This window comes from Ovis aries, chromosome 1 (assembly GCF_016772045.2).
Source record: "Ovis aries strain OAR_USU_Benz2616 breed Rambouillet chromosome 1, ARS-UI_Ramb_v3.0, whole genome shotgun sequence".
Classification (NCBI taxonomy): Eukaryota; Metazoa; Chordata; class Mammalia; order Artiodactyla; family Bovidae; genus Ovis; species Ovis aries.
Window position 1 is genome coordinate 227,071,553 of NC_056054.1, and position 523,472 is coordinate 227,595,024.

General features: G+C 40.1%; 3 protein-coding genes, 2 long non-coding RNA genes and 1 other non-coding gene across 6 annotated transcripts; 2 read left to right on the plus strand and 4 right to left on the minus strand.

The window, feature by feature from the left end:
* Positions 1–7,887: 7,887 nt before the first annotated feature.
* On the minus strand, positions 7,888–346,601 carry PPM1L (protein phosphatase, Mg2+/Mn2+ dependent 1L). Its single transcript, XM_004003202.5, has 4 exons — positions 345,451–346,601; positions 113,592–113,766; positions 24,300–24,461; positions 7,888–20,745 (listed from the first exon to the last, which is right to left on the minus strand). The coding sequence occupies exons 1-4, from the start codon at positions 345,847–345,849 to the stop codon at positions 20,399–20,401; spliced, it is 1,083 nt and encodes a 360-aa protein (XP_004003251.1). The 5' UTR covers positions 345,850–346,601; the 3' UTR covers positions 7,888–20,398.
* On the minus strand, positions 75,290–75,825 carry LOC101104797 (ubiquitin-like protein FUBI). Its single transcript, XM_042234970.2, has one exon. It carries the CDS (start codon positions 75,763–75,765, stop codon positions 75,364–75,366), a length of 402 nt encoding a protein of 133 aa, XP_042090904.1. The 5' UTR covers positions 75,766–75,825; the 3' UTR covers positions 75,290–75,363.
* On the plus strand, positions 174,910–174,982 carry TRNAC-GCA (transfer RNA cysteine (anticodon GCA)). The gene has a single exon. It is a non-coding gene; the product is annotated as a tRNA-Cys (tRNA).
* Positions 346,602–347,023: 422 nt separating the features above from the next.
* LOC105603633 (uncharacterized) lies at positions 347,024–347,595 on the plus strand. Its single transcript, XR_001022879.4, has 2 exons — positions 347,024–347,191; positions 347,385–347,595. It is a non-coding gene; the product is annotated as an uncharacterized LOC105603633 (long non-coding RNA).
* Positions 347,596–427,871: 80,276 nt separating this feature from the next.
* ARL14 (ADP ribosylation factor like GTPase 14) lies at positions 427,872–433,090 on the minus strand. Its single transcript, XM_060405260.1, has one exon. The coding sequence runs from the start codon at positions 432,923–432,925 to the stop codon at positions 432,347–432,349; it is 579 nt and encodes a 192-aa protein (XP_060261243.1). The 5' UTR covers positions 432,926–433,090; the 3' UTR covers positions 427,872–432,346.
* Positions 433,091–452,245: 19,155 nt separating this feature from the next.
* On the minus strand, positions 452,246–462,709 carry LOC114113870 (uncharacterized). The gene is made up of 2 exons (XR_003588603.3): positions 462,615–462,709; positions 452,246–460,190 (listed from the first exon to the last, which is right to left on the minus strand). It is a non-coding gene; the product is annotated as an uncharacterized LOC114113870 (long non-coding RNA).
* Positions 462,710–523,472: the final 60,763 nt, after the last annotated feature.

Below are 523,472 nucleotides of genomic sequence, written 5' to 3' on the forward strand. Positions count from 1 at the left end.
TTTTTAATTTCATGGCTGCTGTCATCATCCACAGTGATTTTGGAGCCCAAGAAAATAAAGCTATTAAAAAATAATAATAAATTTCATTTTTAGAGCAGTCTTAGTTTCACAGAAAAACTGAAAAGAAAGTATAGAGATTTCCATAAACTCTCTGCCCCCACAAACGTACACGCTCCTCCACCAGGAACATTCTCCACCAGAACAGTCCATGTATTATACTGGGTGTCATCACAGTGACACATCATTATCACACAAAGCCCACAGTTTACACTGAACTCTTGGTGGATTGTCAGCGAGGCTAAGACTATAATCCCTGGGGAAAGCTCCAGAGCTGAGGTCTTCAGCTTGTGGAAGGGCAGTAGTTTACAGAAACAGAAAAGGCGCATATTCAGATAAACCCTTTGCCAGGGCCAGTCCCCTTTCCATGGCTGACCTAGGGCGGGGCTGGTGGACCTACGGCTCTTAGGGCTTCACTTCCACTCACAGGAGGCAGCAAGGGTTCCTATGGATGCCAACCCCAGGCTGGCGTCTGTACTAGGTGGCTGCTGCTGCTGCTGCTAAATCACGTCACTCATTTCTGACTCTGTGCGACCCCATAGGCGGCAGCCTACCAGGCTCCCCCATCCCAGGTGGGCAGGAGGGCAAAAGGGTAAATTTGACATTTGGGGGTCAACAGCTTCTGGGGTTTGGTTTCAAACTGCAAGTGAAGCCCAGCACTGCCTGCTCCCGCCCCCAACCTCCACCCCACGCCTTGCACACCAATCTTCTTCCACCTGGCCCTTTATTTCTCAGTTACCCTAGGTCCATGTTGGCCCACCTGCCTTCATCTCAGCACTCTCCAGTACCTGGAAAGTGTACTTTGCTTTTTCTGGGTCTCTATTTCCTCATCTATAAAGAGGGATAGTACTAATAATTCTCATTCTCTTCAGAATCAGATGATGATTTAAAGATGCTGGGGCCATCAACCTGGAGAAGAGAAAGCCTTGTGGCAGAGAAAATAGCCAGAGTGAGTGTGGAAAGCAGGACCAAGATAGTGGGGGGGTAGTAGCAGGGAGAGAAATTTTAGTGCAGGATCAGAGAAAACCAGAGAGAGAGAAGGCTGCTTCAGGAAAGAGTGAATTCCCAACCTTAAAGGAAGTAAAAGAATCTGGAGGGTCCTTTGGTAAGGATGCTGAAAGTGGAGAATAAACAGGGTCTGGACTTGAAAAGTCTCCTCTGAGAGAAATACCAGTGTCAGGTTTGGAGTCGCACAGACCTGAATTTAAATCTTAGTGCCACCTCTTACTAGCTAGGTTACCTTCTCTCTGAGCCTCATTTGCGTTTATGTGGCAGGGAGGTAATAAGTGTGCCTGGCTTGTAGTACTTTTGCAAGAATTCACTGAAGTAGGAGATGGGAAGGATCCCAGAGGAAGTGGGTACTCAGTACCTGGGAAATTTCATTAAATCACCATGTGGTTCTAAAGAATGGTTGTAAACAGTGAAGGGCACAATGGAGAAGATGTTGCTGCTACCCCCAGGGCCAGAGTCTAGAAAGATTACCAGCAGGAAGACAGAGATTGGAAGCAAGTAGTTTGTTCTTTGCAGAGGAACAAGGGAAAAATCAGTGGGAGATATATATATTGATTTTTTTTTTTCCTGAACTCTAATTCAGTTCCATAGCTCTGTAAATCTGCCTTTCCGTCACTGCCATACTATCTTGATTACTCTGGCTGTATACTAAAGTTTTTATTATTTTTTTAGTTAAAAATTTTTATTTGGCTGTACTGGGTCTTCATTGCTGTTTTCTCTAGTTGTGGTGAGCAAAGTTACTGTCTAGTTGTGGTGCTTGGGTTTCTCACTGTGGTGGCTCCTCTCATTGTGGAACTGGAGCACGGGCTCCAGGGCACAATGGCTTTAGTAGTTGCCGTGCATGGGCTCAGCAGTTGCGGCTCACTGAGGCTTAGTTGCCCCTGCAGTTCAGTTCAGTCACTCAGCCATGTCCAACTCTTTGGACATGGAGCAGCACGCCAGGCTTCCCTGTCCATCACCAACTCCCGGAGCTTGCTCAAACTTAGGTTCATTGATTCAGTGATTCCATCCAGCCATCTCATCCTCTGTCGTCCCCTTCTCCTCCTGCCTTCAATCTTTCCCAGCATCAAGGTTTTTCCAATGAGTCAGTTCTTCAAATCAGATGGCCAAAGTATTGGAGTTTCAGCTTCAGCATCAGTGCTTCCAATGAATATTCAGGACTGATTTCCTTGAGGGTTGACTGGTTTGATGTCCTTGCAGTCCAAGGGACTCTCAATAGTCTTCTTCAACAGTTCAAAAGCATCAATTCTTCAGGGCTCAGCTTTCTTTAGAGTCCAACTTTCACATCCATACATGACTACTGGAAAAGCCATAGCTTTGACTAGACGGACATTTGTTGGCAGGGTAATGCCTCTGCTTTTTAATATGCTGTCTGGGTTGCTCATCAGAGAAGGCGATGGCACCCAACTCCAGTACTCTTGCCTGGAAAATCCCATGGATGGAGGAGCCTGGTAGGCTGCAGTCCATGGGGTCGCGAAGAGTCAGACATGACTGAGCGACTTCACTTTCACTTTTCACTTTCCACTTTCATGCACTGAAGAAGGAAATGGCAACCCACTCCAGTGTTCTTGCCTGGAGAATCCCGGGGATAGGGGAGCCTGGTGGGCTGTCTATGGGGTCGCACAGAGTCGGACATGACTGAAGTGACTTAGCAGCAGCAGCAGCAGGTTGCTCATAGCTTTTCTCCCAAGGAGCAAGCATCTTTTAATTTCATCGCTGCAGTCACCATCTGCAGTGATTTTGGAGCCCCCTCAAAATAGTCTCTCACTGTTTCCTTTGTTTCCCCATCTATTTGCCACGAAGTGATGGGGCTGGATGCCGTGATCTGGTTGCTCCTTGGTATTTGTTATGCTCCTGGTCTTCCCGGACCAGGGCTTGAACTTGTGTCTCTTGCATTGGTAGGCAGATTCTTAACCACTGGACCACCAGGGAAGTCCACTAGGTCTTAAAATCTGTTAATATAGATACTCCAACTTTATTCTTTCACAATGTTGTTTTGGCTATTATATGACCTTTGAATTTTCATGAAAAGTTTGGAATCAGCTTGTCAGTTTCTATGAAAGAGTTTTCCAGGCTTTTGATAAGAATTGTATTAAATATAAAAAATGGGGGGAAAGGATATTTTCATAGTATCAAGTCCACCAGTTTATGAATGTGGTCTATCTCTCCATTTATTCAGATTTCCTTTAATTTCTCTCAGCAATATTCTGAAGTTGGTAAAAAGGTTACAATCTTGCATATATTTCATTAGATTTATTCCTAAGTATTTTGTATATTTTGATGCTATTGTCAATGAAAGTTTTTATAGTGGTGCAATGAACATACAATAAAATGTATAGAACTTAAGGGCTCAGTTCAATAACTTTAGACAGTTTTATACATCCGTACAGCCATCACCTAAAACAAGATATAGATCATCCCAGAAAGGTTTCTAATGCCACTTTCTAATCCCTACCCCTATGCCACCCCCACTACAGAGCAACCACTTCCTGGTCTCTATCACTATAGATTTAGTCTTGCCTATTTGGGATTTCATATATATGTATTCATGTAGTATGTATTATTTGAAGTCTTGCTTCTTTGATTAAGCATAATGTGCTTGACATTAATCCATGTTTTGTGTGTCAGAAATTTCTTTTAATTGTTGAGTATTATTCCTTTACGTGAGTGAATGGCAATTTGGCTATCCATTTGGGTTGTTTCTAGTTTGGGGAGATTATGAATGACTGCTATAAAGATCTTTGTATTAGATTTTGTGTGTATTTACATTTTCATTTCCCTCTGTAAACACCTAAGAATGGAATTGCAGGGTCATAGGGTGCATGCATGGAGAAGGCAATGGCAACCCACTCCAGTATTCTTGCCTGGAGAATCCCAGGGACAGAGGAGCTTAGTGGGCTGCCCTCTATGGGGTTGCACAGAGTCGGACACAACTGAAGCGACTTAGCAGCAGCAGCAGCAGGATGCATGCGTGCTTAGTCGCTTCAGTCGTGTCTGACTCTGTGACCCCATGGACCATAGCCAGCCAGACTCCTTTGTTTGTGGGATTTTCCCAGCAAGAATACTGGAGTGGGTTGCCATGCCCTCCTCCAGGGGATCTTCCTGACCTAGTCATCGAACCCAAGTCTCCTCCATTGCAGGTGGATTCTTTACCACTGAGCGACCAGGGTTTTCTATGAAATGCCAAACAGTTCTCAAAAGTGTTTGTACAATTGTGTATTTCTACACAGTTTTTCTTTTATGGTTTATGCTTTTTGTGCCTCACCCAAGAAACCTTTACCTACTCTAAAGTGAAGGAGATCTTCCCCTATGTTTTCTTCCAGAAGCTCTATGGTTTTAGGATTTACATTTAGGTCTATGATCCATCTCCAATTTAAATTTTTATTCAGAGTGAGTGAGAAAGCATTTGAAATTCATTTCCCATGCAAATATCTAGTTTTTAAATATCAGCAGCATTAAAAAAAGAAAGACTTTCCACATTAGCAAGTGTTTAGTCCATTTTTATTTAATATAATTTTTATGATTGGTTTTAAGTGTACTTTCTACTTTGCATCTGTGTGGACCCTTTCTTGCCTTCTTTTGAGTTAAGTGAGTGATCACTAGCTTATTATTTAATTTCCTGGATTGCTGTCTTAGCTATTGCTCATTCTTATTTTTGAAATTAATTTTTTTAATTGATTGCTTTAGAGCTAGGCTTCTCCACCTTGGTACTATTGACATTTTGAGTCAGATAATTCTTGGTGGGGTGTGCTTTATTTGTATTTTGCTTCATTGTGGTTTGCTGATATTGCTTGTTTCATACACTGATGTTTTTCATAAAATTTGAGAATTCATGGTCACTGTTTCTTCAGTTATTTTTCTGTCCCATCCTCACTCTTGACTCTTTCTGGTATTTGAGTAACATATAACGTACACTGTTTTATAGTCTCCTACATGTCTTTGTAAAATGTGTTCCGTTAATTTTCCTTTAATCTTTTTTCTTCTTTTCTTCAGATCAGGTAATTTGTATTGATCAACTTCACTCACTCCTTCTTTGCCATCTCCAAGTTCTGTTAAGCCAATTCAGTGACATTTTCATTCCAGTTTTTTGTTTAACTGTACCAGAATTTTTTAATTTTCCACTTATCTATTTTATCTATTTTCTTATTAAGACCATAGTGGCCTTAAATTCTTTGATCATATTTATTATTGCTGCTATAAAATCTACCAAGATCAATATCTAGGCTTCTCCAAGTTAACTACCATTGGCAGCTGTTTTTTATTGACTCTCATTCACATTTTCCTGTTTCTTCGCATGTCTAATAGTTTCTCAGGTTTATATTGTACTAGGCAAGTGCTATGTTGAAAATCTGTAAATATTCTGGATTCTACTGTTTTTCCCTGAAGAGTTTTGATGTTTGATTTTTGTTCTAGTAAGTAGTTCAGTTACTATCTAGTCATCTTGATCTTTTTTTAAGTCTTTTTTTTTTTTTTTTTGATGGGAGTAGCAGGGGGAACATGTTATAGTTTGTCTCAGCAAGTCTGTAAAAGCCTGAGGTGTTCCCAAGACGCTTCAGTTAGTTGTCACTCAGCTTCCCCATTTTCTCTTGTGGATCCTGTCAACACTTGAATTTAGGCTCAGTTAGGTCTGGAGAAGGCAATGGCACCCCACTCCAGTACTCTTGCCTGGAAAATCCCATGGATGGAGGAGCCTGGTAGGCTGCAGTCCATGGGGTCGCGAAGAATCAGACATGACTGAGCGACTTCACTTTCACTTTTCACTTTCATGCATTGAAGAAGGAAATGGCAACCCACTCCAGTGTTCTTGCCTGGAGAACTCCAGGGACAGCGGAGCCTGGTGGGCTGCCGTCTGTGGGGTTGCACAGAGTCGGACACGACTGAAGCGACTTAGCAGCAGTAGCAGCAGGCTAGATCTGAAATGGGCCTTCTTTGAGAGAGTTGTCCTTACCTCTCATACACAGCCTAAGTGTCTTCACTGGATGTCCCTCCACTCTGTTTTGGCCAGAACTTGATATTCCCCACAACACTCATTTACAGTGTCTCTGTTCCACTCTCAGCCCCACAGCAGCCACTTCTGGCTGAGCCTTGGATTCTGGCCCCTGTGCATATCCAGTGAGCCCTCAGCTAAGGGCTCATGAGGGGCCCACACATAGACTTCCAAGTCTCCCTCTCTGTTAAGCTCTCCATAGACTCCAGCCGCATCCTTTATCTTCACTTCAGTCCATCTCCGCTTGTACTCCAGGTTGCTGTGCCACAGTCAGAAAAGTGTCTGCTCGCAGAGAGCTGAGGTGATCATGAGACAGTTTGTGACTGCTTCGCCCAAGGATGCTATCTTGTACTCCCTGTAGTCCAGTGTTGCCCAGTGTCTGAACACAGCTGCTTAGCACAGTTTATCCAGTTTCACAGTTTACTGTTTACTGTGGATGGCCTAGTGCAATACAAGTTAACCTGTGAGAGCTGGAAGAGGAAGGCCCTGGAGACTCCTTGAAAGTTTTTGAGTCTGGAGTCTTGAGTGTGAATTGTTCCTGAGGCCTCACTTAAATACTCACAGCCCTTGAATTCCATGAAAGTGAAAGTGTTAGTTGCTCAGTCGTGTCCCACTCTGCGACTCCATGGACTGTAGCCCACCAGGCTCCTCTGTCCATGGAATTCTCCAGGCAAGAATACTGGAGTAGGTTGCCATGCCCTTCTCCAGAGGATCTTCCCAACCCAGGGAAGATCCCAGGTCTCCCGCGTTGAGGACAGATTCTTTAATGTTTGAGCTACCCGGACTCCATGAGGCACCACTAAAATCCTTAAAGTCCCCTTTCTGCTTAAACTACCAGGATCTGTTGCTGTTACCTCAAAAATCTGAATAGATTGTCACCACTGTATTTCTAAAAATGGAAGGAAAGAGAGAGAATATAATCACTGAAGTGAAGGTGGGGTTTTGTAATTCTTAATTCCTATTTCCTTGGATCTGTGGTTGATGTTGGAAACGTCCACTAGTTCTTACTCTAATCCAGATAACAAATGCCTGTCCCAGAATCTGTAATCACATCCTTCATTTTATGTTAGAAACTTTCTATCCAGAGAAAGGAGTGGAAGATAAGATTTTTCAGACTGCATGTTCTAATTTGGCTATCAAATATTATTTTTAATGAAAAGGATAAAAATAATCCAAAGCCACATTTTTTTTCCTGCTTTGTTACACCCAATTACAAATTTAGTAATCTGGTGATTAATTTTTATTGTTGTTCTTCTAAGTTTCAGGTGCTGTTCACATCTAAGCATTTTACCTAAACATAGTATTACAGGTGTGCATGGGTGTGTGTATATATTTATTCATCTCTAAATTCCACACTGTTCCTTCCTGCATCTTGTGAAAACCTTTGCAGATGGATATTCTCTACTGAACAGTTTCCCAGAAGTGTGTCATGTCATGTTGCTGGAGTTTACATGTGTGTATAGCTAATCTAACTTTATCACCTAATACCAGTTATATACTTTGTTATTGTGGTATAAAGCTGGGTGAAAGTTGTGTTAACCCTAAACAATTTTTATTGCATACATTTTAAAAAGTTATCTCATTTTGAGTTTAAGCTAGGCTTATTCCTGTTCCAAATGAAAGCACCCAAATTCTCGATACCTCCTATTTCTTGCTTCTGTTATGCTTTTACCTTATCCTCAGGCCATGAACTGTTTTTTTCTGCTTTCTATGTGGAATCCCAACTTAACGGCCACTCCAACCCAGAAGCATTGAGAAATTAGAAAATTCCAGCATAGGCATCAGAATGTAAAATGAGTTTAACCAAAAGGAAAAGAAGAGCAGCAGTCTCATTTGTAAAGTCCAATAGCTTTAATGTGTTTACTCTTGCTTTAATCTGGTCATCAAGGGTGTATTTTCAGCTGTTCATTTGGTATACAACAACACAGAGTCAGTGATGGCGTGAACACATTAGTCTCTACAAGGCTAAATCTACCTCTAGCACACGTCCAAGGGACCTGAATGACATGCCATGCATCTTAAGTGACTGTGCACTCCCATGTACTCCAAGCTCAGCACCAAACTGACATTTAGCTTTATTTCAAATGTCTCTTAGAGACTAACATAGACTAGTAGGTATAAAAACCTCTGAAGAGTACCAAGAGCGATGAGGTTTTGCCAAGGTTTTGTTGTGTTTTATGGACAGTTTTCAGGGACTAACTTACCAGAAAGTCTGGTTGATTTGAGCGGTCATTTTGATCTATGAGTTAATTATTAAAATACAGTTGGAAGGTTCCTAAAAGAAAGCATTGTTGAATATATCCTGCTATCTTTTTATAAACCCATAACATCTTATGATTTTTAAAGTAGCAAGAAAACACTGATGGAAAATTTTTCTTGATGTTAAAATGGGTATAGTAAATGCATTTGCAAAGTCCTGTTTCAAACTTCAGGAGGGAACAAGGGCAGAGCTTATGAGATATACAGTTCATGAAAACTACTTTACAGTTTGTAAGTTTTTTTCTTACTCCATTCAACCCTCCTTTCTTTTCTTTATAACTGGATTCCCCCTATGGTTTTAATCTTACCAAATTAGAAATTGGTTTCATTTAATTTGCATTTCCTTTTGTATATTCTCTTATTAAAAACAACAAAAATTCCACGCTGACCACAATGAAATATTCCCAATCTCTTATTTACTCTATTATTTTAATTCAATAGGATTCTGATGTAATTTGGCAACAGCTAAATAGGAAAAGGAGTACATCAAGGCTGTATATTGTCACCCCGCTTATTTAACTTCTATGCAGAGTACTTCATGAGAAATGCTGAGCTGGAAGAAGCACAAACTGGAATCAAGATTGCCAGGAGAAATATAAATAACCTCAGATATGCAGATGACACCACCCTTATGGCAGAAAGTGAAGAGGAACTAAAAAGCCTCTTGATGAAAGTGAAAGAGGAGAGTGAAAAAGTTGGCTTAAAGCTCAACATTCAGAAAATGAAGATCATGGCATCTTGTCCCATCACTCCATGGGAAATGGATGGAGAAACAGTGGAAACAGTGTCAGACTTTATCTTTTTGGGCTCCAAAATCACTGCAGATGGTGATTGCAGCCATGAAATTAAAAGACGCTTACTCCTTGGAAGGAAAGTTATGACCAACATAGATAGCATATTGAAAAGCAGAGACATTACTTTGCCAACAAAGGTCTGTTTAGCCAAGGCTATAGTTTTTCTAGTGGTCATGTGTGGATGTGAGAGTTGGACTGTGAAGAAAGCTGAGCACAGAAGAGTTGATGCTTTTGAACTGGGCTGTTGGAGAAGACTCTTGAGAGTCCCTTGGACTACAAGGAGATCCTACCAGTCCATTCTGAAGGAGATCAGCCCTGGGATTTCTTTGGAAGGAACGATGCTAAAGCTGAAACTCCAGTACTTTGGCCATCTCATGCGAAGAGTTGACTTATTGGAAAAGACTCTGATGCTGGGAGAGATTGGGGGCAGGAGGAGAAGGGGACGACAGAGGATGAGATGGCTGGATGGCATCACCGACTCGATGGACGTGAGTTTGAGTGAACTCTGGGAGTTGGTGATGGACAGGGAGGCCTGGCGTGCTGCGATTCATGGGGTTGCAAAGAGTCAGACACGACTGAGTGACTTAACTGAACTGAACTGAATATTACTTGGATCAAGAAGCATTTGGCATAAACAGAAAGAGATGTCTAGGGAAGATGACCAAGCAAAGAATTTAGAAAGAAGGGATGGCCTCAGTGGTTAAAAATAAAAGTCTTGTATTCAGTTCTGCTTTACTGTGCAGAAAATAGATACTGTTGTTATTATTATTCAAAATATAAAACTTAAATCCCATGCTTAGATTCTGGCATATCTAAAGTAACTATGGATACCAAATTTATGATTAAAAAATCTTGCACTTAGTCTTCACATTTAAGATCAAGACATAATTGTATTTCTGAAATGTTACTTTTCTATATAATAAATCCACTCATTTATCAAGGAATACTGATGATAAAAACTCAGTTCTGAGTTCTCATCTGGGACATGAAGCTGGGACACAGCTTCTCGGGAATAAAAATAAAAACAGGTCATGGAGAGATGTTCTCATTGTTTCCTGTCTGCCTTTGCTGTAATTCTCTCCTTCCTCCAGAGGACCCTGTAGGGAGATCCCTGGCTTGGATCTCCTGCTGAGCCCTTGTATGGCTATTGTTCCAGTGGTTATTCCTCAGTGAGACAGCCCTACCCATGCCCTGCTCCCCAGAAGCTCCCTGTCTCACCTCCCCACTCCATCCTTGGGAAAGTAGATCTAATGTGGAGTAATTATCTGTGCAATTTGCTTGGGTGGTGGCAAGATATTCCCAATCTGTTACCATTCACTGTCTGTTAAGTGTAATAAAGAATGACTCTAACTCTGCCCTGTCCTTACATAACTAAGTCACTGTAGAAAATCTTGAAAGATGTATTTTTACCCCATTCAGCCAATACTGAGCATTGCAATATCTGTGAAGCCTCCACGGGCCTGAAAGTGATAAGGCAGGAACGATGCCTGAGTGCTCACCTCTAGATACACTCCCATAGGCTATCTGCATTTGCTAGGTGCTCAAAAAGGTCATAAGAGTAATGGGAAGAATATACAAGCAGGTTTATTTACAGCAAAAATAGTGGCCTTCTCAACTAAATCTAATGTAGATCAATGTTTTATGAATCCAATGATGCTTATATGTGTGTGTATATATATTTATATATTTAAAAACTTATGTATTTGGTATATAGAATTATGTATGTGAGCATAATTCACATTGGGGTGTTTTGGAACAAACTGTTTCATTACTATTTTTCAGGCTTGTTAGAATAATTATTCTTTTGAACTCTAAAATGTCATCTTTTGTTTCTGTTTTCCTTTTCCTGGCTGACCAAAGGAATGTTGAAGCACTGCAAAACAAATTTCAACTCTTTATAATCTGAACTGAAATTGTGTGAGTGTTATAAATCAAAGCCACTGGCTTTAGTAACTGAAAGAGTAAACCGAAGATAACGCTGTAGGTGTCAGTGTTCCAATGTGAATGTGTATTTCTGATAAAATGTTAAAAAAGCAAACAGTGCTTTCTAAAAGAGGAGCAAAAATTATTGGATCTTCTCCCATTCTTTATTTACTACTCCATTTTTCCAAATATATGCTTGAGATAAAGGGTAATCAAGATGAAAAATACATAGACGGCTATAGTCTTGGAACCTGAATAGGGGGAGTATTCTTGCTTAACGTCCCATGGTTATAGTTTTCCCCCATGGCAGGATTTGTATCTTTTCATTATTATACTAAGCAGTCACTGTTTGTCTCTGCATACACTGGGAGACAGATGGGGATATCAAATGTGCACAGGGATATCATTCTCTTTAGTTAGAGATGTCTAATACATCATTTCTATAGGATTTTTAAAAAATTATATGAGCAAACATGACCTTTGTAATTATATGAAAAAGTCTCTAGGAAGCAGGAACAGTAAATAACCCTGTGCTTTGTCTTTGTGAAATGGTCAGGTTTAAATTGAATACTCACTGGTATTCATGTTGGTGTTTGAAAAATTATCAAATTTAGAACTCACTCCCAGTTGTAGCTGTGAGTGACTTTATCTGACTTCAGTTTTACTGAGACACCCTAAAACATAAGGTCTATCATTTAGTGTCTCTTACTATTAAAAAAAAAATTCTAGAAAGGAGTATTCCCTCCTTGAAATGCACAAATTCTTAGGATTCAGGGTAAAACGATGTCTAGCATTTGGAAAGCAAACAGTACTTAGGACAGTGAAAGTGGTTTAGGAGAGCAGTAAATAAGACCACATATATCTGTTTTCACTGGCAAAAAATGGAACAAGGGTTGTAATTTTACTAACTTTACAAATAACTCAGGATTCATTTTTACTTCAATGTTACCTACTTAACTTCAGAAAGAGCACAAATATTAGAATGATTCATGACGTTAATAAAATATAATGTCTCCTTAATTGAAAATATTTTAATTTTATTTGGTTTTGTCTTAAATAGTGTTTTGAAAGTGCTCTTCTTTACATTCTGACTTTGATCTCATTGGAAATTAATTTTGCACTTTTTAAAATTAAAAAATACATCAAGCTATATTTTCCTTATATATTATTCTACCTAGGCCATCAGTCATATGAAAAGAAGATTTAGAATTATATTTATTAACATGTAAGCAAAGCTTTAACCAATATTTTAAATGGGAAGCCTTGAATTTGAGTAAGTAAAAAGTGAGAAAACCTGCTTTCTATGGTGTATGTGCATGGGCGCACCAGGCAGCACGGTGGTAAAGAAGATGCCTGCCAGTGCAGGAGATGCAGGTTGGATCCCTGGGTCAGGAAGATCCCCTGGAATAGGAAACAGCAACCCATTCTACTATTCTTGCTGCAAGAGTCCATGGACAGAAGTCTGATGGGCTATAGTCCATGGGGTCACAGAGAGTCATATACAACTGAGCACATGGGTCTCTGTGCAGGGGTCAGCAACTGCTATTAAATACAACCTATGCAAGTAAAATTCTAACAATCCAAATTTTTGATAACCAACTTTTTACATTTTTAATGTTGAAAAAGCAAGAGAGTTCCAGAAAAAACATCTATTTCTGCTTTATTGACTAGCCAAAGCCATTGACTGTGTGGATCACAATCAACTGTGGAAAATTCTTAAAAGAGATGGGAATACCAGACCACCTGACCTGCCTCTTGAGAAACCTATATGCAGGTCAGGAAGCAACCGTTAGAACTGGACATAGAACAACAGATTGGTTCCAAATAGGAAAAGGAGTACATTAAGGCTGTATATCGTCACCCTACTTATTTAACTTATATGCAGAGTACATCATGAGAAATGCTGGGCTGGAGGAAGCACAAGCTGGAATCAAGATTGCCTGGAGAAATATCAATAACCTCAGATATGCAGATGACACCACCCTTATGGCAGAAAGTGAAGAGGAACTAAAAAGCCTCTTGATGAAAGTGAGAGGAGAGTGAAAAAGTTGGCTTAAAGCTCAACATTCAGAAAACGAAGATCATGGCATCCGGTCCCATCACTTCATGGCAAATAGATAGGGAGCCAGTGGAAACAGTGGCTGACTTTATTTTTCTGGGCTCCAAAATCACTGCAGATGGTGATTTCAGCCATGAAATTAAAAGATGCTTACTCCTTGGAAGGAAAGTTATGACCAACCTAGACAGCATATTCAAAAGGTCCGTCTAGTCAAGGCTATGGTTTTTCCAGTGGTCATGTACGGATGTGAGAGTTGGACTATGAAGAAAGCTGAGTGCAGAAGAATTGATGCTTTTGAAGTGTGGTATTGGAGAAGACTCTTGAGAGTCCCTTGGACTGCAAGGAGATCCAACCAATCCATCCTAAAGGAGATCAGTCCTGGATGTTCATTGGAAGGACTGATGCTGAAGCTAAACTCCAATACTTTGGCCACCTGATGCAAAGAGCTGACTCATTTGAGAAGACCCTGATGCTGGGAAAGATTGAGGGTGGGAGGAGAAGGGGACGACAGAGGGTGAGATGGTTGGATGGCATCACCGACTCAATGGACATGGGTTTGGGTGGACTCTGGGAGTTGGTGATGGACAGGGAGGCCTGGTGTGCTGCAGTTCATGGGGTTGCAATGAGTTGGACACGACTGAGCAACTGGACTGAACTGAACTGAATGTCTGATTACTCTAAAGGTTTTTTTTTTTCTCCCTAGTTCCCTGACTATTACTTCTACCTTTGTTTCTGCATGAGCACATTTAGAATTATGCCTTGTCTAATTAATATAGAAATATGTTGAGATACTGCATGGCCTCACATTTAACCTCTGAATTTCTTTATGACAAAAGGTAATGGGAGAATGTGGCTGAAACATGGTCCCTTTCCTATGAAGAAGTGACCCAGGCAGACTGCCCTGCCTCCTAACCCTCCCCCCAACACAATCTGCCATTGAAGCCCTCACAGTAGGGCTGTGCTCAAAGCTAGGGACTCTGGTCCTTAGAGGTTTTGAGATTAATTTGGATTCAGCAAATGTCAGAGGGGATTTCTGTGGTAGGACTTCTAGAGTAAATAGAACCACATCTCTAAATATAATCCACATGTTTGCAACTTGCTTGCTTTTTGGTTATTTTTCCTTTTCAGCATTTTTTTTTAATACACATAAAATGTGTCATCTTAACCAAGTAAAGTTCCCTGTGCTATACAGTAGAGTCTCATTAGTTATTTATAGTGTGTATACATTAATCCCAGTCTCCCAATTCATCCCACCTCTCATCCCCACCTTGGTATCCATGTTTGTTCTCTACATCTGTCTCTATTTCTTCTTTACAAATAAGGACATCTATACCATTTTTGTGGAGAAGGCAATGACAACCCACTCCAATACTCTTGCCTGGAAAATCCCATGGACGGAGAAGCCTGATAGGCTGCAGCCCATGGGGTCGCTAAGAGCTGGGCAAGACTGAGTGACTTCACTTTCATCTTTCACTTTCATGCATTGGAGAAGGAAATGGCAACCCACTCCAGTGTTCTTGCCTGGAGAATCCCAGGGACGGAGGAGCCTGGTGGGCTGCCGTCTACGGCGTCGCACAGAGTCGGACACGACTGAAGCGACTTAGCAGCAGCAGCATACCATTTTTGTGAATTCCATATATATAATATGATATTTGTTTTTCTCTTTCTGACTTACCTCACTCTGTATGGTAGGCTCTAGGTCCATCCATGTCTCTGCACATGACACAATTTCTTTCCTTTATATGGCCAATATTCTAGTGTATGTATGTACATCTTTTTTTAATCCCTTCCTTTGTTGATGGGCATTTAGGTTGCTTCCATGTCCTGGTTATAGAATACAGTGCTGTAGTGAATATTGGGGTGCATGTATCTCTCTGAATTATGGTTTTCTCTGGGTATATGCCTAGTAGGATTGCTGGGTCATATGGCAATTCTATTTTTAGTTTTTTAAGGATCCTCCATACTGTTCTCCATAGAGGCTATATCAATTTACATCTTCATTTGGTGGAGTTGTGAATTGTGCAAATGCCTGTGATGATCTGTTAAAATGAACAGTTACTACATGCTCTCTTCAAAGTCCTTAACTTGGATTTATTGAAGTGATTGTACAAATGAAGGTGTGGTTATTACTAACCACATGAACATGATCATAATCAACCCTTGGTTAAACAGTTTGTGGCTTAACAGTGGTAAAAATAAAAAATAATGGACAAAGCATCAACATTATTGAGAATTAGCAAATAAACTTACATATTAGAAAACAAGTTTAGAATCAGGTATATAATGGAAACCTCACAATCACTTGCTCTGCGCAATCTGCCACCTAGTCTAAGTGGTCTTACTTTCAGTTTTATTCTGCTTTGGATAACAACCAGAGAGAGTGTATTCCTAAATATTGGATGTAATTTTAAGATAATGACTTTACTGTAAATTCACTTTGTCCCATGTTTTCAAGTAGATTTATCTCCCCTGTGGTGTGGATTCTCTCTCAGAGCTTCCTGAACATGTTACCCAGGCTGGGAGTGACAATTATGGAGCTATAGTCAAGCCTTACATTTTAGGCAAGAAATAACTTGGCAAACTTAATGATATATATAAAATGTGAAAGATGGGACAACATGGGATAGGGATTTTAGAATGAATAAGAAAAGAGAGTAATAAATGTAAATAGTTTACATTTCCATTATTATACAATGGATACATAATTTTTAAAAGTCTAGTTAGAGTTTAAAAAATGAATTAATACCAAATTTGCTATTCTCCCTTTTCTATTATTTTAAATAGATTTTCTTACTCTCACATAGTGATAAAAATAAGTATTTATTTTGATTCTATCTGAAAAGCAAAGATAACTTCAAAAAAGCAACTAAAAGCTCTTGAAACGAATTTTAAAAAATCCCTAGCTGTAGCCAGGTTTTTGCTTATTATTCATACAAAAAGAAGGGAGCCCATGTTTTAGAGTTTCAAGCAAGATCGCTGAGCTTCTACTTATCCATGTGAGGCTGCTGAAGGTCAAAGTAAATCATACTATTTCTTAATACTGCTTTCATTAACAAATCAGCCTCTTTCATGAAAGGATGAGTGCTTCTAAATTGCAAACTATATACTGCAACTACTAAGAGTCACAGTGAATGAGAAAACAGTAATATTTCCATATAGCAGAATTTCCCAAAGTGGTTCCTATGGAACACAAGCTTCTTGGAGTGTTACTAGGTGTTACTCAAAAAAAAAGTTTCCATGGTCAGATGAACCTGAAAAACACTAGAACTACATATGTGTTGTTTTTTTAAATTTTTCCTCAAAGGATATTTAAATTAGAACCTTCAATGTGCTGATATGTACTAACTTTCTAAGATAGTATCTTTCCCAAAACTCTGTTGACCCTGGAACCCTGTATGAGGAAGAGTACCTTTGGAGCTTGTGTCCTGTGGAACATGCTGGGGGAACATTCCTGCAGTCCTGAACTAATTAGCTTCAAAGTCTAGATGTGAATGAGTTAATCCAGGGGCAATTAAAAAGGCCCTAGTATGGTATCTAATGGTAATGTCATTTCTGCAGAGCTAGGTCAGGAATGCTGGTGTGATGAGCTAAGGCAATTCAGGGGAACATCAAAATCAGTCTCATACTGGATCGAAAGAAGGAAACAATTTTCTGAGATCACTGGAAAATAAAACCTTATCCAGAGTATGGATTACTGTACTTCCAAATGTACAATGAACTGTTGCTCTTTCTAAATTTTCTGTGTTCCCAGTTGCAAGAGAGTTAGATCTAGCAACAACTCGGGGCGGGGGGGAAAGTCAGGAAAATCAAAGTATACTTGGCAAAGAAGAAGTGATCACTCCCTTTGTGAATCCCTCATGTATGGATGAACATCCCAGTGATTCAGTTCAATTGTGTAATCAACTTCCTAGAACCACTTCAGATAGGGTTAACGATGCCATCACTCACATAATCCTGTCTGCACAAAATGTTCACGGGTTGAAATCACAACAGTTGTATGCAATAAGGCCCATTTTAAATATCCAAATTGCATGGGCTCCCTGGTACTCAGACGGTAAAGAATCCACCTGCTATGCAGGAAACCCAGGTTTGATCTCTGGGTCAGTCAGGAAGATCTCTGGAGAAGGGAATGGCAACCCACTCCAGTATTCTTGCCTGGAGAATCCCATGGATAGAGGAGCCCGGTAGGCTCCAGTGCATGGGGTCGCAAAGAGTGGAACCCAACTGAGTGACTAACACTTTCCCTTTCATATGCTCCTTCACTCTGTAAAACACTCTGTAATACTCTTACCCCATAGACAAGATGCTAGAGGCCAATGCCTTCAGTCCAAGGCAGGAAGAGAATGTAGCCTTGGGTACCAGTAACATGTACAGTTATGCTGTATTAGAATGGTGACCTCAGAGTCAAGTACTTTGGGCAAGTTGGTCACATGAAATAAATGCCGGTCTTGGGAACTAGTTTCAGAGTTTTCCATGTAAGTATTATTTATTCCTTTCACTAGAGACCTGCAAATACAGTGAGTTAAAAAAAAAAAAGTTTCCCTGCCTTATCCCCGCCCCACCGCCCTCCCCCGCAACGCATCAAATTCTGACCCATTTTAAGAGTACAAATTGCCACTAGAGCAGCAGGAAAGCAGTGCATTAATGAAGACCTGGGCTTGGCATCTTGCTGGGGGGGTCATAAGCACATGATCATTGGTTCCCAGCTTTATTTCTTAAAGACTATAAAACCATTCCAAAATTTGGCACCATAGGGGCTATTGGCAATGCTAACTCAGGCTAGGAAGCTGGGGTGACGTTTCCAAAGCTTTGGCAGTGCTATTTCAGGTAGCTTCACATGCAAACTTCTCAAGTCAATTTCCCTAACTAGACTCAACCTTCCTGTCCCTAGAAAATGGGGCAGCTGGCTGGAGAGCCACAGGGCACCCCAGGTGAGATCTGCACACCCCCAGAGGCTGGAGGCAGCTGAGAGAGAGAGAGAGAGAGAGAGAGAGAGAGAGAGAGAGAGAGCGAGCGATCAAGCTCCAGGAGAATGGGGAAGGGAACAAAGTAGCCTGACTTGAGACATAACTAGTCATCAGATTGCGGCTATTTTTTGCCTGTTTCAAAAATCTACAAGCCAAAATGGGAGAAAAAGAGGCAGTAAGAAATACACACACTACTTGGTTAAAGTCAGGAATGGGTTCATTTCTACAAAGAAAAGTTTAGAAGATGCCTTGTGAACCTCAGTCAGAGGGAAAGCCACACACTCCTGCACTCAGCACCATCTACTAAGACACTTCCCAGGGCAGAGAAACACTGATTTACTAATTTAGTAGTTTTTCTTCTTCGTCTTCACCAAAACAGTAGCATTTTCATTTTTACACAATAACAATGATGACAGAACTTAAAAAGGTCTTTCCATTATTATTTATGAATTCTGGGTTAAGTTAAAAATAGAAAAAGGAAAATTAACTATGTATTGTAACATGCTGACACTGCTTACTCCTGGACTCCAGTTAGAGGGTGGGCTCCAGTAACTTCATAATCAGAATGTCCTGAATCCCCAAACAAACTCAGGCCACCTGGCCCAACCATCCCATCAATAATCATAACCAGCATGTTTCCCACAACTCCCTCCCCCCCCCCCCACCTCAAATACACACAACCAAACATTGTGCCTCTCAAGAGGCAGAAACGCCAATCTAACAGGTGGCAGGTATTTTGTACTGGAACATGCTACACTTAAAAAAACCAAAACCAAAGTTCTAATATCGTAAATTCCAATGTTAGTTTACAAAAGTACATCGCTTGGGAAACCATTATTCTTTCAGTTAAATAAAAGTTAAGAGCTCAGAGGGATCCAGACAGATCACAGTCCTCGGCAGCCACAAGGGGATCTTTGCATCCTCCCGAGTTCTCTCCTAGGACCTTCCACATTTGAAGAAGGCAGAGGAAGAGGTGGTCAGCGAATGGGGCCTTGGAGAAGCCATAAAGACAAATGCCCACTCTGGAAGGACAAAACCAGGTGGATGCCCTGGTTTTTCAGACACAGACTGGGTGGGGATGCCATGAAAATCTTGTTTGGCTGTTCGAGCCCAGCATTTTCCATAATAAAATACTGAGATTGGAAACGTGACATTGGTGATAAGAAATGAAAAGTAGCGGGTCTGGCCCCAAAATAACTCAATGGTTTGCAACCAAACAATAAAGACTGCTGCCTTTCCACCATCTAGCAGAAGCACATCCCAGTAATTTACTACTGAATTCCAACAGGAGGCTGGGGACTCTGAACTTGGCTTCAGGGGGCACACATGCAGTTCTATGCAGCTGCTTCTCAGAACAACGCTTGAGAGACACTCAAAAGCTACTAGGAGAGAAAGAAATGCACAAAACCGGGCAGCTGGTGCTCAAGTCAGGATGGCAACCTCAGTAGCTTCCTCTCCCAATGCAAAGCAGCAAACTTCCCAGGGGATGCTGTGACTTATTTGGCTGTGATTTCCCCATCTATCCTTAAAGGTAGAAGGATTACGGTATTGCAATTTGCTCTTTTCCACTTAGTACTGTAAAAAAATCACGGTGTCTGGTGGTAAAGTTTAACAGCTGCCTATTCCATTAGGTAAGGTGTAAGCAAAAGGTTAAAGCCATGCACGATTAGGATAAACACACAAAGACTGGTTGGGTGGTATACAAAGTCTATTTAACTAATGAAGGCGGGGGAAGGTGACTTAAGGGGTGCAGGCGGTTCTCCTCCTCCCCACTTCCCTCAGCCTTCAAGAATAGCTGTGGAATAATAAACCATTTTCAAATCTGTTTCTGGGCTGCTGCAGAGCAGAAAAACTGGGCTCAGGAGGACAAAGCACCCTAGGGACAGCTCTGCCTCTCAGCAAGGGGCATGGCCACAGTGGCTCTGACTCATGGGTTACCCACAGCATCTCCTGGGAGTCCTGTTCTGCTCATTGCTCCAGTGAGAGGACACAAAGTCTGATGATCGGAGGGCCCTGTAAAGGATCTAAAAAGCAACTGTAAAAGGAGAATATATGGCACATACGCCTTTCACTTCACACGTGTGAATCTACAGCTATATATATTTTGGACATTGGATGAAAGCATTGGGAAAACACGAAGAAACTATTTTCCAGCATCTCAACTACATTGGCCAAGAGCACCCTCTGTTCATACGGCACATAGACTTAAGACAGGTGGGGACAGGGAACCCCATGTCTGGGATGGATGATCCTAATTGTAACTCCCACACCTTTCACTACATTAAAAGAAACCAGTGTGTTGAAAGTCCTTTAGTCTAAGGCAGCTGAGACCCTGAAGGGTTCACTGCTCTTCTGTTTTACTGCTATTCCTGAACTTCACCACCATGACTGTTATATTGTCAGGGCAGCCTCTGTAAAAGGACTGTAAAACGATGCTCTTGGCCCCAAAGTGAGGTTCATCCAAGCGGTCCTTGATGAATCGAACAGCTTCCTCGTTGCTGAAAGCATCCCAGAGGCCATCTGATGCCAAGATCATGAACTCGGGCTGGAGCTTGTCCAGGTCAAAGGTCAGGATATCTGGGTCTGGGATGACCACATTGAGGTTTTTCAGTGGATAATCCCCCAGCGATCGAGACATGGCCAGGATCCCCTGGACCCTCCAGGAGCCATTGAAACTGATAAAACCACCTGGAAAGAGAGAATGAGCCCATTAGCTTGAGCAGCTGCTCCCTCACATCCTGGTGTGATTCGTGCGCACCTGCAAGGGCTGACCTACTGTGTGTGACCTGTCACACGTGCTCCTGCTGGCACTGCCACGAGGGAAGTGTTCCTCCTGCATGGTTGACGTCTGATGCTCTCCTAATAGATCCTCGGGCCCTCATCCTTGGCATCTTAAAGGCCTTCAAGACTAAATCAGTAGGAATATTGAGGGTAGGAGGGGTGGATGGGTGAGAGCATCAGTTTTATTAATAACTAAAGAACACCTTAGCAGTGCAGTGACTGATAGTAGGGAGCCCCAAGGAGGGGATTTGGGGACAGCAGCAAAACAACACTGAAAGGCAGGTGGCTGGTAATGGATACAACCACTGGGACCCATCATTAGCATGAGGCCACCCTTGGTTGTGCCTGTATTGATCACAAACAGCTCCCCAACTGGGATAGGGATTAAAGGATGGTATACTTTAACACAGTTGTTAAAGGCTCAGGCTCTTGGGTCAGTCTACTAGGATCTGATTCCTGCCTCTGTTACTTCTAGCTCTGAGTGACTTTGGATGAGAAACTCTCTAATCCTTGGTTTCCCTGGTTGCAAAATTTGGACAATAATAAAATCTATTCCACTGAGAAGTTGTGGGAAATAGAGTTATTCTATATTAATCAGTTGGCACAGTGTCTGAATATAACATGCACTCAGTATTACCCAGTGGCTTAAATGGTAGAGTCTGCTTGCAATGTGGGAGACCTGAGTTCAATCTCTACCTAAGTCAGGAAGATCCCCTGGAGAATGAAATGGCTACCCACTCCAGTATTCTTGCCTGGAAAATCCCATGGCTGGAGGAGCCTGGTGGGCTATAATCCATAGGGTTGCAAAGAGTCAGACACTACTGAGCAACTTCACTTTCACAGTATTATCTATTATTATTTTTTCTTTAAGGGAACTAGAACTTTGTTCATTTGCATGTTATGTCAGATATTTATTAAATATATGCTCCATGCAGGGTAGTTTGCAGGCTATAAAGTTGGACAAGATCTAGACCTTTTCCCAAAGAAGCAGAGAGTCTGGCAGGAGGGAAAATCCACCTGCATTAATAGCTACAAGCATAGAGCAGTATTTTTTCAGGGAGAATCCAGCACCTGTTATATGCTATAGACAGATAGAGAGAGATTTCCAGTTGTGATAATCAGGGCAGAGTGAGCGTTAAAGCTCAGCTCTGAATGGAAACATAGGTAGGACTTCCATGAGCAGGGATGTACAAGAACACTCCAGGAAGAGTGGTTTCCCAGGCAAGAGCACAGGCTCTGGAGTCACTGTCTGGGGTTTCAATTCTGGTCTCACCATTCACTAGCTGTGTGTCCTTGGGCACACAAGCCTCTTTGAGGCTCCATTTCTTTGGTTGTAAAATGAGAACAACATTATCAACCTCATAAGGTAGGGAAAGAGAAAGTGTATGTAAAGCACCCAGCTTAGCTCCCAGCACAGAGTGAATGCACGGTAAATGCAGCTGACATCACTACTGTTGTACAAACAGCTTAAGGCAGGGAGACAGAAAGATTGACGTGTATTTTGACCTAGACTGGTTGGAAAGTATTGCGACACCAAACAGGAGGGGGATAGGTGTCCAGAAAGGAAGGCTGAGGCCAGAGAAAACACACATAATAAAACCAATCATTGCTCATTAAGTCCTGCTGTAAAGTACATCCTTGACATAGCAGGTGAGATTAACCTCCTTGGAGACGCGGTCTGAATTTGCTCCTATAATCACTTCTGGGTGGGGGCAGGGAAGAGGAGAAAGGATAAAATGGGCTGACATGTCAGAAGAGAGCGCTGAGGTGGCATCTCAGGTGTACCATATACACACTCCCACAGTGCTTCCTCAAGAGCAAGCTGACTGTGTCCCAAGTCCAGGGTCACAGTGGATGACTGAGGAGATGCTGTCTTCATAAGCAGGGAAGCTCATCAAAGCTTGAGAGATGCTCTTAAAACACTGTGCCGTCCCATTGACAGAAAACCTGACCAGAGCTTTCATTAAAAATTATTCTGCATCTCAAGCAGTCACTGAAGCAGGAGGTTGTAATAAGATTCAATGATTTTGGATTCAACAGTACAGCTTCCCACTGTGAGAACTCAAATGTTGATTAGGTTCTGGGCAGAAGCTGGTATGCAGAGACTGATGGTCAATCTGCAGACTCCCCCAGAGGGCAGGGGCACTTCTTGGGCAGCCACCTGGGGGACCTGAGCTCCCTTGGGCAACAGGGCCTGCCGTGTGGCATGTGACACAGAGGCCACAAGCTGTGGTGGTCAGTTTGGGGGGAAGAAGGGGTCCTCCCCTGCACAGGTAGAAAAAAAGAAAGTGTTAGTTGCTCAGTCATGTCTGATTCTTTGCGACCCCATGGACTGGAGCCCACCAGGCTCCTCTGTCCATGGGATTCTCCAGGCAAGACAACTAGAGTGGGTTGCCATTCCCTTCTCCAGGTGATCTTCCTGAGCCTGGGATCGAACCCAGGTCTCCTGCATTGCAGGTAGACTTTTTACTGTCTGAGCCACCAGGAAAGTCTACAGGTAGAAAAGAATCCCCCCACATTAACTATGAAAATGTAATCAACTGATAATCTTTCTTTAACTCTTTGCCAATGTCACCTTAGTGAGGCCCACACTGACCACCCCAACACTCCCCTTTCCTAACTTGTTCTGTGTCTCTCCATAGCAGTTATCACCTTGTAATAGACTAGATAATTTACCTGTTTTAACTTATTTATTAATAATGTCTGTCTACTCCATCCTCTACCCCGTCTCAATTCCAGGATGTCCATATGTACCTCCAGCCCCTAGATGTTAAAAAAATAAAAAAGGGATTCTCTCTCTCCTCCAACTGACATATATACTTGGATCAGGCATGGAGCTTGAGTATACACATGAATAGACCAAAGTTCCTGCCTTAAAGAACTCATAATCAGGAAGGCAAGATAGATGAAAGGGCCAGATACGTCCACATCCTGCGAAAAGTGACCCAAGAGGTCCACATAGGATGCCAGGGAAAGCCTGAGGGGTACCTAAGCCAGACTGGGGAAGCCTTTGGCTCAGTGTGACAGGGAAGGCTGCCAAAAGGACATCCTAAAACCAAGTCTTATAAAGGGCAAGGTCATTATTATCCACTGGACAGTGTGGGCAACACTTGCAAAGGCACAGACGTGTCAGCTCCATGGTTCATTTGGTGGTTAGTAGTTTGGCATGGCTGGAAGTAAGCAGTATGGCAAGCAATGGCCCAAAGATCCCATTAGCCTTTAAACTAAGGGCTTTTTTTTGGCTGTTGTGGACACATTGGCCATGAAGAAGGGCAAATTCAGTGGCCACGCATTTGATGGGAAACATTACAAAGTCCAGTCCCAGCTGCCTCAACCGCAGCCTCTGTGCTGATCTGCTCCTCACTGGGTAAAGGAGTGTCTCTCTGGGGGAATCTCCCAGAAACCGCCTTGGCCACTTGAACAAGACAGCACACAGTCCTTGGAGGCACTGATAAGCTCACCGGCTCTCTTTATCCTCTTCCTCTCCTTCAGCTGGTAGGGTTTGTGATCATGAGACAAAGGAATGGCATTCCCATCCTTGTCACATAGGACCCCACGCGAGTCACCCACGTTGGCCACAGTGAGGTCTTTATCTGATAGCAGAGCAATCAAACACGTTGTCCCTGCAAAACAGAAGAGAGAGGCCACATGGGTGGTCAGTGGTGCTGTGAGGGTAAGCTGCTTCTCGAGGTTACTGGAGTCTTCAGGCATTAAAACTGCTCCTGCTGGGTGAGCATCTGACTCCAGCCACTCCGGGAAGGAGGGCTGTTCACTTCAACAACACTGATCAGATCTGACAGTCAATTTTCTTAACCATGTTGGAGTGTCACTGAAATCGGCTGGGATAAGATGATCATTTTCCCAAATCATTGTTATCTCTGGTTCTCTTGATTTAAGTGCATATCACACTTAACAGGATTAGGAGAGAATCAGAATTGGCTTGAAGCTTCAGACAATGGATACTTATTTTCTGCCTCTTGTTGGTACTTAGGTTCTGCGAAATCCCAGTTGAAAGTGGGAAGAATGGGGGGGTGGGCTCTCAGTGGGAGCACCTGGACACACCAGCAAATGACAGATGGTAACAACCAGATCCTATGGAGCCAGGGGCACAGCCTATGCAAACTACTGTATACAGAGTCTGAGAGGAAAGACCAGGGGCCAGAAATAGGTCGGCTCCAGGGTGTGATGTGGGAGACCATCACGGGAGAGGCAGGAAAACCTACTGTGATGAGAGAAATGACACCTAGGCCAATAGGAGGTGGGGCTTGAAGGTGATCAGAGTCAGAAGGGAAGTAAGAGTGAAGAGCTGTTTACCTGGGGCCACAAAGACATACAAGGGCATGTTCCCTCTCCTCAAACTCTTCCTGGAACAAGAATGGATAAAAGCAATAGAACTACAGAGTCTGGTCTACTTGGAGGTCATCCTTCTTACCTGCCCATTACCCTCTGTTCAGCCCCCTCACCTTTCTCCTCCGGCCTTCTGACAGTGTCACTGAATATGCAAATACCTGCTGAAATGCACAATCCATTAAGCTCTTGCTTCAAACTGATAATGACCTTCCTTATTAAAATTATGCATCAATTAGTCTTCATTAATATTTAACCTCCTCATTAAGAAGGTCATATTCCATAACAGAATGTAAACTGCATCTAAATAGCTCTTGCTCTTCATAGAAAAACAGCAAAGGCTAAATTCTTAAATAGACATAAAGAATAAATACAGGTTGATATCAAGAGGGAGGAGAATAATCAGTATATTCAGCTATTATATAGTTCTATTCAAAATTCCACGCTAAAGCCTGTGTAGCTCAAAAGTGCCTTGATTAGAAATGGAAACACATGAAATGTTGGTTGTCTCAGGATGTCTGATATGAAAGGCCTTGTAAAGGAAAAAGACTAATCTCAGGATTATCAAAGCAAATCACAAAGCTTTTATCTTAAAAAACTGTAAGAATGCAAATGTAACCGTAAGAACAATCCATATGATTAGAAATTGTTATTCTTAGTTTTTGATATTAGCTGCATTTTGGTGTTCAACTGACCTCACTTTGTCTTCAAGCATCTGCTTGTGTTAACCTGTGATCACAATGACAGCACAAATTCTCCTAGAAGGCACACGCTCGGAAGTTTGAACGGTGAAATGGAGACACTATGTTATTGGGGTATTGTATGGTTTGGGGGCATTATTCAACTCAAAGACCCCCTTTTCTTCTCACTTGGTGCACTTTGAGAACTCATAGCCCAGAAAGGACTTTCAGGTGCCCATATGAGGGAAGCACAAGGATCCACTTGGCTGAGCTATGAGCCCCTTCCACACCCCCATTTCAGTCACCGCAGCTCTATATCCATTGTTAGCTTAATTGAACTGCGATGTATCTTTTTTTTTTTTTTTTAAGAGGAGAGAGGTCATTCCTATGGTCAGAAAAAAAATTGAGATGTAATTGTATATGGGTTTAAAAACCCCTGAAGGATTTTAAGGAGGATAGTGATATGATGAGATCTGTGTTTTATAAGATCACATCGGTGGCTCTGTGGAAGGTAAACCAGAAGCAGGGAGAACAGGGAGAGTTCATGAGAATCTGAATTACTGTTGTAAACAAAAGGATCGAGGATCAGTAACAGATTCTTTAAAATCAGAACGGACAGGTCATAGAGAACAAGGAAATAAAGGAGAGGGGAAAAAGTGAAAGTGAAAGTGAAGTCGCTCAGTCATGTCCGACTCTTTGCGACCCCACGGACTGTGGCCCGCCAGGCTCCTCCGCCTGTGGGATTCTCCAAGCAAGAGTACTGGAGTGGGTTGCCATTTCCTTCTCCAGGAGATCTTCCCAACCCAGGGATTGAACCCAGGTCTCCCACATTGCAGGCAGACACTTTACCATCTGAGCCACCAGGGAAGCTCAAAAGGAGAGGGGAGAAGTCTAGAATAATGTCCTGGTGTCTCGAAGACAGTGGGGAGGGGCACTGGGTGCTCCATGGACAAGCACTTAAGGAAATGTCTACTTGGGCTTCTGGGAAAGGCTTTCTCTCTCACTGAAGGAGACACCATGCAGAACACAACGCATTTCTTTGGCCTCGTGTGGCTCCTGTGTTTCCTGGAGGGGTGGCAGCCATGTTGTACCAGGAGGGGCTACAGCTGAGAGTCAAGGCTCTGTGCCCAGGAGGAGGAGCCAAGGGGTGAGAACCTGAGTCCCTGAGATATCACAGGACTTCTGAACCAGCCTAGACTTGCCCTGGTCTTGTTCTGGGAGACACCAAATGTCCTTACTCTTTAAGGCTTTTCATGTTGGATTTTGTTGTTATTTCTTCTTGTAGTATCCTAACTGGTTCAAGGGCTCATTGTTCAATAAGGGGGTTTCTGGATGAGAGATTTAGTGTGACTGCTTTGCTTCATTCACACATAAAGATTCATGGCTTGCCAACTTCTCTGTCAAGAACACGATCCTATTGTTCCTATGGGTCAATAAAATCTACCTCCTGGTGTGGATTTCAGGAATGTACCGCTTTGAGAAAGTGGAAACTGCTTGTGTCAACAACAGACTCTTAGACCGGACAAAAGGGTGAGCCCCAGATGGCAGAACGAGAGTTGCAGGCAGCGTTGAGGATCACTGAAATGTTACCATTCTCCCTCCATAGAAACCTGCCTGTGTCCTGGGTGGAGGCCCAAGCATGATTGGAAACAAAACACGATGCTTCACTGTAAACAACTTATTGTTTGGAATTTGCAGTCTTAGCTCAGGATTACAAGAGATAATTTATAATCTAATCTTATGTTATAGCAGAATATAACTACCTGATGGTTCAGAAAAATGCACATTATGCCCAAGAGGAAACATGCCAAGCCTTTTGTCTTTGGGCCTCTGTGTTCCCTCTGCCTAGCACAGTGCCTGGTCCTTGACACTGGCTGAATTGCACATGGTGATGATTCAGTTCAAGCATGACATCTTCAGAGGCCCTCTCTGATGGGGGATCTAATTTCCTCTTGATGTCCTTTATTGCCTTCAGAACACATAATTATGTAAATATCTTGTTTATTTCTTTAAGCAATTTATTTAATGCCAATCTTCCCCTGTACAATGTAAACTTCACAAGAGTAAGAATATCACCTGCTTGTTCTTCCTCCTATAATGCTGAAGTCTAGAATACTGCAGACCTCAATATTTGCTGAATAAACAACAGAGGAGTGATAAACAATCACACACTCTCTTTGGTCCTGATCTAATGTTATGCTAAGCCCCTGCCGTCTTGCTCTGAGTATATCAAACCAGTTCAGTAGCACACTGTACAACATCTTCTAGATATTACCACAGCAGGGAGATACCCAACTGTAGCAAAATACATTTTTTACACTGATCAAAACATAAGGACCCTCCTGTACATGTATAAGCATGCTCACAGGCACACTGTTAGCAAGTAGACCAAAGTTCCAGCCTAGGCCTGGCCCTAGCTCTTTCCTCTAGTCCAGGCTCTTGGGCCAATGCAAATGAAACCTGGGTAGGGTGCCCATCCTCAACAGCTTCCAAAGCCATAGCACGTTGGGAAGTAATAAAAATGCATCATGGTGACCATTACATGAGCAATCTGTGTCTACTTCTGACCTCAATTTGTACTTCAGCAAAGCAGGCACGTTTTTGTGTTGTTCTATTAATTCTTGTTTTCCTTAGGGAAGAACACACAAAGGCCAATTACTTATTAGCCTATTCCTCTAAACCAGCATGTTCTCTCTTCATTTAATTTCTAGGATGCCAAGTAAAAGTACACAAGAAAATCTGTTCTGGACTTACCTAAGTATTTTTATTGGCTAACATTATTCAGTGAATTCATCTGATGAGTTGAGCTGGAGAAAAATGTAAATCTTAATGAGGGATAAGTAGTTTGGGACATCTCAGCCATCTTTCAAAATCTGAATTGAAAACTTCTCCAGTGAAACTAGTAACAAAGTAGTAATAGTTTGTTCAGCACTACGAATGCCACTAGTGTCGGTCACTCGGCCGTGTCTGACTCTTTGCAACCCCATGGACTGTAGCCCGTCTGGCAAAGAATACTAGAGTGGGGAGCTGTTCACTCCTTCAGGGGATCTTTCCAACCCAGGGATCGAACCTGGGTCTCCCACACTGCAGGTAAATTTTTTATTGTCTAAGCCACCAGGGAAGCCCATGAACCCACAAACACACTTGCAGTTGATTTCCTGACACCTTATGGTTGAGAAGAGGTAGGTATTATTCTTCCATTTAAGCAGATGAGAAAAATGGGACTCAGAGAATTCAAGTGTCATATCCATGATTACATGACTCAGTGCATATGTAATGAAAGACCAAATTCACTAAAAAACCAGGGAATCCGGAATTATTAGTAGTAACAATAACAATGATAGACCTTCTGTTTATGCATTTTACTATAATGCTAAACATTTTATTTATATTATGTAACTTAATCTGCACTACCTACAAGAAGGCATAATTATCTCCATCTAACAGATGGGGAAACTAGGTCTCAGACAATACAGCAATCTGCCCAGGCCACTCACGTGGTCTGTCCGATTCCCTGGCCCAAACCTTTGATAACTGGCACTCCTTGCTCTAAACTGTTCTCTTCCACCTCCAAGAAGGAATGACTTCTGTGACCAGTTTCTGCATTTGTGTTTCGAATAGTCCCCATCAACTTGCCCTCTTTTGTAGTATAAACTAGTGCATGTTACAGAAATGTTTGTAAACCAGAAAAAATTCTGATTCGTGTGAGATGAATTTCCTTTCATATAACTGTAGTCTGGATTAACTTAAAGCTGATACATTTCAAATTCTCAATAATGATCAATCAGAAAATATCTGAACTTCTGCAGGTAAAAAGCAAGCAACTTGGATTAACTTTATATCCTTTCCAGCTTGAACATTTTGCTGGTTTTGAATAGGAACTGCAAACTCCTATGCCTTCAGTTATAAGAAAAAGCTTATGATCCTCTTGGAGTAGCTTTACCCCTGTACTTTTGACAGGATCCTGGGTTCTGAAGATGTTTTTTACTCTAAGAATGGGCAAGCATGAAGATAAGAGGCAACTGACACCAGGTTTCAGTGCTGGGTCCACAGCAAGCATCGGTGGGGCTTGTGGCAAACTAGGAACGCATGCTAAGGGGGCCGCATTTCCTCTGCAGTGAAAATGGCTGCCATGGGGGAGTGAAGGCCCGATGTAAATAGTTATTCAGATTTTTCAAGAGAAGCTGTTTTTATGTGAACTCTGACTTATATAATGGTGACCACGTTTATTTAAAAAAAAAAAAAACAAAAAACAATGCAGGCCACATACTGCTATATTTAAAATGGATAACCAACAAGGTCCTACTGTATGGCACAGGGTACTCTGCTCAGTGTTATACGGCAGTCTGGATGGGAGGAGAGTTTGGGGGAGAATGGATATATGTATATGTATGGCTGAGTCCCTCTGCTGTCCACTGGAAACTATCACAGCATTGTTAATTGGCTATTCTCCAAAATAAAATAAAAAGTTAAAACAAATAAAAATAATACAGATAACAACAATTTAAAAAACCCAATGCATGCCAAACAATAGGCAACTGTATGTCAAATGATTCTTTGACCCATTAGACTGGCAACTTCTTTTTGACCCAGGATGACACCTTATTCACTGCAGTATTCTTATCACAGTGCTTCGTACTCTGCACAGACCCTAATGTTGGGAGGGATGCTAAGGACTGAGGTGGTGGTAAGGAAAGTGGGGGTGCTTATCAATATACAACTTATACTAATTGTAGTATTTATACAATTCACATCTTCAGTTCAGTCGCTCAGTCATGTCCGACTCTTTGCGACCCCATAAATTGCAGCACTGCAGGCCTCCTTGTCCACCACTAACTCCTGGAGTTTACTCAAACTCATTTCCATCGTGTCAGTGATGCCATCCAGCCATCTCATCCTCTGTTGTCCCCTTCTCCTCCTGCCTCCAATCCCTCCCAGCATCAGGGTCTTTTCAAATAAGTCAACTCTTCACATGAGGTGGCCACAGTATTGGAGTTTCAGCTTTAGTATCATTCCTTCCAGTGAATACCCAGGACTGATCTGCTTTAGGATGGTCTGGCTGGACCTCCTTGCCATCCAAGGGACTCTCAAGAGTCTTCTCCAATACCACAGTTCAAAAGCAGCAATTCTTCTGCACTCAGCTTTCTTCACAGTCAAACTCTCACATCCATACCTGACCACAGGAAAAACCATACCCTTGACTAGACGAACCTTCGTTGGCAAAGTGATGCCTCTGCTTTTTAATATGCTGTCTAGGTTGGTCATAACTTTCCTTCCAAGAAGTAAGTGTCTTTTAATTTCATGGCTGCAGTCATAATCTGCAGTGATTTTGGAGCCCAGAAAAATAAAGGTGTGAAAAAATTCACACCTTTGTCCTATGTAAATATATATACTCTTATTTTTTGAAAAATATTAACAGAGTTATCCAGTTGATGGGATGTTAGACCACTTTGTTTTCTTTATACTTTTCTGCATTAAGATGAATGTAATGTTACTTAAAACCACAAATTATTCAGAAGGCATATCCCATAAATTATTCACAACTTTTCAGAAAGTATATTCACTGCATGAAGCAAAGTATTCAAGACATAAAACAGAAAAAGCAGAACCGACAGTCATGGTAGCAGGATACGGTACAGGTAGAAAAAAGACACAGAGGAACAGCAGTAACAAACGACAACAGCACCACTGTCGACAGATGGCCAAGTTCAAATTCAGGTCTGACCATCAGTGACTATCCATCATCGACTCAGTGACAGACAAGGGAAGCTCAGCTGCCTTCAGGCTCCCTGCACAGCCTCACCTCACCTCTGAGCAGGGCTATCTACAATTTCTACTCAGAGCAAAACACCCAGCCCTGAAACTGAAGGTGAAAGTGCTAGTCTTTCAGTCATGTTCAACTGCAACCCCACGGACTGTAGCCCACCGGGCTGCTCTGTGCATGGGATTCTCCAGGCAAGAATACCGCAGTGGGCAGCCATTCTCTTCTCAAGGGGATCTTCCCAACCCAGGGATCAAACCCAGGTCTCCCACACCGCAGGCAGATTCTCTAATGTCTGAGCTACCAGGGAAGCTCCACTCAGCCCTGAGTTCCCATCAAAACACAGTACCTTCAACCCTTTGCACTCCCCTCCCCCTCTTCCTATATGCAGAAAACTATGATTTTAAAAACTAGAGTAATGAGAATCCCTATTTTATGAAAGTTCAGCTTACTGCAACATCTTCTTATGTGCCTGACACTGCAGTTTCACTTTTTCTGGTGAGGGAGTGGGAGGCTGGGCTGAGTGGAGAAAGCCGGATGTGATTAGCTGGGTGCGATTAGCCGGTGCTGGCCTGCTTCAAGGCAGTGGATGTTTTCCCAGTGAGGCACCACACCGTGAATGCCACTGGCTCAAGCTAACAGTGATTGCCCTCTGTGACAAAAAGTCTTTTGTAAGAGAATTTAAATTTTTTCCTTTTTTTTTTTTCTTCAGAAAAGAGAGAAAGAAATTGGGAGATGAGTGAAGAAGAGGTGACAAGGGGAAAGGGAAGGAAGTGGACACACACAGGAGCAGAGAGAGACTGAGAGGGAGAAAAAGAGAGAGAGGGAGAGAGAATGAATGACTATTTCGGAGAAGGTGCTACAGCTGCCTAAAAGCCATTCTTTATACACAGCAAAGGAGAATCAATACATTCATATGATAAGCAAAGATAGGTTTATCTTGAACAGGTTTGACAATGAATGTGAGTTCAATAACACAATTCCAGAGCCTAAATGACATCAAGGCCTGGTAACTGACAGAAATTATATTGGTGTGCAACATATTGGAAAAAGAGCAGGCAAAGCCAGCCATTAATGGAAGCATTACGGGAAATGATAAGATCACTGTCGGCAGGGGCTTCTAGCCCCTACCTCCCACAGCCAACATTGTGATGAGCCCTGAAACACAGATAAAGTGTCAGGCAGCTTGGAGATAAGGCTCCTGGGCCCCATCCCCCATCTGCACAATCTCTAAGTCTACCAAAATTTGACTTGCTTGGATCCTGCTCACCACTCTTGTAATCGTTAATGCCATGGCAGAGACACACCTGTCTGGGACAATCCACTGTCTGAAAAACTAGAGTGAGCTCTAATCTTTCCTTCTTTGTTCCTTTTCTCTCATTATTGCCTGAGTCTTTGCATCCCATACTCTATATCCTCAGGCCATCTTTGAATTTCTATATTAATTTGCATGGCTGGGGCTACTAAATTAATAGTAACTAACTTTTCAAGCCATAAGTCAATAACTCTACTGTAATGAGTCTTGTGAGTTTGAAAGCTATTTTATGCTATAAGGGCCCTGAATGGAAAGCAACTGGAAAGAGATCTACGTGCAGAGAGATACGTGTGGGTCAAATTGTGAGAGCTGCTATATACTGTCCATGCACCATGAAAGCAAGTGAAAGTGTTAGTGCTCAGTTGTGTCTGACTCTTTGCGACCCCATGGACTGTAGCTCACCAGGCTCCTCTGTCCATGGAATTCTCCAGGGAAGAATACTGGAGTGGATAGCCATTCCCCTCTCCAGGGGATCGATCTTCTCGATCCAGGGATTGAATCTGGGTCTCCCACATTGCAGGCAGATTCTTTACCATCTGAGCCACCAGAGCCATTTGCTATGTGCAGAGGTAATTTCTTTAATTCTAATAGCCTATGAGGTACTATTGTCCCCATTTTACAGATGATAAAACTGAGATTAAAAGAGCACCCCAAGATCATGCGGCTAGTGAGGGACAGAATTTAAGTAGTCTGTTGCCTGAGTGTTGCTTTCATCCTTGAAGCAGGCTGTGGCTAGCCCATGGTTCTTGTTTCTGTGCAAAGCAGATGTCTTAAGGCAACTCTTCCTTAAGAGATTTATTAAGGACATTAGCATCTTCAAAAAAAGGGCCATAATACATGTTCAAGTTGACAATGACTACAGTGTGAACAGTGCCTCCTAGAACCTGTGGGCAAATATGCACGGTGATGCGGGCAACCCTGCTTCTAGGCTATACCCTGGCCTGGCCACCCCATACCACCTGTCCCGGGAGGGAAGAGACCAGAGGAGAGGGTCGCTCGGTAAGGAATTTCAGCAGAACAGCTGAACATGAGAGGTTTTCAGCTTCACGTGAAGACTAGCAGTAGCCCAAAAGCCCAAGCTGGAAGACTGAGATACTGACAGCAACACATGTGAGGCCACATCCGAGAGAACATTAAGGCCTTCTTCCATGAAGGCCTGAGGTATTAGCACTAAGAAGGCAAACTATCTCGTGGCTTTCCAGACAGAGAGAGCAGTGATAGGACGCACCACACAGAGGCTCATGTGAGCCCCCCACAACATGGCACCCCTTTCGGTCCTCCTTTTTAACCGAAGCTGTCTCAACTTCCCCTCATCACATGCTGGAGGGCAGAGAGGCAGAAATAACACTGTGTGAGAAAACAAGCTCTATTACCAATTGTAATTTTCTCTTCCTCTCTCAGACTTCTGCATAAGCAAAAATATCAGCCTTTGAGTTTAACACTGGCTGACTGTGAGGCAATCAGTTTGATGGCAAATTCTATTATTTTAAACCCTAGGTAATCTAATTCCAGACTTAGGTTTATTTGGGCTCTTCCTTGGCAGACATACAGTAATTAATAAAATGACAAGAAGAAATAAGAAACCAGGTACAAGTGCCAGAAAGGTCTTTTCCACAAATGAGCTGTGTTATCCTAAATAAGATAATCTATTTTATGGGGGGAGGGAAGTTAGGGTTAGGGTGTGTGACCTGTCACCTCAGTCATGTCCGACTCTTTGCGACCCTATGGACTATAGTCCTCCAGGCTTCTCTGCCAATGGGATTCTCCAGCCAAAAATACTGGACTGGATTGCCATGCCCTCCTCCAGGGGATCTACCCAACCCAGGGATCGAACCCACGTCTCCTGCATTGCAGGTGGACTTTTTACCCACTGAGTCACCTCGGTAATTCAAACTTTTAGAATCTGATGGAGTATTCATCAAATTTTCACACTTCACCCAAGTTAAAATTATACATATGTTACCTGATGCTCTTGAATAGCATTTTAAAATTAAAGTGTTCTTCAACTTCACTTTTCAACTACTGTAGCAGTTCCGTGTGGACATGTTGAAGAGTCACTTCCTGTTTAACTGGTCACATACTGGGGAGTCTTAGAAAACCACAGCAGTAGCAGGTCCTCACACTTTAGGAGCCTCTATCTTCCGCTCTGACGTGACTATTTTGAGGTATGAGTAAGCATGCATGCTTTTCTGAAACTCATTAACATCCTGCTCATTACTCTGGTTGACATTTAGTTCAGATGATAACATGCTGCTGAAATTAATTTCTAATCACACAATCACAACCTAGATTCTAAGTTCTGTGTCTTTTAATGGTAAATAAAATCAATTTCATGGTTCTTTGATTCTTCCTACATAAGCCAGAGATGCACTACTATATTTTTTCATGTCTTCATGTTATATCAGAATTCTTCAGTGAGATATTTCATTTCTTTTTAGGGCTCCCAGCCCTAAATTACAAGTACTGTTTCTGCTTCTTTATGAATGCTATGGGAACAAGGTATATGAACTTCTGAAATTGAGCTTTATTAAAAGGGGCATTTGCTTTTTAATAAAAGGCAAAGAGAGCAAAGAGAAGGCTGGGAATAAGAGGTACAGTCTGATTCATCTGGTGCTTGGCAGAGATTTGCACTTTCTGTGACCTTTTCTTTTTTTCCTCAGTGCAGAATCAACCCTTTCCCCTATTCTTTCCATTAAAAATAAACCTGATCTTTGAGGTTATTAAGTGGGAGCTTCCCTGGTGGCTCAGACAGTAAAGAATCTGCCTGAAATGCAGGAGACCTGAGTTTGATCCCTGTTTTGGGAAGATCCCCTGGAGAAGGAAATGGCAACCCACTTCAGTATTCTTGTCTGGAGAATTTCACGAACAGAGGAGCTTGATGAGCTACATTCCATTAGGTCTCAAAGCATTAGACACAACTGGAGGTTATTAAGTTATCTTTACTTAAATTACCATATAGCTATCTACCTACTTACCTACATATGTGTGCATGTGTGTGTGTCTGGGGGGGGGGGCGGTGCGGGTGTATTGGAAGGATGACATCTGGAGATATTAATGGAAATTCCTGCCCCATGTGTGGATGGAACCCTCTTTCACTCAGTGTGAGGCACTCATTGTCCCAGGGAAGATTAGGAGTACTGTGGCTGAAGTGCAAGGAGACAGAAGTAGTCAGATTTAGCTTCTAAGGTTCAAAGAGACTGGAAACTCACAAAAAGACAATGTTCTCAAGAGAAAAATCTTCTTGAGCATCCATTAGCCTTGGTTCTTGGATAAACCATATGAAGGTGGAGCAAGTTCTCCTGCCCACAACTGCTCTCTTCCTGCTCCCCTGACATGTAAGGCTGGGCAGGCAGGAAGGTTGTGATGGGGGGAAGTGGAGGGAAGACAGAATATTTGATGTGTGGAGCTCCAAGAATGATATGGTGCTCAAAGCACAGGAGACTGGACTGCTTTCCAGGGTAAGAGCCCAAGAGATCAGAAACCTCTGCCCCAGTGTAGAGAGGCAATGGCTGAATGAGGCCACTTGGACAGCCCAGTGTGGAGCAGAGAGGAGAGCTGAGGACTGCTGGGCTTGCCCTGAGGAAGGAAAGATACCTCTCAAGAGCATAAGATACTTCCAACCACAGGTCCGGGAGACCCTGGGTCATCCCAACAAGTGTCAGGATAGTAACAACAACCTGATACGTAGATCACTCCTGGAGGAAAGGGGTATGAGCACATGGCTCAACTTGGTATTTACACTTAAGAACCTGAGGAAAAATCAGGAAATTACAGCATATATCTACTAATGAATATGGCAAGATTTTAGTAACAGATCCAATATGGACTCAAAATCTGTTACATTCAGTTCTATGGAGACAAATTAAGTTAAATTTCACGTTTCTTTTGTAACTGCAATGTGTGTGTGCGTGCGTGCGTGCATGCACGCATCTGCCTGTTAATTGGCTATCTCTCGCACATTTCACATGTTGAATTTTACCCTGACTTCTGTTCAGTTCAGTCAGTCAGTCGTGTCTGACTCTTTGCGATCCCATGGACTGCAGCATGCCAGGCTTCCCTGTCCATCATCAACTCCCGGAGCTTGCTCAAACCTCATGCCCATCAAGCTGGTGATGCCATCCAACCATCTCATCCTCTATTGTCCCCTTACCCTTCTGCCTTCAATCTTTCCCAGCATCAGGGTCTTTTCAAATGAGTCAGTTCTTCGTATAAGGTGGCCAAAGTATTGGAGTTTCAGCTTCAGCAACAGTCCTTCCAATGAATATTCAGGGCTGATTTCCTTTAGGATGGACTAATTTGATCTCCTTGCAGTCCAAGGGACTCTCAAGAGTCTTCTCCAACACCACAGCTTAAAAGCATCAATTCTTCATTGCTCAGCTTTCTTTATAGTCCAACTCTCACATCCATACATGACTACAGGGAAAACCATAGCTTTGACTAGACGGACTTTTGTTGGCAAAGTAATGTCTCTGCTTTTTACCCTGACTTAGGCATTACAAAATCAGCTAGTACCAACAATGTTTGACAACTAAACAAGACTGCCTTGGGCACTGAGTTAGTTAACACATATCTGAATTATTACTGTATTAGTCACTCAGTCGTATCCAACTGTTTGCAATCCCATGAACTGCAGACCCCACCAAGCTCCTCTGTCCATGGAATTCTCCATGCAAGAATACTGGAGTGGGTAGCCATTGCCTTCTCCATTAACATATACCTATTACTGAGGAATTCCAGATGGAAGGTGAAACCATTTCCAAAGACAAATTTGCCATTGTGAGGCACGCCCTTGGTAGGTTGTGCAGCTACACATAAGTTATTTTCAAATGATCTTTTCCATTCAAACAGAACACAGTCACTTATACCCCCATTTAAAGGGACAAAATAAAATTGTACATTTATGTTTATTTAGGATAATTAAAACAAATCTGATTTGGGGCTAATTTGATTCAATAAATATTAATTCTCCAGTTTGCTTTTGGTTCAGTGGACTACAAAACTGACTCAAACTCGATGTCTCCAGGAAGGCTGCATCTTCAAAGATCTGACTTTAATTCCATCTGGCCCATGCCCAAAAGTGATATCCTATCTCTATACCTACAGCCAAGAATATCCAACCATATTCCTTCATGATAATGACCATCTTTCTTCTCTTTCTCTCTCATACCTCTATGTTCTGTACCTAATAACAATAAGACTGGAAGTGTGTATGCGTTGACTAAATCGTTTTATGGTCTTTGTTCCCTTATTCTGTGCCTGTGTATGCATGTATACATGCTAAGTTGCTTCAGTCATGTCCTACTCTTTGCTACCCTACGGACCGTATCCCTCTAGGTTCCTCTGTCCATGGGATTCTCCAGACATGAACACTGGTATGGGTTGCCATATTCTGTGCGTACCGTGTATAAGTTACTAGGTTTGGTGCAGGAATAATAAAGATGAACAAGATACAGTCCTTAACCCCCAGCACTTACTGCCCAATGGCAAGATGGAATTAGACACTTAGGATCCAGTATGGTAAACGCTGTGACGGTGCTATGGATGGAGGAGGAAATGGCAACCCCCTCCAGTATTCCTGCTTGGAGAATCCCATGGACAAAAGAGTCTGGCAGGCTACAGTCCACGGGGTCACAAAGAGTTGGACATGACTGAAGTGACTTAGCACACACGTGCTATGAGAGCTGGGATTGTGGGTGGGGGTCACAGCAGAGAGGGCATGGCTCAGGCTATGGAGATGCTGGGTGGTGAGGAGATATGCAGGGAGGATGACTGGGAAGACGTGAAGCCTGAACGTTCTTGAAGATGCAATAGGGTAAGGAATTTGTGTAACTTAATTTGGTTCTTGGCACAAAGGAGGAAGTAAAGAAAGAATCTGTAGGGTAAAAATAGATGATGAGAGTAGCTCTCTGAAGGAGATTTCTTTATAGTTCATATCAAAACAAAGTCTAGAACAAACACTTGTTTATACTCTAACCTGATAATGCCAATTCTTGAATTTTTTTCCTAAGGAAATAATCAGAGATATGAACAGAACTTCATATATAAGGATTAACCTCATAGAATTCAAACAAGATAATAGAAATAACCAAAATGAACGGATGTATAACACATTATGGAATATTCAAATAATAAAACCACTCCAAGGACATTAAATATAGTGTTTCTGAAGAACATACACTGTGCTTATAAGTGAAAAATAAAAACTGTACATAAATTTCTTTAAAATATAACACATTAGCATTTTATTTGGAAGAAATGATATATATAAAATATTTCAATTGCAATTACTTCAATAAATACATGTGTGTAAATGTATGTAGAAAAATGTTAGAAGGAAACAAAAATAGATTATTAAAGTTCATTAAAGTTTTTTAAAAAGATTGTTCTGAATTTTCCTCAGTTTTATTCATTTAATGTGACTCATTTATAGAAATTTCACTTTTTATCAAATTCAGTGCTTTTTACTTTCTTGCTCCTTGATGTTATTAGGCACTTTTATTCTTCCCACTGAGGGTCTTCTGTTATGATTTACAATGACTTGACTGGATTTTCAGTTGAGCTGTTTGATTTTACTCACTGAACCAACCTGTTAGCTAACAAGACTGGGGCTATGCCTCCACTGGTTCCATTTTGGCTGATGGCTAATATAGCTCTAGAAAAAGAAAGGAACAGTGTCAGGGGGGACACCAAGCCCCAGACTCATGATGGGTAGGGCTCAGAACGCTCCACGTTTATGACACCACACTCGTGTGACACCATCATCCTACATGATTAGCTGTTGCTCAGAAAGTGACAAGGGATGACTGTAGAGAGCAGAGGGCAGCAGGAACAGGCTGATTATGATGCATCCTGCACAGGAACCCTTGACCAGGGAGAGCCAGTTCCCCAAAGAACTGGCTTGGGGAGATTAGGTCTATTCTTGTCTAAGCAGGTGGTTAGGTCTGTTCTTGTTGTGACCATTGCTGAGTGGGTGTCACATTACAGGAAGTGAGGCTGATGAGGGGAGCGGGGGAAGGAGGGGAGGACAGGAGACAAAGAAAGAGTCTCAAGATGCCCCAATCTCAAGCCACAAGGAAAACGTCATTAACTAAACAAGTTACAGCAGGCCAGGCACTCTGCTTGCTGCTCACACATGCCTGACTTTATTTTACTTTCACAAAAATCCGGCAAGGTGTACACTGTTATCATCACCATTACTCCCATCTCTCCATTCTACAAATAAGACACAAGAGGCTCTCCAAGGTCACACAGCTTTTGAGTGGAAGCATTGGAAGTTGAACCCGGATCTGACACCCTGAATCAGGCCTTAAAAATATTCTCTAAGAAAATTTAATCAGGAGTGTGACAAGGAAGCAGTCAGTTTTGCCAGCAAACAGCTTTATTTTAGGATCCTTTAAAGTTTATATTTGCTTCCACTGAGGAACAATATAGGGAAATATACAAACCAGATATTCAAAGAAACCTTTCTGGTACAGTTTACAAATGATGTATAAAATATTTTTAAAAACTGTTTTCTAATTCATGACTGAGTTGGAAGATAACTATGTGGTTTTCCTGGAGACTAGAAACAACATGAAGGGGAAAAGCCCAAGAAGCAAGTGAGAGAGAGAGATTTTCTCAGGTCAGTAAAGAGTAAGGAGATTCTATGATTAGTTCAAGAACACTGGGCTCTAAGTAGGTTTAAATCCCCTCTTGACCGCTGACTGCTTAATATGCAAACTGCAGGAGACATCTTGTGAACTGAAAAATAAGACCCCATCAAGGAGCATAACCTCCATTTATTTAAACACTACTCTCAGGATCGCTACAAGGTCCTCCCTCCAGTTGATGGCTGAGAAGTGGAGCTTCTCACAGCCATACTGCCCTTCTGCACCAGCCCTAAGTTGAACTGGCTTCTGAAGGCAGTTTTTTTCACTTGTCTCCAGTCTATTTTCCAGGCAAATGTGATGAAGTCACCTCTGACTTGAATACAAAACAAGGTTGTTAAACATTAAGCATGATTCATGGAATTGAATTTTGCCTGAAAGGGCTTCCCTGGTAGCTCAGCTGGTAAAGAATCTGCCTGCCATGCAGGAGACCCCAGTTCAATTCCTGGGTCAGGAAGATCCCCTGACTGAGCAACAGACACACACACACCTCACCTCTGCATACCGCATCAAGCTTTGCCTGGTAACACATGGGGTTGCAAACAGACACGCCTGAGTGACTCAACAACAACAAAAGCCACACACACACACACACACCCCTAACTCCAGTATTCTTGGGCTTCCCTGGTGGCTCAGCTGGTAAAGAATCTGCCTGCAACAACAGGTTCAATCCCTGAGTTGGGAAGATCCCCTGGAGGAGGGCATAGCAACTCACTCCAGTATTCTTGCCTGGAGAATTCCAAGGACAGAGAAGCCTGGCAGGGTCTACAACCATGGGGCCACAAAGAGTTGGACATGACTGAGCGACTAAGCACAAGGTTGTTAAACATTAAGTATGATTTATGGAGTTGAATTCTGTCTAGGGCTCTTCCAAGGGGACTGCTTTCTCTCTACCTACTTCATGCAGTTCCTGAATAAGCAAAATCTCTGTAAGAGCCTCACTCACACTGAGCTGGTTGTGGGTCTACCAACTACGCAAAACTGGTAGGCAGAAGGGGCCTTAGGTGGGAAGGCATGTGGTTTCAGCATTGATTTGGCCTCATACAGCCTCTGAAGGTGCTCTAAACCCCAGGGTGGCACTGTTGTAGACTTGCTGGGTTCCTACCACTCTGGCTGAGTTTATAAATGATGCTTATTTAGCCTCTGAACTCCTCTACTAGCTGGCCCAGAGGCTAGAGTTATTCATTCATTTAGAAGGCTTTTAACAAGCACTTTTTCTGCTGTGCTAGGCATTCTGATAGGAGCTGGGGACTCAAACAAAAGATGCAGTCTCTAAGTGAAGAAGTCAGAGGGAAGAGAATAGAAAAACAATTCTAGGATGGTTGGAAATTGAGAGAGGAAAGCACAGAAACCCACCTGCAATCATATGAGGAGCAGGGGTTTGAGCTGAGTTCTGACTGATGAATAGAAGTTAGCCAAAGTTGGCGGGGGGGGGGGGGGGGGGGGGAGGGGGGCGGTGCGGGGGGGGGGGTTGCGGGGGAGGGAGGTGGGGGGGCGGGGAAGCCTTGGACTTGGTGTCTGTGTGTCCTCCATGTGTCTATGTATGGGGTGGGGGGAGATGAATAAATAAATGAATGAAAGGGGACTTTTTTTTCTCTCCCACACTAGAGAAAGATTTTTAAAATATTCTTTTATTGTGATGAGTAGGACATCTGATTTAACATGAGTGCAAATGTATCAAATCTCAATATGGAAATTAGTGACATTGAGAAATGTCAAAGCTCTCAAACGTTGCCGAGTTGCAAATATGATTATATAGACCCACATGCTGTTTAAGAAAATTATGTTTAGAAAGAAAACACAATAAAGAAGCAGATTCCCAACTTGACTTTAGAATGTTCACAAATCATCCATATGGAACTTTCTGTGATTACTTAATTAATAGTAAAGACTCTCACCATATGCTAGAGTACCCCATTTCAGCACCGTAGATAGTCAATTACTGTACTTAATTTTGCTCTATTTTCAATTCATATGTTTAACCTTATAGAGAGTTGGGGAAAATGTGCTCTTCCTCGCTTGCAAATGAATGCGTAATGGGAAATCCCCAGCCTTGAAGAACCAAAATCAATAGCACATGTTGTATCATCCCTTGTTATGATGGCTGCATGACACCCAGCTGTGGAGTTCTGAAAAAGGAGGAGGAGTGTCTAAGCACCACTTATTAACTAAATCTCCAAGGCTATGGTTTAAAAACAATTCTAAAAGTACTATGTATCATATTTCAAAATCTTGATTAAAAATTGCTAAACTGTCACTCCTTGAAGAAATATCTTAATGTAAAGAAGAAAGTAAAAGGTTATTCAGAGTTAAAAGAATGCATTTCACTAAGCACCAAGCCATTGGCCAGCTAACACTTTTTAAAGTAGGATCATGAACTCTGGCAAATTCTTATTGCCTTAGGATACACAAATGGCATAATCCATCTTAGATGCAAATCTGGTAGATTTATACTCAGTTTCCAAAAGGAGAATATATTGTTTGAGATCCAGGACCAATTTTCCAGAAGTCAATGTTTAAAGATCTGAACACTTGTGGAATCAGATTTTAGCATTTATACTGGAGAAGTTTAAGTCAGGCTCCATTTTGCTCAGCAGATGGGATGCAGTTTCGTTCAATGCTTTGTACCTAAATTTACCAAATGGTAGAAATTTAAAATACGATGAGGTATGAGCTTCATAAAATTCCAAGAGAGAAACTGAATGTTGGAAGTGCCAATGCTGAACAGCTTCAATTGAAACAAATCCATGACTCCTCCTGATGGCTTCCCCACTTAGTCACCCTGCTTTCTAAGAGGGCAGGGCATTAAGAACCTAGATCATTTTTCCTGGAGAGTCCCGAGGGCTGTCTCCTAATTGATGAAAGGTGGAACTGCTGAAGAAAATGGAAGGATATTTGCATGACTTTCAGACTAATTACTGAAGAAGAAGACTGGGTTATAAAACATACCAAGAAAATGTGCATGATTAAAAATGAAAAGATGTAAGGATAGAATCAACTTTGCTTTTTAAAAGAAAATAAAACTCTTAAATATGCCTGTTGTTATATGCAACCTAAAACTAGCCCTCTACTGAAAATTTATCAGAGGTGATGTGACTTAGTCTCTTGCTGAAGAAATGGACACAAGAATAAAAGTGTTAACAACTTGTATCTTGGCAGGAAAAATGTACTTGACACTTATAACCTCAATGCAATCCCTTAAAATCTCAGATTCTCTGCTCTGAAAGCACCCTTGAGTTTGCAACATTAAATGCATGTGGAATGCCCTGATGGGTGACCACAGGTTGATAATGACTAGGCAAAGAGACTGAAGGAAACATGAAAAAGGAGAAAAAATATAGATAAACAAGAAGGAATCTGTACTCTGCACCAAAAACTCCCCCAAGGTCTGCAATGTCTTAACTAGCCCTGGCTTGCCTTAACCAAACTCTAAGACTATCTAGGTAAAATTCATCATTTATTGAAAGATAATTACAGCTAATGTTTATTGAACACCCTCTTTGTACCAAGCATTGTTCTCTAGTACTTTAAATGTATTAATTCCCATAGTCCTCACAGCACACATACACACAGACACACACATACATATATGTTCAGTTCAGTCGCTCAGTCGTGTCTGACTCTTTGCGACCCCATGGACCGCAGCACGCCAGGCCTTCCTGTCCATCACCAACAGGGAACGTACCTGTTGGTGAGCTTACCCAGACTCATGTCCATTGAGTCAGTGATGCCATCCAGCCATCTCATCCTCTGTCGTCCCCTTCTCCTCCTGCCCTCAATCTTTCCCAGCATCAGGATCTTTTCAAATGAGTCAGCTCTTCGCATCAGGTGGCCAAAGTACTGAAGTTTCAGCTTCAACATCAGTCCTACCAATCAACATCCAGGGCTGATCTCCTTTAGGATGGACTGGTTGATCTCCTTGCAGTCCAAAGGACCCTCAAGAGTCTTCTCCAATACCACAGTTCAAAAGCATCAATTCTTCAGTGCTCAGCTTTCTTCACAGTCCAACCCTCACATCCATTCATGACTATTGGGAAAAAACATAGCCTTGACTAGACGGACCTTTGTTGACAAAGTAATGTCTCTGCTTTTCAATATGCTATCTAGGTTGGTCATAACTTTCCTTCTAAGGAGTAAGCGTCTTTTAATTTCATGGCTGAAATCACCATCTGCAGTGGCTGACTTTATTTTCCTGGGCTCCAAAATGACTGCAGATGGTGATTCCATGTCCAGGTCCAACTGTTGCTTCCTGACCTGCATACAGGTTTCTCAAGAGGTAGGTCAGGTAGTCTGGTATTCCCATCTCATGAAGAATTTTCCACAGTTTATTGTGATCCACACAGTCAAAGGCTTTGGCATAGTCAATAAAGCAGAAATAGATGTTTTCCTGGAACTCTCTTGCTTTTTCAATGATCTAGCAGATGTTGGCAATTTGATCTCTGGTTCCTCTGCCTTTCCTAAAACCAGCTTGAACATCTGGATATTCATGGCTCACATATTGCTGAAGCCTGGCTTGGAGAATTTTGAGTATTACTTTGCTAGCATGTGAGATTAATACAATTGTGTGGTAGTTTGAGCATTCTTTGGCACTGCCCATGAACAGTATGTATGCTCAGTCATGTCTAACTCTTGTGATCCTATAGACTGTAGCCTACCAGGCTCCACTGTCCATGGGATTGTCCAGGCAAGAATACTGGAGTGGGTTGACATTTCCTCCTCCATGGGATCTTCCTTATCCCAGGGACTGAATCCTCACCTTCCATGTCTCCTGCATTGGCAGGCAGATTCTTTACCACTGTGCAACCTGGGAAGCCCAACTATTTCTCTATCAACAGCTCAAAGAAGCTGGACCATGCCTTTAAATTATGAGACACAATCAGCCGTCTGCACTTGTGAAGACAGTCAAAACCACTTTCTAGTTACTCGAAAGCAATGGTCACTTCTCTCAGAATTAGCTCTTCCCCCTTTTGGCCAAGGGGCCCTGTATCACATAAACCATGGAAACTCTATGTGTGTTACATCAAGTTTAGAGCTTCCTGCATTGCCAGCCACTTCCTTTAATTTAGGTTCCTTACCTATTCAATATGCAGAAGCAAGCTCAGGCAAACTGTTCAGTTCAGTTCAGTCGCTCAATAGTGTCCCAACTCTTTGCGATGCCATGAATCGCAGCACGCCAGGCCTCCCTGTCCATCACCAACTCCCGGAGTTCACTCAGACTCACGTCCATCGAGTCAGTGATGCCATCCAGCCATCTCATCTTCGGTCGTCCCCTTCTCCTCCTGCCCCCAATCTCTCCTAGCATCAGAGTCTTTTCCAATGAGTCAACTCTTCACATGAGGTGGCCAAAGTACTGGAGTTTCAGCTTCAGCATCATTCCTTCCAAAGAAATCCCAGGGCTGATCTCCTTCAGAATGGACTGGTTGGATCTCCTTGCAGTCCAAGGGACTCTCAAGAGTCTTCTCCAACACCACAGCTCAAAAGCATCAATTCTTTGGCGTTCAGCCGTCTTCACAGTCCAACTCTCACATCCATACATGACCACAGGGAAAACCATAGCCTTGATTAGACGGACCTTAGTCGGCAAAGTAATGTCTCTGCTTTTGAATATGCTATCTAGGTTGGTCATAACTTTTCTTTTTTTTTTTTTTTATAACTTTTCTTCCAAGGAGTAAGCTTCTTTTAATTTCATGGCTGCAATCACCATCTGCAGTGATTTTCGAGCCCAAAAAAATGAAGTCTGACACTGTTTCCACTGTTTCCCCATTTATTTGCCATGAAGTGATGGGACCAGATGCCATGATCTTCGTTTTCTGAATGTTGAGCTTTAAGCCAACTTTTTCACTCTTCTCTTTCACTTTCATCAAGAGGCTTTTTAATTCCTCTTCACTTTCTGCCATAAGGGTGATGTCATCTGCATATCTGAGGTTATTGATATTTCTCCCGGCAATCTTGATTACAGCTTGTGTTTCTTCCAGTCCAGCGTTTCTCATGATGTACTCTGCATAGAAGTTAAATAAGCAGGGTGACAATATACAGCCTTGACGTACTCCTTTTCCAATTTGGAACCAGTCTGTTGTTCCATGTCCAGTTCTAACTGTTGCTTCCTGACCTGCATACAGATTTCTCAAGAGGCAGGTCAGGTGGTCTGTATTCCCATCTCTTTCAGAATTTTCCACAGTTGATTGTGATCCACACAGTCAAAGGCTTTGGCATAGTCAATAAAGCAGAAATAGATGTTTTTCTGGAACTCTCTGAGGTGTCTTAATTTTGTCTCAAAGGATCTCATACTCTCTTTCCTCCTTGGAGGTGGCAGTGGAGTTGGGGTAGGGACCTTAATCCCATCCCTTAGCACCCAACACTCTAAGACTTTTCAGCCTACTGAGCCACTATATTCAGGTGTTTGCACAAGCAATGCTCCATGCCTCCAAAATCTCCCACTTTTCTGACCCTTCATCTCCACAGCTCCCACCTAGGATTGCTATTACCTTAGTTTAAAGAGCCCAGGTATTAGGTGAACACTGAGTAATAGAAAGTTGATCTACCAACACTAGGTCAGGAATCTGCAATGCAATCCTCAAGCCCTTGTAATAAAATTCTGAATCAGTTTGCTGCTACTGCTGCTGCTGCTAAGTCGCTTCAGTCGTGTCTGACTCTGTGAGACCCCATAGACAGCAGCCCATCAGGCTCTGCCATTCCTGGGATTCTCCAGGCAAGAACACTGGAGTGGGTTGCCATTTCCTTCTCCAATGCATGAAAGTGAAAAGTGAAAGTGAAGTTGCTCAGTCATGTCCGACTGTTAGCGACCCCATGGACTGCAGCCTACCAGGCTCCTCCGTCCATGGGATTTTCTAGGCAAGGGTACTGGAGTGGGGTGCCATCGCTGCTTTGGGTATCTACAAATTGCTCAGAAGTGACCCGGAGAAGGCAATGGCAACCCACTCCAGTGTTCTTGCCTGGAGAATCCCAGGGATGGGGGAGCCTGGTGGGCCACTGTCTCTGGGGTCGCACAGAGTCAGACATGATTGAAGCGACTTAGCAACAGCAGCAGGAGTGACCTATTGAGTGATGGACAATGAACCAAAGTGAGAGTAGAAACTCTTTGAAATACTGGACTACCCAACCTAACAGGAGGGAATGGAGGTAATTCCATTGCTTCCACTTATAGGGAAAGGACCTGGCTCCACATTACGCATTTGGATAAATCTACTGATACTAGTATAAGAAAGTACTTTAAAAACTGACCTCTTGTGGGACTTCCCTGCTGGTCCAATGTCTAAGACTCCATGCTCCCAATGCAGGGGGCCCAAGTTTGAACCCTGGTCAGGGAACTAAGAGACATGGATTTGATCCCTGGGTCAGGAAAATGCCCTGGAGAAGGAAATGGCAACCCATTCCAGTATTCTTGCCTGGGAAATCCCACGGACAGAGAAGCCTGGCGGGCTACAGTCCATGGAGTTGCAAGGAGTCAGACACATCTGAGTGACCAAACAACAAGAAAAACTAACACAGGGAACTAAATCCCGCATGTTGCAACTAAAAGTCCCATATGCCACAACAAAGATCGAAGATCACTCTTGCCACAGCGAAAACCCAGCTCAGCCCCCACGAAAAAAAAACAAAAAAAAAACAAAAAAAGACTTTTTGTGTTCAAGCTCTAAGATAAAATGGGCTGGGGGTGAATTAGTGTGAGGAGACAGACAAGGAGGAAGAAAGGCCAGCTCTGTTTGATTCCACTCTCTCCCCCCCTTTTCTCCCTAGGGAGAGAAAGGTGCTACCAAAGCCCCACCCTTGTTGCCCTATTTCCCACACTGTGGCCCCCACAGACAAGTTGTTTGGGATGCAACAGCGCCATCAGCAGGTGGGCTAAATCGGCTGACCCCTCATCACAGAGCGCTGCTGTTGCTGCAGCAGGATGCAGAACACAAGGCTACCATCAACAAAAACAGGGAAGAGCTGTTCTGCCAGAGAGTGACGGAGAGAACTGGAGCTGTAGATGGGACAGCCGAGCTTCACCATCGAGTTAAATACCCTCAGGCAAGTGAACCACACTCTCTTGGTTTCAATGTACACAGCAATGCCTGAGAAATTATCTGGCGCAGTCTTTGCTCAAAGGTTGTTTGCTCCCTGTGTTTTTCTTTCCAGATCATTACAAGGTCACCCTTACTGCCAGCTTGTACCTGTGGTATCTTGCAGAACTTTCTGCCTTCACTACACTTGCCCTCTTGCCTGATCACACAGATAAAGGGCATTTGATTCCTCCTTTAGTGCTTCTCAGAAACACAAACTTCTTACCTGCCTGAATTCCTGCTGGAAGGGACCTGGTCGTCTAGTCTGTGACTGTAGCTTATGAAGGTAAAGAAACAGAACAGGGGTGAGTCATTTTGGGTCCCATTTCAGGAGGCAGCCTGGAGTATAGTCTTTATGGTCAAGCCTACTTGCCTAAGATTTCTTTCTCCTGTTCTTTTACTCAAAGTCTAGTTTGACATCCCAATTCTTTTCTAAAGTCTGATGAATTACACCAAAGGAATGACCTCTGCACACCTTCCTTTCTGGCTCAAAGGCGGGCTGTTTCTATAACCCGTATGATGATTAGTAAGTGCATTAGGGGCTGCCTTTCTTTCATTTCATGTAATTTAGGATTTTGATATGTGGATTCTGCTTACGGGGAGGCCATATATAGCTTTGTAAAACACATTTGGAAGCAAAAATGTTGGAAGCCTGGGCCCATCCACAAGTCTGACTCTGACTGGTAGTTCTCTAAATACCTAAATTCCTACTGTGGTATCTCTCTCTTTTAAAAACACACACACACACACACACACACACAACTATTTGGCCCCACCAGGTCTTACATGGGGCACACGGGACCTTCAGTCTTCACTGTGGCATGCATAATCTCTTAGTTGTGGTTTGTGGGATCTAGTTCCCTGAAAAGGGGTCAAACCTGGGCCCCTTGCATTGAGATCAAGGAGTCTCAGCCACTGGACTACCAGGGAAGTCCCACCCACTTCTGTGTCTCTTGATAACAGATATGACTGTAATGGTGACAGGAAGCAATTGCTGATAAATGGAGAAGCAATTGGTAAATGGAGAAGTTATCATAAAAGGGAAAACAGAGTCTGGAGGTTTATTTGAGATTGGCATGAAACAGCTAACAGGGCGGTCTCATGGTATCAGTGGGCAAGAACTCAAGAAAGTATCCCAAGCCTCCAGGAGTCAGGTTGGGCCCAGTCTTTTTTCCATCATTTCCCAGGACCTCAGGGAGGCCCTAGTGTGGGAGTGGCGGGGGTCCTGTTACCAGGAATCAAGTCATATCCTTTTGTAAAACAACCACCGAGGCAGAGGTTAAAGTCTAATTCTCTTTAGGTTTCTCTTCACCAGGACTGCCATACATCCTAGAAGAATAGCCAGGAAGGGAGAAATGCTATGGAGTGCGTGTTAGTTAAGGGTGATGGTAGCAGTGGAAGGTCAGGGGGTGGTTACCACAGAATGATTTGTATGAAACTGAGCCCCTGGGGTTAGCGATAAAACAGCAAGGTCATGCAATGGCAATATATTAAAATTCTCTTCTGGGCGAGGTGGGGCTAATAAGAATGTACTTTTAGAGATTATTTTGAAGTGTCTTTATGTTTTCAGCTACTACTTTTGATGTTAATAATGGAAACTAAATATATCCTTCCTACATATGGCTTTTTTCTCTTAGTGCTTTCAGGTTCCTTCTTTATTTGAATTTTATGATATACTTCTAAGGCAGGCAGTCTGATTTTATATGATTCCATCTTGGCATCATTAATGGAAATCATTAAGCTTTGAAGTGAGATGGGCAAGTGTTTCAAATTTTAGTTCCTTATTTACTAGTTGTATGTCCCTGACCTTGGCAAGCTATCAGCCCTCTGAAACTTAACTGCATTTGTTCACTCAGTCTGGCTCCTTCTCATAACTGCCTGAGAGGGTGCTCCAGAGGATACAAGGAGATAACCTCTGCAAAATGCTGGCCACAATGAGCAATCAGTAATTGCTATTTCCCCTTGTGTGAGACGGCAAATTCACCTTTGCCCTCTCACATGCCAGCTGTCATCAGACTGCACGGTTAGGTTTTTTGTTTTCTGTGTGCTGGCTCTGACACTAGAATTGAGATGTGTGGACACCAAATGATTACTAGAAATGCTTAATGGCACTGAGTGTAATAAAAACCACAAGCCCACTGAATGTGATGAATTAGACTTCTATTTGTACAGATGACCTCCCTGAATCCACAGACCAAAGTTCATCAAGATTACTGTGATCACATGGAGCCGCACGTTAAAGAGTACAATCTCACCAATTAAAAATTTGTAGGGTATACACACTGACAGTCTGTCAGCATCCTGATAACTTTTTATTAATGAGTGTCTCAGACTCAGGGCGCCCTCTCCATTGTGTATCTGGGAGAACCTTCCTGTCTTTGGTGTCACGTAGCCCTATTTACACACATACCCGTTTACTCATGTGGGGGAGATGGCAAGCAAAGGGATGCTTATCAGCCTCTGCAGGATGGATGATCTGCTCCTGGACTTCTGGGCCACAGCTCCTTTCTTGCCTCCTCTGTCTCTGCTCAGTGTCTTTTTCCAGTCCACTTTGCAGAACGTGTGTCCTCTACCAGTTCCCCAGGATTCTGTCCTCAGTTCCCTTTCTTTTTTTTTAATTTACTTTTAAAAAATTCTATTTATTTTTAATTGAAGAATAATTGCTTTACAGTATTGTGTTGGCTTCTGCCATACATCAACATGAATCATGCTGATAGGTATACATATGTCCCTTCCCTCTTGAACCTCCCTCCTACCTCCCTCCCCAATAAATCTACTTATTTTCTTTAAATACTAGCAACTATTTAAAAATTTTAACACTACAGAGATGGTTAGATGGCATCACCAACTCAATGGACACGAGTCTGAGCAAACTCCAGAAGGATAAAGGATAGGGAAGCCTGGTGTGCTTCAGCCCATGGGGTTGCAAACAGTTGGACACGACTGAGTGACTCAACAGCAACAAAAGACACACACACACACACGCACACATGCACACACACACACACCCCTCTCACCTCTGCATCCCAACCCAAGCTCTGCCTGGTACCCTATAGGAGCTTGTTGAACTGCCTGATCACCACACTGCAAAATAATGTCAGTCCCCGTTCTAGTCGTATTCTGTACTTGTGGAGGGTGGTCCAGCCACACCAGCACCTTCAGGCACACCCACCTGTTGACATCTATTCACCATATCTGTATTTTCAGCTTGAGTATCCAACCTATCAAGGCTTTGTACTCTGTTTGTCTACAGGGACCTCAGAGATTTACTTTAAAAAATTTTAAAATTAATTTACAAATGTCTTTGCTTTACCCTTGCTTCCTCACTGATGTAGCCTGAATCAAAGAAGCACATCAACATTAATCCACATTCAGAGACCTGGGAGTCAACATCAACACCTCCCTCCATGCCCAGAGCTAATTACCCAGTGCAGGCATGCGTGCTAAGTCCCTAAAGTCATGTCTGACTCTTTATGACCCTATGGACAGTAGCCCACCAGGCTCCTCTGTCCATGGGATTCTCCAGGCAAGAATACTGGAGTGGGTTGTCACACCCTCCTCCAGGAGATCCTCCTGGTCCAGGAATCAAACCTGAGTCTCTTATGTCTCCTGCGTGGCTCCTTACCACTAGCGCCACCTGGGAAGCCCAATTATCCAGTATATCTTGCTAATTCTATCCATTTACTGTCTATGAAGTACCCCCTTTTCTCTTGGTGCTTTCTGATTAGGAGAGGAAAACCATAATGGCTTTGGGGCTGATTTCTAGGGTTTCTACCTAACAGCTGTGTGGTTATAAGCAAAGACCCTAGCCTTTCGGATCCTTGGTTTCTTCATCTGTAAAACACGAATAACATCTGATTTGTTGTTTACATGAGTTAGTGTTTGGTATGGGGGCCATGAAGAGCTCTGGACAGTGATACTTTGAATGGTTTCTCATGTCTTCTCAGTTACACCAGTGCTTTGACTTGGTTGCATGTAAGATTCACCTGGAGGACCCCATCCTAGGAAATCTGTTTTTCTGACAAGTACCTAGGTGATGCTGACTCTGCAGCTCCCAGGCCCACACCTTGACTAAAGAGAGGCCCCTTGGCCTGCAACCTTCCCATTCCCAGCCCCACCTCCACCCTATACACAGCCATCTTTTACAAACGTCCTCTGATCTTTACATAAAAATTACTTGAACTTCCTAGTAATTGTTTAGCACTTTTTCTGCACTCAAACTTCCAAGTAAGTGCTTAAATGAATGAGCTTATTCAAAGCTGGTAACAGCCTGTGAAATGGTACCTCCATTCTATAGATGAGGAAGCTGAAGCACAGAGAGCTTAAGGAATCTGTCCAAGGTGACGAAGGTAGTAAGCCTCAGAGATGGAATTTGACACCAGATTCCAGCCCTTGACTCCAGAGGCCAGAATCTTTAAAAAAATATTATTTATTTATTTATTTGACGGCTCTGGGTCTTAGTTGTGGCATGTGGGATCTAATTCCTGACCAGGGCTTGAAACCTGGGCCCCCTGCATTGGGAGCAGGAGTCTCAGCCACTGGACTACCAAGGAAATCCCAGAGGCCAAAATCTTAAACACTGTACTCACTGCCTTTCTGCCTTGTCATTTCCTCATCTTAAGATCCTCCAAAAAACAACAGTCTACAGGATTTAAACCCATCGCTTTGCATAGCCTATGTGACTCTAAAGTCTCCTTCTGCACCACTTACCACCTTGTTCCCTGACTTCTAGACATTATAAACTGGTTTATCAAGTACACTTCCCCTGCATGAAACATCTCTTGACTACCTCTATTCATTTTTTACAAAGTTCAGCTAAGATATTACCTCTTTTGAGAAGTCTTCCCAGCTCTTCCTCACCAACTGCGGATTAAAAGTCACTCTTCTCTGAAAGCTCCCCTAGCACTTAGCTCTCTTGGAACTACTCCACACATACTTGCTTACTGTTGGACCCTTTACCAAACAGTAAGCACCCAGTTCAGGGCACTGCAGACTCCTGTCAGTGCACCTAGAAGGCAGATAAAGACCACCTGTTCAGGAGTGACATAAACTACATCCAATGGCACTTTCAGGCCCTCTCCTCTTAATTCCTCAGTGGGTTCTTTCTCTGGGCTCCCTCAGGCCTGTGTGAAAACCAGTCTTGATGACATTTCTTTAAAAGAGATTTAACTTAGCTTTATTGTTGAGAATTTCCCTCAAGAATAAAATGTAAAATGTATTAATAGCAAATATCCATATACCTGCCACACAGCATTTTTTTTAACTGAAATACTTACCAATATTTAAATTTATAATATTGTCTCTGTTGTGATTTACAATATTGTGTTCATTTCAGGTGAACAACAAAGCGATTCAGTTATATAGTTTCAGATTATTTTCCATTATAGATTATTTCGAGGTACTGAATCTAGTTCCCTGTGCTATACAATAAATCCTGGTTGCTTCTCTATTTCATGTATAGTAGTTTGCATCTGTTAGTCCCACACTCCTAAATTATTCCTCCCTCACCCATTTCAATAACCATAAGTTGGTTTTCTATGTCTGTGAGTCTGTTCCTCTTTTGTAGACAGATTCATTTGTATTATTTTTTACACTGCACATACAGATGATACCATGTTTGTCTCCATCTGACTTACTTCACTTAATATGAAATTCTCTAGGTCTGCTCATGTTGCTCCAAATGGCAGTATTTCATTCTTTTCTATAGTTAACATTCCATCGTGTATATCTGTGTGTGTGTGTGTGTGTGTGTGCATGCACGTGTGCACGTGTATGCCACATCTTCCTAACCAATTGTCTGTTGCTAGGACTTGGGTTGCTTCCATGTCTTGACGATTGTAAATAGTGCTGCTATGAACACTGGGGTGCGTGTATCTTTTCAAATTCAAGTTTGCCTCTTTTCTGGGGGCATATATCTAGGAGTGGGATTGCTGGATCATATCTATTTTAGATTTTTAGGGAAACTCCATACTGTTTTGGCATATTATGTACCCTAATGGGTATACCAATTTACATTCTTATCAACAGTGTATGATGATTCCCTTTTCTTCATATCCTTGCCAGAACTTGTTATTTGCTGTCTGTTTGATAATACCAAGTCTGACAGTGAATGAGGTGATAGCTCATTGTGGTTTCGATCTGCATTTCCCTGATAAGTGATATTGAGCATCCTTTCATGTGCCTGTTGGTCATCTATATGTCTTGTTTGAAGAGATGTCTGCTTAGGTCTTCTGCCCTTTTTTTGGAGCAGGGGGCAGTGTGTTATACTGAGTTATACAAGCTGCTTGTATGTTTTGGATATTAACCCATTGTTGGTCTCACTGCAAATATTTTCTCCCAATCTGTGGGTTTCTTTTTGTTTTAGTCACTAAGTCATGTCCAACTCTTGAGACTTCATGGACTATAGCCTGCAAGGCTCCTCTGTCCATGGGATTCTCCAGGCAAGAATACTGGAGTGGGTTGCCATTTCCTTCTCCAGGGGATCTTACCGACCCAGGAATCAAACCAGGGTCTCCTGCATTGTAGGCAGATTCTTTACTGACCGAGCTATGAGAATTTCTTTTAGGGGTGATACAAATATTCTAAAATTGAAAAGAGGTAATAATTGCACAACTCTGTGAATATACTACAAACCACTTAATTGGACACTTCAAAGGTACATATTTTATGGTCTTTGAATTATTAGTGAAGCTGTCTTAAAGATAAACAACAAAATAAGCATGTATACTTCAAATTACTCTGGCATCTCGTGAGACCCTGAGTAATACTTGCTAGGAGGCAAAAGTCAGATATCAAATTTGTTCCTTTAGAAAACTAAATGTAGGGACTTCCCTGGTGGTCCAGGGGCTAAGACTTCATGCTTCCAATGCAGGGGGCCCGGGTTCAATCCCTGGTCAGGGTACTAGATCCCACATGCCACAGCTAAGACCTGGTGTAGCCACATAAATTAAATAAATAAAAAGAATTAAAAAAAGAAAAAGAAAACTAAATGTAATCGTCAACTAGAGGCTAAGCACCCCAGCTAGAGGTTTGTGATGAGTTTGCTTTAATCAAATCACTATTCCTGCAGCTGTTTACACTGACCATTTGGTTGATCCCCCTCAATCTGGACTGCACACATTGTGCAGAGGCTGTCTCTCTCTTCCCCTTCCCAGTCTACTTTCTGTGTGTCTAGTAGCCCAGGGCCACATTTATCCAACTTAAGTCAAATGCAAGAGGAGATGCAGAGGACTGTAACATCAGGAATGGCATCTGTAGTTGAAGCTTGGATAGCAAAATGCTCACTGGAAAGCAAAATGAAAGAATCAATGTAAGCGAACCTTTATATGGTATTAATACCTTAGAGAGCACAGTCAGGAAAGTGTTAGTGGTTGCTCAGTTGCGTCTGACTCTTTGTGACCCCACGGGCTGTAGCCCCCAGGCTCCTCTGTCTATAAGATTCTTCAGGCAAGAATACTGGGTGGGTTGCCATTCCCTTTTTCAGAGGATCTTCCCAACCCAGGGATTGAACCCCAGGTCTCCTGCATTGCAGGTTGATTCTTTACTGTCTGAGCCACTAGTCAGGAAAGCTTATTCCTAAATAACAGAAGGCTTTTGGCTGCCTCTTCACCTTCTGAATGTTCATTCCACAGAGGGACCAAGCAATTTATTTCTGAATACTGGTAAGAGGACAGTGATAAAACCAGTCCTTGAGCCAAAGGTCAAGATTAAGCTCTTTTCTATCATTGTCTTTATATTAGTTTGTTTTTAAGTTTCTTTTTTTTTTTTTTTAGACATACCTCTAAGCAACTGAACATAGGTTTGAGGCTTTAAAGAGTAGAAAGGATGTTTAGGTTTGCTTGGTTCTGTGTTTGCTCTTCCTCAACTGTGATCCAGGGACTCTGATGGAACCCCATTTTCACTTGAAATTCTAAGTCCTTGTAAACAAATTCCTTTTGGTAGCAGTAACTTATTTTCATCACATTCATCTAATTTTGTCTCTGGTTGAAATAAACAAGGTAGGCTGCTGCAATCTAGTGAACCTAATTGTTAGAAGAGCTGATGAGCAATATCCTGTTGAACACGGCATTTCTAGGTATAAGACGTGCTGTGAGTGTAAGAAGCTCTAATTATAAAGCCCCAGGAGAGTCAACCACAGTAGCAGCTGCAGGTATTAGTGACACATGAATGTTTTGTACTCCTGCCACTTCTAATGTTTCAGGATGGTGTTTCTGGAATCACATTCAACTGACTGTTAGGATAAACAAATTCCACATTTTGACAGCACAGAAGATAACATCAATGGCCTGGCTCAAACTTATAGGGAAATACAGGCCTAAAAACCAAACCTGCTTCCTCCACTACCTGCTTTCCTTGTACAAGTAATGATAAGTAAATCGGTTTAGAAGAACCTTATCATTTCTGAACAGCCACTTAGTAATTCAGACAGAGAATCAACTTCTAGTGAAACCCAAGATTTTATTTATGTAGGATGCTAATGAGTGTGTATGAGAAAATGGAAGAGTGGGTGTGTGACAACAGGGAAAGGAAGAGATTCCAGCATAATTACCTTCTTCTCTCTCCCACTCCTGAGCTTTAGTCCAAGAGCAGAGAAATTACCATGTGGAAATTTGTCTCTACCGTTAAATAGCAAGCTCTTTAAAAAGACATTTTCTTTCACTGCAAGCATGGGACATAGCACAGTGTCTGTATACAAAAAAATGTTAATGAAGGAAGGGAAGAAAGGGAAAAGGAAAACCTTGATGTGGCTTGCCTAGTGAGTGGTATTAGCCTTGATAGCCTCTCTCTGGCACATGATGAAGTTGTTTCTTGGGGAGAAAGGAAGAGAGAATGTCTAGAGTATAGGCTTTAAACAGTGGCATTCTTTTTTCTTTTTCATGCTGAAAGAGGATATCAGCTCTTACTTGGACACAGAAACTGATAACTCTATGGAAATGGGAAGAAAGGAAAGAAAGGCAGGCCAAAATAGATTATATTAAACTAACTTTAGATACAAAGTTAGTTATTGGATCTAACTTTGCAGCAGTTAGATACAATAACAGAGAGTGTGGTCATTTCCCCTTACTATATAAGAATTTACTGCAAATTCAGCACCTTAACACATCACACACCAATTACTGCACAATTTATTCGGATCCCCAGGAGTTTGAATACAGTTCTATGGGGTCCTCCATACAGAGTCTCCCAAGGGTATAGCTAAGGTATCAACAGAACTGTGGTTCTCATCAAGACCTTGGTGTCTTCTCCAAGCTCATTCAGGCAGAATTCAGTTCCTTGAAGTTGTAGGACTGAGGTTGTCATTGTATTGTTGGCTATTGGAAGGGTGGGGCTGGGGGCCCTCTTAACTCCTAGAGCTCACTCTTAGTTCCAAGTCAATGCGCCTCTTCAAAATGGCAGTTTGAAAGCCAGCAGGAGCAGTAGTCTTATGTAACATAATATCATCCTGGTATGACTTGGCCCATCACCTTGGATTAAGATTTGCAGCATCATATATAGTATTATCTAAAGTTGATAATCAACCAAATCTATCAAATAACCTTATCTTATACTCCAGGGTTTCCTAAAGTGGTTTCCATGGAGTACCAGTTTAGCTTTATGTAAACAGAGGTCATTCACTTAAAAAGGTTCATGTTTTAGTAAGTTTGGGTAAATCGAGTTACCACAGTTAAAACAGTCTTCATAAAGCCTTTAATGTACTGTTCAACAGGGGATCCAAGTAGAAACATGGTTATGCAAGATACATCAAATGTTTTTCCTAGAACACCTAGGTCCCAAGGAATATACACTGAAAATGTGCACAGCTTCCTATAGTAATAAGATTCAATAAATTTTCTTGACCATTAAGTTATACTTTAAAAGAAATATTATTCTTGGATATAAATTTTTTAATCAGTTTTATAGTAATGGGCAGTGTGTAATAAATATTTACACTATAAGAAAAATATTCACATTCCTATAATTGTACAAACTTCCTTTTTAAAAGGATATTCAAATTCATTAAAATGCTAATTAAATCTAATCCTAAATTAATTATTCTTTGTCATCAACTACAGCTTGACTTTTATTTAATATCCAAATAATAAAAAGACCCAAATCAATAATATTAGACTTTCATTTATAAAAGTAGCCATGTTATCTTTCCTGTTAATAGAAAAATGAAAGAAGCTATGAAAAGTCACTTGATATTATTACTTTTGAAGAAGCAAAATACATTTGAAGATTTCTACTTGAAAATCTTGCTTAGAGTCAATTTACTTGTAAAATGAGAAGAGTGTTTTTTAAAAATTGACTGTCGTGGTCCTTTATGTGTAAATGCAAATCCTGTATTTGTGATTTCCTATAGAGTATTCTTCTCTAAGGATGGTCCTTCCTGCTGCTGAGAATGGGTTAGCTAGCACTTAGTCTATGAGGAAGCAAACACATTCACAGACAGTCTACAGGCAAACTTAATCTGGTTTAATCAGGCCCAGTGTTCCATTTCTTTTAAGACTGATAGATGGGGGGGTGGTCCTAAGACGGCGGAGGAATAGGACGGGGAGACCACTTTCTCCTCCACAAGTTCATCAAAAGAACATTTAAACGCTGAGTAAATTCCACAAAACAACTTCCAAATGCCAGCAGAGGACATCAGGCACCCAGAAAAGCAGCTCATTGTCTTTGAAAAGAGGTAGGAAAAAAATATAAAAGACAAAAAAAGAGACAAAAGAGGTAGGGACGAAGCTCCATCCTGGGAAGGGAGTCTTAAAAAGAGAGAAGTTTCCAAACACCAGGAAACACTCTCACTGCCAAGTCTGTGGCGAGCCTTGGAAGCACAGAGGGCAACATAACAGGGAGGAAAAATAAATAAATAATTAAAACCCACAGATTACAAGCCCAAAGGTAACTCCCCCAGCAGAGAAGCAGCGCAGATGCCTGCAGACACCACTAGCAAGCGGGGGCTGGGCAGGGAGGTGCGGGCTGCATTGCTTTTTAAGGATCGGGCCCAAATGCCCCGAGGGTAATCAGAGCAAACTAACTTGGGCTAGCAAACCAGACTGTGGGATAGCTACCACATGAAAAGCTCTAACATAAGACACCACCAGGACCGCACACAGAACAAAGGACAGAACAGAATTAGGCGGCTGCTGACCATCCCCCTCTGGTGACAGGCAGCCAGAGCCGGAAGGGCCAGAAGGGGGCCATCACAGCACCAGAGAGACATTATCTACCAAACTACAAGCAGGCTTCTTTGCTAACTAAGACTTCTTGGGGTTCTGGACAGTCATCATCTGCCTGAGAAGGTGCGCCAGTTGTACACCCAGAAAACTGAGCAGCAGGGACAGGAGAGGCGATAAGTCGCAGCGACTGCACTCTCCAAACACCTGAGCTACTCGGCCCTGGGAAGGGCACAAAACGCAGGGCGAACCAAGTCTGTGCCTCTGAGGACTACCTGAGTGCCTGAGCCTGAGTGGCTTACACCTGGGAGGTGCATGCAGCCCAGGGCTGACCTCAGATGGTTCCCGGCGGAGCAACCTAGAGCCTGAGCAGTGTGTGCCCTGAGCAGGGGGCAGGCCCAGCGTGGCTGAGACACTGAGAGCACACGCCAGTGTTATTTGTTTCCAGCATCCCTCCCTCCCCACAGCGCGACTGAACAAGTGAGCCTAAAAAAAAGTGTCCATCACTGCCCCCTTTGTGTCAGGGCGGAAATCAGACACTGAAGAGACCAGCAAACAGAAGAAGCTAAAACAGAGGGAACCGCCTTGGAAGTGACAGGTACAATAGATTAAAACCCTGTCGTTAGTACCAACTACATAGGAAGGGGCCTATAGATCTTGAGAAATATAAGCCGGACCAAGGAACTATACAAAAACGAACTGACCCCACACTGCCCACAACACCCCCAGAGAAAGTTCTAGATATATCTTTACTATTTTTACAATCACTTTTTTAAAAAAACTTTTTAAAATTTTTAATTCCTCTATTATTCCTTTAATTTTCACTTTTATAACCTATTACTTTTCAAAAAAAAGAACCTATTTTTAAAACAAATTTCATATATATATTAATAATTCTTGTGACTTTTTTTTTCTTTTCTTTAATATTGAATTTTTGAAAATCCAACCTCTACTCTAGATTTTTAAGCTTTACTTTTTGGTATTTGTTATCAATTTTCTACCTTTAAAAACCCAATCTTCAGTATCCATTTTCACTTGAGAGTGAGATTACTGGATTGACTGCTCTCTCCTCCTTTGGACTCTCCTTTTTCTCCACCAGGTTGCCTCTGTCTCCTCCTTCCCCCTTCTCTTTTCTACCCAACTCTGTGAATCTCTGTGTGTCCCAGATGGTGGAGAACACTTAGGGAACTGCTTACTGACTGGATCTGTCTCTCTCCTTTTCATTTCCCTCTTTTCCCCACCTGGCCATCTCTGTCTCCTTCCTCCCACTTCTCTTCTCTGTATAACTCCATGAATACCTCTGAGTGGTCCAGACAGTGCAGCATACATAAGGAAGTGATTACTACTAGCTTGCTCTCTCCTCTTCTGATCCCAGCTCATCTCATTCCAGTCACCTCTAACTCCCCCCTCCCTTTTCTCTTCTCCATGTAACTCAGTGAACCTCTCTAGGTGTCCCTCAATGTGGAGAAACTTTTCATCTCTAACCTAGATATTTTATCATCGGTGCATTTTAGAAGGAGAAGTCTTGAGGCTACTGTAAAAATAAGACTGAAAACCAGAAGCAGGAGGCTTAAGTCCAAATCCTGAGAACATCAGAGAACTCCTGACTCAAGGGAACATTAATCGATAGAAACTCATCAAACGCTTCCATACCTACACTGAAACCAAGCACCACCCAAGGGCCAACAAGTTCCAAAGCAAGACATACCACGCAAATTCTCCAGCAACACAGGAACACAGCCCTGAGCTTCAATATACAGGATGCTCAAATTTACCCCAAAACCATTGACATCTCACAACTCATTACTGGACACATCATTGCACTCCAGAGAGAAGAAATCCAGCTCCACTCACCAGAACACTGACACAAGCTTCCCTAACCAAGAAACCTTGACAAGCCACTGATACAACCCCATCCACAGTGAGGAAACTCCACAATAAAGAGAACTCCACAAACTGCCAGAATACAGAAAAGCCACCCCAAACACAGCAATATAAACAAAATGAAGAGACAGAGGGATAACGAGAAGGTAAAGGAACAGGATAAATGTCCACCAAACCAAACAAAAGAGGAAGAGATAGGGAATCTACCTGATAAAGAATTCCAAATAATGATAGTGAAAATGATCCAAAATCTTGAAATCAAAATGGAATCACAGATAAATAGCCTGGAGACAAGGATTGGCAAGATGCAAGAAACGTTAAACAAGGACCTAGAAGAAATAAAAAAGAGTCAATATATAACAAATAATGCAATAAATGAGATCAGAAACACTCTGGAGGCAACAAATAGTAGAATAATGGAGCAGAAGATAAGATTAGTGAAGTAGAAGATAGAATGGTAGAAATAAATGAATCAGAGAGGAAAAAAGAAAAATGAATTAAAAGAAATGAGGATAATCTCAGAGACCTCCAGGACAATATGAAATGCTCCAACATTAGAATTATAGGAGTCCCAGAAGAAAAAGACAAAAAGAAAGACCATGAGAAAATACTTGAGGAGATAATAGTTGAAAACTTCCCTAAAATGGGGAAGGAAATAATTACCCAAGTCCAAGAAACCCAGAGAGTCCCAACAGGATAAACCCCAGGCAAAACACCCCAAGACACACATTAATCAAATTAACAAGGATCAAACACAAAGAACAAATATTAAAAGCAGCAAGGAAAAAACAACAAATAACACACAAGGGGATTCCCATAAGGATAACAGCTGATCCTTCAATAGAAACTCTTCAGGTCAGGAGGGAATGGCAAGACATACTTAAAGTGATGAAAGAAAATAACCTACAGCCCAGATTACTGTACCCAGCAAGGATCTCATTCAAATATGAAGGAGAAATCAAAAGCTTTACAGATAAGCAAAAGCTGATAGAATTCAGCACTACCAAACCAGCTCTCCCACAAATGCTAAAGGATCGTCTCTAGACAGGAAACACAAAAAGGGCGTATAAACCCGAACCCAAAACAGTAAAGTAAATGGCAACGGGATCATACTTATCAGTAATTACCTGAAATGTAAATGGGTTGAATGCCCCAAACAAAAGACAAAGACTGGCTGAATAGATACAAAAACAAGACCCCTATATATGTTGTCTTGAGATGGGACACATCTCAAAACAAGGGACACATACAGACGGAAAGTGAAGGGCTAGAAAAAGATATTCCATGCAAATAGAGACCAAAAGACCTTGTTTCCAACATTAGAATTATAGGAGTCTCAAAACAAGGGACACATACAGATGGAAAGTGAAGGGCTAGAAAAAGATATTCCATGCAAATAGAGACCAAAAGAAAGCAGGAGTAGCAATACTCATATCAGATAAAATAGACTTTAAACACTAACAGTGGGATACTTTAATACCCCACTCACACCTATGGACAGATCAACTAAACAGAAAATTAACAAAGAAACACAAACTTTAAATGATACAATAGATCAGCTAGACCTAATTAATATCTATAGGGCATTTTACCCCAAAACAATGAATTTCACCTTTTTCTCAAGTGCTCATGGAACCTTCTCCAGGACAGATCACATCCTGGGCCATAAATCTAGCCTCGGTAAATTCAAAAAAATGGAAATCATTCCAAGCGTCTTTTCTGACCATAATGCAGTAAGATTAGATCTCAATTACAGGAGAAAAACTATTAAAAATTCCAACATATGGAGGCTGAACAACACACTTCTGAATAACCAACAAATCACAGAAGAAATAAAAAAAGAAATCAAAATATGCATAGAAATGAATGAAAATGAAAACACAACAACCCAAAACCTGTGGGACACTGTAAAAGCAGTGCTAAGGGGAAAGTTCATAGCAATACAGGCATACATCAAGAAACAAGAAAAAAGTCAAATAAATAACCTAACTCTACACCTAAAGCAACTAGAAAAGGAAGAAATGGAGAACCCCAGGGTTAGTAGAGGAAAGAAATCTTAAAAATTAGGGCAGAAATAAATGCAAAAGAAACAAAAGAGACTATAGCAAAAATCAACAAAGCAAAAAGCTAGTTCTTTGAAAGGATAAATAAAATTGAAAAATCATTAGCCAGACTCATCAAGAAACAAAGGGAGAAAAATCAAATCAATAAAATTAGAAATGACAATGGAGTGATCACAACAGACAACACAGAAATACAAAGGATCATAAGAGACTACTATCAGCAATTATATGCCAATAAAATGGACAACGTGGAAGAAATGGACAAATTCTTAGAAAAGTACAACTTCCCAAAACTGAACCAGGAAGAAATAGAAAATCTTAACAGACCCATCATAAGCATGGAAATTGAAACTGTAATCAGAAATCTTCCAGCAAACAAAAGCCCAGGTCCAGATGGCTTCACGGCTGAATTCTACCAAAAATTTAGAGAAGAGCTAACACCAATCCTACTCAAATTCTTCCAGAAAATTGCAGAGGAAGGTAAACTTCCAAACTCATTCTATGAGGCCACCATCACCCTAATACCAAAACCTGACAAAGATGCCACAAGAAAAGAAAACTACAGCCAATATCACTGATGAACATAGATGCAAAAATCCTTAACAAAGTTCTTACAATCAGAATCCAACAACACATTAAAAAGATCATACATCATGACCAAGTGGGCTTTATCTCAGGGATGGAAGGATTCTTCAATATCCACAAATCAATCATTGTAATATACCACATTAACAAATTGAGAAATAAAAGCCATATGATTATCTCAATAGATGCAGAGAAAGCCTTTGACAAAATTCAACATCCATTTATGATAAAAACTCTCCAGAAAGCAGGAATAGAAGGAACATACCTCAACATAATAAAAGCTATATATGACAAACCCACAGCAAACATTATCCTCAATGGTGAAAAATTGAAAGCATTTCCCCTGAAGTCAGGAACAAGACAAGGGTGCCCACTTTCACCACTACTATTCAACATAGTTCTGGAAGTTTTGGCCACAGCAATCAGAGCAGAAAAAGAAATAAAAAGAATCCAAATTGGAAAAGAAGAAGTAAAACTCTCACTGTTTGCAGATGACATGATCCTCTACATAGAACATCCTAAAGACTCCACCAGAAAATTACTAGAGCTAATCAATGAATATAGTAAAGTTGCAAGATATAAAATCAACACACAGAAATCCCTTGCATTCCTATACACTAATAATGAGAAAGTAGAAAAAGAAATTAAGGAAACAATTCCATTCACCATTGCAACGAAAAGAATAAAATACTTAGGAATATATCTACCTAAAGAAACTAAAGCCCTGTATATAGAAAACTATAAAACACTGGTGAAAGAAATCAAAGAGGACACCAATAGATGGAGAAATATACCATGTTCATGGATTAGAAAAATCAATATGGTGAAAATGAGTATACTACTCAAAACAATCTATAGATTCAATGCAATCCCTATCAAGCTACCAGCGGTATTTTTCACAGAGCTTGAACAAATAATTTCACAATTTGTATGGAAATACAAAAAACCTCGAATAGCCAAAGCAATCTCGAGAAGGAAGAATGTAACTGGAGGAATCAACCTGCCTGATTTCAGGCTCTACTACAAAGCCACAGTCATCAAGACAGTATGGTACTGGCACAAAGACAGAAATATAGATCAATGGAACAAAATAGAAAGACTGGAGATAAATCCACACACCTATGGACATCTTACCTTCAACAAAGGAGGCAAGAATATACAATGGATTAAAGACAATCTCTTTAACCCGTGGTGCTGGGAAAACTGATCAACCATTTGTAAAAGAATGAAACGAGAACACTTTCTAACACCATACACAAAAATAAACTCAAAATGGATTAAAGATCTAAATGTAAGACCGGAAACTCTAAAACTCCTAGAGGAGAACATAGGCAAAACACTCTCTGACATAAATCAAAGCAGGATCCTCTATGACCTACCTCCCAGAATACTGGAAATAAAAGCAAAAATAAACAAATGGGATCTAATTAAAAGTAAAAGCTTCTGCACAACAAAGGAAACTATAAGCAAGGTGAAAAGACAGCCTTCTGAATGGGAGAAAATAATAGCAAATGAAGCAACTGACAAACAACTAATCTCAAAAATATACAAGCAACTTATGCAGCTCAATTCCAGAAAAGTAAACCACCCAATCAAAAAATGGGCCAAAGAACTAAATAGACATTTCTCCAAAGAAGACATACACATGGCTAACAAACATGAAAAGATGCTCAACATCGCACATTATCAGAGAAATGCAAATCAAAACCACAATCAGGTACCATTTCAGACCAGTCAGAATGGCTGCTATCCAAAAGTCTACAAGCAATAAATGCTGGAGAGGGTGTGGAGAAAAGGGAACCCTCTTACACTGTTGGTGGGAATGCAAACTAGTACAGCCACTCTGGAGAACAGTGTGGAGATTCCTTAAAAACTGGAAATAGAACTGCCGTATGACCCAGCAATCCCACTGCTGGGCATACACACAGAGGAAACCAGAATTGAAAGAGACACGTGTACCCCAATGTTCATCGCAGCACTGTTTATAACAGCCAGCCAGGACATGGAAGCAACCAAGATGTCCATCAGCAGATGAATGGATAAGAAAGCTGTGGTACATATACACAATGGAGTATTACTCAGCCATGAAAAGAATACATTTGAATCAGTTCTAATGAGGTGGATGAAACTGGAGCCGATTATACAGAGTGAAGTAAGCCAGAAAGAAAAACACCAATACAGTATACTAACGCATAAATATGGAATTTAGAAAGATGGTAATGATAACCCTGTATGCAAGACAGCAAAAGAGACACAGATGTATAGAACAGTCTTTTGGACTCTGCGGGAGAGGGAGAGGGTGGGATGAGTTGGGAGAATGGCATGAAACATGTATAATATCACATAAGAAACAAATCACCAGTCTAGGTTCAATGCAGGATACAGGATGCTTGGGGCTGGTGCACCAGGATGACCCAGAGAGATGGTATGTGGAGGGAGTTGGGAGGGGGGTTCAGGATTGGGAACATGTGTACACCTGTGGCAGATTCATGTTGATGTATGGCAAAACCAATACAATATTGTAAAGTAAAAAATAAATAAATAAAATAAAATCTGAAAAGATTATAATTCAAAAATTTTTTAAATTATATTTCAATAAATTTTTAAATGTTTTTTCACACACACAAAAAACTCCCTGAAATACCAAAAAGAAAAAACGACTGATAGATGAATAATGTCAGGATATGTGCCCTATTTACTCTTATAAAGTTGGGCTGGCACCTTTGCTCAAGGACAAAATGGGACTTAGCACAGGATTTAAATGAGTTAATTACTCTCTCTATTTGATCACTGAAATGTTTTCAACTTCCCATGACAATTCTAAGCTTAGTAAAATTGTAACACAGTAGGTATAATGGGCATTTACTTTGGAGGCTAGCATTTACATACAAAGGTAGAACCCAATGGACTTTCAATAACACTCAAATGTAGGCAGATCATTAAGCTATGTGCTAGAATCTTGAGGGTCTTTGGAGAATAAGAAAATTGGTGAAGAAATGAAAACACTACTGAAGAGCCAGTCAACATAATAAGCTGGGTCAAGATGCTCAGACTCCATGACTGCACTTAAAAAAAAATTATAACCATACTCTAATCTCCCTCAAACTCCTTAGAGTTCTGACAATTTGCTGTTTATTGTATTCCCCTTTCTCTTTAATTTTCATCATGGCATTGATTCAAATGTTCCTTCACTTGGGATCATTTGGGAAGAGTTTTACCATGTTCCCTGAGCTAGTGGAGACACACTCAGCTCTCTCTTTCTAAAGTGTCACATGCAAAAATGAAAGCTATGAATCATCTCTATTCATAGTTCCACTTTAAAAATAATGACATATTCCATAAATCTATACCTTTCCAGCTAGAAATATCAGCTGAAATATTTTAAACTAGTTCTTAATGATATGGCAAGACAGGTATAAAAAGAAAGTGAACTGCCTTTGGTTCAGACAACATTCCAAACATCATCATCTAGAAAACTGAGAGACAGACTCTTTTCTTGCAGATGAGTACTTAATCCATTGACATGTGCTGTCCTTAAAGATTCATTTACTGCTTAACCCTTTAGAAAGTTTCCAAATTATGGGCATATCATTCTAATCAGTGAAAGTGTTAGTCGCTCAGTCGTGTCTCTTTTGCAACCTCATGGACTGTAGCCCACCAGGCTCCTCTGTCCACGGAAGGCTCCAGGCAAGAATACTGGAGTGGGTTTCCATTTCCTTCTCCAGGGGATCTTTCTGATCCAGGGATTGAACCCGGGTCTCCTGCATTTGCAGGTGGATTCTTTACTATCTGAGCCATCGTGAACCCATCCTAATCAGGGCCTCCTCTACATAAAACTGACAGTGAAACTGCTCTCAACAAGTTCCCTGTTCCCTAACTCGGTTCCTGTCACTGAGTTCTTCATGCTCAACCCCATCTCTCCTACCAAAACCTATTTGGCAACTCATGCGCATGAATGTGATAAAAATATACATATTTATCATTCTTTTTATGGAAGTATAGGTGATTTACAATATTGTGTTTCAGGTGTGCAACAAAGTGATTTGGTTACACATATAGTCTTTCGATTCTTTTGCATTATAGTTTATTACAAGGTATTGAATATAGTTCCTTATGCTATATGGTAAATCTCTGCTATTTATTATATATGTATTAGTGTGCATCTGTTAATCTCATACTCCCAATTTATCCCTTTTCCCCACTTCCCCTTTGATAACCTAAGTTTGCTTTCTATGTCTGTGTCTGTTTCTGTAAATAAGTTCATTGCTATTATTTTTTATTTTCTACATATAAATGATATCATGTAAGTTTGCCATTTTCTAACTTCACTAAATATGACAATCTCTAGGTCCATCCCTGTTGCTGCCATTGTGTGCGTGTGTGTGTGTGTATAAACAGTGCTGCTATGAATACTGGGGTGCATGTATCTTTTTGAATTAGAGCTTTCTGGAAAAAACAAAAAGACTGTTAGTTCTTTAGAGAAATATGATGAGTCTCTCCCAGAATACAACACCAAACTATACTGCCTAAGTGAATATGTGTTTGATGCTGATAGAGATCATAGTCAAATGCAGTTAACTATCATATATATGTGTGTGTGTGTGTGTGTGTGTGTGTGTATAGTTGTTATTTAGTTGCTCAGTTGTGTCCGACCGACTCTTTTGCAACCCAATGGACTGTAGCCCACCAGGCTCCTCTGTCTATGAGATTTTCCAGGCAAGAATACTGGAGTGAGTTGCTATTTCCTTCTCCAGGGGATCTTCCCAACCCAGGAATCGAACCCAGATCTCCTGCAATGCCGGCAGATTCTTTACCACTGAGCCACTAGGGAAGCCCTTGGTCAATTTTTTAAGTTAGCAGCTAGGCTGCCATCAAAGGAATTACAGCATTGGTAAAGTTTTCATACCCGGGTACCCACTTTGCATGAAACCTTGATAAATGAGGATAAATGGGTAATTCCAAAGCATCTCAGGAGGCCAGATGTCATAGGTGGAACAGCCACATCTCCTGTTGACCTGGCCAACCATGAAGTTAAAGGCAGGACAATCCTTTCCATAGGATTCAGTCAAGACTGGAAATTCTGGGCACTCCTCTTTCCAGTTGGGGATATACTTTTCACAAGGGCATGCAATAAAAGGCAAACACTGGATTCAGATTGAATGAGGGTAACTCACAATACCCATCTGTTCTAATCAATAAAAAAGGTACTCCAATTCTATGAAGGGCAGTATTTGGCTTAGAGGCTGCCTGCATACATACTGATCAGGTTATAATTAGCCACTCCAAACAGCAGTAAGCTTGGTAAACTGATTCTTGCTGAAGAAATAAAGCAAACCAATCAGAAGACCACTGAATCAGTTGGACAAAAAAAAGCAGAACTAAAATATTTACTCTGACATAAAACAGAAGGGCCCAGACCAGGCTCAGCTGCATGACACAAGAAAGCCTTTGTCTGGAGACAGGTCCCAGGTGGTAGGTGTTGGAGCTAAGTCGGGGGATTTAATTAGGGAATGCAGCTGAAGGATATAAATAATGACTAGTTTAGAGATGCCGCTCGCATCTCCTGATCAGCTGGCGCCAGCATTAATAGAACACATCTGCTAGAAAATCCCCTTTAGGGTTTCAGATCACATTAGACAAATTGCTTTTACTATAAGTGCATTATCTCCAGGTCCTGGCACAGAGGTTTTATGAAGAACTTGCACATATCAGTGGCACAACTATATTTCAGTCCACCGGCTCACTTCACTGAGGTACCCTGTAAGTACCTAGTGTTCCAGCGAGTTTGGAAGTGAAAAAAGAATCACCAGCGTCATCTCAAAAATGAGACTGGGTCTGCAGTGAGATTCTGGGCTCAAACTGCTAATACTAGGAAAGCAGACTCAATATAGTACATGATTATGTTATAATGCTTTTAGTGTGTGTGTGTATGGGGGAGGTTCTGCATCCAGTAACAATTTTCCCCCATTCATTCCCTCTTTGCTCCTCTACCAGCACACCCCTAGACTTATTGCTCCTTAATTTATAACCGTGACTCTCCCCAGGGAGCAGCTGTCTCCTATGACAACTCCTTAAATATGGAAATAGAGTTGCCAGCACACAGCACAGGGGAAACTCAGGCACACTTCTTTTGCTCCAAACCTGGTAGAATTCAACTGCTTGGAGGTGGTACACTATAACTCTCCCAGATATCCCCAGCCAGAAGATGAAGGCAAAGACAGAGATAGCTGAAGAGTTAGTGCTTATCCTACTTTATACTATTAAAAATCTTAACTTGGAAAAAGGAAGTGATAGTGTTTGGCTTTATGAACCAATGGCATCAGTTTCCTAAATCTGAGAATCTGGAGCACAAAAACAACATGGATATTTAACATTTGGAGGCTGATGTCAGAAACAATTCTGTTCAGTGACACACCAAATTTGAATATCTTCTGTAGTAGAATTTCAGGGAGAGATAAATCCTGGCAAGCATCGCTTTCTGTGCTGAACTCAAAGTGTGTAGCAAGCCAACAGGTTTGCTTTTCAAGTATAAAGGATTCAGTTGGACATATAGCTCACAGCTGGTTTTGAGCTTTGCTTTTGTGACTTTTCAGTTTAAAAAAAAAAAAAAACCTTTGGGAAAGAATAGAAAAGGACAGCCTATAAATAGTCTTTTTATCTGACCACCTTTTCTGACTCAGACTAATTTGTGGTCAGAGGCAAAGGAGGGAGGTGGAAGGAATAAAATCAATAGGTTCTTACACTGCATTTTAAGAGGCTGCAGAAATGTGGTATTGACTTCAGAGGATGGGAGATGAATGACAGGAGGGGTTAGGTAACAAATCTGGTCAACCAGATTTCAAAACATTATTTTCATTAAGATAATGTAGAAGGTCAATTTGCATCCAATCAAGAAAAAAAATGAACAAACACTGCATCTTTAAATAGTATGGGTACTATGTGGTCAAATTTTTTTTTTTTAATTTCTGAGTAAATTTAACTTTCTCTATATAAGTCTGAAAGTGAAAGTGAAGTCGCTCAGTCGTGTCCGACTCTTTGTGACCCCATGGACGGTGGCCTACCAGGCTCCGCGATCCATGGGATTTTCCAGGTAAGACTACTGGAGTGGGCTGCCATTTCCTTCTCCTACATTATAGTAAATGTTTCATTCTAAAAAGGGGAAGTTGGAACCACCTTTGGGGACAACACTGTGGGCAAGCTAGCCAGCACACTGCGGCTTACCATTCATCACGACCACCCAGGCACTGGCAATTCGCAACAGAGTATAGAAATTCCTACTAGGAGTCACTTGCAAAGGGATGTTTTCTGAGACATCATCCTCCTTCACTGGCAGCTCCTCAAGCCTTGCAGTGTCTTCCTTATTTCCCTGTTTTGAAGTGGGCAGCCTAGGGCTTAAGTCCACAGAACTCTTCCTCAGTTACACTTATGCCCTAGCTGACCACATCCAGTTTAATGGCTTTAAAATCCATCTCTCTGCAGGTGATTTCCAAACTTTTGTTTCCAGCCTTGATCTTTCTACTGAGCTTCAGACTCATATTCAATTACCTACTTAATCCAACTTAGCGACTCAGACTTAACACCTCCCAGACTAATATCCCGAGTCTCTTATTCCAGGAAATGTGTTGCTCTTGTAGTCCCTGCCTCAGTACACAGTGACTCAGTACACAGCAGCTTGGGCCAAGACACCTGGAGTCAGCCTAGACTCTTCTCTCTCACTGCACATCCAATCCATTAGAATCCCCACTGGCTCTACCTTCATAACCAGGTCTCACACCTCTGTTGCTACCATTTGGTCTCAGTCACCTTTGTTTTCCTCCTGACTTGATTCTCTGCTTCCCTCTTCTCCCTCCTACAGTCCATTATCTGCTGCCAGAGAAACCATGTTGCTCAGCATTCGCTCCCATCTGATGGTAGGTCTATATAATGGCCCACAAGTGCCCTGCCCCCAGCTATTTCTCTGATCTGATCTCCGATTCCACTCCTCTCCCCCTTGCTCTCTCTCCTCAAGCTACTGGACTCCCTGACCTTCTCCCTCAAAATCAAGCTGCTCCTCCTTCTGGGCTTTCACCCTAGATGGTCCCTCTAAATGGAAGAGTCTTCCCCCAGACAGCCACTGTTCATCTTCCTCTGTTTTCAAATATTCCTGCTCATGTCTTCTACATGAGGCTTTCCTTGGTTACATTATATATAATAGCATTGCTCTTTTGCCCTGGCATTCCTCCCTTCTCACCCCAAACAATCTTTTCTCTAGAGCCCTTAACACCATCTGGCATACTATGTATTTACTTGTTTATTATCTGTCTCCCCCTATTAGACTATAAGTCTGCAGGTGTAAGGACTTTGTTCTTTCACAGTTAAATCCCTGTCTAAACAAATAGCACATAGCATACACTCAATAAATATTACATGACAGAATGACTGGGATGGTAAGAGGAGTAATTAAAAATGGCACATTCTCCTAATGGTAAAAGGGAAGGAGTTGCATTGGCAAGGGTAGGATTTCAGAACGTATTATATGGCATAAAAGCTTCAAGCACCAGCGTGAAGAAAAAAGAAATGGGATTTTTCAGGAAAATCAATTATTAAAAATTTTTTTCCACTTCACCTTCAGCATTCTTCAACAGTTAGATTAAAAACAACTTTTTTAATTAAAAAAATACAAAATTCTCTCTCTAAACTGTTTCTTCATCATTTTTCAAATTGAAGTATAGTTGATTTACAATATTGTGTTAGTTCCAGGTATACAGCAAAGTGTTTTAGTTAAATATAGAGGCATATTTTCAGATTATTTTCCACTAGAGGTTACTACGGAGAAGGAAATGGCAACCCGCTCCAGTGTTCTTGCCTGGAGAATCCCAGGGACAGGGGAGCCTGGTGGGCTGCTGTCTAGGGGGTCACAGAGTCGGACACGACTGAAGCGACTTGGCAGCAGCAGCAGCAAGGCTGTTGAAGATCCCTTCTTTAATTATCACGCTATACAGCCCTCTCAACTACCACACTCTTTCCATAAAACTTTCCCACGTTGAGTTTGAGGTGGATCTCTCTAGAAAACCTGCTCTCCTCACTTTTTAAAATCTTAGCTCATAAGTTAGTTGTATACATTTCATGCTACTTTAAAAAGTAGTAGCTTTCATATCTAATTCTCCTTATATTCCTCAAACTAGTATTATGCAGAAAGCTCACTAAATATTTATTGAGTGAATAAATATATAAGTTAGAAAAATGCTTAAAATGTAAATACCTTAGGAGGGCTCATATAGAATTCACATTAAGTTATGAATAGGTGATAAAAGGTCCCTTCCATTACTAAGTTGGAGAGAGAAGAAAGCTTGAGGGCACTGATAGCTACTGATGTTCAGACAGAAGGAAAAAAGGCCTGGAGACATCTTAAATTACATTTAAGATTTATATATATATATATATATATATATATACACACACATATATATGTATTATTTTATGACTGGGCCTTGATATATAAATATTGGGTTGGCCAAAAAGTTCATTTGGGTTTTTCAGTTTTATATATTTTCCTTTCATTGGGAAAAGCTGGGTTTGTTTGCTTTTAAACTATAGGGCTTTAGTCCCTAGGGTGTTTCTGCAATCTAGTCTATAGCGTCCTCAAAGAATTGCCTGAACAGCAATTGGCTTGTGATTCATAGAAGAATAACAAGTGAAAGGAAGAAACAATTACTGTTATAGACAATGACATTCTAACATGTATACTATCATGTGAATTGAATCGCCAGTCTATGTCTGAAAAAAAAAAAAAATAAAGTTCTCAGTGTGGTGTCTCACATAAAAAAAAATATATATATAATTATTTATAGATGGTCTTAAATCTTAATAGTTTGAAGTAGACTCAAGCCATGTTCTTGAAATTAAATTCCTAGTAAGAGTTTATAATACACTTAGATTTTAGGAAGTAAAATTAATTCTTCAGTGAGTTGGTATCTTTTTCTCAACTGAGGTATAGTTGTCGTATGACACTATATTAATTTCAGGTGTATAATGTAATGATTTAACATTTATACATATTGCAAAATGATCACCACAGTAAGTTTAGCTAACATTCGTTGCCACCCAGATTTTTTTTCTTGTGAACACTTTTAAGATTTTTTTCTCTCTTAGCAACTTCCAAGTATGCAATACAGTGCTAACTAAATATTAACTACAGTTGTTATGCTGCACATAACTCTGCCTCTACAATCACCAATCTGTTTTCTGTTTATATGAGCTGTGGGTTTCATTTTTGATTCCTCATATAAGTGAGAAATAATCTGGTATTCTTATCATTCCCTGGAAGAAAGCACCCAGCATAGCCTTTACCATGGTCATTGATGGATCAAGGAGATTTTAGTTAGCTGTATCTTTGAGATCTATAAAGTGTTGACAGAAAGAAAAATAAAATCCAGTGATTAAGTGATTTATTTAAGAATGTGCTCTGCTCGGTGTTATATGGCAGCCTGAATGGTAGGGGATTTGGGGGGAAAATGGATCCATGTATATGTATGGCTGAGTCCCTTGGCTGTTCACCTGAAACTGTCACAACACTGTTGATCAGCAACACCCCAATACAAAATAAACGGTTGTTTTTTTTTTCTTTCTAAAAAGGAGTCAAAGAAGAAGAGAAACTTATAATGGAATACAAAATATTTTTAGCAACCTCAAAAATTAAATGCCAGTGGCATTAAAAAAATAAAATTCTTTCAGGGAAACAACAACAAAAAACGTGCTCTACACAAGGCTACTGTGTTTTAAGCAAAAGTCTTAAAATGATTCCAGGTGGAATCAATCCAAATGATTGTTTTTAATTGGTAAATATCTCCAGTGAGTCTTATAAAAATGGCAAAAGGCTACCTATTGGGAAACAGTTTTTGTTAGAAATCAATGCAGTGAATATATATAGAAATGTAAAAAACAAATTATTTCACTGGAAATGTACTTTTAAAGGCTTCTTCTTTTTTTTTTTTTTTTTAATCGGGTTAAGTGGCTTTATTAGAGAAAGCCAAGATTACAGAGGACTTAGGAGTTAGCATTAGGGCCCTTCTTCTTGCCAAAGGTGGGCACAACATTGACAAAGCGCCAGTTGTACTGCATACGGCTCTTGGCCCTGCCCGTCTTCTTCTTCTTCTTCTCTTGCTTGGCCACCTTGGGAGTCTGACCTCTCACTCTCCCAGCACGGGCCAGGGAACCATGGACTTTACCTCCAAGCATGCGGCCGGCTACTTCCAGAGTACTCAGAGCCTCCACCCCACACTGGCCCAGAGTAGCCTCATCCTCTAGGGGCGTGCCAGCCAGGAGCAGGACTTGATCTTCTGGAGCGATGCCCTCCAACGAAGCTACATGAGCCTTGATTTGGGCGACCGTCTCCTGGCCGGTCACCTCGAGAGTGTGTAGCTCCTGGGCACGGACAAAGAGCTGCATGTTGGCGACTAGATCGCGGACACCGCTGCCGCTACCGCGAAGATGGAGTCGAGAAAGAGCTAAAGGCTTCTAACAACATTTTGTTGTTGCCAAATTCACTGGCCTTCTTGCCTTTTTTCTCGATTTGCCTTATATATCTGATTACTTACTTGTCATGTGCTTGTTGGATTTTACTGGTCACATCTGTGCGTGTGATTTTTTAAGTTGAAGTACAGTTGATTTACACTGTTGTGTCAGTATCTGCTGTATGACAAAGTAATTCAACTATACACATATATGCATTCTTTTTTAAAAATTCTTGTCCATTAGGATTTATCATAGGATACTGACTATAGATCTCTGTGCTATACCGGAAGACTTTGTTGCTTATCCATTCTACATATTAAAGCGTGTATCTGCTAACCCCGACTTCCTATACCATCTCTCCCTCAACTCCTTACTTCCTGGCGACCAGAAGTCTGATCTCTGTATTTGTGATTCTGTTTCAAAGATTTGTTCATTTGTTATAATTTAGTTTCCACATATAAGTGATATCATAGGTATTTGTCTCTTTCTGACTTCACTGAGTATGATCATCTCTAGCTGCATCCATTTTGCTGTAAATGGCATTCGTTTGTTCTTCCTTATGGCTGAGCTGTGTTGTGTTGTATATATGGACCCCAGCTTCTTTATCCGTTCGTCTGTTGATGGACATTTAGGTTGCTTCCATGTCTTGGCTATTGTCAATAGTGCTGCTGTGAATACAGAGGTTCGTGTATCTTTTTGAATTACAGTTTTACGCCCAAAAGTGGGATTGCTGGATCATATGGTAATTCTATTTTTAGCTTTCTGAGAACCCTCCTTATTGTTTTCCATAATAGCTGCATCAACTTGCATTCCCAGTAACAGTGTAGGAGGGTTTCCTTTTCTCCACACCTCTCCACAATTTATTACTTGTAGACTTTTTAATGATGGCCATTCTGACAGGTGTGAGGTCACTGTAGGTTTGATCTGCATTTCTCTAAGTTGATCATCTTTTCATGTGCCTATTGGCCATCTGCATGTCTTTTGAAGAAATGTCTATTTAGGTCTTCTGCCCATTTTTGGATAGGGTTATTTGCTTTTTGGTTATTGAGTTGTATGAGCTGTTTGTATATTTTGGAAATTAAGCCTTTGTCAATCACATCATTTACAAATACTTTCTCCCATTCCATAGGCTATCTTTGGTGTTTATGGTTTCCTTTGCTGCACAGAGGCTTGTAAGTTTGTTTAAGTCCCGTTTGTTTAGTTTTGTTCTTATTTCTATTGCCTTGGGAGACTGTACTCGTCACTTTTGAAACTCACTTCTTTCTTAGCTTCTGATAGATGCACGTTCTTGAGCTGTTTCTAACTTCTCTAAATGCCACTTCACTAGTTTCTTTACTAGATTACATTCTCCTAAACTTTATGTGTTTTCTTCAAGTTTCACTCTGCTTCCCCATTCTTCACTGCTTTTCTTTTTAAGACACATTTTGAATTACAGCTTCAATTTCATATTCTTTATTAGAAATCTGAGAGTCTGTATGCATAGCTCTGATTTCTTATCCAATTTCTGACCTCTAACCTCTAATTATTTAAAGCACATGTGTATTTGTTTATTATCAACTTGCTGTATTAAAGAGTAATGACCTGTTTATTTAATTGTCTGTTCATATAGCAGACATTTACTAAATGTCTGTCTGTGCTAGATTATGTGGCTGCTGAGGTGAACACAACTGATCCTGTCCTGGAGTACTTCAGGTTTGGGAAGGAAAAATACCTAAATTAGTCCTTAGAACACAAATATATATTTTAAGGATTACAATTAGAATTGGGCTGCACATCCTATCTTGATTCTGGGAAGGAGATTTTTAGTGATCCAAATCTAAGAACCTTTGCCTTGTTTTTGGTGAAAACCTGAACAAGCAAAATGACCCAAATTATAGAAGCTTCAGACCAAGGTATCGGCATCATAAGCTGGACAGGTGAACAGGACTTTGAAAGTTACTAGGTGAACTCTGAGGAATTACAGGAAGCTATATCATTCCTGAGGTCCGAGTTGGGGGATTAAGGTGGCTACATCCAATAAAAAATTATGCCTGGCTAGCAGCAATCCCCTTAGAGTGTGGCAGATGTGAGGGAGGAAGAAATTTTCTTCTACCTTCTAAATTCTTCTGGCTGGCCTAGGAATTAAATTGACAAGCGACAGATTAACAAGAGAAAATCAAACAAAAGTTTAATAAAGTGTATACACAGATCTTCCAGGTGGCGCTAGTGGTGAAGAACACTCCTGCCAATGCAAGAGATGTAAGAGATGAATCAGGAAGATCCCCTGGAGGGAGGAAATGGCAACTTACTCCACTATTCTTGCATGGAGAATCCCATGGTCAGAGGAGCCTGGTGGGCTATAGTCCATAGGTCGCAAAGAGTTGAACAAAACTGAAGAGACTTAGCATGCATGCATACATGGAAGAGACCCAGGAAAACTGAGTAACAATGGATGAAACCATCCCCTTAAATACCATCTTCAAGCTAAAACAAAAGATGCTGAGACAGTGGTTTGGGACATCAAGGGGCAGGAAGGCAACTCACATGGAGATGAAAAAGCAAATGTTTGGTAAACAAAAGTCTGCTGGGCCTACAGAGACAATGGGACACACTGAGTTTCCCTCAGGACACCTGACCCATGTTCTTCGCACATGTCTCTGGTGATGGCTTTATTCCAGGAACGGCTCCTGTATCCAAATTCTTTTAGGCAATTAAGGGACAGGTAACAAGACAGATTCCTGAGTGTACTGTTTTGTTTTTTTAAATAGTCAACCTAAATTAATCTTTATGCCAGAGAGATATTTTGAGGTAGCCAATTTTCCTCCCTGAACAGAAATCACAGCAGCAAGGTGAGAAGGCTGGGAGGAAAACACTGAGCTCATGAGTAGCACATGTGAAGTGATACCCTGGGAAGTAGGAGTTGTGGCTTGAGGTTCTAATTGCCCTCTGTTCTGTTGGTAAAATGATCTGGATTTAAAATGAATAATGAGTCAACAATAATGAAATATGGCTTTCTAAGCGCAACACACTATGACATGAAGCTTTACTAGACCTTAGGCTCTAGAACCAAACTGCTAGCAGTGGAAACCCAGATTGGCTGCTTACAGATGGGTCATCTTGAGCGAGTTACTCTGCCCTTCCATGCTGCACTCTCTTCATCACAAAAATGAACATATTAGTTAGTCCTTCCTCATAGGGTGGCTGTGACGATTAGACAAGCTATTACATCTAGAATGCATGAAAGAAAGGCACATCGAATGTGCTAAAAAATTTCTAAGCTATTATTAGTATGTTTGCATTTTATCCCATGCTGCATCATAATTGTTTTGCAAAGAGGTAGCAACTTTGTCATATCTTGAGTGGCCTTTACTGCGAAAACATAGCTCCTTTCACAAGCAGCTTTTCAAAATTTCAGTAGAATCATAAAAAGTAAAATCCATTCTCTTAGAGGGCAAGTAGTTTATTAAAAAGCCACATACCTCTGTGAAGTGAAAGTCGCTCAGTCATGTCTGACTCTTTGTGACCCTGTGGACTATACAGTCCATGGGATTCTCCAGGCCAAAACAGTGTAGTGGGTAGCCGTTCCCTTCTCCAAGGGATCTTCCTAACCCAGGGGTCAAACTCAGGTCTCCCACATCGCAGGTGGATTCTTTACCAACTAAGCCACAAGGGAAGCCCACCTACCTTTGTAACTCACTATTAATAAGTCCAATTATTAAATAACTTTCTGGTCAACCCTGTCAGGCTACTGGGCTACTGGGATCATATCACTGTCTACCCATAGGGCTTCACAAACAATCCCTGTATTACAGTGATAACTTAATGGTCAATATTTATTCTTCCTTCATAAAAATGTACACTAAAGAAAGGGCTTTTAGTAGTCTTGCTCATACTGTCAATGAATTTATTCACTCTTGCTCAATTTCCTAAAATGTGATCTAGGCACTCCAAGTCTCCCCAGACATCTCTTCAAAGATGCCTGTCAAAAATCTCCTTAAAAAAAGTCCTTCTGAATTTTGTGACTCTAATGAAGGTGATGACAAAGTCACCTTTGTGGTTTGCTATGAAAGAAAAAAAAGGGAGGGAATGGAAAGTGAAGTACAGGAATAACAATGATAAGAGCCACATCAGATTAAATAATATTTTATGTGTTTTCTTCCAGTTATACTAATTTGTACATACTTTTTGTTATTTTGGAAAATGAATACATACTCTAGCAGGGGTGATAATAATAAGCAGTAACAACCAGCAAAGCACAGATGCTAAACAGTTAGAACAGATGCTGGCTGTAAACAACTGGAATAGTGAGTCCCAGGTGAAAATCAATTCTATTGTACATTAGCATGGAGGTTGTGGTCATTTCAGTACAATGTGGGGCACTTTCATTATGTTGGTTTTAACGTGGAAACTGGATTGTGGAAATGTCGTCCAACAGAGGGAAAATTTTCCAGTAATGTTATTTGTCTTGACTGCAAAAGCTACTTATATATTCAAAGTAATTTGACAGTAAGAGCTTTTAGTTACATATTACTTTCCTTCTATTATATTTCCTATTATATTCTATTATAGCCTTCTATTATATTTCCCCAATAGGCTCTGCGATATGCTCTTCTGAATTTTTTCATCAAACCTGCTTCCTGTGGTCCTCAGCCATTCTAAGTCCTGGTAGGTTCTTAGCACATGAATAATTTTATTTTGAGATTATTTGTAATAGGTTATTCTTATTTAATCTAGAAGTAATTTATAATACTAGAAAAGCAAAACTGAAAGATAGGTCTGCTTCTTTGCTTCCTACTTTCCAGCTGACTTTTTTCCCCCCTCTCTTTAATCTCATCAAGAGAATGTTAGAGCCAGAATAAAACCATCTACCAGACCTGGAGTTATTCAGTCTTATTCCAGCCTGACCTAAGGTTGTCCTTAAGATGACAAGTTAGTCATTAAACTAGCCCTTTTAGCATCTGACAGTGTGACTGCTTGGAACCACCCAGGTTTCCTACACCTTACTTAAATAGCCATAACTGACACATGTAAGAGAATACAACAAAATAGTTTCCCAGTCTGTTTTTTTCTTGACAGCATCCTAACTGCTGCCAACAGCATTATCATTTTCCCTTTCACTCAAGGTCAAAAACTCGAAAGTCATCTCCAGTGGATATTAAACAAATATGGAGATATTTATCACTTTAATAATAGATGGGAGGCAGAGTCCACCTCCTGCTATTGACAATGAATAAGCCCAGACACTCACTTTCTTAACCTCCCTTTAGTGTCAGGAAACAAAATTTGCCACACCAAAATATCTCTTTGACATGCAGATTATTATGAGCTGAAAACAAGCAACACCCAAAATACTGAGGAAGACTCAGGAACCTAGACCTTCTCCCGTGACTGCCTAAAAGAGTTTAAATAGAGGGCCTGTTCTTGGAATAAAACTTTCACCAGAGATATCTACAAAAAATATGGGCCAAGTGTGGTGGGGTAAACAGCAAGACCTAGAAATCAAGTCCATTTTATGTCCCCTTGTCTCTGTGGTCACCCAACAAACATTTGTTTACCAAACATCTGCATTTGCATCTTCACGTGAATTGCCTTCTTCCCCTTTGAGATCCCAAACATCGTTTTTTGTGTTTAGCTGATGACAATATCTAAGTGGAGGGCTTCAGCCATTGTTACTATTTTCCTGTTTTCCTGGGTTTCTAAGGACATTAGAAACTCCCTTAGACAGCATATTTGAGGCTGGTGCGTGCATGCTAAGTTGCTTCAGTCGTGTCTGACTCTTTGCCAACCCATGGACTATAGCCTGTTGAGGCAAGAATACTGGAGTGGGTTACCATGCCCTTTTCCAGGAGATCTTCCTGACCCAAGGGATCGAACCTGCGTCTCTTAGGTCTCCTGCATTGACAGGAGGGTTCTTTACCACTAGCATCACCTGGGAAACCCTTTGAAACCGGTAGCTGCCTAATATACCAGTTCGAGGTTGTCTTTTCACATAGACCATATCCATCAGATATTATCTAGGACAGTTCTTTTTAAAATGTGTTCCCTGGACTGACAGAGTCAGTATCACCTGGGAATACTGACAGAAATATACATTTTCAAGGCTCACTCCAGACTTGAATCAAACCCCAAGGTGGGGCCTAGCTCTCCAGATGATCCTGAAGCATGCTAAAGTTTGAGAACCACTGGTCTTGACTATCTAGTTTCAGATTCTCTAAGCAGAGTAAAATGTCATCCCTTTAAAGACAAGAACAAAAAACAATCTGCAAGCAGAATACTTCTTGATTTTTTTACATATTCCTCCTTATTGGTTCATTCAGTCATTTGATAAATGCCAAGCATGTTCTAAAGCACTTAGGATTTAAGTTAAATAAAACCAACAAAACTCCTAGCCCTGGTTGGAGCTGGCATTCCTGCAGACTACATTCTAGAGAGCAGCTGTCTTCAGTGAGTGCACGTTGGTTAACAGAACCTCCTAAATCAACCTAATTTTTAAAGTACTGGCTTATTTATTTCTGCTCTCTCTCCTAATTCATGTTTGACCAATTATTTCTGTGGTCAACAGTGAAAAGTAAGAGCAGTCTAAATGTGTAACAGTAAATGAATGGGGTGTGTGTGCGTGTGTGTGTGTGTTTAGTTGCTCAGTGGTGTCTGACTCTTTGCGACCCCATGGACTGTAGCCCACAAGGCTCTTCTGCCCATGGGATCTTCCAGGCAAGAATACTGGAGTGGGGTGCCATTTCCTTTTCCAGGGGATCTTTCCAACCCAGAGACTGAACCCGCATCTCCTACATTGGCAGTGGATTCTTTACCACTGTGCGACCTGGGAAGCCCCAAATGAATAAGTCATAACAAATTAAAGGTCTGTAATAGGGATTTGTTGTAATAACCAAAATACCCAAAACTAGTGGGTGACTTAAATAAATTATAGTAAGTTATAAAACATTACAGAATGATTCCAATTTTTAGAAGATAATAATATATAATTATGTACATATACAAAAAGGACTCTGGCAAAAAATATATATGATGGTAGAAGCACTGTTAGTCTCTGAATAGAATTGTGGATTTTTAAATCTATGTTTGGTTGTCTGTATTTTCTTATTTCACTAGAACAAACCTCCATTGCTAATAAATAAAATAAAGCATTAAAAAATTAACCACAACACCTTCAACCCTCTGCTAAATCTGAGTTTATAGGGGATTTGTAGTATGTTTTCTATTTTAAATGTTTTTCTAATTCACTTTGACGCAATTACCTTTTCTTGCCCTTATTTGTTTATATTTTCAAGTTGTATGTGTAAGGTTTTATGTATAAGGTTGAAGTACACTTAGGTCATTCTGATTTTCTGATTTTTAGACCTTTTGTTTTTCCACCTAATCTCTTATTTTGAAGGACTGAAGTTGTTCTGACTAATCCTCAGTGAGTGGATTTTTAGGTTATTATAGGTTACTTTGAACCTTTAGCTTACTGTAATTCTTCCCTACTGTTGGGCATGCATATTGCATGCATGATTGATGCCATTGCATACAGTCCAGAAATCTGTTGTATTTCTTTACACTAAGGATGAAATATCAGAAAGGGAATATGAAAAAAGAATACCTTTTAAAATCACACCAAAAAAAGGGAAAAAAACAACTTAGGAATAAACCTGACCAAAGAGATGAAATGCCAAGAACTATAAAACATTAATAAGAAATATTAAAGATCATTCAAAGAAATGGAAAGCTTATCCATGCTCCTGGATTGGAAGAATTAATATTGTTAAAATAGCCATATTACCCAAAGCAATCTACAGATTTAATGTGATCCCTATCAATTACCCATGACATTTTTTACAGAACTAGAACAAATTATCCTAAAATTTACATGGAAGCACAAAACACCCAAAATTGCCAAAGCAATCCTGAGAAAAAAGAACAAAGCAGGAGGCATAAATCTCTGGACAATATTACAAAGTTACAGAAAATAAAACTCTGTGGTATTGATACAAAAACAGATATATGGATCAATGGAACAGAATAGAGTCCAGAAATAGACTCATTCACCTAGTTCAATAAATCTTTTACAAAGGAGATAAGAACATACAATAGGAAATAGTCTCTTCAGCAAGTGATGCTGGGAAAGTTGGACAGTTGCATGTAAACCAACAAGGTCACTACACACCTCTCACCAAACACAAAAATAACCTCAAAATGACATAGACTTAAATATAAGACATGATACCATAAAACTCCTAGAAGAGAATATAGACAAAACATTCTCTGACATAAATTGTACCAATGTTTTCTTAGGTCATTCTCCCAAGGCAATAGAAATAAAACCAAAAACAAATAGGATATAATCAAACTTACAAGCTTCTGCATAGCAAAGGAAACCATAAAATGAAAATGCAACCTATGGAATGGGAGAAAAAATATGCAAATGGTGCAACCAACAAGGGCTCAATTTCCAAAATATATAAACAACTCATATAACTCAACAACAACAACAAAACAAGCCAATTGAAAAATGGGCAGATCTAAATACACATTTTTTCAAAGAAGACATACAGATGGCCAAGAGGCACATGAACAGATGCTCAACATCACTAATTATTAGGGAAATGCAAACCAAAACTACAATGAGGTACCTCACACCAATCAGAACGGTCATCATGGGAAAAAAAAACTACATAACAAATGCTGGAAAGAGTGTGAAGAAAAGGAAACCCTACCACACTGTTGGTGGGAATGAAAGTTGGTATAGCCACTTTGGAAAACAGTATGGAGGTTCCTCAGAAAACTAAAAATAAAGCTACCATATCATCCAGCAATCCCATGCCTGGGCATATATCTAGACAAAACTATAGTTCAAGAAGATACATGCACCCCTATGTTTATAGCAGCAACCAACCTAACTGTCAATGAACAGATGAATGGATAAAGAAGACATGGTATATATATATATAATATAATGAAATACTACTCAATCATAAAAATACAAAATGATGTCATTTGCAGCAACATGGACAGACCTAGAGATTACCATATAAAATGAACTAAGTTAGACAAAGAAAAATATCATGTTATCACTTATATGTGGAATCTAAAAAAAATTAATACAAATGAACTTATTTACAAAATAGACTCACAGACTTTGAAAACAGACATGGCTACCAAAGGGGAAAGGTGGGAGGGAAGGTATATTAGGAGTTTGGGATTAACAGATACACACTACTATATAAAATAATCAATAAGGACCTACTATATAGCACAGGGAACTCAATTCAATATTCTGTAATAACCTAGAATCTCAAAAATAAAGGATATATTTATAACTGAATCACTTTGTTACATACCTGAAATTAACACAATATTATAAATCAAATCAACTATATTCCAATACAAAATAAAAATTAAATTACTTAATATAAATAAAACATAATACAAATGAACCTATCTACAAAATAGAAAAGAGACACATTGACATAGAGAACAGATTTGTGGTTGCTGGGCTGGGGAGGGGCAGATGGACTGGGAGTTTGGGGTTGGCAGATGCAAACCATTAAATTCAGAATGGATGAACAACAAGGTTGTACTGCATAGCACAGGGAACTATACTCAATATCCTGAGATAAACAATAATGGAAAATAATAGAAAAAATATGTATATACAGCTATACCAACACATTTATACGTATAGCTGAATCACTCTGTTGTACAGCAGAAACTAACATTGTAAATCAACTATACTCCAATTTTACAAAAATGAAACTATCACCATTTACCACTTTGTACATTCCTGTCTTCCCTGGCATCATAAAAAGTCCAAGCCTCACTATCAGGACTCATCCCAATTTGCCTCTGTGTATCCCCTAAGCTGTCTCCCATCTCCTATTTCTCCCTTCAGCTATCTCTCTTCTAACCTTTCTACTATATCCACTGGAACTTCTTACCAGAAAATTATCCTGATGCTGAAAACTCTTTTTTGATATTCTCTTCACCTCCTTGTTCCAGCTGAAGCCTGGCTCCATCTTTTCTCATACCCCCAACACCAAAGGCTCTAACCGCAGGGCCCAGCTCTTCTTTTTCTCTTCCCTCAGGGCTGCTTCCACCCCACTTCCCTTCCTGCAAACACTGAGCTCCTAGGAAGAAGCGGTAGGTAGACTATCCCACCCCCACCCTGCTCTATGCTGCCTCCCGGTGGACAAGAGGACGAGCGCCTCTCCTTCTATCACCTCTCGCCCACCGCCACCATCACTGAGAAGCCCTGCCTCTTAGTGAACCTTGAACCACCTTGGGAATCTTGACTTGAAGCATGTTTTTCTTCAACCACCACCTCCTAACTTTCCAGATCATTCCCAGTGGCACCTGGACTCCAAAAATTCTTCAGCCAACCAGATATTCTATCAGCTCTATCCCTTTTGCACTGTCCCTCACATCCCTGTACCCTAACATGGAAATTTTTCTTGTGTTCATCACTCTGTTGCCCTGCCTGGTAAATCTCCAAATCTGGTTAATCCAACCCTCTTTTGACTTCATATGTACACTTTATAAACAGAATTTTCCCTACTGTCTCACCTTGAATTTCTGATCATAAATCTCAGAACACTCATCACTGCATTTTCACTATATTATCCTAGTTAATTCATTCTCTCCATCTCTGAGTGGACTATTTCATATATTTCCTTCTTTTCTCAGATTCCCCAAACCACTCTCTTTATCCTTATTCTCAATTCATGACCTCACCTATTTTACTAAGAAAAAAAGATGCAATCCAAGAAAATGAAGCTATTCTCTCCCATGATTAATTGATTAACCAAGAGAAGCAAGAAACTCTTGCCTGCCTTCCTGTTCCTATCTCTCTCACCTACTCAAGAGCTCTTATCTTATAATTATTAATATTATCCTCTCTCCTGCATCATCAATTTCTTCTGTTCCAGAGCGTCATTCATTAGCATATCAGTATGCTTTTATTCCTATTATCTTAAAAAAAAAACTGTCTAAATACCTAAGACCCTCTCACTATTGGTACATCTCTTTGCTCATCTTTATGGCAAACTGCAAGAAAAACTTATCTTTACTTAACATTTCCACTTTTTTTACCTTCCACAATTTCCTCTTAACCCATTTAAAGAGGTTTTTGTTCTCACCAAAACTGCTCCTGTGGAGGAATTGACAATCTGTATTTTGTCAAAGCAACTGTCAACTTCTGTTTTTCATCTTCTACCACCACGAAGTAACATTTGAAATAAGCCTCAGGACTCTCTTTGCCCCTCCAACCTTACATCCTACCATCCTCTGCCTTGCTCACTCTGTAATTCCTTGAACATGGCACACTTATTCCTGCCTCAGGGTCCGTGTATTTGCTGGTCACTGGGCTTGGGGTGCTCTTCCTGCAGTTCTGAGAAGAGCGTACTCCTTCACTCCATCAGGTCTCTCCTTGCCCGCTGCTCTTGTCGTCCCCTGGACCTTACTGACCAAGCTCTGTCCCACTTGGTCTCTGCAGCACTTACCTCCATCTGGGTGCTGTCCATTCATCATCACGTTGTCTCCTTCACTACTCTGCAGGCTCCATGAGGGCAGGGAACATGTCTGGCTCGCTCACAGCTGAATTTCTAGAACCTAGAACTGTGCCTGGCACTTAGCAACTGACAAATAACTATTTTTTCAATGAATGAGTAAAATTTCTCAACGATGGTTACGGTTATTTTTACTCCTGAATAAATAGAATATTTTCCCTCCCAAATCAATCTTGAGTAAGATTTAAAAAAAAAAAAAGAGAGAGAGACCAGAAAAGGTGTCAGGATGAATTTGCTCATATGCATGAGAAAGAAAATGGAAATTAGCTGAACAGTGAAAGAAAAAAGGGGAAAAGGAGGGGGGATTGGTTCCGGGCAGGAAAAAGCAGGCCTCGTGTGTATCAGTCCCTGATGGGAGAAAAATGAGCTAATAGTGTAGAATGGCTCTGTCCTCAAAATGAGGGACAGGAGTGAACTCCTCTACACCTGGTGATACCATTCGAAGGTTGTTTCTATGGCCTGAGTGTGCCTGAACTGCTGACCTGTGTTTGTACCATGGCATCGGCTCCTGTGTAAATCACAGAGGTTGATTATTGTAGTTCTCATGTCTGACTGCATACCACTCATCCTGCGAATCTGGGTCTCCAGGACCCAGATCAAGTCTACCAAATCAAGTCTCCAGTATTGAGGCCTGCGAGCTATAGTTTTACAAAGCTCCCCAAGTCACCCAGTAGGCAGACTGCTGCTGATGGTTTAGAATCATTAGCACAGTACTTTCCAACTAGCAGACCTGGCGCAGGCAGGTGGCAGCTTTTCCACCACCTTGCAATCATCTCTACCCTAACCCTCTCCAGTATGAAATGTTACAGTTCAGGTCCCATATTTTCTGACCTGATTTCCTTTTCCTCTACCCAGCTCTGTTGTAGAGAATCAAACAATTTATCAAACTCTAGAATTTAATCAAGATTAGGAAATCCTGCTCCATAATTCATCTAGTTGCTGACAAGCCTTGGGATATTGTTGCTAGGCATCACCTGAGACCAGAATACACTGTAATTTTTTGCTAGACATTCATTATTGAGGCAATAGCAGAAATATCATTTTTACTTATGAGCACAGAATGATATCAGCTAACAATTACCCTATGCCAGGCACTGTTTATAATTCTATATATTCATGTATAAAACAAAACAAAGGAAGAAACATCATTGTAATGGAAGTAAACACTGTATTGTGGATCAGCAATTCAGGTACAACTTGGAGATGCTGCGGCCTGGCAGTGCAGAAATAGTAGTCAGTCAATTTCTGGCTTAGTTTGTGTCCTGGAAACAATCACATGTTGTTTTGACCTATCCAGCATTGCTCTTCCCTGGGGAGCCACTTGTCTTCTAAGCCATGAGGCCCATCTTGCCTGCCTACCCTCCCACAGAGAGCTGAGGTGGATGAGCAAATGGCTCAGGCTGGCCAATCAGAGTTCTTCCTCCTTGGCCACAGCTGGTGGGTTCAAAGCTGAGCATGTGACCCACACCAGCCAATCAAAATTGTCCCTGTGGATACCAGAAAAGAGAGCCTCTAACACTGGAATCACAAGCTGTAAATATTTTTTGTGGCTCCAAAAAGGATACTATTTGCAATAGACAAGAATAAGGTTAACATGCAAAGAGAAGCAGAGCTCAGGGAGAGAGAGATAGAACTTTGATATTCTTTGAGACTTGGATCAAACCATTTATAAATCAAGAGTATCCCCTGGACTTTTTCACTTACGAAACCAATACATTTCACATTCCATTATTTTTCTTTGCTTAATTCAATTTCTGTCAGTTGGAAAGGAGAGTCCAGGGCCCCAATTTTGATGAATTGAGTGAAGGTGACACTTGACATTTTCCCAGTTTTACAGATAGTTCTGTTCATGTGCTTCTGGTTACACTGAAATTAACACTGTAGACGCTTAAGGAATAAAGCTATAACCGCACTATCAGCTTTCTTAATCATTATCACCTCCAAACATTTAGCTTCATTAGACTTGGGAGCAGGATAAATTTAAAAGGTCCCTCTTTGTGTATTCTGAATTGCTAACTCATGTCCTCAGTCTTGCTATTTCTTAAATATGTGTAGTATAATGGCTCAGAGCTTGGATTCTAGAAACATAGACTGCCTGGGTTCAAGTTCTGGCTCTGCTACTTACTAGTGAGGGAATCTTATGCAAGTTACCTAACCTCTTCAAGCCTTAGTTTCCCAATGTAAAAATTCCCCATGTAAAATAATGATACTTATTTTCTAGGGCTGTTGAGAGAATTAATCAAGTGAAGTGCTTGGAACTGTATCCAGTACATAGAAGTAGTCGATAATTGTTAGCTGTCATTATTGATTACCATATTACCTAGGGAAACCTAGAGATGGTACTCTTTTCATAAATTTACTGTAAATGCGTGTACATATATGTGTAAATGCGTATACTGACTGCAACACAATGAGATGAATGGTACATATTGATATTTTTAGACATTAGGCTGGTCAATTTCTAGGCAAGCACTTTGGGTTCTCATCAGTACATCAGTGGTTTCAGGCTCCTCCTGTGGGTCTCTCCTACAGGCCATAGCCCTTGGGCTACAGTCAAGGTCTAGGTTCCAATAACCGCATAGAAAATGAGACAGTGTTACCTTCAGGAGATTCTAATAGACACACAGGAGATCTAGAGTACTCCTAGAAAGATATATATACACTTTAATGTCATCAAATAGTTACACAATTGCCCAAGATACAACTGACCCCATTTTTTAGATTCCTTAAAATGGTGCTTAGGCTTGAACCAATATCAGCCATTGCGAATCTTCTTTCCCTAACCAAACCACAGGGATTCCAATGAAACTCAAATAGTTTTGTGAAAGCTGTAAATTTAATGTGCCATATCTAAACAACATCTTTCTTTTTCCTGAGATGTTATGGTCTGGAGGTTCCAATATTTGAAAATGGAACAGTGGGTCTCAGCATTTCAAAGCCAAAGGAAATGAATCAAAAACATTCAAGCTGTACTCAGAAAGACTAACATCTCTCACCTAAACTTAATTCTTCACTTTTGTTCCAGATTATCTAGAATACTGGCTCTAAATGGGGGCATTTTGAATATTTAGAGGTGTCATAATGGCTGCGTGTTATACACATACACACACATACAAAGGATAGGACAATACAGTTCTTGCCACACAATACATGGCCCTACAAAACAAGGACTTTTCTACATCCCACACAATTTTCCAGTAACAGAGGTGAAAGCCTGTTTATAATCACATGAGCCTGGACCTTCTGTTTTATGTATAAACGAAATATATTTTTGGAATGGCTTTATTATACAATGAATTTTCCTGGAATGCAACTACTGTGTGATTTAAGAGGAACTTGCACATTGTTTAGAACTTTATGAAGAGGTAATCTCATCATGGAAAAATCACTTCACCAACAATAGCACCACTCATTGTATTGGAGTTGTCAAAGTAATCCACTGTCAGCCTGCACCTGCAGCTGTTGTACTGAAGGAGGGAGCTCCGGCATCAGGTGCAGGCATCTGACAACTCCATTGTGATTTCTAATATATTGGGGCCTGAATATTTATAAATTGAAATACAAGCAATTTTACTATACATTTCTTTCCTTTGTTTTCCCCTTTGTATTATTAGGACATTTCAGTGACTTTTTAAAACATTATGCATATCAATAGATTATATTATCTATGAATTTCATTTTGGGATGGTAAATAGAGTGCTAAAGAGTGTTTTTTTTTAAAAAGTGCTGGTTTGTAAGGGTGAGAATTACTGTTTTAGAGTATTAACAGAATGGAAAGAAATACTCAAATTGTTTTTTTTCTGACTTCCCACCACAGAGGAACTTACTACAGGGCAACCAACATGTTGGTTTTATGGGATTTTGTTCTATAAAAATTAAAGGGGGAAAAGAGAAACATGGACAGGTAAGTAAACAGATTAAGAAATATTAAGAGGAAAAGAAAAACTGACTTCAGCATGAGGCAGTGAAGTCCTTATACTCTTCAAGTGTCAGATTTTCCTAAGGAATTATTCCTTTTGTTTCAGCCTTTTTTCTTTCTTCCCCTTGACATAAGGAGTAATAGCATTCACTTAAATCAATACATTGAGTTTTATATTAGCCAGCTCTAGTTTGATCTGTCCTACAAAAGAATCATGACTTCTCCCTTCCATAGCAGAAACCTTTTTCTAGCAAAGGTCTGATTACCCTTAAAATCTGCTGTTCATGAGATCCACAGAACTGGTTTATAAAATTGCAGAAATTTCCTAGCTTCTTCTCAAGCATAAAGAATCATACTGACTAACTGCACTAACATATAAATTCTATCTGAAGCAGGTCAGTAGTGCATAAACACTGGCTCCCTGGATAGGTTCGGTAGTTAAGGACTGGCTATTCTCTTCTAAGTTGTTCAGAGATCTTGAGAAAGTTATTTAACCTCCCAAATTTGTTCTCCCAGGCAGAAAGAAAGCTTAGAAAACATTCTTTTCTTCTTTAGAGCCTGCTCTTGTAGTATCACACCAAAATTAGAACCATGTTTCCCTGTGCTTACCACCTTAGGGTGCTCAGCTAAGCTAAACTTACCAGATTAGGTAGCTTGAGAATCTTAGAGGAAGGATCTTTCATTTAATGCTGTTAACTATTGACTGGAACTGAAAGCCAAGAAAATCTGACATTTAACATCTGCCTCTACAAGTTGGAAATCTACAGCTGCTGTGAAACGGTTCTTTTGTTTCTGATTTTGCTCAAGGTCAAATTTGTTCTTGTTTCAAGAACAAGGTTGATTTTCTCATATCATTCACTTACTGCTTACCTAGAACACTTCCAGACTTCACTTTCTTGTGGATATCATATAAACAAATAACTCAAATGCCATGCTCCTGACAGAAGTTATCTCCCATAGGCTTCAGTCACCCTATGGCGTTTTCCTTATTTCTTTTCTCTTGCCCAGTTCCCTCTGTTCACTAAAGTACTTATAGAAGGCAATAGTATGGTTGCCATTCTTGGCAGTGTCTACACTAGAGATCTCAGTATTTCTTCCTCAATCTTGAACTCTTTTTAGAGCACCTGCCTATTTCAGAGCCAGAGAAGAAAAATTTTACTAAATAGGGAAGCCTGTCCCCTTTGCCAGAGCTGACAGGACAAGGGGAACTGATCTATATAATGAGATGAGTCAAGCAGGGTCCCTAGGTCAAGAATTTAAACCAAGAAACAAAGTGAAGCTGTGTGGGGCCCTAAATGGGAAACCTTAAAAAGAAGGGCTAGCTTTGCGGTTTAGAGCTAAGATGGCGCCTGGCGGAAGAGATGAGGGCGCGGCTTAAGTTGTTTGTCAAAATTTTTGATTGGCTCTCTTGATTTCCCTGCAGGTGGACAACGCGTGATCACCATAGACCCCTATCATGATGTAAGCACATGGTAATCTGACCTTTAACTTGATTGGTAGAACTATGGAAAGTCCCTCGCAAAACCCCCCTGCTTGCCTATATAAACCAGGAGCTTATGACAATAAAGCGGAACTGCTTAGACAGAACCCCTGTCGCGTCTGATTGTCTCTTGCTCCCCAAGGGGCTGGGTTGGCAGACAGCAGGCTCACTTTTCCTCAGGACCCCTCAGCTCTGCTGAGGAAAGTTCCACTGCCTCTCTCTTTCTGCGGAGCCCCCCCCTCCCCACCCCCCGCAAAGCTGGTGGCCCACAGTATCAATTGTTTTAAATGGTACAAATGCTCTGATACTCCTCTCATGAAGAGATGGAGCCTCTGTTCCTTCCTCTTGGACCTGGGTGGGCTTTGGACTGCTTCCACAAAGAGAATCTGGCAGAAGTGACTCCCAGGTTAGGTAAAAAAAGAAAAAAGGCATGCAACTTCTACTTGGAACGTTTGGGATGATTACTTCTTGGATCTTCCCTCTTAGGACACTCCCTCTCAAAACACTGCACTGCCAAATAAAAAGTCTATCTTTTGGCCTCCATATTAATAAGTCCATGTGTAGGCACTCAGGCCGACAGTCCCAAGGGAAGCCCAACACTTTCACAGTTCTTAACAAGAGGCCAAAAGTATGAATGAAGAAGCTATGTTGGAAGTGGCTTCTCCAGGCCCAGGTCCCCAGCCATTTGGGTCTCCCACAATCTCTTTAAAGAAGCTGGGTGTTTTCCAGGGTTCCACAACCTGACCTCCCCTAAGGCTTTGAAACAAGTGTAGAAGAGGATAGTTTTATTGTTTACTAGGTAGGTGTGTACTGGTTTTTATAAATGGAATGGTTTTTACTTTATAGAAATTGTTAGTAATAGACTACTTAGAGTAATTGTTCAATCTACCCTGTCAAAAGCTTTGAAATGCATTTATGATTTTGGGTGTTTCCTGAAAACCTGCATCATCAATACAGGCATCTGAAATAAAATAAAAAGCTATATATTATAATAATAATGCTTGGAGAATATATATCTGTTTAGAATGACTGTCTATGCATTTGGAGATTCAGTTTTTGGTGAAAGAAAATAGTGAAGAATGGAGTACAAGAGCAAAAATTCGTATAAAATATTCTTAGAGAAGAGACTTTATATTCTATGCTTTGCACAGCATATCCATTCAGGTAGAAACAAATGATGAGATTTGTTCATCAAGTAAAAAAGATACACAAGAAACCTCCAAGGGAAACAAATCAACAATATTCCAGTTTCACTCCAAATGTTATTTGAGAGAACTTTATCCATTAAAACTACCAGTAAATACCTGCTATCACCACTTACCAGAAGGATAGAAACAACCAAAGGAAAGAAACTTCCAACATGGCAATGGCAATAGCAGTGCCTCAAGTGTTAAGCATTGGCTTTAGAGAATATAAAGTGTTGTTAAAAATTCATTTGAACCTTACTACCATACTATAATGGGACATTGCCCAGTACACCAAACCATATTTTAATGATGTCCTTTCAGGTACTTTAATAAGGAAAGTATCTGAGATGATGCCTAACCTAAGCTAGTCTTGCCCTCTAAAAATGTTTGCTGTAGAGTAGTAGTTCTCAATCTTGGCTGTGTACTTGGATCACCTTGGAAGATTTTAAAAATACCGAGGCCTGGATCCCACTGCTCAAATACTCTGATTTAAAGGACCTGGGTGCCAGTCTGGGCATAACACTCCCCCCGCCCCCTGCTGCCCTGCCCCAGGGAAGGTTGAGAAATATTGTTTGAAGTAGTTCCAAGACCTCAGCACTATCAACATTTACTAGTACAGTACAGTACTAAGTTGCTTCAGTCATGTCTGACTCTTTGAGACCTTATGGACTGTAGCCCTCCAGGCTCCTCCGTCCATGGGATTGTCCAGGCAAGAATACTGGAGCAGGCTGTCATTTCCTCCTCCAGGAGGTCTTCCCTGACCCAGGGATCAAACTTGTGTGTCTAAGTCTCCTGCATTGCAAGCGGGTTCTTTACCACTAGAACCACCTGGGAAGCCCCTGGTGGCCAACCTTTGGGGCCAGATAATTCTTTACTACAAGGGCTGTCCTGTGCATTACAGCATATTTAGCATCATCCCTGGCTTCTACCCACTAGATACCAGCAGCCCTCACTCCCACTCTTCTTCCTCAGTTGGGACAACAAAGAACACCTTTAGACATTGCCAATTGCTGGAGGAGGTGGAGGCAGGTTGGAAATTGAAAACCACAGCTGTATACAGACACTACTATAGTAAATGGATTTGAATACTTGAGGCCGGCAGAAAACAATTCCTGACAAATAAAAGCAGAGTATAAGAGAAGCTCACTTGAGACTCCAGTAAGTAGGACCCAGCGGGTACCAGGGAACAGGGCACTGATTCACAAAGCACAGAACACAACCAAGCGCCCCCCAAAGCTGCAGAGACGTGAGGAACTGCTGAAGATGCCATAAATTCAGTAACACTCCAAAGTCTCCGTTTTAAAAATTAGCACAACTACAAGGATTTGCAGATTAGAAGTGGATTTGACTGTATCTGTACTATTTGACCTCATTCCATTTTGTAGAGCTTTCGTGTTAGAGGGGTGGGGGTGGGGTGGGGAATCTGCTGAAGTCTTGTCAACAAGCAACTATTTTTAGACAAGCTCATTTTCTTTGGTGGCTCTGAAATACTGATTTTCCCTACAGGGGAAGGTTTACAAGGAAGTACAGTCAACCAAAGAGGTTTGAAGTTACTGACATTACAACAAAAAGGGAAAATTAACCCACCTAATTGGGTTACCTAATTATACTCTGAGCACTAGAGCTTCCTGCATTTTATTTGCAAATGCAATTACACCAGGCCCACAATACTCTCAGGTATGATTTTAAAACACATGCAGGCCTGAAGACAAGTAGGCAAATTTGGCTGTGTTTCTTTCTATTTACTTGGGCCAATACTTTTCACAAGCTAAATCTTAAGTGCAAAATCAAATACATCTCTAATTCTGTGAGGGCATTTTCATTTTTCCTAGTTCCTAACCTCAGACTGAATTTTCTATAGGTCAGAAAGCAACTTGAAGAATGGAAGGTTAAAAATATATGAGTTTTTCTCAAAACATTTTAAACAAATCTAGCCTCAAAGAAACAGTCCCTAGGAAATGAGGGGACAGTTACTTGTTAGTTCTATCCATGTTTTTTCCCTACAAATGCTGACACAATGAAAGACTCACTCATTTACTGCTGTTTTCTTTAAGAACAAAGAACTTAAGGTAGGAGTTTGGTAGAAAAGTAGAAGATCACAAAAAAAGGAAATCAGGGCATTGTAAAAAGTGGAAGAGACAGGCAAGATCTTCAGTGACTTTCTCATTTTTACATCTTCACTTTTTTCTTATACAATAGAAGAGACGGCCAAGAAGCAATAAGAAAGAACAGGAAACTTCCCTTTTTTTTTTTTTTTTTTTTACTGAAGATCACAGCTGAGTCAAATACAAAAAAAATTTATCATTATTCTACCCATCCATTTTAAAAATGAACAGAACAAGTCATCTACACTTTTAACAAATATAAAAATTAAAAATGTAATAAATTTTAGACCAGCCATTTAAATGAAAGAAACAAAGAGAAAAATACGGCGAGGGGTGGGGAGTGAGAGATTGTTGAAAGCGAGAGAGAGAAAGAGATGGAGACGATGATGACAACATTACCAACTAGAGGGTAATGCCTTCATTTGAAGGATCTAGGATACTGCTGAAAAAACTAAACTGCAGTTTCACAATTGTTGAGGTACTCGGGTCCTAGGGTCTGAATGTTTGTACCCCCCTGTGAATTCTCAGGTTGAAATCCTAATCCCCCATGATGGTATTAAGAGATGGGCTTTTGGGGGTGATTAGGTCATGAGAGCAGAGCCCTCATAAATGGGATGAGTGCTCTTATAAAGGAGGCCTGAGAAAGCTACATGGCCTTTACTCCATGTGAGGACAGAAGAAGTCAAAAGAGGGCTCTCAGCTGACCATAAAGGTACCCTATCTCAGACTTTCAGCCTTTAAAAACCATGCAAAATAAATTTCTATTGTTTATAAACCACTTACAATGGGGTTACATTCTGATCAATCCATTGTAAACTGAAATTACCATTAAGTTGAAAATGCATTTAATAAACCTACTGAACATCAAGCTTGGTCTAGCCTACCCTAAAAGTACTCAGAACACTTACATTAGCCTGTGCTTAGTTGCTTTGTCATGTCCAACTCTTTATGACCCCATGGACTGTAGACCACCAGGCTCCTCTGTCTATGGAATTCTCCAGACAAGAATACCAGAGTGGGTTGCCATTTCCTTCTCCATACATTAGCCTACAATTGGACAAAATCATCTAATACAAAGCTGATTTGATAATAAAGTGTTGAATATCTCATGTAATTTACTGAATACTGTACTGAAAGTGAATATCAGAATGGCTGTCAGCAAATTGGTTGTTCACCCTCACGATCATGTGGCTGGCTGGGAGCTTCAGCTCGCTGCCCTGCCCAGCCTCATGAGAGAGAATCCTACTGTGTATGTCTAGCCTGGGAAAAGAGCAAAATGCAAAATTAAGAGTCCAGTTTCTTCTGAATACATATCACTTTTGCACTATCATAAAGTCAAAAGATTCTAAGTCAAATCATCATAAGTTGCGGACTGTCTGTATTTTATTATAGCAGCCTGAACAGACTATAACAGTGCTGCTGCTGCTGCTGCTGCTGCTAAGTCGCTTCAGTCGTGTCTGACTCTGTGCGACCCCATTGACAGCAGCCCACCAGGCTCCCCTGTCCCTGGGATTCTCTAGGCAAGAACACTGGAGTGCCTTCTCCAATGCATGAAAGTGAAAAGTGAAAGTGAAGTCGCTCAGTTGTATCTGACTCTTAGTGACCCCATGAACTGCAGCCTACCAGGCTCCTCTGTCCATGGAATTTTCCAGGCAAGAGTACTGGAGTGGGGTGCCATTGCCTTCTCTGGACTATAGCACTGGGCACATGTTAAAATGCTCTAGAAGGAAATGTCTTCATGAATTAGAGGAGACAGAAGTGATATGCAAAATGAGAGATTGACAGCATTGCTTTTGCCCAGATAAAATGAAGCTGAGGTGTGGGAAAGGAGGCTGGGGTAAGCACTCTAAGGCCATCTGGTGCTGAGTGCAGGGCTGAACACTCCAGCTTTGGATTTAGAGAAGCAGGATGTAGGTGGTCATTAGGAAATTAGAGGAAAAGATGATGATACTAGAGAGGAGATAGAAGAGCTGGCAGAGTCAGAGTAGATATTTTTACAATGCAGATTGTGGTAGCCTGCCTCTAAGATGCCCTGCAGGCTGAAGTCCATGGGGTCACACAGAGTTGGACATGACTTAGTGACTGAACATCAACAGGGACCCTGGTAGCTCAGTCGGTAAATAATCTGTCTGCAATGCAGGAGTGTGCTGTGCTTAGTCATTCTTTGTGACCCCATGGACTGCACCCCACCAGGCTCCTCTACCCATGGAGATTCTCCAGGCAAGAATATTAGAGTGGGCTGCCATTTCCTCCTCCAGGGGATCTTCCCAACCCAGGGATTGAACCCAGGTCTCCCACATTGCAGGTCAATTCTTTACCATCTGAGCCACCAGGGAAGACTGGGGTTCAATCCCTGGGTCAGGAAGATCCCCTGGAGAAGGAAATGGCAACCCACTCCAGTATTCTTGCCTAGAAAATCCCATGAATAGAGGAGCCTCACAGGCTACAGTCTATGGGGTCTCAAGAGTCAGACACAACATAGCAACTAAACCACCACCACCACCAAGATGCCCTCATGAGCACCACCTCCTGGCAGTCATACCCTTGTATGTCCCCTCCCACAATCAGTCAGTGTTGGGCTGTGTAACCAAAGGCATCTGGCAGAAATTATAATATTTTACTTTTGATAATAGATTATACAAAACTTCAGTTCCATCATGGGTTCTCCTGGGCTCTCTCAGGTCACTTACACCAAGGGAAGCCAGGTAGCAAACTGCCTTATGGAGAAGCCCATGTAGAAAGGAAGTGAGGCCTCCTGCCAAGAGCTATGTGAGTAAGCTTGCACTTCTAGCCTGCCTTTAAAGACTAGCTGACAGCTTGATTGCAACTTCATGAGAGAATCAACCAGCATTCTGGACCCTCAGAAGGTGTGTGAGATAATAGACACATATTGTTCTAAGCTACTAAGTTTTGGTACTTTTAAATAAACTTGTAGATAAATAATTATTTATTGTTTTAAGATCCTAAGTCATTTATTAGATAGCAGTGGTTAACTAACACATAGCATTAGAAAAAGTGAAAGCAAATATATAAAAACATAGTACACACACACTAAACTCAAGGGATTGCTTTTCCATCTAGGGCAGAGCATGGAATGAACAGAAGGTTGACAGAGCCAGTATTTTTGTGATTTCAGTTGTGTCCTGGGTAAGACTCAAATTAACTTATGCAAAGTACATAATAATTAATCCTCTCTACCATGAAAGCGATTGGAAAATACACCTATATACCAAGCCAAGTATATAGCAAGTTAAGTGTATTTCCTATAAAGTTGTTTAAAGACTTCATTTTTATGCTCATACAGCATACCTCCTGCGTAGCATTTCACACACTCTCGGTCCCAGCCACTGTACAGGAACCAGAACAGCCAAATGCAGCCCTGACCTGAGCTCTTTATCCCTTGCTCCCTTCCCTGGAGCTTCCCTGATGCCAAGATGAGCAATGTCCCCAGAACCCATGCAGCTCTCAGGCATACACAAGCCAGAAGTGTGGGTCAGCTAATGTCCATGGAGCTCCCCTTGACAAACAAGGGCATGAGAATAGATGTTAAATGCTTCTCCCTTCACCTCCTGGTAGAAAGCTCTGAGATGCCACTCATAAGCTTCCTTAGTCAGGTACTAAGGAAGCCACACTCAGTGGAGACCAGCTCCATACTGTGTCCTCATGGTAGCTTTCCCTTCTCTTTGCCTTCCTTCCTGGTTCACTCCCAAGGGCTCTCACTCCTGCCCCTTCGGTTACATTCTTAAATTGGTGACACACACAGTAAAGAATCCACCTGCAATGCAGGAGATCTAGGCTTGATCCCTGGGTCAGGAAGATCCCCTGGAGGAGGGCATGGCTACCCACTCCAGTATTCTTGCCTGGAGAATTCCATGGACAGAGGAGCCTTGCAGGCTACAGTCCATGGGGTCACACAGAGTTGGACACGACTGAGCGACCAACACTTTCACTCTTGCCTTTTGTTCCAGCCTCTGCTCTAGGGAAACTCTGGCTCAGACAATGTTGCTCAATGTCCAAAGTACAAGGTACCTTGTGGTAAAGGCTCCATAAACTTCAGCATTAGGAGTTGTCTCCATGGAAAAACTGTTTCATTTTGTCTTTTCTTTATGGTTAGTGCATTTGTTTCCTTCCTGGTTTTTTGTCTTTGATTTTCTGTTTTTATTTTAACATTACTTTTGTATGTATGGCAAATCCAACTTTCAGGAAGCTAGTAGGATATAAATAACAGACATGTGATTTGTGTCACTTCCTTTAATAAGAAGAATTGAGATCAAAGGAACCGAAGGCCCTGGCTCAGAGAACGAAGAAGCTAGGTAAGCTGTCATTCTGAAGCACCTCTTAGAGGAAAGATTTATAGAGACAGTACTCAAGATGAGCAATAAATTCAAAGGGAAAAGACCTCTAACTCAACCGTCCTGCCCCATTTCTTAGATTCTCAGCACTTAGCCAGAACCTGGCACACAATAAATGTTGGTGTTGAATGAAGTGATGGTTCTAGGGATTTCTCTAGCTGATTTAGTTTCCTTTGACTGACTGCAGAACTACAAGAGGACATTCAGGTGCTTCCTGAGAGTCTATACTACAGAAACTCCATCAAACCACCCTCAGAGATGGCCTCAGCCACACAGCCTTGTGACAAGGACATTAACAAAACAAGAAACACAGAGAGTATTCCTCTGGGCACTAGAAGGTGGCTTAAAAACAACACTGTTCAGGAGGCAGTTTACCAGATGAGACGTCAGAGTATCCAGCAGCTCACCAAGATTGAACTTAACATTCTTGCAAAATGACATTAAATGGCAGTCCAGCTGCCTCCGATTACAGATCTTCTGAATCTGAAAGTCAGCAAGAGGGTACATTTTCCTTACTTCTCACCACTACAAATGACGGTCACAGTACATGAGAAATTCCAGTGCTTTAAAAACCACCTATTGTTCCCTTCATTACCATTAACTTGGAGTTCATTAAAACTTATTACAAGCATTCCAACAAGGCCTCACAGAAGCTTGGTTACCAAACTTCCATGGTACAGAAAGGAAGAGATACAGATGGCATCAACACCCTGCCTCTAGCTGGTCAATGCAGTCTAAATGGTGACCACCTGGTACAATTATTTTCCTTGAAGTAAACACATTTTCTCCGGGCCTCGTAATCAAATACTACTTCAGAGCAGGTAGTAACATTACTTCCTTTGTGACAAACAATGACAACTTGATTAGGAAAATAAACACAGCTCCAGCCAAATGTGTTCATCACCAGAGGCAGCACATCTTGATTCTAAATCTCAGTGTTAGCCTGTAGTTTCCAGGATTCTCAGCAAAGTTCTCTAAAATTTAACATTTTGTTTGCCCACTGCAAAATTTGGATCAATGTATTCTCAGAGTGCATACGAGGCCTTTTATTAAAGATAAGATGAAGTTGGAAAATGTGATTTTTAAAAAATAATAACTTCTCATCATATTGTTTTTATAAAATTTAGTCTGAATTATCACTTTTTTAGGGGGTAGGGGTGAGACCTCATAAGAAAACAGGTGACGCTGATAAGTATAAGCTAATTAAGTTATGACCAACCTAGACAGCATATTAAAAAGCAGAGACATTACTTTGTCAACAAAGGCCTATCTAGTCAAAGCTATGGTTTTTCCTGTAGTCATGTATGGATATGAGAATTGGACTATAAAGAAAGCAGAGCGCCAAAGACTTGATGCTGTTGAACTGTGGGGTTGGAGAAGACTCTTGAGAGTTCCTTGGACTGCAAGGAGATCCAACCAATCCATCCTAACGGAAATCAGTCCTGAATATTCATTGGAAGGACTGATGCTGAAGCTGAAACTCCAATACTTTGGCCACCTTATGCGAAGAACTGACTCATTTGAAAAGACCCTGATGCTGGGAATGATTGAAGGCAGGAGGAGAAGGGGACGACAGAGGATGAGTTGGTTGGATGGCATCACCAACTCGATGGACATGAGTCTGAGCAAGCTCTGGGAGCTGGTGATAGACAGGGAAGCCTGGCGTGCTGTAGTCCATGGTGTAGCAAAGAGCTGGACACAACTGAACGACTGAACTGAATTAATAGAAACTAAAATTAGTGGGAGAGTGACACAGAATGTAGAAGTTGATGTTACAGCAGAGGTTGAGAACAGGTCTGTATAGATGGCCGACAGGCACATGAAACGATGCTCAACCCCACGAATGATCAGAGAAATACACATCAAAACTACAGTGAGGTACTATCGCATACCAGTCAGAATGACCATTCTTAAAAAGTCTACCAATAATACATGCTGGAGAGGATGGGAAGAAAACGGAACCCTCCTACACTATTGGTAGGAATGTAAATTGGTACAGCCACTATTGAGAACGGTATGGAGGTTCCTTAAAAAACTTAAAATAGAGTTACCATATGATCCAGCAATCCCACTGCTGGATATATATCTGGAGAAAACTCCAATTTGAAAAGAAACATGTACCCCAATGATCATAGCAGCAATCTTTACAATAGCCAAGTCATAGAAGCAACTTCAGTGTCCATCACCAGATGAATGGATAAAGAAGATGTGGTATGCATATACAATGGAATATTATTCAGCTATAAAAGTATGAAATAATGCCATTTGCAGCAACATGGATGGACCTAGAGATTATCTACTAACTGAAGTAAGCCAGGCAAAGGCAAGTATCACGTGATACTGCTTATCTATGAGTTCTAAAAGAAAAAAGTATAAATGAACTCATTTGCAAAACAGAAAGAGACTCACAAATGTAGAAAATAAATTTATGGTTACCAAAGGGGAAAGGGGAGGGAAGGATAATTAGGAGTTTGATATTAACATATATATACTACTATACATAAAAATTAAAAGCCCTACTGTACAGAATGGGGCACTATATGCAATATCTTATAATAAACTACAATGGAAAAGATTATCAATATTATAAACTGTAAAAGAACTACTTCGCTTTACACCAGAAACACAACATTGTAAATCAACTTTACGTCAATTTAAAAACATTCATTTTCAAAAGAATAGGTCTGTAAAGGTGCTGATACATAACCACAGTTACTGAGCAAAGAAAAAAAAAGCATCACTCACAATAAACCTGCCTTTAAAACATGCAACTGACGTTATAGTTCAAGACAAACAGTTCAAGAGATTTATAGGTTCTCTTACCATTTTCTGATTTATTTAAAAACTCTCTCAATCTCAAGCCCAATTCCTTCCTCTACCCACTCACTATCCCCTGAGCACACACTGTAGCACCAAGTGCACCGTACTGTAGTTACCTGTTCCTACCACTGTGTCTCTGGCCTCCCGCCACCACACAAATGTGCACACAAATGTGCACACATGCACACACACCCGGAGTGAAGGGCCATGTGGTCATCTGGGCATTCCCAGTGGCAGGCACGGTGCCTGGTTCCTGGGCACTTAGTCAGTGTTAACAGAGTAAAGAAATAAATGAACCAGTGAATGTTAAATGAACTGGAGACAAAAATCACACATTGTTAAAGCTGGGAAAGCCATAAGGAAATATCCAATCCATTGTTCTTTTTTTTTTACGGTAAATGAAACCAAGCAGAGAGGTGCAATGTCTTGCCACAAAGATGGAAACCAATCCCCACGCTGGTGAATCATGCATTTGGATCCTTTCCAACAGCCATGGCAGACAGTCCCCTAGTTTACAGACGGCAAAATCACTCTGTTTAGTCGCTACTCCTTCGCCCTTTTTCTTTTGGCCTTTTAAATCCATGCAATAATGGGCAATAATAAGAATTATATGAAATTCAAATCATCTTAGTTAAAAAGACTGGTATTATTGGCTAGAAAAAGTTCAGTTTATAAATAGATTTTAACTAGCTGTTTTCATCCTCTGCTCCTGCTGCTCTATGACTAACAACTGGCTGCCTTACAGAAGTCTTCATCATGGTTTTGTTAGTCATACTACCATTCTCATCTTTTCAAATAAGAAAGAGACCTCCAAATTCAGGGATTCTACCTGGTGACAAGAACTGAAACAGGAATAAAAGAGAGGGGTCATGCTGAAAATGTTCAAAGGTTATGGGGACGCTAACTGTGGCATATCCATTCAGTAGGATATTATGCAGTCTTTATCAATTACTTTTATGAATAGCTTGTTAGAGCACTGAGAAATACAATTATATTTCATTGTTAACTGAATAAAAGGTATCAAATGGGGCACAAATTATTAAAATGCAGCATGGAAAAATGACTAGAAATAAACTAAAATATGGTCTTTATGTTTCAGTGGTAGAATTAGAGCTAATATTTTCCTTTTCTATTTTTTCATAGTTTAAAAATGTCCTAAAACATATTTATATTACTCTCAAATGGAAAAATTGAACATATATAACTTTTTATAGAAATGTAGAAGTTTGTATCAGAGGTTACACAACCAATATTAAATTTTCCTTTATAACATTTTTCTTAAGTTTCCCTATTTTTCTCTTCCTTCCAAATCCTGACAAAGCCTCTGGTGAGAACATCTTCTGAGCTTGGAAATAAGGTTCTGGTTGAAGACATAAATTAAGGAAACCTAAAGCCACCTTTTCCCTTAGGACATATTTGAGAAACATACTGAGAAATTCACTGTATTTATTAGAGTGAAGAACTTTCTGCAAAGTCCTTTTACTGCATTTTTTATGTTCTTGGAAAACTTGGAGGGCCCTAAATATTTCACAATCTCTTTCCTGGGTTTGGTTTCTCAATGTGTGATCAATTTTTTTCTCCATGACGGTAAATTGCTTTCCTTTTGAGATCACTGATTACTCTGACACTAATGGCTCAATTAAATAAGAGATATAACTTTTAGGTACCATCTATATTAAGAAGAAGAAAATAAGCTTGAAGGGAGGGACCCCTCCAGCTACTTCCTAAATTTCTTACAGCACATTCGCCACCCTTTTCAAAAGCTATTTCTTCAAAAAGTACATTACAGTACTTGGTGTGTCTTCAGGGCAGGTAGCTTTGCTGGAGCACAGCTCAGGAACTCCTACTGGAGGACTGCATCAGGCAATCACCAAGCAAAGGCTGACAACTTCATGCTGTTCCTCCTTCCTTACTTCCTCTGGGAAAGTTATACGTGACTGCCTGACACTTGTCAATGGATCTGTGGGCCCCCAGCCTGAACTGATGCCCAGATGAACACAATCAACAGCTGCCTGAGTTCTTTCCCTACCTCATCTGCACTGTCTGGCCCACTTTTTACCTGTAAGTGCTCTTTCTACGTGGTAGACAGATGTGCTCCTTGGAAAGCTGTCTAGGTTTCTAGTGGACTGTGAGAACAAATAAAACCTTCGCCAGTCTTAGATTTAACTCTGAGAAAGAGATCAAAGCATCAACTTAGGCAAATGTTTCCAGACCAAAAACAAGATTCCACTACTGGACAGTCCACCCACTTACAGGCAGACTCAGCTCTTCCCAAAGGGAAAAGGAAGTGCTTTCTCCTTCTGTTTCCCATGCCTTGGGGTTCTTGAGTGTGCAGAGAGTATCATTCTCAAATAAATGGACCTATTCTTCTCACAATTCCCTCAAACACAAGGCATTACAAGTCACACTACTTTATCCTTAACAAAGGAATGTGTAGATTATCAATTCATGCCCAAACTTTACAAAAAAATTATAAAAAATTTGAGGTTAGAGAGACATGACCTGGATAATCAGGGTGGTGTGATCACTCACCTAGAGCCAGACAGCTTGGAGTGTGAAGTCAAGTGGGCCTTAGGAAGCATCACTAAGTGGAGGTGACAGAACTCCAACTGAGCTATTCCAAATCCTAAAAGATGATGCTGTGGAAGTGCTGCACTCAATATGCCAGCAAATTTGGAAAACGCAGCAGTGGCCACAGGACTGGAAAAGGTCAGTTTTCATTTTAGTCCCAAAGAATTTTCAGACTACCACACAGTTGTACTCATCTCACTTACTGGCAAGGTCATGCTCAAAATTCTCCAAAATAAGCTTCAACAGTATATGAACTGAGAACTTCCAGATGTACAAGCTGGATTTAGAAAAGGCAGAGGAACCAGAGATCAAATTGACAACACCTGCTGGATCACAGAAAAAGCAAAGGGATTCTAGAAAAACATCTACTTCTGCTTCACTGACTATACTAAAGTTTTTGATTGTGTGGATCACAACAAACTGTGGAAAATTCTCAAAGAGATGAGAATACCAGAACCACCTTAAGTGCCTCCTGAGAAATTTGTATGCAGATCAAGAAGCAACAGTTAGAACCAGACATGGAATGATGGACTGGTTCAAAATTGGGAAGGCAGTTTGTCAAGGCTGTATATTGTCACTCTGCTTATCTAACTTACACGCAGAGTACATGCAAAATGCCGGGCGGAATGAAGCACAAGCTGGAATCAAGGTTGCTGGGAGAATTTATCAATAACCTCAGATATGCAGAGGACCCCACCCTAATGGCAGAAAGTAAAGAGGAACAAAACAGTCTCTTGATGAAGGTGAAAGAGGAGAGTGAAAAAGCTGGCTTTAAACTCAACATTCACAAAACGAAGATCATGGCATCTGGTCCCATCACTTCATGGCCAATAGATCGGGAAAAAATGGAAACAGTGACAGACTTTCTTTTCTTGGGCTCCAAAATCGTGTAGATGGTGATTGCAGCCATGAAATTAAAAGATGCTTGCTCCTTGGAAGAAAAGCTATGACAAACCTAGACAGCATATTAGAAAGCAGAGATATTACTTTACTGACAAAGGCTTCTAATCAAAGCTCATTTTTCTAATCAAAGCTATGATTTTTCCAGTAGTCATGTACAGATGTGAGAGTTCATCTCTTAATGTGTGAGACCATTAAGAAAGTTGAGTACCAAAGAATTGATGCTTTTGAACTGTGGTGTTGGAGAAGACTCTTGAGAGTCCCTTGGAGATCAAACCAGTCAATCCTAAAGGAAATCAACCCTGAATATTCATTGGAAGGACTGATGCTAAAGCTGAAGCTCAAATACTTTGGCCACCTGATGTGAAGAGCTGACTCATTAGAAAAGATCTTGATGCTAGGAAAGATTGAAGGCAGGAGGAGAAGGGGGAGACAGAGGATGAAATGGCTGGATGGCTTCATTGATTCAGTGGACATGAGATTGAGCAAACCCCAGGAGATAATGAAGGACAGAGAAGCCTGGCATGCCACAGTCCATGGGTCACAAAGAGTCAGACATGACTGAACGACTAAACAACAAAGAGAGACATGAATAACATATAAGCATAAAAGTAAATAATGAGAGGAAAAAATTCCCTCTCGGGCTATTTCAACCCTTCAACTTTTGCCCATTCTGCTGCTGCTGCTGCTAAGTCGCTTCAGTCATGTCCGACTCTGTGCGACCCCATAGACAGCAGCCCACCAGGCTCCACTGTCCCTGGGATTCTCCAGGCAGGAACACTGGAGTGGGTTGCCATTTCCTTCTCCAATGCAAGAAAGTGAAAAGTGAAAGTGAAGTCGCTCAGTCATGTCCTACTCTTCGTGACCCCATGGACTGCAGCCTACCAGGCTCCTCTGCCCATGGGGTTTTCCAGGCAAGAGTACTGGAGTGGGTTGCCATTTGCCCATTCTGTGAGTGCTAAATTGCTTCAGTTGTGTCTGACTCTCTGCAACTCTATGGATTGTATCCCACCAGGCTTCTCTGTCCATGGGATTCTCCAGGCAAGAATACTGGAGTGGGTTGCCACGCCCTCCTCCAGGGGATCTTCCTGACTCAGGGATCGAACCCACATCTCTTATGTCTCCTGCGTTGGCAGGTAGGTTCTTTACCACTATTGCCCACTATGATAAACACTAAATACTTACGTTAATGATGCTTTCTGAGACAGTGTGGAATGCTATTTTGATCCCTTCAAATCATGCAGCTCTTTTCCTTGGAAATTTCTCTCTGCTAAATCCAATCTATTGAAATGTGTATGAACTTGTACCTCCATTCAAATAAAAACATTAACGGATCAAAAGCATACCATATCTTCTCAAGCTAGATTTTGCTTAGTATTAATAAGTACCAATAAAAAAAAATCTAAGCAGTCTTATCAAAAAGTCTACAAACAATAAATGCTGAAGAAGGTGCAGAGAAAAGGGAACTGTCTTACACTGTTGGTGGGAATGCAAACTAGTACAGTCACAATGGAGAACAGTGTGGCGATTCCTTAAAAAAACTGGAAATAGAACTGCCATACAACCCAGCAATCCCACTGCTGGCATACACACCAAGGAAATCAGAATTGAAAGAGACACATGTACCCCAATGTTCATCTCAGGACTGTTTACAATAGCCAGGACATGGAAGCAACCTAGACGTCCATCAGCAGACGAATGGTACATATACACAATGGAATATTACTCAGCTATTGAAAATAATGCATTTTAATCAGTTCTAATGAGGTGGGTGAAACTGGAGCCTATTAAACAGAGTGAAGTAAGTCAGAAAGAAAAACACTAATATAGTATATTAACGCATATATATGGAATTTAGAAAGATGGTAACAATGACCCTATATATGAGACAGTAAAAGAGACACAGATGTAAAGAACAGACTTTTGGACTCTGTGGGAGAAAGCGAGGGTGGGATGATTTGAGAGAATAGCACTGAAACATGTATATTATCATATGTGCAACAGATCACCAGTCCAGGTTCAATGCATGAGACAGAGTGCTCAGGGCTGGTGCACTGGGATGACCCTGAGGGGTGGGATGGGGAGGGATCTGGGAGGGGGGTTCAGGATAGGGAACACATGTACACCTGTGACTGATTCATGTCAATGCATGGCAAAACCAATACAATATTGTAAAGTAATTAGCCTCCAATTAAAATAAATAAATTAATTTTTAAAAAATCTAAGCAGTCTTAATAAGAATCCATGAATGATGGCTCAGAACCTTTCCTCCCAAAATCTGGTTTTGCCTCACTCATACAGTCTCACTCCCTATCTTAGCAACAAAAGCATGCCTGAGCAAATTCATGTGCACATGCCAAAAAAGATAAGTGACAGTTGTCTTCTAGCCAGTTTTTAAACAAATTACATGGGATATCTGTGAAGAGAGGAGAAAGGCAAATGAGCAAGCAGAAGATTCACGAAGCAGCTATGTGCAACTTCCAGAAACTATGGCTACCTGAGTTTTCCATGTCAAGAGACCAGAATCATAGTTTTAGAAACGGAAGACATCTATGAGATACTGTTCACACCTTCCATTTCTATGGAAATAGGCTTTAGGGAGGTTTGGTGACTTAATCAAGGTCACATACCTGGTTGGCAGCAGAGCTAGGAACAGAATCTGGGTCTTCTGGCTCCAAGAACTCTTTCAATTATACCACAAAAATCTTTATTCCTATAACAGTCTGACTTAAAAATAAACCAACCGGATGAAAATCTAAAGTGGTTTCTATTCATACAATTCCTATTTTTACATACAGAATATAATTAACATTATTGAACCTTTTCTCTGTGAATGAAGGTCACTGTTATACAGATCAATGATGTCAGCTCTATAATGCAGGGTCTGTGAATGCTGATTTGAATTACAGTGTAGTGCCATATGATGATTACTTTTTATGGATTTACTCTTTGCTCTTATTCCTTGCTGCTCCGAGGCTCTGCTCTAAGCATCATCTCCTTCCCTACCTTCTAATTCTAAATTCATGTTTTTGAAAGTCTGTTCCCTAGAGTAATATGAAATGTAGACAAATGTTTATATTCATTGCAGCATTATTCATAATAGCAAAACCAAAAAAACCCATAATCATCCAACATAAGAAATGCTTAGTGAGTAGCAATTTCAAAGAATAGAACATTATGCAGCCATTAAAATTACCTCACATGAAGAGGTTTTAATAACATGAACAGCCACTTTCACTGTTCCTTTTCTCCACATCCCCTCAGCTTAACTTTAACAGATTATGGATATTATAGAGTGTACATATTCCAAATGGTCAGATATTTTTCGCTAGAAGCCATAAATCTATGCTTTAACATAAACATAAGACATAAATCTATGTTTTAGCTAGATTTGATTATGCAAGATCTCTGTTTTCTACATCTCAGATTCCTCTCTGCCCTTTCTATGCTTGTCCCTCTTTCTTACAACTGTCAAGCATATTGCTATGCCTTCCACAAATGCCAACTGAGTGAATGACAACCTGCATGAATATGGTGACAGCCCAGCTTGATTAGTAGTTAGGAGGCTGGAATTCCAGCTCTATAATAAACTGTGTTACTTTAGACAAGTCTCAGTTTTCTCATTATAGAATGGTAGTGGGCAATCCTAAAATTTATATGGATGCATAAGACCCAGAATTACCAAAGCAATCTTTAAGGGTTGGGTCGGGGTGGGGAAGCAGGAGGCATAACCCTCCCAGACTTCAGACAATACTACAAAGCTACAGTAATCAAAACTGCGTGATATTGGCACCAAAACAGACATATGGATCAATGTAACAGAAGAGAAAGCCCAAATATCAACCCACACACTTATGGACAATTAATCTTTGACAAATGAGGCAGGAATATACAATGCAGAAAGGACAGTCTCTTCAAGTGGTGTTGGGAGGGTGGGACAGTCACATGTAAATCAATGCAATGAGGTTAGAACACATCCTTTCACCATACACAAAAATAAATTTTAAATGGCTTAATGAAATAAAAACACGACAGCATAAAACTCTTTAAAGTTTTAAAGGCAAAACATTCTCTGACATAAATTGTACCAATGTTTTCTTAGGTCAGTGTTCCAAGGCAATAGAAATAAAAGCAAAACTAAACAAATGGAACCTAATCAAGCTTATAAACTTTTGCACAGTAAAGGAAACTATAAACAAAACAAAAAGAAAACCTATGGACTGGGAGAAAATATCTGCAAATGATGTGACCAGTAAGGGCTTAATTTCTAAAATAAATAAACTGTTCACATAATTCAATAACAAAAAAACCTAAGCAACTAAATTGAAAACTGAGCAGAAGACCTAAACAGACATTTCTCCAAAGAAGACATAAAGATAGTCAATAGACAGTTGAAAAGATGCTAATGCTGGAGAGGATGTGGCAAAAAGGGAATCCTTTTATACCGTTGTTGGGAATGTAAATTGGCATAGCCACTGTGGAAAAGTGTGGAGGTTCCTCAAAAAAAACAAAAAAAGAACGGAGATGCCATATGATCCAGCAATCCCACTCCTGGGCATATACCTACCCAAACAAAACTATAATTTGAAAATACATATGCACCTCAATATTCATAGCAGCGCCATTTACAATGGCCAAGACATGGAAACAACCTAAATGTCTACTGTCAGATGAATGGATAAAGATGTGGTATACATACACACACACACACACACACACACACACACACACTGGAATGTTACTCAGCCATAAAAAAACAAAACAATGCCATTTTAGCAACATTAATGGATCTAGAGATTATCATACTAAATGAAGTAAGTCAGAAAAAGACAAATAGCATACGATATCACATATATGTGGAATCTAAAATATGACACAAATGAACCTATTCATGAAACAGAAGCAGACTCACAGACTTGGAGAACAGACTTGTGGTTGCCAAGGGGGAGGGAGAAGGGGTTGAATGAACTGAGAGTTTGGAAATAGTTGATGCAAACTAGTATATATAGAGATAGATAAACAAGGTCCTACTATGTAGCACAGGATACTATAATCAATTTCCTGCGCTAAACCATAATGGAAATGAATATGAAAAAGAATATATATATACATATAACACAATCACTTTGCTGTACAGCAGAAATTAATACAATATTTAAATAATTTATACTTCAAATAAAATTTAAAAAATGGTTATGGGGACAGGAAGCAGATGGACTATTTGAGTTCTATAATCTCTGAGAATCTTGAAACTTTAAAAATTATTCTGATAGGGCTGGTTACATAGCCTTATGTTACTCCAGTAGGGTGAGAGAGGAGATGACTGACCATTCCAAAGAGAAGAACATTAAAAACAAGACAAATACAGAGGCTAGATAACTCAAAGCCCAACAGGCAGAAGAAAGTCACCGTGTCTTTCACACAATCAATAAAGCAAAGAAGAATCATAGAGAGAGTAGTGATGTCCTGGGCAAGCCTAGACACGTGGATTTACCCTGTGAATATAAACATGTTAGAAGTTTGAATGAAAATGTGGACAGCTTAATCACCACAGAAGGTGCATCGGTGGTTAGGCATGTGCAGAAAAAAAAAAAAATTTTTTTTAAGGTTTGCTCTTCTGTTTGCTATTTAAGCTTGAAATCAAATGTTAAGAATGTCAGCACTGACACTGTTTAGATCATGTGAAAGAAAGTAAGATGATAACAACAATTCCTTTGTAGAAATAAAAACAGAAGATGCTGGTATTAAAAAGGGCATTAATACTACTAGTGTTTGACCAGAGAAGGCAATGGCACCCCACTCCAGTACTCTTGCCTGGAAAATCCCATGGACGGAGGAGCCTGGTGGGCTGCAGTCCATGGAGTCGCTGAGAGTCAGACACGACTGAGCGACTTCACTTTCACTTTTCACTTTCATGCATTGGAGAAGGAAATGGCAACCCACTCCAGTCTTCTTGCCTGGAGAATCCCAGGGACGGGGGAGCTTGGTGGGCTGCCGTCTATGGGGTTGCACAGAGTTGGACACAACTGAAGTGACTTAGCAGCAGCAGCAGTGACTGACCATTAGAAACCTATTTTCCCATACTTCTTAATCCATTTTGTGGGAGGGTGGGATGCAGAGGTGGTAAGATCATTTTAATCAAGATATTTCTCCCGAATAAGTTTAGTTTTATTCAAGATTTTAGTAATTCCAAGTAATACGGCACTGGTTTCATTACAATTAGGTTTTAGCTGACAGACCATGTAATAGATAGAATGGTATCACAAGGAAGGTCAATCCAGGCCTTCACTAACAAGTTTCTTCATTAAACAGCTCTTTTGGATAATATGAATTTATAGAAGGCAGTAAACTAAAGTGTCCAGTGTGGTATTAGGGGCTAGGATTCATCTGAGGAGCTAAAGGAAAAGAAAGTCAAGTTCAACTTGAAACTTCAGGGCAAAAAATGATACCTCTTCAGAAAAGAAAATTTCTGAAATTAAAAAATAATACTTGAAGCAACTAACAGTTCTTGGATTATTGGATGTAAAAGTTTTCAGCTCACATCTAGAATTAAAGTGACACTTTAAAAGATTAAATCAGTAGAAGCACATTGCTGATAAAAGGCCAGAAAAATTCCATTTAAAAAAGAGCAAAAAATTTTAACAGGATTTGATATTTCAGAGCCATTTTTAGAAATCTCTTGATTAAAGTCTTCGACACTAAAACTTCAGAAATGAAACTTACTGCTAATCCATGTTATATAACTTTGAGTTCAGTCTATCCTTCTTCTTCTATCAAAGAAAAGGACCTAAATGTAACCGAAATCTAAAAAAAAAATTTCTTTAGGAAGAAAACATTGTATGTGTGCATGCATGTGTGTGTGTGTATGTATTAAAGACAAGCATACCTGCTTCATCATAGGATACAGTCAATTTTTCTAGCATTTCTCGGTCAATTGATAGAATCTGCTGTTCAAGGATGGTCTGGTAAGACAATACACTATTTTCTTTGTCTTTCTCGTAGTCTTGAAGATGCTGCTTAAGGGCCTCTGGGAGTCGAGATTTTACATATTCAGCTGCTGTCTGCAAATAAAACAAATAGAGAGCCCCATTAGTATTTCTCATCTTAGGATTTTCACTTCCCTTAGGTGCTGTAGTGAGAAGTCAAGAGTACTATGGAACCAGCTCTTTACACAAACACGTCCTTGTCACTGCTGTTGTCCCACTGTCAGACACAACCGAGCGACTTCACTTTCACTTTTCACTTCTCACTTCCATGCATTGGAGAAGGAAATGGCAACCCACTCCAGTGTTCTTGCCTGGAGAATCCCAGGGACGGCGGAGCCTGGTGGGCTGCTATCTATGGGGTCACACAGAGTCAGACACAACTGAAGTGACTTAGCAGCAGCAGTACCAAGTTAAGGTGCCAAATACACAAAATCACAGACTTTTAAGAGTTTTCCATCAGGTTTAAAGGTATAAAAGATGCAGACTGGCATTTAAGGAGTGAGACCTCAGAGTTTCAACTATTCCACTGAACCTGGAAGGTCCAGTGATAGTAATTCTACTGGAGATAATCTGACTCACCCTTATCTAGAATTCAGAAGCTATTAACTCATCTGAGCAGGAAGCCCTACCATGCTGTGGCATTCACATCTCTGCTTTGTTTTCTTGTTCTCTGCTCATTAATGCTTAGGCAGGAACTCTTGTAAAGCAAATAAAAAGGAAAGCCCTCTGCTAGGGTTAATAATGGAATAATAGGATAAACAGAAAATGAAGAGATCTAAAACAATGATGCCTCCGTCTGAACAAAGAACTATTTACCACTAAAATATCTTGGCCTTTATATATAAAATATATTTTCTATTATATATAAATAATACATACATATATTATTCCAAATTGTTTTTTCCTGCTTCTGGACTATCTGCATAATAAACTCTCAATTAGTGACACCCAAAATTGCACACAATGACTTTCAACCAAGTAAGTGAGCTTCCCTTAAAAGGTAGGAAGGAAGACATCTGAAAAAGACCTTCCCAAAGATTCTGATACATTCTTCTGCTGGACTAAGGCCATAGCACACTTTTCTCCCTTCCAGCTGAGAATCACAGTTAAAGTTAAGTAGAACTTCAAGGGAGAAATTAAGTAATAGAGCAGCATGTATGACTCAGAAGACCCGAGTTCTTAAATTCTTAAAACACATCTCTTGAGAATGCCAAGAGTTTTGGCATCTTCTTACAGTGCAGTCCTACCTCATACATAGTTGGTAAAATAAATGACGGCATATATATATATATATATATATATACACATATATATATATATTATTTACAATTATATTCACAACTACTAGAAAACTAAAATAAGAGAAATTGTTAAACAGTATTGCCTCTGGGGTATGGGCCCAGAATAAGGTGAAGACACATTTACGTATTTTTTTTTTAATTCCCATAATTAAAAACATTACCTTTAAAATATAATTTTTTGGGGTAACTTTTGTAGTTTTCCTTCTAAAGGCCAGCACAATCTAGGATAAAAAAAAAAAACTTGCCAGAAGAACAACTGACTCTCAGGAAAAACCCACTGGGAAGTGGTAGGAAAAGCTTTATTTCAGTCTTCAGAGCAGCCAAATATAGCACACAACACTTCATTTCCAGATTTATATTTAGATCCTCTAAGTTGGTTGCTGATGAAATGACAACTTTAAAATATCACCAAACACCACTCATTTTCTCTGCCAGCCAGCTAGCTAGTGCAGAACAAATACAGTTATTCCATAAAATGTAAATGGACTCAGCACATTAGTACAACATATTTAATTCTAAAGTTTAATAACAATTTTCTCCCGACAATGGAAAATGAAGAAACACACTGCAGAATAACTATTTCAAAATTCACACTACCTTGCTATTCAGTGTAACATGTGTCTTTGATTTTTTTCCCTTAGAAATATCTATGAGGTACAGGATATAATTCCATAATGCACACTGAAAAAGTATTGGTGTACTCAGTTTTACTGAAAGCAAACCACACATTTTCTTCCCATTGTGTCCACTGATATACTCTTCTAATTAAAATTGAAGTGTAGGTCTTGGAACAGAGCCAATATTTTTTACTAAAGTGGAGTTAAATTTTGTCATTTCATTTCTAAAGCAGTATTATTTCATGGACAATCAGCCCTCTATATCTACAGGTTCCAAATCTGTGGATTCAATCAGCTGCAGGTGGAAAACATATGGAAAGAAACCTGTCCCACCAGTCTGGGTGAGTGCCCTCAGCCAGGACCAGGGCCCCTCCAGTGTGGCCCACAAACTTGCCAGCCCAACTAGGCACCCTTGACGGGCACCGGCATAGCCCCACAGTGGCTCTCACCCTAGGGGTCATACCAGAACATTTGCAACAGTGGCAACCAAGCCTTACAGCCAGCCCCAGCACCAGCACGGCCACAGCAAGAGGACTGTTGTCTTATACCATACACAATAATGAACTCAAAATGGATTACAGACTTTAAGGCCTGAGACCATAAAACCCCTAGGAGAAAACACAGTCAGTATGGTCTCTGACACTGATCTTAGCAATATTTTTTTGGCTCTGTCTCCTCAGACCAGGGAAACAAAAGCACAAATAAACAGATGTAAAACTACATCAAACTAGAAAGCTTTTGCCCAGCAAAGGAAACTATCAACAAAACAAAAAGACAACCTACTGAACAGGAGAAGATATTTGTAAATGGTGGCTCTGATAAGGGGTTATTATCCAAATTATATAAAGAAGTCATACAATTCAATTTTTTAAAAATCCATTTAAAAAATGGGCAGAGAACCTGAATGGACATTTCTCCAAAAAAGACACACAAATGGCTGGCTAAAAGACATATGAAAAGATGCTCAAAGTCACTAATCATCATGAAAATGCAAATCAAAATCACAACGAGCTATTATCACCTCACACCTGTCAGAATGGCTGTCATCAAAAAAACAACAAATAACAACTGCTGGTGAGGATATGGAGAAAAGGCAACCCTTGAGCATTACTGGCTGAAGTGTAAGTTGGTGTACCCACTATAGAAAACAACATGAAGGGTCCTTTAAAATTAAAAATAGAAGCACTAGGCTTCCTGATGGTTCAGTGGTTAAGAGTCCACCTTGCAATGCAGGGGACATGGGTCCCATCCCTGGTCCATGAAGATACCACATGCTGCACGGCAATTAAGTCTATGCGCTGCAACTACTGAAGCCTGAATGCCTAGGGTCCATGCTCCACAACCAGCGGAGGCGCTGCAATGAGAAGCCTGTGCACGACTAGAGAGCAGCCCCGTCTCACTGCAATTAGAGAAAAGCTTGTACACGACAGTGGACACCCAGCGCAGCCAAAGATAAAACAATAAATTAATTTAAAAATACTATCAAAAAACTACCAAACAATCTAGAAATTCCACTTCTGAGGATTTAACCAAGGGGAGAAAAAACCCAGTAACTCAAAAACAGCCCTATGTTCAGTGTAGTACTACTTACTATAGCCAAGACATGGAAGCAACCTAAAAAGGTCTGTTGGATCACAGACAAATTCCACACAACCACAGAGACAGTTCCAGCAGCCTATCTTGTGTATTTGTGTGTGTGTTAGTCACCCAGCTGTGTCCGACTCTTTGTAACCCCATCCACTGTAGCCTGCCAAGCTCCTCTGTCCATGGGATCAAACCTAGGTAGGTCATCTGCATTGCAGGCAGATTCCTTACCATCTGAGCCACCAGGGAAGCATGGCCAAGACATGGAAGTAAACCAGAAGTTCACTGATAGAAGAAAGGATGAAAGAAGATGTGGTATATATGTGCAAAGGAATATAACTCAGTCGTGAAAAAGAACAAAACTTTGCCAATTGCAGCAAAATGGCATTATGCTAAGTGAAATAAATTAGGTAGAGAAAGATGAATACTATGTGATCTCATTTACATGTGGAATCTAAAAAACAAATGAACAAACCAAAGAAGAGAAAAACAAACTCATGGATATAGAGAGGTGGAAGGGACAGAGTGGGAGGTTAGGTGAAATAGGTAAAGGGGATTAAGAGGTGCAAACTTCAAGTTATAAAACAAATAAATCACAGAGATGTACTATAGAGCATAAGGAATATATAGGCATTCCTTACTTTACTGTGCTGCCATTTGTTGCCTTTTTTTTTTTTAAACAAATTGAAGGTTTGTGGCAGCCCTACATTGTAAGATAGTGGTCAGCAATTTTTAGCAATACAGTATTTTTAAATTACTTTGCCAACAAAGGTCCATTTAGTCAAAGCTATAGTTTTCCAGTAGTCATGTATCAGTGTGAGAGTTGGACCATAAAGAAGGCTGAGCACGGAAGAACTGATGCTTTTGAACTGTGGTGTTGGAGAAGACTCTTGAGAGTCCCTTGGACTACAAGGTGATCAAACCAGTCAGCCCTAAAGGAAATCAATACTGAATATTCATCTGAAGGACTGATGCTAAAGCTGAAGCTCCAATACTTTGGCCACCTGATGCAAAAAGCCAACTCATTAGAAAAGACCTTGATGCTGGGAAAGATTGAAGGCAGGAGGAGAAAGGGATGACAGAAGAGATGGTTGGACGGCATCACCAACTCAATCAATGGACATGAGTTTGAGCAAGCTCCAGGAGATGGTGGAGGAAAGGGAAGCCTGGGTGCTGCAGTCCATGGGGTCACAAAGAGTCAGACACGACTGAGCAGTCGAACAACAACATCTTTTTAATAAAGGGTATGTACATTGTACTTTTTAAGACATAATGCTACTGTACACTTAATAGACTATAATAACTTTTATATGCACTCAGAAACCAAAAAAAATTGTATGGTTCACTTTATTGCAATATTAGCTTTATTTCAGTGGTCTGGAACCAAACCTGCAATATCTCAGAGCATGACTGTAGTGGATAACACTAATAATTTTGTGTGGTGACAGATGGTTACTGGAATTACTGTGGGGATCATTTTGTAATACATTTAATTGCCAAATGACTATGTTGGACACCTGAAACTAACATAATGTTGTGTGTTAACTATACTTCAATTTTTTAAAGTTAAAAAAAATTTCAGAAAATTCAATAAAGCAAAATTTGAATCTGCCATGCCAGGAACTGTTTACACAGGATTTACACTGTATCTAACAACTATTTACATAGCATTTACATTGTATTAGGTATTATAAGTGATCTACAGATGATTTAAAACACATGCATAAGTTATAGGAAATACTACACCTTTTTATATGCAGCTTGAGTGACTTGGATTTTGGCATCTAAGAGGGTCCTGGAACTAATCCTCTGTGGACACTCAGGGACTACTATAGAGAGTTCTTTCCACTGGGAAAGATTTTTAAGAAGAAGAGAAAGAAATAACTCTAGCAAAATATTACCTTCTTTCAAGATATTTTAAGAAATCACCTTTATACTGAGGTGATTCTCTAAGTGTATTCAAATGTCAGTTAAAACCTTACATTCTAGCAAAAACCTATGCTAAAAAGTAGGCTGGCTGTCATAAAAAGACCACACGATCTCACGTGTGAAAAATAAAAACACAAAACCAAACTCACAGATACAGAGAACAGACTGGTGGTTGCCAGAGGTGAGCAAAATGGGTGAAAGTAGTCAAAAGATACCAAACCTCCACTTATAAAATAAGTCCTGGTGACTACAGTTAATAATGCTGTATTGCGTTGTTGAAAGTTGATAAGAAAACAGATTTTAAACGTTTTCATCAAAAGAAAAATATGCATAATGACGTGTGATTAACTAGACCCTACTGTGGTGATCGTTTCACAATATGCATAAATACTGAATCATTATGTTGTACACATGAAACTAATAAGTCGATTATATTTCAATAAAAAACAGGTGTTCATATTATTAACTGGGACTGTAATTATTGCACAAGTAATAGTACAAAGAGCAGCTTAAATTTTAAACTTTCGCCAGAGTTCTAAAAGTGAAGTGAAAAACAAAATTAAAAAATAGGATTACTTATCTATTCTTTCATCATTGGTAAGTGCTACTAGAAATTTAAGTCCTAAACTGAATATTCTCATAAACTAACTATTCCAGAAATAGTACTTTGTTACAATCTTGAGTCTTGCATTTACTTTATGCTTCTCTCAGCAATTTAGGTTGCTAACATTCTGTGTCTTCACAGTAACTTTAAGTGAAAGTAGGCAGAATATGAGCTTCCCTGATAGCTTAGCTGGTAAAGAATCCGCCTGTAATGCAGGAGACCACAGTTTGATTCCTAGATTGGGAAGTTTCCCTGGGGAAGGGACAGGCTACCCGCTCCAGTATTCTTGGGCTTCCCTGGTGGCTCAGACAGTAAAGAAACCGCCTGCAATGTGGGAGACCTGGGTTTGACCCCTGGGTTGTTGGGAAGATCCCACGAAGGAGGGCATGGCAACTCACTTCAGTATTCTTGCCTGGAGAATCCCCACGGACGGGCTACAGTCCATGGGGTTGCCAAGAGTCAGACAAGACTGAGTGACTAAGCATAGCACACAGGTAGATTATGGATTTGGCCAATCCTTCACATCCTTCAAAGTAGGCTCAAATGTTATAAATTCTGTTAGTGAACCCATCTAATAGCAGCCAATAGTCTTTCAAGTATTTATAGAGGTACAGGTATTTTAGCTCCCCAGTCTGGCTGACATAAAGACTGTATCTCACACATCCTTGTATTCCCCCAGCACCAAGTTCAGTGCTCTCTACCACAGAAGCTTAATACCTTTACCATATCCAAGAATCAGGGACTTTGAGATCGCTTTCAGAGAAAACTTCCAGACAATTCATCATTCTTTGTTTGCAATCAGAACTTTCTTTCGCGACTCAAGAAAGGTGTGGTCTTCTACTGGCAAACGGAACTACACTTAGTCTTTAATTATTATTGGAGCCATTATTTTCGGAAGTAAACAACTTAACTCCACAACATCATCCACATGCCAACATGGTCAGTTATGTACTTCATATACCAAGCCGCATATGAAGCTCTATTTAACAACGTACTCTCCATAGCTGTTTGATCTTCTCCATTCTTGCCTTTATTTCTTCATTTGGGAATGAACTCAATTCTGCTAGGGGCTCTCTGAGCAGTCACGTAGAGTGCCTCAGGATAGTGTTCCTGAGTGAAGGGTTGCCTTGCAGGGTGTTAATGCAGCCTGGACATTCAGGTTTTGCTTATCTGAACTGCTGAGTAGGTTCCCAAACATACCCCAGGAAGTGGCAGAGAAACCTCAGGGCAGAAAGTGGATGATACAGGTTCACGGGTTCTTGCGATTATAAATGGGAAGATGCTGGAATAAAAAGATGGGCTAAAAGTTTTGAGGCCATGCACAAAAGGTGCCTAAAACCCCTTCTTATGGAATTTGCATATATTTTTATTACCCATGCCAACTTCATTCTGGAAGACAGTAAAAGGCTGGAGTAAACCCTGTAAAAAGACTCAATGAATGAAAAAGATAAAAGAAGCAGAACAATTAAGGATCTAAATTCTGGAAACCTACTAGGTAGAATGCTCATACTGGTCATTATGCAAAAACACTACTAACTCTAACAGTTGTATGTTCTTTAAGAAATAATCAGTGTCTATGAAATCACTTTGCAGAGGATGGAAAGGAGTGTACAAAAAAAAAAAAAAACTAGTGTATTTTAAAAGCTGCTAAATGCTTCACAGTTCATCTTAAAAAGAAAACCTGTCAGCCAGCCAATTCTAATTAACTGAGTGTCTGCTGAGTGAGGCACATTAGATTTGACACTGCTGGGAGTACAAACCTCTGCCACAAACCTGCAGTTTTAACATGTAAACAACACACAGGTGACACACTAGAAAAACGTTTTCTAGAAACACTAGAAAAACCAATACAAAAATAGATGTGAATCTTGAGAGATAAATTACCATTTGTTTAACATATGAGCTATGGTAAGTGCTGAGCAGCCTTTAGGGAGAGAAATTAAAGAGGGCACAAGAAGAAAAATCAGGAAATCATGCTGATGGAGGATCAGTTTAAGGATCAGTTTCAAGGTTAAAAACTCTTGCTGGAGAAAAGAAAAACAATCTATAATGTGGAGAATGTGACTTCATGGGGAAAAATAATAAAAGAAGTTGATGAAACTAGGGGTATGAGACAGCTGGCAGGTGAAGTTTTAACCCACTGTTAAACCAGGGAGTTTTGATTTGTAGAGGTTAGTAAGAAGAAATAGCCGAAACATCAAAAAGACTGAATAAATTACCAAATCTTGTTTGAGGAAGAATGTGCTTGAAATTGAGTTTAGAATGCATTGAAACAGAAAAACGATTAAAGCAAGGAGACAAAAAGCCTGAAGTAAAAGAAGACTGGCCTTCTACACTGTGATTGGAATATAAATCAGACAATCTTTTTGGGAAAGCAAATGAAAAAGTGGAACCAAAACTTTAAAATAGTTTACACTTTTAACTTAGTAATTGTCCTTCCAAGAATTTAAGAAAAAGTTAAAGATGAGCATAAAGAGTTGTATAGCAAACATGTTTATCAAAGTATTATTCAAGGTAATGAAAGTTTGTCTAGAAATTGGTTGATTACATTATGGGATAGCTGAGAAATGGAATACAATGCAGCTATTATTAAAAATCATGTTATGGAAAAATACTAATAATGTGAGAAAATGTTCATAATGAAAAACAGATTACAAAGCAGTTTGCTTACTACACATATGAGGGGGAAATGGCTGAATTACATTAACATGTATCATTAGTTATATCAGACTAAAGAGTTTGGTTGATATTTCTCTATGCAGTTTTCTTCATTTTCAAAATTTTCTAAAATAAAAAACAGAAAAATGATTTTCTGTGTGCCAAGCACTGTGCTGAATGCTTCACATATGTTTGCTTATTTCATCCTTATAAAAACCCTTACTGGGGTTTTCTACCTTCTATAAGGGTTATCTACCCTTATAGATGAGGAAACAGACTCACAGAGGTTATTTATCCTTGGTATACAGTGAGTGGTGGACTGGAGCAGGAATCAACAAACACTTTTGAACCAGGAAAGAAAAAAGAATCATATTTTACAAAGAAGACAATGCCTATTGTGGTTGCACTCTTTGCAGGGTAAAGCAGCCCCAGGCTAGGCAAAAGCCCTTGAGAAGAGAATGAGAGCACAGAAGCAAAGCTTGGTGACTCATTGAAAAGAAAAACCCATAAAATGGTCTCAATATTGCAAAACTGGAAGCTAAAGATGATGGAGATGCTATAGAACATAGTGGGAAAACAGAGTACAGTGAACATTAAATTTACTTTGAACATTTAACTGTAAGCCTGAAAACAGTCCACCTCTGTATTTTACAGAATATCTACTACTCCCTAAAAAAGAAAAACCTCCAGGAGGAAAAGTATTAGACTTATTTTAGAAAACTCCAAAGAAAAATATCAGACTGATGATTTTGGTTACCAGTTTCAGAGAGGCAAAAGCTATTTTCGAGAAGATATTAAGTGATATTGAATTAAATTCTAATACAGCCTCCATTAGAGAAAGATCATGAGTAAATTAGAACTATGTTCAAATCACTTTTACAATTTTTCTCTAGGAATCTGCAAAAAACAAGTTACTATTCATTTTAACTTTAATAGATATAAAATAAAAATAGGCCTCTGATGTCCGTAACTATGGAAATATGCCTTACAATTTTTATTTAATATTGCATATTTCATAGATGCGGGAAGCTTCTTGCCACCTTCTTTTAAATCAAATGTTCTATTTTATGACCAAGTCTAAGACCCTATCAGAGAAGTCAATGGCAACCCACTCCAGTACTCTTGCCTGGAAAATCCCATGGATGGAGGAACCTGGAAGGCTGCAGTCCATGGCATCACTGAATCAGACACGACTGAGCGACTTCACTTTCACTTTTTACTTTCATGCATTGGAGAAGGAAATGGCAATCCACTCCAGTGTTCTTGCCTGGAGAATCCCAAGGATGGCGGAGCCCGGTGGGCTGCCGTCTATCGGGTCGCACAGAGTTGGACACAACTGAAGCAACTTAGCAGCAAGCAGCAGCAGCTAAGACCCTATATACAAAATCCAATTTTACATTAAAAAAATTAGGTATGATTTTTTTTTTTTTTGGTAAACTTATATCATAGTTTTATTTTTATTTTTTTTAAATTTATTTATTTATTTATTTATTTTTTAATTTTAGTTTTTTATTTTTTAAATTTTAAAATCTTTAATTCTTACATGCATTCCCAAACATGAACCCCCCTCCCACCTCCCTCCCCATAACAACTTTCTGGGTCATCCCCATGCACCAGCCCCAAGCATGCTGCATCCTGCGTCAGACATAGACTGGCGATTCAATTCACATGATAGTATACATGTTAGAATGTCATTCTCCCAAACCATCCCACCCTCTCCCTCTCCCTCTGAGTCCAAAAGTCCGTTATACACATCTGTGTCTCTTTCCCTGTCTTGCATACAGGGTCGTCATTGCCATCTTCCTAAATTCCATATATATGTGTTAGTATACTGTATTGGTGTTTTTCTTTCTGGCTGACTTCACTCTGTATAATCGGCTCCAGTTTCATCCATCTCATCAGAACTGATTCAAATGAATTCTTTTTAACGGCTGAGTAATACTCCATTGTGTATATGTACCACAGCTTTCTTATCCATTCATCTGCTGATGGACATCTAGGTTGTTTCCATGTCCTGGCTATGATAAACAGTGCTGCGATGAACATTGGGGTACATGTGTCTCTTTCAATTCTGGTTTCCTCGGTGTGTATGCCCAGAAGTGGGATTGCTGGGTCATAAGGTAGTTCTATTTGCAATTTTTTAAGGAATCTCCACACCGTTCTCCATAGTGGCTGTACTAGTTTGCATTCCCACCAACAGTGTAGGAGGGTTCCCTTTTCTCCACACCCTCTCCAGCATTTATTGCTTGCAGATTTTTGGATTGCAGCCATTCTGACTGGTGTGAAGTGGTACCTCATTGTGGTTTTGATTTGCATTTCTCTAATAATGAGTGATGTTGAGCATCTTTTCATGTGTTTGTTAGCCATCCGTATGTCTTCTTTGGAGAAATGTCTATTTAGTTCTTCGGCCCATTTTTTTGATCCTCTACATGGAAAACCCTAAAGACTCCACCAGAAAATTACTAGAGCTAATCAATGAATATAGTAAAGTTGCAGGATATAAAATCAACACACAGAAATCCCTTGCATTCCTATACACGAATAATGAGAAAGTAGAAAAAGAAATTAAGGAAACAATTCCATTCACCATTGCAACGAAAAGAATAAAATACTTAGGAATATATCTACCTAAAGAAACTAAAGACCTATATATAGAAAACTATAAAACACTGATGAAAGAAATCAAAGAGGACACTAATAGATGGAGAAATATACCATGTTCATGGATTGGAAGAATCAATATAGTGAAAATGAGTATACTACCCAAAGCAATTTACAAATTCAATGCAATCCCTATCAAGCTACCAGCCACATTTTCACAGAACTAGAACAAATAATTTCAAGATTTGTATGGAAATACAAAAAACCTCGAATAGCCAAAGCAATCTTGAGAAAGAAGAATGGAACTGGAGGAATCAACTTGCCTGACTTCAGGCTCTACTACAAAGCCACAGTCATCAAGACAGTATGGTACTGGCACAAAGACAGACATATAGATCAATGGAACAAAATAGAAAGCCCAGAGATAAATCCACACACATATGGACACCTTATCTTTGACAAAGGAGGCAAGAATATACAATGGAGTAAAGACAATCTCTTTAACAAGTGGTGCTGGGAAAACTGGTCAACCACTTGTAAAAAGAATGAAACTAGATCACTTTCTAACACCGCACACAAAAATAAACTCAAAATGGATTAAAGATCTAAATGTAAGATCAGAAACTATAAAACTCCTAGAGGAGAACATAGGCAAAACACTCTCAGACATAAATCACAGCAGGATCCTCTATGATCCACCTCCCAGAATGCTGGAAATAAAAGCAAAAATAAACAAATGGGATCTAATTAAAATTAAAAGCTTCTGCACAACAAAGGAAACTATAAGCAAGGTGAAAAGACAGCCTTCTGAATGGGAGAAAATAATAGCAAATGAAGCAACTGACAAACAACTAATCTCAAAAATATACAAGCAACTTATGCAGCTCAATTCTAGGTATGATATTTAAAGGAAATGTAGTGTTCAAACTCAATTCTCACTTAGAAGATATTTTCAAAGCCAAGGAATGGATTTTATCATTAAGTGTGTAATGAGTTGTGTTGTAAATGAGGATCCTGATGTAAAGACCCAATTTTAAGCAACTTTGAAAAACCAACAGATGAGATTCTAAGATTACAAAACCTGGAAACTCATTTTAAGAAGAAATAGCCACTTTTGCTTCAAGGATGGTCCAACTGTGCTTTGCCAAGATAAAAAAATAAAAAGAAAGAGAAGTTCTGGAATTTTACTATCTTTCAAATTATCTGATTTTATAAATTACCCTTCCTCTTTCATTTTATTTAAAGTATGTATGTATACACACACACACACACACACACACATATACACACTGTAATTTGGCAGAGACACATCCTCAAGCTCCACTGAAATAAATGGGACCAATAATTGATGGCGGTGCCTTTTCAGTTTATATGCCTGCCTTGGAACACACTCTGCTACTATTTCTGATAGTGTCAATCATGGATGGACACAGGCTTTTAAGACTGGATCAAAAGGAGACTAAAGCAAAGGGGCTGACCCTTGGATCCATGCTAAGGGTAAAATGCACACTAATCCCCCACACAATAAGGTGCTATCTCTGGCTCTGAGCGCATCTGAGCAGTTGATCCTCTGGGGAGAGGAAGGCTTTGACACTGAGGATGACACACAAGTGAGGTATCAACACACAAGTGGGGGATCAATTTTGTAAATGCTGAGTAGAAAAGAGCTAAATTTTAGAACAGTAACTCAGGGATGATGGCTACGTATTCAGCAGATAAAGGAGATGCTTCAAAATTCATGCCACAGGAAGACAGAGAGAGAAGGGAGTAATATTTTTATTTGCAGACAAGGTTGCCCTGCCCTTGAAGGGAGATGAACATACATGTGCTGAGTTGGCAGCAGCCAGCACAGACCACAGGTGAATTTACTTAGGTCCACCTTGACATCCATCTTTCTTGGGGGAACATATCATTAACTCTTGACAACAGCTCTTTGGCTGCACGCAGTTCAAAACAACGTCAGAGAGAGTGTCCTTGCCCACCAGAAGAGGATAGAAGGCAAGGGACTTGTTCCTGTCTCTCACCTGCCAAGAGCATCATTTCTTGCCATTTTTAGTCTTTGCCACTTCTAACCTGGAGGGGTTATTTAAATAAGAAAAGTATCTTTCACAGGACCATCTTGCATTTCTGAATTCATAATTATGCCTCAAGGAGGCAAATTTGATTCCTTCTAGACACACAGCATCAGGAAAAAATCTCAGGCTTAAACCTGAAGTATGTAAAGGTTACCTTATGCTTGTTATGGAGATTTGCAATTGTCCTGGAAAACCACAGCTGTGGACCTGCAAATGTTAGTCAGTCAGGTGGCAAAACGACCACAGAGGGTAACTTAGTATGTTAGGGACATGGAGTCATATAATCTAACCTACTTCATATGGAAATTGAATTTTTCATTGATTTTAAATATTAAAATGATGACAGCTAAGTTACGTGTTTTTCAGGACAATTCCTCTGGGGTTCCTCAAGTGACAAACCTTTGATAAATAACTATCAGTCATCTGACTCATATGTATTCTGAGGCATAGTCATGTGGTAGCGCCAAGCATACCACAGTGTGAAAATATAACGCAAACTCCATCGCCTGAAGGACTGCTTCCCTGATGACAGACGGATGTTTTCATACAGGATGTTTTAAAATATATATATGTATATACATATATACATGTATGTGTATATATATACACACACATATATAAATCACAATAAGGTATCAAATACTGTTTAGCCATGTGGTCCATTTTCCTAAGCTTATAATCTTGGTCAAATCTACATTCACACTCTAAGGGGTTAAAAATATACCTCTTTACAATCTAAAGAAAAGTGGAGGTTATTTCACCACCGCTGCTGCTGCTGCTGCTAAGGCGCTTCAGTCGTGTCCGACTCTGTGCGACCCCATAGACAGGGGCCTACTGTCTCTGGGATTCTCCAGGCAAGAACACTGGAGTGGGTTGCCATTTCCTTCTCCAATGCATGAAAGTGGAAAGTGAAAGGGAAGTCACTCAGTCGTGCCCGACTCTTAGCGACCCCATGGACTGCAGCCCACCAGGCTCCTCCGTCCATGGGATTTTCCAGGCAAGAGTACTGGAGTGGGGTGCCATTGCCTTCTCCGATGATTAATAAACTGGATCTCAGTTACCACACATATTCGAGAGTCAGGGGAAAGATCATCCTGTACTAGTCCCGTGACTATACTAGCTCCTTCTTTTTATTTTCTTAAAGCACATACATTCAAGTTCTCCTGAGATATGGCAACATGAAAACAGCCAGCCAGTAGAGTTTTTTGTTTTTAATAAATCTGTTAAGAAAACAAGCAGAACCCAGTCAGAGTGGTCTGTGTAACAGGTGAGTTCCTAGCTCTTCAGCAGTTATAAAAAGACATAATAAATTGTTTCATACTCTATATACTTGAGATCTATAGAAGAAACATGTTTACAGACAGGAAAATGTTTCCTATTCAAAGGAAATTATGGTTAATTACTGATAAAATTCCCTTTCATTTCAGAATGTTGGGGCTACAAAGCCTGAGGAAAATTTAACTTCTGTGAGCACTATTCAAGTGTATTCTAGAAAGTTCCATGCATAATGCTAACAAAAAAATGCCCTTGGTGATTCAGGAAGCCAATGGGACTAACCGTTACAAATGAATTATAAAACCCTCATGAACAATTCATCAAAAACAACTCTGCAGCTATGACAATACAGCAGTGCCTCAGGGAGGCAGCCGAAGCACAGTGAGACAAAATGCTCCTTGGCTGGCAACAGGGTCAGAGGACCCCTCTTGGAACTCATCTGACTCCTGCCCATGGCCTCCTATCAGGCTCTTTTGGGAGCACCTCCAGAGAGCTAGCGAGGCCACAGCGGCAGGGAAGCTGAAGGCTGATGCCAGTCAGTGGGCGTCCCCAGTCTGACGTGCTTGGAGGAAGTGTCTTCAAAAGCACCATGAGACTTAGGCTCCTTGTATGTGCAGTGGGGGATTGGATAAGGGTCCATCTTTCTGTCCAGGAATCTGGTCTTCTGTAATGTGATTTAAAGATCCCAAAAAGGACCCCTGCTCCCAAATCATATTCTCTTTTGGCTTTGAACCCTGAAATTCTATCATTACAACTTTCAATCTCTGGTTTACATCAGTTCTTCTCCTTCCCAAAAGGCAAATATTTTAAAGAAAATTAATACAGTAAGAAATGTTCAGTCTTAGTGTGGACACGTTGGTTAGATTTTTACACACAGGAAGGGGAATGAGAGGGCTTTCCAGGTGATGCTAGTAGTAAAGAACCTGCCTGCCAATGAAGATAGACGTAAGAGATGTGGGTTCGATCCCTTGCTGGGGAAGATCCCTGGAAAAGGAAATGGCAAGCCACTCCAGTATTCTTGCCTGGAGAATCCCATGGACAGAGGAGCCTGGCGGGCTATGGTCCACAGGGTTGCAAAGAATCAGACACGACTGAAATGACAGCATGCACACAGGCATGAAGGAGAATGAAAAGCAGAAAAGCACCCAGGGAAATTCCTGGAAATAAGAGGTAAAACTGTCACGTGAAGGTCAGGAAAGGCAAATGTTGTCTACTCTGAAATTTAACCATGTATGGAGGGAAACACAAAAATCTGTACTGTTTGAAGGTTTAATTTACTCTTTACCATCACTGGCTCCACCTGCAAGACCAACTATTTTAAGGTTAACCTGAGAAGGAAAACAAAATTTGTTGCATTTCACATGTTGATCAATAAAGAATGCATTCAGTGACATCTACAGCACATTATTTTAAAAAGTTTCTTGTTCAGATAGGAGGCATTGCTAATGCAGCACAAGTATCTTCTAGAACAAAAGCCACTGCTCCCTCAGCAGGGCTGCCACAGCACTGTCCTGCATCAGACCTCTCCTACAGTTCTCAGTCACTTCACCGTGTCTCCACCTAGCTATCTGTTTGCCTCCTCACTAGTTTGTGAGCAACTAGCAGGGAGGACCAAAGTCTTTCACATACAAAGATTTCCCCAACATCTAACCTAGTGCAGGGATGCCAGAAGAAAATGATGGGGAAGGGGTGCTTTAAAACTAGCCTTAGAAGCTTATGATTGATAATTCTGTATAACCACAAACATGAAAAAAAGGACCAGGTTCCCTGTGTTTCCATCACTCTGACATTTGTCATAGGCTAGCAATGTTGTACTGTTTTATATTTCTTAAGCACCAAATCCTGTTTAATTCCACAGAAACAGGACAGCTGCTTTGGGCAGAGCCAAAGCTTGTTGTATCTCAAACCAAGAAATTGTTTCCTGTTATTTTTGTATAATTTTGAACCTAAATGAAAATCTGATGAGCACCATGGATCCTCTTCCTAAACACGTGCACACACCCACACACACACACACACACACACAGACACTCTAGAAATGGCAACCCACTCTAGTACTCTTGCCTGGAGAATCCCATGGACTAGAGGAGCCTGGTAAGCTACAGTCCATGGGGTCGCAAAGAGTCGGACACAACTGAGCGACTTTACTTTACTTACTATGAGAGGGGCACTAGGTATGGAGCTGTAGTTTTTCTACAAAATGATGTGGTTAGACTTTATCAGTATTTCTCAAGGGTGGTACACCAACCAACTGCTTCTGAAGCACCTGGGAGAGGGAAGGGGGTGTCTTAAAAATGCATTATACGGCTCCTGCTTCATATTCAATAAGTCAGGGTATTTCATAAGGCACCCTAGAATCTGCTTTTTAAACTTGTGCTACATTTCAGCAAGCTTACTGAGGAGTGAAACCCACAACATCTACCCCTGAGAGTTGTGATTTTTTAACACCTAGTCACATGTATTTTCACAAATTTAGACAGCACATTCTGATGAACATCCAGAGTTGTACCAGATTCTCCACAATAAGAGCCCTCTGCATCCCCAGGACTCAGTTTGGCAAGTAAGTATTTTTAATTCTTGTAATAACCTTGGCAGTGTGCAGTGACATTCCCATACTGCCTGTCTACCCTCAGTGCCACGGGCTTTTCTTTTTCCTCCATCAAACTACAAATCTGCTCAGCCTCTGAAAGGCTAGCCCTCCCTAAAGCAAGCTAAGTGACCTTGAGTCCTTCTGATAAGCAGCAGCACCTGGAACCCTTTTCCAACAGCTTGTGGGCAATCAAGCAGATCTCAGCAAGCTGTGTGAAACAGGTCACAGAATGACCTGTGGCAAAGCACCTTGAAAACACCATGATTTCCTCTTGGCCGAGCCCAGGCATGATCAGAACACTGAGCTGACCTCTGCTGGGGACGGTTAGTAGAATTGAAAAGCCTGGGGAAGAGCAGCAAAATGCGGCAGAAAAGAAAGAAAATCAGCATTTCCAGCACTGTTGCAGAACTTTGCATACAGAGTTTGAAAGGTATCTTATTTTAGCAAGAGGAAAATGGGATACCTAATTGCGTGGAAAAGCTATAATTTCAGCAGTGAATGCACCTGCTTGTGTAAATATAAAATGACATTTTAAAATCTGAATGAGCAAATAGCTGAGAGAAAAATGTACCCTTTCCCAAGTCCTGCTTCTGTTCCACGTGATGACAGCCGGATGGGCATGGAAGCTGTAGTGGGGTAGAACCTAAGCTTTCAATGACTACACCAGGGTCCACTGTGTGCCAGGCACTGTGCCAGCTGCTAGGGATAAATGGTGGGTGCACATCAACAGGCCTCTGCCCTTAGGAAGCTTATCATCTAGTGGAGAGATAAGAATTAACCAAATAATCACTTACGTGTAGAAGCAGAAGTGCTCTAAGGAAAGGAACAAGGTTCTTTGAGAGGATCTAACAAAAGACTGGACACAGCCTGGAAAGACGTTTCCTGAGAGTGACACTTAGTGGAGATCTAAGAAGTGATGAGGAAGGTCACAGCTAAGGAGGGTCGCAGGATGAAGGAAGGAAGGAAGAGGTCAATACAGGTGGGACACACAGTCTATTTTGTTGGTAGGAATTTGCCAAAATGTGGATAAATGAGAGCCACAGGGGAATGAAAGTTGAATTTATAGGACACAGGCCTTTAAGATGGATGTGTGCTCTGAGATGTTAAGACAACCAGTCACTGGGTCTGTTGAGGAACATGAAGGAGGGCTCAGTATTCACTATACCTGCCCAAACAAAGCCAGCAAAAACTTTCTGTTGTTGTGGGGGTGCTATTAGTTTCTGAATTTCTTTTCATTAAAATGGCTTTTATAAAGAATCTGAGTTAAAACATCACTAATTATTAGAGAAATGCAAATCAAAACTACAATGAGGTACTACTTCACACTGATTGGAACGACCATCCTCAAAAAAATCTACAAACAACAAATGCTGGAGACGATGTGGAGAAAAGGGAACCCTCCTAGACTGTCGGTGGGAATGTAAAATGATTAGCCACTATGGAGAACAGTATGGGGATTCCTTAAAAAAAAAAAAAAAAGAATAATTCAACTACCATATGATTCAGCAATCCCACTCCTGTGTGTATATCTGGAGAAAACCATAATTTGAAGGGATGCATGCCCACCAAAGTTCATTGCAGTATTGTTTACAATAGCCAGGACATGGAAACAACCTAGACGTCCATCCACAGAGGAATGGATAAAGATGTGGTACATATATGCAATGAAATATTGTGCTGCCGTGTGTGTGCTTAGCAATGTTCGACTCTTTGTGAACCCACTGACTGTAGCCCACCAGGCTCTTCTGCGCACAGAATTTGCCAGGCAAGAACACTGGAGTGGGTTGCTCTTTCCTTCTCCAGGGGATCTTCCCAACCTGGGGACTGAACCGGGGTCTCCCATGTTGCAGGCAGATTCTTTACCTTCTGAGTCACCAGGGAAGCCTAGTGAGCAGCTAGCATGGTTTTATTTTCTCTTCCTCACCTCATCCTCACACTGTCACTTCTCTTTGTTTAATTCAGGCCACTGGTAGAGCCCTCAGCTCTCCTTCCATGTTACCCTCAAGCACTGAACTTACACCAAGTTTTGACCTTTACACCAAGTTTTGGCTTCCCTGGTGGCTCAGAGGTTAAAGCGTCTGCTTGCAATGCGGAAGACCTGGGTTCGATCCCTGGGTCAGGAAGATCCCCTGGAGAAGGAAATGGTACCCCACTTCGGTATTCGTGCCTGGAGAATCCCATGGACGGAGGAGCCTGGTGGGCTATAGTCCATGGGGTCACAAAGAGTCAGACACGACTGAGCGACTTCACTTCACTTTGACCTTCTTACAAAAATATTCAGAGTTATAACATATCTAGGTGTCTTATACAAGTGATTTCTTTCAAAAGTCAGCCAAAATAGCATCAATTGATAAGAATAACTTGTTTGGAATCATTTGTCCCAAGTTGTAAAATTTTTGCCCCCAAATTCAGAGGAATAAAACTAAAATGAGCTTTTCTCTTTTAAGACATGTACATCTCAGTAGGGTAACAAGGAAGCCAAATGGCCTTTCCACTCCAACCTCCACTTTCATTACTCTTCTGTGTTGATGCATGATCCTATTCCGTGCATGAAGTTCCCCACAAACAGAAGAGTAGGAAAGAAGACTCAAATGCATAGTGTGGCCTAGTATTTCCCACACAGAGAGACTCAGAAAGATAAAATCTGAGTAATTAAGAGAGTGTTCCCATCTTTAGTGTTTCCACCTACCAAGGAGAAGAGGCTGAAAAAATCATAAGTAATGTCATTCGCCTTTCTAAGTGGATTGGGCTAGCTCTTTAGTAGGCATATATTAACAGCTACCATTTATTGAGTACTTATTGTGTGCCAGGTACTATGTTTGGTCCTTTATATAAATTACTTTATTTAATTCTCACAACAACCCTGAAAGGTAGGTATATTTATAGATGTTTTACAAATGGGCCTCTGTGTATTTCCTACAGTCCTTTGTTCTTCAACAAAGTCTACAGTGTCATAAATATTTTGTGCAGGTTAATTTTAAGAAATTGAGACTAAGAAGAAAAGACAGTAAAGTTGAAATGAAGCCCAGGGATAAAGTTGAGACACAAAATATATGCCTTAAGATTCCTTTGATTTGTTAGTGATGAATTAAAATCTGAGTCCCGAGCACCCAAAGCAAAGAAATAAAGGCTATCATCTTCACAGGTCACAGGAATATAATATAGGAAGAATCCAAATAATGCCTATGGGAGACAATATTAATCAATTAAAGAACTATTTGCCGTTGTGCCCAGACATAGCCTGAGAATTCATCTCAATACAGTGCTCCAGGCAGCAACCAATCAACCAAAGTTAGCACAGGAGATAAAATGCGTTCATGAGCCTTGGTCTAAACCAAGAGTCGCAAACTACAGTAAAAAAACCCTATTTTGTGAATAAAGTTTTATTGCAACATGGTCCCACTCAATTGTTCACATATTGTCTATGGCTGCTTCTGAACTTCAATGGAAGCATTGAGCTATTAAGATGGAGTTTATGCAACAAAGCCTAAAATATTTACTGTATGACTCCTTATAGAAAAAGTTTACTGAACCCTGATATAGATGCATTATCAAACTAAAGCAAAATTAGCAGGTGTGTGTGTGTATACAACTGACATTGTTTAACTTACATTTATTATCTCCCCTCAAGCATTGAACAATGTGTTGGGTTTCAGGTGTATGAAGAAAAGTTGTACAGAGTTGTTACCATGAAAGAGTTCACAACCTAATTACAGAAATGATTAAACAGATAATCACAAGACAATTTGATTGGGTTGTAAGATATAAGCACATACGATTTGCTGTGTGAACCCAACAAAGTGATTTAAAATTCTAATATCGCAGAGAGATTTCTTAAGCATTCTAACACTTTCCACTTGACCATACAACCTAAAAAGTCAGAAAGTCTTAGAACTTACAGTACTGCAGCAATCCGCAAAGGAAATGAGTGGATAAAAATGTAACCAGACAATATAAAGAGTGGGTGCTTCAACTTGAAAAATGAAAATGTCCCTAGGCATTCTAAAAACAACAGGCAACTGGTGATGCTCCATAAAAAACTAACTTAAACAACCTTGGATTCTCAAAACTGTCATTTGCTGGAAACCACATAATCATGAGAAAATGAACAAGGTTCCAAAGAGACATGTAAAGTTTAAATTAGGATTCATAGTAGATTGGCAGAGACATAATAAATTCATAATTATAGTAATCCACAGCTGCTTCAACCTTAGAAAATAATGAATTGCTTAGTGAGGGCTGTTAAATGGCAAGCAAAAACCATCTGCTATGGGGCCGTGTCTTATCTTTAGGTCCTATAGCCAGACAGTCCCTATCCAATGGAGACTCACCTCAAGATTTAGCATTGCAACAAGCAACTTCCAAATGTCATAAATCAGTATGGAAATTGTCAGACAAGAAGAAAACATAAACTTTGCCATTCACAATACTCAATTATTAATTGCCTTTTATTCCCCAAGGTAGTACCTGTGATTCTTCTTCAAAACATATTGATCTGAATGCCCTAGGATAAAGAAGTCATTAAATAAGTCAACATGACTTATGACACCCACTCAATAAACCAAGCTTCCTTTTCCAACACAAATCATATGTCCACATTCAGGCAATTCAATACTGAAGGTGAATAGAGTGTTAGAAGACAGGTGGCTTGCCATTTCTACTTTGAGTAGCTATTTATAACTTGAGCTGGGAGCTCTGAAATCTTTCCTTCAAGAGATGCATGAAATAAAATTTTATATATGATACATTTTAACATAATACTTTAATGGTATCCTTTAAAAGAACTAGATAAATTCTCAGGGCCCGTTTTTGGGGTTCTTCAGTTAAAGAGAAAATTAAATTTGGATATATATACATATGTATGTATGTGTGTGTGTCCTATGTAATTTTTCAAATGAAAGTTGCATAAATGATAGCTCGATTCTGTAATACCTCATTTAACAAGTGCCATCAGGGAATGAACAGTTCCACATAAGTGAATGTCCCATTTAACTCAACTTCACAGTCTAAATGATGAAAAGTTATTTTAACCTCTTTTCATGGTAATGTTTCTAAACTGAAACACATACTTCTGCAATTTTTCAAAGAGTAGGCATGGAAGAAAATCCAGTGGGGTTTTTTTGGGGTTTTTTTTTGGATGATTTAAGGTCATTTTTTGGAATATGAAATGGGGGTTGAAATGTGCACACCTCCCGCATATGAAACGGCTCCCACACCAAATCTCCCTGATACTGTAAGAGGCTCTGGCTTCTCTTTCCATAAGCAGATAACCCTATTTCTAAGCAGCTACTTTATGAACAACTGTCTTCCCTAAAGACCTGGAAAATGTTTAACCTTCTTAATGGAAAGAGGTAGGTGTAGGGGTTTTGTGGTTTCTCCCTAGTCCTTTGTTAACCTCCTGGTTCATTATAGCACTTTAGACAGCTGAAATGCAAAAAATAAGGTCTATCTATCAGATAAGTGCAATATAAGAAGCCAGAAATATGAAGACTGAATGACTATTTATTTTTTATTAGAAGTTATAAAGAACTTCCCTTTAGATTCACATGCTCCAAGAAAACCCATCAAAAGGCATGAACTGTTATCTTTAAAATCTATCATGTTTATAATGCACATGGATGGTCAACCAAACTAAGGAATCCCTGTGAAAATCTAAATGGTGCTGGTATGATTTGTCTTATGAAAAGTTACATAGTTTTACATTCTAACCTAAATATTCATTAATTGAGCCAAAACTGAAACTACACATTTAATCTCTGGTTCTTTAGCGTTGTGTACAGTATCAGGCATTAGTTAGGCACTCGGTAAATGCTTGGTGAATGAATGAATCTAAAGACTTTGGTGTCACAAACATTTTTAAAATTCAATATCCAAATTTTAGATAATCAGTTTACTTTAAATTACTTAAATTACAACAGTTATTCTTCTCCATTTTATAACAAAAAATTCATAAGCAATTTCAGATGTTTGAGCTATATACACTGGATGGACCATTTGCTCTAGAATCTGTACCACTACTCTCTTTATGAGCTAAAGCAATTAGAAAAGCAATTAGAGTCTGGAAAGTTCCTAAAGCCATAGTTTAAATATTTTTATAAATAAGCATTATAAAACTTGAAAGTTTTATTCTATCACATACTGGAACAGATAAACAACATTTAGTTCCATACATGTTATTTGCCCAAATAATGTTTTAAAACATTACTTGTGATGGATCAACTTCTTAAAATATTAAGAAACCAAATGTACGAGAATGAAAGGACAATACCGAGGAGTTCTTGGTTCTTTCACTCTGCTTCTGGAAACCAACATGAAACAGTGGAAAATTCCATATTAATGAACAACAATCACCTTAACTTCCATATGGTTTTGGTTAAGCATGAGCCTTAGGCTCATATGGTTCTAGGCTCACATGCTGCTAAGTCACTTCAGTCGTGTCCGACTCTGTGCGACCCCATAGACGGCAGCCCACCAGGCTCCACTATCCCTGGGATTCTCCAGGCAAGAACACTGGAGTGGGTTGCCATTTCCTTCTCCAATGCATGAAAGTGAAAAGTAAAAGTGAAGTCGCTCAGTCGTGTCCGACCCTCAGCGACCCCATGGACTGCAGCCTTCCAGGCTCCTCCATCCATGGGATTTTCCAGGCAAGAGTACTGGGGTGGGGTGCCATTGCCTTCTCCTTAGGCTCATATAGTTTTTGCTTCAGCATGAGCCTTAGGCTCATATGGATTTGGTTATGTATGAGCCATCAGCGTCTTGGACCTGATGCTGCAAAAGATTGAAGGCAGGAGGAGAAGGGGACAGCAGAGGATGAGACAGTTGGATGGCATCACCGATTCGATGGACATGAGTTTGAGCAAGTTCCAGGAGTTGGTGATGGGAAGCCTGGCATGCTGCAGTCCATGGGGTGGAAGACTGGGCAACAGAACTGACTGAAGCATGAGCTTGTAGTTACCCTTTTGTCCACCAGATGGCATTCACGAATCAAGAGAAATACCTAAATAAAATGATACTCAAGAGGAAAACAAAAAACATAGTAAAGGATGGCTGTCCTCTTCTTGACTAGATGAGCAGTTGCTACAATTCAATTATGATAAGCAGATGCCTGTCTGTACTGTGCTGCAAAGCAAGCCTAGTAATTCATTCATCTATGCATTCTTGTAACATAATGACCATGGGTTAACAATGCTCCTAGCATTATGGTGAATATAGAGGGCAAGAAAATCCTTGCCCTCAAAGAGCTTCTGATTTAAAGAAGCAGATGAGTGGCAAACAGATAACTACAAACGAGAGCAGTAACCATAAACAATAAATTCTCTGAGAAGCCTTGGAGACACCATGTCAGAAGGAATGGACGAGCTGAATCTTGAGAGATGCAAGGAATGAGCAGAACAATGGACTGGGTAGTAACCCAAGCAGAGAGCACAGCCCACACACAGACAGAGGCATGAAAAAGCCTAGTATGTTTCCGGCTAAAAGTGGGTTGTAGGGCTGCAGTGGGCTGTACCCAAGGGGAGGAAAACGTGGAGGAAATAGAAGATTAAGAACTAACAGCAGACTGGAACCACATATGTATACTTAGGAATTTTCATTTTAATTTTAATTCTATGAAAATAATAAGTAGGAATAGCTAATATTTATTAAAAATCTTCAACGCTGAACACTAGGCTAACATTTAAAATATTTCTTCAAAGCTGAACACTAGGCTAACACTTAAAATGTTTACTCCTCATTATAACTCTCAAAAATATGTACTACTTTTATACCTATTCTTCAAATAAGGCCAAAAATATTACTTAACTTGCTTAGGTTAGTAAATGGTAAAGCTGGAATTTCAACCCAAGTCACCATTTGCTTCTAGTCCAAATTATTAAATCCATACCTTGAAAATCTGGCGAGGTAATGTTCAAAATCCTTCAAGCTAGTCTTTAGCAGTATGTGAACCGAGAACTTCTAGATGTGCAAGTTGAATTTAGAAAAGGCAGAGGAACCAGAGACCAAATTGCCAACATCTGTTGGATCACAGAGAAAGCAAGGGAATTCCAAAAAAGACATCTGCTTCACTGACTACGCTAAAGCCTTTGACTGTGCGGATCACAACAACAAACTGTGGAAAATTCTTCAAGAGATGGGAATACCAGACCACCTTACCTGTCCCCTGAGAAATCTGTGTGTGGGTCAAGAAGCAACAGTTAGAACCAGACACGGAACAACAGACTGGTTCAAAACCTGTATGACAAGGCTGTATATGGTCACCCTGCTTATTTAACTTCTATGCAGAGTACATCATGTGAAATGCCAAGCTGGATGAATCACAGACTGGAATCAAGATTGTTGAAAGAAGTATCAACAACCTCCAGATATGCAGATGATACCACTTTAATGGCAGAAAGTGAAGACGAACTAAAGAGTCTCTTGATAGGAGAGAAAGAGGAAAGTGAGACATCTGGTTTAAAACTCAACATTCAAAAAACTAAGATCATGGCATCCAGTCCCATCACTTTATGGAAATAGATGGGGAAAAAGTGGAAACAGTGACAGATTTTATTTTGGGGGCCTCCAAAATCACTGTGGACAGTGACTGCAGCCATGAAATTAAAAGATGTTTGCTCCTTGGAAGGAAAGCTATGACAAATCTAGACAGAGTATTAAAGAACAGAGATATCACTTTGCCAACAAAGGTCTGTATAATCAAAGCTATGGCTTTTCCAGTAGACATGTACGGATGTGAGGGAGGGACCATAAAGAAGGCTGAGCATCAAAGAATTGATGCTTTTGAACGGTGGTGTTGGAGAAGACTCCTGAGAGTCCCTTGGACTTCAAGGAGATCCAACTAGTCAGTCTTAAAGGAAAGATCAAACCAATCAATGCTAAAGGAACTCAACCTTGAATATTCGTTGAAAGGACTAATGCTGAAGCTCCAATACTTTGGCCACCTGATGTGAAGAGCCGACTTACTGGAAAAAACCCTGATGCTGGGAAAGGTTGAGGGCAGGAGGAGAAGTGGATGGCAGAGGATGAGATGGTTGGATGGCAACCACCTCAATGGACATGAGTTTGAGCAAACTCTGGGAGATAGTGAAGGACAGGGAAGCCTGGCATGCTGCAGTTCATGGGATTGCAAAGAGTCGGACATGACTTAGCAACTGAACAAGCTTGAAAAAAGACTTCGTGTAGAATCTACAATACAAACAAACCCCTAAAGTGTTTTAAACAGAAGAATGGACCACCACGACTGTGATTTAAAACAGCAAATGGGGCGGTATTGAGGAGGATGCAATGACATTAAGAAGATTCTGCCAGAAAGGAAATCTGAGGTAGATAAAACTAAGTTAATCATATTAAGTTAGATAGAAACAGACAAATTATTTTCAAACACACTTGCCTAAGGATGCCTCAAACTGACTTTGTCATATTGAGAATAAAATGTTTTGTTTTTTTTTTAAACAATTTCCAGACTGCACAGTTAACTATGCTTTGTTATTTTGTCGGTAAGTCATGTCCAACTTTTTTTTAACCCCATAGACTGCAGCCTGCTAGGCTCCTCTGCCCATGGGATTTACCTGGCAAGAATACTGGAGTGGGTTGCTATTTCCTTCCTCAGGGCATCTTTCTGACCAGGGATCAAACCCGAGTCTCCTTGAGCCACAAGGGAAGCTCTAACTGTACTTTGGGGCCTTATAAAGTAAATATTTCTTAGAGAGATTCCAAGGTATTATGATTGAATCAAGTTTCAGTTCAGTTCAGTCACTCAGTTCTGTCTGACTCTGCGACCACATGAACTGCAGCATGCCAGGCCTCCCTGTCCATCACCAACTCCCGGAGTTCACCCAAACCCATGTCCATCAAGTCGGTGATGCCATCCAACCATCTCATCCTCTGTCATCCCCTTCTCCTCCTGCCCTCAATCTTTCCCAGCATCAGGATCTTTTCAAATGAGTCAGCTCTTCGCATCAGGTGGCCAAAGTATTGAAGTTTCAGCTTCAACATCAGTCCTTCCAATGAACACCCAGCACTCATCTCCTTTAGGATGGACTGGTTGATCTCCTTGCAGTCCAAGGGACTCTCAAGAGTCTTCTCCAACACCACAGTTCAAAAGCATCAATTCTTCAGTGCTCAGCTTTCTTCACAGTCCAACTCTCACATCCATACATGACCACTGGAAAAACCATAGCCTTGACTAGACGGACCTTTGTTGGCAAAGTAATGTCTCTGCTTTTGAGTATGCTGTCTAGGTTGGTCATAACTTTTCTTCCAAGGAGCAAGTGTCTTTTAATTTCACGGCTGCAATCACCATCTGCAGTGATTTGGGAGCCCAGAAAAATGAAGTCTGACACTGTTTCCCCATCTATTTCCCATGATGTGATGGGACCAGATGCCATGATCTTCGTTTTCTGAATGTTGAGCTTTAAGCCAACTTTTTCACTCTCCTCTTTCACTTTCATCAAGAGGCTCTTTAGTTCTTCTTCACTTTCTGCCATAAGGGTGGTGTCATCTGCATATCTGAGGTTATTGATATTTCTCCCGGCAATCTTGAGTCAAGTTTCAGTTGTTCCTTTTTTTTTTTTCCAGCTTGAGGTATAATCAACATGTAAATTTGTAAAACATTTAAAGTGTACATCATGGTGACTTGATAGATTTTTTTTACAATGTGAAAGGATTGCTCCAATCTATTAATTAACACATCCATCACCTCATATTTTCCTCTTTCTTTTCCTTCTTCATTTGTGGGGGTGGGAACATTTAAGTTCTACTCTCTTAGCAAATTTCAACTATACAATCCAATTGTTCTTTAAGTGGGCAATAATAGGGAAAGTGTTAGTCACCCAGTTATGTCAGACTCTTTGTGACTGACTCTTTTGTCACTCCATGAACTGTAGCCTGCCAGCCTCCTCTGTCCATTGAATTCTCCAGGCAAGAATACTGGAGTGGGTTGCCTTTCCCTTCACCAGGGGATCTTCCCAACCCAAGGATCAAACCCAGGTCTCCTGCATTGTCTGGCAGATTCTTTACTATCTAAACGAGGCAATAATTGGGAAGAGGTGACTTAAAATGATCTATATGATAACTTACTTTTCTTATACACTTGGTGGTAGAAGGAAAAACCATAACATTCTTGTTGAGTTACCTCATAGATTTGTGAATCAAATGTGACAGATGAATCTAAGAGTGAGAATGCATGAAGAAATGGAGTTATTTTCTCTATGACTTTAAAAGAACAGTTGAACCAATTTACGGATGTTACTTTAAAAAATAAATTTCTTAGCAAGTTCCCAGCATTCTAAACAGTATGCTGCTGGTCTGTCCTTAGGTTCCCACTGTGGACCCTCTATAATAACTGTTTCCCCCTACTACCCACCTACTTTCAAAACCTTTGGAAATGGCTAGGCATGCTTCCTTGGGGAAGTAGTTCCAGTTCACAGTAAACTATGGGACAATAAAGTTTTCCATTATTCTAGTTTCCTCTGGAAGGAGTCCCCAACAGGACTATGACATGTGGGTTCCTGCTCACATTGCAACTGGCGGGCTCTGCGGCTATGTGCTTCTGCACACAGCCTTTAACCTCTCTGACCTTCGGTCTCCTCATCGATAAGATAGGGGAGTGGGCTGGAGGGAAAATACAGGGTTGGAGGATCTTCAGATTCCTTCCAGTCTTAAATTTTATTGCATGAATTTTTAAAATATATGTATGTTTGCAAGTATTTAATGTTTCCCTCTGTCGCACCAGGTGGTTCAGTGGTAAAGGATCCACCTCCCAACGCAAGAGATGAAGGAGACATGGGTTCCATCCCTGGGTTGAAAAGATCCCCTGCAGGAGGTACTGGCAACCCACTCCAGTATTCTTGACAGAGAAATCCCATGGGCAGAGGAGCTGGGTGGGCTACAGTCCATGGGGTTGCAAAGAGTCAGGTACAACTGAGGGACTGAGCACGCACACACACACACACACACACACACACATCTGTTAAACCATCCTATTTTGGAGGTGCTAATGAGTAATTTAAGGCAGGATACAAATTTAAAAATCTATAAAAACTATATAATCACAGAACCTGAGAATTCACTATAATTCAACAGACTAATCACAGAGAAATAGTAGTTTACAAGTTGCTTACATCCGTTTTGCAAACTTTCTGTTTTGCAGGCATACTAAGCAGTAATCTCTCAAAGTTACAAGCACAAGCCTAATCAAGATTGCCGGGAGAAATATCAATTACCTCAGATATGCAGATGACACCACTCTTATGGCAGAAAGTGAAGAGGAACTAAAAAGCCTCTTGATGAAAGTGAAAGAGGAGAGTGAAAAAGTTGGCTTAAAGCTCAACATTCAGAAAACGAAGATCACGGCATCTGGTCCCATCACTTCATGGGAAATAGATGGGGAAACAGTGGAAACAGTGGCAGACTTTATTTTGGGGGGCTCCAAAATCACTGCAGATGGTGATTGCAGCCATGAAATTAAAAGACACTTACTCCTTGGAAGAAAAGTTATGACCAACCTAGATAGTATATTCAAAAGCAGAGACATTACTTTGCCGACTAAGGTCTGTCTAGTCAAGGCTATGGTTTTTCCAGTGGTCATGTATGGATGTGAGAGTTGGACTGTGAAGAAAGCTGAGTGCTGAAGAATTGATGCTTTTGTACTGTGGTGTTGGAGAAGACTCTTGAGAGTCCCTTGGACTGCAAGGAGATCCAACCAGTCCATTCTGAAGGAGATCAGCCCTGGGATTTCTTTGGAGGGAATGATGCTGAAGCTGAAACTCCAGTACTCTGGCGACCTCATGCGAAGAGTTGACTCATTGGAAAAGACTCTGATGCTGGGAGGGATTGGGGGCAGGAGGAGAAGGGGACGACAGAGGATGAGATGGCTGGATGGCATCACGGACTTGATGGACGTGAGTCTGAGTGAACTCCGGGAGTTGGTGATGGACAGGGAAGGTTGGCGTGCTGTGATTCATGGGGTCGCAAAGAGTCGGACAAGACTCAGCGACTGAACTGAACTGAACTGAATGAACAGAAGGCACATTGATTATCCAGATGGTTAAAAATATGCTCATATTTTTGTATATCATTGGAACAGAAGTATTTTAAAACCTCTGTTAACTTCAGTGACTTAGCAGCCATCCATTGGCAATGTGAAGCCATTATTGAATTAACAGAACCAGCTTAGAAATCAGATGGCTTCAAATTCCTGCTGATAGTTAGCGACAATGAATAAATCCATTTATTAAATAACAGCAACTCCCTTGCTGAGTCTTAACTAAAGCAGCAAAAATGAGACATAGTGTGACTGATTTTCAACATTACAGGAGTATATGGTTAATAAGCAGTCATGTTTTAAGAATGAAGCAGAAATATACTTGTAAGAATTTAAAAGCAATACTTTAAGGCAAACACTCAATGCTAGTCCTTTAAAAAAAAAGACTGACATATCAAACTTAAACCACACAACTCTTCATTTTATGTAGATCTATACTCATAAAAGTATTCAGCAATAATTATGTATTGAAAAACTTAGAAAATATCCTGAATTTGTGACATAACATTTTACATAGCTCAGCGACTCTTTATGCTAATTCATTGCCCCTTGGAGCATAAAATATTGTATGAATCTAGAATTTTAAAAATAGTACAAAGTATTGAAGTGCTTCAACCAGACAATAGGCATTTTTACCTATTGTGTCAAAGAGTTCCCTTATGTGGTTTTGCATTCTTTTATCATTAAATAAAATGGATGATAAATGAGAAGAGTTTAAATTCAGAGATGACTATGAAATGAATTTAAATTATTTTACCAGCTCCTGGGAAACACATTTTATTGAAATTTATTCAGAGTTTACTTTTAATTCTGTGAGGCTCTGTAAATACTTAGAGATTTAATTATTTCAAACAAAAACATACAAGCTGCTGCTACTAGAGGTAAAAAAAAAAATGAGCTGAAATATTTTGGTGAATATAATGAAAATGTTCACAAGTGCTACTACTTATTGAACATTCACTATGAGCCAGAAACTTAGCTAAGAATTACACATGTATATTCCTGCAATGAAAGTAAACCAAAAATTAAGAAAAAAATCTACTTGGCCAGTCCCATAATTACACTAGATTGGCTTTCTTGAGTGAAATTCATCCCACTTCAGAGTTATTCTATAAAACACTGCATAATTATTACTCCATATGGGGCTCCACCTACATGAAATAAAAAATGAGAGTAATTTAAAAGGTCATGATTACTAACTATGGTGACCAATAAATTAAACTCTCCTAAAAAATAAATAAAATAATATTAGGCAGGATTTATTAAGTCCATTAAGTGAAAGTTGCTCAGTTATGTCTGACTCTTGGCGACCCCAGGGACTACACAGTCCATGGAATTCTCTAGGCCAGAATACTGGAGTGAGCAGCCTTTCCCTTCTCCAGGGGATCTTCCCAACACAGGGATCAAACCCAAGTCTCCTGCATTGCAGGTGGATTCTTTATCAACTGAGCTATCAGGGAAGCCCATTAAGTCCATTAGGAAACCTAAATCGCACACTATTTCTAATGCTTCATATTTTAGGATATTTTACATTACAATGAACCTGCCAGTAGCTATCTGGTACAGTTACACAATAAAATAACTTATATGTTAAGAAACAATTCTGTTGATGCTGCCACCATGTTTCAAAACATAAGACAAACACACCACTGGGAATACTAACCATTTGAGAAACTATATTCACTTACAGCTGTTTAGAGAAGGCACTACTTAAGTTTCTTCACGAGTTGTCAGACTGATAACTTAGGACTGAATGAATCCTGAGCCATTAAAACAATGTCAAAAAAAAAATCAATGAAAATTCTCTCCTAATTCCCCACACATGACCATTATAATCGAGGAGAGGAAGAAACAGACAGACAAAACACCTAGGTAGAATCAAATGTGACTCAGAGAGTCTTAGATTATTACGGGACCTTCAAATAAGTTTATTCAACAGGACTTATTAGCCACTGGGAGAGCAAGAGTGGGCTAGGACACAGCAGCTGGCACCTCCAACTTTACTGGATTGTCAAAACGTTTCTCTGATCTTTCTACCAAACAATAAAATATGAACCATTCAAAGGGAAAAATGCATTCTTTACGAGCAGATTTAGTGCAAGGGCCTGATGACATTTTCCAGCAGTGGAACAGCTAGTAATTAAATATCAAGGAGTTAATGACCTGGCTGACTCAATGAGCTTTGATTTGGTGCAATTAAGCCTCCTTCACTAAGGCTCATTCTTCTCTAGGGTTTCTGAGGAGCAGAGCTCCAAGTCCCAGGACAAGTCGCTGGGAAAAGCAAACAGAGGAGCAGCAACTTCTACTATCTATGCAACGCCACTTCAGTTCTGCCTAGGCATACACCATCTCCATATTTTCCAGGGTCGGCTGCAGTGCAGATTACTGGCCTGGCAAACTGGAACTGATGGATCACTATTCTTTCCACCGCACAAAACCAAACATAAGAGCCATTTACATACATATGCATACACAAATGTATGCAGCTAGTCACTCCCCAGCCTCCTTCCTGCCAGAAAGGTTACCCCACATCTGTCATAAATCACATTATTCAAAGATGGAGCTTGAGGAAAGATCAGATTAATGGATTAGAATCTAAACTACATCCTGCAAGATGAGAGAATTATGTGACTGTCAATATGAAGTTCATTTACAATTTTAAAAAAAGTTGACCAGTCCCACAGATGACACATTCTCATGACTTTAAGGAAAAAACATTGTATAGCAATTATTTTGTTCACTTTGAGCAATGACAGTGAGAAACCCTATCCCCAGAAACTTGTTTTAGCCATGAAGGAAGCAAGGCACCAGACATGAAAAAGAAGAGATGGAACAATCTAGACCCTCCTCAAAGTCTTAGCAGTTCAGTTCCCTGGACATTCCAGCAGCCCAGGCTTCAGTGAGTTACACCCGGGTCTTCACAGGTGCATCAACTGTGCACTCACCCTTTCATGGGCTGTAACTTACCTTCAGGGTTTAGGGTGTAAGGCTTTTGTTTTCAAATAAATATGTTGTCCCTATCTACATATATTTATATGATGGAACACAACACAACCATCAAAAATGATGTAAAAGAAGTTTTAATAATGTAAATTTTCACATTATTTGTTTATCAAATGTTTATTAAACATTGATTAAATGTTTATCAAACTTTCGCTCTGGTGTGAACTCACATACACATTAAAACAAGGATGTACACCACTACACAGAAGTACTCTCAACTGTGGTTCTCTCTGGGTAGAGGAATTACATGTGATTTTTTTTCCTCCTTAAGTTTTTTGTATTTTTGAGGATTTCTACAATGAATACAATTACTTTAAAAAAAAATTGGATGAAAAAAAGGGAAAAAGGATGAAAATACAATAGGTAGATAGGTGGTACCATGGGAACACTGAATGTGCTATCTCTTAATCTCCTTAAATGTCAAGCTTCTTTCCTTTCCAATCATTTTGACTCTGGTCACAGCAGGAAACCTACCAGAAAGGCATGTGTGGTAGGGCAGAGCAGAACAGGAACAGATGTAACCCACAGAGAATCAAAGTCTAGAAACAGAAGAGGCAACTGAGAAGTACACTATATAACACCAGCCCAGAGACGGAAGTCATGAGGCATGCAGTTTAAACATAGCTTAATGGTTTTTACTTTTTAAGAAACTGATCTGGATTTCTTGTTTTTCATATCCTCATCTTGCCAACTTACATTTAAAATGAATAACATGCTAAAGTTGAAAACATTTGCTTTTGTTACCTGTTAGCTTTAGGAAAAAAAAAAAAAAAGACCAAAGACCAATTCCCTGTAGGAACAGGATTAATGACATAGGGTAATTACACCAATAGGCTGAAATATCCATAACAACATAAACCGCCATTAAACACATTTCTCAAGAGGCACTGTTATTAAAGAGAGATTCAGCCATTTTAAATTCATAAACAGGAAGTTTTGGGTCAAAAAACCTTTTCTCTGTAATCAGACTGTCTGAAGTCATTTGTTCCACCATTCCTGGCCCAGATTTCAGATAAAGAGAGAAAGTTAGGTTACAGCCCAGGCAAGACAGTATGTGAAGCTCTCAATTCAGGAAAAATTGTCAAGGCAACAAAGAGATGTACACTTTCTATTTGTGTGCTATAAATTCTTGGTCAGCTGTGTGTCATTTCCCACCAAACTCTCAGGCTCCCAAGTTTCCCATTCTTGCAAATGATGAGTGGGTTGGGCATATAGGGAGGTGAAGACACTCAAAAGAAACACAGGGAAAACTGATGGTCAAGAGACAAGAAACACAAAAAAGTAGCGCCCTCACTCTCCTCTTTCCTTGGAGGTATTTTGCACCATATATCATCAGGTTTCGGAAAATAACTCCTTTTTTTTCTTTTGGTTTTCTAATAAATTCATTCTTTAAAAAAAAATTTTTTTTTTACCTATCTGGTTTTTGTTCCAAGTTCCTTATTACTTTGTTTTCTATTTGTCTTAATTTTATAAACAATTTAAAATTTTTTCTTAAAATAGGTAAATTAATAATAAAAATCATTTATTTGGGTCATAACATTTCAAGTGCTAATAAAATCAAAATGAATTGTTTCCTATAATATTTCTAAACAACAGCTGTACTCAGTTCATAATCACTACACAATACAAAACTACAATGTTTTAAAATATGATGTTATGATAATCCCTTTTAAAATTCCATCAGAAAAATAAAACTTTTAGGAATACACCTGACTACAGAGGTGAAAGACCGACATGCTAAGAACTAGAAAACACTGACAAAAGAAACTGAAGATGATTTAAAGAAATGGAACAATATTCCATGCCTTTGCATTTGAAGAATTAATATTGTTTAAATTGCCATACTACCTAGGGCAGTCTACAGATTTAATGTTCAGTCCAGTTCAGTTCAATCGCTCAGTCGTGTCCAACACTTTGCAACCCCATGAATCACAGCATGCCAGGACTCCCTGGCCATCACCAACTCCCGGAGTTCACTCAAACTCACATCCATTGAGTCAGTGATGCCATACAGTCATCTCATCCTCTATCATCCCCTTCTCCTCCTGCCCCCAATCCCTCCCAGCATCAGAGTCTTTTCCAATGAGTCAGCTCTTCACATGAGGTGGCCAAAGTACTGGAGTTTCAGCTTTAGCATCATTCCTTCCAAAGAACACCCAGGGTTGATCTTCTTTAGAATGGACTGGTTGGATCTCCTTGCAGTCCAAGGGACTCTCAAGAGTCTTCTCCAACACCACAGTTCAAAAGCATCAATTCTTCAGCGCTCAGCTTTCTTCACAGTCCAACTCTCACATCCATACATGACAAATGGAAAAACCATAGCCTTGACTAGACGAACCTTTGTTGGTAAAGTCGTGTCTCTGCTTTTCAATATGCTATCTAGATTGGTCATAACTTTTCTTCCAAGGAGTAAGCATCTTTTAATTTCATAGCTGCAGTCACCATCTGCAGTGATTTTGGAGCCCCAAAAACTAAAGTCTGACACTGTTTCTAGTGTTTCCCCATCTATTTCCCATGAAGTGATGGAACCAGATGCCATGATCTTCGTTTTCTGAATGTTGAGCTTTAGGACAACTTTTTCACTTTCCTCTTTCACTTTCATCAAGAGGCTTTCTAGTTTCTCTTCACTTTCTGCCATAAAGATGGTGTCATCTGCATGTCTGCGATTATTGATATTTCTCCCGGCAATCTTGATTCCAGCTTGTGCTTCTTCCAGTCCAGCATTTCTCATGATGTACTCTGCATAGAAGTTAAATAAGCAGGGTGACAATATACAGCCTTGACGTACTCCTTTTCCTATTTGGAACCAGTCTGTTGTTCCATGTCCAGTTCTAACTGTTTCTTCCTGACCTGCATACAGGTTTCTCAAGAGGCAGGTCAGGTGGTCTGGTATTCTCATCTCTTTCAGAATTTTCCACAGTTTATTGGGATCCACACAGTCAAAGGCTTTGGAATAGTCAATAAAGCAGAAGTAGATGTTTTTCTGGAACTCTCTTGCTTTTTCCATGATCCAGCGGATGTTGGTAATTTGATCTCTGGTTCCTCTGCCTTTTCTAAATCCAGCTGGAACATCAGGAAGTTCACAGTTCACGTATTGCTGAAGCCTGGCTTGGAGAATTTTAAGCATTACTTGACTAGCATGTGAGATGACTGCAGTTATGCGGTAGTTTGAGCATTCTTTGGCATTGCCTTTCTTCGAGATTGGAATGAAAACTGACCTTTTCCAGTCCTGTGGCCACTGCTGAGTTTTCCAAATTGGCTGGCATATTGAGTGCAGCACTTTCACAGCATCATCTTTCAGGATTTGAATGAGCTCAACTGGAATTCCATCCCCTCCACTAGCTTTGTTCATAATGATGCTTTGTAAGGCCCACTTGACTTCACATTCTAGGATGTCTGGCTCTAGGTGAGTGATCACACTGTTGTGAATATCTTGGTTATGAAGATCTTTTTTGTACAGTTCTTCTGTGTATTCCTGCCACCTCTTCTTGATATCTTCTGCTTCTGTTAGGTCCCTACCATTTCTGTCCTTTATCGAGCCCATCTTTGCATGAAATGTTCCCTTGGTATCTCTAATTTTCTTCAAGAGATCTCTAGTCTTTCCCATTCTGTTGTTTTCCTTGATTTCTTTGCATTGATTGCTGAGGAAGGCTTTCTTATCTCTTCTTGCTATTCTTTGGAACTCTGCATTCAGATGCTTATATCTTTCCTTTTCTCCTTCGCGTTTTGCTTCTCTTCTTTTCACAGCTATTTGTAAGGCCTCCTCAGACAGCCATTTTGCTCTTTTACATTTCTTTTCCATGGGGATGGTCTTGATCCCTGTCTCCTGTACAATGTCATGAACCTCATTCCATAGTTTATCAGGCACTCTATCTATCAGATCTAGATCCTTAAATCTATTTCTCACTTCCACTATATAATCATAAGGGATTTGATTTAGGTCATACCTGAATGGTCTAGTGGTTTTCCCTACTTTCTTCAATTTAAGTCTGAATTTGCCAACAAGGAGTTCATGATCTGAGCCACAGTCAGCTCCTGGTCTTGCTTTTGCTGACTATATAGATCTTCTCCATCTTTGGCTGCAAAGAATATAATCAATCTGATTTTGGTGTTGACCATCTGGTGATGTCCATGTGTAGAGTCGTCTCTTGTGTTGTTGGAAGAGAGTGTTTGCTATGACCAGTGTGTTCTCTTGGCAAAACTCTAATAGCCTTTGCCCTGCTTTATTCTGTATTCCAAGGCCAAATTTGCCTGTTACTCCAGGTGTTTCTTGACTTCCTACTTTTGCATTCCAGTCCCCTATAATGAAAAGGACATCTCTTTTAGGTGTTAGTTCTAAAAGATCTTGTAGGTCTTCACAGAACTGTTCATCTTCAGCTTCTTCAGCATTACTGGTTGGGGCATAGGCTTGGATTACTGTGATGTTGAATGGTTTGCCTTGGAAACGAACAGAGATCATTCTGTCATTTTTGAGATTGCATCCAAGTACTGCATTTCAACTCTTTTGTTGACCATGAAGGCTACTCCATTTCTTCTGAGGGATTCCTGCCTGCAGTAGTAGATATAATGGTCATCTGAGTTAAATCCACCCATTCCAGTCCATTTTAGTTCGCCGATTCCTAGAACGTCGACATTCACTCTTGCCATCTCCTGTTTGACCACTTCCAATTTGCCTTGATTCATGGACCTAACGTTCCAGGTTCCTATGCAATATTGCTCTTTACAGCATCGGACCTTGCTATTCCATGCTGTTTTTCACAGAACAAATAATCCTAAAATTTACTGCATAAATTGTACCAGTGTTTTCTTAAGTCAGTCTCCCAAAACAACATAAATAAAGGCAAAAATAAACAAATGCAACCTAATCAAACTTATAAACTTTTGCATAGTAAAGGAAAAGATAAACAAAATGAAAAGACAACCTATGGAGTGGGAGAAACTATTAGTAAATGGTGCAATAGACAAGGGCCTAATTCCAAAACATACAAATAGCTCATACAACTCAATAACAACAACAAAAACAACAAATCAGATAACCCAATAAAAAGTGGGCAGAAGATCTAAACAGACGTTTTTCCAAAGAAGACAAACAGACAGCCAATGAGTACATGAAAGGATGTTTAACACTGTGAATTATCAGAGAAATGCAAATCAAAACTACAATGACGTACTAACTCACATTGGTCACAATGTCCATCATTAAAAAGTCACAACAAACGCTTAAGAGGGTATGGAGAAAGGGAACCCTTCTACACTGTTGGTAGGAATGTAAATTGGTGCAGCCATATGGAAAACAGTATGGAGATTCCTCAGAAAACTAAAAATTGAGTTGCAATATGATAAAAGAATCCCATTTCTGGACCTATATCTGGATGTAACCTTAATTTGAATAGATACATGCAGCCCAGTGTTCACTGCAGCACTGTTTACAACAGCCAAGACATGGAAGCAACCTAAATGTCCGTCAACAAATGAATGGATAAAGAAGATATGGGGTGTGTGTGTGTTTCACACACACAATGGAGTACTACTCGGCTACAAAAAGAAATGATTCCATTTGCAACAACATGGAGGGACCCAGAGATTATAATACTAAGTGAAGTAAGTCAGACAAAGAAAGACAAACATATGATATTGCCTATACGTAGAATCTAAAAAAAGAAAAAAAGACACAAGTGAACTTATTTCTGAAATACAAAGAAACTCACACAAAAAAACAAACTTCTGGTCACTGAAAAAGAAAGAGGATGGGGGAGGAATAAATTAGGAGTTTGGGACTAACATATACACACTACTATGTATAAAATAGATAGCAAACAAGGGAACTATGCTCAAAATTATACAATAACCTATCAGGGAAAAAAATCTGAAAAAGAATATATATATATATATCAGTTCAGTACAGTTGCTCAGTCATCTCCAACTCTTTGAGACCCCCTGTAGCACACTAGGCTTCCCTGTCCATCACCAACACCCAGAGCTTACTCAAACTCATGTCCATCGAGTGGGTGATGCCATCCAACCATCTCATCCTTTGTCATCCCCTTCTCCTCCTACCTTCAATCTTTCCCAGCATCGGGGTCTTTTCCAATGAGTCAGTTCTACGCATAAGGTGGCCAAAGTACTGGAGTTTCAGCTTCAACATCAGTCCTTCCAATGAATATTCAGGACTGACTTCCTTTAAGATTGACTGGTTGAATCTCCTTGCAGTCCAAGGGACTCTCAAGAGTCTTCTCCAACACCACAGTTCAAAAACATCAATGCTTTCGTGCTCAGCTTTCTTTATAGTCCAACTTGCACATCCACACATGACTACCAGAAAAACCATAGTTGTGACTAGATGGACCTTTGTTGGCAAAGCAATGTCTCTGCTTTTTAATATGCTGTCTAGGACTCTTGCCTGGAAAATCCATGGATGGAGGAGCCTGGTAGGCTGTAGTCCATGGGGTCGCTAAGAGTTGGACACGACTGAGCGACTTCACTTTCACTTTTTACTTTCATGCATTGGAGAAGGAAATGGCAACCCACTCCAGTGTTCTTGCCTGGAGAATCCCAGGGATGGGGAAGCCTGGTGGGCTGCCGTCTATGGGGTTGCACAGAGTTGGACACGACTGAAGCAACTTAGCAGCAGTAGCAGCAGGTTGGTCATAACTTTCCTTCCAAGGGGCAAGTGTCCTTTAATTTCATTGCTGCAGTCACCATCTGCAGTGATTTTGGAGCCCAAGAAAATAAAGTCTGACACTGTTTCCATTGTTTCCCCATCTATTTGCCATGAAGTGATGGGACCGGATGCCATGATTTTAGTTTTCTGAATGTTGAACTTTAAGCCAACTTTTTCACTCTCCTCTTTCACTTTCATCATCAGGCTCTTTCATTCTTCACTTTCTGCCATAAGGGTGGTGCATCTGCATATCTGAGGTTATTGATATTTTTCCTGGCAATCTTGACTCCAGCTTGTGCGTCATCCAGCCTGGCATTTCACATGATGTACTCTGCATGTAAGTTAAATAAGCAGGATGACAATATACACTCTTGATGTACTCCTTCCCCAATCTGGAACCAGCCTGTTGTTATGTTGGCTCTGAATTTGATCTCTGGTTCCTCTGCCCTTTCTAAATCCAGCTTGAACATCTGGAAGTTCACCGTTCACGTATTGTTGAAGCCTGGCTTGGAGAATTTTGAGCATTACTTTGCTAGCTTGCGAGATGAGTGCAATTGTGTGGTAGTTTGAACATTCTTTGGCATTGCCTTTCTTTGGGACTGGAATGAAAACTGACCTTTTCTAGTCCTGTAGCCACTGCTGACTTTTCCAAACTTGCTGTATATTGAGTGAAGTACTTTAACAACATCATCTTTCAGGATTTGAAATAGCTCAACTGGTATTCCATCAGTTCCACTAGCTTTGTTCGTAGTGATACTTCCTAAGGCCCACTTAACTTCGCATTCCAGGATGTCTGGCTCTAGGTGAGTGATCACACCATTGTGGTTATCTACATCATGAAGATCTTTTTTGTATAGTTCTTCTGTGCATTGTTGCCACCTCTTCTTAATATCTTCTGCTTCTGTTCGGTCCATAACATTTCTGTTCTTTATTGTACCCATCTTTGCATGAAATAGATATATATAACTGAATCATATACATATAGTATGTATATATATGTATATATCACACACACATAGCCTATAGGGCTTTCACATATGTATGTGTGTACATATATATGTATGTAGGTATGTATGTATATATACACACACACATACATGCACACACACATAGCCTATATATACACACATATATATATATGGGCTTCCCAGGTGGCACATAGGTAAAGAATCCTCCTGCCAATGTAGGAGATGCAGGTTGAAACCCTGAGCCAGGAACATCCCCTGGACTAGGAAATGGCAACCTGCTCCAGTATTCTTGCTTGGGAAATCCCATGGACTAGAGCCTGTCAGGCAAATAGTCAGACACGATTGAGCACACATGGATACACACATACATACACAAATACATATATATATAGAGAGAGAGAGAGGGAGAGAGGCTTCTCTGACCAAATCATTATGCTATATACCTAGAACTTACAAGATATTGTAAATCAACTAACTTCAAGTTATTTAAAAGGATACATATACTCACAATGTTCATAGCACTATTTACAACAGCCAACACATGGAAGCAAGCTAAATGTCCAGAAATTAATGGATAAAGATGTGATATATACCACACATAAAATAGATAGTCAGTGGGAATTTGCTATGTGAGTCAGGGAACTCAAACAGGGTCTCTATAACAATCTAGAGGGGTGGGACGGAGAGGGAGATGGGAGGGAGGTTCAAGAGGGAGGGGACATGTATATACCTATGGCTGACTCATGTTGATACTTGACAGAAAACAAAAAAATTTGGTAAAGCAATTATCCTTCAAATATATGGTATATATCACCAATTGGAGAAGGAAATGGCAACCCACTCCAGTATTCTTGCCTGGAGAGTCCTGTGGACAGAGGAGCCAGGTGGGCTGCTGTCCATGAGGTCACACAGAATCAGACATGACTAAGGTGACTTAGCATGCATGCAGGCATTGGAGAAGGAAATGGCAACCCACTCCGGTGTTCTTGCCTGGAGAATCACAGGGACAGAAGAGCCTGGTGGGCTGCCATCTATGTGGTCACACAGAGTCAGACAAAACTGACTCTGTGCAGCAGCAACATATCACCAATCCAATGGACATGAACTTGGGCAAACTTGGCAGATGGTGAGGGACAGGGAGGCCTGGCGTGTGTGGTCTCAGTGAGACACCACTGGGCGACTGAACAACAACAACATACACACACACACAAACACATATAGCACAAGGAACTGAATTCAATATCCTGTAATAAGCCACAATGTTAAAGTATATCTGTATAACTGAATCACTTCAGAAATGTACACCAGAAATGGATATGACATTGTAAATCAACTGTACTTTAACAAAAAATAACAACAACAACAAAATGATGTTACTAGAAAACAATGCAGATGTGCCTCACTTTCTCAGCAACAGTAAACTTAAAAAGAGAAACTGAATTTATGATAGTCATACCCCTTCGTGAATGCTTTTATAGGAAAAAAAAATCTGTTTTGCAAATATTAGGTTTCATAGGAGGGCTTCCCTGGTGGATCAGATGATAAAGAATCTGCCTGCAATGCGGGAGACCCAGGTTTGATCCCTGGGTTGGGAAGATCCCCTGGAGAAGGAAATGGCTACCCACTACAATTATTCTTGCCTGGAGAATTACATGGACACAGAGCCTGGTGGGCTTCAGTCCATGGGATTGCAGACAGTTGGACAGGACTGAGCAATTCACACACACACACACACACACACACACACACACACACACACACACAGGTTCCACAGTGGTAGTTTTTTTTTTTTTAAAGGGGAAGAACACTCGCACTTATGCTTTTAACCCTATCACAACTAGCAGTGGGTTAGGTGCTTTCATCATTTTTATCACTTAACACTCAAAACCATTTCACAGAGGAACCTGAGGCACAGAAAGAGTAAAATCCCCCAGGGTCATTTAGCAGTGATTGCTGGGGCTCAAATTCACACCCACTTCTTTTCTGCTTCAAAAGACAGACGTTTCTAATACACATGACTCTCAGGAATATTGCAGTAGGAACAGTCACATCGTAAGACGTTTACCCAACCAGGTTCACAGGTAAGATGTCATGAATCTTGGCCTCAGGATAAACAAACTTGGGGAGAACAGTTTTGTAGACCAAAATCCATCATAAGCATAAAACTCAAAACCAGCAAATGGCAATGATAATAATTCATCAGATGTGAAGGGTTTTATTACAAAAAAAAATATTAAGGTTTCTTCACTTATCCCCATAACACTCCTGAGAGACAGTGAGGCAGGTTTTAACACTACCCTCTTCTCGTAGCCAAGGAAACTGAGGTACAAGGCACCAAGTGACTACTCAAGAATAACCATTAGTGAGGGACAAAGCTGGAGCCAGAACCCATGTTTCTTAATGTGCCATCCGTGCCACTTCTCCTGTGTCATACAACATTCGGGAAATGGTTTTTATCAACATGAAACTGACAACTGATAGTCTCAACAGGTGTCAAGCATTCTCTCCAGTTCATACTTTGAGCAGGTTTTGCATCGCAGTGGAAATACAGGCTCTTTCTCAATTCATCCCATGTCTGTCTAGCCAAATTGTTCTATTTCACAATATGCTCATAACCATATTTACTTTCTTGCTGTCTTGAAGAAAACCTCAGGTAATCTGTCTTGGAGAAAACATTATTATTAGTAAACTATTCATTGCCAAAGAGGCTTTCCTCATTCATCTTTCTGACCCTCTCCATTCCCCTGGGATCCCTGCTGTGAAGTAGAATAAACAGAGGGATTTACCACAGAGAACAAGAAAGCAGAAACCAAAAAATGACTCCTCTGTGAGCACTCTAGGTTTCTGATGACAAGAAGCTCTGAGAGGCAGGATTGACCACTTAAGAAAAAATATGATACACAAACTTCTGTTCCAGTAAACACTGACGATTCCCAAAGTAGTCTTTTTAAACAAATTCTAAGCTCTACTTGGGAAAAGAGTCAAGCACCATCTGAAGAAGACAACATTTTGGAGGAAAAGGCCTGTAAAACACTGCATTTTAATCAAATGGAATATTTCATTTAGTATTACTGACTTGTTCAGTCGTCATCTCTGACTCTTTGCAACTCTATGGACTGTAGCCCACCAGTCTACTCCATCGATGGAATTTTCCAGGCAAGAATATTGGAGTGGGTTGCCATTCCTTCTCCAGGGGATCTTCGCGACCCAGGGATGGAACCTGGATTTCCTGCACTGCAGGCAGATTTGTTACCATCTGAGCCACCAGGGAAGCCCCCAAACTGCATACTTGGACAAACAGTGGTCCCTACCCTTGATACTTCCTCTGCCAAGAATGTCTCCCTCAACCCCAGACTAAGATAGGTGATCCCGGCTCTCCACCCACCCCCTCTCCATGCTATCACTTTTCTTCTTGCCCCTTGGCCCAGTGTTCAATTGTGCCCTTAAGTGTTTGATGTTTGTTTCTATTTGTAAGTTCTGTCTGTTTAACTTATCCTATAGACCCAGTGTCTGGTATATATGCCTGGGGAAACTAGAAGATGTTCAGTAAATAATTGCTAAATAAACTTAATAGATGAAGGAGAGACATGTGAATTCCAAGGACAGGTGCAGCTTCCTACTGGATCTCTACTTTTCTAGGACAACTTCTCCAACCCTTGAATGAAGAACATTCTTCTCTGAGTGAGCTATGGATTGGCCAATCAGTCTGGGCATCTTGGCCAAGTACCACAACCATAGAAGCCTCCACTGAGCGTGTGGACGTGGTGTGTATTTGTGCACACAGAAGGCTTCAGAAACTAAAAGGGAGAGAAATGCTGGCTCCTTGGGTGACTCTCATTTTTCACTTTAAGTGTTTGTCCCCTACTGTCTTGATTACTGCCATTTATACGTTTAGTTGGGAGTGCAGCACAAATTGAAAGCTATGCATTATGAACAATTCTACCTTAACTAAGCAATAAAGCATGCATTAATGAGACACAAAACAAAGTCCCCCCAACCAACCTCTATAAATCTGTTGGAAAGGTCTGCTTTGTCAAGGACAGCCACACTGTATTTCTGTTTCTGGCACATTCAGTCCCTGTACTTCTTCAAAGCAAAGGGAGTCAATTCCCTACACTTGTGCAGCACTTCACGGTTTAGAGTACTTTTTTTTTCCTAAGGTCTATTAAATTGGAAGTTTCCACTGAGATACCATGAAAGTGAAATTCCCACTTGAAGTTCCAGGCCCATGGGCAAATTTGTAAAAGAAATATTTAATAATTCACTTGTGATTCTAAATAGACCTAACCCATGTGCAAACTGGAAGGGTCAAGAGAATGACAATGAAGGTTTTCCAGGGAAGATTTCATGGGGCAGCACTGTTTCACATGTGCGCAGAAGGTAGGTGCAGGTGGTGGGTACATCTCCTTTCACTTCATGTCAGGAAAGAGGGCCTCCAAAATATCATTTGGACAGCCTAGCATGTGTCCCCCCATTTGGAGTTTGGGGGAATGGATGGCTGGCTCCCTCTTGAGAGAGCGCAAGAACTGAAGGAGAGGCGGGAGGACAAGGTGACCAAGCCGGCCTGGCCTGAGCCCCAGCACTTGTCACAGGAGCCCCTCAAGCACTTCCTGTGGACAGATGTGGGCTCAGGGCAAGGGAGCTAGCGGGAGAGAGAAGACAATGGGTCCTGCCCAGGAGGATGGCTTGCAGGGGCGAAAAGACTCCATACAGTCTGTATGATATGGACGACTGAGAACAGGAGGTAAGGGGAAAGCAATGCTTACAGCATAACTAAGTAAAATGTAAGGTCAGGGGAGAGGCTGAAAAACTCACACAAGTGACCAGGAAAGAGAGAGTCTTTCAGCATTTAGGAGGCACTGAAAACATGAAGCCATTTTGTGTCACCATCAGTCAAGAGCACTTCCCTGCCCCTCCCTTTTTCTGCTTAGACCTTGGCAAGATGAGAAACTTCGAGCAGGGATCCCAATCACAAAGGTCTTAGCTGCATGAGGGAAACAGGAAGATCTCATTTCAAATCAAGTTTGAAGTTTTGATGACCTCATCAAACTGCTCATTTAATCCTCTGACCTGAGATTGTATTTACAACTTAAAAGTCCCCATAATCAAGGATGGGTACACACTGGAAAGTAGTGTTAGCCGTTCAGTTGTGTCCAACTCCTTGCAATCCCAAGGACTGTAGCCTGCCAGGCTCCTCTGTCCATGGGACTTCTCAGGCAAGAATACTGGAATGGGTAGCCAGTCCCTTCTCCAGGGCATCTTTCTGGCCAAGGGTTTGAACCCGGTCTTCTGCATTGCTGGCAGATTCTTTACCGTCTGAGCCTGCCAGGGAAGCCCAATAATCAAGGATATTACTTGTAAATTGTCAGAAAGTCATAGGACTGCCTAAGTTTTCATCCTGGGGTAGGGAAAGAACTTCCCTCACCGAATACATTCAAACTGGACAGTGAGAAGCAAACATCAAGATGATTTCTGATTAGATTCCACCTTGTTTGTGGTTACTAAATTAACTGAAACTCTTTCAGTAGCAAGTCATACCTGAAACCCAACAAAATACCTTCCACAGACTGAGTTGTAGCCCCTACAACTTGTATGTTGAAATCCCAATTCTCTGTATATCAGAAAGTGGAGGTATTCAGAAATAAGGGCTTTAAAGAGGTAATGGAGTTAAAATTAGGTCATTAACATGGGCACTAATCCAATATGACTAAGGTTCTTACAAGAAGAGATTAGGACACAGATTCACAAAGAGGAAAGACCGCCTGAAGACACAGGGAGAAGACAGCCAGGCATCTGCAAGCCAAGGGGAGAGGCCTCAGAAGAAGCCAATCCTGCCGACACCTTTGTTTTGACTTTCTAGCCTCTAGAATTGAGAGAAAACAAATTTCTGCTGTTTATTCCACGCAGTATGTGGTACTTTGTTACAGCAGCCTACAAAAATCACATAAAGTGGAACAGTTTTGCCACCAGCATGTATGAGTCTCCAATATAAAAAGAAAAAAAATTCATCAGAATGCAGACACAACTACAAAGTCAAGGTGAAAAACAAATTTTATGTAGGTTATTTTTTAGGACTTAAAATGTGGTTGTTCAAACAGTTCCTCTATTTATCACTTTATAATTCTCCCTATTTTAAAAATATCACAGTAGGTATTAAATACCCATGCTATCACACCAGACAACTTCAAAGACAAAACTGGAAATTATTTTGCTTTTCCAACTGTACTTTCAAGACAGCTTCTGGTTAGAAGAGATAACACAGCTGGCTTTGATTCTGGGCTTTTGCTGAGGTTGGGATATTAAAGCAACACAGGTTAGGGTTTTCTAGCTTTACTTTCAGGCATGGGATGTTCCTTGTACACATATCTGGCAAAGGCAAAGATGCAGAAAAAGGCCTCCTGCCCCATCAACCTTCAGAGCTTCTATTTGACGACATCAACCTATTTGCCTTAGGTAGCAAACCTAACAACTTCTGCTTTCTTGATTCATCTGTAAAACAGAAATACTTGCTGTGAGGCATCCTGGGAGGATCAATGACTATTTATAGGGCTATAATGAGCTCCTTGGAATATACTTGAAATAAAACAAGTGCGAGTGACTTGCTTCTTAAAGTTCCTCTATCAATTCAGGCTCTACCCAACCAATATTCAAGTCAGGAGGGCCCAGAAGAATGTTGTCATGGTCCCCATCTATTTGGGTCAGAGTGCAGGCCTGTGACAATAGTATCTGATTTTTCAACTCAGTACCCACAGCCACCATTGCCATCAGTTCAGTTCAGTTCAGTCACTCAGTCGTGTCCGACTCTTTGCAACCCCATGAATCGCAGCACACCAGGCCTCCCTGTCCATCACCAACTCCTGGAGTTCACTCAGACTCATGTCCATCGAGTCGGTGATGCCATCCAGCCATCTCCTCCTCTGTCATCCCCTTTTCCTCCTGCCCCCAATCCCTCCCAGCATCAGAGTCTTTTCCAATGAGTCAACTCTTCGCATGAGGTGGCCAAAGTACTGGAGTTTCAGCTTTAGCATCATTCCTTCTAAAGAACACCCAGAGCTGATCTCCTTCAGAATGGACTGGTTGGATCTCCTTGCAGTCTAAGGGACTCTCAAGAGTCTTCTCCAACACCACAGTTCAAAAGCATCAATTCTTTAGCATAGCACATTCATAATGAAGACAGAAAAGAAACTTCTCAAACTGAAACAAATATCCCCCTACTTGGTTGAAAGGAGCCACACAGCCAGTACAGCTAGCAGAATGCTTTTGCTCTAAAGGCAACTTAGTATGTACTTCTATGACTGTGGAATTTTCCAGCACTGTGTAGCTATCCTGGGAAGGTCTAAGAAGTCCTTGGCCTCAAAGAGCTTAAATTTTTGGTATGGAGTCAGGCTTATTGAAATGAAAATATAGAGAGCAATCACATGCTGGAAAGAGATACAAAACAGCTCTGGTCTCAGGCGTACTATATTTATTAGCTGTTTCGTCTCAAATTTCCTCACTCCACTCACCTTTGAATAAAGAACCTGGCCTAATGGTCAGTAGACTTTAGTTCCCAAATTCTAGAACTCTAATCATCAAAATGCACGGTACAATCATGGTTCAGAAGTCATAAAGTGAGATGCCACTGGGGCCCTCTAGAAATAGATGGAATCACTGAGTTGAGATATGAATTAGCAGAAAAAAGGAATCAGACTAAACTAGGGCAAAGGGGCACTAGTTACAGAGCCAGCCTTCCTGGCTCCTCAATGTTAGGTCCCTGAAGGAGCCTTGTCTCAAGGGCTGTATCTCTTATGCCGCTTCCGTCACCTGTACCTCCACTTCTGCCAGCATCAGGGGTCCTAGCTGCTAGATTACTGAATCCAGAGGTTTACGGCCATGAGGTAAGCTTGCCTTACAGCTCCAGTAGGCTTAATTTTCCACCACCATCAACTATGGCATGAGTATCCCATAAAGGATGCTAGTGCCTTGTAAGAGAGGGATGAGCAGAACTAGAAGGTGAGATTTATGTCCCCTCTGGCTCTACACTTAACTAACTCTTCAACCCTGGACCAGTCATTTAACCTCTCTAGACTTCAATTTACTCCCTCATAATATCTGCTCTCGTTATTAAAATATCACCACTTTCATCTGAGGAAACTACCTGAGATAATATGCATGACTAAACCTGAATTCTGGAAACACTAAGGTAGTTATTTTTATTCTTATTATTAGTGGCACAGATGTGAGGGCTTATTAAGGTGATGAATTAGAAGAGTTTGGTATTCTGCTTCCAGTAATAGTAGACTAGTTTACAGCAAAACCATCAGCCAGCATCCTGAGAACACAAGGACTCACTAAAACACTTTATAACTGCTATAAAAGTTGAAGACCACAAATTTTTGTTAATAATGACAAAATTAGAACAATTAGGCCAAACTCAATTGTTGTTTTGATCACCAAATGGGTAGTTTAAGTAAAACTATATTGCATTTACATCTATATGCTCTACAACATACACATACTAAATAAATTAAAAACCTCTCAAAACTATAATGATTCCTACTTCCAAAACTCACTGGCAGCATGAACTGGAATGAGAAATTCAAATTTATGCATGCAAATGTGACACTTACAAATAGGGATTTTAGTGAACTGGTAAATCAGATTTGCCGAACAGCGGCTGATGCAAATGGCCATGACTGCTTCTTGTTTGATAACAACGTGTGGTTTCCACATTTAGAATTCGAAGAGCTGACTTCCATGATTAGAAGTAGCTTGCCGATTTTCAGAATTTTACAAGTTGAGTGTGTTTGTACAGAAGCAGTTTATTCTTAAACGGAATATAAAACAAACAGCAGAGAATAGTCATTTTTCTATTTTTGCTGAGCGAGATAAAAATGAACCTCAGTGGGGTTTTATGTCAATAAACATCTGACAGAGAATAAGAGATCTGAAAGGAAATCTAAATGTGAATTATTTCATATCATCAGACATAAGTCAGAATTTAGCTTGTCACTTTGTAAAAATATCATGTAACTGACCTATCTTGGTCCTTTGTGGAGAAGTCAGTCCACTATACAACTGCTCTGTGCCTTATAGTACGTCACAAGGTGTTACATATTACATATTGATTGTGGAGGGCATATGCAAGTACCTCTACCCAGCCTTGAAATAGCAAATGTTTTCCAGGAAGCCTACTATACTTAGGACACTATATTTTTCTAACACTTAAGCCCCATGGCTGCTTAAACTATTTTATTCTGTTCTTGAGAGCAATATATAGTAGGTGCTGACTTCCACATGAAGAAGTTGCCCCATTCGTTATCAGGACATATTTTGGCTGGTTAGACTTAATTCTCTCTCTCTCCCTAGGATAGAACTTGCCAAAACTAAAGCTGATTTTGTCTCTGGGCTGCATCTTCCTTTCATTCTAGAAGTTTAAGAATATAAAGAGATGGAGAACAGCCAAAAGTTTTTTATGTTCCTCTCAAAAATAATAACAAGCTATTACCCACACTATTGTAACCCTCTGTAAGACTGGATTCTTCAACGTATCCAAAATTTCTAGGCTTCAAGCTGATGTGGCTGGGTTTTCCTCATAACTAAGCACTGTGGGAATACTCAATTGACTGTGCCTAAGACAATAATTTTTTTCATAGGGCAGAAATCATGGCTCAATGATAATATCCAATTACATCCTCCTTTGTCATTTAGGAGAGAGGTTAAACCTTAACTAATTTCTTTTCTAACATAAACAGAGGACTTCCCTGGTGGCACAGTGGATAGGAATCTGCCTAACAATTCAAGGAAAACTGGTTCAATCTCCAGTCTGGGAAGATTCCACATACTATGGAGCAACTAAGCCCTTGAGCCACAGCTACCAAGCCCGAGGGCTGCAACTGCTGAAGCCCACGTGCCTAGAGCCTGTGCTCCGCAACAAGAAAAGCCACCACAATGAGAAGACTGCACACCGAAACAGAGCAGCCCCCACTCACTGCAACTAGAAAAAGCCCGCACAAAGACCCAGGGCAGCCAAAAACAAATAAATTAAAAAAATGAACAGAATGAGTGAATGTAACTTCTGAAGAAAGACCTTCAACAAGGCATTTGTAGAAAAATTTTTACACTCTTTGCTCATTCTCTGGGAAAGGGGCATACAGTTTCTGGTTTAACTTGTCTTAGAGTATCAGATAACAGAGTTGGATAATTCCAACCACTTCCCTTGAGAAGAATAAAAAATCATCTTCTGAAGATGTTAGGAGTCTCAGAACCCAAGAAGATTGTCCTGAGACTTTATCATGCACACAAGGTTCAATCACACCCATACAAGCTTTGTGGAAAAAGACTATTTTGCCCAGCAGAGAATCATTCTGGGGTCATATCAAAAAAGGGTAAGCTCTCTTACACTGTCTGAATTTCCAACTCAGCTTCAATATTCATTTAAAATTGAGGGTGACTGAGGGGAAACTGGCATTTCCTTATGACTAACTACTTTTTTTTTTAATGAAGTTTATCTAACTACTTTTCTATTTAATATTCTAGCACCCAGTCCAATATTCTTTGATGTGACATGGTTTGAGAGCAGTGGTGAGAGAAGAAAGCTATTTCACATGTTGTCATGAGTTAAACCCACTTAATAAACCAGCTGCGTGTACTATGCAATGACCTACAACTTGCTAAAATAAGGCCACATTTTCTAAGTCATCTTGACTAACTCCTAAAGCCCTTTCTTAAGAATCAGGAAATAAAGCATATGGTTCTCATGAAGCTCTTTCAGAATGATAAAACATTCATTCAAAAAAAAAAATCTTAAAGTGGAAATAAGGCAGGAATCAGTCTAACTAGGTTCTGACTCATTCCAATTTCCTGACGGACTTCAAGGCAAGATGCCGAAACTCCTTATGATCAAGTTTTATTATGATATTTAAAGCGAGATCTTAAAAGGCAGATGACTTCATTTTAAAATAAAGCTCATCAGTGAATAGGGAATATATCGATTGCTTTTAGAATTGGACTTTTTTCTTTGTTCTTTGAGGTTATTCTTGATGTAACCAGACAGAAATTGTAGTCACTTTGCCAGTAAAAATCTCTAAGTTAATTTTATAGCAACTGCAAATTGGACAGGCATTAGTTTCACTCCAGAGAAGGGGTAAATTAGTACCTTTGGATGTTTATTCATTGGCAATTTACTGGTAAAACAGGCCTGATATACAAATAACCTGTCCTTATATTACCTGAATTTCACTTCTAGGATATGGTCAACCTCACTTTATCACATGCTTTATGAGGAGAAAATTCATGACTGTCTTCTTTTTGCCTAGCACAGAGCCTGACACATGCCAACTGTATAAGAACTTTTATTTTTTAAGAATCATCTAAGTTTGCTTATCTGCACATACCAAAAATGCATAAATTCTTTCAGTTTTTACTGCTATGAGAATGATTATAAGGTATATACGAGATATCCAAATTCAATCTACACCATTTAAGTATCTTTTAGAGTTGTATGGCCCTAAGAATATGAAAGACTATAAGATCCCATCAAGTTCTTTAGATATAGATGGGAGAGTCAATTACATAATAGGAACCAGAAAGACACAAGTGATGAACCTGGTGGATGACAGACATTTGGATTGTGTACAGTCAGTTTCTAGTGTATGAAGACAGTCTGGGGAATGAGCAAAGTACCTTTATAATATCAGCATTCTGAGACAAAGATTCCCTCACCACCACCCTCTGATTTATAAAAGAGATTGTCCAAAACAAGCATTCTCAGGCCGTTAAAAATTGTGTGTGAGTGTGTGAGAGAGAAGGAGAATGGCACACCAGTCTCTTTTCAAGATTATATAACACACTTGCAAGGCATATAAGACCTTAAATTCTTAAGTTGCAGAGCATGCATGATAAGCCTTGCAAAAAACTTGGTGGGGGGTGGAATGTGAGTGACTGAGGATTTAATGTGGCAGGATATGAAAACTAAATGCATAAATGCAACTGCTGGGTTTCAGCTGTCTCAACAAAATATGCAGTTCATCCTTGGGAGATGGGAGGCCATGATACTGCATTCCTAAAATTTAAAAAATAAAAAACTAAAATTAAAAAAAATAAAAAACTAAAATTAAAAAAAAATAAAAAAAAATAAAATAAAATAAAGAAAATCATCAAATCACAAAGGAAGAAATCAAAAGAAAAAAAAAAATAAAACCATCTTATGCATAAGAAAGTAAAGAGGCTTTTGTGGTCCTAGAGTTTTACCCATTTAGAGCTTCCAGATGGGTCATAAACCTCATTGTCAAAGACAAGGCGAAGCAAAGTCCTTCCAGAGTGGAGGTACCAGGAGCCTGGGGAGGGTGAGAGGCAGGCTGGGGATGCAGTGGATCCCTCAGGTCAGTCTGGAAGGCCTGGCCCTTATTTCCATAAAGCCCTCAGAGGTGGCAAACCTCTGAACAGAGTGACCACAATGAGTGTTCTGGCTCTGGGGCATACTGCCCTTGGCTGGCACCACAGAGCCTGTCTGCAGGGACAAAGACCATGGGTGGGCACTTCAGAGAGCCCCTCACAGTGATAGACCCGGGCAGTGCAGTGCTACTCCAGCCTTGGCAAAGTAAACAGAAGAAGCCATGGTGACTATGATGACAGCTCAGGGCCAGACTTCTCCTTGTGTTCCCAGGACCACTTAAACCCTGGGAGACCAAGACAAGACAGTGCACAGGTTGGGGGGGGGGGGGCACTGGAGGAGAACCTCAGCAACAACTAACATCAGATTCCTCACCAACCCTGACAAGGAGGGCTCAAACACCAATTTAACTGGAGTGACAAAAATAAAGACAAGTAATGTTTTCTTGAGCCCAAGTTTCATAGAGCAGTTCACACCAGCTACTCGCTTATTAACGTTCTAATACAAAACAGGACAAAGTCTATATATGACATTTGGATGCAGCTACTTCCAATGGGAGAAAAAAATTTTCTTCAGTCTGAAAGCAAACTATTAGACTTTTAGCTTTTGTATAACAGGTACTTCTCCCTTTCTAACAGCCTTCTCTGTGCTTGAGCTGATGAAGGTACCTACCATAAGCAGCATGAGAACACAGCCCAGGTATACCTATTAGAGCCATTGGCTATTTTTTAATCTTTAAGACAGCACTGTGAAAATGGTCACAAGTAAATACCCTATTTTGGAAGAAAGCCCAGTTCTTAAGTGGCCTCAATTATGACCTCAGATAAATGAAAAAGCAGAACACAGTTGTCACAGGCCAAAGGGAGAGGAAAAGAGAAAGAAAAAAGGCCCTCAGAAAAGGCTTCTAGGTCAGTCTTCCTGCTGAATCAAAGGGTGCACAGAGCTAGCCCTAAAAATATCCAGTCTAACCAGACTCTTCCTGTCTTTAGTGGGTTTCACCAATTTTATTCTAAAGCTAAATAGTACTGGTTATGATTCTCATGCATATAAAAAAAAAAGGGAATATTTCAAAGCCATTATCCTAGTCTGAGATTTCACAATTTTTTTCACTAACTACCCAGGGTTTAATAACCCTTTGCTCTAATCTCTGTTTTATTCCTGGCACTAAACTTTAAACTCAACTTCCCTTCATTTGTATGTATCACTGTGCTTCTAGGTCTAATGACTTGAACATGGCATTTTGAAATTTAAGGCTATCACCTAATGTTATCCATGTCCTCTAATTTCGGATTATTAGCAAACCTGTTAGTAATGAGTCTTGTCTCTTTGCTGGATTAAAATTATTCCAAATGACAGTATTTTATTACTGACTAGATGTATAGCACATTTCTTATTGTTCTCTCTCAATCAAGTCAATGGTGAACTATTCAAGGTTCTCAAAGTATCATTTTCCAAAATTATTTAATTATAGGAAAATAATCTATCCAATTGTGTGATGTGATATGGGCATTTTTAATACCAAACAAAAACCATTAAGGAAAGATACATTTAATCTATAATTTTTCTATTATGCTAGAATATTTACACATGGTACAACTTTTTAGATTCAGTTTGTCTTTCACATCTGAAAAACATCCCTGTTTCTACTCTGAACCTCATCTGCTGAGATTCTGTGTAACAGATATGTCCAAACAGCTGAGAACACACATTTTCAAAAGGTTTGGGCAGGCTGCTTTTCCAAAGTACTGTACAGACAAATCTTGGCTCAGTTCAGTTCAGTCACTCAGTCGTGTCCGATTCTTTGCAACCCCATGAACTGCAGCACACCAGGCCTCCCTGTCCATCACCAACTCCTGGAGTTCACTCAAACTCATGTCCATCGAGTCGGTGATGCCATCCAGCCATCTTATCCTCTGTCATCCCCTTCTCCTCCTGCCCCTGATCCCTCCCAGCATCAAAGTCTTTTCCAATGAATCAACTCTTCACATGAGGTGGCCAAAGTATTACGGAGTTTCAGCTTTAGCATCAGTCCTTCCAAAGAACACCCAGGACTGATCTCCTTTAGAATGGACCCCAGAAGTTATTCTGGATTCATTCACATCTGTTCAGCCATTCATTTATTCAAGAACTATTTGTTAAGCATCTATTCTGTTCCAGTACTACTGCGCTAGGCATATATATCTGTGAATAGCTTCCAGTCTGGTGCAAAAACTGAGCAAGTAAACGGGCAATTACCATATGGTGCTCTGAATGTCACGAAGATACATACAAGCAAAGGGTAATCAAAGAAGGGGCAGTTAAATCAATTTTCCTAAGGAAAATACCCTTTAGCAGGTCAGTCCTGGATAAGAAGGAGCTAGTGTGCACAATGTGTGTGTGCAGGAGATGGGGGCGGGGGGCACAGAAGAATCAGGACAGGAAACAGGAGAAAGTTTTCCTGATGGCCAAAGCCTTAAGTCTTGATGTATAACAATGTTTACTTAATGGTTTTGGTATGAAACCTACCTAGAATTTTATTACAAAGAACACAGGATGATTGCTTAATATTTTCTTTATGACTCAGGACCATCACATCACTGTTATGACTTATATCACAGGGATGTCCTTGGGATCCAGTGGGATTTGCTACATCTTACTATATGACCCCAAACTGGTTTTGAAAATCATGTCCTTTTTTTAATATGGTGGTCTCTTCCTCTGATCTGCTATCAGTGTTTCTGCATATAGGAGTCCCTCACCACCTCACCTTCCTTTTTGCTTTTAATAGCTGTGGACCTGGAAACCAGATAACCAGACTTATGAAAGTAATATTTAATAGAAAACATAAGCTCTGAGTGAAGCTAGAGAAATTCTGCTAGGCCTAAAGTCTGTGAGATAGGAGGAAAAGGTATCTATTTTAGTCATCCAGGAATCACATCACTTACTGTCCATTGATTAGATATATTCAAAGTAAACAAGGCCAGAAATATAAATTCCAGAAAGGTCAACAATTCCTAAAAGAAGAAACACTTTCACTGATCTGTCATTTTATAGTTTACATAACAATGTAAGTTTAGATGAAGCCAGCCAGAACAGCCTATACCTAGATTGGGAGATTTCTTTAATACCTTTCAGCAACAGGGGATCGTAATACCAAATATGTCACACTAATGCATTTGCAGAATGCCTATTCCATCTCACCGAACCAAACACTGTCCTGTGAGCCACTATGTCAATAAGAGCAGATGACGATAAGTGGCAGGAGGGACAGAAATGAATGGCATTAGAAGCATTCAAGAATCCTAATTCCTTCTCTTGCCCTCAGCATCTGTTCTCTAAGTACTCTTGGGAATTATGTCTATGTTCTCCACCATGAAGTTAAGCTTTAGGGCAATGTACAGAGACAGCACAAGGAATAGCTGATGAGCAAGTAGGTCACAAAGACTTGGACACAACTGAAGCAATTCAGCACAAGTGTTCCTATAGCTTAAAATTTAAAGTCACTGACAGGAAGAGGGATGGCACTATATGTTCCTAAGTCACTTTTTAAAAATTGGTAGCAGGCAAGTTCTCTTTTTCTTCCTATTAGAAAGTGAACAGTTGGAGGGCATCACTGACAAAATGGACGTGAGTTTGAGTGGACTCTGGGAGTTGGTAATGGACAGGGAGGCCTGGCATGCTGCAGTCCATGGGGTCGCAAAGAGTTGGACACAACTGAGCAACTGAACTGAACTGAACTGAGAAAGTGAAAAGCTTTCAGTTGTGTCTGACTCTTGCAACCCCATAGACTGTAGCCCACCAGGCTCCTCTGTCCATGGAATTCTCCAGGCAAGAATACTGGAGTGGGTAGCCATTTCCTTCTCCAGGGGATCTTCCCAACCCAGGGATCAAACCCAGGCCTCCTGCATTGCAAGCAGATTCTTTACCATCTGAGCCACCAGGGAAGCCCTCCCTCCAACTTGGAGGGCCTGATTCCTCCAAGAAGCTCCATGAATTTAATCATGCACATAACCAGCCCAAATGCCTTCCTGACACCTAGAAATGGAACAGGAGGCATATGGAGCAAAAAGCAGTATCTGAAGTTGGAAGCATATGTTTCTCAAAGGTGTTGCCAGGAAAAAAATGGAATGTGAAATTAGAACTCAACTGGCAGCTGTCTAAAAAAATATATACTTTTTTTAAAAAGGTGGATTTCAGAGTATACTGAAAAGCGACATGAAGACAGGCCTCTTGTTTGAAATTTGATATCATGAAATCGAAAATGACAAAAAGTATTTTTAATCTACATTTTTCTATTATACTCAAATGAGCTACATCAGAGCAAATGTATTACATTTTAGCAACCAGACCAATATTTTTGATTATGTATTGAAACCACTACTGTGGCAAGATTTTCAGTAATTTCTTGTAGTCAAAAAGTACTTTGAATATTCATGATATCTAATAAAGAAGTTATATCCAGAATATATAAAGAATCATTACAACTCAATAAGAAAGTAAACAACACTATAATAAAAAATGACCAAAGACATGTCACTTCACAAAAGTAGATATATACAAATAGACAACAAGCACATCATTAGTCACCAGGAAAACACAAATTAAAACTACAATAAAATACCACTACACACCTAATATATTGGGTAAAATTTTGAAAGGATGCCTATGCCAAGTGTTCACAAAGATGCAGGGAAACTTGAATTCTCACTCACTACTGCAACAAAAAATGATACAACCCCCTGGAAACCAGTTTGTCAGTTTCCTAGAAAGGTAGACATATACTTAGTATACAGCAAGCAATTCCACTCTTAGGTTCATCCAAGAAAAATCAAAACATATTTCTAATCAAAAATTGTACATGGAAGCAACCTAAGTGTCCATCAACAGATGAATGGATAAAGAAGCTGTGATATATATATATATATACACACACACACACACACATATATACACAGAGATACATATACATGGACTATTAGCCATAAAAAATGAAATAATGCCATTTGCAGCGATATGGATGGACTTAGACATCATCATACTAAGCGAAGTAAGTTAGAGAAAGACAAATATTATATGATATTACTTATATGTGAAATCTAAAAAATAGACAAATGAACTTATTTATAAAACAGAAACAGACTCACAGACATAGAAAGCAAATTGTGGCTACCAAAGAGGATGGGGAGATATGGATAAATTGGGAGTATAGAATTAACATAGATATACTGCCATATACAAAATAGACAGCAAGCATTCACTGTATAGTACAGGGAGTTATATTCAGTATCTTATAATAAATGATACTAGAAAAAAATTGGGAAAAATAATATATATATATGTATAACATACTTTCCTGTACACCTGTTACCAATACAATATTGTAAATCAACTATATCTCAATAAAAAAAATTGTACATGAATGTTCACAGTAGCTTTATTAACAGTAGTCAAACATTGCAAACAAACCAAATATCCATGAGGAGCTGAATGGATACATACTAAGAAATGAAAAGGAAAGAATTGCTAATATACAGATCAACATGACTGAATCTCAGAAACATGCTGAGCAAAAACAAGCCAGACAAAAAGACTACACATAGTACGACTCCTTTCAGATGAAATCCTAGAAAAGACCGATCTAATCTACAGTGAAAGTATATCAGCAGTTGCCTGGGGCCAAGAGTCAAGGTAAGAAATAACTGAAAAGGGACACAAGAGAATTTTCTGGAGTGATGAAATATTCTGTATTTTGATTGTGGTGATTATACAACTATACCAATTTACCAAAACCCACTGAAATATACTTAAAATGCGTTTGCTTTATTGTAGATGTATTATACCTCAAAAAAGGTGATTTTAAAATGTTTCATGTTAAAACTAAAAATATTACTGAAATCATATTTTCTTCAACTTCTGACAGTATGGTTCTCTGTCTACCTCTAGATAGCCTCGGTTCCCTACACTTGTCTGAAAAATTTACACATTTTGCAGCCTAATTTCACTTTTTGTACATTACCACCCTCAAAACTCATGAATCCAACTCTATTAGCTGGGACCAACAATTCCATACCCTTATTTCAATCTCTGCTCTATCTCCTTTTAAACATAGCCCCCAAGATATCTCAAATATTTTGAAAAATTCGTAAGTCATTTGCATGGAACACAGATATGTTATCCACAGAACATCTTAGCTACAGGGCATCCCACTAAACGTCTCATCTGCCCCCTGAAAACCTACTTCATACTCAAGTTACCCCATCACAAAATGTAATGCTGTCAAATACACATCTCAAAATCGTTATCAAATCCAACGTTTACAAGAAAACTCAGGGTTATTCACTATTTGGGATATCCCAAATATCCCTCCCTCTCTGCTGGAGGGTCTCTGACTACATTATAAAATCATTTGGGAAGGAATCATTTATTATCTCCCATTTACCCAGGTGGCAAGCACTAGTGGTAAAGAATCCACCTGCAGTGCATGAGACCCAGGTTTGATCCCACTCCAGCATTCTTGCTGGAAAATCCCATGGACAGACTAGCCTGGTGGACTAAAGAGCTGACCACAATTGAGCATAAACACATACACACAGAGACACACATTTTATGACTCACAGCACCCATAGCAGCCCTCTGAACTTCGTAAATACTTAATAACCGTTTGTCACATCAATTATTACATCGACCTATCAAACAACCTGCTGTAATTAACACTTCAACAATTTCTATCAGACACACTTCAATTTGAGCAAATAACTCTCCAGCATGGACAGTCACATTCTTATAGAAGGTCATAGGAGATTCAGAAAAGTGAACTGGTAGAATTGGGGAAATTCCAGGCCTTAGTAGAGGAACGGGAATGCCTTCAGAATCCCTCCAACAACTGCCTCTCGGTATCTTTTCCCTCTTTTTAAGAGTTTGCTCTCCCAGTACAGAATCCTGTCAACAGAAGGCAGCTCCAAGGTGTTACAGAGTGCACCGATGCTAAATTTAAGGCTTTACTTTCAGTGTTTCAGTCTCTTCCTCTGTGATTAATGGGTAGGGTTAAAAGTTAAGGGGAAGCTCTTTGAAAACACAAAACCAGCAATTATAAAGGATTATTTTCTAACAAGTAAGAGGTGAAGAGCTATGGATTTGCTCAGAGAAGGCAAATAGACCCCAGCTTGCATAACAATTTGCCTGACTGAAGCACTGTTTTAGGAAAAGCTGAGAGTGAGGTTTGTCCCAGGATTTATTTAGGCTTTGTCCTTTAGGCTTGAAGAATAAATACACCAGGTGATCTCTAAATTCCATTCAATTTTCAGGGCGTGTGGTTCTATTTAAATCCCAACTATCCCTTCTCACTACTGATTTAACATAGATTAATCTCATAAACTGAGAAGTCTTTACCACCAGCTTCTCTGCTTTCCTTCCTGAATGTAGAGATACAAATAATCTGTAGGGGTTCAAGACTCTCCCTCCACCATCAAGAGCAGCAGAATTGGTATTGATATGAGATCAAAGCCAAATAGCTCCCATGTTTGAAAGTAGGACAGATCAAAGTTCTCGGTCTACTCTGCATGCCCCTTTTGTATTCCTCTACCAGAGATTATGGGGCTTCCCAGGTGGCTCAGTGGTAGAGAATTCACTTGCCAATGCAGAAGTCCATGGACTTCTCCAAGCCAGAATATTGGAGTGGGTAGCTGTTCCCTTCTCCAGGGGATCTTCCCAACCCACAAATCAAACCCAGGTCTCCTGCACTGCAGGCAGATTCTCTACCAGCTGAGCCACCAGGGAAGCCCTTTGAAACTGGGCCTGTTCAAGGGACCCTCCTCCCTACCCCCAAAATCAGTGCATATATTAGATTTGGACCTTAAACTGTGGTGATAGATCCTAATTGCACACATCTATAAAGCTGACACCACCGATGCAACATTTTATGTTCTTGAGTTTTGTAAGGTCTTAAGACTTTTTCTGGGGCTTTCCTGGTGGCTCAGAGGTTAAAGCGTCTGCCTGCAAAGCAGGAGACCCAGGTTCGATCCCTGGGTTAGGAAGATCCCCTGGAGAAGGATATGGCAACCCACTCTAGTATTCTTGCCTGGAGAATCCCATGGACAGAGAAGCCTGTTGGGCTACAGTCCATGGGGTTGCAAAGAGTCAGACACAACTGAGCGAATTCACTTACTTACTTAATGCAGAAGACTCGGGTTTGATCCCTAGGTCAGGAATATCTCCTGGAAAAGGAACTGGCAGCCCACTAAAGTATTCTTGGCCTGGGAAATCCCATGGACAGAGGAGCCTGGTGGCCTATAGTCCATGGGTTGAAAAGAGTCAGACACGACTGAGAACACATCACAGTCTATAGATATTACTAATCCTCCTTTGAAATGCCTTCTCCCAAATATAATAAGGCTGCTCCTGGCTTGGGAGGAACCTTGCCTCTCCTGTGTTATGATTACTGTTTCTAAACATAAGGCATGCTTTTTAAGAAGGAAAGTAGTGGTATGTAGATTACATATATAGTCACAACCTCTGTACAGAGACTTTCTCGCCCATTTTCATGGGTATTTACAAAGTAGCATTCAGGGAAACTGAGAAACAACTATCCAACAAAAAGTATTTCTTTGTATAAATATCTCATCCATTTTTATTGGTCCAAATGTAATAAGGATCCATATTTCTTCTTTATAAGTCATTTTAATGTCAAATATCCAAAGTAAAAGCAACTCTTAGGTCATAAATTTCATCATAAATAGAACCTAATAAAAACATGATCTAATGCTTTAAAAAGCAGTTCTTGAGTTGGCTTTAACAATTAAACGGCCATTCAAGTTTAAAGACTAATAAAAACTGACAACTTTTTAAGGGTAAACACATTCAAATAGGTTTATATTTCAAACAAGAACCAAATTAAAAAAATAAAAAGACTTTCCTTCTTTGCTGAATATTCTCCGTCTGTCCCTCCAAATCATTCTCCACCATCTATGGTGCTCTATCCTGAGCTGCTGATCGGTACAGCCAGCAACAACTGGACTCTCTTGCCTTCTAGCTTCTCAGTGGGTTTGACTAATGGAGAGTAGGAGATTTGACTAAGGGGACTGGAATACAAAAGTAGGAAGTCAAGAAACACCTGGAGTAACAGGCAAATTTGGCCTTGGAATACAGAATGAAGCAGGGAAAAAGAGTTTTGCAAAGAGAACGCACTGGTCATAGCAAACACCCTCTTCCAACAACACAAGAGAACACGCTACACATGGATATCACCAGATGGTTGACACAGAAATCAGATTGATTATATTCTTTGCAGCCAAAGATGGAGAAGCTCTATACAGTCAGCAAAAACAAGACCGGGAGCTGACTGTGGCTCAGATCATGAACTCCTTATTGCCAAATTCAGACTGAAATTGAAGAAAGTGGAGAAAACCACTCGACCATTCAAGTATGACCTAAATCAAATCCCTTATGACTATACAGTAGAAGTGAGAAATAGATTTAAGGGACTAGATCTGATAGATAGAGTGCCTGATGAACTATGGATGGAGGTTCATGACATTGTACAGGAGACAGGAATCAAGACCATCCCCAAGAAAAAGAAATGCAAAACAGCAAAATGGCTGTCTGAGGAGGCCTTACAAATAGCTATGAAAAAAAAAGAAGGGAAGGGAAAAGCAAAGGGGAAAAGGAAAGATATACTCATTTGAATGCAGAGTTCCAAAGAATAGCAAGGAGAGATAAGAAAGCCTTCCTCAGCGATCAATGCAAAGAAATAGAGGAAAACAACAGAATGGGAAAGACTAGAGAGATCTCTTCAAGAAAATTAGAGATACCAAGGGAACATTTCATGCAAAGATGAGCTCAATAAAGGACAGAAATGGTAGGGACCTAACAGAAGCAGAAGATATTAAGAAGAGGTGGCAAGAGTACACAGAAGAACTATACCAAAAAGATCTTCACAACCCAGATAATCATGATGGTGTGATCACTCACCTAGAGCCAGACATCCTGGAATGTGAAGTCAAGCGGGCCTTAGGAAGCATCACTACGATCAAAGCTAGTGGAGGTGATGGAATTCCAGTTGAGCTCTTTTAAATCCTGAAAGATGATGCTGTGAAAGTGTTGCACTCAATATGCCAGCCAATTTGGAAAACTCAGCAGTGGCCACAGAACTGGAAAAGGTCAGTTTTCATTCCAATCCCAAAGAATGCTCAAACTACCACACAATTGCACTCATCTCACACGCTAGTAAAGTAGTGCTTAAAATTCTCCAAGCCAGGCTTCAGCAATACGTGAACTGTGAAATTCCAGATGTTCAAGCTTGTTTTAGAAAAGGCAGAGGAACCAGAGGTCAAATTGCCAACATCCGCTGGATCATCAAAAAAGCAAGAGAGTTCCAGAAAAACATATATTTCTGTTTTATTGACTATGCCAAAGCCTTTGACTGTGTGGATCCCAATAAACTGTGGAAAATTCTGAAAGAGATGGGAATACAGACCACCTGACCTGCCTCCTGAGAAATTTGTATGCAGGTCAGGAAACAACAGTTAGAACTGGACATGGAACAACACACTGGTTCCAAATTGGGAAACGAGTACGTCAAGGCTGTATATTGTCACCCTACTCTTTTAACTTATATGCAGAGTACATCATGAGAAATGCTGGGCTGGAAGAAGCACAAGCTGGAATCAAGGTTGCCCGGAGAAATATCAATAACCTCAGATATGCAGATGGCACCACCCTTATGGCAGAAAGTGAAGAGGAACTCAAAAGCCTCTTGATGAAAGTGAAAGTGGAGAGTGAAAAAGTTGGCTTAAAGCTCAACATTCAGAAAATGAAGATCATGGCATCCTGTCCCATCACTTCATGGGCAATAGAGGGGGAAACAGTGGAAACAGTGGCAGACTTTATTTTTCTTGGCTCCAAAATCACTGCAGATGGTGATTGCAGCCATGAAATTAAAAGACGCTTACTCCTTGGAAGGAAAGTTATGACCAACCTAGACAGCATATTGAAAAGCAGAGACATTACTTTGCCAACAAAGGTCCGTCTAGTCAAGGCTATGGTTTTTCCAGTGGTCATGAATGGATGTGAGAGTTAGACTGTGAACAAAGCTGAGCACCGAAGAATTGATGCTTTTGAACTGTGGTGTTGGAGAAGACTGTTGAGAGTCCCTTGGACTGCGAGGAGATCCAACCAATCCATCCTAAGGGAGATGAGTCCTGGGTGTTCTTTCGAAGGACTGATGTTAAAGCTGAAACTCCAATACTTTGGCTATCTGATGCAAAGAGCTGACTCACTGGAAAAGACCCTGATGCTGGGAAAGACTGAGGGCAGGAGGAGAAGGGGACGACAGAGGATGAGATGGTTGGAGGGCATCACCAACTCAATGGACATGGGTTTGGGTGGACTCTGGGAGTTGGTGATGGACAGGGAGGCCTGGCATGCTGCGGTTCATGTGGTTGCAAAGAGTCGGACATGACTGAGCAAATGAACTGAACTGAACTCAGGAGGCTAAGAGGACAGTTACGTTGAGACATTTATCTTCTTGGATTCCTCCCTGTCAGACCACAGACTGGCAGTGGCTACATTCCTGTTCCTGTTGAATAGTCGGCCTCTCACATCTCCAGCTCTTGCTGGTTTCCAATAACAGGATACCTGTGCCCCTTAAGGCTGACGCGTAGCATCAGCTTCCCACTGTCGCTAGCTCAGGACTCCTTCACCATCCCTTTTTGATTTCTCTTGTCTCTGTCACACTGTTATAAATGGGCTTCCCTGGTAGCTCAGCTGGTAAAGAATCCGCCTACAATGTGGGAGACCTGGGTTTGCTCCCTGGGTTGGGAAGATCCCCTAGAGAAGGGAATGGCTACCTACTCCAGTATTCTGGCCTGGAGAATTCCATGGACTGTATAGTCCATTGGGTTTCAAAGAGCTGGACAAGACTGAGCACTTTTCACTTTCACTTTTTCATTAAACACAGTGACAATACTTGGAAAGGAATTAGCAAGATGTGAGCAAAATGATTGAATCTCAGCAATAAATATAACAAAATATAATACACACATGTGAGTGCTCACTCACTCAGTCATGTCCAGGTCTTTGGACTGTAGCCCGCCAGGCTCCTCTGTGCATGGAATTTCCCAGGTAAGAATACTGAAGTGGGTTGCCATTTCCTTCTCCAGGGGATCTTCCCAATCCAGGGATCAAACCCAGGTCTCCTGCATTGCAGACAGATTCTTTATCACTGAGCCACCTGGGAAGCCCCAGTACACACATAACTAAGAGCAAAAATATTACACTGCCAATTCAGAAAAATGAAGAAGCACAGAACAAATAAAAAATATAAACTTGAGGGAAAAAGAAGAAAGCATGCAGATACTTTATATGATAACCTCCTAAATATTATTGCTTAATTATTCTTAGTTTTTGATGTGAAAGGTCAATATTCCAGATTTATCAATGAACCAGTGTCAACTGAAAGAACATAATGATCCCAGGTGAACAGGATTCAGTGTGGAGTGTAACGAGATTGAGAACTACCAATGGACAGAACATGCCCTATAGAGCTGGAGTGGTAGGGTCACAACAAGAATACTTATCCAGAAAGACATTGTTGTATATTAGAACTGGGAGAGAAAATGCAAAAGAAATTCAGTAGAGGTTAGGTTAACCTTATACGAAGTTAGGTTACCAAATCACATACTTAAAATTACCCTTAAGATCCTTAGAAAGGGTCAGAGAAACACAATAGCATCTCTGTTGAGACCAAGTCAGCCAGCCTTTCCTCCAGCACTGGAACAGACCTTTATTTTTCTGCTGTAAACCAGATGAAAAAGTTGGAGCACGTTGTGCGGAATCACATATCTTTCAACACCAAAATCACACCCAGCATGGCAAGAAGCTCACAATCTAAGAGACACCAGGCCAGCAAGATGACTTAGGAACAGCAGGTGCACGTCTCATGCGACAGGTGCCCTCCAGGAACAGCACAAGGGAAAGGCTCACACCAGGAACGATGCTGCCTGTCTGTCTCCCTCTCCCGTCTCTATTTCAGTCTCTCTCTGTCCCCCACCCCCACCCCGTTCCCTCCGTTTCCTTCTTTCCCTTTTTCCCCCTCTCTCTCCACTCCCAAAATATAATGTGCATACAACAATAAGCTACTGCAGTTGAACATGGTGGGAAAGATCTAGTTATAATGACAGCTGATAGCAATGTAGCATGGAAACTTTTAAAAGATAAGGTCAGTAAGAATTTGGCCCAATGATCTGAGCTCAGCTTCCCAATGCAATAGACTGTATTCTTACCCTTATCATCTTTCCCTCTTCTACACTAGAATTCTACTAAATATTTCCCTGAAACAGAGGGGAGACACATCATGGGTGAGGGGGGCGGGGGGCGTGTATGGAAACACTATGGCTCTAAAAGTCAAGAGACCTAGGCTCTAGGATGGCTGCACCCTACTAGTTTGTGAACACGAACATGTCCCAAGACTTTTCTAGGCCTCAGCTTTTCCTTTTTAGAAATATAAGCATATTATCCTAGACAATGATCTCTCTACAGTAATTTTCAGCTCTGCATTATGCCTTTCTTTCCCATACATCAAGTTTTGAAATCTTTTTTTCCTAGTACACAATGAATCTCTTGTGAAGTGTTACAGCCAAATGCTTAAGAGCTTGGGCTCTGAAGTACAATAAATCTGGGTTCAAATCCCAGCGCTGTCACTTTCTGTGACAAGGGGCAAGGTTGCTAACCTCTCTGACCTTGGGTTTTCCCTTCTAAGATGCAAGACAATAATATTCCTTTTGCAATAGGATTGCTATGAAGACAAAGAATACATATGAGTCGCCTACCATCGTGTCTTGTAAGTTTTAAATAAATGTTATTATTGATGACGATGTTGTTACTAGGATAAAAATGGATTAAATGTTTGGTTAAAATGAAGCCCCCGAGGAATGGGAAGCATGTGATTTCCAGGGTATCGAACCAACACCCTTGCTTCATTAGCTCCTTGTGCCAATCCATGAAGCTCTCAGATCAAATCTTGTATAAGATATCGTGTCTATTCTGGCTTCACAGTCTAGGATAGGCTCCCAAAATACAGACAGTGGTCTGTGCTTAAGTGGAAGTAGAAAACCTGTTTAAAACTGAGAATATTTGCTTGTATGAGAAGAGGTCAAAGAAGGTTATCTAGGGTTTTATTCTGCTATAAAAATTTTTCTGTTAAGTTTAACAAGTATATTTTAAGAGAAAGAGAAAGAAGTGAAATACCTAGAATTCAACTTCTGCTAATAGAAAGGTTGAGGACAAGAACTTACAAGGCATACAAGAAAGTTAATAAAACACACAAATTATTTGGTATTATGATATTAAATGATATTAATAATATTAAATATGATATTAGAGCATGTTTATTTTCATTAGCTCTTGCCCACTGAAGAGCAATTTAATCCCAAACACAGAATCACTTCAAATTTAGAAAATGTAACTTAGTAACATTTACACAGTTTATTATTTTAATATTTACTTATTTTTATTTGGCTGCACAGGTCTTAGTTGCAGTATGGGAACTCTAAGTTGTGGGAATGACAATGTGGGAAAACTGCGTAACACTCTAGCCCTCCTTTCTCATTTATAAGTAGAACTAATATCATCTATTTAGTAGGTTTACATTATAAAGCACCAAGCACAGTATCTAAAACATAGCCAGTGCTAGATAAAAGAAAGCTATGGGGAACATTGAGAAGTGAGATGAAAAAGGAAAAACCTAAGAGGCAGGTCCATAGTGGAAAACCATGGATACTGGAACTAAACAGACCTACCAAGTCTGATTCTGCTGAGTCTTCTTCCCCACCTCTGTAATTCTGTACAACTGTCGTAAAGATTAGAAACTGGAAATACAAGATAGTTAATAGGGAGTCTGGCACATAATAAGTGCACATAAATAGTGACTCTTGTCATCACTCCCACATTGCCTCAATTGTGAGTCTTCATGAAGGACTGCTGAACTGAATTAGAACTTTATTGTCAGAATCTCACTTTGCTGTCCTACCAGGTGGCACTGTTGGAAAAGAATCTGTCTGCCAACGCAGGAGACACAAAAGACATGCGTTCAATCCCAGGGTCAGGAAGATCCACTGGAAAAGGAAATGGCAACCCACTTCAGTATTCCTGCTTAGAAAATCCCGAGAATGAAGGAGCCTGGCAGGCTACAGTCCACGGGATCACCAAGAGCCAGACATGACTGAATATGCGCATTGCCGGGCACTTGGGTTAGCCTGGCCCCCTGATAACCCAACAAGAAAGAGAAATGACAGCAAGCTATCAATGTAGTGAGGCCAGATCCCAAGACTGTCCCAGTTTGTGCCTGTGGCTCAGCAGAGGTCAGAGTAACTGAAGCCTCAGGATTAAAAAGCAATCTCATGTGAGGTTGTTTCACTGAATAATTTGTTAGGAATCCTTTTCATGAAGTTAGATCATTAAAATTCGCACCGCAGCCATCTCTGAGAGAGCCCAAGGCAGGTCTCACTCCTCATTAATATAAATTAAATTCCTCAGGAGACACAGTGAGTCTTGCCACCTGACAAACAGTGTTGACATTTGTTGGATTTCCCTCTGACCTTTCTGGACTTAAGAAATATCTCCAAATATTAGCTAGGAATAAGCCATTATTTTGGTTTGTACTTCACCTCTATCCCTGAGAGTAAAGCATTTTTGTCAACTTTGTATTTTTAGAATGACCCTTCATTTAATGTGTCACCTTCCTTTTATGCTCACACATGAGGTCGTACATGCCAAAAGAGGAGCGAGTGTGAACGGAATAACAATTCTGAGGCATGATTCTTCATTGGAGATATTTTTCTCCTCCCTTAAGTAAAGACAGGTGATTTTTTTCTTCCTGAAAAGTCAAAGCTAAAAATCTTTCATTTGGTATCTCTAATCCTAGAAGGAATATTAAAATGTATATTAAAATAGCACTGTTTCTCCATTTTGTTGGTATTAACAGAGCTCATTAAATTACACAGTTGTAAAATGTTAAGGGGGAGAAAGATTCTTGCTAAGTGAGTGATTGGGTGGAGGTAGGAAGCTGAGAATATTGTTACTAAAATATGCAAACATGAATGTTCACCGGGGATAGTGCAGACTAGAGCTTTTCACAGTGCCATTTCCCTGTCCCCAGCTATCAGTCTTGCTAATTATCACACCGCCATTCTGGTAGATGAATTTTGATGAATTATACAAGAAGGGATCTTTGAGATCACCTAATATAACCCACATATTACAAATCAGAAAGATGAAGTCTGCAGAGGAGAAGTCATTTGCTCAAAGCTTTAAAGCCCATTAGCAGTCAGAGCCAATGCCAGCACTGAGCTCTCTTGGTCTCTTTGCCCAATTCCATACTCCTTTATTATTAGGAATAAGGGTAAAGGCTATCTCCACTGTAGAGGTGCATGGAGGTGTGGGGGTCAGGAGGCTAAGAAAAGCAAAAAAGCACTATCTAGTCAGAGACTTCAGAGGCATCATCTGATGATGAAGCCCTGCAAAAGTCAGTAAGATGAGAAATGTCAGCCATTCATTGTGACTAGGGTAGTAATCAACCCAGCTGTAAGAAGTGATAACAGTCAAAGGAAGAAGGAAGAGTGTACATAAAGCTACACTCACTGTGAGCGCCCAACAGTAAAAACACAAAAAATAAAGCACTATATCTACTTGGTCATGGAATCATCTGATTATCTAAATAAAATTTCCAAATGACCTTCTAATAAGGCTAGGGAAGACCATAATGATTCCCATTAATCACAACTTGAATTATGATTGTGTCAAAATTTCCATCATAACTCCAGGCAAAGCTATCAGAAACACAATGCTCTCAGCCAATAAATGTCTTTGCATTTTTGACCGTAATATTGTAAAGAATGATTTTTGTCATTTTAAAACACTTTAGTAGTGGAAAATGAAACGTGAAGCATCATTGCTCACAATGGCTCCTATACTCACTTTTTAAAGGGGGTAGGAAGGTTATAATCTCGAACATGTCATCAATCTTCATGATGACATATTTCTACCCTAAGAATTGATTTGCTCTGAGTAAATGGAATTAAACTTCCTTTACAAAATAAATGTAATTTGATCAATTATTTGCCCAAGATTCAGTTCTTAACTTTGAATACTTAAATACAATCACTAGAGAAAAAAGAAAAACACAAATGGAAAATAAAATTTAAGTTTTAATTAAAAAGACGTGCAGCTGAATTGATTTATAAAATAAACTATAATCCTCTAAAATAATTTTTTTCAACTTATAAAATAATATAATGAAAGGCATTGGGAGTTAAAGTTTTTTCCCACACACTATTATTTGTATGTGTGCATGCAAGCTCAGTCTCTCAGTCATGTCTGACTCTTTGTGAACCCATGGACTGTAGCCCACCAGGCTGCTCTACCCATGGAATTTTCCAAGCAAGAATACTGGAGTGGGTAGCCATTTCCTGCTCCAGGGGATCTTCCTGACCTAGGGATTGAACCCATGTCTCTTGCATCTCCTGCACTGGCTGGTAGATTCTTTACCACTGCACCACCAGGAAGACCCTCACACTATTGTTTAATTCTAAGTAAAATTATAAGGAAGGAATTGAGGGAAAAAAATACTAAAAATGCATTTTCCCCCAAAATCAATTCAATAAATATTACTGAACAACCTATAACATGCAAAGCTTTCCTCTAGATGTTTCATATAAGCCCTGAAGGAACTTTCAGTCTAGCTCTGGACTAAATTAAAAAATAATAGCAGTAACTATGATACTCAGTGTAACATGGCGGGGGCGGGGTGTGAATCAGAGAAGCTTAAAGAAAAAGCAGCATTGGAGAGGGGACTTTAGGAAGGTAGACATTAGTAAAGATAGGAGAGGACAATAAACAGAGAGTGGAGCAACATCTTGGTACTAAGATAGCCATTAAAAAACTTTGGCTGGGGCTTCCCTGGTGGCTCAGTGCTAAAGAGTCCATCTGCCAAGGCCAACGCAGGAGACACGGGTTCAATCTCTGCTCCAGGAAGGTCCCATGTGCCGCAGAGCAATTGAGCCCGTGTGCACAACTACTGAGCCTGTGCTCTAGAGCCTGGGAGCTGCAACTATTGAGCTCATGAGCCACAACTATTGAAGCCTGACAGCCCCTGCTCCACAAGAGAAGTCACTGCAATGACACTGTGCATCACCAACTAGAGAGCAGACGCCACTCGCAGCAGCTAGAGAAAAGCTCACGCAGCAATGAAGACCCAGCACAGCCAAAACTTTAAAAAGTAAATAAAATTATTTTTAAAATTTTTGGTTGGTGGAGGAGGGTCCTGCTAACAATATTAGACCACCTTACACTGTTGTTAAACTACATTTCTCCATTTATAAAGCATTTTCTCCTTTTCCTCCCCCTCCGCCTCCCCCTCTTCCTTATCCTTCTTTCTGAATAGATAGTAGCGGTTTGGGTGACACTCCTGATATCCTTACTGAGATGACATACCCAAAGGATCAAGAACCCCAAACAAAGTACTCTTCTATAAATTTCTCAGAAACTCTATAAGTGTCACATTCTAAGGTACAGAATGGACAATTATTATTCCCACTGGGCACAAAACAAGTTCAGAAAGCACAGTGAGGACCCAAATGAAAGCTGTAGGTGAAGAGTAGCACTGTGGGAACTCTGGCAGGTCTTCAAAACTGACAACTTAAGAGCTTTTTCCACCAGGCTCACCGAAGTGAGGACAAAGTTCAGAGTGAGGCTGTACACAGTAAGGTCCCAAGACACATCTAACCCCTGTTCTTAAGCAATAATGTGAATGTAACATCAGATAGAAGCTATGAAAATTGACTTAACTTCCCCAAGGCACAGGATAATAAAAGACACAGGAGAAAAAAAAAGACATATAGTTTGGCAAAAAGGAATAAGAATAGGTAATAATAAATTAACATGTCTTATAAAGTGAATTACAATATCATAGTAATCTAGAATTTAAAAATCATTAGATCCATGTTTCTGAATTGATCATAATGCCTGGTTATGGGAAAATCGAATCTCCTGAAGGCAGATTTGTTATTGAGTATACATATATATATATATTTTTGAATGGTTTTTTTTAATGGTACAAACACTTTCATTTATTTATTTAATTTTTGACCACTTCCACAGCATTGAGACCTTAGTTCCCTGACAAGGGATAAAATCTATGCATTGGGAGGTGGAGTCCTAACCACTGGTGTCTCCATGCTTAGTGACTCAGTCTTGTCTAACTCTCTGCAACCCCATGGACTGTAGCCCACCAGGTGCTTCTGTCCATGGGGATTCTCCAGACAAGAATACTGGAATGGGTTGTCATGCCCTCGTCCAGGGGATCTTCCCAACCCAGGGATTGAACCCAGGTCTCCACAATACAGGTGGACTGGACTGACAGGCATGTATATTTTTTATAAAAAAAAGAAAAAAGGTACACTAACAAAATGGGCAAAGCCAACATCCTTTGTGGTTGTTTGCCCGGTTGCTAAACAAGATTCTATATCTATTGAACTGAAGAATGAGTAATATGCCAGGGATCCGGGGATTAGATGGTGCCTATCTCAGCTCCACTAACTGGCTTTGCAATCTTGGGCAAAATACCTCACTTCTTCAGGTCTTTGTTTCTGACCTGAAAAATAAAGCAATTCACCTGAGTCATATTTATGGGTCCTTCTTCTCTAATAGAGTCTATTCATTCCCAAGCTTTCGGACATATGAGAAAGAATTCAAAAGATCACATGAGCCATTTTCCCTTAGTATATTATTACAAAACTTGTACATATGAAAATCTAAAATGCATACAGAACAGGTGAGTCAAGTGCCACAGACCCAAAATAACACCCTATACTTACATAGCACTTTAGCGTTTCAAAGTGCATTTTCATGTATCTCCCACACCTTAAAGGCACATTCATACATACTTGCAACAGAAACAGAAAGCAATCTAAATTTTCTGTGCAATAGTGGAGATATTAAAATAGCAATAGAATTTCAGTGTAGTGTTTCTATCAGTGCTATGGTGCATGCTACAAGGTTCATCATTTTTTACTTCATTTTTACACCATGATTTTACTTTGGCAAAATATACAAAACAAATTACATAACTCAGCTAAATGTACTTCAAGTAAGGTACATTATCTTAAACCACAGTTCAGTTCAGTCGCTCGGTCGTGTCCGACTCTTTGCAACCCCATGAATGTCAACACGCGAAGCCTCCCTGTCCCTCACCAACTCCCGGAGTTCACTCAGACTCACGCCTATCGAGTCAGTGATGCCATCCAGCCATCTCACCCTCTGTTGCCCCCTTCTCCTCCTGCCCCCAATCCTTCCCAGCAGCAGAGTCTTTTCCAATGAGTCAACTCTTCACATGAGGTGGACAAAGTACTGGAGTTTCAGCTTCAGCATCATTCCCTCCAAAGAAATCCCAGGGCTGATCTCCTTCAGAATGGACTGGTTGGATCTCCTTGCAGTCCAAGGGACTCAAGAGTCTTCTCCAACACCACAGTTCACAAGCATCAATTCTTCAGTGCTCAGTTTTCTTCACAGTCCAACTCTCACATCCATACATGACCACTGGGAAAACCATAGCCTTGACTAGACGGACCTTTGTTGGCAAAGTAATGTCTCTGCTTTTCAATATGCTATCTAGGTTGGTCATAACTTTTCTTTCAAGGAGTAAGCGTCTTTTAATTTCATGGCTGCAGTCACCATCTGCAGTGATTGTGAAGTACAAAAAAATAAAGTCTGACACTGATTCCACAGTTTCCCTATCTATTTGCCATGAAATGATGGGACAGGATGCCATGATCTTTGTTTTCTGAATGTTGAGCTTTAAGCCAACTTTTTTACTCTCCTCTTTCACTTTCATCAAGAGGCTTTTGAGTTCCTCTTCACTTTCTGCCATAAGGGTGGTGTCATCTGCATATCTGAGGTTATTGATATTTCTCCCGGCAATCTTGATTCCAGCTTGTGCTTCTTCCAGCCCAGCGTTACTCATGATGTACTCTGCATATAAGTTAAACAAGCAGGGTAACAATATATAGCCTTGATGTATTCCTTTTCCTATTTGGAAGCAGTCTGTTGTTCCAAGTCCAGTTCTAACTGTTGCTTCTTGAAGAGGCAGGTCAGGTGGTCTGGTATTTCCATATCTTTCAGAATTTTCCACAGTTGATTGGGATCCACACAGTCAAAGGCTTTGGCATAATCAATCAAGCAGAAATAGATGTTTTTCTGGAACTCTCTTGCTTTTTCGATGATCCAGTGGATGTTGGCAATTTGATCTCTGGTTCCTCTGCCTTTTCTAAAACCAGCTTGAACATCTGGAAGTTCACAGCTCATGTATTGCTGAAGCTTGGCTCGGAGAATTTTGAGCATTACTTGACTACCGTGTGAGATGAGTGCAATTGTGCGGTAGTCTGAGCATTCCTTGGCATTGCTTTTCTTTGAGATTGGAATGAAAACTGACCTTTTCCAGTCCTGTGGCCACTGCTGAGTTTTCCAAATTCGCTGGCATATTGAGGGCAGCACTTTCACAGCATCATCTTTCAGGATTTGAATGAGCTCAACTGGAATTCCATCACCTCCACTAGCTTTGTTCATAGTGATGCTTCCTAAGGCCCACTTGACTTCTCATTCCAGGATGTCTGGCTGTAGGTGAGTGATCACACGATTGTCATTATCTTGGTCTTGAGGATCTTTTTGGTATAGTTCTGTGTATTCTTGCCACCTCTTCTTAATATCTTCTGCTTCTGTTAGGTCCATATAATTTCTGTCCTTTATCGAGCCCATCTTTGCATGAAATGTTCCATTGGTAGCTCTAGTTTTCTTAAAGAGATCTCTAGTCTTTCCCATTCTGTTGTTTTCCTCTATTTCTTTGCACTGATTGCTGAGGAAGGCTTTCTTATCTCTCCTTGCTACTCTTTAGAACTCTGCATTCAAATGAGTATATCTTTCCTTTTCTCCTTTGCTTTTCACTTCTCTTCTTTTCACAGCTATTTGTAAGGCCTCCCCAGCCATTTTGCTTTTTTGCATTTCTTTTCCATGGGGATGGTCTTGATCCCTGTCTCCTGTACAATGTCATGAACCTCATTCCATAGTTCATCAGGCACTCTATCTATCACATCTAATCCCTTAAATCTATTTCTCATTTCCACTGTATAATCATAAGGGATTTGATTTAGGTCATACCTGAAGTCTAGTGGTTTTCCCTACTTTCTTCAATATCAGTCTGAATTTGGCAATAAGGAGTTCATGATCTGAGCCACAGTCAGCTCCTGGTCTTGTTTTTGTGGACTGTATAGAGCTTCTCCATCTTTGGCTGCAAAGAATATAAACTACACTGAAGGTTAAAGATAACTTGGACACTCATAGGGTAAAGCCTTTACTTTGGGATCATTGACCAACTGACTGGGGGTTAGACAACAGGGGATAATCTTGGTCCATCAGTTTGCTATAGGAAGCTCTATAAATAAAAACAATTTCATCCACTTTCACCTTCATATTTTGACATCTGGAGACTGGTTTTGGAATCAGGAAAATGACAGATAAGACTGAAGAGGAAATGCTATTTGGTTCATGTCCCAGGGATATTATTTAACAAAAGTGCTGAGTGAGCTATTTCAATAGCTCAGTAAGAGAGAAGGCAAATGCACTATATGCTATTTATGATGCTTTTAGAAACATCCCAGGAGTTATCCATTTTGGCAGCTTATACACATTCCTTTAGGCATTTTCCTGTATTGGTTCCCTGCCTTCTATATAGAGAAAAGTTTTATCCATTGCAAGAAAGAAAGGCAATAAGAAGTATATGCATTTTGATGATGATAAGAAAGCAAGTACAATATATTTTGAGAAACATGGTCAGGAAGTGAAGATATCTTGCTTCTGTGAATTACTGACCACAGCCTTCTTTGATCTGGTATGTGATATTTTACATGCATTGATCACATATATACATATTTTATAGCTTTATACATTATATGTTATATTATTACACAGTTTTACCTGAAAACTATTAAGAAAAAATTCTGAGGATCTTTTTCAAAAAACCAAAAACTTAGATTAAAAAAACATATATAGTGATACAGCAAAAAAAAAATTTGATTTCTACTGAAATGACTGATATTTATTTCCTGCTATCAATAAATGTCAGGAATCTAACTGTAATCTCCCCTGTCCAGAAATGAAGATATATGGTAAAAAACCTAAATTCTATCTTCTTTCTAATCTCCTTGAAAGTGAAAGTGAAGTTGCTTAGTCATGTCCAACTCTTTGCGACCCCATGGACTGTAGCCTAACAGGCTCCTCTGTGCACGGAATTTTCCAGGCAAGAGTACTGGAGTGGGTTGCCATTTCCTTCTCTAATCTCCTTAAAAAGTGCTAAAAACTTAAACATTCCAAGAGAAGTAATATCAATTGCTGAGTAGATCCTTGATCATTCTGAGCCAAATTATAAATTCACTTTACTTAAAATCTGCAGCAGAGAGTTTTCTACACATTGCATTACTTGGTTTGAAGATACATTAATGTTGGTTTAAAATATTCATGAGATTTTCCTGGTAAAGAATCCACCTGCAATGCAAGAGACTCGGGTTCAATCCCTGGATTGGGAAGATCCCCTGGAGGAGGAAACGGCAATCCATTGTAGTATAATTGCCTGGAGAATCCCATGGACAGAGGAGCCTGGTGGGGTATAGCCCATGGGGCTGCAAGAGTCAGACATGACTTAGTGACTAAATAATGACAACCAAATATTCATAGAGAAGTTAATTAGGCTTAAAAATAAACTTATAAATTCTAAAATATATTTCCATTGCATAATAACAGTCCAGGCATGCCATGTCCAGCTCTTTGCAACCCTACAGACAATAGCCCGCCAAATTACTCTGTCCATAGGATTCTCCAGGCAAGAATACTGTATTGAGTTGCCATTTCCTAAACAAGGGAGCTTCCCAACCTAGGGATGGAACTCCCCTCTCTAAAGTCTACAGACTGGTTCTTTACCACTAGCGCCACCTGGGAAGACCCAGTCCAGGCATCTTACAGTCTATTCTGACCAGTTCAGTCTCTCAGTCATGTCTGATTCTTTGCAAACTCATGGATTGCAGCACACTAGGGTTCCCTGTCCATCACCATATCCTGGAGATTTTGCAAATTCATGTCCATAGAGTCATTGATGCCATACAACCATCTCATCCTTGTCCTTCTCCTCTTGCCTTCAATATTTGCCAGCATCAAGGTATTTTCTAACGAGCCAGCTCTTCACATCAGGTGGCCAAAGTATTGGAGCTTCAGCTTCAGCATCAGTCCTTCCAATGAATTTCAAGACTGAAATCCGTGCTGTCCAAGAGATTCTCAAGAGTCTTCTTCAACACCACAGTTCAAAAGCATCAATTCTTCCGCGCTCAGCTTTCTTTATGATCCAACTCTCACATCCGTACATGACCACTGGAAAAACCATAGCCTTGACTAGACGGACCTTTGTTGGCAAAGTAATATCTCTGCTTTTTAATATGCTGTCTAGGTTGGTCATAGCTTTTCTTCTAAGGAGCAAGCGTCTTTTAATTTCATGGCTGCAGTCACCATCTGCAGTGATTTTGGAGCCCCACAAAAATAAAGTCTGTCACTGTTTCCATTTTTTACCCATCTATTTACCATGAATTGATGGGATTGGGTGCCATGATCTTAGTTTTCTGAATGCTGAGTTTTAAGCTGGCTTTTTCACTCTCCTCTTTCACTTTCATCAAGAGGCTCTTTAGTTCCTCTTAACTTTCTGCCATAAGGGTGGTGTCATCTGCGTACCTGAGACTATAGATATTTCTACCAGCAATCTTGATTCCAGTTTGTGTTTCATCCAGTCTGGCATTTCACATGATGTACACTACATATAAGTTAAGTAAGCAAAGTAAGTGTCACACATAAGTAAGTGACAATATACAGCCTTGACGTATTCATTTCCCAATCTGGAATCAGTCTGTTGTCCATGTCTAGTTAGTTGTAACTGTTGCTTCTTGACCTGCATACAGATTTCTCAGGAGGCAGGTAAGGTGGTCTAGTATTCCTGTCTCCTGAAGAATTTACCACAGTGTGTTGTGATATACACACAGTCAAAGGCTTTAGCATAGTCAATGACGCAGAAGTAGATTTTTTCTGGAACTCTCTTGCTTTTTGGATCATCCAACAGATGTTGGCAATTCAATCTCTTGTTCCTCTGCCTTTTCTAAACACAGCTTGAACATCTGGAAGTTCTCAATTTACAGACTTTTGAAGCCTGGCTTGGAAAACTTTGAGCATTCTTTTTGTGTGTTGAGATGAGTGCAATTGTACGGCAGTTTGAACATTCTTTGGCATTGCTTTTCTTTGGGATTGGAATGGAAACTGACCGTTTCCAGTCCTGTGGCCACTACTGACTTTTTCAAATTTGCTAGCATATTGAGTGTAGCACTATCACAGCATCATCTTTTAGGATTTGAAATGGCTCAGCTGGAATTCTATTACCTCCACTAACTTTGTTCGCAGTGATGCTTCCCTAAGGCCTACTCGACTTTGCATTCTAGGATGTCTGGCTCTAGGTGAGTGATTACACCATCATGGTTATCTGGGTCACAAAGATCTGTTTTTTATAGTTCTGCTGCGTATTTCTGCCACGTCTTCTTAATATCTTCTGTTTCTGTTAGGTTCATACCATTTCTGTCCTTTATTGTACCCATCTTTGCATGAAATGTTCCCTTGGTATCTCTAATTTTCTTGAAGAGATCTCTAGTCTTTCCCATTGCATTGTTTTCCTCTATTTCTTTGCATTAATCACTTAGGAAGGCTTTCTTTCTCTCCTTGCTATTCTTTGAAACTCTACATTCAGATGGATACATCCCTCCTTTTCTCCTTTGCCTTTTGCTTCTCTTCTTTTCTAGGCTATTTGTAAGGGCTCCTCAGACAACCATTTTGCCTTTTTGCATTTCTTCTTCTTGGGGATGGTTTTGATCACTGCCTCCTGCACAATGTTACAAACCTTCTTCCATAGTTCTTCAGGCACTCTGTCAGATCTAATCCCCTGAATCTATTTGTCACTGCTACTGTAAAATCATAAGGGATTTAATTTAGGTTAGACCTGAATGGTCTAGTGGTTTTCCCTACTTTCTTCAATTTAAGTCTGAATTTTGTAATAAAGACTTCATGATCTGGGCCACAGTCAGCTCCCAGTCTTGTTTTTGCTGACTGTATAGAGCTTCTCCATCTTTGGCTGCAAAGAATATAATCAATCTGATTTTGGTACTGACCATCTGGTGATGTCTATGTGTAGAGTTGTCTCTTGTGTTGTTGGAAGAGGGTGTTATTTTAATGATCTACTACTATTTCCTGGTGGCTCAGGCAGTCAAGAATCCTCCTGCAATGCAGGAGACCTGGGTTCGCTCCCAAGATGGGAAGGCCCCCTGGAGGAGGGCATGGTAACCCACTCTAGTATTCTTGCCTGGAGAATCCCCATGGACAGAGGAGCCTGGTGGGCTACAGTCCTTGGGGTCACAAAGAGTCAGACATGACTGAGTGACTAAGAACACAGCACTGCTAATCTAGAGGTGATCAGTAACCTACTTGGCCTGCTTACATGAGTATATTTATGTTTTTCTTCACAAATGTTTTTGGACCACACCATGCTGCTTGTAGATCTTAATTCCCCAACCAGGGGTTGAAACCCAGACCCCAAGGATGAAACCCTGAAGTCCTAGGACGGCCAGGCTTCCCAGGTGACACTAATGGAACCTGCCTGCCAATGCAGGTTCGATCTCGGGGTCTGGAAGATACCCTGCAGGGAGGGCATGGCAACCCACTCCAGCATTCTTTCCTGGAGAATCCCATGGACAGAGGAGCCTGGCAGGCTACAGTCCACGGCGTCACAAAGAGTCTGACATAACTGAAGCAATATAGCACGTATGCATGTAGGGAACGCCCCACAACTTTTTAGTAAGGTTTTTATTATAAAATTTTAGCAATTAGGAATTAGGAGAGAGAGCCCTTACTGTTCATGCAACTAAAGAATAATTTATGATACCTTAGGTTGGCTCAGAGAAGGGGTGAAGATAGAGAGTGGGAGGCTGGAGGCATGGACAAAAGATACGAGGATGGCCAGGGTGCCCACATTGCTCCTACCCTTCTGAGCACCTGTCCCATCCCTACCGTACTCAAAATCTGATATGCTGGAGGGGATACAGGTAAGGGAAATAGTAAGCAAAGCATCTGCTTTCTCAAAATTTTCGTTTAATTGGCAGATAATTACTTTACAATATTGTGATGGTTTTTGCCATAGATCAACATGAATCATCCATAGGCATACATGTGTCCCCTCCCCCTGAACCCCCTAACCTCTTCCCTCCCCACCCCATCTGTCCTGGTTGCCACAGAGCACCAGCTTTGGGTGTCCTGCTTTACACATCAAACTTCCACTGGCTATCTATTTTACATATGGTAATGTATATGTTTCAATGTGATACTCTCAAATCATACCACCCTCTCCTCCTCCCACTAAGTTCAGAAGTCTGTTCTTTATGTCTGTGTCCCCTTTGTTGCCCTATACATAGGATCATTGGTACCATCTCTCTAGATTCCATATATATACGTTAATATATGATATTTGTCTTTCTCTTTCTGACTTACTTTGCTCTGTATAATAGGCTCTAGGTTCATCCACCTCATTAGAATTGACTCAAATGTGTTCCTTTTAATGGCTGAGTAATATTCCATCTTTTGACAAAGCTCCACACTGATCCTGATGACTGGAAGAGAACATCTTGGGGAGATGTTAATAAAAACTCGGGGAACAAAGGGTTCTGAGGTCCTATAATCTTGGGTAGTGCTACACACTAAATCTCCCTCCATGGGACTTGGCATATCAGCACAGTAAATTTTCCAGGGTTAACAATAAATCCTATTATGAGTATGGACACTTTAGTAGAGTGACCAAACTTTCAAGAGCGTTAACTGAAAACTAAATTTTCAAGTACAAGGTTATTTACTTGGTAATGGTGCCATAGTAAGTATTAAATGTATTAGTCTACTCAAAAGCCACCAACAGTCCTGCTAAAACGATCTATACCACAGAGGTCCTATAGCACACAGGCCACAGAGCAAAATGACTGCTTAACTGCTAATGTCTCTGGAGAAATAAGGCCACTTGCTACTCCTTAAATGTCTTTTCTTTCCTGTCACCAAACCTTTGCTCTTGCTTTTTGCTCTGCCAGGAATGTACTCCCCACTATTATGTCTCCAAATGTCAGTCTTACTTTACTGACCTAAATGCCAGCTTCTCCATGAAGCTTTTCCAGATGGTCCACAACTGGTTGGCTTCTGCCTCCTTTAAAATACACCCCAGGACTTCCCTGGTAGTCCAGTGGTTAAGACTCCAAGTTTCCAATGCAGGTGGTATGGATTCAATCCAGGTCAGGGAAATTCCTCATGCCATGCAGCCAAAAGAATAAATAACTAGAAATCTAAAAATAAAACAGACCACCACCACCCCTGCCCTGCAACCACTGTGTCTATCTTATTCTTATTTCATGACCACAGTTCTTCTAATCTCATCTTCCTATTAGATGATAAATTCTTTAGGGATAGGAACTATGTCTTCCCCCTATATAGATAAAGAAAAATGTAGCCATTTATTTAAGGTCACATAAGTAGTAGCATCTACTTCCACAGTGGCTCAGATGGTAAAGAATCTGCCTGCAATGCAGGAGACCCAGGTTCAATCCCTGGGTTGGGAAGATCCCCTGGAAAAAGGAATGACTACTCACTCCAGTATTCCTGTCTGGAGAATTCCATGGACAGAGGAGCCTGGCAGGCTACAGTCCACCTGGTCACAAAGAGTTGGACATAACTGAGCAACTTTCACGTTTCACATAACTAGTACATGGCAGTGTTGGGATTCACATGAGACCTGTCTAATCTCCAAACCCAGGCTCTTTCTCCTATTCTCTATCCTCTCACAACCTCTCAGACAGCAAGGCAGTGGTTCCTATGGCAATAAAAGGAACACAGTCTCCTCCTATTAGGACAGGCAGGAGAAAAATTCTACCTTTCTGTCCTAATTCAGTGCTTGGCTTCTGACTCAATGTTTTAACTCTACCTTCTGCTTTTAAAGCTTTATTTCTCCAAACATATTCTGGAAAATAAAAGCAATGAAAGGCATAATATTTTTTTAAAATAACTTTATGAGCAACTGTAGGCTAAACAAAGTTAGACATGTTGATTGCTTACTGCAGAACCTGTAGATCATTTAATATGCTAAAGGAGATCAGTCCTGGGTGTTCATTGGAAGGACTGATGTTGAAGCTGAAACTCCAGTACTTTGGCCACCTGATGTAAAGGGCTGAGTCATTTGAAAAGACCTTGATGCTGGGAAAGATTGGGGGCAGGAGGAGAAGGGGATGACAGAGGATGAGATGGCTGGATGGCATCAACGACTCAATGGACATGAGTTTGAGTGAACTCCGGGAGTTGGTGATGGACAGGGAGGCCTGGCATGCTGCAGGTCATGGGGTCACAAAGAGTCAGACATGACTGAGCGACTGAACTGAACTGATGCAGCATTATGCAGTTTTAGTATATATAGTTTCTATTTTAGAAGGTATAGGATATTAACACATATTTTATTACGTATGAATGAACAGAACTATCCTTTATAAATTTCATCTAATAGAGCTGTACCTTATTTTAACAGCATCATTTTACTACATAATAGCAACAAATTCATTTCAAAACCATTTAATGACACATATAATAAGAAATCCCATAACCAAATGCTGTAGGATTTAATGTTACTAGTATTTAAAACTAGCAACAACCTACTTTGTGCCAGCAAGTGAGTGATTAAGTGCTACCCATACCGTGTCTGACATTTAATGAGGGAGTCACATGGATATAGAATATGTTTCACTCCATGATTAATATAGGTTCACTATATTTAGTTTGTACTTGAACATTTCATCTTTTCTTCCCATTGCTGAACCCAGCTGAGGACATGGGACAAATGTGATGACTAAAATCAGGAAGTTTTGATGAATGAAACAGATGAGAAAAAGATTGACTCTTCAAAGAGAAAATGAGACTTTTCCCCTATTATCATTTTTAGACGAGTTACAGCTATTTAAAATAAACTAAAATAACATTGGTAACCTCTGAGGAGGGCAACTGAGTGACCTGGGGATAGCAAGAGATAGGAACTTTTCATACATACACTTTTATATCTGTATGGATAGAACTGCGGTCCCCTAAAAGAGATCTGTTCAAGTGTTAATACCCCTGATATCTGTGAACACGAGGTCACAGTGCGTTGAGGTGGGCCCTGATCCAATGACTGCTGTCCTTATAAGAAGGGAAATTGGACACAGACACAGAGTGGTGCACACGGAGAACCTCATGTGATGACAGAGGCAGAGACTGTGGCGATACAGTTGCAAGCCAGGGACACCAGGACTACTGCTCAACCAGCAGAAGCTAGAGGGAAAAGGAAAAATTCTTTACTAGAGCTTCTACAGACCAGGGTCCTGCCAACATCTTGACTTCAGACGAGTAGCTTTCAGGACTCTGAGAGATCAAATTTCTGTCGTTTAAAGCCACCCACGGTTTGTGTCACTGTGTGTGGCAACCCTAAGAAACTAATACAAATCTGCTTTACAAAGTGACAACACCATGTATTCAAAAATTAATCAAATTAAGATAAAGTAAGCTCAAGAGAATGAAAACACAAGCCACAGACCAGGAGAAGAGCAAGAAGATATATCTGATAAAAGACTTCACTAAAAATATACAGAGAACTCTTAAAATTAAACAATAAGAAAACAGACAATCTGACTAAAAATGGGCTCAAGACCTTAATAGACACCTCACAAAGAAGATATATAGATGGCAAATAAGTATATAAAACATGCTCCATTCATATGTCCTCAGGGAAATGCAAATTTAAAAACGAGATACTGCTACATACCAATTTGAATAGCCATATCTGGGACAATAACACCACCAGAGAAACACTGGTGAGGATGTCAAACAACAGAATTCTCATTCACTGCTGGTGGGAATGCAAAATCATATGGTCATTCTGAAAGACAGGCAATATCTTACAAAACTAAATATACTTTTACCACACAGTCCAATAATCATACTACTTTGTACTTATCCAAAGGAAATGAAAATTATATCCAGACAAAAATGTGCATATGGACAGCTATAGTAGCTTTATTCATAATCACCAAAACTAGGAAGCAACCAAGATGTCCTTCAGTAGTTAAAGAAATAAATAAGCTATGGCACATCCAGACAATGGAATAGTATTCAGCACTAAAAAGAGAAGAGCTACCAAGCCACGAAAAGACACAGAGGAAACTTCAATGTACATTACTAAGTGAAAGAAGCCAATCTGAAAAAGATTGCAACCATATGACATTCTGGAAAAGGTGAAACTCTGAAGACAGCACAGAGATCAGTGATTGTCAAGGGTGAGGGGAGGGGGAGGGATGAACAGGCAGAGCACAGAGGGGTTTTAGGACATGAAACTCCTTTGTACAATATTACCATGGTGGATGTATGTCATTACACATTACACATTTGTCCAAACCCACAGAATATACAACACTGAGGAGTAAACCGTAGTGCAAACTAGGGACTCTGAGTGATGAGGTGTCACTGCAGGGTCATTACCTGTAGCAAATGTATCACTCGGTGGGCAATGTTGATGACGACAGAGCCATGCACGTGTGGAGACAGGGAGTGTATGGGAAATCTCTGCACTTTCTACTTAGTTTTGCTGTAAACATGAAGCTGCTCTAAAAAACAAAGTCTAATAAAAATATTTTTACATCCTTAAGCAAGCCAAAGTTCTACCCTTTTTTATACTACAGTTTAGTAATCATCTCGGAGAAGGCAATGGCACCCCACCCCAGTACTCTTGCCTGGAAAATCCCATGGACGGAGGAGCCTGGAAGGCTGCAGTCCATGGGGTCGCTGAGAGTTGGACATGACTCAGTGACTTCACTTTCACTTTTCACTTTCATGCATTGGAGAAGGAAATGGCAACCCACTCCAGTGTTCTTGCCTGGAGAATCCCAGGGACGGCGGAGCCTGGTGGGCTGTCATCTATGGGGTGGCACAGAGTTGGACACGACTGAAGTGACTTAGCAGCAGCAGCAGCAGCAGTAATCATCTTAAACCCATGACTAAAATATGCACACTTTTTGTCAAAGCTTTCCATGTTCCTTTGTTCATTCATTCATTCAAACTTCAACTAAGTACTTACTCTGGGCCAGATATGGTAAACTGGGAAAGGTTCCAGAGAATCCAGAAATAAGATATTCCTGGTCCTTTAGAATGATGTCTACTCTTTAAAATAATCGTAGAGGAACTATATCAATTTAGTAGCAAAAGCATTACTTATCTATCTTGGGGAATTAAAATTAAGATAAAATTTTCAAGCGCTATTCAACCATGTACATGAGACAGATTATATTTCTTCTTCCCTCCGCTCAAAGATTAATGATATCAAAAGTGTACTATTTACTTGACTTGTTCAAGAAGCATCTTGGGCAATAAGACAAAAATTACAAGAGAGTGAGATCACTGGATATGTACCATGGCATGAAAACACTGAAGAACTCTGAAAAAGGAAGATGTTAAAAACAAAACAACAAAAAAAAGCCACTTAAGAGAACAGTTTAAAATGGAACTAGACTCTGAAATCACTAAAACTCTGCTGTTAAGAGAATGAAAACTGGAGGTGAATGAGTCATATGACATTGGAGGATTCTTCTGTCTTAAAAAAGAAGGGAAGGAAGGTCTTAAAATTATTCTGAAAAGATACAGGTCAAGAACAGAATTAGGTACAAATCCGGCTCAACTGTCCTCCCCTAACCTTCTGTTCCTGTGCTCTTGTCAAATTAAGAAAAAATTGATAATTCAGTTTCCAGAAATTGACAGTAATAATTCATTCTCATAAAAAAAAAAAAAATTGGAAGGACACGTTTAAAAGAAATGTGACCCTCTCTTGGAACCAGGTCCTCAATCTTCTTAAAGGAAAAATAGAACAAAAGTAATAAACATAATGTAAAACACATCTTCATATCCAAAAGATTACTGCTCCATCCTGTAGTTAAAATCTCTGCAAAAAAATAGTACAGTTTTCCTTAGTGCCTAATTAGATGTATGCATTGGTATGCTTTAAGATAAAGAAAAACATTACCTTAGAGAGAGTGGTATTTTTTAAATGGCTGAGAAAGTAGGAAAAAAACCCAACAAGCTACTCCCTATATTAAGAATCACATGCTAGCAAACATTTGAAAAATTACCATAAAGAAAAACAAAGAACTACTGTCCTATGAAATATACACCGTTTCACTATATCCCCAAATCCTAGTATCACTATATTTAGGGAGTTGAATGTGTATCATTGGAAGATAATGGAGGAAAGGGATAAAGCTGCAAAGTGGATTGCAGGGGAGGAGGGCTGTCAGGCTGCACTCCACAGACCTACAAGGCTGTGCTTGCCCAGCTTCAAGACTGAAGAAAGAGCCCAGGGTCCTCAATAGAGACATTAATGGTTGAATATGGATGAGGGAGCTTACATGTCTGACGCAGGTCCTGGTGCAACACACCGCCGTGTGCAGCTAACAGCACGCAGGACATGGCAGCAGTCTTGGCTCCCGGAGCAGGAAGGGGAGATTACCAGCTATAGTTATAGGGGAATTGATGTCAGGAGGGCTCATGAGTCACCAGAGAAACCAGCAGAGGGGCATGCCTCTCACTGTCCCTTTGATAAGAATGATCATTAGCTGGGGTCTGGGGCAAGTTCATAGGAAGGTCAGTCATGTATCAGGGTATCAGCGAAGCAGGCACTGGTCAAGCAGGGGAATGTACAGAGAACAAGAGAGCAACCATCTTGAGGGGCCTGACCGTACAAGGACCTGTGGTTACGTTTTCTGCCTCAATATCAACAATGCCCAGAATCAATTTCATTAGATCAACCTTAAACTGCTGTCAGATTAAGAACGGGTTTCAGCAGAGGACAGAGATACTACAGGAAAACTTTTTCTCTCTCTGTACTGGTATTTAATAGAAACTTCGGATATATCTAAGTAATGATTCAAGTGCATTTAAGACTCCTTACTGTGAAAAAAAAAAAAGAAAAGAAACTGCAGAATGCTCTTTCCCAACTAATACAAAGTAGTAGGAATACATATTTGGGAGCAGAATCATTTCAACTGCTAACTTAATAGCAATGAAACCTCCACTTCGCTGCAGTAAAACATTATGGCAAACCCCCTTCCAGAGGCTGTTATTGCATTTCTCCTTCAGAAATGTATATACTCAATCAGGAAGTGTTCTCAAAAAGTACCAAATAAGCCTTTCCAAGGAAGCTTTTTTTCTGAACTCTTCACCCTACATAATTTTTAACTTTTTTCTCCTCTCTATTTTCCTAATTTTAACTTAATTGGCCTTGAATCCAAAAACACGTGTTTCCTATTTGCATTTGGCTGCAGAAAAAGATGCTTAATGTACTTTAGGGAATGTAGGGGTGAATGCTGAAAGTAAGAGAAAGTGAAAGAATAATAACAGCTAAACAAAACCAAGAATACTGTTTCTCTCCTTCTACTTTTGCCAAGAATATGGCATAAATTTCCTCTCCTTGTGGAGAATTCCCTAATTATAGGAAAAAGCAGGCTCCCTGCTTATGATATCAAAAGTGGATATTTCAGAGTGCTACAAGCTGTCCTCTTAAAAGGAGGCCAGAAAAGAGAAGTGTGGTAAGTACAGTACTCGGGGGGATGGACCATCTCAGTACACAGCAATCACACCTTTGTGTCACCTCTCTTTTCCCTGACCTCTGAGAGCAGCAGTTAGCATCATGGTCTTCAAGTCAGCAGCATCAGCACCAGCTGGGAACTTAGAAATCCAAGTCAGCAGGCCCCACCCTAGGCCTACCACCTAACCAGAAACTCTGGGGGTAGGACACTGGAGTCTGTTTCAACAAGAATTCCATGGGATTCTGACTTGATGAACCATATCCAACAGAAACATGGGCTTCCCTGGTGGCTCAGTGGTAAAGAATCCACCTGCCAATGCAGGAGACACAGGTTTGATCCCTCAGTCGGGAAGATCCCCTGGAGAAGGGAATGGCAACCCACTCCAGTATTCTTGCCTAAAAAATCCCACGGACAGAGGAACCTGGTGGGCTACAGTCCGTGGGGTCACAAAGAGTCAGGCATGACTCAGCAACTAAATAACAACAGAAACTTACTCTCTTCCAATTCATCCTGGCTTTTAATCACAAGCAACCAGAATTGTTACCAAACATTCTCATGTGTATACATTGTCCAACTAATTTATATGATTCTTGGGGCAAAAATTCTCTCTCTTCCCTTGTCCCCGTTGCTTTCCCTTGCCAGCCAATATCCTACATGGAGCCAGTAAGCAAACGGAAACGTAACGAGCATTCACAACAACAGGAACAGGGGAGGGGGTCCTCAAGCGAGAGCTCTCCTTTTGAATATGACATTCCCATCCAGCTGAGACAGACCTATTTCTCTTAATTATGACCTAGGAACAAAAGGGCCCAGTTCCCCAATATACAGTCTAGAGAGGATTCAGTCATTCTCCAGAAGGAACTGCTCAGCTTCAGAATTTGGGTAATCCAACTTAAAATCAAATTAAAAGTTGCACAAAATATTTCCCCCAAAAGGCTTGGCAACCTTGAACACAGAGTGAAAAAAGAGAGGTAACACTTCTTTTTCAGAAGCACACAGTAGGGGTCACATGCATGGCAATGTTCATTAGTTACCACTGTGGCTGGATATAGCCTTCCAAACTCTTTTAATATGAAAATACCATTCTGTTTGCCTTCTCTTTCTTTGCCACGTCCAAAACATAAAGGGCAAATAATTCCCCTCACGCACAGGGTGCCCGCACTATCCTTGAGCAAAGTGGAACTAGTCGTTTAGTTGCTAATGATTCAGGTTCTGAGTTGAATAAAAGTCAGAGCTTAGTGGTGGTGGTTCCTGCGGAGGCTTTAACCACAGGGGAATTCCTCCACCTGGCATAAATAAATAAAATGTAGTCAAATGCATTTGTTAGCACTGAGCATGTATCCTATTGAAGTGAATATGCAGAGATGTTCCACATTATGACAGAAAGAATCACCTGTGGTTCCCTTGTTCTGGACCTGATTTTTTTCCTGAGAATAGCAGGGGGTGAGATTTAGACAATTTTTTTTTTCTGTAATTGAAGTTAGTTGAACGACAATATTGTATTAGTTTCCGGTGTACAACAAAGTGGTTCAGTTGCATGTCTGAGTGTGTGTGTGTTCAGTCACTCAGTTGTATTCAACTCTTTTCGACCCCATGAACTGTAGCCCATCAGATTGTAATAACCTAAAATGGAAAAGAATCTGAAAGAATATATATGTGTGTCGGGGTATATATCTGAAAGAATATATATATACATATACACACATATATATGTATGTATATATAGAGATATATAGATACATATACACACACATATATTCTCTTTCAGATTCTTTTCCATTTTAGGTTATTACAAGATGTTGAATATAGTTTCCTGTGCTATACAGTATGGACCTGATATTTTTTTAAAGTATCTACACACTAAAGAGAGAGGCTTCTCCTAGGTTCTTCCATTTCTCCAATGAACACATCTGTAGGTTCTTCAAGACAATCTGAAAAGGGGCCCTATTCTGGACTAAATGTTTGTGTGCCCCCAAAATTTACATGTTGAAGCTCTAACCCCCACAGCATTTGGAAGTGGGGCCCTTAGGAGGTAATTAGATTTAGATGAGGTCATGAGGGTGGAGTCCTCATGATGAAATTAGTGCCCTCATAAGATGGCAGAAAATCAGCTCACACTGAGATCTCACTCCCTCCACCACGTAAGGACAAAGCAAGAGGGCGGTTGTCTGTAAACCTAGAAGAGGGCTTTCACCAGCAACCAAATCTGCCAGGACCTTGATCATGGACTTCCCAGAACGGTGAGAAACTGATGTTTGTGGTTTAAACTACTTAATCCACTGTATTCTGTTATAGCATCCTGCACAGACTAATATAGACCCCAGCCTGGCACTTTCCTTTCATGGCTTCTTGCTAGACCTCTGGCCCCAAATTCTTAGTAAAGACAGGAAAAGGTTTTGTTTGCATATGCTGGCGCACATATGAGCTGACTCAGCTACATGCAGTCCAGGAGGGCCAATGTAAGCCATGACCTCTGGAGAGAAGATGGTAGACACTGGGTGCCTAGACTCAAAATACAAAATGATTTCCATGAGCCAGGCATAACCAGAAAGTCACAGAGCTGCCAGACCTGAAGAGGAAGTGCACACTGAGGTTAAGAGGCATCTCAGCAGAAATCACGGCCATCTCCAGCTTGCCATGAACTTGGAGTTGGAAAGAACTCTAAAACTGACAAAGGTCAAATTTCTCTCCTGCCTGGTGGGAACGGGGAAGGTCCTCTACTGAAAATTCAGCTATCCAAAAAGAATTTTTAAATTGTGAATTTTCCTAACCGATCTGACTTTGAAGACTGATTTATACCTATGACACACATGGCTCATAATAAATAGCCCTTAGAGGAGTATTCATGTCAAATCTAGGTCTCTGCAGTGAAACACCAGAGCAAATAATAGGCTGAAAAAAATACTGCAAAACTTTGTCCTTGGAGGGATTCTTGCAAACCTAGACTCTCTAGAATGTGGTGATGTCCCTTTCTCTACAGCTAATTAGTAGAATTTTCCTTTTCCTCTGTAGTTAGGGGTCTTCAGCCTGTGATTGGTTGTCTAGGTGCAGAAGTCATTCTCAAAGGATATAAAGAAAGCAACGACTTTTTGTCACTTGCTAGGCTCAAGTTTGCTGTTTGAAGACAAAAACACAAAGTCCTTTTTTCATTACCTTCTGCATCATTAGGGAAAATGGGATACACCCATCTCCCAGTAAAAGACAACTTTGACCATTGTAGCTACACCTTCATGAAACATTTGTGTGAAAAGGACTTCTGGCAACTTGATGATGAGTATTTAGAAGTGCTGACCTTCCAGGGGCTTGTTGTTTGCTAGGAAATCAATTCCTCTAAGTATAAAATTCAGTGGTGCTGACATACATAATAGCATAGTGTCTGTAGTAATGTACAGGGGCACTTTCAGAGAGGAGATTCAGGTTCTGGCGAGGACCCTGATGTTGGGAAAGACTGAGGGCAGGAGGAGAAAGACGTGACAGAGGATGAGATGATTGGATGGCATCACTGACTCAAAGGACATGAGTTTGAGCAAATTTCGGGAGACAGTGAAGGACAGGGAAGCCTGGCGTGCTGCAGTCCTTGGGGTTGCAAACAGTTGGATATGACTGAGCAAATGAACAACAGAGATGAATTTTTTCCAACATCTCACTTGCCAATTTTCTCCTATAAATCATCTATGCTAAAGAAGCTAAGCATGATGTACATACTATATTAAAAAAAACACTAAAGTAATCAGGATCAATATACTTTTCCTTCTTCTCTCTTCTTAACTCTACATCAGCATAGTTTGCTCACATCATTCCTCACAAGTGTGGCGGGGAGAGAGCATACACACAAAACACACAGAACAATAGTCTCCATGTCCTTCCCTCGAAGCCCTCAAACCCTCGAACTACTGTCACAAGTCACTCAAATTCGAAGTATTAGAGGTAGAAATCTTCTACTTGAAATACTTAACAATTAGTGTCATTATGAAAGATAAATTATTTTGCATCATTTGTATACAACTTGTACACTTCCTACACAAAGCAGACTTGAGTCAAAGAACAGCTGGACACAGCTGCCACAGAGGCCATCAAGATTCCCATACAGTTTATGTTCTCACACTTTTCCTAAGAACGTGGAGCCGCTTAAAACATAGCAAGACCAGGGCTTGTGGCACATGGGAGAAGGTGTAAAAAGTGTATTTTTGATTCTGAAAGGGAAATGTATGAAAAGGGCTAGAGTGTGTGTGTGTGTGTGTGCATAGAGTCATTGGATACAGGGGCCTTAAAGGTAGTCCTGAACAAGGAAGAGAAAGAAGCTAAAATGCTGAAGCATCACTCATAGCCATTCTGGCTGTACAGCATGGGGGTTACAAATACACTGACCCTAAAGACACATACAGTCCTAGGTTCAAATCCCAGCTGATAGCTATGTGACCTGAGCAAGTTTTACTTATCTTAAATGTGTTCCCTCACTTGTAAAATGGAGTGCAAGTAATAAAATCTTCCTCATAAGATTGTTGTGACAACTAGATAAGAAGTCCTGGAGGCACTCAGCATAGTGCCTGGCACACAGAAAATCCTCAATAACTTTTAGAAATTAAATAAAATGAGCCAAAACTCCCTTTAAATTCTACTCTGTTAAGTGGGACATGTAACCCAAGAGATGAGCTTGCTTTTTGAAAGATGTGTTAAGAGTCTTAATAGAGGGCATGAATTTACACTTAGAGACATATACACAGGACACTGCCAAGCAACATTTTATCATGGCCATTATGGAATGAGATGTAAAGCTGCTACAAATATCCAGAAAACTACTATTTTTAACATCTCAATATTGAAGATAGTCTTGATATTTTATAAAGCTCTACAATATTATTCCAGCCAAGTTTGCTCTACAAAAGACCAAACAAGTACCACTCTCTTAACCTATAAAATGCAAAAGGGAAAAACTAGATCAGTAAGTTCCTTGCATATCAATAACTCTGTCTTTTAAGAATCTGAAAGCATGATTCTATGCTAAGAGTTAAAGCTTGGGTGTTCTAGTTTGAACAGCTGTAATAGCCAGAGTCCTGGATACATAATGCTATATAATAAACCCAAAGTGGCTTCAAACAACAGCAATGTTTATTTTGTTCATGAATCTGCAATCTGTACAGGGCACAACCAAGACAGTTTATTTCTGCTCCACTCAACATCTGCCGGGCCAGCTGAAAGGCTGGGGGCTGAAATCCTCTGAAAAGCTTACCCGCTCTTCTGTCTTGTATGTCATCAAAACTGGGAAACCTCAAGCAGCTAGCAGCTGGAGCAGCTGGGGCTCTTCTGGCATCCCTTCAAACTCCAGGAGTCCTTCCATGTGATCTCCCTAATACGGTGGATTCAGGGTCTCTGGACTCAGGGCTCACAAGGCACAGGTCACGAGAAAGGAAAAGAACCAGGAGGAAACTATTGTCTCTCATGGCCTCACCTAGAAAGTCACTCAATAATTCCACTACATTCCATTAGTCCACCCAGAGTTAAGGAAGGAGAACACAGATCCCCACTTCTCATGGTAGGACTGTGAAATTATACTGTAAGAGCATATGTTGCTGTTTAGTCGCTAAGTCATGTCTGACTCTTTGGCGACCCCATGGGCTGTATGCAGACTTGGCAGGTTCCTCTGTCCATAAGATTTCCCAAGCAAGAAGACTGGAGTGGGCTGCCATTTCCAGGGGATCTCCGCAACCCAGAGACCAAACTCGTGTACCCTGCATTGGCAGGTGGATTCTTTACCACTGAGTCACATGGGCTTCCCAAGACAACATTATAAATCAATTATATTTCAATTAAAAAAAAGAAAAGCAGACAGTTTGCTCCACATGATATAAGAACATAACACAATCTATAAAGCAATCCTGCGGGGAGGGAAGAAAATTTTAAACCATTAAGCCTATAGAGTCAACTGTCAATTTGCAGAAAATACAAAGAAAATAGAAGAACATGTTAAACTATACTATGGGGATGCAATCAGTAAAATCCAGACTGGGAAATTATAGGACTAACAATCCTTTGAGACATACCTAATCATCCCACATCAATTTAAAAGCTATCCAGGAAGATTCAAGATTCTACAGTTTAGTCAGATTAATAGGGTAGAATTGTCGGTATTCTTCAGTTCAGTTCAGTTCAGTCACTCAGTTGTGTCTGACTCTTTGCAACCCCATGAATCGCAGCACGCCAGGCCTCCCTGTCCATCACCAACTCCCAGAGTTCACTCAGACTCACGGCCATCGAGTCAGTGATGCCATCCAGGCATCTCATCCTCTGTCATCCCCTTCTCCTCCTGCCCCCAATCCCTCCCAGCATCAGAGTCTTTTCCAATGAGTCAACTCTTCGCATGAGGTGGCCAAACTACTGGAATTTCTTTAGTCTTGTTTAAATGGTTGAGGTACTTAGTTTAATAAACAAGTATTTCTATAGGATTCCTTGTCTAATCTTAACCTCTTTGTGTTTCAGTTTTAAAATTGTTTCCTTTTATTTTGCCCTTAGCAGAGGTGAAGAACAACTAATCCTCAAAGGCTAAAGTCAAAACACTTCATGTGTATGAAAGCTTTTATAACATATTACCTTTGTACCTTTGCTCTTCTGGAATAAATCAGATGTGTCCCTTCAACCTCTTTCTGTTTTGGTTTTTTAGACCCCATTGATAAATACTTCTTGATTCTTTCAAACCACCTTCTCCTCCCACTCAAGCTCAAATCCAAAAAAGAATAAGAACAGTGTCAATTATAAGAAAACAGTTTAGAGAAGTATAAGAGTAGACTTTGAAACTGAAGCCTTGATCAGTTCAATCAGTTCAGTTCAGTCACTCAGTCGTGTCCGACTCTTTGTGACCCCATGAATCGCAGCATGCCAGGCCTCCCTGTCCATCACCAACTCCCGGAGTTCAATCAGACTCATGTCCATTGAGACCGAATGCCATCCAGCCATCCCATCCTCAGTCGTCCCCTTCTCCTCCTGCCCCCAATCCCTCCCAGCATCAGAGTCTTTTCCAATGAGTCAACTCTTCTCATGAGGTGGCCAAAGTACTGGAGTTTCAGCTTCAGCATCATTCCTTCCAAAGAAATCCCAGGGTTGATCTCCTTCAGAATGGACTGGTTGGATCTCCTTGCAGTCCAAGGGACTCTCAAGAGTCTTCTCCAACACCACAGTTCAAAAGCATCATTTCTTCAGCACTCAGCCTTCTTCACAGTCCAACAGCATCAATTCTTCGGCACTCAGCCTTCTTCACAGTCCAACTCTCACATCCATACATGACCACAGGAAAAACCATAGCCTTGACTAGACGGACCTTAGTCGGCAAAGTAATGTCCCTGCTTTTGAATATGCTATCTAGGTTGGTCATAACTTTTCTCCCATATAAATATATTTTTTAATATATATATTTAAAGCTGAGGTAAAATAGGATAGAATTTCTAAAGCATCCCAGAATAGATCTTTGGATTTCAAACCAATTACTCTTAAGTTACCTATTTAAGTTTCCGGCTCTAGATTCAATCAAAGGGTCATGCTACTTAATTTCTGAGAAATTACAAAGATGTGCTCAACACATGAGTAGGCAAGTCCCACTCATATACTGAGATTTAAAAATAACTACTCTTTAACATTCCTGCCTTCAGTTTTATGATTATTATTATTATTACAAGATTTGCCAAGAACTAAAACCATGCTACACTTGTTTACATGAAATATTACAAATATAAATTTAAATAATTCTCTATTATTCTGTTTCCATAAACTGAGTGTAAATGCCTGTCTTATGTGGGAAGACCTCAGGAAGTCTAATTATCAGCTTCAGACAACAAATTACAACCTTAAGCCTTTAGATTCAATGGCTATAAAGCTACCATTACCTGCCCAAACATGGAAATGACACAAAAATGTCACAGTTCATGAATTACTGTGAAGACACAGCAGTGTTCTGTATGTGTCCACCACCATGTCTGTCTGCATTGTGGACCTTAGGCCACTATGACATCATCAGCTAATGATTTGTTAGTAGTTACTATGGCCTGCACCAGAGCATGTGGCTTTTAATTATTATAATGGCATGATTTTTTTTAATGTATAAAGAATTTAAAGACCTTTCGAAATAGATACTTCTGGTATCTTTCCTCCCAAGGAAACAATCTTGTATTATATGCTTATATATTCTCAGGTTACTTTAGAAGGACAGTTGCTTGCTGGGCTTAGACCAGCCTTGACTCAATTTTGGTGAGGAGGGTAGGACAACTTTCTTACTGTGGTGAAAGGAAAGTTACAGCACTCTGCCCAGAGAGCCTTTACCTGGTAACTCAGGCGGTAAAGCATCTGCCTGCAACGCAGGTAGCCCGGGGTTTGATCCCTGGGTCAGGAAGATCCCCTTGAAAAGGGAATGGCTACCCACTACAGTTATTCTTGCCTGGAGAATTCCAGGGACTGAGGAGCCTGGCAGGCTACAGTCCATGGCATTGCAAAAGAGTCAGACATGACTGAGTGACTAACACACATTTTTGAGCCTTCTACTGTGAAGTCTGCTTTACAGAGTTCGTCATCTCCTCCCCCTCCTTCTCCCATACTTAGTGGCAGGTGCTGGCAATAAATACTAATCTAATCCTCAGGGCAGATTCTGAATCAGTACTGACACAGAGATACATATCGAGAGGGACCGAGTTACAGCGACAGCTGGACAAGAACAGCATGTGATTCTGGCAGCAACAGACAAAGCAAGATTAAAGTGTCCACAGCAATGCCTGAAGTCCACGCCAGGGCTTCTGAGCTCTACGCAGCTCCATTCTTCCTAGAATTTTCCTGACTAGAGAAAACATTCACCTATCCAATCCTGTCTGTGATATCTTTGAGTACTGAAAATAAGCCCAATTTACACACATACAAACATTTGTATACACAAACATACACACACAAAACCAAATGTAGGAACTATAAAAGAAAAGATTAGTGTTCTATTTTATTGAATATGACTTGGCTTCTTCACATTTTTGACATCTCTAAAAGCAATATATGTCATATAGTTGACAGTTCTTATATCCAAAGAAAAGCAACATATCTCATGAAATGATAAGAGCTTAAATTTCTACATGGCAGAAAACACTATATATACTGTGAAAAGCAAGGCCAAATATATATATAACATGCCTAAAACATTAAACATAACCTAAACCTACAGACGTAAGGTTTATTTTTTTTTTTCCTTTATAAAGTTTATTTTACAAATTACTGTCACCAACTCTGAAAGGCAGGAGATTTACCATTATTTCCAACCTTAAATCACAAAATTATGTATATAGAACAAAACTGATTCAGTCAGCATCAACTTCTTATAACTATATTTAAGTAAGGAGACACTAAATTTTCAGTTTATTCTGCCATACATGTAAATTGCCCCCTTGCAATAAAACAATTTTTACTAATTATTTTCAGAAACAGAGCTATATACTTGCTTGGGGCTGGTGCATGGGGATGACCCAGAGGGATGTTGTGGGGAGGGAGGTGGGAGGGGGGTTCATGTTTGGGAATGCATGTAAGAATTAAAGATTTTAAAATTTTAAAAATAAAAAACTAAAAAAAAAAAAAAAAAGATCAAATAAAAAAAAAAAAAAGAAAGAAAAGTATATAGACGTAAGGTTTATATCCTAAATAACCAGCAGCTTTTACAAATCAAACCCAAAATGAGCAAACAATAGGGAAATGGGCAAAGGATATGAACAGGAAATTCACAAAACAGGAGGCAGAAAAGTTTATGTTTTGTTGTTTTTACTATTATGATAATGTGGAGTAGGAAATGGCAACCCACTCCAATATTCTTGCCTGGAGAATCCCATGGACAGGAGAGCCTGATGGGCTATAGTCCACGGGGTCGCAAAGAGTCAGACACAGACACGACTGAGCATTATGATAATAATCATTTTAAAGCCCTCCCTCCACCCTAATGCTCCTAAAAGTCCAGTTATTAATGTAGGCTGGAGAAAAGGGAAAAAGGAAAGACCTTCTCTGTCCCAGGCACTGTACTACCAGATTTCATGAACACGAGTTCACGAAAAACCTCACAACACCCTGAGGAGCTAGCTATCACTATACATATGAGGATATATAGCATCAGAGAAGCTGAAGGACTTCAGCAAATTGTCTAAGTAAGTGTGGTAAAGCCCAGGTTCGGAGCTTTCATACAGCTTCTGCTCACAGCATGACTTTAGAAATCCTATTCGGACAAAGGATTTCCCTTGAGAACAAGGGACTGGACCTCAGAGTTTTAAACCCAAAGCACTAACTGAAGGTCAAAGGCATCAAGTTTCATGAATCTGAAAAGCTAGTATCCAGCTAAACAGGAGATTTCTTAAAGTCCTGTTATAATTTTCTTACTTTGGAAAAGAAGAAATTAAGTGTCGTAAAATATGTTTAGATGCAAAGATTAAGTGCGTTTGATTTAAAATACAGATAACTTTGTACTATGAGTGAAACCGTGACTTGAAAAAACAAAACAATTCTTAAGTGTCACTACACTTTGTCCACCTCAATAAGATAAAACAGTTGTAATTACCAGATCCCACCCTATTCATTAGATTTAGTTTTAGGTGGAAATAGCAAAAAGGAACTAAAGAGCCTCTTGATGAAGGTGAGACGTGAAACTTTCTCAGTCATGTCCGACTCTTTGCGACCCCATGGACTACAGTCCATGGAATTCTCCAGGCCAGAATACTGGAGTGAGTAGCCTTTCCCTTCTCCAGGGGATCTCCCCCAGCCAGGAATCAAACTGGGGTCTCCTGCATTGCAGGTGGATTCTTTACCAGCTGAGCCACAAGGGAAGCCCAAGAATACTGGAATGGGTAGCCTACCCTTCTCCAGCAGATCTTCCCAACCCAGGAATTAAACCAGGGTCTCCTGCATTGCAGGCGGATTCTTTACAAACCGAACTATCAGGGAAGCCCAATGAAGGTGAAAGAGAATAAAAAAGCTGACTTAAAACTCAACATTCAAAAAACAGTGACAGATTTTATTTTTCTTAGGCTCCAAAATCACTGCAGATGGTGACTACAGCCATGAAATTAAGACACTTGCTCCTTGGAAGAAAAACTATGACAAACCTAGACAGTGTATTAAAAAGCAGAGATATTACTTTGCTGACAAATGTTGGTAAAGTCAAAGCTATGTTTTTCCAGTAGTCGTGCATGGATGTGAGTTGGACCATAAACAAGGTTGAGCACCAAAGAATTAATGCTTTCGAATTGTGGTGTTGGAGAAGACCCCTGAGAGTCCCTTGGACTACAAGGAGATCAAACCACTCAATTCTAAAGGAAATCAATCCCCAATTGACATTGGAAGGACTGATGCTGAAAGCTGAAGCTCCAATAGTTAGGCCACCTGATTTCCCTGATGCTGGGAAAGATTGAAGGCAAGAGAATGGGACGACAGAAGGTGGGATGGTTGGATGGCATCACCAACTCAATGGACATGAGTTTGAGCAAACTCTGGGAGATGGTGCAGGATAGGGAAGCCTGGCATGCTGTAGTCCATGAGGTCACAAAGAGTTGGACATGACTGAGTGAACAAAGCTAATGGGAGAAAACATATACTTTTACTGAAACATATTCAAGGAAGAGGGACCAGTGACAGTTAGGTCCTGCTCTGGTGTCCCAGAGGGAAGAAGTTCTAATGAAGGGCTGACACAGGCCAGGATTCCTCGAGGCAATGTTACGGCCTTGTTGCAAAGGAAAGGCCTAAAACCTGACCCTAATGATCCAGCTTCCGCAACACTCAAGTCTTGGTGGGGCGCCTTATCCACAGTCCAGGAAGTCAACAATAGGACCTCTGCTGCCAGCCACCCCTCTCCCAGGGTGAAAAAAAGACAGAATCTTCATTCTCTGTGTCCAGGGTTAGGAGAACAGAGACAAGCAAGAGATGTTACTTGCATGTCTGTCCACTGTACACAGAAAAATAGGTCTCTTATCCTTTCAAAAATACCAGGTGTTAAGGGCGCTCAGTATGATGCATGTGGCTGAGTTATAAAGGATTAAAACAGGATGCCTCCAATTTCCCAGTCTTAGAACCCATTCTACAATATCAGCCTAGGGCTTATGTAATACTTATCAACTTCCAATAAAGACTGATATTTCTCCCTAGTCTTTTTGTAGACCAGCCCACTCCTTTAAAAACCAATTTTATTTTTTCTGGACAATCAAAATGTAATCAATAGGAAATCAAGTAAGTTAAGTTATTTAGCCTGAATTCTGCTCATTTTTGTAAATATGTTAAATGTGTAAAGTGTCACAGGCATTCTGTCCTGGAACTTACCCTCCAAAAAAGTATCCAGTTAAAAGGACTAAACCAAAATGACTCTTTCCAGTCCAGTTGTTCAAACTTTAAACTGAGAGCATGCTACCAATTGTGCTGTGTCAGCTGCATTTCACCAGCCATTCATCAAAATAGTATCATTATTTTTTAACCATCAAAACAAAGGAGAGAATGAATCCTATTTTCAAGTACTTTATCTACAAAGATGAAGTTTACAATTGTCTGTTTGCGACACTGACTAAAAAATATTTTATTCAGGACAGAAGTTTCTTCTAGATTTAAAGATCTAAGGAAAAGGGAAAGAAGGGAAGAAGGCTAAGAAATACAAGATATCAGGAAAACTTAAAACACAATTGTAGTTACATCGTAATAGTACAGAGTGTATGTTGGGGGAAGGAGGAGGGTAAAGACAGAGAACCTAGGGTAACACTTAGATATATGTCCTCAAAATCTGAAATAAAAGGATAGAGATACAAAGAGCTTAACAAGCCTATTTTCCCTACTGTAAGAAATAAAATATGAAACTGATTTTGGGTCAAAATGTAAACAGGAATCTTATTCGAAGATTCCTGCTAAATCAATTAAGGCTACAGATACTTTTAAAAGTTCATGAAAAATTAAAAAACAGCCTAGTAATTTCCAGTAACAATATATTATTTGCTGACCATCTTTTCTTTCTGTCCTTTTACAAGTTGTAAGGTAACTGGATTCTAAGAGTCTAAAAAGCCAATGAGAAAAAGCTTTTGTTTGAGTCTAGAAATTAATCTGAGAGATTACAAATGAGAAAAAGAGAGATAATCAGATGTCTTATTAGTTGCTCAAAATACCTGACGATTAAAGGTAAGGCACCTCTAATACAGAGGGGAATGAGTTCTTTGTGTGGGGACAGATGGTTTACCATTATCACATCTTTGCATGGTATCACAAAGTATCACTTTCAACTTTTAAGACAGATTTATTACAGTGGTTTTAAGATGAAAATCTTATTGTGATGTGAAATAAAAGTCGCTCAGGCGTGTCCGACTCTTTGCCACTCCGTGGACTATGTAGTCCATGGAATTCTTCAGGCCAGAATACTGGAGTAGGTAGCCTATCCCTTCTCCAGTGGATCTTCCCCACCCAGGAATTGAATCAGGGTCTCCTGCATTGCAGGCAGATTCTTTACCAACTGAGCTATCAGGGAAGACCCGTGCTTTTATTATGTAGTGATATATATCATTATTTCAGTATTAACATTTTCATCATGTGTACATCATTATCTAGAACAGTAAGAATCAAGTACTGAATATTTCTAAAGGAAATATGAGTCATAAAATGTTGCCAGTGTTCTCTTTTAGGAACTTTATTGTGTCATGTCTTGGGCTTCCCTTGTGGCTCAGCTGGGAAAGAATCCACTTGCAATGTGGGAGACCTGGGTTCAATCCCTGGGTTGGGAAGATCCCCTGGAGAAGGGAATGGCTACCCACTCCAGTTTTCTTGCCTGGAGAATCCTTGGACAGAGAAGCCTGGCAAGCTACAGACCATAAGTTTGCAAAGAGTCGGACACAAGTGAGAGACTAACACTTTTACTTTCAGACTGTAAAGCCAACAATAAAATACAATCTCCATGACTTTTCAATGACCCTAAAGTCACTTTTTCAAAGTTTTAAAATATTTTTATAATTTGAGGAATAAGTTCATATTTGCCTTATTCACATACCTCTTGATTTCATAAACCTGGCTCAGGTCTCCCCTCGGACTTTATCTTTCTGGAAAGTCAGTCTTCTTGGTTAGTCTTTATACTGAAGCTACTTTAAAGCCTCAATTATTGACTTTTCCAGAACACCACACCTCTCTGCTTTCCAGTATTTGCCATCAGAACTGGATACTTTAGAGATAAATTATGGCTAAGATAAAAATATTAGAATTTTTTAATTTTCCTTTTTTTTTTTCTCAAGAAAACACTTTTTTGCCTGGTTTTCACTAGTCTGTATAAACTGCTACAGTGTACCGTCTTTATCTGCAGACAACACTCAGTAGATTAAAGTGCTGGACTTTCACCTGAAGCTTAGACAGATTAAAGCACATCTTTTGGGGTTTTTCAGTATATGCATTTATTCAAACTTGCAACTCTGAATTCATTACCAATTTATCTACCCACTCCTAAGATATAAACTTCCTAGATGATCTTGGTTAATACTTTATCCCCAAATTTCTACAATCTGTTACCTCTTATTTCCTGTTGAGAATAAACTGCTCTAGTTTCCCCAGTGAAGACTCAGCCTTCCTTAGACTGTTCCCTGGGAATAGGAAGGGTCTTTTCAGGAAATGGCACTATGTCTGTGGTGATGGTGTCCATGAAGGTAAGACTCATGTCTTATGGATCTGTTTATGCCCAGCACCAGCAAATAATTGTTCAATAAAATAATTGCTAAAAGAATGGATCAAGATTCTGAATCAACTATATGAAGTAGAAATAAGTGGATTATTCTGGAATTCTAATATTTATTTATATATCCTTTGACACCTATATTCTGGAGCAGAAGCAAATAGCGGTCAAGAAAACAAGGGAAAATGAGGTTCTAAGATCTTCTGGGGACGTGGCTTTAATAAAAAGTCAGCTGGACTCCTATAGTTCAATATGGGCCATGGGAGGCTATTTTGTCTTCTGTGCATTAACACCAACTCTTATGTGTTTCCCAAGTGGCACAGTGGTAAAGAATCCTCCTGCCAATGTAGGAGACCCAAGAGATGTGGGTTCAATACCTGAGTCAGGAAGATCCCCTGGAGTGGGAAATGGCAATCCACTCAAGTATTCCGTGGACAGAGAATTCCATGGACAGAGGAGCCTGGTGGGCTACTGTCCATAAGTTTGCAAAGAGTCGGACATGACTGAGCACACACACACTTCAATATAGAGTGGTAGCCAATGTAACAGAATTCTGAGTGAGGCAAGACCCGAGACAGTCTGTGAGCTTACTTTCAGGAAACTCTGAAATCACTTTCTTTACCTACTCAGGCTTCCTTCATCTTCTGACATCCATCCAAATGATTTTTCAAACTCACATATTTCAATCAGATTAACTTCCTCACAGAATGAACATTCTCACCCTGAGCTCTCCTTGGGGGTTCCCAGGGAACAATGAAGTCCCTAGAATTGTACCCTTGACACCTGGAGGAAATGACTTTTCCAGGAGAACAGAAGGGCATAAGGTTTCAAGCAGAAGGAAGAACTGCTTAGGAATCAAGAAACCAACTACTGATGACAGACTGTTAAGGTTCAAACTGCAGCAATATACATGATAGCTGTCTAACCTATACAGCGCCCGATCAGTCTAATAACTTCACACTTTATGCGGGTGCATGCTTAGTTGCTTCAGTCCTGTCCAACTCTCTGCGACCCCATGGACTGTAGTCCGCCAGGCTCCTCTGTCCATGGGATTCTCCAGGTATGAATACTGGAGTGGATTGCCATGCCCTCCTCCAGGCGATCTTCCCGACCCAGGGATTGAACCTGTGTCTCTATGTCTCCTGCACTGGCAGAAGTTCTTTACCACTAGCACCACCTGGGCTTCCCAGGTGGTGGGAAGGTCCCACGTTTATGCAGGTCCCGGACACTTTTCACAACAGCACATGACCTAAATCAGGGCTAGGACTGGGGGCTGGAGCTTTAAGTAGAAATGTCAACCTGTTTCAACCACTGGGTGATGAGAGCAAAGCTTTCTCCAGATGGCAATCATGATGGATGGTGTTAAATTTGTATAGGAAACAATAATTTAAAAATGAAAGGCATTTAGTGAGGTGATAGGGAATATACAAGGGCCAAGCAGAAACAAGTGGCTTTAGCTGACTGGTAGGTGCTGATTCTGAGAAAGATTTCCTGATGCTGGGAAAATTTGAAGGCAAAAGGAGAAGAGGCAGCAGAGGATAAGATGGTTAGATAGCATCACTGACTCAATGGACATGAACTTGAGCAAACTCTAGGAGATAGTTGAGGACAGGGAAGCCTGGCTTGCTGCAGTCAATGGGGTCACAAAGAGTTGGACATGACTTAGTGACTAAACAACAACAGAAAGCATTGGGTAAACCAGGAGCTAAGAAAGAAGACTGGAAGGCTAAGGCAGAACCAGAAAACTGAGAGCCTCTGGTTTGCTATAGAGTGCTCTGAATGTAGTCTCCAGCTCTCCATTTTTTAAATGCTACAAACTTTAAAGTCACTGTTATAATATGTGGTCTTTTATTTGAAGTAAAAAAATAATTTATACTTGTCATAATTGACAAAAAAAAAAAAGCCCATATGTGAATATGTATCAGTGAAAGCATCTGACAAAATAGAAGTCATGCAGGTATTGTGTCTAAGAAAGGCCAGTAAGAGAATGCATTGAGTGACTGTCAAATCACTGCAGTGTCCTCCTGCTATAGGACAATTTGTCTGATTTGTGTTTTTAAAGGAATTGACAGGTAATTCTTTATTCTTCTCCTTAGCAGACCTATAATTTATAACAAAATAGAAGGAAAATTAAAGCAAGAGGTATCTTTACACTAGTGTTTTTAAAAAGCTAATCACCATTTTATTCTATTGTCATTTCACTCAAGCTTTTTTTTAAACTCCTTCCCGATTATGACCTCTTCATTTACAAAAAAAAAAAAATTATTATTTATTTATTTAGCTTTGTTGGGTCTTAGTTGTGGCATGCAGGATCTTTGATCATAGTTGCAGCAGGTGGGATCTTTAGTTGTGGCATGCAGGATCTAGTTCCCTGACCAGGGATCAAACTCAGGGCCCCTGCATTGGGAGCATATAGCCTTAGTCACTGGACCACCAGGAAAGTTCCAGACCTCTTCATTTTTTATCCATAGTTTTTCCTGCAAACTAAGACTCACTTGGGAATCTGACAAAATTACAGTTTCGACAGTCCATGGGGTTGCAAAGAGTAGGACATGACTTAGCAACTGAACAACAATAACAGTTTCAGAAGTGTGTGTGTGTGTGTGTGTGTGTGTGCGCGCGCACACATAGAAACAGGGATAGAGACTAAAACTTTCTGTGCATCTTCTGTGTAAGACTGTCTTCTCAGTTCAATATTTCAAATATGATTATTGATCCCCTGCTATGAACAGTTATTTTATCTCATTTTAAATCAAACCCTGTCCAGCTTCTCATCTCCTCATTGCCTTCTTTGTCACTTGTGCTAGATTGAGAGTTGGGTTTTTCTCCCAGAAAACATGATTGCACATTGCTGCCTTTTAATGCCTGAATCAAAAGGATGGCGAATGTAAACATTCTATGGCTTTCCAGGCAACCCTGTAAAGGAAGACATTTTCAATCACAAAGTAAAGATGCTTTTATCAAACCAGAAGTGCCATTCTCTTATTAGGCTAGCCTTGCTCTTCTTATGTGCTTTTGGACAGAAGAACTTATTTTCTTTGATGAAATACTAGAAGCAATTTTGGGAACAACTGAAATATTAATAGGATTAGCTACTATTCCTCATTATCTTCATTAGTATTATCATCAGTGTGGTAGGCAGAATAATGGTCCCCAGAGATGTTGAAATCCTAACGCCTGACATGGGTGCATGTCACCTCACACAGCAAATGGGACTCTACAGATGTGATGGTGTTAAGGATCTTGAGATGGAAGATTATCCTGGATTTTTTACGTGGGCCCAAGATAATCATAAGGGTCCTTCTGAGAAGGAAGCAAGACTATAAGAGCCAGAGGAAAACGTGATGACAGAAGCAGAAGTCGGAGTGACACCAGTGCTGGAGGCGGCTATGAGCCAAGGAAGGTGGGCAGTCTCTAGAAGCTGGAAAAGGCAAGAAGAAAATTCACCCTTATTCTAAAGGAACACAGCCTTGCTAATCCTTTTAGCCCCATAAGATCCATTTTCAGAAGTCTGACCCCTAGAACTAAAACAATAAACTTGTATTTTCTTATTTAAGTGACTATATTTTTTTATAATTTCTGCAGTAAAAAGAAACTAATGTTTCTAATAGGTGTATTAACTTCCAGAACTTGCTCAAACTCATATCCATTGAGTCGGTGATACCATCCAACCATCTCATCAGACAAAGAAACTAAGGCTCAAAGGCACTTCAGACAGCAAGTAACATAGCCAAGAATCAAATTCAGTACTGTTTGGTATCAAAACTCATTCTAAATAAGCAATTATACTATAATGGCTATAAGACCAGTTGGTAAGAGAAAAAAATGATTAAATATAAAGCATTTATATTTAATATAAAGCATTCTTTATATCAGCCACTAAGCCCTTGATAAGCCAGCTTTTCCTAGTCACCTATCCTATCTAAATGGCCCAATATCTTGGCTTTCTCATGTCAAAGATACATGAGAGTTGTCTCCATCCACTAGTAGGTAATTACACTATAGTCTGTCTAGTACATAGTTGATCCTCATCAGAATCCTTATTGATATTAAAGTTTCCACTGTTATTAATATCTTTGGCCTGATGGCACACAAAGGTTGTATGGTGAAGAAAAAACACTGGCCTTGGAGTCAGCAAATAAACATCCTATATCTAGTGGTGCGACTAACAACATACTATGTCACCTTCCACTTTGATTCAACCTTTTAGCTGAAAAAAAAATCAAGACCAAATGATGTCTTAAAGACCTGCTAGTAACTGAATATTTGTATACCCCACCCCTGACCAAATTCGTTTGTTGAAGCCCTAATACCCATTGTGATAGTATCTGGAGACTGGGTCTTTGGGAGATAATCAGGTCATAAGGGCAGCACCTCATGCATGGGATAAGAGCCCTCAAAAGAGTCACGAACAGCTAGCTTCTTCCCCTTCTTTTTGCCATGTGAAGCCATAGCAAGAAAGCAGCTATCTGCAAATCAGGAAGAGGGCTCTCACCAAACTTCGAGTCTATCAGGACTTCCCAGTAACTGTGAGAAATGTTTGCTACTTAAGCCATCCAAGTCTCTGGTTATTTCCTTATAGCAGCCAAACTGATTAACTCGCTTTGAGATACAAAGATCAATGACTTCATAACTTCTAGATCTATACAGGGACTCCATTCTTCCACTAAGTGCCATGTCTAAATCCGCAACTTATGATGCAATCATTCCAGCTGGGTGTCTTATCACCCATCATGGACCCCTTATCAATCTGCCTCCTGTTAATAATACCACCACTATCCCAGTCTCTCAGATACATTTCACTCAGTCCTATCTTCTGTTCTCCATATTCTATCAGACACTACATTCAGCTGCCTTATTATGTAATTAGGGTATATTATTTTAAGGAAGAAAAATGTGGCAATAGGATATTGGTTATAGAACAGACAGGCATCCACAAGGTGAGTCACGAGTTATTACTATTTGTGGGAATGAACAGAGAAAACTAAAGTTTAAGATATGATCTGGAAGAAGATATCTGGAGGCAGTAAACAATATTCGCTTCTTTAAACAAGTTTACACTCATCAGCTGGATTTCAAAATCTGAAACTACCTTCATATCTATTCTTATTAGATATCCCCAGATTTAGTCTTCATTGTTCAGACGGTTCGAACCCAGTCTAGTCTCCTTTATCCAGAGATGTGTATGGAATCTAGCCCAGCCAATTAATTGCCATTCTGCTATTCCTGTGGCCACTGTGGTTGGTTAGAGTTGACAAGCAACCCGGGCTGCATGAACCAAAAGTCAACTTCTGAGCTTTGTCTGGAAATGTTGAAAAGAAGCTTACTTTTCAATAAAGTTTGTTAAATTTCCTAATCTGTTGCTTTTGGCACAATTCATCAATGAAACTCACTGAATATACTAGGTACATTCATTCCTAAATGATTTCAGTCATCATCAAGTTTTACATGCAAATGGCTTCCACAAACATTAAATACCACATCATCCTCACAAGTACCCAACATCTGAAAGATGAGCGAAGCCTATACAACTTGATCAAGGTTACCTGGGCTTCTGCATCCATGTCCTGTCCTTTCTGCTTCGCTACCTCATGAACTTCTCATGCTGCTGCTGCTGCTGCTAAGTCGCTTCAGTTGTGTCCGACCCTGTGCGACCCCACAGACGGCAGCCCACCAGGCTCCCCCGTCCCTGGGATTCTCCAGGCAAGAACACTGGAGTGGGTTGCCATTTCCTTCTCCAATGCATGCAAGTGAAAAGTTTAAGTCGCTCAGTCGTGTCCGGCTCTAAGCAACCCCATGGACCGCAGCCTACCAGGCTCCTCTGTCCATGGGATTTTCCAGGCAAGAGTACTGGAAATTTTCATGCATGCCACAGGTGTTCTTTTTCTCCATTCTTATGCAGTATTCTTAAAAAGTCATTATCACAAAAGGCACATATTATCCTAAGGGTGGGGAGACTCAGAAAGGGATCAATTGTGAATGTTATTCAGAAAGGGATAATTTCTCACATCAAGCAGAGTTTTGCTTTTCTTTTTTGTTTGCTTGTTTTATTTCATAGGGTCTAGTGAATACAACTGGACCAAGGGAGGGTAAGAGTCATAGAAGGTCAAGAATGCTATAAAATGAAGATAAATAAGATCAAAATCTAGATAAATTTGATAAAAATAAGATCAAAATGTAGAACAGCTACTTTTGACCTTCCACTTATAGTTCACAGAATGGAGAAATTACTTCTGAGAATTTTCATTTGTTACTTGCCTAACCTCTATCGATGAAAGTATTCTAACTTGCATATGATACAGGAAGGCAGATAATCATAGAACATTGAAATGGAAAGGGCATGGAGGTTAACTAACCCAACTGAATTAGCCTGGACCCTGCCGTTTGCATGTGGCAGAAGAAATGACAATTCAAACTGATTTTAAAGCAACAACAAAAACCCTTTATTGGTCAAATATCTGAAATCTACAGACGACCTTGGATTTTATTTACCCGTGCTGCACTGTTTAGCAAACACTGTCTTAAAACTGTATTTCACTCAAAATGTAACTAATATGAAATAAAGGTAGAGATTTACCTTTAAGGGTAATATATTCCCTTTCATTTTAAAAAACAAACATAATGTATGGCAAAACCAATACAATATTGTAAAGTAATTAACCTCCAATTAAAATAAATAAATTAATATTTTTAAAAAATTTTAAAAATAAGATAAAAAAACAAACATAAAAATAAAGAGCTAAAAAAAAATGATAATAAAGAGCTAAGGCTCCACTATGAATCATTACACATGAAGCTGCTTTGAAAGTTATTTGTCCTAAAAGGGAGGCGCTGCTTTACTTAATTGCATATACATGTGTGTGCCTCTATGCGTGTGTGTGTGCTTATACATATGTATCTGGTTCCATATTCTAAAAATAGTTCACATTATATAATATGGATAATTTTCCTTCTAGGACTATAGGCTCTGCCACGTTTCATATCAACTGCAATACCCTAAATGCTTCCAAAGTAAGGAGACATATTATTTTTCTCTCTGTTAACACTTAAAGGCAGAGCTAGGATATTAGAGAGTGCTACCAAAAAGAAGAGGAGGAGATACAGGAAAAGGCTTTCACACCTAAAATGAGGAAACCTGGAGCAGAAGAGAATAAGCAAGCAATATCTCTATGTGTGTATCCAAAAAATGTTGAGAGACAAGGAGAAAAGATCCACAGATAAAGATTCATAAATAATCAGTTGGGAAATGTGGGCTAGAGAGTTTAAGCCACAAGGGGGACTTTGTCTTATCACTATAACAGCATTTATTATTTTAGGCTGTAATTATTTGTTTATATGCCTGCCTCTCCCACAAGCCTCTTTAAGAGCAAAGATCATGCCTTTCGTTTCTTTATTCACAGGACTGGCACAGAATAGGTGAAACCCATATGGGTTTCCCAGGTGGCACTGATGGTAAAGAATCCACCTGCCAATACCAGAGATGTAAGAGGTATGGGTTCGATCCCTGGGCTGGGAAGATCCCTTGGAGGAGTGCATGGCAACCCATTCCAGTATTCTTGCCAGGAGATTCCCACGGACAGAGCAGCCTAGCTACAGTCCATGGGGTCAAAAAGTGTCGGACACAACTAAGCGTGTGAGCACAGCACAAGACACAGTACACAAAAGAACAAACAAATAAACAGAACATAAATGGAGTCTACACAAAAAAGGATTTTCACACATATGAAGTTCAGAAAACAATATGGTCCCAGTTGCAAGACAAGAGATGACCAGTTAGTTGCATTATATTTTTAAGGTAGCCGCTTAAATTATACTACTCACAGAGTCTACCCTTGATAATCCAACCAGAAACAAAAGTAAAACAATTTTAGCTGTACATCAAATTTGGGGTTCTGCTTTTTCATTTTTTTTTAATTCCAAACTTGTGATTTTTCTGAATAATGGTTTAAGACCTAATGATTGTTAAGGCAAAAGATCAAATGTGTTGAATTTAATGAAAAGTACATTGAAGAGTTATGACAGTACAAATTTCAGGGCCCACACTGTAAGAATTTTAATTAGAAGAAATCATGACCTTTTGGAAGCAAAATTTCTGTATTTTGTCTGGAAACAAAAGGCATTTCTTAAAAAGAAGCATAACATAACATGAAGAACACTGACCTCTTTCTTTTTTTTCAGGTGGTAAAACTTTCAAAATGCAAAGTTCAGGGTTTCTTTGTTACTTTTGGCAAAAAAAAAAAAAAGACTGGAATTCAGAATCAAATATCAAAATACACTCTTGGAAAGGAGTTTCAGAAATTTGTTTAAAATTATAGAAAGAAAAAAACTACTGAAAAATCCACTTTAAAAATAGTCTAAATAAATCTACTTTTGTCTAAGAGGAAATATATATAGAGGAAGAGATCACATGAAAAGGGAAAGGATTAGAAAAAGAAGAAAATCCACATTTCTAAGCTTAGTATCCAAGGCTTTCCATGGTCAGATTTCCAAGAATGGCTCCAGCCTTACCTTCCACAGTTCCCTACAAATGCCCTCTGTGGCACCCAGACAGGTATATCCTAAAAATACCTTTTCCTTGTACACTTAACACCTACATAAAAGGACTGGAAAAACACCACTCAGACAAGATCAGACGCCAGAGATATACTAACTGGCTCTGGCTCCCTCAAATGAGTTCCTAGAACTCCAGGTAAACAAGGGCAACAGGGCAATTCTTTCCCCTGTCTTCATTTTTAAATTAACTGAACCACATAATGAGGGTTAAGATCTGGTCTCAGACATTTCTACTGTCTAAAAGACAGATCTCTCCAATCAACTTGGCACTGCCTGCCTAGCATGCCAAGATCACCTGAAAATTCAATAAACCTTACTAGTCAGGTACACACTAACTTGACACTGTTGTCAGCAACTGATATATGTGGATTGCAATTATAAATAGCTGTATGTGTAGGGAAGTCCAGGCTCAGGCAGAGGGGTTAATCAAGGTTTAACATTACATGTTCTCTTCTTTCTGAGAACTATGAAAAGGAGAAGCATTTTGTGGGCATCTGTCAAAAATGAATTAAACTGGAAACAAATCTAGTACAAACTGTCTTTAGTTTCACAAATATTAATACTTTGCATCAAAATACTACTACTAACTTGATCATTGTGTATGTACCTTATGAATTATTTATTGACAAAATTTCAATCCAAAATAAATTATTCTCAACACTCACTCAATATAACCCAAATGAACCCTTTATCACCCAATATTTTCCAGGTGTATAAATGGTGGTAAGGATGATTTTAAATATTTTAATGATTTTAATATTGTCATACTTGTACAGTTGACCAAGACCAAATATAATGATACTAGGATTATTTTCCTTTGCATACTTTATATTTTTAATTTCACTAGTATGATCTACAGCATGAAAAAATAAATCTAGGTTGATTACTGGGAAAGGTAAAAAGTTCATATTTTGATCTCTATCTGAACCTCAAGATTTAGAAAGATTATGATGATATATTCCAAATGTACGTAGAATAGATATATTGAATATTCCAAATCTTACAGACAATAAGAAAGAAAAAAAGCACTTTTTCTAAGAAAAAACAAAAAACTTTTAATTTTGTACTGGGACTTCCCTGGTGGTTCAGATGGTAAAGAATCTGCCTGCAATGCAGGAGACCTGGGTTTGATCCCTTGGCCAGAAAGATCCCCTGAAGAAGGGAAAGGCTACCTACTCCAATATTCTTGCCTGGAGAATTCCGTGAACAGAGAAGCCTGGTGGGCCATAGTCTATGTGATCACAAAGAGTCAACAACAAAAGCCTATTAACAATGTTGATAGTTTCAGTTAAACAGCAAAGGGACTCAGCTATACATATACGTGTATCCATTTCCCCCCAAACTCCCTTCCCATCCAGGCTGCTATAAAACATTGAGCAGAGTTCCATGTGCTATACAGTAGGTTCTTGTTGGTTATCCATTTTAAATATAGCAGGATGTGCATGTCCATCCCAAACTCCCTAAATATTCCTTCTCCCCATCCTTCCCTGGGGCAACCATGAGTTCACAGAAAGAACAAAGTACTTTCTTTGAAAGATGCCCCCCCAGAAAAAAAGATATGTCCATGTCTTAACCCTGAGAACATGTGACTTTTACGTTATAACCAAAATGTATGATTAAGGTTTTGAGAAGAGGGTGGATCATGAGGGTGGGCACTAAATACAATCAAAGGGGATTTTCAGAGGAGGTAATATGAGAGGCAGAGACTGGACTGATGTAGCCACAAGCCAGGGAATGCCAGGAGCTTGCTGAAAAGGCAAGTAAAGGATGCACCTCTGGAGCTTTCCCAGGGACCACTGCCATCCCAACACCTTGATTTCAGACCTCTGGCCTCCAAAACAGTGAGAGAATGAATTCCTATTGTTTTAAGTCATCAACTTTATGGTAATTTGGGAATAGCAGCCACAGGAAATGAACATAATTGAATTATAGTTGATTCACACTATTGTGTTGGCTTCAGATGTGCAGCATACTGATTCACTTATGTTTTCTGCTTATATTCCATTATAGGAATTCAGTTATTACACAATATTAAACATAATTCCCTGTGCTATCAGTAAATCCTTGTTGCTTATCTATTTTATGTACTGTAACTTACATCTGTTAATCCCATACTCCTGATGCATCCCTCTCTCCCTCCGCTTTAGTGACCATAAGTTTGTTTTCTATGTCTGTGAGTCAGTTTCTGTTTTGTACATAGATTCATTAGTAATATAGTTTAGATCCCATATGTAAATGATATCACATAGCATTTGTCTTTCTCTGTCTGAGTATTAAGCATAATATTCTATATGTCAATAACATGAAGCTTTGATGGCAGAAGATCAAAATTTTAGAAAACAGGACTTTTTATAAAGTGGATATCTTGGATTAAGTGCTTAGTAGTACATTAGTTGGGGCTTCCCAGGTGGCTGGTAAAGAATCCACCTACCAATGCAGGAGATGCAGGTGTGATCCCTGGGTTGGGAGAGATGCCCTGAAGAAGGAAATGGCAACTCACTCCAGTATTCTTGCCTTGGAAATCCCATGGACAGAGGAGCCTGGTGGGCTACAGTCCGTGGGATAACAAAAGACTCGGATATGATTTAGTGACTAAACCACCACCACAACAAGGACATTAGTTAGCTAGAGGGAAAGATCAGATACTTGGGGAATGGAGAGAGAAGAAGCCAGGAAAGGGGCAGGAAGGTGGGAAGTATACCCTGCCATTATTCCTTACAGTGAGCCTTGCTCCGTTCAGTTCAGTTCAATTGCTTAGTCGTGTCCAACTCTTTGCGACCCCATGGACTGCAGCACGCCAGGCCACCCTGTCCATCACCAATTCCTTGCTGCAGCCTGTATTTTCTGAGCAAAGACTTAAATTCTATAATAAGCCACCTGAAGTACCTAATTATTCACAGAAGACAATTGGAGAAATACAATATTAAAAGCACAGTTGCTGACTGAGAGTCAGCAAAAAGCTGGGATCCTTTCAAACAATTTGTTCAAAGGAGATGAGCTGGGTGTTTTTGCAGTATAAGATAAGGGGTCTGATTTTTTGCATTTGGGTCATATGCTTCATTGGATGAACAAGGTCAAGAAAAAATAACCAACCCTCTAAATTCTGAATCAACAGATTACTCATACATAACGGTTTTATTTGAGGGGGCAGAAATAATAAGACAACAACTGGAGGAAGCTTTCTCACTAGTATCCCTCGTCATTGAACTATCTACATCATGAATTAACATGCTTCATTAAAATAGAGTGGGCTTTTTAAAATTAAATATCTTCCTTAATTGCTTTGCAGAAGAAGACTATACAAATACTTTTTTTTTTATAACACAGAAGACTGCACAAGAAAAATCTACTTGTCCCATTTGCCCTTGATTGTCCTGGAAGTTCAGATGCCCCAGGCTCTTTAGCTCCTGATGCTGCCATAAATCTTACTTCTCAGAATGGTTTCTTATCAACAGTTTCTTTCTGAGGAGAGATAACAGACAGCATCTTCCTTTATGAAACACTTGTCATGAACATTAGGCTCACAGAGTTTAATACATCCTAACTAATCTTCATTTGCCCTGAAGATTAAAGCTGAATTTCACTTGATGGTTCAGAAAATGATTATCTATTAAAGAAAGACTATAGGACCTTTTCTTCATCAGAGTTCTAATTATCCATCCCTTGAGGGGGGAAGTGACACGATGTCAAAATCAACAATGAACTCATTGCCTTCTATGAAGAGCAAAACCAGAGCTAATACTTGTCAGAGAACAGAGGTCTTTGCTCAGAAAACACAGGCTCCAGCAAGGTTCACTGTAAGGAATAATGGCAGGGTATACTTCCCACCTTCCTGCCCCTTTCCTGGTTTCCTCTCTCTCCACTCCCCAAGTATTTGATCTTTCCCTCTAGCTAACTAATGTCCTTGTTGTGGTTGATGTTCAGTCACTAAATCGTATCCGACTCTTTTGTTATCCCATGGACTGTAGCCCACCAGGTTCCTCTGTCCAGGGGATTTCCGAGGCAAGAATACTGAAGTGAGTTGCCATTCCCTTCTCCAGGGGCTCTTCCCAACTCAGGGATCAAACCCACATCTCCCGCATTGCCAGGAGGATTCTGTACCACTGAGCCACCTGGGAAGCCCCAGCTAGCTTCCTACTAAGCACTTAATTAAAAATATCCCCTTTATAAAAACTCCTGTCCTCTAAAATTTTGATCTTTTCTTCTCCCATCAAAGCTTCATGTTATCGATCTATAGAATATCATGCTTAATACAGTTAAGTCAGACAGAGAAAGAAAAATACTATATAATATCACTTACATGTGGGATCTAAACTATACTAAAAATTAATCTATATATAAAACAGAAACTGAGTCACAGACATAGAAAACAAACTAAAGGTCAGTAAAGCGGATGGAGAGAGGGATGAATCAGGAGTATGGGATTAACAGATGCAAGTTACTATACATAGACTAGATAAGCAACAAGGATTTAAGTGGTTCAGATGGTAAAAGTATCTGCCTGCAACGCACGAGACCCAGGTTTGATCCCTTGGTTGGGAATATGCTCTGGAGAAGGGAACAGCAACCGACTTCAGTATTCTTGCCTAGAGAATCCCATGAACAGAGAAGCCTGGAGGACTACAGTCTGAGGGTTCCAAAAAGTCAGACACGACTGGGCAACTAACACTTTCACTTTCACAGGGAATTATATTTAATATTGTGCAATGCCTATAATGGAATTTAAGCAGAAAAAAAATAACTAAATAGGTATGGTGCACATCTGAAAACAACACAACAGTGTAAATCAACTGTACTTCAATTTTTAAAAATTGTTTCTTAAAAAGTTTCATATTAGATGTTCAACAAATGCTTTTAATATTTTAATAAACTCTTTTACTCAGAGATGAAGTATGTACCTCTTCCAAGAATATCTAACTTTCTAAAAGGAACAATTTACCTCAACTTGGAAAGCATTGTGCTGAAGCAAATTACCCCTGCCAAGCAGCCATGGAATCTACTGGCAGAGGTAATTTGCCTCTTAAAAAAAAAAAAAAAAGGCATCTGAATTGACGATTTTCACATAGTTTGGCCTCATGCTTGGACACAGACCTTAGCTTTTCAAAGAAAAGAAACAGTCCCTGCTTTGATGCTTTTTATAACCCTAGATGATCAGTTCAGTTCAGTCGCTCAGTCACCCTAGATAATAGCCAATCAAAAACACATCTACTTAAGTAAATACAGATTAATCAGATGCAGATACTGTCTTTAATTTTTAATCATCTCTGATGGAAGGAGCTATACCTCTGACTTTCTAAACAAGATTCCATTATCCCATTCTCCTATTTAAAAAAAAAAAAAATTCTGCCTACAAGATCAGGGAAATTTAACATCTCTCAGGTCTTACAGCTGTGCAATATTTCAAATCCTTTGTGATGGAAGGAGGAGAATAAAATAATGTGTAGAAGGACATTTTACAAGGATGTCTCCTGAGGAGCGGGGACTGAGGAGATATAGAAACCCCCGCAGGAATGATTGGGGAAAGAAACTGCTCTCTGACAAGTATGGGGAAGGACAGAGAGAGAATGACGACCAAAACACAACCTTCCTGAAATCCAAAAGAGGAGAGGACATATGTTTGTGTATGGCTGACCCGCTTTACTGTACAGCAGAAACTGACACAGCAGTGTAAAGCAACTATGCTCCAATAGAAAATCATAAATAGAATAAAGACAAAGAGCAACCTTCCTTAAAGTGCAGTAAGCTCCCTCCTCCTGTGGATTCAGCAATGAAGACATGACATGGTGTAACAGACTGAGGGCCAGTTAAGCAGTCCTGTTCCCCAAACGACACAGGAGAGAAAAAAAAAATTGAAACTATCCCAATTCCCTGATAGCTCAGTTGGTAAAGAATCTGCCTGCAATGTATGAGACTCTGCTTCGATTCTGGGTCAGGAAGATCTGCTAGAGAAGGGATAGGCTATCCACCCCTGTATTCTTGGGCTTCCCTTGTGGCTCAGCTGGCAAAGAATCTGCCTGCCATGTGGGAGACCTGGGTTCAATTGCTGGGTTGGGAAGATCCCCTGGAGAAGGGAAAGGCTGCCCACTCCAGTATTCTGGCCTGGAGAATTCCATGAACTGTATAGTCCATGGGGTCACAAAGAGTTGGACATGACTGAGTGACTTTCACTTAACCCCAATTCCAGCCCAAGATCTGGGACAAACTAAAATTGCAGGTCTCCTGTACACACCAGAGGCCTCTGCCTGCCACTCAAATACAGGGTATGCCAAAAACAAGAGAAGGTCTTGAGAACATCCCTACTGGACAGGAAACATGGCTCTGGAAAAGATGAGAGTCTTTCTAGCTCTAGGGCAGCCCAGAGAATTCTAGGGCAGTCCAGGCCAGCCAGGAAATCATGAAATAGTGCATGGAGAAGTGGGGAAGAAAAAATATAGTGTGACCTCAGAAATGTGAAGACTGGAAAACAACACAAACACTCGTGTTTAATACCTGCCCATATAATTGATAAGTCTTGAATCACTAACCTGACATAAAAAATGAAGTCACCAGGCTGGGGAGTGTAAATTTCTCCACTCCCCAGAGGCACTATCTACTGTACAGCAGTATTGCAGAGAGAAGACAGTAGTTTTGGAATACTGTAATTACTTTGTAAAATTTCTGGGAATGAAACTGAGAGGTCTTCATGGGCAATTTGGAAGGGATCACCAAGGAAGAAGGATCTTGGAGAAGAGCTAGATTTCTAGCTTCCATAACTGAGTGGATGGTGGTTTCAACAAATGGTGGAGAGCGATACAGGAGAAGAATGAATTCAGCAGGAAAGAATAGGAATTTCATTTTAGATATGTGGGATCTGTGAAGCCTGGGACTATCCTAGGGCAATATCAAGGAGAGAGGTGCCAAGATTAGAAGGCTGCCCATTCAAGACACCAATCTGAGGATTATAGTCAGAAAACAGAATCAGGGAGTGTGGCTGACATGCCCCAGTGTGTACACCAAAAGGCAGGAGCCGAAGACACAACCTGGGGACACCACCAAAACCTTAAGATGCAGACAGAGGAAGAGGAGCCTGTGGGACATGATGGTTGACATAAGGAGATGTGGGAGAGCACACTGTTCCACAAAGAAGAATGAAGAGCTACAAAGTGGAGAAGTTACAATAGCATCAAACACAGCAGTCAGCTCCAGAAAAATAGCAACGAGGGGGAAAGACACACTGGATTTGGAAACTGGGTCACTGTTGGCCTGGCAAGAGCAGTTTCGTACTCTGCGCCGTGCTAGAAGCCTAACTGCAGTGCACTGAAGAGGGAATAAAATGTACAAAAACTCCATTTACCCTGAAATTTTTGAAAACATTTACCAAGGCCCCTAAACAGAATTATCTGCACTACTATGCTCCACAAATGATTGTCACCTCATTCATTAATTCAAGAAAACATTCAATAAATATCTATGTTTCAGAACCCATACAATGTACCAGGATATACAGATGACTAAAAGATGAGCCCTGCTTTTGAGAGTTTACAGTTACAGAGACATACATCCATTATCAGCCCACATGATTTAACCAGACTGCTTGAGACTCCACGGCGATACATTGTGCTGATTACAACAGATGCAGGGAGAAAGTACCTGGAGAACGCAGCACAAGGGGACATCAGCCCACATGACTTAACCAGACTGCTTGAGACTCCAGGGCGGTACATTGTGCTAACTACAACAGATGCAGGGAGAAAGTACCTGGAGAACACAGCACAAGGGGACACCTCGACAGAAGTGACACATGAACTCAGAATGGAGGAAGGGGAGGGGATGGGGGAGACAGGAAGGGTCAGGTGGGGTTGACAGTGGGAACATTCCAGGCAGAAAGAATCTGGAAAGGACTGAATACTTACTGATCCACATTTGTGAGAAATTTAGCAGATTTTTATACCAACCTAAGGATTTGGGGGTAGGGTTTAGGGGGATGGTGGGTTGTTTGGTTTATGTGTGTGTTTTGTTTGGTATGCCAGAACTTCACCATTATTTCCAAAATGGAAACACCAGTGGCAAAGAGAGAACATGTGCTAGGAAGGGTAGAAGGGTTCCTAGGATCAGACCTTTCATAATTGAGATCAAGAACAACATTTATTTGAAGTCTTATTTTGTGTTTCATGCAAATTCTGCATTCTCCACTATATGGTGATGGTGGTGGTTTAGTCACTAAGTCGCGTGCCACTCTTGTGACCTCATGGACTGTAGTCTTCCGGGTTCCTCTGTCCATGGAATTATACCAGCAAGAATGCTGGAGTGGGTTGCCATTCCCTTCTCCAGGGGATCTTCCACACCCAGGGATCGTACCCAGGCTTCCTGCCTTGCAGGCAGATTCTTTACCGACTAAGCCACCTGGGAAGACCCTCTACACTATATACATTGTCTATATTGAGAAATGTTTTAAATAAATATAAAATATTGGTTTTCCTCTAAAATTTTTGGGTAAAATTGATGTCACAAGCAAATGTACCATATTTACACCCTTCACACACACACCCCTACCCAGCCACCAGTTTCAATACACATGACCTTGATTGAGTCACATATAATAATTTCAAACATGACTTCTGATTGTAGGAAGCAAGAGGGAGTTTTAAAGAGGAAAGCATTGTGATGTGACTTGGTTTCAGGAATATAATTCTGTATCCTTAATAGAATATGAAACACTCCCTGTAGCTCAGATGGTAAAGAATCTACCTGCAATGTGGGAGACCTGGGTTCGATCCCTGGGTCGGGAAGATCCCCTGGAGAAGGGAATGGCAACCCACTCCAGTATTCTTGCCCGGAGAATCCCATGAACAGAGGAGCCTTGTGGGCTACAATCCATGGGATCTCAGAGAGTCGGACACGACTGAGCAACTGACACTTACTTACTTATCTGATAAGGAGTTTTAAACTTCACTTAAAAGCAAAATTACATTAGCTTCAGTGTGAGTTTTTAGTATATTTATTCCTCCCTTCCCACTAATTTTTAAAATTAGTTTATTTATTTGAATTGGAGACTAATTACTTTACAATATTGTAGTGGTTTTTGCCATACACTGACATGAATCAGCCATGGGTATACATGTGTCCCCCAACCTGAACTCCCCTCCCACATCCCTCCCCATCCCATCTCTCAGGGTTGTCCCAGTGCACCGGCTTTGAGGGCCCTGTTTCATGCATCAAACTTGGATTGATGATCTATTTCACATATGATAATATACATGTTTCAATGCTATTCTCTCAAATCATCCCACCCTCGCCTTCTCCCACAGAGTCCGGAAGTCTGTTCCTTGTATCTGCGTCTCTTTTGCGGTTTTGCATATAGGGTCATCGTTAGGACTCTTTCTAAATTCCATATATATGCATTAACATACTGTATTGGGTGTTTTTCTTTCTGACTTACTTTACTTTGTATAATAGGCTCCAGTTTCATCCATCTCATTAAAACTGATTCAAATGTTTTTGATCTCTTATACTAACCCTGTTATAAGCCTGTTGTTGTAAACCACCTCAGATCTATTTTGAAGTAAACCAGACAAAATTAGCAAAACAAAGAAAATAAATCATGTGAAATTGGCAAATAATATCATGATGTTCTAGAATTAGATACTAGTGATGGCTGCACAGATTTGTAGATAACACTAAAAACACTAAATCGTACCTTTTAAAAGGATAAATCTTATAGTATGCAAATTATAAAATTATATGCCAATAAAGAAACCTTTTTTAAAAAAGAGCATAGCAAAAGCACTATGCAATTGTTAATGTCAAATATATTTTATAACTAACCAACCAATTTCACTGATAATCCACCTACAGTTACACGGTAGTTTTCAGTTATTCAGCTATGCTATGTAACAACAGGAGGTTGTACTTTTAAAAGCTTATCTTAATGTCATAATTATTTTTTAAAATACCTGAATGATATGAACTTTTAAAGGAACACAATGAGTTATAAAGTATCTAATGCATGCCTGTAAATCTGCAGAGACACTGAGTAATATAAAACAAATATAAAGTATCTTCAGAGGTTTCCCAAGACAAAAAGGCCAATTTTTATAAAACAGAAGTTTGTCTTAAAGCAAAATAACGACAAAGAGACAAAAAAGAAAAAAAACATGGAAAATTTATATTCTATTAATGAGGTATAACTTCACCATATGTCCACCAACTGTGCACAAACTACCTAATTAAAGCCATGGATGAACAAAGTTCCAGACAAAAAGACTTGAAATATGAAAAGTCAAGTCTTTTTATTGTGGTTCATTATTTTAGCTTAAAGACTTTAGAACTTTTAAAATAATATCTGTGTTTTCATCTTCAAGGACAAACTTGCTTTCCACTTTCTTTATGGGAAGACAATCTTATCAAATCCTATTTCATTTGTAAGACTTTCAAGTAGCATTTATAAATAAATGGACCTTTATAAAAAGAAATTGGTGTTTCTGATTTTATTACTTATATTTTTATTTTTATAAGAAGTAAGTATTTAAGTAAGTAAGTATTTCCTCTTGTAGGTGGAAAAACTGAGGGTTTTCATATACATCTTAATTTCTTGACACCTCTACTTCCTATTTAGCTTTTTTCTTTAGAGGCTAATACTTGGGACGATTCCACCTCAGATGTATTTCCTTCTCAGAAAGAAAACTAACTTGAAGTCTAACTGCATCTGAGACAGTTAAAATTTAACCTAAAATTTGTATCTGAGTTCAGCAAATCATCCTGGTACAACTGGACACACTTTTTACAAAAATTAACTCAAATGGGTCACAGATTTAAGAAATACAATGAGTAAGTTCTGAGGATCTAGGGCATAGCATGGTGACCGCAGTTACCAATGTTGTATTACCTGAAAGTTGCTGAGAGTAGATCTTGAATGTTATCACTACAAAGAAAAATAATAATTACGTGAGGTGACAGAAGTGTTAACTAACCTTATTGGGGTAATCATTTCACAGTACATATGTGTATCAAATCATCATGGACACCTGCAACTACACAATGTTATATATCAATTTTATCTCATTACAGCTGGAAAAAAATTTTTTAAGTGTTAGAAATATTTACACCATACCCAAATTTAATCGAAAATGGATCACAGACCTAAATATGAATGTAAGAATTAAAAATATAAAAGTCTTAAAACATTGGAGGAAATTTGTGACACTGGATCAAGCAATGGATTCTTAGATATAACAACAAAAGTACCCATAAGACAGATATATATATATATATATATATATTCCCCAATGGACTTCAATGAACTTAAAAACTTCTGTCCTACAAACAATATCATCAAGAAAGTGAAAAGAGGGAGCTGCTGGAAGATTGCAGAGGAACAGGATGGGGAGACCACTTTCTTCCCTACAAATTCATCAAAAGAACATTTGAACACAATGTTCAATGTGTAGAAATAAATTCCACAAAAAAACTTCTAAATGCTGGGAGAGGACATCAGGCACCCAAAGAAGAAGCCCATTGACATCGAAAGGAGGTAGGAAAATATATAAAAGATAAAAAGAGAAACAAAAGAGATAGGGAAGGAGATCCGTCCCGGGAAAGGAGCCTTAAAAAAGAGAGAAGTTTCCAAACACCAGGAAACACTCTCACTGGAGAATCTGTGCCGAGGCTTGGAACCTCAGAGGGCAACATAACCGGGAGGTAAAATAAATAAATAATTAAAACCCATAGATTACGTGCCTAACAGCAACTGCCAGCGGAGAAGCAGCCCAGACACTCACATCCACCACTAGCAAGTAGGGGCTGGACAGGGAGGTGCAGGCTGCATTGCTTAGAGTAAGTACCGGGCCTGAATGCCCTGAGGGCAATCTGAGGGAACTAACTTGAGATAGCAAACCAGACTATGGGATAGCTATCCCACAAAAAACCCTAACATTAGACATCGCCAAAGCCTTGGACTGTGTGGATCACAATAAACTGTGGAAAATTCTGAAAGAGATGGGAATACAGACCACCTGACCTGCCTCTTGAGAAACCTATATGCAGGTCAGGAAGCAACAGTTAGAACTGGACATGGAACAACAGACTGGTTCCAAATAGGAAAAGGGGTATGTCAAGGCTGCATATTTTCACCCTGCTTATTTAACTTATATGCAGAGTACATCATGAGAAACGTTGGGCTGGAAGAAGCACAAGCTAGAATCAAGATCGCCTGGAGAAATATCAATAATCTCAGATATGCAGATGACACCACCTTTATGGCAGAAAGTGAAGAGGAACTAAAAAGCCTCTTGATGAAAGTGAAAGAGGAGTGAAAAAGTTGGCTTAAAGCTCAACATTCAGAAAACGAAGATCATGGCATCTGGTCCCATCACTTCATGGCAAATAGATGGGGAAACAGTGGAAACAGTGGCAGACTTTATTTTGGGGGGCTCCAAAATCACTGCATATGGTGACTGCAGCCATGAAATTAAAAGACACTTACTCCTTGGAAGAAAAGTTATGACCAACCTAGATAGCATATTCAAAACCAGAGACATTACTTTGCCAACCAACGTCCATCTAGTCAAGGCTATGGTTTTTCCAGTGGTCATGTAAGGATGTGAGAGTTGGACTGTGAAGAAAGCTGAGTGCTGAAGAATTGATGCTTTTGAACTGTGGTGTTGGAGAAGACTCTTGAGAGTCCCTTGGACTGCAAGGAGATCCAACCAGTCCGTTCTGAAGGAGATCAGCCCTGGGATTTCTTTGGAGGGAATGATGCTGAAGCTGAAACTCCAGTGCTTTGGCCACCTCATGCGAAGAGTTGACTCATTGGAAAAGACTCTGCTGCTGGGAGGGATTGGGGGCAGGAGGAGAAGAGGACGACAGAGGATGAGATGGCTGGATGGCATCACGGACTCGATGGACGTGAGTCTGAGGGAACTCTGGGAGTTGGTGATGGACAGGGAGGCCTGGCGTGCTGCGATTCATGGGGTCACAAAGAGTCGGACACGACTGAGCAACTGAACTGAACTCAACAGGAGAAAAACTATTAAAAATTCCAACATATGGAGGCTGAACAACACACTGCTGAATAACCAACAAATCACAGAATAAATCACAATATGCACAGAAATGAATGAAAATGAAAATATAACAACTCAAAACCTGTGGGACACTGTAAAAGCAGTGCTAAGGGAAAGGTTCATAGCAATACACGCATACTTCAAGAAACAAGAAAAATGTCAAATAAATAACCTAACTCTGCACCTAAAGCAACTAGAAAAGGAAGAAATGAAGAACCCCAGGGTTAGTAGAAGGAAAGAAATCTTAAAAATTAGGGCAGAAATAAATGCTAAAGAAACGAAAGAGACCATAGCAAAAATCAACAAAGCCAAAAGCTGGTTTTAATATTAAAGCTGGTTAATACTGACAAACAATTAGCCAGACTCATCAAGAAACACAGGGAGAAAAATCAAATCAATAAAATTAGAAATGAAAATGGAGAGATTACAACAGACAACACAGAAATACAAAGGATCATAAGAGACTACTGTCAGCAATTATATGCCAATAAAATGGACAACTTGGAAGAAATGGACAAATTCTTAGAAAAGTAGAACTTTCCAAAACTGAACCAGGAAGAAATAGAAAATCTTAACAGACCCATCACAAGCACGGAAATTGAAACTATAATCAGAAATCTTCCAGCAAACAAAAGCCCAGGACCAGACAGCTTCACAGCTGAATTTTACCAAAAATTTAGAGAAGAGCTAACACCTATCCTACTTAAAGTCTTCCAGAAAATTACAGAGGAAGGTAAACTTCCAAACTCATTCTATGAGGCCACCATCACCCTCATACCAAAACCAGGCAAAGATGCCACATAAAAAGAAAACTACAGGCCAATATCACTGATGAACATAGATGCAAAAATCCTCAACAAAATTCTAGCAAACAGAATCCAACAACACATTGAAAAGATCATACATCATGACTAAGTGGGCTTTATCTCAGGGATGCAAGGATTCTTCAATATCTGCAATCAATCAGTGTAATATACCACATTAACAAATTGAAAAATAAAAAACATGATTATCTCAATAGATGCAGAGAAAGACTTTGACAAAATTCAACATCTATTTATGATAAAAAAAAAAAAACCCTCCAGAAAGCAGGAATAGAAGCAACATACCTCAATATAATAAAAGCTATATATGACAAACCCACATCAAACATTATCCTAATGGTGAAAAATTAAAAGCATTTCCCCTGAAGTCAGGAACAAGACAAGGGTGTCCACTTTCACCACTACTATTCAACATAATTTTTGAAGTTTTGGCCACAGCAATCAGAGCAGAAAAAGAAATAAAAGGAATCCAAATTGGAAAAGAAGAAGTAAAACTCTCACTGTTTGCAGATGACATGATCCTCTACATAGGAAACCCTAAAGACTCCACCAGAAAATTATTAGAGCTAATCAATGAATACAGTAAAATTGCAGGATATAAAATCAACACACAGAAATCCCTTGCATTCCTATACACTAATAATGAGAAAATAGAAAGAGAAATTAAGGAAATAATTCCATTCACCATTGCAATGAAAAGAATAAAATACATAGGAATATATCTACCTAAAGAAACAAAAGACCTACATATAGAAAACTATAAAACACTGGTGAAAGAAAGAAAAGAGGACACTAATAGATGGAGAAATACACCATGTTCATGGATTGGAAGAATCGATATAGTGAACATGAGTATACTACCCAAACCAATCTATAGATTCAATGCAATACCTATCAAGCTACCAAAGGTATTTTTCACAGAGCTAGAACAAATAATTTCACAATTTGTATGGAAATACAAAAAACCTCGAATAGCCAAAGCAATCTCAAGAAAGAAGAATGGAACTGGAGGAATCAACCTGCCTGACTTCAGGCTCTACTACAAAGCCACAGTCATGGTACTGGCACAGTATGGTACTGGCACAAAGACAGAAATATAAATCAATGGAACAAAATAGAAAGATCAAAGATAAATCCACACACCTATGGACACCTTATCTTTGACAAAGGAGGCAAGAATATACAATGGAGAAAAGACAATCTCTTTAACAAGTGGTGCTGGGAAAACTGGTCAACCACTTGTAAAAGAATGAAACTAGATCACTTTCTAACACCATACACAAAAATAAACTCAAAATGGATTAAAGATCTAAATGTAAGACCAGAAACTCTAAAACTCCTAGAAGAGAACATAGGCAAAACACTCTCTGACATATATCACAGCAGGATCCCCTATGACCCACCTCCCAGAATATTGGAAATAAAAGCAAAAATAAACAAATGGGATCTAATTAAAATTAAAAGCTTCTGCACAACAAAGGAAACTATAAGCAAGGTGAAAAGACAGCTTTCAGAATTAGAGAAAATAATAGCAAACAAAGCAACTGACAAACAACTAATCTCAAAAATATACAAGCAACTCCTGCAGCTCAATTCCAGAAAAATAAACGACCCAATCAAAAACTGGGCCAAAGAACTAATCGGACATTTCTCCAAAGAAAACATACACATGGCTAACAAACACATGAAAAGATGCTCAACATCACTCATTATCAGAGAAATGCAAATCAAAACCACAATAAGGTACCATTTCATGCGAGTCAGAATGGCTGCTATCCAAAAGTCTACAAGCAATAAATGCTGGAGAGGGTGTGGAGAAAAGGGAACCCTCTTACACTGTTGGTGGGAATGCAAACTAGTACAGCCACTATGGAGAACAGTGTGGAGATTCCTTTAAAAACTGGAAACAGAACTGCCATATGACCCAGCAATCCCACTCCTGGGCATACACACTGAATGTTCATCACAACACTGTTTATTATAGCCAGGACATGGAAGCAACCTAGATGTCCATCAGCAGACGAATGGATAAGAAAGCTGTGGTACATATACACAGTGGAGTAATACTCATCCATTAAAAATAATGCATTTGAATCAGTTCTAATGAGGTGGGTGAAAATGGAGCCTATTATACAGAGTGAAGTAAGCCAGAAAGAAAAACACCAATACAGTATACTAGTGCATATATATGGAATTTAGAAAGATGGTAGCAATAACCCTGTATGTGAGACAGCAAAAGAGACACAGATGTATAGAACAGTCTTTTGGACTCTGTGGGAGAGGGCAAGGGTGGGATGATTTGGAAGAATGGCATTGAAACATGTATATTATCATATGTGAAATGAATCACCAGTCCAGGTTCGATGCATGATACAGGATGCTTGGGCCTGGTGGACTGGGATGACCCAGAGGGATGGGATGGGGAGGGAGCTGGGATGGTGGTTCAGGATGGGGAACACATGTACACCCGTGGCAGATTCATGTCAACGGATGGCAAAACCAATACAATAGTATAAAGTAATTAGCCTCCAATTAAAATAAATAAATTTATATTTTTTAAAAAGTGAAAAGAAAGCCCAAAGAATAGTAAAAAATATTACAAATTATATATGTGATAAGATAATTATACCCAGAATATATAAAGAACACTTACAGCTCAGCAATAAAAGGATAAATCAATTTTAAAATGGGCAAAGAAACTAAACAGACATTTCACCAAAGAAGATACACCATCTTCTCGTCACATGCTTATTATAGATGTGCATGCACACACACACAAACACACACATACACAGAGATGGGGTGGCATGGGTAGGTAGAGAAGGAGTCTCACTAAGGAAATATTAATCAAAATCTCAATGAGAGATCACTACCTGGCATTACTTTTCTCATAGGAATGTAAAGTGCTCAAGCCACCCTGGAAAAAGAGTATGGCAGTTTGCTGTAAAACTAAGTATATACTTCTTACACAACAAAGCAATACACTCTTGAACATTTATCCTACAGAAAAGAAAACTTATATTCATAAATGTTCATAGCAGCTTTACTTGTACTAGCTGAAAACTGAAAACAATACAAACGTCCCTCCAAAGGGTGATTGGTTAAACGAAGTGTAGTATATTCACATCATGGAATACTACTCAGCAATAAAAAGGAATGCACTACAGATATGCATAACTTGAATGTATCTCAAGGGAATCGTACCAAGTGAAAAAATTCAATCTCAAAACCTTATATGCATAATTATCATAATAAAAATGTCAATTAACAAAAAATGAATGCATATCATATTTATGTATTTTCATAAACAACTGTGTGAGGAGGGAAGCTATCTAGAGCCTAGAGGATTAGCTATTCTTTGTCCTTTCTGTGGTAAATGACTAAGACTTAAACAGTGGTTCTGAGGCCTGGACTGCTTATCAAAAAAAAAAAAAAAGATAACATACTGTATGCTCCCATTTATATAATATTCTTGAAATGGCAAAGATTGAGAACTGAGTGGTGGCTGCCAGGAAATAGGGGAAAAGAAAGGAGAGAAGTAACTGTTAAAAAGAGTAACACAAAGGGGTCTTGTGTTGATGGTACTGTCCTGACAGTGGTGTAATCACATCAATCTATACATGTGATAAAACTGCACAGAATTACACATGCATATACACACTTACTCACTTACAAATGAGGACATATAAAGCTAATGAAATCTGAATAAGCCTTGTAGATTCCATTAAAGTCAATTTCCTCATTGTGATAGTATACTCTAGCTATTCAAGATGTTACTTTTGGGAGAAAATGGGTGAAGAGTATATCGGGTATCTCTGTATTATTTCATACAATTGCATGTGAACCTACAATTATCTCAAAATAAAAATCTTTTTAAAAATTCGGTTGAAAAACCTAAATGGATGATGAAAAATAGAAAAAATCCACAAGTTTTTGAAACAGCACATCTCATTACATGAAAGAATATTTTTAGATATGTGATCATTTTCATATATTTGTTGTGGCATATAAGCACTGTATGTGCCATATATTTTTTACTGAGTCGACCTTTGGAATTCTAGAGGTAATTACCTTACAAGTATCTGTGACTGCAAAGCAGAAAGTAGCTCCAAGTGTGTGTCAATGGAGTCTGTGAGGGTGTGCTCTGTTGAGATCATATCCCAAATTCTAAGACTTCACTACTATAAAATGAAATAAAGATAACATTAGACTGAATGATTATAGATAAAATCTTAACCTCTTTAATTGGAAGGTTAAAATGTTTTATAGTAGATTAAAAAACTAAGGGTAAAATATTCTATATAAGAATATCAGTGAAATTAAAACACATTTATGGAATATTTAAGGTGATTATATGTCCATGAGAAAAATATCACAATTGGTCTCATTTCCATGGTGACACTGGCCTAAGATACAGGAACATACTGAGGGCCTTGGCAGAGGTTGTTGGCTATCCATCAAAATCTCATCTTCCCTCTTCCACAGTAATGGCTATGCAGGCAGGAGACTACATTTCCCAGCTTCCACTGCAGCCAGGCATAACCATGGGACTAAGTTCTGGCCAATGGGATGGAAGCACATTATGTGGTAGCTTCCTGGCACCTCCCTTAAAAGATAACTCTGATTCCTAAGGGTTTTTGTTTTTTCTTTATTCTAGCTCAAGATCCTAGCCTCTGAACACATCCCCACCCTACAGGGTAATAGAAAAGGAAATAAAGTATGTGGGAAAGAGTCACACAGCTAAAAACCAAAATTAATGTAATTAAATTGCTGCTGCTGCTAAGTCGCTTCAGTTGTGTCCAGCTCTGTGCGACCCCATAGACAGCAGCCCACCAGGCTCCTTGGGATCCTCCAGGCAAGGACACTGGAGTGGGTTGCCATTTCCTTCTCCAATGCATGAAAGTGAAAAGTGAAAGTGAAGTCACTCAGTCGTGTCTGACACCTAGCAATCCCATGGACCTCAGCCTACCAGGCTCCCCTGTCCATGGGGTTCACCAGGCAAGAGTACTGGAGTGGGTTGCCATTGCCTTCTCCATTAAATTAAACCTATCCAAATCCCACCAACCACAATACCAACAGCTACAATTCTACTGAGTGTCCTAACCAAGTGTGAATGAGTGAAAGTTGCTCAGTCATGAGTGACTTTTTGTGACCCCATGAACTATACAGTCCATGAAATTCTCCAGGCCAGAACACTGGAGTGAGTAGCTGTTCCCTTCTCCAGGGGTTCTTCCCAACCCAGGGATGGAACCCAGGTCTCCCACACTGCAGGTGGATTCTTTACCAGATGAGCTACCAGGTAAGCCTAGTCGTTACCTAACATTGTGCTAAATTATCCATTTTTACCTCCATAATAGCCTACAAGGTAAGTATTATTCCCCATTTTAAGATGAAGAAGCTGAGGCTCAGAGATGACAAGGGCTTGGAATCTGGGGAGACATAACCTTTAATTCTGCCTTTACCCAGAGACTCTCTCCAGCTAGTCTGTATGCCAATAGGTCAAACAACATGTAGTAATAGTAATACAGTCAGGTCACCCAAGGAGTGAGTGGCAGAATGGGGATGTAAAACCAGATTTTTCTGACTCCAAAGCCTGCACTATGATCTACTTATACCCACATCACACCTGCTGCTAATATGGACAGTGTCCTTTAGAACTTAATTTTAGATGTTTAAAAGTCTAACTTCCATCAATGGCTCAAACTTCAAAAAAATTCTATTTCTGTAACTTGTGAGATATGAAATAGGAGGCCCAGGAATTAAAAAAAAAAAAAACTCTTTAAAGAATTGCCACCTAATATTTGGAGGAAGTCTTTTTATAACTTTTTAAGTATAGTGAAAGCCAAAAACTACTCTAGAAAAAAAAAAAATTAGAGTGCAGAGGGATCTAAATATTCTTTGCTCTGGCTTATATGCCTTTTGAGTCTGAAAGATCCAGACAAATATTTAAGCAGAAAAGAAAAAAAAACATATACTTTTATTTAAATGGTGAGAAAGAACTAGGCCACATTTCATTTTCATGTCCTGAAATGCTTAATTTAGAATTGGATTTTAAAAACAATCCTCCACAGGCCAGGTCTGGCCCTTCCAGTTGGCACCTGGACATCAAACTCATGACAATCTAGAACAACTGAAAATAGCTCTGGATATTCAAACTATCATGCAGTAAGGAAGGTCAATTTTGAATTAATGTATTTTAAAAGCCTGAAAAGAGTTTATACAAGCCTTAAAAGAGAACAGGAAAAATAAAGAGAAGAATGACAATTAAGCAGTCAAACCCAACCTACATCCCCATCAGCAGTGAACGCAGAACCTCCTCACATTTTCACCACTGTCTGCATCAGAAGGTACCACAGTTCACAGCTGTGTGCTGCTGCTCTAACTACAAAGCTGTTTCTTGCATTTTCTACTTATTTCTGTCCAACAAGTTTCACTATTTATATATCTTCTACCGAATAAAATCCAAATTCCTTTGTCTGAAATTCAAACACTTTCTGATTTGAATTCAACCTACCTTTCCAACTTTATTTCCCATTATTCTTCATTAGTCCCCTATTAGATCCAAACAAGCCTACTCACTGTTGAAAAGGCACACACATTCCAGTCCAGCCACCTTTGGTAATGCCATCATCCCTCCTACCCTTGTCCTCCTGGCTGAATCCTTCCTATTTCCAAGGACCAACTCAAGGCCCAGCTCTTGTATGAGTCGTCACCAACCACACCAGGATGCATAAAAAGTCTCTCTCCCTTTGAAGTCCTGAATTAGGTTATGTGATATTTGAAACCACTCATTTGGGGCTCAATATAAACTCTCTCATACTAATATTTCTTTATCTTATTTCAATGTCTTAAGTCCTCAAATAAATCTTAATTTCCCTGAGGGAAAGACTTCAGTCTTTTTTATCACTGTATTTTATAGTACCTCTAACCAGGAACAAATTAATATTACATGAGCTTCAGCTAATAGGATTTTAAAGCATTCATGCCAGGATGCTAAGCAAGTTACTATTTGTAAACCAAAGAGGGGTATATATCATCAGAAATTTTCAATATTTCATTGTTTCCACATGTCATAATATAGGGCAACAGTTTCTTTAATTAAAATAAAACTATAGAAGTTCCAATGTGTTCTCAAGCCAGGAAAGGATAACTACTGAAGACAAAGCTATTTGCACCTGCTGAAAAAGGCAGCAATAAGTTTAATCGCAGCAAGTAGTTCCTCTGCTTGACTCCACATAAAATATGACTATGCTGCACCCTGCAGTCTATGGAAAAAAGGGATTATAAGAAAGCCTATTCAAAGCTTAATCAATGTTTGGGCAGGAAATAATTTTCCTGCTGTTTTAGAAATACTAATCAATTTTCTTTCCAATGTTGTCATTACACACTGAGAAAATACACAAAGGAATTGTACCTGTAATCACCATTTCATGTTTGGAAATAAGAGTTCTACATTCATTTTCCTTATTGTAGAATCAAAGAAAATGAAATGAGTGTCTATAAAACCACATTACTCTATAATATGACCTTTGATCCTCTGAAAATAATCTCAATAGTTAACTACTGTGTTCACTGAGTCCTCTCTGTGAGAATATGGCTGAATTCTGGGATAGGCCTTAACAAGCAGCTTCCCAAGCTCTCTTTTAAGAAAGTATGCTATCAGGAGAAGAAATATACAGATAAAGGAAGTCCTGGGCTCTGAGAACTCCACACCGACTTAAAATATGTAGATCCAAATTCCCAACACCATGTTGCCAAATTCTATTTCCGCCCCGGGGGGTCCACACTGGGATAATTCCACCTGGTAAGTAAATGGTCATGCTAGGTATTCCTGTGGATTCCAGAACACTCAGGTAAACCTAAGGCAACCAGATGCAAACTGGGATTCAATAAAATGTCCCCAAGCTGTTCCATGGTTTCCACCTACGAGGATTCCAGGAATCAGTGCGAGCTTAACACCATGTTTTGCAACATAGTGCTTTCCAAAGGCACTGCCAAAGGAAACATTTTAAAGGTATTATTAGCAAATGAAGTTGGTGTTCCTATTGAAGAACACTCTTTAAAAGGTATGTGGAATCTAAAAAAAAAAAAAAAATGATACAAATGAATCTATATACAAAACAAAAACAGACCCGCAGACATAGAAAACAAACTTGCAGTTACCAAAGAAGAGGGGGCGTAAATAAGAAGGTAAGGATTAACATATATACCCACTACTGTACATAAAATAAGATAACCAACAAGGTCATACTGTATAGCACAGGAAACAACACCCAATATTTTGTAATAACCTATAAAGAAAAAGAATCTGAAAAGTATGTGTATATCTGAATCACTTTCCTATACACCTGAATCTAACACAACATTGTAAACCAACTAACTTTCAATAAACAAACAAATAGTTTTCCAAACAAAGCAGATGAAATGCTCTGGAAAAAGTCCTCCTAAGAGAAAACAACTTACATTCACTTAAGCCAACATGTCCCCAGCTTATCTGAAATCCTACTAATACTTTGGACTTCCCTGTGGCTCAGACGGTAAAGCGTCTGCCTACAACACAGAAGACCTGGGTTCAATCCCTGGGTCGGGAAGATCTCCTGGAGAAGGAAATGGCAACCCACTCCAGTATCCTTGCCTGGAAAATCCCATGGACGGAGGAGCCTGGTAGGGCTACAGTCATTGGGGTCACAAAGAGCTCGACACAGCTGAGTGACTTCACTTTCCTCCTTTCTTTTAGGGATTCCCTGGTGGCTTAGAGGATAAAGCGTCTCCCTGCAATGCAGGAGATCTAGGTTCGATCCCTGGGTTGGGAAGATCCCCTAGAAGGAAATGGCAACCCACTCCGGTACTCTTGCCTGGAATATCCCAGGGATGGAGAAGTCTGGTAGGCTATAGACCATTGGGCCGCAAAGTATCGGACATGACTGAGTGACTTCACTTTCACTTTCAAGTATCTCATCTCTACTACTAAAGAAATTCAAATAGGAAAGATGCATACAGTCAAGTTATATTTTTAGTGTCACAGGGAAAAACTGCCAAGGCACCTCCCAAAGTAACATTCATTACTCTGGCAAATTTGCCATAGTATAGAGCCTGTGCAAATTCAAAACTGACTGTGTCAGCACACCAGAGAGATTCTGAATTTCACTGGCAGATCCACAGTATAACCATAGTCATAAGCACAAACCTAGAATGTCAATTTATTAAATTACAATTAGTAAGGGACTTCCCTGGTAGTCCAGAGGTTAAGACTCCATGCTGCCAATGCAGGGGTCCCAGAGTTCAATCCCTGGTCAGGGAACTAGATCTCACATGCCACAACTAAGACCCGGCACAGCCAAATAAATACCTAAATAAATAATAAATACTGAAAAAATCAATCAATAAATTTAAAATTACAATTAACAATAAGTACTCACAGAAACACCAACATTCTAACCTGCAGAGCTCACCCACTGCCTTCCCTCTGGTAGATTCACTTGGGAAGCCAAATCATAAAAAATTGCTGAGCACATAAAAAGGGGGAAAAATTATTAGATGAATGCATTCTTAATGGCATCAGACTAAGAAAGTCCTAAAATTTTTCTGTCCATTCCTGCAGATGGGCAAATGTTGTCTTTGCCATCTTATCTAAAGCATGGGGAAAATCCTAAGAAGGCTGAGTTAAGTTTTATGATCTATGTCATAAAAATTGAGTAAAAACAGTGAGTTTACTATGCAAACACAGCTCCAAAACAGGTCTCCCAAAATCAATCTCCCTGTTAACCACTGAAGCACCACCAATACAGAAACTTTGTAACTCCTTTTGTATCATAAACCTCAGTATCTATTGGCAACTCTTGCTCTAACTCTGTCTCCTTACTAGGGATGGCCTCATCAAAGATGCTCAAGTTAGGTCTATTACCATGGCTGCCTCCCCTAAAGAAGTAATTTGGTCACTTCCCATCTTTACCTCTAGAAAACAAGGTTGTTGGTTTTTAATGTCTGTTTAAGGATTGAAATAAATTCATTTTGACAGTATTTTTCTTTAATTGGAAAATATCCCAGTCAAGGGACTTCCTTGGCGGTCCAGGAGTTAAGCATATGCCTTGCAATGGCAGGGGATGAGGGTTTGCTCCCTGGATGGGAAACTAAGATCACACATGACGCAAAGCGATGAAGCTCACCAGCTGCAACTACTGAGCCTGCCCACTCCGGAGCCCCTGTGCCACAACGAAGACCCGACACAGCCAGATAGAAGACAGACAACCAGATAAATATAGATCACAGTCAAACAAATCAAGGTTTACAGCTCATCCTACAGTATCTGACAATCAAGGAGCTATGGCTGCACCGGCACAGGACGGCCGAAAGGAGCTACTCCACGTTCAAGATCAGGAGGGGCAGCCGTGAGGAGTTACCCCTCATCCAAGGTAAGAAGCAGAGGCTGAGCTTTGCTGGAGCAGCCTTGAAGAGATACCCCATGTCCAAGGTAAGAGAAACCCAAGTAAAACAGTAGGTGTTGAGAGAGGGCATCAGAGGGCAGACACACTGAAACCGATAATCACAGAAAACTAATCAATCTAATCACATGGACCACAGCCTTGTCTAACTCAATGAAACTAAGCAATGCAGTGTAGGGCCACCCAAGACAGGCGGGTCATGCTGGAGAGGTCGGACAGAATGTGATCCACTGGAGAAGGGAATGGCAAACCACTTCAGTATTCTTGCCTTGAGAACCCCATGAACAATATGAAAAGGCAAAACGATAGGATACCAAAAGAGGAACTCCCAGGGAGGTAGGTGCCCAATATGCTACTGGAGATCAGTGGAGAAATAACTCCAGAAAGAATGAAGGGATGGAGCCAAAGCAAAACAATACCCAGTTGTGGATGTGACTGGTGATAGAAAGAAGGTCCAATGCTGTAAAGAGCAATATTGCATAGGAACCTAGAATGTCAGGTCCACAAATCAAGGCAAATTGGAAGTGGTCAAACAGGAGATGGCAAGAATGAACATCGATATTTTAGGAATCAGCACACTAAAATGGACTGGAATGAATGAATTTAACTCAGATGACCACTATAACTACTACTGTGGACAGGAATCCCTCAGAAGAAATGGAGTAGCCATCATGGTCAACAAAAGAGTCCAAAATGCAGTACTTGGATGCAGTCTCAAAATGACAGAATGATCTCTGTTCGTCTCCAAGGCAAACCATTCAATATCACAGTAATCCAAGTCTATGCCCCAACCAGTAACACTGAAGAAGCTGAAGTTGAATGGTTCTATGAAGACCTACAAGACCTTTTAGAACTAACACCCAAAAAAGATGTCCTTTTCATTATAGGGGATGGAATGCAAAAGTAGGAAGTCAAGAAACACCTGGGGTAAGAGTCAAATTTGGCCTTGGAATATGGAATGAAGCAAGACAAAGGCTAATAGAGTTTTGCAAAAAAGAATGCACTGGTCATAGCAAACACCCTCTTCCAACAACACAAGAGAAGACTCTACACATGGACATCACCAGATGGTCAACACCGAAATCAGAGTGATTATATTCTTTGCAGCCAAATATGGAGAAGCTCTATACAGTCAGCATAAACAAGACCAGGAGCTGACTGTGGCTCAGATCATGAACTCCTTATTGCCAAATTCAGACTTACATTAAAGTAAGCAGGGAAAACCACTCGACCATTCAGGTATGACCTAAATCAAATCTCTTATGATTATACAGTGGAAGTGAGAAATAGATTTAAGGGACTAGATCTGATAGACAGAGTGCCTGATGAACTATGGAATGAGGTTCATGACATTGTACAGGAGACAGGGATCAAGACCATCCCCATGGAAAAGAAATGCAAAAAAGCAAAATGGCTGCCTTACAAATAGCTGTGAGAAGAAGAGAAGTGAAAAGCAAAGGAGAAAAGGAAAGATAAAAGCATCTGAATGCAGAGTTCAAAAGAATAGCAAGGAGAGATAAAAAAAAAAAAAAAAGCCTTCCTCAGTGATCACTGCAAAGAAATATAGGAAAACAATGCAATGAGAAAGACTAGAGATCTCTTCAAGAAAATTAGAGATACCAAGGGAACATTTCATGCAAAGATGGGCTCAATAAAGGACAGAAATGGTATGGACCTCACAGAAGCAGAGATACTAAGAAGAGGTGGCAAGAATACACAGAAGAACTGTACAAAAAAGATCTTCATGACCAAGATAATCACGATGGTGTGATCAGTCACTTAGAGCCAGACATCCTGGAATGTGAAGTCAAGTGGGCCTTAGAAAGCATCACTACAAACAAAGCTAGTGGAGGTGATGGAATTCCAGTTGAGCTATTTCAAATCCTGAAAGATGATGCTGTGAAATTGCTGCACTCAACATGCCAGCAAATTTGGAAAACTCAGCAGTGGCCACTGGACTGGAAAAGGTCAGTTTTCATTCCAATCCCAAAGAAAGGCAATGCCAAAGAATGCTCAAACTACTGCACAATTGCACTCATCTCACACGCTAGTAAAGGAATGCTCAAAATTCTCCAAGCCAGGCTTCAGCAATAGGTGAACTGTTACCTTCCAGAAGTTCAAGCTGGATTTAGAAAAGGCAGAGGAACCAGAGATCAAATTGCCAACATTCGCTGGATCACCAAAAAAAACAAGAGAGTTCCAGAAAAAAACATCTATTTCTGCCTTATTGACTATGCCAAAGCCTTTGACTGCGTGGATCACAATAAACTGTGGAAAATTCTGAAAGAGATGGGAATACCAGCCACCTGACCTGCCTCTTGAGAAACCTGTATGCAGGTCAAGAAGCAACAGTTAGAACTGGACATGGAACAACAGACTGGTTCCAAATAGGAAAAGGAATACATCAAGGCTGTATATTGTCACCCTGCTTATTTAACTTATTCGCAGAGTACATCATGAGAAATGCTGGGCTGGAAGAAGCACAAGCTGGAATCAAGATTGCAGGGAGAAATATCAATAATCTCAGATATGCAGATGACACCACCCTTACAGCAGAAAGTGAAGAGGAACTAAAAAGCCTCTTGATGAAATTGAAAGAGAGAGTGAAAAGTTGGCTTAAAGCTCAACATTCAGAAAATGAAGATCATGGCATCTGGTCCCATCACTTCATGGCAAATAGATGGGGAAACAGTGGAAACAGTGGGTGATTTTATTTTTCTGGGCTCCAAAATCACTGCAGATGGTGATTGCAGCCATGAAATTAAAAGACACTTACTCCTTGGAAGGAAAGTTATGACCAACCTAGATAGCATACTCAAAAGCAGAGATATTACTTTGCCAACAAAGGTCTGTCTAGTCAAGGCTATGGTTTTTCCCGTGGTCATATATGGATGTGAGAGTTGGACTGTGAAGAAAGCTGACCACCGAAGAATTGATGCGTTTGAACTGTGGTGGTGGAGAAGACTCTTGAGAGTCCCTTGGACTGCAAGGAGATCCAACCAGTCCATTCTAAAGGAGATCAGTCCTGGGTGTTCTTTGGAAGGACTGATGACTCCAATACTTTGGCCACCTCATGCAAATCGTTGACTCATTGGAAAAGACTCTGATACTGGGAGGTATTGGGCAGAAGGAGAAGTGGACGACAGAGGATGAGACAGCTGGATGACATCACTGACTCGATGGACATGAGTTTGAGTGAACTCCGGGAGTTGGTGATGGACAGGGAGGCCTGGTGTGCTGCAATTTATGGGGTCACAAAGAGTCAGGCATTACTGAGCGACTGAACTGAACAGTATCTGAAGAGTTTAGCCCCACTGGACAAAGACAAGGCTAAATACAATATGGCAATAACAAGCTGAAGCAGAACATTTTTTCCTTCATGTGGGTCATGCCTCCTCTGGTGCTTACCCTGACTGCCCACCACTCCCTGTTGTCTTCCATACCTACACTTGCCAGCCCCTGCTTGATCCAGCATGGTTTGATTTAATTGACAGATATTGTATGTATTATGGCTCAGATGGTAAAGACTGCCTGCCTTCCAAGAGACTCAGGTTCAATCCCTAGGTCAGGAAGATCCCCTAGAGAAGGGAATGGCAACCCACTCCAGTATTCTTGCCTGAGAAATCCCATGGACAGAGGAGCCTGGTGTGCTACAGTCTATGGGGTCATAGAGTCGGACATGACTGAGCAACTAACACTGTCACTTTCTATCTTCACTTGCACTGTGTTTGCAAGTTCTTAAGGGTGAGTTCACTGTACTGCTTAAGTTTTCCTTATATAAGTTGCACCATTCCCTCTGTTACTCTACAACCATGAAGGAAAGACAGGAAGGCAGAAAGGCAACCAGACCACCTAGAAGTTTAAAGCAAAAGCAATCCTGGGATCCAGTGTTGGATCCCTTAAACTAAGGTCAGTTAGAAGAGATCTACCACATAGTAACCAAAACCTCCTTTCTGCCACTCATTTCTAACAAAATGATGTTTTGTTTGGGCCTTAAATGCCCAAATGCCCTTTTTTCTCCCCAGATAACTATTGCTTCATTGAATAACTCTGGAGTCATAGACCATATAGATGTAAATTCCATGCTATACATCTTGTCAAGAAGGCCAGTCTTTGTGCCAGGGAAAGAATTGCTTGTCTTCATTGCAGGAAACACAGTCCGAAGCAAATGAGGTCAGATTCAGATTGCCAAGCCAAGGGCAGGACCCTTGGAGGTCACAAAGAGATTGTAGAGGTTGATTAGAAGAAAGGAAGAGGGTAGGCTGGATTCATAGGCATGTGACCCGTGTGGTTGAACAAATTCCCATGTTTAGAAGGGCATACTTGGTTTAATGCTGAGCTGTTCTTGTCTTGTAATTTGTTACAATTGTTTTAATTTGAAAAGGGGCCCTGAATTTTCCTTTTACACTGGGCTCTGCATATATAGCTAGTGCTTGGGATAGAGTAGGGAGATATATTTACAGAAAGCTTCATAGCATAGTTTCATGGGGTAGAAATGGAAGAGTGAAATCTAGAAACATAGACCAGTGGAACAAGATAGAAAGCTCAGAAGTAAACCCATGCACCTGTGTGTACTTTATTTTTGACAAAGGAGGAAAGAATATACAATGGGGCAAAGACAGCCTCTAAAATAAATGGTGCTGGGAAAACTGGACAGCTACATGTAAAAGAGTGAAATTAGAACACTTTCTAACACCATTCACAAAGATAAACTCAAAATGGATTAAAGACCTAAATGTAAGACCAGAAACTATAAAACTCAGAGGAAAACATAGGAAGAATAGTCGATGACATAAATGAAATCAAGATCCTCTATGACCCACCTCCTAGAGTAACAGAAATAAAACAAAAGTAAACAAGAGGGACTTAAAAGCTTTTGCACAGTAAAGAAACTTATAAGCAAGGTGAAAAGACAACCCTCAGAATGGGAGAAAATAATAGCAAATGAAACAACTAACAAAGGATTAATTTCCAAAATATGCAAGCAGCTCATACAACTCAAGGCCAGAAAAACGAACAACCCAATCAAAAAGTGAGAAAAAGACCTAAATAGACATTTCTCCAAAGAAGACATACAGATGGCTAAAGATGCTCAATATTGCTCATTATTAGAGAAATGCAAATCGAAACTACAGTGAGACATCACCCCCCACCTGCCAGGATGGCCATCATCAGAAAGTCTACAAACAATAAATGCTGGAGAGGGTGTGGAGAAAAGGGAACACTCTTGCACTGTTGGTGGGAATGTAAATTGATACAGCCACTATGGAAGACAGTATGGAGATTCTTTTAAAACCTAGGAATAAAATCACCATATGACCCAGCAATTCCACTCCTAGGCATATACCCTGAGGAAACCAAAATTGAAAAAGACATATGTATCCCATTGTTCATTGTAGCACTATTTACAATAGCTAGAACATGGAAGCAACCTAGATGTCCATCGACAGATAAATGGATAAAGAAGTTGTGGTACATATACACAATGCAATATTACCTAGCCATAAAAAGGAACTCCTTAAGTCAATTCTAATGAGGTGGGTAAACCTAGAATCTATTATACAGAGTGAAGTAAGCCAGAAAGAGAAAGGTAAATATCATATTCTAACACATATATACGGAATCTAGAAAAATTTACTGAAGAATCTATTTACAGGAAAGCAATGGAGAAACAGACATAGAGAATAGACTTGTGGACATGGGGAGAGGGGATGGGGAGATGAGATGTATGGAACGAGTAGCATGGAAACTTACATTATCATATGCAAAATAGATAGCCAATGGGAATTTGCTGTATGGCTCAGGAAACTCAAACAGGGGCTCTGTATCAACCTAGAAGGATGGGACGGGGAGGGAGATGAGAGGGAGGTTCAAAAGGGAGGGGATATACGTATACCTATGGCTGATTCACATTGAGGTTTGACAGAAAACAAGTCTGTAAAGCAATTATCCTTCAATAAAAAATAAATAAATTTTTTTTAAAGTTAATTCAGACCACATACAGGTTAATTTTTAATCATGTGGCCAGTGATGAAAAATCAGATTCTCCCTGGTTATTTAAACAGAATCCATGTTTAAATAAGTGCATTCTAATGCACCTAATATTCACCCCTCTTGGGTGCTGTCCAAGGTAGGTACAGGCTATAGCTGGTACTATTCAACAGAACTCCATTCCAAACACCAGTTTCCAGCATGGAACAGGAATTTGGAAAATGCTTTGCTGATTTATAATCTGTGCTAAAGTGGGCAATTAGAAAGTTTCTTTAAATAGTTCCTAAACACTCTTATTGTAACCTTAGGCATGTTTACAAGTAGCAAACTCAAAGCTATTTTTAAACTATTTAAACTAGTTTTGAAATTACATAAGAAAACATACCATCAAGATTCATCAGAAAATAATCTGGAGTACACTTTTTGGGTCTTAATTTTCCCAACTGTAGAATGCGTTACTGTAGACTGGGGATGTGATCTGAATTATCAATCTCACATGGATCTTGAGGCTGAAAAATTCATCAATAAATGGAAAGACTAATTTTCAGAGCAACGAAGTATAATTATGGTTTGACTTGTTTCTCTTTTATGTGAATCCAAACTCCTCTATTCCATTTAGAAAATGAAATACTAGACTTTTAGGGTGTCGTGGGGGGCTTCCCAGGTAGCTCTAGTGATAAAGAACCTGTCTGCAAATGCAGGAGATGTAAGGGATACACAGGTTTGATCCCTGGGTTGGGAAGATTCCCTGAAGGAGGGCATGGCAACCCACCCCAGTATTCTTGCCCAGAGAATCCCATGGACAGAGGAGCCCAGCAGTCCACAGTCCATAAGGTCATGACACGATTGAAGCAACTTAGCAGCAGCAGGGTACTGTGGGAATAATATAAAATCCTCTCACTCACAGGGAAAAGTTTATAAATTACTTCCCTCTGCAGTTTTGCCCTTCCTCAAACTTGATGCCTCCATAGGAAAATTCACATGGTTTTCCTTTCTGATCTAGGACCAGACTGCGATTTAGAACTCAGGGTCAAAAATCCTTCCTTGGGAAGGTTACAGGAGGATTACATGAGCTAATCATCATAAGGACGACGAATCTGTCAACATTCAATAAACAGCAAAAAGATAACAAGAATGAGAATGATGATGAGCACAGGACAAATCTTTAAATGCCATTTTAAATGAAGCTAAAAAAAAAAAAAAACCCATTGTACTCCCAAGAAATGCCTAACAGCGAGGAAGCAAAGTTTACCCAGCCAAGATTCATCATGCCAGGCTTCTGAAATTCCTTCTTGTTTTCTCAACTCACCTAAGAATTATAGTCCTGTTTATACGGCAGGTCAAACCACTTGTGTTTCCCAGGCTGAGAAACAGCTGTCAGGCTGCAGCTTCGCAGGCTGAGGTGCAGCATGTGTGAAGGACACTCTACTGTGTTAAGGAACACAGTATGGAAAAGTATGCAGGTGATGGGACCAAAGCCTGAGATTTCTGCTCTCTTTAAAGAACTGGAAAATATCTGTATATTCATCCTGCACCTCCCACTCCCTCATAAACCAAAATTGCTGCTGCTCCCTTAATAACTCTACCTCCCAAACCCTTCTTAAATCTCAACCATATCTCTGTCAACTGATGAATCGAGCTGACAGGCTACAAATGAAATCCTATTTTAGCCTGTCTACCTGCAGGATGCCACGGGGGTAGTTAGTGAGGCAAGAAGGGAAGAGGAGGCTCCCCAATCAGGAGGGGGGAAAAGCCATCTTTTACAGATAGATGGAAAAGAGGAGACTATTTGATGTCCACTTAAAAACCATGAAAGCAAAACGGCCTTCCTCTCAGGTGGTTGAGTTAGTTGTCTGGCAGTCTCCTTAACCACAGTCTTGCGTTATTTTAATTAGAGGAATGTGAAAGGAAGGAGAATCTAAGCAAGTGAGAAGTGGAACAAAACCTGGAAAGGCCACTTCTAACAGCTATTTGTGGACTGAAAAGTAAGGTGGGTAAATGCCACGTGTCCTCCCCTCTCTCATCCCGTTCACACACTCATGCAGCACGTTTACTGACCACTTACTGATGCCAAATACCACAGAAGCTGTCAAGGACACCTATCCTCCAGGAGATGGGTGTTGATAAACAAAAACAAGGAAGGAGAGCATTCCAGGTTTAAAACCAACAACATTTAACTGGTAGAAAAAATAACACATGCAGAGGTAGCCAGCAAGTGCAGAGCATATTCTGGACGACTGAGGAGACCTGATACTTCTCCTGCTTGCTCTTCATTGAGCCAGTAAATGACAACATGTATCCTGTTCTCACTGTGCAACATCCCTGCCCTGGAATTAGTTGTTGTTCAGTCACTAAGTTGTGTCCAGCGCTTTGTGACCCTATGGACTGTAGCATGATAAGCTTCCCTGTCCTTCACTATCTCCTGGAATTCACTCAAACTCCTGTCCATTGAGTTGGTGATGCCATCCAACCATTTCACCCACTGTTGCCCCTTTTCCTCCTGCCCTCAATCTTTCCCAGCATCAGTCTTTTCCAATGAGTTGATTCTTTGCATCAGGTGGCCAAAATATTAGAGCTTCAGCTTCAGTAACAGTCCTTCCAATGAATATTTAGGGTTGATTTCTTTAGGATTGACTGGCTTGATCTCTATGCTGTCCAAGGGACTCTCAAGAGTCTTCTCCAGCACCACAATTTGAAAGCATCAGTTCTTTGCTGCTCAGTCTCCTTTAAGGTCGAACTCTCACATCGTCTGTGACTACTAGAAAAATCATATCTTTGACTATACAGACCTTTGTCAGCAAAGTGATGTCTCTGCTTTTTCCTTCTAATTACTGGTCTCCTTTATTAAACCAAAAATGGCAATTCTATTGGAAGTACAAAGATTCAGACTCCAATGTTTGAGTGAAGGGCAGTTTCTTTTCAGTTACACATCTCTCTCAGGGTATCTCGATACTTTTTACTTAGCTGTTTTGGTAGACTTGGCTATAAATAAAAGGTGTTTAGGGCATTGTCCTTTGGTTTAGTTTTTAGTAGTCCTACCTAACTCTGTATGCTGAAAGGTTTTCTCTTCTTGAAGTTACAGCAAGCTATGGAATCTAAGGAAATAATGGAGATCTAAGGACTGTGGGTGGGTGGAGCACAAAGGGGGGTCCATTATCATATGTTCCAGATATGAATGTGGTTCACTCCTTATCAAAAATAATAATCCCTACATACCCCCAGTACCACCTGCTATACCCTTTCAATATGCTTGGTTTTATCCCTAGTACCCATCACTATCCAACCTATCCTACTTTTTATTAATTTATCTATCTATAATCCATTTGACCCTCTGAAGAGAAGGGATTTTTCTTTTTTATCACCACTGCATCTCTATCATCCATTATAGTACCTGGCATAGAGTAGGCGTTTGATAAGTACTTGTTGAATGCATGCTGAATAAATGAATTCTATGAGACAGTCCCAATTCTAAATACTTGGTCACACTGTCCCCATAAACACAACCCTACCTACATCATATGTCCTGATTTAGAGTTTGGCAACTATGGTCAAGACATAAAATATACATCTGTGTAAGTAAAGTAGCTTAATACCTGCTATTCATAGCTCAAAGCATCTTATTATCTGCCATTTGTTCCTAAGTTCATACTTACACAGCATCAAGCAGTACTAACTTACTAACCCACATGGTTTCTACACACATTAATCTACACTTAATTAGTCACATTAAGCCATTAGTCAATGGGTGAGGTGCAGAAGCCTGTGTGAAAACATGGCTTAATAGCCATGCCTTTGCCAAATGTGTTATTTGGCCATGTTTATACTTTCTATGCTATATCTCCAAGTGTCTTCTCTAAAAGTAGAAGTCTTTCTGGACACAATAGTATGCATGCATTTTTTCCCCCAGTTCTGCCACTCTTACCCTTGGAATCTAAGACACTTTATACCAAAATTCTTTCCCAGTAGGCATTTTGTATACGAATGCACACATAGGGACTTCCTTGCTAGTCTTTGAAACTCTTCATTCAAATGGGTATATCTTTCCCTTTCTCCTCTGCTTTTTGCTTCTCTTCTTTTCACAGCTATTTGTAAGACCTCGCCAGAGAGCCATTTTGCTTTTTTGCATTTCTTTTCCACGGGGATGGTCTTGCGCCCCGTCTCCTGTACAATGTCACGAACCTCCGTCCATAGTTTATCAGACACTCTGTCTATCAGATCTAGTCCCTTGAATCTATTTGTCACTTTCACTGTATAATCAATAGGGATTTGATTTAGGTCATACCTGAATGGTCTAGTGGTTTTCCCCACTTTCTCCAATTTCAGTCTGAATCTGGCAATAAGCAGTTCATGATCTGAGCCAGAGTCAGCGCCCGGTCTTGTTTTTGCTGACCGTATAGAGCTTCTCCATCTTTGGCTGCAAAGAATATTTATTCTGATTTCAGTACTGACCATCTGGTGATGTCCATGTGTAGATTCTTCTCTTGTGTTGTTGGAAGAGCATGTTTGCTATCACCAGTGCATTCTCTTGGTAAAACTCTATTAGTCTTTGTCCTGCTTCATTCTGTACTCCTAGACAAATTTGCCTGAAACTCCAGGTGTTTCTTGACTTCCTACTTTTGCATTCCAGTCCCCTATAATGAAAAGGACATCTTTTTTGAGTGTTTGTTCTAGAATGTCTTGTAGGTCTTTGTAGAACCATTCAAATTCAGCTTCTTCAGCATTACTGGTCAGGGCATAGACTTGGATTACCATGATATTGAATGGTTTGCCTTGGTAATGAACAGAGATCATTCTGTCATTTTTGAGACTGCATCCAAGTATTGCATTTCAGACTCTTTTGTTGACCATGATGGCTACTCCATTTCATCTAAGGGATTCTTGCCCACAGTAGTAGATATAATGGTCATCTTAGTTAAATTCACCCATTCCAGTCCATTTTAGTTCACTGATTCCTAAAATGTCAGTGTTCACTCTTGCCATCTCCTGTTTGATCACTTCCAATTTGCCTTGATTCACGCAACTAACATTCCAGGTTCCTATGCAATATTGCTCTTTACAGCATCAGACCTTGCTTCCATCACCAGTCACATCCACAACTGGATGTTGTTCTTGCTTTGGCTCCATCTCTTCATTCTTTCTGGAGTTATTTCTTCACTGATCTCCAGTAGCATATTGGGCACCTACCGACCTGGAAAGCTCGTCTTTCAGTATCCTATCTTTTTTGCCTTTTCATACCATTCATGGGGTTCTCAAGGCAAGAATACTGAAGTGGCTTGCCATTCCCTTCTCCAGTGGACCACATTTTGTCAGAACTCTCCACCATGACCCATCCGTTTTGGGTGGCCCTACACAGCATAGCTCATAGTTTCATTGGGTTAGACGAGGATGTGGTCCATGTGATTAGATTGGTTAGTTTTCTGTGATTGTGGTTTTTAGTCTGTCTGCTCTCTGGTAGAGAAGGATAAGAGGCTTATGGAAACTTTCAGGTGGGAGAGACTGACTGAGGGGGAGACTGGGTCTTGTTCTGATGGGCAGAGCCACACTCAGTAGATCTTTAATCCAATTTTCTGTTGATGGGTGGAGCTGAGTTCCCTCCCTGCTATTTACCTGGGTGCAAACTATGGTGGAGGTAATGAAGATAATGGTGACCTCCCTCAAGAGATCCCGTGCATGTACTGCTACACTCAGTGCCCCCAACACTGCAGCAGGCCACCACCGACCCACACCTCTGACAGAGACTCCCAGACACCCACAGGCAACTCCGGGACAGTCTCCTGTGGGATCACTGCTCTTTTCTCCTGGGTCCTGGTGCACAAGGTTCTGCAGTGCCCTCCAAGAGTCTATTTCCCAGTCCTGTGTAAGTTCTGGCAGCTCTATGGTATATGGAATAGCCAGGAGAGATAAGAAAGCCTTCTTCAGTGATCAGTGCAAAGTAACAGAGGAAAACAACAGACTGGGAAAGACAAGAGATCTCTTCAAGAATATCAGAGATACCAAGGGAACATTTCATGTAAAGATGGGCTCAACAAAGGACAGAAATAGTATGGACCTCACAGAAGCAGAAGATATTAAGAAAAGGTGGCAAGAATACACAGAAGAACTGTACAAAATAGATCTTCATGAACCAGATAATGGTGTGATCACTCACCTAGAGCCAGATATCCTGGAATATGAAGTCAAGTGGGCTTTAGAAAGCATCACTACAAACAAAGCTAGTGGAGGTGATGGAATTCCAGTTGAGCTATTTCAAGTCAGAAAAGATGATGCTATTAAAGTGCTGCACTCAATATGCCAGCAAATTTGGAAAACTCAGCAGTGGCCACAGGACTGGAAAAGGTCAGTTTTCATTCCAATTCCAAAGAAAGGCAGTGCCAAAGAATACTCAAACTACTGCACAATTGCACTCATCTCACACGCTAGTCAAGTAATGCTCAAAATTCTCCAAGCCACGCTTCAGCAATACGTGAACCATGAACTTCCAGATGTTCAAGCTGGATTTAGAAAAGGCAGAGGAACCAGAGATCAAATTGCCAACATCATCGAAAAAGCAAGAGAGTTCCAGAAAAACATCTACTTCTGCTTTATTGACCATGTCAAAGCCTTTGACTGTGTGGATCACAATCAACTGTGGAAAATTCTGAAAGAGATGGGAATACCAGACCACCTGACCTGCCTCCTGAGGAATCTGTATGCAGGTCAAGAAGCAACAGTTTGAACTGGACATGGAACAACAGACTGGTTCCAATAAGAAAAGGAGTACGTCAAGCCTATATATTGTCACCATGCTTATTTAACTTCTATGCAGAGTACATCATGAGAAACACTGGGATGGATGAAGCATAAGCTGGAATCAAGATTGCCCGGAGAAATATCAATAATCTCAGATATGCAGATGACACCACCGTTATGGCAGAAAGTAAAGTAGAAATTAAGAGCCTCTTGATGAAAATGAAAGAGGAGAGTGAAAAAGTTGGCTTAAAGCTCAACATTAAGAAAACAAATATTATGGCATCTGGTCCCATCACTTCATGGAGAAACAGTGGAAACATTGACAAACTTTATTTTGGGGGGATTCCAAAATCACTGCAGATGGTGACTGCAGCCATGAAATTAAAAGATGCTTACTCCTTGGAAGGAAAGTTATGACCAACCTAGACAGCATATTAAAAAGCAGAGACATTACTTTGCCAAATCTAGTCAAGGCTATGGTTTTTCCAATAGTCATGTATGGATGTGAGAGTTGGACTATAAAGAAAGCTGAGCACCGAAGAATGGATGCTTTTGAACTGTGGTGTTGGAGAAGACTCTTGAGAGTCCCTTGGACTGCAAGGAGATCCAACCAATCCATTCTAAAGGAAATCAGCCCTGAATGTTCATTGGAAGGACTGATGTTGAAGCTGAAACTCCAATACTTTGGCCACGTGATGCGAAGGACTGTCTTATTTGAAAAGACCCTGACGCTGGGAAAGATTGAAGGCGGGAGGAGAAGGGGACAACAGAGGATGAGATTGTTGGATGGCATCACCAGTTCAATGGGCATGTTTTTGAGTAAACCCCAGGAGTTGATGATGGACAAGGAAGCCTGGCATGCTGTGGTCCATAGGGTTGCAAAGTGTCAGACACAACTGAGCAACTGAACTGAACTGGCTGATAGGGACTTCCCAGATGGCTCAGTAGTAAAGAATCCACCTGCAGTGCAAGAGATCCAGCTTCTATCCCTGGGTTGGGAAGACCCCCTGGAGAAGGACATGGCTACCCACTCCAGTATTCTTGGCTGGTAAATCCCATGGACAGAGGAGGCTGGCAGGCTACAGTCCATGGGGTCGCAAAGAGTTGGACACAACTAAGCAACCAAGTACACACACACATATTTCTAAAAGAAGGGGGAAGGGAGAGAGTATCAAGAAGGAAGACTATTGTCACTTCCAATTAAGCCTCTTTAAATGTTAAGATTTTAAAAAGAAAAAAAAAAAATCAGCCCATGAAAAAGAATCTCTGGGGAGAACAGGATTTCTGCTGCAAACCAGCCCTCACAGAGGCTGATCATATTTGCAGAGGCAAAAGTCCATTATTTCCCCAACAACTTCAGAAATATTATTCTCTGGACAAAGGACCAGAGAAGGAGGGAGGGGGAACTGTCCTTCTAAATGGGGAAGGAAAGCAGCCAAGCAAAAAGTGCTGGAGAAAGAACAATGGCCTCCTGGTGAGAAAGTGTGTTAAGTAGGTTGGTATCGGATCCACATTTTGTTGCACACAAATCCATCATTGTTCCTTTGTATTTTCTTTTCCTTTTCTTTCCCTCTTTTTTTCTCCCCTCCCCTGCCCTATTCACTATTATTGTCATCTCATGTGAGTTTTTTTAAACCATGATGTATTTGCTCAATTATCTGTAGACCTACAGCCTCTTCATCAAATTAGCTGATCTCTATTTATAGCTGATAATTCTCTACAGGAAATCTAATGAAATTTCCTGAGAGTGAGAAAACTAAGTAAATTTTGTTCTGCTGTTTTTGACCCAAGGATTGTTGCCACTAGCCAAATATTTGTTTCAATGAGTGTTATAAATATATCTTTTTTAAAAGATAGTACTTTTCAAAAAGAAATACTGGGCTGAATAGTATCAGGGGATAACATTTCCACAATTTCCTTCACTCTCTACTTCAAGATCATATTATCTTAAAAAAATTAATTTTGAGAGACAAAAAGATAGAATAAACCTAAACAGACTCTGAATAATGGTTCTATCAGGAAGGGAAGTCATCTGTACCTGGTAAGTATAACTGCAGAAAATGCACTGATATATCTCCAGCAACTAATATGTAAAACTGTCAAAGAAACTCAACTATAATACTCAGTACTCCGGTGTGACATTTTTGTTGTTCATAGTAACACATTTTCATAGCAACTATGAAACAAAACATTTAATTTCATTTACTATACTCAATTTATCCATTGTCCTAATGGTTTCTCATGATATTAGAAAGTGTAATAAAGAAAAAATTAAAACACATAGCATCATTAAGCCAGGGTCTAACAAAGACCCCAACCACATTCGGAGCAATGGATCAAAATCTGGGTTAGGGCTTCCCTGGTGGCTCAGTAGTAAAGAATCTGCCTGCCAATGCAGGAGACATGGGTGTGATCCCTGGGCTGGGAAGACCCCACATGCCATGGAACAACTAAGCCCGTAAATTGCAACTACTGAAGCCTACATGCCTAGAGCCCATGCTCCACAACAAGAGAAAACAATGAGAAGTCTCCCACCACAACTAGAGAGTAGCCCCCACTCACTGCAACTGAAGTTTCAAAAGTCTAAACAGAAAGACAAGTTCTTACCTAGAATATTCAAAGGTTGATGAAACAACCAGAATGAGAATTTATACTAAACCTTGCTCATCTGGCAGAACTTGACTGCACCCTGCCCTGTTTTAAAGCTGTTACTAGGTGTGTTAAGGGTTCGCAAAAATCAACCAGTCAAAAAGAATTTAGAAGCCTTTGTGCACTTCTCTTCCAACTGATGATAAATTATTTCACAAGACCAATGGCTCAAAACAAGTGTCAAAGATGATACTGGCTCAAAAGTGTCAGAGCTGTTTTAACAGTCAAATATTCTTATCTTCCTTCTCGTCTTGTCATACTACTGACTCAATCAGCCCTGCCAGTCAAAATAATGAGGGAGTTAAACATTAGCTAAGAGTGCTACTCTAAGTGACTTTGAAAAAGCTACTTAACTTCTCCAACCTGTTCCTCTGTCTGGGAAATGGGGAAAAATAATACGTGTCTCAATGAGTGGGAGGATGCAGTAACGCATCAAAGCAGGACTTCCCTGGCAGTCCAGTGATACTGTAACAAAGTCAATAAAGACTTTAAAAATGATCCACAACAACAAAGAATCTTTTAAAAAAGGCATGAAAGCATTTAAGAAAATCCAGGCATATAGTACAAGCAATCAGTGTAAATGAGCTGCTGTTGTTACCAGCATTTTTTGGTTAAACCATTAAAAATGTCATTTTTCAGACAGCTACACGCAAAAGAATCAAACTAGACTACTTTCATACCATATATAAAAATAAACCCAAAGTGCTTAAGTGAAAGATCTGGAATCATGAAGTTCCTAGAAGAAAACAGGCGGTATGCTCTTTGACGTCAGTCCTAGCCATGTATTTTTGGATACGTCTCCTCAGGCAAGGGAAACAAAAACAAGAATGAATAAATAAATAAGATGACATCAAACTAAAAAGCTTCTGTATAGCAAAGGAAACTGTCAATAAGACAAAAAGGCCACCTACTGAATAGGAGCAGATATTTGCAAACATCTCAATATCCAAAATATACAAAGAACTCATACAACTCAACATCAAAAGAAAAAACAGGCCAGCTAAAAATGAACACAGAATCTGAGTAGACAGTTTTCCAGAGAAGACATACAGATGGCTAATGGGCACATGAAAAGACACTCAACATCATTAATTATCAGGAAAATGAAAACCAAAGCCACAAGGAGATACCACTTCACACCTATCAGAATGACTACCATCAAAATGACAACAAATAACAAGTGTTGACAAGGATATGGAGAAAAAGGAAGCCTGTTGGTGGGAATGTAAACTGGTGTATACCATAGAAAATAGCTTGGAGGTTGCTCAAAAAATTAAAAATAGAACTACCATACAATCCAGCAATTCCATTTCTGGGTACTTTTCCAAGAAAAGCAAAAACACTAATTCAAAAAGATAACATACACTTCAATGTTCACTGCAGCATTATTTATAACAGCCAAGATATGGAAGCAGCCTAAGTGGCCATCCATGCTGCTGCTGCTGCTAAGTCACTTCAGTCGTGTCCGACTCTGTGCGACCCCATAGACGGCAGCCCACCAGGCTCCCCCGTCCCTGGGATTCTCCTGGCAAGAATACTGGAGTGGGTTGCCATTTCCTTCTCCAATGCATGAAAGTGAAAAGTGAAAGTGAAGTGGCTCAGTCGTGTCCGGCTCTTAGCGACCCCATGGACTGCAGCCTACCAGGCTCCTCCGTCCATAGGATTTTCCAGGCAAGAGTACTGGAGTGGGTTGCCATTGCCTTCTCCGAAAATGGGACTAAGCAATGAAAAATGGGACTAAGCAACTGATAAAACCAATAACTTGGATAAACTGCAAAAAACATTATTATGCTGGGCAAAAGAAGTCTGACACAAAGGAGTGCATACTGTTATGAACCCATTGACATGAAGTTCAAGAACAGGCAAAACAAATTTGTACCAGTAGAAATCAAAACAGTTTTATCAGAATACAGATTCTGTAAGCAAAGGAGTATGATAGAACTTTCTGGAGTGATGGAAATGCTCTATGTTTTCATGTAAATATGGTACAAGCATAGTAAAGTATTCTTCAAGGTGTACATTTAAAATTTTTGCAACTTATTAGATATGACATATAAAGAGTACACACAAAAATCCATTCTATATAAACCAGAATGGTTAACTAAACAGATCGACAATTCCAAAGCTTGGCAAAGACGTGGAACAGGAATTCTCATACACTGCTGATGAATAGATAAACAGGATGTGGTGTGTGTGTGTGGGTGGGTGGGTGGATGGGTGGGTGTGTATAGACTCATAGATTACAGCGAACAAACTGGTGGTTATCAAAGGGGGGGGGGAGGGGGATAAGTGAAATAGGTGAGGGAGATTAAGAGACACAAACTTCCAGCTATACAATAGATGTCATGGGGATGTAATGTACAGCATAGGGAACATAATCACTAATATCATAATAATTTTGTATAGTGACCAATATTAACTAGACTTATCATAGTGATCATTTTGTAATGCACAAAAATATCAATCACTAAGTTGTTCATCTGATATTAATACAATATTGTAATGAGTTATAATTCAGTTTAAAAATGTCATTTCTATAGGGCAAAATGCCCTAATATTGGCAATTTCATATGGTTCACCCCAAAATTTACACTAATTATGATCAATATATTCACATTAATAACAGTAGTAGTACTAACAAAGATTTTTGATTTCTTACAGTCCTACTTTAGGTTCCAAAATATTCTCATTTTAGTTTGGAAATGTAGACAAATAGAAACTATTCTATTGCAAGTGCCTCTCTATTGATCAGTCTTCCCAAAAAGTTGTGTCAAAGTAAGGAAAGCCAGGCTACATCAGGATGCCTAACATCACAAAAGAATGAGATGACCACAAGATTTTTTTGCTCTTATTTAGTTTAACCATTTGAGCCACTGCCATGCTTATGACACTGTACCAGGTCCTGGAGCCTAGGAATTCAAATTAAGAAAAGTTAAAAGAAAACATGGAAGTTTAGAGACCTCAAAAGGAAGAATTTCAGAAACAAGCATGAGTTCAAGGAAAATAAAATGAAGCCCAAAGGAGAAGGGAACATGTAAAACTATGGGACTAAAAAAATGTTTATATATTTAATAATTTTTATTAAAAATAAATATATGTTACTTCTCTGAGGCCTTCTGTAACAGAGCTTTGATTTGCAGCCACCATCCTGGTGATGTAGGTGCACTGAGCCACCCACACCCTCACATTTGGTTCCCCTTATGTCCAAATGCCCACTTTGTCAGGTGGGAGCCAGGGTTAAAAGGGCAGAGTTTGGCTCTAGAATGAGCAAGGGAACTGATACCCACAGGATTCTAGCCCAAGACTTATCTCTCATAAGGGAACTCCCTGCGCTAATCACAAACTTACTGGGCTAAAATGTGTTTAAAATACCATCAACTTTATGATTTAGTACTTTAACAAGCACTCATAAATAACCCTTTTGAAATTTAATTAGAATCTTAAATCTAGATGTGAACTGCATAATAAAAATGAGAGCTCTCCTGGTCTCTGAATATCATGCACACAAAGATTCAAACAAACCGACTTTAGAGTAAACCTGGTCAACTACACTAAATAGTGTCATTGTCAAGGGTTCCAATATTAGAATGCCTAGATTTAAATCTCAAGCTTAGTAGCTACAGTAACTTAAACAAATTATTTAACCATTTTGTGCCTCACTTTTATCATCTGTATGTAAATGGGGGGCACTATTAAGGCTACCTTATAGCACTCTTGTGAGAATTAAATGATCTGACATACAAAAAGTACCTGGCACATAGGAAATGTTGACCAAATGGTAGCAGTTAGTTAGTATTATGGTCATACTAATTACTCTGGTGATATCTATACTAATAATGATGTTATGAATATAGAAAATTAATGATGAACATTAGAAAGAATCATTATATATTATATATATTTTATTTTATGGGGCTCCAAAATCACTGCAGATGGTGACTTCAGCCATGAAATCAGAAGATGCTTGCTCCTTGCAAAGAAAGCTATGACAAACCTAAACAGTTTATTAAAAAGCAGAGACATCACTTTGCCAACAAAAGTCTGTATTAGTAAAAGTTATGGTTTTTTCTAGTAGTCATGAACGGATGGGAGAGTTGAGCCATAAAGAAGGCTGAGTACTGAAGAATTGACGCTTTCGAACTGTAGAGCTGGAGAAGACTCTTGAGAGTCCCTTGGACTGCAAGGAGATCAAACCAGTCAATCCTAAAGGAAAACAACCCTGAATATTCATTGAAAGGACTGATGCTAAAGCTGAAGTGCCAATATTTTGGCCACCTGATGCAAAGAGCTGACTCACTGGAAGACTCTGATGCTGGGAAAGATTGAAGGCAAAGGAGAAGGGGGCAGGAGAGGATGAGATGTTTGGATGACATCACCAACTCAAGGGACACAAATTTTTTTTTATTATTTTTTTACTTTATAATATCATATTGGTTTTGCCATATATTGACATGAATCCACCATGGATGTACATGTGTTCCCCATCCTGAACCCTCCTCCTGCCTCCCTCCCCATCCCATCCCTCTGGGTCATCCCAGTGCACCAGTCCTGAGCACCCTGTATCATGCATCAAACCTGGACTGGTGATTTGTTTCACTTGTGATAATTTACATGTTTCAATGCCATTCTCCCAAATCATCCTGCCCTTGCCCTCTCTCACAGAGTCCAAAAGACTGTTCTATACATTTGTGTCTTGCTGTCTCGCATACAGGGTTATTGCTACCATCTTTCTAAATTCCATATATATGTGTTAGTATACTGTATTGGTGTTTTTCTTTCTGGCTTTCTTCACTCCATATAATAGGCTCCAGTTTCATCCACTGTATTAGAACTGATTCAAATGTATTCTTTTCCATGGCTGAGTAATACTCCATTGTGTATATGTACCACAGCTTTCTTATACATTCGTCTGCTGATGGGCATTTAGGTTGCTTCCATGTCCTGGCTATTATAAGCAGTGCTGCAGTGAACTCTGGCGTACATGTGTCTCTTTCAATTCTTGTTTCCTTGGTGTGTATGCCTAGCAGTGGGATTGCTGGGTCATACGGCAGTTCTGTTTCCAGTTTTTAAAGGAATCTCCACACTGTTCTCCATAGTGGCTGTACTAGTTTGCATTCCCACCAACAGTGTAAGAGGGTTCCCTTTTCTCCACACCTTCTCCAGCATTTATTGCTTATAGACTTTTGGATAGCAGACATTCTGACTGGTGTGAAATGGTACCTCATTGTGGTTTTGACTTGCATTTCTCTGACAATGAGTGATGTTGAGCATCTTTTCATGTTTGTTAGCCATCTGTATGTCTTCTTTGGAGAAATGTCTGTTTAGTTCTTTGGCCCACTTTTTGATTGGGTCATTTATTTTTCTGGAATTGAGCTGCAGGAGTTGTTTGTATATTTTGAGACTACTTCTTTGTCCGTTGCTTTGTTTGCTATTATTTTCTCCCATTCAGAAGGCTGTCTTTTCACGTTGTTTATAGTTTCCTTTGTTGTGCAGAAGCTTTTCATTTTAATTAGGTCCCATTTGTTTATTTTTACTTATTGGAAAAGAAGTAAAACTCTTACTGTTTGCAGATGACATGATCTTCTACATAGAAAACCCTAAAGACTCCACCAGAAAATTATGAAAGCTAATCAATGAATATAGTAAAGTTGCAGGATATAAAATCAACACACAGAAATCCCTTGCATTCCTATACACTAACAATGAGAAAGCAGAAAGAGAAATTAAGGAAATAATTCCATTCACCATTGCAATGAAAAGAATAAAACACATAGGAATATATCTACCTAAAGAAACAAAAGACCTATATATAGAAAACTATAAAACACTGGTGAAAGAAATCAAAGAAGACACAAATAGATGGAGAAATATGTGTTCATGGATTGGAAGAATCAATATAGTGAACATGAGTATACTACCCAAACCAATCTATAGATTCAATGCAATACCTATCAAGCTACCAACGGTATTTTTCAGAGCTAGAACAAATAATTTCACAATTTGTATGGAAATACAAAAAACCTTGAATAGCCAAAGCAATCTTGAGAAAGAAGAATGGAACTGGAGGAATCAACCTGCCTGACTTCAGGCTCTACTACAAAGCCACAGTCATGGTACTGGCACAGTATGGTACTGGCACAAAGACAGAACTATAGATCAATGGAACAAAATAGAAAGCCCAGAGATAAATCCACGTACCTATGGACACCTTATCTTTGACAAAGGAGGCAAGAATATACAATGGAGAAAAGACAATCTCTTTAACAAGTGGTGCTGGGAAAACTGGTCAACCACTTGTAAAAGAATGAAACTAGATCACTTTCTAACACCATACACAAAAATAAACTCAAAATGGATTAAAGATCTAAATGTAAGACCAGAAACTGTAAAACTCCTAGAGGAGAACATAGGCAAAACACTCTCTGACATAAATCACAGCAGGATCCTCTATGACCCACCTCCCAGAATATTGGAAATAAAAGGGACACAAATTTGAGCAAACTGCAGGAGACAGTGAAAAACAGGGGAGCCTGATGAGCTGATGTCCATGGGGTCACAAAGAGTCAGACACAACTTAGCAAATGAACACACACACACACAACATATAAAGAGAAAAGGTATAACCATTTACAATTTTTCACAACAGATTAAGAGCCTCAACATTACTTTATATTAATACACCACTCATCAACCACTTTTGAAAATGCCCTCACTAGCCATCTGTAACCAAGAAGAATATTAAAAAAAAGATTAAGCAAGTAAACAGATGAAAAAAGAAAACAACACTGACTGGTTTTCTGTAAATTAGAACTCCCTCCAACTTTGTCTTATCAAAGGCTATCCTGGCAACCATCCAGGCAACCAGTGCCTGTACAAATTATGCATGCTAATTTATTTAAATCAAGCTAATCTTATTCTCTTGAGATTACAGAAGACAGTTCCATCTTATTGTTATGAATAGTGATATTTTTTACTTTGTCTTCTAAGATTCACTTTTCGTATTCCTTTTGTCTCACAGGTTTTTGTCTATTTTCTCTCCTTGATCTCATTATTTTCCTTAAACATAGCTTTTTTTCTAGACATTCTAATTCAACTTTCCTTAATTTAACCTTCAAGTTATTTTATCTCAGGCTTCCCTGGTGGCTCAGGGGTTAAGAATCTGCCTGCCAATGCAGGAGACCTGAATTCAATCCCTGAATTGGGAAGATCCCCTGGAGAGGAAAATGGCAACCCACTCCAGTATTCTCGCCTGGAGAAGCTCAGGGACAGAGGAGCCTGGTGGGCTGCCGTCTATGGAGTCGCACAGATTCGGAGATGACTGAAGCAATGTAATAGAAGCAGCAGCTTTTAGAAAGATTTCAAAAGAATGACAATTGTGTTGGGTGATTTCTCCTTAATGTTAAGTAGTTTATAATTAACACTGTTATCAAAATGTGCAAAAATAAACATACACACACAGTATTATGAATCTTTTTAAAATTTCATTTTTAAAAAAAGCCCAGAAGACTTTGTGGTATAATAGGATGAAAACAACCTTTGTAGCCAAAGGACCCCAGTTCTAATTCAGCCTTCAGCTTTTTGCTCCTAAAGCTATCAAGGGAATTAAATAAAATTACAGAGGTAATATATTTAGTACAGTACCAGACATCCAGTAATGGTTCAAAAAATAACAATACCATTACTATTAAGTGAAGGCATATTAAGTACATAATTCATATTGTATCCTCCTCAAATTGTTCTAGAATATAATGGGATTAAAAATAAAAAATGAAACCCACAAATAATGAAAAGAGAAGGCAATAACAACAAAATCGTGGAAGCTTGTAAATAGATGGATGAGTCATAACTAACCTACCAGAGCTGACAAAGCCAATCCTAAGTCCTTCGCAGGACTCTTAACTGTACTGTTTCAAACTACAGCTAAATATTTATTATAGTTTTATTATTATTAAAACATTCCTATCTTTAAAACACCAGCTAAGCAGAAAAGTTTTTAAGATTATTCATGAAAACTGCAATCATTGCTTCTGACAGTATAGGACAAGAATACTGGAGACAAGGATTCTAATATATTTCAATTGTTTTAAACTACAGAATTAAAGAAAAATATGATTAGGATTGGGTCTGCTACTGCTGCTGCTGCTAAGTCACTTCAGTCGTGTCCAACTGTGTGACCCCATAGACAGCAGCCTGCCAGGCTCCTCTGTCCCTGGGATACTCTAGGCAAGAACACTGGAGTGGGTTGCCATTTCCTTCTCCAATAGTGTTAGTGAAAGTCGCTCAGTTGTGTCTGACTCTTTGAGAGCCCACTGACTATACAGTCCAAGGAATTCTCTAGGCCAGAATATTGGAGTGGGTAGCCTTTCCCTTCTCTAGGGGATTTTCCCAACTCAGGGATCGAACCCAGGTCTCCCACATTGCAACTGGATTCTTTACCAGCTGAGCCACAAGGGAAGCCACTAGGATTGGGTAGAACAACCAAAAAACAAAAGCAAATTAAAATGAGAGGTTACCAGGGCTTTACAGATAGCAATAAGCCAATAAGTCAATCAGTCACTATTTAAAGGTTCTCAAAGAGCTAGTTCAGTTCAGTCGCTCAGTCATGTGTGACTCTTTGTGACCCCACAAATCGCAGCACGCCAGGCCTCCCTGTCCATCACCAACTCCCGGAGTTCATCCAAACCCATGTCCATTGAGTTGGTGATGCCATCCAACCATCTCATCCTCTGTCGTCCCCTTCTCTTCCTGCCCTCAATCTTTCCCAGCATCAGGGTCTTTTCAAATGAGTCAGCCCTTTGCATCAGGTGGCCAAAGCACTGGACTTTCAGCTTCAACATCAGTCCTACCAATGAACACCCAGGACTCATCACCTTTAGGCTGGACTGGTTGGATCTCCTTGCAGTCCAAGGGACTCTCAAGAGTCTTCTCCAACACCACAATTCAAAAGCATCAATTCTTCGGCACTCAGTTTTCTTTACAGTCCAACTCTCACATCCATACATGACCACTGGAAAAACCATAGCCTTGACTAGATGGACTTTTGTTGACAAAGTAATGTCTCTGCTTTTCAATATGCTATCTAGGTTGGTCATAACTTTCCTTCCTAAGGAGTAAGCATCTTTTAATTTCATGGCTGCAATCACCGTCTGCAGTGATTTTGGAGCCCAGAAAAATAAAGTCAGTCACTGTTTCCACTGTTTCCCCATCTATTTGCCATGAAGTGATGGAACCGGATGCAAAGAGCTAGTAAGGCTCACTATGTAAGACTTCTCATAAATTTCCCAGTTTATTCCCAGTACCCACAACACATACACACCGAGGGGTCAAAACCTAGAGAGAAACAGATGGAGGAAAAGGTATGTGCTTTGGGAGGTGATTCTCAGACATCACATACTACCTTGCCCCTGTTAATAAGAAGCACCAGTCTACAAAATACAGGTTCTCTTTCCAGCAGTAAAGTTAAGGAACACTCTCTAAAATGCATTATTGACAGGAGTGTAACTTGGTGCAAGCAATATGAAGAACAATTTAGTAATACCTAGTAAAGTTTAAGGTGTGCCTATCTTATTACCTAGCAATTCCATTCCTGTAAATCAAAAAGAAGCTCTTGCATACGTACACCAGGAAGTAGGTACAAAAATGTCCGTGACAACATTGTTTATACTACCAAAACATAGAAACACTGAAATGTCCATTAACAAGGAGAGAGACAAGTAGATCATGGTATAATCTCACGAGGGACAGCAGTGGAAAAGCACACTACATGCAGCAACATGAATGAATCTCATAAACAATTCCGAGCTAAAGAGAGCTGCCAAGGAATAAATAGAGCATTATACCAGTCATTTAACATTTAAGACCATACACAGCAATATGATTACACTTCTTAGAAACACAGACATATGTAGTAAAAGGTTTTTTGGTGGTTGTTTTAAGAAGGAATGACCAACAGCCAATTTAAATAGTGGTGTTCCTACTGAGACTGATGAGAAAGAAATGAAATCAAGCAACAGAATTATAAGGGCTAAAATGTTTAACTTCTTATACTAGGTAGTATGAATAGGAGGGTCCAATGCCTTAAATATCTTCCTGCTTTTTATGTCTTAAATATTTTACAATAAAAATTTAAATCTCAAATAAAAATTCTGAGATTCTCTAGGTTTGTGGCACTAAATATGGAAAGTACAAAAACAAATAAACCAAGAATGATTTCATCATGTACCTTATCTAAACACACATTAAGAGCTGGTGAATATTAATTTTGTGCTGTGATGACAATGCAATAATGTCTTTTCTCTTAAATCCAATCCCGTCCAGCTGTGTACTTGACTGTCACTACTAAGGTTATATGTACCTCACCACCTCTCCCCTCTAAGTGGTCTCCTCATCTGTTTCTGCTCACCTCCCACCTGGACTCCACCTTGTCCCAATTCCTGCTTTTTAAAAATCACTTTAAAATAAGGCACGAATAGAACTTCCCTAGGATTAAGATTATTGACAGTGTTCCAGTTCTTGGCCTTGGTGATGGGTACACAGATTTTCCTTACTTTGCTAGTACATAAATAAACTAACCATAAAATGACCAAGGATGCAGTCTGTCATGAGGAAAAAACTATTACTTCAAATTCTATATACCTAAGATCTACTTGAAAACTAATAATGATAAGGCCAACTTCACTCTCCAAGCTCCCTCCCCTCATAATCTTACATGAGAGTGTATAAAGATAATTAACAAATAAACACATAAAATATACAGTATAATAGACAATGAAACATTTATTTACTGCCAATTACCCTCTCTAGAATATAGGCTCTAAGAGGGCAACAATTTTTTCACCGCTATATCCCTAGCACCTAGAATACTGCCTGACACACAGTAGCAAAGCAGTAAATAACTGTTGAATGAATAAACAATATATGGCAAAATAAGTGCTTAATGTTACTTGCCATTGTTATTATCACCATATCTGTAATATGGGCTGGCCTTCCCTACTACAGATATAGCATTAATGAATGGAAAATGACTTTTGGAAAAGCAAATCACCTTGCCTTCCAAGTAAGTGTGCGTGCTCAGTCTTGTCCGACTCTTTGTAACCCTATGGACTGTAGCCCACCAGGCTCCTCTTTCCATGGGATTTTCCAAGCAAGAATATTGAAGTGGGTTGCCATGTCTTCCTCGTAGGGATCTTCCCCACCCAGGGATAGAATTGGCATCTTCTGTGCCTCTTGCATTAGCAGGCAAATTGTTTTACCACTGAGCCACCTGGGAAGCCCACGCCTTCAACAATGGTGGAATCCAAATGAAAACTGGATGTCTACAGTCTACCTCCATCAAGCGGGTCTTAAGACTCAGTTTCTTATGCTTTTTTAAATGACACTATGTGATGTTACTAAACCACACATCTCAGTGTACATTAGAAACATCAATTCTTAAAAAATTTTTCTTACAATTTAAAAGAATAAATTTAAACCAACTGAAAACAGCAATTTGTCTGAAGTCAAACCTATTAAAGACTGGTTTAGAATCTTGGACTCAGAGAATATCATGTTTTAAATTTGTTTATTTGGCTGCACCAGGTCTTCATTGTGGCACGTGGAATCTAATTTGCTGACCAAGGATCAAACCCAAGCCCCCTACATTGGGAGTATATAGTCTTAGCCACTGGACCACCAGGGAAGTCCCAGAAGATATAATTTTAGACTCAATGATACCATCAATCATTATTATAATACTCCAGTTTATACTATGGTACCTTTCTTTTTAGCTGCTGCTCAACTCTGCCACCAAGTTGATTAAACAGCAATATGTCTATCACTTTCGACCAAACTCTCAATATCAAGGCAAGACTGCTGGCAGCTCACCAAAACAGACAGGGCAATAGAGGTCAGAACTGTGCACAGGTGAAACAAAGGAAGGCTTGTTTTTGCTTGTGCCAAAACATATCAGAAGGTACAATAAAATGAGAGCAGAAGAAAAGCAGTCTGACAAGACCAGCTTAAGTTGAAAGACAAGAAGAATCAAATTTTTAATAGTACAACTGTAGCATTTTTCTGTGGGCTATAGTTTTCAGAGCTTAAAAAACTACCAATTGATTATTTTATTCATTATTTTGATATACTAAGAATGCTACTAAACTGGATAAAGAACTCCTTCAAACTGAAAGAACTGTAGGACAGTGAGCTCAGTAACTCAGTTGGACATCAGATCAAAGGCCTTTAAGTTTATTAGAGCTATGTCGCAAAGGCTTATATAGGTAGGCAAAGGCTTTCAAATAAATATACTGTCCCAGCAATCTATGTGAAGCACTAATTTCAAACAAAACATATCCTGGACTATTCTTCATATTAAGTTTAACCAACTACTCTGTTTTTTTGTTTTGGCTGCATCACATGGCACGTGGGATCTTAACTCCCCAACTAGGGATAGAACCCAGAGTGGAAGCTCAGAGTCTTAACCATGGGACTGTCAGGGAAGTCTCACCACCAATCATTCTTAAACTGCAATTTTGTTGTCTTTGCTCCATAACCTTTCCTTTGTGTTTGATATGACCCTTGAAAATTTCCTAACCTCTTGCCAAATCCAATGTGCTTAGTTCACTTTGCCATCTTTCCAGCATCTGTCAATATTAAACTTTTTCTTTAAATTCTTTCCTCATTGAACCTTCCTAACTTGTACATTCTGGTTTTTTCTACTACAATTCTATTTCTCTTTAAACATTCCTGTTCCTTCTAACTATCCCTTGATGAACAGGCTGTATTCCATGGTTTTAACCAACAACTCCACACAGTTGACTCTCAAATCTGCAGTTAATTCCCTGTCTCTAGTATCCACTCTAGGCTATAACCAATAAGAGACACTAATCTGGCAAACAGTCTCCTAAACCCAAATATGTACATCTAAATCTGAACTCCATCTTCCAAAACATGCCCCCCTCTCAGTCAAACCAACTCCCTTTATCAACTTCCCTGTCTTCCTCAATGGAAGCTAGACAGGGCCCTGGTTTTTCCTCTGGTGTAGGAAAAACCATATATCATATATCATATGTATATATATATACATATATATCATATATATCATATCATATATCATCCATATATCAGATGGAAAAGAGCTCAATATAAAATTAAGGAATCTTGGGAAATGTTTACATTATCTTCTCCTCTCCCCATCAAACCAAGGCTATCTTGTCCTTATAGAGCCTGTAATTAGCTGGGACTGGATTGAAAAAAAAAAAAAAAAAAAACCTTCTCTTCCTTTCTTAAATCTCAGAAAAAGTTAACTGCATTTTCTTAGGCCAAATTATACAATGAAAGTGAATTTTCCTTTCCTGTTCATAAAATGTTCCATATTTCAGAGAAAAGAAACAAAACAAACACTTCTCCCTATATTCACAAATATTTAAAGTCCCAATCTATGAGTTTCACCTAAAAGTAAAATTGCTATTCATCGTAGATATATCATACTCACACAAACACACACAATTCACTTCTTTCTCCTTTTTCCTGATAATTTTTACTCTAAAGAAGGAGAAATCAGTTTATTGATATGTAGGTGTTTTAAAACTTCACCTTTCCTCTGTCTCTTCCTTCACTGAAGGAAAAATTGAGGGTTCAGTATAAAAGGGAAGGTTGTTTATATTTTGACAGCGTATTTTTGTGAGAATGCAAAGTGTAGAGGAGGAGTAAAAGATGACGCTCAGGTAACTGAAAGTAGTGTTTATACTTAGTACTTCTCTTCCTTTCAGTTCTTGCCGTGTAACTTGAATATACTCTCCTTCCTAGGGAAAAAGGGCCCAAGGTATTTTTAATCTTTCACAGCTCCAGTATCTGTCTACAGGATTCAGTGTATGCCCTGCCCTGAGCAAACTGTAAAATGTTTGGTTTCTTTTAATAAAAGTCTTTTTCTGCAAACTTCACCTTTTCCTTTCTCTCTGATCATAAGTATATCTCCCAAAAATCTGGGGCTCTCTGCACAGGCCCTTAGAATAATTTCTAATGGTAAAGTGGCAGTAAGGCCAGTAAGTCACTGAGCAAAGTTTATTAAGTACCCATTATGGACAACTTGGACCTTCCTCAATATGTCAATCATTTTTCCTGGGAAACAAAGACTCTGTAATCTAAATGTTTTGTTTTTTTAACACTGAATGAAGCAGGTTTCTCAGAACCTATAATATGCTAAAGAGCACCTGGGACTCTTTAAGAGTCCTGGCCAGCAGGGATTCCCAAACTTACTGACCAGCGACCAGCACTGCTTTTATTGAACACCTATTTATGGTTCTGCAACATGATTGGGGAAAAGTTGTGCTTGGAGAATTCAGGGAAGGCAGAAAGCATCTCTGTTGGAGTAGACAAATTAGAAACAGCTTCATGGAGGACCATCTGAGCCAGGTCCTGACGGATGGGTAAAGTGTGACTGCAGAAGTGGAAAAAGGTCACGAGCATGGGAAGCCCTGGGCAGTGCCTCTCTGGTCACTCTCTCTGGGTCATCTACCCACTTCACTGAGGCTGAAGCCAGTCCACCTATGCCCCAGGCTGAACCTACTCTGGGGAAATCTCTATGGCTCAGACCTACCAAGGTTCCCTGGTGGCTCAGAGGGTAAAGAACTGGCCTGCAATGTGGGAGAGCTGGGTTCAAGCCCTGCATTGAGAAGATCCCCTGGAGAAGGAAATGGCAACCCAGTCCAGTAGACTTGCCTGGAGAATTCCATGGACAGAACCTGGCGAGCTACAGTCCATGGGGTTGCAAAGAGTCAGACACAACTGAGCAACTAACACACACATACACCAAGGCCCCAGATGCCCAGCCAGGCATGAAGACCCAGCTCTGAGGAGCAAGGAAAGGCAATGAGACTGGAGATGGAAGGTTGTGAGCTTCCTCTTCATCCTTTCCCTACCTGCTTCCAAAGATTTCCCTATTTTAACTCTCTTTTGCCCTAAGCAAGTTAATATATCTTGCTAGTTGCAGATTTCAAAAGATAAAATCCTTGAGAATTAAAAATCTTTAATTTTCATGTATCTCTAAACAAAATTTCCCAAATGTGTTAATTATACTACTGCCCCTCTCTGTCTCAGATGTAGAGATCTATAAGGCAAGTTGTCAAAAATTATTGCTTTTTATAATAAAGTAGGTGTACAGTGTGTGAAGACTGTACCACTTAATCAGACTCATTCCCTTTACTTCTGAGTCTCTAAGGCAAGGGTTATTAGAAAACAGTAGTTTTGAATTTTTTAAAACAATGTGTGGCTTAAATACAGGCCTGAAGTTAAACCAATGTGAGGGGATAGAGAGTACTGTTAGTGGCTGTAGAACAGTGCTAAAAAATTTTTTTAATCTTATATAAATAAATGCCTATCCATCATTTAAAAAAAAAAACCCAAAGCAACAACTGAGAAATACAAAAAAGCCAAAGAAGAAAATTAAAACTACCAAGACAATTTAATAATTGCTTTAAAACGGTATTCTGATCATTTACAGTAGACCTTTAAAAATATGGTCTAATACACACAAGATGAAATGTACTCTCTTAATATAATTTTTAAGTGTACAGTGCAGTGGCATTGAGTACATAAAAGAGATTTTGATGTCCAGAACACTTGGGTTTCTCAAGCCATTTGAGGAAAAAAAAAATGCCATTTGGCCCTTAAACAACAAAACACTATTTATTAACACTATGTAAGAGAGCTGGACTATAAAGAAGGCTTAGCACTAAAGAACTGATGCCTTCAAACTGTGGTGCTGGAGAAGACTCTTGAAAGTCTGTGCAAGGAGACTAAATTAGTCAATCCTAAAGGAAATCAACCCTGAATACTCATTGGAAGGACTGATGCTGAAGCTCCCACAGTTTGGCCACCTGATGCAAAGGGCTGACTCACTGGAAAAGACCCCAATGCTACGGAAGATTGAAGGTAAAAGGAAAAGATGGCAGAAGAGGATGAGAGGGTTAGAGAGCATCTCCAACTCAGTGGACAAGAGTTTAAGCAAACTCTGGGAGACAGTGAAAGACAGGGAAGCCTGGCATGCTGCAGTCCATAGGGGTGTTGCAAAGAATTGGACATGACTTGGCGACTGAACAACAAGTGGATAAAAAGAAAACCCTTACATAATATTTAAGTAACATCTTAATAAACCCATTCTGTACCTGAAGGGAAAATGCCACATAAATGAAAGGCATTGTAAACATCACCTACTTTTTTCTAAGGTTGGCAGGGACTTTCTCACGTGCAGCTTTCTTCACTTCCTGCCAAATACAGCCATGTGCTACAGATGGAGAACACTAATTTAGCATTTGCTACCTGTAATCAGTGTTAGAAATCCTGGCCAAAAGCCTCATCCCTAAGCACACCACTAAGATCAGACTTGCCAAGCAGCCCCACCCTCCCAGGAAAAGGAGAACAGCCTGATCTTTGCACACCCTCTCAGTTACACCTCTCAGAAACTCATAGGCTGAGTGTAGGCTTCCAAAGGAATAATTCTTTCATACTTGTCCTTGTAAAATCAAGCAGTATATAATTACACAGAGAACTTCTGGGCCCCAATCATTTCAAAACAGCAAGCATAAAGAAGATTTGTGGCTCAGAAGGCAAAGCATCTGCCTACAATGCGGGAGACCTGGGTTCAATCCCTGGGACAGGAAGATCCTCTGGAGAAGGAAATGGCAACCCACTCCAGTACTCTTGCCTGGAAAATCCCATGGACGGAGAAGCCTGGTAGACTTCAGTCCATGGGGTCGCAAAGAGTTGGACATGACTGAACAACTTAACCTTCACTTTCACACCCATAACTTCAACCTCCACTGAAAGGTACTCAGGCAGAATACAATGCTTCTGAATCTCCTAGGTACAAAGCAGAGAAGTTATCTACTCATTTTCTGAAAAAAAAAGGAAAAGGAACAGCAATTTAAATCCCTCGCCAGAAGTCACTTGGAAACAGTGACCCCTTAGGAAAGGGACAGTTAAGGACCATTTTCTTTTTGACCCAATTAATGGATACACTGTCCTTTAAGAAAAGCAGGATAGAACAAAGAACAGTTCTTGGCAACAAATCAGCAACAAAGGTTCAAATGTTCACAAGTATTTGGATGAGTGCCCAGTGCTTAGGCTCAAAGACAAACTCTCCTGAGATTCTCAGGTAAAAGTCACGCAGCCAGGATTCAGAACCAAGTCTGCCTGACTCTGAAGCTCATGCCTTTTCCACTCTTCCACTGTGCTAATCTTGCTGAGGACACAATCTAGGGCATTCAACTTAAGCTCATAAAGAGAAATAACTTATTGGGAGACTGGGATTGACTGTAGCCTGCCAGGCTCCTCTGTCCATGGAATTCTCCAGGCAAGAATACTGGAGTGGTAGGCAATCCCTTCTCCAGGATAGTAACCTAAATGGGAAGGAAATCTAAAAAAGAGGGGATATAGGTATATATATCACTGTACAACAGACTGACACAGCAGTGTAAAGCAATTCCATTCCAATAAAAAATTTTAAATCAGAGAGAGAAAGATCTTATTTATAACATATTAAAACAGAAGTTGACCATGTTCTTCTGTAGAGGACCAGTGAATATTTTAGATTTTGCAAGCCATGTAATGTTTCTGTTGAATATTTATTTTTGCTTCCTCTTGCAATTTTTTAAAAACATTTTTTAAAAAGTCCTAGCTCATAAGGCTGTACAAAAACTGGCCATAAGCCACAATGTACCAACCCCTGGGTTAGAAGATGAGGTCCAAGCAAGGCTAAGTGATTTTGAAGGATGAGAACTGTAACACTGACTCAGTTTCTTGATTTACCAAGGCACTTTTCACTTCAGAATGGGGAGAAAAAAGGGAGGCCAGAAGAAGATCAGTATTCAATTCAGTCAATTCTTATACATTCCATTATAAAGTAAAGGGTAAAGAATAGCAGTCCCTTACACAGACTCCTTCATTAGAATAGTTTTAGTAGCTACTCAGCACTTATTTCATTTATTTCTTCATTCTATTTCCATGCTTTTGTATATTCCAACTTAGGCATTAATCAGTGGCTGAAAATCAATACTTTCTGTAGTCTAATTAAAAACGACTATTTCGGAGGGCCAAAACATAATGAACAGAAACCTAGGGAGATTCAAGTTGACCAGGGGCTCTTTCAGTATGATCAAAGGCCTCAGGGGTTCTGCGATTTGAAATTATAAAAAATATTTTCCATTCACTTTACGACACTTGTAAAACGGGCTTTTGAACACTCCCTGCAATTTGCAATAATCATCAAGTCACCCTAACAGATGTTGCAAACAGGATCCAGTTCATCAACCCTAGAGCACATAATGAGATGCATTTTAAATGACATTCAGATTTCACTACACAAGCAAAAATAATCTACAATTTATGACCTCTTTAATATTTTCTTTAGATATTAAAACTTGCATCTAGGATTTGCTCTCAGACCATCTTTAGCATATGCAAGCCATGTGTCCTGTCAGTTGTTGGCTGGCTGACCTCTGCCTTGGTCTGGGCAATGCAAGCTTAGTGCCAGCTCCAAAAGTCTCTGGTTAAAATATTTTCAACTATGCTGATTCATGCCCAGCTGTTTGGGAGCTACAAAGTAAAAAACAGAAGATGGCCACCAGGGGCCAATTTAACAGCAACAAATGTTATTTTCTCTGCTGAACTAAACAAGTTGGAAACCCAAGACTCCAGATTCCAAAAGCTGGCACCTAATTTCAAAGGTAGCATGTGGAACCACATAGCCCAGTCTACCGGTAAATATATACAGGCCAATTTTGATCACAGAGACAACCAGCAAATTAGGATAGGAATGAGAGCAATGAAAGCAGCTCCCTTCTCGAATTTTGCCCCTTTTGTTCAGTTGCATAATCCCCTCTTATGAAACCCAGACTGTCAGGAAAAAGACCTGGCCCAAGACCTACTAACAGATTAAAGAGGACTAGAAAAAACTGACCAACTGCAAAAGCCAATTAACTTCAAACAGCAAACAAACAAGGGAAGTGCTTCCTTGTGTACAAAGGGCATGGCAACCCCAGTCATGATGAAGATCCAGCACCCCAAGGCTTGAAGGTATGTATTTTACATTCAGTATATCACATGATCATCATAAACTTGTAAGAGAGGAAACAGCACCCCCAATTTAGAGATGATAAACTGAGGCTGGGGAAAACATATCCAAGATCACACAAGTAAGAAAACCAGGCTGGGGAATTCCAACTGTGTCCGTCTGGGATCAAACTTGCCCTTTCATTTCATCAGGCTTTATCTCCCACAAGAAAAACAACAGAACAGAGCGTAGAATAGAGAACATTCAGGAGTTATATAGACAGGTGGTATTAGTAAGCAGCAGGGCTCCAAGCTCAGGCCAGAACTCTATCATTCCATCAGAGAGACAGCAAGAGCAAGCCAGAATGCAAGGGCCATAGTTACAAATGACATCATACTTGGCAACAACCATCTTTCCAAAGTCAGTTCCCAACACCCAGCCCTGTCAACATGAAGCTAGAAACCAGGTACAAAGTGTGGAGAGCTGGGACTCAGTTGGCACCATGGGATTCCGGGGTAGGGGGTTGTCACCTGCCAGGAAAGGTAACCTGGACCCCATCCACCAAGAGGCTGAAGCTGTTTAAATACTGTCTGTCTTGGCTCTAGGGTAGTTCAAAAACTAAAGTTGAGCCTTCAGGGGAGAAACTCAATGTGGAGAGGGAGAGGGCAGGAGTTTTAAGACAGGACTGACAATTTTTTAACCTCAGGACGAGGGCAAATACAATCAACTTTCCTTTCCATTTCTTCACATCAATGACCTTCACAGAAGGCCAAGTCTCCACAACCAAAAGAATAGAGAGAATCAGGATAATAACCTAAGAAAACTTTAAAAAAAGAAAAAAGAGAGAGAGAGAGTATTTTGCCAGAATTAGATAAGAATTTTGTATTTCCAAACACCAGCCCCATGCTGACAGAGCTGGGCTCTGGGAGCCAATTCTGAGAGAACCGTGGTGCCAGGCACGCCAATATTAGCAGCTGGCATTCCCCAGCCCTTGCTGCTGGCGCTCTCACCCTTGCGAGGGCTACTGCCACACTTCTTACCCAAGGCACCCAATCAAACAGATGAAGTCAGTCCTCGGTCGTGTGAGGTAGAAAGCAAGGAAGCTGGCAGCAGGGGTGGTGAACGGAAGGACAGGTGGCCAGGAAGGTGAAATGCCCTCACTGGTGGCCTTCCCCTTCTGTCCAGAAAGAAGCTGCTCTACAAATACAGGGGTAGGGGGAAGGAAGCGGCAGGATTTCAAAATTCAAGCCCTGATTCACTAGGCTCTGACTGAGGAGAGAACCAGCTGAATGCACTGGGCTGACTACATGATTAATCAGCTCCTTTTTCTGCTCTGTGACTGAAGCCATGGTCTCAAGACTTGTAATTACATCCCAGGTATCCTCGGGCACCTGAAGGTGATAGCTAGGCTGGGCAGAGCTGCCGATCTGGCCCTCCTGGACTGGCTGACTCTCCCACCGGGTGAAGTGATGCCACCGCTACAGGTCTGAGAAGAAGCCAGCCGGGTTCAAGAATGGGGTTGGGAGGTGAGGTCAAAACTCCTCAGGCAGCCCCACTAACCTGACTCTCTCCAGAAGCCCAGCACCACCTCTCTCCTCTCACAAGGAGGAGAATCCCATTGGAGGGAGAGGGGAACAACCAGAGCCCTCCCCTCTAGCCTGAGAGGGAAACAGATGTGAACCAACAGAAAATCTTTAAAACATCTAAAATCCTGTACCAATAAAGTCCAATTGCTGTATTCAATTTAGATAAATCAGCTTTCTCAGTGAGATAAATGGGCAGTTTGGAAAAGATCATTGGCTTCCGATACAAAAGATTAATTGGAAGAGATATTTTTGTTTTGTTTTGTTTTCATCATAGAGATAAAAGAAATCTCAACAAGTTATCTGGTCAGACAGGCAGCAGTCAATCTTCTTCATAAAGCTCTCCTAGAAAAGAAATCACATGGTTAACACCACTATCGAACAGTCTTTAAACAAGAAATGGTTCTTTAGACATAAATCTCTAAAACTCCTTTAACTTTAAACCAAATGCCTACCGCTTCACTCTCAGTGGAAACAAAAGTTACTGTCCACAAAAAAACACCCATACAGAAATTTTTTCACCTGTCTATTCTTCTCCAAAATAAAAACATCCCAATTCATAAACATTTCTTTAATTTTTTCATTATTTTCCTTTTTTTTCCCGGGAACCCTCTCCAAACTAATTATGGTGGTGGTTTAGTCGCTAAGTCATGTCCGAATCTTGTGACCGCATAAACTGTAGCCCAAAGGCTCCTCTGTCCATGGGATTTTCCAGGCAAGAATACTGGAGTGGATTGCCATTTCCTTCTCCAGGGGATCTTCCCAACCCAAGAATCAAACCCAGGTCTCCTGCATTGCAGGCAGATTCTTTACCAACTAAGCTACGAGCTGCTGCTGCTAAGTCGCTTCAGTCATGTCCAACTCGGTGCGACCACATAGACGGCAGCCCACCAGGCTCTGCCGTCCCTGGGATTCTCCAGGCAGGAACACTGGAGTGGGTTGCCATTTCCTTCTCCAGGGGATCTTCCCAACCCAGGAATCAAACCCAGGTCTCCTGCATTGCAGGCAGATTCTTTACCAACTAAGAGAAACACTGGACTGGAAGAAACACAAGCTGGAATCAAGATAGCCAGGAGAAATATCAATAACCTCAGATATGCAGATGACACCACCCTTACGGCAGAAAGTGAAGAGGAACTAAAAGCCTCTTGATGAAAGTGAAAGAGGAGAGTGAAAAGGTTGGCTTAAAGCTCAACATTCAGAAAACAAAGATCATGGCATCTAGTCCCATCATTCCATGGGAAATAGATGGGGAAACAGTGGAAACAGTGTCAGACTTTATTTTTTTGGGTTCCAAAATCACTGCAGATGGTGATTGCAGCCATGAAATCAAAAGACGCTTGCTCCTTGGAAGAAAAGTTACGACCAACCTAGACAGCATATTCAAAAGCTGAGACATTACTTTGCCGACTAAAGTCCGTCTAGTCAAGGCTATGGTTTTTCCAGTGGTCATGTATGGATGTGAGAGTTGGACTGTGAAGAAGGCTGAGCACCGAAGAATGATGCTTTAGAACTGTGGTGTTGGAGAAGACTCTTGAGAGTCCCTTGGACTGCAAGGAGATCCAACCAGTCCATTCTGAAGGAGATCAACCCTGGGATTTCTTTGGAAGGAATGATGCTAAAGCTGAAACTCCAGTACTTTGGCCACCTCATGCAAAGAGCTGACTCATTGGAAAAGACTCTGATGCTGGGAGGGATTGGGGGCAGGAGGAGAAGGGGAAGACAGAGGATGAGATGGCTGGATGGCATCACTGACTCGATGGATGCAAGTCTGAGTGAACTCCGGGAGTTGGTGATGGACAGGGAGGCCTGACATGCTGCGATTCATGGGGTCGCAAAGAGTCGGACACAACTGAGCAACTGAACTGAACTGAACTGAACTGAAAGCTATGAGCTGCTGCTGCTGCTGCTGCTGCTGCTGCTGCTGCTGCTGCTGCTGCTGCTAAGTCGCTTCAGTCGTGCCCGACTCTGTGCGACCCCATAGACGGCAGCCACCAGGCTCCGCCGTCCCTGGGATTCTCCAGGCAAGAACACTGGAGTGGGTTGCCATTTCCTTCTCCAGGGCATCTTCCCGATCCAGGAATCAAACCCAGGCCTCCTGCATTGCAGGCAGATTCTTTACCAACTAAGCTACGAGGGAAGCCCACTAATTATTACTCATAACTAATTATGAGGCCAGGAAAAATCATTTAATTATTAGACAATACAGCTGATACCTTTCACCAAGTAAAAGTGGTTTTTATCTCGTGTGTTTTCCATGCAATGTTTTGTTTTTGTCTATTTTCCAACTAGATGTCCCAATATAAAACAAGGAAGAATATGGAAAAAAGAGAAGCAGTTGGTGTTGGAAACTCAAGAAATGCCTAAGCTAATTTGCAGAGAGATTGAAAAATAATCCACTTAAATTTCAAGTCAAAATGCAACCATGTGGAAAATGGCACGTGGCTACACAACATAAACTAGCAAAATTATAAAAAGCCGTTAATGTACTGCAATGACATTGCTGCTGAGCTATCTGTCACCACTTCAGTTTGAACAATTATTTCACTGTTGTGGGAGAAACTGATCTTTTGAAGACAGGCCCCTATTTGTTTAAACACCTATGTGCTATCATAGTTAAATAAAGATGTTCATCACAGGTGTACTTGCCTAAAACCATCATGAAATTTTCTAATCCAAAACTAAAATCATGGCAAATTACTTGCCTTTAGATGACCCTGCTGCTGCTGCTGCTGCTGCTGCTGCTGCTGCTGCTGCTACTGCTAAGTCACTTCAGTCGTGTCCGACTCTGTATGACCCCATAGACAGCAGCCCACCAGGCTCCCCCGTCCCTGGGATTCTCAAGGCAAGAACACTGGAGTGGGTTGCCATTTCATTCTCCAATGCATGAAAGTGAAGAGTGAAAGTGAAGTAGCTCAGTCGTGTCCAACTCTTAGCGACCCCATGGACTGCAGCCTACCAGGATCCTCCATTTATGGGATTTTCCAGGCAAGAGTACTGGAGTGAGGTGCCATTGCCTTCTCCATTAGATGACCCTAGTCATATGTATTAGACCAGTTTCTGTTAAGTTTGGCTGCACACTGGACTCACCTGAGGAGCTTTAAAAACTACTGGTGACTAAGCCCCACCTTCAGAGATTCAGATATAATTGGTCTGGGGTGAAGCTCAGATACTGACAGTTTTTAGAGCTCCCCAGGTGATTCTAACATGTGGCTAAGGCAGAGAACCACTGCCTTAATTATCAATTAAAAATAATGTATCACAAACTTACTGGGCTTCCCAAGTAGTGCTAGTGGTAAAGAACCCACCTACCAATGCAGGCGATTCAAGAGATGCGGTTTTAATCCCTGGGTCAGGAAGATCCCCTGGAGGATCTGGCAACCCACTCCAGTATTCTTGCCTGGAGAATCCTATGGACAGAGGAGCCTGGCGGGCTATAGTCCGTGGGGGTCGCATAAACGAAGTCAGACATGACTGAAGCAACTTAGCATGCCCACACAAGCTTAGTATGTGCCAAGAATTGTGAGTTACTGAGTAAAAGGAGAAGTGTAAGACAGACCCTGCCCTCAAGACCCCCAGCCTCAGAGAGAGAAAGACATGTAATTCAACAGCTATCATAGAGGGTGCTGAGAGCTACAACCAAGGAGCAGAAAGCAGTTAAAGAGCCTGGCAGCGGGGCATGTAACACAACCAGGCAGAGAGGGAGTGGTGTTAAAGTCAGCTTCTCCAACACCGCAACCAGGCTGGGTCAGCCAGGAGGAGAAAGTATGGAAAGGTGTCTCAGGAAGAGAGACCAGAATGTGCCAAGGCTAGAGAGAAGCAGGGGTGTGAGACTCTTTCCTCAGAGCTCTGCATATGGCTCTCTACCAGTGAGGCAGAGGGTGGGTGTGACTATAAGAGAGAAGTGAGGCTGGAGGGGTTTTCCAGGGTGCTGAAAGGGTAATGTGAATGGACTGAGCAATGTAAACGTTAGGCAACAGCTGGTGTGGTAGACTGCCCAACCCAAGACGGAGACGGGGAGGGGTGATGACTGTTGCTTCTCAACTCCAGTCAATGTAAGAATAAAGGTTCAATAGTAACATATCCTGCAGATTTTCAATGCATGCCGAGAATCTAGTACTGAGGTGAAATGTGCAGGTTTTAAAACCTAGAGAAGGAGAACTAAGTCTGCAGGCCAGATACTGCCCACAGAGCTGCAGGTATGGCCCACACCTTTTCACTACATTATGGAAAACTACTTAAGGCTGTTCAGGGGGCGAGGGCAGCAGTATCCAATTTAGATTCAAGTACATCTTTAAATGTGAAATTAAACTGCAGTGTCGCAGACAGCAATCTGATAAGTCCAATTGCCTAAAGCTTTCCTCCCCATAGTAATGCTAAGTCAAGGTGCCGCTGTCTTTAAATTAGGCCCCTACTTGTTCATTTTTCAAATTCAATACAGGACCTTCTTACTTTTCACCACAGAGAGGGAAAAAATATGGTAAATATTAAGATGCAGGTAAAGAACACACGTATTAGGACTCCAGCTAATGTATAGTCAGATTTGAATTATACATGCAGCTGGAGTACAGAGGTGGTCATCAAAAATCACAGATTATCCACCAAGCTGGGCTAGGGCTCCAGGCCCTGGGCAGTGACCCTCTGTAGGCTGGGAACACAGCCAGCTGTCCAAGCAGGACAGCCTGACACAGGGAATGGAAAACCCAGATGCCAGTAGAAGGTCACCCAGTCCCCAGGGAGGACTCTGGGCACCACCTCAACCTCCTTCCCAAGGTCAAGTTCCCAAATGTAAGGGAAGAGACAGGACGATGGGTTGTAAGGGTCAACCATGAACAGAAATTCTGCACTCTCTCTAAGTGAGAAAAGTCACAAGGCAAAGCTTCATGCTTAGCAAACAGAGCGCTCATAGAAGATTCTCCCAAAAATCTATAAAAGGCACTTGGTTTAAATGTCCCAAAGCTTTATTTCACAAACATAGTTGTCTATAAACAAAATTAGGGAGTGAGAACATTTGGATGACCTTATAGATTTTTAGGGGAAAAGAAAGTCCGAACTCAAAAACTGGGCAGTAGTAAGGAACACGTGATAGACACATGGCTACAACTGATTCTCAGATCAAATGGACAGAAGTATTGTCCAAAGAAAGACAGACTGTTTATCTAGTAAAATGCTAACTGATTTTTTTTTTCCTTCAGGTTTTAACAAAAAGAGAAAACATATCATTACCATGTCTGGTAAAATGCCTGTAGTCTCTGCATGTCATTTCTAATTTTAGATATGGAAATGAGTTTCTCTCAGGCACTCTGACTTCCAAAGAGAGGTTGCCAAACTGCAAGATATTAGAATCTCGGAAGGCTTGGAAATTATACAGTAACATTTATAATTCAGCAAAACCAATGGTCCTTTTTTACACAAGGAAGAGGCTATTTAAATTACATTTAACAATCTACATTGAATCTCTCAAGTATTTTTTAAAGATTAAAATTACACAAACTCATAAAATACCTCTAAAGGCAGAGAAGGAAAAGTACCTTTAAATATGAAAACCCAAAATTTAATTTGAAAAATTGTTCTCCATCCACCAATTGTTGTGCACAAACAGCTAGATGAAGAAATCACAGGACTAACATCATTCTTAGAAGAGTTTCTTTTTTCAGCAAGAAGTCACCTTAGTGAACCCACAAAGCATGTATTAGAATGTATTCTATGTGAGACTGTATCAATAACAAATATTTAAGTCTCATCTAAACACATCCAACATACAACCATCCAACATACAACCACATAGGAAAGAAGGAAAATGGATTATACAACTGCCTACTAGGGGCAGGAGGGGTGGGCATACAAAGATATGTCTTTCTACTGGATTGTTTTGAAAGAAGCCTAAATTTCCCCTTTGTGTATTTCACTCTCAAGTGTTGAGTTATCCCCAGGGTTCACTTTAATGCTCCAGCTAGATCAGCTGGCCACACTGTTTCTTCCATTTTCACTTGGTGGGGCTTACTGGAAACTCTAGGAACCTTGCACTTAATCCACGAGGGAATTTAGCATGAGTGCATGCTCAGTCACTGTCGTGTCTGACTCTCTATGATCCCATGGACTGTAGCCCACCAGGCTCCTCTGTCCATGGGATTCTCCAGGCAAGAATACTAGAGTGAGTAGCCATTCCCTCCTCCAGGGGCTATTCCTGACCCAGGGATCGAACCCAGGTCTCCTGCATTGCAAGAGAATTCTTTACCATTTGAACCACCAGGGAAGCCCAAGGGAAATTCTCTTTACTAGCATTCATGTTCTACCTCCAAAGGGCCTGAACAATGATATGAGTAGTGAGATTTTTTTAATTTTGCTTTATTTAAACCAAAACTCTATATTTTTTCTTCAAAAAAAAATAACTTTTTAAAAATACTTTACCCCAGAAGGACTATTACTTTTGCCTAAATAAAAGTGAGATTTAAATTCGGATCTCTGTGACTTTCCAAAACCCATCCCATACCATTACTTTCTATCACACCACACTGTCTTCTAGTGTGACTTTGTTGGGCACATTTAGAATTTACAATATAATGTGTGCAGGTGTTTATATCCATATATTGTTGGATATATATATATCCATATATATTGTTGTTGTTGTTCAGTCACCCAGTCGTGTCTGACTCTGCGACTCCATGGACTGCAGCACACCAGGCCTCCCAGTCCCTCACCATCTCCCAGAGTTTGCCCAAATTCATGTTTATTACATCAGTGATGCCATCCAGCCATCTCAGCAATATATACGTTTTCTTCTAAATGCTTCTGCCAGTCACTTGCTCCTCCATAAGAATACTGGGGGCTGAATGAGAACAGGACTCAATAAACATTCACGCCCTTCCTAAGACCCAGCTGCCCCCTTTTAAAATGAAAGAATTCTAACACAGAGTGGATGGCTTACCTGCAGAGAATCATATCTTTAAACCTTGTTTCTGAATTCTGGTTTATAGATTTCTAACCACTTGCTTAGATGGATGGCACACCACAGCCAAACCACACAATGACCACATCCCTCTCTCCGACTCACACCACCAGGCATGACCACAGAGCCCAGAGAACACCTGTGAGATAAGCCAATACCTGGGACCCTCTCCCCCAGGGACTGCACCTGGACAAACAGATTACAAAGAAACTATAAGGAACTAAAAAATAATTGTGCATTTTGGCAGCTTGGACAATTAGGAACAGTAAGATACAAAAAGGCTACAAACTGACTGCCATTTCTTTTTTTTTTTTTTCCAATCTTCAATGTTTATTTCTATTACTTAACTGTCTCCAGAAACAGAGTATTTAATACAAAATATAAACTCATTTTTTCACTAGACAATTCCATAAGATTTTGGTGAATATTTAACATTCATTATCTTTGTAAATTCCATGTAATTATCAGTGGCTAACAAAGGTTTCCTACGTGTGATTTTTATACTTTTGCACAATCCTTCATATAAACTATGTACTGGGAGGAAATGTGATAAGAAATACCCAAAGGACAACTATTCCTCTTTCCTGAAACAGCAAAGTCAGATTACACTCTATCTCACACCTCACAACTGCCATGCAGACAGTTGTTGCTTAGTCGCAAAGTCGTGTCTGAGTCTGTGACTGCATGGACTGTAGCCTGCCAGACTCCTCTTCCTCGGGATTTCCCAAGCAAGAATACTGGAGTGGGTTGCCATTTCGTCCTTCATCGACTGCCATTTCTGAGGTGGTGGTAGCAAAATCAGGGCAGTACACCTAATTCCCACAGACAGCACCACCAAGGGGGCGGGCAGACCACTTAAGATACACCTTCTGCCCAACCCATGAACCCAGTTATTACCCCTTTAAGGGCCCCAGCAGCTCCTCTCAGGAAGCAAGCAAGGGCACCTGTTTCTAGTTCTCATTCCCTTATGCTGCTGCACAAGCCCCTATAAACTCTTATCTGAATCTCCTGCCTGGCCTCTTATCAATTTCTATGGATTAAAGAGTCCAGGGTTGGTAACACCTGGGGTGAGTTTGGGGGCCCAGGGTAGGAGAAAATATTAACGGAGCAAAAATATGAGGGCAGGCTGTGAGAAAAAAAAAAAGAAATACAGGTTTCTAAAACCTTATGTAACCAAAAAGACAAAGATGAGGCTTTCCAACGTAAGGAATCAGTGCAGGGAAGAGGACAAACATCCCAGAGGATGCCATCTAAGTAGAAGATGCTGTCATAATTCCCAGGACAGGACATCTATGGGAGGGATGCTGGCAGAACACAATGAGACACCAAGATGCCTTCTGTGAAGAGACAAGGAAACCACTTCTGAAGTTACAAATGGGAGGGAGGCGGGAGCGCGCTTTCCCAGTGACCAAAGCAATGGATAGAAATAGCTGCAGCCCAGATTAGACAGTACCAGAAAGTAAGAAACTGCAAGGAAAGCTGGAAATGACTATATAAGTTCAAACTATGTGTGACACAGAGCCAGTGAGAACTGAGTGGTGTGAGTCTATACAACATTCTAATCTGTAATAGGTCCCCAAGTTCTTCTTCACTATTGAGAATTAAATTATCTCAGGCTGAGACACTGTGGGAGAGGAAAATTACAAACAGAGAAACACCCTAGAGGCAGAGGACACAGTTTGGAAAGGAAAAAAAAAAAAAAAACACTGCACACATCCCCTGAGTAAATTCAGAACAGTACAAGTTACCTTGGCACAAAGAGCCAGATACTGCTCTGCTGAGGACATCAACACAAGAACCCCTTGGCACATGAATCATTTGCAGATGTACATAAAACTTAGAAAACGTCCATGATTCTGCTTTAAACACTCTTCCTCGTGTGAATGGCTGTGGACTGGCAGTCTTAAATTGGACAGTGTTCTCCATCCTGGCTACAGAAATTAAATATTACTACTTCTCCAGCCCTGCAAGACATAAAATCCATTTACTTAAATCTTACTTTGCTCCAAGTGCAAAATGTCCTTCAAAGCATAGGTTTTATGTTCATATTCAGAAAGTTATTTGGCTCTAAGATGGATAAACCTCTGAGACAAAAATCACCAGTAGATGATCTAGGTAGGTATGATAAATAACCTGGTAAGTATTTTTGTCTTTCCTTTCAGCATTGCTAAAAGGAAAAAAAAAAAAGCTGACTTACAGCTTACACTCTCTGGACAGGCTTTATACACAGTAATAAATAGGAAATTAAAACTGAGTGCAGTTGTATTAAAAAAAAAAGAACATGTGAAGTAGCTCATTTAAAAATCTATTTTATCAAAGTTTGTTTTAAAAATTGTTTAAGCTGCTAATCACTGTTCCCTACCCAAATATGTGAACGCCATGGACTGATAAGCATACCAGATATTCCTGTTCTTAGAGTACTTTATTAACCCAAGGGAGTCTAGGTGCAGAATCAGAGGTGAAGCATCAAATAGAGTGGAAAGAAAACAGGATCTCAGGTGAGTTTTAAAGATACATAGCAAAACACATATCTGGCAAGTGAAATTATCATCAGAATTGCTGAAATAAAAATGACCATGACTCCAGTTGTTTAAATATTGCATGCTATTCTTTCAGAGTAAACAGAAAAAAAAAATTTTTTTTTTAATTCAGCAGATTTTCCCCCACAGTGGCAACAAAACACGTCTTTACACTATTTTCAGTTAAGAAAATCTACCTCAGTATATTCATGTATTTTCAGAGAAGAAAAAAGTACTGGGATTTTGACAATCAGCTGAAGGTCACAAAAATTGATATAAGTAGAACACAGGTCTCTCTCTGTTTTCCCAATTCACCACACAACAGTGACCTACAGACAGGAATGTTAATGATACAATTAAAAGTTCTCTAAAATTAAAACTGTATGAAGGGAAAAGCCTCAGAAGAAATCATATTTTAATATAAAAACAGTGAAGGTGGAAAATGGTTACCTTTGAATTAAATAATATTTTGAGGTGATGAGACAATTTAAATATTTTACTTTTTAAATCAGTATACATGTTTTTTCTTTAAAAAAAAAAAACTGAAGAAATGCATAATAAATAATTTGAATAAATAAATGTTTATTGAGAACCAAATAGAGGCCAAGTGTTGTCCTAGCACTGAGCACACAGCAATTAACAATGGGTCCCTGACTTAAGAGGCTTATTTTAGTGGGGGGAAACAGATAATACAGAAATAAAAATCTGCTGAGTGGCATACAGAAAAATAAGCAGGGCAAAGGGGAGAGGAAATAAAGAGCAAGTACTATTTTACATAAGACTGTCAGAGAAGGCTTTTCTGATAGGCGACATATGAATACAGGCCTGGTGAACATCCAGTCCAGACAAAGTGAAGTTAAGTCGCTCAGTCGTGCCCGACTCTTTGCGACCCCATGGACAGTGGCCTGCACCAAGCTCCGCCATCCATGGGATTTTCCAGGCCAAGAGTACTGGAGTGGGTTACCTTTCCCTTCTCCAGGGAATCTTCCTGACCCAGGGATCGAACTCAGGTCTCCTGCATTGTAGACAGAGGCTTTACCGTCTGAGCCACCAGGGAAGTCCAGGCAAAGGGAATAACAAATGCAAAGGCCCTAGGGTATGAACTTGGGATGCTGAGAGAAAGGGTAGGCACAGTGAGCATAGGCAGGGTGCAGTAATGGGAGATACACTTTTGTCTATTCTGTTTATCCATTGCATTTGGAATGAATTGGTTTCAAAAGGTAAAGGGTGAAAAAAAAAGCAGACGTGATTGTAGAGACATGGACGGACCTAGAGAGTGTTGTACAGAGTGAACTAAGTCAGAAAAAGAAAAGCAAATATCATATATTAACGCATATATGTGGAATCTAGCAAAATGGTACAGATGAACTTATTTGCAAAACAGAAATAAAGACAGATGTAGAGAACAAATGTATGGATACCAAGTGGGGGCGGGAGGAATTAGAAGACTGGCACTGACACATGTACTCCATTGATACTATGTATAAAATAGATAACTAACAAGAACATACTGTCCAGCACAGGGAACTCAACAGACTGTGGTGACCCAAATGGGAAGGAAATCCAAAAGGGAGGAGATATATGTATATGTATGGCTGATTCACTTTGCTGTACAGAAGACAGTAACATAATATTGCAAACCAACTACACTCCGATAAAAATTAATTTTAAAAAATAGAAATGAAAACAGTAAAAACAACAGAATAAAAAAAAAGAAAAGCAGGAAGTGAGAATGAAAAGACAGGAAATACATTTCACTGTACTCCTACAAAGTGACTGATAAAGGACATTATCTCACTTAACCCATTTCTATTACGGGTGTTGTTACAGATGAAGCACAGGGAAGTTATGAGACAGACAGCAAGCAGCAGAACCTAACTCAAATGCAGAGCCTTCCAACTCTAAGTTGAAGTCCTTAATCATTATGCTTCTGTTTCCCTTAGACAAAAGTATCAGCTATAAAGAGGAGAATCTTCAAACTAACTGAGGTCCTACAAAGAGAAAAGCAAAATTACACAGCTGATACCCATGTGATACTTCTGTGTATATTATTGTCATGGTTTCTTATTTTTCAGATCACCCAAAACAAGGCACTTAATATGCTAACTGAGGTAAAAGATACCTTCAGAAACTAAGGATGATGGATGAATTGAGAATCGAAGTAACAGAGATGCAGCCCAAAACTACCTGTCACAGAGTCTAGGTAGCTCTTTCCTCCCCTTTCCCAGGCCCCAACTCTACCTCCAGCCGCTTGGCAGATAAAACCTCTGAGAGGGTGAAATATGGGAAGTTAGAAATATGGAAAAATTGGAAAGAGAGTTAGAAATACAGAAATCCAAAAGAAAAAGGTGATGGAGGCAAGAGATGCTTGCCGATTTTCTTTTGCTTTACTCCATTTTTACAAAAGGGCACCCATGGAAACAACATAAAACTTTATCTACAACATACATAAGATATTCAAAGAAAGTAGTAGAGATTCATTCCCTTAAAGATTTCCAGACCAGCATTTCCTCAGCTCTCAGCTCTGAATTACGAGAAGGCTGAGAGGGGGACGTCTTTGGCTGCTTGTTTGTTCCCTCATTAAAAAGAAAGCATTCCCTCTCTCTGTTCTAAATTCAGCTTTGGGAGAAAGTAGTAAAGGGATTTCCCTGAGACCAACCTCCAACAGAACTTTCTCTAGGGAAATAACTAGTTGAAATCACTAGCATGGGTTAGCAAAGCCACTATGAGATCAAAGAGCTGCAGACAAAAACTGCTTGGAGAGCCCTGTGAAGCTCTGCAAAGAGGTAAATGCAAGAAAGTTTGCAGTTTTCCTAAAAGTAAAATAATAGCAAGAATACAATTAAGTAGTGACTGATGCTAGTTTAAATTCACTTGAGGAAATGTACTTGCAAATATAATTTGGATTACTTTAAAACTGTTCAACATTGTGTCAAGATAAATTTGCTACACACGGTTATTCATTAGTATTTCATTTTCAAAACCAAACCGAGAAACAGTATGTACTATGTATGTGTGTGCTTGGTCGTGTCAGACTCTTTGCAACCCCACAGACTGTAGCCTGCCAGGCTCCTCTTGTCCATGGAATTTTCCAGGCAAGAATACTGGAGTGGGTTGCCATTTCCTACTCCAAGGGATATTCCCAACCAGGGATTGAACCCACGTCCCTTGCACCTGCTGCATTGGTAGGTAGATTCTTTACCACTAGTGCCATCTGGGAAGCCCCAAAAAGTGATGAGCACAAACAACATCTCTCATTTTGCAGGCAGAGAAAAGGGGACTGACTGGTGGTGATACATGACACTGCCAAGTTGTCCATTGTGGTCAAAAGTGGGGTCTGAAGGCTGCAACGCTAACCTTAAAGCAGTCATTCTCACCTAAGGGCAATTCTGCTCCCCAAAGGATATTTGGCTATGTACAAAAACAGTTTTGTTTGTCACAACATGGGGTAGGAGGGCTGAGCTGAAGCCAGGGATGCTGCTAAACATCCTACAATGCACCAGTCTCCACAACAATAAAGGATTATCCAGCCCCAAATGTCAATAGTGTCCAAGTTGAGAAATCCTAGTCTAAACTACAAAAGGGGAGTATCTGTCATTTGAGGTAGGAGGAGAGGAGGGGGAAAAAAGACAAAGTTGGGAAAATTACTGGGGAAAAAAATACTTACTGATGGATCAGAATTTTGCAGGAAAGGTACGGCAATACATTACACAGTCTGCTATCCAGGTGGTACTTTCCCATCTTTCAGTCCCTAAGTAATATTTCTCCCTAGAAGTGCTATTCCCTGCAAGGTAAGTGAGGTCCACCAACTAAAGCAGAAGCAGCTTTTCTTTTCAGTCAGACATGGACCCAGTCGAGACAACCAAGGCTAATCTCCCAGGTTCCGTTATTGCCTCAAATCAGATCATTTTACGTCATCCCATGGGTTTCTTCTTTCCATAAAGTGAAAATAACACTCTTGCTCTTGGAGACTGTTATTTGGATTAATCAACCCATTAAGAACATCATATTTATAACGAAGACAAGAGGAGCTAAGTGTTTTTAGATGTTACAAATGATGCTGCTTGGAGCACTTGAAGAAAAAAATAATAAAAAGATGCAAATCAAACTACAAGGTGAATAACATTTTTTCCTACCCCGAGACCAAATGCTTTTCAGTGAATATTCCAACTTAAAATGTCTTATGATTTGCATATGGCTGGAAGCTAGAGTTTTATCACCAGGAGAACTGTTTGCAGAAGGACATCAGTCACAGTAGGGTTCTTAAATCCCTCAGCCAGCTCAGAATGCCCTTTTCCCCACTCTGCAACTATCAGATTGAATACACTGCTCTTCTTTTCTCCAAGTAGTTCTACAAGTAATCTGACATGCCACACCACAGAACCTGAACATACATAAAATATTAAGGCAATCCACCCATTTATCAAAAGTTGAATCTTCCCAGATAAAGACAATAGCAAAAATCTCCAAAATTCAACACCTATGGAATTGTTGCATGGAAGAATTAAATTTCATGGAAACAGATGCAGAGGAGCAGAATTTGCCACCGCAAAATGTGTCTCTTTGGTGTATTAATTAGTTTAAGATGATTCTTTTCTAAGAAACATCAGACATGAGGAAAACTCTGAAAATGAAGTAGGAGTTACCCTGTTCTTAAAAATATTTATCTTTGAAAGGAAAATCTCCATCTGTAAGGGTGTCTTCCTCAATGCACCAAGAAGAGAAAGATGGCCAAATCTCTAGAAATTTATCAGTGGAAGAAGCAACAGCTTAAGTCTGCATAATAACCTTGCCTGTGTTTACTGTGGTCTTTCTGGTAATTTCTCATAACTGATTCTCCCCACCCTCAACATCCCCTTTTGGCCATTTCGGAGAGTTACTCAGTTCTGTGTCTCTCCCAAGTTATACATGTTATTAAACTTTGTTTAATTTTCTCCTATTAATCTGTCTCATGTCAATGTAATTTTAGTTCAACCAGAAGAACCTAGCATGATAGAGAAAATTTCCTCCCTCCCAAACATACACGTGCACAACACTTTACTCAGCTGAAACTAAATAACACGAACACAACATTACAAAGTAAAGAAGCAGCTCTTTTCCTATCACAAAACCCATTAGAAAGCTGTGGCAGGGAGCTGGGGGGAGGAGGGGATGACAGCTTTTCATCTGGCAGGGGCTTCCTTGGTGGCGCAGTGGTAAAGAATCTGCTCACCAATGCAGGACGTGCAAGAGACACAGGTTCAATCACTGCATCAGGAAGATCCCCTGGAGTAAGGAAAGGAAACCCACTCCAGTATTCTTGCCTGAAAAATTCCATGGACACAGGAGCCTGGCAGACTACAGTCCATGAGGCTGCAGAGAGTCAGACACAATTGAGCACACACACATACTACTCACTACACCATAAGTTACCTCATATCCCACATAAGGCAGCCTGAGGCAGAAACCTGCAAATGTAGCACTTGAATCATCAAAATCCCTCTTTCCAACAGTGAACTCTTCATCTATCAACATCTAACTCTATGACCCCTCCAAGTTTGCTTATTTTAAGAAAAATCCCATTCAGCTCTCAGGATTCCACTTTTTGAACATTTGGAAAAATTAACAGATTCTTAAAGACTTACAGATTTCAAATCTTGGGCTTCCCTCATGGCTCAGGAGTAAAGAATCCATCTGCCAGTGCAGGAGATGGGTTCGATCCCTGGTCCGGGAAGATACCATTAGCCAGCAAAGCAGCTAAGTCCCTGTGCCACAACTATTGAGCCTGTGCTCTAGAGCCTGGAGGCCACAACTACTGAGGCCACATGCTGCAGCCACTGAAGCCCCAGAGCCCATGCTCCACAAGAGAAGCCCACGCACGGTAACTGATGAGCAAGGCCTGCTCACTACAGCTAGAGAAAAGCCCATGCAGCAATGAAGACCCAGCACAGCCAACAACAAACACATGAAATTATTGTTTCATTTCAAATCTTTTCTATCAAAAATACCTTTATCCTACTCCATACTCAAGGTGATAGAGCATACTCCTCACTCCTTAAGCGTGAGCTGCACATAGTAACTGCTTTCCAAAGAGTACAATAGGAAAGTGGGGGCTAGGAACTTTACAGTGGAGAAAACTGATAAAACTCTCCACCTGATGATTAAGGTCAGGATCAATAGTCATAAGTCATATTGGTCATGGACCCTTGATAAGATGGTGTAAAGAAAGGTTGCCTGCCATTCCAATTCTATGAGGATCAAACCATTAGCCACTACAGTTGCCTACCAACAGTGTACCCTGAGCGGACTATGAGATGAAGAAATACAAGAAGCATCCTGTGCTTTGGATATACCAGTGCCTAGATAGTTAAGATACATAAGGAAAATGTTCAGTTACCCAGATTCTTGCATCTTCATACATAGAAAAGCACTAAAATCACTGAATTGAGATACCTGTTCTTTGTGATTAGCAGCAATATTTTGATGTCCAACTACATATGTCTGTATGTGTTTGTGTGTGTGTTTGGCAAAAAAAAAATTATATATATCCTGGCTCCTCCTGATTCCTTTGGAGCAGTTCCTCAGAGCTATCTCAGAGGCTGTCTATTGGACTAGAGTCCTCTCTAAGGTCCCTGAATAAAACTTAACTCACAACTTTGATATTGCGCATTTTTGTCTGCAGTTTTGGCAACCACAATGGAACCTAGAGCAGACATCTCTCCTTAACCTGAACTCTACAAGGATCCAGAGTCTTGGTAACAGCAAGGGCCACTTGTGCCTTTCCACCTCTTCAGTGAGTCCAGATGATTGGGTGAATCTCTCCTGGGTCTTGGATCTCCCATTATTAGCTGATGATCCTAAGTTCTGTTTGGTGGTAAATAAAAAAATTACCTGACTCCTCAGTCGAGAGACATTGAGGAAAATACATTCAATTGAAAGACACCAGGGAAAAATGCCTCAGTTGAAACATTAGATTAACTAGTATTAATTATGTTAGCAAGGGAATAGGAAGAAGCTGGGAGGAAAGTTAAGTGACTTCTCAAGAAGGTGAAAATTTTAAAGGGACTTGTCCCGGAAAGATGAAAATCTTTACATGCTTATTAAGAAAGAGGATAAATAAAACAGATGTTGATGGGATTAGAACAAAGGTTTTAATACAATATTACTTAAGATTGGGTCAAAGGAACGGCCTATTGGTCCTAATATTAAAGGGCCTCAAACAAGCCCACTTCTTTCACTCAATTTTTAAAAAATAAATAAATAAGGCTAAAAGAAAACTATACTAAGATACCTGACCAGCAATTGATTGGTGCCATTAATCAAGGTACAAATTGACCAAAGGGCCTGGGTACCTTGTCTCAACCTCTCACTGGGCACTCCAGGGCTTTTTATATACATAGATAAAATGGCAGGGAATAAAAGGAAAGTTTCTGGGACTTTTTGTAAGACCAAGACTTGCTGATGGGATCCCAATGTAAGATAAAGTTAAAGATATAAAAGTTGATAGACTTGAGATAAAAACTTATTAAAAACTGGGGTGTATTTGAACAGGCTTTATGTAAGATGATTGCATCTTTTACCTAATTATATTGTGGGACAGACATTACATCTCACTGAAGAATGCTTCCTCTGCATGGTATTATAAGACAGGGCATATAAATGCCCCTCAAACAATATTAATTAGACATACTAAAAGAAACTAATAGGGTGACCTAAGCCCACATAGCATGGAGTTAAAACTGGGGTGTAATATTCAGGGTATAAAAAGAGCAATAATGGAGATTTTGTTTTTTCTAACCCCCAGGGTAAATTGGTCTGAATTTGACTTGTACACACAGTTAGAGAGCCTGTGTTGACCACCTTACACAAACTTTTCAAAGCATGATACACTGAACCCTATAGTTCTAAAACATAAAAATCTTTTGATTTCCAGTTTGGTTGGAAATCTTCCCACTGATAAAAAGGAACAAAAATGTTTAAATGTGGTAAGGCAAATCAATCTTTTGATATCATTTGGGCAATAATCCAGTTCTTTGGGGAACTAAAAACTGTCTTTATCTTGCAAGTATCTACAAATCAGAAATGTAAATACAGCCCACAATGACCTGACACTGAGCTCAATCAGGTAGAATCCACAGCCTCCTTAAGGATTTATCAAGGACAAACACAAATCTTAAGTCTCTTCTGCAAACAGTAGAAAGCCTTAGTCATACCTACAAATAAATTTAACTTATTACAATCATTATTTAAAAACTAGTATGTTTTGAATGAAAATACCTGATTCATGACTAAGTTTTAAAATGAAGCTATGCAGTCTGTGGTTATGTCTGTTTATATGTTTATGTGTCCATTAGAGATATATCTCTAGCTCCCAATGGTACTCTCAAAATTAATTTGTAATAGAGCTCTATTTAATTGACTTAAAAGTAAGTGCTTATACTTGAAGGAAGTATTGAAGTTATTATATGCCATTTCAATTTGCATTATTCAAAATAAGTACAGCTGGTCCTTGCCTAATCACACATTTGAGACTATCCAAACTGTTTATTCTTTTCAGATCTAATTTAATTTCTATCTGCCAAATAAAGAATAATTCAACAACTGTTTAAGAAACACTAAGTGCTTATAAATTAAATATTTCTAAATGTAATAGAAAGAAAGAAAGAAAGTCGCTCAGTCGTGTCCGACTCTTTGCGACCCCATGGACTGTAGCCTACCAGGCTCTTCCGTCCATGGGATTTTCCAGGCAACAATACTGGAGTGGGTTGCCATTTCCTTCTCCAGGAGATCTCCAGGAGTCTCCCGCATTGTAGGCAGATGCTTTACCATCTGAGCCACCAGGGAAGTCCAAAAATGTAATAGAGACTAGCCCAAATGAATTTTGAGTTCATGTGATTTAGAGAATACTCAATGTGTGCGTGCATGCTCAGTCACTCAGTCATGTCTGACTCTTTATGACCCTGTGGACGGTAGCCATCCAGGCTCCTCTGTCCATGGAACTTCTCAAACAAGAATACTGGAGTGGGTGCCATTTCCTCCTCCACAGGATCTTCTTGATCCAGGGATCGAACCCACATCTCCCTCATTGGCATGCAGGTTCATTACCACTGAGCCACCTGGGAAGCCCACAGAATATTCAATATTTAAGTTTAAAATTTGTTAGTTAAAATTAATACAGACATAGCTTTTATTGTACTTAGGTTTACTAAAAGTCAAATAAGTCATATTATCTCTGTTATAATACTTATCAGCAAGAAAAATGGCTTAGTCAAGTGTCTCATGAAATTTTCATGGGTGATTAAATAATTGTTGGAAACAAGTGAATTATGTAAATATAAATGGGCTAAGAGCTTTTAGGTGAACTCTTTAAGAATAATTATGTTTTATGGTGAAGTGAAGTGAAGTGAAATCACTCAGTCATGTCCGACTCTTTGCGACCCCATGGACTGTAACCTACTATGCTCCCCCGTCCATGGGATTTTCCAGGCAAGAGTACTGGAGTGGGGTGCCATTTCCTTCTCCAGAGAATCTTCCCGACCCAGGGATCGAACCCAGGTCTCCCGCACTGTAGTCAGACGCTTTACCATCTGAGCCACCAGGGAAGTCCTATGCCTACTTAAAAATAGTTTCTCCAGAGTTTTGGTAACTTGAAACTTTAGAAATGTGCTAAGTTAAATGAAGGAAGTTTATTAAGTACCTAGATCATTTCCAAATAAAATAAGATACTGAAACATTAATTATGGATCAGAGGCTTCCTTTTAAAAAGAAACTAAAGATATTTAAGACAATAAATATATTTGGTACCACACTGAAAATTTTTCTGATAAAAACACATATTTTTAGAAATCATAAATATTTACCAATCTACAAAATGCTAATATAAAAGTTCATAATTGAGTCTCACTTTTCATTAGAAATTAAGGCTTTTAAAGGTTAAGAATTCTGATTAATATATGTAATTAAAACTACTAAGTTAATAAGGAAAATATCTTTGTACATAAGAAACAAAAAAGTACAAGGAAAAGAAATGCATTTTGTTAAGAGAGAAGAAAGTAATTTTGCCCTGGAGAAAAAAAAAAGGGGGGGAAGTGGAATACAGGGCAAAATCTAAATAAAAAAGGAAGTTATAAAAAGGTTTTTGGAAAAGAATTCTGAGAAGAGTTTCATGCACAGTCAGAACTCACTAAGAATGGAACAAAACTTAACTGAACAAATAAACTTTAATACTAAAAGTAAGCTAATACAAAGCTAGAGTTTGGTTTTCTCTGTGTGTTTTCTTGGAATATCAATCTGCTTTTGATAACAACAAAAAAAAAATCTTTACCTTTTAAGAAGTTACTCTCCCTTTTAAGTGATCTGTTTATACCTGTATTTGCCTTTAAAATCTTTTATTGCCACCTTGGTTAAGTAAATAAACAATGTTTCACCATGACCTCTGATCCTATTTGACCAAGTATTTTTAAACCTTTTGATATCTATAACAAACTTGCCCAAAGTTAAATTCTAAATGAAGTTCTTCGGACCTCAAGCTAACTCTGGGATGCTTCAGAGGACCCCTGAAGCATCCCAATGAAAGATATTAAACTAACTAGTTTATTTGGTATGTTAAATACCATGGGAAACACTGTCCAAATAGTGGTAATAAATATTCTTGGGTTATACTCTATGTGAATGTCATTAGTAGAAATCATATGGAATTCCTAAAAATCTGGGGTGTTGTGTATGTTCTGGTATAATTTTTTTTATTGATATTTTCTTTTTTAAATTTATTTTAATTGGAGGCTAATTACAACATTATAGTGGTTTTTGCCATACATTGACATGAATCAGCCATGGGTGTACATGTGTTCCCCATCCTGAACCCCCTCCAACCTCCCTCCCCATCCCATCCCTCAGGGTCATCCCAGTGCACCAGCCTTGAGCACCCTGTCTCATGCATTGAACCTGGACTGGCAATCTGTTTCACATATGATAATATACGTTTCAATGCTATTCTCTCAGATCATCCCACCCTCGCCTTCTCCCACAGAGTCCAAAAAACTGTTCTATCTATCTGTGTCTCTTTGCTGTCTCCCATATACAGTTATTGTTACCATCTTTCTAAATTCCATATACATGCATCAGTATACTCCATTGGTGTTTTTCTTTCTGGCTTACTTCACTCTGTATAATAGGCTCCAGTTTCATCCACCTCATTAGAACTGATTCAGGTGTATTCGTTTTAATGACTGGTATAATCTTATCAGTCATAATTCTAGTTATTATCTTAAAATGTTGTACATCACAGAAATAACCAAATTTCTTTGTCAATTGCACTTTAAGCAGATCTTTAATCATGCTATGTTTTAAAAGTAATAATCTTTTATTTACTGTTTGTTATTTTATAATTATCATTGTATTAATTCAGCCATGCCATTTTAAGTCTTTTGTCATATATACTGTCATTGTATATATAGTCATTATTTTCTCTGATTTTACAAAATGAAGATCTTCAAGAATTAAGATTTTCAAGAGGATTTATTAAAAAAGCTTTTCAACAAATATAGATTTCTGATGACTTTTAAGATCGTATCACTGAACTGGGTGAAAAATTACAAAACTCTATTAGAAAACCTACTCACTTCATTCAGATCAACAAGCATTCATTATATGGGACTGAATGAACTGGTAAATAAGATTTATAATTTTTATGAATTTTATTTGGAATATTACTGGCTTTTAATCCTTGTTTCCCAGAAAACCTTCTTATGCTATGACCTACAGCAAGTTGGTAAGGTATAGCTTTGTAAACAAAGATGAAACATTTACTGTTTTCACTCTAACCTGATCCCTCCAGAATTTGGCTTCTCTAGCTGGCTCCCCTCTGAACTTCATGGCTGAGCTTCAAACTGCAACTAGTTATACTAATAATTGTTTAACTGATTCTCTCTTTGTTGTTTTCAAACTACTTATGCTTTCTCTCTCTGCAGTGCTGCTACCTTATTAATGTTAATGTATATATTACATATATCCTATCTATTTTATAACACTGTCCTCTTTTGTATGACCCAGTGGGTAACCAGACCTCCGACAATATTAATGATCACTTGAGGCAATCATCACACATATAAGTATATAAAATTAATTGCAGTTGTGCAACTCTAGATATGGGAATAAGCAACAAGAGAAAAAATTACCCTGGATTATACCATACTGGTAAAACAGATGATCCAGAGAATTTTAGGTTATTAAGAGGGCCTAATCCAGATACAGCACATGACTGGCCCATCACCGAAATACTCGTGTGATTAAGAAAAAGCATTTCTAGAAGCATAGGACAAACTGGTCATGAAATGCCTCCCAGACTTTGGTAGAATTTATGACTAACTGGTACTTTAAGAAAAAAATTGTCACCTGCCATTCCAGTTCTACAAGGATCAAGCCATTAGCAAATCTGAATGATCCCAGATTCCTGCATCTTCCCACAGGTAGAAAAAGCACTAAAATCATTAACCTGAGATGTCTGTTCTTTGTGATTAGCAGTAATGTTTTGATCCTCTCTGACTACACCTTTTTTCCCAGCAAAAGGAAAGAAAATTCATTCTGGCTCCTCCTCTTCAAAGCAGTTCCTCAGAGTTATCTACAAGGCTATCTCCCAGGCTAAAGTCCTTAGCAATGTCCCAAAATAAAACTTAATTCACGACCCTTACACTGTGTATTTTTCCTTTAATCAATGATAGGTTGAGAATGGCACTTTACATCCGTGGTCTTCTTCCCAAAAACACCATAACCCCAAGTTAATCTGAGAAAAACATCTGACGAACGCAGACAGAGGGACATTCCACAGTGAGTTTTCCTGGTTGGTCATCATATATCAGTGTGTCTGGAGGCTGATGTATTCCATAGCCATGGAAGCTTCACATCTGGGGCATTCCCAGACTTTACCCTGGTGACCCGCTTTTCTTCATTGGCCACTCCTGATCTGCATCCTTTATAATAAAACTGTTTTCACAAGTATAGCAGTCTTCTAAGTTCTGAGTAATATTAGAACAGCAGTCCCCAACCTTGTTGGCACCAGCGACCAATTTCGTGGAAGAGATTTTTCCATAGACAGGGTTGTGGGGGGTGGTGTTTGGATGATTCAAGCTCATTACATTTAGTGTGTACTTCATTTACATTATTATTTCATCAGCTCCATCTCAGATCATCAGGCATTAGATCTTCAAGACTGGGGACCCCTGTCTAGAGAATTACTGAACCTGATGAGGTAGTGGAAACCCCTTAATTTTAGCGAGTTGGTCAGAAACCCCAAAGCTTGCAGCTGGTGTCCAAAATGAGAAGTCTGTGAAAGTCATGTTTGACTCTTTGCAACCCCATGGACTGTAGCCTGCCGGGCTCCTCTGTCCATGGAATTCTCCAGGCAAGAATACTGGAGTGGGTAGCCATTTCCATCTCCAGTGGATCTTCCTGACCCAGGGATCAAACCCAAGTCTCCTGCACTGCAGGAAGATTCCTCACCATCTGAGCCACCAAGAAAGCCCTATAGTCTGTGGAGGACTATTAATAATAGCAGAAACTGGATGTGGATTATATGGAAATTGTCTCTGTAACTCTTCCGCAAATCTAAAACTATTCTTAAAAGTTTACTTTTAAAAATACACCTTTATCCTAATTATAAGCTACCATCAAATATGAGTAATGTTAGTACAAATTTGTTACCTAAGTGGTCATACTGTTTATATCATGCCACAGTATCCCAAGAATAACCATAAACTAAATGGCACTAAGAAAAATAATTAAAAGTTAATTATATGAGCATATTACTTTAATCACCTCTCATTAGCTAACACAAAAACTAGTTATGTATAATGGGCCTCATTTGATTTTTAATCTACTTGCTTCACTGTATTAAGATAAGGCTCTCATTCCGATTCTCCTCAAAGGATAATATTATGTATACTATCCAGGTACATGCTGAGATCAGACTATCACCACAGTAGTTCTGCCATGAAAATTAACATATATCCATAGATCTGAGGCTTAGAAGAAATTGCAGACTCCCCTCACAGCAAACTCCAAATGCTGATCTGTCAGTTAAGTCACTCAGTCATGTCCAACTCTTTGCTACCCCATGGACTGCAGCACACCAGGCTTCCCTATCCATCACCAACTCCAGGAGCTTGACCAAACTCATGTCCATAGCATCGGTGATGCCATCCAGCCATCTCATCCTCTGTCTCCCCTTCTCCTCCTACCTTCAATCTTTCCCAGCGTCAGGGTCTTTTCCAATGAGTCAGTTCTTCCCATCAGGTGGCCAAAGTATTGGAGTTTCAGCTTGAGCATTAGTCCTTCCAATGAATATTCAGGACTGATTTCCTTCAGGATTGACTTATTTGATCTCCTTGCAGTCCAAGGGACTTTGATCTGTGAGATCCCTCAAAATCTTGCCCTTGTCTGAACATCTCCATCCTTCTCTTCCTACAGCATAACAAATTCACTGTCATCTTTGTACCATCTGCTCCCTCTGCCTACAACGTTCTTCCTCTAGCTCTTAACATAGCTGGCTCCTTTTGGATATTCAGGTCTCAGTAAAATGTCACTTAATGGAAGAAGGCTTTCCTGTCCATCCAATTTAAAATAGTACTTCTAACACTCTATTTTCATTTCTCCTTATTTATATTTTCTATTGTGATGCTAATCACCATAAGATATTTTCTAGTTTATTTGGTTTTCACTGTTTCTCCCTACTCAGATTGCAAGTTTCATTGAACAGGAACCTTGTTTACCTTGATCTATGTCTAATCCCAGCCTCTAGAACAGTGCCTGACAGAGCAGGTTCTCAATGAGTGTTTTCAGAATGAATAAATGAATGAAATGGAACCAGACACAGGAAATCATGCAATAAGACTATAACACAAGCTATCAAGAAAAAGAGGAACTTTATTAAATAAGCAAACATTAAAAGCTAATTATGTTACCTCGTTCATGGATTGACTAATTCAAAATTGGGAAAGGAGTATGACAAGGATGTATATTGTCATTATATATAGAGTACATCATGTGAAATGCCAGGACTAGATGAATCGCAAGTTGGACTCAAGATTGATGGGAAAAATATCAACAACCTCAAATATGCAGATGACACCACTCTAATGGCAGAAAGTGAAGACAAACTAAAGAGCCTCTTGATGAGGGTGAAAGAGGAGAGTGAAAACGCTGACTTGAAATTCAGCATTCAAAAAACTAAGATCATGGCATCCGGTCCCATCACTTCATGGCAAAAAGATGGGGAAAAAGTGGAAACAGTGATAAATTTTATTTTCTTGGCTTCAAAATCACTGCAGATGGTGACTGAAGCCATGAAATTAAAAGACACTTGCTTCTTGTAAGGAAAGCTATGACAAACCTAGAGAGTGTATTAAAAAGCAGAGATATCACTTTATCAAGAAAAGCCCATATAGTCAAAGCTGTGGTTTTTCCAGTAGTCATGTACAGATGTGAGAGCTGGACAATAAAGAAGGCTAAGCACCAAAGAACAATACTTTCAAATTGTGATACTGGAGAAGACTCTTGAGAGTCCCTTGGACTGCAAGGAGATTAAACCAGTCAATCCTAAAGGAAATCAATTCTGAATATTCATAGGGAGGACTGCTGCTGATGCTCCAATACTTTGGCCACCTAATGCGAAGAGCCAATTCACTGAAAAAGACTGACGCTGGGAAAGACTGAAGGCAAAAAGAGAAGAGGGCAGCAGAGGGTGAGATGGTTAGACAGCATCACTGACTCAATGGACATGAATTTGAGAAAACTCTGGGAGATGATGGAGGACAGAGGAGCCTGGCATGCTACACTCCATGGGGTGGCAAAGAGTAAGGCACAACTTTGCGACTGAACAACAACAGCAATTATGTTCCAGGTTCCTCACATATATTATCTCACTAAATATTCATAAATCTACAAAGTACATAATATTAACCATTTACAGATGAAGGTTAGAAGTCTAATAAGCAGTTCAGAGAAAAAAGTGACATGGTTTCACTTATGATTGACTCTAAACCTGTGTTCTTTCCATTCCTTTTTTAATGTATAAACCCAACCCAATTCTTCATTTTAGGACCCTCTTTTTAACATGGTCTCATGATAGTTAGGAGTTGAGCAAAATGCTGATTGCCATGAATGTGACCTTAGCTGGATAAAACCAGTGAGTAAGACCAGATGATAGAGTAGCACCAATTCAACTGGGCACAGTAAATAAAAACACTGTGAGCTGGTGAGATGTTTACAAGTCAAAGACCTTCTGAATTTCTCTCCTGGCCGAAACACTTGGCTCAAATTCAATTGAAAGGTGACATAAAGAAACTTCCTAGAGCCTTGAATCCTCTAAGAACACTGTACAAGCTAAAACTCACAAAGCAGCAGACCCATAGAATTATACAGATGAATTCTACCAAATCTTCAAAGGAATGGATAATTCCAATGTTTATAAATAAAAGGTAAAGAGATTTAAAATTTTTTGTATACCAGAATAAATCTGTTACAAATACCTTTTTAAAAAGATAAAAGCCCATAGAGCCATCTCACTTATGGATATCACATGATTCATACTGTTACTCAGATTAAAATATCAGTATAGAAATCCTGATTGAAAAATGAGTCAACAGAATCCATTAATACTTTAAAAGAATCACACCAGCATGCTCATGTGCGGTTCACACTAGTAAGACAAGACAGTTCAATACTAGGGATCTACCAATGTAGTCTATTTATATTAGCAGATCAATGGAGGAAAAAATGATAATATTTCTAAATTTGAACACATGTTTTATGAAATTCAACATAAATTTCTAATTTTAAAAATTCTTAGTAAAACACAAAAGTATATATACTGAGTGACTAACACTTTTCATATTTATATACATACACACATATATATATATATATATGCAGGTATATAAATACAGATATAGTCCAAAGCTTATATCATGATTAATGATGAGATTCTAGAAACAATTCTACTAAACTCAGGAACAAAACACAGATGCATATTATCACCATTATTATTTAACAGTATTCTAAAATTCTAAGTCAATGCAATTAGAACAGAGGGAAAAAATGAGAGCTATAAATAGCAAAGGAAGAAGCAAAATTATCAGTATTTACAGCTAATATTAAATAACAAAAAGATCTATGAGAATCTACTAGAAAAACTATAACAAAGAGTAAGAGAATTCAGTACAGTAGCTTTTCTGTATATAAGAAAAAAATTAGAAAACAGTATGCCATAAAAGAGCTCATTTGTAAAAGTAATAACTAAACAGAAAAGTCCTAAGAATAAATTTAATAACTTATTCTTAAATGTAAAGGATCTATATGAAAAACTCTGTGTGTGTGTGTGTGTGTGTGTGTGTGTGTGTGTGTGTGTGTGTGTCTGCTCAGTCATGTCTGACTCTTTGCAACCCCATGAACTGTGCCCACCATGGACTTTTCTGTCCATGTGTGTCCATGGAATTTTCCAGGCAAGAATACTGGGGTGGATTGCCATTTCCTCCTCCAGGGGATCTTCCAGATCCAGGAATCAAACCTATGTCTCTTGTGTTTCATGCACTGACAGGTAGATTCTTTACCACTGAGCCAGCTGGGATGCTGGGAAGCCCATGAAGAACTTTAGGACTCTAAAATAGGCCATAACAGAAGTCTCAAATAAATTAAAGAAGTATCCTCTTCCTGGGTATTGTAAAATTATCGATTTATCTCAACTAAATCATAAAGGTAATGAAATCCTGACAAGGATACCAAAAGAATTTTTGTTATTGTTGTTTGAAACCAGATAAACTGATTCTTCAAGTCAGATAGTAAAATGAAAGACACTAAAGTAACCAGGACAATTCTGACATTATAAAGCTATAGTAATTAAAATCATTTGTACTCAGTGTAATGAAAAGCAATGAAACAGAAAAAGTCCTGCAATAGACCCAATAATATTTTTTAAAAATTAATAATAAAATTGCACTTTAAACTGCTGGTGATAAAATGGATTATTCTAGTAGGCTGGAAAAATAAAACTAAACATCCTTCTCACAACATAACAATTTCTGATTGATCAAAGGTAAAAAGAAAACAATATATAATCTTTATCTCTTCAAAACATAAATGTGTTTTCTAAGTGAAACACAAAATTCAAAAACTATACAAGAAAATAGGTAAATGTGACAGCAAAAGAATTTGCTTTAATCTGTAAAGAAAAAATGCCATGAATTAAAATACAAACAACAAAAGGCAAAAATATGATGGCAGCACATATGACAAAGGCAATTTTTCTTATATAGAGAGAACTCTTATTACTTGGTCAGAAGACTAACAGTAGGAAAACGGCAAAGAATGTGAACCAGAAGTTCACAAAATATAAATACTAACAAATGGCTTTTCATCCACAAAACTTTCAACTTTAGTCATGGTTAAAGAACTGAGTGTTTTAATGAGATACCATTGTCACATAACCAACAGGCAAAGGTCAAAAAGTTTGAAAAGAGAATATTATGGTAAGAACATGGGGATTCAGGAACTATCACCTCACACTAACGGAAGTATACACTGGTCAGCCCCAGGAAGCTCCTTTTGACAATATCTATCAAACTAAGAAAAATATACTCTTTTACCTAGAATCTCTTCAAGGGCTTCCCTTATAGTTCAGTTCATAAAGAGTCTACCTGCAATGCAGGAGACTTGGGTTCGATCCCTGGGTCAAGAAGATCCCCTGGAGAAGGAAATGGCAAGCCACTCCAGTATTCTTGCCTGGAGAATCCCATGGACAGAGGCGCCTAGCAGGCTACAGTCCACGGGGTCGCAAAGAATCATACACGACTGAGCAACTTTCACTTCATTTCACTTCTCTTCTAAGGATGTACGCTAAAGATACATACTTGGGAAACAGATATATTAAAAAAAAATCAGTGTAGCAAAGTCTATTGGAGCAAAACCTGGGGAAAACTTAAATGTCCATTAAGATTAAATAATGAATAACAGTTCACTCATAAAATGGAATATTGAACAGCTGGCTTTTTTTAAAAATGCAATAGATCTGAAGAAGTACCAGGATCAGAAGAGATTACATAATATGCTCCCACTTGTATGAAAAGGGGCCTGGAATCACATACATGTATTTGTACATGCTTAAACCTTTACTCAAAGGTGCAAGAAAAACTGACAGTGAGAGTTGCTTTGGGGGAGGAAGTTTAGAATCCTGGAGACCTTCTACTCTAGGGAATTTAATTTTTTATTAAACATGTTTTTACAGTGTTTGAATGTTTTAGTTTGAGCATTTTTTAATTAAAAAAATAATATAACTTTCACTTTACTTTCAGGCTTAAGGTACTTAAAAGTCACCAATGTTTCTTTTAGATAATTTTTTTTTCTTTTTTTTAACTTTTTCCTAGAATATACTTGATTTACAATGTTGTGTTACTGTCTGCGGTACAGGAGATAAAGTGTTTTCTTTTTAAATGAATAAAATAGTCATTTACTATTTCTTACACAAAGCTTAAAATTATAAAGAACATTCAATGTTCCAGAAAGTGAACTCCTAAAACTCTTTCCTCTAAAACATGTGGATCCTTAGACCCTTTAAGCATAATCCTAATGATTTAACCACTAGTTTGGCAGATCCCCTGGAGAATGGAATGGCTACCCACTCCAGCATTCTTACCTGGAGAATTCCATGGACAGAGGAGCCTGGCGGGACACGACTGAGCAACCAACACTGAGGCTGAGACTTCAAATACCCAACATACTGGTTAACAAAGAGTAGTAAGTAAACACTTTATAAATGCTTGTTGAATGAAATGAAAACGAAAATATAAACTGGATGAAACAAAATATTCTCCCCAGCGCTGCTGCTGCTGCTGCTGCTAAGTCACTTCAATCGTGTCCGACCCTGTGCGACCCCACAGACGGTAGCCCACCAGGCTCCCCCGTCCCTGGGATTATCCAGGCAAGAATACTGGAGTGGGTCGCCATTTCCTTCTCCAATACTAGTCTGCAAATACGAGAAATAACTTCTGATTGTGTCAAAGGCTTGGAGAGTTTCCAGTCACCTTCAGAACCACCACAGAGCCAGATATACTGGTCAGAGTGGTTCCTTGATAACATACTCTTTCCCAATCAACGCTTTTGTCTTGTCACTCCTAGCTTGTCGAAAATCAGCACATCTTTTCTTCCACAGGTTTATCCCATAGGTAAGGTTTATCTGGACAAAAACAGAAGTACTTTCCTTTCAACTAACGCAACTGATGATTGATCTATCCAAAATTCATAGCAGGAGCACAAATAAGGATTTGTTGAGATAAATTACTGTTTGACAAGGAGAGTACATAGGCAATGAATTTGCCTTTGGGTGACAGAGTATGTCAGGGGGGAAAAAATAAAAACAATAACAATGTTTTAAAAAACTATCTATGTAAGTATTAAGCCCAACATCTTGTGAAGTGTTAAACACACAAGGTAAGCTTCAGAGCCTACACACTCTTCTCTGTTTTCCTGGGAAAACAAAGTGTGTGTAACCTGACCTCATTTATACTGTGTGGGTGGCTTGGGTTTGTTTTTGTTTTTTTCCATTTTCTCTTTCACTAGTGGGTGCTATCTATTATTCATTAAGGCTCCAGACTTTTCTGCAAGATACTCTTTATTCCTGATTAACTATTCATATAGTAGAAGATGGTTTGCTTGGCCTTTTACAACTTTTTCCAGTCTATTATCAATATCAAATCATGCTCCAATAGCCACATCACTCTAGCAAATAATACTACATACGAAGCAAACAGTATAGCAGAGGAGATAGTATCGAACTATTTTAAAACTACAGTGATGATGCATATATATACATTAAATATCCTACAATGAATCTGCTACAAGTTGAAAGTGAAGAGGCACTAAAAGCCTCTTGATGAAAGTTGACTTAAAGCTCAACATTCAGAAAACTAAGATCATGGCATCTGGTCCCATCACTTCATGGGAAGTAGATGGGGAAACAGTGGAAACAGTGTCAGACTTTATTTTCTGGGCTCCAAAATCACTGCAGATGGTTATTGCAGCCATGAAATTAAAAGACTCTTACTCCTTGGAAGGAAAGTTATGACCAACCTAGACAGCATATTCAAAAGCAGAGACATTACTTTGCCGACTAACGTCCGTCTAGTCAAGGCTATGGTTTTTTCTGTGGTCATGTATGGATGTGAGAGTTGGACTGTGAAGAAAGCTGAGAGCTGAAGAATTGATGCTTTTGAACTGTGGTGCTGGAGAAGACTCTTGAGAGTCCCTTGCACTGCAAGGAGATCCAACCAGTCCATCCTAAAGGAGATCAGTCCTGGGTGTTCATTGGAAGGACTGATGCTAAAGCTGAAACTCCAATACTTTGGCCACCTCATGCAAAGAGTTGACTCATTGGAAAAGACCCTGATGCTAGGAGGGATTGGGGGCAGGAGGAGAAGGGGACGACAGAAGATGAGGTGGCTGGATGGCATCACGGACTCGATGGATATGAGTTTAAGTGAACTCCGGGAGTTGGTGATAGACAGGGAGGCCTGGCATGCTGTGATTCATGGGGTCGCAAAGAGTTAGACATGACTGAGCGACTGAACTGAACTGAACTGAACCTTAGTAGAATGAAAATAAGGTCAATTCAAAGATGCTAAATCCATTATTAGGTAGTTGCTCAGGCAATAGCTGAATCCAACTCATTTAAGTACTAATTCACGTAAATTATATATTCTTTCTAGATACTTCTGACCTAAAGTAAGTGTAAGATTCTCTGCCAAATCCCTTTTTTGGTACTTAAAAAACTTAACTGCTAGAGCCATCTCTTTACCTGTAAGGTTATTTCTTTGGTCCTATACCTGATTCCCATGAATGAAGTTCTAAAATTAAGCATCTCTACATTTCTCCTGGGAAACTGCAGAAGACATTGCAGAACCCTAGGATTATTCAAGAGTGAAAAAGGAAATATGGCAGAGAAATGCTCAAGTGAACATTCCATAAAATATGTGTATTGTTTTGTGTAATAAAATACATAAAAGTTTGTTTCACAAGTGAAAAGGAGAGACATTCAATATGCGGGGGGAGGTTCTAGTGATTCTAGTCAACCGCAGAATCTTGACAACTCCACTATTTAATTTCTATACATAGTATATGATAAATACCATTCTTTTCCTGAGAATTACTAAAAAGTATGCTTTACAACCAAATCACCATAATGAAATATCTGTACTTGAAGATATGCAGACAAGAATTTGGCAGTCATTTGGTCCTGAAGGCTTTGGATAAAAGCTGCTCTGAGAGGTGAGGCCTCTTAAAGAGTTCTTAAAGAGTTCATGCAGCCTTCTTTGATGATAAACAGACCTAGCTTTGGAAGTATGTATATTTCCATAGTTTCTCAGAAGTTCCGCTGGACCATGAACAAACCAAAGTAATTTTTAAGAAATATTAAAGGTTTTTGGTTTTTTTAAGCAATCACTACTTTGAAAGAAAAAGTTTTAAACGTTCCAGAAACCTAAAAGCAGTATGCAATTATAGAACACAATTCAACTTCCACAACTGCATTCCCACTGTATATTTAAAACTTAAGTAAAAACTGGAATATGATCGACAATTTATAATGACTTTGTATAGGGACAGTTGGTTACTAGACTTACTGTGGTAACCATTTCACAGTATATGCAAATACAAGATCACTACACAGTACACCTGAAAATCAACTTTATTTCCATTGTTTTAAATATTGAAAAAAAATCTTGAAAATAAAAATTTTAATGATTGAAAACAAAAAAAAATTAAAATTGAACAGGCTATATTTAGACATAAAAATACTCGACACATAAACTCTGTAAAGTGAGAGGAAGGATGACACTTTTTTCATTTCACAACTCTTCTAAGGTCTACACATTTAGGAAATGTTTTCAACCAGCATCTGTTACTTTTGAAATAATAAACGTACAGATTCAAAAAACATTTTAGTCTAAATGAGGTTTTTAAAATAGGTCAATCACATTCATTTAGAAATAATCTATTTTAGGCCTTCAACTAAGAGTTAATACCAATAAGTTTTATGCCTTCCCCCCCCCAAAAAAAAGTAGGTAGTTGCAGAAGCAAAGAAACCTAAACCTTTCCACAGAGGCCAAAAGAACTGGTTTCTCAATCCATTAAACTCTTAAAACACAGGTCAGCTTTGGCAGATTATCAGAAGTCTTCACCATGCTAGTTAGTTTTATAGGAGCCACACTATTGTTCACAGGTACTGAAGTTTTTTTAAGTGATTGTGACTAACATACTGTCATTTTATGTCTTATAACAGTTTCAGTCAATACATTATTTGTGATACTGCTGGAAAATGCGCCCCCAAGTCCACTTGATGAATATACTAAAAACTGCCAAACTGTGTATAGTTTAACGGGGGGGCGGGGGGGGGGAGTGCGGTTTATGATATGTGAATTTGTGAATTATATCTCAATTTAAAAGAAAACAAACTAAATAAATCTCAAGAAATAAAATAGTAGCCAAAAATGTCACTGGAATGACATTCTGAAATGCATGAACAATATTTTAGCCAAGCTCTTAGCTGGGCCCAGTAAGTTAAACAAGACACACACAGCGAGGCTAACATGCTGGTGCTTTCAGAGTTAATGTGTTTCTGTACTTTGATTTCAAAAAGAAAATAGAGAGCCTCAGACTCAACCCCTGAATTTTTATTCTTCTTCTGAGAAGCTGCCGTGTGAAAAATTACTATTGGTTTTCTAAATGTGACCAGACAAAAGGGTAAACACACTACAGTCCATTACTTGCAGAACTGGCCAGCCCTTCAGCCTAACCATGTCGGTCAACGGCAGGAGATGAGGACATGCAAGTGCACCCAGCATTGCACAGCCTTCCTTCACCACAGGATATCTTTCATGTCCCCTGAACTCTATTGAACGTGGAATGCTTTTAGAGAGGACATCTAAGAGGTCTGTGTGGCCGAGCTATTTCCCTTTTCTTTTAGTACAATGGACTCCTTTTCGGTTTCAATGGACTTTGGCAGTATAGACAAATAAAAGCAGAGAACACATCACTCATTTGCAGAAGGAGAGCTACAAGATGATTCAGTCTATCCATGTCCAAATATAACAACACCCAGGTCTGAAATCCCTTTCCAGAAGATGTGCTTTTTAAAGCAAAAGAAAATAAAAGCATATAATAAGGTCACCCCTAAGGCTAGAACTATAGGCCACACCTATTAAGAGTTTACATAAAGCCATATGTAGCTTTGAATGTCACTAAATGGAAAAAAAAATTTTTTTTTTCTGTTAAAAACTAAAGGATAATGGCCAGAAGGGAACATAAGTACAGTAATGATAATATTCCGTTAAGTGCTGACTGCATGAGTGGGTTCAATTTGTGGAAATTCATTAAGCTATCAAATTATGAGGTGTACTTTTCTGAATGTGTATATGTCCATAAGAGTATTTTTAAAAATAAAAAATACAGTAAAAGGGAAATTGAGTTGCTTAAAAGTAAAGAGTTTATTTCTAAACTGAACTAAAACATAAAATTTAAGAGTAATGATAAGTATAATGATGATGACTATGATGACATCAGCTAACTCTTTTTTTTTTTAATATTATTAGTATTAGTTCAGTCGCTCAGTCATGTCCGACTCTTTGCGACCCCATGAATCGCAGCACGCCAGGCCTCCCTGTCCATCACCATCTCCCGGAGTTCACTCAGACTCACAATTTATTTATTTTAATTGGAGGTTAATTACTTTACAATATTGTATTGATTTTGCCATACATCAACATGAATCCGCCACAGGTATACACGTGTTCCCCATCCGGAACCCCCCTCCTTCCTCCCTCCCCATACCATCCCTCTGGGTCATCTCAGTGCACCAGCCTCAAGCATCCAGTATCATGCATCGAACCTGGACTCTTGTTAATAATAAAGCACTACAACGTGAGGCATTATGCTAAACCCTATGCATATATTTTACTTTGCAATTAAATAATATATTCTTGCATTTATAAAGGACTGCACCATATGTGACCTATAAACATGTCCATCTAAAACCCGATACCTGCAGGAACTGGTCAGTCAGTTCAGTTCAGTCGCTCAGTCGTGTCTGACTATTTGAGACTCCATGGATTGCAGCATACCAGGCTTCCCTGTCCATCACCATCTCCCAGAGCTTGCTCAAAGTCATGTTCATCGAGTCCATGATGCCATCCAACCATCTGGTCCTCTGTTGCCCCTTTTCTCCTGCCTTCGGTCTTTCCCAGCATCAGGGTGTTTTCTAATGAGTCAGTTCTTCACACCAGGTGGCCAAAGTATTGGAGCTTCAACTTCAGCATCAGTCCTCCCAATGAATATTCTGTCTTGATTTCCTTTAGGATTGACTGGTTTGATCTCCTTGCAGTCCAAGAGACTCTCTAGGGTCTTCACCAACACCACAGTTCAAAAGCATCAATTCTTCAGCGCTCAGGAACTGGTAGAACCCAATATTCAGTTCCCCAGAAAATTATCTTTGAGTGAGTCTAAATCTCATATACTATCAAGGACAGGACCTGTTCACCCACTGGGATACACAGTCACACCTCAAGGATGAACATGGAGTTTAAAAAGAATCAAGTTTTTCTGCTATTTCCTCACTTCCTCTCCACTGAGGGTAACTTCATGAAGGCTAGACTAGGAAAACAACTGTTTCCAATCCAAACACCTCCTCACCACTCCATACGTTCAGCTGACTCTCATAATTCCACAGAACCCTGGTCTCATAATTCTGCAAAAGTCTGGCTAGGCCTTCAATTCTTGAAGCACATTTTTGAACAAGAATCCAAAGGAATCTTTACCAGGTACAAATAGGAAGCAAGAGAATGACCAGTTTCCTTTGTATCCTAGAAACATCTTAAGATCAAATGCCCACTCATTTAACTTCAGGAGCTACTGAAATTTTGTTATAATGGCATTTTAAGAAACTGTCTGCTACCAAAATTTAAATTTTAAAAAACCAGTCATCAAGCACCTTCTATTTGTTCAACACTACAGTGTCCTTTAATCCTTAATCTCAAATAAACCCCCAAAATGGCTATTTACTGAGTGCCTACTATGTGCAAGGCACCAATTTAAGTGCTTTACATGCATTATTTCATTTAATGTCAGAACAGCCCTATGTTGTTGCTGTTGTTTAGTTGCTAGTTATGTCTGACTCTTTGCATCCCCATGGACCCTAGCCCACCAGACTCTGTCCATGGGATTTCCCAGACAAGAATATTGAAGCAGGTTGCCATTTCCTTCTCCAGGGGATCTTTCTGACCCAAGGATTGAACCTGTGTCTCCTGCATTGGCGGATTCTTTACCACTGAGCCATCTGGGAAGCTCAAAAATCCTGTGAAGTAAAAACTATTGTATTTCTTCTCATTTTTCAAATGAAGAAACTAAGGCCTAGAAAGGCCAAAAAACTCATCAAAGGACACACAATGAGAGGCAGCAAAGCAAAGATCAGAGAGGCAACCAATTAAATGCAGCCTTAACCACTGCACTCCACTGCCCTTCATCACTCAGCAAAGCAGACATTATACCCCAGGCAGAGAAGACAATAGAGTTCAGAGAATATACTGTATTCTCCCAAAGTCAGACAGCTAGTAATGGATGGGCCTGGAATCAAATCCGGGTCTATAGGATGCCAACGTCCATACTATTTCCACTCTCCTCCCAGCCTACTGGAGCAAGAGAAAAAAGAGAGCTGGCACCCAGCTTCTCTGCAGTAAGTGAGAATGGAAAGAAAGCCACCTAAGGCACCTTTCCCCAACACCACTGCTTTCTTCCTCTAGGCATCAAGACCAGTATCTAAGCATCAAGCACAGTAACATTTGCTTTTTTCAAAGTTTACATAGTTTTTCTACAGCAGCAAATGGCAAAGAGAGGAGAACATGGTAATAGAAACATGTGAGCTACAAGTGACTGCAATACAAAATAACACCAGGGAGAGTATTTTTAGACTGTTCACTGTGGAAAATTTATAGTAAGAAGACCAACTAAGTTCCCTGGTTGTGGGCTATATATAAAAAAGAAAGAAAAATTTTTTCATACCTATTCTTTAATTAAGTAGTCTTCATTGTGCTATCCAAGTGCTTTGGACGTGTTTGACAGAATTTCTGGGCCTAAAACTTTTAAAGTTCTCAAGACAGGTTTTCAACAAAGTCTGGTTCCTGGGGATAGGGCAAGAGTTCTCTGCTTTGGCACTATTAACATTTTGGACTGCATAATTCTTGATGGTGAGGGGCTGCCCTATACACTGCAAGATGTAGGCAGGACTCCTGGTCTCTACTAGATGCCAGCAGTACAACTTTCTGCCATGCACCCTGAAGTGATGTCAACCAGTGAGTCTCCAAACACTGCCAGAAGTCCTCCAGGGGACAAAAACATCCCATGTTTGAAAACCACCAGGACAAGTCTCCAGTTCTAATAACGCAAGTTATTCTTATTTTTGGCCCCTTCTCACTTGTGTTCCTATCTATATAATTCTCATCTGTACTTGCTGCTTTATAAACATTCCTATTCGTTTTCCATGTTCAAACAGGGACCATGTTTACATTTTTATATCTTCCATAGCCACAAGTAGTTCATTCTGTTTAGAAGGCTCACTAAAATGTCAAGAAACCTAGGTGGTCCTTCAAAAAACCAGTGATTCTGCATAAAGAGTATGCAAGAGTTCCCTATACTAATCTTGCAACTTTTCTATAAGTTTGTAATTATACCAACATAAAAAGTTACAAAAACATTACTAGAAATATGGAAGAAAACATCTGCAAGTCATTTATTTAGTAAGGGGTTAGTATTTAGAATATATAGAACTATTAAAACTCAATAACAACAAAATCAGATAACCTGATTTTAAAATGGTATGGGGAGGGAGGTGGGAGGGGGGTTCAGGATTGGGAACTCATGTACACCCTTGACGGATTCATGTTGATGTATGGCAAAACCAACACAGTATTGTAAACTAAAATAAAGTAAAATATAAATAAATAAATAAATAAAAATGGATGAAAGACTTGAATAGGCATTTCTCCAAAGATGAAATATGAATGGCCAAAAAGTATATGAAAAGATATTCAATATCAATAATCCTTAAAGGAATGCAAATCAAAATATGAGCTATCACCTCACACACATTACAATGGCTGATGCGCTAAGTCGCTTCAGTCGTGTCCGACTCTGTGCAATCCCATAGACGGCAGCCCACCAGGCTCCTCTGTCCCTGGGATTCTCCAGGCAAGAATACTGGAGTAGGTTGCCATTTCCTTCTCCAATTACAATGGCTACTACTTTAAAAAGCAGAAGTGTTAGTGAGGAAGTGGAGAAGTTGGAACCCTTGTGCACTGAGAGTAGGAGTGTAAAACAAAACAATCACTACTGAAAATAGTATGGCAGCTCCTCAAAAAATTAAAATAGAACTACCATTATGATCCTGGCGTGATGCAGTCCATGGGATCGCAAAGTCGGACATGACTTGGCAACCGAACAATAACAAGCATGTAATCCAGCATTCTCACTTCTAATTATATCCAAAAAAGCTGAAAGCAGGATCTCAAAGACATATTTACATACTCGTGTACACAGAAGCATTATCACAATAACCAAGAGATAGAAACAACCCAAATATCCTTTGACAGATGAATGAATGAACAAAATATGGTATGTACAATACAAAAGATTATACATTCTACAACAGACATTAAACTTGTCATTTTATGTCTTATAACAGTTTCAGTCAACAACTGCTGGAAAATGCGCCAGTCACAAAAAGACAAATACTGAATGATTTCACTCACATGAGTTCTCTAAACTAGTTGTTCATAGGAACAGGAAGCTGAATGGCAGTTAGAATAGGATGGAGATAGACAGAAATAGTAATTACTGTTCAATAGATATTGAGTTTCCGTTTCCTAAGATGAATAAGTTCTGGAGATCTGTTGTATAACAACATGGATATACTTAACACTTATCATTGCAGATGGTGATTGCAGCCATGAAATTAAAAGATGCTTACTCCTTGGAAGGAAAGTTATGACCAACCTAGACAGCATATTCAAAAGCAGAGACATTACTTTGCCAACTAAGGTCCGCCTAGTCAAGGCTATGGTTTTTCCAGTGGTCACGTATGGATGTGAGAGTTGGACTGTGAAGAAGGCTGAGCATCGAAGAATTGATGCTTTTGAACTGTGGTGTTGGAGAAGACTCTTGAGAGTCCCTTGGACTGCAAGGAGATCCAACCAGTCCATTCTGAAGGAGATCAGCCCTGGGATTTCTTTGGAAAGAATGATGCTAAAGCTGAAACTCCAATACTTTGGCCACCTCATGTGAAGAGTTGACTCATTGGAAAAGACTTTGATGCTAGGAGGGATTGGGGGCAGGAGGAGAAGGGGACAACAGAGGATGAGATGGCTGGATGGCATCACTGACTCGATGAACGTGAATCTGAGTGAACTCTGGGAGTGGTGATGGACAGGGAGGCCTGGCATGCTGCGATTCATGGGGTCGCAAAGAGTCAGACATGAATGAGTGACTGGACTGAACTGAACTGAACTGTTCACTTAAAAAATGGTTAAGATGGGAAATTATATGTTATGTAATTCTGCCACAATTTTTAAATATTTTAAAGAAAACAACCTTTTAGAAATTATTTATATTAAATCCTCATTCTAGAAGAAGTCAAAAAGCTACCTAAGAATTTTCATAGTACTAATCTTCTCTGATTCCCTGATGAGATGAATCTGATAAACATTAATGGGGTATGTACAGGTGCCAAGGTAGTATGGTATATCTGAAAGAAGACATACAATAATAGTTAAAAACAGGCATAATGCTAACCCAAACATTCATAGCCATAACTTCTACCCAATTTCAAGAAATTAAAAATGTTTTGGGTATTTCCACAACTGTCCAGTGGTTAAGACTCCATGTTTTCAATGCAAGGGGTGCCAGTTCAATCCCTGGCCAGGGAGCTAAGATCCAATATCCCACATGGCAAAAAAATTAATAATAAAAAATCTTCATAGAATACTCAATTTTAAAAAAAATAAGAATTTTTTTTTTAATGAATTTCTGCTCAAACTGAACACTGCCAAAGGGAAATTGGGCTTCCTTAGTAGCTTAGATGGTAAAGAATCTGCCTGCAATGCAAGAGACCTGGATTCAGTCCTTGAGATGGGAGGATCCCCTGGAGGTGGGCATGGTAACCCACGCCAGTGTTCTTGCCTGGAGAACTGCCATGGACAGAGGAGCCTGGCAGGCTACAGTCCATGGGGGTCACAAAAAGTAAGACACAGCTGAACGACTAAACACAGCAAAGGGAAATTAAATGAACTGCTTGAGGAAATATCATGTTTTCATCCTATGTGACCTGTTTCTCTCTGGAGTGGTGATCAGTGACAACTGCATGGGTGAAAAGAACCAGAGAGCAACTTCTGTTTCCCACGGTTGGAAGAGCTGAGGAAGAGGTAGCTAATGGAGTTACCTGTTAAGAACTGAGTTACTTGAGTTTTGAATATGAGTCAAAAAGCTCCCAAAAGGTTGCTACTTCCCCCTAAAGTAGAAAATGTCCATTTTGTACACGAGAAATTTATCACCCCCTCATGCTGGATGTTTTCTAAAATGCCATTTTTTTAACTCAATAGTGTAGAAGACGCATATATTTTCATGACATTAGTCAAAATAAGATAAAGTTGATGGCGTTCACTTCCTCCAAAGGTATTCTCACACTATCAGTAAGCTATTTTCTCTTCTGTCATGCAACTTATCTGATGCCTCTCTCCCCTTGAGTACAAACCAAGAATGTCTGAGTTCCAAATCTCAAGTCTATGAATCACTGTTTCTATCCCTAGGCAGCCAAAGTTGTTCATTTGTACCTCTCCACTCTTTGATACTCACTAAATACTATAATTTTATTTTGCATGATGCTTTTGGGATTCTCTAGAATGTCCTTTTGTACTTACGTTTGAAAACAGAGGCATGCCTAATGCCCTATAATCCATAACAACTCAGCAAAATAATTGAGCCACCTTGGGAAGGGAAGACTGAGTTAAATCAGAGAATGTTGGTTGCCAGCCTCTTTTGAAGAGCCGGCTTCAATTTTCAAAATTCCTGCCTTACAACCAGATATAGGATCACACCTGTCAAACTGATGAAAACCACTTGCCTAGGCTCACCTTCAGAATTCTATATATTTAATCTGCATTCTTCTTGGTCATTATTTAAACAGCTTTTGGATGAACCTTACATTGCACAAGTCACAAGAGTTGAAGAGAAAAAGCAAAAACTAAATACAAGTGAATGATGTAAATAAATTACTTTATTTCCTCAACTTGATTCCATTTCCATGTACTTGAAATAGCCATTACAGATAATCTAAAGTGGTAGAAACTGAGAGCTAACAGTACCTCAGAAATAACCCCCAGGTGAAGGCCCTGCCAAAACTTGTCGTTGCCTATGCAGACTGTGTGGAGAAGGCAATGGGATCCCACTCCAGTACTCTTGCGTGGAAAATCCCATGGACGGAGGAGCCTGGTAGGCTGCAGTCCATGGGGTCGCTAAGAGACACGACTGAGCGACTTCACTTTCACTTTTCACCTTCATGCATTGGAGAAGGAAATGGCAACCCACTCCAGCGTTCTTGCCTGGGGAATCCCAGGGACGGGGGAGCCTGGTGGGCTGCCGTCTATGGGGTCGTACAGAGTCGGACACGACTAAAGCGACTTAGCAGCAGCAGCATACAGACAGTGTGGTACAGAGAAGGGGGATTTGGCATTGGGGCAGACAAGAGAAATATTTTCATTCCAGCCCTTCCACTTAGCAGTTGTATAACTCTGGGCACACAGTAGTCTGAGCATCAGTTTCCCCAGCTGTGAAATGAAGACAACCACGGGCATGCTAAGTCACTTTAGCTGTGTCCAACTCTATGACCCTTAAGACTGTAGCCCGCCAGGCTCCTCTGTCCATGGGATTTTCCAGGCAAGAATACTGGAGTGGGTTGCCATCCCCTCCTCTGGAGGATCTTCCTGACCCAGGGATCAAACCCTTGGCAGGCAAGTTCTTTACCCCAACTACCAGCTGGGAAGCCCGAAAATATCCACAGCAGCCCACAAAGACCGTGAAGATTCAGTGAAAAAGCATCAGTGAAAGCATCTGGCATGTTGCAGGCACTTGGTCAGAATGGCAGGGCCCTGTGGTTTCCAACTGGTAGAATGATAACAAATGCAGTCACAGAACTTGGTGTTTCCTTTTCATCTGCAAGGCATCATTATTTCCAGGATTATTGTAAGGCGTTGTTATTATGCAAGCATCTGGAACAGTGCAGTCACATGTTAGGGATTTGAGAGAGACATGAAACTCAAGGAAGTTGAACTCTGGCTGAAAAGAAAAGGCATCTTAAAAATGAGTAATAATACAAGAGACAGTCCATGGGGTCGCAAAGAGCTGGACATGACCCAGAGACTTTCACTTTCCCTTTTTTGTGTGTGTTTTTTGGAGTAAGGATAAAACACAGTTATGAGAAGAGGAATGGGAATCAGAGAATGGAATAGAGCTTTTCACAAGCAGCAGCAGTGGGCATGTGTACATATCAGGTATTTGGGGAATAAAAAAAAAAAAGACCAGTTCTGCTGCAGTGCAGAGTTTTCTGTAGAAGAGCAACACAAGAGAAGGCTGAATAAGGTAAAGTAGTCAGGAATGTTGTTAAGAGTATCCCACAAATAAATTCAGAGAAATATATCATAGCTGGTCAAAAATCAAAGACTTTTTAAAAGAAACAATGTACCAGCCAGTGAGCTTAAAAGACTGAGCTATCAAAGATAGCAGTGAGTGGATTGGCAGGGAGAGTGGCCAGACACTAACTGACCTGTGAGGAAGCCACGGTCACAGTCCCACCAGGAAGCAATGAAAGCCTGAATTAGGATGGTGGCGGTGGGACCATGAAGATGGAGACAGAAATGAGACGTATGACACAGTCTCACAGACTTGAATGAAGAGAGAAGAAGCAAAAGTAGCAGTTTCAAGAGTGGGAGCCTGAAAACAAGACAGTGGTGCCATGACAGAAAGAGACAAGTCTGAAGATAAAATTAATCTATGAACACAGCAGGCAAATTTGGTTTCAGACAGGCAGCTATGGAGGTGACATCAAGAAATAAAAGTCAGTCAGCATGAAAAGATGTGGACTCTAGATGGGAAGGAAAGCCCTCTTCTCAAAGAGGATGGCCGAATCCCGGGAAGCTGCAAAGATTCTGGTGCAAAGGAACAGAATGGGACCAGTACACTGAGGACAGCTGTCCTCAAAACCCAGGTTCATAAGGAAGTGTTAAAACCTAACAGAAGAGAAGGCAACCAAAAAAACACCTTAAGTGTCACTAAGGCTAGGGAGATGAGTGTTAAGAAGACAGAGGTGGTCAGGAAAGCCAGATCCTACAGAAAAATCTAAGATGAGGACTGAAAGTAAGCCATCACACGTGGCAGTTATGAGGCCTCTGGAGACCAGCAAAAAACCAGCTTTGAAAAAGTTTAGATGACAACAGGAAATGATAAGCAGAAAGAAGGCAGAAGCAGTATCTACAGTCTCTGTTTTCAAAGGCATTTAAGACAAGTCTCTTTCAGATTTTTCATTTGAAATATAAGAACATGTGGTTTTAAGAACATGAAAGAATCTGACAATACAAACTGTCCTTAGCGGTCACTGGCCTCGTCTTTCTTTTCTGCTCTCCTTGTTTCGTCTAATTTCCTGGTTATCCTGCACAGCCTCTCAACACCTCTTATTTTTGGCTGTACTCCTAGCCTCTCTCAGTAAGAGACAGTCATGTCTAATCACTCCTACTCCTTTCACTTCTTATTCTCTTCTTTCACTCACACCAAAGAGAAAAGGATTAAAAGTGAGATTTTACAAGAAAACCAAAATTTAATAACCACCTTTTTCTGTTTTCAAAAGAAGACCATCTTCCCCAAAGTACATTAAAAAGATGCTCAATATCATTAGTCATTAGGAAAATGCAAACTAAAACCATATTGAGCAACCAATTCATGACTACTAGGAATTATATTGAGTTGGCCAAAAAGTTTGTTCAGTTAGTGAATACATTGTTCAATTAAGTTCTTAGTAAACAGGAAAACTATGTCTTTATTTTCTTACTTAAAATTGAATGAACTTTTTGGCCAACCCAAAACTGAAATTTAGATGACTGGTGAGGCTATGGAGCAACTAGAAATCTCACACACCAATGATGAAAATGTAAGATAGTACAACCACTTTGGAATAGCAGTTTACCCAGCAGTTTCTTAAAAAGATAATATAACCCCTGCCATATGATCCAGTCATTCTATTCCTAGGTATTTACCCAAGGGCAATGCCATGGACAGAGGAGGCTGGTGGGCTACAGTCCATGAGATCACAAACAGTCAGACATGTCTGAGCATCTGAGCACACCCACATACAATGAAGGCATATGTCAGTACACATACTTACATGAATATTGACAGGCAAAACCTGGCATCAATTCAACTGTCCAGACACATGTGAATGGATACCGAATTGTTGGTATATCCATACAACAGAATACTAAGCAACAAAAACGACTTAATTATTGATGAATACAACAACACAGAAGAATTTCAATAATTATGCCAGGGCGGAGGGAGGGAAAGCAGCCAGGAAAAAAGGACATATATACTGTATATTTCCATTTACATAAATTACATTTACAAAGTACAAACTAACTCGATAGTGACAGAAAGCATATCCAGTGATAAACGGATGGACTGGAGAAGAACATTAGAATAAAGTTATTATAAAGGGGCATGAAGAAACTTTTGAGGGTGATGGATATGTTCATTATCTCATGGTGGTGTACACGTTCATTATCTCGATGGTAGTGAAGGTTTCACAAGTATATATCAGTTCAGTTCAGTTCAGTCGCTCAGTCGTGTCTAACTCTTTGTGACCCCATGAGTCACAGCACACCAGGCCTCCCTGTCCATCACCAACTCCCAGAGTCTACCCAAACCCATGTTCATCGAGTCAGTAATGTCATCCAACCATCTCATCCTCTGTCGTTCCCTTCTCCTCCTGCCCTCAATCCCTCCCAGTATCAGGGTCAGTCAGCTCTTCACATCAGGTGGCCAAAGTATTGGAGTTTCAGCTTCAACATCAGTCCTTCCAATGAACACCCAGGACTCATCTCCTTTAGGATGGACTGGTTGGATCTCCTTGCAGTCCAAGGGACTCTCAAGAGTCTTCTCCAACACCACAGTTTAAGAGCATCAATTCTTCGGTGCTCAGCTTTCTTCACAGTCCAACTCTCACATCCATATATGACCACAGGAAAAACCATAGCCTTGACTAGACGGGCCTTTGTTGGCAAAGTAATGTCTCTGCTTTTGAGCTATCTAGGTTGGTCATAACTTTCCTTCCAAGGAGTAAGCGTCTTTTAATTTCATGGCTGCAGTCACCATCTGCAGTGATTTTGGAGCCCCAAAAAATAAAGTCACCCACTGTTTCCACTGTTTCCCCCCTCTATTTCCCATGAAGTGATGGGACCAGATGCCAAGATCTTAGTTTTCTGAATGTTGAGCTTTAAGCCAACTTTTTCACTCTCCACTTTCACTTTCATCAAGAGGCTTTTTAGTTCCTCTTCACTTTCTGCCATAAGGGTGGTTTCATCTGCATATCTGAGGTTATTGATATTTCTCCCGGCAATCTTGATTCTAGCTTGTGCTTCCTCCAGCCCAGCGTTTCTCATGATGTACTCTGCATATAAGTTAAAAAAGCAGGGTGACAATATACAGCCTTGACATACTCCTTTTCCTATTTGGAACCAGTCTGTTGTTCCATGTCCAGTTCTAACTGTTGCTGCCTGACTTGCATACAGGTTTCCCAAGAGGCAGGTCAAGTGGTCTGGTACTCCCATCTCTTTCAGAATTTTCCACAGTTTATTGTGATCCCACATAGTCTAAAACTAATCAAATTGTATATATTAAACATATGCAGTTTATTGTATGTCAATCATACGTAAAGTTGTTTTTAAAGAGAACAGTTGGGATGATTGGCAAAATTGGAATACGGACTGTGTATCAGATAATAATATCATATCAATGTTAAATTTTCTTTAATGAAGAAAGTCAATATCCTAACCTCCTTTAACAGACAGTCAGCATGAAGGCTAGAGCTGAGACTTCTCTCAGGTAAAGTGAAAATATCAGTTGGGCACTCCCACTGTTCTCCTACTTTTGAAAGACAGAAGAAAACTAATAGCTCTTTCCATCAAATTTAGGTGATATTGCCAAAATACATGCCTATCTGTGCTATTTCATGTCTAAACTACTTGCATTACATAAGTCTTTGGGAATAAAAAGTTTCCATCACTGTGTGACTCCATGAACCACAGCATGGTCTTTGACTCTAACAGGAAAGGGTAGAGAGCTTCTCTGGCCCCCGTTAGAATCCCAGCCCTTTACCCATGTGATTTCTTCAGCAGCAGCCACTTGGATCTCACAGCTATTTAAAATATAAACTTCCTTTCCAAGAATTCCTTGCTGCTCAGAAAGTCTCATTCTTAGACAAACCCAGGACCAGACATTTATCAAACGAATTTAGATTTGAAGTACCATATCAGATTGGGATTTCCCAGGTAGCGCAGTGCTAAAGAATCCACCTGCCGAGGCAGGAGCCACAGGAGACACCAGTTCAAACCCTGGGTCAGGAAGTCCTCCCTGGAGGAGGGCATGGCAACCCACTCCAGTATTCCTGCCTGGAAAAAATTCCATGGACAGAGAATCCTGGCAGACTACAGTCTCAAAGAGTCAAGCTGAACATAGCACAGCACAACCATATCAGATGCTCAGGAGAGACACCAAGAAAGTGGGAAAGGTCAGAATTCCTGATTGGTCTCTTCTGAAATTGCTGGAGAATAAAATCCCCCAAGGTCTCAAGCCATAGGGAAAAAAGAAATAGCAAGTATAAACTACTTCTATGTGTTAATGAATACAAATTACCATGCTGGGTACCCATCTCTGTATTTCCATCTGGTGTCAAAGATACGGCTGGCACTTAGGTTAAAAATAAAGTATTCAATATGGCATTATAATTATCGTTCTAAAACCGACTTTCAAAATAATCGAGATAAATTCAACCTGACTCCATAAAACCAGATGTTTATTCTGCTTTGTATTTTTAAAACTTAAAAAACTAGATTTTCTCAAAGTGATCACACAGAAATATATAACACACTCTCTCTCTCTAAAAGAATAAATTCCTGTTGTCACTTGAAAATCTCAAAACGTTCTTCAATTTCTTATCCTATTATCTTACAGAAGGTACAGTGAAATGATACTATTTACAAATCTACACAAATTCAAGATACTCTTTTTTATCACTTAAAACACCTTAAACTATATTTTATATGCACATCCTATACTTTATGCTTAGTCGCTTCAGTCATGTCCAACTCTGCAGTTCCATAGACTGCAGCCCACCAGGTTCCTCTGTCCATGGGATTTCCCAGGCAAGAATACTCGAATGGGTTGCCATTTCCTTCTCCATCTCATACTTTATACTATACATGATTTGGGCTTCCCTGGTGCCTCAGAGGATAAAGAATCAGCCTGCAATGTGGGAGACCTGGGTACTGTCCCTGCATCGGGAATTACCCTGGAGAAGAGAATGGCAACCCACTCCAGTATTCTTGCCTGGAGAATCCTATGGACAAAGAAGCCTGGTGGGCAATGGTCCATGGTGTCACAACTAACCACAGCACAGCACATACACCTAGATACTGCTCTACAGAATAAGAAGTACAACATCAGAGACACCATTCTCTATAGTCAACTTATAGACACCATTCTCTATGTCTCTATAGGCACCAACCTCTCTATCATTCCAAAGACATTTTGGCTATACGTGATCTTATATTTTTAAACCAACTTAGGACCTAACTCCCTCCATACGGGACTCTTCCACAATCAGCTGCAGTTTTCTTACAAGACATGTCGTAGAAATTAGAGCAAGAATTTTCTTGAAATCTCAAAGGTGGGGGGGGGGGGGAGAACAACCTTCACCAAAACCGGCAAAGGTACCAGGGTAAGATGGCTCCAGCACTTGCCCACCTGCTCCAGCACTCACCCATTCCTCTGGAACCATGGCTTCCTTCCAGGCAAAACCATCCTAAAGCCAATTTGAAAATAAGATGGTTTACCCTTTTCTAAAGTCTTCTAACTTTTTCCTTCATGTCAGTGTTACACACTTCATAGCAACCTTCTTCAATGAGGTTGCTAATGTGTAGATAAGAAATGTTCCAGGCCACCTTCTCTGAACCCTCTTCCCAGGTGTGTGGCCCAACCAACAACCCTTCCCACTTGCCTTTCTTCTAGCTAACAAAACTCAGGCCTGTTCACCTTCCTAGGCTGTCCATGATCTCCAGAGGAGGCTGGGCTCTTCTCCAGAACTGAGGTGAAATATATTGGGTCAGAGTTCATCACCATGGTGATAGTTTTTCCATGGCCCATTCCCAGTTGAGCCATGGAAACAATTCTGGCCTAGGAGATGTGAGCGGTAGTTTCTAGATAGATTTTCCTCAGGCTTTAAGAATGCAGGACAGGTACAGTTTCTTTTTCACGTCTCTGGATGTAGTTATAGAAAGACTTGAAGTCACTGAGCTACTGAATCAACCAACCTTGGAAACACCTAGTTCCAGGACATTTGTTACATGAGATAATAAATAAAGCTGGAGTTTAAGCTGCTTCCACTTGAGTTCTATGCCACCTACAACCAAAAACTTCCAAATAATGCGCTAGCTAGGTGTGTAGCTTGAATTTACTTCTGCTGCAGCCTAAGTCTCTGACAATGAACATGAAAGACAAAACCAGCCAATCTGTAAACCTGGAAGAGGACATTTCCTTTATTGCCCAACTGGCTCTTTAACAAAGAGGAGGTATTATTGATTATCTGGAAACACCATTCTGTCTTTGGTTGAAATTATCTTGTATCTCCTTTTTCCAAGATGAATACTTCTTCCATAAATTTGATGTACCTGTTTAATACAGGGGAAGGAGATTTCTGATTACCTTAATCTTACTGATTTATGAACTGTAACAACCTAATCCTACATTATCTCCACTGAGGCCAGACTAAAAGAAATACACTTAAACCAACAGAATGTAATTCACATATAAAGATGATTTTCCTGAGACAGGATTATAGAGACAAAAATTCTCCAGGGACAATGTGAAATCTCCTTGATGAAAGTCTTTAAAAATAGATTATCCATGTAGCTGTGAAGCTTTAGGCACTATATTTGGATTATATGACAATTCGCTATCTCTGCCAAGCCTATCTAAAGAGAAAATTTATCTTCTTTCTAAGCAGAAATTTAGAAAAACATCTGAGAGTTAAAATAAAAAAGAACTAAAAACTTCCTAATCCCAAATTCTAGGACAGTTATATTTATCATACACATAGGCAAATCAGTTCTTACAGCAAATTCAACTCATCATATTAAGGATCAAAAAGGCAAACAGTATGATCGAAATCCTACTATGTCTCAATTTCTATAAAATCCTGACAGTGTCTGTTAAGAGCCTTACTGGCTAGAAAATGTCAGTGACTAATTTAACTAAGAGTTAATCTATTTAATTAAAAAGACAAACAAAACCACTCAGTAGATTAAAAAGAACAGTATATATGTATCAGAATAAAACAGTTTCTACTCTCTGGCAATTCTATAATGAAGAGAATAAAAATTTCTTAACGTTTATAGATGTAAACTTTACTGCTAATGCTAAATATAGACTGTCCTATAAAAAACACCATTTGAAATATTTAAGATTTATAGCTATAGGGCATTAAATCCCCATTCACATTTATAATGACCAATAACTCTGAAAAGCAAACGCAAATAAGTATTTACTTCTCCAGGGAGGTCATAAAGTTTGCTGGCATAATGTGTGGTGAATAACTGGTCTTGGCTTAGCAAACTAAGACATACAGATTATCTGTCACCTGCTCACACAGGAGCAAAACAAGGATGGATGGTATGGTAAAGAATGTGAGTCTCAGAAGACTAGCCTATTTTTATGGTGACTTTTACAGAAATTTTTAAAAGGCACGCTTTCTAAGGTGATTACAGGCCCACAGATACCTAGCTTGGGAAACAGACAGTTCCACTGTACACACAGAAGAGGGTGTCTCTCTACCTGGCATCATTATACAGTTTACATCTTACACAATTATACACAATGGCACCAAACTTACCTTTGGGTGGTCCATCTGCAGTAGCTGACAGGAACTTCCTTGTCTTCTAGGAATGGAGGAAAGTTAAGTCTCTTCTTTCCTTAACAGACTCAACTACCAAAGCCCTCTCTCATTCTTAAAAAATTGGAGGCTGCTGAAGTTCCATTAAATTGGGTCCCATTCTCACTAAACAAAGGGGGAAAAAATTCCCCAGAGAGACCAAGCAAGTGAGACTTTTATAGATTTATTTTTCAGATGTAAAGTATCATATTTTCACTTTCTAAGCATAGTATCTCAAAGTACAGACCTCAACTTTATTGAAAGTATCAACATATCAGAATGCATGGTTTCTCTCTATATGAATATTTACTTTAAATGCTTTGAACTTTTCAAGGGAGGGCCTATAACTATGAAAGAAAGCTATAAGGGGACTACAGAGCCACTCTTATCTTTATCTTTATCTTCCTTTGTTTACTTAAACTTTGCCTTTGAAGATTTATATTAAAAACAGATTATATCTATCACAAAGACTCGGCTTGAAATAAGGCCAACTAAGAGAACAAAGTTTTAGGGAGCCTTCTGGGATGGAAACATAAGACTTAGCACCTACTCAAACTAAACATACCAACTCAGTATTAAAAACAAATTAAAAAATGCTACCTTGCTCTTTAAAATTAACAATCATTTACATATTAGGAAGTTATTGGTCCTCTAAAAAAAAAAAACTGTGCTTCAGTATAAAAGAGTATTAAAGAGAAACTATGCAAATATATACACACACATAAACCTACATACTTATTCTAAATTCAAACCTTTGGTACTTTAGAATAAAATAAAATATAAATCATTGTTGTTTGTTGAGAATGCTTACAGAAGCCTTTCATGAGCTAAGAGGCAAAAATGTTAGGGATTCTCTGTAGTGGGACAGAGATTCTGCCAGCAAAGAAGGGGAGTAGCTCAGAAAGACTAAGCGTGAGTCACCACCTGCTCTGACTTCTAACCCCTAATTTCTTTAACTTCAGGACTTTCCCAGGTAATTATAAAATCTACCTACCAAGGTACCAGCATAGAGTTTTCAAAAGCAGCATGTCACGGGACACAGGGACACAATCTTCAAATAAACTCCATCTCTTACCAACATGAGAAAACCAGGCAGTGTCCCCCTAACAATGCTATCTGAACTTTATTGCCCAAATTTAAGATTTGTAGAGCTTCAACTGGAAACTGACAGCACAGGCTTTGGAGGTAAAAGCTCTAAGTTTGAATTCCAGTTTCAAATCCTAGTTTCACCACTTAGGAGCTGTGGACAGTCCTTGGGCAAATTACTTAACCTCTCAGAGCCTTAATTTCTACTTATGTACGTAGATAACACAGTACCTACCTCAAAAAAGTGTCATGATCATTAAAACTTGATAATACATATAAAGTACTTAGGCTTCCCTAGTGACTCAGATGGTAAAGAATCTGCCTGCAATGCAGGAGACTGGGGTTCAATCCCTGTGCCAGGAAGATCCCCTGGAGAAAGGAATAGCTACCCACTCCAGTATTCTTGCCTCGAAAATCCCACAGACAGAGGAACCTGGAGGACTACAGGAGGACTCAGGTTGCAGAGAGTCAGACAGGACTGAGCAACTAACACTGTCACTTTCATAAAGTACCTTAAATACTCCCTGGAATATTATATACATTCAATAACTGTCAACCATTATTATTATTATTATTATTATTATTACCATGAATACTGGTTTCTTCACTTCTTCTCTGATCCAGAAATCCCACTTCTAGAAATCCACCCTGGAGAAATGACCCAAACTACAGTAAAAGCACAACAATACTTATTACAACCATATTTACTGTTTATAATGGTGAAAAGTCAGAGGAATCTAAATGTATACCAATAAGGAAGCAACTAAGTAATTCATCAAATATCCAGTAAAATATTACTCTATCACTAAAAGCTACATTAGAAATATAACAAAGAATTGTGGAGCAAAATAACTGAGTCTATACAAAGTGGGAAAAAAGCCAAGATTTAAAACTATATGTATATCATTATAACAATGTAAAATAATATTTTAAAAACATATAAAAAAAGATGAGCAAGTAATACACCAAAATCATAATAGTGAATGTGACAGAATAATGAAATTTGGAGTGATGTTTTTTTCTATACAATCATGTAGTCATACTACTTTTATAATTTTAAAATTATTTTTAAATGTGTTTAATTTCCTGATTTACTTTAATATTTATTAAATAGAACTATTAAAATGGTAATAAAAATTAAACCACAAAAATATATTACTGAAGTAGTTCAAAATCAAAATAGAAATTAAGACTAAAACAAATGCTTCAAATATTAACACCCAAATTAAAATATTACTTTTTAAAAATCTGAGTCCCTATTGAATTATGTGCTTACATTTAAACTGGATAGAGCCTGGGAAACATTTTCATCTGAGACTGGATGATATACATATTTTTAAATTTAAAATAAGTGTCAGTGAAATGAAATCATTTATGATATATAAAGATATCCTCTTGATTTTTAGTCTTAGAAAAGCTATACCTCATAATAAAACCTAAATTATTCCTAGTAACAAAAGTAAAACAGTAATAAGTGCTTTTCTACTTGAATAAATCCGATATTATATATAATGCCTATTTTCACTGTTTTAAAATGTGTCCGTTTAGATAAGGTATGACAGAAATAACGTTTTACAAATTGGGGTGCTAAACAGTCAACAAACATTTTATGAATCTCAAAAAATGTCTAAAGATAATCAAAAAAAATTTATAGGCAAACTCACACTATTCTCACTATTGCCCAAATTTTCTCTTCTATCAGCTGCCATCTCTCATGTCAATGGTGCCACACTGGGTACGCTGGCAGCAGCCTCAATACTTCAGAGGGTCTCCAGTTCATCTTTCCCCCTCTTCAGCAATGACCCACACCCCAGGGTTTCGTCTTCTCTGCTCTGGCCCAGTTTTCCTCAACTGACACCACCCGCCACACACACACCCCCTTTCCATCTTATTTCTTCATTGTGGTTTAGTTGCTAAGTCATGTCTGACTCTTTGCAATCCCATGTACTATAACCCGCCAGGCTTCTCTGTCCATGGGGATGCTCCAGACAAGAATACTGTAGTGGGTTGCCATTTCCTTCTCCAATCAATCCTCTATATATAGATTAGAGGGATTAGGAAACCACGGATTTAAAAGCCATTCCTTTGCTCAAAAATATCTACGGTTCTCCATTATCCACAGCACATGACCCAGGCTCCTCAGTGTGACTTTCAGTGTCAGGGCTGACAGCAGCTCCAGCAGCATCTCCAGCTCCTCACCTGTTTAAACCACAAAGTCCAGGCGAAGACTCCTCAACCGTGAGCCCCAGCACAGCTGTCATTGTGTATCTTGTCATTGTAAGTAATCACAATTTGTGACCAATAATGGCTCAAGTACCAAAACTGATGAACTACTTACTTTTTAAACTAAGCTAGAAAGGATTCAGGCTTATTCCTATAATATCTCCTCACTTAACTGCAATAGAAACAGGGATGGAATTTCCGCTAGAACGCTGTAAACTGCCTATAATTCTGGGTTCCCCATGGAGGTATGTTACACATGAAATCTTATCTGTCGCATGAGTCAGAAAGCTGTTCCAAATCAAGGCTCCTCACAGAGTGGCCTCACCAGAGGCACCTTCCACCTGAAAAGGGAACAAGCAGCCTGCCTCACTTCAAATTGTGGCCAACAACTAAACTTTAAAAGCCACCTTTCTGCTCATAAAAAGCAAGGGGAGGGGGACAGAAGGACTCTAGAGGTAACCAGAGACTAAGAGAAGAGCTTGTTTCAGAATCACTCTACTCCATCAAGATGGAGACAGCTTATGAGCAGGTTGGAGGCCAAGAATTTCATTTTCTGGGTTTTCCACTCACAGTGCTGATATGAAGTTTCTTTTTTAAACAAATATACTTAACTTTAAAAAACAGATGATCTAAAAAGCAATATAAAGTATATCATAAAATAGAAGGTATTTAAATAAAGAAGAAAATGTGTGGGCTTCTAGATCGCAGCAGATGGGGAAAGCCTGCTCTAAACAAATAGAGCCACCTGCCCTTCTTCTACTGTGCCTGCATTTTATGGCTATACCACTTTCACACTTTTTTCTTTCACCTGTAAAGTTATCTTTTCATTCTCCCTCCACCCAGTCTCTGTGCACTAAAATGGGAAGATACAGTCAAATGTCAGTTCCTTTACAAAATTTTCCAGGACTCCCCAAGCTCCCTTAGTCAGGCCAGCACTCTTGCAGGTGGTCCAACTGCATCTTGTAGTTCTGCTAGTTATCTCTTCAAGTAGATGGAATGCTCCCTGAGGGCAGAGAATGCACTGACTATAGAATCACAGAGAACAGAACTCTTGTTTGCCACAAGCCACAGACTACAGAAAATGCATGTTTAATTAAACTGAATTTCTAAACAATCTGTTCAGAAGATGCAACAAAGTCAGCAGTCAGGATCTTACATTCACCTACAAACAGCCACTGAGCACAGGACAGGGGTGGATTATTAAAGGGAAAGTGCCTCCCTCTTTGGGGGCGGAAAGGTTAATGTGTCATTAAAAGCCAAAACAATCTGAATCTTCTCTTAAACCATAAGTCATTTGCCCACACTAAATCTACAGGCTTCTAGCATGTCAATAATGTGGGAGTCCAACATTTACTAACAGCAGCAGTAATGTCTGAAAAGCAGATCATTCATTGTGCCACTTATAATTTATTTATTTGGAACTACTATGTCTTATTTCAGAAATATCTAATGAAACACATAAACACATATACCACAAGATAAACTGGCATATCTAAAAGGAGAAAGAGAAAAATGGGACAAAAGAAAAGTAAATGTAGGAAATATAAAGTTTCCTGGGAGTAAGCCTCAGCTGATGTACCAAATTAATAAAATTCTCCACTCTTGCTAGAGGTAGGTCAGGGGTTTGGCTCTAACACTTCTGACAGCCAACAAACACAAGATAACCCAATCATGATTCAGCATCGTTATGATAAAAACAAAAGGCTCTCAGTGAACTCTCCCTCCCTTGGTCCTTATCAAGAGAAAACCATCTAATGTAACAAAGTCCTCAATGACATCCTGCAGTTGATCTGTCAAAGCATTTTGGAAGACCATCCTTCATACTAATCCTCACAGGCAAATGCCAGCACACGCATCAGTACATACAAAATGACAGAGAAGAAGGTGATAAGGGCACCCGAGGTACACTGCTCCCTGCAGGTCTAGATCTATCAGAAACAGATTTTATTCTATCTAGACTAAACCTAAAATCCAGAGGTTTCAGGCATCCAATTCTCTTTGAAATTATAAACAAAACTTGATGCTCATGTACATTTTTCTGGGGGATATGTCTATAGTTTCATAACATCTTCAAAGAGAAGCATGACTTAAGAAAAGTTAAGAACCACTGATCTAAAGAACCAGACTGTATATATTCTTCAGGCAACCCTTCATAAGCAGTTTTTCTTCTGAGCTTCTAAGAAGCGCTAAGCCCCAAGACCATAGCTTCTGACAAGCATCTGAAGTATAGCTTCTCTCTGAAGTCATGTGTGGAACTCTAAGCTTAAACCACTGGCCAAATTGTGTGTTAATTGTATGATACAAAGATATATGACTTTGAATACAGTAATGCCCATAAGCATACAGAGTACATAACAATTATTTTTCTACATAGTTTCAGCCATGAACATTGAAAAAAGTGCCTCAAAGGATCAGTGGTATTTCTTCTAGTTAATATAAAAAGTTTAAAAACAAAAAACACCTTTCGCCTATGAATAAAAATTACAGATAAGTGCCAAAAACAATTTTCCTACATAAACAGTATTTTATAATCTTAAAATAACCTTTCCACATTAGTTGATACAATCTACACATTTTTTCCTTTTTGTTGCTTTAATTTGCATTATACAGCAAAACACTCATTGCCTTGACTTTAGACACACACACATAGAGTCAACCATCTACCCATAGTATGGTGGTCAGAATGTCTCAAGGGCCCAAGGGCATCAAGTGAGGAAGCCGACCCATAGAAACTCTTAGGAAAAAAAAAAAAAAACATGGCTCATTAAGATAGCATCCATCTAGGAGCCACAGCCATTCTGGGTCTGGTCCTCAGCATAACAAGTCCAGAGACATAGCTTTGTCAAAAATAAATAGTGAATAGACTCAAGAGAACTAACTCATGTTAACTTAACTCATAAGAGGCTGAAGTGCAAATCAGAATACCAATTTACCAATTAATCATAAAGAATATTCCTTTTTACTCATCAGAAAATTTTCACCTGAAGTCAGGATGCTACTTCCCCAATGGTAGGATACCTGAAATTCTAAATAAATAATTGGTTCACCAAAAGTTAGAACAAGCAGTGCTAGAGACTTTGGTACATACCTAATCTATATCCAATATACAACTTTCTAGTGATCAAAGTTGTGGCTTTCATGGGTACAGTCTCTTTTCTTCTGTTGAATACTGTGGCCCCGATACTGTGGACTTCTTTGTCTCTAAGCTTTCTTCTTCCACATCCTTCTAGCCATCAAGTATTTTTCTAGATAGGCTATTAAACAACTGATGAAGGTGAACCCCACATGCATTATTATCCATATTTTTCAGACTAAAACTTCCCAAATAAAGTTGCTTAAGCAAACTTGCCCGAGGTCACAGACAGTTTAAAGCAAAGAGTGGACTGAAAACCTATACATTTAACCTTGCAGTAAAAGAAGCTTCAAGGTGTCTTTCCCAGGGCCTCTGACCTCCCAATTTGACTAAAATGACAATGTTCCGATAAGACCCTAACTATAACCTCAAGCACACCATAACTATAATTCCTGGTATACAGGTCTCTCTCTCTCACCAAACCGAAACTCTTTGAGGAAAGGAATTGTATCTCATTCATCAGTGTATCCCTAATGTGATATCTATTTACCTAGGTAAATATGCAATAAATTTATCCACTGGTTTAATATAAAGATTATCAAACTAAAGGCCTTGAATAAGCCACGCAGTCTTAGGAAAGTCACAGCTTCTCCTGCCATCAGTAAACATACCATCTAAAAAACAGAATGAAATAGATATACAAGGTGGCTGAGGTTCTTTCTATATCTAAAAGCACTACCATTGAAGATGGGTCCTGATTTTTAGTAGCCTATTTTATTAGTCTGAATTATTATAAATAAATTAAATTCCTCATTTATCTTCCATACTACACTACAGACAACACATAGTTATATACAGAGTTCAGAAAAAGCTTCCTCTTTTCTGAAAGGTGATAACTATCAACCATACCAAAATCAAACAGTGGCACCCTCCTCTGGTGAATATTAAAGACGTTAAACCACACAAAAGATAAGATTTAGATGGTGAGATTTTCTTTGAATGAAAGAAGCAAGAGAGAAGCTACCTAATATTATTTGCCATCACATTCCCAATAGCAATTAAATAACTCCTTTTTATAAATTTATTTTGTCCTAAAACAAAGCCAAAATGAATGAACTGGCTACAGTCTGTACAATGTCATACAGAGAACAATTATTCTATTTTTCAGTGTGCTGATAATACTTATTATTTTGCAAACAGCAAACTTTTTAATGGAAGGCACAATGAAACTCATTTCATAGTCTGGCTAACGATGATCTCCTTTATTATTTAAAAATTTAATGAAAAGCCTTATACAGGTAAAATACTTCCAATTAAATAGAAGCATTTATTATGGCCCTTTTCTGACTGCTACATCTACCAGAAGATAATACTGAATTTTTCAACCTGAAATCTGTTGGAGTCTTCAACATTTAAGTTTTAGAATATCAACTTGGAAGAAAAGTTTTAAACACCCCATTCACTGACATGTTCAAAACATAACAATCCAGCACACCCAGACAAGCACAGCCCAGAGTTTCACAACATTAATGCTACATCTAGACCTTTAAATTAATAAAACTGTACTTTCTAAGACAAGAATCAGACCTGCCAACAATTTTAATGTAAAAGTATATAATAAACATAATCTTTATTAAATGATTTATAAGAATCGAGGCACAGTGGAAATCTACATTACCATATGTAAAATAGATAGCCAACGGGAAATTGCTGTATGACTCAGGGAACTCCAACCAGGGCTCTGTACTAGAGGGATGGGATGGGAAGGTAGGTGGGAGGGAGGCTCAAGAAGGAGGGGACATATGTATACCTATGGCTGATTCATGTTGATGTTTGGCAGAAACCAACAAAATTCTGTAAAGCAATTATCCTTCAATTAAAACAAATAAATGTAAAAATTTTTTTAAGACATAAAATGAAAATATAGACATTCTGACTCAAACCAGGAAACATATCAGTCATTATATTGGCAACCTCCTTCAGATATGTTTTTACCCAAGTACACAGTGGCCCTTCCCTCAATTAACTTCACATCTTGGCCCTTCCCTCAGTTAACTTCACACCTTTCACCCACTCAAAGGAAAAGAACCCCAAACTATATAAGAGGCTACAAAATTACAATCCGTGAGAAAACTTCATTTTGAAACACAGAACACAGAAAGGGCTGCTGCTGCTGCTGCTGCTAAGTCCCTTCAGTCGTGTGGGACTCTGTGAGACCCCACAGACGGCAGCCCACCAGGCTCCCCCATCCCTGGGATTCTCCAGGCAAGGACACTGGAGTGGGTTGCCATTTCCTTCTCCAATGCATGAAAGTGAAAAGTGAAAGTGAAGTCGATCAGTCGTGTCCTACTCTTTTCAACCCCATGGACTGCAGTCCACCAGGCTCCTCCGTCCATGGGATTTTCCAGGCAAGAGTACTGCAGTGGGGTGCCATTGCCTTCTCCGACAGAAAGGGCTAGGGTGGATGAAAAATCGCAAAAATTTATTTCAGCTCTACCAAATAAACTTTCCAACTATTAGTAAGTTGTCATTCCTGGCAAAGTTGGTTCTACCAGGCAGGTAGATGCAATATGTTGTAAAGATTAGCAGAGTGTTGGCTGAAGTGACTTGGTACCAAAAGAGACAACCAATTGAGAGCTCTCTCATGTTCACCAAAAACAAGGTGAGATGAAGTCGCTCAGTCGTGTCCGACTCTTTGCGACCCCATGGACAGTAGCCTGCACCAGGCTCCTCCATCCATGGGATTTTCTAGGCAAGAATACTGGAGTGGGTTGCCATTTCCTTCTCCAGGGAATCTTCCCGACCCAGGGATTGAACCCAGGTCTCCTGCATTGTAGACAGAAGCTTTACCATCTGAGCCACCAGGAAGAACAAGCTTAAAAGAGAATTCCCGCTAGAGCCCACCCAGAGACCATAAGCTCCAAGACGAGAATGAGGGGAGGGTTGGAAGGGAGTATGGGGTGGAAGGGAGTGATGAAGGAGTAGCAAAGGTGGCGGGGAGGGGCGGGGATATGAGTAAGAAAGTACGCTTAAAAACAAAAAAGTGTGCAGCAGTGAAACTCCATTCCAAACTGCCAGATTTAGAGAGAGGGTGGCTGAACGACGTTTACCACTCACTTCGCCTGGGCCGTTGCCCAAGGAACAATGCCAATTCTCGCTCCGACCTCCAGGAAATCTGAGCCCGGGCAAGCAATCAGGATGCCGCAGAAGTTCTGGAGAGGGACCTGAACCTCTAACGTCATCTCTTGCTCCCGCATGAACCCCGGAATAAAAGAATTTAGAAGCAGAGAGACGTCTCCGTCCCACGCCGGCTAGGGGAATTTCGCAGTGGTGAAATCTGGGCATCGCTACCTCTGCGGGCTTTGCCACCTCTTCTAAGGCCAGAGGGACCTAGGTCCAGCGCCTCGATCCAGCTAAAAGCAGCCGGCAAGCTAAGCGCTGCTGTCAAGTGGCCGGACTGCACATGCAAAGTTAATGGAATTGGGAAGGAGCCCAGCGCTGCCCCCTCGGGTCTCTCCTCTGGAAGGAGATGGAAAGGAATCACAGCTTCCTCCGTCCTCACTAAGCACTCACTGACTCGTATCTGCAGATGTTATATTTTTCCTAACGAAAATCAAAGATACTTTATTCCTTCTTTGTGCCTACTTCGGGTTCCAACCCAACATAACAGGGGCGCTGAGGCCCTGGACCAAAGTTGACAGTAGAAACCATTAACTCTCCCAGAAAAACTAGCACAGTCATTTGCTGCGTTCTGGCCTTGAAAAACTTCATAAATTATGAGGCACGAAATAGGTTATAGGTTACCCTCCCTCCCCCGCATAGGACCCTCTGTACAAAAGGTCTGGATCTGGAAGAGTTTTTGACAAGTTGGTCACATTTGGAACTAGTGGCTCTGTCCAACCCACCACCAGGTAGGTCATCACCACGCCCCTCGCACCCAGTCCTACCGGCTGCGCACACAACGTCCTGTAGTACACACACACACACACACACACACACACACACACACACACACTCAAAGTCTCAGAGAATTCCTACCTCGCCCCCGTGCCCGTCGAAGATCCCGAAGATAGAGGGGTGCGTCTTGTTGGCTAGGTCCGTAAGAACTTCGAAACGGTCCTCCATGTGGTCTCTCCGACCCTGGATGGAATACACCGCCACATTGTGGCTCTTGAACTCCCAGGTCTTGGAGAACTCAGCCTCCAGCACGTCGAGCCCCCCTAGTCGATCGTTCTGCATGATCTCGGCCACCTTGCCCTTCACCATCTTCACGGCGTCCCGGCTGGATTTGACGATGGTCTTCACCTCGTCCGTGTGGAAGAAGTAACTCCACAGCGCCAGGCTGATGCACAGCAGGAACAGCGTCTCGGGTCTCAGCAAGAAGTAGCGCATGATGCGACCCAGGAGAGATAGCAAAGTCATTGTATCCTCTATCATTTATTATCGCTAGAGCCCCAACCACCAGCAGCGACGCGCGCCCCGAAGGCTGGCTGGGTCCCGGAGCACTGCGGGGACAGCCCGCGGGGAGGGAGGCGGAGCAGCAGCCGAGGGTAGGCGGGGGGGAGGAGGCTCACGGAGCCGGGCGGGAGGCGAACGATCGGGCAGCTCCGAGCCGGTCCGGCGAACAGAGGCAGTTTCCCTTTTGTCTCCCGGCCTCGGCGGCCCGGAGGCTAGCGCCTTGCGTACCGGCGCCGGTGCCCGCCGCCTGCTACCCCTCCCTACGCCCCTTTGTGAGGCGGCGGCTGCGGCGGCCGAGACGCCAGCGGTGGCAGAGCAGTCGCGGGTGCCGGGGCTGGAAGAGAAATCAAGTTTAAGTTCAACCGGGCGGGTCTGCGGCGGTGGGCTGGAGAGTTTCTGGGCGCCGGCGCCCGCGCGGCCCCTCGGCTGGGGCCCCTAGCAGCTCCCGGGAGCGATCTGCAGGTGAGGAAGCGCGAGGCACCAGAGCCCCGCGGACGAGGGATGCACGTCCCCTTGGTCACCGCCGCAGGGGAGCGCACAGCGGGCCAATCGCTCCGAGTCCTTCAGACACGCCAGGGGCGGGCCTCAGAGAATAAAACTTTTGCTGGAGCCTGGGCAGAGGCGAGGGTACCTGGAGCCGGGGACGCAGCAAGAACGGCGCGGAGCCGCAGGCGGCCGGCCGGGCTCTGCCTGCCTTTCCCCAGCACCTCCCAGCTCCGATCGGCACTGCTCGCGCGCTCCCTCCTGTCGCTGCCGCTCGCGCTCGCCCCGCCCCGCGCGCGCTCGCCCCGCCCCGCCTCGCTCCTCCCCCTGAGCCGGGACTAGAGGCCTGGAGGTGCTCGCGCCGAGCTGTCAAAGGCCGAGGCCGCTCAGCCGCGGCTGGCGCGCTTGCAGCTGCCGGAGGTCCGGACGAACCGAAGGGGAGGGAAGGGGTGCGTCTGCAGCGGAGCTCGAGTGGATGGTCTTGTGTGCCTCCTGTGCGAGCTCTCAGGACAACATAAAACTGACCCTGGTGGTCTGATCGGTGGTTTTCTGGGAGCCACGGCTACCAGCTGGAAAGCAGAGGGTCGCACTTGAGCGTCCCCCCCTCCGGCTGGAGGCATGGTAGTGCGGTCTCCGCCTTGCCAGGCATAAGGCAAGCGAGAAGGGACGCACTTCTTGCTCGCAAAGCAAGGCAGAGTGTCTCGGACCCTTGGTTTTTTGTGACAGAGGCCTACCAGGATCTCCCGAGAGTCTGAGAGAGATCGTCGGACCTAAAAGGCTTCTCTCGACGAGAAAAGATAGAAAACAGCAAGATATGAGGACTCAGAGCCACGTGGGGGTGCGTTCTGATAATAACCTGGGGAAGAGTTGAGGATGGGCTGGCCCGTCTGCGAGCCGCAGCCCCTGAGTGGGGACTTAGCCATGAAGGCCTTTCCGGGGTCGCAACCCTTCCACAAAGAGACACAGAGTCAGCTAGAATACGGAAAGAAGGAAGCCTTAAAAGAAAATATTGTGTTGCTACCCCTGTCCAGGAAGACGAGTGCTGATCTGCAGCTTCCAGTCCGCTCGAGAATAGAAGCTGTCTGATTCCCAACCCAGCCAGAGGCTGTCTCCGCGAGCACTCCTGACTTACAGTGATCCCGACTACGTTTTAAAAAAATAAAAGGAGGAAAATACAACAAAATGTTAACGATAATTAACTACAGTAGTAAATTGTATGTGGTTTTCTTTTTCTGATTTGAACTTGTGTCTGCTTTCTACAACTTTTCCAACGATTTTACAAATGGCATAGATTGCCATCTTAATCAGAAAAAAAAGGAAACTTTGACATTTCAATGATATATACAACATGATCTCAATTATATACATATGCATAGAAAAGGAAGGAAATGAGAAGAATTGTTACCATTGTTCTATTTTTGACAGGTCTTCTGTTCTAATTTGCACTTTATGGTATTTTCCACATGATAAATAGAGAAAATAAGTAGAAATGAATGAGATCATTGTGTTCAAAAGTCATAAATCATAAAATTCGAAAATGAGGTAATGGATTCAAAAGCCTTCAGGAACTATAAGGCAAAGGTAATACATTAGTGTTATAATGAAGATAAGTTTATAATATTTCTTGCTGTAAATTAGCAAATGGATTTAGGGTGCATTATCAGTCTCTCTGTACATGAATCTATTTCTCTGTGGCAAAGGCAACTTGCAGGTAAGTTGATCAGTACTTCAAAACTACAAGTCAAAACTGGTAGCAGGAAAACAATTCCAAACCTAGGGGTCCATCCAACCTGTCCATAACATTACTGCATTAATGACCACAGCAGACATTCATGAGAGGCATACCTAAACAAAGAAGAGAAAGGACTATACTGGTCTCTCTGGAGGTTAAATAACAAAAGGCGGATTTGACTTGATTACAAATGTAGATATCCTGCAGGTTCTGTGGAGGTTTTCTATGACATTTACATCTCCGTAGTTCACGTATGCGTTCATTTGTGTGTAAATCAATAAAAGGATTTTTCAAGTGGACCCTAAGGGCATTTTCTTATTTCTACTAAGAAATTAATCTAGTTTACAGAGTGATTTTTTAAATGCCCTAAGTAAGCGTTTTGTTAATTTCCTGTGAATTTTTTTTATCTTTGTAAAGCCATTGTTTATTGTATGACAGATCTGAGAAACTTTAGAAAATTATTATTTGAAATTTATGTCTTTAAAATTTTTATTGGTATATAGCTGATAAGTTGTGTTAGTTTCAGGTGTACAACAAATTGAATCAGTTATACATATACATCTATCCACTCTTTTTAAGATTCTTCTCTCATACAGGTTGTTACAGAGTATTAAGTAGAGTTCCCTGTGCTATACAGTGGGTCTTTTTTAGTTATCTACTTTATATATAGTGGTTGGGAAGATCCCCTGGTGGAAGGCATGGCATCCCCCTCCAGTATTCTAGCCTGGAGATCCCCATGGACAGAGGAGCCTGCGGGGGCTACAGTCCATAGGGTCGCAAAGAGTCAGATACAACTGAGCGACTAAGCACACGGTGTGTACACATATACCCCAATCCCTCAATTTATCCCTCCCCCTGTGAACTTTAATATATATGCAAAATAAATAAGACCTTTCTCTAGTGACAAACTTTAGCTTATTACTTGAGATTATAAAGATTTTTAATGTGTATCAACTTATTGCCATTCTCATAACAATTCTATGAAGAAGATAGAATAGCTACTATCTCTGTTTATAAATACAAGGAAGGTGAGGCACAAAGATATTAAATAAATATCACAATTGAGCAAATATGAAACTGGAAACTCAAACTCAGTTCTTCTGACCACCAATTCAGTACCCTGACAATCAGTATCCACTGATTGCTCAATGACACTGAGATGATTAGTCTAATTTTTATACTTCTCTAGTAACATTTCTGTAGATCTCTGTTACAGAAATCTCAAAAAGAATACACAGGTTCTTTTTCCACAATTCTGTCTTAAATGTTCAGGATAAGCACTGCTCTAGGAGTATTTACTTCACCCATCAAGAATATTTGTGGGGCAGAACACAAGTGCAAGAAAACTGTCCTTTGTCTTAGTATAGAAGTCTCAAAATTTGTTGCTAAAGTAAAATGCTATCTGAATTTCACAGAGAAGAAGAGTACCATAGTACATACATTATACAAATACTTCACCATTAAAGTAACATGGTAATGAACAGAAAGCTAATTGCAACCTAGGCTTTCATGAGATACAATAATAGTGATAAATTGGTCCCAGATAAATATCATTTTCAACTATGCAATTAACTCATGTCAACCTTGAAAGTTTATAAAGAACATAAAATATGGTGTATTCTCAGAGGGGAAAAAAAAGAGTTGTAGCTCTTATGTTTAAGAATTCCTTAAAACAGAGCTTGATAAATCTATTTCCTAAGGTTATGTTGATTCATGATGTCCTTATATCTTTTTGTTTTTGCCACCTATTACAAAATTATAAAAATCAAATATATCAGCTAAGCCTCTGAACAATGAATGTAATGGAAATTTTCTGAAATCAAATTTAAATGAAACTTTTATAGGCAGAGAAATTCTCCACACATTTCAAAATTTCCCAGTTATCAGTTTGATTTGTATTCTTAAATTATTCCTGCCATATGCATATAAATATATACAGAGTATTAAGAACCCTCTTACTATTATTTCATCAGTATTCATCTATATATGTATAACCTTTTAAACTAGACATACAAAAGAGTGTGTCAGCTCTAAATCGGCACTTACCATCTACTTCTGCAAGGATTAGTTCATGTGCTGCTCAGCTGCTGACCCTCAGCACCCCCTGAAAGGAGCTGGGGTTGGGGGTGACTGCCAGGACAGGAATTCAGGTAGTTAGATACTTTAAGGAGCCGATTTTATGACCCCAATTCTTGTATCTCCTCTTATCTAGAAAAGCGCTAAAATCCTTCATGGTGATGAATGTTCCTTGTGACTAGCAGAAAGCATCATGAGATTAGCAGAAACCTTCTGGAAAAAATACATGCTTGAATGCATATATTCCCCCTTCACCAAAACCACATATATGCTGACTTTCCTCCCTATCTCTTTAGAACAGTTTCTCAGAGCTGCCTGAGCTGCTGTCTCCCAGGCTGCCATCCTCATTTTGCGCCAAATAAAACTTATTTTGCAGCTCTCACATTGTGCATTTTTTTAAGTCGACAAGTAGGTGAAAATATAGTTATGAAGCACAACCATGAGTACTATACGCATAAATCTGACCTAAAAACTGACCGATCTTTGACCAACATAACAAGCTCTTTCCCTATCCTACCTCCCTGCCTGTCCTCTACAGGTAGCTAGCCACTAGCCCGAACTTTGTGTTTTATCATCCCCTTGTCTGTACCTCAAATAATATATATTTTAGTTTTGCTTGGTTTTGAGCTTTATAAAGGGTATCTTACTTATATACAGTCCTCTGATACTTGTTTTTTCACTCAGTGTTATATTTCTAGATCATTCCACATTATTACATATAGTTCAATCATGTCACTGCTATATAATATCCTACCATGTGACCAATCTCTAATTTATATGTTCATTTTCTCTGGACATTTGAGTTCTAGTTTTTTGCCATCAGGATCAATGATTTCATGAGTTATTTTTGTGTTAGCTCTTGGTGCATATGTGCAAAAGTTTCTCTAGGGTGTATAACTAAGAATTAAACTGCTGAATAGTTGGGAATGGAAAATGTTCAACTTTACAATTTAGAGGCAAACTGTATTTGAAAATGTATTGTTCCTGGATCAAAGCTCCTTAATATAAAGGACCATTACTGTAAATTCTATCTTAAAAGTGATTTTCAATATTGGTCCCTTCAGAAAATGGTTAACAATGATCATGACTATTAACCCATTTTAAATATTCAAGTGCTTCTCAAACAACCTTTCTAGATGCAAAATTTAACAATACATATTTAGTTTTAGGGGCTTCCAAAGTGGCACTAGTGGTAAAAAACCTGCCTGCCAATGCAGGAGATGTAAGATACATGGGTTAGACACCTGGGTCCCTGGAGAGGGAAACAGCAACCCACTCCAGTATTCTTGCCTGGAGAATCCCATGGACAGAGGAGCCTGATGGGTGTGTGCTGGTGGCTCAGATAAAGAATCTGCCTGCAATACAGGAGACCCGGGTTCAATCCCTGGCCCAGGAAGATCCCCTGGAAAATGTGCCCTTTACAAAATAAATCTGTTTTAGAAGTACAATTAAGAAAATAAATCCATCATTTAAATAAGTATAATAATATGCCAATCTGGACTTATAATTTTAATGTCAGGTGTTCTGTCAAATGAACCACAGTGTCGAAAGATACCAACCATGTTTAATCATTTTATTTCACTGGAATCCAAATGCACAAGGTCCTTTTCTACAACCCAGTTTTTTATATTAATTACAGAGATATATTAAGGATACTTGTTTTCTGAAAACTTGTTTTGTACCATTGCACCAAGTCTGTTTACAAAAACCACATTTATCCTAAGAATCCCTCATCTAACTGCCCTAGACTTCTCTATGATGATTTTCAAAGAAGCTTCCTAAATTATAATATTAATCTAAAGCATTACCTAAATTTTTTATTCTAATTAACATATATCAACACTGTAGCTGATTCCAGTAGTTGAACAATCCTGCTTAAAACCATCAAATGACATCTCACTACTTTTAGAATAAAGACAAAAGTCTTAACTATGGCTTTCTTCTCCTTCTCAGCCTTGTCCTATGCCACCAGCTCCCTCAGCCCACCTACTTCAGCCACATCTGACTTCTTACAATTCCTATAGAGCACCCAGCTTCCTGTTGACTGGGGTCCTTTATTCATGCAGTTTCATTTAGCTGGAATGCTGGCCTTTCCCTAACCCACTCTCCCACCCACACTCCTCCTAGTTAACTATTATCCCTTAGATCCAGCTCATACTTCTCTCTCTCAAGAGCCTTTCCTGACCATGTGGTCTAAGTGAGGTTCCTCCTCCCTCTCTCATGGCACCTTTGGAGTGTTCATCAAAGTTGTAAATATATATGTTGGTGATTTTTTAAAATTAATGTCTGTTTTCGACATAAAGAACGCACTTTTGGTTGCGAAAGGTTGGTGGGGTTGGGGAGGAATGAGGTGGGACTTTGGGATTAGCGGATACAAACTATAGAATGAAAAAGCAACAAGGTCCTATTGTATAGCCCAGTAGTACAGGGAACTATATTCAGTATCCTGTGATAAAACATAATAGAAAAGAAAATAAGAAGAATGCATATTATGTATAACTGAATCACTTTTCTGTACAGCAGAAATTAACACAATATTATAAATCAACTATACTTGAATAAAATAAATTTTTGAAATATTGTCTCTTTTCCCCAACTGTCACTATGGTTTATATGCTCCACAAGGGCAGGAGATGTGTCTGCTTTGTTCTCCACTGCAACTCCAACACCTAACATGATGCCTGGCACCAGTTCTATGGAAGTCAAGCTGAAACCAATGAGACTTTAGCACCAGAGTGAAAGATACGAGTGACCTCAAAGGTTGTGGCATCCAAACATGAAGTGACTGCATTTAGGATTGATGTTGAAATCATTATCCCTTTTGGGATGAGAAAGGTGTCAGCAGACATAATTGAAGTGTAAAATATCACTCCGTTGTGATTGTAAACACTTACTGCCCAGTGAAAATATCTTTTGACAAGAATCCATGCTTGCTAGCTGAGACCTAGTGTTAGAAGTTGAAGGGAAGATCTGATTGCTATGATTATATGTTTGGATCTAATTTTGAAATGCCTGTAACCTGAAAATAGAAATATCCAAAGGTTTGAGACCTTAAAAGGGGAATGCATTCTTACTTGGGATTCATCCCTAAGATTAACAGGTGTGGTGCTCATGAGTGGTACTGTGAGCTGAGGAGACTGAAGCGGCTTCTGCAGAAACCCCAAAGGACACAACATGACCTGAGTTCACTGAGTGAAATCTTTGTGCAGCCTATGAGAATATGCTTCGTTCTAGGCAATCTTCCTAGAGGGTCATCAGTTGCAGTGAGCAGGAAACCATCTAGAAAGTCTCATCAACTCAGCCTAGTCCAGGCTCAACTAGAAAACAGAGAACAATGCAAGGCAGCATAGGCGTATTCCACAAAGCAGTTTCTCAGTTAGCATTTTCCTGGTCGAGTACCTCCTGATTTCAGTGGTCTTTATACTCACAATGTTGTGCAGCCACCACCACTATTTAATTCCAGAACATTTTTTATCACCACACAAGAAAACTTTTGCCCTTCCTCCAGCCCCTGTCAACCACTAATTTATTTTCTCTGTCTATATTTGCCTGTTGTGGACATTCCATAAAAATGGAGTCATACAATATGTGGCCTTTTATGAATGGCTCTTTTTACTTAGCATAGCTTCAAGGTCCACCCACATTACAACATGCATCAGTGCTTCATTCCTATTTATGGCTGAATAATATTCCATTGTCTGTATATACCCCCATTCATCAATGCTGATGGACATTTGGCTGTTTCCACCTTTTGATATTTCTTGATTTTTAATGCTTAAGTTTTTACAATGGCCTGTCTCTTGAAATAATGTTTTTCAGTGAAGTTTATATAAGAAAAATTTCCATCCTCAAAACTTAATACATTTTAAACAAATTATGTAGGAGGAAAGTAATGACGTATATTCCAAATAAAATTGGTAAAATGTCAGAATCACACATAATGCATTGAAAAGCATGTGGAGTATCAGTAAAGGGGAGGTCCATCTGGGATATTACTAACACAAACATCATAGTCACCCACAGTACAGAAAGTTTATGGTTTAAAAAAAAAAAAAAAGGCTTGGCTTAGGCTCCTTAAAAGCAAAAACCTAAGACAAGGTCTCACGTGCAAATACTTCATTTGCAGGGGTAAGGAGTGGAGTGTGTGTGGAAGATTAAGGGAACATTCCTCTTTATCGTCCCACTCCAAGCAGTCATTGGGTGAGAACTGCTCCCAGACGGCACTAACTGGAAGACCAAGTCCTAGCAGCTAGAGCAGACTGTGCAAGTCGGCAGGCAAAGACTCTCAGGTGCTGGCTGCTGGAAATCAGCTAGTTGCAGGAATGGCCGGAGAGGGGTGGGCAGTCACAGACTGTATTCTACTGTTTTAGTCAAGGTTCTCCAGAGAAACAGAACTAACAAAACCAATCTATGAGGATATATAGGAAATATAAAAATTGGCTCACATGGTTATAGAGGCCAAGAAGCAGGAAGAAAGCGGGTGGTGTGAGTTCATATTTCATTTTAGGAAATGCCTAAGCATTGACCAATAACCATTACAGTTTTTCCCATTGAAAATAATGGCAATAGGACCTAGTTAGTGTCTGCTGCATATCTCACCTAATTTTAAGGATTTGAGTACCCATGTTCAGAGGGAGAGCCCTATTTGTATAATTAAGTCTTATATTGTTAGGTCAGATCCCGTAATGGAGAAAGAGATATCCTTGTGCACTGTTGTCAGTGGGAAGCTCTTCACTGAAACAGCCTGAGAGGAGCATGTCTGGTAAGGATGAAAGCAGAAGGGCCGTGATTCAGGCGTGGCTGGGTAGAATGTATTCCTGACACCCCCTGTGTTGCAGCTTGCCCCTGTGCAGTGAGCTACCCCTCACCGGCAAGCGGTTCATCTTGTCTTCTGCTGAAAGCGTTCCGTGACCCACAGAGACTGGGCTCTGTCCAAATGACCATGGGAACTATATATGAAACAACTTTGTCCTCTGTATTTTTGGGACAAATCACAGAGACAGATAAAGCAATTTATCAGCTACTGAGCAACTTTGTAAATCCTTAATAAACCATTTATAAAAGATCACTCCCAACAATTTACTCATACAAGAAACATCAAAGCAAAAGACATTTTTTCTATTTCCCAGGTTCTCAACCCCTTTCCCCATCTCAGAAAAAGTGAGGGCCACGACACGCCCTGCCAGTTTCTGGCTGTGGGGCAGTGCTTCTCTGCCAGGCACCAGGTCCCCATGGCTGCTAATGACATTCAAAGTTGGGGTGAAGGGGCTGGGGCTAGAGGTGGTGGAAGAGGCAGCAAGGCAGCTCCGCAGGGATTCCATACCAGTCTGTGGCCGTGAGACGGCACCTCTCTGCCAACTACCACAGAACTGACCAGGGGCCCTGCACCGAAGTCCATGGCTGAGATTGTGCAGGGGCCAGGCTTCCCTTGAGCTGTTCTCCATGACAAAATATGAAATATTTAGGGCTACAGGAACACTAAAGACCAAGGCAGGCCCAATCCTGAGAGACGGGACTTCCCTTGCTGGTGACTTTGGCTCCAGGACTCATTGACAGCCTTGCTGAACCTTCCTTGAATTACAGGGGACCCGGGACATTTCCACCTACCCTTCTGTCTCCATCCTTGAGACTCACACCACAGGTTGATGTTCTCCTGGCTTATCTGCTTTCCTCCCCATTTTCTTTCACACAAATGTTTCCCTTAATAAAATCCTTTCACGTCAAATCCTGTTTTGACTGATTCTAGAGGGCCTAGAATAACACACTTCCATAGTTTATCACTACTGATTTAGATTCTCTTTATCCAGAATTTCTGGCATTCCCTCAGAAATAGAAAGCTTATAATACTCCACTGTGCATGTTCTTCAGAATATTCCTCTAGCCAGGTGGCTGCTCTTCTATGAAGTTATCTGCTACTCTTTACAGCTTGCCCTCAAAATAAGCCCTTCCAGGCTTACCTCCCCAATTTTAATTCAACTGGTTAATAATTATTCTCTAAATGGTGCCATAGTCACAAAACCTGGAAGGAAAAAAGCAGCAGTTGATTTCCTCTACACTTCCCTCTTTAAAGTAAGACAATAAAAAATATGTTTCTTTCTCTGCTGCATTTTTTGCTCACTGAGATTTTTTTAAACAACAAAAGAGATGCACAATGTGAGAGTTGCAAGTTAAGTTTTATTGGGGGCAAAATGAAGACTGCAGCCCGGGAGACAACACCTCAGAGAGCTCTGAGAGATTGCTCTAAAGAGTCAGGCAGGGAAGGTCACTATATAAGGTTTTGGTAAAGAGGGAGTTCCATGGGCAATAAATTACTTTGCAAAAGGTTTTCTGCTAGTCACCAGGAGCTGATGTCACCATGAAGGGATTTAGTGATTTTTCTGGATGAAGACATGAAAGGATTGGAACCATGAAATCAGTTTCTGAAAATATCCAACTATCTAAAGACCTGTTCCACCAGATTCCCTGGAGCACAGAGTGCCTCGCTCCACCCAGAACTCCCTCAGGGGGTGTTGAAGGCCAATAGCCGCAGCAGCACAGTGTTCAGGCTCTGCAGAATGAATGAATGAGTGCAAGTCACTCAGCCATGTCCTACTCTTTGCCACCCCATGGACTATAGCCTGCCTGGCTTCTCTGTCCATGGAATTTTCCAGGCAAGAATACCGGAGTGGGTTGCCATTTCCTTCTCCAAGGGATCTTTTTGACCCAGGGATTGAACCCAGGTCTCCTGCTATGCAGGCATATTCTTTACTCTCTGAGCCACAAATGCCCATTGTTTAGTCACTGGCAATACTCATGGCAAGTGCCAATTTGTAGTCAACAAAAACAAAACAAAAAATACCCCCTAGGTTCTAAACCACTGCTGATGTGGTGTTCCTCAAATTTTATTGGGTTTAGAGACCCTTCAGGGACCCATTACTGGCCCCAGAAAAACTTACACAGGCAAAATTTTACACAAAAACACTAAGCTAATGGTCTTTGTAGGCTAAAGGGCATTTCAGATGGCCTATTTGACCACATTGATTCAATGCACTTTGCATTAGTCAACGTCACACCAAATGTAAAACTTAAATATACCTGCAATAATCATTTTTCACAAAATCTTCCTATCCGAAGCAGAGAGTTTATGGAAGAGAGTGGAGAAGGTAATGTGGGATGCAGGCTCTGGAGACAGACTGCTTGGTTTTAAAGTGCACACCACCCTTCCTTAAATATACTGAGCACTCTCTCCCATCAGGGCTTTTTCACTTGTTATAAACTCTTTCTGGATACCTCTGCTCTCAATTATTTCCATGGCTCATTCCCTTACTTTTCTAAACTCATTTCTCAAGTGTGATCTTATACAGAGGAGCCTACTCTCCATCACTCTCTACTCTGACTCCACTTCATATTTCTTCATAGAACTTATCACCACCTGACATATCATCTATCTACAGTCTATATCCTCCTGAAAGGATATAAACTCAACATAAGCAAGGATTTTACCCATGTGTGCATGCACACAAGCACACACACATCAATCCAATGCTAGAACAATACCTTACATGTGGCTATCTATCTCAGTAGTGTCCGACTCTTTGGAACCCCATGGACTGTAGCCCACCAGGCTCTTTTGTCCATGGGGATTCTCCAGGCAAGAATACTGGAATGGGTTGCCATGCCCTCCTCCAGGGAATCTTCCCAACCCACGGATCAAACCCAGGTCTCCCACATTGCAGGCACATTCTTTACCATCTGAGCCACCAGGGAAGCCCTTACACATGGTTCAGTTCAGTTCAGTTCAGTCGCTCAGTCATGTCAGACTCTGCAACCCCATGAATTGCAGCACGCCAGGCCTCCCTGTTCATCACCATCTCCCGGAGTTCACTCAGACTCACGTCCATCGAGTCCATGATGCCATCCAGCCATCTCACCCTCTGTCGTCCCCTTCTCCTCCTGCCCCCAATCCCTCCCAGCATCAGAGTCTTTTCCAATGAGTCAACTCTTCGCATGAGGTGGCCAAAGTATTGGAGCTTCAGCTTCAGCATCAGTCCTTCCAATGAACACCCAGGACTCATCTCCTTTAGGATGGACGGGTTGGATCTCCTTGTAGTCCAAGGGACTCTCAAGGGTCTTCTCCAACACCACAGTTCAAGAGCATCAATTCTTCGGCGCTCAGCTTTCTTCACAGTCCAACTGTCACATCCATACATGACTACTGGAAAAACCATAACCTTGACTAGATGGACCTTTGTTGGCAAAGTAATGTCTCTGATTTTTAATATGCTGTCTAGGTGGGTCATAACTTTCCTTCCAAGGAGTAAGCATCTTTTGATTTCATGGCTGCAATCACCATCTGCAGTGATTTTGGAGCCCCAAAAAATAAAGTCTGCCACTGTTTCCACTGTTACCCCATCTATTTCCCATGAAGTGATGAGACCAGATGCCATGATCTTAGTTTTCTGAATGTTGAGCTTTAAGCCAACTTTTTCACTCTCCTCTTTCACTTCCATCAAGAGGCTTTTGAGTTCCTCTTCACTTTCTGCCATAAGGGTGGTGTCATCTGCATATCTGAGATTATTGATATTTCTCCTGGCAATCTTGATTCCAGCTTGTGCTTCATCCAGCCCAGCATTTGTCATGATGTACACTGCATAGAAGTTAAATAAGCAGGGTGACAATATGCAGCCTTGACATACACCTTTTCCTATTTGGAACAAGTCTGTTGTTCCATGTCCAGTTCTAACTGTTGCTTCCTGACCTGCGTATAGGTTTCTCAAGAGGCAGGTCAGGTGGTCTGTATTCCCATCTCTTTCAGAATTTTCCACAGTTTATTGTGATCCACACAGTCAAAGGCTTTGGCATAGTCAATAAAGCAGAAAGAGATGTTTTTCTGGAACTCTCTTGCTTTTTCGATGATCCATGGATGTTGGCAATTTGATCTCTGGTTCCTCTGCCTCTTCTAAAACCAGCTTGAACATCTGGAAGTTCGCGGTTCACGTATTGCTGAAGCCTGGCTTGGAGAATTTTGAGCATTACTTGACTAGCGTGTGAGATGAGTGCAATTGTGTGGTAGTTTGAGCACTCTTTGGCATTGCCTTTCTTTGGGATTGGGATGAAAACTGACCTTTTCCAGTCCTGTGGCCACTGCTTTGGTACTCAGTACATATTAGAAAGAATGCTTTTCTATGGAAACATTCCAAATGTATATTACTTACCATTAGAAAATATTTATTACACGTGGTTGGTTCTCAATAAATATTTGCTAGATGGTAAATAATAAACATTTTGGAATGTCTGCACAAACACAGACTACTTCTAATATAACATTCTAAAGTACTTTAATGAGAAATATGCCATTCATCTTTTGATAAGAGACTTGAATGACTTCAAAGCAGATACTCTTGTCTGCAAGCTTATAGTATGGAAGTTATATTGACTGAGTTATCTTGGGATTCCAATAAAACTTCTTTCAGTAAATATATCTGAAAGTTTATAAATAATTATAGCTAATGCTAAAATAGTGCTTGCTGCTTCAAATGTTCTACATATATTAGCTCCTTAAATCCTCTAACAGCCATGACATAGGTAGTTATTATCCCATTTTACAAATAAAGAAGCCTAGGCACAGAAAGTGTATAATGTATGGAAGATCATCCAGTTAACAAAAGACAGAGCTAGGATTCAGCAGTTTTATCTGGATCCAAGCTCTTAACCACTACCTTGTACACCCTTTTTAGTATAGGGAAGAGGAAAGCTGGAGTTTATGGTTGGGGGAAATCTCAATGTTTTATGTTACTTGCACTTTCTACCTACAGTGTGAATATAGCACTGCTGTGGTTATTTAAAGTGCCCAAATTGTCTTCTCTAAAAATTCAAGGAAAAAAATAACCAAAGGTCAATTGCTTAAGCCACAGAAATCTCAAAGCATTAGTAAAGAATTATCATTGGCTACCTCTTTTCTCCACATCATAACGAGCTTATTTATATACACATTGCACCACATTGGATTTTCAAAATATCCTTGCAGTTCATCCAAGAATACATTTCCATAATAAAAGTAATTAGCTTGTAGAATCGTTTTCTAAGAGAAAGTAGCAAAATAGTTATACTTTGGGCATGGGTAACCTCACCGGTCTAGGAATGTTTGTGAGGGAAAATCCTGGATAAACCAACCCCATGAACACAGCTTCTCCATTTCTAGTTTGTGTAGCTCTTTTCAAAATGATAGGGACTTATCAGGTCCTGCCCATTGGGTTCCTTTCTGAGACAGATATTTTTTAAAACTAGTTCCAGATGTCCAGTGAATTTTAGAAGTGGATTTACTCTGATCTATAATTTTGTACAATACATTGGAGTTTTTGCCAAGTCCATCTGGGAAAACAAGTTGACAGTACTTCCCGATTTCAAAAGCAGGTGTGAAATAAATGAACACTTACAGGGTGATGAACAGCTAAACTAAGCTCTCAGAGGACCATGATTTACCACTGAGCAGCACATGTCAGGAACCTGTGCAAACTTAGGCTGTGTATTTCAAGTATGTCTGCAAATATCTAGTTGTGTATCCTGCCAATTTTGCTCCATTTTCTGGTGTAAATGACAGCTGTGCTAGTAAGTGTCTGTGGATTTGACTGAATTGCATTGCATTCTTTTTTTATACTAGTAATTTTGGATTTCAGAAAAGTGATGGTGTTGAAAACAGTTCACAGATTCTAAATTTTTTCATTAACATTTTTAAAGAGCAAAGGGTTTGACATTTCTCCTGAAGCAGCTGTTTTAAATCACAATTAATTGCCTTGAAATCTAGTATTGAAATAAACAGAAGTCCTATCTCACCAATGTTCAAATCAGGAATGAGCAGAGATTCTCGGACAATCAGGTTTATTCTTAATTCCAACTCTTGTGCTTTATTGATAATCCATTAACCTAACATCATTGGTTATCTCCATCTCACATTCTTTTGAGAGTAGATAGAATATAAATCCCAAACATTTTTTAAAGTTCCTTTGCAGTATAATTCTCAGTCCATGGAACGGACACTTCATCACTGGGTCTCAGCATTTCGTTTCTCCTTTCCAATCTCCAGTTTGGATTCATGCTACTGCTAAGTCACTTCAGTCGTGTCCGACTCTGTGCGACCCCATAGACGGCAGCCCGCCAGGCTCCCCCGTCCCTGGGATTCTCCAAGCAAGAACACTGGAGTAGGCTGCCGTCCTTGGATTCATGAGCTTATGGGAAATCTGAGCCTAAACTCTGCTCCTGAGATTGAGCATATGACTTAGACTAAGCCAATCAGAACATTTCAGTCCTTTGGCCAATAGGATGCCTCAGCCAGAGTTTGTGGGAATGTGGGAGTGTGGGAGTGTGAGCTTTGAAACTCTTGCAAATGTTTGGCTGCTTTGAAGAAAGTCAACCTGAAAAAGAAGCCAATAATTGAAGGACAGAGTTGAGAAACTCAGGCACAAAAGAATCCAGGTTACTGATAACATCAAGATAACATGTGGGGCCTGCAACTACGCCCGTTCCACAACTAGGCCCATTCCACAGTTACCGAGCCTGTGCTCTGCAGCCGGTAAGCAGCAACTACTGAGCCAACATACCACAGCTACTGAAGTCCTGGCACCTAGAACTTCTAGATCATAGTCCCTAAAGCCTGCCCTCATTTATATGAGCCAGTAAATTCCTTTTCTTTAGATGTGATTTGTGGCTTTTATGACATCATTTAAAATATTTTCAGAAATAGTATCTTGCAAGGCATCAAATGGTACATTTAAGAGGCAGTTCCTTAATATTGGAGCCCTATCTTCCCCATTTTATGAAGTAGGAGGCTTTCAGCTACAACCTTAGAAAATCTTTATACAAGTAGCTTAAATGGTAAGATCCAGGACCACAGTGTCGTTCGGATGTGAATGGTTCCCCCTGAAGTTATGCAATATAGTAGCTCTGATAAGTCTATTTATAATATCACATAATAAAAACTTCAGAGGTGGGCCTGATGCAAGGTCAATTAATTTAACAGCTCAACAATATGGCGAAAGACCTAGATTCCTTCATCTTTCCGTTTTGTGGCCAGAGTGGGTTGGCTCATCCCTTGTAGTCCCAAGATGGCTGACAAAGAGGAAGATTTTCTGGAAGTGCCCTGCAGACTTTGCCTATATGTCATCGTCCAGAACTGGGTCATCTACCTACATAAAAGCAGAGATAAACTAGAATGGGCAAATTATAGGTTATATTTGGGGGCTCAGGAAGAATCCCACCTTCCCTATGTACATAGCCATCAGATAATCTGAGAAAAAAATTAAGGTTTTTAAAAAACTGCATTGACTTAAGACTTAAGTCTTTGCATAAGAGTTGAAGCAAATTCTAACAAACAATAACTTAAGAAGTGACAAATAGGAGAAATAGAAAAAAATAGAGAAGGAAAAGAAAATTAGTGTATATTTTCCAATTGATATTTTCTTAATTGTTTAGGGTTTGTTTTTGTAAAGAAAAGGAAACTGAACTAAAGCAAAAGGGAAGTAGAGAAAGGGGAGCACTAAAAATATTTTTCAAAATGTGTATATGCCTGCTGTATAAAACCAGCCAAATATAAGCAATATCTATGCTTTCAAAGATGCTACTATTCATATAACACTTATTAATTTTCAGTTTTTTAATACCAACAATCTTTTCTTATAGAAATTACATTTGACATGCCTCATTTTTCATCTGTATTAAATTACTCTAGCAATAATCAAAGACATGCTCTTGGTTCTATGAATGTTCTGATGTATCAGTTCAATTATTTTGATTAGTAATGTGGTTTTCCTGCTGGCCCAGAATGGTATCTAGTAACAGAGAATTTGGCTTTGGCTTAATACTTAATACTTCTACTTTTCTAATAGCTTGCTCTTAGACCCTGCTTATTTCAATACACATTTCCTGCCTTTTTGTTGTTTGCAAATTATTTGCAAACTCTATAGGGAAAAATTGATCTACTATAAAGAAATTCTATAATTATCACAGTATATAATAATAATAATTGTATTGTGGCTTCTTCTTGTTTGATATAAGTCTCCTTGTATTTGTTACTTAAAAGTTTAATAACTATGTTGCAAGTTGTTGCTTCCGGGATGCACCATTTTCTACTGTCACATCCTCTACATTTGTCTCTTTTTGATAGGGTTAAATTGTGGCATATTTCTCAGTGTCCACATCTACTGGATGGATCTAAAACTGTTGCTGCAGTAATCATAGGTGTAGCTTTTCAATGGCATTTTAAATTGATGTTCAACTGGAAAAAAAATCTGAGATAGTGATTGCGATAGCCCCTAAGATAACCCCAAATAATTCCTTCCTCCTGGTATTCACAAACCTGTACAGTCCCTCCCTTTGAGTGTCGGCTGCATCCAATGACTTACTTGTAATGAATGGGATATGGCAAAATTAATGGGATGCCACTCCTGAAATTAGGTTGCAAAAGACTCTGGGGAAAGCTAGCTGCTATGCTGTGAGTGCCCAGGGGAGAGGACCACTTGGCCAAGAACGGAGGAAGGACTTGTGCCCATAGCCAGCGAGGAAGGGAAGTTCCTCACCCCACAACCCACGAGGGCCTGAATACTGCCAATGACCACGTAGGAAACCATGAAAGGAGATTACCCCATCAAGCCCTTAGATATCAGCCTAACTGCAACTTGAGCCAGAGCTACCCTGTTAAACCGCACCCAGATGTCTGACCCAGAGAAATGTGATAATGAACATTTTATGTTTTCAGCGTATAAATTCTAGGTCAACTTATAGATAACCGATATAATGGCCAGTTCAGTCCTTTTATCCCCTAAAAAAAAAACTGGACTTAAAATATTGGGAAATGGTCTATCAACTCTGAGAAAAAGGAGAGTGCTTCAAGATTATCGACTCGTGTTTTGAAGTAGCCACACTCTCTTCATTTTAATGGACAGTAGGGGGTGGACCTATTTCAAATTCTAAAAGATGATGCTGTGAAAGTGCTATATTCAATATGCCAGCAAATTTGGAATACTCAGCAGTGGCCACAGGACTGGAAAAAGTCAGTTTTCATTCCAATCCCAAAGAAAGGCAATGCCAAAAAATGCTCAGACTACCACTCAGTTACACTCATCTCACACCCTAGTAAAGTAATGCTCAAAATTCTCCAAGCCAGGCTTCAGCAATACGTGAACCATGAACTTCCAGATGTTCAAGCTGGTTTTAGAAGAGGCAGAGGAACCAGAGATCAAATTGCCAACATCCATGGATCATCGAAAAAGCAAGAGAGTTCCAGAAAACATCTCTTTCTGCTTTATTGACTATGCCAAAGCCTTTGACTGTGTGGATCACAATAAACTGTGGGAAATTCTGAAAGAGATGGGAATACCAGACCACCTGACCTGATCCTTGAGAAACGTATATGCAGTTCAGGAAGCAACAGTTGGAACTGGACATGGAACAACAGACTTGTTCCAAATAGGAAAAGGTGTATGTCAAGGCTGTATATTGTCACCCTGCTTATTTAACTTCTATGCAGAGTACATCATGAGAAATGCTGGACTGGAAGAAGCACAAGCTGGAATCAAGATTTCCAGGAGAAATATCAATAATCTCAGATATGCAGATGACACCACCCTTATGGCAAAAAGTGAAGAGGAACTTAAAAGCCTCTTGATGAAAGTGAAAGTGGAGAGTGAAAAAGTTGGCTTAAAGCTCAACATTCAGGAAACTAAGATCATGGCACCCAGTCCCGTCACTTCAGTTTCCTGAATATGCTATCGAGGTTGGTCATAACTTTCCTTTCAAAGGGTAAGTGTCTATTAATTTCATGGCTGCAGTCACCATCTGCAGTGATTTTGGAGCCCCAAAAAATAAAGTCTGACACTGTTTCCACTGTTACCCTATCTATTTCCCATGAAGTGATGGGACCGGATGCCATGATCTTCGTTTTCTGAATGTTGAGCTTTAAGCCAACTTTTTCACTCTCCACTTTCACTTTCATCAAGAGGCTTTTGAGTTCCTCTTCACTTTCTGCCATAAGGGTGGTGTCCTCTGCATATCTGAGATTATTGATATTTCTCCTGGCAATCTTGATTCCAGCTTGTGTTTCTTCCAGTCCAGCGTTTCTTATGATGTACTCTGCATAGAAGTTAAATAAGCAGGGTGACAATATACAGCCTTGACGTACTGCTTTTCCTATTCGGAACCAGTCTGTTGTTCCATGTCCAGTTCTAACTGTTGCTTCCTGACCTGCATACAGGTTTCTCAAGAGGCAGGTTAGGTGGTCTGATATTCCCATCTCTTTCAGAATTTCCCACAGTTTATTGTGATCCACACAGTCAAAGGCTTTGGCATAGTCAATAAAGCAGAAAGAGATGTTTTCTGGAACTCTCTTGCTTTTTCGATGATCCATGGATGTTGGCAATTTGATCTCTGGTTCCTCTGCCTTTTCTAAAACCAGCTTGAACATCTGGAAGTTCACGGTTCACGTATTGCTGAAGCCTGGCTTGGAGAATTTTGAGCATTACTTTACTAGCATGTGAGATGAGTACAATTGTGTGGTAGTTTGAGCATTCTTTGGGATTGGAATGAAAACAGACCTTTTCCAGTCCTGTGGCCACTGCTGAGTTTTCCAAATTTGCTGGCATATTGAATATAGCACTTTCACAGCATCATCTTTCAGGATTTGAAATAGCTCAACTGGAATTTCATCACCTCCACTATCGTTGTTCATAGTGATGCTTCCTAAGGTCCACTTAACTTCACATTCCAGGATGTCTGGCTCTAAGTGAATTATCACACCATCGTGATTATCTGGGTCATGAATATCTTTTTTGTAAGAGCTCTTGTATATTCTTGCCACCTCTTCTTAATATCTTCTGCTTCTGTTAGGTCCATACCATTTCTGTCCTTTATTGAGCCCATCGTTGCATGAAATGTTCCCTTGGTATCTCTAATTTTCTTGAAGAGATCTCTAGTCTTCCCCATTCTATTGTTTTCCTCTATTTCTTTGCATTGATCAGTGAGGAAGGTTTTCTTATCTCTCCTTGCTATTCTTTGGAACTCTGCATTCAAATGGGTGAATTTGAATTTCCTTTTCTCCTTGGTGTTTTGCTTCCCTTTTTTTTTTTCACAGCTATTTGTAAGGCCTCCTCAGACAGCCATTTTATTTTTTTGCATTTCTTTTTCTTGGGGATGGTCTTGCTCCCTGTCTCCAGTACAACGTCATGAACCTCTGTCCATAGTTCTTCAGGCACCTTATCTATCAGATCTAGTCCCTTAAATCTATTTTCTCCCTTCCACTGTATAGTCATAAGGGATTTGATTTAGGTCATATCTGAATGGTCTAGTGGTTTTCCCTACTTTCTTCAATTCAAGTCTGAATTTGGCAATAAGGAGTTCATGATCTGAGCCACAGTCAGCTCCCGGTTTTGTTTTGGCTGACTGTATAGAGCTTCTCCATCTTTGGCTGCAAAGAATATAATCAATCTGATTTCAGTGTCGACCATCTGGTGATGTCCATATGTAGAATCTTCTCTTGCGTTGTTGGAAGAGGGTGTTTGCTATGACCAGCGCATTCTCTTGGTAGAACTCTATTAGCTTTTGCCCTGCTTCATTCTGTACTCCAAGGCCAAATTTGCCTGTTACTCCAGGTGTTTCTTGACTTCCTACTTTTGCACTCCAGTCCCTTATACTGAAAAGGACGTCTTTGGGGGTGTTAGTCTGCTCTACTCATGTTCATAGCTCTTGTCACTCCTGCATTTTCTGTATCTGCTCTGCCTTGTCTATGACTCCCACTAGAATGTAGTCTCCATGAGAGCTGGGGCTCTGGTATTTTGTTCACTACTTATCCTCAGCATCTTGGACCATGTTAGGCACACAGGAAGCATGCAGTGAATTTTAGTGAATAAATGAGTGTATGCTTTCCAACTGCCTTTAATCCTCTCCCAGAAAAGTTTTCATAAATCATTGTGTTACATTGTCACAGATGTATGTACAATCCAGTCATCTGGAGAGTTTTCTGGTACCTGGGAAGCTTTGCTGGCCCTCTGCTTGTAACTTTTTTTTTTGGGGGGGGGGGCTGCTCTCGATCTCAGTAGTGGTGTGCAGGTTTCTCTTGCAATCCATGGAGAACAGGCTCAAGTGGGCATCAGTCATTGTGGCATACAAGCTTAGATTTCCCGCAGTATGTGGGGTCTTAGTTCCCCAGCTAGGGATTGAACCCATGTCCCTTTTATTGGAGGACTGATTCTTAACCACTGGACTACCATGGAAATGGCATGATTGGGCTTTGAGTAGCCACAGATTTTACCTGTGTATGCTTATTAGAGTCGGTAACACCTCTTCCATCCCCCAGAACTTTACTTCTCCCAATTTGAATCTAGTTCTCTCATAAATAATAGGTTCCAGTGCTGTTGTTTTCATATTTATTTTAGCCCTAATTGTTCAAAGGATAAGCAAGTTCAACATATAAAAACTAAATTAAGCAGCTATGCTCCATTCTGGCTCCAGACTCATCCCTCTACTGCCTACAACTCCCAAGGGGGCTCCACAAACTCCTTGCTTTTCTGAGATCACACAGTGTGAAGACCCATGTCTCCAGGCATATATTATTCTTACTAATCCCTCAATTCAGGGCTCAATAACAACAGTCTCCTGAGCACTGTCTACAGTGAGCATTTGTTACTGACTTACTGCTTATCAGAATCATGAAAATATGTCTAAAGGGTAAGAATTTATGGAGTTCTCCTGTCCCTTTCTTTTGGCAGAGAAGTCCTCTGGGTCTCAGTGATCCGGGGTCTGCTAACCCTGTCTCAGATTCCACAACATCTGCCAAAAGGCTTATGATGTCTGAATTTAAGAAGCATGAATGAGACAGTATCATTAATGATATGAAAGTTCTACTTAGGTTATTTTCTTTCTGTCACAGAAGTTGCGCTCGGTTACTGTAAAAAAACATTTTTTTTCGTCAGACAATACAGAAATGAATGAAATAGGTATGACCCACTTTTCCAGTTTGAGGTACAACTACAGTAACATCTCTTTTATTTTCCCATAATCACTCATAGGTGCCCCCTAAGCATCTATAAGCAGGAAGCGCACATCTTACTGAAGCTTCCTTTCCTTCTTCTCCTGTGTCCAAGAACCCTGGGCTCACTCAGAAATATCAGACCTGCTGCTTCCAAACAGGACACTATCACCAGTGAATAGCTGACCTCTTTTTTAAGCTGATTTTCTCAAGTAGTTGCTCCCCAGGATGGCTGTGACAATAACGGTGTGCTGCCCTTGAAGATCTACACTCTTTTTAAAATTTGTCTATTTATTTATTCCTTCAGGCTTTCTGGTGGCTCAGATGCTAAAGAGTCCTCCTGCAACGTGGAAGACGCGGGTTCAGTCCCTGGGTTGGGAAGAGCCCCTGGAGGAGGGCATAGCAACCCACTCCAGTGTTCTTGCCTGGAGAATCCCCAAGGACAGAGGAGCCTGGTGGGGTATAGTCTGTGGGGTTGCAAAGAGTTGGACACGACTGAGTGACTAAGCACAGCACAGCACAGCACAGCATATATTTATTAGGCTGCACCAGGTCTTATTTGTGGCATGCAAACTCTTAGTTGAGGCATATGGGATCTAGTTCCCTGACCAGGGATTGAACCCAGGCCCTTGCATTGGGACCTTGCATTGTCTTAGCCACTGGACCACCAGGGAAGTCCCGAAGATCCACACTCTGGACAAAGTCCCCGGGGTCCCTGCATCGTTCCCCAGCAATGTGCATATTCACCTGACATACAAGGGACCAAATGTGGTCATGCAGGCAGGGAGGAAAGACTCAAATAAGAGCTACTCCACAGAGGAGTTCCTACCATGGGCCCACAGATGCCTGATATTCCATTCTAATTAGTTTTCTTTGAAATTATATGTTTTAATTTCATGTTCTTACAAATGTTATTCTGAGGAGAAATCCCTGGCCATCCAGTGTTTAAAGACTTGGCCGTTCCCCTGCCAGGGCTTGGGTTTGATCCCTGGTTGGGGAACTAAGATCCCACATGCTGCCTGGCAGTTTTGATTGCAAAACTGCTGTCTTGGTGAAGAGAAGATCAAAGAGTTTTTAGCCAAAATGTGTACGGAAAAAAGTATCGTGGAGGTGAGTGAGGCAATTAGGTAATAAATATATCAATTTCCTAGATTGTTTTATTGTTTGGGGGCATGTCTCGCGCTTCTTTTGCATGCTTTTGCTGCTAAGCAAGCTTACTTGGTTTTGTGGTTAAGCAAATATGCTCTCTTGAGTAGTCATTAACTTACATGGGTCTTCCATAATTTTTCTACTTTCAATACCCTAGTGGGATTAGCTGTTTAACCACTTACTTGTCCCTTTACTCTGCCCTTATCAGTTTGTGGTACATGCTAACAGAAACTTTGCTCCAAAGATTATATTCTCTAAGATTTTCTCCTATTACTTCAGTCTTTTTGCTTTTATATATAAATCTTTCAAGTTCTTCATAACTACTTAATATATGATATAAAGTAGCAATATATGTATTTCCTTAGATATTTTAATATATATTTCAAATGGCTATCAAATTTAGATAGCACTATATATTGAAAAATCTATGTGTTCTTCCATTGACTAGAACTATAGTATCTTTATCATATTATTTTTATATATTTGACTAATATTTAGCGTATAATTTCTGAGTTCACTTTGTACTGATTCTTGGGTTAGTACCAAACTGTTTAATAACTATAATTTTTTTTTCAGTTTTCACTAATAATACATTCATTATTTTTGAATTATAATAGTGTAATTCACTGGAAACTCTGTCAATTTATCTATTATTTAGAACTCTTCAGGAAAAGTGACATAGTTAGTGCTAGTCCAGAACCCTCAAATACACTTTTTACCTTTACATGTCTTTTCAAGATAATGTTTTAAATGTTAAGATTTCTTTCAGATTATAATAACTGTCAGTAGGATAAGCTGCCTTATTTCTTTCATAATTCTGTTCTATTGTCCAAATGAAGTAGATATATAACGCAGGATACAGCATGCTTGGGGCTGGTGCATGGGGATGACCCACAGAGATGTTATGGGGAGGGAGGTGGGAGGAGGGTTCATGTTTGGGAACGCATGTAAGAATTAAAGATTTTAAAATTAAAAAAACTAAAAACTAAAAAAAAAAAAAAAAGAAATGTCAGCTAAGTGGTGGAGTCAGGATTTGGAACCCAGGCAGTTTGATTACAGAACCCATGATCTCTAATCAAACTAATAACTTTGGCTTCAGATTAATAATAACTATAATTTAAAATATAGCAATATGTTTTGATATAGAGCAAGTCTCCCATCATTAATCTTTGTTTTCAAAATATTTATGTTTTAATAAGTTAATTTATTCTCCCAAAGGAATTTTAGGATGCATATTTCTTCCCCCTTCTCCACATCCCCCACACTCTTTTTGAGGTTTGGGCAAACTCATCATTGAATTTTGGGGGGAGAATTGTTATAGTTAGCAATATTAAACTCCCTCATATGGGAGTATGATATGTTTCTCAAATTATTTGTTTTCTTTTACTTACTCATTTGTCATTTATTTATTTATTTTTGGCCCATGGTGGTGAAAATGTAGAGTCCTAATCACTGGATCAGTAAGTAATTCCCTTGTCTTCTTCTAAATTCAGTATATTTATGTCTTAGATATTCCTTGGTTTAAGTTTATTCCTAGGTACTTTATAGATTGTTATTAGGGCTGTTTCTCCCCCCACTATGCTTTCTTAGGAATTATAGCTAACAAAAGCTGTTGCATAACTAATATTGGTTTGTGCGTGCGTGTGTGTGTGTGTGTGTGTGCATGTGTGTGTGTGTGTGGTCTTATTCTAAACTTTATCAATTTTTGTGTTAATGTTATGGCAGCCATTTGTGCTAGATATGTTTATAACTGTTTGCCAACCTACAACGGAGAAGAAAATGGCAACCCACTCCAGTGTTCTCGCCTGGAGAATCCCAGGGACAGAGGAGCCTGGTGGGCTGCCGTCTATGGGGTCGCACAGAGTCGGACACAAATGACACGACTTAGCAGCAGCAGCAGCAGCCAACCTATAATGCCTGTTTAGTTCATGTGGCCATGCTATATAGTCAGTTTTTTAAAAATATTTCTCTCATGTCTAGGTATCTGATCTATTTATTGGTCTTTTTTTTTTTTCACTGTAATTTCTTTTAGTAATTCTTGTCTAATATGTTTTTAAATTGACTGCCAAATATTCCTAAGTATATATCCAGATTATATCATTTGCAAAAAAATGATTTTGCTTTTCCTTTCTGATGCATGTTTTTTGTCTATTTTTCTAATAACATCGGCTGAATGTTAAAAATAGCAAAAATGATAGATAGCCCTTGTTTCTAAGCTTTATAGAAATAAGTGTAGTCTGATATTTCACTCAAGTACAATGTCTGTTTTTGATTCCTGAAACATAATTTTGATCTCATTAATGTAGTTGTCTTCCCTTAGTTAACAGAGTCGATTTTAAGTTTCTTTGTTTTTTTGGGTGCAGTTCATTGCTTGCAGGATACTGGTTCCCCAACCAAGACTGAACCCAGGCCACCTCAGTAAAAGCACAGACTCTTAACTGGAATGCCTGGAATACTCCAGAGTTGATTTTAAGAGTCAAAAATAAATATTTAATTTTATCAAATGTATTTTTTCACCTAGGGGAAACTATTTATTATTTTTTCTTTAATTTGTTGACTATAATAATTTTTAAATACTGAAGCATTCTTACTTTCCCTTAAACATTCTTACTTCCTTGTAGCACGTAGGATCTTAGTTCCCTAACCAAGGATTGGACCCACATACCCTGCATTGGAAGGTAGATTCTTAACCACTGTCCCACCAGGGAAGTCCCTCTGGCCAACTCTTTAAATTGCAATCTTCACATCATCCCTATCCTACTCTTTTATTTTATTTTCTTCTGTGACACTTAACCTCCTAACATACAATATAACTTATTTTGTTTTTTAATGTACATCTCACTCCACTGGAAAAATGGCTCAAGAGATTGTTTTTTCTCCCCTTTAGCTTTATTCTTCCCATGAGAACTGAAACCTGATTCTGAGCTTCAGCTTCAGAAGGTTGGGTTTTTGAATTGTTAGGGACGCCTTTGATTAATCACCTGGTCCTAAAACTTTCCAAGGGACATGCAATCAGGGAAAATGTAAAGAATAATGATTTCCAGATCCTTAACTCCCAGAGATACTCTTTCCCAAAACTGATGTATCAGAGAATGTGCCTGTGTTCACATCAGCCCTTCACCCACTTTTTACATACAGGCACACCTCTCACTCATACCAAGTCTGCAGTTCAGTCAGTCACTCAGTCGTGTCCAACTCTTTGTGACCACATGGACTGCAGCACGCCAGGCCTCCCTGTCTATCACCAATTCCCAAACTTGCTCAAACTCATGTCCATTGAGTCAGTGATGCCATCCAACAATCTCATCCTCTGTTGCCCCCTTCTCCTCCTGCCTTCAATCTTTCCCAGCATCAGAGTCTTTCCCAATGACTCAGTTCTTCATATCAGATGGCCAAAGTATTGGAACTTCAGCTTCAGCATCAGTCCTTCCAGGGAATATTCAGGACTAATTTCCTTTAGGATGGACTGGTTGGGTCTCCTTGCAGGCCAAAGGACTCTCAAGGGTCTTCTCCAACACCACAGTTCAAAAGCATCAGTTCTTCAGCCTTTAGCTTTCTTTATAGTTCAACTCTCACACTCATACCTGACTACTGGAAAACCATAGCTTTGACTAGACAGACTTTTGTCAGCAAAGTAATGTCTCTACTTTTTTTTTTTAAGTTTTTTATTTTTTAAATTTTAATATCTTTAATTCTTACATGCGTTCCCAAACATGAACCCCCTCCCACCTCCCTCCCCATAGCATCTCTCTGGGTCATCCCCATGCACCAGCCCCAAGCATGCTGCATCCTGCGTCAGACATAGACTGGCGATTCAATTCTTACATGATAGTATACATGTTAGGATGTCATTCTCCCAAATCATCCCACCCTACTTTTTAATATGTTGTCTGTGTTAGTCATAGCTTTTCTTCCAAGGAACAAGCATCTCTTAATTTCATGGCTGTGATCACAGTGATTGTGCAGTGATTTTGGAGCCCAAGAAAATAAGGTCTGTCACTGTTTCCATTGTTTCCCCATCTATTAGCCATGAAGGATGGATACCAAGTCTTGCAGTGAAGCGTTTCTTGAAGTGTAAAAACCTGCAAGCGGGCTAAACAAAAGAGCAGACTCCTTTAATGGTTAATCAGGATACAAAAAACACAGAGTTTCTTGTGTTTCCTAGCTTTATACATACATTTTTGTTAAGAGTAAAACTTTGTGTGACAAACAGCATTTTGGCCTTAGATTCTGCTATGCAAGAGTATGATAGTGGGACTACTAAAAATTCTCATGTAAGGACTGCCTCTTCCATTCTCTGCCTACTCCCAAATAAATAAATACATAAATAAACATTATTATGGGACAATCCATGAAAACAAAGCAAAGAAACAAGATGTATTGAATGCTTTTAAAAAAGGTCCTCCCCCACATGTTTAAACACAAAGTATTCTTTTTTTTTCTTATTTTGGATTTTTAAACATTAATTTATTTTAATTGGAGGCTAATTACTTTACAATATTGTAATGGTTTTTGCCATACATTGACATGAATCAGCCATGGGTGAACAAGTGTTCCCCATCAGAACCCCCTTCCCCCCTCCCTCCCCATCCCATCCCTCAGGGTCATCCCAGTGCACCAGCCCTGAGCACCCTGTCTCATGCATCGAACCTGGACTGGTGATCTGTTTTACATATGATAATATACATGTTTCTCTACTATTCTCTCAAATCATCCCACCCTCGCCTTCTCCCACAGAGTCCGAAAGACTGTTCTTTACATCTGTGTCTCTTTTGCTGTCTCGCATATAGGGTCATTGTTACCATCTTTCTAAATTCCATATATATGCATTAATATACTGTATTGGTGTTTTTCTTTCTGGCTTACTTCACTCTGTATAATCGGCTCCAGTTTCATCCACCTCATTAGAACTGATTCAAATGTATTCTTTTTAATGGCTGAGTAATACTCCATTGTGTATATGTACCACAGCTTATCCATTCATCTGCTGATGGACATCAAGGTTGCTTCCATGTCCTGGATATTGTAAACAATGTTGTGATGAACATTGGGGTACACGTGTCTCTTTCAATTCTGGTTTTCTCGGTGTGTATGCCCAGCAGTGGGATTGCTGGGTCATATGGCAGTTCTATTTCCAGTTTTTTAAGGAATCTCCACATTATTCTCCATAGTGGCTGTACTAGTTTGCATTCCCACCAACAGTGTGAGAGGGTTCCCTTTTCTCCACACCCTCTTCAGCATTTATTGTTTGTAGACTTTTTGATAGTAACCGTTCTGACCGGTGTGAGATGGTACCTCATTGTGGTTTTGATTTGCATTTCTCTGATAATGAGTGATGCTGAGCATCTTTTCATGTGTTTGTTAGCCATGTGTATGTCTTCTTTGGAGAAATGTCTATTTAGTTCTTTGGCCCATTTTTTGATTGGGTCATTTATTTTTCTGGAATTGAGAGCTGCAGGAGCTGCTTGTATATATTTGAGATTAATTGTTAACATAGAGCATTCTTTTCAGATGTTGTCTCTTAGGATTCATAATTATTTATAAAGAAAAGCACCTTAAAACATGTCAAAGCTGAATAGATTAACATATTAGTTATCTATTGCCAACAAAAACTGAAATTCCAAGTAAGCTATTTCAAGTCCTAAATGATGATGCTGTGAAAATGCTGCACTCCATATGCCAGCAAATTTGGAAAACTCAGCAGTGGCCACAGGACTGGAAAAGGTCAGTTTCCATTCTAATCCTAAAGAAAGGCAATGCCAAAGAATGTTCAAACTACCACACAATTACACTCATCTCACACGCTAGAAACGTAATGCTCAAAATTCTCCAAGCCAGGCTTCATCAGTACGTGAACCATGAACTTCCAAATGTTCAAGCTGGTTTTAGAAAAGGCAGAGGAACCAGAGATCAAATTGCCAACATCTGTTGGATCATCGAAAAAGCAAAAGAGTTCCAAAAAAATCTATTTTTACTTTATTGACTATGCCAAAGCCTTTGGCTGTGTGGATCACAATAAACTGTGGAAAATTCTGAAAGAGATGGGAATACCAGACCGCCTGACCTGCCTCTTGAGAAATCTGTATGCAAGTCAAGAAGCAACAGTTAGAACTGGACATGGAACAACAGACTGGTTCCAAATTGGGAAAGGAATCCGTCAAGGCTGTATATTGTCACCTTGCATCTTTTACTTATATGCAGAGTACATCATGAGAAACGCTGGGCTAGAAGAAGCACAAGCTGGAATCAGGATTGCCAGGAGAAATATCAATAACCTCAGATATGCAGATGACACCACTCTTATGGCAGAAAGTGAAGAAGAACTAAAGAGCCTCTTGATGAAAGTGAAAGAGGAGAGTGAAAAAGTTGGCTTAAAGCTCAACATTCAGAAAATGAAGATCATGGTGTCTGGTCCCATCACTTCATGGGAAATAGATGGGGTAACAGTGGAAACAGTGGCTGACTTTATTTTTCTGGGCTCCAAAATCACTGCAGATGGTGATTGCAGCCATGAAATTAAAAGATGCTTGCTCCTTGGGAGGAAAGCTATGACCCACCTAGACAGCATGTTAAAAAGCAGAGACATTACTTTGCCAACAAATGTCCGTCTAGTCAAGCCTATGGTTTTTCCTGTGGTCATGTATGGACGTGAGAGTTGAACTGTAAAGAAAGCTGAGCGCGGAAGAATGGATGCTTTTGAACTGTGTTGTTGGAGAAGACTCTTAAGAGTCCCTTGGACTGCAAGGAGATCAAACCAGTCCATCCTAAAGGAAATCAGTCCTGAATATTCATTGGCAGGACTGATGCTGAAGTTGAAACTGCCATACTTTGGCTACCTGATGTGAAGAGCTGACTCATTTGAAAAGACCCTGATGCTGGGGAAGATTGAAGACAGGAGGAGAACAGGACGACAGAGGGTGAGATGGTTGGATGGCATCACTGACTCAATGGACATGAATTTGTGTAACTCCGGGAGTTGGTGATGGACAGGGAGGCCTGGTGTGCTGTGGTCCATGGGGTAGCAAAGAGACACAACTGAGCGACTAAACTGAACTGACACAACAAATTACTAGCAACTTGGCAGCTTAAACCAATACTGATTTATTATTTCACAATTTCTTTCGGTCAGGGCTCTTCTCTGGTCAGAGTTCAGCTGAGTCTTCTGCTTGGGGTCGGTCTCACAAGGTTGCAGTCAAGGTGTTAGGCTGTATTCTCATCTGGAGAAGGATTCACTTCCAGTTTCACTCAGATTCTTGGCAGAATTCATTCCCTGCAGTTGTAGGACTGAGTGCCCTGGCCTCTTGCTGGCTGTCTGCTGGCAGTAGTCCTTAGCTTCCTGAGACCATAGTCGGCTCCTAGAAACCACCCACAGTTCTTTGCACATGAGCTTCCTCAATATGGCCAATGTATATGTGCCTGTGTGCGTGCTAAGTCGCTTTAGTCGTGTCCGACTCTGTGCAACCCCACAGACTATAGCCCACTGGGCTCCTCTGTCCATGGAATTTTCCAGGCAAGAATACTGTAATGGGTTGCCTTCCCCTTCTCCAGGGAACCCTCCTGACCCGGGGATTGAAACCATGTCTCCTCTGTCTCTTGCATAGGCATCAGGTGCGTCTTTATCACTATTGCCACCTGGGAAGCCCCAGTATGGCCAATTCCTTCATCAAATCAGCAAGGAGAGGCTCAGAGCGTTTCCTAGCAGCACAGATGCCTTATATGGCTTTACATAATCAAGGAACCACTTCCCATCACCTTTGCCGTGTGCTGTTGATTAGAACTAAGGGAAGGGATTACACACAAATGATGGGGGCATCAGTTAAGAATCATTGATTCTTCATGTGACTAAAATGTTTTCTTGAACTAGCAAGATTTTAATGATTCAGTGCATAAAAATGACACGTAAAACTTTACAAAAATTTTAAAAAATTTATACATATTATTCAGTATGGAATTATGATCTATTTTTATCAAATGAACAAAATATTTACTTCAATTGCATTTTATCATAAAACATCTAGTATTTTCTTTTTAAAAAAATAAAAGCTAGCTGCTGAATTGATTATTTTTAATAATGCTATTTACATTTCTTTAAATACATAGGAAAGCTTGATCACAATGTCTAACAACACTAGGGGAGTTAGTTCTAATTTTATATATGATTCTTATTTACCTAATCCCAGAAGCTGAACAACAGCCTTTAAGCATACTTCTTAATCATACTCTCTACCTCATAAATAGGTAACACTTTAAGCTACAAATTACACTGCATCATTATAAATTAAGTAATGAAAAATAGCATTTTGATTTATTATTTATTACTTTTTTATAACTTGTTCTAACATTGATGAATTAACTATGTTAGATCTATAACATTTAAATCTTGACTGCTCTTGGTAATCTATTTTACAAAATGTATTCTATAACCTTTCCCAGTGGTTTTTATACTATTTTTGCAAATGTATAACACATATAAATTAAACTGAAAACTTAGATCGGACTTTTTCTGACTGACAGTAATCTGATTGGAACTAATGGGGTGAAAAAGATGACTGGTTTGCCAAATAAAGTTTTCAGTTCCAACATTTAGTTGAAAGTATGCATAAGTGATGTGATAAAAGTAATTTATAAAACATATTGCTTTGAAAAAAGCATGAAAAAAAGCAATATTTCAATTTTTTTCAGTTCTCTTTGGGTGAAAGTGAAAAGTAAAGTTGCTCAGTCGTGTCCAACTCTTTGAAACCCCAGGGACTGTAGCCTATGAGACTCCTCCATCCATGGAATTTACCAGGCAAGAGAACTGCAGTGGGTTGCCATTTCCTTCTCCAGGGGATATTTTCAACCCAGGGATCGAACCCGTGTCTCCCTCATTGCAAGCAGACGTTTTTATCACCTGAGCCACCAGGGAAGCTGTCTCTTTTGGTATATCAAGTTAATTATAATATCTCAAACTGAAAAAGTAATAAGTTTAATTAGTAATCATTTGCTAAGTTTTGTAAATCCTTTTTGATATATTTGCAAGAAATTTGAAAAACCGAATGCCTGTGACCGCTGAGCAACAATTATTTTGCAAGTTGTGTAGTTTCCAATTCATTTCGTTTGCCAATTTGAAAGATGATCTAATTAACTCGTCAGTTAATAGATGAGATAAAATAATTATTTATTATTATTATTTGACACATAGTTCAGAATGAGCTCAAAGGACTGAATAGCCTTGTAATTATAAAACTCATTTCATTTTTGCTACTTACAAGAACAATATCTCCTAGCACATTTTTATATAAAAATGGAAAAGAATAATAGAATTAATACAAATTCTGTCTCATTCCAGCAATAAGTAATAATTATTCATAGATTCATGGACTAATTGGAGGAAAAAACCAGGTATTTCATTAAAAATTGGATTTCCAACAAAACTTTAAGTTTATATTTACTGATTATCAACAATTATTATCTTTATATTGTATTGTATACTGGTCATGGCTATAATAGCTTAAACCAAAAGAAAAAATTTTAACCTTCATATACCTGTTAAGACAATTTTAAGTTATATATATATATGTTTATTTATATATATATATATTTGCAGAAAAGTAGTACAAACAATAAGACTTTCATGCTTAAAAATGTATTACTTGAAGGTTAAATTCTATGGCAGAATTAAAATGGAAATGTGAGTTCAAGGAAGAAAAGAGAAATGGGCAAATTTCCAACCATTTTAAAAGGACCCATTCATGAATATGTAAAGACGTGATGTGTCTGTGCTAAGTCCTTTCAGTAGGATCCTACTCTTGGAACCCTATGGACTGTAGCCCACCAGGTTCCTCTGTCCACGGGATTCTTGAGGCAAGAATACTAGAGTGGGTTGCCATTTCTTCCTCCAGAGAATCATCCCAACCCAGGGGTGGAACCCTCATCTCTTACGTCTCCTGCATCGGAAGGTGAATTCTTTACCACTGGCACCTCCTGGGAAGCCTAAAAGACATGGTGCTATGCTGTGCTTAGTCACTCAGTCATGTCTCACTCTTTGAGACCCCACAGACTGTATCTCACCAGGCTTCTCTGTCCATTGGGATTCTCCAGGCAAGAATACTGAAGTGGGTTGCCATGCCCTCCTCCAGGGGATCTTCTCAGTCCAGGGATTGAACCAGGTCTCCCACATTGCAGGCAGATTCTTTGTCGTCTGAGCCACGGGAGAAGCCCCAGAATACTGGAGTGGGTAGCCTATCCCTTCTCCAGGGGAACTTCCCAACCCAGGAATTAAACCGGGGTCTCCTACATTACAGGTGGATTCTTTACCAGAACAGACAAGTAGTGGATATCAAATCATTATAATACTTAGATTCCACTGGGCACTATAAAAAGAGTGACTGAACAATTTTATTTTAAAATACTAACATACTGCAAAATGTCCAAAGCTACATCTTCTTCAATTATTTAAACTGGTGATGAAAGAGTTTAGATGTTAACTTAAAGATGTATGTGGGAGTTTATAATTTTTCAAAATTAATTTGAAAGTTTTAAGTTAAAAACTTAAAGACTGCTGCTCTCTACAGCTACAAAATGCTGAGAACCGCTTCTGTTCCTAAACCCCATAAGGCCTCTCTAACACAGGCACCTTGATGGGAGGCCATTAATATCCATTCAGATTTGCTGACCACCGCTTCTAGAATGCCAGACCAATTGCAAAAAAGAACAGGCCACTTCCGGCCCCTTTTCTCTTTTCTCTTTCTGTCCGAGTGGACATCTACTGCCTCCCTGCTCTTTAGTAACTCAGCTTGTTCAACACCAGGCAAGAGCATCCCGTGGACTTGGGCTGTGAAGAACCGGTCTGTTGGACAGGTACCAAAACCTCAGACAAGGCAGGGTTGAGATAAGGATCCATTTCTGAGAACATGAGTTAAAGACAAGGACTATTTCAGAGAATCTGAAAGGGATTTACTATTAAATAATAATAAATTGATGATACAAAATAGCCATGATAAGTGCCTGGGGCTCCTGAAATTCCACCTGGTTTAGAACAGGATTTTCCCCAGGACCTGGGAAAGCAGAAAGCCTACAGACAATGCTGGGGCATGCTGACCTGACTAAATGAGCTAAAGGAATTCAAACCCAGGATTTCCCTGGTGGTCCAGAGGTTAACACTCCGTGCTCCACTTTAAGGCAGCTAAAATCCCACATGCCACTCAGTGGCAAAAAAAGTAAATAAAGGAACCCAAGATCCTCTGATTCCAAGACCTCCTGTATAGGTTGAATTGGTGGCTGAAATGGTAAAGAATCTGAGACCTAGGTTCAATCACCGGGTCAGGAAGATCCCCTGGAGAAGTAATTCCCACTTCAGTATTCTTGCCTGGAGAATTCCACAGACAGAGGAGCCTGGTGGGCTACAGTCCATGGGGTCGCAAAGAGTCGGACACAACTGAGCTAGACTAACACTATAGCTATGTTCAAGTCCTTATCCATGGACCTGTGGATGTGATCTTATTTGGAACTAGAGTCTTTGTAGATTTAATGGAGATATAAATTAAAACGAGATCCTCCTGGATTATGGTGGGCTCTGATCTAATCACCAACATCCTTAAAAGAAGAGACACAGAGAAAACAGACACACAAAGAGGGAAGACAGAAAAGTAAAGGCCGGCAGAAATTGCAGTGATACAGCTAAAAGCCAAGAAACACCAGAGATGCTGGCAGGCACCAGAAACTAGGAAGAGGCAAGGAAGGATTCTCTCCTAGAGCCTTCAGAGGAGTCACAACCCTGGCAACCCCTTTATAGGGCCCCTGGCAACATCCTTCTAGCCTCCAGGACTGGGAGAGAATAAATTTCTGTCGTTTCAAGGTATCCAGCTTGGGATCACTTGTTAACAACTGTCCTAGGAAACTAATACACATTCCTATTGAGAGGGTATAAGGAATCTCAGGGAATCTGCCACTCACCTCCTATTTGGTTTTATGCAAGTTGCTAACCTTTCTATAACTCAATTCAATTCAGCCAAACATTTATTCACCAAATACTTAGGGCCTGTCAGTGTGTATTACACACTTGCACAACTGTCACAATGGTGAAAAAGACAAGACACACCCGTTCCTGACTCCGTGGAGGTTTCAGTCTAGAGAGGGAAAGACTGGAGGCTAAATAAAAACTGTAAGTAAGGAGAGTAACCTCATGTCCATTCAGTGTCATGTTTGGTCAGTATTTCATCAGGCCTGCCCCAGAACTCATTCCCTAGAATATACCTTTGTTTGACTTTCCAATTTGCTTTTTGATTAGAGGCCCCAAAATATGGAGTTACATTTTAACTTGCAGATTGCTGTCCAGCACAAAAATAATAATAACAAAGGTAACCATTTTATTCTCTGTAGACATTAACAATCTTATAAGGATTCCTTTCCTGGTATGCTACGTACACCCCTCTTCCTCAAATGGTCTTGGAACTCAGTTTTGCCATCTTACTAGTTCCTTCATTCATAATGAGTTGAATATATTTTTAATACACATTCATTATATCTTTCTGTGAAAATCATGTTTTTAACATTTTTTCCATTTCACATCATGTTTTTAACTTTTGGAGAATTGTACTTTGATGTGGAATGATTATAAAACTCAAATGATATAATATGGAAAATATTAATATGGTTCCTGGGACACAGTAGGTGGTCAATGAGTGTGAGCTCTCCCTCATCAATGAAGAAAGCCTGGGAGATTCAGGAGAGGCAACATATTAGGGGCTCTTTCCACTGCCAGGCTCCAGCGTACACCAATTCAACTGTGGGTATGCCTCGTTCTTGTCTTTGTTCTCTCCCTACCGCTCATCTTATTCTTGTCTCTTACTAAGGCAGATACCTTAACTGAATTTTTTCTAAGTTCTTAAGTCTTCTCTGTTGAGAAGCTGAAAATTTTACCCATCTCACCCCTTCCTCCTGCTCTGAGCTCTTAGGCTCCTCTTCCCAGCCTCGGGAATTACTCATGGTCCAGTCATCCACCCCCATGGTTTCTTATCCATCTTCTGTAGGGACCCCTTAGACAGCATACTAAAAAGCAGAGACATTACTTTGCCAACAAAGTCCATCTAGTCAAACCTATGGTTTTTCCAGTAGTCATGTATGGATGTGAGAGTTGGACTATAAAGAAAGCTGAGCAGCAAAGAATTGATGCTTTTGAACTGTGAGGTTGGAGAAGACTTCAGAGTCCCTTGGACTGCAAGGAGATCAAACCAGTCAATCCTAAAGGAAATCAGTCCTGAATATTCACTGGAAGGACTAATGTTGAAGCTGAAGTCCCATACTTTGGCCACCTGATGCAAAGAACTGACTCATTAGAAAAAACCCTGATGCTGGGAAAGATTGAAGGCAGGAGGAAAAGGGGACAACAGAAGAAGAGATGGTTGGGTGGCATCACCAACTTGATGGGTGTGAGTTTGAGCAAGCTCCTGGAGTTGGTGATAGACAGGGAAGCCTGGCATGCTGCAGTCCATGGTGTCGCAAAGAGTCAGACACAACTGAGTGAATGAACTGACTAACTGACTGAGGGACCCCTTGATTATTAAAAAAAAAAGTCTGATCTTATTTAGCATTCTTTTTCTTAATCCTTTGGACATAGTTTATTTTAAACTATAGGGCAAAATTTTATTGCTAACTCCAGAATTGTTGGTAAGTTTTAGACAAGTCTTGGTAAACTTTGCCAAAGTGCAAAAGTAGTAAAATAGAAGCAAGTTTTCTGCAGATTAAAAAATATGCAGGGACAATGCTCTACATTGTTTCCAAGACACTCAAGAAATGTAAGTATTTTCAAAAAAAAGCAACTAGGTTAGTTACACTTCACCTCACTAGGACAGCTTCATCCCTGAGCTTGTAAAGAACATTCAGCAACAATTTCTTAAACATGGTGCCCTTCTTCAAGAGTTAAAAAGACTAGAAACGGGGATGAATTCCAGCATCCACAGGCCAGTATAAGAAGCACAGTATATAGTTTCTGCACAGATAGAGGTGGCTGCAGAGAAGAGGGGACAGAAGCAAGTCACTGAGAACCTGAACCTATGGGACTCGTTAACCTTGAGGGCAAGAAGGGCCAGGTGTATGGGAAGAGCCCAGAGAAGAGACTTTGGGTGAACAAATTACATAGCTAGGAACCGTATAGGGCAGGGATAATCCATTTGTTTATCTAACATTTGCACAGAGGCAAATTTTGTTTCAGAAATTTAGTAATGTTTTTCAAATGCTGTTTAAAGTAAAATTTACAGTGCCATATCTAATAATATTAGTGAAAGTAGATATGCAATTGTTTTTTCTCTTCCTCACCATCAGTGTATTATTCTCTCCTTGATACAGTTATTTTAAAATTTTGTTGTTCAGTCTGTAGGTCAAGTCCAACTCTTTGAGACTCCATGGACTGCAGCACATCAGCCTTCCCTGTCCTCCACTCTCTCCTGGAGTTTGTTCAAATTCATGTCCATTGAGCTGGTGATGCCATCCACCCTTCTCACCCTCTGTCTTCCCCTGCACCTTCTGCCTTCAATCTTTCCCAGCATCAGGGTCTTTTCCAAAGAGTCTTGGCATCAGATGGCCAAAGCATTGGAACTTCAGCTTCAGCATCAGTCTTTGCAATGTATATTCTGCGTTAATCTCCTTTAGGATTAACTGGTTTGATCCCCTTGCAGTCCAAGAGACTCTCAAGAATGTTCTCCAGCACCACAGTTCAAAAGCATCTATTTTTTTGGCACTCAATCTTCATTATGGTCCAAATCTGACATCCATGCATGACTACTGGAAAAAGCATAACTTTGACTATGCAGACCTTTGTTGGCAAAGTGATGTCTCTGCTTTTAAGTATGCTGGCTAGGCTTGTCATAGCTTTCCTTCCAAGGAGTAAGGTACTTTTAATTTCATGGCTGCAGTCACTGTTCACAGTGATTTTGGAGCCCAAGAAAATAAAATGTCACTGTTTCCATTTTTTACCCTTCTATTTGCCATGAAGTGATGGGACCAGATGCCATGATATTAGTTTTTTTAATGTTGCGTTTTAAGAATAGATTTATTCTATTCACAGGATAGTGGATGAAGATGTGTGCCTGAGTCCTGCAGATAAGGAAATTGAGCCATGGTAACTGTTGCCACCTTGTGGTAGACTGGAAGAAATTCACAGTATCTTGACGCTTCAGCACCCAGGTGTTCTTTCACTGTGTTGCGTTTGACATTTACTCTTCGCCAGGCCCTGGCTAAGATAATCAAGGTGTGTAGAACGCAGAATGCAGTCATCCAGACACAATTTATTGTTAAAGCATTGTCATAGGAAACAGCACTTTTTTGGGGTGGGGGTGATGGGAGAACCGGAAAGACTTTCCCCAAAAAGCAAAATCCGAGATAGCCAGCATGTGTAACCAGGCTGACTCTCTAGTCTATGTGGCTTTCTGTGATGAAAGTAATTTCCTAAGCAGGAGTTTTTTTTTGCCCATTCTTACTGGTTCTTTCTCAATAATAAGGAAGGAGAAGAGAGATTGGGAGTTTGGGATTGACAAATACATCCTGTTGTATTTAAAATAGATAACCAACAAGGACTTACTGTACAACACACAGAATTCTGCTAAGTATTCTGTAATAACCTCAATGGGAAAATAATTTTTAATTTTTTAAAATAAATACAGTATTTTTTAATTATAAAGAAGAAAAAGAGGGAAGGTGCATTGCTGACTAGCTTCAGAACCTCAGAGAGCATGGGGAGTGCTCTCTCCATTTCTTTGCCTCTCCAGATACATTCTCCACCAACCTTCATCCTACCCTGCCCCCAGAAGGCTGACCAGTGCCGACTGCCTCTGTCCTCTGTGTCCCACACTGACGTAGTTCCCATTCTGAGAATCCTTGTAGAGTGGAGGCATTGGCAAAAGATCTGCCAAAGGAAGGAGAATTCGATCTGATATTTATGCCCAGATTCTCTCTTATCCAGGCAGGCATCCCACAATGAAAAGTCTCAGTTTTTCTCCCCCTTTTCCTTTCAGAGCCAGAGGTGCTAACCGGGACAAGCTGTTAGCTCCAGAGTGTTACGCTTCAGTTCAGTTCAGTCGCTCGGTCGTGTCAGATTCTTTGCAACCCTGTGGACTACAGCACGCCAGGCTTCCCTGTCCATCACCAACTCCCAGAGTTTACTCAAACTCATGTCCATCAAGTCCGTGATGCCATCCAACTATCTTATCCTCTGCCGTCCCCTTCTCCTCCTGCCTTCAATCTTTTCCAGCATTGGATCTTTTCCAAATGGTCATTTCTTCACATCAGGTGGCCAAAGTATTAGTCTTGCACTAATCCTTGTGGTTTTCCTATACTCTGCCAACGCCTTTGTAAATAATCCCTTCAATTATCCTGATTTAAACGTGCCATTGGTTTCCTGCTTCCCTGGCTGACATAAAAAAATTAATTAAAAAATTGTTGAGTATATAAATTCTATGTAAACAAGTACTTCCCTGGTGGTGCAGTGGTTTAGACTTTGCCTTCCCTTGCAGGGGGGTTCTGGTTCAATCCCTGGTAGGGGAGCTAAGATTCCACATGCTTCATGGCCAAAAAACTAAAACATAAAACAGAAGTGATATTGTAACAAATTCAACAAAGACTAAAAATGGTCCACATTTTAAAAAGCTTTGAAATAAATAAATGTTATGTAAATGAATTCAATAACTGAATGAATAAAGTCATGAATGAATGAATGAGCGTTGAGATGAATGTGTGCGAATTGAATGCAGACAGGTAGAATGTATTAATATTTCATGCAAGAATAAGTGAATAATGACTAAGCAAATGAATAATACCTACGTGAACACATGAATGGAAGTGTAGATGAATGAACTCATGAAAACATGAATTGAGACTAGTTTGAATAGTTTGAATCTATCTGAATGCTTGACTTCACCACCTCCCATGCTTCCATCTGCTAGAATACTGCAAAGAGAAGGAATGATGAACTCCCTAAAACAGGACTGTTACACAGAAACAGAGTTTAGAGAGAGGCGCTCAGAGCTTAGGTTAGGAAAAAAAGTTTCAAGAAAAGAGTAAGTTAACTTTTAAAAGGGCAGAGAGTAAAGGTAAAGATATCCTTAGAGGGGCAGAAAACACAGAGTGGAAGGATTAAGCTCCTTTGTCCTAGAAGGAAATTAACAGTCAGAGACTCAGAGACAAGGAGCCACGGGATGTGAAGCAAGCCAGTAACTATTTTCTTCGTCTTCTTTTTTTTTTTTTAAAGAGCATCTACATTTTTCATAAAACCAACTGAACGACTTTGAAGCTGAATGACATTGCATAATTAACTCATTACAGAATGAAACTTTTAGGAAACAAAATGTAGAATGGATATAAACAACACTTTAAAGGAGATCACATGTGACTTGGGATCAAAGTCTAGCACTGGAATACTGTTTCAAGGATGACTGAACCATATTAGTGAATCACCAAAGGAATAAAATGCATGAAAATTCTAGGTAGCTCATTCCTCTGCCTTCAGATAAAATCTCCACAAATTGACCTAGGTGATGTGATTATTGTCTACTGTAAGCACTCCTAGGGAATAAGCCTCAAACAAACTTTCTTGAAGTACAAAAATTTAAAGGTAATGTACTAACCATAGACTACATATATTTAAAACATGTAGTTTAAACATATTAAACATACTAACGCAGAATCTAGTTGTTTATAAGAACTAATCTCAAAATATACATATGGGAATTTACACATATTTAGAAGTTATCAAAAATCTATGTGTAATCTAGTTGTTGTTTAGTCCGTAAGTCATGCTTGACTGTTGAGACCCCTCTTTTGAGACCCTATGGACTGTAATCCGCCAGACTCCTCTGTCCATGGGATTTTCCAGGCAGGAATACTGGAGCGGCTTGCCATTTCCTTCTCCAGAGGGTCTTCCCAACCTAGGGACTGAACCCGGGTCTCCTGCCGCTAGAGCTTACTACCGCAGGCTGGCTGTGCCCAAGGGTTCTCAGCTATATATCTGTCCCTCCCTCCCACTCGAGCTGCACTGTGGGTCTGGGGAAGAAGCTGCTATCTGGGTTTCTTTCCTTTGGGTTGTTTATGGCAGAGGTACATTATGCTCGATCTCAGCCAGGAAATAATACAATGTCCGCCAAGTTTCTGAAGAGTGAACTGGCTACTGCCTGCTTGAGAGCACAGGCGCTAATCCTCACGGGCCATCACCAGGCTGAGCTTCAAAGCACCTTTTGTTTTAGGATTCCACGTGGTCGTCATCACTCTCATCGCTGTTGTCATTCTCCTCCTCTTCCCTCTTCAACATTTTCAGATATCTACTAGCTAAAATCGTCTTTGATGATGTATCTGCAAGAGGCTAAAAAGTTTCTGATTCCTCCGCAGTATTTGATAAATCACTGTGAGTGCTTTCTTTTCTTCTCCACTCGGGTTGCTACAGGAATAGGTGGTGAGATAGTGAACAGTGTTGCGTGACCTTGGCCGTGAGAACCAGGGCTTCCTGGACACCTCACGGGGAGCTCTTTACGACGACTCAGATGTGGGACAAGGGCAACAGCAGCAGCCGCTGCTCCCCGCATTGTCCTTGCCCAGGACCACCTCTGCCTTCTCTGTTCCCGCCCCTGCAGCAGCAGCCACGTGGGAGTTACAGTGTCTGGCCAGCAACCACTGCCATGAGGATCAGATAAGATATGAACGTGATAGAAATGGAAGCATCTAAATGCTACATTTGGGTGCAGAGGTGAGGGGATCAATGAAATATTTTTCTTAAGACTCAGGTATTATCCATTCAACTGTGGGGTCATGTTGCAGAAATCCCTTTTCAAAGGAGCATGGCCCTTACATGGGCCATGTAAGGTCACAGTACAAGGTCACTGATTTAACTGACTTGTTCTGAAAATAAGACCCTTGGTTGAGATCCAGGCTAAAACATGCAGAGGATAGAATTAAAAGCAATTTCAATCACAAAGAACCAAATGATCATCTGAGCCCATGTTTTCTAATTTCCTCTTGCTTGAGTTCAAATTCCTATTTAATAATTAAAAAGAGATTAGAGGACACACCCATATTTACAAATATAGACTGGGGAGTACACAATTCTAATGCGAGAAACTTGTGGTAAAGTCTAGAAAATATAAAAAGTATCATTCAGGAAAAGAGTCATGACTGTTGCTCTAGAAATCCAACTTTTTTAGGAATGTTCTTAAGAAGATAATCACACAGATATAAGAAGATATAAGGGCAAAAAGTTCACTGCAGTATTTCTCACACGAGTTAAAAGAGACCAATAATGTAAATGCCCATTATTGGTGTAAATGCCCATTATTGGAAGACTATAAAACAATAACTAATAACAACAACACTTGCCAAGTATTGATCTAAGTATATATTAACTCATTTAATTGTTGCAATAATCTTAAAAAGAAGAAAGCACTGTTTTACCCAATTTAGAGAGGAGGAAACTGAGACACAGAATTCAATTTAATTTCACAAAGCTAGAAATTGATGGGACTAGCATTTGAATTCAAGCAGTCTGGTTCAACGTCTAGGTGCTTAAAACTATGCCATGCTGCCTTTATATCTTCAAAATTCTCTAGCATGTTTATCTTTATTGATAAGGAAAGATGCCTAAAAATATGTATGTTACAGAATAACACATACAACCAGATCCTACACATGAAAAATTATAAACAAAACCACAGAGAGAAATTTGGATGAATGGTCCCCCAAATGGTAAATTTTTACAATTCAGTTCAGTTCAGTTGCTTAGTCGTGTCTGACTCTTTGCGACCACATGAATTGCAGCATGCCAGGCCTCCCTATCCATCACCAACTCCCAGAGTTCACTCACGTCCATCGAGTCCGTGATGCCATCCAGCCATCTCATCTTCTGTTGTCCCCTTCTCCTCCTGTCCCCAATCCCTCCCAGCATCAGAGTCTTTTCCAATGAGTCAACTCTTCACATGAGGTGGCCAAAGTACTGGAGTTTCAGCTTCAGCATCATTCCTTCCAAAGAAATCCCAGGGTTGATCTCTTTCAGAATGGACAGGTTGGATCTCCTTGCTGTCCAAGGGATTCTCAAGAGTCTTCTCCAACTCCACAGTTCAAAAGCATCAATTCTTCAGCCTTCAGCTTTCTTCACAGTCCAACTCTCACATTCATACATGACCACTGGAAAAACCATAGCCTTGACTTGACGGACCTTTGTTGGCAAAGTAATATCTCTGCTTTTCAATATACTGTCTAGGTTGGTCATAACTTTTCTTCCAAGGAGTAAGAGTCTTTTAATTTGATGGCTGCAGTCACCATCTGCAGTGATTTTGGAACCCCCAAAAATAAAGTCTGACACTGTTTCCCCATCTATTTCAATTACTATGTAATTGAATTACTATCATTTTAACAAAACTGATAAAGTTAATGTTCCAAAATTAAGCACCACCTCACTTGGACACTCACCCATCTCACATGTAGGAACATCGTCATCTTTCAGACATCGTTGTAGATACTGTAGACCAAGGCCCCCACTGCACTCTGGCCTTGCTGCAGTAACTACACAGTTTTGTCTCTGATACTCAAGTGCTGTCTACCTCTACCATTCTTGAATCCCAATATCCCCATTGATATCTAGGAGTTCCATTTCAAGACACCAACTATGCAACTTGCAGAAAACAGTGATAACCAGACTTTCCGGGGAAATGTCAGTGGCTTCTCTCTAGTGCATTTCTTATTATCTAGGTAAAGCAAGTGCATCTGGCCCTCCTGGGGAACACAGGTTAGGAGTTCTTAGACTTTCCGTAGTAAATCTATTCTAGTGTTTCCTACGCCAAGATCCAACTCAATTTCATGGCAAGGAAGTTCTGGAAACTCCACTTCAGTTACAGTAAGCTTTCATTATGTTCAGGTTCCAAAGCACCATCACTTCAAACCGATTCCAGTGTCTCTGCCAGAGGTTAAGTCTTGAGTCATCGGTAAGTACCTCCATGTCAACAAATCCCCTTTCTCCGGAGTTCCATGGTGATAACAAGATCCACTCATGTATCTTTCCTCTCATTCTTTGCTGATTGCATTAGCAAACTTCTGCAATTCCTTTGATGGATTATTTATTTGTTCCTAGAATAAGGCTCATGTTTTACTTCTAAAGCTGGGCCTAGAACCGACTGGTTATAAGCCTGGAGATAATAAGGGGTTGTAGCGAAGGGCCTTGAGGAGAACCAGCATCATCTTGTGAGATATGGGCATCACATAGGGTCATTGCCTGCCTCTAGGCAAGAGAAAGACAGAGCTGTTTCATTTTATTATTATTAAAGTATAATTGCTTTAAAGTGTTGTGTTAGTTTCTGTTGTACAACAAAGTAAATCAGCTCTGTATACACATATATCGCCTCCCTATTGTACCTGCCTCCTTTGTCTCCCATCCCGCCCCCTAGGTGAGCACAGAACAGCAAGCTGAGCCTCTTGTGTGATACAGCACTTTCCCACTAGCTATCTATTTCACGCGCGCGGTAGTGTATCTATGGCAGTGCTACTCTCCCAATTCATTCCATCCTCCCCTTCCCGCCCCCCGCCCCACATCCACATTCCATTGTCTACATCTGCATGGAAGCAACCTAAACGTCCATCAGTAGATGAATGGATAAAGAAGACATGGTACATACATACAATGGAATATCAGTCATAAAAAGGAATGATATTGGGTCATCTGTAGAGATGTACATAGACCTAGTCTGTCATACAGAATAAAGTAAGTCTGAAAGAGAAAAACAAATAGTATACATTAATGCATATACATGGAATCTAGAAAAATGGTACAGATAAACCTAGGGGTGTTGGCTAAGAGGAGCTACCCCATGTCCAAGGAGCGGCGGCAGCATGGGCAAAGGAGGGCTGAAAGGAGCTACTCCCTGTTCAAGGTCAGGAGGGGCGGATGTAAGGAGATACCCTTCGTCCAAGGTAAGGAGCAGCAGCTGTGCTTTGCTGGCGCAGCCGTGAAGAGATACCCCACGTCTAAGCTAAGAGAAACCCAAGTAAGAGAGTAGGTGCTGCGAGAGGGCATCAGAGGGCAGATACACTGAAACCATACTCACAGAAAACTAGTCAATCTAATCACACTAGGACCACAGCCTTGTCTAACTCAGTGAAACTAAGCCATGCCGTGTGGGGCCACCCAAGATGGGCAGGTCATGGTGGAGAGGTCTGACAGAATGTGGTCCACTGGAGAAGGGAATGGCAAACCACTATAGTATTCTTGCCTTGAGAACCCCATGAACAGTATGAAAAGGCAAAATGATAGGATACTGAAAGATGAACTGCCCAGGTCGGTAGGTGCCCAATATGCTACAGGAGATCAGTGGAGAAATAACTCCAGAAAGAATGAAGGGATGGAGCCAAAGCAAAAACAACACCCAGTGTGGATGTGACTGGTGATAGAAGCAAGGTCCAATGCTGTAAAGAGCAATATTGCTTAGGAACCTGGAATGTCAGGTCCATGAATCAAGGCAAATTGAAAGTGGTCAAACAGGAGATGGCAAGAGTGAACATCAACATTCTAGGAATCAGCGAACTAAAATGGACTGGAATAGGTGAATTTAACTCAGATGACCATTATATCTACTACTGTGGGCAGGAATCCCTTAGAAGAAATGGAATAGACATCATGGTCAACAAAAGAGTCCAAAATGCAGTACTTGGATGCAATCTCAAAAATGACAAAAAGATCTCTGTTCATTTCCAAGGCAAACCATTCAATATCATAGTAATCCAAGTCTATGCCCCAACCAGTAACACTGAAGAAGCTGAACGGTTCTATGAAGACCTACAAGACCTTTTAGAACTAATACTCAAAAAAGATGTCCTTTTCATTATAGGGGACTGGAATGCAAAAGTAGGAAGTCAAGAAACACCTGGAGTAACAGGAAAATTTGGCCTTGGACTGTGGAATGAAGCAGGGGAAAGGCTATTAGAGTTTTGCCAAGAAAATGCACTGGTCATAGCAAACTCCCTCCTCCAACAACACAAGAGAAGATTCTGCACATGGACATCACCAGATGGTCAATAACAAAATCAGATTGATTATATTCTTTGCAGTCAAAGACGGAGAAGCTCTATACAGTCAACAAAAACAAGCCCAGGAGCTGACTGGCTCAGATCATGAACTCCTTATTGACAAATTCAGACTTAAATTGAAGAAAGTAGGGAAAACCACTCAACCATTCAGGTAGGACCTAAACCAAATCACTTATGATTGTACAGTGGAAGTGAGAAATAGATTTAAGTGCCTAGATAGAGTGCCTGATGAACTATGAATGGAGGTTTGTGACATTGTACAGGAGACAGGGATCAAAACCATCCCCATGGAGAAGAAATGCAAAAAAGCAAAATGGCTGCCTGAGGAGGCCTTACAAATAGGTGTGAAAGAAGAAAAGTGAAAAGCAAAGGAGAAAAGGAAAGATATAAGTATCTGAATGCAGAGTTCCAAAGAATAGCAAGGAGAGATAAGAAAGACTTCCTCAGCAATCAATGCAAAGAAACAGAGGAAAACAACAGAATGGGAAAGACTAGAGATCTCTTCAAGAAAATTAGAGATACCAAGGGAACATTTCATGCAAAGATGGGCTCGATATAGCACAGAAATGGTATGGACCTAACACAAGCAGAAGATATTAAGAAGAGGTGGCAAGAATACGCAGAAGAACTGTAGAAAAAAGATCTTCATGACCCAGATAATCACGATGGTGTGATCACTCATCTAGAGCCAGACATCCTGGAATGTGAAGTCAAGTGGGCCTTAGAAAGCATCACTACGAACAAAGCTAGTGCAGGTGATGGAATTCCAGTGGAGCTCTTTCAAATCCTGGGAGATGATGCTGTGAAAGTGCTATACTCAATATCAGCAAATTTGGAAAACTCAGCAGTGGCCACAGGACTGGAAAAGGTCAGTTTTCATTCCAATCCCAAAGAAAGGCAAAGCGAAAGAATGCTCAAACTACCGCACAACTGCATTCATCTCACATGCTAGTAAAGTAATCTTAAAATTCTCCAAGCCAGGCTTCAGCAATACGTGAACCATGAAATTCCAGATGTTCAGTGGTTTTAGAAAAAGTAGAGGAAGCAGAGATCAAATTGCCAACATCCACTGGATCATGGAAAAAAGAAGAGAGTTCCAGAAAAACATCTATTTCAGCTTTATTAACTATGCCAAAGCCTTTGACTGTGTGGATCACAATAAACTGTGGAAAATTCTTCAATAGATGGGAATACCAGACCACCTAACCTGCCTCTTGAGAAACCTATATGCAGGTCAGGAAGAAACAGTTAGAACTGCACATGGAACAACAGACTGGTTCCAAATAGGAAAAGGAGTACATCAAGGCTGTATATTGTCATCCTGCTTATTTAACTTATACGTAAAGTACATCATGAGAAACGCTGGGCTGGAAGAAGCACAAGCTGGAATCAAGATTGCCAGGAGAAATATCAGTAACCTCAGATATGCAGATGACACCACCCTTATGGCAGAAAGTGAAGAAGAACTAAAGAGCTTCCTGATGAAAGTGAAAGAGGAGAGTAAAAAAGTTGGCTTAAAGCTCAACATTCAGAAAACTAAGATCATGGCATCTGGTCCCATCACTTCATGGCAAATAGATGGGGAAACAGTGTCAGACTTTATTTTTTGGGCTCCAAAATCACTGCAGATGGTGACTGCAGCCATGAAATTAAGACACTTACTCCTTGGAAGGAAAATTGCGACCAATCTAGATAGCATATTCAAAAGCAGAGATATTACTTTGCCAACAAAGGTCCATCTAGTCAAGGCTATGGTTTTTCCAGTGGTCATGAATGGATGTGAGAGTTGGACTATAAAGAAAGCTGAGCACCGAAGAATTGATGCTTTTGAACTGTGGTGTTGGAGAAGACTCTTGAGAGTCCCTTGGACTGCAAGGAGATCCATCCAACTTGTCCATCCTAAAGGAGATCAATCCTGGGTGTTCATTGGAAGGACTGATGCTGAAGCTTAAACTCCAATACTTTGGCCGCCTCATGCGAAGAGCTGACTCATTGGAAAAGACTCTGATGCTGGGAGGGATTGGAGGCAGGAGGAGAAGGGGATGACAGAGGATAAGATGGCTGGATGGCATCACCGACTCGATGGACATGACTTTGAGTGAACTCCGGGAGTTGGTGATGGACACGGAGGCCTGGTGTGCTGTGATTCATCGGTTCGCAAAGAGTCAGACACGACTAAGTGACTGAACTGAACTGAACTGAAACCTATTTGCAGGGCCTGAATAGGGACACAGCTGTTTCTGATAGTAAGGCTCAGGGAAATCTGAGGTTAAGGGTCTCAGACTCATCCTCCCAGTCCCAGGTCTCAGGGTCCCTTTCTTTCCTATCAGGGCCCTGACTTCGATATAGGAGATCTGGTGAAGCTGTGCATCTAGTCTGCCTTCTTGGCGCTCTGCCACTCTTCTAATCAGATCTGAGCCTGGTTTCCAGGACATTCTGATACTCAGGAGCTCCTTCAGTGGGCTGTGTAAGAGTGACTGACTTGGGCTAAAACCAGAGCAACTATGGCCACATTCATCAGGGCTGTGGCTTAATTTTTCCCTGGCAGAAGTCTGGGACTTTGCCTTCTCCTGAACCAAGACTCAGGAAGGATGTTTAGATGTGACAGTGAAGGCAGTATCTCTTCCTGTAGCATCCTCTGCTAGCTGGAAGAGGACATATTCTGGGGGTACACAGGGAACAGGGGACACTGGAGACCCCAGACTTTGCAGCACACACTACTGTGGCTCCTTATGTTCTGTAGGATCCAGCCATCCTCACAGTTTGGCTAAACCCATCTTTAGCTGCTTATACTATTCAAGTGCCAGCTTTTAATAATAGCTGTCCTGCAGAGTTATTTGGAAAACTAGAGATTATAAAAATAGATATGCTGCAGTATTTAATAAAGTATATAATCAGAAAAAGTTACTACAGTTATTTTGATCTGGAATAGAAATAGCAACCATGAGTGGTGGAAGGGCAATGCTGTGCCCAACAATTAACACAAAATTTTAAAAAATCATTTAGAGTGAGAGGCATTGGAACCCACAACTCTCATTAGGGTTGTGTTACCCCCCAAACTTGGTTTTGCCTCTTTTGTGGGTGTCAAGCCAAAGAGTGGGAGAAAGGAGGAATTATTACTCCCAGTAACTAGGGAGTACACTGGGATCTTTCCAATGCAGTGTCTCCCCAAGCAGCAAAACTGGGGAAGTTTTAAGCTAAGGGTACTTGTATATTCATGAAGGGGTTTGGTTGGTTTATTCATACTGATGAAGGGGCTTAAACAGAGGAGAATTCAGCATAGCATTAAGGCAAAGGTTGATAGAATCCAGGCTCTAGTTAAAGTTACCAGGGTCAGGAAAGCTGGCATCATCATTCCTTAGGTTCCAGTTAGTCTAGTGGCTGCATGTTCAAAACGGTTTAGATCCTGCAAAACAGCTCAAGAATGTGTTTCAGGCTAATCTCTACCTTCAAAACAGAACTAGGACTCTTTGTAACTGATATATAGTCTTCAATATGGTTAAATTCCTGGAGAAAGAAATGGCAACCCACTCCAGTATCCTTGCCTGGAAAATCCCATGGAGAGAGGAGCCTGGTAGCTATAGTCCAAGGGGTCACGAAGAGTTGGACATGGCTGAGCACACACACACGGTTAAATTATTTCCCTGGCCTAACAGCAATTGTTTATTCTTACAACTCTTTTGTTTCCTTAACTTTCTTTCCTTATTAACTATTGAGATCCATTCTCCTGCAAAAGCAAGCACTGTGGCCAGGCTTAGATCCCAAAATGACTTAAGCCTAACATGGCTTCTCTTATGTCAAGAAAATTATGTCTAGTTCTTTTCCTTCCAGACCCCCTACCCTATTTGCCTACAGTTGTGGGTATGGTAGCAGGGCCTTTCAGGGTTGTGGGAGCTATGAGAATAGCCCAAAAATTGGGGAATGGCCCTGTCCTCACCAAATTCACAGCTTTAATGCTAGAATCCTGCTCCTGTTGTTGTCAGATCATAGCTCTGTACTCACACCACAACGCCCTCACCCCTCAACACCCTGTCCTCATAATTGGTGTTCAGGACTTTGCATACCTCTGCCTTTTACCCTGGGACTGCTCTTAGCTGGCTGCTGATGAGGGGCTGGAGGGCTGGGCCCTGGAGAGAGGGAGAGAAAGTACTACTGTGAGGGACTTCCCTGGTGGTCCAATGATTAAGACTCCACACTTCCAGTTCAGGGGGCTTGAGTGTGACCCTTAGTGGGGAGCTAAGATCCTGGGTTTGATCTCTGGTGGGGGAACTAAGATCCCATAGGCTGCCTGCAGTGTGGCAAAAAAATAATAATAATAAAAATTTTTTTTTAAGTATTGCTGTGCAGCTGTAAATGGCCATCTCTGAGGAGCCTGATAAAACTGTGCTTGGTACTCAGAAAGAGGGGCTTCCCAGGTGACTTGGTGGTAAAGAATCCACCTGCCAATGCAGAAGACTCAGGTTTGATCCCTGGGTTGGGAAGATCCCCTGGAGAATAAAATGGCAACTCACTGCAGTATTCTTGCCTGGGAAATCCCATGGACAGAGGATCTTTGTGGGCTACAGTCCATGGGGCCGCAAATAGTCACCCATGACTTAGTGACTTACTGACTAAATAACTAAGAGAGAGCCATACACCCACCCCATGTCTCTGTAGGTGTTCCCTCCTTCCAGCTCCTCTCTCCTGCTGGATCCACCTCAGAATTGCCCACCATCCAGTTTGCTGATTCCCATATGTGCTACTTCTTATACTACTATCTCTATACAGTCCCTACACATAATTAAGGCATTGATGAGGTTCAGGACATACTACGCCAAACTACGGCAACTTGGCATATTAAATAGCTTTAGCTGAAAAAAAATTTTAAGAAAGGTAGATACCGGAATTTCACTCTGACTTACCCGTTTCTCAACTTCCCTGAAATAGGTCACAAAACTCCTGTGTGAAAGGTACCCTCGGAGGAGCGAAGATATTCTTATTATTACAATGGGAATTTGGAGCCAAGAAATTTGTACAACCTAACCTGGAAAATCCCATGGGCGGAGGAGCCTGGTTGCCTGCAGTCCATGGGGTCGCGAAGAGTCAGACACGACTAAGCAACTTCACTTTCACTTTTCATTTTCATGCATTGGAGAAGGAAATGGCAACCCACTCCAGTGTTCTTGCCTGGAGAATCCCAGGGACGGGGGAGCCTGGTAGGCTGCCATCTATGGGGCCATACAGAGTTGGACAGGACTGAAACGACTTAGCAACAGCAGCAACCTTATTTGTCAGCCTTTATGCAAACTGGATACAGCCACTATGGAAGACAGTATGGAGATTCCTTAAAAAGCTAGGAATAATAAAAAAAAGAAAAAAAAAAAAAGCTAGGAATAAAACCACCATATGACTCAGCAATCCCATTCCTAGGCATATACCCTGAGGAAAACAAAACTGGAAAAGACACATGTACCCCAATGTTCATTGCAGCTCTATTTACAAATAGCTAGAACTGGAAGCAACCTAGATATCCATCAAGAGATGAAGGGATAAAGAAGCTGTGGTACGTATATACTATATACTCAGTTCAGTTCAGTTCAATTCAGTCGCTCAGTCGTGTACGACTCTTTGCGACCCCATGAATCACAGCATGCCAGGACTCCCTGTCCATCACCAACTCCTGGAGTTCAATCAAAATCATGTCCGTCGAGTCGGTGATGAGTCAGTCGAGTCAGCCATCTCATCCTCTGTCATCCCCTTCTCCTCCTGCCCCCAATCCCTCCCAGCATCAAAGTCTTTTCCAATGAGTCAACTCTTCTCATGAGGTGGCCAAAGTACTGGAGTTTCAGCTTTAGCATCATTCCTTCCAATGAACACCCAAGACTGATCTCCTTTAGGATGGACTGGTTGGATCTCCTTGCAGTCCAAGGGACTCTCAAGAGTCTTCTCCAACACCACAGTTCAAAAGCATCAGTTCTTCGGTGCTCAGCTTTCTTCACAGTCCAACTCTCACGTCCATCCATGACCACTGAAAAAACCATAGCCTTGACTAGATGGACCTTTGTTGGCAAAGTAATGTCTCTGCTTTGCAATGTGCTATCTAGATTGGTCATAACTTTTCTTCCAAGGAGTAAGTGTCTTTTAATTTCATGGCTGCAATCACCATCTGCAATGATTTTGGAGCCCCCCAAAATAAAGTCTGCCACTGTTTCCACTGTTTCCCCATCTATTTGCCATGAAGTGATGGGACCGGATGCCATGATCTTAGTTTTCTGAATGTTGAGCTTTAAGCCAACTTGTTCACTCTCCTCTTTCACTTTCATCAAGAGGCTTTTGAGTTCCTCTTCACTTTCTGCCATAAGGGTGGTGTCATCTGCATATCTGAGGTTATTGATATTTCTCCCAGCAATCTTGATTCCAGCTTGTGCTTCATCCAGCCCAGCATTTGTCATGATGTACACTGCATAGAAGTTAAATAAGCAGGATGACAATATACAGCCTTGACGTACTCCTTTTCCTATTTGGAACCAGTCTGTTGTTCCATGTGCAGTTCTAACTGTTTCTTCCTGACCTGCATATAGGTTTCTCAAGAGGCAGGTCAGGTGGTCTGGTATTCCTATCTCTTTCAGAATTTTCCACAGTTTATTGTGATCCACATACTATATACTACTCAGCCATAGAAATAAATACGTTTGACTCAGTGCTAATGAGGTGGATGAACCTAGAGTCTATTATAGAGTGAAGTAAGTCAGAAAAAGAAATATAAATATCATACACTGATGTATATATATGGAATCTAGAAAGCTGGTACTGAAGAATTTATTTGCAGGGCAGTAATGGAGAAACAGACATAGAGAATAGACCTATGGACATGGAGGAGGGGGAGAAGGGAAAGGGTGAGATGTATGGAGAGAGTAACATGGAAATTTACAATACCATATGTAAAATAGATAGCCAGTGGGAATTTGCTGTTTGACTCAGGGAACACAAACATGGGCTCTGTGACATTCTAGAAGGGTGGTTTGGGAAGGGAAATGGGAGGAAGTTCCTGGAGGGAGGGGACATTGGTGTATCCATGGTTGATTCTTGTTGATGTTTGACAAAAAACCACAAAATTCTGTAAAGCAATTATCCTTCAATTAATAAAACGGAAAAAAAAATACATCTCTTATGAATCCTGTCCATTTGACGCAGTAAGCTTTTTTCACCTTCTTAGGGTCCCTGGCTGGGTCTGGAAATTAACCTGACAAAGACAAAGAGGAGAAAAACATGTAAATTTTATTGAATTGTTACATGTACACAGGAGACTTCACAAGAAAACAAAGGATCAGAATAAGTGACCAGAGCAGGAAACTCCTAACCTTTGGACAAAGAAACAATAAATTTCTGAACAACTGCCAAGACAAAGGGGTTTGGGATAGTGGTAGTAAGGGGTATAGCAATAACTACATGAGAAGGGTGACTTTTTTTTTTCTTTAACTTTTTTTCCCCAGAATTTTAAATTTATTTTTCTAATTGAAAGATAATTGCTTTACAGAATTTTGTGGTTTTTCTGGCATACATCAGCGAGAATCAACCACAGCTTCTTTATTCATTCATCTGTCAGTACACAGCTAGGTTGCTTCCATGTTCTAGCTATTGTAAAGAGCACTGCAGTGAACACTGGGGTACATGTGTCTTTTTCAATTTTGTTTTCCTCAGGGCATATGCCTAGGAATGGGATTGCTGAGTCATATGGTGGTTTTATTCCTAGCTTTTAAGGAATCTCCATACTGGCCTCCATAGCGGCTGTATCAATTTACATTCCAACCAGCAATGCAAGAGGGTTCCCTTTTTTCCACACCCTCTCTAGCATTTATTATTTGTAGACTTTTTGATGATGGCCATTCTGACTCGTGTGAGTTGGTATCTTATTGTAGTTTTGATTTGCATGGGAGAAATATCAATAACCTCAGATATGCAGATGACACCACCCTTATGGCAGAAAGTGAAGAGGAACTCAAAAGCCTCTTGATGAAAGTGAAAGAGGAGAGTGAACAAGTTGGCTTAAAGCTCAACATTCAGAAAACTAAGATCATGGCATCCGGTCCCATCACTTCATGGCAAATAGATGGGGAAACAGTGGAAACAGTGGCAGACTTTATTTTGGGGGGCTCCAAAATCATTGCAGATGGTGATTGCAGCCATGAAATTAAAAGACACTTATTCCTTGGAAGAAAAGTTATGACCAACCTAGATAGCATATTGCAAAGCAGAGACATTACTTTGCCAACAAAGGTCCGTCTAGTCAAGGTTATGGTTTTTCCAGTGGTCATGTATGGATGTGAAAGTTGGACTGTGAAGAAGGCTGAGCGCTGAAGAATTGATGCTTTTGAACTGTGGTGTTGGAGAAGACTCTTGAGAGTCCCTTGGACTGCAAGGAGATCCAACCAGTCCGTTCTGAAGGAGATCAGCCCTGGGATTTCTTTGGAAGGAATGATGCTAAAGCTGAAACTCCAGTACTTTGGCCACCTCATGAGAAGAGTTGACTCATTGGAAAACACTTTGATGCTGGGAGGGATTGGGGGCAGGAGGAGAAGGGGATGACAGAGAATGAGATGGCTGGATGGCATCACTGACTTGGACATGAATCTGAGTGAACTCCAGGAGTTGGTGATGGACAGGGAGGCCTGGCGTGCTGTGATTCATGGGGTTGCAAAGAGTTGGACACGACTGATCGACTGAACTGAACTGAATGAGCGATATTAGCATCTTTTCATGTGTTTGTTAGCCATCATATATCTTCTTTGGAGAAATGTCTGTTTAGGTCTTTTTCCCACTTTTTCATTGGATTGTTTGTTTTTCTGGTATTGAGTTGTATGAGCTGCTCGTATATTTTTAAAATTAATTATTTGTCAGTTTTTTCCTTTGCTATTATTTTTCTCCCATTCTGAGGGTTGTCTTTTCACCTTGTTTGTAGTTTCCTTTGCTGTGCAAAAACTTTTAAGTTTAATTTTGTCTCACTTGTTTATTTTTGTTTTTCTTTCCATTACACTGGGAGGTGGGTCCTAGAAGATCTTGCTTTGATTTGTGTCATCAAGTGTTCTGCCTATGTTTTCCTCTAAGAATTTTAGTTTCTGTTCTTACATTTAGGTCTCTAATCCATTTTGAGTTTATCTTTGTGTATGACGTTAGGAAGTGTTCTAATTTCATTCTTTTGCACATAGCTGTCCACTTTTCCCAGCACCACTTACTGAAGAGGGTATCTTTGGCCCATTGTATATTCTTGAGGAGGCAGATATTTTTGAAGAGGAAATAACAGAAAGAGGTAAAACAAAACAAAAATGGTGTTTTGGAGCTTTAATTTTTGCTAAAACAAAAATCATCCTGAAATGATTGAGAATGTATCCTCATCCTAAATGACCAAATATCAATGAACTCATTTATCTTTTAAAATGTATTGCTAAAGAATATATATTTTTTAAATGTAAAAATCATGATTCTCATACAAATATAAAATGAATATGCATCAAAGTTCTTCTTTCAGTGTGTTATTCAATAATTAATGAAGAAACCAGTAAGATATTATAACTGGTTCAAAGGAGAATTCAAAGTGATAGATAAGGAATGCTGACATGAATTGCCAAATGATACAAATTCAGTTTCTCCACAAGGGTGGGGAGAGAAATCAATTATCCCTCCACTGGACAGAATTCATTTGCCCATTTTGAGACAAGAGTCATTTGCATTGTCCTCAGGGTCTACCATTTATAGAGTTGTAAGTAGTTCAAAGAAACTCAGAGGAGATAATCCAGGGGGGGGGATGCATGAGACAGAACACTCAGTTACCTTTTGTTGCCATATCAAAGTCTTGCACAAATTTTACTGAATGTTGTCAGGATACTTAATTCTCTGCGCATAGTATACAGTATATATTTGTTAAAAAAAATCTGGTATGGCTATTACTTATTCAAAATTATGAGGACAAGAGTCCTAATTTTGTATTGATGGGTGCAATTCCTTACCTATAAAATTCTTTTTCTAAAAAAAGATAATTATCACTGTAAAAACTTATTTTGTTGCTAATCTGACTGTGTTTATGTATGCTACTAAGGAACGTGACTGTTGGATATAACAACGGTAGGGTGGCCAAGAAAAATACAGAATTAATATTGTTTTAGTGTAAGTATATGTCAGATATCAAAAGAAAAAGAGAAAAAATGGCTATGGCTGTTGAGTGGACAACCTAGTATTTCTATCTCACTAAGCTAGGTTTTACTTTGATTTTTCTAGTTGTAAAAATGATGGTAGATCAGGATATAAAATAAGCTCCAATTTTAAAATTTTATTATATTATTCTTATTATTGGTGAGGCTGCATGGCATGCAGGATTTTAGTTCCCCAACCAAGGACTGAACCTGCACACCTTGTAGTCGAAGCAAGAAGTCTTCAACATTGGACCACCAGAGAGGTCCCTGCAATTATTTTTAAACTTAACTTTTATTACCTATTATAGGGTAAGACAAAGTTTTCCTCAACCTTCTTAGGGTCCCTGGCTGGTCTGGAAATTAAACTGACAAAGACAGATTAACAGGAGAAAAACATAAACGTTTATTTAATATAATTTCTACACGACACAAGAGTCTTCATAAGGAAATGATGACCCAAAGAAATGGTTCATCTGGCGTATTTTTATGCTAAATTGATGAAGAGTAGACAGTCTTGGAGAAATATAATGGGTCAAAGAGTCTGAGGTAAGTGTAGTGAACTGGGCAAACCATTCATTTGGATTCTTCTCTAGCCCTTTGTTTACAGAGAGAAGAATGCTCTTTTCCCAGCCAAGGGAAACAGCCCCTTACAGGAGGGTGAGATGACCTGTTTCAGGGAAGAAGTTGGGGGAGGGGGTCCAAAGTGACCTCCCTGCTTTTGCTCTTTTCCCTAACTTCTCAGCTTACAATATTCATTATGCCAAGGTGCCATCCTGCACATCCTGAACCTCATCTAACACTCCACTAAGCAATAGTTATGACTTGCATTTCTGCATGAACACCACCCAACCCAACTGCCCAGGAGGAGACTGATCTGACCACATGCTAACTTTTTCTGAGGCCGGAATGGAGCCTGTGGTGACAGCCCCTCACACCCTGCTTATATCACTCAAGAGAGTGTCCATTATGATGAGTAATCACAACTTTCTAGCTCATTCAAGACACTGAAGGACACATTCCTCCCTCTTGTCTAATAAAAACTAAGTAGCTAAGAAAGCATGACTCTTGGATGCAGAACACCTCACAGAAATTTGACAAATATGACATGTTTTCTTCCCTGTTGTATTATAATTTATCTTTTAGGACAAGGTCACACAGACCTCAGTCTCCTCAAGTGTGTTAATTCTACCTACTCAGCAAAACAAAACAAAAGCTAACGTCAAGCAAGGTCATAATAGTTTGAATAAAGACAAGGATAAAATTCTAGAAAAGTTTTAGAGGTAGACTTAATAATTTGCTGTGTGATTAAATAGGAGAAATAAATTGAGGCAGAAGTGGAGAATGCTTCCCAGGCTTCTGGGTTTTGTAGCTGAATACACGGTGCAAGTCAGTCAGTCGTGTCCAACTCTTTGCAACCCCACGGACTATACAGTCCATGGAATTTTCCAGGTCAGAATACTGGAGTGGGTAGCTTTTCCCTTCTCCACAGGATGTTCCCAACCCAGGGATCAAACCCAGGTCTCCCGCGTTGCAGGCAGATTCTCTAGCAGCTGAGCCACAAGGGAAGCCTGAATACACGGCGAGGCCATCACTAAAATGGAAAATCAAGGAGAAGCAGGTTTGGCTTTTATGTAAAAGAGACTGTAAAGGTGAGATTTGAATTTCATACTTTACTGTTTTGCACATTTTCCTTCCATTCAATGGTATTTCCACATTTTGGATAATTTTACTTAGCAAATTACATTAAATTTCAGCTCATTTTCTCTTTAAGAAAAAAAACCGGATACCTCTAAATCATAATAAGTTCTTTTAAATTCCAATCCAAAGAAAATAAACATGGAATTTTAATCACCCTATTCAGCCTCATTGAGGGGAAATGCAGTTTCCTGTTAGGTCTTTTGACATAATGAAAATAGCTTCAAGGTTCCCTTCTCCCTCTCCCCTACCACGTGCCTGATCATGCATGTGTGCCGGCTGGGTCATGTTCCAGGCAAGAATACTTGAACAGGTTCTCATTTCCTTCTCCAGTGGGTCTTCCCAACCCAGGGGTCGAACATGCATCTCTTACATCTCCTGCATTGTTAGGTGGGTTCTTTACCAGCTGAGCCACCAGGGAAGCCCCTGCCTGATCATAAGTGGTACCCTATAAATTATTGCTAAAAAATTAATATATCTTCTTTAATATCTCATTTGTCTCTAATGTGCAATTCTGAGGTCTACTAGAAGCTCTTTTAGTTCATAATCATCTACTATTACCTGGAATATATAGATTTTAACTATGTAAGGTTTATTTTGGTCCACTTACATAGCTAGTGTTGTCCAATGAGTCATGATGTTACCTATTACAGCAAAACAAGACCATGAGCTGGATGTGGCTCAGATCATGAATCCTTATTGCCAAATTCTGACAGAAATTGAAGAAAGTAGGGAAAACCACTAGATCATTCAGGTATGACCTAAATCAAATCCCTTTTGATTATACAGTGGAAATGACAAATAATTCAGGGGATTAGATCTGATAGAGTGCCTGAAGAACTATGGATGGAGGTTCATGACATTATACAGGAGACAGGGATCAAGATCATCCCCAAGAAAAAGAAATGCAAAAAGGCAAAATGGTTGTCGGAGGAGGCTTTACAAATAGCTGAGAAAAGAAGAGAAGCTAAAGGCAAAGGAGAAAAGGAAAGATATATCCATTTGAATGCAGAGTTCCAAAGACTAGCAAGGAGAGATAAAAAACCTTCCTCAGTGATCAATGCAAAGAAATAGAGGAAAACAATAGAGTGGGAAAGACTAGTGATTTCTTCAAGAAAATTAGAGATAACAAGGAAATATTTCATGCAAAGATGAGTCCAATAAAGGACAGAAATGGTATAGACCTAATAGAAGCAGAAGATATTAAGAAGAGGTGGCAAGAATACACAGAAGAACTCCATAAAAAAGATCTTAATGACCTAAATAACCACAATGGTGTAATCACTCACCTAGAGCCAGACATCCTGGAATGCTAAGTCAAGTGGGCCTTAGGAAGCATCACTGTGAACAAAGCTAGTGGAGGTGATGGAATTCCAGTTGAGCTATTTCAAATCCTAAAAGATGATGTTGTGAAAGTGCTATACTCAATATGCCAGAAAATTTGGAAAACTCAGCACTGGCCACGGGACTAGAAAAGGCTGTATATTGTCACCCTGCTTATTTAACTTATATGCAGAGTACATCATGAGAAATGCTGGGCTGGAAGGAGCACAAGCTGGAATCAAGATTGTCAGGAGAAATATCAATAACCTCAGATATGCAGATGACACCAATTTTATGGCAGAAGTGGAGAACTAAAGAGCTTCTTGATGAAAGTGAAAGAGGAGAATTTAAAAGCTGGCTTAAAACTCAACATTCAGAAAACTAATATCATGGCATCCAGTCCCATCACTTCATGGCAAATAGATGGGGAAACAATGGAAACAGTGAGAGACACTATTTTCTTGGGCTCCAAAATCACTGCAGATGGTGACTGCAGCCATGAAATTAAAAGACGCTTGTTCCTTGAAAGAAAATCTATGACTAACCTAGACAACATATTGAAAAGCAGAAACATTACTTTGCCAACAAAGGTCCGAGTAGTTAAAGCTATGGTTTTTCCAGTAGTCATGTATGGATGTGAGAGTTGGGCCATAAAGAAAGTTGAGCACCAAAAAATTGAACTGTGGTGTTGGAGAGCACCACTTTTGAACTGTGGTGTTGAAGAAGACTCTTGAGAGTCCCTTGGACTGCAAGGAGACCCAACCAGTCACTTCTAAAGGAAATCAGTCCTGAATATTCATTGGAAGGACTGATGCTGAAGCTGAAACTCCAATACTTTGGCCACCTGATGCAAAGAACTGACTCACTGAAAAAGACCCTGATGCTGGGAAAGATTGAAGGCAGGAGGAGAAGGGGATGACAGACGATGAGATGGTTGGATGGCTTCACTGACTCAATGGACATGAGTTTGAGCAAGCTCCGGGAGTTGGTGGTGGACAAGGAAGCCTGGTGTGCTGCAGTCCATGGGGTTGCAAAGATTCGGACCTGACTGATTGATTGAACTGAACTGACTGCACAACAGAGGACCATGTCACAGCTCCATTTAAAATCTCTGTTGTCTTCCCCATAGAATAAGACCCACACTTTAAGTTCCTTAATAATATATATGACTCCTGGCCATCCTTTCAGCTAAGTTCATTTATATTCTGCTTCCAAACTGTACTTGTTATCAAACCACATTTGAGTCCATGGGCCAATCTACTGACACTGGGTTGTGGTGAAAGGAACTGCAGCACTGCTGTACAAGCAGTCCAGGACAGCTGCTGCTCACAAAGTCACAATTCCCTGTCTGTCCTGAAGGCCCCATACAGTCCTGCTCAGTTACAAATTTACTCCTCTGCCTAAAATGCCAGTTTCTCTCCTTGTCACCTACTCATATTCTCAGTCTACTCATTGAAAGTCCAGACTCAAATGTCCCCTCTTCAGGTTTTATTTAGAATTCTCCAATATCCTACATAGGTTTCAGCAGAGCATTTTCAAAATCCAGGTGAGGGAGGGCTGTCTCGTGTGTTCAGCTCATGCACAGTTCTCTGATTGGTTGATAGTGAGGTAGCAGGGTGGTGTCACAGGAGTTACCATTATGATCCTTAGGCTCTGGTAGGCCTGAGGGCCATGTTCTTATGATAATCTAGTAGTTTCTTCCACTTGATGGGGGTTTTCATGTTAGTAAAACAACACAGGAAATGTGCATCAGATACTATTATCTAGGTACTAAAGCAGAAAGGAAATAAAGCAGACAATATGGAGAAGGGGTCTGTCCTTGGAAGGCCCCATACAGTCCTGCTCAGTTACAAATTTACACCTCTGCCTAAGGTGCCAGTTTCTCTCCTTGTCACCTACTCATATTCTCAGTCTACTCATTGAAAGTCCAGACTCAAGTGTCCCCTCTTCAGGTTTTATTTAGAATTCTCCAATATCCTACATAGGTGTCCCTGATGACTCTGGTAAAAGAATTTGCCTGCCAATGCAGGAGATGCAGTTTCAATCCCCAGTTTGGGAAGGTACCCTGGAGAAGAAATGGTAACCCACTCCAATATTTTTGCCTGGAAAATCCCATGGACAGAGGAACCTGGCAGAGGGCTGCAGTCCATGGGGTCACAAAGAGTTGGACATGACTTAGCAACTGAAAAACAATAAGTATCCTACAGAGAGTTTGTGCAAAGATACGTGCAAAAGAGAGTCTGTTTTTTTAGAGTTTCATTCCAAGTATCTTAGATTGAATTATTAAACCAAATTTCTTTCACTAGATTGCAATTCATCTAGGCATTTAAAAAACAAACAACTGCTAGTATTCTTGAAAAGAAAGTCTTTGGTGATAATAATTCTTCTGACATCAAGCCCAGAAAATATTTTTGACACCATTTTTCTTTAATCCAAAGTATTTTTCCCCTAACATAACCAGATACATTTTGTAAACATCTCATGAAACACTTGTTTTTAAATAATTTCTGAAATTTCTGTTATGAAAATTAACCACTTAAATGATTAAACTCCAACTAGGGTATGAATAACATGCTGAACTCATTGTGTATGAATAGCATGATGAACTCATTGTGGGTACATCAGTACCCAGTATAGATAAGTGCTTTTTGGACTGAATTTACACGAGAGGATCTTAACTGAGGAGTGGAGAGATGAACAATAAAAAATGAGTGTCATGTATCAAAGTGATTAAGGCTCTATAGAAATTTAGATTCTGAGATATATGATTGAGTGGCCACTTTAGAATGGAGGGCCTAGGAAGGCTTCTCTGTGTAGGCTATTCTCAAACTGAGATCTGAAGATTTTTTAAAAGGCAATAAAGTGAAATTTAGAAGAAAGGGCATTCCAGCCAGAGCGCTCCGCAGCACAGCAAGGGAGACAGAAAGTGGTAGACGAGGTAGGTGAACAGGCACCCATAGATCATGCAGTTATTTGTAAGCAAGCATAGGTGAATTTAAATCTCCAAGCAAAGGAGATGTTTGTTTAGTAGTAGATGTTTGTTTTTTTAAATGATCCCTTTCAGTTCAGTTCAGTTCAGTCACTCAGTCGTGTCCGACTCTTTGCGACCCCATGAATCGCAGCACGCCAGGCCTCCCTGTCCATCACCAACTCCCAGAGTTCACTCAGACTTACATCCATCGAGTCAGTGATGCCATCCAGCCATCTCATCTTCTGTTGTCCCCTTCTCCTCCTGCCCCCAATCCCTCCCAGCATCAGAGTCTTTTCCAATGAGTTAACTCTTCGCATGAGGTGGCCAAAGTATTGGAGTTTCAGCTTTAGCATCATTCCTTTCAAAGAAATCCCAGGCTGATCTCCTTCAGAATGGACTGGTTGGATCTCCTTGCAGTCCAAAGGACTCTCAAGAGTCTTCTCCAACACCACAGTTCAAAAGCATCAATTTTTTGGCGCTCAGCCTTTTTCACAGTCCAACTCTCACATCCATACACGACCACTGGAAAAACCATAGCCTTGACTAGATGGACCTTTGTTGGCAAAGTAATGTCTCTGCTTTTCAATATGCTGTCTAAGTTGGTCATAACTTTCCTTCCAAGGAGTAAGTGTCTTTTAATTTCATGGCTGCAGTCACCATCTGCAGTGATTCTGGAGTACAAAAAAATAAAGTCTGACACTGTTTCCACAGTTTCCCCATCTATTTGCCATGAAATGATGGGACAGGATGCCATGATCTTAGTTTTCTGAATGTTGAGCTTTAAGCCGACTTTTTCACTCTCCTCTTTCACTTTCATCAAGAGGCGTTTTAGTTCCTCTTTGCTTTCTGCCATAAGGGTGGTGTCATCTGCATATCTGAGGTTATTGATATTTCTCCTGGCAATCTTGATTCCAGCTTGTGCAATCTGCAATCCCTTTAGAAGCCCGTAGAGAACAGACTGGAGAGGAAGTGAGGTCATTGGAAGATAATCTGCATATAATTTCAGCTCAGACTAAAATGGTGTTTGTGAAAATGGAGAGTTGAATGCAGTTTCGTAAATGGAGTCAAAAGAACTTGCTGATCCACTGGATGAAGGGGAAGAAGGGGAGGGAGAGCTGTAAATTCACTTCAGAATATAGACTATTTACATTCTTTAGGATGCTTTGCAACGTCTGGTGTCTTCCTCACTAAGGAATTAAACTCTTGACACATTTTCATTTTATATTTATATATTTGCATGCAAATATAATTGTGGGCTTTCACCTTCCACCAGGGCCACACCTTGAAGGTTTCATTTTGGCTTCCCTGGTAGCTCAGCTGGTAAAGAATCCGCCTGCAATGTGGGGAGACCTGGGTTCAATCCCTGGGTTGGGAAGATCCCCTGGAAAAGCGAACAGCTACCCACTCTAGCATTCTGGCTTGGAGAATGCCATGGACTGTACAGTCCATTGAGTCGCAAAGAGTTGGACACGACTGAGCGACTTTCACTCACTTCACCTTTCAAACACAGTCTTTAACAGATGACATGAGTTGAAGAGTAAATGGGAAATGAGGAGAAGAGATAACACACCTGTCTACAACTCAAAGAAGTTTGGATTAAAGGTCTTGTTGTTCCATTACCCTTCCAGAGCGGCAGCACCTACAATTGCTCTGGGGAACTACCCAATCATTACAGCGTGCCTTCTCAATACAACCACCAGACAAGATGCTCCTCGGTCCAGACACATCCCGATAAGGAGGTCAAAGCCATGCTGCTGCTGCTGCTATGTCGCTTCAGTCGTGTCCGACTCTGTGCGATCCCACAGACGGCAGCCCACTAGGCTCCTCTGTCCCTGGGATTCTCCAGGCAAGAATACTGGAGTGGGTTGCCATTTCCTTCTCCAAGGCATGAAAGTGAAGTCGCTCTACTACAAACTGATGTCACACTGACTCCACGCAAATATCCCGCTTGTTTCTCTTGCAAACTGCCTTCGGAGATCTGTGGAGGGAACCCCAGCGGAGTAACGTCAGAGCCAGCGGAGGCGGGGAATTGTGTGACGTCAGTGCCTCGCGCGGCCCAGGGGCGGGGTCTAGTTTTTCCTCGGCGCCTGGGCAGCTCCAGGCGTCTGTGGCATGATGTCATCTCACTGCAAGACCTAGAGCTGGGCTTAGTTCCCGCCCCCACCTCTGGTTCGTCGCCCCCGGCAGGTGTGACGGGGGAAGTTGGGCACTGTGTTTGTAATTCTCGCACTATGTTTGGTTGCTCCGGCCTTCTTCCAACTCTTTGGTCCTCCTACCAACCTCCAATCCTTACCACTCTCGGTGTAAGTAGTATTTTAAGGCTGAAAGACCCAAGGCTTGGAGAGGGGAACTTGCACAGGATATCACATCAGAGTTGGATTCTAGGTAGTCTTCTAATAATTCTCCTCACTGTAAAAGGAATCTAATCATAGCGTATTCATGGAATGTTTTGAGGGAATGCGTATAAGTTCCTTACATGCTCTTTACCTATGGTGGGGACTAACCATCCTCACCAGGGCAGGGACCAATTTTGCTTTCTAGCTAGGGCTCCACTGCCTCTATACCAAGAGCCTAGTATCCTGAGCTAAAGGCCTGAAGCCAAGACTGCAAAAGGTGAGGTCAAAATGTAGGCATCTCAGCTGCGCTCTAGCAATCACACACGTAAGCACGTATCCAAATGTGCACCTTCTCATCTCACTTTTTTCTTTTTAGTTGGCAACACCCTTCCTCCACTGACCCAGACTGAAAATCTGGTAGTCAGACTGTTCCCCTGCACATCTGATTACTCACTGACTCTCCTATCCTGTTCCTTCCCTGTTCTTTCTACTAGATGAGACTTCATCAGATGACCTCTTATTCTTTTGTATTGATTCATTTGTTCAATTAATAAATATTTTGTTGTTGTTCAGTGGCTAAATTGTGTCCAATTCTATGACCCCGTGGACTGTAGCACACCAGGCTCCTCTGTCCACCACTGTCTCCTGGAATTTGGTCAAATTCATATCCATTGAATCAGTGATGCTATATAACCATCTCATCTTCTGTCCTCCCCTTCGCCTCCTGCCTTCAATCTTTCTGAGCATCAGGATCTTTTCCAATAAGTTGGCTCTTCACATCAGGTGGCCTAAGTATTGCAGCTTCAGCTTCAGCATCAGTCCTTCCAATGAATTTTCAGGGTTGATTCCTTTTAGATTGACTGGTGTGATCTCCTTGCAGCCCAAGGGACTCTCGAGAGTCTTCTACAGCACCACAATTTGAAAGCATCAATTCTTCATTGCTCGGCCTTCTTTATGGTCCATTTCTCACATCTGTACATAACTACTGGAAAAACCATAGCTTTAATCATTAATAAAAATCATCAGCAAATGCTGCCAGTTTTAACCCTCCCCAGTAGATAATGGGATTATGCTTCCTGGTCCTAATCGATGAGGTGTGCATAGAGGTGACCCCTGTCACTCAGACACAGCCTTTAATTGCTGCTTTGAGGTGCTCCAGAACTCTTTCCCCTCTTGCTTAGTAGCAGGCAACATTTGAAATGGTGGTAACTGCATTGACGCACCCCTGAATGGCTAAGATAAGCAGAGACCAACTCTGATCTATGTAGCATGGGAAGGAAATAAAGTTCTTTTGTTTTAAGGCACTGAGATTTTGGGGGTATTTGTCACCACAGCATAACTTAGCATGCTCTGATTGATACAGGTGTCTGTGGGAGTGAACAAAAACAAATTTGTTCTCAGTACTAGTGGAGCTTATACCAGATGTATCTCTATAAAATACAAATTTGACTATGCCCCCTTCCCTGCTTTAAAACTTTATTTAAAAATATCTTCCCATTGCTTGAAGGATTAAGTTCAAACTCTTAGTCTGAATGGCCCTTTACTAGTTGACCCAAATTGCACTTCTGTTACCCTTTCCCATCTATTTATGGTCCAGCCAAACTATACTGCTGGCTATTTACTGCATTAATCCATATGCTTTGAAACCCCTGCCTGAACTTTCACCTGGGCCAAACATGCCATATCTTCAGACTGGGCTGCCTTCCACCCATGTTTGTATATCCTGGTTTACTCCCCTGTGCTCACTAAGTTTCATGCCACCCCTCTACTAACCCTTCTAGAACACTCGTGTGTATGTGTTAAGTTGCTTCTGTCGTGTCCGACTGTCTGTGACCCTATGGGCTGTATTCCTCACCTCACCCCCAGGCTCCTCTGTCCATGGGATTCTCCAAGCAAGAATACTGGAGTGGGTTGAAGAATACTGGAGTGGGTTGCTGTGCCCTCCTCCAAGGAATCTTCCTGACCCAGAGATCAAATCCATGTCTCTTGTAACTGCTGCATTGGCAGGTGGATTCTTTACCACTAGCTCATACCAATCTTAATTACATGTTTCAGTGATTGTCTTCCTCCAGAGCTGCAAACTCTTTAAAAAGTCTATCTTATTCAACATTGGGTCAGGCATATATAAGGATTTAAACATTTGTTAAATGAATGAATGGCTTGTTGGATCCTTCAGTCCTCGCTAGAGATGCTGTCAGTTCCGTGTATTAATTTCCTGTTGCTATGGTAACAAATTAGCACACAATTAATGGCTGAAAACTATATAAATTTATTATTTTATAGTTCTTTAGGCAGGTCTGTATTTCTTTCCAGGTTCTAGGGAAGAATCTGTTTCCTTGCTTTTTCTAGCCACTAGAGGCTGCCCAACTCCTTGCATTGTGGTCCCCTTATTTCATCTTCAAAGCCAGCAAATGTTGCACCTCTGAGCATTCTTCTGTAGTCACATCCTCTAACTATGAATTCATCAGGGAATTCGTACAATTGTAAGGATCCTTGTAATTAGATTAGGTTCACCTGGATAATCCAGGATAATCTCCCCATCTCAGCATACTTAATTTAATCATATTTTCCTTTTTATCCTATAAAGTAACATATTCACAGTTCCAGGGACTAGCACCAGGGTATCTGTGGGGGGCCATTATTCTGCCTACCACATTGCAGAGTCTTTACTTGCATCTCTCTCTCTCACTTGACATTTACCTTTCAACATCAGCCAAGTCAAGTTTTCCCTAAGGAGTGTCAGGAGTCTTCTTGAAGTAGGGTAACCAAATATGGTCCAAACTTAGACACTTTTAAGAGTGAAAGGGAGTACCATAAACATTTACACGAGGTCAACAGGTGTACGCTAGTCTGACCAGGCACAATAGAATGAAATGGATGTGTGGCCTGTGGAGACTCTACCCTGAATTGAAGCAACATTATTATAGACTTCTCCTTCCAGCCTGGTCTCTTGGAAATCAGGTAGATGTTGGGAGGTTTTACTTTCCTCAGAAGATCCATGCTTTAGACTGGAAATGGGATGCTTTATTTGGCTCAGCAGGCTAAACAGAATCTTTTCCCTCTACAGCTTTAACAACACATAAATAACAATATACAAACAACACAATATTTATATCAGGGACATGAGACTTTATGATGTTTATTGCTTATATATACATCAATTATATGTGCAAGTATATATCAAACTTACAATTTGACATTTGTCTTTCAATTTCATTACTGATGAAGCCTCTTTTAGTGGGTTGTTCCAATACACCTTGTAGCCACATAAGAAAAGATGAAAAGAATTCAAGGTCAAGACACTAAGGACTGTACTTGTAAGCAGTTTTCAGCTTTGAAGAGAAGGAAAAAGCATGCTAAATTAAGGATTCCATAGCCTTCCTTTATCTGATCAAGGTTTTCCATTTCAAAAGTCTTTTAATCCTAGATCACAGATAAAGCCAGAATATATTTCAGGAAATCATTTTGTGATCTTACTGTACAAATAAGTTGAGTGTTATACTCAAGACTATTAATAGTTATTACTTTGCAGTTGTGAAGTAGTGGCTTTCCAATTCTATCATACCCTTGACATTTTTCTCTGTAAGAGAGCTTGCCCCATTCCACACCTTTCCTTTCCTTTTCATCTTCTTATATTTTTAATATCATTATGGACTTAGAATTTTATTTTTGTTTATTCAGTGTGTTATAATCCTTTGCCATCTGTACTCTTTTTTGCTGCCCAGATTATCTCCGAGTTGGCCAATGAGTCCATTTAAGCCACTACTGTAACCTTTTGACCTATCTCCATCAGTTTTTAAGTTCTTTTTTACACCCTGGCAAGATATATTTCAGGCCTACCTCTACTTTACTTGCCCCAGATCTGAACGGCCATTTTTCCAAGGAGCTCTGGTTCCCTTCAGTGAGATATTATGTTTACAAACCAAGATCTGGACCTCAGGTGCACTAGTTGTTACTTAGCCCTTTTAATTTCCCTTTGGCATGCCCCCTTTTTCATTCTTTTGTTTGGCTGAGTAGTATTTCACTCTGGGAATATACCTTTTCCTTTTTTAACCAGTCTCTAATGGAAGAGCTTGAAGTGTATTTTTGTTTTGCTATTACAAATAATGCCACAATCAATAATCTTCCACATATGTTGTTTCAGATTTATGGTTGCATATCTTCAGGGAAGATTCCTACAAGTGAGACTGCTAGATTAAAAGTACACCCAATTGGATGAGATTAACTATTTTGATCAATGGCCTACTGTATTTATTTTTATTTTTTTATTTTAATTTTTACTTTATTTTACTTTACAATACTGTATTGGTTTTGCCATACATTGACATGAATCTCCCACGGGTGTACATGAGTTTCCAATCCTGAACCCCCCTCCCACCTCCCACTCCATATCATCTCTCTGGATCATCCCCGTGCACCAGCCCCAAGCATCCTGTATCCTGTATCAAACATAGACTGGCGATTCGTTTCTTACATGATAGTACACATGTTTCAATGCCATTCTCCCAAATCATCCCACCCTCTCCCTCTCCCTCAGAGTCCAAAAGTCCGTTCTATACATCTGTGTCTCTTTTGCTGTCTCGCATACAGGGTTATCATTACCATCTTTCTAAATTCCATATATATGTGTTAGTATACTGTATTGGTGTTTTTCTTTCTGGCTTACTTCACTCTGTATAATCGGCTCCAGTTTCATCCATCTCATTAGAACTGATTCAAATGTATTATTTCTCATGGCTGAGTAATACTCCATTGTGTATATGTACCACAGCTTTCTTATCCATTCATCTGCTGATGGACATCTAGGTTGTTTCCATGTCCTGAGTATTATAAACAGTGCTGCTGTATTTAAAAGGAAATCTCTAATTTGAAAGATTTAACATAAAAGAACTTCAATAAATCATTTGATTGCGTTAAAAAGGTGAGTGTAAATGTAGCATTGTTGGAGAATGCCAGATTCTCTACAGAAGTCATATTACTCTCTATTTCTACTAGCATTGGAAGAGATCATTCATTTTCCTAGTTTCAACCAACAGAATTACAAAATGTTATCAAACTTTTAGATTTTTGCAAACATGATAGATGAGAAATGGTATTTAAATGTAGTGTTAATTTGCATTTCTCTAATAGTGAAGCTAGAGATATTTTTCATTTGTTTAAAGATGATTGAAATATTATTTTCAACAGTGTATGTGTCTTTTGTACATTTTTCTATAGAGTTTTGGTTTCTTTTTTCTTGATTGTTAAGTGTTCTCTTATGAACATGTTTACCTATGATATATATTGCAAATATTAACAGCCAGTTTGATAGTTGTATTTTGACTTTATTTATGATGTTTGCCTGGAGAAGGCAATGGCAACCCACTCCAGTACTCTTGCCTGGAGAATCCCAGGGACAGAGGAGACTGGTGGGCTGCCATCTATGGGGTCGCTAAGAGTTGACATGACTGAAGCAACTAGGAAGCAGCAGCAGCAGCAGGATGTTTGCTAGGCTTCCCTGGCAGCTCAGCTGGTAAAGAATCTGCCTGCAATTTAGGGGACCCTGGTTCTATTCCTGGGTTTGGAAGATCCCCTGAAGAAGGAATAGACTACCCATTCCAGTTATCTTAGGATTCCCTGGTGGCTCAGATGGTAAAGAATCCACCTGAAATGTGGGAGACCTGGGTTCGATCCCTGGGTTGGGAAGATCCCCTGGAGGAGGTCATGGCAACCCACTCCAGTATTGCTGCCTGAAGAATCCCCACGGACAGAGGAGCTTTGTTGGCTGCAGTCCATGGGGTCACTAAGAGTTGGACATGACTAAGTGACTAAACACAGCACAGCACACGATGTCTGCCATAACTTCCATTTTTATGTAGTTGAACTTATCAGTGTTCTTTTATTATATCTGGATTTTGAGTCGCAGTTAGTGAAAACTATTATAAATTTTGGCATTGATTTTTTTCCTAAGTGACTTGAAATCTACAAATCTAACTACTGTAACTACTCATGTTGATTCAACACATAAGGCTGTAGTCATCAATCACCTAATAGCTAAAAGTTTTTACATCTGTTTTTTCTCTTATTTTTAAAGAATCCATCTGGAATAACCTGATTTTAACCTTTTAGAAAGCAGTTTGACAGTATGTATTGAGGCATAGGATTTTGCAGCCTTAAAATACTATCCTAGAGAAAAATGTCCTAAACCCAGAACCTAATATAGTGCCAGGCATTCATTAGCTGTTCAGGCAATAGTTGCAGAATAGGGCAATAAACATGAGGGAGGGGAAATATACATATGAACATGTTTGTTGCTGAATTACTTACTACTTTGCCAACAAAGGTCCGTTTAGTCAAAGCTATGGTTTTTCCTGTGGTCATGTATGGATGTGAGAATTGAACTGTGAAGAAAGCTGAGCGCCAAAGAATTGATGCTTTTGAACTGTGGTGTTGGAGAAGACTCTTGAGAGTCCCTTGGACTACAAGGAGATCCAACCAGTCCATTCTAAAGGAGATCAGCCCTGGGATTTCTTTGGAAGGAATGATGCTAAAGCTGAAACTCCAATACTTTGGCCACCTCATGCGAAGAGTTAACCTCATTGGAAAAGACTCTGATGCTGGGAGGGATTGGGGGCAGGAGGACAAGGAGACGACAGAGGATGAGATGGCTGGATGGCATCACTGACTCAATGGACGTGAGTCTGAGTGAACTCCGGGAGTTGGTGATGGACAGGGAGGCCTGGCGTGCTGCGATTCATGGGGTCGCAAAGAGTCGGACACGACTGAGTGACTGAACTGAACTGAAAAAAGACGATAGTAGAGAAATTATTGAATAATCTATGGTATACTTACTTCACTGAAAATGATGTAACACTAAAATGGTGGTTCTGAAAGATATATAGTAATATGGTAAAGATACATAATACATGGATGTGATAATAGATGAAAAAAGCAAATTACCCAATTATCAAAAAAGATGTTTTGAATATGTATACATATGGAAGAAAAAGACTGGAAGAAAATGTCACAAAATGCTAATAGAGAGTGGGATTTTCCTATTTTCCAAACTTCCTATTTCTGATTAAAAGAGAAAAAAACTTAAAAAGTTTGAATATTCATTCTCTACTCTCTAACTGTTCTTAGACCCGGAGTGCAGCAGTGGGGAAATCATTTGAGAATGTAAAGTAGGCTTTAGTAGAGAATTACACAGAGGTGCACTATAGAATTATCACCAAACAACTGTCAATAGGAGCTTGATTATATACAAAAGATCATGGTAGATGCTTTCACAATTTTAGGTGGTTGTGTGGCTAGGAGTCTCAGATCTCTTAAGTGAGGATAATAATGGTACTATCCCATAGAGTTAATGTAAGGATGAAATGAGATAATACATATAGATGCTTGAAACACAACCTGGTCGACAGTGAGTGCACACTACGTCTGCTGTTTTGGATTTTGGTTTCTGGGTTTTTTCCCTAAGATTATAAAAATTTGGTTACAATGCCCCCATGTGTCTGTGCTTTGCTATATTTCTGGTCGTTAAAAAGATTTCATATTACTTGAGATCAGTGCATTTGAAATGACAGTTCTAGGTCCATGCACTGTCTACTCATATTTTACATAGACTCTGAAGATTAAACAGCTTTTTTGAAAATAATATTTCATCTCCTGACTCTGAGAGTGACTCATAGTCACTATAGAAAATTTGGAAAATACTAGAACTGTAAGGAATTATAGCCATCTATAATGTAACTGCTCAAATATTTTGATGAGTTTTATAGGTTCTGTATAAATATGTATATATGTGTGTATGTGTGTGTGTGTGTATACATATGCTTCCTTTTTTACATAGGGTTAAATTTTAAAATAAATGTAAAATGTATCTTTTACCTTTTTTTGGTGAAAAAAGAACCATCCAAAATTTATTTCCCAATAGACAGACAGCATCAGCAGGTTAAAACCTACAGGGGTTTTACATTCACAAGACATTATTAGCTTAACAAGTGAGAATGCCTCTGGCGTAATTTCTGTGACAATATCCGCTTCACAGTGTAAACAGTACTCTTATTGTATTCACTTACTATTCCAGAAGGAAAGGCACAGCTCGGCAAAGCAGAAAACATTTTTGGGGTGCAATCACAGAGAGACAGACTTGAGAGCATTCACCATCCACTCTTCTTCATACAGGAGCCAATGACTTCTCCACCCAGAAGTGTCTTTCTCCTTCCTTGTTAAATCCTCAAGAGTTGCGCTTCATCGTCTGCTTAATATCACGTATGTGCTCAGTCACTCAGTTGTGGCCGATTCTTTGTGACCCCATGAACTGTAGTTCGCCAGGCTCCTCTGTCTGTGAAATTTTCCAGGCAAGAATACTGAAGTGGGTTGCCATTTCCTTCTCCAGGAATATTACATATATAAAAGGGAGATTAAAGAAAAAAAGAATCACAATGACATCTTGAACTTCCAGCTGCTCCCACCAATACATCAACTCCTAGGTTTACCACAGGGCCTGGGAACACTTCAGCAGTCATCAAATGGGGAAACAGACACTATAGTTGCAAAAATAACACATGAATGAGGTAGATGAATTAAACGTTAGCATCCAGGACTTGCCTGTTCCAACGTGGTAGCCTTCATGCAATACTCAGAAAAAGAAAACTTCATAATTACTTGGCATGTCAGTCAAGGAAATTTTGGTACAAATTAGCATAAGAAGTTATTAGTATATAATAAGAAAACACGCCCTTCCATGAGCTTGTTTCTTCAAGAATGGGAACCCAGATCTTGAACGGAGTAGAAACTGGTGAACTAAATTTTGCCACCTGAGATTCCCTGCTCAGGTGCTCTCCCTGTCTGGTTTTAGGAAGAAGAAAGCATCTGGAAGGCATAGGGAAGACCTTGGCATGCTGGGGGTTCCAGCGCTGTGTGTGTCTGCTCAGTCGTGTCCAACTCTTTCTGACCCTGTGAACTGTAGCCCACAAGGCTCCTCTGTCCACAGAATTTTCAGGCAAGAATACTGGAGTGGGAGGCCATTTCCTCTTCCAGAGAATCTTCCTGACCCAGAGATCGAACCTGCGTCTCTTGCTCCTCCTGCATTGGCAGGCGAATTCTTTACCACTGTGCCACCTGTGCAGCCAAGCAGCAACACACACACTGACTAAGGACTAAAATCCGTCCACTTGAGGGCACTCTACTTCACGTTCCACGGTTGAAAAAAAATTTGGAATTTTTAAACTTTGGTTTGAAAAAAAAGTACACTCATAAGACAAAAGAAAAATGGGTACAGAGTTAGGAGAATGCAGAACAGGTCCCTAAATAAAGGATAGATCTTGTCCATTTACCCACATACAGTCACAGCAGAAGTAAGTATACAGTTCCCCCATCTCACCTCCCAAACAGGGGAAACAATTGTTTTCTCCACAGTGGTCCAGTACATTACGACTTGAAATAGGTGACAGTCTGGAAACAGTTACTCTAGGTTGTACAAAGGTGTTATGTATATAGTTTGTTGCAAGTAACAAAACTTTCTCTGCAAGATCTGCTTCTTCCCTCCAACCCCCCAAAAATACTAGTCTGTATTTGTTTTAGTATGATTTTTTTTGTTGGTTTTTTTCCCCTCTCTGTTTGTTTTTGTAAAGCAGCATAGCAACTTTGTAGTTGTAGGATATGCCTAAGGTTGTGATCACAACTGTAAGCATTATTTGAACATCAGGAAGAAAACTGGAGGATGGTGGGGGGGGGGGGGTCTTTAAAAAAAAAAGACAAAAAAGGTACAGTTCTAGAGAAATCACTGTCTGCACTGTTCCTTCGATGTGTGTTCTCCTGTTGCCTAGCTGATGTCAATCTTGTTTTTCTCCAGGAAGTGAAGGTCTTTTACTTTAAAACAAGAACAGACAGGTAACTATGTAGATAATGGTGGTTCTCCCATGGTAAACAGAGGATTGTGTCTCATTGTAAGCAGTCTCTCATGTTTCCCGCTAATGGGCAGCTACCATAGGTACACTGAACTACAGTGGAAAGATGCCTTAAAAATGTTTTGCAGTGAAAGAAAATAAAATGCAATTTTGAAGGGAATGGCAACCAACTCCACTATTCTTGCCTGGAGAATTCCATGAACAGGGGATCCTGGCGACAAGTCCATGGGGTCACAAAGAGTCAGATACAACTGACTAACACTTATAAATAACTTGAGGAGGAATGGGTAAGAATCACATTATTATGCTAAGGGGCTTCCCTCTTCTTTTTTTAACTAATTTTTAATTTTTTTGCCTGTGCCTGGCAGCATGCGGAATCTTAGTTCTCTGACCATGGATTGAACCCACTCCCCCTGCATTAGAAGTCGGATGGAGGTAAGGGGAGTTTAACAGCTGCAGCACCAGGGAAGTCCCTCTTCTTCTTTAATGTAATAATGAGTTGGCAGCAAATCTGTATTTTAAAATTATTTCTTCTCTGTGTATAAAATGTGGCATTTTGTGTAAGAAACAGGAGAAAATAAGAATGCAATTGTATCTATTTGATTATCCTGATAATGAAAAAGCAAAGGAAGGCTAAAAAAGAAACTAATGAAAATAGTGAAAGACAGGGAAGGTATCGAGCTGCAGTTCATGATATTGCAAAGAGTCAGACATGATGTAGCAACTGAACAGCAACAATGAAAATACTTACAGGTTACGGCCAAGTGGAAAAGGTTAAAATGTGAGCCAGACTTCTCTGTATATACATTTTCATATAACTGTCATTTTCGAGGCATGTAAATATTCTATGAATTTGAAAATTGAGATTAATATTAACCCAAAAGATAAAGTAGTGTCAAAACTTAAAATTGAATACAAATAGCAAAAATCAACCTAAAACCAGTATCATGTTTATGACATAGGCAGAGAAAAAAAAAGTAATTTTTGAACAAAGCACTCTGAATAAAAGCAGAAAGAACTAAAAAGTCTTGAACTTTCCTGAGTGGGTTTATTAGAGATGGCAGTTTGGTATCGTGATTCTGAAAGTATTTTCTTGTGTGTATGCATGCTAAATTGCTTCAGTCTTGTCCGATTCTTTGCAACCCAGTGGACAGTAGTCCGCCAGGCTTCTCTGTCTATGGGATTCTCCAGGCAAGAATACTGGAGCAGGTTGCCATTTCCTTCTCTAGGGAATTTTCCCAACCCAGGGATCGAACCCACGTCTCTTGTGTCTCCTGCATTGGCAGGCAGATTCTTTACCACTAGTGCCACCTGGGAAGTCTTGAACTTTCCTGAGTGGGTTTATTAGAGATGGCAGTTTGGAATAGTGATTCTGAAATTATTTTGTTGTATTGTAGCATAGGGCAAATGAGTAACTGTGCTAATGCTTTTTAGAACCAGAGTTATTTGTAGGAGAAGAGGGATGTGAATAGAAATGAGGAAGGTAAGGAAAAATCCTATGATGTGCATTCAATCTGGAGGTGTCCGTATTATATGTATGCTGCTGCTGCTGCTGCTAAGTCGCTTCAGTCGTGTCCGACTCTGTGCGACCCCATATATTTCCTTGCTTTTTCTATTGAATGGACCCATAAGCAGTGACATCCAGGAACAGTGAACACAGCTAGCAACACTATTCAGTTTCTAAGTACCATTCTGCAATGGAAGGAACCAGTAAATTAACTGTTTCCTGGGAGAAATGGTTAATTCCAGGTCTGAGGCAGCTGAATAGGGAAAGTATAAGATGACTCAGTGTCCTCCCAAGAAAGGAATTACTCAAAGACAAACAGGGATGTCAACAGAACACAGAGGCTGCTTCAAAGAGCTTCTCCTGGGTGAGTTCAGGACAGTTTGAACATTAAAAAGAATTGTACAGAAATGGATTATAGCAGTCTCAGTAACAACACAAATTCCAGGAACTTCCTTCACATATACCTCCACCCCACTTACCCCAAGTATTCTGACTAATAGGTCTGGGGTCAAATTTGAGAATTTACATTTGGTGGCGGGGGTTGGGAAGCCTATCATTCTGTGTATAGGATCTTAGTTCCCTGACCAGGGATCAAACCCTTACCCCCTGCATTGGAAGTGCAGAGTCTTTACCTGTGGATTGCCAGGGAAGTCTTGAAAACTTCCTAATACTTTCCTAGCAGTTTGCAGGTGTTGCTGTAGACTATGGACCTCAGTTTGAGTAGCACTGGATTATAAAAGTTTGAATTTGAAAATATCTGTGAGTCTATAACAAAAGAGTAGGGAGAGAGGAGATTGCTTTCTTATGGAGAAGGGGATTTTAAAAAAAACCAGCTCTTTTTTACAGAAGTATGCCAGCTGATAAATATAAAAGGAAAAACAGGTTTAGCAAATCACAATTTTGCAGTTCCTAGTGTAATAACTGACTCAGGAAAGGCTTGTCAATGGATGATAAAACCATTAAGAGAAAGGCTTTAGGGGAACAGAATGTTCATAGTCTCAAAATATCATACTTATTATATTAAATTACTTATTAAGGACAGAGGGAAAAGTTATATTTTTTACCAGGGAGAAATCTAGTGGGCACTATCATAAAGGAAGTGACCAAATATAGCATCATCAGTAACAGTGTGACACTGTGTGCCTACTACTGGATTTAGTGGGAACTACAACAGCATCTATGGAATGTTGTTCAGTTGCTAAGTTACATCCAACTCTTTGGAGCCCATGGACTGTATAGCATGCCAGGCTCCTCTGTCCTCCACTATCTTCCGGAGTTTGCTAAAATTCATGTCTATTGAGTTGGTGATGCTATCTAATCATATCATCCTCTGCTGCCTCCATCTCCTTGGCCGTCAATCTTTCCCATCTTCAGGGTCTTTCCAATTGAGTCAGCTATTTGTGTCAGATAGCCAAAGTATTAGCGCTTCAGCTTCAGCATCAGTTCTTCCAGTGAGTATTCAGGGTTGATTTCCTTTAGGATTGACTGGTTTGATCTCCTTGCAGTCCAGGGGAATTTTAAGAGTCTTCTCCAGCACTACAATTTGAAATCATCATTCTCTGGCACTCAGCTTTCTCTAGGGTCCAACATTCACATCTGTACATGACTACTGGAGAAACCATAGCTTTGACTGTTCAGACCTTTGTCAGCAAGTGATGTCTCTGCTTTTCAGCGGGCAGTCTAGGTTTGTCATAGCTTTCCAGGAGCAAGTGTCTTCTAATTTCATGGCTGCAATCACTGTCCACAGTGATCTTGGAGCCCAAGAAATATAATCTATCACTGCTTCCAGTTTTTCCCCTTCTATTTGCCATGAAGTAATGGGTCTGGATGCCATGATCTGTTTTGTTGTTGTTGTTGTTGAGTTTTAAGCTAGCTTTTTCACTCTCCTCTTTCACCCTCATCAAGAGGCTTTTTAGTTCCTGTTCACTTTCTGCCATTAGAGTGGTATCAGCTGCATATCTGAGGTTGCTGACATTTAATCTTGTCAAAAATGTTTACTTGAATTTAGTCATGAAGAAACAATCAAATAAACCCAGACTGTGGGACATTCTTTAAATTATCTGGATTGGGCTCTTCAAAAATTTCTAGGTCATGAAGAAATAGGAAAAGATAGGGGAAATATTCTAAATTGAAAGTGACAACCAAGTGATACAGATCTTAGATTTTTAAAATTCTATAAATAAGATCTGTTTGAGGAAATTTAACTATGGACTATTAGATGATATTTAATTAGTGTTTAAAAGTCTATGTATAATGTACTATGGTTACATAAGAGAATATCCATTTTAAGGAATCAGATGATAAAGTATTTAGGCGTGAGGTGTCAAGATGTCTGCAATTGTATGTATGTATAAATGGCAACCCATTCCAGTATTCTTGTCTGGAAAATCCCATGGACAGAGGAGCCTGGTAGGCTACAGTCCACAGGGCCGCAAAGAGTCGGACACGACTGAGCAACTTCACTTATGGGAGTGTAGAAAGAAAGAGCACAAATATGGCAAAATTGTTATAATTATTAAAGTGAAACGTATACCTGTGTTAATTTTACTTTCAAGTTTTCTGAAGGTTTGAAGTTTTAAAAAAAAAAACATCAAGGAAAAATTAAATCCCTTTCCCTTTCTGTTTTGGGGTGGTTCAAACAGGGCTCCTAAAATGGGTAGGGGGACAGGGAAGAGGGGATTTGTGTGGAAAAAAAGACAGAGAAAAGGAGTGTTTTGGAACACATGAGAGGATCAAGAAGTATGATCCTCCTGTATCAGGTAATGAACAGCCAGGCTGTAACAACCTCCAAATCTCCAACACAATGAAGGTTTGTTTCTTGTTCAAGTCACTGTTCTAGGTAAGAAAACAGGCTCACAAAGGTGAAGCAACCTGCTTAAGAGCCAGCAAGAGACAAACTGGAATTCCCACCCAGATGTCACTCCAAAGCCTATCTGTTGGTTTCAGTGCAGCACTCTGCCCCCGAGGTTAGTGAAACTGGCCTAGGTCCACCTCTGCCATTCTATTCACTCTCCAGCACGCTGGCACTGGATCCATAATCCGTCCCTTAGAGGCAGCCTCAGGCCCTGACAAGACCTCCCTTGAGGATTCAGACCATTCATTCATTCCTTCCACAAGTATCTTTTGAAATACCTTTTACGTCCTAAGCACTATTCTAGGATACAACAGGGAACAAAGTCCCTGCTTCCATGAACTTGCCTTCTAGGGAGGGAAAGGAACAATAATTGAGTAAATGAGTAAATGATACAACTAGAGTAAAGGCTATGAGAAATGGTAAACATGGTGAGCGGTAGAAACTGGAGGGATGAAGAGCTTCATTCAGATAAGGATTCAGGGAATGCCTCTGCACATTGGTTGGGCCTGAGGAAAGTGTATTCTCAGCTCGGGAAATAGCAAGTTTAGGGGTCCTAAGACTGTAAGAAATTAGCAGCAAAAGAGCAACATTAAGGCAACTGTGACTGGAGAGGGACAGGGAGAGGAGAGAAGCAGAAGGCAGGCCCAGGTAGGGTAAGAAGTGGACAGAAGCATTAAGACAGGGCAGTGATGTGATCTGATTTTCATCTTCAGACCTCTCCTGCAGAATTCCGTATGGATAATGCAGCCATCTGGGTGAGAATTGATGGTGGCCTGAGGGAGTGATGGGAACAGGAAAGTGGCCAGAAGAGATGCATATTGAAGAAAAAGCTGACAGAATTTGCCATAGATGTGGAATATGAGATGGAAAGGAAGATGCCTTCTACGTTTTGAGCCCAAGACATACTCTGATACATAGTCCCATAGGTTTATAGAAACAGAAATTTAATGGTAAAAATTGTACGTGCCACATTGTTGCTCAATTCATTGTGTAATACTTACATGTGGTTTTCTTTTTGAAATCTAGGAAACCGGAGGACTAGGTTTAGTAAGTGCTTAATCATTTCTTATTTCTTTAAAGTGGTATCGATAGCATTTGTTATGCTGCCCCATAAGACTTTGTGAGAACAAAATGAGGTAATGTTTGTGAGTATACTACCCATATGGTTATCATCTAATAATCAACTTTTGTATTTGTGTGATATTGTCAAAGCAAAATGTGCTTTCTTGTGCTAATTTTCTAATGTGCTTTCTAATCTGCTAATAGGTAATACTATACTAAAAATCTGTGGAAAATTCTGAAAGAGATGGGAATACCAGACCACTTGACCTGCCTCTTGAGAAACCTGTATGCAGGTCAAGAAGCAACAGTTAGAACTAGACATGGAACAACAGACTGGTTCCAAATAGGAAAAGGAGTACCTCAAGGCTGAATATTATCACCTTGCTTATTTAACTTATATGCAAAGTACATCATGAGAAAGGCTGGGCTGGAAGAAACACAAGCTGGAATCAAGATTGCCGGGAGAAATATCAATAACCTCAGATATGCAGATGACACCACCCTTATGGCAGAAAGCGAATAAGAACTAAAGAGCCTCTTGATGAAAGTGAAAGAGGAGAGTGGAAAAGTTGACTTAAAACTCAACACTCAGAAAACTAAGATCATAGCATCCAGTCCCATCACTTCATGGCAAATAGATGGGGAAACAGTGGAAACAGTGGCTGGCTTTATTTTTTGGGGCTGCAAAATCACTGCAGATGGTGACTGCAGCCATGAAATTGAAAGACACTCCTTGGAAGAAAAGCTACAACCAACCTAGACAGCATATTAAAAAGCAGAGACATTCCTTTGCCAACAAAGGTCCGTCTAGTCAAGGCTATGGTTTTTCCAGTAGTCATGTATGGATGTGAGAGTTGGACTATAAAGAAAGCTGAGTGCTGAAGAACTGATGCTTTTGAACTGTGGTGTTGGAGAAGACTCTTGAGAGTCCCTTGGACTGCAAGGAGATCCAACCAGTCCATCCTAAAGGAGATCAGTCCTGGGTGCTCATTGAAAGGACTGATGTTGAAGCTGAAACTCCAGTACTTTGGCCACATGATGCAAAGAGCTGACTCATTTGAAAAGACCCTGATACTGGGAAATATTGAGGGAAGGAGGAGAAAGGGACGACAGAGAATGAGATGATTGGATGGCATGACCGACTCAATGGACCTAAGTTTGAGTATACTCCAGGAGTTGGTGATGGACAGGGAAGCCTGGCGTGCTGCAGTTCATGGGGCTGCAAAGAGTCAGACACAACCGAGCGACTGAACTGAACCCCCCATTCTCTGCCTCTCATAACCGTAAGTCTTATCTCTCTTTTTTTTAATGAGTTTTGTTTTTAGGTTTCACATGTAAATAAGGTCATATAGTGTTTATCTTTCTCTGTCTGACTTATTTCACTTAACCTAGTATCTTAAGGTTCTAGGAAGGATTTTTTTTTTTAATCAAAGAAGGACAATGGTAAGGGGTAATGCATTTTTTAAAAAATGCATATTTCCCATATTAATAATTTTGTGAAACTTAGAAAGAACTCTACTATGAAGGATTTCATATTGCCATCCCCCTAAGATCTTCCTGAAATCAGAAACTCTCTTGCTACAGTCTTTCAGCGTGTTTCTTACATCTCTGTTACTGTGCTTCATTCATTCTACCTAGCTTGTTTTTGCAAAGAAACTTCTTAATATAAAAGCAATGTATATTGGCTTGGATTACCCCCCTCCTCCACTTTATTGAAGTGTAACTGACAGATAAAATTGTAATAGATTTTATATGTATAATAATAAAGTACACAGTATGATAATTTGATATCATATACATTGTGAAAGGATTTCCACAGTCAAGTTAATTAACACATCCTCCTTTACCTCGCATAGTTACTTTTTTTGTGGTGATTGTGGGAATATTTAAGAGTTATTCTCAGCAAATTTCAAGTATATAATACAATTTTGTTAATCACAGTCACCATGCTGTACATTAGATCCTCAGAATTTGCTCATCTTGTAATTTTAAGTTTGTACCCTTTTACTAACCTCCCCCATCAGCCCACTACCACCATCACTACCCCTTGGCAACCACCAATCTACTTTCCATTTCAATGAGTTTAGCTTTTTTAGATTCCACATATAAGTAAGATCGTACAGTACTTGTGTTTTTCTGTCTAACTTGTTTCTCTTAGCATAATTCCAAACTACAGGTTCATCCATGTTATCACAGATGTCAGGATTTCTTTCTTTTCATGGCTGAATAATATTCCCTGTATATATACACCATATTTTCTTCATCCATTCATTTATTGATAGGCGTTTATATTGTTTCCATGTCTTAGTTCAGTCGCTCAGTCATGTCCGACTCTTTGCCACCCTCATAGACTGCAGCACACCAGGCTTCCCTGTCCATCACCAACTTCTGCAACTCATTCAAACTCATGTCCATTGAGTCAGTGATGCCATCCAACCATCTCATCCTCTGCCGTCCCCTTCTTCTCCCACCTTCAATCTTTCCCAGCATCAGGGTCTTTTCCAATGAGTCAGTTCTTCACATCAGGTGGCCAGAGTATTGGAGTTTCAGCTTCAGCATCAGTCCTTCCAGTGAATATTCAGGACTGATTTCCTTTAGGATTGACTGCTTTGGTCTCCTTGTAGTCCAAAGGACTCTCAAAAGTCTTCTCCAACACCACAGTTCAAAAGCATCAATTCTTCAGCACTCAGCTTTCTTTATAGTCCAACTCTCACATCCATACATGACCACTGGAAAACCATAGTTTTGACTAGACGGACCTTTGTTGGCAAAGGAATGTCTCTGCTTTTTAATATGTTGTCTAGGTTGGTCGTAGCTTTTCTTCCAAGGAGTAAGCGTCTTTTAATTTCATGGCTGCAGTCACCATCTGCAGTGATTTTTGGAGCACCCCAAAATAAAGTCTGACACTGTTTCCATTGTTTCCCCATCTATTTGCCATGAAATGATGGGACCAGATGCCATGATCTTAGTTTTCTGAGTGTTGAGTTTTAAGCCAACTTCTTCACTCTCCTCTTTCACTTTCATCAAGAAGCTCTTTAGTTCTTCTTTGCTTTCTGCCATAAGGGTGGTGTCATCTGCATATCTGAGGTTATTGATATTTCTCCTGGCAATCTTGATTCCAGCTTGTGCTTCATCCAGCCCAGCATTTCTCATGATGTACTCTGCATAGAAGTTAAATAAGCAGGGTGACAATATACAGCCTTGACGTACTCTTTTCCCAATTTGGAACCAGTCTGTTGTTCCATGTCTAGTTCTAACTGTTGCTTCTTGACCTGTGTACAGATTTCTCAAGAGGCAGGTCAGGTGGTCTGGTATTCCCATCACTTTAAGAATTTTCCACAGTTTGTTGTGATCCACACAGTCAAAGGCTTTGGTGTAATCAATAAAGCAGAAGGAGATGTTTTTCTGGAATTCTCTTGCTTTTTCGAAGATCCAGTTTATGTTGGCAATTTGATCTCTGGTCTTGAACACCTGGAAGTTCACAGTTCATGTACTGTTGAAGCCTGGCTTGAAGAATTTTGAGCATTGCTTTGCTAGCATGTGAGATGAGTGCAATTGTGTAATAGTTTGACTGTTCTTTAGCATTTCCATGTCTTGATTTACTATAAATAATGTAACAAATGTGGGAATGCAGATATCTCTTCAAGGTAATGATTTCATTTCTTTTGGATAAATACCTAGAAGTTGGGTTGCAGGACCATAGCGTTCTATTTTCAGTCTAGCTTGGATTTATTTTTTGTATTTATATATTTATTTTATTTTTCTTAAAGTATACATGTTATACAATGTTGTTTTAGTTTCAGGTGTACAGCAAAGTGATTCAGTAATACTTTCATATAATATATATCTTTTTTAAAAGATTTTTTTCCTTATAGGTTATTACAAATATTGAATATAGTTTCCTATGCTATACAGTAAGGCCAGGTTGGTTATCTATTTTATATACAGTAATGCATGTATGTTAATCCCAAACTCAGTAATTTATCACTCCTTCCACCCCTCTCCCCTTTGATGACCATAAATTTGTTTTCCATCTCTGTGGGTCTATTTCTATTTTGTATAAGTTTATTTATATCCTTTTTTTCTTTTAGATTTCACGTATAAGCAATATCATATGATATATGTCTTTCAGTGTCTGGCTTACTTCACTTAGTATAACTTGCAAGTCCATCCATGTTGCAGGAAATGACATTATTTAATTATTTTTTATGGCTAAGTAATATTTAGCTTGAATTTATCCTTTTTTAAAAATAGTTTCATTTCTGGCCGCACTGTCTTCACTGCTGAGCACAGGCTTTCTCTAGTTGAGGTAAGCGGGGGCTCCTCTTCATTGCAGGGTGTGGGCTTCGCATGGCAGCAGCTTCTCTCACTGCAGAACACAGGCTCTCGGCACGCAGGCGTCAGCAACTGTGGCACACAGGCTCCATAGTTGCGGTTCAAGCGCCTAGAGCACACAGGCCCCAGTGGTTGCGGCTCGTGGGCTCTAGAGTGTGGGCTCCGTGGTTCTGGGCCACAGGCTCAGTTACTCTGCAGCATGTAGAATCTTCCTGGACCAGGGATCAAACCCGTGTTCCCTCCACTGGCTGGCAGAGTCTTATTCACTGTGCCACCAGGGAAGTCCTGATTTATCGTCATTGAGCTCACTGAAGACAGAGGCCATACCTTATTTACAAAACAACATCACGGCAATTAACAGCATAGGCCTTGAAGTGCCTATTTTCCTCCAGGCAGTTATGAACATTAAATGAGTAGATGTATGAAAGTGTTTAACACAGTTCCTGGCACACACAGTAGTCAACCTACGGTAACTGTAATTAAAGATATGTCTACTTTATTACTTGAATCCCTGCCATGCAACACAGAAGGATTTGTTGCCAAACAACAAATCAGGTCTGGGCGAGAGAAGAAAACTACAGAAGGAATCCAGGAGCAAGCACTGTACCTTTATTGCTTTACTGCACCTTTATTTTCCTTTGTGACCTTACAATTTGGAGTCCCTGAGGCTGCACTGCGGGCCTGAGGCCTGCTTCTAACCCAAATGAGCCTTGTTGGTGGCAGGGTAGAGGGAAAGAGTGGCTTCTGTGAGTTCCCGGGGCCTCTCTGGGACTTCTGAGCCTCTCAGGGGAATTCCAGTTCAATCTCCAGTTCTTTCTCCCCTCTTCCCCTCTCCAACAATGTCTCTGGAGAATCTCCAACTGATAGGACCTTCCAGTGACTAACCTGTACCTTCAACGGGGTACCCCAGAGTTGGGGACTTAACACTACCTCCTGCATGAAGCACTTCTTGTTTCCCCAGGTCAGAATGAGGCTCTCCTGTTACAGCACTTAGTACTTATTGCCTATTCTATCTGCTGGCTTTATTTTGTTTGTCTCCCCTGTGAATTGCCAGGTCTCTGACAGCAAAGTATGGCTCTGGTTCCTGTTTGATCAGTACAGTGAGCTGTACATACATTCCCAAGTAATAACTGTTATATTGAATTCTACTGAAGCCAGTCTGAGAATTGCAGCCTCCAGCTGAACGATAAGTTCAGACCTCACCCTAAGCTCTAAGATGCTCTCTTGACCCCCAGAGCTCTAAGATACAAACTTCTACTTCCTATAGGAGAACACAGCCACTGGGCAATTGACAGCCTGGGGTTCATGGTTGATTCAGTGTAAGAAGTTTCTAGCAATAGATTTTAAAAACCTAGCAGTAGTACAGTAAAACAAAACAAAATCCCTTTATTTAGGAAACAGGGATTTATAAAATGTTAACAGCAAACATTTTCCTCTTTATAATTTAAAGTTCATTTTTTTATACCACCCAGCTATTACACAGGAGCATTGTGGAAACTGAATACCTGTAATAGCTGGAAACAGTCTGAAAGAAGTCTGATTCTATTAGCAGCTTAAACTTTGTTCTAGTAGTCACATAAAAATAATAAGGCAAGAATTTATTTGTTCCCAAATCTGATTATTTGGAATCATCAAACATGCACAAAATTGTAACATTTTCATTCACAATTATCATTACCACATAGTTTGCTAGAGTGTTTGGCCCAAAATAACAATTTTCTAGATATTATTCCGAGTTGTTTAATGGAATTTAGGTGAAATAACATTTCAGGAAAAGTTTGTCAACTTGGCAATTTGCTTTTCTTACTTGGTCTGGAAAAAAAAAAAATTACCCTTTCAACTTCATCAGCATCTCTTCCTCCACTTGGACCTCAGTGCTGCTTGAAGAATGCTAAAGTGTCTCCTCTTGATCTCATCTGGCTTTTCACAAATCCAGTTAACTTCTGGAACCCCTCCATTAGTCCATCCCCAGTGACGGCACAGCAGGGCTGCACACACCAGTTCCGGTCACTGCAGAGTTGCTTCACTTTGAACATCCTGGTGATGTCCTCGGCACTTAGAGCTCCAGGCACATCTTGTTTGTTGGCTAACAGGACCACAGGCACATTTTTAATGTACTCATTCTTCAAGATGTGCTCAAACTCTTTCCTGGAGTCTTCTAGTCGCCGTGTGTCCGTACTGTCCACAACATACACTAGCCCATCAGTGTTCTCACAGTAGAGGCCCCACGTGGCTCTCATTTTCTCTTGTCCTCCGATGTCCCAGACCGTGAGCGAGACACCCTTTGCCAACTCAATCATCTCCACATTGAAACCTACTGTTGGGATAGTCACAATATCCTTATCAAGCTTCAGTTTGTAAAGAAGGGTAGACTTCCCAGCAGAGTCAAGTCCCAGAAGAAGAATTCGGGCTTGCTTGGCTTTGGGCTTTTTAGAATTCAGCAGACCCATTTTAGGCTTTTAAAATTTTTCTTTAAAGACCTTTGCTTATGGCCGGAGCCACTGTTTCCTTTCTAGGTCCTGCATGAAAGTGTTGAGAAAGAAGAGAGCAAAAGCTTCATGATACAGTCTTAGAATAGGAACTTACATGCCTTTATGTTGTAGCTTATCGACTTGATTATGGGCAAACAATGTTTTATTTGCAGTCCCAGCCAATCCTGAGGAATCTACAGTGTGAGTAACCAGCCAGTGTCATAGAAGCTCAAAGGGGAAATTCTTTGTGAGTGAGTAGGACTTAGGGGGGGCCTGCCTGTGTGACACTGCGGCACGTTCTCCTCCCAATGTTGGGAAGCTAGGGTGATCGAAGACTTGGACAGAGTGTGGTTTTGGTAGCGGGATAAAAACTTAACTGTACAAGTGGTTTGTGGCAGTCCTCTAGTTGTTTGACTGTTTATCTTACCCCAGTTGTAAATAAGTAACCAGACTTTTGAAGTCATGAAGGGAGAGTTTATCTCACACTGCCCTGAGCAGTATCTTTAGTACTTTCCAGATTACTCAATAAGAAACTTTAAACCACCCAAAGTTACCTGAACCTTACTCCCATAAGCATATAGAGAATCACTTCTTTAATCTTCTTGGTAGGAAATTTACATTATTCGCAAGACCAGATTTATAGGAGAGGGAAGTTGGTAACACAAACACTTTAAAAATTAAGCAGTCCAATTAAAGGTGGCAAACTGAATACATGTATTTATCTCCTCTCCTTCTCAAGACTCCACCAAAATGATGGTAATAGAGTAAAAAGAAGATATAAATTCATACCAAGAGCAGGAGAGTCCATTGAAGGATGAGAGACTTCCACATCTCTCTGGAAGGTAAAATGTAGATAAAAGATGAATAGTAACTGATGCAGCAGGATAAAGCTGAGGCTTAGCGGGCTGATGCAGAGGATACAGAGGGAAGGGGCGAAATGCATGACTGAAAACAGAGAGTTAACTAAAAATCTAAATAAGGAACAGAAAACACACAAACACACACCCCTCTGCTGGGTGACTATTCAGAATAAGATGTTACTCCCTAGGCCAAAAAAAAGAAAGGCTTTTCTACAGAAATTGCATGATGTCAGAGAAGAGACCTTTATGTTTTGACAGTTGGGAGTTTCCACATCATAATACCTAACTCAAAGTTTAATTAACCTATTAGCCAATCTGGCAGTTGGCAAACCTGGCTCATGTACACAGTTACCAGTCAGGCTTCAGTGCACAAAGGTTTTCATACTTAATATATAGAAAGAAAGAAAGTGAAGTCGCTCAGTTGTGCCCGATTATTTGCGACCCCAGGATAGCAGCCTGCACCAAGCTCTTCCGTCCATGGGATTTTCAAGGCAAGAGAACTGGAGTGGGTTGCCATTTCCTTCTCCAGGAAGTCTTCCCAACCCAGGGATCGAACCCAGGTCTCTCACATTGTAGACAGATGCTTTACCATCTGAGCCACCAGGGAAGTCCACTTAATATATAACATGTCTTCAAATGAGGGAAAGACCAAGATAAAAGTAAGAAGTTTAAAAAATGCTTTAACAAAGGTAATGCAGGGAACAGAAGAAAAATTTCAGTAAGTTCTAATATTTCCATGAAAAAAAAAGGGAAAGTGTTAACCACTCTTTGTGGTTATATCCAACTCTTTGTGATCCCAGGGACTGTAGCCCGCTAAGCTCCCTGTTCATGGGATTCTCCAGGCAAGAATATTAGAGTGGGTTTCTATTCCCTCCTCCAGGGGATCTTCTCGATCCAGGGATTAAACCCAGGTCTCTTGCATTGCAGGAGGATTCTTCACCAACTGAGCCAGTATTTCCATAGAGATTTCCAAAAGTATTGTATCCATGAAACAAGAAATGGATGTTATTTAAAAGACTACTCAAAAAACAAAAGCAGAACTCTTGGAAATTAAGAACAGGGTTTCCAAAATTTAAAAAGATCAATAATAGGTTAGAAGAAAACCTTTTAAAAAGTAGAAGGTAGAAAATATGAAAGAAAAGATGAGATGTAGAAAATCAATCCAGAAGTTTCAAAGTCTGACTTTTAGGACTTTATTCCAAAAGGAACAGAAAACATGCAAAGAGGAAATTATCAAAGAAATAATATAAGACTATTTTTCAAAGCTAAAGAATAAACTTTCCAGGTTGAAAGGCTTCCCTCAATGCCTTTTAAAAGAACTGTACTAAGGCATGAGGCTTCCCCAGTGGCTCAGTGGTAAAGAATCTGCCTGCAATGCAGAAGACACAGGAGATGTGGGTTCAATCCCTAGGTCAGGAAGATCCTCTGGGGGAAGAAATGGCAACCCACTCCAGTATTCTTGCCTGGAGAATCCCATGGAGAGAGGATCCTGGCAGGCTACAGTCCATAGTGTTGCAAAGAGTCTAACACGACTGAAGTGAGTGAGCATGCTCTCACATACTAAGGCATATAATATACATGTTTCGTTCTCATTAAAACTAAAATTTTATTTTTTAATTAAGTAGACTATTCTAGGTATAGAAAATGCACTTGTGATGAAATTAAACTTTTAAAAAACTATTAAATTCTTAACTAACTCACTGTATCTCTGAAACTAGAGGTACTATTTTCATTCATTTATTAATCCATCCATCCATTTTTTCAACAAATGTATATATTAATTGCCTACTGTGTGAACTACGATGTGCTAGATTTCAGGGAGGACACAAAGATAAATTAGACCTGCCCTTAGGTGGCTTTCTTTGGGGAAAAGTTAAAAGATGTGAATAAAAATAATAATGCAAAGGTTTTAAAAATGTCAATGCTATTAGAAGAGGAAAGCTAATATATTCTGGAAATTTAAAGATTACTTCAGGATGGAAGGCATTAGGGAAATCACTCTAGAGACAGTTCAACCTCACACCAGGCCTTCTAGAGATGGTGTAGGAGAAGTGTATTAAAGAGATGGTCTGTATGAGCAAAGTTTCAGAAATGGGAAAACACAGGATGTATATAGAAAAACAACAGGATGCAAGCACGCATGTATAGTGTTTTTGTTCCTAAAACATGTTTAACTATCATGAGAAAACCATCAGACAAATCTAGATTATAGGACATGCTACAAAAAAACACACCTGGAGTTCAAAATATCTCCGTGTCATGAAAGACAGAAGGAAAAAAAAAGGAGCAGAAGAATGATCTAAATTAGGCTACACTTAAGATACATGGCCCCTAAATGCATTACGTGATCTTTGATTTAATCCTTTGTCCACAAAAACAATTATATTATAATTGGGGGCATTTGATGATGACTATCTTTCATATATTATTATATCTATAAATTGTGTATTAGATGGTGTTATTTAACAGTGTTAAATTTCTTGAGAGAAATGATGATATTGTGGTTATGTAAGAGGATGTCCTTGTTCTAAAGAGATACATGCCAATGTACTTAGGGATGATACCAGCAAGTTAATTTCAATTGGCTCAGCACACACAAGCACATACACACACAGAGAAGAAATACAGCAAAAATCAGTAACTGGTAGTGTAGGTGAGGAGTTTTGGGTGCTCATTATACTATTTTAAAACTCTCCTTTAGTTTTGAAAATCAAAATAATATGTAGAAAAAAAGAATATAATTTAAATAAGCTAATCAAATAAGGCTGCAGTCTGCAGTAATATAAAGAATAATTCAGCTTACACATGTGATCTGACCGTATTTCCCAAGATGAATTTAAGGACTCTGCAGTATCAGCTTGTCTCCATCTCTGTACTTTCAATAAATTAAATTCTAAAAGAAAAAGTGTAATATGTATTTCATATTAAACTTGATATGTTCCTTATGAGGTCTGATGTTAGTACTGAGGTAAGACTTTAATTTTGCCTATAATGAGGATAATCATACATAAATGCCTTTACTCTGTTTCCCATTTAACCAATTGTACCTTATTTTCAAGGTCGTCAACCTGATGAGGGGTTAAATTCTGGATGAATATTATATCCAAATGAAAATATGACTTCTATAAAAGTGAATGATTTCTTTCTCAATGTTAATTTTCATGAAAAATTCTACAAATGTTTCAACATTCTTTCCTACTGTCCTACAACACTTAAAGATTCATTTGATCTGGCCAAACCTGAGGAAAGGCAAGGTATTTGTTTTCTGTGAATCATTTGGAGACTATGCAAATAAAGATAGGATTGCAAAAGGGTTACTGGCAAGCTCTGTTGTATCACCAAGAAATTTGTTTTAAAATTGAGGAATGAAGGAAACTTTTTAAAAAATTTCTTACTGTAGAGATGGGAGGTCTGACTTTAGGAACTCAACCATGTCCTGACCAAGTGAAGATAATAGAATCTCATCTCTTAGAAGGCAGTGGCAGCTTATTCTGTTAACTTTATTTTTTACAGATAAAGAAGAATTGGGATGTGGTTGTGTGACTTGCTTAGTTTGTGCAGACTTGGAACATCCCTAGTTTTCCTGTGATAACTTTTATTCAGTCTTTTTAAAAACGAACTTTTGGAAAATTGAATTATAGCATACAGATAGAAATATGCAAAAATAAACCTACAGCTCAATGAGTCACAAATTGAAAACATCAATATATCTACCAGTGAGACCAGGCTTAAATTTTAATTTTCCATTTTTGTTCCACATAAAAAGTCCAGACCTCAAGCATTTCTGTACTGAGCTGTCAGAAATATGCTCATCCCAGTTGAGATTCTTTGATGCTGCAAAAAATGATATTCTAACCATGAAACTCTTCCAAGTGCCATTTTCTCCAGGAAAGAACCTGCACTTTCATTCACATCACCAAAGGAGGAAAACGTTTCTCTCACATGGGTAGACCACTGGATCTGAGCTGATAGCCAACTCCTGGCAGTTACTAAGTGCTGAATGACGACAAAAGCAGGGGTGTTGTGATAGTTTAATATATTACATTTTATAAATGTGAAAACATCACAGAACATGGCACATGGTTGATGAAATTTTCTTCCTCTCCTCTGACAAGTTTTGTTTATCAGCTAACATTTTAAAAGACCTGCAATCCTTGCTTATCATGCTAGTCATTTTATGATGTATGTTAAGTCAAATCATTATGCTGTACACCTTAAACTTATACAGTGCTGTAGGTCAGTTATAGCTCAGTAAAACTGGAAGGGAAAAAAAAAGTCTGCAACTTTTAATCTTTTCCAGACAAGGAACGAGTTCAGAGTCCTATCAGAGTACTGTATTCCCTTGGCAGAATAAAACATTGTGTGCTGAACCCCTTCCCCAGCACCCCAACATTGTTATCCTGCTTCCCAAATAAGATGAAAGTGAACAAGGGTGCAATACAATGCCATTAAAATGAGCAGAGGGACAGTCTGAGGGCTGTGTCTGGAACTAGGGAGGGGCAGTCACTCTTCACCTTGATAAAGATGGGCATTTATACAAGGACAGATGACTCGGCTATCTTTGGCCCCAGCTACATGCGAAGCTCTCAGTATCCTCTGAATGTCTGCCCAGCCAGCAGCAAGGGGAACTCGAAGAACTGGGCCATGCAACCTGACCACCATGAACCGAATTGACTCCCTTTTCATGTCAATCATCCAAATCATAGGTTTGCATAGGTCAGCAAATTCTTTTAAAAATTATTTTAAGATCCCCATTCTTTATAGCCACTCATTTCTCTTCAAACTCACAATGAATCTGTGATTATTCATTCAGTATTTATTGGGTACACACAAAATGGCAAGCACTGTATATCTGTTACAAACAGAATAACTGAGAGTTCACCCTTTAAGAACCAACTGAGGATTGAACTATTAAAAAAATTTTTTTTAAATACTCTATGATCAACCTTGCTATTTATAAAATATTTTATTATAAAAACAATATCAAAAATTTTTAATCATCTGAAACATTTACAAATCTGATTATGAATTTACTTTTGTCTATTTTCTTTCTTTGTTTATATATGCATATAATTTTGATATGCTTTATTCATCAAACTTATATTGAGAACATAATGTATCTAGATTTAATGCAAGATGTTGGCAATACATACAGTTCAATCAAAACAGTCTCCATTTTCAAGTAGTCTAATAAAAAAGATAAATATGTGGTGTGACTATTGTTATAAGTAAGGTAATAGAACCTTAAGGAAGCACAGGAGCCATCAAAAAGAAGGGTGAAATAGCGCGTTGTGTCCAGGGAACTGGAAGCAGTTCTTAACGGGAGCTGAGACGTGTGAGGGCAGTAGAGTGACAGGAGAGGGTCTGCAGGTCAGCGTCCAGCAAGCGTGGCTCACGCTTGGGGCACCCACATCATTTAGCATCCACACTTGGACAGTTTTGAAAGTGGAAGTGTTGCCAATAATGAAGATTCCAGAAAACCGGTGTAAACAAAGACGGCCCTTGAATAACTGAACTATATGGTCTTGCCCGGTTTCATGAGGGGACACTGGAGTCAGCTTCAGGATAAAAAATCAGAGGGCCAGGTCTGCATAGCTGCTTCTCACATACATCTACTGTCATTCACTGACATTCTCCTTTCCAGTCTTTCTAGAGGATAAACGAAGAAGTCAGAGCTGTACACTAGAAGAAGCTGAATCCTCATCTGTCAATGAGGGAAACCAAATTGGGAAACCCACGTCATGCAGCAGAATCAGTCCTTAAAGACTCAGAAATAGACAGAATCAAGCCAGAAACTGGGGTAAGGGAAGGTAATTAAAATGCTGAGGCCTCGTCAGTACAGGTGACAGGTAAAATACAGGACACCAGATAAGTGTGAATTGCAAATGAACAATGAAGAACTTTTTAGTGTAAGTATGTTTCAAATATTAAATGGGATATACCTAAAATAAAGGAGCCTTCTTTGCTTATCTTAAATTCAAATTTAATTGGTTGTTGTTTATTTTTATTTGCTGAATCTAGCAACCTTACTTGGGATGGACACAGACCCCAGGAATGCTTCTCTACAAAGGAAAGAGAGAGGTGTAGAGAAAACAAACACTGGCTTCTCCCCTGTGCCTGCCGTGTGAGTTTCCAATGGTGTGTCTTACTAGCAGAATCTAACTGGAAGCCAACTGGCAAAAATACACTTAGGAAATGTTGGATTTCAGGCCCCTAGTCACAGCATTACAGAACAGAAGATAGAATAAGGCGTCTGGAGATAACATGATTAGAAATCCTTTATATATGAAGTAAAATTTTAGTTTAAAATACTTATGAGAGTAAAGATGCCTCTTGGTTAATGTCTTTCTGGACATGCTTTTGATTGTCTACTTTGGTGCTCAGACATTTTGATTGCTTCTTCTGAAATGGGTAAAAGATAGCAATGATGACTGGAATGTGAGGTGTCATAAAAAAAAAAAGAGGTCCACTTGGAAGTACCATAGGAATGCAGGACTGTTCATTCTGACCAGAAGTCCTTTTCAGGATGAGTGGCCTTTGAATGATATCTCATTTGCATAATGAAAGAGGAGGAAAGGGAAAGGCCTTCCCAGATGGACAATGAAATTGAAATCAGAGGAGAGGAAGTGTGCAGTGTGTTCTGAGAATAGCTGAGGTTTGATATAGCTGAGTAAAGAGGATGTGTGGGTGTGGGATGGGGATCGAATCTGGTCATGCGTGAAGAGCACCTTGTTTGGAGGATGCTTCAGTTCAGTTCAGTTCAGTTCAGTTCAGTCACTCAGTCGTGCCTGACTCTTTGCGACCCCATGAATCGCAGCACGCCAGGCCTCCCTGTCCATCACCAACTCCCGGAGTTCACTCAGACTCACGTCCATCGAGTCCATGATACCATCCAGCCATCTCATCCTCAGTCATCCCCTTCTCCTCCTGTCCCCAATCCCTCCCAGCATCAGAGTCTTTTCCAATGAGTCAACTCTTCGCACGAGGTGGCCAAAGTACTGGAGTTTCAGCTTCAGCATCATTCCTTCCAAAGAAATCCCAGGGCTGATCTCCTTCAGAATGGACTGATTGGATCTCCTTGCAGTCCAAGGGACTCTCAAGAGTCTTCTCCAACACCACAGTTCAAAAGCATCAATTCTTCAGTGCTCAGCCTTCTTCACAGTCCAACTCTCACATCCATACATGACCACTGGAAAACCATAGCTTTAACTAGACGGACCTTTGTTGGCAAAGTAATGTCTCTGCTTTTCAATATGCTGTCTAGGTTGGTCATAACTTTTCTTCCAAGGCGTAAGCGTCTTTTAATTTCATGGCTGCAGTCACCATCTGCAGTGATTTTGGAGCCCAAAAAATAAAGTCTGACAGTGTCTCCACTGTTTCCCCATCTATTTCCCATGAAGTGATGGGACCAGATGCCATGATCTTCATTTTCTGAATGCTGAGCTTTAAGTCAACTTTTTCACTCTACTCTTTCACTTTCATCAAGAGGCTTTTTAGTTCTTCACTTTCTGCCATAAGGGTGGTGTCATCTGCATATCTGAGGTTGTTGATATTTCTCCCAGAAATCTTGATTCCAGCTTGTGCTTCTTCCAGTCCAGCGTTTCTCATGATGTACTCTGCATATAAGTTGAATACTAAAGTAACAATTTGGTTTTTGTTCTGCCATATAATGCATAAGCAATGGGGACTCATTCAAAGACTCTGAAGCCAAGGAAATAGTTAGATTTGAACCACGTGTATTTGAGGCCAGATTAATGGATGAGATTTCTCAGAAAGCAAATATAGAGAAATGGGTCTCAATCTTGTAGAGCCCATGGCCCTTATTGATAAACAATAAATATTCACAGATACCCATCTTGGGGAATCTTTATGACACCTACTATAAATCACTGCTTTCTTCTGCTTACCCCTGCCACATTCAGTTTTGTCAAAGTTTCTTTTGGTAGTATTTTGAAATAAATAATAAGCTTCTCTCTCCTAAATCAAAATACGTAATTCCAAAAATGTTTTGTTTATCAAATTCTATTAATGCCATACTCATAAGCTATTTGGAGAAGGCAATGGCAACCCACTCCAGTACTCTTGCCTGGAAAATCCCATGGACGGAGGAGCCTGGTAGGCTGCAGTCCATGGGGTCACAAAGAGTCAGACACGACTGAGCGGCTTCGCTTTCACTTTTCACTTTCCTGCATTGGAGAAGGACATGGCAACCCACTCCAGTGTTCTTGCCTGGAGAATCCCATGGAGAGAGGAGCCTGGTGGGCTGCTGTCTATAGGGTTGCATGGAGTCGGACACGACTGAAGAGACTTAACAGCAGCAGCATAAGCTATTTGAGGTAATTGTTCAAAATTATTTCATGAACACTTTGGCAATGCACATTATTTCTCATTGCAGTTAAAAAGAAATCAAAGTTGTAAGAGGACGGGGTGGGATAACATCTCCATAATGTGGTTGTTATGACTTCATGCTGCTTCCCAGTAAATGGAGCAGGACCCTATGGTCCTTGCCTTCCCCCTCCGTCATGTCCTCTGTCTGCTTTTTGTATGTGGAAAATTTTAGTCAAAGAATAAGTTTAATCAGAGAAGTGAGAAATGTGGAAACAAAGGAAAACAGTCAAAGGAGACAATAATGATCAGGTAGTCATTAAACCTAGTCAGGGGCCTTTAGTTTTTTCTCAAGGTCTATAGATAATATTCTGGGCCATATTCTGTGAGCCATCTTATAGACACTGAAACCCCAGGGTGGAAAAGTTAACTGCACGAAGACCAGACTGTATCCAGGATATGAGCTGCCACAATTCTGAGAATTGGCCACAAAGAAATGGAAACAAATGAACCCTGGAATCGAAGATTGTTTTATTATTGGTCATGGGAATAGTAGATAGGTTTATATTTGCTTGGTCCAATGAATATTCATTGGAAGGACTGATGCTGAAGGTGAAGCTCCAATACTTTGGCCACCTGATACAGACTCATTGGAAAAGACTGATAACTCATTGGAAAAGACTCTGGGAAAGATTGAGGGCAGGAGGAGAAGGGGACCACAGAGGGTGAGATGGTTGGATGGCATCACCGACTCAATGGACATGAGTTTGAGCAAACTCTGGGAAATAGTGAAGGACAGGGAATCATGGTGTCCCATGGGGTCTCAAAGAGTTGTACACGACTTAGCAACAGAACAACAAAAACAATGAGATTTATTGTTAGCAACTTTTTTGAGAGGTAATGTAAAGCTGTATCTTGGCTCCTTGCAAAAGAGTACTATGCTCCATTTCCAGTGTCTGTTTGATGGTTAATTTTAGTGTCAATTTAAAGGGGGATGCCCAGCCAGGATGGCGAAACATTACTTCAGAGTGTGTTAGTGAGAGTATTCCTGGAAGAGATTAGCATTTGAGTCAGTAAACTGAAGTTTGTCCTCACCAATGCAGGAGGGTATCATCCAATCCATCAAGCGCTTGGTAGAACAAAAAGGAGGCTGCTGCTGCTGCTGCTGCTCAGCCACTTCTGTCACGTCCAACCCTTTGTGACCCTATAGGCTGTAGCCCACCAGCCTCCTCTGTCTGTGGGATTCTCCAGGCAAGAATACTGGAGTAGGTTGCCATGCCCTCCTCCAGGGGGTCTTCCCAACCAGGGATTGGCCCTTGTGTTTCCTGCATTGGCAGGCAGATTCTTTACCTGGGAAGCGGGCACGGAGGCTACTAAGAAGCCTAGTGGAAGAATCTGTGACTCTGTCTCAGGTCAAAGGAGCTTTCCCAGGGCTGCTGCATTGTGCTGAGTCTGAGGCCCAGTGCGTCATGCATGTTAGAGGCAAAGGGCAACCCAACACTCTCCAAGACTTCAACCTTTCTTGGAGAGTTCAGCTTGTAGGGGGCTTCCTTTCTTGAAAGCCACAGCTTTCTTTTCCATCAAAATATTCCTCCTATAGAGTGCTGCTTCCCTAGAGGTTTGGGCAAAAAGGGCCCCGAACAGAATCTTGATACCTTCTCTATGTCAGCTACCCTCCAGAGTTTCTATTTCAGGTTGGAGAAGTGCCTCCATTCCTCAGATCATGTGTTGGAGCTAGCTGGCCAACATCAACCAGTTCGATGACCTGACCAAGCTTGTCCCCAGCTGGGGTTATTAGCTTCTTGCTTTTCCTCAAATGTTTACTGATGATGTTCGCTACCATCCACATATACATGGTCTCCAGAATTCTTGTTACAGGCTCATAATAATCCAGTATCTGACACAGCCTATGAATAACAAACATCAGTTTCATATGGAAAGAGGAGGGACGTAACCTCTCAGCTGTGATCCAGAATACCAAATATGCACATTTGTAGTATAGAAATATCATGAAATGCTAATTTAAATAATGTTCAGGGAGCCCCTAAATTATAAGCCAGGCACCCAAGAATCCCAAGTCACAGGGGAAGGCAAGGAAATTCGTAGACAATGTGACTGTGTACCTACAAAACTCAGAGAATGAATGACAAACTAAGACATTCTGGCCAAGACACAAGATCAACAAAGATAGTAGCATTCCTCATAGCCAGCAATAACTGAGGAAAAACCCCATTCTCAATAGCAATAAAAACTGTAAAATATTGAGCAGTAATCGGCAACATGTGCACAAGGCCTGTATGAAGAAAATATTAAATCTTTACTGCTGGTCTTTAAAAAATCAGCCAAATAAAGGAAGAGATATAACATTGTAAAAATGTCAGTTCACTCCTAAAGTAATCTGTAAGTTAAATTCAGCCTCAGTCGAAATCAACCAGTAACAAATATTTGTAGAACATTTAATTATGAGTCAGTTACCTATTTTAAGCATTGGAGGTACAGTGATGATTGACAGCATCTCTGCTCTCACGTTCACATTCTAATGCAAGGTGGGTGAAAGTGAAAGTCGCTCAGTCGTTTCCAACTCTTTGCGACTATACACAGTCTGTAGAATTCTCCAGGCCAGCATATTGGAGTGGGTAGCCTTTCCCTTCTCCAGGGGATCTTCCCAACCCAGGGATCAGACCCAGGTCTGCTGATCCAGGGCTCAAACCCAGGTCTCCTGCACTGCAGGCAGATTCTTCACCAGCTGAGCTACAAGGGAAGCCCAATGCAAGGTGAGGGGGGGAGATAAATACACCAACAAATAAACAAGATGCAAGATGTCTTTCCTCATTCTGGGACTCAGGCTTATGGAGCAGCCACTGCCATGAACACTGCTGGTCACTGCGATGCAGGGGAAAGGGAACTCTGAGGGATCTTACATAGCCAGTGAAATGTTCTGGGCCACAGGCACCCCTTCCACTTCTGCTCACAATTCAGGAGCCAGAAGGAGTTCCATGGCCTCATGTGACCACAAGGAGGCAGAAAGTGCTGTCCCACTGTGCACCCAGCAAGGGAGCAAATCAGATCAGTTTGGCAAATAGTGTGAATAACTACCTCAACCTAATGATGGTCTGATTTTTTTTTTTTTATCATTCTGCTTTTTAAGTTTAGATTCTTAATGTCTGGAATTTCTTTATGAACAGTATATCTGGTTTCCAAATATATAGTAAATCTTTTCAATACTGCAAATTTAAAAGACCCCTATTTTTCAATAATTGTGTTTGGTTTCAAATAACAGACACCAGAAAAAAAAACTCAGTGGGTCAACAACTTAGAGGTTCTATTTTGCTCACATGCAGGGATTTTTTTTTTTTTTAAGAATAAGGACATATTGCCACTACTAGTAAATTTATTTGTGTATGTGATCAGATTTAAGATACAATTTGGAGGCAGTAGCCACAGGACTTGCTAATGAATGGGATATGAGCAAGAGAGCATTCAAGATATCAATAACTCCTAAGTTTTTTGACTAGGAGGATAATGATGCCATTTACTGAGAAGAGGGAGAACTGGGCTTTAAGGAGAAAAGCCATAGTTAAAATGTATGTCCTTTAATAAAATTTGACAAGCTGATTGAAATTTGGCATAGAAGAGAAAATAGGCAAAAAGAAAAAACAACCCACAAATAATCATTAATAATAAGCAGTTTAAAAAACATTACATAGTGGGAGGTGCAGAGACAAGTATATAGTACACTGACACACACACACACGTACACACAATATAAGTCAGTTCACAGTAGACAGGTAGCATAAGCATGAAAAGATACAATTCTTGTTATAAGCTCCCAAGAATCTGTTTGTTCATTACTATTGCATAGCCTAGCTTATTCTGGTTGATATCCTGTGAAAACACACACATGCAGAAATGAACCAGGTATCTGTGTACTTATAAAGTTAGTTTGCTAAGAGATATTATTAAGGGAAAGAAACTAATTCTACAATAGTACAGCTGGTAAAATACTACTTTATGTTAACCCCCACTCCCACAAAGTAGTAAACTATATGTTTCTCAGATATATGTATGTTAATGTAAGGAAAAACATCTAGAAAAAGACACATGAAACTAGTGAGGGTTTATCTTCCTCTGAGGGAGGCTTGGTTATAAGGAGATTTTTGCTGTATCTGCATTTAAAATATACCGTAAAAAAAATTAACTAAAAAGGCAAAACATCACAATATGAAAGAAATTATATACTGTATATACACATTAAAAGAAAAGGAGAAGGGAATTCCCTGGCAGTTCAGTTGCTAGGACTTCAGCACTTTCACTGCCAAGGACTCGGGTTCAATTCCTGGTCAGGGAACTAAGATCTCGAAAGCTGCACAGCATGGCCAAAAAGAAAATAGTAGGAAAGGAAGAAGAGGAGGGAGCGAAAGAGGAAGAAAAGGAGGGAGGGAAAGAGGAAGAAGTAAAAGGGTAAATTGTTACCAGGGTCTATCCCACTCAGTTAAGGAAATAGAACATCACCTATACTGTGAAGACCTCTGGGGCCCCTAAATGATTGTTTCTCCCTCCTCACCCAGAAAAATAACTATTAACCTGTAGCTAGTGTTACTCCTTGCTTTTCGTTTTAGGTTTTTTTCTATGGAAAAAATATTCAGCATTATATAAGTAACATATAAAAAATAATACTTATTACTTACTATAACTATTAAGTAATAATTATTACTTAAGCTGTGTATTATTTAATAAGTAATAAGACCTAAGTTATATATTACTAATGTATAAAAAGTAACATATATTTCTAAGTAATATATCATTTTGTTTATTTTCTACTTTATTAATTTCTGTTTTTATCTTCATTATTTCCCACATTCTGCTTTTTCTGCTTTGTCTCTTGTTTTTGTTTCTTATTTATAATATCTGAAAATGAGTTCTCATTTATTCTTTATTTTCTTTTCCATATAAGCATTTATCTGTAAATTCCCCCAAAGTAACATTTTAACTGCATGCCACACATTTTTACTCATTTTCTAATTACCATTGTAATTTTTTCCTTTGACTCTTCAGTTATTTAGAAGTATTTTTCTAAATTTGCAAATATGTGGAAGTTTTATTATTTTTTTCTAGTTTAATTTTATGCTGGTCAAGAATACTGGTTCTTGGACATTTATTGAAATACTTTATGTCCTAGTATGTAGTAATTTTTTGTAAAAGTTCCACATACACTTGAAAGGGATGTGTATTCTCTAATATTTGGGTATAATATTCTATGTCTGTTAGGCCAAGTTTTGTAATTGTTTCTCAGAACTTGCATGATCTATTGATCAAAGAAAGAAGAATGTTAAAATATTCCTAACAGTAATATGATCATTTCTTCTTCAACTTTTGACAATTTTGCATCCCATATGTTGAAAATATTTTAAGTGCTGACAAAGTTAAAATTTTTATATCTTGCTCATGGATTGAATTTTTTTCAATATGTAGTGACCTAGTTGATCTCTAGCAATACTTTTTTCTTGAAATTGAGTTTGTCTGTTTCTGCTTTAGCCATCTCAGTTTCCTTTGGATTAGTGTTTACTTGCATTCCTTTCAGACTTTCTGTGTTGTTATGGTGAGATGTGTATCTTCTTGATAGCAAAAAGTTGAGCTTTTAAAAAATTCAATCTTTGACTGCATCAGAAGAATGTAGTTTCTTGAGATTGACTGTGATTTATTTATCATTTCATTTTTATATTTTCCATGTACCCCACTTTTCAAAGTTTCCACTCTTTGTTTTAGTTGGCTATACTTTTTCCTTTTTTTATTCTTTTTTCACGGGAAAACAATGGAAACAGTGTCAGACTTCATTTTTAGGGGCTCCAAAATCACTGCAGATGGTGACTGCAGCCGTGAAATTAAAAGACGCTTACTCCTTGGAAGTAAAGTTATGACCAACCTAGACAGCATATTGAAAAGCAGAGATGTTACTTTGCCAACAAAGGTCTGTCTAGTCAAGGCTATGGTTTTTCCTGTGGTCATGTATGGATGTGAAAGTTGGACTGTGAAGAAAGCTGAGCGCCAAAGAATTGATGCTTTTAAACTGTGGTGTTGGAGAAGACTCTTGAGAGTCCCTTGGACTGCAAGGAGATCCAACCAGTCCATTCTGAAAGAGATCAGCCCTGGGATTTCTTTGGAGGGAATGATGCTGAAGCTGAAACTCCAGTACTTTGGCCACCTCATGAGAAGAGTTGCCTCATTGGAAAAGACTCTGATGCTGGGAGGGATTGAGGGCAGGAGGAGAAGGGGACAACAGAGGATGAGATGGCTGGATGGCATCACTGACTTGATGGACGTGAGTCTGAGTGAACTCCGGGAGTTGGTGATGGACAGGGAGGCCTGGCGTGCTGTGATTCATGGGGTCGCAAAGAGTCGGACACGACTGAGCGACTGAACTGAACTGAACTGAACTGATTCTTTTTCACCTTTATTGGTTTGGAAAGCATAGAATCTAATTATACTTTTTAATGGTTATACAAAGAGGCAGAGTTCTGAGATAGCTCCCCCTGATTCCCATCCTGTCATGTATAATTCCCTTTCCATGAGTGTAGGTGGGGACTGTAAATATAATGGATATTACCATCTTGATTAAATCATATGGCAAAGGTGAAAGAATTTTGAAAAAACAATTAAGGTTCCACTTTTGTTGACTTTGAGTTGATTAAAAGGGAGATTATCCTGGATGAGTCTGACCTAATCAGGAGACCCTGTAGGAAAGAGTAGACCCCTCCAGAAAAGGGAAATTTGAAGCAGCAGACTTTTCTTGCTGGCCTGAAGGGACACAAAGAGTCATATCATGACTTGCCTGGAGGGCAGCCTCTGGTAGCTGAGGCCTCTGGCCTACAACCACAAGAAACTGCATACTGCCAATAACCTGAAGGAACTGGAAAAGGACCCTGAGTTCCCAGTGAGAATCCCGGCCTGGCCAACACCTTGACAGCAACCTTGTGAGAGACCCTGAGCAAAGGATTCAGCTATGCCATGCCTGAGATCCTGACCCACGGAAACTGAGAAGCAGATGTATATTATTCTCAGCAGCTAAATTTGTGGGTATTTGCTAGGTAGCAATGCATATGAGTGAATATAGTTACCTTGGAAATTTTAAGTTTATATTTAACTTAATGCCTGAAGAATAATCAGTGTGGTTATCCACACTTAGGAAAATTAAAGAACCTTAGAACGTTTTAATTCCTTTCACCATTCTCATTATACATTCTGTTGTTGTCTAGTTGTCTCTAGCTTACTTTATTTAACCCTCAAACATTATCATTGGTTTATTCAATAAATATTTGCTTAGATTTATCAACATGTTTACCATATTCTTTGCTCACTGTTTTTTCTTATTCACTTTTCTCTTTCTGTGCTTTTTATCCCTCATCCTAAAATGCATTCTCTAGATCTTCGAATAAAGGTTTGCTGTAATAAAAACTCAGTTTTTTCAGTCAGAAATTACTTAATTTTAACCTCATGTTTGAAAGATAATTTTGCTGCATATAATAGGATATTTTGACATTTATCTTCTCTCAGCACATTTAATGTACCGTTCTGCTGTCTTCTGGCTTCCTTTGTTGCTGTGGGAAAATCCTTCAGTTTAAATACAGTTCTTTTGTAGATAACACTGTCTTTTCTCTTCATGCTTCTAATATAGTCTTCTCCCTTATGGTATTCTAAAATGTCACTCTAATATGACTAGTTGTGGATTTCTTTTTACTTATACCGTCTGCAGTTCTTTCTGTTTTCTGATCTGTGTATTGGTATTTCTCATCAATAGATGAAAAGAAGAAATTCTCTCCTCAAATTTTGGGATTTTCAGCTATTATTTCTTGGAAATAGTATAATTTCTCCCTTATTTGTATCTCCTCCTGAAAATGCAATTAAACATTTCAGAACTTCTCTCTGTGTGTCCTCTTAATATTTCTTTTGTAGTTTCATTCTCTTTGTCTTCTGAATTTGTTGTAATTTCCTCCTATCTATTATATATTGTCTCTTCAACTGAGCCTAATAGACTCTTCAAGATTTCCGCTGAGTTTATAATTTCAGTTATTACATCTTTAATATGTAGTAGTTCTTTTTGGTTCTTTTTCGAATCTCTGTGGCCGATTCTGATAATTTATAGTTTGGTATTCTTTCAATAATCTTTTACATACATTAAACATATTGATACTTATATTTTATTCTATACCAGATCATTCCATTATTTGAAGACTTTGATGCCTGACTTGGCCTTGTGCTTCTTCTGCTATTTCCTCACATATTGCTTCCTCTTGGTATTAGGGATAGTCCCAAGTGCATTTCTTAAAAGTTTAATGTATTTATTTTTGACTGGGCTGGGTCTTTGTTGCTGCATGTGCTACTCTCCAGCTGCAATGCACAGGCTTCTCATTGCGGTGGCTTCTTTTGCAACTGAGCACAGACTCTAGGGTGCACGGACATCAGCAGTTGCGGTACATGGGCTCAGCGGTTGTGGTACATGGGCTCAGTAGTTGTGATACATGGGCTCAGTGGTTGTGGTACATGGGCTCAGTAGTTGTGGTTCACTGGCTTAGTTGCTCCACATCATGTGAAATCTTCCTAGACCAGGGATTGAACCTCTGTCTCCTGCACTGGCAGAAGGATTCTTTACCACTCAGCCACCAGGGAAGCCCCAGCTACATTTTAGGCTTGGGGCAATTTTTTATTTTTTTTTGAATGTACAGTTCTAAACACATGTAGAAGTAGGTTGATGAGTAAGAATTCTCAGGCCTTTCTCTTCTTGGTTCAGCTCTGCCCAGAGTCCAAGTGAGATTGGCAAATATTACCACTAATCCTCTGCTGTATGGGATTTTTCTAGTTCAGTCACCAGAAGAGTCATCCTTGAAGATACCCCATCTAGCTCCCATCTTACTTTGGACCCTGGTATACTCTTTGTCCTTGAAGCACTGGGCCCATTAAAACTTGGACTGTTGGCCACTAAGGATCACGTAAACACTCAGGGCTTTGCTATCCCTACAGATTTTGCTTTCTTTTCACCCAGCCTATAAAAAAATTCCCTTAATTTCTCACCAGTTCTGCCTCAAACAAATATATATAAAATATTTTTGTTTGTTTTGATATTTTATATGGGATTTTTACATGTGCTATACTGGGAAGGATTTTACTTAAGGCCTAGTTCATCATATTACTAGAAATTGTTTACAGTTTTAGTGAGAATATACTCATATTTAAGAATTTTAAAGACATTTAAAATATTAGAGGAAAATGTTGAAGAATATGTTAATAACATTGGTGATACACAACCTTCTTAAACTAAAATTCCAAAAATTATAAAGGCTATAAAGAGTTAATATTGATTGCTATACTTAATTAATCAGCATTTCTGTATTAAAACACTTTAAACAAAATCAAAAGACCAAAGGAGCTATAGGAAATATTAACAATATAGAATGAAAATTTCATATACATACCACCTAATAAATTCATACAAGTCAATAAAGAAGAGAGGACACATGGCTTTGCAGCATTAGCCTGCTGTGGCTCCCTCTGCCTGGCAAAGCAGTAAAGCTATTCTTAAAAAAGGAAATTCCCTGGTGGTCCAGTGGTTAGGACTCCATGCTCTCATGGCCGAAGGCCTGAGTTCTGTCCCTGGTCAGGGAACTAACATCCCACAAGCCACACAACACAGCCAAAAAATGAATAAATAACAAAGATAAAAAGACACGCAAACAAATTAGAAAATGAGCAGAGGATATGACCAGACAATTCACAAGAGGATATACAGGTGGTCAGATATTTTGTGAAAATATGCTGGATATCACTGGTCACTAGAGAAATGCATATTAAGATAATAAGATACTATTTTTCACCCATCAGACAACAATTGATAATATGTTAGACTCAGTCACTATTAGAGGGAGTACAAATTGATACCTGTCTTTTGGATGGTAGTTTGGCAATATATCTACTAAAATTTAAAATATATTATTTTGGGGGATTTTGAGCCAGTGGTTAAACGATATACCCATTCCTGACAAATCCTCAGTAATTAATAATTTCTTTATATAAATTAGTGAGTGAAAATTTTCTGAACTCCAAGAGACACATATCAGAAAAGTTTTTAAGAAAAGTCATTTTATTTCCTTTGCCAAATAATATTAAGTGCTCAGATAGTACATACTTTATTTTCTCACACTTAGACAGTGACGTTTACCACATTAACTGTTGCAACATGTCCATGGAGCAGATACAAGCAAGTCTTGAGGTCTATCACCTTGCCTATGACCTGGTGACTCTGATTCTCTTGATATGACCCACCTTCCCCTTCTTGAACAAGATGACAGACAGTAATGACTAATAACAACATTTCCTTTCTCATTTGGAGTATGGAAGGCCACTTTCTCTGTTCATTTATAGAGGTATCACAAAGTAGTAGGATGCAAAATCTTCAACACATAATGCAAATACATGGGAAAGGGCTCGGAAGGATATTTTCCATACTGCTCTGCTGTGGAGAAAGACAATCACAGGATGGGATGTCAACGGGATGTTAAAGGACGTAATGTGATTTCTATCTATGGCCGTACAATTTACATAAATTATCTCCTGGGACTAGGATAGTCTAAGTCTTGCCATGTCATTCTGCCCTCATACATTTTAGCAAGCCTATTTGGTTTACAAGCAAGGAAACATTGCATGGCAAACGGCCGAGAAAGCCTCCTTCTCAGGATATTCCCTAGAATTTACATGTACCCTTTAACCTAGCAAGTCAGCTTCTAAGGATCTGTCATTTAAAAAAGCACTTGCACATTTGTCTAAAGAAACATGTAAATAAGTGGATGTTCATTGTTCATAACAGTGAAAAATTACAAACAGCCTATAGTGTCATCAATAAGTGAGGTTGCTCAGTCGTGTCCGACTGAGACCCCATGGACTATAGCCTTACAAGGCTCCTCTGTCCATGGCATTTTCCAGGCAAGAGTACTGGAATGGGTTGCTATTTCCTTCTCCAAGGGATCTTCCCAGCCCAGGGATTGAACCCGGGTCTTCTGCATTGCAGGTAGATATTTTACTGTCTGAGCTACCATAGGGTCATCAATAAAGAAGAATTTAAATATATTTTAGATGTATTTTCTTTACTCTGTGCTAAAGAATACTTACAGCAACTAAAATAAGAACAAGGGAGATGAATGGACAGTGACATAAAAGGATATCAAGGAATTTAGTGGGGGAAAAAAAAAGCAAGCTGTTAAACAGTACCCAACAGCATAAAATTATTTAGGTTAAATATGTATAACATGTATATTAACATATATAATATGGTAGTAATAACGTATTAGCATACATATTTATGTCTATTTTAGTAGGTATGTGACACATCTATGAAGGGGGGTAGAAGCTATTCCCACACTGCTGTGAGATGAAGGGGATTGCCATGGAGTTGTAACGGGCTTCTGCCATCTCTTTTTTGTTTCTTTGTTTGTTGTGTTTTTTGTTTGTGTTGGCTGTGCCTTATGGCTTGCAGGATCTTAGTTCCCCAAACCCAGGCTCACTTCAGTGAACTGCCAGGGAGTTCTCAATCTCTTTGTATTATTTTATCATGTTATATTGATAATATCTTCATAGAGTACTTGGGTAATTAAGCAACTTTTTAAAATAATTTGTTTTTATGAAGGCGAGATTGGTCGAGATTAAAGGAGATGGAGGGAGATGCTTGATCCATGTCCAGGCTAACAAAGAGGTAAGAGAAAGTCTGAAGTGAGGATCTGAGGGCAGAACTTGTTGGATTCATGCATTCATTTAGTTTCATTCCTAAAACTTCCATTGTACATTAACTATATACTAGGTATTGAGTAAAGGAATATTCAGGGTTCACAGAGACATAAATACAGATTGATAGTGCAGTGAGGTGAGCAGTAAGACCTAGCTATGCTTAGTGAATCAGAAAAGTACAAAAGATAGGAGAAGCTCCCCATGGCCATCCAAGAACAAGACCTAGCTTTCTGGCCTTCCACTGTCTCCAAGTGACCACTGCATGGTTGGAAGCCAAGACTGACCCTGTGTGTGCCCTGTGCATTACATCAGGAATTGTAGGACTTCTAGCAAAGTAAGATCTGTGCTAAGGGTGGACAACAGGATCTCCTCCATAGCTAACAAAACGTTCTGAGCTCTAAAGACATGAACAACAGGATTTTAGTACCTTTACCCATCTCTCTCTACCATTACCATGCACTTACTGTGATATTTTAAATTTCTTTAACAGCTTATAGTATCTTTCATTATTAAAGACAGGAAATTTTTAGTGAAAATGCTCTCTTAAAGCTATCCACACTAAAATATACATATCAATCTGTAGGCAACAAATAAGGAACAAATAAATGGATGACCAAATAAATAAAGTCAGATCCTAGTGAAGTTTGACAAAATGGGGAAAGAGAGAAAGTAACTGCTGTAGCAGATTAATATTATGATATCAACTACTCCCCCCCCACCCTTACTTCCCATTTGTCCTGTGACTCTCCCTCAACTTCAGGCAGCAGAGGGTAACTCCTTCTAAGGCCTTGGGGAAGGAAGGTCACAACAGCGAACCAAAGAGTCCATTTTCACTCAACTCTTGAGTTTCAAACCAGATTTTTTAAAATCTCTGGCACAGACAGTTGATTAAGAGGAAGATTTTTTAAGGCTCAAAAGCTAAAACCAATGCCATTGACACTTGGTTTTAAAAGGAGACATGATGTCAGAATGAGGCATCCTTTCTCTATTAGTCTGCAAGGGCAGCCATAACAGAATACCATGGACTAGGTACCAGATAACAGAATATTAAAGGCAGAAACTGATATTCCCACAGTTCTGGAAGCTGCAAGTCCAAGATCAAGGTGCAGCAGGGTGCCTCTCATGAGGCCTTTCTCCCTGGCCTGTGAACAGATGCCGTCTCACTGTGTCTTCACGTGGTCTTCCTTCTTTCTATCTGTGCCTTCCTGGTGTCTCTTCCTTTTTTATATGGCTCTAATCCAATAGGCCCCACCCTTATGACCTCATTAAACACTAATTACCCCCTTAAAGGTCTTATCTTCAAATACAGTTACATTAGGGGTTAGGGCTACAAATAGGGAGAGTCACAGTTCGGTCCACAACACTTCCTTAAATTTGTTAGATGAGCTCTGTCCAAAAGAAATACAATGCAATTTAAATTTTCTAGTAGCTACATTTTTTAAAGTAAAAAGAAAAAAATGAATTGTAACACTATTTTACATTTAATTCAACATATCCAAAATAGTATTATTTCGACATGTATGTAAGCTATATTAAAAATATTAATGAGATATTTTAGAATATTTTCTTCAAATAAGTCTTTAAAATTGGTGTGCATTTTTGCTTTGCATCCGTCCCATTTTGGACCAGCCACATTGTAAGAGCTCAGTAGCCATGCATGACTCGTGGATACTGTAGTGTTAGATAATCTCCAAGGAGAAGAGAGACAGTCAGATGTAAGAGAGCAAGACAGAGTAACTCAAGATAAGACTGAGGCCCCAGAGGAAGTCGGGTAGGGAGGAGTCAGGATGACTGTTAGAATCCTCAGAGTTTTGGGGATCTGAGAGCAGAGGGACCTGTGTTCACGTCTCAGGTGAGACCGGGGTAAACAGGAATGGGTAGAAGTAGCAACCAGATGTGTCTAAGACAGCCCCGCAAGGCTCCAGAATGGCACCGGAGGACGTCCAAGTTTCCCAGTGCCTAAGAGAGGTGAAGACATGGCTCAGGAAGAACCACCTCAGTCAAGATAAGGAGCTGCTGGGACTTCCCCAGTGGTCCAGGGGCTAAGACTCCTCACTCCCAAGGCAGGGGGCCCGGGTTTGATCCCTGGTGAGGGAAGTAGATCCCACATGCCTCAACTAAGCGTTCATATGCCGCAACTAAAGATCCCACATGTCACAACTAAGACCTAGTGCAGCCAAACAGGTAAATGAAAATAAATTAAAAATAAACATACAGGAGAGCAGAGATAAACTGGAATTTTTAAAGAAGATGAGGAGCTGCTATAGCAGGACTGATGACTGGGGACCACAGGAGCATGGACATGAGCAGTGAATGTCAGCCTCCAGGGGCGTTTGTGAACCCGGTGCTTCACCTTGCTTGGCACCTAGAACTTAGATGCCACTCTGGAGAGACGGGAGTTGGAGTTCTGAATTCATGGAATTTACCAGACATGGCGAAAAGAACTCAGAAGTCAACTTATCTACAATCTTCTGAGCTGTATTTCCACTATCAGGCAGAATAGAAGCCTGAAGTAACAGGTTCAGTGATCACTTTTTATGTTCAGTTTTGTGAAATGAAAACATAGCTCTGGCTACTCCAGACTCTGTGCAAAGGGGAGCAGTAATTACCAAACAGGTGAAAGAGTCCCTCAAAGCGTAACCAAGGCTTTAAAGCCGTCTAGCAGGGAGGCCTCTGTTAAGGCCCAAAGCCTAGCCCAGCAGAGGGAGTGTGGGCTCAGGAGGAGCCCCAGGTCACTTTGTGGAGGTATTTTATTCTGATCATCTTTTTTTTTTTTCCCCACACCTTATTTCTTCTCTATTGTCCCTGTATTGATTCCCCAGAATTAACTGTCCCTTCCTCTAAGCTGGTGTTCCTGGGAGAGCAGGAAGTTAAGGCTGTGAAACTGTTGGAATTTATTGCCCTGAGGTAGAGAGGGTAGACAACAGAAAGCAAAGGACTTCACAGTTTAACTGTCAATGGATTTGATTGGCTTCTCCAACTCTGGCTTCCAGATTCCCAGGTTTGTGGCCCTTTCTTTCTTCCCTGGCACAGATCTTGTTAAGCCTTTTTCCCAGGGCTGGACTCCTGGAGTACCAAATATGCCCTTACTCTTACACTGCCCGCGAGAGCAGAGGCCTCCTTAAACTTGCCACCCAAGGCACCTCACTGCCTCGGCCCAGCCTAGGCCCTGTGGCTTTCTCCTACCAGGAAGTAAAACTGTTTCCTGCCCAGCCCCTCCTGTGGTCTGCCTTTGTGGGCAGCCTTGCTGTTCTCTTCTCAGTGCCCCAGATCTCCCTTCCACACACTCATCTCATGCAACAGTGAAGCAAACCCAAAGCAGCAGGAGGTCAGTCCTGTATATCACCCACTGGGTGGATATATATCACCCCACTTTTTTTCCTTAAGTTTTAGAATTACAGCATTTTGGACCTAGGAGAGACTTTAACGATCATGTAATTTTATGTGCCTGCTAATATTCAGGACTTTGAGACTTTATATGTGTTTATTGGTTCATTTTACTTTGGAAATTCTCAAAGGGCTATTAATTAAGGTGTTTTTGTAAGTAGCTTAGAGAGGAAAAGTCATTCCCAGGACTGTCACCTGTTGAAAAGATAGTAAAATCCGGGTCAGCTCAAAATCTGGAGCTCCCAGCAATCAGTAACACGATAATCAGAGCACTGGTAACAAGAGAGTTAAGGGCTTCCCTGGTGGCTCAGTGGTAAAAAATCCACCTGTTAATGCAGGAGGCGCAACAGACTGGGGTTTGATCCCTGGGTTGGGAAGATCCCCTGTAGAAGGAAATGGCAACCCGCTCCAGTATTCTTGCCTGGGAAATCCCATGAACAGAGGAGCTGGTAGGCTACAGTCCACAGGTCACAAAAGAGTCAGACATGACTCAGCAACTAAACAAGAGAGTCATAACTAGACCAATCTGTAATAGAATGATTGACTTCAAGCAGATATGCCCTTAAGGATTGGATGGGACCAAAAGCAATATTAAAATAAAAAATTTGAAGGTAAATTACGAAACCCTTAGAGGACCAGTTTGAACAACACTAAAATAAGTAAAGTCAACTACTAGAGTATGTAATTCTATATCCACACTCATTAGAGACTGACAGACTGTCATTGCTAAGTGAGTCTAACATAGCATTTCCCTCTAAACACCAGCAACTGGGCTCTATATTTAACTAAGTTTCTTAATCCTGAGAAATCCATTCAAACATGACAGTAATAAGTGAGCCATTTTTAATATCTTTCTACTCTGTATATTGTGATCTAATAACATTCTGGACTTCTAACCTTCAAAGCATTTATAAGCACTTGATAAAATAGCTTTCACCATCCACCTAAGTCTAAAAATACCATTAATAACATTTTATGAGTAAGGATCTGATACAGAGACATCAGTGACTCATCATCAAGAGAGCCAAGATTTGCACCCAGTCATCTGGGTCTCCAGGCCAGTGACTACTTCATGTGGACAGCCTCACTTCTGCTGCCAAGAGATGAGTCAATTAATTAATCCGATGGCATAAACATCTTTACTAATTTGAATTTTCTCAATTAATTCTGTAAAGACTAAAGTACATTGCAATAGAAATGTTTGAGTTTATATATATATTAGATATATATGTTAAGTTTCTCAGCTGCATAAATTTATTTCCACTTATTCTGGATTTCTCAAGAAACCTCACCAGATAAATATTTTAAAGAGGTAATTTAATTCAAAACATTAGATAAAACTAGTTAAAATATAACCATAGTTAATTTTAAGAAAACATCCTTAAAGGATGGTTCAGAGAAAAATCAACTGCAAAAGGGTCTGCCAATCTTTGTCAAGTAATGAAGCTGTGTTCATTTGTTCAGTCTTCAATTGACTTCTCTCTACTATAATTTCTAAATTATACTTCAGAAAAATAAATAGATATCTATAAAATTATTAATAATCCATCTAAAGGTTATTGTTCAGATTTTACTTAATAAAACATAGTAGTGGAATTTTATTTTTCTGATTCTAAGTGTACATGATGACACAGCTTCTTAAATATATTCTGCTGGTGTTTTATTTCTTTGTAGCTATCAAAAGAATTGTCAAGTTATCATATGACCTAACATAAAATTTTAAATAAAGTTGGCACTTCATTTATAATATGATGCTGGAGAGTCTGCTTCTTAACTACAAGTTCAAAGTATTATGAAATCAAATATAAAATAACATGGTCTTATTCATTAGCCATATAACAAAGATTTACTACCTTCTCTTAATGGTATATTTTTCATTCAAACCAAAGACACGTTCAGCTTAGTCATGAGAAAGGTTAAGAGATGGAAGTTCCTCTTGCCAAGAATGAACAGTATAATGAATCAAAAAAATATTGATTTAATAACAGGGACCAATGTTCAGGTGGATATGGCTAGAAATCAAATACAGGAGGGCTTCTGTTTATGGGGAGAGCTGCAACTTCTCTCTCTTATTTAGCATCAAGCTTTATGCTAATACAAAAATGTAAAAGAGCAAGCCAAATGGTGGCAAGGAAGTCTGTTGGACATAAAATAGCATTGTGTTTTTCATTTTGAAATCAGTGCAAAAATGAAGAGCTAAAAACTTTTATCAATTAACTCAAGCGAGGATACTTGAAAGATCAAAAGGGGAATCAGTTCCGAGAAGTAAATTGGGAACTCTAGATTTTTTTTTTAAGGCATCTCTATCAATGAATAAAAAGTAGGCTTTCTGTGATTATAGTTTCAGTGTAACTGTAAAATGTTATCATTCAAGGAGCAGGGTTTCCCTTGGCTGTAAGTACAGAAAGTCACTGCGTCACTCTGGCCAAGTAAATGTATGTATCTACATCGAATTTTGCTTTTCTGTAAAATGTTGGTCTCCCCAGAAGCTGCTGGAAGAATGTATTAGGCAGTAATTGTAAAAGGCTTTGTCATCCTGATATACAAGTTGCATACTAAGTAAAAATGATTACAAATGAAGTATCCTTCAAAAAAAATTTAAGGGATAAACAAAACTACTTTGGGGTTCCGCTAAAATGATAGTTTTCCCTGGGTTGGGAAAATCCTCTGGAGGAGGGCATGGCAATCCACTCCAGTATTCTTGCCTGGAAAAGCCTGGAAAAGAGGAGCCTGGCAGGCTACAGTCCATGGGGTCGCAAAAAGTCGGACACGACTGAAGTGACTTAGCACACATGTTCACACACAAGAATGATGGCGACTTAGAGAGAAACTTTGACTCAAATTTTCTTGAGCAGCCAGGGACTCAGCGGAGGAAGCTCTTCTTCAGCCATTTTTAGAGAATCCTTAGAAAAGACAAAATGGGAAGGAAGTTATTCATATCCCAATAGTGATGTTTTCTGCTAAGGCCAGTGCATATTCATATATATTTATATAAAAATACGTTTTTTAAAAGACTATATTTTAAGTAAGACTGTATTTTTAAACTTTTCTGGAAAATCACCTTCATTCTCTAAGTGATTTTGCTGGTTTTGACTACATTCAGTTCAGTTCAGTTCAGTTCAGTCGCTCAGTTGTGTCCAACTCTTTGTGACCCCATGAATTGCAGCACGCCAGGCCTCCCTGTCCATCACCAACTCCCGGAGTTCACTCAGACTCACGTCCATCGAATCAGTGATGCCATCCAGCCATCTCATCCTCTGTCGTCCCCTTCTCCTCCTGCCCCCAATCCCTCCCAACATCAGAGTCTTTTCCAATGAGTCAACTCTTCTCATGAGGTGGCCAAATTAGTTCAGTTAAGTTAGGATCATTACCCTACTAGGAATATCAATATTAATTAAATTAGTGAGAAAGGTCTACAAGATAGGTTGGGATGGAAGGAGCATGGACTCTGGAGTCGGGCAGACCTGGGTTGGAAAACTGGCTCTGGTGCTTGCTAGCTTTGGACAAACTACGTCTGTAATGACAGACTTGTCTGTAAAACAAATACTGTAACAATACCTCCCTCTTAGGGCTGCTGTGAGGGTTAGATGAGATTGCATTCGAAAAATACCTTGCATATTCAGAGCCTGGCTGTCCATTACGCACTTGTAAACAATAACGATTTTCGTTCTGAATCCTGTACTTAAATGTGCACCTAAATGATCCTGTCTGAGATCGTCTTGTCCAGAGGTTCATTAGCAGTTTTACAAGATGGAAGCAGGTCAAGATTTCCTAACTCCAAGTGCTATAGAAAACTCTTAAGGGATAATTATTCTTTTCGTGATAAGTTTCAAGGTTCTACTAGTACTTAATGAATTTTATACAGGATACCCATTTAATAAGTTTTCAAAGCAAATGTTATTTGCATGTAAATTCCAGAAAAACATCTACTTCTATTTCATTGACTATACAAAAGGCTTTGACTCTGTGGATCACAACAAACTGTGGAAAATTCTTAAAGAGATGGGAATAGCAAACCATATTATCTGTCTCCTGAGAAACCTGTATGCATGTCAAGAAGCAACAATTAGAACCTTCCATAGAACAGCTGACTGGTTCAAAATTGGGAAAGGGGTATGTCAAGACCGTATATTGTCACCTTGTTTATTTAACTTACATGCAGAATTGTTGTTGTTCAGTTGCCCAGTCTTGTCTAACTCTCTGTGACCCCATGGACTTCAGCATGCCTGGCCTTCCTGTCCCTCACCATCTCCTGAAGATTGCCCAAGTTCATGTCCATTGTTTCAGTGGTGCCATCCAGCCATCTTGTCCTCTGCTGCCCTCTTCTCCTTCTGCCTTCAGTCTTTCCCAGCATCAGGAACTTTTCCAAAGAGTCAGCTGTTCGTATCAGCTGACCGAAAATACTGGAGTTTCAGCTTCAGCATCAGTCCTTCCAGTGAGTTTTAAGGGTTGATTTCGCTTAAGATTGACAGGTCTGATCTCCTAAGTGTCCAAGGGATTCTCAAAAGTCTTTTGTTGGATAGCATCACTGAGTCAATGGACTTGGGTGAACTCTGGAGATGGTGAGAGACAAGGAGGCTTAGCGTGCTGCAGTCCATGGGGTGGCAAAGATTCCCACATAACTTAGCAAGTGAACAAGAACAACATGTAAATATATACACATATAATAAATACACACATATATATGTTTATTATTCTTTTTTGATAGAAAACCACTGACAGCCTGTAGGATATGTACTGTATTTTCAGGATGTTAGGGATGAGACATTTGAACTCTCACCCAGTCTAACAACTTCTCTTTACCAATGAGGAAACTGAGGTCCAGAGAGTTTGAAAAACTTGTCAAAAATAACACAGTGCTAGAATTATGAATAAAACTCATGTCCCTTGACTATCAATCCAATTATTTTAGTGCTTTTATTTTTTAGTTATTTTTTTATGTTTATTGAGATGTGATTTACATATCATTCACCAATTTCAAGTATGTAAATTGATAATTTCTGACAAATGCATACAGTCTACATGTCCACCATAATAGATATAATCATAAACATACCACTCACCATTCTTAAACTATTTGCCATATCCTCTAGTATTTTGCAAGTAAAGAATGCATGTTTATGATTATTAATTCTTTTTTTTTACAATTTTAAAGTTATAGTGTATATAAAATAAAATCTAAGTATACTATATACCTATTCCATTCCCCATAGTCAGCTCTCAAAAACTATTGGGAAGTCTCAAACAAATACTTTACATCTTCTTAAGATAAATGATATTATATTATATATTTTAATTAGAAATGTCAGCTACAAATTGGAGCTTACCAAGTGCATTTGCCGTCTGCCTCTGAGGAGATTGAATCCTGGGCTCTGCAGCTATTGACCTTCAACATACCCTGAAGGGAGTTAGGGTAGAGAATGAGGCACTTTGTGCTCCAGGGAAACTGGGGGAACAGGTCTTTAGATAGTTAGATATTTTTAGAAACTGATTTCATGATCCCAATCCTTGCATCTCCTCATATCTAAAAAACCTTCATGGTGACATCAGCTCCTTGTGACTAGCAGAAAATCTTTTGTAAGATTAGTGCTTGGTTGAATGTGACTCCCCCTTCACCAAAATCACATATATAGACTTTCCCCCAGTACCTTTTTGGAGCAGTTTCTCAGCTCTCTGAGGTGCTGTCTCCCAGGCTGCAGTCCTCATTTTGCCCCAAATAAAACTTGACTCGTAACTCTCACGTTGTGCATCTTTTTTAAGTCAACAGAAATTTGATTATATTATCTATTATAGATATACACATACACCATAGATAGATAAATATTTTGCTCTATTAGTACTAAATGTGTATAGTTTCCTAAAGAGTGACACAGAATCTCTCATTTATGTCTTTTCTATGCTCCCGTAGTCCGGAAACTTATTTTCCCTATCTTTCTTTGTCTAAAAAACCCTCAGTTTTAGTTAGTTTTGATTTTATATACAAAGAGACACACTGTGCTTAATTATAAAATAATATTTAGTGATTTTTTTCTTTTGTCTCTTTAATTCCTAAACTACTCTACTTCCTATAATCTTATTTTCAGAGAGTATTTTATTATTCTTTATATTCCCAAATCTAGAACTATTGGCAAAATAAACACTTGGGTTTTTTTTTTCTAGTTATATTGAAGTATACAGCATAATGATTTGACTTGCACACATCATAAAGTTATTATCAAATAAGTTTAGTGAAAATCCATCATGTCATATAGATACAAAATTAAAGAAATAGAAAAAAATTTTTCTTAGTGCCTTTAAATGAAACTTAAAAGACAATATAACACACTGCTGCTTTTCAAACTAAAGTTCCTGATCAGAGATTTTAAATGTCTCCTTGGCAGGCAGTATATGTGATACATCTTTCTGTTCACACTGGGCCTAGCTGAGTTATTTAGAATAGTGAGTGCTCAATACAAAAATTAATGGATCTTTCTTAAGGTTATTAGCGTGTGTGACTTTTTCTCTTTTGAAGGGGAGGAATAGTTCAACGAAAGTGAATTTTGCTGTATATAATGGTCAGAAATGACATCAAATTTATGATGACATAAGCAAATGAATAATGGAAACGTTGTCTGGAATTTTTCAAAATTACCTGGCTACTGAAACCAAGCAGGACCCAGTGGGGCTCCTGGGCATGGAAGCCTTTCTGTCTCCCATTTCTTGTTTGTAGGGAATGGATTTTAGCCTTCATGATCTTCTTTGAATTCCAAAGGTCAGATTTGAACAGTTGTTAATCAAGGGAGAAGGAAACAGCAACCAACTCCAGTATTCACGCCTGGAAAATCCCATGGACCGAGGAGCCTGGTGGGCTACAATCCATGGGGTCACAAAGAGTTGGACATGACCAAGTGACTTCTGTGTGTGTGTGTGTGTGTAAATTAAGGGAGGAGCAGCCAAGAAACCACCTGAGAAGATTAAAAAACCTCATCAGAGGTTCAGAAAATCTCATCAAAATTAGGAGACCAGCTGAGATGAGATTAGAGTGCTAGCCTTGCACACACATCTTAATCTTATCAGCCACCCCACCATTGAACTCTTACCATTAAGGGACTTCCCTGGTGGCTCAGATGGTACAGTGTTTGCCCACAACGCAGGAGACCTGGGTTCGATCCCTTTACTATAAAACTCCTTATCAAATCCTCCTGGGTTGAAAAACAATGGCTTCCCTGATGGCCCAGAAGTTAAAGCGTCTGCCTGCAATGCAGGAGACCTGGGTTCGATCCCTGGGTCAGGAAGATCCCCTGGAGAAGGAAACGGCAACCCACTCCAGTATTCTTGCCTGGAGAATCTCACGGATGGAGGAGCCTGGTAGAGGGACACAGGAGCCCTCTATGTTTCCCCCTTTGCCTGGCAAAGCTATTCTTTTGTACTTCACCCAAAACTCTGTCTCAAGATTTGATTTGGCACTGCTATACAGAGGTCAAGCTTTTGGTATCACTACTAGTATGGATGATACTAAAAGTCCCTTTTTTTCTAAATAATGAAGATTGGGAATTCCCTGGCAGTCCAGTGGTTAAGATTCCATACTTCCAGTGCATGGACCACGGGTTCCCCTGGTCAGGGCACTAAGATCCCGCATGCCTTGCAGTACTGCCAGAAATAAAGAAAAAGCGAAGATTATGTTTTTGTACTTAACCATTTGCCTACAGATTTCAAATTTCTTTCCTTATCTGCATTGAGTCTTGGTCTGTATCTCTCTGAGGTCATGCATCTTGATGAAAACTGGAAAATAAGGAAACCATTAAAATGTTGATACAATCACAGAATAAATGAACAAATAAGCATACAGTTGTAATCAGTTCTAGAAGTTATGCCTATTGACTTACATCACAGTATTGTATTTACATGGTAAATTTACATAGAAAAACCATTCCAACCTTTGCAGTATTGCACAGCCACTAGAATCCATGATCTTGAAGATAATGTGAAAACATGGGGGGAAATGTTTGTATTCCAATATTTCACTAGGAAATCAGTATTCATTGTCAGATAATTTAATAGAAGAGAATTCTGCATAGAAAAGGAGCAAAAAGGAAATATACCAAAATAGTAACAGTGTCTATGTTAAGGAGGTGTCAAGCAGTCTCTGTGCTTCTTTCTTATGTCTAGTTGTATTATATCTGTAACAAAACAAATTTACAAGAGCAAAGAAAATGAGTTCTATAAAAGAAAGTATAGTAACTATCTGTTACACATGGCAGCCTTAAATCTTCTGAAAAACCACCCTACATCTTATATTAACAATTCCCCACATTGTTTTATCCCCAAATTCTACTATCCCAGAGTAAATTCTAAAATTAAACATTTGTAATCTCCCTAGCCTCTGACTTTAAGGTAAGGTCCTATACCTTGGTTTCTGCCTCTCAGTTGCACCTGTCAGGAAATACCTATAGAGCAGGCAGGGTCCAGACATCCATTCCGCTGGCACAAATTGGCTTCAGTGTCACGGTTCTGGGGTCAGCAGTGGGAACAGTATCTTCCCCATTGCAAAAAATACTACTGGGTTCTGGGACTGCTGGTACTTGGCCTCAAACCTGTTCCTCCAGCCTTTCCAATGATTATCTGAGCTTTCTAATCTCCCTTCATAAATCCCTTCTCATTTAAATAACCCAGACTCAATTCTTCGTCTACACTTAAGAATAGTAACAGTTAGAGGAGGCTAACAAAAATAGAGTTCACCTGAGAAAAGAATAAGCATGGGGTGACATAATTAAAGACAAGATTATTCTGAACTTCAAAAGAACATTATGATCAGACTTCCCTGGCGGTCCACTGGTTAAGACTTCTATTCCCTGTGCAGGGGGCACAGGTTTGATCCCTGGTCAGGGAACTAATATCCCACATGCTACACAGAATGACCAAAAAAAAACACAAACATTGAGATCAAATAAAAGTCCTTTGCAGCAGATAAAAGTCATGAGTGGCATTTCTGGGCAGAGCATCTAAGCATTTGTGTGAGAACCTGCAGCTCTCTCTTCTGCTGCAGCAGCCATGGGATCTCATGTTCTAATAATGCAACAACAAGATATTGGATTCCCTATCAGTCCAGGTACTTAAGAGATTGTGTGGAAGAGAGCCTGCCGCTGACCGAGAGAGCACGGTTAACATGAGCAAAAAATAAAATTGTTAGGTTAGGCCACTGAGATTTGAGAGTTAATTTGCTATCATGACATAGATAGTCTAGCCTAACCAAAGCCTGATTAATGCACAGTGGTATCAAAAATGGGATATATTCAGTGATCAAAATAAATATATAAATTTGAAAGTCTTATATGATTATAAAACATTTTAATCTAATACAAGTAAATCAAGCAAAGCATGGATTAAGGGTTCGATGTCATTTTTTATCAAGTAAAGCTACCTGGGTTTCCTTGAAAGTAATAACAACAGAAATGTAGCACATTGTAAAAACATCTAAATATTTAATGATCTTAAAAACAACAAATAGGTTATGCATTTCAATTCTCACATTATAAAAAAATAGAATTTGTGATGCATGTTAATTTTATTAAAATATCCTTCCCAAAGCAGTATGAAATAATAAAAAAGCAAATCACATTTACTTATTGTGAAATTCTGATGATCTGTAAAGAGAAGTATGAGAAAATTGCTAGCAGGATTTATTGAAACTGCTTTGGGCAAAACTAAGAGACGTGAACGCAACACTCACTAGGACAGATTCATCAATGTCTGCTTGCTTTTGCAGTCCTTTTCATTTCCAAATGTCTGTTTCAGCCTCTAAAAAAGTAGTTTTTCTTTTTTTTTTTTTTTTTTCTCAGTAGTAACTGACCCTTATTTCATAAAATGTGTACTCTTCTTTCACCTGAAATAGCCACTGACAAGGTTATTTTCTATCTGTCTGTTATAATCAGCACTGTCCTGTCTGCACTGCGTGACCTGGGCCACTGGGCCAACACTGGCAGAGGAAATCATCATCACTGTTCTGTTGTTTGGATATTACCAGTGTTCAAATGCCTTGATAAATGATCCTTTACCATTTCTTAAAGACTAAAGAGGTTTTGAAAGAGTTGGCTTTGTTTTGTTTTGTCTATAGTGTTGTGGTTGTTCAGTTGCTAAGTTGTGTCCAACTCTTTGCAACCCCATGGACTGCAGCATGCCAGGCCTCCCTCTCCCTCACTGTCTTCCAGAATTTGCCCAAGTTGATGTCTATTAAATCAGTGATGCAATCCAACCATCTCATCCTCTATAGCCCCCTTCTCCTCCTCCCACCTTCAATCTTTCCCAGCATCAGGGTCTTTTCCAATAAGTCAATAGTACAGAAGAGCCAATGAGAAAAAATGGGTTTAAAATAGGAGAGATTTCTACTGGACATAAAGAACTTCCAGACTACTAGAATAAAATGATACTGGAATGGGTTATTGAGGGAGACTGCCTGGTCTTTTGTCAGTCACATCATTAAGAAAGACTAACTTTTTAATAAAAGAAAAAATAAACCAATGGGACCTAATCAAACTTATAAGCTTTTGTACAGCAAAGGAAACTATAAGCAAAATGAAAAGACAACCTAAGGACTGGGTGAAAATATTTGCAAATGATGCAGTCAACAAGGGTTTAATTTCTAAAATATGCAAATAGATCATACAACTCAATAACGAAAAAAAAAACAAAAAATGGGCAGAAGACTGAAATAGACATTTCTCCAAAGAAGACATACAGATGGCCAACAGGCACGTGAAAAGATGCTCAGCAATGCTAATTATTAGAGAAATGTATATCAGAACTACAATGAGATAGCACCTCACACTGGACAGAATGGTCATCATTAAAAGTAAACAAATAATAAATGTCAGAGAGAGTACGGAAGAAAGGAAACAGTCTTACATCCTTGGTGGGAATGTAAATTGGTGCAGCCACAATGGAAAATGATATAGATATTCCTCAAAAAACAGAGTTTCCATATGATCCTGCAATCCCACTTCTGGGCATATCCCAGAGAAAACTATAATTCAAAACAACACACGTACCTCAGTGTTCATAACAGCACTATTTACAATAGTGAAGACATGGAAGCAACCTAACTGTCCACTGACAGATGAATGAATAAAGAAGATGTGGTACATATATGCAATGGAATACTCAGTTCAGTTCAGCGACACCATGAATCACAGCACGCCAGGCCTCCGTGTCCATCACCAGTTCCTGGAGTCCACCCAAACCCATGTCCATTGAGTCAGTGATGCCATCCAACCATCTCATCTTCTGTCGTCCCCTTCTCCTCCTGCCCTCAATCTTTCCCAGCATCAGGATCTTTTCAAATGAGTCAGCTCTTTGCATGAGGTGGCCAAAGTATTGGAGTTTCAGCTTTAGCATCAGTCCTTCCAATGAACACCCAGGATTGATCTCCTTTAGGATTGATCTCCTTTAGGATGGACTGGTTGGATCTCCTTGCAGTCCAGGGACTCTCAAGAGTCTTCTCCAACACCACAGTTCAAAAGCATCAATTCTTCGGCGCTCAGCCTTCTTCACAGTCCAACTCTCACATCCATACATGACCACAGGAAAAACCATAGCCTTGACTAGATGAAACTTTGTTGGCAAAGTAATATCTCTGCTTTTTAATATGCTATCTAGGTCAGTCATAACTTTCCTTCCAAGGAATAAGCGTCTTTTAATTTCATGGCTGCAGTCACCATCTGCAGTGATTTTGGAGCCCAGAAAAATAAAGTCAGCCACTATTTCCACTGTTACCCCATCTATTTCCCATGAAGTGATGGGACCAGATGCCATGATCTTAGTTTTCTGAACGTTGAGCTTTAAGCCAACTTTTTCACTCTCCTCTTTCACTTTCATCAAGACGCTCTTTAGTTCTTGAGAGCAGTCTTGATTGCTTGTGCAATCTTGATTCCAGCTTGTGCTTCCTCCAGCCCAGCATTTCTCAGGAAGTACTCTGCATGTAAGTTAAATAAGCAGAGTGACAATATACAACCTTGATGTACTCTTTTTCCTATTTGGAACCAGTCTGTTGTTCCATGTCCAGTTCTAACTGTTGCTTCCTGACCTGCATACAGATTTCTCAAGAGGCAGGTCAGGTGGTCTGGTATTCCCATCTCTTGAAGAATTTTCCACAGTTTATTGTGATCCACACAGTCAAAGGCTTTGGCATAGTCAATAAAGCAGAAATAGATGTTTTTCTGGAACTCTCTTGCTTTTTCCATGATCTAGCAGATGTTGGCAATTTGATCTCTGGTTCCTCTGCCTATTCTAAAACCAGCTTGGGCTGCTGGAAGTTCATGGTTCATATTGCTGAAGCCTGGCTTGAAGAATTTTGAGCATTACTTTACTAGCATGTGAGATGAGTGCAATTGTGCGGTAGTTTGAGCATTCTTTAGCATTGCCTTTCTTTAGGATTGGAATGAAAACTGACCTTTTCCAGTCTTGTGGCCACTGCTGAGTTTTCCAAATTTGCTGGCATATTGAGTGCAGCACTTTCACAGCATTACTTTTAGGATTTGAAAGGGCTCAACTGGAATTCCATCACCTCCACTGGCTTTGTTCACAGTGATGCTTCCTAAGGCCCATTTGACTTCACATTCCAGGATGTCTGACTCTAGGTGAGTGATCACACCATCGTGATTATCTGGGTCATGAAGATCTTTTTTGTACAGTTCTTCTGTGTATTCTTGCCACCTCTTCTTAATATCTTCTGCTTCTGTTAGGTCCATACCATTTCTGTCCTTTATCGAGCCCATCTTTGCATGAAATGTTCCCTTGGTATCTCTAATTTTCTTGAAGAGATGTGTGGGTGCCGTCCTGATCGGCCCTCCGGCAGCTTCCTGCGCCCGGAACCACAGCGCAGAGGCTCACCCGCAGCCCGTCAGCCGCACATGTCCCCAGAGCCAGGCCTAAGGCGGGCAGCGGCTCCGCGTGGCCGGGCTGGGCTCGGCGGCGTCCCCATGACCGCGGCCGGCTGGCGGGACGGCTCCGGCCAGTAGAAGTACCGGCTGGTGGTGGTCGGTGGAGGCAGTGTGGGCAAATCGGCGCTCACCATCCAGTTCATCCGGAAAAGGAGCAGTGGCTGCTTGGGTGCAGGAAGGCCGAGAGGAGCTACTCCACATTCAAGATCAGTAGGGGCGGCGGTGAGGAGATACCCCTCGTCCAAGAGTTATCATATAACCTAGTAATTATATGGAAGAGAAATAAAGTATATATTCATACAGGTATATACTGAAGAGAAATGAAAACATATAGTCATATAAAAACTTGCATACAGATGTTCATAACAATATTATTCATAAAAGATAAAAAGTGAAACAGTCCACATGTCCATTAATGGATGCATGCATAAACAAAACGTGGTATATGCATGCAATGAAATATCATTTTGCCATAAAGAGGAATCAAATACTATTACATGCTACAACATGGATGACCTTGAAAACATAATGCAAGTAAAAGAAGCTAAACACAATTGGCTATATCATTCAGTTTATATTAGACACAAATCCATAGATATTGAAACTAGACAATTTTTTTGCCGAGGACTGGAGAGAGGGACAAGGAGAATGACTGCCAACAGGTACAGGGCTTCTTTTGGGGGTGGTGGAAATGTTCCGGAATTAGTGGTAATGGTTGTATCCATTGTGAACTGCTCAAAACCAATGAATTATACACTTTTAAAATAGTAACACATTATATACATCCTATCTCAGTTTTCAAAAACACCAATGAAAAAAGACAAAAAAGTTAAGTAGATCATGATCTCCCACTAGTTGAACCATGCAATAGCTTCCTATAGTACTCAGATAAAATTCAGTCTCCTCACCCAGTCCCACAAGGCCCTATATGACGTCATCCCTACCTCGCTCTCTTATCTCATATCCCATTACTCCCCATCTCTTAGTTACATTCCATTCTGGGCTCACTGGCCCTCCCACTGCCGACTTTACACCAAACCCTCCTCCTACTTAGAGCATTCTTTGCCTGGGGCTTCTCATGGCTGCCTCTTCCTTGTCATGGAGGTCACACATCAATTTCACCTCTTTAGAGAGGCCTCCCTCAGCATCCCCATCACTATCTATCATATCACCAGGTATTATTTTCTTCATAGCTTGTATCGCTGTCTGAAATTGTTTGTTTATACACCCATTCTCTGAGAGCAGAGATTTTTTTCTACCTTGTTCACTTATATCAGCGAAGCACTAAGAATAGTGCCTGGCAGAGTAGATGCTCAAAAGTTACATTTGAATGGGACCTAGTTTGTGAACATTGGAAATTTAGATATTTTGATGGTACTTGGGGTGCTGAGAGCTTCAGCTGATTTTTGAATGAGGGCCTCAGAAACTCCATTCCTGAATACATGGAGGCTGCATATAAAGCCTCCAGGGAGAGTGGTAAGAAACAGGAGGGGTGGGGTTTCCTCACCATCATTTCCAAATTACCAAAGACAAAATTTTATGGTTGTGGAAACCATGAGTTTAAAAACTGCACAAAGTTTATGAAATCGGCTGTATAAATCTTGCCATGTAATTCGTGATTCTGCGTGTTCTCAGAGAGAGTTGAGGCACACACACTCTTGATCTTGGGGCGCTGGAGGAGATCAAAGGGAGCACAGCCATGAGGCAGCACAGTGGGGCGTCTCTGAGATTGCAGGGCTGCTCCGGGCTCATGCTTTGTTCCTGGGAAGGGGCAGTGATAAAGAACAGAGCCCCTGGGGAATACAGAACACAAGGCATATCTGCTTGGGGGCCCAGGAAGAGGGTAAGCTGGGCGAGCCGGGTGGCATGACAGTAACTGAGAGTGGAATCAAGGAGCAACCCAGAATATGCCTGTGTTGGGAGGGAGGGGGATGTCAGGGCAGTGGGGCCCACAGGGCTGACACTGGAGGGCAAATGAGGCTGCCAGGAGCATCGAGACAGCCTCTGTAGCAGACACCCTACTGTTCTGTGAAGGTCCTGAGGCCTGGAGTTTCCATATCTTGCTAATGAAGACTGAACCACAAGTGGCTGTTTCACGTTTCATCAGTACAACAGAGAAATGTGATTACACATATAACATAGAGAACAGTGCTCATACTCCCTTATCCAAATGAGGAAAATATCCTTTTTTTTTTCTGAGATAATCCATGAATCATATATCTGGAATCATTAAGTAGAAGCAACATTAGGGGGAGAACCATCTGCCACTGTATATTTTAGTGAATTTGATCAGGAGGTGAAAGCTGCCTCTAAACTAAGCCAGGAAAAAGAATGTAGAGATAATTTAGGTTTGGATTATCAAAGGGAGGAGAAAAGGTTACTGAGGTAGGAAAGAAAACCTTGGAGGACTGACAAAGTGAGAGGGTGCAAAGAAATCAAAGGGTGGTTTAGAAACAATAGCCAGTATTATGAAATGGAAAGAGTAGACTTTTAAGCTTAAAAAGTTAAGGCTTAAAACATTTTAATAAAAAAAAGGTAAGGCTTTATTTTAAATCAGTTTGAACATTTACATGAAAAGTATTGAAAGTAACTGAAAGTGATTTTAAGGAAGTTTAAATATGAGAAATTAAGCAAAACACGATTTGGCTCAGCTTGCCCTGACCCGCTGAGTTCACATCCAGGGATGACTTCGATCGTGAATTGGACGCATGTCTGGTTCTAAGAACCTGGGCTTCCCTGCAATGCAAGAGACCTAGGTTTGATCCTGGGTGGGGAAGATCTCCTGGAGAAGGGAATGGCTACCCACTCCAGTATTATTGCCTGGAGAATTCCGTGGACAGAGAAGCCTGGCAGGCTACAGTCCATGGGGTCACAAAGAGACAGCCGCAACTAACACTTTACTTTCAGGTTCTAAGAAAGAACCTGCTGCTGGCTTGCAGAGATCTGAAATTTCCAGAACAGCCTGCTAGATGGCCTCCACTGTCAAGCCATCCTGCACACTCCATTGCCCAACTAATCTGCCCAAAGCTGGACTTTAATCACTCTAAAGCCTTCACTGTCTTCCCATGTCTTACAAAATCTACCCTGAACTCTGCCAGGATCTCTAGCCCCACCCTACCTATTCAATCTTTGCTTTTAGTTGTCTCCAGGACACACCCCTCTCAGGCTTGTCTCTCCACTTGTCCTACCTCTGAGTCTTTGCCCAAGATGCTGCCTGTGTGTGAAATGTACGCTGTCTCCCATCTGCTTAGCCAGATGCCTTCCTTCTGTCCAGGTGCAGCTGGTGTTTCAATTCCACCATGAGTCTTTCCCTGAACTCCTGAAATACAATGGCTCAGTTGCATGCTGCTGTATATTATTCATTATTTTTATTTTTTATTTATTTTATTTATTTGGCAGCACCGAGTCCCAGTTGTAGCACATGGAATCTTTAGTTGCAGCATGTGGGGTCTAGTTCCCTGATCTGGGATCGAACCTGGACCCTCTGCACTGAGAGCTCAGAGTCCTACTCACTGGATTACCTGGGAAGTCCCTTATTTATTATTCTTATACATATATTAGCAACAGGAACTAGGGGAAAGAGAAGAGAGGAATTAATAACAGAGGGGAGTGAATTCCCCATTTTAGATATCCTGATTTGGAGGTGGGTGTTAGTAAAGGATAAGCACAGAAGAGTGATCCCAGAGGCTTTGGTGCAGGAAAGGAAGCAGGGTCAGGTGCAACACGCACCTTGCCATTCCTGTCACTTGGCAATATCCTCTCCAGTTTTAAGTTCAGCCTCATGAGGAATGAGAAATTTATCTGGCTGCTCCACAGAATGGAAGCTTACCATGCAAATTCTTGGGTTCCCTCCCATCTACTGAATCAGAATCTCTGAGGGTGGGGCCCAACAAAGTTCTGATCACACTCAAGGGAATTCGGCATGGTTATGTTAGAGAACCAGTGCTTTAGAGTACAAAAGCTTGAAAATTACTTGTTTTTTGGAATGGAACAGACAAAACATAAAGTGGCCCTTTCTTGTGGGGCCATCACCTTATGAACATGAATTCCTGCCCAGTGCCATTGTAAACAGGCAGCTCACCAAACAGAACGCCCAGGCACCACGCTGCCGGGGCAACTGTCCACCTGGTCACCTCATTCAGGCAGCTGACCGTAACTGTTGTTTGCATCCACTCAGCCCTGATGGCTGTCTATAACAATACAGGGATTCTTTCACTTGGGGCTTAATAAAAACAATAGAAAGACTAACTGAAACCGAGTGAATCACAGTCAGAGAAAACGCATGCCTTTCATTAATTATACCCACACCTAACACTACAGGACAGACACTGCGCAGTGGGGTTCTGGTATCCTGCCTTCACTAAAGAAGCGGTGGGCATTCTTAGGCAACTCTCAGGAAATGTTTCTGTTCTAAACTGGATTTCACTTCTTACATTGTCCGGGCTGTACCAGTCCTCCTCTGAATAATTGACTTTGTTTTTGCCACATACTTGTTTGCCCAGGAACAACAGCCACTTGACAAGTCCTTTAACAGAGTTTACAGAATCTGTATCGGCAGTTGCTCAAAGTTCAGATTTACTGGAACAACTCCCCGGACCTTGGCTGTGGACGCATAGCTTTCCTTGAATACAGGGTGCCGAGCCTGCCGCCAGCTTTGTACAGCCCCTTTGCCACACTCACAGCTTTGCTTCTGCCTCTGGCCAGCATCTCTGTGCTCTGCCTTTCATGAGGTTTTCAGTGAGATTTGTAACCAGCTCAGTTCCTCTTAGAAAGAAATAACTTCCAGATTGAGTCCAAACTGAAGGGGATTTCCTTGGGCCCCTATGAAAATTTGACAGACACTGCCAAAACACCTCTGGGGGGGTGGGTACCAATGTGTCCCAGAAACGGAGGTGTCTCACTGGTAGAGACAGAAATCTTCCCGTGGATACTTAGTGACCTACAACATCTTCCCGTGACAGTCACCACAAGAACTTCAATCATCTTTCTTCAGATGCTGGTCCGTCCTCTCAGATGCAGTTTTCGTTTTCAATTTAGTTCAAAGAATTGAATCTAGAACTTACTTTGAAACTAGTCCTCACAAGTACAAAATCACAGAGCTGGCTATAATATTTGTAATGACCTCTATTCCTTTTCTCTTTGAAGATGAGTCAAGAGTTTTAAAATCAGAAAGAAAAGCAAATTTTAAACGACCCTGCCCCTATTTGTGTAATAGAATTTGGAGTCTCATGTTATCTGTCTCCATACCAAGACTTCTCTTTTGTTTCTATTCCCAGGAAAACACTGCTATTTATTGGGAGTCAAAAGGTTACCTTGCCACAACAGTACTGTCCTACTCTTCATTTCTAATACAGCAGAAGTTCAAAGGTTAACCTCTAATGGAGAATGTTAATTTTAAGGGATACTGGACAGAAGAGAGGAAGTGCATATAGGATCCTTCTGCACTTTGCAGTCAATTTTTCTGTAAACTTAAAACTGTTCTAAAAAATAAAATCTATTAAATGTAAATTATGCAAATAAGTCTTTATTGCCACTCCATTATTATAATATTTGTGAGATAAGATAAAACCAAATACAACAAACTGTGTGTCTATTTCGCTTCTTACGGAAGCTCCCAGAAGTTCGTTAACTGTTCTGATCACAGTGTTCTCTGGTGGAGCCAGGACTTAAAACCAAGTATATCTAATAAAAAAGAAAATTTCTAAAGGTCATATGCTGTGTGATTTCATTTATACAACATTCTTGAAATGAAGAAATTGTGGGGGTAGGAGAAGGCAATGGCACCCCACTCCAGTATTCTTGCCTGGGAAATCCATGGACGGAGGAGCCTGGTAGGCTGCAGTCCATGGGGTCGCTAACAGTAAGACACGACTTAGCGACTTCACTTTCGCTTTTCTCTTTCATGCATTGGAGAAGGAAATGGCAACCCACTCCAGTATTCTTGCCTGGAGAATCCCAGGGACAGCAGAGCCTGGTGGGCTGCCGTCTATGGGGTCGCACAGAGTCGGACACGACTGAAGCGACGCAGCAGCAGCAGCAGCAGCAGCAGCAGCAGAGAGCATATTATTTAGCTGGGCATTAAGGATGGTATGTTGTTGTTGTTTGGTTGCTAAGTGGTATCTGAATCTTGTGAGACCCCATGGACTGTAGTCTACCAAGTTCATCTGTCCACGGGATTCTCTAAGCAAGAATACTGGAGTGGTTTGCCATTTCCTCCTCCAGAGGATCTTCCCAACCCAGGGATCAAACCCGAGTCTTCTGTGGATCCTGCATTGCAGGCAGATTTTTTACCACTGAGCCACTGTAGAAGCCCCCCTGGTTCACTGACAGGAATTAAACCTGGGCCTTCTGTATTGGGAGCTTGGAGTCTTAGCCATTGGGCCACCAGGGAAGTCCCTGGGCATATATCTTGCTTTGCTCCATGCGTGTGTAACCAGACCTAGTTATGCACCTCAGCAAATTTACATGGCTTCCACTTATGCCCGTCCCTTCTGCTACTTGCAGCTACTACCACTCCATCTTCATCATCAACTTCTCAGCTTCCCCTGAGGATGAGGGCTGGGCTTCAGCAAGAAGTCCAACAGATGAATTCTTTCTCCTCCCTCCATGGACTGTTCTGTGTTTCAGGGGGGCTTCTTTCCATGCCTCATTTCTCTTTTACGCTCACTCTTGCTGCCCTGAGACTGCACCACCAATAAACCTTTACGTGGTAGGTAAGGTTTGCTTCTGCCTCAGGTTGTTTTTTTTTTTTCCCTAGGAAAACTGAACTGAGATAATGTGTATTGCCAAAAAGTTATGCTCAGATCAAATTTAGTCAGATTGAATTATATTTTAAATGAATTTAGGGGGATTGTTCTGCTTAAGATTATTTTAATGGGATGAGAACCTTTCTGTAATTCATATAAATACAATCTACTGTCACATTCATTTTTTGTAAGGTTAGATTTTTTTCCTATTAGTTTTTCATAATTAAGTTTATAAAGCACAGGCAAATGCCTCATACTAAAACAACCACAATTTTAAATATATATGTTTCTAGGGACTTTCATGGTGGTCCAGTGGTTAAGACGCTATGCATCCAATGCAGGGGGCCTGGGTTCGATCCCTAGTTGTGGAACTAGATGGCACATCTGGCAACTAAGACCCAGCACAGCCAAATTAAAAAAAATTTTTTAATACATTTTTAAAGTTTCTCCCCAGTAGCAACAAGCATGCCCAGTGTGCCCAGATTTTGAATTCCAGTATATTCTCTAATAAAAAAGAACCAAGGCTCCTTTGGGAAATGGCTGCTGCTAAAGCTGGGACAGGGAAAATATAAGATGAAGCATGCTGTTGTACTCAAAAAAACAAAAGGATGAAGCATGTCAAGGAGATATGGAAGCCAACTTGCAGGAGCTCCCAAAACAAAGCTGGGAGAATTTGAGAGCAAAAATAACGTAGCATTGCACCAAAGTATAAAAAAATGTCCAGAAGTCCATACTGATAAAAATAAATGGCTGAAAAAGCGAAAAACAAGAGAAAGAAGACAAGTCTTTCTTTTATTAGAAATCCAATAATTGTTGGGGATACTTCCCTTCAAGGAGGCTGAGCTTAATCTGTGTTCCTGCCTTGAATATGGGCTGAGTTAGTCATTTGCTTCTATAGAGTATGGAGAAAGGGGGAAAGTTACTTTCCAGTGAAGAAACATGGCTGCGGCTGCTGCTGCTGCTAAGTCACTTCAGTCGTGTCCGACTCTGTGCGACCGCATAGACAGCAGCCCACCAGGCTCCACCGTCCCTGGGATTCTCCAGGCAAGAACACTGGAGTGAGTTGCCATTCCCTTCTCCAGTGCATGAAAGTGAAAAGTGAAAGTGAAGTCACTCAGTCGTGTCCGACTCCTAGCGACCCTATGGACTGCAGCCTACCAGGCTCCTCCACTAAACTAAGCAAGCAAGGTTACCACAACTAGTGATAAGTTCTATTGATAGTATCTATCCCTGATATGGCATGAGGAGAATGGTACTTCATCTCTGTGGTCATCCTCTCCAAAACCTGTAACCCCAGTCTAAACACAGAAAAAAAATCAAATTGGGAGAGATATATACAAAGCAACTGACCAGTACTTCTCAAAACTGTCAAGGTATGAAAAATAAGGAAAACCTAAATAATTGTCACAGATCAGAGGAGGCTAAGGAAGCATGATGACTAAATGTACAGTGTTGTCCTGGATGGGATCCTAGAACAGAAAAAGGCCATTATAGGAAAAACTAGTAAACTTCAAATAAAGTCTGCAGTTTAGTTCATAGTAGTATATCAATGCTGGTTTTTCAGTTGTGCCAAGGTAGCTTGCTAATGTAAGATGCTAACAATAGGAGAAACTGGGTGAGGGGCAGACAGGAACTCTCTGTACTATCTTTGCAACTTTCTTGTAAATCTAAAACTATTCGATGTGCACACTGCTATATTTAAAATAGATAACCAGCAAGAACTTACTGTATAGCAGGTGGTACTCTGCTCAATGTTATGTGGCAGCTTGGATGAGAGGGGAGTTTAGGGGAGAATGGATACATGTATACGTATGGCCAAGTCCTTTCTCTATCCACTTGAAACTATCACAATGTTGTTAATGGCCATCAGTTCAGTTCAATTCAGTTCATTTGAGTCACTCAGTCGTGTCCGACTCTTTGTGACCCCATGAATCGCAGCACGCCAGGCCTCCCTGTCCATCACCAACTCCTAGAGTTCACTCAGACTCATGTCCATCAAGTTGGTGATGCCATCCAGCCATCTCATTCTCTGTCATCCCCTTCTCCTCCTGCCCCCAGTCCCTCCCAGCATCAGAGTCTCTTCCAATGAGTTAACTCTTCGCATGAGGTGGCCAAAGTACTGGAGTTTCAGCTTCAGCATCATTCCTTCCAAAGAAATCCCAGGGCTGATCTCCTTCAGAATGGACTGGTTGGATCTCCTTGCAGTCCAAGGGACTCTCAAGAGTCTTCTCCAACACCACAATTCAAAAGCATCAATTCTTCGGCGCTCAGCTTTCTTCACAGTCCAACTCTCACATCCATACATGACTACTGGAAAAACCATAGGTTAATGGCTATACCCTAATACAAAATAAAAAGTTATAAATGATAAAACTAAATTTAAGGTTTAGAAAAACAAAAATATTCTAGCTTACCAGTTGTGTGTGTGTGTGTGTCCTGGTCACTCAGTCATGTTCGACTCTTTGCAACGCCATGGACTCCCTCATTCTTGGAATTCTCCAGGCAAGAATACTGGAGTGGGTAGCCATTCCCTCCTCCAGGGGATTCTTCCCAACCTAGGGATCAAGCCTGGTTCTCCTGCATTGCAGGCAGATTCTTTACCATCTGAGTCACCAGCGATGTTCTAGCTTACCAGGTACTTGTAATTTAAAATCAGAAACCAGAAAGGAAAAACATTGCATACAGATTCAGCGGGAGAGGAGAAAAGATATTACTTATTTTTCACATGAATTATTGTACACTTCCTTTTTAAAAATAGTTCTGTGATGATGTTACTGGAATATTGTAAATGAAGAGGAAAGCAGACATACAGGAGAGCAAGAGGCAAGATCAGAGATTAGAGTGAAGGCTAGGAAGCCGGAGTGAGAGGTCAGAGGCTGTGAGCAGGCATCACCAGTTCCAGGGAGCCCACAGCTGCGCTGAGCAAAACAACTGCTTCACCTCTTTCCTAGGCAATACCAACCTTGCCCAACACAGTGACTTGGTGGAACTGAGCTTAATAATGCAGAAAGAGACATTTTGGTGTCTGGGGGATGTCATTAGGATATGGAAATCCCCATATCCCAGAATATCCAGAACTGTCTGGGTCAAAATCTGGAAAACGGTGAGGGAAGGGAGAAGGCAAGTGATTGAGGGAAAATTTCAGCTTAGATTGTAAGGTGAATTACTGTTTTCCCTGCAGGAGCTCACTGCTGTCCAGTTTTCTCAGATGCAACATATTTAGAAATGGACAAACTGAAATATCATTTCCTTTTCATGGAATGGTGGTGCTGATTCATATTCAATAAACTACTAAGAAAAAGTACTTACTCCCACCAATAACACTGATTTTCATTGATTCTTGTAGCTTGTGTGTGTGTGTTAGTCGCTCAGTTGTGTCTGACTCTTTGTGGTGGGATTTCTTGTAGCTTAAGTGACTATAAATTCTACTCTGCAAGAGAATATTAAGTCAGAATTTAAAATTTAGCTTATCTTTACTTCCATGTTATAAATGGATCATCATATAAAGTTTATAGTTTAAAAAATCTTAGCTGATTTTGTTATATCAGTCCAGTGGTAGAATAGATATTGTTTTCATCTTATAAATGAGAAAATGTGAGGATCTGAATAATTAAGTAAATAGCATACAGCTAGTGAGACCACGGTTTAGACGTTTAGGATCCAAGTCACCTGACTTTAGTTCTCACTCCATACTCTCAACCTGCCTAACCCTGCCAGTTCCTTTTATAGGCTCAAAACTTCTAGCTTGAACGGGGTAAAGGTAGATTCTGGTACACTGTGTGAATAGGTTGTGCCTCTCACACTGGCGGGTGAGCTTAACCTCACAGTTCATGATGTCCTCATCATATGCTGTCAAGCAGTGGGGAACTGGCTTTTTGCATAGCCACAGTTTCACAGGAAACACTGGCTTCCAGGAAAGGCAGAAGAGATTTCTTACACGACATTTAAAGTGTCTCCAGTGAAATGATATGTTGATTGAGATTGAGATTTGCTTTAAAATAATTGAGGAGAGAGCAATTGGGGAGAGAGGATGCCAATGACATGGAAATGGTCATAAATATGTAAGAAATGGTGTGCACACACACACACATACAGGAAATAGGAATGGCCTGATAAACTCAGTTTAAGGATGTTCAAGGGCCAATATATTCCTCTGTGGTATCATAGTCCCAGGTGCCTTCTATTTTGATAACTCTATATCTTTAGCAAGTCCTTCCACCTCATTGTCTCAAGGTGGCTGCTTGAGTTCCAGCCATCTTTCCAGATTCTAGGGAGTCGAAAGGAGGAAGAGACTAAGAAAACTCTTAGACTGTCTGTTAGGGACACTTTCTAAAAGCTACCGCATAACACTTTGGTTTACATTCCTGGGGCTGGAATTAGCCACAGGGCCACACTTGATGCAGGGAAGACTGAAAGGTTTGACTTTTAATGTGGGTGGCCACATGCCCAAGGCAACTCAGCAGTTTCCTCTTGAGGTGTAATTACCTCACTGTACTTCTCTGGTAGCGGTCACTAGACGAGGTTTGCAGAATATCATAATTGTAAATGGCACCCCACTCCAGTACTCTGGCCTGGAAAATCCCATGGATGGAGGAGCCTGGTGGGCTCCAGTCCATGGGGTCGCTAAGTGTCAGACTCGACTGAGCGACTTCACTTTCACTTTTCACTTTCATGCATTGGAGAAGGAAATGGCAACCCATTCCAGTGTTCTCTCCTGGAGAATCCCAGGGACAGGGAGCCTGGTGGGCTGCCATCCATGGGGTCACACAGAGTCGGACACAACTGAAGTGACTTAGCAGCGTAGGGCTTCTTTAGGGAACTAAAGTGGTGCTAGTAGTAAAGAATCCACCTGCTAATGCGGCAGACACAAGAGACGCAGGTTCAATCCCTGGGTCAAGAAGATCCCCTGGAGCAGGAAATGGCAACCTTCTGCAGTAGTCTTGCCTGGAAAATTCCATGGACAGAGGTGCCTGGTGGATTATAGTCCATGGGGCTGCAAAGGGTTGGACATGACTGAGCAACTTGAACATAGGGCTTCATTATATGATTTCCTCTAATTTCATATGTTTGAAGTTTTACAGAGTAAAAGCTAATAAATTACGAAACAGATACAGAAATAAATAACACCAAGACTAGACCCTGGAGGGAAAATTAGGTATCTGAGTTTTTAAGAACATAACTAATTAATTAGGGCAGGTTCACTTCTTTTCAAAGATAGTCACTTAATATAATGGAAGTTTATTTCTAACAAAGTTGTTCAGGGGGTGTATTTCAGCCTGGAGGGGTAGAGACTGTGATCTGTGAATTCTTTCAGGGACTTAGCCGGCAGAGCTCTGCTATCTTCAACGTGTGGTTGCCAAGTTCCTTACACTTGTCACCATCCTTGCCCCAGGAGAAGGAGGAAAGGAGTGTTAACAGCCACTTTCTTGATTGCACAGTCCAGAAAGGAACCTAGTACTTCTGCTGCATTCCATTAACAAGAGCTTTGCCACGTGAAACGCTTAGCTGCAAAGGAGGCTGGACACTCCTGGCTGGATAGGCATGACCTAGCTACAGCCTCTATGGAAGAAAGAACAAATTATGCAGGGAAACTAGCTGTCTTTGCTGCAGCACTTTAATAGCCATTAACATTCAGAAAACGAAGATCATGGCATCTGGTCCCATCATTTCATGGGAAATAGATGGGGAAACAGTGGAAACAGTGTCAGACTTTATTTTGGGGGGCTCCAAAATCACTGCAGATGGTGACTGCAGCCATGAAATTAAAAGACCCTTACGCCTTGGAAGAAAAGTTATGACCAACCTAGATAGCATATTCAAAAGCAGAGATGTTACTTTGCCGACTAAGGTCCGTCTAGTCAAGGCTATGGTTTTTCCTGTGGTCATGTATGGATGTGAGAGTTGGATTGTGAAGAAGGCTGAGCGCTGAAGAATTGATGCTTTTGAACTGTGGTGTTGGAGAAGACTCTTGAGGGTCCCTTGGACTGCAAGGAGATCCAACCAGTCCATTCTGAAGGAGATCAGCCCTGGGATTTCTTTGGAAGGAATGATGCTAAAGCTGAAACTCCAGTACTTTGGCCACCTCATGCGAAGAGTTGACTCATTGGAAGAGACTCATGCTCGGAGGGATTGGAGGCAGGAGGAGAAGGGGACGACCGAGGATGAGATGGCTGGATGGCATCACCAACTCAATGGACGTGAGTCTGAGTGAACTCCAGAAGTTGGTGATGGACAGGGAGGCCTGGTGTGCTGTGATTCATGGGGTCGCAAAGAGTCGGACACAACTGAGCGACTGAACTGAACTGAACTGAGCATTGGCAGATACCAGTATCATGTATCGAACCTGGACTGGTGATTCGTTTCATATATGATATTATACATGTTTCAGTGCCATTCTCCTGTTTGGGGCTGGTGCACTGGGATGACCCAGAGGGATGGTACGGGGAAGGAGGAGGGAGGGGGTTTCAGGATGGGCAACACATGTATACCTGTGGTGGATTCATGTTGATGTATGGCAAAACCAATACAATATTGTAAAGTAATTAACCTCCAATTAAAATAAATAAGTTTATATTAAAAAAAGAATAGCACATTAAAAAAAAAACATTGGCAGATACCAATTTATTATAAAGCTTATGAAATTCAAACTTCTAGGCTTCTCACTTACATGGGCCTCTTCCAAGGCCCTGTGAGGGGCCTGCATTAGTTACTAATTTCTTGTCTTTTTAAAAAAATTTTATTTATTTATTTTTGGCTGTGCTGGGTCTTCACTGCTGCCCAGGCTTTGTCTAGTTGCAGAGTGCAGGGGATACTCTGTGTTTGCAGTGTGCAGGCTTCTCACTGTGGTCACTTCTCTTGTTGGCAGAGTGCAGGCTCTAGGCTTCATAGTTGTGGCACGTGGGCTGAGCAGTTGCGGCTCCTGGGCTCTAGAGCACAGGCTCAGTAACTGTGACACAGGGCTTAGCTGCTCCACGGCATGTGGGCTCTTCCCTCATTGGGGATCGAAGCCATGTCCCCTGCACTGGCAGGTGGATTCTTTACCATGAGCCACCAGGGAAGTCCTAGTTACCAATTTCTGTATAACAAACTACTTCAAAACGTATCAGCTTAAAACAGAAGCCTTATTATTCCACACAGTTTCTGAGTCTGGGATCAGAGGGCAGCTTTTCTGGCTCAGAGTGCCTCGTGAGGTTGTAGCCAAGGTTGCAGTTAGTTAAAGGCTTGACCAGAGCTGGAGGATCCCCTTCCCAGATGGCTCCCACAGCTGCGGGCTGGAGGCCCCAGTTTCTCACCATATGGGATTCTCCACAGGGCTACCTGAGGGTTCTCACCACAGTGGCAGCTGGGTTACCCAGAGTGAATGAATGATCCAAGAGAGAGGTAGAAGTCATATGGTCTTTTATAACCTAGCTTCCAAAGTGACATCACTTCTCCTATATTCAGCTGGTCTCACAGACCAATCTCAGTACAGTGTTGGAGAAGAATTATACAAGGGCGTGAATACCATGAGATAGGGACTATTGGGGGAAATCTTCATAACAGGAAGGTGGCTACCACCAGGCCCCCAGCAGTTTGTTCACAGGTTCTTGTAACATTTGCAAAAGATACTTTTATATTATTTCTCTTAATAAGCCCCACCCCCACTTTAATTATATAAACTTTTGGCCCCCGTATTGGAAGGACTGATGCTGAAACTGAAGCTCCAATACTTTGGCCACCAGATGTGAAGAACTGACTCATTGGAAAAGACTCTGATGCTGGAAAAGATTGAAGGCAGGAGGAGAAGGGGACGACAGAGGACGAAATAGTTGGATGGCATCACCGATTCGATGCACACGAATTTGAGCAAGCTCTGAGAGTTGGTGATGGACAGGGAAGCCTGGCGTGCTGCGGTCCATGGGGTCACAAAGAGTCAGACACAATGAGTGACTAAATTGACTTGGCTCCCATAAAATATGAATCATTATGTGACCTTGCTTGAACTTTAAGTGTCATTTTAGAATTTGGTGAAACTATTCCATAAATCAAAGTCATAATAATTAAATTCTGAAGGGAATGAAGTAATTTTTAAAAATGTGTTTGTTTTGATTACCATTATTTTTACCTGATTTGTGCACTACTGGTTCTGTTATCAATGCTAGACGAGAAGTTAGGAGATCTGGATTCCAATCTAGAGTCTTCCTCTAACATACTAGGTGACCTCTTTTTCATAAGATGCAGCCTACTTTATGAGTTGGCTTTTTGTCAATATAGTGGGATTGCATTAACTAATCCATTCAGGGTACTGCCATCTAGTTCTTTAAAAGTCTATCATTTAATGATGTCTCTCTGTGCCACAAATTTTTCATCCCTAAAAAGGGATAATAGTATCTACTTCATAGAGTTATAATGATAATTAAATGAGATAGCCTACATAAGGTGCCTAGAATATGCCTGGCAAGCAATGCTCACTCAGTAAATATTAACCATTCTTATTATCTTATGCCTAAAAAATAGCCTCAAGAAGCCTGTTTTGAATGCTTTTATACTATCACAGTAAGCTCAGTTTTCATCTTAGTTGTATAAGTTTTGGTTAAGAATCCACCTTCCTGGGACTTCCCTGGCAGTCCAGTAGCTAATACTGTGCTCCCAATTCAGGGGGCCTGGGTTCAATCCCTGTTCAGGGAACTAGATCCCACATGCCACAACCAAGAGTTCATATGCTGCAGCTAAGATCCAGAACAGCCGAATAAATAAATATTTAAAAAAAAAAAAAAGAGTCCGCCCTGCAATGCAAGGGACACAGGTTTGATCCCTGGTCCAGAAAGACTGCACATGCCTTGGAACAACTAAACCCATGGGCCACAGCTACTGAGCTGACTCTCTAGAGCCCAGGAGCCGAAACTACTAAGCCCAGGAGCTGCAACTACTGAAGCTCTTGCTTCTAGAGCCTTCAACAAGAGAAGCCACTGCAATGAGAAGCCCGTGCGCCACAATCAAGAGCGGCCCCTGCTCTCTGCAACAAGAGAAAGCCCATGTGCAGCAGTGAAGACCCAGCACAGCCAAATAATAAAAATAAATAAATCAAATAAAGTAATATCAAGGATGTGGGACAACTGAAACTCTCATACATTCATTGAGTATAATAAATTGGTATGACTTTAGTAAAGTATTTGATAATATATTTACTTAAGCTGAACTTACTACATATCCTGTGATACAGCAAATCCTCTTCTAGCTATACACCCAACATAATAAGTGCTTATGTCGATCAACAGACATACACAAGAATATTCATAATAGCTTTATTAATAACAGTCCAGACTTAAAATAAATCCAGATGTCTTTCAACAGTAGGATGGATGAAGTACCACGTAGTCATACATTAAGATGAGTACAGCAGTGTAAAAGAACAAAACTCATCAACGTGACATTGAGAAAAGGAGGCCCCTTCCTTGTGTGGAGTTCAAAATCTGGCAAACAAATCTGCAGTGGTAGGAAGTCAGAAGCAGTTACCTTTGAGAGGATGCTCTTTGGCAATAAGGGAACCTTCTGTGCTACTGGAAATGTTCTACATATTAATCTGAGTAGTGGTTACCCTGGTATAGAATATACAAAAGCCAGTCAAACTTTAGATTTAAGATCTGTACATTTTAAGTTGTATTTCAATAAAACACTCTTTTTAAGTTGCTGTAGAGAAGCACACTGCTGATATCCTTGATGTAGAAAGAAAGGCTTGGTTATTTAGATTTATACAACTCTGTTTCATTCTAGCTAACTCTTTGATAATTATGTTCATTAGCCAGTAATTGATGAACAATTAATTATTTATTACTCCTCTGTCATTTACTACCTTATTGTGTCAACTGTTCACTCAGTTCACAAATATTTAAGTGCCCAAAACTCTGCTAGGTGATGGGACCACCAACAGTGAACAAAAGAGACACAGCTCATGCTTCCACTGAGTGAGGCCTATCCAGGAAAACACAGAAAAGTAAATCAGGAGTTACAATTGCTTGCCACACATGTATGATGGAGAGGTAGAAGGCACCTCCCTGCTAGTGGAGAATAAAGCAAGGGCAACAACCCAGAAGGAAAGACTTGCTAAAGAAAATATCTAAGTTGAATTCAGGGCCTTTAGAATAGGAATACTGTGTTGTTCCTCAGGACAAAGAGAGTGTGGCATATTCTAGGACCTGAGAAAACTTAAGTAAGAGTGAACACAAATTGCTGGAAAGGAAGCAAGCAGTGCAGTAAACGGCACTGAAGAAGCCAACCTATGGAAGACCTTACCAGCCCTTCTGAGAAGGGGATTGCTGCTGCTGCTGCTGCTAAGTCGCTTCAGTCGTGTCCGACTCTGTGCGACCCCATAGATGACAGCCCATCAGGCTCCGCCGTCCCTGGGATTCTCCAGGCAAGGACACTGGAGTGGGTTGCCATTTCCTTCTCCAATGCATGAAAGTGAAAAGTGAAAGTGAAGTCCCTCAGTTGTGTCTGACTCTTAGTGACCCCATGGACTGCAGCCTTCCAGGCTCCTCCGTCCATGGGATTTTCCAGGCAAGAGTACTGAAGTGGGGTGCCATTGCCTTCTCCAGAGAAGGGGGTTAGGATGTTATTTATTCTGTGGACAGGGGAAAGGCATGACTGCATATGTTCTGAATGTATCAGTCTATCTTTAATGTGAAGAATGGATTAGAAGGAGGAAAAGAGTGGTTAGGAGGCAATAAACTAGGCTGGAGATGATGGAATCTAAAACTAAGGGGGACTTCCCTAGTGGTCCAGTGGTTAAGACTCCATACTTCCAATGCAGGGGACATGGGTTCGATTCCTGGTTGGGGAGCTAAGATCCAACATGCTGTGGGGAGCAGCCCAAAAAATAAATCCGTAAATAAAATAGCCTATTCCCAAGCTCTCTTACAAAAACAAAAGAAAGGAAAAAAAAAAGACAACTAAGGCAGTAGAGGTGAGAGATGTTTGAGAAGTAGATTTTATAGGACTTGAGGAATCACTGGGTAAGCACAGGAGAGTGAAGCCAACACCCAGTTTCTGGCTTGAGTACTCCTGTTGATGGTGGTGTTGGTGATCAGGGTAGGAAATATAATAAAGAAGTAGTTGGCTAGTTTGAAGGATTTTGAAGACGTGAGAGGAGGAACTACTGAGTTCTGTTTTATATATCTTGCATTGAAGGTGCTTTTGAGCCACTGAGGTAGAGATATTCAGAATGCAGCTGGTCCTGAGGAGAGGTAACTGTCCTGAAGAAATAAATTTGGAAGTCAGCATTGTACAGGAATTCATTAAAGCTGTGGGAGTAGAGAAAATCTAAAATTATCCCTGAATACTATGTAGAGTAAGAAGAGGAGCAGATTTGGTAGAGAACACTGAGGAATACTCATCTAAAATGATCAGCAGCAGAGAAAGAAGGCCTCTCAGAAAATACTGAGGAGGAACAGGGAAAAAGGAAGGAAACCAAATGGCACACTGCAGTTAAAGGAAGGGAGGTTTTTCTAGAACTTTCAGGTGGACAATAGGGTCAAAGTTTGCCAAGAGATGACATCAGGGAAGTCTTGGTGATCTTAACAAAGGCAGTAGCAGGGAAGGCAGATGTGAGATTTCAGTGGTTGAGGACTGAATGGGAGGTAAGGGGGTTATTGTGTCTAAATCACAAACATTCGCCCCCTCTCTGAAACTGGGGGATTCTACTGCTCTTGCATTGACTAGTTTAGAAACATATTCACTGGAGTATTCGTTTTAGACTACAGAGTACACACATACTAGTTGAAGCAGAAAAGGATTTATTACAGGATACTGGTTAGTTTACAGGATGTCCAGAAGGCTAAGGAACCAACCTTGGCTTTTGCACAAGTTGTTGAGAGCACAGCCCGCTTTACATCCGTGGTTTCTGGACCCATGTATCGTGGGCATGGAAGATATGCATTTACTGCAGCCTGACTGATGGCATTACTCTCACAAAGTGTTATTTCCCAGCCTGTACCTTTACTGGATTTCCCAAAGGACTGTCTATCTTCCTAAAAGTCCATCCACTTCTAGATGATGGGCTACATGATAAGATCAGTGAATCACAACAGTATTAGTTCAGTGCTTTACTTCATTCATCAATAAACAAATTCCCTGGTTAGAAGCAATGATTAAATGGATACCACAACAACGAACTAGGTACTTAGTAGGACTAGAGATAATGGTACAGATAAAAATCTGGCCTTCAGGGAAAGTAAACCTATATCTATAGTAAATACATATTCACAGCAAGGAAATATTGCTTCCCACTCAATGATGGAAGAAGCCTATGTAACCAATCTGCTGCTAGATGCCTGGTAAATATTCCAGGGCTGGGTCTGGATCAGGGTTCAGTTACTGATCACTGCTGCAGGTATGTTAGGTACTCAGAAGGTGAAGTAGCCCAATCAGCCCTGCTGGAGGAAGTTGATGTTAGACCTACACGTAATCTCCTTCCCTGCCACTATGCAGCTTTTTTTTTTTTTTTTTTTTTAACATTTTGGTCATGTAGCCTGGCATGCAGGATCTTAGTTCCCCAACCAGGGATCAAACCTGTGCCTTCTGCAGTGGAAATGCAGTGTCTTAACCACTGGACTGCCAGGGAAGTGCCTATGCAAGCTAAGTCTCTTCAGTCACGTCTGACTCTTTGCAACCCCAGGAGTCCTGCCAGGCTCCTCTGTCCATGGGATTCCCCAGGCACAGATGCAATACTGAAGTGGGTCGCCATGCTCTCTTCCAGGGGATCTTCCTAACCCAGAGATCGAACCTGCGTCTTTGCCTTCTGCATTGGCAGGCAGTTAGTTTCTTTACCACTAGTGCCACCTGGGAAGCCCCCTTTTATTTTTTTAATTTATTTATTTTTAGTTGAAGGATAATTGCTTTACAATATTGTGTTGGTTTCTGCCACACATCAACGTGAATCAGCCATAGGGATACATATGTCCCCTCCCTCTTGAACCTCTCTTTCACCTTCCACCCCATCCCACCTGTCTAGGTTATGACAGAGACCGGTTTGAGTTCCCTGAGTCATACAGCAAATTCCCACCAGCCATCTATTTTACCTACAGTAGTGTACACGTCTCCATCCACTCTCTCCCCTATGGAGCCTTTTAAAATGAGCCTTTTGAACAATTAGATGCCTAGGGCAAGGCCGGAGAAGGCAATGGCACCCCACTCCAGTACCCTTGCCTGGAAAATCACATGGACGGAGGAGTCTGGTAGGCTGCAGTCCATGGGGTCACTAAGAGTCGGACACGACTGAGAGACTTCACTTTCACTTTTCACTTTCATGCATTGGAGAAGGAAATGGCAACCCACTCCAGTGTTCTTGCCTGGAGAATCCCAGGGATGGGGGAGCCTGGTGGGCTGCCATCTATGGGGTTGCACAGAGTCGGACACGACTGAAGCGACTTAGTAGTAGTAGTGAGCAAGGCCATTTTGTCCGCCTAATTATTGAGAACCTTCTCTGCAGGAGTCCTTGGCAAGTATCCACATGGGACAGGTATTCTCATAATCCAGGCACAATCTAAAGCTGTGCGTCCATGCACTTCCTTCCTCATATCTCTTCACAGTTTTCAATCTTCTTTTTCAATGACTTGATGTAGTTCAGGAATCAGTATAGATCCATACCTCAGAACATCTCCTTCCATACAAAATGGACCATGAGATGGTCCTTCTAAAACACACATGTGCATCTGCTTGGCAGAAAGAAGCTTCTTACACAGAAAACCTTGATGATTCCTTTTTCCCTATAAAAAGGCAAAGTCATCTGATAAAAGTGAGGAAGAAAGAGAGAGAATCAGAGATTTGAAGAATTCAGAAGTTTTAAAATAAGGAGAGAGTCAATTTGGAAAACAAATGATTTCGGGACCATTTCAAAGGTGCCAAGTTATATAGTTTCATCATTTTTCTCCAGAAGCCCTACTGTAAGCCACTGAGAAGCAAAACCATGTCAGTGGATAAGTGAAGCCTGTTTACTGCAACTTCAAGACTATCCATTCACCTGTGTTTAAATTGAATTCCCATTTCACAATATCAATTTACTGGTTCTGACTAAATAGGGTTATTATTTAGATATTAGGCATGGATTTTTAACAGCAATTTTTGTCGACTAAGGCAAGGGGTAATACATAAAAATTATTTTTCTAAGTAAGGATTACTTGGGGTAATCATCTTTTAATCTGTAACATCAATTGATAACGATGGTTGCTTCTGTGAAGGAGTATTAGGTGGTTGAAATATAACAGGGGAGGTTCATGTTTGACGTACATTCCTTTATAGCTTTGGAATCTATACCTCTGAGGTCTGAATTTATATCAAGGTATAAAAATACATCGATAGTCCTTCAATGTATCCAGCCCCACTGGATAGAAGTACACTTTTCTGAGAGGATGGCTTCTGTGCAGCTGTAGCATTCTGATCCTTCAGTTCAGCTCAGACACTCAGTTGTGTTCAACTCTTAGCAACCCGATGGACTGCAACACACCAGGCTTCCCTGTCCATCAGCACTTACAGAGCTTGCTGAAACTCATGTCCATCGAGTCGGTGATGCCGTCCAACCATCTCATCCTCTGTCGTCCCCTTCTCCTTCTGTCTTCAATCTTTCCCCAAATCAGGGTCTTTTCCAATGAGTCTTCAAATCAGGAGGTCAAAGTATTGGAGCTTCAGCTTCAGCATCATCCTTCCAATGAATATTCAGGACTGATCTCCTTTAGGATAGACTGGTTTGATCTTCTTGCTGTTCAAGGGACTCTCAAGACTCTTCTCAACACCACAGTTCAAAAGCATCAGTTCTTCAGTGCTCAGCTTTCTTTATGGTTCAACTCTCATATCGATACATGCCTACTGGAAAAACCATAGCTTTCACTAGATGGAAATTTGTTGGCAAAGTAATATGTCTGCTTTTAAATATGCTGTCTAGGTTGGTCATAGCTTTTCTTCCAAGGAGCAAACATCTTTTAATTTCATGGTTCTAGTCATCATCTGCAGTGATTTTGGACCCCCCCAAAAAATAAAGTCAGTCACTGTTTCCATTGTTCCCCCATCTATGCCATGAAGTGATGGGGCCAGATGCCATGGTTTTTGTTTTTGAATGTTGAGTTTTAAGCCAGCTTTTTCTCTCTCCTCTTTCACTTTCATCAAGAGGCTGTTTAGTTCCTCTTCATCTTCTACCATAAGGGTGGTGTCATCTGCATATCTGAGGTTATTGATAATTCTCCCGGCAATCTTGATTCCAGCTTCTGCTTCATCTAGCCTGGCATTTAACATGATATATTCTGCATATAAGTTAAATAAGCAAGGTGACAATATAGAGCCTTGATGTACTCCTTTCCCAATTTGGAACCAGTCCATTGTTCCATGTCTGATTCTGACTCTTGCTTCTTGACCTGTATACAAATTTCTCAGGAGGCAGGTAAAGTGGTCTGGTATTCTCATCTCTTTAAGAATTTTCCACAGTTTGTTGTGATCCACACAGTTAAAGGCTTTATCATAGTCAATGAGGCAGAAGTAGATGTTTTTCTGGAATTCCCTTGCTTTTTCTATGATCCAATGGATATTGGCAATTTGATCTCTGATTCCTCTGCCTTTTCTAAATCCAACTTGAACAACTCAAAGTTCTCAGTTCATGTACTGTTGAAGCCTAGCTTGGAGAATTTTGAACATTACTTTCCTAGAGTGTAAGATGAGTGCAATTGTGCAATTGAACATTCTTTCACATTGTCTTTCTTTGGGACTGGAATGAAAACTGACATTTTCAGTCCTGTGGCCACTGCTGAGTTTTCCAAATTTGCTGGCGTACTGAGTGCAGCACTTTCACAGCATCATCTTTGACGATGTTAAATAGCTCACTGGAATTCCATCACCTCCATTAGCTTTGTTCGTAGTGATGCTTCCTAAGGCCCATTTGACTTCACATTCCAAGATGTCTGGCTCTAGGTGAGTGATCACACAATCATGGTTATCTGGGTCATTAAGATCTTTTTCGCATAGTTCTTCTGTGTATTCTTGCCACCTCTTCTTAATATCTTCTGCTTCTGTTATGTCCATACCGCTTCTGTCCTTTATTGTGCCCATCTTTGCATGAAACGTTCACTTAGTATCTCTAATTTCCCTGAAGAGATCTCTAGTCTTTCCCATTCTATTGTTTTCCTCTATTTCTTTGCATTGATCACTTAGGAAGGCTTTCTTATCTCTCCTTGTTATTCTTTGGAAATCTGCATTCAGATGGATATGTTTCCTTTTCTCCTTTGCCTTTCACTTCTCTTCTTTACTCAGCTATTTGTAAGGCCTCCTCAGTCAACCATTTTTCTTGTGGATGATTTTGATCACCACCTCCTGTACAATGGTATGAACATCAGTCCATAGTTCTTCAGGCACTCTTTCTATCAGATCTAATCCCTTGAATCTACTTGTCACTTCCACTGTATAAGTGTAAGGGATTTGATTCAGGTTACCTGAATGGTCTAGTGGTTTTCCCTACTTTCTTCAATTTAAGTCTGAATTTGGTAATAAGGAGTTCATTATGTGACCCACAGTCAGCTACTGGTCTTATTTTTGCTGACTGTATAGAGAGCTTCTCCATCTTTGGCTGCAAAGAATATAATCAATCTGATTTTGTTATTGACCATTTGGTGATGTCCATGTGTAGAGTCATATCTTGTGTTTTTGGAAGAGGGTGTTTGCCATGACCAGTGTGTTCTCTTGGCAAAACTCTGTTGGCATTGGCCCTGCTTCATTCTGTACTCCAAGGCCAAACTTGCCTGTTACTCCAGGTATCTGTTGACTTCCACTTTTGCATTCCAGTCCCCTATGATGAAAAGGACATTTCTTTTTTGCTGTTAGTTCTAGAAGGACTTGTAGGTCGTCATAGAACCGTTTAACTTCAGCTTCTTCAGTATTGGTGGTTGGGGCATAGATTTGGATTACTGTGATATTGAATAGTTTGCTTTGGAAATGAACAAAGGTCATTCTATCATTTTTGAGATTGCACCCAAGTACTGCATTTTAGACTCTTGTTGACTATGAGGGCTACTCCATTTATTTTAAGGAATTCTTACCCACAGTAGTAGATATAATGATCATCTGAATTAAATTTGCCCATTCCAGTCCATTTCAGTTCACTGATTCCTCAAATGTTGATGGTCACTCTTGCCATCTCCTGTTTGACCACTTCTGATTTACCACTTTCCCCCTCAGTCAGTCTCTCCCATCAGTAAGCTTCCATAAGCCTCTTATCCTTCTCTATCAGAGGGCAGACAGACTGAAAACCACAATCACAGAAAACTAACCAATCTGATGACAATCACCACAGCCTTGTCTAACTCAGTGAAACCATGAGCCATGCCGTGTAGGGCCACCCAAGATGGATGGGTCATGGTGGAGAGTTCTGACAAAACATTGTCCACTGGAGAAGGGAATGGCAAACCACTTCAGTATTCTTGCCTTGAGAACCCCATGAACAGTACAAAAAGGCAAAAAGATAGGATACTGAAAGATGAACTCCCCAGGTCGGTAGGTACCCAATAAGCTACTGGAGATCAGTGGAGATATAACTCCAGAAAGAATGAAGAGATGGAGCCAAAGCAAAAACAACACCCAGTTGTGGATGTGACTAGTGATGGTAGTAAAGTCTGATGCTGTAAAGAGCAATATTGCATAGGAACCTGGAATGTTAGGTCCATGAATCAAGGCAAATTGGAAGTGGTCAAATAGGAAATGGCGAGTGAACATCAACATTTTAGGAATCAGCAAACTAAAATGGACTGGAATGGGTGAATTTAACTCAGATGACCATTATATCTACTACTGTGGGTAAGAATCCCTTAGAAGAAATGGAGTAGCCATCATAGTCAGCAAAAGAGTACGAAATGCAGTACTTGGATGCAATCTCAAAACGACAGAATGATCTCTGTTCGTTTCCAAGGCAAACCATTCAATATCACAGTAATCCAAGTCTATGTCCCTAACAGTAATGCTGAAGAAACTGAAGTTAAACAGTTCTATGAAGACCTACAAGACCTTCTAGAACTAACACCGCAAAAGATGTCCTTTTCATTACAGGGGACGGGAATGCAAAAGTAAGAAGTCAAGAAATACCTGGAGTAACAGGCAAATTTGACCTTGGAGTACAGAATGAAGCAGGGCAAAGGCTAATAGAGTTTTGCCAAAGAACACACTGGTCATAGCAAACACCTTCTTCCAACAACACAAGAGAAGACTCTACACATGGCCATCACCAAATGGTCAATACTGAAATCAGATTGATTGTACCCTTTGCAGCCAAAGATGGAGAAGCTCTACACAGTCAGCAAAAATAAGACCAGGCACTGACTGTGGCTCAGATCATGAACTCCTTATTGCCAAATTCAGGCTTAAATTGAAGAAAGTTGGGAAAACCACTAGACCATTCAGGTATGACCTAAATCAAATCCCTTACACTTATACAGTGGAAGTGAGAAATAGATTTAAGGGCCTAGATCTGATAGATAGAGTGCCTGATGAACTATGGACTGAGGTTTGTGACATTATACAGAAGTCGGTGATCAATACCATCCCTAAGAAAAAGAAATGCAAAATCGTTGTCTGAGGATGCCTTACAAATAGCTATGAAAAGAAGAGAAGTGAAAGGCAAAGGAGAAAAGGAAAGATATACCCATTTGAATGCAGAGTTCCAAAGAATATCAAGGAGTAATAAGAAAGCCTTCCTAAGTGACCAATGCAAAGAAATAGAGGAAAACACAGAATGGGAAAGACTAGAGATCTCTTCAAGAAAATTAGAGATACCAAGGGAACATTTCATGCAAAGATGGGCACAATAAAGGACAGAAGCGGTATGGACATAACAGAAGCAGAAGGTATTAAGACGAGGTGGCAAGAGTACACAGAACTGTACAAAAAAGATCTTCACGGCCTAGACAATCGATATGCTGTGATCACTCACCTAGAGCCAGACATCTTGGAATGTGAAGTCAAATGGGCCTTAGGAAGCATCACTACGAACAAAACTAATGGAGGTGATGGAATTCCAGTGAGCTATTTAACATCATCAAAGATGATGCTGTGAAAGTGCTGCACTCAATATGCCAGCAAATTTGGAAAACTCTGCAATGGCCACAAGACTGGAAAATGTCAGTTTTCATTCCGATCCCAAAGAAAGACAATGTGAAAGAATGTTCAAACTACTGCACAATTGCATTCATCTTACACTCTAGGAAAGTAATGTTCAAAATTCTCCAAGCTAGGCTTCAACAATACATGAACTGAGAACTTTGAGTTGTTCAAGTTGGATATAGAAAAGGCAGAAGAACCAGAGATCAAATTGCCAACATCCATTGGATCATCAAAAAAGCAAGAAAGTTCCAGAAAAACATCTACTTCTGATTTATTGACTATGCTAAACCCTTTGACTGTGTGGATCACAACAAACTGTGGAAAATTCTTAAAGAAGTGGAAATTCCAGACCACCTGACCTGCCTCCTGAGTAATCTGTATGCAGGTCAAGAAGCACCAGTTAGAACTGGACATGGAGCAACAGACTCGTTCCAAATCGGGAAAGTATGTCAAGGCTGTATACTGTGAATCTGCTTATTTAACTTATATGTAGAGTACATCATGCAAAATGCTGGATTGGATGAAGCACAAGCTGGAATCAGGATTGCCAGGAGAAATATCAATAACCTCAGATATGCAGATGACACCATCCTTATGGCAGAAAACAAAGAAGAACTAAAGAGCCTCTTGAAAGTGAAAGAAGAGAGTGGAAAAGTTGGCTTAAAACTCAACATTCAGAAAACTAACATCATGGCATCTGGTCCCATCACTTCATGGCAAACAGCTGGGGAAGTAGTGGAAACAGTGACAGACTTTATTTCTGGGGGCTCCAAAATCACTGCAGATGATAACTGCAGCCACGAAATTAAAAGACACTTGCTCCTTGGAAGAAAAGCTATGACCAACCTAGACAGCATATTAAAAAGCAGAGATATTACTTTGCCAAGAAAGGTCCATCTAGTCAAAGCTATGGTTTTTTCAGTAGTCATGTATGGATGTGAGAGTTGGACTATAAAGAAGGTTAATGCTGAAGAATTGATGCTTTTGAATTGTGATATTGGAGAAGACTCTTGAGAGTCCCTTGGATAGAAAGGAGATTCAACCAGTCCATCCTAAAGGAACTCAGTTCTGAATTCATTGAAAGGTCTGCTGCTAAAGCTGAAGCTCCAATACTTTGCAAACTCCAACACTTGATGCAAAGAACTGACTCATTTGAAAAGACCCTGATGCTAGGAAAGATTGAAGGTGGAAGGAGAAAGGGAGGACAGATGATGAGATGGTTGGATGCCATCACCGACTCAATGGAAGTAAGTTTGAGCAGACTCGGGGAGTTGATGACGGAAAGGGAGATCTGGTTGCTGCAGTCCATGGGGTCCCAATGACTGAGAAACTGAATTGAACTGAACTGGATTTACCTTGACTCATGGACCTAACATTCCAGGTTCCTATGCTGTATTGTTCTTTACAGCATCTGACTTTACTTCCATCACCAGTCGCATCCACAACTGGGCGTTGTTTTTGCTTTGACTCAGCCTCTTCATTCTTTCTGGAGTTATTTCTCCACTCTTCTCCAGTAGCATATTGGGCACCTACTTACCTGAGGAGTTCATCTTTCAGCATCCAATCTTTTTGCTTTCTCATACTGTTCACGGGGTTCTCAAGGCAAGAATACTGAAGTGGTTTGCCATTCCCTTCTCCAGTGGATCATGTTTTGTCACCCTCCACCACGACCTGTTCATCATGGGTGACCCTACACACATGGCTCATAGTTTCATTGAGTAGACAAGGCTGTGCCCCATGTGTGACAAGGGTGTGATCCAAACTCAACATTCAGAAAACTAACATCATGGCATCTGGTCCATGACCAGATCAGTTTGGTTAGTTTTCTGTGATTGTGGTTTTCACTCTGTCTGTCCTCTGACAGATAAGGATAAGAGGCTTGTAGAAGTTTCCTGATGGGAGGGAATGTCTGTACGGAAATCTAGGTCTTGTTCTGATGGGTGGGATCCTGCTTAGTAAATCAACAATCCAATTTTCTGTTGATGGGTGGTGCATTGTTCCCTCCTGGTAGGGCCTGAGACTCCTTAGGGCCACTCTGTACCAAATGACACATATTGGTGCTTTTCTAAGTCATTTCTTGACATCAGGTAACTGGAAGGATATTTTCCAAAATCTGTATAGTAGAAATGCAGATATTCCTGTGGTGAGAATATGAATTACTTATTTTTCCCTGTACTCTCCAAACTTTCTCTAATGTACATTATTTTTTTGTTGTTGCTGTTAAGTCACTAAGTCATGTCTGACTCTTTTGGGACCCCAGGACTGTAGCCCATCAGACTCCTCTGTCTGTGGAATTTCCCAGGCAAGAATACTGGATTGCCATTTTCTTCTCCAGGGGATCTTTCCAATCCGGGGATTGAACCCTCATCTCCTGCACTGGCAGGCAGATTCCTTATCTGCGAGTCATCAGGGAAGCCCGTAGTGTACATAATCAGGGAAAAATACATTATAAATATTTTGTCATGTATTAATTCATTCATTCATCCTTGTATTTAATTTTTTGAGTACTAGTGAGCATGTATGTGGGGCTTCCCAGGTGGTTCAGTGGTAAAGAATCCACCTGACAATGCAGGAGATGTAAGAGACACGGGTTAAATCCCTGGGTTGGGAAGATCTCTTAGAGGGGGAAATGGCAACCCACTCTTGCCTAGAAAATCCAATGGACAGAAGAGTCTGGTGGGCTACAGTTCATGGGGTAACTAAAAAGAGTTGGACAAAATTTAGCTACTAAACAACAACAATAATCAGTTCAGTTCAGTCACTCAGTCATGTCTCACCCTTTGTGACCCCATGGACTGCAGCATGCCAGGCTTCCCTGTCCATCACCAACTCCTGGAGTTTACTCAAACTCATGTCCATCGAGTTGGTGATGCCATCCAACCATCTCATCTTCTGTTGTCCCTTCTCCTCCCACCTTCAATGTTTCCCAGCATTGGGGTCTCTTCAAAGAGTCAGTTCTTTGCATCAGGTGGCCTAAATATTGGAGTTTCAGCTTCAGCATCAGTCCTTCCAAAGAATAATCAGGACTGATTTCCTTTAGGATTGACTGGTTCAATCTCCTTGCAGTCCAAGGGACTCTCAAGAGTCTTCTCCAACACCATAGTTCAATAGCATCAATTCTTCAGTGCTCAGCTTTCTTTATAGTCCAACTCTCGCATCCATAAATGACTACTGGAAAAGCAATAGCTTATACTAGATGGACCTTTGTGGGCAAAGTAATGTCTCTGCTTTTTGATATGCTGTCTAGGTTCTCATAGCTTTTCTTCCAAGGAGCAAGGGTCTTTTAATTTCGTGGCTGCACTCACCATCTGAAGTGATTTTGGAGCCAAAATAATAAAGTCTGTCATTGTTTCCTTTGTTTCCACATCTATTTGTCATGAAGTGATGGAACCGGATTCCATGATCTTAGTTTTCTGAATGTGAGTTTTAAGCCAACTTTTTCACACTCCTCTTTCACTTTCATCGAGAGGTTCTTTAGTTCTTCACTTTCTGCCATAACGGTGGTGTTATCTGCATATCTGAGGTTATTGATATTTCTCCCGGCAATCAGTGGCTCAGATGGTAAAGCGTCTGTCTACAATGCAGGAGACCCGTGTTCAATCCCTGAGTCGGGAAGATCCTCTGGAGAAGGAAATGGCCATCCACTCCAGTACTATTGCCTGGAAAATCCCATGGACAGAGGAGCTTGGTAGGCTACAGTCCATGGGGTCGCAAAGAGTCGGACACGACTAAGTGACTTCACTTCACTTCACTTCAATCTTGCTTCCAGCTTGTGCTTCATCCAATCCAGCCTTTTGCATGATGTACTCCACATATAAGTTAAATAAGCAGGGTGACAATATACAGCCTTGACGTACTTCTTTCCCAATTTGGAACCAGTCTGTTGTTCCATGTCCAGTTCTAACTGTTGCTTCTTGACCTGCATACAGATATCTCAGGAGGCAAGTCAGGTGGTCTGGTATTCCTATCTCTTTCAGAATTTTCCACAGTTTGTTGTGATCTACACAAAGGCTTTGGCGTAGCCAATAAAACAGAAGTAGATGTTTTTCTGGAACTCTCTTGCTTTTTTGATGATCTAAAGGATATTGGCAATTTGATTTCTGGTTCCTCTTCCTTTTCTAAATCCAGCTTGAACATCCAGAATTTCATGGTTCACGTACTGTTGAAGCCTGGCTTGCAGATGTTCAACAACAATGGACTAAGGGAAATACCCTTTAATCTGTCACTCTTGGGAATTCCTTGGTGGTCCAGTGACTAAGATTCTGAGCTCCCAGCGCAGCAGCCCCATGTTGGATCCCTGTTCGGGGTCTAGATCCCACATGCTGCAACTAAGAGTTCACGTGCTGTAGCTAAAAGATCTTACATGCTGCAGCTAAGACTTGGCACAGCCAAATAAGTAAATATTTTTAGAAACTGTCACTCTCATAGCTGTTGAGGATTCGATTGGAGAAGAGGCAAATGTGAACAGAGTGCCAGTGAGACATTTTTTACAGTTGTCCAAGAAGACACAACAGTGGCTTGGACCAGGGCAGTGGCAATGCAGATGGAGAAGAGTGGACAAACTCAATACATATTTTGAAGGTAGAAATATCACTTATTGCATCTGAATAAGTGATCACAGGGAGATGGAATTTTCAAGCATGGCAGTCAGATTTGAGACATGAGCAACTGGGTGGACAAATTTACCATTCACTGTGAAGAAGAACACCCAGATAGGCACAGATAAGGAGAGAAATCGAAAAGCCTTCGGTTAAAAGATGTGAGCTGTTCCCTTCTCTTGACAATGGTAATAATAATAACAATAATGAAAGAATGTAGTGATTAGGTAAGAATTGAGTCACAGGATTTTTCTTTTCAAAATGAAATATGCCTAAAGAGTTAGAAGGTAGAAGTCCTAGTGTTTAGATGCTGCAAAAGCAGGCAAGGAAGTTACTGAACAAACTTTGAACTTTGAACAACTTATTTCTGAATGGAAATGCTAATGACTGTATCTTAGGTTGGTAATATCTCATAATGAACTCCAGCAAGTTAGTTCTAAGCAGACCAAGCACCCCTAGCTGACCAAACATACCCTTGTGGATACAGTAGTTCCCAGAAAATAAAACCCTTGAAACTAGGACCAAACAACTCTTTCAGCATTTGCAGAAGCACAAGTTAGGATCATGAATGACCAGACATTTCTCTTCTGAGTAGGACAGAAGAATATTTCTGAGCTCTCATCCAATGACCTGAGAATAGCAGGTGACGATTTCTCTAAGCAAGAATAAAGTTTATTCTACAAATATTCTTGTTTCACTGCCAAGTGGTGTCCCTATTGTGAATGTATTTTCTATGTTCAGTTCAGTTCAGTTCAGTTGCTCAGTCATGTCTGACTATTTGCGACCCCATGGACTGCAGCAGGCCAGGCTTCCCTGTCCACCAAATGTTCTGTGTTAATAGATCATAAAATTGATTTGCTCAAGTGTGTTTTGCTTTCCCACATTGGTTGGCCTCTCAAGTCAAACAATGTGAGGTTACTAGAAACAGCACTGTGTCTTACCCAACTTCAAGCCATAGTGGATATTCAATGAATGTTTGCTAGGTGAAGAAATGAATGTTTATTGATTGGAATAAAAAACACAGAAATATGATAAATGAATTCAATATAAATATTAAGGTAAATGCATTGGAAGAAAGTAACTCAGCAGGAATGAAATAGTGAGTTCTGAGTTGTCAAAAGACAACCACAAAAGTAATCTAGGACATGAAAAACTAGTTTATGGGAAATATCTATCCTCTGTTTCTCTATGATAGCAGCTTAATGCATTGAACTATAAACAGAGACTATATTCACCATTATTTTAGATATATAATATTTAGATATCAAAGACAAACAGGTACTAACCACAAAAAGACAATTTTTCATGTGAAAAAAAATCAAACATTAGTGAACACAAAACAAAGTGACACACTAACAATTAGGTTTATAAAAATAGAAAATAGATTTATCTTGTAATATATCTATCTCTTTGGAAACTTCCATCAAAATTAAATAGTCATTTAAATTCTCTGATATTGAGGGAAGAAGAGTATTTCATAAAAATATAAATTAAAAGGAAATCGTTTCAAATCTCTGATGAATATTTTACTTATTACTGTTTGTTTCCATAGTTTAGTTTCTTTAGCATGGTTAAATTTTAACCTACATGGTACCTATTCAGTGATCCACAACAGGGCACTCGAATTTTTATTGTGCAATCATTTATAAACCTTGGATCACAGCCACTTTACATGTAAATAACACCAACGATGACTCTTAGGGAACCAGTGCTGTGTGGTTCTCTCTAATAATGCTGAGGCTATAGCCCAACATGTTTTTTTGGTCCTTAAAGACTAAGACTGGGTTTCAAAAGGATTAATTCAGCACCTACTTATCAAGTTTAGCTTCAGAAACTGTTGTATTTTTCAGAGGGAAATGAAGATTGGGAAGTAGATCTGGGACAAAGATTTGGTTTTTATTGGATAACCTCCTAATGTTTGATTTTCTTTATGTACCTTTATCACATGCATGTATTATCTTATAGTAAGCACAGGCCACAATTTTTTTCAAGTTAACTACATTTGAAAAAAACCTACATAACTGGGTTTTGGGGGGATTTTTTGGTTGTTGTTTGTTTGTTTTTTAAATTTCTTCCTTGGAGATAGTGCTTTCCCCAAAGTTCCTGAGAATTTACTGATATTCTTACTGTAACACTCTCTATTATATTATGAAAAAATAAAGCTGAACCTCTGCATAGTCAGTAGAAATGAGTTAATTCACTGTATTCCCAGGATCATGGTACCAAAAATAAACTGGACTCTTCAAAATTCAGATCTCTCTTCAATCAAATGTTTTGATTCAGCCTCTTTCAGACTTTATTTTGGGGGGCTCCAAAATTACTGCAGATGGTGATTGCAGCCATGAAATTAAAAGACACTTACTCCTTGGAAGGAAAGTTATGACCAACCTAGATAGCATATTCAAAATCAGAGTCATTACTTTGCCAACAAAGGTCCGTATAGTCAAGGCTATGGTTTTTACAGTGCTCATGTATGGATGTGAGTCGGACTATAGAGAAAGCTGAGCACCGAAGAATTGATGCTTTTGAAGTGTGGTGTTGAAGACTCTTGAGAGTCCCTTGGACTGCAAGGAGATCCAACCAGTCCATTCTGAAGGAGATCAGCCCTGGGATTTCTTTGGAGGGAATGATGCTAAAGCTGAAACTCCAGTACTTTGGCTACCTCATGCAAAGAGTTGACTCATTGGAAAAGACTTTGATGCTGGGAAAGATTGGGGGCAGGAGGAGAAGGGAATGACGGAGGGTGAGATGGCTGGATGGCGTCACCAACTAGATGGACATGAGTTTGAGTGAACTCCAGGAGTTGGTGACGGACAGGGAGGCCTGGCATGCTGCAATTCATAGGGTTGCAAAGAGTCGGACACGACAGAGCGACTGAACTGAACAACTTTTTGTTAAAGCTATTCATAGGAAATAAAACGAGGCTGAAATGAATTGAGTTAAATTGTCTTTTATTTCTTAACCTCAAATTCCAATCAGTGTGCTGTAAGCAGTGGAAATGCATTAAAAAAAAAAAAAAGGCAGAGACTCTGGAAAAGTCATGAAAGAATTCAGTCACTGGACGGATAAGAAAGGACTGGCTGGCTGTTTAAGGCAGTGATGTTAAGGTGCTAGGAAACAAAGCAAGTCGAAGACACCTGGGGTCCAGGGTCCAAATTCACCCCGGAAATGAGCCCCAGATAAATCAACTAATCTTATCTGTGCTCATCTATGGCTCAGTTGTACTAGTAAATTAACTTATTAAAAATTACTAGAGATCTAGATCACCTCCACTTCCTTTCTCGATGAGGTAGGCCCACCTGGGGTTCCAAAGCCAGATCCAAAATTGTTATGGAGAAGTCCAAACCAGACCCTAGAACTTCTATGTTCATCAAAATTTGGTTTAAAAAATTCTTTTTCTCCTCCAGTTCTATATTGGTTCAAAAACATGGAACCAGTTATGGAGAAAAATATTTTGCTGACAAAGTCATCCTTTTTTTTTAAGACTTGTCAACATTCATTAGCCCAATGTTTTTGTGAGAAAAAAATTAGGGATAGGAAAGCTTTCCAGGATGATCTACACTAAAATATACAGCCTCTGCACATAGTTAAAATATCTCTCCAGTTAGCCTTAATATTTCATATTTGTGATTTTCAGTCAGGGAGGGACAGACTTGACCTGTGTACTATAGTTTGGAAAAAATACCACAGTGATTTGAATATATCAAGTCAGCACCTATCCAACTCTAAAGAACACTTTCATGCACAAGCACTAAAATCAGGGTCTATGTCAATATGTCTCAGACTTTATCCAATTCCATTACAGTGCCTCTCACAGTTGAATAACTCATCCACAACTGAACAGATTTTATCAAACCTAATTCTCTAAGGTTGTATTAGGAAAAAGTAGTAGTCATATTCAATACACTTTTAAAAATTACACATGCTCTCTCACTCTGAGAATAATTGTTCTAAGTTTACCCTTCAATTATTCTGCTAACAGCACCCTTCCTTAAATATATTTCTCACACCTTTATGATGGCAAAATTCCAAATTCATAATAATGCAATGTGACATTACAAAAGACTATTCTAATAAGTTTTGGGTGAGTTTCTACATAATGTTGCCATAATATATTGTGACATTTGCTGCCACTTATTAAATTCCCCTTTATGGTTTTGACTTTCAAAAAAATTTTATTCTCGTTTCACAAAACTCCCATGTAATAAGGCACAGCAGACTTTGGATGGGCCGGAGATTCAAACGATAATTTGCTACTGAATTACAAAATTATAAAGTGAAATTTTCATATTTTATCTTAAAATAATCATCTTTACCAAATTTATTATTTTAAATTATTTTAAAGCCACTTTGAAAAGTGCAGTTGGCCATTGAATAACACTGGAGCAAGGGATGCCAACCTTCCACGAAGTTGAAAATCTGCATATAGTCAGCCCTCCATTTAATTGGTGGGGCTTCCCAGGTGGCCCTAGTGGTAAAGAATGTATGCTTGTTAGTTTACTCCTTATTCTTTTTCCTTATAACAATTTTATATCACATCAGATCTTGATATGTTCTTGTTGCTCATTTTTATATGAATTCAGTTCTACTGAATTTTAAGAAGAAAGCTTTGTTCAGAAAGCTTTTATAGCTTTGTTCAAAATAGAGCAGCTTGCTCTCAGATGTTTCCTGATATTTCCTCTTTCCCATGTTAGTTTAGGTCTTCTTTTTCTTTCTTTCCTTTTTTTAAAAATTGAAGTATGGCTAATTCAGAATATCCCATTAGTTTCAGGTGTACAGTAAAGTGATTTCGTTATATATATTTTTTCAGATTATTTTCCATTATAGCTTATTATGAGATATTAAATATGATGCCCTCACATACAGTAAATCCTTATTGCTTATCTATTCTATATATACTAGTTTATATCTGTTACTGTCATATTCCTAATTTATCCCTCCTCCCACTTTCCCCTTTGGTAACCATAAGTTTGTTTTCTATGCCTGAGAGTCTTCTTCTGTTTTGCATATAGATTCACTTGTATTACTTTCTAGATTCCACACATAAGTGATACCAAAGAATATTTGTATTTGTCCGACTTCACTAAGTGTAATAGTCTCTAGGTCCATCTACATTTCTGCAAATAGCAAAATCTCATTTTTATGGCTGAGTAATATTCCATTATAGTCACATATACACCACATCTTCTTAAGCCCATAATCTTTTAATGGGCACTTGGGTTGTTTCCATGTCTTGGCTATTGTAAATAATGCTGCTATGATCACTCGAGTGCATATATCTTTTCAAATCAGAGTTTTCTTTTTTTTTTTTTTCTTGAATGTATATCCAGGAGGGGATTTGTAGGGTTATATTGTAGCTCTGTTTTTAGTTTTTTAAGGAACCTCCATACTGTTTTCCAGACTGACTGCACCAATTTACATTCTCACCAACAGTGTAGGAGGGTTGGTTCCCTTTTTGATGATGACTGTTCTGATCAGTGTAAGGTAACATCTCATTGTGGTTTTGATTTGCATTTCATTAGAGAATGAAAATTAGCAATTTCATTAGCAATGTGGAACATCGTTTTATGTGCCTGTTAGCCATCTGTATGTCTTCTTTGGAGAAATGTCTCTTTAGGTCTTCTGCCCATTTGTTGATTATGTTGTCTTTTTTTTTAATAAAATTGATTTTTATGAGATGGTTGTATATTTTGAATATTAACCTTTTGCTGGTTGCATCATTTGCGAATATTTTCTCCCATTCATGGGTTGTCATTGTTTTGTTGATGGTTTCCTTTGCTGTGCCAAAGCTTTTAAGTTTGATTAGGTTTGACTTATTTTTGCTTTTATTTCTTTTGCCTTGGGAGACTGACCTAAGAAAATATTGCTACAATTTATATCAGAGAATATTTTGCCTATGTTCTCTACTAGTTTTGTGGTGTCATGTCTGATATTTAGATTTTTTTGACCATCCTTGTCCTGTTGGATTTCAATTATGCTTCCAGTCATTTCTCTTCAGTGTGAAGCCCCAGACTTGTGAAACTGATGGCTCAGTCTTGAGAATTCATGGACTTACACCACCACGTCAGCCTGTTGGCTTTACCTTGAGATCCTCAATTTCCTAGGCACCTACTAGTTTTGTGACCTTGGACGAAAATTGCTGTACCTTTCTATGCCTCCATTTCTCCATTTGTAGGATGAAAAAAGTAATAGCCGGATGAGTTTTCATTCAAGGTGGTTAACACATTGACAGTGATCACTTTTCAAATGTTTGCTTAATAAGGAAAATATCTATCTGCTCCTTCCTTATGAATTCATCTTTAAGCTGTAGAAGCACTCAGGTTATTCAGTCACAACTATCCAAAGTCCCCAGTGCTACAGGGAGCCTGTTCATGAGCTGTGCGCTGTGCTGTGCTAAGTCACTTCAGTTGTATCCCGACTCTGTGTGACCCCAAGGACTGTAGCCTCCCAGGCTCCTCTGTCCATGGGATTCTCCAGGCAAGAATACTGACGTGGATGGCTATGCCCTCCTCCAAGGGATCTTCCCGACCCAGGGACCCAACCTGCATCTCATGTTTCCTGCATTGGTGGGCGGGTTCTTTACCGCTAGTGCCACCTGGGAAGCCCATTCATGGGCCGATTCTGCTGCTGCTGCTAAGTCATTTCAGTCATGTCCAACTCTGTGCGACCCCATAGACAGCAGCCCACCAGGCTTCTCTGTCCCTGGGATTCTCCAGGCAAGAACACTGGAGAGGGTTGCCATTTCCTTCTCCAATGCCTGAAAGTGAAAAGTGAAAGTGAAGTCGCTCGGTTGTGTCTGACTCTTCAAGACGGCAGGGACTGTAGCCTACCAGGCTCCTCCGTCCATGGGATTTTCCAGGCAAGAGTACTGGAGTGGGTTGCCATTTTCTTCTCCAATTCATGGGCTAGCCATAGTTTAATTTACCCACTCAACACACCTCACACAATGTCATCCTACTAAGAATACAAATGCCCTTACTTTGGTGTTGAGTCATTTCGTATTACATTTGTTTGGTTTTATTCCTCCCTAGGCTCTCTAGAACTTGGAAATAACTTTATTTGTATATAATCAAATAGGGCTTCTCAACACCTGGTAATTCAGCACAAGTGCCAGTCTTTTTAGAACAGCCCTGGAGAAACTTTTCTTGAAAATCTAGAGCATTCCTAAAAGGCTTTTGAAGTTATCGTTTTGTATATATGATTTACTGCTGACAATTTGTATCATCTACAGCCAAAGTGCGCCACTTCTTTAACCTGTTTGATTGCATGTTTTCCCCTTTTAAAAAACTTTGCTTTAAAACGTAAATACAAAAAAGGCTAACCAACCAGGTTTTTGGAATTCAAGTTGCCAAAAAGTATTTTTCTACATTAACCTAGGATTTATCTAGAAAAATATGACCCCAAAAAGTATGTGTGTAGAGGAACTAAATGTAATGTGTGGTCCTAGTTTGAACACTGGAACAGAAAAAAAAAAAAACTTTTCCTCTTTTTCTATAAAGTGTTGCTGCTGCTGCTGCTGCTGCTGCTGCTAAATCGCTTCAGTCATGTCCGACTCTGTGCGACCCCAAAGACAGCAGCCCACCAGGCTCCCCCGTCCCTGGGATTCTCCAGGCAAGAACACTGGAGTGGGTTGCCATTTCCTTTTCCAATGCATGAAAGTGAAAAGTGAAAGTGAAGTCGCTCAGTCGTGTCCGACTCCACGGAATTAATCAAATTTAAATAATGTCTATAGAAACCAATATTGCACAAATTTTCCTGATTTAGATAAGCACACTGTGATTAGATAAGAGAATGAACACAAAACATTTGGGGTAAAGGGGCTTCATGCCTGCATCTAAGTCTCAAACAGTTCATATAAAAGAGAGGAAGTGAAAGTAAATGCGATAAAATGTTAACATTCGGGGACTCTGGGTGAAGACTATATGGGAATTTTGTGTACTCTTCTGTTGCAACTTAGTCAAAGTCTGAAACTATTTCAAAATAAGATTTTTAAAGGTTAGGGGTTAAGAACAGAGAGATAGTAAGATTAACGTTGGTAGGGGCTCTCTGAACATTTATGGTATGCATGAATATTACACATGGAAAACAAAAGCCTTGTTTTAACAGAAAAGCTGGGAGCTTAGAGGGCCTCAGATATCTTGGTTAGGAATTCCAGGGTAAAATCACCCCCAAGAAAGTATTCACTTTGATAGGCACACTGGTGCTTGAGTCAGTAAACTGCCATTCCATGTTAGTTGAATCAGTGTTATCCTAGAGAGCTAATAACTCAGGCTAAGGCTATTAGAAATAGCAAGTACTATCAGATGGGCAGAGATGAAGTTATTATGATCAGTTACCAAGTGGGGCAGCAATAGTGCTTGTAATCTGTTGGTGGGATTTAGATTGGTATCAGCTCAGTTCAGTTCAGTCGCTCAGTCGTCTCCGACTCTTTCCAACCCTATGAATCGCAGCACGCCAGGCCTCCCTGTCCATCACCAACTCCCGGAGTTCACTCAGACTCACGTCCATCGAGTTGGTGATGCCATCCAGCCATCTCATCCTCTGTCGTCCCCTTCTCCTCCTGCCCCCAATCCCTCCCAGCATTAGAGTCTTTTCCAATGAGTCAACTCTTCGCATGAGGTGGCCAAAGTACTGGAGCTTCAGCTTTAGCATCATTCCTTCCAAAGAAATCCCAGGGCTGATCTCCTTCAAAATGGACTGGCTGGATCTCCTTGCAGTCCAAGGGACTCTCAAGAGTCTTCTCCAACACCACAGTTCAGAAGCATCAATTCTTCAGTGCTCAGCCTTCTTCACAGTCCAACTCTCACATCCATACATGACCACAGGAAAAACCATAGCCTTGACTAGACAGACCTTAATAGACAAAGTAATGACTCTGATTTTGAATATGCTATCTAGGTTGGTCATAACTTTTCTTCCAAGGAGAAGGCATTTTTTGACTTCACGGCTGCAATCACCATCTGCAGTGAGTTTGGAGCCCCCCCCCCAAAAAAAAAACAGTCTGACACTGTTTCTACTGTTTCCCGATCTATTTCCCATGAAGTGATGGGACCAGATGCCATGATCTTCGTTTTCTGAATGTTGAGCTTTAAGCCAACTTTTTCACTCTCCCCTTTCACTTTCATCAAGAGGCTTTTTAGCTCCTCTTCACTTTCTGCCATAAGGGTGGTGTCATCTGCATATCTGAGGTTATTGATATTTCTCCTGGCAATCTTGATTTCAGCTTGTGTTTCTTCCAGTCCAGCGTTTCTCATGATGTACTCTGCATAGAAGTTAAATAAGCAGGGTGACAATATACAGCCTTGACGTACTCCTTTTCCTATTTGGAACCAGTCTGTTGTTCCATGTCCAGTTCTAACTGTTGCTTCCTGACCTGCATACAGATTTCTCAAGAGACAGGTTAGGTGATCTGGTATTCCCATCTCTCTCAGAATTTTCCACAGTTTATTGTGATACACACAGTCAAAGGCTTTGGCATAGTCAATAAAGCAGAAATAGATGTTTTTCTGGAACTCTCTTGCTTTTTCCATGATCCAGCGGATGTTGGCAATTGGATCTCTGGTTCCTCTGCCTTTTCTAAAACCAGCTTGAACATCAGGAAGTTCATGGTTCACGTATTGCTCAAGCCTGGCTTGGAGAATTTTGAGCATTACTTTACTAGCATGTGAAATGTGTGCAATTGTGCGGTAGTTTGAGCCTTCTTTTGCATTGCCTTTCTTTGGGATTGGAATGAAAACTGACCTTTTCCAGTCCTGTGGCCACTGCTGAGTTTTCCAAATTTGCTGGCATATTGAGTGCAGCACTTTCACAGCATCGTCTTTTAGGATTTGAAACAGCTCAACGGGAATTCCATCACTCCACTAGCTTTGTTCGTAGTGATGCTTTCTAAGGCCCACTTGACTTCACATTCCAAGATGTCTGGCTCTAGATGAGTGATCACATCATTATGATTATCTGGGTCGTGAAGATCTTTTTTGTACAGTTCTTCTGTGTATTCTTGCCACCTCTTCTTAATACCTTCTGCTTCTGTTAGGTCCAGACCATTTCTGTCCTTTATCGAGCCCATCTTGGCATGAAATGTTCCCTTGGTATCCCTAATTTTCTTGAAGAGATCTCTAGTCTTTCCCATTCTGTTGTTTTCCTCTATTTCTTTGCATTGATTGCTGAAGAAGGCTTTCTTATCTCTTCTTGCTATTCTTTGGAACTCTGCATTCAGATACTTACATCTTTCCTTTTCTCCTTTGCTTTTCACTTCTCTTCTTTTCACAGCTATTTGTAAGACCTCTCGAGACAGCCATTTTGCTTTTTTGCATTTCTTTTCCATGGGGATGGTCTTGATCCCTGTCTCCTGTACAATGTCATGAACCTCATTCCATAGTTCATCAGGCACTCTATCTATCAGATCTAGTCCCTTAAATCTATTTCTCACTTCCACTATATAATCATAAGGGACTCCTGAATGGTCTAGTGGTTTTCCCTACTTTCTTCAATTTGAGTCTGAATTTGGTAATAAGGAGTTCATGATCTGAGCCACAGTCAGCTCCTGGTCTTGTTTTTGTTGACTGTATAGAGCTTCTCCATCTTTGGCTGCAAAGAATATAATCAATCTGATTTTGGTGTTGACCATCTGGTGATGTCCATGTGTAGAGTCTTCTCTTGTGTTGTTGGAAGAGGGTGTTTGCTATGACTAGTGCATTTTCTTGGCAAAACTCTATTAATCTTTGCCCTGCTTCATTCCACATTCCAAGGCCAAATTTCCCTGTTACTCCAGGTGTTTCTTGACTTCCTACTTTTGCATTCCAGTCCCCTATAATGAAAAGGACATCTCTTTTGGGTGTTAGTTCTAAAAGATCTTGTAGTCTTCATAAAACCGTTCAACCTCAGCTTCTTCAGCATTACTGGTTGGGGCATAGACTTGGATTACTGTGATATTGAATGGTTTGCCTTGGAGATTAACAGAGATCATTCTGTCATTTTGAGACTGCATCCAAGTACTGCATATTGGACTCTTTTGTTGACCATGATGGCTACTCCATTTCTTCTAAGGGATTCCTGCCCGCAGTAGTAGATATAATGGTCATCTGAGTGAAATTCACCCGTTCCAGTCCATTTTAGTTCGCTGATTCCTAGAATATCGACTTTCACCCTTGCCATCTCCTGTTTGACCACTTTCAATTTGCCTTGATTCATGGACATGACATTCCAGGTTCCTATGCAATATTGCTCTTACAGCATCGGACCTTGCTTCTATCACCAGTCACATCCACAACTGGGTATTGTTTTTGCTTTGGCTCCATCTCTTCATTCTTTCTGGAGTTATTTCTCCACTGATCTCCAGTAGCATATTGGGCACCTAATGACCCGGGGAATTCCTCTTTTAGTATCCTATCATTTTGCCTTTTCATACTGTTCATGGGGTTCTCAAGGCAAGAATACTGAAGTGGTTTGCCATTCCCTTCTCCAGTGGACCACATTCTGTCAGATTGGTGGTCTGGTATAATCTGGTATAGTCTGGTATAATCTTTTTAAGGAGCAATCAGACAGTATGTATTACATTTTAAATGTTCATACCCTTTGACTCAGAATTTTATTTCTAGAAATGTACCCTAAGGAAATAGTAGGGTAAGTGAGCACAAATGTATGTATATTTTATTATAGCAAAGAACAGGGGACATGATGCATCCATCAGGAGGAGATTAAATAATGTTTATCCATACAAGAAACCATTCTTCAGCTATCACAAAGTATGAGATAACTAACAGGGAGCAACATCTCTAATATATTAATTTAAAAATAGGCTGAAGAGTAGTATACATAGTATGACCCTATGTATATCTGTATTACTTATTTATATTTAAAACAGAGATATTATATAAGCATTTATTTTTAAAGATTGAAGAAACATATGCTAGAAAGAGTTTTAGGTGTAGAAAGTTAGAAGAATATACTTGCACTATCCATGGCAGATTACATAATTTGCAAGCCCAGTGCAAAATGAAAATGGGGAGCCCCTCGATAAAAAATTAAGAATTTCAAGATAGGGGCAGCAGCACATTAAGTCCAATGTGGGGCCCTTTTGAGTGCAGGTCACATGTCCACGAGGTTGACCCTAGCACTATTCTATACACTTAGGTATATACTATACTCGCAGGTATATATTACACTACGATGTATATGCTAAGGTAAACACTACACTAAGCAGTAGTATATGGAAGGGTGGATGGAAATATACATGTTTTCTGTCTACTCCACACACTTCTTTGTTAATTTGGATATTATCATAAGGATAATACTTTGTGAGAAGGGCAACCCAGAGCATATTTAAATTATTCCTAAAAGGAGCTAGCACATCAAGGGTGCCAAGGTTAGCAGTTTGTCAGTGTACCTTTTAGATCACTGTGCATGCCACAAGAGTGCCTCCAAGAGGACTGCCAGAGATTCGATGAGGAAAGAGAGATGTGCAGCTTTCAAAAGATTAGTCTGTGGCAGATCTGAGTTACTTTTAAAGAGTTTCCATTTTAATGACACTTTAATGACTTCCATATTAAATGATGAGTAATTTTTTTCCTCTTGTCAGGTGGCAAGTAAAATTTTTAAAAAAGAACACAAAATATAAATGTGAATTTTTTATCTCTAGAAATTAAATAGCTCTTCAGGCCATCTGGGTATCCATAAATATTTTTCCACTGCTCTAATGGTTCTATGATATCCTTGAATTAAGCAAATAATAGTACTGCTATTTCGTTGACTTCATCTGTCTGCAAGTTAAATGTTCCTCTGATACTTCTATTTATAAGTAGAACTAAAAACCTGGGAAGTCTAATTTGGGATCAGCATGGTAGCTTATGTTCTGCCATGTAGAACATCAAGATTTGATTAGGCAGATCCTAGGGATGTAGCCAAAAGGCAAGAGGATAAGACATTCTAACATCTAACAAGCTCTAAATAAGATGGTCTAACACTAACCAGGCTCTGATTCTTGTTAGTTATAAAGACAGCAGGTTTTTATAGGACCTGATGAGTATTGGGATAAGCTTATAGGTAAAAGTACAAGGATCTCAAGGGTTCAACCGAGTGGGGAAGTAGTGAGGAAAACACTAAAAGATTTGATTTTTTTTTTTTTGAAGTCCATCATAAGGTAACTAAGTCTAAATGGCACAACAGGAGCTACAGACCTTTGAATCTGTAGGCATCTGGGAAGTCTGTTGAAACTATCTGGGAAGTCCAACAGACTTCAGGGTTTTGTATAACATAGTGACAGAACCAGAAATAGAAATCTGATGAATGCTTTGAGATGTTGTGTATTTCAACACTAATTTCTATGTCTGTTTGAAGGTGTTCAATCTTGAACTATTTTAAAAGACATTTCCTAGAATTATACATGTATGTATGGTACCATATGTTACATCTAATTTATACTAAGGGGGAAAAACAACTAATAAACACATCAGAGTTCTACTTGTATGTGATTATCCAAGGCAGTCATCTGTTTTAGGGCATCAGTTCTGTCTTCATTAAAGGTATTAAAATCGCTCATATCCATGAGAATTTTCACCAGTCTGACTAGCACAACTATTCTCAAATTTTGAAATAGGACTCATAATCCAAGTGTTAGACATTACTAAAAAGGTGGGAATCTATCATTTTCATAATTCTTTTAAAAAAGAGCTCTACTTAATGCATCTGCCCTTTGTCTTGTCTCTAGATATTTAACTGCTTCAGTCTTAGATATTACAATGACTTTTTCTTTTAAATGATATTACATACACATGAGTTTGGCATGAACAACTTTCTAATGATATCCTTTGAAGACTGAATAGGCTATGATTCAAGAGCTATTGAATTCCCCATTAACAAATGTGTTGCACTTGATGACAAAGTTGACATGAGAATTCAAGCACAAAATAGGGGGTTGAGCTAGCTAACATGTGTGCTCTTTTCAAACTCTGAGACATCATGACTGTGAAACAACTCTTAGGTCACCAACAGGGCAGAAAATGGTCACCAGGAGAGGGAAAGAGACATCATGAAGATGTCCTATTCACTCAATACAGTTTACCCTTGATTGGACATAGAATACAGGAGAAAAGGATGAGGAATCAATAACACAATGTTTTTAGTTCAAGAAACTAAGGCGAATAGCACCATTAACAGAAATGAGAAAGGATTAAGAATGAACAGGTTTCTCTTTGTTTTGATTGTGAAGGAATCCCCTGAACAAGGTGACTAAAAACAAAGTTAACTCTGCATTTCTGTTTTGTTCGTTGGTATCAGAGACAGTTCCAGGAGACCCCACTCCTGATTGAACCTGCTCAGGCACAGCCCTGAGGAGGCAGCGATAGAGGAAAACCTAGCAAACAGGCTGGAATTCAGGAGCTGGGGAAGAACAGTTAATGGAGACACGTTCTGCCTGTTTGTGAATTGACTCAAGAACTAGGATGGGCCTGAGACTTCAAGGAGCTAGGGAAGGCAGTAGCAGAGAATATGAGATTTAAGCTAACCACAAGGAACTCAGAATAGATTTTACAGGTGCAATGGAGCTAATCTTTCAGAGCAGCAATCCCCAACCTTTTTAGTACCAGAGACCGGTTTCAGGGAAGACAATTTTTCCATGGACTGGGGAGCAAGGGGTGGGGGATGATTTCAGGATGATTCAAGCTCATTACACTTATTGTGTACTTTCCTTTATTATCACATCAGCTCTACCTCAGATCATTAGGCATTAGGTCCTGGAGGTTGGGGGCCCGTTTTAGAAGAATGTCATCGGAAAATGGAACCTGAGAAAACTCAAGGGGAAAACTAGAGGCAGAAAGGAAACCCAGGAAAATATGGCATCAATTTATTCAGAAAGTAAATGGAATTGAATATTACTGACATGTATATTATATCCTTGAAATGTTAATTTTGTGGTACCTTTTCCAAGAGTCACAGAATCATTATTTTATACTTGCAGTACTTTGAAAATTTGCTGATGTATCATCATCTATTACTGTGATGTCTGATCATCCTTATTTTAATTCTATCCTTCCCTTAGTCTGAAACCACCTTAAATGGGATGGCAGGCCAGATCTAGTAGTTCTCAAAGTATGTTCCGAGACCCAGTACCATCAGCATCAAGTGAGTACTTGCTCTTCGAGACCTACTGAATCACAAACTCTGCAGATGGAGTCCACCAATTGGTGTTTTAAGTCTTGCAAATTGGTTCTAAAACACTCTAAGGTTTGGCAGCCGCTGCCTTGGGTCTCAGACTTAGACCTCTTTAGAGCTTGCTTAGGAAGAAAAATACTCTTCTATTTTCTGTCTACTCACAGCACTTCTTTCACTTCTGATTGCTTAGTGTGTGATAGTTTTTGTTTTGTTTTTTTTTTTTTTTTGCCCCACCAAACAATGCTCCCACACCAGCTGTGTGTCCTACATTTAAACTTAGTTCTGACACTACCCAGAGATACTGTCAGATCCAACAGGTTAAAATCTTGGGGGACTGAGCCCCGCCCCGATGAGTCACAAGTTCAAGTTGTTAAATCTGTGCTTCTAATCCACAAGCAGTAAACTGGGGGTTCAAATAACCCCCTCCTGGGATTTGATTAATTTGCTGGAGCAGCTCCCTAAGCTCAGGAAAACAGTTTACTTACTGGATTACCAGTATATTATAAAAGGATATATTAATAACTCAGAAACAGCCAGGTGGAAGAGATGCACAGGGCTTGGTGTGAAGAAGGGTGCAGAGCTTCCATGCCCTCTCTAGTCTCACCACCCTCTCAGCACCTCCATAGTCACCATGGAAGCTCTTTGAGCAAGTTGGTTTGGGGTTTTTTTATGGAGGCCTCATTAGCTATTGATATAACCTCCAGCCCCTCTCTCCTCCTCTGAGGTCCCTATCCTTAGGGACTTTCCAAAAGTCATATTTACAAGAACAACTTAGAGGTGGCTGAAAGGACATGGATTTCATTCTGGAGCTATTTCAGAAGCCGAGAAGGAAAGACATCCCCAAGATCCTTATCATTAGGAAACTGCAAAGGTTTTTGTGCCAGGAACTGTGGAGGAAGACCAAATATACATTTCTTAAATCACAATATCATTGAGGTCTGTCAGGGATTTGTGTTTAAAATCAGTGAGGTGGGAATTCCCTGGTGGTCTAGTGGTTAGGACTCTGTGCTTTCACTGCCAAGGGCCCAGGTTCAACCCACAGTCAAAACAAACTAAAAAACAAAACAGAGAGGCAAAAATAGATTTTTGTGTATTCAGGCTGCTATAACAAAATGTCATATAGAAAACAAATTCTGTAAAGCAATAATCCTTCAATTAAAAAATAAATAAAGTTTAGAAGTCATTGACTGGGTGACTTATTTATAAACAATAAAAATTTATTTCTCATGGTTCTGGAAGCTGTGAAGTCCAAGGTCAAGGTGATGGTCAATTCAGGGTCTAGTGAGAACCTGCTTCCTCCTAGACCGCAGTCTTCTCACTGTAATCTTCTCACCTGATGGAAGGGATGAGAGATCTCCCTAGGGCCTCTTTTAGAGGAGAACTAATCCCATTCATGAGGGTTCTACCCTCATCACTTAACTACCTCCAAAGACCCTACCTCCAAACACTGTCACACTGGGGATGAGGTTTCAAGATATGAAACACAAATGTTCAGTCCATGACAATGACCAACTAGAAATAGAGTGAAAAGTGTTTAGTCATGTCTGACTCTGCGACGCCATGGACTGTAGCCTGCCAGGCTCCTCCATCCACGGGATTTGGATAGAATACTGGAATGGGTTGCCATGTCCTTCTCCAGAGGATATTCCCGACCCAGGGATCGAACCTGGGTCTCCCACATTCAAGTAGACTCTTCACTGTCTGAGCCACCAGGGAAGCCCAAACTACAATGAGCTTTCACCTTACACCAGTCAGAATGTTGCACTGTGCTTAGTCACCCAGCTGAGTCCCACTGTTTGCAACCCTGTGGACTGTAGCCCACCAGGCTCCTCTGTCCATGGGGATTCTCCAGGCAAGAACACTGGAGTGAGTTGCCATACCCTCTTCTAGGGGATCTTCCCAAACCAGGGATAAAACCCAGGTCTCCTGCACTGCAGGCAGGCTCTACCATCTGAGCCACCAGGGAAGCCCAAGATACCAATGGCCAACTAGAAATAGTGAGAGTTTGCAACTAGTCAGACCTGGAATCAAACTGGGTTCCAATAATTGTTAGCTGTATAAGATCTTGAGCAAATTGCTTAGCCTTTCTGAACCTCAGGTTCCACATATAGAAAACAGAAACAATATCTACCTTGAAAGGTTACTATGAACACTGAAGTCTATGTGTATCTACATGGCACTCAGGAGTGTTGGCTCCAGTGTCTGACTCAGTTCAAATACTAGCTCTTCTATTTAATGTGTCTTGAGCAAATTATTAAACCTGTGCTTCAGATTTCTCATCTATAAAGTGAGTAATAAGATACTTTCTTCATAGGGTTGTTGTGAGGATTCAATGAGTCAATATTAACTACTGCTTAGAAGACTGCCTGCCCCATAATTGCTCAATAATTGTTATGCTTATAATAGTAAAAATGCAAATAACAATGATAATAATAATATACATCACATAGATAGAACACCTATACCTAGAATATGATAGGTATTAAATATTTGGTAGCAATTATTATTTTATTTTTTATTTTGGGGTCAAAGCTTGTGGGATCTTATTAATATTTTCCAACCCAGGCCCTTGGCAGTGAAAGCTCAGAGAGTGCTAGCCACCAATCACCAGGGAATTCCTGGTAGCAATTATTGTGTCATTATAAAATTCTCTTCAAGCACAGGATTATAGGAGGCTCCAGTATATAGATATCCCCGATCCTTTCTATAGTTTTTATATCCTAAGGATTCCCCTCCCCTCTGAATAAGCTCTATGAATTTTATCAACGTTAATTTTCTCATTTGGCTAGTGTACTATCATTACTCAAGATGCTACCATAGGGAGGAGATGGAGCTGAGTAAAGAATATATACAGCCTCCTTGTACTTTTTTTTGGCAGTTCGTGTGAACCTACAATTATTAAAAAAATAAAAATAAAAAGTCCCCCTGCCAAAAAAAGATAGGAGCTGGGGCAAAAGGTTGGGCCAGTTCCTTGTTTCTCAGCCCCTAGAATCTGAACATTCCTTTCCACTAGTTGGGGCTAATGGAAACCATAGGAGCCTGACTAGTGAGAGCGAGGTGAGGCTCTCCTAACATTGGGTAAGATATGGATTTGCAGAATCTCTGATACATGTAAACAACACTGTAACTTTTTCACCTAACACAGCTTCTGGTGCATAGAAGTAAAGACAAGGAACGTACTCCTCCCAACCGAAGTTATAAATCCAAACATTTTCCTCATAGAACTATTGCCACATATTGTCACTGGGTTCCATGGCATTCATATAAGTACTTTATAAATTAAATAAGCCCTTGTGGGCTAACTTGAATACCTACTCCCTAGTCATGACCACGCTCTTATGTACATAGTTCAAAGAACTAATCTTCAAGCAAACTTTTGAAATACTAATCATTTGTAAGTCACTATACTTACAAACTGGTGTTATTAACACAAAATTTAACACAAAATAACTGAAGAGGGATAGTGACCCTTCTAGGTTCACTTATTTCAAGTTTCCAAATAATGTTCTGCTTAACACCGATGTCTTGAAATTCCTACTTCCCCCAACCTACTAAGTTCCTAAAATTGTTTAGGCCAGCAAAAGTGTGTGTGGTGTGTTTAAGGAACACTTACTAACATCTAGATCTGGGGAACTCTGTTTGAGAAGCACTGCTCTAAGTCATATAATCAGTATCCTTGACTGTTCCTCAGTATCCTTGAGGTTCAAGTGGCTCCTTCTGTTTCATTTACTTTTTAAAAGTTAAAAATGAAGAGTACGTATCCTTTCATTTTCCCAATATTTATCTCAAAACAAAAAGCAAGTGAAAAAAGTTTTAGAAAGTCTGTGGATGTTTGCCTCATGGCAATACAAATAGATATTTACCAATAATCAATAATTTGTACACATGAATTATGGGCATTTCTCCAGTTACTAATAATTAGTAAAAACTAAACTTTAAAACAAACAAAAATCTAACTTAAGAAAAGCTCATGGCTCATCTCTCTCAATCAGATTATTATCAACAGCTAGCCTTTTAATCTCTTACCATTCAGAGCCCTGAGTCAAAATAAGAAGTCAAGTCTGAAAAACTAAAATATGAAAAAATCCTGGCAATAAAGAGGAATAAATAAAGTCCCCTAATACCTGATCAGTTCTGTTTTCCTAAGAAAATAAAATTGTGTTAACAAAGGTTCAGTGCTTTTTGCTCTTAAAAAAAAAAAAAAGAACCACTCCAACTATAGAAAAATATAAATTACATTTTAATTAAGATTTAGCAACTTATAAAGCTGTTTCTTCTTTCAGCAAACACTGCCTAGAGTTTTGCTCAAGAAATTGCACATAACTCCCCAAATGGTAACATAAACTATAAGATTCATACTCTAGATTAAAGACGGATTCTACATTCTTCAATTTAATGTATGTATCATGTGAATACTCCAAACTGCTTAAATGAAATTATGATCAATTATAACTGAAATTACATTTGATCAACTAAAACACCATATAAAGCTTCACAAATCCTCTTCACAAATCTCTGCTATAGAACAGAGAAATAATAAAGAAAATGAGGAAACAAATTTCTTTATTCAGAAAGTGACTCTAAGAAGAGAATTTCACAACACATTGAAAGTTAGTATCTCCACAATATTTTAGACTTTCTTATACCAAAGTAATAATGTCAAGATATTAAGTATTGAACGTCCTATTTAAAAATAGGTCTTATGGGCCTTCAATGGCTAAGTCAAAGATCTCTCTTGGTAAACGTCGTTATTTTCAAATATCTTTTGATATTGATTTCTAACATAATTCTACAGTGATAAGAGAATAGACTCTGTATGATTTCAATACCTTTAGACCATGAAATTTTTGCACTTTATGTCCCTGGATATGTTCCAGTGTCTCCTGGTTTATAGTCTAAGGGAACTTGAATAGAATTTGTATCTTGCTGTTGTGTGAAAATTGTATAAATCTTAATTATGCAGAATTGGTTCATAGTGCTTTTCTTTTTTCTTTTTTTTTTTTTTTACCATTAAACATGTGGTTGCTTTTATTTCCTGGCAAATGATTTTTTTTTTAGTTTTTTATTTTTTAAATTTTAAAATCTTTAATTCTTACATGCATTCCCAAACATGAACCCCCCTCCCACCTCCCTCCCCACAACATCTCTCTGGGTCATCCCCATGCACCAGCCCCAAGCATGCTGCACCCTGCGTCAGACATAGACTGGCGATTCAATTCTTACATGATAGTATACATGTTAGAATTCCCATTCTCCCAAATCATCCCACCCTCTCTCTCTCCCTCTGAGTCCAAAAGTCCGTTATACATATCTGTGTCTTTTGCTTTTCAAGTCTACTATATCTTTCTACTTTTCTACTTGTTAATTTTTGAGAGTTTGATACTGAAACTCCAACTAAAAATCCTAATTTATCTACATTAAAAAATTGTAATATATAGTGGAACTATGTGTAACTTTGTTCTGTATTTTCCAAGTCTCCTGTTAAATGTGTTATCACACTTTCATAATTAAAAAAAAAAAAAAGGCCTCGTGTAGAAGTCTTATAGTATTTGGTTATAATTATATTTCATATACACAAAAAACTTGTTAATCTATGTTGAAATGATATTCGTGGCTGCATTTTACTATTTCCTTAGTTCGGCAAGTTAAATTTCTGAAACCTCCTAACTATGCTTAGAGCTACCATATCTTGCCAATTAGATTGCCAATCTGCATTTAGATCTATTACTAACTCCAGGGAAAACAATGTACCCCTTTTATAAATTATATGTCTTCTATCTGGAAAGAGGGCTTCCCAGGTGGTGCTAATGGTAAAGAACTCACTTGCTATTGCAGGAGACATAGAGACAAGGGTTTGATCCCTGGGTTGGGAAGGCACAGGCAACCCACTCCAGTCTTCTTGCCTGGAGGATCCCATAGACAGAGGAGCCTGACAGGCTAGAGTCCATAGGGTTGCAAAGAGTCAGACACTACTGAAGTATCTTAGAACACATGCACACATCTGGAAAGAACTACATGTAAAGTGAGAGGCAATGGGTAGGGATAATTTCAAATGAATAATTTAGGCCAACAGACTACCTATCCTTATAATTAAGGATAATTGTTCATTTTAGAAAAGTATGTTTCAACTCCTAAACATGTAGGGGGTTTGCCCTGAAGCCTATGTCTGAATCTACTCCCTTAACTTTAACCCTAGAATAAGCATGATACCAAATTAAGAATTCTTAGAAGGAACCCAGTGTAGATTGGAAACTGTAACAACTCAATCAACATTTTTAATCAAGAAGTGTTAGCTTGTTTCTTAACTTAATGAAACATACACTCACAGCAGTTTAGCTGTAGGTCCTAACTTGTCACTGAGTGCACAATAAGGGTGCCAAGCACGAGGTGCTGGGAATATAGAGAAAAAACAAATATGGCCCTTGACTTCAGAGAGCTTACTGTCTAGAGAGGGAGAGGCACCTTAGACAGACATTAAACAAATACGGAAGACCAAAATTACAAGTTGTGGTTATTTCCTGTTTGTATTGCATCTCTCTTGGTGGATACTGTGATCACACCCTTCTTTTAGGAGTACGGTATTCTGAACTGAATTTTCTTATTCTAAACTCAGTTTCAAGACATCAGTGCTACCGTGTGCAATGTTACCTCAATTAAATGGTTCTATGGGGAATAAAATTTATAATGAACACCATTTTAAACTTAAAATCGGCACTGAATTTACATTCAAGTTAATGTACAGTGTGAATTGTTTCCAAGCACAGCTTCTGTGTGCCTAGGTAGCTGAAAGCATACAAAGTATTCAGGACTTTAAAGGCATTATTCTCATTTTAAACGTTTCAAAATATATTTTTAAACCATTTCCGTCTCCCGTTTTCTGAAGTACTTTTAGTACATTCTTTCGTCGATTGTGCTATTTCTATCTCTGGTAATAACATTTCTGTTAGAGATGTGTATCTTTGGAACTCTTTTCCCTTCTAAGCAGAGTCACAATATTACATTTCCTATGTCTGGTGCCACGGTTCCCGCCTTTCAGAAGTTAGTACTGTGTGGCCGAGAAATTCCTTTTAACTTTGCAAGACGAAGTATCTTGGAGGATGGAGGACTTCCCTAGTGGCTCAGCGGTAAAGAATCCGCCTGCCAAGCAGGCGCCACCTGTTCGATCCCTGGATTGGGAAGAGCACCTGGAGACGGAAAAGGCAACCCACTACAGTATTCTTGCCTGGGAAATCCTATGGACAGAGGAGCCTGGCGGACTACAGTCCATGGGGTCGCCAGGAGTCCTATACCTTTACCACTGAGCCACCAGGGAAGCCCCTAAGAGTCCGTTAAGTCTTAGCAACTAACCAACAACACAAGTATAACCACAGGATAAATCAGCGCTTCCCAAGTTCCCACCTGTTGCGGGACTTGGTCAGAGGGGATGAATCAGATTCCTCTAAAGCGTCCTTTTCCTTTTCCAGCCACTGACCCTCCCGCTTTCCGCTGCGACTCCGGAACGCTAGTCACTCTTTCCAGTCCAGGCCCCAAGGCCAGGCCCCCAGACAGCAGAGACCCCTGCTAGGGTAGGGAGCTCGGTTGAGAATAGGGGGCTGTCCCGATCCGGGATGGAACCGAGGCGCAGATCTCCTGTAAAGCACCAGGAGCGCGTAAAGAATGCCCTAGGAGAGAAGACG

What these genes read in the sequence shown, in the direction of transcription:
- LOC101104797 (XM_042234970.2), bottom strand. Translation starts at nt 75,765, where the DNA reads ATGCAGCTCTTTGTCCGTGCCCAGGAGCTACACACTCTCGAGGTGACC.
- ARL14 (XM_060405260.1), bottom strand. Translation starts at nt 432,925, where the DNA reads ATGGGTCTGCTGAATTCTAAAAAGCCCAAAGCCAAGCAAGCCCGAATT.
- PPM1L (XM_004003202.5), bottom strand. Translation starts at nt 345,849, where the DNA reads ATGATAGAGGATACAATGACTTTGCTATCTCTCCTGGGTCGCATCATG. An exon ending in TCGACGGGCACGGGGGCGAG is followed by an intron (nt 113,767 to 345,450) that starts GTAGGAATTCTC and finishes TTTTATTTGCAG; the next exon opens with ACAGCAGCTGAATATGTAAA. An exon ending in GAAGAGGATAAAGAGAGCCG is followed by an intron (nt 20,746 to 24,299) that starts GTGAGCTTATCA and finishes CTCTCTTTCCAG; the next exon opens with GTGGTTTTATCAGTTTCAAT.